Below are 540465 nucleotides of genomic sequence, written 5' to 3'. Positions count from 1 at the left end.
TTAATACCTATATTATTATTATTAAGTTTATATCGTGGCTATCCATCATATTGGTTGCAATATTTTCCACCAAACAGCTGATTAACAAATTGAATTTAGTAACATTTACGTAAGTATATTAGAAGATATCATTTTTTGGTCACCCCCAAATTTTATACACTTTGACAGTGTTATGATTTAAATTAAATAAGAGATCATTATTTACTTTAGACCAAAGCATTGTCGGCGACCTTTGAATATTACCAGTAGAGCAACAATTCCGGACCACATTTAAAAAAATCATATTTTCAATTCTCAAGGGCAATTCTGTAGAGCGTCCCCTGATAAGTTGTCAGAAAAATCATAATGTTTTTACGCAATTTTATATATTCTTCATACTTGTGCCATATTTTTTTATAAGCGATCACAGATAATTTTGCTTTTTGGAAAAAATTATCGCCCATGGGCAATGTTGGATGATTTCATGTATTTCATGGGGTGACTGCTATAGTAATGGGATAGATTTAGCTATGGGACACCTCAACTTTAAACTCCCAAAATAAGATTAGCTAAGCATTTCTGTAAGTGTGAAGGAGACAGATCTATTCTGTCATTTCCTCCTTACATGACTGCATTTTTATTTTTCGTTGCTAGTTAGCTCTGCTTACAAAATATAATTCTTAGTTGAAGTCACCTCAAAATCGCAAAAGCGCGTGTTTGTACTATCACTTCCTTTAAGGAACAGTGATCTTTCGGTGGCATTTTTTTAACACAAGTTTTGTGAATTTCGGGAAGAAACTTCTCAGGAAAATGCGAGGGACTACGAAATATCTATATACATTGAGATTTTCTTATCAGCTTGAAAAATAACCCTAAATGTAAGTGTGTCCAATTACTAGAACAGATTTAAATATTTTTTAGTACCTAATTGGACAGCCTGTCCAATTAGTGTGTTTGATTAAATTTATTTAATATTAAATGAATTTTTGTAGCCTTTAATGGTTCGTGCTTATTTATTATTAGCTTATTTACAAAAATTCAGTTGATTAGCTCTTTGCGTTCAGTTATTGACTGGTAGTCCAATTACTATAACACTGTACTGTCCCATTACTAAAATTTTTTTTTATTGTGTTTCAGATTCTACAACATGGGTTATTTATAATTTTTGTCATTTGAAAAATTTAATTATGTATTTAGGTATAGCCTTCATTTAGGCTAAGACTTTAGGTATCTAAACTAATCTGTAGTTTGATTTAAATGCTGTGTCCCATTACTATGTCAAAGGTGTCCCATTACTATGTTTTATCATTTTTTTCCGAAGAATATAAATTTTTATTAAATGCTTTTGGTTCTATTATTTTAACATGCATTTTCATAAAATTCATTCAATTCCGCATCTTTACATGTCAGATATGTTCCCTAGAGGCTAATATTCTTTGACTTATACTATTTTTAAAAAAGTCCTTTCCTTAAATGTCCCATTACTATAGCATTCACCCTAGGTAGGTATTTTGATTTTCAATGGTTTTGATTTGGATAAAGTATACCTCGCGTTGTAGTACCATAAACAAACTTTTTATTCACCATCACTGTACCGTACAAAAAATGGACGCCGCGTCTATGGTTGTTTGTGTTTGTCAAAATTAATATATTTTCACGAATTACTCAAAAAGTAAGCATAGGATTGTGTATATCGCCTCCTGGTTTTCAATTTTATTAGTTGTAGTTCATACGGTTCTTTTTATTTACGAAATGGAGTCGGACAATGAGTTTAGACTGGGTTTGCCGGGAAGCGCGCCAGAGAGTCCGCCGCCAATGGTTAGCCAAACGTCCGAAGAGTGTTTAGAAAATGCATCCGACTCTATTCAAGCGAATGGAGTTTCAGGTACGTAATAGCAACGTCGTAAAATGGCTTTATATAGAAACTCCCCGTCTGATAGTTGTGACGACATTCAACCCAATCAGTAATTTGCAAATGGACTTTCATTTCACACGCTATTCTTAGTTCCCCTGTCTCTGTGTAGAGTTCTTTTATCCAGTAGGATGCATATGGATATATTGTACTCTATTGTGCATTCATTAATTCAATATTTATGCTTGCAATTTGTATAGGAAGTCTGAATGGCAGTGAAGCAACTCCTGCCGCATCTGGACTAGATTCTGAAGCCGGCGTGATGAATTCTGGCCAGGATGAAGATGTTGCAGAAGGTGAAGGAGACGCAATGGAATTAGAGGAACCTCTTAATTCTTCTAGTTTGCAGACAGCTCATGATACAGCCACTTCGTACGTCGGAGACAATTGCTTGTCTACACCGGTAATACATCAACAGAAATATTCCTTCCTTGGTACTGGATATAATATTCATACTGTCATTAAAACGAGTGACAAGCTAATGGCGCAAAAACTATTCTATAGGTCAGGGATGGCGAACATTTTTACATACACGTGCTAAAATTTCCCAAAGATTATTTTTTGACTGACGTGCCGAACAGTTTTTCGAGTAGTTCGAGCAGGACAATAATGAAAAAATAGTTCTTTAAGGAAAAAAAAATCTCGGGCCGCAATGGGCTCTTTTTTTCACGGACGGCATGTTTTTTTGTCGGCAGTTCCTGGGTGGACCGCAGCAGGGTCATTTTCTTTAACCCTTTCAAAGTGTTACGAATCCTGGCTTAATACAACAGTTTTCAAGCATCAATAAATCGTCAAATGTCAGTCAAACATAATCGGTGTCAAGTTCAATGATTATGAATAAACACTTCAGTATTCAGTCTACCCAAACCACTTAATAAATTTCGACAAATATTTTATTTACACCCCACTTTTAAATATTATTACTTTGTTTTCATAATTAATCATGACACTATACCTACACTAAACAGAACACATAAAATCAACACCAATGTTCTACGTAATAATATTTTTTTTGCACTTCAAAATTTCAATAATTATTAAGCTTTTCATGATATTGTCTAAAACACGGGTATACACATAACGGCACATTGCACTTGGAACAGATAGGTATATATATCTTGAATACTTCCGAAACTAATGCATTCGTGATTTCGGCGACGGTTCTTGTCTTTTAATGTCTTCTGTATAATAGGTAGTTATTTGTTTCTATTACGATTCTGTCCATTATAATGCTTGAATTCAAAAAATGTTTAAAAAAAATCTATTTCTTTAGAGCTATCTGATAAATTTGTGTGCGGGCTAACTCCAGAAAAGAAATCATCAAATTCATGAACAACCGGTATGAAAGGCCCAGCAGTCCACGAAGACAGATCGTCAACATTACTATTTACATTTGAATTAGAGGGCAGTAGCATTTTCTGATGGGGCACTGGAAGTATCTGAATCATCGTAGTACTCATTTTCACTCGACTCATAATCTGAATCAGGATCATGAATTGGTTCTCCCATTTCATCGCACAAATTAGCAGGGATATCCATGGATCTCCACCTTGTCGTGGTGAGGAGGCTTGCGCGTTCCGAGGATTCGTAGGGCTATGCTGGCGGTAGTCTTAACTATAGGAAGGGTCTCCCAATCCAGACAGGTCTATGATGAGGAGCCAGACTACGAGGGGTCCACTGGAGGAAGGCAGCAATTTCTTCAATACTGACTAAGGGTGGTGATCAAGGGGGTTGGAACAGCCTTAGAGCAGACACTTGAAGGCATGAATACATTATGAACGGCTTCAATATTGCGATGTGGAAGGCAACGGGAAACCACCACATTAAAATCCCACGAAAACCACATGAAATGCAACATCAAAATCGTAACAGTACGTCAGGCGATCCGGCTGACACCCGGCGCCACGCAGGGTCCGGGCCGCGTGGTGTGAAATTGGATACTATCACAAAGAAAATAGGTACAAGGAGCGTAAGGGGATTTGTACAACACCCCAGAAAGCTCGCAATCATCGTAAAAGAGATGCAGAGATACAGCGTAAATATAATGGGTTTAAGCGAAACACATTGGAAACGACCCAGACACTTTGAGACCGAACTTGGCAACATGATATATTGTTCAGGACAAAACGAAAGTCGAAACAGAGTAGCTTTTATTGTACCACGAATTCTCCGAGATAGTGTCATTGGATACAATTCGATCAGTGACAGGATAATAACAATAAAGCTAACCGCCCAGCCATGTTTACAGAACATTATACAAGTATATGCACCTACAGCTGCATCAACAGACGAGGATAGCGAAGACTTTTTCAAGGAGCTAAGAAGCACAATCCAAGAAATACCCAAAAGAGAGATCACCGTTGTCCAAGGTGATATGAACGCCAAAGTCGGTAATACCATGAATGACAATCATCTCAGAGAGTTTATCGGTAAATTTGGACATGGAAATCACAACGCAAGAGGGGAAGATTTTTTGCAGTCCAATCATGAATACATGGTTCCAACATCACCCTAGGCCAGTGGTCAGCAAACCGCGACTCGCTAGCTTCATGTGGCTCTTTGGCCCCTTGAGTGTGGCTCTGCCACAAATGACCACGTATGGACTAAAACAGTAAAAGATAGAACAGTCAAAAGTCATCGAATATAACCAACCAGCAAGTCGAAGATCTTAAAATGGTTTCAGCTTTATTAATAGCAGTTGACGAGTCTTGTGACATAAATGATACAGCACAAATTTGTATGATTTATTTCATCTACAGGTCCTAAAGAACTTTTAGGATTATTGCCACTCAAAGGTCAAACACGTGGAGAGGATATTGCATATGCTGCATGGAAAAACATATTCCACTTGATAAAATTGTGTTAATTTCAACAGGTAGGGCAAAAAGTATGACCTATAGTTTAATTAAGAATTAAAGCTTTAATTAAAGTCTATTAAGTTAATAAGCAGTGTACCTACATATATAGTTTTAGTTTAAGAAATTTGGCTCAAAAGAAATCGCAATCGTTATACTATTGATATTTGGCTCTCTTAACTAATGAGTTAGCCGACCACTGCCCTAGGCGACTATATACATGGATTTCACCTGGTGATCGCTCTAGAAACCAGATTGATTTCATAACAATCAATAAAAGATGGTGGTCATCAGTGTTCAATGTACAAACCTACCCAGGTGCAGACTGCGGGAGCGATCACCAACTTCTTGTTGCCAACATGAGACTAAAGTTGAAAAGTACTAAACGACGAACGTCGAGACTACTCGACCGTTTATGTTTAAGGATACTACGACATCGCAATTTAGCGATGAGGTAAATCGTAAAATGATATCACTCTACGTAGACCCCAGCGATAATGTCGAAATAACATGGAATAAGTTGAAGGTAGCCACCTTATGTGCGATGGAGGAAGTCCAGATACTCAATAATAGTAAGGAACATCCGAAACGTCGCAAGATCTGGATATCTGATGAAACATGGGAGGCCATACAAACAAGAGCCGATCTTAGGAATAAGGGACTTAATTCAACTGAACATGCAAGGTACTCTGAACAAAACAGAGTTGTTCAGCGACTCTGTCGGCGGGACAAGAATCTTTTCTTCAGAAATAAATGTGAAGACACGAAACCCATGCTGTCAGAGTAGAAACTCACGATCTTTTCCATAAAATGAAAGAAAACACAGGAGATTTCAAGAAAATGAACTGGGCTATCGAGGAAGAGGACGGCACACTGTTTATGGAGTTGGATAGGGTTACGGCAAGGTGGAAAACATATTGTGAAGCCCTATACAGGGATACAGAAGGGGACAATGAGGTGGTTGACGTACGTATCGATGAGCAAGAACCTGAAATACTTTTTAGTGAAGTGATAGAGGCGATAAAGAGACTAAAAACCCACAAGTCACCAGGTGGCGATGGCATATCCGCAGAAGCCTTAAAAAGGTCAATGACAGAGTCAATTTTGATCCCCCTGCACAAAAATGTTCCTCACGTAAATATGAAAACTATCGAACAATCTCACTTATTTCACATGCAAGCAAGATCTTATTACATATAATCAGCAGACGTCTGAAGCATTTCATCGACCGACGAATACCCAAGGAACAAGCAGGTTTTGTTATGGGCAAGGGAACTCGAGAACAAATTCTGAACATTAGGCAACTAATTGAAAAATGCAGAGAGTTTAATACCCCTATGATGTTATGCTTCATTGACTATCAGAAGGCATTTGACTGCGTAAAATGGAACTGTATGTGGAAGGTACTTCTGGAAATGGGAGTTCCATCACACCTTACCTGTCTTATCAAAAACTTATATAACAATAGCCACACAAAGGTAAGAGCATGGTAGTGCGTTTTCTGAGAGTTTCCGAACCGAGAAGGGAGTTCGTCAGGGATGTGTTTTATCTCCCCAGTTATTTTTTTTTTTTAATTTTATTTATTAAGGAAACAAACAGTTACATATTGATTACAAAAATTTAAAATATAATAATGAAAAGTTATTGCAACCAGCAAAGTTTCCATGTATACATTATATTATAGTTAAGCCTAACAAGATAGAGAGTAAGAATAACATAAATATAAAGAAATTACATGAGAAAAATGAGGAAGAATAATGAATAATTAAACTATATACAAATAAAGTAACATAAAAAAAAAAATATATATATATATATTTATACAAAATTTTGGAGATAGCGCGTTTAAATGAAACAGGTGAATTATTAAAAGGATCAACGATGGAGAAATACATATTATAATTTAAACAAGAGCGCCGAATAAAAGAGTTTTGTGCATAATTAGAACTGCTATGACTGATATGGTACAAAGTTTGGTTTCGCGTAAATCTTGATGGACAATGGAAACCCACCCTTTCGAGTAGGTTTGGCGAGTCAACAAAACCATTGATAATTTTAAAAAGAAAATATTGATCAGATATAGAACGTCGACTTTCCAAAGATGGTACCATAAAAGTTGCAGTGGTTGAAATAGAATTAGATAAATCATAACAATAAGCTTTAAAATTGACGTGCTTACGAAATCGCTTTTGTATCGCAGTTATTCAATATATATGGAGAGTATACAATGCGAAGAGCCCTAGATCATTGGCAAGGCGAAATAACAATTGGTGGCCAGAAAATAAACAACTTAAGATTTGCAGATGATACCACACTAATCGCTGCTGATGAAAGAGAACTCACAGAGTTGCTACAGCAGGTAGAGAAAGAGAGTCGCAAATACGGCCTCCTTATTAATAGGAATAAGCCCAAGTTATCAATTATAATAGTTAATCAATATATAGGGTAACTGCATTAGTCCCCGGACAGCTTCAGTGTACGGACAGTTTTGTACAAATATAACGAAAATAAGCAAAGTATGAGAGTTTCATATGAAGGATGACTCACATATTGTGCCTGTATTGTTCCTTGAACAATACCATTATATTTGTCATGCAAAAAAGAATTCATTCAACAGTATTACCTTAGTAGTGGTGCGAGTGCTGACTCAACAAAAAAAATATTCGATTTCTTAAAAAATAATTAGTGAACGAAGGATTCAAAAAGTATGTTAAAACTATGATTATTTCATTTATTCACTTCAAAGATGTTTCATATTATTCAGTAATATGTTCTTGTATATTATTCAATGATAAAAATAATGTATTTTGTTAAATTTAGTTAAATATTTGGTGTCCGGCAACTAAAGTGCAGAATTTTATCTTTTTTTAGTTGTCGGACGCAGTGTCCGGGCACTGAATTTATAAGAGACATTGAGTATTTGTGTGTGTACAGTATCACATCGAGGCTTGCTTGGTTTTATACAAGTTAGAAAAGGACAAACATAGAATTGTAAATATTTTGACTAAAATTCAATATTGAATGACTGGACAAAGCTATTTTCTAATTAATTACTATATATTTACACAATTATCTCCAACAACTGGTACGAGTACGTCAAATGCAAGCACCAGTTCATCAAGTGTGAGCAATTTAACATTAAAATCTCATCTTTTTTACCCCAAACCTACTCAATTTGGGAGTAAAAATAGAATAATAAAAGACACTGTCAAAGCACCGAGCGCCATTACTTCGGAGGCGTGGAGGTAGATCATAGAAGAAAAAGTGAAGGATGACAAAAGTACAGCAATTCATAAAAGAGGAAAAGAGAAGACAAATAAAAAAAGGAAAGCGATAAAGGCGATTTTCCAAAATTGTTCAGATAAATTAGAAAGTGATGTTGAGGATGATTTATCAAAGAACATTGGCTGTGTTCGTTGGTTTCACCTTAAATGCACGACAATGTCTATGTTATCTTATAGTGAAGCATCACTAAAAGATTTTTTATGTAATTTTTGTTTAAACTCAGACCTAAATTAATATGTTAATCACCCGTATAATCACTCAGACACCCATATTAAGTTGAACCCAGGTTCCAGGTTTGTAGGTGTTTAGACATTAAGTCTTTTTTCTTCAGAGAAGGGATTAGGATTAGTATTGAAATTTATTTTAGTGTGTTTGGAAATATAATTATGGTGACTGAAGTGTTGAACCTTTTTAAAATTATCAATGGCAATAATTTAGTTGCCAGCAGTTCTCAAGTATGTTTTTTTTTTGTAAGCCTGCTTTGCATATTAAAGAACACAAACATAAGTTACACAGTTTGAGATTTTTGGATGTGATAAAAATTAATGTCAAAATTTGGTCAACTCACTTGAGATGTTTATTAGTATTACCATTTGATTTATGAAGTTCAGTTTTTTATTTCATTTTGCTTTGCCCAATTTGCACTCAAGATTACTTTGACAGAACTATATGAAAGAAACACATCGAATAAAATAAAAATATATGTTTTTTTTTCAAGTTAGCGGTTGCTTGAGTGCTCATTGTGAACTATTTCTGCTTTTATTGCATCACTGTATTAACTAAAATTGTTTAAATCTGAAAAAATATTTTTTTAACACCAAAACTTGTCTTATTTTCTATACGAAATAATCTGTCCGACCACTAAAAATAGTACGTCCGGAAACTAAGATTGTGTGTCTGGAAACTAAAAAAACCAACCATTTTTCTTAACTTGAGAAATATGATAGTAATTTACATAAATATAGATTTTTAAAATATTATAAACCAAAAGAATATATATTGTAATTATATAAAATATTATAAACCAAAAGAACATATTTTGTTTTCTTCTAAAAATGGAAAAGATAGCGAAAATAAGGTGAGAAAATAGTTAACTGTCCGGATACCAGTGCATTTACCCTATACCAATAATAGTTAATCAAATATCAATCAGTGGATAGTATTAATTCTATAGAGATTAGATTGCCCACCTTGTATTTCACCAAATTTAATAATTACATTAATGCAATGGCTTTTAGGTTGTGCTTCTTGACAGAGTTTACCCATTTGCTGATAAACATATCCACTCCATTTCAGCCATTTGGTGCGACATGACCTAATCTAATTTCATGTATAATTATTGGAACTCAATGTGTTTATTTAAATCCATAGTACCGATATGTGTGGTGTTCTCTGTTATCCCTTGATTTATCTTCCCATAATACATTAAATTCCAGACAAATACAGAATCAAACTCTCCGCAGATGGACATTGAACCGGATTCAGAAGGAGTGTTGGAGGGCGCGGGAGATGAGGAAGGACGAGCCGACTCGGGAGACTCGCCCGATCAGTCAGTTTCTTCGGCGGGAACCGGTGGGGCTCAGATTGCTGCACATACTGACCAAGGTTGTAATTCAAATAATACACCAACATACGAGCATGGAAAGTTACCAAACATGTGTCAGCCTAATTTTCATATTGTAAAAATCATTTTATAATAAGAGAATTAATGTTAATTAAAATATAATCAACAACTTATTACTTATTCAAATACAATCTTTTTTGGTGACATTTGAAGTAAAAAAATATGAGGGAAGACTGTTTAGTGTAGTCACCAAGCTGACAAATAGATATTATTAACACTAACAACAATATAATATATTATAAATCAATTAAAATGAGCATCGATACGATTGAATCTGTACCGGAAATTGTAATTGCTATTTTTAGGTTGATGATTGTTCATAGTGATCGGCATGAGTAGTCGAGTCTGCATTGGAGATGTAATTAGAGCATTCAAAACACAATCAACAGGCTGAACATGTAATTTGTCTTGCATTGTGCTAAAAATCAATGAAAAGAAAACCAATATTATGTGCGATTGCCCAAAATATCCCGAATGCCGAAAATATCCCGAAACAGAATGTCAAGAGTGTTAACAGCTTTAAATACCAAGGAAATGTGAAGCAGGAATCGATATCAATATTGTCTTTATTCTAATGATTTATTTTATTTCAGAAAATGACTTGGAGTCAGATCTTTCTCTGATCGCTGACGTTGCAAGCAGCGATGATATAGCACCGACAGACGTCTCCAGTGGCACTGGACATGCTCTTCAGACTACTGGAATTAGGTAAAAAATATAAAAATAAAGATGATTAAGAAAGCCCTTTATTAACCTTTTACAGGCGCGTGACATATGGTACTCATAGTAAATCGCGCGACACGTCCGTGACGTACAAAATATGTCATCATATTTTCGCGGCTTTTTAACTGTTAAATCGACCTTCTCTCAATTTTTAGTGTTGCTAGTGACATCTATGGAAATAATTGATGAAAATCTGCTTTTATTCAAAGGTAGACTTTCCTTTTGACAATTTATACGAACAAAGGCTAGTCAGTTTGGGATAAAGATATTTGTAATGGCCGATTGTTATACTGGATTTGTTTTGGAAATAATTATATATACTGGAAAACAAACCGAGATCATTACCCGAAACTATATTGGCATATCAGGAAATGTTTTGGCTACTTTACTGAAGCCATATTTGAACAAAGGCCACACATTATATATTGAAATTGGTATAGTAGTCCAACACCGTTCAAAAATGGCACAAATGCTTGTGGAACAGTAAGACGGAATAGACTCGTAATGTCAAATTTCACCACCAAATTAAAAAAGGTGAATCCGAATCGTTTCAGACAGACGATATGATGGCTCTTTCTTGGAAAGACAAAAAGATGTGACCATGTTGACCACTAAGCCGACAGGAAAAGTCGATTGTAAATCGAAAGAACCGATTGTGAAACCCGTGTGCATAGTAGATTACAATAGAAACATGGGTGCAGTGGATCACGGTGACATGGTCATTTCTTCCGTCACATGTGCCAGAAAAACAATTACTCATTGGTGCCCAAACACGAGAAATTCTCATGTTAGAACAGGTACTCAGTAATTGTTTCTTACATTATATTAGAGCATCTATTGAAAAATTTTGGTATGAAATGTGTTTAAAAATAGGTTCGCTGCAGGGTGAATATATTAGATAACAAGGATTCTTAACAACCAGTATAAAATATCATACAAAAAAAATAGTAGATTTTTTATTTTTGCAATAAAATTCGCGGCGTGCAAGGTACCGCCATACATACACCTACCGGCAGTAAAAAGGTTAGGAATGAACATCTGTTGAAATATTTACAAACCTTGGAAGCTATTTTAGATAAAGGATAATAGAGGGAACAGCTTTATTGCAAATTATCATTTGTATTTTGAAGTTTCCTTAGCATTAATTCCAACATTGACAAAAAACGTAAAGAAACTAATAATTATGTAAATATATTATATAGTATAATAGTGTAAATATTTTTCTAAGATTTATTTATTGTATTTACATATGCTTCGTTGTCTGTTTGATGGAAGTTTTTTTATTTGCGAAACTATTTTTTAAAGTGAAACAAATTGTGGCAACCCTAATTCTTGTGCAAATGTGATAACAGATTTACGAGATTTCATATGAATAATTTTTTTTGGAGCTTATCATGACATATCAATGTCAGTGGTATATTTTTTTATTTTTATATAGAATTTTTTATTTAATTTAAATATACTAGCTGAGCCATCTGGCTCTCGCCAGTCTGTCTTGCTAGGTCTTGCAGACAGCTTTTCGTCATAATGACATGGTGTTGGATTTTCACTTCGGGATGGATTTTCATTCATGTCAGACAGTTTGACATTTCGCTGATTTGTCAGTTTTACGATTTTCATGTCGTCACTGCCAATACAAATTTAGAGTCATATGCATAGTCTATTCTGGAGTCTGGCCTTCACAATATCGTCTGAAGCCATTTCAGGCTACTATGCGTAGCAGAACAGCTGGCAATCGCCGATTGCTACCACTGACATTTTAATTTTAATACAATATATGTGTAAGTATGTGCATTTAAATATGTGGAATCACCTTAAAGAGGCCTTCATCCAGCAGTGGATTGATACAGGTTGATAACGATATAAATGGGTAGGTATATAATATCACAAATTTACAAAAAAATTTAGCAGTTTACATGACCAAGAAGAGTAGAATTATGTTGGTATAACCTTCATCCAGCAGTGGATTGATCTTGGTTGATGATGATAATGGCGATATTTTGAATGGGTAAATATAATATCAGCAATTTTGATAAATATAGCAATTTATCTAACCGACAGAAATGCAAACAATTTAAAGAGACCTTCATCCACCAGTGGATTGATTCAGGCTTATAGGCAATATAAATAGATATAATTTAATATCTTCTTCTTCTTCTTTGGCCATATCCGCCCCTTAGCTGGAGCATATGGACACCACGCGGCGCCTCCAAGAATCCCTGTCGCTCGCCAGTCTTCTTGCTTCGTTCCAGGTCAAACCAGCATCCCGTAGCTCCGCCGTATACACTCTCTAGATTGTATTTAGCGGCTTTCCAGGACGCCGGAATCCGGTCGGCTTGAAGAACAGGCAAGCCAGGTTGAAGTTCTCTTCTGGCATCCGCAGCACGTGGCCGAGCCAGGTCCAACGTCGCCTCTTCACTTTCAGCGTGATGAGAGGCTGCTTGGTGCGTTCTCTTATCTCCTCGTTGCTCCTAAAGTCAGACCATTGCACACCCAGTATTCGTCGCAAACATCTGTTTTCGAAGCTCAGTATACGGTTGCTCCGAGCCTTCGTAAGGTGCAATGATTCGCTACCGTAAAGCAGCACCATCAGAATGCAAGCGTCGAATAGGCGGCATTTGGTTTTGACCGAGTATAATCGTGAGTCCCAGACATTCCGCATCGAGTTGAATGTTGCTCCAGCCATTCCCATTCGGATTGCGAGCTCTTTCTGCAAAATGCCATCTCCCGTGATGTGTACCCCCAGGTACTTGAAGCTGTCGACGCTCTCGATGTTTTGTCCGTCGCTAATCAGAGGGAAATCTGGATCAGGACAGGTGCTATTACACAGGACGTTGGTTTTCTTCGCGTTGATTTTCAAACCAACGCGAGAGGAGTTCTCGATTGTCTCTTGAATGTCTTCGATTGAGTTGTCGAATAGGACAGCGTCATCGGCATATTCCAGGTCGCATAGCTTCACCGTGGGGGTAACAGGTATGCCTTGGTCGGGTGGTATTGACTTCCGTAGTATGAAGTCAAAGAGAATGATGAAGAGAAACGGTGCAAGGACACAACCCTGTCTGACTCCGGTCGTGACCCCGAACCATTCCGTGACAGTGTCTCCAATTCTGACACAGCATTCGCTATTCTCGGGCAGGCTTTTGATTATGGCAATGATCTTGGGAGGGATCCCGTATGCTCCTAGTATCGTCCAGAGGGAGGGGCGGTGCGGACTGTCGAAGGCCTTCTCATAATCCACAAAGCAGCAAGCCATCGGACTGTTCAGCTCATGGCTCTGCTGGAGAAGACATCGAAGGTTGTGGATTTGGTCTGCACACGCTCGACCAGGTAGAAACCCGGCTTGGTTTTTCCTGAGGACGTGCATTATTGGGTCCCTTATTCTCATAAAGATGATGTTTGCCAAAATCTTTCCCGGAACACTGAGTAGCGTAATGCCTCGGTAATTGTCGCAGCTTAGAGGGTTACCTTTTTTATGAAGTGTGATGATTTAACCGGTCACCCAGTCCCTTGGACAGCGCTCTTCTTCCCACACCTTTGTCATCAGATGAAACATAGGGTGCAGGATTGCGCTTAGGCTGTACTTGAGGAATTCAGGGTGAATCCCGTCTCCCCCCGGTGCCTTTCCGTTCTTGAGCCTTTTCACAGCCGATTTTATCTCGGTGTGCGTGGGCGGGCAATCGGAAATGTCGGTCGCTTGGGGAATGTCCAAAAGTAAAGCTTCCGCAGATATGTCACAGGGATCCAAAGGGGGTGAGCGGTTCAAATCTTCTTGACACATTCTGCGTCAGACTCTATTGCTCCACTGGGACCACGAATGGCTCCGGGAGTCGGTGGTCGCCTGCCGCAGACTTCACGGGTGATTCGGAAGAGTTTCCTGGTGTCATTTCTGCTTGCTGCCTCCTCTGCCGCTTCAATTTGCCGGTTCATAAAATTGCGCTTGTCCAACCGCACGGATCGTTTGACTACCCTGTCTTGGGTCTGGTAGTCAGTCCGGCGGTTCTCGGTTCGGTTGGGGTCTGTCTCCTCGTCTCTCAGGGCTTTCAGCCTGGCTCGTTTTCCAATTTCAACCCACGTTTCGTCAGACATCCACTTTGGCTGCTCACTCCTTCTGGTACCAAGGACGGTACGAGCCGACGACACAATCGCACTCTTTATGAGGCTCCAGTCCGCCTCAATGAGGTCGGTTTCAGATATCTGCCGCTCGTAGATATGATCTACACTATCTCGTCCAGCAGTTTCGAAGTCGATCCGAATTCTACGGCGTCGGAGCTTCTCAACGTCAATTCGTTCGCACTTTGGAGGCCTCGCCTGCCGACTGAGTTTTACTCGGATGTTTCCAATGAGTAACTCATGATCTCTATGGATGTCGGCGCCTCTGTAAGTACGTACGTCGAGAAGTTCCTTTCGGTGCTTCAAGCTGTACAAAAAGTGGTCAATCTGCGTCCTAGTGCGTCCATCAGGAGACGTCCACGTATATTTGTAAATTTCTTTGTGGGGAAAAACAGTGCCTCCAATAGCGAGCTCGTTCAGAGTGGCGAATTCTACGAGTCGCTCACCATTATCGTTGGGGTCACCGAGGCCGTGTCGTCCCATCACCGTGGGGCCAAGCACCGGGTCTGCTCCTACTCGCATTATAATCCCCCATTATAATCACGCGGTCTCTTCGGGGGATGGCGGAGACTGCCGCGTGGAGAGAATCGTAGAAGGCATCGTTTATCTGCGCGTCGGCACCCTCAGTGGGGGCGTAGCACTGAAAGACGGTCAAGGAGCTACCAGGCGTCTCGAAGGAGGCACGTATCAGTCTCTCCGAGATTGGTTCCCATTTCACGAGGCAACGGGCCGCTCTCTTTGACATCAATACTGCCACTCCCTGGCGATGATATTGCTCCTGACCTGAGTAGACAATAGAGTAACCCTCAATCAACTTTCTCCCGGCTCCTTTCCAGCGCACTTCGCTCAGCCCTAGGATGTCCATACCGTAGGTGTGCATGATGCGAGTGGCGTGCAGGTCCTTTCCGGGGGTACGCAGGGTGCGAACATTATATGTCCCAATGCGCATACTCAAGTTGTTAGAGAGGATTACTCTACCTGTTTCATTGTCCATTTCCATGCAAGGTCGTCGTTTTACAGAGCCGGTTGTCGTCCGAGGCTGCTGTGTAGGTGTTATTTTAATCTGTTTCATTTAAGGAGGCAAGGTGATAAGCCTAGCGCTCCCGAGGCCTGAGCCACGAGGGCCCTGAGGGTCGGCTCGACCAGGTTTTTCTGTCGGGGATTTCCTTCCCTTAGCCAGATGGCCAGTTTTGTGGCGCCGGTCACTTGCCCTTCGCCCCCTGCTGTTAGCTACAGCTTACGCTGCATTGCCCGGAGGTCGCCGCGGGGAGGCCAGCAGATGGGACTTGCTGGCAGTTTGGCATTTCCCAACTTTTGCTATGAACACATCTACTGGCGTCAATGTGTCCACTCGGGGCCGACCAGCCGTTTGGGTAAATATAATATCACCGATTTTGATAAATACAGCAATTCAAATGACAGAAAGGAGTAGAATCAGGCTAGGAAGGCCTTTATCCAGCAGTGGATGGGTTCAGGTCGATGATGATAAGGACGATAGAAACAGGTATAATATCACAAATTCGTTAAACCGATAGTAGTAAAATCAGATTGCGGAACCCTTCATCCAGCAGTTGATTGATCCTGGTTGATGATGATATGAATATGTAGATAAATATAGTATCACCGATTTTGATAAATACAGCAATTCAAATGACAGAAAGGAGTAGATTCAGGCTAGGGAGGCTTTTATCCAGCAGTGGATTGGCTCAGGTCGATGATAATAAGGATTATAGAAATAGGTATAATATCACAAATTCGTTCAACCGATAGTAGTAGAATCACGTTACGGAACCCTTTATCCAGCAGTGGATTGGCTCAGGTCGATGATAATAAGGATTATAGAAATAGGTATAATATCACAAATTCGTTCAACCGATAGTAGTAGAATCACGTTACGGAACCCTTTATCCAGCAGTGGATTGATGATGATGACGACAATATGAATATGTAGATAAATAACATTAGCATTTTTAATAAATATAAAAATTCAAGACTCAAGAATACAATCAACGTGGAGCAGCCTTCATCCAGCAGTGGATTTATTGAGGCTCGTGATAATAACGCATTATATTAAATAGATAGGTAGATAATATAATATCACTGATTTTGATAAATATCACAATTCATGTGTAAGTAAGGAGTAGAATAAGGCTGAGGAGGCCTTCATCCAGCAGTGGATAGGTCCAGATTGATGATGATAAGGATGATAAAAATAGGTAGATATTATACTATATCACAAATTTTGATTACTATAACAATTCGTATTAATTTCTTTCATTGTTTGCAATTGCAACTTTGTAAGTTTAATATGACTATATTAATCTATGGAAATTAGTAGCCTATTGTACGACAACATCTTCTTGGCTAAGCTTCTAGGCGCTGCTGTCTACTAAATGGGAGGAGCTTCTTAGTTTATAATGGGATTCCAGGTAAAAATGGGCGGAGCATGTTAGTTCACAGTATTAACACGTAGCCAAAAAGATGTTGTCATACAATAGGTAATTAATTATTCAATAAAAAAAAGAGTGCGTGAACAACCACAAAGAAGTATTTAAAAAAATCAAATTTGGAATTCAATTATGTTATCTATGGAATAATTCCACATGTTGTTGGTAAGTTTTTTTATAATTTATTAAACCCTGCCTCAACCAAGCAATAGTAGTTAAAAATATTATTCTATCTATTAAAATCCTTACAGTACATCTGTTGTGTCCGCATTAGATATAATTAATAAGTTTTTTAAATGTCGTAATTAAATATCAATTAAATACTCCGCGGCGAATGAGATATTAAATATCCAAAATGATGTATGATTTAATGGCATCATTTTAAATATTTCATAGACAGATGCGTATTATGGCTTGGTTTCCCAGGGTATAATTGAATTTTAAAAACTAACCAATACCATCTGTAAATTATAGTCTTATTTAAATGTAAACAAATACGTATAACTGACAAAGCTTACTCTGCCGTATCTATGGTGGATCCAGCCTACCTCCACCCATCGCCACAGCAGGATAGTCTAATTTTTCATACATTTAGATTATTGCGTTGTTACAATACGTTTTATTTATTGAATGGGGAAGATCCCATTAAATTGAAAAAATGTAAAAACTATGTCTTTTAAGATACTCATAATTACCACTCTAAAGGGGTGTGTCCATATGCTTTGCTTAGGAGCAAAAATACTATTTTATTTTAAAATTAGTAGGTTTTTAATAATACTACTGAATAAATCCCAACATGCTTAATTTATTATTTAACAAATTATCTGGGTGAGGAAATAAAAATGATATTATTTTTTTCACTTACAAAAAAAGGAAAAGTAGTAGCTACTTACTTATAGTACCTACCTAATTATGGTGTAAAATTGTAATAATTGACTACTATTAGAATATTATTTGCCAATAACCGATAAGATATAAGCGATGTTACGGGTAATAAAGAATAAATGATACGTAATGTCATTTTAACAATAATAATAAGAAGAAACATTATTGAAATTTAATAATTATTAATAACATCGCGAATTAAATATTATTTGTAATAAACGTGACATGAATTTCATTTACCTACCTACCTAAATGTAAAAAGAATACTATTACATAATATATCAGGATAATCAAGGTGTCTGAAATTATTATTCTTTGATGTTAGTATTAAAATTCTCCATTATTACTATTGGCAATGAATACACATATAATATTGCAATAAATGTTTATGCTATTTGAAATGTCACATTACTGTTCGATGTTTTTTAGGATTTTCACAAATTCTAAATTTGAAAATATTCTGACACGTCAACTAAATAAGCGAAAGAAAACAAATGACAATCATTAGTCTATTAGTTTGACAGATTAAAAGCAGTGACATGGTTTTAGATTATAATTTTGTAGTAATTAGTGAGGAAATATGCAATTTAAAACCCAAAGTACGCCTATGTGCATCTTACAGATTTGAATAGTTTTGTGGAATATTAATTCAGATTTGTGAAATTTCGATTATATAGAAAGTATTAAGCGACATTATAATCAATTTGCCGTAGATGGCCAGCAAGATGCGCAAATGTATGGTGACGGATATAAAACGCTATTTAAAAACGATATTATCTGTGATTGTGTCGAGTTTTATCAGATTGTGCCGGATTCAAATGGAAGTAGATTCGGGACACCAAAAATTGAAGTGAATTCCTTTAATAATCAGCAAAATGGCATTTAAATAAAAAATATGGTGCGTTTTCCAAAATCTCTTTGAATAATAATATATAGGAGACTAGCTGAGCCAGCTGGCTGTCGCCAGTCTGTCTCGCTAGGTCTTGCAGACAGCTTGGCATCCTAATGACATGGTGTTGGATTTGAATACAATTATTGTGAAGAATGCATAGACGACGCCATAGTTTTCCCTTGTCACTGCCAATACAAATTTGAGGTCATCCGCGTTGTTTAGTCTGGAGTCTGGCCTTCATAATGTTGCCTGATACCTCAGGCTGCTAGGTTTAGCAAAACAGCTGGCAATCACCGATTGCTACCACTGACATTTTGATATAATGTGTATAGGTAATATGAATGTTTCGTTAAATCACGTACATTTAAATATGATAAATTATACATCTGAACCGCTCGAATACAAAGCAATATGTGATTATCATGAAAATAGCGATCCAATATAATGTGAATATTAATCTCCCGCGGGGCCCATTTAGAATAGAAGAAGGTACATAAGCAATGTAAAAAATAAATTTTAACATTATTTTGTTTCAATGTTGGTGCGGTACATTCATATCGAAAGAAATGTTGATAAATAATGAAGCAATGTATACATCTGAGAGGAATAAATCAATTCTGATTAGAATAGGAATTTATAAGACCCAAAGGTATGGAATCAGCTTAGAGGCCTTCATCCAGCAGTGGATTAATCCAGATGATGATGATAATGACGATATTATGAATGGGTAAATATAATATCAGCAATTTAGATAAATATAGCAATTCATATGACCGACAAAAATACAAATAACTTACAGAGGCCTTCATCCACCAGTGGATTGATTCAGGCTCATGATGATAATGCCATTATAAATATATATAATAGAACCGATTTTGATAAATATAGCAATTCAAATGACAGAAAGGAGTAGAATTAGGCTAGGGAGGCCTTTACCCAGCAGTGGATTGGTTCAGGTCGATGATGATAAAGACGGTAGACATAGGTATAATATCACAAATTTGTTAAACCGATATTAGTAGAATCAGGTTGCGGAACCCTTCATCCAGCAGTGGATTGATCCTGGTTCATGATGATGATGATGATGATGATGATGATGATGATGACGATATGAATATGTAGATAAATATAATATCACCGATTTTGATAAATACAGCAATTCATATGACAGAAAGGAGTAGAATTAGGCTAGGGAGCCCTTTATCTAGCAGTGGATTGGTTCAGGTCGATGATGATAAAGACGATAGAAATAGGTATAATATCACAAATTCGTTAAACCGATAGTAGTAGAATAGAGGTTGCGGAACCCTTCATCCAGCAGTGGATTGATCCTGGTTGATGATGATGATGATGATGACGATATGAATATGTATACTGGTTCAAAAAAATAGTATTTATAGCCATATTTAAAAAAAAAGAACACTATGTGTGTATACATTTTTATGAAGACGTTACATTTATTTTGAGGTTATGGGTACCTATTTAATTTTTGAGACGATGTTATGAATTAATTCGCATTTAATATCTCTCGGGAACATGATTAAATCAAATAAAGTATGTGTATCAGTCGATCCGATGTTTGTCAAAAATGAATTTTAATTTTAAATTATATTTATATCCAGGCTTTAAATAATTTTCATTGGTTCAAAAAAATATTATTTATAGCCATACTCTAAAAAACAAAAAAAGAACACTATATTGTGTGTATACATTAAATGATCACGTTACATTTATTTTGAGGTTATGGGTACCTATTTAATTTTTGTGGCGATGTTATTAATTAATTCGCATTTAATATCTCTCGGGAACATGATTAAATTAAATAAAGTAGGTGTACCAGTCGATCCGATTAGGAATAGTCTGTCAAAATGCATTTTAATATAAATATCGTACTCAAAAGTATATTAGTACTACATTGTTGCAAACGTGTAAACGTGCCAGCCATAAAAAAGTATTTAAAAAGAATCAAATTTGGAACACCAGTGGCGGACGTGCCTGTCAGATTTTTATTTACGTAGTGAATTGTACCAAGAATATGGTTTTTTCACCGGAAAAAAGTGTGCCAATGCCTACATTACGATATTTGAATAAAAATAATCGAATTTGTTTGTCAAATAAAGGATTAGAAGGTCTTAAGCGACGAAGACGTCATTCTGTGAGACGTAAACAGTAAATATGGCGATTGTATACGGTGTGTAAGAAAATATCGGATATAAACGTCACGTACATGTAAAATCAAGGAAAATTTCTGAAATGTGTTCAATTCAATCGGTAGATAATCGGTAGCGCACATTTTGAAGTGACGATGTAAAAATAACAATAAAATGTCGCTTAAATGAGCTTTTAGTGCGTTTTCCAAAATCTCTTAGGATAATAATATATAGGAGATAATTCTTGGGCCCTGTTAGTATAAACTCTGTATATCGGCCGGGCTGCTAAAAGGTTAAGGTGAAGCCAAAATATCTGAAAATGAAACTAAAGAACAGGTTACTGACGTTAACTTGCATTATAGAGTCATTTGTAGCAAGTTCACATCTTGCTCGGAGATGTACTTATTTGCCAGGGGTGAACTGAGATCAAAATGCCTTGCATTATATTGTTACAAGCCTAACCCAATGCCCACAATAACAATAAAAATCATTCTGGAATCGCTATCAAATGTAATGGTACGTTTACATCTGACACTTATACCGTTATACTTATTTTATGTGTCGGACATAAAATTTCATTTACTGTTTACACCTGCATGGATCTGACATAAAATTCTGGTATACTTCTCGTTGAAATAAAGTCTCGACACTTTATTCAATGGCAACATTGGAATAAATATATGCGGTGTTTACATATGATATTGTAATTTATTCGGACACTTATTTTGTATACTTCTCAAAAACGTTATGTCAGTTGTCAATATGGGAATGTTAAAAAAGAAAGCAGCGAGTGTTATTATTTTAAGTCTTTTGGCAACAAAAAGGAGGAAAAAATGGTCTAGATGGGTGCGGGAATGGATTCAGCGACGAGAAGAACTAGGTGCCTTCCGTTTAATGTCAGAGTTTAAAATCGAAGATCCAACTCAATTTGTGAACTTTAGTTTGCAAGATTGGACCTTTTGCCAAAAAACAAGACACACAATTCAGAAATGCGTAGAAGAACGATTAACAGTAACATTGCGATATCTAGCACTTGATCGTCATTGCATATTCAATATAATATTATCGTACCTAATACGAGTGCAGGTGTGGGCCAAAATGAATTAGGTAATACCATTTGAAGCGCATTTTTTCTTCACAGAGTGCATCAGAATTAATCGTATGTGCCGAGAACAAGCGATATTTTATTTTCGAACAAAATCCATAGAACACGGCACATCCGATTTATTTCTCATTGTCTATGATTTTTGACAGATCGCTACAGTACATTTATTAACGTAAACGTTGGGCATACATTCATGGTGTACCTATGATTATTGATTGTCCGTTGTTTTAGAAATATACATATGCAATTCACTAGGTACCTGTCAAACTACGAATATTGTGTCAGGTACTTGACATAAAAGTAGACGGTGGTCCAACTTCGGTGATATATCGCTCCAAGTTCGAACTTGTCGAATACGCGGTGTTTACATTTGCGTATATAAGTAGATTGAATAAGTGGTAGGTGAGAGTCGACACACGCAAAATAAGTGGCAGATACAAATATACTTACTGTTTACACTTAAGTGAATATGGTGTCATACATAAATATGACGATATTAGTGTCAAATGTAAACGTACCATAATACAAAAAGTTTATATAATTCTCTCTAGGTAGGTGATGCGAAACATTGACATTGTTTTGTCTTTCAGCTCGAGTACAGCGGATGCAGGCGATGGGAATCTGGACAATTTAGACAATCCGGCCATCTCTAGTTCGGACGCTGAAGCTTCCGATCTTCTCCCGAGCACGTCCAACCTGATGGCTGCTGATGCTCTCAACCACTTGTCCACACCGCTCGTGGCACACTCACACCAGCATCCAGAAACTGCCTTGGCCAATATGGAAGGGTATGTCGTATTAATTTATGGTCACATATTATACTTTTTAATGTGAGATTGCTAAAATAAATGAAGATTAGTGGAAGGCAGCTTGAAAAAGAGACTATTGCAGGAAAATCTGGTCACCCTGTGGAGTGATAAATATGATTAGTGAAAAGTAGACGTAGAGACCACTGGATAACTTGACTCTGATACATAAATGATTTTTCATCCACAATTCATCCATATTTATTTGTGTACAAAAGAAAGTTGTATGAGTAGACCTAGATGTCCATTAGTAAGTAAAATTTTGCTAATTATATCTGTGCCCGCACTGAAATAGGGATTGACTGTGTTTGAATCTCCCGGCTGTTTCTATTATATTATGTTGTTTTCTATTCTTAGTAAACAGTCTTAATAAAATATCACCACATTGTGTAGTAGTCCATATACTCTGCTCCGCAGCAAAAATGGTAATTTACATATTTTTTATATAATCTGTCTGATCGGCTGTCATGTCAAAATCTATTTGTGTATTGAGAATTTGTTCCTTATCTTTTTACAGCCATGTTGACACTTCGGCTCCACCTCTAGTGCAAGTTCTCTCCTTGCAGCGTTCACCGAGTCCGCCTCGCCAGATGACACAATACGCAAGACCTCTCGTTACCAATTCCACCATATCACACACGGCTGTATCATCCAGCAATGCCGCCATGGGAGGTAATGATACTTATGTGATTTAACATTGAATACAGTTCACACGATAATGGAGGGGGAAATACAAAATTTTCCATTACAGCACTTGCTAGCGAATTTAGAACATATTGAGTAAAGATTAACTATAAAAAAAAAATATTATATTTCCGTTGGTAGCATTGGATGCATTGCTATTAATCTAATATATAAAAATCAATATTTGTTTGTTCGTATTTTATGCACTGCCATACCGTTCATCCGATTGCAATAAAACTTTGTCAACTTATTGCTTGCACTTGCGCGAAGAGTATAGGATATATCTTATATATATAAAAATGAATATCTGTCTGTCTGTCTGTCCCGTATGCGTTCCTATACCATTCATCCGATTGCGGTTGTATGCACACCCGCAAAGGTTTCTGAATTAGAAAAATCATCATCTTCTTCTTCATTCTATCTTCTTTTATTAGTATGGTTCCTATACCATTCATCCGATTGCGATGAAACCTTCGTCAGTTGTTGTGGTAACACCCGCAAAGGTTTTTGAATTAGTACAACCATCTTCTTCTTCTTCTTCACTCTATCTTCTTTTATTCGTATGGTCCCTATACCATTCATCCGATTGCGATGAAACTTTCGTCAGTGGTTGTGTCAACACCCGCGAAGGTTTCTGAATTAGTACAATCATCTTCTTCTTCATTATATCTTCTTTTATTCGTATGGTTCCTATACCATTCATCCGATTGTGATGAAACCTTCGTCAGTGTTGTGCTCACGCCCGCAAAGGTTTCTGAATTGATACAACCATTCTCTTCTTCTTTTTCTTCTATTCGTATGTGTTCTTATACCATTCATCCGATTGCGATGAAATTTTGACCAGTTGTTGTACGCACGCCCGCGAAGGTTTCTGAATTAGTACAACCGTCTTCTTCTATTCGTATGCGTTCCTATACCATTCATCCGATTGCATTGAAACTTTGGTGAGTTGTCGTGCGCATGCCCATGAAGATTTCTTAATTAGAAAATCATCTTCTATTCGTATGCGGTCCTATACCATTCATTCGATTGCGATGAAACTTTTGTCAGTTGTTGTGAACACACCTGCGAAGGTTTCTAAATTAGTATTGTATAAAATACAAAGTTTGTTGTTTGTTTGTTCCCCTCCAATTTTGATTTTTTTTACTACATATTAATAACATTAATCACGTTTTCATGTCTTGGATTCGATTTTAATTTAGTGTTCTTTTGTTTGACCTTTACTCCTATTAGAATTATTTTCATATTGCCGTATTGTATTACACAGATATTTTAATATAAAAAAATTATATATCTCTTATTATTTTTTAAATATCTAAGATAAATATTACCACGAAGCGACCCTGTGCGAAGGCGGGTACTTCAGCTAGTTGTAAATAAAAAGAAAAATGACAACCTGCTATTCATGTAAATTTGGTTACTTATGAACTGTTTCTGAAATTTTCCCTCCAGAATCAGACAAAAGTTTTTTTATTCTTGTGCGAATGATGTATATATTATTTTTTTTCATATTGCTTTTCCTTTTTTAAAATTATAGTAGAGAAATGCAGAATTATTATAGTGTTTCAAATTTATTTATTTTACACATAATGAACATGACAAAGCGAGCCAATCATTCGGATTCGACCTGTTGCCTGGGTCGATCAAACGTTGTTGCTTGCCCAGTTTAATATTGTACTGCTTGAATATTGCAAGCTCTTACTCTATGCTCTGTTTTTTAAGATAAATATCGTCCTCCGCGGCTGTTGTTTATAGGGCCTGCGCTAATGGCAACATTTACCGAAATAGAATTAAACTGTGAACACCTTCAAATCTTTTGTTTGCCATCAGAACAGTATAAACATACTTAAGTTTGGAAATAAAAAACTTCTTTTAAACTTGTAACATTACTGGAAAAGCATTATTTGTGAGTTGTCTGAGTGTAATGCTTTCCGCAAATTGCAACTAATTTAATGATTAATCTTAGGAACTATTTTATCTGCTTAATTTTCATAGAAGATTTTCCTTCAATCTTTTCGGCACATTGATTTCCAAAATTGTTACCTGAAATGGCTCAGCCTATCCATTTTCTTTGGCGGCAATTCAAAAGATTCATCTTTAAAATATTGTTTTCTGTAGTACTGCATCAAGTGTCATCAACATGCACAGAGTTACCAGGTGCGGATGAAAGTGCAGTATCTTCTTCGATGAATAGCAACGGCAATACTCCTGTGAACTCAGCGGGCACCCGGGATGCGGCCGATGCGCTGGCAACCCTCGCCAGTGCCGCCCTTAACAGACAACACAGTACCAATGTGAGTAAACAACAATATGCTGTGAGTGTATTGGAGTACAAGTATATCCTATGGACATGGTTGTACTTATATAAAATATCATTATTTTCATTGCTCCCATATATATTTTGAATGTTTTGGCTTGACTTGTCCTTAAAAAACTAAAATCATTAACCCATTGGTGCCCAAACACGAAAAAATTCTCGTGTTGAAACAGGTATTTGGTAATGTTTTTTTTTTAACACTATATTAGGGCATCTATTGGAAAATTCTAGTATTAGATTTGTTTAGAAATAAGTTTGCTACATGGTGAATATTGGATAACAGTGATACTTACCAACCAGTACAAAATATTGGATTTTTAACCTTTCTAACGCGGCAACTGACTTTAGTCAGCCTATACGCGCGAGTCATCCGCGCGTCAGCTGACTAAAGTCATTTCGATTTTCGTTTGCCTAGTACTGCTTTCCGCCAGGCGCGAATAATTCGAATATTGATTTAATTTATTCAAAAATCATCCTTCTCTTGACATCTGTCAATGGATAGCCTAAACTTTTGTTCTATCTAATTTAAATAAATATTTTTCGGGAGCGTGTCTTGACTAAAAATATATCAGTCATCGGGCCAATTCAAATTTGCCGCGTATATAGTGTCTTATCGCTTCTTAGTGCATGTGCGCCGAAGACATTTGACTGACGTGTTTGTAACGATACGAGTTTGCGATATAATAAGTTATATTGTTTTTTAGTGATTGAAAAACTATTTGGTGCGTAAACTGTTAAATAGAATATTCGAAAGTTACATTGATCAAAGTGAATTTACAAAATATTTTTACAAAAGGAATGCTTTTGGAGATTGCATTCATTCGCCTATCTGCCAGTATATTATCCGCGAGTTTATAGTTTCGGAAAATAATTTGAACAAGGTGTCATTTAAATATACCTAGAAGTCCGCGATTTAATATGTCTCTTTGTTTATCATTGATTAACATTTTTAAATACTATTTTCTGGTTATAGTATTAGGTGAAACAGACAAAAATTATTTATTTACCCTAGTTATCAGCCATTTATAAAGAAAAGACACGAACACTCAGACGCCCGTTCCCGCATAAATGCGGAAATTGTCGTATTACGCAAACACCAGGTCCCGCGCTACTGAATTTTTATACACTGCGCGGAAAATCATCGTCTGCTCGTGTGAGACAGACACTTGAGAATTATTTTTTTCGTAATACTATTCAAAAGGGTTTGATTCATGACTACTATTTTTTTTATGTAGAATTCTTCTTATATTTATAGTCGAAAATAACTCGAGTTACTTACTATCACGTCATTATAATAAAATAAGAGATTACCTATTCTAGTACCAGGTTATTGAAGTAATATAATAAAAAAAAAACAAATGAACTTGAAAATAAAATTGTGGTGACTATAAAGCATTTAGAAGTGCAAAAAGTGTTTGAAATTTAATATTTTACGAATTGTAATAGGTATTCGAAAAATAAACCATTTTGTTATATAAACTATGTGTCATTCGATTCCATTCAGTTTGGGGTCAATGGTAGGTACAAACCAGGCACTGGTGGTAAGTACATCACTCTCAAATAGCCAGTAGTTCTCAAGGATGATTTATTTATACTCGGCCTGCAGTGCTGCAATGTGTATGCGAGTTCAAACAAAAGTTACACAGTTTGAGATGTCCTGGATGCTCTAAAAATGAGCTATTTATGACTGATATTTTTTCAACACACTCAACAAAAATGCTCATAAAAGTCATAAACCATATTATTATTCATTATGTGTATGACATATTTGTCGAAATGGTAGCCGGTAGACTATAAGAATACTGAACTGTTCTTACACTTGTTAATCTGTCATCGACGCATTAGTCCAGCACCATTTCGTAAGTGTCATGGCGCCGCTCGAGTAAGCTGGCATTTTTTCAATGAAGAAGTCTTGTTCGTGATTTCTTATCAGATTTAGGCGACGAATGTTTATTTTTAGAGTCACATAAAATATTAGGTTCTGTCATAATCATTTTTGAACTTGACTCCGATTTTTTACTACTCTATTTGTGTATGTTTGACTGACATTTATTACGATTTATTGATGCTTGAAATCACAACACGCACTGATGTACTAAGTCGGGATTCGTAACGCTTAGAAAGGGTTAAAATATCATACAAAAAAATTTAACTTTTGTATTTAACATTTTAACCCTTTCAAAGCATTACGAATCCCGGCTTAACACATTTTGCGCGGGCCTCAGTACAAAGGCACAGGTACACGCAGCGGGCGAAAACCAGCGGAAATTGAAATAAAATCGAATTTTACAAAAATCGCTCTATCTTCCAAACTATCAGTTATTTTTTAATGAAATTTGGAATTCACACTCACCATATATTGCTCCTCAGTGCTGTATTTCTTTTTAGAACAAATTGTTTAAAATATCATAAGTACATGGTGCTAATCACATATTTACAGGAAGGTTTCGTAAAAAATATTCCATTCACTATAAATAAATTCCCGCACAAAAATTATTATTCTAATATTTGGATAAAGTATGATATTTATGAAAACACTCACCCCTGTGTAGGGGGACGTCACAAAATGTACACATATAACTAGTCAAACTTTTCTTTTTGTGCACCGAACACACTCGACACTGTCTTTGTGGGTATTTTTTTTTACCATCTGTAACAATTTTTATCATTCGATGCTTCTTCATATCGAGTGATAACCTACCAGGGTGATCACTTTTACCCACTCTTCTTGGTAATCGTGATGTAGATGGCCCCGCTTCTTCCAAAATTGCATCGGTTTCAACGATATGGTCGGCTATCCAAAATTTGCTTATACTACGCAAAAACTGTTTGTAAGTTAGCCTTTTGGTCGGATTTAATACTTAATAAACTTTAAAAGAATTAAAAAAAAGCACAATTTAACAAATACATGACAACTCTCTTCGTCCATTTTTTTGTTCTTCGTATGATCGAGTAGTAAGAGAGATACTGATCCGCACGGTCAACCCCTTTCATATATTTATTATATTCTATAACACACAGTGGTTTCCAAATGTGTAGTCTCGTATTCCAATCAATGTTGTGACTCACTAAAATGGTAGATGGATGTATTGTTGAAATCATTCGAACATCTCTCTTTGATTTCCAGAGTTGTAACAATACATCCTTTCGCCGACGGAACATACTCTGTCCTGCACTAAGATTGACGTGTTTAAAACATTCTGGGAAGCCTCGGTTTATTCGCATTGTTCCACACGTCCTAATTTTATTTTCTAAAAGTGCTTCACTGGTTTTTACACTATTATAATAATTATCCATATAGACATGATACCACAAATTTAAATACGGACCAAGAAGCAATTGGATGGTGTCTAATAGTGGTCTTCCTTGCCCACTGTAAATGATCAAATTACAGATGTATCCCGTAGTGGCTTCACTGACCATGCGCACTAGGATACCGTATTTTATTATCTTAGATGCATTATAGACTTTAAATACAAGCCATTTTTTAAAGATTAAATAAAATATTGATTACTTAAATATATTTCACTTGTAAAAACACACCCGTTCTATAGCGCCGTATTTAAAGACTGAAAATTCAATACTGATATTCAATATAGATCGTAGTAGATTACAGACATCTAAATAACATTGGTTTCCACTCATGTTATAATTTATTGCTCCGCTCGCATACCAGCGTTATCGCACCTCACAATATCACTTACAACAAGTGCGAAGAATGCATTCCGTCGATCACAAATTGTCGTCTTTTCACTCGCTCACAAAGGCTAATATATAGTATGAAAAGGAGGCATAGTATTTATCACACATCATAAAAATATAAATATAATCGCATTCACAGTACAGCGAACAAACCATGTTTAAAGAATACATCGATATTTCACAAAATGTTGTCTTCCTGCTCACCCATCAAAAAATAAACAAGTGTAAAAAGAAGACGCATATAGTTTTAGCATTCTTATCGTCTACAGAAATATTGTTCGCTGATTTATTGATTCTAAACAAATTTCCTTTTTACGCACAAGCTCTCATATGGGCTGCGCAAGAGTGTGTGTGTAAGTAAATGAATCGACGGTAAATTATTTTTTTTTGTAGATGTGTGTGTAGTTAGCAACATTTTCAAGCCGTTGACATAAAATATTCTTATGGAATAATCGGGTAGAAATACCTTTCCCGCACTTCAAGTGGAGCCGGCGTAAAAGGTATTTCTACCCGTCCCGCCGTCGAACACCGGTACGGCGCGCGGGTAGAAATACCCTTCCCGCTCAAAATGTGTTAATACAACAGTGTGCATTGTGATTTCAAGCATCAATAAATCGTAATTAATGTCAGTCAAACATACACAAACATTCAAAAATGATTATGACCGAACCTAATATTTTATGTAACTCTAAAAATAAATAGTCGTCGCCTAAATCTGATAAAAAATGACGAACAAGATTGCTTCATAGAAAAGATTCAGTCTTACCCGAGCGCCGCGAATCGTCACTGGACAAGTGCATCGATGACAGATGATAAACACTTCAGTATAGAGTCTACCCAAACCACTTCATAAATTTCGAGAAATATTTACACCCCACTTTTAAATACTAGTTTGTCTTGATAATTAATCATGACGCTATACCAGTGATCGCCAAACAGTTGCTCGCGAGCTACCGGTAGCTTGTGTAGGATATTTTATCATATTTATAGATTTGCCTCTCAATAGGACTCTGAAATTAAATATTTCTCGAATTGTTGACATTGAAAAACTATCCAGCTGTATCGTCAAAAATTTACAAGAAGATGGCCCTTCATCAGAAATAGAATTAATAGAATTTCAATGTGATTGATAAAACTTAAGTGTAAAACTTTCACTTGAGTACCTAGCCTCATTACTAATGGGATGTATCCAATAACGTCTCTTTCGTGCATTTTTTCTATGTCTGATTATAAGAGCACAAATCAATGCCGCCTCTAGGAAGGAAATCCATTGCTAGAATGAAAGCGTGATGGGTGACAGTTTAGTCACCTTGCTCGATTGAAAGACAATGACAGCGACAAAACTGTCACCGTGACAAGTCACCCGTGCGCGCTTAGGCTTACTGTTCATTGAAATTTTTGTGCCGTGCGATTTGACAGGCTGGTGCAATCCCGGCACACAATACCTGAACTATATATGAGAGTGACACATACGCCTGTTCACTACAGTTTTTGTTTTCACAGAATGGTGGCTGTGGCCATTTAAACTATCTATAATAATTTGCTGAGTGCCGTGTATCAATTTTGTTGCAAGCACGAACGGCTGTTTTTACAACGTACAATATTGTGCCGACTCTGTGTAAGAGTACATTAAGCTATATGTATTCTGTGAATTAAAACTAAATCACATACATTTGAGTAGGATTTCTGGCGAGTTTGTTTGTGAGACCGCTTATATAATATATAAAAAAATATATATTATATATTTTGTTATTTCCAGGAAATCAAACAAGAGAAAGATGAAGAACCTTGGTACACAGTGGGAATCGTTAAAGGGACTTCATTTACAGTAAGTTTTATTCTGACTCACACGGACCTATATAAAATGTATGTTATTTTAGAAGGCGTTTTTGCAAGGATTGGTTAACTATTCGATCAACCCATTATACTTCAGCTCTGGGTCAAATGCACATTGAAAAAATAACATGTGGATTTGGCAGGTGCAGGATTCAACCCACAGTGTTCAAGAGGCGAATACTTGTACATGATATTATTATTAATTTTGGTATTATCATCTCTGTTTATTATTACTGTTCATACAGTGTTGTTAGTAAGTTATTGTCAGTTACACAACTATTCTTGCTATGGTATGGTACAGAATACTGTAGTTTTTTTCTGAATTCTTGCAAATTAGAATCCGAAATATTAACACATGATAAGCTAAGTTGATTTTAATTTTACTATTGAATTGTAAATGACCAATCAATAAGTGAATTACGGCCTCCTCTTTAGTGAAGCTTATATTGATAGACTTTATTCATGGGGAATGGTTGTCACCCATTTTACCCAATCCGTAAGGTCCTTGATTAGGATTAAACACACAGCAAAAAATATCATGTAACATTTTCCAGACGTAGGATCCAACCAAGGCTGTAAAAAAGTATATTTAACCAACTATGCCACCATGAGGCAATACAATGCTATATGAGGCGCCGAGCACCAAAGGAGCTCAAGCACCATTTAACAAAAGTGCTACAAAATGGCCGACAAGTTTTCAGTAAATTAATTTTTTTAATTTTAAACTTGAATGTTGAAATGGACAACTATTTTCTAAGCAAAGCAAATTTTAAAAAATCAAAGTATTATTTGCAATAATATTTAATGAAAAATATCTATTGGATTCCAAAAAAAATGGTGTTTGAGCCTCTTTGGCATATAGAAAAATGAAAAATGGTGGCACTTGATACTTTTTTTTGTTGCATAAGCTTCTGTGGCACTAACAATTTCAAACTCTAATGTCATTAATTTAAAAAAATAAATCATTTAAAAAAAAAAACTTTTAATGTAAGGGTTTGGAAAGCAATAAAAAAACATTTTGATATAAACAAATTTTATTATGCCAAATAAACACTGAAAAAATGGTCAAATTTGTTATGATTGTGACATGAGTTTGTTTGCATAAAATTTGACATATAGTATTAAATACGTTTTTGCCATTACAGCAATGATTTCAAAGCCTTTGGATTGTTTTTTTTTGTAATAACCGTCTATATACCCAATATTATTAATAATACTAAATCAAATCGTTACTCCAAACTGGCCAAAATAACAAAATCATTATTCAAATTTAACACCATCATTTTTTCTCAAGGATTCGGGTGATTTTTTAAATACTTTTTTAGTGTATATCAATCGTAATTGGATATAAAACAAGATGACATTAGAAATAAGAGTTATTTTCCTTCATGGAAGTAAAAGTTTAGTGGACATAATTACTAAAATGACGTTAATAACCATATTTCAAAAGTAATCTAAAATATTTTAAACAACAGCGTATGTGAAAGAACGGATACGGAGAAACGGATAAAACATGTTAACTTACCGCGATTTTCCTCGTTTACAGGTTTAACATACATCGAAACTATTTTTCTAATCCTTCTTGAGGTCATTTTTAGTTTTTTTCACTGTTGAGAATGTATATTCAATAAGACAAATCTGACAGATGTTTTGGTCTCGCGCTCTCCATAGTATAATGGCGGATAAGCTTCTGTGGCATGCCGACATAACGACCAAAACAATTATGCCAGAGAAAATAAATCTCTATTGTAAAATATCTATATTTATTTGAGCGATAAGACTTTGTGGCATGATACATATCGATTTATAGAAAAAACCTACATTCAAATGTCAAAAATCGTAAAGTTGGCGCTTGAGCTCCTTTGGCACTCGGCGCCTCATATTATAAATGAATAAGTTAAACTATGTTTCTGTTTGAATAATGTCTTTTTAGGTGCAAAATTATATATCGGACCCAAACATAGACCTTTCCAAGCTCTCCATAGATAATATACCGGATTTATCAGGGTTTCCAGTGTTGCCACTAGACCCGGGCACGGGTTATAAATTCAGAGTTGCCGCCATTAACTCATGTGGTAGAGGCGACTTTGGCGAAGTAAGTAATCATACTTTTGAATTATTAATTTTTTGACCCAATATCGTTTGTTTATATTTTATTTTAACATGGTTGTCATCATCAAACCATCTAAAATCCTCTGTAGAGTCTTTCTTGTCTGTAACACCCGTCGTAAAGCATGTCAATAATTAAAGATGATGTTACCACTTAAATAGTCATAGATTTGGATTGGATGGCAACATTAAACTCATGGTACCAACTTAACAAGTACAATATACAAATTTCAGCCTAATTGGACATTAATTACTCTCCGTCCTGAAGTCATACAAGCAATAGTGTAATTAGATTTTATATGTATATAATATTGATGTTTCACATTTGTTTCCGACAGTTCAAATCCATTTTAATCTTTTTATCATCAGTTTACATAGTTTGACTACAATCAACAATAAACTCCAATCCAATTGGCCTTTCCGCAAATGGACAAGAAACAAACGGGGTACGTTTGACTCTGAAGGCGAGCCAAACCATGTCTCTTCAGATAATTCACTAGTTCCTGATATCTGACATGTTGTATATTAATAATTGTTTAATGATATTTAAAGGAATCAGCGTTCAAGACATGTGTCCCTGGTTACCCTGGCGCTCCATCCGATATAAAGATATCCAAGTCAGCAGAAGGAGCACATTTGTCTTGGGAGCCTCCACAAGCGTCGCCTGAAGGAATTTTCGAATACTCTGTGTACCTCGCAGTTAGACCTATGAATCCTGCTAAGGTAATTATGGTTGCTTTTACTTTCGTGGCGTGATTTATTCATTTTAGACACAAATAGCTTGTGTTTAGTGTTGAATTGTGAATTGTGAATTGATAACCAGAGAAAAATAATATTTTGTAAATGTGATGTGTGTAAAGTTTTCTACAAATGAATCCGTAATCCGAAATGACTTGCAATTAATGTAAATGGTAGTCCACGAGTCATATTTTTCAGTTTTACTTTCATGATCCAGACTGATTGGGGATAAAGATAGTCGGGGTAACGATAATTCCGGATAATCAAAAACAAATACAAAAATCTTTTTTTACTATATTTTTTTTTTGGATATTTCAGTCAAATTATGTAAGATATTATTGTGTCATATTGTTTAATTTCGTGTGGTCACCAGAGTGACTATTATTTCCTGAGTAGATAGCTCTATTTGAAGACGGAGCGTTAAAAAAACTCTCTTCTATACTTTAGGGTCTTATTAGTTGGGCATGGTGCCGGCCCCTGCTGTATAGTATGGGCACAGCCTAGAGCACATTTTAAAATCTTGGTAGTTCGGCGGGCACCAGCCTTTTTTCAAAGCAAATTTATAGTTGGGCATAGGTAATAAATAATACACAAAAAAATAATTGTTTATATTCTGTAAAATGAATACACACCATGATTGCCTCATATATACAAAGTAAGCGTTATATAAAAATTAGGAGAGTGCCTCGTAAAATTAGGAGAATATGATGATATTCCTGTTAGAAAACAACCATAAAGACAGACGCTCATCGGTGAGATAGTGGAGACAAAAGAAAGCAGACGAATTATTGCCGAATAGATTGCAGTTCCGATCCCATTCGCTCAGCACGGCAATCGCAATCACAATAGCAAACGAAGAGGAGAGAAGTTAAAAATGAGAAACTCATGAAAATAAAGTTAAAATTTAAAAAATTCTGTCGCAGTCGAATAGTGGTCAGCGGTTGAGAGTCCCTGCTGTATACCGTACTAAAACTGGCCCTATTTAATAATATATACAGTAAAACCTCGTTAATACAAATTCCATGGCACCGAAAATCGAAAAAAAATCGAAATATGAAATGTATGGCGGAAAAATATTAAAATTTTTTTTTTTTTTTTTGATCTTTATTAATTTCGTTTCCGATCATCCGAAAGCGATCCGTGAACCTACCAAATTTCCGATACAATTCTTTCAAATTAAAATCTGTGCAAATACCATGTGTCATTAATCCATAAATTGAAGTTACCAAGTAGCTAGAATTATAGAAAAATACGAAATATTTTTTATTTTTCCAATTTGTCAACACAATTGTATGGCATTGGTTCTCTAGTAAAACTATGTGAAAATCCAATAAACAATCAACAATTGAATACCTACACCCCTGAAACATGCGAGTTATTCTTTTTCTTTTGAATGTAGTGCAGTTGTGCGTCTGATGACATACCGCTGTGTGTGTCAACGGCTCATAAAATGTTAGGATTATTTTTATTACTTTCATAAATTAAGTAATTTTTGGTGTTTTAAGAAAAGTCTTTCACGATTTTCAATGACTGGCTCATGAAATAGTGATTACAATTTATTGAATATTTTTATATGCCAGGACTCTGAAATCATTTCGAATTACGATATTTGAATTAAAGGTATGGTTTTATATGAAAATAATGTTCAAGGGTCCTTTTTTTTCGCGAAAATTTCAAATTACGGCGTATTTCGAATTATCGGTGTTCTTACTAACGCGGTTTTTCTGTACCTACTTACATTTTACAAGAGTTTACTAAAATTGCTACAATTGTCTACTTATTGAAACATTAATTTATAATCGCCTTTTTAAATAGGTATGTAGGTGAATTTGTATTAAAAAAAATACCAAGGCGCCAAACTGACACCAATCGTCCAGAATCACTTGGTGAAATTGGTGCTCATCGTTTTACGGTCCTATTATTTATTATTTTTTGAGTTCACTGACTGATCAATTTGATAATTGCTGTCGAATCTGAAAATACGTTTGCGTATTTGAACGAATATTCTTGTAAAGTCAACCACTACGCATATGCCCATCAGCGGTGATTTCTATATATATTAATCATACATATTATTAATGAACTAAATTGAGTGGGGTATTTTGTGTAGTATAGTGTAATTTATCTTTCAGCAGGACGCCCCGGTAAAATCACAGCTGACATTTGTGCGAGTATATTGCGGGAAATCAACGACGTGCATTGTGGCGCAGTCGTCTCTGTCGAACGCTCACGTAGACTCTTCCATCAAGCCAGCGATCATTTTCAGAATTGCGGCGCGCAATGAGAAAGGATACGGACCTGCCACTCAGGTCAGGTGGCTTCAAGGTAATTCTAAATCTAAAATCTACACCTAAATATTCCAATGTCAAAGTGGTCATTTTAATTTCTACACGCATGAAACAGTAGTGTCAAATTTATGATATCTACAAGTTATATGTATTTTAGGCGGTAGTTTTGATTAACAAAAATTGGCAGTATCGGCTGGTTATTTTTTTTTATTCGTTCTCATTCAAATAAAGTAACCCAAAACTTTCTTACTTGTGTGTAAATAATATACAATGGAACGTCTCATAATGAACATAATTCGTTCCAGAATCTTATTCGTAATGTGAAATACTCATTAACACATTCGCGGACACATGTTAGCTAAATGTGACACATATTAAAATTTTTCGATTTAGGTATATAGAAGTGAGTTCAAGTCTTAACACTATACGGTCCGCGAATTTTCGCGAAGAACCTACGCCAATATCCGGTATTTTTTAATGAAAATCAACAAATTTCGATCGCGAAGTTAAAAATGATTTAACTTTTGAACCTATTGATATATTTCAATAAAATTTTCAGAAAATACTTAAAATATATCAATGCATCAAATTGTGTCATTTATTTAACACTTGTCAACCTCTGGCCCGCGTTCCATAAAGGTAAAGTATATAATTTGTAAATTTTCGTAAATTGTTTATTATATGTTATTAGATTAGTTCAATTTGTTAAATATAATGTAAAGGAAACAGCCTATTGATATAAAGCAATCACAATATATTATTTTTTAATTAAAAAATGTAATAAAATATTCAAATACAAAATGTTTTACACCGCTATAGAATACGTATCAATTCATTTTTAGCGCTACTACTCATATCTCTGATTATCAAATATAATAAAATAACAAAGACTTCACACAAACTGTGAAGTGTTTAAAAATAAATGCACATTCATTCCCGAACGAACACTAATCTAATTTATTGGTTTTATGGCTGAGGCAGTGCAGTGGCGTGCATATTTTCGAGTAAATTCAAATAAATAAAATGCACGCATATACATTCCCACCGTTTATTACAATTTGGTATTATTGTAGGAATCGAGACAATCCAATAACAGTGCAGAGGCGTGCGTAAAAAATTCATATAACAAAATCTATGAGCAATAGAATTGTAAAACAAACATCTACATTCCACAAAAATATTTGAATCAACACTCAATCTTATGGATAATACCTTTAGATAACTGGCTAGGCACGAAATAATTATTATCACACTAAAGCTGAAATTATTTGAAATAGTTTATAAAACTATGAATGTAAAATGAACTAACAACTAATACACTTTTTTTTAAATTATACGAAGAAAACCAATTACCAATATGTAGATGTAGAGGTACTTTACACTCTTTGGACATGTAAATAGTTTCTTTTCGAAGTTTATGTGAGGAACACACTTTACACTTTCTTCTTAAACGTTTATTAGTTGCGGAAATCCACGGAAATATTTGATTGTGATTGAAAATTACACTAAAATCTCCGATATCTTCAGTCACTGGGAATATCTGACACACAATCCGCATAGTTTTCCTCTGTTTAAAAACGAATGGTCCTCCATTTTAAAAAGTTTTTTTGGAGATAAAACTAATAAAAAATATATATCCTAGCTGAAATATACTTAGATTAATTATTTTTTCAATGAAATTAGTGCAATATAAATAATAATAGCTATTATTTATGCAGTTACACAAGCAATAATCTCCCGAAAAAAGCGAACGAAAATAACAACGCGATACAAGTTCACATTTATAACTATTCTCATTTTCAAGTTAAGATTTCTATCATGGATGATGAAGCATGGTGGGTGGATGTTTCATGGGTAATAAACCATTAATGACAAATTATCAAATAGGATGCAATTTCATAGCGAAAAATCGCGTTCATTTAAAAAAAAAGAATGCAGGTTCATAAATGGGTGACTACCACTGAAAAGGGTCGACAATTAAATTTCGAAGTTGAAGTGACGACACTGGAATATAACATTGAGTGTTTATTACCGTTTTTGTTTACGTCTCGTGATTCAGCCGTCTAGAAATGGGCTTGTAACTAATAAAAAAAATGGTATAGGTACAAAAAAAATACTGAATGGTATTACGTCCGCCATCTCTGTAAAAACCCCGAAATATTTTTTTTCCATCATGCTTTTACTTCTTGCACATGTCATTCAACCATCTGTCGATAGATCTTGCAACCAAATATTAAATTTCATATTTATTTTTCACAGTAAAGATATGCCTAAGTGAGGACGCCACGTAGGCGTCACCGGATCGTAACGTTCGGCTTGCAAAGGACGCCAATGTGGCGTGACCGGACCGTAAAGTGTTAAGATACGACGCTATCTAATGGAAATATGTTTGCACCGTGACACAAGTAGATAGGGAACATAGTGTTTTAACCCGTTCCCGGCGACCGTATTCCAGTAGGATACGGCTAGTACGTAACACATGGGCGACCGTATAGCAGTCAGATACGCAAACCTTGACCTGTGGATAACGCAAGAAATATTTTTCATGCGGCATTGAGAATTTTATTAAAAAATAGCCTGATCCATCCGCCTACTTCCACCTATATAACTTTGTCAAAATGGTCATGTGTCACCCCAATTGTTTGAAAGTCATAAATCGAGCTCATTATTGAAAGTCGTAAATATGTCGTAAAGATACGTAAACACGGAATGAAAAAATATAATATATTATTATATTTTAGTTAGGACGATTGCGAGTTTTACCAATAAATTACGAATTACTATGAAGGAATATATAAAACGTATAAATAAAAAAAACACACGGGTATACAACATAATATAAAATATAAATCATGGAATATTGACTTTTCAACTATATTACATATTATCTTTGCATGCAATTTAATGTTTATAAAATTTTAAAACCTCACGCAAAAAATGTTTTTATAGCACTTACGTTACTTACTTACTTACTTACTTACTTACTTACTTACTTACTTACAAATTACGCAGATTTTACAAAATAAATATTGTTTTTTTTATAAAACATAAAACGACAATCACCAACATAACACAATGCTCAATAAAACTGAAAAGTTTAATCTAGTAAAAATCCAAATTTCACTCAAAAAATAACAAAAGAAATTATTATAATATGTCAACCAGTGTGGACTCAACTTTACGCGAACCATAAAACATGTAATAATATGCCACACGATAAAAGCTATTATTTTCAATATTTTTAATGGCATTTTTAAGTGTTTCTAACATGAGTAAAATATTATAGTGAGTGATTTATTAAATTTCATGGGCGCACAATCAAAGAGACGCGTGTCTACGTCATCAAACATGGCTTCGTAAGTTTTCGGTTCAAGGGACTATGGATGATTTTATTGAAGTAAACACAGCTAAATTCAACAATCGATTCTTTTTTTTAATGTGGCACTTTGAACCTTATGTATCTAGGCATGATAACAGTTATACCAGCTATTTTTAATTGCCGTATTTATCATAATACAGCGAAGCGTAGCATTTAGAAAAACCGTACCGCAGACAGGGCCCCTTTCATATTGAAACTTACGCAGCGGCCGGGTTAATCCAAAATACGACTTCTATACATGTGTCATACATTACAGGACGTCTATAGACGTCTATGACTTTGGATGCACTCGAAATGGACAATTACAAATGTTTCATTGATAACTTCTTATTAGAAATATAAGTCCGAGATACCAACAGACAATTTGTATTTGCCACAAAAAATATCACAGTTTTGAGTGATCGTCTACGGCGATGGGTAGACTGCACAATTGGACGGAGTTATGCAGTAACCAGTTAAGCGACACTTTTGTGTTTTTGCGTTTTTCGTTTTAACGTGTGTATACAATAATAAACAAATCCATTCTGCAGTAAACAGTCATCCACCAAATAACATGGCCACTGTTGTGAAACTGAGATGTCAAACGTTGTCGTTTTTTGCATTTTCTTACAATATCTGCCTAGTTATCGTCGCCCCATTTACTTAAATTCATTATAATTATTGTTTTATAAGTTACAGTGGAAATATAAGGTTAAGATAAGCTGAATTGAATAATAAAAAAGGGTTTTTTAGGATGTGTCACTTTCAGCCTTCACTAAACTGATTATTGCAAAAATTATGTTCCCACTTTTATGGTGCATAATCAGTTGCTTAACTGATATTGCGAAATGTGATTCACGTTTTTCATTTTATTTGGTGCTTAACTGGTAGTTGCAAAATGATTTATTGAAATATTTGGTTGATACATAAATATTGCCTAAACAATAAAAATATTGTCTAACAATTTATTAGTGTATTATAAGGAATTTTCCTATAAAAATAATTTTATTTAAATGTAAATGGGGATTATTGGTGGTAATATATTTTTCCCTTATTTCCAAGATGAATAGAGGCAAAATCATGGTTGCTATGGCAAGAAATGAAATGGCTTTGAAAAATAGAAGAGACATTACCAGCACGGCAATAATTGAAGAAGATATTGTTGTATTATTAGTAGATGATAATATTGTCAATATTATTGAAGATACCTTTCTTAGTTTTTGAGGCATATCAATTTATAATAATACATTAAATAGAAAAACTATCAGCAGAAAAAATTACTAAGCTTTGTACTCAAAGATGCCAAACCCTTCTACCGATTTCTCAATAATGACGGTGCTGATTATACTGACGACGTAGAAGGGCTTGGATTATCTTTGGATTTTGAAATCGAATAGCATTCATATTTTTACTGCTTCCTTTTTTATTATTACTCTGTGGTAATATTTTATTTAGAATACTACTTAGTTTATTCAATTATTCATACTATATTGTAATAAACACATAATTTTGTAATAAATATTCTATATTCATTTTGTTTTTCTAATAAGCAAAACCAAATTCGTAAATAATTGATATGTTAATGGAAAATCAGTTAAGTCACACTTTTGGTACATAGTGGAATACTGCTAAACTAATATATTTTTTTTTTGCAACGATTACAATTTTTCAATAACCATTTACCTAATATATTATAAACAACGGATCATATTATTGAAAAAGTCTTTATATAATCACAAGGTACGTTTTCAAGTATTAATTTACAAAAAAAAAAATATAACTCTATTCATTATCTTGACTAAATGCTTCAAATTTCAAACTTCAAATGCTTTTAACTCAAAACTCCATTTTGGTGGATAACTGGTTACTGCATAACACCGTCCAATTGATGATATGTATACATTTTTGGGGCTGTGTATGCTAATGTCAAGGAATTCTCGGAATAAAATATCTGAACACTGGTCTATCCGAAGATTATTATTTTCACCATGTTATTCCGAAACTATGTCCAGGAATCGTTTCGAACTGATCCATCGAATGTTGCATTTTTGTGACAATGAAACGCAGGTTCCCGGAGATCGACTATATAAAATTAGACAGGTCTTGAAGGAACTGAAAATTTCTTTCAAGCAGTACATGTGTCAGTATCAGAACATATGTATTGATGAGAGTCTTCTTCTTTTCAAAGGCAGACTTTTATTCCGCCAATTCATCAGGACGAGGCTAGTCGTTTCGGGATAAAAAAATTTGTAATGGCTGATTGCAAAACTGGTTTTGTCTTAGATGTAATCAAAAATAATTACATCGGTATATCGGGCAACGTGGTGGTAACAATGCTTGGACCATACTACTGCAACTAGGGCATACGTTGTACATTGACAACTGGTACAGCAGCCCAACGTTACTCAAGTATCTTTATGATCACCGGGCGAATGCCTGTGGAACCGTAAGGAGAAACAGAATTGGGATGCCCAAATTTTCTACGAAATTGAAAAAAGGGGGAACCGATACATTCCACACTGACGAAATTATGGCTTTGGCATGAAAAGATAAAAAAAATGTTACAATGTTGTCCAGTAATTCACAACAATACATTCAAACCTACAGGAAAAGTGGACTATAAGACTAAAATTCCGATTTCCAAGCTGGAATGCATTGTTGATTATAATAAAAACATGGGTGCTGTGGATCATAGTGATATGATGATTTCTTCAGTAAATTCAACAAGAAAAACTGTCAAATGGTACAAATTTTTTTTTTTCATTTGATAGATTTATCTCTGCTGAATGCCCATGTAGTGTTCCAACAAAAAACTGGAAAAAAACAACCGCTGGGTGAATTTCAATTGAAAGTCATCGAACAACTGATCGTAAAACATAAGTCAGAACCAAAAACTCTTGAAGCGAAAAACACTTTTACCCTCTAGGCTTACAGAAAGACATTTTATGGGTAAAATACCACCTACTAACTATAAAATTAATGTGGCAAGAAGGTATTATGTATGTGCCAATACAAAAAATCAGAAAAGACAGAAAGAAACTAGGTATTTGTGCAAGTAGTGAGACATTGCTCTATGTTTTGAACCGTGCTTCGAAATTTTCCATTGATAACCCTACCATACCTGAAAATTTCAGACATTTTCACGAAATTGTGTATGAAAAACTTTTTTGCCGAACTTCAGTTGAGGTCTCATATATCGAGGGCTTAGGGTGACAAGGGCGAAACCACAATAACCACGGATTTGAGTTAAGCATTGAACTGGCTCTAAAAATCACTTTTATTACATCATTACAAATAAAATCATTATAAAGGCAAAACCTTACACTCTCAACTCTAGTTTTTACTGATAAAAATAATACAGTAAAACCTCGTTAATACGAATTCCATGGGACTGAAAATTGAAAAAAAATTTGAATTACGAATTACGAAATTTATGGGGGAAAAATATTAAAATTTTGAAAAAATATATTTTTTTTGATTTTCATTAATTTCGTTTCCGATCATAGATGTGCCTACTGAAATGGGTCATAAAATGTCAGGATTATTTTTATTAACTTCATAAAATAAGTAATTTCTGATGTTTTAAGAAAAGTCTCACAATTTTCAATGACTGGCTCATGGAATAGTGTACTTTATTACGATTTATTGAATATTTTTATATGCCAGGACTCTGAAATCATTTTGAATTACGAAATTTGAATTACAGGTATGGTTTTATATGAAAATAATGTTCAAGGACTTTTTTTTCGGGAAAATTTCGAATTACGGCGAATTTCGAATTATCAGTGTTCTTACTAATGAGACTAAGACTACTAATGAGTACTAATGAGATAAAGACTTTTTTGTGTTTATCTCAAAACCATTGTTTTGTAGTTTCGCCCATGTCACCCTAAGCCCCCTAATGCCTAAGCCTAATGTAAGTGCATTATAATTCGTCGGTCCCTATTAAAAAAGTCGGATCTGAAATTTTGTCATTTTCGGATTATTACGTAAAAGTTATTTAAACACTTTAAACATTTATACCACAATCACAGTTTTTTTTGTTTGTTTGAAAAATTTCGAGATACTCAAGTTAAAAATGACGGATCTACCGAGTGTCCGAATAACAATGTCGGTTCTTACCAACCGACATTGTTGGCTGGGCGTGGGTGAGCAAGATGCGTCGGATCTGACAGTTGCTGCTATGTTCACTGGACAGACGGATGTTTTTATAAACGTTTAGAAAAGTTTCTATAACCCGTATTTTTATTCATTATGGCAAGCAATAGGTCACAAAGGATATTTGATGAAACATCTTTGATTACTCGTATTGAAAAATAGCATTTTGCAGATCCGACTTTTTTAATAGGGACCGACGATATTAAACTTTTCACTAATCTTTTAATTTTTTTATAATATTAATTCCTGGGCCCTGGAGAGTATACCTAGTACTTTCAGCTGGGCTGTTAAAAGGTTAATGGTCAGGGCCAGTTTTGCTATGTTAACCAGTGGTTACAGGTTCGAGTCCCGTCAGACGTATTTAAAAAAAAAACAACAGTCTTTTCTGGTAGGTAGATATATATCCGAGGTGTTTTTAAATTATGTATATTTAAGAAATTTTATGTTGTATACATAATTTTATATTGATAATTTTAGTTAGGTATTTTGACTATTTTTTGAATAAATATATTTTTAACTTGTACCAATAACATTTATTTTTTCTCCAATAAAAATAACCACGAGACACCTTTGGTGATTTCTTCATGCATTGCTATAATATGTAAGTTTCAGAACCCCCTAAAATTATATGTGTTAACTTCAAAAGCCCCTAAAATGATAGGTATGTTTCGAAGTCCCTTAAAATGAAAATCATTTGATTTTTAATTTATGCTCTTAGTGAAATATGCTAAAAGTGAGTAAAAGATATTATTAAAGTAATACTCTATAGAATGTATGAATCAAATAATAAATACATGAAGTTCACAGATTTAATAGATATGAGTTTTTCTCAAAACTATGTAAAATCGTTTTAGGGGGTTTTGAAACTAGGCGCTTCATATTTGGTTTCAATATTTGAACTCTCCGAACTCAAAATTAATAAAGAAATTACACAGTACTATTCAACTGCCAACTCAATTGTGTGGACACTTGAATTGGTTGATAACATACGTTGTGTTACTATAGTCAATTTTTTATAGCATGTCACTTGCTGAAACGAATGTTCTATCTCTCATTCATGATGAGAGCATCAATAAATAATAAAATTTTATAGGTGCTTTCAAATGATAAAGTATCCTATTTTCTATGTCCATGTGTTAATGTTATGTTGAACAATCCGTGGAGGGAAAGCGACAATGATATTTGTGTTCGCAAAGTGACAAGCTATATTGTGGCTACTATAGTGTTAACCAGTGGCGCACACAGGATTTAATATTGGGGGGGGGGCAAACGAGGAGAATGTAAATTAGTCCAATAGGCTCTTTTTCTTCTTCACAGCCTAATTTCTCGTTTATCAGTCTTTTGTCTATTGCACTCTGTGTACCTACACCATGGTCCCCACATCCTGAAACGGGACCTCAGGCTAGGATATTTGGCGGACCCCCTACCTACCGCTAAGATTAAAGGCAGTGTGAAACACTATATTAACGTTTTTCAAATTGTGTTTTAGTTCAAATTAAGGGTACTTATACAGTGAATTATTGGCGATTTTTAATACATCTACTTTAATAATGGAGCTGGTGCTTACCGAAACATAATAATCAAAAAATATATTGCACAATTATAAAAGTAATTGAAAATGTTCATGGTCACGAAGTATAATAGCGCTGCTAAATTAATTATGTGTGTTTATGTGTTAAAGCTAATTTATTATGTGTGTTTATCTCACTTATCTGGTCAACCCGACACGCTGGGCCCCCCACAGCCTGGGCCCCCAGGCTAGAGCCCTGTCAGCCCTCCCCAGCCATGACCTACACCACTCCGAAATCCGGGTGGACACCGAGAATTTTTTGACAGTTCCATTAGGGATTAGGTTTCTAAAAAAACCTGTCATTAGTGTTTCGAAATTTTTGTGTTAGAAATTAAAATCTAAGAAATTTTTTTAAAAAGGGTGCTGGAAAATTACAAATCATTTTTTGCCGTGTTTTTATTTATCTAAGCCCAAAGGTATAGTTTATTGTTTTCAATGTTAATGTTTAAAATCATTCTGATAATTTTCATGTTTAGGGGGTGCCAGGGCCCCCTGCCCCCCCCCCCCCCGGGTGCGCCACTGATGATAACAATAATTATATGTAAACTAAAAATATTTGTTGGTCATTGACTGTTTTGTATTGCCACCAACAAACAATACAAAACAAACTTTCCTCTTATTTTCCCACTTTAAATGCCAATGGAAAATAGCATTTGGACAAGTAATAACTGTATTTACTAGCATATTATTTTGATTTTATGTTATTATCTGGTTAATTAATAAATAGAGTCAGGCAACCTTCATTACGTAGATGTCAAACTTGCGTTCCGTCATACACAATGACCGGGGGATACAAATTTCATACATATTCACGTAAGCTTCAACCCAACTGTTACGATCGGTATATATGGCTGAATTGTGAGCGAAAAATAGGAATTATTCTATAGAAAATGACATTTGCAGTTGGGGTAGACAATCAGCTTAAAAATCTGCCAGTATAATTTGTGTTTTATGGGTTTTATTTTTACACCCTTATAATAAATACTTCCAAAACTAATAGCATGCTATGACATACAGTAAAATAAATGTGTAAAATTTATTCATATTATATTTTCGTATGTATTATAAATATGGTATTTCTATACTACGTATTGAATAGTTAATTATGTAAATTGTTATTTTCATTTTCAAGTTTTAAAGTAATATGAAAATCATTTGGTTCAACTGAGAGATGGTTTTTTAATTAACATGTATGTTTTTAATTTAATTATTCAGCCTGTACCTTCTCAATGTTTCAGAAAGCAAAACAACTGGCGTGAAAAGAATACTTTCTGATGGTCGGCCGGCTGCGGGACCACCTTCCAAACAGCAAAAGTCAAACATGGGCCACTGAACGCCTGCCGTTGTGATAAAAATAATTATTACCAAGGCATACAATATTTTAAATAAATTAATGAACGAACAATTAGTGAAAAGCCAGTGGACCTATAAGCGAACGGCGCCCATTCATTTTAGAAGTGGTCGCTCAATGTCAGTGTTGTCAATTGATACCATAAAAGCAAATCGTTTTTATATTTTTAGTTAAATACTATATAATTTCAGCAGTGTAACTGAATGTGTTCTTTTCTGTCTCGTCCGGATGGCTAAATACATGTTTTAAACTTTGTTTTGGTACCTATGTCCTTTTAACTATTGGGGTGATATGATTATGATTAAAATATGATTCTATTGATAACACTGCAAATGGGCAATATTATTATTATCCTTTAGGGTTTTTACGGAAGTGTGCGTTGTTATTATCATATTATAAAATTAAACATTCGACATTTAAACATTTTTAGAATTGTGAGTTTCACAGCGAAAGTGTGTTAATAATATTATTGTGTTTCAAATGAATTAAATGTAACTAGGTGGTAGGGAAGGACAAATTCTTCTGGCATTGCTGCCGCGACGAAATCACTTTGTAAATGTGTTAAGTGTCATTTGAAAGTAACAATACCAACACTTCAATGAGTCAGTGTACTGCCAGAAGAATTTGTCATCATTCTACTTGAAGAAATAATTTACTTATTGATTGAATGGATTGTTATGTGGTTTTTTTACCCAAGTATCAAGTGTTTTCAAAGAATTTGAACCTAGAAACCAATGTGGTTTGATTTTTTCTTACTGTGCGTCTCCGTGCCCTTACAATTGAAAATTGTCCATGTTCAGTTTGGGCTCCTTTGCATCATAATGATGTAAAAGCACTGCTCCACATTAATCAGCCAACATCTCATTTACTGCATACCATCAAGTATCAATAGACCGACCATTCAATGGCTCCGATTGCCTCATGAACTATCAGAAATTGTTTACGCTTCAAACTTATCCTATATGGTAAATCCAATAAATAAATGATTTATTTATTATTGAATAAATTAATATCACCTCTAGTGGTGTTTTTGAACAATGTTTCCTTTGAATAGCGCACTAAGAAACATCTCACATTCAGTCGGAAATCAGTGGTACTTTTATTATTTTTTTATATAATTTTGAATGGCATTGAGATTACCGATACATATATTCACTAATGCTGTTTATTCCTGTTATGAGAAGTCTTATTTTCGTGGTAATTTTCTTCAATACTGCCCCTGGAAAATCCTCTTGAAAATCGCTGTCATACATACCATCTATATAATATACTACTGATTAAATTGGCATTGATGTGACAGTCACATTAACTGTTATGATCTACGAATAAAAAAAAGAAGGAATCCGATAAAATAGAGTCATAACTCAAAAGTGTAGATTTTTCAGTAGAGCCAAAAAACTAATCTGAAAATGGTCAAAATCACATTTTTTATGTTTTTCGCATCACTCTTTAGAATAACGCCCATGTTGTATATATATTTGGATTTGTCGTAAAAAATGCTATGTTACATTGTAAAAAAAACTCATTTTACGAAAGAAAATCATGAAAAATTTGAGTTGTGACACTTTTGTATATAAGTTTTGGGAATGTATCCAGAAAAAATATTCGCTGTAAATCGATATTTTCGCGAAAAAAAAGTCCCTCGAATATTATTTTCATATAAAACCATACCTTTAATTAGAATTTCGTAATACGAAATGATTTCAGAGTCCTGACATATAAAAATATTCAATTTGACTTTTTTAAAACATAAATTGCTTATTTTATTAATGTAATAAAAACAATCTTGTTATTTTATGATCCATTAATACACACAGTGGTATATTATCGGTGGCACAACTGCACTCCATTCAAAGGAACAAAAAAATAACTTACACGACATAACATTGTTTCAGGGCTAAACACAGTTTTACTAGACAACCTATGCCAAACAATCTTTCATATTTTCTTATAATCTAGTTCAACACATACATAGTGGTAAATACCTACTTACATTACTTGGTAACTTCGAGTAATTGATTAATGCATGGTATTTAGCACAGATTTTAATTTGAAAAAATTGTATCGGAAATTTGGTAGCACATCTATGATCGTAAACAAAATTAATGAAAATCAAAATTTTATTTTATTAATTTTATTATTTTTAACTTGTACATTTCATATTTCGTAATTCGAATTTTTTTCGAGTTTTGGTCCCATGGAATTTGTATTAACGAGGTTTTACTGTACATTCAGCCGAACTTGGTTATTACGATCACGGAAATAGCGAGATCAAGGATGTAATGAGGAAATATTCGTTGACATTTTAGTTTATGATTTTCTCCATACATTTATTCACTTTTATAACAAGCTACTTCTCGGGTATACCGAGCAAAACTGTTAATTGTGTCGATCATTTAAAAACAACATTTTCGACCCTAAGCAATGAAATCCGACCGGGCAGTTAACTAGACTGATGCCGCCGGGATCGGATTACGTTTATGACACTAGTTAAGTTTCTTAAGTAGGTACATAATTAGTGTTTTCGCCGACAACATTGAAAAAGTATCCACGCATAATATGCGACCAACCACCATAATATCCAACCATATTATGGTTAAAATTGCATGTAAAAAATCCTAGCTTTGTGAAGTCAGTAGGTATCTAACAGCGCCGGCGGCTCAGCAGTTCAGTTCATTACGATAAACAACTTCTTTTGTAGTTTATGAATGCCATGCTTGTTTCGGGGATTTTTACAATGGTTTTCAGATTTTTTATGTTCTATGCTTACATAGAATGTGGCGCAAAAAATCTTATATAACGATATAACGAGTAATGCTTATAACGAGCAAATTCAGTCGGTCTCATCTTCCTCGTAATAACCATGTTCGACTGTATATGTAAAATATTGGGAAAACATTTTATGAAATGCTGTAACACCACCTACACGTATTCCGCTTATGCGTGATAGGGTTTACTATATTGTGCACAATGTATAGTGAATACCTACTGACACAATCCTTTTAAAAATTATCAATGGTAATTCATTGAGGGAGCAAACATTTTTAAGTGTTAGGTATTATTTATGACATATCATCACCGTATCGAATATCGTTGATATTCATGAAGGCTTCCAATTGTTCCAGTTTTGTATATTTTGATTTCAATATGAATACATTAAAACCATGTAAGTATAAATGATGTCCTTTATGTTTGAATTATTGTTTATTTGTAATCAAAACCAGTATACAGATCATGTTTCATATGTTTTCAGTCTTCCGATTGATTGTCAATGACTCCTTATACCCCAACATGTGACAGAATGTTTAGGGATTGAAAGGTCCATTAGTTGGCCAACTATATTAAATTGTTTGTCATTACTTTGTAATGCAAAACAAAACAACATGTAAGGTAGACTATTTCAAAGAATGAAATCATATTATTATAATTACAATAAATTGTTTTTTTTATATGATCTCTTGTGTTTTAATATAACAGTTTATAGATAATATAAATTTGATGTTTATGGAATACATGTCGAATCATTTCAAAAATCTCCTGAGGTCTATCGTGCAGAGTCGACTTATATCTGGCAACCATGGTGGCCAGCAACTCGAGAGTGCAGGGGGTTGCTGCAACTAAGTGCGTAAACCCTGATTTCCTTTTTTATGGCCTCATGGTTGCTTTCAACCTGGTCGGCGGCAACTAGTTTAATCGTATCCATGTAAAGGAAACATTTGCAAATCTACTAAATACCAAGAATCAATGTCATTATGTTTTTTGTTAACATTTTTTGAATTTTAATGTGAGGTTTATAAGATAGAACAACGATATGTACATGTTTGAATGTATTTAAATCAATTACACATAAATAATATAGCACATCATGAAACTCAGCTCTGTATCATGCGTTAGGTCATGTAAGTTATGTTTTAAATTCAAGACAGTATTTAAAAAAAAAAATTGGTGTCAAATATAGGTACTTCATTTTTCATTACAACTACATATTTTATTTAATAACATGATCCGTCATAAACCTCTCAAATGGCACCAGGCAATCTTTGATCACTGTTCTATCGGTTTTTTCCAGTGCTGTCCACAAATCCTCAATTCTTAACAGCCGGCAGCCCACCTGAGATGAAATTGAAATATTTATATATGTAATCCGTGAAGTAATAAATTATATGCCATAAACAAACTCATGAAATCATTGACGTATTATTATATGGAAGACGATGCTAAATTTTAATTTGCCTTGAAGTTTACTCTGCCGGAAGGATTCCATATTTTTTTTATTCTTTCGTAATAAATATAGATAAAAGTGACAGAAACTTTTCATGCATTGCAATATGGGTGAATTTCCAAACTACGTTAATTTATGTATGTAAATTTTATCTTTACTTTAATATAAAAGAGTATAATTAAATTTTATGAGATATTTTTAAATAGAATAATTATTGTTATAAATACATCGTATGTACTTAAAAATTTAACTCTACCTCCATTGCAATAAGGGTGATTCTTACAGATTGTCAGATGTCTATAACTTTTCTGTTGTTTGTTGGATATTGTATGGAATGATGTATCCTGTGGATATATCAATGCGAGGAATAAATTTTAAGCCGTGTCCATTGGTTTATAGTCGGCAACACTATGAATGTGAACGCTTTATCATTCAGATAATCCAAATGCAAAATCTTCATGCCTATTGGAATGCACACGTAGACATTAATTGTGAATTAGGAAAATCAGTCATACGTAGGGATGTCACAAAAGTATTGTTAGTTTCTTTCGATAGTGATACTGATTTAGCAATTTTTTTTTCAGAAATAAATCCCTTGCGGACAATCATCGGCCTTGCGGACAATCATCGGGCATCATTTGAAACCAATACTTAAATCATACGAGTATTGATACTTTTCTTCGGATAAGATGTCTCTAGTCATACCCACAGTTCAGAACTTCTTCTAATTCTTTCTAACTATGTATAAGATTGATTAGGTATAAAATAAGTCTACCTTATGGTCTGGAATAGAATCGATGGAGCAACATACAGCCTCTTTGTTATTATGGTCCGAAGGTATCATTCTGCCATCTGTAATTGAAAAAAATATTTAAAATACTATAATACTTCAGCGCATCTATTCTATACATAAGACTGCTTTCGGCCGCTACGGCAGCTATCTAGGGTAGGTTTGTATCGAAGTATTAGCACTTATTGTAAATATTACAATAAGTTGGCCGTCTAAACAGTCAAAACTGTCTTATTTCGCTCTAAAATTTAGCATAGCCAAGAGAGGTGCTGTTAAAACAGCACTTATTGTAACAAATTACAACCAACTTATTGTAATTGTTACAATAAGTGCTAATACGTAGCGGCTGAGAGTAGTCTTGTGTATAGAATAGATGCGCTGGAACCTTCAACCTTTTTTATTTACGCATGAGGCTTAATATTCTCAAAATCGGTGTCCTTCATTTGTGCTTTTTTTGATATTTTAGTTGATTCAGATTCTGCGAGTACTTTTCCATTATAATATGTACAATCATAAAATATTAAATCCAGCTCCGTTTGTAGGTAAATAGAATTAAACCTTAGGTTGATTCCAAAGTCGTTTTATATTTATCAGGTGCCATTTTTTAAATTTTACAAGCAACTTTAAACAAGATTTTTTATTAGTTTTAATGATTAAGGACATTTTATTTAGCTGTTCGCTTCCTGTAACTGTTTACTAATATTTGCAGTCCCAAAAGTGCTTTGCGATTATCACAAAATGGCGGAATATGAAGGTTACCGACCTCGAAACTGACAGCCTCACTTATTATATTCATTACATGAGCTCTCGATCCAGTGAGTGGTTCTTTGCATTTCCCTCAGCGGCAACATCAAGGCACTTCGGGTGATATTTTTCAAATCAGATCCCGTCAGTCCTTCTGTTGCTTTCAAAAACTTATTCCATGCTTCGCCGGAAACAATTTTGTGAGAATGACCAATGCTTTCCATCAATATCCTCTCGCGGGCCGTACTGCAATAAAAAGAGACAATATAATTTGGGACCGACAATTGTGATGATAGATTTATAGCTTAAAACAGCTGTCAACGTCTTCAGCTCAAAACTGTATAATTAAGGGAAAAAAAATTCGCATCACTAAGAAAATATAGCTTCGGCGAAGGGTGGTAGGGTGATAGGATGTTGAGATCCGACATAACGAGTGCACACTAAACTTTATCAATCATACTTGTTTGTTTTCATTGAACTAAGAATATAAATTACAGATGGTGCTGGTTAGTTATTAAAATTCAACCCTGCCTCAATCAAACCATCATAGTGGAGGTAGGTTGTGGAGATTTTCATTAGTTCTATGATGTCAATGTATAATGCAGGAACATTAATTTAGAATTATTTTGGAATTGGCGTACATTTCAGGAAGTGGAACAAAAATCCTCTGTTGAAATCTTCTCAGAAATGCTGGATCTATTTCCCACGGACAATTTGTAGCACAGAGTAGGAACATTTCCGAGCCCTAAAACAAATCTCAAAAACAATTAAATGTAGAAGCCTTGGAAAAACCAAACAAATTATAACTACTAGAAAAAGTCTTAAAAAATATGACACCGGGCAGGACCCACATACATTGAATTCCGGCCAATGTGGTTTACCAATTGAGCTACCTACATCCTAACTAATTACAAAATTACCTAGTATATAGAAATGCAGGGCTTATTATGGATTGTATGTTCACTAAAGAATGTAAAGAATGCACATTTTGTGAATATTTGTAGATTATAAAAAATTGTTTAAAAATAAAAATTCTAACTGAAATGAATAATTGAGGCGTCCAGTTCCAAAATCCGCCTTATTGCATTTTGCTCTTTGAGAAAACCGCGAAAAACGATTTTGACTGTTTTTTATCACTAAAATAGTTATTTAAAGACTTCATTGTATAAAACAATATAGAACCTACTTAATTAAAAACAAAATTTATATGTACTCCAAATACTTTAAGCAATAAATGAATTTAAAAAAATCAAAAGATGGACTTTGGAACAGTATTGGTCATATAGCGACTTTTGGAACTGTAATGTAACAAATAACTGTTTTTGGAAGCGAAATGAAAAATCAATTTCAAGGTATACCTATTATAATTTTATTACAAGATAATTACGTATATATATTATAAAATATGAAATATACCTTAAATCATATCATCATCATCATCACTATGAGTAAATAATATAGAATTATTAGAATCTTGAAATAATTCATGTTGATGACGGTCCCTTCACGTGTTCTTTTGATGATATACCTACATTCCGAGCACATGTCGGTTCCCGGTGACTTAAATGATATAATATTATAATCAATAACGAAAATGTTTCTAAAATATTCGTATTTGACTTTTAAATTGGCGGAAATTGCTAATTTATTATACTCATTTCAAAATTTCGCAATACTTAAATCACACAACAGGCACAATTTGGTAGACTTCTTTCTACAGTAATGGGAATCAATGGGGCGTATTGTTTCAATGACCCAAGTACCTACGCTTTCTACCAATTTGCGGCAGGGAAATATCTTCCGAAACAACTGTGTTCATTATACAAAACTAAAAAGTGATTCACTCAAAAACATTTAAAAATTTTTAACGAAAGAATGGAATGTGACGATGTCCACACTAAACTCTAACTTAAACCATTAAAACTATTTGTTATGACTTGCTGTAGGATGCCTAATAAATTTAGTGTAATAACTTATAAGTTAACAAGTATTCAGCTGTAGAATACAACCTTATATACAATAGAAATTTATTAAGTCAATACGTCTTGTTTTGTAAGAACAAGATGAATATGGCGGATTTTGGAACTGTATCATTTTATCGCTTCACAACTTGTATACAATAAAACGGTTTTTTTAAATGGACGATCAAATAACGGTTTTTGGAATCATGATGGTCATGCATATAACGGATTTTAGAACTGGACATGTTTTTGAACAGTAAAAATGGTGGTAAATAGCGGTTTTAGGAACGAAATAAATGTATTGATTGATTCTTCTGAAGCAACATATTCGATTTTGTTCATATGATTTTTCAAAAAAATGTAAACGGTTTTTGGAACCGGGGCGGGCCGGGCGCCTCAATTGAAGACATATTATGTTTTATTACCTCATAGTGCTGCATTTGTATAAGCAGTTCAGTGGCTGCTCGTCTTGAATGGGCAGTATCGCCTGCGTTTCTGTTTCTGCAAAACGCATCTACTTCATCAAATAAAAGTATACAACGCCGTCTACCTAACGTCTCGAAAAGTCTTCGAATCAACCTGTAAATGAGAGTTCTGTTCAGTAATCACTATTTAGGGTAAATAAATTTTATGGCATGTAGTTCCTGGGATCATCTGTGGTTACATGTAAACTGTTTGTATGCAGCTCGCCGTATTACAGTTCACTGTGAGTTGTTGAACCGGAAAAGAATGGTCGTATAGCATTGAGATCATGTTGTTATTTATACTAACAAATTTTTTTGATTATTTGTTATAGAACACGTATAAACAAACACTGATTTAAAAAAAAAAAAAACACCAACTACAGTATTACGCCGGATTCATACTAGACTGACGTGTCGTGTCGTGATGCATCAGAAGTACGTCGGATGCCTATATTTTGAATAATACAGGCATCAGAATAGTGTGCACGCCTTCATACAAAATATAGGCTACTGATGCATCACGACACGACACGTCAGTCTAGTATGGCTGCGTCATTATACTGGTCCTGTTTGTTTATTATATAGTGTGGAATGAATACTACATGATATTATTGTGTTTTATTTTAATTAATACCATGTTTTCCCACAAATACTTGACATTTAATACCGTTGCGCCACATATCATTACTTATAAACATCACCACCTTGGAGTACAAAATAATGATGCTGACATCCCACCAATTTGATAGGGGGACTGTAGCTAATCTTTTTCTGTTATAACTATTACACGTGGCACATTCCTAGAACAAAGATGGCAGCAATAGACAAGACTACAGAATTTAGGTATTTTTTCACACATCCTTAGATTGCCTTGCCAACTGGTAAATATACATCATTTGGAATAGGTACCTCAGAAATATTTTTTTTAATTGGCTCTACAATCCTATATGGATTTGGCCCGCTGCATGAAGAGTTTTTTTGACAGACTTGTTTTATAAGGAAGTCACTCGCTCAACTTATTAGGTCCAGACACACATTGAAAAACAACATGACCTGGGACGCACGATATTATAAACCTGACACATAGCCGTTTGGCTGTCGTGGGGGTCGTACAAATTTTTTTTGTACCGAGCGAGACATTATTTTCCATTTTATTCTTATAGTAGGTATGTTTCAGAAGTGTTATGACTTTCTTAAAATTCATTGAATAAAAATGGTTTATTTACGGTTTATTATGATACTAACTTTTCTGTATGTCCTAACCAAGCCGATGTAAGATCTGCACTGGAAACTTGGTAAAGTGGAAGGTTGGCCTCTGCTGCCACGGCATGAGCTAATGCTGTCTTTCCCACCCCTGGAGGACCAAATAACAAAGCCCTTGACCACGCACTGCGACCATCTTAAAAAAGAAAATGTCTTTATAGGCATTTAGTATACAAATGATGGTTTCCGTTAATTTAAAAGCATGTGTTGCTGTAAAATTGTATATTATGTCTTGATGGCCAGTATTGATGTATTGTGGATTGTTACAATACCTTAAAGCGATTTAAAAGAGCTTGCATAATTCACTAGAACCCAAAACAAACTTATTTGGAATAAATTTTCATTATTAATACTGAACTTACTTGTAAACAGTTGCGGGTATCTAGTTGGATAGATGATGGCTTCGCGGAGGCTTTGTTTCACTTCTTCCAATCCGGCAATATCTTTGAGACCTGACCAAAATAATTTAAATGAGTAGATGTTGTTAGGTACTGACTGGACACGAAGAAACGTTAGGAAGTGTTATATTACCGGAATATTTAACAGCAATCTGCTGTGCTATTTCTAGAGGCAATTCACTGTAGCTGTTATCCGCAGACTTCGTTTCACTGTCATTACTAGATGGAAAATCATGACTTGCAAAATTATTCATAAAATTGTCATTACTTGCCAGATGAACATCGTCAGTATGAGAATTTTTCTTATTGCTTGAAGGAATATTTTTGTAAGATTCTGGGGAACCACGATAGGAATGGCTAGTGACTGATTCCTGGTTATTATTGCAGTTATCTATACATTGGTTATGTGAAATCAATTTGATTAATTCTCCATTTTGGGTCCACCACTTCTCTGAGTTTACAGTATGTCCAGAATATTCATCTGAATTTGTATCAATGACTTCTACTGGAAGGGGAACATTATCAGCATGTATATCCTCAGAATTATGTTGTGTTGTTTTGTGGTTTTGATTCACGTTATCTGATTTTGTTTTGCCATCAAGGCGATCAAATTTTGGGAAAACCAATTTAGGAACGTGCGTTTCAACAAAATTCAACATTGGTAATCGGCTTTCCTAAAAACATCAAAGTTCAAGCTCAAATTTATATACTATAGCATAATGTAAAATGGTTTGAATTCATTTCAATGAAAGATTAATGTGATAATATCTACAGTACATCATCTACCTACTGAATATCAAGGAAATTAACTAGTATTTCTTTAGAAAACGTGTATTTACTCACATTTTTATCTTCTAAATTCTTTATGGACAGTTTGGCAAGCCTTAATGAATATTCAGGGTTCATATTATTATTTTTAATATAATAAATCGGGTCTGTCACAACAATGTACAAGCAAGCAACAGCACGAATTTTCTCAAAATAAGTAACAAATCCGGGAAAACAGCGGGAATATTTTATGGTTGTTAAACATTCGTGTAGTGGACGCCTGTCGGTTAAAATTTAGCATAGACAATAAAAAGGGTACAGTCCTACAAATTTAACTAAAGAACGGCCAAAAATGGAACTACGAACTACCATGGACGCCTATTTGAAAACGTCATTCGAATGTCAGATTCTGTCCTGATTCCTCCAGAATCTCTTTGATTCAAATACAAATATAAAATTGAAAGTTCTACGAAAATTTTACGCGAACTAGGTATCTATGTCAAAGATAATTTATATATTTAATTTTGAAAGATTGAGAAAAACGATCCTTGTAGGTACTATATTTTTTCAAACTTCTAGAAAAGATGTCAACATTGAGAGACAATGAATGAATGACTCTGGTACCGACTGTACATAATTTTTGTTTCCGCGAAAAATGTAAACTATTAAACTGTACTATAATTTTATACCTTATAATCAATTATCTATAATTTTGAAGATTCACAACAAAAAAATGTTCCATGTAATTATTTTTCGGAAATACTTTTTCACACTATTGGCAGAGAAAAACGTGGTAACACTGGAATGACACATCTGTCAGAATTATTACAATGGACTGTCTTGCCAGCTGATGCCTGATACTGCGTTAAAAGAATATTTATTTGAAAATGGAGAAGACCAATTCTGAGTTGTTAGAAGAAGTTGAGAGAAAAATTCACTTCGGTGAAGAATTGATTAAAAAATTGGCCGAAATTCAACACATCGATGGTGTACCAAAACTTCAAAGAAAAATCAAACAAGAAATAATTTTCTTGAAGAAGGTAGGTATTGAGTAAGAATATTACTTATCTTGTAAATAAATACCAGTAAAATATCTCCATGACTTGATTATACTGTGGAGATTTATTTACTTAAATATATTTCTATTTCTTCACTTAAACATTATTATACTTATAGGTTTTTTTTAGTAGATATTGAATGTTCTATTCCATAATTTGAAGGTAACTTTACTGTTGAATAGAAGAATGTTGTTACTGTATCAGTTATTAGAAGGAAACAATGAAGGCTATTTAAGTAATAATCATTCAAAATCATGATTATTAAGTTAATCGAAACAGTTTTGTTGAAGCTGAAAGATTCATAATAAATGTATGCAGTAGGTAACCTTGGATATATTATTTAACTGGTAATATATATATATTATAATTATTATGTCTTGACAGTTACGAAGTTCGCAGCATGTTAAGAAGGAACAATTATCCTGTTCTAATCTGCGACATCTTGAAGCAGTCGTGGACTGTTCCTTAAGGCCAGGAGTTATATCTGTTAGCAAAGTTATGCAGACACACCAAGGAAGTAAAGTCAGTATTGATGTCATCAGTGAAAATGGAAAAGTATGGACGAAAGGTAATTCATTACATGACATTATTAAACAAAGTATAGGGTTTTTGGTACATGTCGGTTATGGGGAAGCCAGGCGGGAACCTCGCTTATTGTCATTGCTGATTTTGGCAAAATTCAAGAATGAAAACCAAACCTAACGTAACCTAACTTAATGATACACCCGTTACAGGCGGGCTTCTCCCGGTGTAAAATAATCATTTAGTAGCTTAAGTCGAAACGTAACCCTGACCTCTAGAAACGGCTTCATAAAACATCTAATCTGATTCCTTGCTCAACCACGTAAGTATTTTTTTTTTTTATTTAAAAAGTAAAAATGATGATGGATGAAAGAGATAATTTTAAGTCTAAATATAAGGATTCAAAAATAATAAATTTTGCCGCGCATTGTGCATGAAATCCTCGCGCGCCGGCGCCAGGGTCAGGCTCGTGATTCGCCGAATCAAAGATCACGCGATAAAATTTGGCCAATCACGAGAGTCCTTTTTGCTGGAATGGCGTGGGTACGCGAAGTTTGAAAAAGAAAAAAGTAATTAGTAAGCGTCCCCTTTCCGATAGGTACGGACCTGACGACTACAACTGTAAAAATCCCAAATGTAATTTGTAAAACTAAAAATGTAAAATATAAGAAGACCACGTTACGAGCCAAAAGACCGAGTTTTATTTATACTCCGAACGTTGAAGTTTCTTTTTTTTGTGAATCCGGGGTTCGATGAACACCTGAGCTAGCCGCTGGAACCCCGGGGATCTCAATGGCGCCCAACGTGGGGCTCGAAGAATCGCATGGATTCTTCCGAACCCGCGAAATAAAATTTACGCCCGCGAACGCTAAATAAAAGTTTATGATCCAGGAGCCGGAACAACCAAGAAATGGTTAACTAAAAAGTGGACTCCGACGTAACCCTTATCGAAGAAGAAGTGCTGTCTCCAACATCAAACCGGGAGAGCCCTCTGGTGTTCGAAGACAGTCCACATACGGAGCTGACCGCGCCTAGCGTCGTGCTGGAGACCGTAGCACCAGCGCGTCTCCAGTACGGCGAATGGCTGCACAAATCCCACCTATGGAGACCAGACACATCATCGACGGTATCCAGCGAGGAGGGCTCGTAGAGGCCACGGCCCACTCGCGACGAAAAACGGCGAGCAAAATGCCGATTTTCCTAGGGTATCACTAACATGTTGTGTACCCTATTCGACCACGGGATATTCGGTGAGGACAGAAAAAGGAAACGGGAAGCCAGGGAGCCTCAAAAGAGGGCTGAGAAGGCGCGCAAGCTGAGAGGAATCAAAGAAGCTGTGCGGGCGCAGGCTCGACCACGAGGAGATGAAGCAGGACCAGTCGCCAACCCTCGAGTCAAGGGTGAACGCCGAGTTCCTGTTGGAAGTGAAATGTGTAGATTATACGAATAAAACATCCGGAAATTCTTCTAATTACGGATATAAAGTTAATTAAGGACAAACTTTCTGAGCCTTGTAATCTTAAGTTCATTAGTACGAAAAATGTACATTCTAGTTTTAAAAATAACGCTTCGCAAAGTGACGCCAATTCTTTCCGTTCAAATAAAGTAAATTTCGAGAACATTAACTGAACATTAGAATTCGAAAACATTAACATTGAAAATCGCAAACAATTTTATAAACGGGAAAGAGGATATTCTACAGTAGCGCGAAACCTGTTTCAAAGTTACGCCGTGTTAATAATTTGAATTCAAAGAGAAACGAGGAAAATAGTATACGACCGTCACTATTATTTCTTTACAAATTACCAATCGTAAATTTAACACAGCGAAAACGGAACGGGAATAATACGGCATCACTCGACGAAGTGTATATAGTTGTTATGTTAAATTTTAATAATAAGTTAAAATTAGGTATAAGAGGATGAAAGTAGAGATTGTATGCTTGTGATAAAAAAAAAATGAGTCAATAAGCCGTAAATTTCTCAAATTTCTTCGGGTTTCAAAAAAAAAAAAAAAAAATAATAAAACGTGAGAGGCACCGCAAATCAGCGCGGCGCGCCTTTGGAATAGGATATCGGGCGCGTAAAACGAAACAACAATTTTTTTTTTTAATAAAATGGGTTTCACTAAAAATAAAGTTAATTACACAGTTTTAAGTGTACTGATTCAGAAATAAATATAATGAGAGGGTGGAATATTTCAATTTTTAATATCAATGTGATTTATACAGTCAATACAATGTTGCAAAATAATTATGGGTATTAGGGTAAAATATTAAAAGTGATAGTAAGTACCATAAGTACAATGGGAAGATTTTATATAAAATTAGTAGCTATTTAATGTATGGGGTAGGAGTAATTAATAAAGTAAACTCGAATAAATTTAAAGTACAGGAAGTCTAATGAACGGATAAATTACTAAAGAAAGAAAAAGAATAAATACAGATGAAGACAATTTGGAAGCACAAAGGGAGCCACCTCTTGAAGTAAGCGCATCCAAAGGCAGCGTAGCCGAAAATTCATGATACCAAAGCTTGATGGTGTGGAGAGTGCGCACTCTCCTTTCTCGCGCAGGTTCATGGAGAGACTAGGGACGTGACGCCTGAAAGATATCGTGAAACAACAAGAGGTACTTCCGAAGTGTAACCATCAAAAAAAAAAAAGAAAGGGAAAAGGATACTTATTGTAAACATCCATCCTATTACCTGTGGGAGAGCCGTGCCGCCGTCAACGAGCCTGGCCGTTGTACCGCTATACGATGCCTTGCCCGCAGTAATAGGAACAGATGGAGACACAGTACCTGTCCATCTATGAGGTGATACTCCAGAGACCAGCAGATCAGTGGAAAACTTTCCACAGAAGGATATCCGCTGCTCGAAACGAGCCTGGCTCAATAGTAACGCCACTACCACGCCCTGGTTGCAAAGGCAGACGACGCCAAACGAGGTACGCTCCTATTGCACCAGAAGAAGAAAAACGTAACACGAAATAATAATTCCGAACGAGGGCCAAACGTCTACAAATGTAGCCTCTCGGAATACAAAAAACTGGACAGCCCAAGAGTCAAAGACTGCAGCTCCACGACCCCTCCGCTGACTAGTATAAAAGAACGAAAAGAATAACAAAAACATTACGAAAACAAAATAAACGCACGACATTACAGGAGAAAAATAAAATAATAATAAATTATGACAAATGATAATAAGAAAGGAAAATAAATCAAACTCTGACTTATTCAGGAGCATTGCTTTGAGCAGGAAAATAGTAATTAAAATAAATATAGAAACAATACATAAAGTTAGTTGTTTTGTTTTTTTGTTAGAATAGTTAGATTGTAGTTGAATTTTTTTATAAACTGTTATCATGCCATGTACTTAACGGATGAACAAGGAATTGGATGGGTGGCCGATGAGATCAGGGCGTACCTTTCGACTTTAATCCAGATGGGGCGAATGATACACCCGTTACAGGCGGGCTTCTCCCGGTGTAAAATAATCATTTAGTAGCTTAAGTCGAAACGTAACCCTGACCTCTAGAAACGGCTTCATAAAACATCTAATCTGATTCCTTGCTCAACCACGTAAGTATTTTTTTTTTTTATTTAAAAAGTAAAAATGATGATGGATGAAAGAGATAATTTTAAGTCTAAATATAAGGATTCAAAAATAATAAATTTTGCCGCGCATTGTGCATGAAATCCTCGCGCGCCGGCGCCAGGGTCAGGCTCGTGATTCGCCGAATCAAAGATCACGCGATAAAATTTGGCCAATCACGAGAGTCCTTTTTGCTGGAATGGCGTGGGTACGCGAAGTTTGAAAAAGAAAAAAGTAATTAGTAAGCGTCCCCTTTCCGATAGGTACGGACCTGACGACTACAACTGTAAAAATCCCAAATGTAATTTGTAAAACTAAAAATGTAAAATATAAGAAGACCACGTTACGAGCCAAAAGACCGAGTTTTATTTATACTCCGAACGTTGAAGTTTCTTTTTTTTGTGAATCCGGGGTTCGATGAACACCTGAGCTAGCCGCTGGAACCCCGGGGATCTCATTAACCTAACCTAAACTTACCCAACCTAACAAATAATCCAGTAAGTATATCGGCAATTTTCAAAATGTGTTTGCCGCTGGCTTCCCCATAACTGACTTGTACTGGGTTTTTCATTAAGAACCAGTGATCTTTGAATGCTGCTGTAGTAAATCCATAGTCTATCGGCATGTATGACATTTGGCGATATCTTGTTTAAACCTCATGCTTGTCAGATCTATACCTTTTGATGGAGGCCAAAAGAAATCCCGGATCATCAGCCTCCGGTCAGCCAGTTCCGAATTGGAACTATAACAATATAGAATTTAAACCTTTATTCCTTTTGTGGCCATGTTACATTATGCTGTTCGACTAACATGGAAAGACATCTTTAGATTCGTTTAGTTGACTCAATTATCTATTTATCGAACTGGATTATCAACAATTTAATGTTATACAGTCATGATTAAAAAAATTTAAATTTTACAATCCAAATCCACCGAAGAGGTTCTTTAAGGGGGGACATGCTCGTCGAAGGTCAAAATTGAGTTTTTATTGTATTTTCAAACCATGATCCTGGACACTCCTTAAACGTTGTAGATAATCTATTTATATAATTTTGAAGGCTTATTATCCTTTATAGTCATTTTAAACATTTGATGACTGCATGAAGTATTTTTGTTACATAAAATAGTATTCTTTTAAACCTCTCGCTCTAATGTTTTAGAATATAGTCATATTTCGGTACAGAACTGTGCAGTGGTGTTAAAATTTTTTACATTTATTAATTTTTAAACGCATTCATAAAACCATTAGTATAATTTATTACGAGATAATTTTTGTAAAATATTCACGATAAAAAATTATTTTGATAATCTCTGTGATCCCAAATTTGACAAGAATTAGGCATTTTATTATTCAAAAAATCGGCAAGATTAACACATTTGAAGATAATTCTAAAGATATTTATTATAAGCTATGTCTTTGACCATTCAAGTGTGATAAAAATCTTATGAATAATGATTGCTTTATAATAAGTATTGACCTAAGAATAAGGTAGTGTTTTTTTGAAATACGCCATTTCTTTTGTCATTCCCTAGTGGTTAAGCTACAACATACGGCCGTAGCCATAAAATGACAAACTATAATTAAAGTAGGGAGTAAAATTATGTTAACGCGCGTGTTTGAACATGTACCTAACCGAATTTTTTTAAATTTTTTTTTAAACGGTACATGTTCAAACACGCGCGTTAATATCATTTTACTCCCTACTTCAATTATGGTTTGTTAATTTATGGCTACGGCCGTATGTTGTAGCTTAACCACTGGGGAATGACAAAAGAAATGGCATATTTCAAAAAAACACTACCTTATTCTTAGGTCAATAATTATTATAAAGCAATCATTATTCATAAGACGTTTATCATACTTGAATGGCCAAAGACATAGCTTATAATACGTATCTTTAGAATCATCTTGAAATGTGTTAATCTTGCCGATTTTTTGAATAATAAAATGCCTAATTCTTGTCAAATTTGGGATCACAGAGATTATCAATATAATTTTTTATCGTGAATATTTTACAAAAATTATCTCGTAATAAATTATGCTAATGGTTTTATAAATACGTTTAAAAATTAATACATGTAAAAAATCTTAACATCACTGCACAGTTATGTACCGAAATATGACTATATTCTAAAACATTAGAGCGAGAGGTTTAAAAGAATACTATTTTATGTAACAAAAATACTTCATGCAGTCATCAAATGTTTAAAATAACTATAAAGGATAATAAGGCTTTAAAATTATATAAATAGATCATCTACAACGTTTAAGGAGTGTCCAGGATCATGGTTTGAATATACAATAAAATCTCAATTTTGACCTTCGACGAGCATGTCCCCCCTTAACAGATTTTTGTTTTGACGGCTCTTGTGGTGCAGTGCGTAAGGCGCTGTCCTTTCATCCGGGAGCTGCGGGTTCGAACCCAGTGAGGACACAATATAATATTTATGTGAAATTCTCAAAGCCTGGGTGATCCAGTATATCGGCTATTTTAAAAATGTGTTTGCCGCTGTATCCGGGATAACCGACTAGTACCGTTTTTTTTTGTAGGGTATATCGTTTTTATTTTGCGTATTATTGTTAAATAATAATTGTTATTTATTTAGGTTAATGATGGTTGCTAACAGTTGATATTATTTGAAAAAAACGTATAAGTAATATTGTTTTTGGCAGAGTTGATAATGTTGAATTATTATTATATTTTTTCTTTCCTTTCAGTTATTGCACGAAACCCTCGATCACTATCAGCGTTAAGTGGTGGAAATGCATCATATGGAGCTAGATCAGTGTTAGATCAGGCGCAAGACTATTTGGATTGTGCGAAACAACATCCATCATTTTATCAAACTCCACAGGTATGTATTTAGATGATCTACTAGATAGTACACAGTTTGATTTTTTAGAACAAAATAAATATCTGAAACCTGCGGTTGTAAAATTTACCATAATTATTAATTATAACTATAAAATCAGTATTCTCTTTTTTTTTTTTTAAACTGTGTCCTATCCTAAGAAGATCATAAGATGGAGCTCCACAGGGTGGAGGTTGTATTAACAGATTTTTGTTTTTTACGAGAAATGGATGTTGGCCACTGGCTCAATCTATTAAGTCCATACTCTGGGTCCAAACACTGTTGAAAAACATGTGAATTTGCTAGATTCAGAATTCAAACCCACGACATTATAAGCCTGATGCGTAATCCCGGTAATAAATGTTTAATTTGAGTGAATTTAATAAGTCTTTATCGTTGTTGAAGACAAACATCAGTCACAAAATGATCTGGCATTGCAAACATACAGGTGTTTACAACACAATATTTTAATTCTAAAATAGTCCTGGCGTGTGCAATAATTTATGTTTTAGCCGTATAATTTCAAAGTTAATCAAAAGCAAAATAGTTTATCAATACTTAAATATTATTACGATATAGTGGGCAATAAAAAGCCGGGTGATTCCCGCATTATTACTTTGATATTTCAATTCAAACTTTTGATGTTTTGTTCGCATTGTGTTGTAAAATAACCTTTTAAAATTGGAAAAATAAAAACAAATACATAAATACTTAATATTCACATAAACATATCTCGAAAGAATCATAATTATATTGATTTATTTTTAAGATGTTTATTATGAAAACAAGTGTCTTGAAAACATGCACATTTTTGTGTTTCACTCCTGTACCGTCTTAACAAGACGGTTGCTTAAAATTCATATGTTATTCAATCACAAAGTAATACATAGAATGTGCAAGTTTGTACAATTAATTAAAAGACATCATTCGTATAATTTTACCATCTGTTATGTTTGTAGGTGATATTCGAATTTGTCAGTGGCATAGAAGACGTACTGGCAGCAAAATTACAAGATCTCGGAATAGTTATTAAAGGTTCTCTCGTGCCGACTTACACTGACTTTCTAGATGAGTCGGATTCTGAATGCAGCAGTTCCGACGATGAAGATTTTCAGAATATTGCCAGTTGGTAAATATATTTATAATCTAGTCAATCTTTTTGTAGGTTTCTATTGACGGTAGTTGACTGTTGTTTGTATCGTACCTAAATCATAGGAAAAATTAATTTGCGCGATTTCACATTTATCATTTTCCGGGTAAATGGTTATCTGTCATTCATGTAAATAATTACACTAACTGAGGTATTTTAAATTTAAATTTCATCAAGAAATGGCTACCAACTTTGTAATTATTGATATTATTACTTAAACATGATAATTATATAGTCGGAGTACATAATCCAAATTTTCAGCTATGCAGTCCTTGCACTTGATTAAATACTTACTAATGTTGCCAACCGTACTATATTTATTGTACAATCTACAATACTAAAATTCTGAATTTGCAAAAATGTAAAATAGTAAGTTGTATTACATTTCAACATAGAGTAACTTTTTATGGCAATATGATACGGCAATTTGTTTGTCATAAATAGTTCCCCAAAACACAAAAATTGTATCTAGTCTATGTTGTCGAAACTTTCCATCTATTGCCCATGCTTTCTGGCAGCATGGTTGGTCGATATATCAAATATTGAATGCAATCCACAATAATTCCTAGTTCAATCTATTTCTTTCTTGCTCTGCTCTTCATATGTGCGTCTCTGTTTGACCTGCCATCGGCATACCTCACCCCTAGCAACAACAAAAATATTGTAGTGACATTAATATAATTTTTCGCCGTGTCGTTATTAATATCATTATGGTGTTATTACTAATCGTCAATTCACACTACGTACAATGAATAATTGGACAAACGACAGGGTATTGGAGCTTATTATTGAGGTTTATTTATGATTCGAATATGAAAGGCCAACTATCAAAGCTGCACAAATGTCTGGTTCTGGAACAATGTGAGCAATTGGAAGAGTTGAACACCTTGAATAAATACATTTAACTCCTGTATGAGTCTCCAGTTGCCAAAAATGGAAGAGTGATTGGCAGTATTGCAAAACCGATTGCTTTCTTTATAACTGTATCTACTTTCTTTTTCTTCGCACTAATTATATTTAACAAACACCTACCTAATAAAAGCCAATTTTTGACATTCTTGTAAAGTTTTTAAATAAATAATTATCAATAACTCTAATACCTGGTGTATATTACTTATTGTTTCACGTTTGTTTAAGTAGGACCTAATCCAAATCCTTCTTTTATTTTGGATTTGTTTATGTCATTATTTAGGACGATAGAGGCGAACATGCCGGTAAAAAAATGAACTACTCATTTTGAGCTTAACCGATTTTCAATACGACCTGTCAGATAGTAGTATAAAATGACAACCTCGCGTCTCGCTTACTCTTGAAGAATGAGATTGTAGAGACAGTCAGCACTTTTATGTGTAAACAGTTATTGTCAGGATAGTTTAAAATAAGCACGATTGCCAACAGTAATTTCATGCACATGTACAGGCGCTATTATGCTCCAGAAACTTCATTGTCGACCGTTGTTGCTTTATCTCAAATCACGTGTACGCAAAAAATACATCGGCCTCATTTGACCGACACTGATGTCGGGTCATACATTGCCCAGCAACTGGGCAATAGTTGCACCATTTTTTTGGCGATTGTATCGGCAATCTGCAATTTTTGATGCTCGTTTACGGGCCCCTTTAGTTGTTTCTGTAGAAGTATTCAGCCATAAATGCAGCTCTATAATTCTTGATCTTAGCTTGTTCTCGTTATGTCTCTCATGTTCCAAACCAGACGAGTACGCTACCGAGAGAGTGAATTCAACTGAGTCAACAACCTGAACCTTATATGTGTGTAGACGTTTATTCGGTCGAGTTTGCTGCTCGGCAGAGTAGTCAACCAAGTAATCACGGCTCAGTATTCGTCAGGTATAAACTACGTTTTAAGGTCTGCTGTAAAGTACATATTTGCTGCAAGTAAAACTCCTAGCTTTTCTGTGCTGAAGTTCTTTGTTATCATTTTTTTAGCATTCAATCTGGATTGGAGAAAACATCATTCGAAACACCCTACTCGGACGACATCTCAAGTGATCAGAAAGAATTGATTGAATTGAACACGTTAAACCTTGATGTAACAACAATGATGGCATTTGTCAGCAATCTGACGAATGGCAGCCATAATTTTGTCTTTCAACAGCCGTTACTGAGCCAGCAAGCCATTTGGGAAGCAAAGCGACCCGTCAAACCAATTTTGGATGAACTATTTAAAGGTTGGTTTGCTTGTATTTATATTCAAAATAAATTTGTTAGAAACAGAGAATGTGTTGGTGAAAAACATTGACAGTATCTATGACAGTTTGTTCTAGAGTCGGCAATAAATTGATGAAATTAAATGTTTTAGTGAAATTCTTTAAAATGGTTCAGTTTTTGACAATGCTGACAATAAGATATTAGTGTGAAGTTCACCATCAATGAATCCACAATGCAAAATTATTTGCAGATAATTTTAACATTAGTCCATGAGTACATTTTTAGCTTCACATTGTTATATTTAGGCTCCGTCTAGTGGAGTAGGTTTTCTCAATGTCTTTTGTTAAAAATAGGTAGAACACTAATAATTACTGTATTAAGGCTTGTTTACACAGACTTAGTGCTAATCATTAGTACTCACCAGGGACGGCTCTTGTATAGGAGCAAAGGGTGCACTGATCTCCCAAATTATTATGTGTAATAGTATGTACGTCTTCAAATACCTACATATTGTATTAATTAATAATTATTGTAAAATATTTTTAATTTCTCGCCCATTCTCTACGCGCATGCACAGAGTAATTTCTGGCGTATTGCGTCGGCCGCTAAGCCTGTGTATCCTACGACCTACACTATACATGTACGTCTTTCATAGTATTTGTAGAAGGTGCAAAATATGAACTGTCTCCCCATGCCCGTAGACGTTTTTTTGCACTCTACTGATGTGGGCTCAGTGAACGTATAATAATATTACATCGGTTGGTGCAGTGTTCTCTGAGAGTTTCCAATCTTAACCGAGAGATGACGCGTTCAACTGGCGCATATTATAATAATAAGTTCACGCGCCTATGCAGTAGGTAAAAGTTTCCTGTGCAGTATTTCAAAATACTATTATATGAGGTGAATGCTCCGTTGTATGATTTCATATAAAATTGAATCAATCAAAATATCGATTAGAGTAATATTGTGATCAATATGTTAGGTATAGCAATCTCAACATACAAATACCAATTTTATAATTATTTTACATTTCAAAATTGAAGACTAAATAATTTTAATATACCTACAGCAAAGTAAACGTTTGAATTTAAGTAACATAATATATACTGTTAACCTTTGCAAAATATTATGTAGGTAGGTACTACAACTTTTTACGTAAGTACCTATTTATACTATTATTTTTGATGCAGAATGTCTTTCAAATCAGTCCCATTTAGAGTGCAATGCTGAAGTTGAGGTGTACAAAAGTAGTAGCAAATTTTTAACATATAGTAACAAGTGATCTCCCATTGGAATATAAATGATCCATAGTATTTATCAAAAATGATACAGCGTGTATATGAGAAGAATGTGTGATGAAACGAGCGAAAGAGTAATGTAATGCCCATGACTCACGTACCTACTACCTATCGGGGTTACACAAATGAGGGGTTTGCGAATTTTTCTCAATGACACATGTCTAAAATACTTACATCAGTTACGATTTATGGAAGATAGGAGTGACAAACGTGGCAACTATGTTAGCACATATAAAATATAATTAGGTACAATAAAATCAAAAAGAGTGTGGACCTATGCCTTTTGCATCATACCAGAGGTTTGAACTTTGGCAAACAAATAATGCTGTCCGTGAAATAAGCATCGTTTCATTTCTCAACCCCCAAGATGTATTCTATATTTAAGTAAAAGCCTACCTGCACCACGAAGGCTATTGCCGATTTTTTTTCAATACCACTTTTGCACTCCCTAATTTTATTATCACCGGCCGCCACTGGTACTCACTACTCGTGCTAATTCGCCATGTGTAAAACAGGCCAAATGTGTTGGTATTAGTGCAAGTAACAAGTACTAATGATTAGTACTAAGCCCATGTAAACAAACCCTTACTTAGGTATTTTTTTTGCAGATAAATGTTTAGTGTGTTGTGAAGCAGCGTGGGATGACTTCAAAAAGATTGTAGACGTTTTGGGAGGACCACAGGAAAAGCGAAGGGCGGCTGACCTTAAGGCGAGACTTACTGTCATGCCAGATGATGAAAATGGTGAGTTCTATAGATGTTATTGTTTTCATCGTATCACTATGTGTGCACTATGGGTCACATCCAGGGTCGCAAGTATTGCGACCTAAGCTGCCTAATCGTAAAATGTTTGACCAAGAGATTGCAGCTGTTATGTATTTATATGGTCTTTCTCGCAAATGCAGAAAATTATAATGGATTTTATAGTATATAAATAAATATCTTCTTCTTTCTGGTTCTACAACCCAATGTGGTTTATGGCTTCCTCCAATATCCAACTTGACACTGTCCGGTTTCCCGAATGTCAGTTTCTTTGTCATGTGTGACTCGTTCATCCTATGTACATGGCTCAGCCATCTGATGTGGCCCAATTTGATGGACTGCATGGTGTGCGGGCCCCCATACAAAGCGTACATCTCGTAATTGTTTTTTCGTATTCACCCCAACTGTTTATCATTGATGGGTCCGAAGATACCGTGTAGCACATTCCATTCAAATAAGCCCAACATTTTTTCCATGTCTTTCGTCATGCACCAGGTCCCAGAGCATGTGATACATGACGAATGGTCTCATTAGTGTTTTGTACAAGCTATATTTCAAATGTCTGTTCAATGCCTTAAGGTTCGAATACATTATCATCATGTTGTGTGCTGTCACAGTAAGCTGCCGCTATGGGAAAATAATGTGTAATGTCGTTTTTCTTGGTATTTAAAATGTTATCAGACTGATGCTCCCATACTGTTGCACATTTTGAACCTTTAAACGAACATTGTCAGTGAGCAAAATCTGTCGAAATGGCCAGAACAATAATGAGGTCACCTCATGCGTATCGCGCTATATCGCCAACCGCATCACTCAATGAACATTTTTTATTATGTTCTGCATGCTTGTTGTGCTCTTTGTTTTTATTTTTTTTCTTTATAGATATTCTATTAAATTTTTACCTATGTCTGGTCTATCTATGTGGTCTGCTGGTTGGATTCTGTTCAAAATATTATCTATGGATGCAATATCGCAAGTAATTTTAATAATTTTAATATACGCACAAGTAGAAACTGTTGAATTGAAATTACCATTAATAATATTTCAAAATACTAATATTCTGCGGAATGATGAAACCATGGACTAAATTTGTAGCCGTACCAGCACGTGACGTGATCATAATGTAATCGCAGCATTATTCGCATGTTTTATATTCATAAATAAAAATATGAAATATGCTTATTTTGATAATTAAATATTTCTTCTTTGCCGTATCCTTTACATGAAAGTCACCAGTAGAGTGAATCCGTTGATTTTCCATTAACCAGTAGCAGTACCAGTATTTCAGTTCCCATTATTTCTGAGTTCCCTGGTAGGTATGTATAAGTTTTTAATAATGCATGCTGTCACAATTGGTTTATCAATTAAAACACATGAAATATATAGGTACATACTGTGAAAAATAATTTATTTGTTAATATGTTATACAAAAATAGTAAAATAAGTGAATAATTAAATTACCTACGTGTAGGTATCTACCAAGGTTTGGAATTTCGACCCTTTGGTATAAACTATATAACTCAGCTGACTTGTTTGAAATTTTCTATTCTGAGAACTGTTCATAATATGTAAATAAAATTTATACAAAGAGAGGAATTGTACCATTTACGATATAGGAAATTTGGCACCTGGCTGTTTTGTGTAAAGAATGATAATGCATTTATTTATAGGTTGAAGAGTTTGAAATTTTGTGTGAGCATAGTAAACATGCTATATAACAAAACGCCATCAAAATCTCATTTTTGGTCAAAAGTGTAGTTAGCTGGTTTGCAGATTAATGACCTCACCAAACCACACCCCGCGCCAGTCGTTATGTTGAATCTTCACAGCCTAACTCCACCCCTCGCCACTGTTATATATATATATATGATATACATTGACAGGGCCAGATGAGCCAAAGCGAGCTGATTTGCGAGTGAGAGGAAGAATAAGACTCCGTTCCAAGATGGTCTTCAACTTTGGCCAGAGGATAAGAGCATTGACCATTTCTGCTAATGAGGGATTTGTTCGTGCAGCTAGACAGCAGGTAAATTGATGTCACCGTCGGTCAGCTTGTTATTTTATCCAGTGATGTACGTATATAACTATTTTGGAACCCTTAACTCTGTTTAATGGAGTTAAGAACCTCAAACCGAATAGGCAAAACAGTTTGAGTTAAATTTTGCCAAAAAATACTATTGTGTCTTGACGTGCTGACATTACTTATATAAATTTATATTAACAGAAATGACATTCAAGAAATTTTACGTTTAGTAGTTTTTTCAAAATTGATAATTTAGTTTATATGAAGTTAAGAGATTAATAGCATTCTTCCGAGAATTCAATATATTTTATATATACTGTAAACTAACCACTTAGTTAGTTAACAAAATTACCTATGTTTTTCTTGTTAAAAAATCACGTAAACACAAATCTCGAAACCTGGGGATTCTACCATTTTCAATCCTGAGAATTCGGGATCAAAATTTTTTATGGGATCCTGGGATAACGTAATATGGACGGGCTGAGACTGATCATGTCATGTCTAATATGTTAAAAATATCTATTTTTACAGGGTGTGACCTATGCAGCTATTATTCATGAGTCCAGAGCTCTTACTGAACAAAAAGAAGCAACGGCTAATGTATGTATCCTCCCAACATCTTGACATTCTCAATTATTCAAGTATTATAATTTACATAATGAATTTATGTACACAATTCAATGACAATATGAATTTAAAATAACATTCGTTTGTGTTTGCTGATTGCATTATTATGAAATTCATAAGTTGGAAAAATCTTAGTAATGTACTCAGTACTAAATATGTAAATCAGAAAAAAAAATTTTTTACCCGAGCGGGATTTGAACATGCATCTTTCACTTGTTGATGCCTGGCGAGTTATCTACCTCGCGGATGTTTCCTAATATGTGCGTAGGTATGTTTCTCAGATTTTTGCAAGTTATCTATTTTAATTAAAATATTTTGCATTCTAAAAATTCAGTATTGAATATAAATAATAAAATTATAATGAAATTGTTGAAAAATACTGAAATCTATAAATAAATCTCTATGGATACAATAGAATCTTACTAGTTCATCACTATATAATGGCGCCGGATTACTGGAATATAATATGGAAAGCTGAAAAATAAAAAACACGCAAATGTGTAAGTATGTTGTCGGCTTTTTCTGGCATTCTAGTCAGCTTATTTATATGTTGGTATCGTTTGAAAGTATTTATGAATTGTGTGACAATACGTCATGAACTGGTTTGTTATCATCAATTGGCTGCATTTCTGATAACTTAGTATTGGTTTAAAATTGTTAAACAGCAAAATTTAATACCTTCCTTTGATGCCATTTTAAAAGAACACAAGCATTCCGTACTGTGAGTGCCACCTTATCACCTGTCAACCAGAAATAAATCCTAGAGAATATATTATGATCAGAGTAAAAGGAAAAGTTGCGACGTGAAACGCAACCGTTTCAATGGTTTTTGTAGAAAAAATATTGAATGAAGCCTGTGCAATGTTTGTGATCGTGTAGAAAGAAAAGAAAAAAGTTTTATCGAATAGGATTTAATGACAGACGAATTTATTAGTAGTAGTCTAATTATCAACACAGCGGACACTGATGACGATGAAAGTACAACAGATATGGATGACGCCAGAATAATTTGACGATAAGTTTTATTTATCATATATACAATATGTTTCCACTCACACATGACTCATTTGAAGCTTGTTTTAGAATAAATATAATGTTAAAATAATAACTTATTAACCAATACTTTCAAATTACACTGACACCGTTTCAAAGTGATTTCGTTGTGGCAGCAATGCCAGAAGAATCTGGTACCATTCTACATAAGTATTTGTGCATTTATTTTTAAGATAATATTTATATTTTCCACATATGAATAAAAAAATGTTATTGTAAATCAAGACATGATCGTGCCAGATTAGCGAGATTCTACTCTTATTTTGTTATTGTGAAAATGATTGACATGGCGGCTGTAATTGGTTAATTCTATTATAAGGTATATAAAAAACAAAAGTATGTATCTGCTTCAGTTATCACACTACTTTTTGTTAAAAAAAATGGCTAAAATTGAGTGTAGGGACAATATTTTGTACGATCACAAATTTTCTTGTGGCTTCAGGCTTCCTTTCCGGCATAAGGCTAATTTATTTATGTACTCATGAATGTATTATTTTGTAAGAACTAATTACTCCTATTATGGCTAGTGAACTGAATGCTGTCACATGTTCTATTTAATACTTACCCGGGTTCAAGAAGATCAAAAACTCATTGAATGGAAAAGATTGTAGTATCAATTGTGTAGAGATAATAGAATTGACAACAATGCCTTGATTGTATCGGTACATATTACAGGTAACCTCCCCCTCCCCGTTGATCGCATAGGATAGAAAACAAATGTAGGACAAAAAATATTAGAAATCAATTGTGGTAATATAATGAATTTGCAATCGCTGGGGTTGCGATGAATGAGGTTACCCGTATCTTTATTGTTGTGTTCAGTGATTCGAATATGTATATAATGATGTGACTAATTTTAATTACATTATAAATAGTCTTCAATGATTAAATTAATATACATACTCTTGATGTGAGAAAGTCTACATGAGGCGGCATGACGAGGAATTCGCTAAAGCGCAACCCACATTGAGGTGTCGTTATCTCAAAAAGTAGATCGACAGTATATCTTTTTTTACATTTCCATCTGGCAAGCGACTGAAAAATCGAATGGTGAAGAATTTCAATAGATTGAATCGATAACAAAGAAGATAGACGAGTTACTTGGGCTAGTAACCCCCTAATCAAGCCTCTAGCAGTGCAAAATGATCGAGACACCGCCTCCTGTAGACTATGCAGTATTAGAACACATTATGTATATTTTTATTGATCGGTTCGAAAAATTGACATACACACTTTATGCCTAAGAGATAAACATTTTCATGTGATGAATGACTTTCATCTTGTAGTATTTTAAATCGTACACACAAGGCTTCTGAACATTTGGGATAATGCTGTTTAAACTATAATAACAGTAAGACGCTTGCTCTTGATTATGCATGTACCCACTCTAAAATACAATAAATAATATATTTTCGGAGCACACAAATTATGACGTACCTTTTAAAAACTCGTTGATTTGAGTCTATACTATAAAGATATAATAAATGTGTATTTTATCAATGAACTAATGTTGTATCAAAGTAATTAAAGATTAATTATTACACAACTGGTTAGTAAAATTAAGCACTGCCCATCCTGGAGCAGAGGTTAGTGTGATACACTTCTGATTGGTGGGGCGTGGACTCATATTTATTATTTTCTCAATGTTATTATTTATTTGGATTCAGGGCTGGTCCAAACAAGTTGAGTGACCAGCTCACAACCGATCTATATAAAACAATTCCATCTTGAATTGAAAATTATTATTTTTGAATACTGATATTATGAATCCGGTCGGGTCACAATTTGTTTGTATTTCTTTTTAATGTTTGTTGTCGAGTTGATCTCAAAAAAGTTTGTGTATATTTTGTAATTGTCAATGTAATTCTGAAATCTCGTGTGAACTTAATCATTTCCAAATAATATATTTTAGTAAATAATGTTGTGTTAAAAATTTGATGTTGATACTTATGAATTATGTATATAAAGGTATTTTTTGTATTAGTTGCTTATTTCTATTAAAATGAATAATTTGACCAGACACCAGATGTGTATATTGTTTCTTTTATATCCCCCTCCCAATCCTAGTCATTCCAATACTTATTGTACCTTATTATTTTATGAAAATTGTACAAATATATTATTCATTGTATGTATAGGAATCAATAGGGAAAAGGAACTATATAATATGAGGACAGTTCTTAATTCGGTTAAAAATATGATATGCTATGCCTATTGAAAACGTCAATATATTCAATGGGCAGCCCCTATCGGCTTACATGACACATCAAAATCAGTCATATATGTATGTAAAAATAATATATTAAATAGAAAGCTAATCGAGAGTCAATATTTTATAAAACATATTTGTTTATAATATAACAAAAATCAGGTAATAGAATCGATTAGTAAATAGTGATAAAAAACCCCTGAGTGTTTGATGGTAATTGTTAGTAAGCTGGCGCTACAGTCCATTCAAGTCCCCTAAGAATCTCTATCCCGAGCTCTCTCTTTCAGTCGGTTACACTCAGTCTTTTCTTCATAAACTTTATGGAGGGGTTTGGATCCATCGGATTTAACGTGACCAACCCATCTAACTCTTCGCAGCCTCAAGGCATCAATTATAATGGTAATTTTGAGGTATGGGGCTCAAAAATACAAATAAAAATCTATATATCGAAACTACAAAGTAGGTAATCGTAAACGTTTATTATTGGAAAAAGGAAGAAGCGGCGCAGCACCTTTTTCAATAAGCTACCTCTGTTAACTAGGATTTTCTACCTTTATGGACCTTAAAACAGAGTACATAAATCGCTTAGATCCTGAAGTTTAAGAAAACCCGAGTTATTTATGACATTAAAAAACCCTGATATCAATGTTGTGTTATGATCACTGCCAGAGCCGAGTTAACTCGTCAAAGCATGTGTGGCGCGTCAGGCCATAGACTAGTTAACTCGTGCATTCTTGTAAACATCATAACTTCTGAAGAAACTGTTTGTATATATTTTCTAAACAATATTTATCATTTTGGTGTGAAAATATTCACGATAAACATGTTGGTTAGAACACAAATATTTATCATTCTGTTCCTATTTCATATTTTTTTAAGGGATTTATTTTAGTTCAAAAACAGCTGGCCTACAAATGTCAAAAACTGTGTGCCTTGGTGATAATTAGCTGGCAGTGAAAAGGAACTGATTGATTTACGATTTATTATTAAAAACAAAACTAAGCAATAATACTGCTAGCAGGCGCGCACAAGGGGGGTTTTCGGGTCAGGACTCTCCACAAGAACGCAAGGCCTGTGACCACTGGAAAACCCTTGGCACTCATGAATAATGGGTGCACCCATCTGGGGAAACCAACACTTGCTTTAATATTCTAATGTGATGATGTTTAAAAGACAAATCAGTGCAGATGACTGCTAGGCCACGCGCATTTGATAACTACTCCTGGATGCGACAGCTCGCAATATTTTGAACATGAGCGTCCTCAGTTGTACTTGCAGGTCAAGTGTTTATCGCTAGACTCAAATTACGAAGTGTCTGGGTATGGCGAATGTTGCTGTAAAAGTACAGGGCACCGCAGTTGAAACTGTAAATAGTAGACAGGGTAGTCAGTGCCACAGATTTTGTTAACTCCACCCCACTTAAAATTCAATAATAAATTACTATGAATATCTTTTTGAAATGGACCCCCAAACCTTTTTGCCTGCTGCCTAGTGTTAAGAATCAAAATGGCTATCACCGGAGTGAAGAGCTGCTGTTGAGTCAAAAACTGTGTACCCTATGAAAAATTAGCTATAGTGGAACAATGAACAAATGTGATTATTGTTATGGTTGCTACAGTGCGAAATCTTTACGGCTTGGAGAACTACATCCCCTCGTCTCACTTTCTTTCAATACTTCGAAATCGAAAACCATAGACAAGATACAACACGAACGCCACCCCCAGGTCTCACGTTAAAGATTTCGCTGTTTATAGTGGACTGTATTTACATCAACAATATTGCATTGCTTTCTCTCGTTCAGTGCCCGCCCCTCTGAATAGTGATTTCTATAAGACAGTATTTTAATGTTTGCAATAGTGTAGTGAACACAATCAAAAATAATTCTACATTTTCTTTTTAACTGTGCCCGTTTTATATGTTTTAGAAAATAAATGAATTAGGTTCTACAGGATTTGATGAAAAACAATACAACAATGGGTTAGTATAAAAGTATTTTATTTATAGATAATACTGGCATGCATAACAATTTATTAAATTTATAATCCATATTATTATTTCATAAGATTTCGTGCTTACAGTATAAATACTACATAATATTTTCGTTTGAGCTCAAATTTACGATGCTTATATTTTTACCAATTTTGTTTATGACGAAAACGTAATAAATGCATTAATTTGCTATTTGGAATAGATATAAATTCTCCAATCTCATTTATGTAACACTGTTGGTTGGGCCAATTATGGCGTCCCTAATACAAGATAAATGTCTTACCCACCTGACACCATTATCCTTGCCAGGCCTACTATTAACAGGCTGTCATTCTGCAACCGTGTGCATGTAAACACCTATAATCTGTAAAACATTAAGACATCATTTATATGCAGTGGTTTTGACCGTCAATTTCCTCGCACAGGGGGGGGGGAGTGACTCAATACACAATATTGCGTCCCAGCCCCCCCCAGCATCCGGATCATTTCATCATATTACAGTCCACTAAAAAGCGCTGCCAACTGTGTTACAAAAGAAAATCCACATTTTGACATTTATATATAGAAAAATGTAAAAAGATCTTATTTAAATAGGTAAGTAAAGTACATTATGTATTATGAGGTCGATGTGTTTATTACAAAATGTTGAATTATATCAGAAATGTCAATGATTTGTGTAAAATTTTATGTATCATGCATTATTTCATTTAGATTTTAATTTTATTAATTGGGAAGCAATCTAATTGCAAAATTGAAAATATTGATACATAATAAAAGAGTCATTAAATATTGATATTTGATTTCGCATCTGTGAGTAACATTATTTGCTATAAAAGAGCAGTTTAAAATTTGATATTGATTGAAGGAAATAGTTGTTGAAGCATTCGATTCTATCATGGTGATTGGGTATTGGCGCATAATTAGTTTTTTCAAACAGCCTATGACGCCCCGAGTATTGGTCACACACTTTGAATATCACTGCATTGAAGGATAAAAGTACAATATATTTCATGGTAGGTACTTAAAATAATAAAACAATGTTATGATAATGAAAAGTATTATTAAATTTGAAAATCTTATACCCTACAAACATCCCTTACCCTGTTATAATTTCTTACTAGTGTCATTTTTCAGATAACATTTAAGTTATTAATTTATTATATTCAAGAAAAGAAATTAAAATTAAATTTTAATTAAGTAATATAAAATTTAAATGAAAAATTTAAAAGGGCTAAGTCCATTTTTATTTCATGTAATAATCATTGATTTATGAACAATTTTTTTTTATTCAATGAATAATTCACAAGATTTAAAAATGTAACATTATTTTATTGAACATACATAATTTGAAAATACTTTTGAGAAATACATAACCATTAGAAACTCTTTCTGAAAAACATGACACCCAGCAGGATTCGAACCGGTGCCTATCTGGATTTGCGCCCATGTGCACTGACTACTATGCTATACGTGTCTTATCTAACTGCGACAAAGTTCACTAATAATTTTTACAATACTCAATAAGTGCTAATACTTCGATACAAACCTACTCTAGATAGTGGCCGAAAGCAGTCTTGTGTACAGAATAGATGCACTGAAGTGGTTTCTAAATTATGTATGTCTAATAATTGATTGTATTATGTAGTAAAATGCGCACTACATAGTAATTGATTCTGTTCTTTCTTTAAAATTGGACTTAGCCACTTTAGAAAATGTGTATCATATATATGTAAAATATGGACTATTATAATAGAAGATACCCTGAATAGCCTATAATAAAAAACTAAAAATAATAGAACCCTCGAAAAATCACTACAGATTATACATGCCACAATTGATGGGAAGGTAAAGGGTCAGAGGCAAAACCTCCACTTGAGGGAGGCAAATTTTTTTGGACACATTAATTACTTTAATGGCCCAAAACCTATTATGATGTGTATCTGTGGTACCCACTATAAACGCCAGTGTCCATTGATAACTCCCTACCTACTAGAAGTCGCTTGTCTGCCCATGGAAGTGGGGTTTATGTAGCAGCGTGGACTTACTGAGTAATTCACTCGCCAAGAGACTCTTGTCAAATGGTAGTGGCAAGCTGGCGAGTGGAATTTTCGAGGGTTGTTTTAAAAATAAACTATATAAACCCTCTGATTAAATATTTTACTTATAAATGGTGTAAGATGTAAAAAAATATTGATCAATATCAACGTCATGAAAATTTAGGAGTTCCTGCCTCATCCAGCAAATGAGCATTTACATCTAATAATTGTTTAGGCCCATCTCCGACTTTTGTGTGAATCAAATATTTGAGAGAATTTACTTCTCGAGGTTCAATAGTAAGAAGACTTTTTAGATTATCAGGTAATGATTTAGGATCTACAGGAATACCCTTGATATATTCCACACCGTTATTTCCATTCGTGGGAAATATGTGATTGATCAAAGTGAGAGCTTTTGGTACTTCGTCTTCAAGCATGTAGAGGCAACCGTTTGGTCCAGCATCGAATGTATATGCGATTTTATTACAACCGGCTGCATTATTATAAGCATGCACCATATCTACCACAGAATGAGAGATATCGTTCATATAAACACATGGAGGAAATGTATCTAGGCATATCGAATGGCATTGATTACTATCTTTCATAGTAATTTCAGCAAATTTTTCAAAGTCTTTGTTCTTGATTGCTTCTTTGATGGATTCGATTCGTTCCGGAACACATTTTTGAATTCGTAATTTGAGCAGATCAGATGTTGCCACACTGTCGCGCATCCCATTGGTCGAGCTAGTTTTCTTTTTTTTATCGCTCACGACGAGGATCAGAATTCTCATCGCAGGCCAGTGATCGGAGGGGACGATTTGGGTGGCTATCGAATCTCCGCCGTCCTTTTTGATTCCGGCATGCCATTGCACAAAACCTCCGTACACACTTCTACACGCGCTTCCAGATCCCAATCTTGCAATGGTGCTAATATCACCGTCGACTTTGAAGAGTTTGGCTAGTGTGGCGACTAGACAGGCGTAACCCGCCGCCGACGAAGCCAACCCGGCGGCGGTCGGGAAGTTATTCTCAGAACAAATGTGCAAGTTCCACGAGAGCAATTCAGAATTCGCTGTTCCTTGTTGAACGGCACGTTTTCTAATCTCCTTCAAACAATTCAACAGCCTGGGATTCTGAAATGATTCTTCTTTTCCATTCAACCACAACTTACTCTCCTTCAACGTGGCACTTGCGAATACAGTGGTTTTCGCATGCATTATATCGGTGGATAATGTCGCACTCAGCGAGTCGTTGAGCGGTATTATAAGGGATTCATCTCGCTTCCCCCAATATTTTATCACGGCGATGTTAACTGGTGCAATACAAGTTATTAAACTCATTTTCATCAATTCGCAAACCAAAACAAACTTCACAATTCTGACTTCTGACAGTTACCGCCAACAATGCACAGACAATAATGATAAAAATTCGAATTACGAACGGGGCGTAGACTTTAGTGGTGAGCAGACTGACAATAATTATTATTCATAGGTCATAGGTCAGGTAAACTCTTTACAAAATGAAAACAGCTCATTTATTTTAAGCACAAAGCAGAAATATAATATTAGATTTCGATAAACTGAAATTAAGTAACCGCTCTGAGATTAACTGTGTATTGGTATTAATATAAAATTTGGGTGGATACAGAGAAAATGATCAATACCCAAAGAAATAGCTTTGTCAAAACCGTACTTTGTTATATTCGAAACCTTTAGAAAAAAACCAAGAGTTTAACATTCAAATTGATTTTGTTATAAGCCATACTAAACGCGATTTTTGCATGAAACCAAAGAGATTGAAAGACCAATCTCTTTGCATGAAACGAATATGATTATTTGAGGCATTTCTTGGTTATTTATTAAAATTTATTGGGGAAATTATTTTTAAATTTAGGCAATCATAAAACGACCGTTGTCTTTGGTATATTTTGACATAATAACTTCACGTGCGCTTTGTGATTTTTGTATAGTTGGCTCGTTGACTTGCAATTGGATTTAAATAAAAACGTATACAAATATGCAATTAAAAATGGAAGAAAAGAAGAAAAGAAAGTTTAACAAACAAGACATACGCACTCGATTAGAAAAAGAGAGTAAATTCATCGGAAATCTAATGTCGTTAATATCCATTCCATGTCATGGTGAGTTTACATCTTGCTAACCTAGAAAACTTTTTAGTGTGGGCATTTTTATATTATGTATTTAAAAATTGATCTTGATAATATTAACTTTCCAGCATATAAGGTATTATTTAGTTGTTATTATTATCATTATTTAGTATCGATTGGAAAGTGATGTTGAGATTTTAAGGCAACATGAAAGATTTGTAAATAATAAATAATGATACATTATATTAATTATGTAAGCATAGTATGTTTCTACTGCGGTGAAGTAGAGCCATAGTTTTATCTCTATTGCCTTGAGTCTGACAAATTAAAATCCCGCTTTTGGCAATTATCGTATCATTTTTCTTTCTATGCCTGTTTGATCCTGACTCCAGAACATGGCCCCCACAATCTAAAGCGGACCCTCAGACAAGTATGTTTGGTGCCCCCCCTACCTATCGCTAAGGTTAAGGGTAGTGTGTTCACCTACAGCAGTGTTTCCTAAATGATATTCCACGGATTATAGGCCACAGGATTCCACAGAAATTAAGGCCATTCTGTGAATTTTTAATGATTTTTTGTATTTTTAAATAAATCCATTTGATATATTGAGTTGTCGACACTCAGCATCATATTATAAAACACTGATCTCAACCACTTTTTGTGATAGTCAAGAAGTACATAACATGCGACCCATCGCCGCATTTGATAAATAGCCATTTTTATTACTCCAGAAAAACTAAAAATAATTAAAATAAAATTTTACATTTATTATATATATTTTATTATTTAATTTTTATACGGATTTATATATTTTATATTTATACGGATTAAGTATCATTAATTATATCAATCATAATATCGAATGGAAATGCATCACAGCCATATATTTTTAAATGATAATATGCCAGAAGTGAAATAGCACCGCGGGCGAGTGGTTTTTACTATTGAAGCAAATTTGTAGTGTGCGTTTATCTCGCATAACTGGTCGACCGGCCACACCTGGCCCCCCCCTAAGCCTGAGCCCCCAGAATAGTTAGCTCCAGAGCATAGACCTGTGGCAGCACCGATGACAATGGATAATAACCATTCTTTTAAAAAATTAATCCACAAATGCATGATATTATAATATAATCTGTAACGGAGTGAAAATTGTACAATAAGGTGTGTTTATTTATTATAGACCTCGCCGAATATAATATGTGCATATTCAAGGTTATATTGTTCCACTATGTGTAGTACCTATTACAACCCTTAAATAAAATAAGTGTTTTTTTTTCATTTCATTCGATTTTTGAAATAGGATATAATATTATATTGCGGTTGGTACATAATATGTTATAGTTTATTAATCCTTTCGCCGCGGACAGCACAGCTGTTGTGTCCTCCCATTCGATTGTATTTACACATTTATACTGTAGAATAACTTAAAATAATAATAATTACAGTATTACATAATACTGTTTTAATAATATTTCTTTGTTTCTAAATGTCATGTTGTGAACGTCTTAAACTTATAATTTGTAATATCCACAATATGTAAAATAAATTGAAATTGAATAACTAGCATGTTATTTAAATGTGGTAATTAAGTAGTAATTAAATGCTATGCGGTGAAAAGGTTAATTACATCTTGTTTATTTCAGATGATGAGTTACAAGACGACGTCTATGTTGGCAGCAAAATTCCCACAAGAGAAGAGGCAAAGTCAATACACAGAGCTAAAACATTTCAAGAGTTGAGCAACAGGCTTAAAAAATTGCAAGGCACAAAAGACTTCAGTGTGAAAAATAAATTGCTGAAAAAAAGTCTCGCTAGGCGGTTGAAGAAAAAAACGAAAAAGGAAGAACGGAATTCTAAGAAGAAACAGTCAAAAATCAAAAAAGGAGTCGATGGAGGACCCAAGATTGTCAGAGATACGCCTGAAGCACCCGTCAAGAAAGAAGTGGTAAAGCCAACCAAACCCGTGTTCAATAGTCAAGGCAAAATGGTGTTCTCCAAATTCGACTTCTCACAATCGGGTGTTCCAGAAGGTACGATAATATATATTATTTTTATTTTATCTCTTTCATCCATTTCAACTTTCAAGTACAGTCGAACTTGGTTATTACAAGGAAGATGGAACCAACTGAATTTGCTCATTATAATATAAGCATTAGTCGTTATATCATAATATAACATTTTTCGCGCCACATTCTATTTAAGCATAGAACATAAAAAATCTAAAAACCATCGTAAAAATCCCCGAAACAAGCATGGCATTCATAAACTACAAAAGAAGTTTATTGAATGAGCCGCCGGCGCTGGTCTGACTTCACAAAGCATGGATGTTTTACATGCAATTTCAATCATATGTGTGGATACTTTTCAATATTGTCGGCGAAAACACCAACTAGGTATTTAGACACTTAACTAGTGTCATAAACGTAATCCGATCCCTGCGGCATACCTAATTCTACTCCGCGTGGTCATATGATTTGCTATATTTATCAAAATCAGTGTTATATACCCTATTTTTTTATAACGCCATTATCATCATCAACCTGGATCAATCCACTGCTAGATGAAGGCCTCTCTAAGTTGATTGTAATGCTGTCGGTCATATGAATTGCTTTATTAACAGTTCTTTCAATATGAATGTCCCGCACCAGGTAACGTTTATTGTTTTTACGAGAATGATGTGATCAAAAAGTACGTTTTAGTTTAAATTTGATTTTTTAATATTATTTATAGCTGCAAGCAGTTGTTTTTGTTATAGACAATGAAAAAATACAATGTTTAAATTTATCTTTTACACGGCTAACCTTCTTCTTTTACCTAAATGGAACACGTTCACGGAACATGTTATATTGGATAGAAATTTATGATAATCACATTTAGGTATTGCATTATATTCGAATGTTTTGAGATGTATAATTTATCATATTAAATACAGGTGCTTTAACAGAAGATTTTAATACCTACAATTAATAGATTGTATCAAAATGTCAGTGGTAGTTAGCAATAGGTGATTACCACCTATTCTACTAGGCCTACCAGCCCGCGATGGTGTTGAACGACATTCTGAAGGCTGTAATACCATTTGGCCGGATTCCCGATTAGCTGAATGACTATGCATACGACCCTAAATTTACATTGGCAGTAACGACTTGCAAATCGTTCAAGTGACTAATCAGCGTCAGTCAAATGTCAAACTGTTTGAGGTGAGTGAAAGTCCATCCCAAAGGAAAAACTACCGCGCCATCAACGCATATGTACTTTTTAGATTTACTTCACAATTATATTAAAATCCACTACCAAACGTCAGGACGCCAAGCTGTCTGCAAGACACCAGCTGGCTCTGCTAATATGTTAGTATTAATTGAGCAAAATTTTTGTATTGGTCTGGCATTTAAATTAATTGCAGACTTAAATATTACGTATTTATTTTTCAATGAGGTACTTGCTCTTGTTTTAGAAAATATTTTTGAATTCTTGATTGTGACTATCGGTGAGAAACATTGCTCACAGAGATATCTGGTGGTAAATGGTAGAAGAGTTTTTACTGTATTCAGAGATATTTTGTGGCGCACCGTTTGAGAAACTCTGCTTTACAGGAATACAGCGTCACTTTCTTACACTAGTTATAATTAAATGAGAATATAAATTTAAGAATTCGTCCATCAATCATGCTAAATAATCTAGATCAGACTTTCTCAAAGTGGGCGATAACACCCCCTTGTGGGCGCTGGAGGCTTTCAGGGGGCAGTAGAAGGCTCAAAGAAAATAAGGGGGCGTTAAGGAAATCTAGAGGGGTGACGGCATATAAATTCTATTTATAAAAATCTGACGGAATCTGGACACGACACTACTTGAGATGCGATTTACTACTCGAATGCTTGGAATCCTGTATAGACGGTTAAATTAGAGTCGCTTACACATGTAATAATGTGGAACAGCTTTATATTTCATGTACATAGTTCATGGTTAAAGCCGCGTTGACACGGTCCAAGTACGATCCGAGTAGACTTGGATAGGAATAATTAGTATGAAGATGTCTCATCCAAGTGACAGCTTCATACGATTTATTCCTATCCAAGTGACAGCTCCATACTATTTATTCCTATCCAAGTTAACTTGGATGAGTAGGACGCGGTCCAAGTAGCTTGGATAGGAATAATTAGTATGAAGATGTCACATACAAGTGCACTTGGATAGGAATAAATAGTATGAAGCTGTCACTTGGATGAGACATCTTCATACTCATTAGTCCTATCCAAGTCTACTTGGATCGAGTGCCATCCAAATGACAGCTTCATACTATTTATTCCTATCCAAGTTAACTTGGATGAGTAGGACGCGGTCCAAGTAGCTTGAATAGGAATAATTGGTATGAAGATGTCTCATACGAGTGCACTTGGATGGCACTCGGTCCAAGTGTACTTGGATCGTACTTGGACTGTGTCAACACGGCTTTAGGTAACTAAATAAAATTGAGATGCGATTTTAGGCTTGAATACTTGGAGACCCGTATAGACGAAAAAACTAGTGTCGTTTGCGCATGCACTAGTCTCGTTCCCGCTTTTCATTACATGAATCTGAATCTCCAGAAGTTGACCAAAATGGCGTTTTGGAGTTAAAATTAAGGTTTTAGTTTAAAAAAATATGGGGGGCACTAGACTTTTTTTAAATCTCAAAATCCGCCCTCATCTCACCGCCCGGTGATGCGAAATAAGTTTAAAAAGTATTAAAAAAAAAAGTGGTTTTACATACTACTGTGTAATCAATTGACAATAATTGTGACTGTTCTATATTTTATAATATATTGTGACAAAATATTCTGGAACCAACTACATTTACCTTACCTTTCATCAAGTCATATAGTATTGTTGACTGTTTATTGTTCATTTTACCTTAATATTGGCAATCTCACATATTTTATTAATTCTAGATAAGAGGAAAGGTGAACGCGATCCGAAGAGGATTCTGGAGAACTTGCAGAAGCAGAAAGAAACTGTGAAGGAATTGCGTGAGGCCGGGGAGAAAGATAAGGCTAATGTTATGATGGAGAAAATTTCATGGAAAAATGCTTTGGCCAAAGCTGAAGGACAAAAGATTAAAGACGATCCCATCTTACTCAAAAAGACAGTGAAGAAAATGGTAAGATTCTAGTATTTTTACAATATATCGTCGTTGCACAAAAAAAACCTCCGATGTGCAAAAATCTTGTTTTGAGATAAAGACAAAAAACAGTTTTAAAAAATCAAGAGAATGATTTTTAATTTAATAGTACTGCATTTTTTTGGAGTAATATTAATTACACTATTTCAGTTGTTAAAATGATCGATAATGTTTATCAGTTTTACAATCAAAGAAATAACATGTTTATACTTTCACATAGGAGGTAAGTGTTACACAATTTTGGCACATTGGAGATATTTATTATGCGTTGTCATTGTTGTTTTGAGATAAAGACAAAAGACAGTTTTAAAAAATCATTTTGAATTTAATAGTACTGCAGTTTATCGGAGTAATATTAATTACACTCTATCAGTTGTTAAAATGATCGATAATGTTCATCAGTTTTACAATAAAAGAAATAACATGTTTACACTGTCACATAGGAGGTAAGTGTTGCACAGTTTTGGCACATTGGAGATATTTATTATGCGTTGTCATCCTTGTACAACACTTTATACCATAACTTTATAAGAAGAATCAATGAGAAAATTGAAAAAAGCCATACTATTATTTAAATTGTATTATTAGATTATCCTTATTTATTCAATAATTTGGAAAGGCTCATTGTTAGCGGAAATATCGAGGGTCGACACGGGAGAGGAAAGTCGCCAACAAGATGGTCCGACCAAGTGTAGGACACTACGCGGCTTTCAATACCTTCAACTATGCAAAGCGCAGGGATCGCTGAAGAGATGTTACTAGGACATTTCCAAAGAGTCACGATCTTAAACAATGAGGGATACGAAAACGAAGAATGTGCTACCTATTCAAAAGTATTGCTCTCGTTGCTAAAATTGAATAGATACTAAAAGAAAAATTGAAAATGTGAATTTGAATATTAAAAGAAAAAATCTAATATTAACGGAATACTGGAAGTTATCTATTGTTTCTTAACTGGCTTATATTTTAGAGTGTCATAAAAGATGCGATAGTTTCTATCAATTACATCCTTCAACTCTTGAAGGTGCTTATATTTTGATTCAGATATGGATAGAGGCTCAGTATACAATGCAGGTGACTCAACAATTATTGGACATAATTTGCGTCTTTGAGTTAAAGTTTGCCACTCTTCAGAGTAATTGAGTTTAAATAAAATATCTCCACTCGGTAGATATTTTAAGCCACGAATGTCAACAACTGCTGGATCACCAACTTTCATTACTGGGCGAAGTGAAGGTAGATTTGTTTTTAAATCGTCATATTTTTTGAAACAATCGTAATGTGTAGAATTTACTTTGTATGGCTGACTAGGCCGAGCTAAATGCATTCTCGCAATGTAAACGGAAGGTGAGAAAATTGGCGGCTTAAAATAATGTTCTAAAGTTGAATGCACAGCGTCTGCCTCAATTATAGTGTGCCCTTTTTCTAGATACAACTGTTCTATCACTTTATTGTGGGATTTTGCGAAATCGCTCAATGCACTCCCAAGAACATTGTTCCTATTTTGATAGTTACAACCATCCGACATCATTACAATTTCTTCGTATTCATTGGACAATTTCCTTAAATAGTCAATAATGCAAGATGTGTATTTGTTACATTACGATCTGCTTCATGCCAAGCATAAAGAATTACATCTGCATCATTTAACTGATAGATGGTAAAGTTGTGAAGTTGAAATATGCGGATTGCAATATGGATGGTTGAAATATGCGAAATATTTGTAATATGCGGATGACGCTAATATCTTCGGACATAGCAAAACACTTTGCAAATCCATGGTGATAAACATTCTTTTGCTGTTGGCACATTCTTTGGCTTCACTTTTGGCAATACGACGTTCTTCTTTTTTCTTTATGTGTAATTCATAATCTTCTTCGTTTACATTGCCGAGCTTAAATCCGAAACATAAATTACACTGGTCTTTTATAGGCCTGTGGATTGAATTTTTTTCTTCATGTAGTATTTTACTAAAAATATTTCGATTAACGGCGTCAAGATTATTCTCCAAACACCATTCTTTATATATATGTTATGCATATGCAGAATGGATATAAATTTTGTGGCTGGGTACTAAAGGTATTAGATTGAGCCATTTCCTGACGTCCTTGAGTTTATCTTGTCGATGTCCCTTGGTAAATGATACTTCATATACACTGCTTAGAGTACTGTTTTCTATATAGTTATTTGGAAGACGTATTATATCATTATGTTTTGTCCATCGTTTATAAATATCTTCTTTTATGCCAAGTGTGTTAAAGAAAAAAATCTTAAAAGGAAAGAAATATCTCCGCAAAGTAAAGAATATTTACTTTTAGGTGTGGTCATAATACGACCACAACGGCCCACAAGCCTTCTTCACGGTATATCTTTTGTTTTTTACCTTTCTACAACTTTCTGTCCGGTATACGATTTTCCGAGAAGTCTTTTCGTTTGGTTTTTTTTTACTTTTAATGTCCAAATTAAGCATTAAAACAAAAAGAAGGACGACGAAATTGATGAATAATACATGTAAATCATAAAAATAACTTACTTCAAAGTATCTTACTGCAAAGTATCTAGAATAACAGCTTATTTATATCACGAATAACACACATTTAGCAACTGATAGTTTATCGGCGCAATATAAGCGTATAACTCATTAGCTCCGATGTGCCGAGTGCGTGCACAACAATACCTCCAATGTGATAAGTCAGCACATCGGAGATTTATCCACTTTTAAATATGAGACCCATCACATTGGAGGTTTAGTTTTTCGAAAATAACTTTAAACCAAAAAGTGATTGAAAAAGTGATTGAAAAAGTGAACCAAAAATCACATTGGAGGTTCTTGTCAACGATGCAGAAAAAATCGTAGAATATTTTTGCATCAAAAACCAATTTTCGTAAAAATGGCACATTGGAGGTTTTTTTTGTGCAACGACGATATGTAATTGTATGTCTTCTATGGACAAAAATAGCTAATCCAAATATATTGATATTGGTGAACTGGCCAAGTTATGCAGTGTAGTCTCCTACCAGTCTTTCCGCATCAGTCTATGCCCACCAGAGGTGTTGAAGAAATCCTTCTTCTATACAGATGGAGCCTGAATACATGAAAGTGAAGCAAAAAACTACTCTAGCTACTAACTTTCATACAAAATCTAGAGAGTTTTGAGCTTACTTATTCTTTGTTGCCTAGGAAAATAGCACCTATGACAAACTGAAACTTGACACCGTGATTTTGATAAGGAAACCACGGACGGCTCTATGCAGTAGAAGAAGGGTTCCTTCAACATCTTTGATCCCTGCTAAATTTTTTCTTGTCATATAGTTTAGTGATTGTTTTCACGTATTGCGACACATCAGTGACTCGGGACACAATGATTGACATTGATTGCATTAATGACTAATATTGTTTAAATTAAAAAAGGGTTGAACAACCATTGTTTCAAAAGTTGACTTCCTTACTTTTGAATATAATACTGATGTTATGTATGACTGTTTCAGGAACAAAAAAAGAAGCAAAGCTCCAAGAAATGGGACAGCAGACTCGAGGGTGTCCAAAAAGCTAAGGATGACAAGCAAAAGAAACGGGAAACTAATATTCAGAAGAGGAAACAAGACATGAAGAAGAAAGTCATAAAAAAAGCTACAAAGAAAGGTAGAATGATTCCATGATAACAATAAATGCCTGAGTTTGTAATCTGTATATATATATAATTATCAATAAAAAAACAATGAAACACTAAGAAAACAAGCATGTTTTACTACCCACTTCCAAAAACTGCATCTTTGTTATCTTTGAAAATTTGTTATAAACAAAACAGAGCTTAATAATATGAAAGTGAAGCTGAACTTCATGCGCCATGTTCAACAATGGTAATAATGGTTACTTGCCGCGTGAGCCAACTTTGCAGGAGTGTTATGGCTGCCGCTTTCAAAATGAGAAATATTGTAACCGTTATATGGTATATATGGTTTTATTAACACTATCACCGGCCTTCTGCGCGCTCTTAAGCAGAGATAGCAGGCCGTGATAAGGTCAAGGCCAAAGCGGGGGTGGGAGACAGAAACGCACGGTGTATGGTGTCGAGGCTGGTATATTTTATGGCGTTGATACAGGGTATTGTCGTTGGCGGTCGGTTGGTAATTGGCGCTTTGGCGGGCTGCAAACGTGGTGTCGCGGCTGGGCTGCTGATTGATGCTTGGCATCCGAGGCGAGAGTCAGTGCTTGCGGCGTGGCGATGCAGTCTTTTTGGCGGGAAATGCTGGCTGGGCTGCAGACGCTTGTGGCTCCGCGTCCGAGGCGAGAGAAGAGATCCTGGCTGGTCGACGTCTGATACGAGAGAAAGCTTTTCGCGCGCGTCCCACTGTCAGATTGCCGGCATTAACGCGCTCTCTGTTTTACCGACGAATTGACTAGTGGCGGTGCGAGCGACCGTTTTTGACAGGCCGCGTCTGTGTTTTGGCGGGAGCGCTGACGAATTTGAATTTACGATTCTTTGAGGCGGGCTTCGCACGGCCGAGGGTTGCGAGAACCGCGAAGAGTGGACGTAGGCTGAGGGGTATGGGATGGTTCGGTCCGTCCTTTGAGGTGGTCTCCTGTGGGAGACTTCCATATGGTATCAACACAACACTGTTTGCAAGAATACTCTTTTATCGTATTACTATATTCTGTGTGATCATGAAATGCTTATTATAAACATACCGCATAGGTGTGAAGTTCCGTAGTTTTGACAGAAAATATGATGCAGTTAAAGCGACGCCGAGCGAGAGAAAACGATGCAATAAATTTCATGTTAGAGCAGTCAAAAATAATAATGGTAACAATATTTAAATTTACCTTCTGTAATTTGTGCGCAGTAGAAGAAGTCGCAATCAACGCTATTTCATGGTTAAGTTTTACTATACTTTTTTCATACAGTCTACAAATTATTCTTGTTTAGTTTTCAAAGATAATCCGCATTCTTTATTCTTGACATTCATTCGCTACCTGGGCCCATAATTCTACATACAGTAACATTCTCAGTAATCCACCGCTCGATTATCCAACAACTGCTATAATCCACCGTTATTTTTACTAGTTGAAAGCACAAAATCAAGCTCTATAATTTGCCGGTATTCGATTGTTAAATTCAGTAGTCCGCCGCTTACAAGTATACAACGCAGATGAGACGGGTTCGGAAACTTCTCCTTCGTTAAACGTACGTTCATCGCGAAGAAAGTAATGTACCAGGGAGGAAAGTGCCCAAGGACCGCATCACAATTATGGCTTGCTCCAATGCAAACGGGACACACAAAATGAAGCTTTTGGTCGTAGGGAAAGCCAGGAATCGTGAGCCATTCAAGAATATCTGCCTCACTGAACAACTGGTTGTGTCAACTGATTTACTGTTTAATATTTAGTTAATAAACTTAGTTTATAAATATGTATAATTTAGTAAATACTTAATTTGATTATAAATAAAACCGTAATCTGCTAGTACAAATTTCTCAAAAAAACTATTTTTACGAAATACCTACCAGTTTTAATTTTTGCCATATTATTTTGTATGTATGCATTAATGCGCTGTTTTCACTAATTGGACACTTGTCTGGTTTTTGGGGTGGTGGGTTACTGAGAGAGTACTGTATATAAATTAATTTTCAGTGTTTTACTGCCATTGTATGGAAACCGAAATTTTGGGATGATGTCGAATATTATAAATTAACTAGCTGACCCGGCAAACGTTGTTCTGCCATATAAATTATTTCTAGTGAATATTTTGGTTGTTAAATAAAAAATAACAAATGTATCGTGTGTGGGGATGGGATCTATGACAGAAAGAGGAATGGAGCGCTGTAGACGATGACCTCCGATAAAAACAAAAAAACACCAACCATTCATTTTCTCAATTCAAAATGAGTAATGATGTTCATAATGAATGAATTACCTGTGATAGGATCTCGTTGTTTAATGTTTATGAATATCCGCCTTGTCCCTTCCAGAAAATTAACGGATATTGGAGAGCGTCGTATGAACGGCGTGTGTCGGCGATGAACTCCAGATTATTGTTTCTTCTTCGAATCACGATTTCTTGCGTCGATGTGCGGTCGCCAACCATGATTCCAGCAATGTCGTTAACAACAGGTGCATTGAGTCGACGCACGTGCTCTCCAGCTGGTGTTTTATCAGGATTGATGACAATAGCGTGATTGTCACTTTGCAAATCGTGCATGTGTACTTTGAAGAATTTCAATAATTCATTGTGCTCATTCAATAGGGCGTCAAGTTCGCCGACGATGCGCTTGGCATTAGGCGAATTGAGATTATTGTAGCCGCAACGTGCATCCACACGATTGATGTCCTCACCGCCCATGAAGTAGATTTGTAAACATTTATGTGGTTCGTTTGGCATTGGCAGCAATGAGCCTACATTGCGGTATATTTGGCCTTTGATTTTGAACGTAGAATGGAATTGTTGACCATTGCCACACTTTTGTGAACTATTTCTGTTGCTCCGAACGAAGTCATTTGGAAGCATGAATTGAATGTGCGAATGGACTTCAGGAACAGGTTTGAATCTGGAAAAGTGCCGATAAGCAAGCCGTTCAATGGTTCTGGTGGTATCTCAATTTCTGGTAGTTGCACTTTTCCTGATGCGCAACACATCCCGGCTGACTATGTTTGAATTTGAGCGCATGACAATGGGGACATTCTTTGTCCATAGCACCAATCAGCACTTTTGGATGAGCGGAATGTTCAATATCTGGCTCGTACTCGAATGCGAGACGAAGGAACGAAGCGGATGTAAATGCTCAATGTACTTGTTGGCGTTGTCAGTCATTTGCTCCGCGTGTATCAACTACGAACCGGCGCGCTTGGCTCCGTTCCAATTGTCGTTGTTGATTTCGTTCAGCTCGTGCCTCTTATGATTGAGATGCACGCAATTGCGACATGCTCACACGCACGTTTTTGTTATCTTGTTGGATTTGTTCGTCTGTTCTACTATTTCGCATGTTTGTTGCTTTATTCGTTCGACGGCCCAAATGGCCCCCCTTGCGTCTTGCTGGCATTGTGCACTGTAATACACGCACACAAAAATAGATAAATTAAAATAAATCGTACAAAATTTTGCACGCACTGCGTTGTGATATGCCGAATGAAATGTCAAAATGACGCGACGCTTCTCTTGAATTCTTCTCGGACGTAGCGCCATCTGTCATTCAACAACATAATTAATTTCGTTCTGTTTGAAATACGAACGACGGTTAAATTTGTTCATACAAAAATAATAAAATCGCGATTAAAAATGGGAGCGTGGGGGTAGGAGGGTGAAAATTTGGGGTTATAAGTATTTTTTGATGCCAAATAATAAAATACAAAAAAAAAATTTCAAAAAAATAAAAGTAAAATTTTTTCTGGATAGAGATACCCTAATCATCTAGCGGTATGAAATATACTTGTTGACCTATTCTCATATCTAACAAATATACATAAAAATCGGTCGAGCCATTTCGGAGGAGTGCGACCACAAACATCGTGACACGAGATTTTTATATATATAGAGATATCATAATGGAGAGTTAAAGTTTCGCTACGTGAAATATGTAGTATTTCACCATGAAAATACCACAACATAAATCAGTTGACAGTTGTAATGCAGTAGTTAATTTATTTTCCAAGATGACAATATATTAAACATAGCATTGAAAGAACGTACTTACACAAGGTTAATAACATAGTAAGGTATAATATGCATTTCATTCCCAGTCAGTAGGACTGATATTTTATGACTGATACTTTTATTTCAATAGCGATATTGATTTTGCGATTTTTATTTTAGAAATAAATCCCTCACAGATGAGCATAATTTCACACTGATACTGATAAACCCAGTATTGATAGTTTCTTTCAATGACAGCCCACGGCCCTACCAGTCGGGTTGTAGTTGATATTTCTAGAATTGAAAATCACTGTATCAGTTTGTGATCGAGTTAGATTTTTTTTCTGGTCTTTGAAAATAATCCTATGAAAGACTTCACGAAGGCTCAATTTTTAGGTGGAAATAAAAATATGATGTCAAGTTTATATATTATTGAAAAATGCATTTTTAAAATAAGATTGTTTATATCGTCTATGTAAGTTCAATACCGCCGAAGAACCATTTGTCAAAATGTTTAGGAGGGACAAAAAACCTTGTGATTTCGTCAATAAAAAATAAATTTAAATGCAGTTTATTGTGTCTTCCTGTTTTATATTAGAAAATATATTTTTACTATCGTATGCGTCTGTGGCCATATATTTCCATAGGATTATTTTGTAAATCAGTTGGACCTTACGCGGTATTGCCACAACTCTCCGCTCGTCCGCGCTGTATTGGATCTAGGAACATACGCGGCTTGCTTGCTTCTTTAGTATGGATAATTCATGCGAAGTATTGATTTTAACCGAGTGCAAGTTAGTCTATTGGTCAATTTCAAAATTTGAATGCACCAATCAATGCGGCTTGTGCCGTTCAACCGAGATCGCCAAAAATACGTATTTTGAACATATTGGCTCATACGCGGTATTGAACTCACATAGACGATATGTATTGTCAATTGATAAAGTCAAAATATTTACATACTGTCTAACTATTTTTTTTAAATTGTTAATCAGATTTAGAGGTTTTTTAAAAGTATTCAGCCATGGTAAAAAAGGGTATGGAGAAAGAATACACATAAAAATGTTTCATTTATTTATTTTTATGAATATTGACAACAAATTTGTATAAAACATCACAATTTCTATAAAAAAAACGCTGTCATCAGCTATAATTATTCACTTATAAATGGAAAGTGTAAAAAGCAATTCTTTAAGGATTATAGCCATTGAAAAAATATATGGGTTTTTATTGATTATTTCTTCTACATCCCAGAAATGTGGACATATGTATAATAATGGATAAGAATTTATTTACAAAATTTCAGTGCTCGATTTTAGGCTTATATATTTGTGATTGGGAAAAGATTTAAATTTTATTACTATGATTAAACGTCATAAATAATATTATGTAAAACTAATTTTAGAGATCTTATATTATAATAATGGTCATGAATTGAATCATATTCCTGCAGGCATTCATATTTTATACTACCATTTCCTGTATTTTTGGTTACAAACTGACAACATATTATTGTTACTGACTGACATAATATTAAAACTTTGAGATAATAAATACTCACTACAAATTAATTCGAAAATTGAATGCATTTACTAAATAAGCAAAATGTGAGTGGATACAAGTCAACTCACTTACATCATTGGTATTGGGAAAAAAGGGACATCTTTCCAGATCCATTAATAATGAAACTGTTCAATTTTAACGATAGAAAAAAACAAAGTTTTGTGGTAACTGTGTTTGAAATTCAAAATATATATATTTAGGCCAAATATCTAAAACAGTATTTTTCAACATTTTTATTAAAGCGGGACACTTCACCCTCTGTTAAACGCCTAATGGCATGCCAAGTATCAACATAATAATTAGTCACACCGTTCCAAGCTCTCTATAAACAAAATATAACTCACATTGGTAGACCAGCTAGCAGGCTGCGTGTCCACACCCAGCGGAGTACAATGAGTATGACATACAAAATTGTCCATTGAGAAAATGACCAAAAGAAGCAAAATTTCATTAGATGTATTGTTCACAATTTCTCGGTTGTACTCATCGTAACATTGCATTATAAATATATTTACCAATACTAATTTATACGTGAATGCTTTAGAATATGTTAAGTCTTTTGTTGTTTCAAGCATAATAATGGATTTAGAATATTTTAACAAATAGTATCTGCACCTCGATTATCTGGATTCATTTTTGATCACCACCGGTTTCGTATGATTATATGATAAAGGTAAAATTTAAAACATATAATTAATAAATGGAAGTACAATACTACCCTGCTATGGTAAAGAAACAGTGTTTTTGATTTTAGTGAAATGAGAACCCCAGTTTTAACTGTCTTTTTACCTTTAAATTTTGTTATTTTTCGATTATCCATATTATTTTCATTCCTAATTAGTTCGGATAATCGACGTTTTGCTGTATCAGTATGTGTACGGGACATGTTTGGTCGACCGTATTGATAAGTTTCATAAACCTAAACCGCTTTTGAAGTGTACAGCTGAAAGATGAATTAAGATCAAATTTGATTGAAGAATAATCGGGCTGCAGGAAGGGTTAAGATAGGTAATGTCATAATTTTAAATTCTATTTATGTACATTAGAAATCAGAACCGAGTAAAGATATCCCTCATTACTATTATATAGTTCTCAAGTAACTATGGTGCGCGAGAACAGAGATCAATATTTTGAAAATTAACAAACACTAACCAACTAACATATTATTATCGTAAATTTTTCTATATTTACAAACAACTTTAATTATGTTATTATTTCAAACAATAAAATAATCGGCCGAATCAGCTGGAAAAAGGAGCGTTTAACATACTAAATAAACTGTCGACTTTTAGTTTCATTGAAATTGAAATCATACTGCACAACATGTATAATTAAAACATTCAATAATCACTAAAATAAACAATCTCATAATAATTAATCACCAATCTTTATATAATCCATATCAAATACAGTATTTACAAAAATTAAAATGGCATACTATCCTGGACATGACTACATATTTATTTATGAAAAATTCGCGATTCAAGTACTTATTTCATATCATGATTCAAATTAAATACCTAAATGTACCTAATAAGTCTTTGAAATCTGTACTAGTATTGAGAAAGCCAACAGCCGTTAGCCATTGGACATATAATATAATGACTTTATCAATTTTATTGCATTCACGTCGACACAGAATAATTATACATCTCAGCCATTATCGGCAACCCGGTTACATAGTGAATAATTTTGAGTTTTTAATAAATTTATCAAAATATAGACTAGCTTCACCATTTGGGATTAGTTACAAAATGTCTAAAAATAAATATTATACATACACATTAGATTCAAGTTATAAAATAGTAAAACAAAAGGCAAATGGAATTGCATGATTATATTTTTCAGCGAATATATAATAAGTACTTAGATAAATATGAGTTGTAGAGAAAGTTAATTTACATGAAACAGTTTCGTCCACAAAACTAGACAACAAAATAAAACAACGATAGAAGGCCGATGTAATAAAATAAACGATGGCATGATTTTATAACTATTCTTAAAATCCTATTTAGCCCTATTTAAATAATTGTTAATTTATCATTATGTAGTAGGTTTAGTTTTAATAAATATCACTATGTATTACAAATATTAAAATATCATACGTGTTTCAATACTGTATAAATAATAATATTATACATATTACTATTGTCAATTCTACTTTCAATAGAAAAGAAGAATTTTTTATTGAGCTTGCCAATCATACATATTCGGCTGCTAGTCTAAATGCCTATAATGTATAATGATATTACCGTCGCTGAAGGAGAATCTCCCGTTAATGAAAATAGTGAAGTAGGTATGTAACAATACAAATGAAAATAATTGCTAATTTTAACACTTGAGAAATGTGTTTGAAAATGACACAATGTCAATGTCTGGTAACATGTATTACATTTGGCATTACCCACTCGCTGACCGCGAGTAACGCTTAACGATTACTCTTAAGAAACTAAAAATACTCGCCATTTCATTATGAGCATCTTATTTATATGGCAACAGTTTTACTTCTGAAAATATGTCAAGTTTTCAGGAGTCTATACTTTTTCTTTGTGAATATTTAGGAATATTATATCTTATTTCACACAAGAAAAATGCACAAATCAATATCGTCGACTGCTAACCGGTCTCATGAAATATGCTGAAGAGCGAGTGTCATTCATATATTTCTTAATTCTATCCTATTTTTTCCATAAAAGTATCCAGTCTTCAGGGAAGATGACGCTTTGTTCACCGTTTGTTAATTTTCTTTGGCACGTACATTTCTGTCTCAGAGTCCATTTCGTTTTCGGAGAGTGAAAGTGATCCTCCCATGCGTCTACCGCGATGACTATCCTATACAAACAAAATAAAAGAAATATGCATAATTAACATTTACTATAATATATCATATACAACATACCATACCATCAGAGAATAAAATGAGTTATATCAGCATATTTTAATGTAATGGAAGCAAAAATAAGTCTTTCAAGCAAAACTATCTCGCAGTAGCATTTTAATAATATGTACCAATTAAAAATGGATTTTATCTCTACATAAGACTGTAATCACAGGCGGATTTAACCATTCGAGGTCTCTATTGCAACACCAATTGGGCTCTCCCATAGTAAAAATACACGAAGACTGTCCATTTCATAAACCGATGCAATCAATTTCCTCTGAGTAGGTCTCATTACTTTTCAACACTCATTTTTATTCGTTAAATGACATGAAAAATAGCTTGAACATCGATTTATTGGATTTTTTTCTCTTCTCCAATTCCACAAGTAATGTGTCATTAATAAAAGCCTTTGTTACAGACTGCGTTAATAGTTTTCGCAATATGTTTGTTTCATTTGAAAATGGTTCCAAAGTCTTCAGTATCATGAAGATCGTTTTATGTTTTGTATGTGAAATAATCGATAAACTATGTTAAATACCTGATGCACTCACTGTTCATTAAATTTATATTTTAATTACGCATCTTAAAGACATTGCATTTTTCTTAATAATCAAAAAATCTTTTCATTATTTGACATAAGTTTTGAGAGATGATAATAATTCTACAATCCTTGATGCTGATGTAAGTATCGATAAATCCGCCCCTGACTGTAATAATTATATGATAATAATATTCTACCATGGTAGAGTGTAAAACTAAATTAGGGCATTGATATCTCTGAAATTGTTTATAAATATTAATATTATGTAAAAACAATCATCTTAATCCTTTCCTTGCAAGTCCTTAAATTTTAGAAAGTCGGTTTAGTCAGGAAGAAATGTTAGTTTTGAAGCTGAAAGCGATTTGTAAAAGAAAATGTAAGCAAAATTATTATGGCAAAAAGTTTTCCCAGCACCACCACCATATTAGGAAGAGTCATACATAATGTTTTAAAAAATCCGTAAGCGTTGGTGCAGTCTGTTGGGGATTGAATTCTTTGTCAATCAATAAGTTCCTACTACCAAATCCGTCTCACTGTTCCAGGAACTCTCAAAGCTGGATCCCATCTGACAAACATATTGACAATTAATGGCAAGAAACAAAGTTATGTCAATCCGAGTTGGACATGTCGACAGCTGTTTCGGCCTATGGATTGATAGTTTTGTTTCTCTTCATTGTAATGAATGTGTATAATATGTATAATGTAATGGAGTTCTTTCAAATCAATCAACATGAATAGGGATTTAACAAATTTTTGGTGTAATGAGGTGTGGTATTAGGCATTCAGAGTATGTGCATTGATATTATTGTTTTACAGTTGGCATTTCATGATTGAAGTTATGCAGATTAGTATTTAATTATTATGATTTGGTTTGAAGTCTCTTAATGTTGGTTATTAATAACATAATAACTAATAATAATAACATAATTAAAGAATTACTGGATGAATAGATACTTGCAAAATTTGAATGCTGTAAGTAAGTTTATTGCAATTTTTCAGGCTTTGCTAGTTATGCTTTTACTGGGTGATTTTTGATGTTCCTGATCCGATGTTTCAATGAACTGCGATTCTTCTTCTGCCTTGACCACTTTCGTTTCTCAGTTGAGAGAATATGAAAACCACATGGCACCTCCAAGAATCACTGTCGCTTGCCAGTCTTGTTGCATTTTCCCAGGAAGATGCAAGAAGACGGGTTAGTAAGATGTTAGTTATTAGGGTTATCTCAGGAAAACAAGTAAATACCTCGATGAACATAATTAATTCTACTTCTATACTCGGACTTGATGGAATGGTGTTTTCAGTAAATACAAAATGAAATCGAAACATACATCTAAGGTTCCGGCGCTGGGTTCGGATGCATAGCCTTCATAGTAGATTTCTCTGCCGTCGTCGTCAGATTCGTCGGAGCTGTCGTCAGGCCGGGAACCCGGAGCCACTTGGCAAACCATTTGAGCCAGGTCTGTGAATGTGTACCTGGAAGATGACATCGTCATTATTCCATTACTCCACATATACGTCTTTGTGAAAATAAACATTGTAATCATAAATTAAATTTACTTACTCATTGACATTATGGTGTTGCTGAGGGGCTCTATGTGCTCCGCCGTCCTGTCTCAATACCGGTAAGGCTCCTCGTCGTCTTTGGCCCTCGAAATATCCTCGCCCGTGTTGATATCCAACGTCTTTTATCTCATCAAACGAACCGAATTGGAGAGTTTTATATTTGTCTATGGGCGGGCGGATATATTCACAATAGTCTGACGTTTTTACTTCCTGTTAAAAAAAAAATAAGTTTAGATGTCAGTACATGTTTGGTAAAATAAATACATGAATAAAAATCAATCAGCCATCACCTCGAGTTGCCTGACGCAAGAGACGTAGGCGAGTCTGCTCTGAATATCAGGCAGGTTGGGCACCTTAACAGGCGAAGCGAAAGGATTCCACCTTTTCCAGAGTAGCCACCAACCAGACAGGTCATCTCCATAGTTTGTCAAATCCGTGTCATCCTGTGAACCCACGTCTATTGCGAGAATGTGTCTTGCTCCATACGCACGCATTATGTCAGCTGAGTGGAGATATAATTGTAAATATTATGTTCGTGTGAAAGAAAAACGACCAAGATAAAAATGTTGAATGTTAAGTGATTACAATAATTGAGGAGTTTAAGATTAAATGGGTCTAAGAGCATAGGTTAAACACCTATGCGATTGTAAATTCTACATAACATACAACAGTTCTTAACATTCTGTCAATAAGGTCTAGTTCTTAAATGGGGCATTATTTCTATGCCATGAAAAAATATTGATATTTTATGTTTATTAAAATATAATCCGATGTTGAAAATAAAATATTTATAAATTTTCATACATAAATAGGTATACCTCTGCTAACTGAAAACTGATCATGGCTTATCCCTTAAATCCTGAACTCCTCAATTAGTAATAATTGATCCGGTTTTTATACTCATCTAATTTTTAGTAACAACATAGTCATTGTGTTCATGCTACGACTTGATATTGGAAAAAAGGTAGGTAAGTACCATAGTTTCTTGTTTCTATTGCCATAATATGGTGGAGAAAGTATTGATCAAGAATAATTATAAAATGATCAGCTTAAAAGATCTCGTCTTCCTGAGTCATTAATTTCTGACCGTTGACTTACTTTATAAATATATCTTATACAATATTTCACATAGTTATATAATTTTTGAATATATGTATTTCGCAAGATAATAAATATTTGAAATCATATATAATAATAAGCATTTCACGAATAGAGAATATTCCATAACAAACCTGTAGATTTATATTAAAAATTAGAAGTTCTTAAATAATGATATCATATATTATATTCTATTATGTAGTTTGGGAGACTCCAATAATTATGGGATTTAAAAAAAAAACCATCAAAGTAAGTAATAAATTATGATTAAAATTATACCTGGTACGTTGTTAACGTAACATCCATCCAACAAAAGATGGCCATCATTTGGATCGCACAGTGGCGGGAATATTCCTGCGATGCTCATCGAGGCCCGGCAATATCGCCACAGGTCACCTGATTAACATTAATACTTCTCGCTCGAAAACACATTCATTCTTACACACTCCTTTTCACAGCAAAAAGGACCTTATTTGAAATGAAGTTCATGTGTTTTAAAACTTGTAACAGTGATTTGAAATAGGAATTGTTCAATTTATTTTACTCTATGAAAATAATCACTGAATAGCCTCATAGTTTTTTTATGCAGAAAATTGAATTAGAAAGGTAGGTAATAAAAACTTAAATTTATTAAAAAATATTACAAATTAATTAGCTTCCATTACGGATAGATAGACTTAGATTTGGAAAGTTATTTATACCATATTAAGTTGGTATTTTAAAACAATGAATCCATTTCAAATCACAAACAAATCCAATATTTATCAGCACTATGACTTAGCAGGAAATAAATATTAATATACAGACTTACCAGTGTAATCAGTGAACTTAAGTTATTATCAATGGAAGTGTGCGGTGTTAAGTTAAAATGGAATGTAATGTAAGATGTACGTTTCAAAAGTGCATTGATTATTTTGATCATGTTTTGTTGAATTAAATGAAAATAAAGCTATGTATATGACATTATGTACACTTAACGATATAGCTAATATAGAAAGATAATTAGAAAAAATCTTAATGTATTTTTACCATTTTGGGAATGACATCTGAAACAAAAATTGGTGTATTATCAAAAATCTGAAGAAACGAATTCTACGGAATTGAGATGTCATTTCAATTTGAAAAACAATCAATAGGTACTTACTGCCATTGTAAACATTCGAAATAGACAATAACATCTATAAGTTGTGATTTCGTAAAAATATTCCATTCTAATGTTTTTACTTTTAAAATAATAACATTACAATAAAATTTTTTTTTGAAGATAATCATACTAATCATAAAGCAATATAATTTCATTATCAATGCATATTCAGAAATGTACATCGCACAATAGCCATAAAATTAAAAAAAAAAAGAATAGTTGAGTCCATGGATGTATAATCTATTTTGAAGTATCAATTTTAGTTTATTAAAAAATGGCAAACAGGACCAAAACTGAAACCATCATTGTTATTTTGATTTCTTTCATCAGAACAAGTTTTATGATTTTGAATATTTATTATGACGTAACTTAAAGCACTGACATACTCACAAAGCTGAAACTTTTTATATATTTCATGCAGTGTCATGCAGATTTATCATCCGTGTTCAACAAGATGATTTTTTGCAATCTCAAACAAATCAAAGGAATGAAATGACAATTCATATTTATATGGAAGTAATCAGGCATTTCTATCATAATATCTATAAAAATATCATTTTATGCTTCTATTATGTCTACAAAATTCGTTATATCTCTTAAATGGGGAATGTTTCTCATTATTTATAATAAAAGTGTGCGAATTATTATCTTATGTTTTAAAACAGTGAGGGATTTCTCTTCAAAGACAATTTTGTTACATGAAAGAAACCAATTCTTCAACACAGGCTATTGAAGCTATGGTCAACGAGTCGTATTTATAACTGACTATAATCTGTTTGTTCAAATACATTATACATTCATAATTGGATCAATCTTCACTCCATTGGCATAGTTCTCTTTTGGCAGCTGAAGGTCGAGCGATGAAGATAGCGGCGATGTCGCTTGTGATTGGTTTACCTGGCAGGTTGTTGACATAACCGCCGTCCAATAGCAGGTGACCGTCTGTGGGGTCGCACAGAGGCGGCATGTAGCCGCTGAGGGACATGGAAGCGCGGATGTAGCGCCACAGAGACCCTGCCAAACGCGAGCCGCCATTTTATTTTCATTTCATCATCGACATGATGGCGATTTTTTCATTTTTGTTATAAAAACAGTGAACGAAGTCTGTATTAATGCTGTTTTAAAGAGGGGACTCTTGATTATTTGTATAATAGGAAGATGAATAACTATTTTCGTGACTTCAAATTTTTTTTTTTTTTTTTTGACCATGTCCGATCCTAATAGGATCATATGGGCCTCCACAGAGTAGAGGTTTTGTATTAACAGATTTTGTTTTTTTACGAGAAATGGATGTCAGCCACTTGCTCAACCTATTAGGTCCATACCCTGACTCACACACAAACTGAAGAACAATATGTGTACTTGCCAGACCCAGGATTCGAACCTGAGACCCACAGCGTGATAGTCCAACGCTTATGCCGCGCGGCCACCGTGGGTGTAAACTTCAAATTATAATCATACAAATTTTAATCTATTTAATCTAAATTACTTAGTAAGATATGAAATATGACAAGTTTCCGTATTCACAAATAATGTAGAGTCCGCTGAGTAAATTGTCTTGAGATGTTTTTTCTTTTGTATAAATAATAATCAAAACTTTCTATCACAGTCATGGTTAAAAATGGTATATTTCTCAAGACATTATTAGATCAATAAATAGGTACCAGGGGAGATAATTAAAAATATTTCAATCTAAACGGTAGGTAGTTAATTATTGTAATGTTTGCCCACTACAAGTTCTCTAAATTAGTCAAAAAGCATAATAATAATTCAACTTTGTTCAAAGAAACTAAAATGATAATAATATTATTAATTTGTAGTTAATCTAATATTTAAAACGGCTGACATCATTCAGTGTGGTTGACAATGCTGAAAATATTGGTAAAATGAATGTATCAATATGAAGCTACAATGTAGTAAGTATAATAATATATTTTTTATATAATTTATTTTAAATGTTTGATTGTCGTAAAAAAAAAGATGAATACTGGGGAATGTAGGGAGGAGTTTGATAGTAGTAATTATACAGAAGAAGCAGAGTGCAGTACAATATCGTTATATTAAGCGGCTGAGTTGCTCCTTTCTTTATGTACAAATAATGTTGACTGTTAAATAATTTTGTACACGTAGAAGCAACGGTAAATTTCCTTAAAACATATACATAATCTAGAATATTTATGTTATGAATCACTTCTGTTCATAAGAAAATAATAACATATTTTGATACATTGTCCCTGTTGGAGCCATTGTGGAGAAAATTAAATCTGTCATTTTAAGTTTCTAATAATTTCAATATATATTTATTTATATGACTGAAAGAATTCTTTAAAAACATAAGTACATACATAAACCAGTGGCGAAGGGTGGAGGTAGGCTGTGGAAATCCGACATAAATAGTAGACGCTAAAAACCTTTTTCAGTCATACTTATTTGTTTTCATTGAATAAGAATACAGATTACAGATGGTGTTGGTTAGTTTTTAAAATTCCGCCTAACCAAAATCATAATAGATAAAAAGTATTCTTCTATCTGTAATAATATCTATAATAATTGTAGGTCACTTCTGTTATTAAAGCATTTTTCCCTGCTTTCACGTGGTATAGTTTCCAATCCTAATATTCTGGAAAATTTTAATTTATATGCATCCATCCAGTGCTCGAAATAACCGGAGCGCTGTTCCGGTTCGTGAAATCTATAAAGTTAAAGCTCCGTCTCGTGGACAAAATAATTTGACCGTCTGAGCTAGATATGCCATATAACAAAAAATCTATCACACTTATGTTTATAAAATACACATCAAATTTGATAAACATGTTAATATCCTCAGAAAATTTTCGAGCGCTCCGGTTCGTAAACTTTTCCATTTCGAGCGCTGCATCCATGAAGAACATGCATGGTTGCAGCCATGACCTCTTTTGGATGAAAACTGTTTCCTCATGTCAAGCTTATTAGGCACCAATAGCGAGGGCTGTGCAGCTGATCGATGCACTCTTTAGAGACATAGACATTTTTACTGATTAACCAATACCATCTGCAATTTATATTCTTAATTCAATGAAAACAAATAAGTATGACTGACAAAGTTTAGTGTGCACTATTTATGTCGGATCTCCACAGCATAATTGTCAATTTCTGAATAATAGCAAATGGGTAAAATAAGTAAATCAAATCTTTTCAAGAAATTAAGTGTACTTTGTGGTAATTCATGGCAATTTAAAAATGAATTGATCACTTCTACTATTCACTAAGATCACTTTACGAGAAGTGTATAACTCACATGGTGAACTCTATCAAAATATTGATTTTAATTAACCATCTTTAAATGTGGTACGGAGTAATAAATTGATTTATTACTCTATTATTACTCCGTCTAAGAGTATAGGTAAAATGTAGTAAAAACAACATAATTGTAGTTTTATCTCATGCTGAAAGGATAATTAAATTATTAAATTTATTTTCTAACACAGACTATTGGTTTTACCATTTTATCTTGATTTTAAATATGAAAGATTGTGACATCAAGTTTGTATAAATGACATACATTATAAAATGTTATTTTATTGCAATCTTTATTGAACTTAATGTAGATATCTTTTAAGGAGAATTTACCATGCAAAGAACACTTCTTCATTAACATATTAGGTATCAAACTTAATTTATAAATGACTCGAATGAAAAAAATTATGAGATTTTTAATAAGAGAATATAAATGGATGATATTCAATTATTCGTTTATTACGCTATGTGACTTTTACAAAACAAATTCTACATAAAGGATTTCTTTCAAAGAAAACAACTCAACTTTTGAAGATATGATTCAACATTATCAGGGAACAAGACTTTAATAATATGTAATAAATTAATAATTACGAGAATGTTTTCTATGTTATTACATACATATGATTAAATATTATGGACCCGATTATTTTCAGATATAACAATTGATTATAAGAATAATTTACTCACATTGTATGCCTACTAATTTACATATGTGATGATTGAGGTGGTTTAGGATAACACAATAAATTATAAATGTACCTATTTCATAAAAAAACATATTAATGATTTAAAAAACAAAACAAAATTTTACGATCAATTTAATTAGAGATTATTTTTAGGACCATAAACAATAACAAAATTCCCAATAGTATTGAATCATTTTCAAGGTAGTGACAAACATAACGCAAACCCAAAAATAAAATAAAATATAAATAATACATAAACTGAAGAATGTAAACATGCAAACGGCTACTGCAATAAAGTTTTCATATTTTCAGAGATTTTTATGGTTCTTCAAAAATGATGGTGAGAAATGTAAATTCAATTATTAGTTATACTCAATCAACGCCGGATTTACAATAGGGGTAAATGAGCTAGCCCCGGCCCCCGAATTAGTAGGGACCCTAGAAACTGAAGACCAATTTAAAAAAATCAACGAAAAAACCATCCAGCAGAAGAATTCGCGAATTTGCGAGGTTTTAGATTCTACAATATGAGAGCCCGATTCTAAGAATACATTTCCAAATGTTTAAGTCGCTTTAAAAAAAATTCTCAGTACGTATATCTGCAACTAAATTTCTAAATAAATCTAAAGGTCAATATTGTCAATAAATAAAAATTTGACAACAAAAAACACTATTGGCCAAAATCGATCAAGTTCACTTGCCCAAATGTCAATAAAGGTTAATATTAAAAATAATAGATTTTGCGAAATTGGAAAGAATAATATAATTTAAAATAAGATATTTTAGGGCCCCCCGATATGTATTAGTCCAGGGCTCATGCCTCCTGCGTATATCCCGCACTGGCTGTAATGTAAAATATGATTCTTGGTGAACTTGAACATAAGACATTAAAAAAAAAATATATTTTGGGAGAATGTTCCATAGATTTACACAATGATAATCTGATGGCGCAATATCGTGACTATGTCTTGTTTTATTGTTTTCTTAGACTGTTTTTGCTGCAAGGAGTCTCGCATTATCATTTTCTGATGACTTTTTTAGATACCTTTTTGATTTCATAAAGGTGTCTCGAGTGTCGTGTCAGCTATTTCTTGCAAGTGGTCTTGGATCCGACTCAACCGGTGATTTTAAAGTATCATTAAAGAATTTAGCAGGACGCCCACTTCGAGCACTATCAGACAAGTCAAAATCATTGCTGAAAATTTCCAATTAACACTCATTTACCTTAAAATTTCCACATAGATATCATAATTTTATCGTTGTTGCGGTTCTTGAAAATGAAACTGTATACAATACTAAATTTGTCCTTCTGATGGTCGGCAGTTCGCTGTTTTAGTTTGGGGTGATAGAAACCTTTTTTTTTGTTCAAAACAATAATTCCAGAATTTGAAAATGTTAAGACTTGATTTATTGTTTAAAAACGATTCACGACTTATGGGTACCCCACCTCCATTATTATAGTGGTTAATTTATTGTAAAGATCTGTAAAGGTTGATATAAATATATCCTACATTATAGAAATAATTATTGACAACTGGTATGTGAACGTATAAAAAAAGGAAGTAACGACCAATTACGCTGCTAAGTGGAGCATATGAGACTCCTATAAATCACATAGTGAAAAGTAGGCCGTGCATTTTGGGTCCCACAGGTTTAAAAGCAGACGCTAACATGTGTGTTTACGGTTTTATTTTACTGAAAGAGATGTATAAATGCAATACAATATAATTGTATAAATGAATCCCGAGACTGTTAATACAAACCTTTCATAACACGTTGATTAATACTGAAATATAATAATCAAGTGTGTGTTCCGACAGCTTTCAATAATGCAACTTTGAATCATGTTAGTGAAAAATAAACCATGTTGAATACCCATAATTATTTCTTTTAAAAAAAAAGTACCATAAACAATTTTACCTTAAAAAATATTACCACATGTGAAAAAAAGGCCAGTCTACAGTAAAAAAAAAATACACAGCATGCCATATCAGATTGACAGTTCGCGAGTGGAGATCTACAAGGTTCCAAGTGTTTGTCCTTGGCGAAATAAAAGTAACAATGAGGCAGCTTAGAATAGTACTTCATTGTTGGGTTTGTTTTCTCAAGGACGAACACTTAGAACCTTGTAGTATTAGCCTCGCGAGTTGTTAAGAGCATGCAAAGATTTTTGTTAATTATGGAGGTGCCATGAGGTCATTTCATGAACATTTATTTAACTTGAAGGCGGTAAAAAAAAATTGGTTTGTGTGCAGTCGAAAGCTTACAAGAATAATACTGAAAACATAGTCATTTGAAAACTATTAACAATATCTTCTTATATGAATTATATTAAAACATATTAAAATGTTTTATTTTACTTGATTATGTTTTCAGTTTAAGTGTTGGAGCGTAATTTCCATATACATATAATTCCAAAAAAGCAACATTGAAAAGCATAACAAATACTAAAAATAGAAACAGAAAAAACTATTGTGCAAAATATATTATATTAAATTTCAGATATTCTGGCATTTGTTGAAATGTATTATACAATTCGCATTTGGGGTCGCAGTTACTATTAATTTTAATTAAAACTATACTAATCATAGGTTTAGTTTTTAAACAATTGACACACGTGGTTATACGAATTGCATCTATCAAATTAACCAGTAAGGATGTACTGAAATCATTTTTACAAGATGCAGGCTGACAGGGTTTCTTTAACCCTTTATAGGGCAAAGGTCGAAAACGGTTTATTTATCAACCACCTCATTTATGAGCTATAAGTCATACACTAAATATGGAAATATCAACCTTAGTGCGTCAAGACGTTGTCGAGAACGTTCTCTGGTTATGAAATAAACCATCTAATATGAAGTGTACGTCAATCGCTCGCAAAACACTATTTCATCGATTGGTCGATGTATCAGCCATTGCGCGTTTGCGGTCGCGACTCGACGAATTCGCGAGTGACACTTGACTTTGCAAGTCATTTTGTTCCCATTTATATTATATTTTGTGAAAAAAAGTATGTACATAAGTATTAAATATGCATTTATTTATCGATTTACATTATATTTTTTACAAATATATTTTGACAGAGTACTTGTTTCGTCATTCTATTGCCAAGCGGGAAGTACATAACCTCAAATTTGCAATTCGCATGGCTGACCTCTAGAATTATTTTAAAAATAAAAAAACGGCTTAGGCAGCTGTGTATAGTTATATTTTATTGTGAATATAGTATACTATCATAAATGTATTTTAGTTTTACTCAAAATATTTGGGATCGGAAAAGTTTTCAAAATATCCTCGAAGAAAAGGTGTTTTTTTGTTAGTTGTGACATCAATTGAATGCTAAAGTACTAAATTAGTATCAATATCGCAACTTTCATGGGCTTGTATTGTATTATATTTGACTGTAGAAGTAACATCATCATCAGCTGGGGTCTATCCACTGCTGGATGTAGGCCTCCCCCAGCATACTCCATTTTTCTCGGTCATTTCGTAATATGGTAATGTTGTAGGTCGGTAGGTACTGTTAGGATAATATGTTTTATTTTTTTTTCAGTTCATGAGTAAATTTAAGAAAAAGAGCTGTCGATGTGATTATTGTAGTACGGTTAGAGAGCCAAAACGCATATATTATTTTTTAACGTACCGTTTTGCATACTATGTTTTGAAAAGTATTAGGTAAATGGGTGTAAAAAAATAAAAAATGAATTGTAACTTTTCTTATGATTAAATAAATAATATGTAGAACCATTATTTATTTGTTTTATTTGAAAAAAATATATCAAAAAATCAAAAAAAAAAAACACCTGAATGGGCACTGGTTGATAAAAAAACCACCATATATTATAGTTTTTCCAAATTTCTGATAGATATTTTTTATTTTTATATTAAAATTGTTTTAAGATATTAAATATCTGATGCAAAATGATAGAGGTCGGTTTGAAATGAAGAAAAAAATGCTTTGCCCTATAAAGGGTTAATAAACCATTTTTTTTATTCAAACTTACTTGAGGTGTTATGGAGGTTTTCTTTGGTTAGAATGATTTCATTTGATTTGATTTCAACAAATGCACATAATATGAAATGAAAAAAAAACATCAAAAGCTTTTTACAATTATATATCGTTGAGATATATACCATTTACCATCCTACAATAATTTAGGAGTTGAAATTTCTCATTCTTTTGAGATTTATCATCAATATTATATACCCGTAGGCATGTAGAAGAAAAAAATAAATGTTCCACAAAACAAATCGGTAAACAAACCGGCTATTTGTTAGTATTATGGAAATGAGGGATATAAATATATATATAATATATATTATAAAAGGATTGTTTATTATACACACATCTAAATTTGATAGCTAAAAAATCAACCATTTTTGCTGAAGTAACCAATCACAAGCGATTCCCGTGTTCTTTTTTCAAATCTTCCAGTTAACAATTTTTTTGTATAGTAACAACACTACTACTTTATTATACATAAAAATGTATATGGCTGTAAAGTGAAGATACCAACTTGACTGAACAGACTGTTATGTATAATGTTCGAGTAAAAATTTTATCTAATAAAATGACAAAATATTTCGTAATCAGTACGGTAAGTCATAGTGCTGGAAACATTGGAAAACAAAAATTGTTAAAAGAGACAATCCACCAAAAATAGTTTTTATGATAGAGATGGCATTCATAGACTATATACATAATAGTGACTGCAAACTTTACCTTGTGATAGTATTATTTGTCAAGAATACGTATATCACTAAATAAGTAATTTATTTGAGCATCCCTTTTTGTATTTTCAGTAGAAAGCTAAATTAAAGTTCATTTTACGATTTATTGATATAAATACTAATGCTTGATTGGTATAGTAACAGCTATATTTAACATTATATAAAAACATATTTTACTAGTGTGATGTAGAAATGGTTGGTTAACTACAAATACTTTAATGTAAATTTATTTGATGTGGTTATGATAAATTTTTTAACAAAAAAACGGTCAGACAGTCTAAAATAATAATAAGTTTATCCATAATATATTATTTTGACAGATGGATGATCTTGATCACTATGATTATTACATGATATATAGGTATTTTCATATTTAAATAATATTTTCGAAAGATTAAATTTGCATAACATTATCCTATAATGTACGCTGTCTATGAATATGAGGGAATTTGCCGTCTCTGATATTTTTGAAACAAAATAATGAGATGATTATATTATAATGTAGGAATTAAAATGTGTGTATAAAATAAAAAAAAATATATGATGGGTTTATTATATTTAAAAATTAATAATTATAACTTATAGTCTTTTATTCGTGGAACATCGACCCCCAAAATTAAAATATAAACTTCACTTAAATATTAGTTGATTTTTGATATATTTGGTCAATTGAATAATAAAATTGTGCCCTTAGTGAGAATTACGATAGAATCATAGTTACACTCTATGAATTAATTTTTTTTTATTTAATCAAAATGTTGGGCGGCATTAAATAATATAATTTAGCTTCAAAAACCATAATTATACACTATTCTTATTCCTCGGTTAACATAGATATTAATTAGATCGAATACACATAAAAAGCAGACTAATATTTGAGTAAATTTTTTTCATCAAGGAGGTCTTTGATATTGTATTATTGAAGCTATTTTAGGCATAATTTTGACGAAACAGTCTAAGCACAGTTAATTACAATATATAAAAGCTATAAAGGATTGATTAAACAAATATTTTCATTGATGTATGAGATGCATTTAAGAACATTGTGATCACATCGCACCATCGCTGAAAGACCGATCATCAAATCAATGACATATAACTTTATTTTTCAATAGTATATTAAATTTCATGTATCTATCTTACGATGATGACATGAGAATTGTACAGCACGATATGAATTTATTAATTAACAATGTATCAAAAAATGCCATTTTGTAGGTAGTATTTATAGAATGTTAATGCTGAATCCACACAAACGATTAACGCCCAGATGCATAAAATTTTACTAGTCATTAAACATTTTAGTAATTAATGTAAGAGTCTCATTTGCTTCTAACGGTATGTGCGCACGACAGATAGCAGGCTCAGACAGTGCCATATACCTATATATAGATCTGATAGTTGTTATAAAATCGATTGATTATGTTAACGGGCAATCAAATAAATACAGTTTATAATGTTATTGGATGTTAACTGGATTCCAACAAAACAATTTTTTGTAGAGTACTGATTATTTACGCAAACACGAAAGACTATCAGTATTGAATATGTTGTATTATATTATTCATGACACTACATAGATTGATATCTATAATATCAACTTAATATATAAAATTTTATTGCCTTGTAAATAAAAAATATACAAATGATAACACTGTAGGTATTGTCGAACAAGAACTTCTTGCCTACGTGTTTAAACTGTGAACTAACAAGCCCTCCTGTTTTTAACCGCACTTTGACTACAGCGACTTCCGGTTATTGCCTAGATCTTCTTATCGGACAGTAGGTATAACCATTGATTTAAAGTTTATATTTTTGCAACAAATTTGATCACGGAAGGCAACATTGCATAGTTTCTTATTCCATTTATATATACATGGGTTTTGTTGTCATTTCGATTTAACTTGACATCAATATTCTATGTATCTGGGACCTAAGTACCTGTATAATGTATCTACCCATAATATACAATATGAAGCTCAATAAACTAAGCTTTATATTGTATTAGTATATTTCAATGAATATGTTTGCTAACATTCAGCTGAATATATTTTACTACGTCCATAAAAGTAAAAATGTGAAGAATAAAGTTATAGTCAATATCTTTCGCTCAGTAATAATGTGACCAAAACAAAAAAAAAAAACTTGAGCATCTTATACAAGTGGGTTACTTGAAATATTATAATATATGTAAATATAGTTCATAACTGGCGATATAGATCGTACTGTTTCAGTTGTAGGTACACACGGCAATGCTAAGCCTTGAAACCAATGCCCCGTCACATTATTATCATATGACACATATGTATAGCACCATGTTAAAATATGCGTGGCTGCAATTGTTTGAATGTAGTTATGAATGCCCTCATTTATGACAGTGTTCTTTCATGAGATGACCAAGGATAGAGAGAATGGAGATGAAGCAAGAGTGATTAGTTGACAACAGGAAGTAGAAGAAATGGAACAAATAATAATATTAATATGGGTGCAAAATAAAAATGATAATTGTTATTTTTTAAAAGTTAAGTCATTCGAATTGATGAGACAACAACACTGAAGACAAAGATAGACTGATAATAAATACAACAGGTCGACAAAACACATCTCTGATGTATGGTAATTTTTCATAGTCCCCTAAATAGTACACATCTATTATAATAAGGTATACAAACAAATTTCAATAATTGAACAAATATAACAATAAACTACTTAGGTTATTCATGAAGTGTTGAAAAAATTTACGTAAAGTACGTATTTAACATTCAGTACACATAACACTCTGTCTTTAAATTGAAAATCCGTATATTAAAAGTTGTAGAACAATTTCTAGAGTTAAGTGTACGCTATTGTTATAAATTAAAAAAATTTCATTCTAATGTTTTAGTATATCAATTCACTTCATAGTTGGACAAGTACATGCCTTTAATAAGTAAAATAAATTGAAACAGCGATTCAACATGAATTAGTTAGAATAGTTATGAGAAACAGCTAGATATTATAGTATTTAAATTGATTGTACATAATTGTTTAGGGGACGATGTTATTCTAGAGATGTGAGACCATTTTGTACAACATATATAATATAATCTAAATATAAATAAACAGATAAATAATATTGAATAATAAAAATTAAATAAAAAAAACAGCTCACATTGAATAAACTTTAAATACACTAATGGAAATTTAATTTAATTGTTAATAGCAATACTAAAGATTTGATTTAAAGATATGTTTAATTATAAATCTTTATTAGGAATATTTAATTACTTCTGCATTTCGAGAATATTAAGAGGAACAAAATAAATAGTTATAAAGCTGATTTGAAGCTAAAACAGGGAAAAAGATCATTTATAATGAATCAAGTTTTAGGATATGTATCTATAATTGAGTTTTAAAACGTCATTTTAATTGGATAATAATACGGCCTTGAAAAGCCCACATCCGGTGATGGTTAGATAATAAGTGCATGTGACGGTTAGCGAGAGTTTGATAGTTACCATGGCGATGTATTCTCATGCAACTGTCAGTGATATCTGTGGTGACAGTGAAGTAGGGCAGCCACAAGTCTTCGATGTGCGTGTCCTCGAACGTGCTTCGGATGGTCGTGTTGAAATGCCTGCCGGAGAACATTGACGTGGCGGGATACGTCAGGTCCAGGAGTTGTCTGCCCCATTGGGTCATTTTCTACAACAATACATTTCAAATGATATTAAGAGGTTTTCAATTATCAACACTATCCTCTATATTCTATATAGAGAATAATTATAATATTATAGGAGTGTTCAAGAGTATACAATAAATTGACAACATGTAGTATGTATGGATTTAATACGTTTACGATATGCAAGATGCTCAAAATCTAACGATAGATATATGAAGTACAAAGATATATTTGATAAACGAAAAACAGTTGAATGTATTGATATGAAAAGAAAAATATGTAACATCAGCTAGAGCAGTTCAATAAGACAAATTTAAATCTAAAATACAGATTAGGCTTGTCAAAAAGATACACCATAATAGAAACGTCCCATTGTTGAAGCGGATGGCTAAAAACCAATGAATGTAAAAGAGTCTGACATAGTCCATATAAACCGCCCGGAGAAGATATTTCAAATAAATATGAACATATTCGTAGGTTAATATTTACCTTTGACCATTCCCTCGCTTTTTGCGTGACTGTTGTAATATTCTTTTCGCTGCACCAGAGGGCCCCCATGAATGCACCGATACTAACGCCTCCCACCATATCTATTGGAATACCAGCTTCCTGTAGGCACAAAGATTAGATGTTATTGAATTCTATTATTTTTTAATGATATTTTATGTCTCATGTATCAGTTTGGTTAACAATCAATATGAATCGAGAACAATATCTCACCTGAATGGCTCGAATCATTCCGATGTGAGCAGCCCCCCTGGCTCCTCCCCCTCCCAAGACTAGTCCGACAGAAGTTCCCGTCAGCCATCTTGCAAGTCGAGAGAAGTCAGAGTGTACAGATGCTTCCGACATTAGAACCTTATTGTATAATTCACACTGAAAATAAAACAAACATTAACTCTTTTACTCCCAGCTGATTTAGCCTAGCATATGCGAAAACTCCCAAGCGTTTTTTGACAACAAATCGTCGATTTAGTTTTTTTTAAATAACTAATTCTACACATGTTTTAAAAATTTGAAACTTTTTTTGTGTGTTCTCAATGGTGTATAAAGCAATAATAAGTAATAATATTGATAGTTTACATCAATAAAACAAAAGAAAAAAATAATGTATCAATATTTATTTAGAAATGAACGGATACAACTATGTTTGAACAACAAAACAAGTGTGACAACATTTTTTTATTTATAATTGATATATCAAATTTTATAATATAATCTATCCTTATGTAGTAACAGAAAAAAAAATAAACATATTATTATTTCTCTATGAAATAGAATTTTTATAAAGTAATCAAAAAAAATCGTATAGTGTCAAGGTATTCAAGAATATTATTCAATTCACGAAATCGCAAGAGAATTCGATACAGTATCGACGACTAACTGATATGGAATGAAGTAATTTCAAAAAATAAGTCTCAAAGCACTAAATCATTTATAATAATATTTATATTCATGTATTTTTTCACCATCTTACCAAAAATACAGTGGCATCCATTGTTAGTTCAAAAATTACAAATTTCATTTTGTAATGTGATATATGAATCATAAAACAACTAAAAGAAATATCAGAATTTAAAATGTGTCATAAAAATAATGTTTTATTATTTTTATGACCCTCTTTGGTCTCAAGTTCGACAGCAGAGCAATTATGACTTGTGAGTTATTAGGGTATGGCATAATTATAAACAATGCCGACACTAAAATAAATGTTACTCACCACCCAACACACAGTGAATATAATGCTTCGTCTACATGAACAAAATATGACGGGAAAAAATTTGGAATAAATCGTAAATTTGGTTCCAAACTTTCGGCCGATGGATCGGCCCAGATGGAGTTTTCGCATAGGTATGGTGGGCCGAAATATCGGCCCCGTGGGAGTAAAAGGGTTAAGTACCTAGATTCTAATAATCAGAAGTTCTACAGTCCCTAAGACTATAATTTATTTTATGTAACTGGTGGATATATAATTTTTATATGAAAAAAGTTTATTGTTACTGTATACCTATGTGGTGAAGTTGTATAAATTGCGGGAAATAACAATTTCCATATTCTGGCAACAACTAGATACAATTACAAATTTGGAATGTGTTTTATTTGCAAACATATAAAATTTGCTTGTGGATTGGATTGTATATGAAGTAAAATGTGATTTATAAAATCATTTTACTTACAATTCTATATTGACTTTTCCTGGTGAACATTCTGTTCTGACAGAGGATGTGATGATGTGAGGACACCCAAGCTCTCATATTTAGCCAGTCGACTGTACCACGAGGCCTCGGACCTCCCTCACGATGGAGAAGCACCAATTCTTTTTGCGTGCGGATTGCCAAACGCTCGATCTCCTTTTCAATCTATAAAAGAAAAAAAAAATAAACACAGATTCATAATATAACCTTGATAATCGATTTTCACTTGATTAACCCATACACTGCACCGAGCATGTAAAAATACGCAAACGAATCAAGTCTATGTTGCGATGGCTAATAAAACATGTCTAAAATTAATTGAAATGTTCGATCCTAAGATCATAATATATGAGCCTCCACAGAGTGGTGGGTGTATCAACAGATTTTTATTTTTACAAGACATGGATGGTAGCCACTTGCTCAACCTATTAGGTCTCCATACTCTAGGTCCAAATACACATTGAAAAACAACATGTAATTTTTTTTATCAGATCCGGGATTTGAATCAGGGACTCACGACATTAACAACAATGAAATCGAAGATTTCTGCTGTTAATTAATTATAAAATATATAATAGTATAAACGATTAATAAAAGTATGGCCAAAAGCCTACTAAGAAAATTGAATTCATGTAGTAAAAATATTGAAGTTACCTTTCCAATACTAGGTTTTTTATCACCGAGACCAACAATTAATATGCAATCGGCCTGTCTCACACATCGTTGTGTCCACTGTGTGAATCCAGGATCACACTGGTATAAGGCAACCTGAGAATGTAAAAAGTTTATACATATTAATAACTTAAAAACAAGAATTCATATAATTGTAAATAATTGAGACGCCTGGCACCAAAATTAAATACTTATAATCAATTGCAGAAACCTACGATGAAACATGTCTCATTGTAATAAGAACGTAATATTTCCATTATATGTAGTCATCACATCAGAATTATAATGAATACTTTATTATGAAGAGTTCTTTAGACACAAAAATTGAACATCTTCATTTTGGGATTGGGTATATAGATTTTTGTAGCTTAAATTTTGTCACATTAGAGATTTTGACAGCTCAACAACAATAAAATTATGTATGCACAATTTATAATCGCTATATAAGTTTGTGGGCAATTGACATACCCGTCTTGCTCGTTAATCAATGCATGTACAATTGGAAAGCAATGTTCATAAATTAACATATTTTATGAATAGGATTGTTAAACTAAGATATAATTATTAAATACCTTATGTTTATCCTCCTGTTGGGCCAGCCAAGAGCTCAGTCTGTATTCATTATTTGGATCCATTATACTAACTCCTAACATCTTTCTTATTACATCGGAGGTCAGACGTAATGTTGGTCCTATAAGAAAAAAAGAATCATTGACAATATTCATTACATAATTAATATATTGAAAAATATTATCGAGAGATGGCAACATTGATTAAAGATTACCTATGGCACAGAGTGAATGATACAGTTCATAGGTGAACGCAGTCAAAGGAACATCGTCGCTGACGGGAACGATTGCCACTGTGGAGAAATTGAGCTGAGTGGGTCGAGCGTCTACCGCAGGGTTCGCTCGGCCTATTCCGTGACTAGGTTTCTGCCAGGATCCTGACACAATAACAAAAACAATTACAATCTTATCTCAGGCAATAAATATTTAATACGTTATCTTCAGTGATCGTTTCAAAGAAATAATAAGTCCGACAGTTTATGGAGAACTAACTGTATTTACACTCACCTAATATTCTATGTCCAAGCAAATTGATAAGCCTGGTGACGACAACCGGAAATCTTAACTTAATTGCATTGAATAGTCCTTCGGGAAGTTTGGCCAACTCAGAATCTCTTACAGCCATTACAGTTGTGCTTCTTTTGGTTTGGGTGACCATCTCCACCTGTTGATTGTAAAAATGACAATAATTAAACAATACATCATTATGAAGTTACAATATAATATACAGACAATCATTTTAAATTGATTTAGCAATAAAATAAATGTAAGCATTTAGGACCTTTAAGTTTGATGGACGTATATACAATTAATTGAACTGATGTTTACGTGGCAGAGATCCATTATAATGGTTTTGAAACAAAGTTTATTATTAATTCTACAATATTCTAATTATTTATTTATGTTGACAAGCTGTTTTAGGCCATCCTCGAAGCGATCAACAATAACTAAATCCTAAAAAATTAAGAGAACAAACGTTCATGCTCAGATAGTCATGATAGAACAAGAGGGCATATTATATTAATGTCTACTTTCCTTCCGTTTACACGAGTGGTGTAGTCTTCACCTATTTATTTTATTTAAATTTTTAATTATCATTTCTAATATCAGAAAGATTTATTTCTACGGGCTTAAATATCTTTACTCACTATTCCGACCAAGTCTCCTTTGCCGTATTCTCCCACCAATTCCTTTTTGCCATTGGGATGCGTGATGACCGATCTCAAGCGCCCACTTAAAACAATGAACGTCGAGTCTGACTCCTCATCTTGTCTGTAAACGGCACGTCCTGATTCCAAAAACACCTGTAATTCGATAATACACCATTAAGATTAATGAAGACATATTTATCAAGCTATAAAATGAAGTGATTAATCATCTAAATATGTTGGCCCTTCACCGAGAATATACTGCGAATGAAATGAATTATATGTACATATTACTAATAAAAAGATTCTAGTTACCCAATCCAATGCAAAATCAACTTGTCTGACAAACGGAGATAGCCTCTTGATCACCGTGTCTGCAATGTGGAGAACAACTTTTGGTCTTTCTCTCATTATACTGTAATAAAAAAATTACATTAAATGTAATAACACTTTTTAATTATCTAATATTATGCGAACATACTCAAGTTCTACACAAACATGTGTTTTAAGTGGAACTCACTTATAAACGGTAACCTTGGATAGAAGACCGATTCTAGAGAAATGCTTTGCTCTGATCGTGAAGAAGCTGGGTTCTCCTGTCAAGACAGCAAGTCCACCGACAATTTCACCTGAAACAGCAATGAATATTAATAAACATCGTTAATTGCATACATGGTGAAATAATAAGAGCATTCTCATTGTAAGAGATAGATTGAACGATAGTTGAGTGTTCTTGCCTGGATAAGCGCTGAACATATGAACTTCCGTATCTCCCTCTGCGACTTTTTGCGAAACCACCAGAGTTCCCGAGAGGAGATAAACTAAAGCCACGTCCTATAAAACAAAATATACAAAACCATTATCAATCAAAAACACTTATTGAAATTTGATTGATATCTGATGCTATAAACAGTGATGCATTGTGAATTTCTCAGACCGTCAGTACGGTTATCGTTATATTTTCATAATATATGAATGATTTAAAAAGCGATATTATTAACTTGAAACAGATAAAGGCCCTTCGAATATTCATGTAGGTATCTAAGAAAAAATACTACGGAATGTTAAATCAAAAACACATGAATTAAATTGAAAACTCTTGTAATGGAAAAGACACATTTTATCTGGTTAATTAATGATACAATTCAAACATCTCTTACTTCCGAGTCTAAAGGGAAAGATGTAACGACCCGCTGCCATATAAATAATATGATAAATAAATATTAACACTAAATGTGGTTTTAGTAACATTAATACATTAAAACTTACTGAAAAAAAAACACTTATTTTAATATGACTGAAATATCAAACATTTTGTAAACTATTGAAGATTTCTCGCACATTAACTTCTATAGTGGAAGGCCATGATAATTAAATCAACCACGCAATTTAGTATTTATATATATATATCTCCCACATTTTATTTTTTTAAATAAATCAATGCCGGTTTCTTTGGTTAGGACATTTTCAACAGTTTGTGATTAGTGGAAAATATTTGAACCATCGAAACTGGTAGGTGTGACTTAATCGGTAACCTGAGAATGGCCTGAAATTAAATTATTGTTCCAAAAGTGTTCCAAATGAACCCCATTGTCGAATATTGAATGGCTCGGAGGAGGATAAAAATTTAATAAACATAAGGCATCAGAAATAATTGCGTACAATCTAATTAAAAGTTTAACAATTCTGTGATATCATATTAGTAATCTAAACATACATTGTTCACAATTTGCAATAAAATTATTTTTAGATTTGTTGCTCTTCCGAGATTTGACCCGATTAGTCTATGCTAGCAGATACTGTTTTTAAATAATAAAATGTGGAAGACGTATTAGAGGATACAAAATTGTGTTGTTCATTGATTAATTATTTAATCACATAAACACCATGCAATCGATTTGCTACTACATATACCACAATCACTGAAATCGGAGGATACCATTATGTATCGTACGTTGACGTATTGGGTTTCGCCAACCGTTGCGTGCGAAATGAAATCTGACCTTTTCGGAATGCGGGTGTTGCTGCCATGTCCCTGACATCTGATCAATTTAAACAAAGCGGCAACTCAAGAACAATAGAAAAACATTGAAAGTAATTAATAATACTGAAACTTCGGTGAACAAAATATGATAAACTTTGAAATATTACATATGAATTCTGTGGTAAAAGAGCTTGTACAACATGTCCCATCATCTCAAGAGATCAGATAAATTTGGTTTATTAACCACGAAGATTGAGTGGTCTTTTTCAATATCCGTCAATTCCACCAAACATCAATTTTGTTATAATTGGAACAAACTCGAATGAAATTAATCATTTTCATTGAATTTTTTTATCCGCAAGAATGAAATTAATAACTTGACAATGTGAATATTATAGATTGTCAAGAGACAAAACTATGGAAAAAATGTGTTTTTTCTTGTATTTACGGTGATAGTGGATGATGCCATTTATTTTCATTGCCCTATCATTTTCACCCTCATTTCCTTCACCAAGAACTGATATAATATTTTCAAAAGTGCAAAATGTTCTAGTTTAATGGTAAAACCGGTATGTTAACTATAAATTTAAAACAATCAACCTTAACAAATGGTGTAACGAGGCCTAGTTTCAGTGTTAAGAGGGCCGACATGACAGCACCAGTGAACCTACTTCTCTTGGCATATTATATTGTATTCCTTCAATCCAATTCCCATTGTTTCCGTATGGTCATTACTCATTACATATTACATTCTCCATATTTCAAAATTGCAACTGGCGGATATTGGAAATGAACAATTCAATTATCAAAATAAAAACGAGACAAGTAATTTGAATTTTCGTCATATTCGTTGTTCAATATGGATTTATACATTTTTTATTACTAAAATTCATTCATTTATAGCAGAAATTAGGCCCAAAACGCACCTGATGATTCTGACGTTACAGTAACTGTTAACTTAACAAATACATGTCTATTTGATGTAAAATTACCATTTGTTACTTATTATTTTATTAATATGGCAACATGATATTAAAATAATCAAGGTTAGACAGCTTTTTACGAAAGCTGTTAAAAAAGTATCCAACCTTTATTTTTCCCACGGAAACAAATGAAGCACGGGAGTTTTCCTTCATTAGGAAGGTGGATAGATGTTCACAAGCAGGCGTATATTTTTTGAGTGACTCTTAGGATTTCCATGATATGTGAAATGACGGAACGGCTTGAGCAGCGGTATTGCGTTAAGCCTGGTGATAGCCAAGCGGAAATCATACAGAAGATTGAAACTGGTACAACTGGTTTAGAGTTGACCGCACCTCAGAATAGAGTGACTAACGTTCCAGTGGTCCCTCAACAAGCCAAAATTACGGGGTCATGCTCCAAGTGCGGACTTTGGTCATGCTATGTGTCACTGTCCGAGAACTTATGGTGGAAGGTGGGGATAAGCACTGGTTAAGTACATTCTATTTTGAGTGATGAAACAGAAGTAACTGCGAATGTCGCAGGACATGTGGGGGTCTCCAAATGGTTCCTCAGATTACTTGTGATTTATGGCTATTTTCCAAATTGAAAATGCCACTGGAAGAGACCCAATTTGAGTCATGAGTTGACATTATGTGGAACGAGATTCCAAAAAGACATTTCAGAATTTCTTTCAACAGTGGCGGGACTGTTGCAAGAAGTATCTTCAATCCCATGAAGACTATTTTAAAGGGGATTAGGGTTTCAGACCTCCATGTAATTGTGATTGTCATTTTCCCGGACAAAGGTTGGATACTTTTCGAACTGAACTCATCCATAGTCCAATTTTTGGCAACTGTAACGGTGATTAATATATATAGGTAATATGAAAATAATTTTTCTCACCTTATGGCTCTCTTCCTTCATGAGATATGTTCCGGCAGGAATCTCTCGAATCTGAACATGTCCACCTCGAAGCAGAGAATCATCTTCCAAGCCGAGTTCTTTGACGAACGCCGCTGTCGCTATTGAAACTAGAGCCAGTTCATCCAAGGCGTCGCTCGGAGCGGCAACCGATCTACGTCTGTTGGAAGCCATTGGCCTGGATGAGGCGGGTGGTACTGGTGCGGGGTGGGGTTGGACATCGGGAGGATTCTAGAATGATATATCAACATTAAACCATCACTCACATTCAATTGACTTTAGCTTTAGACCAAAGGTGTATATTTATATTAAATATCACTACAACAATGTTTCTAAAATCCTTTAACACAACTTGAAATTGTGTTGTCTGATCAGAGGAAGACCAGCCTACTAACCTTGAAAAAATCAAACTCTTTTCAGTTAAAACATTAATTATCATAAAATTCCTGATTGTTTTTAGTATGGTTGAATTGGTAACTATTGAAATATTAAAAAGTTATATCCTCTATGTTAGCAGCAATAAATGCATATATACATGGTTTATAAATACAGTGTAACATATAATATTATATAATTCGTATTACATGGATTAAATAAACTCTTACATGTGAGGTGCTGGAGGTAATATCCGCAACCATATCTGGCTGTTTGCTCCTTTTAAAGGAGCTATGGGGTTGCAAGGGAGAAGAACTATTGTATAGGATTTGGGCAGCTTCCTAAAACGCAACAATGAAGTGATTAGTAAATAAAAAGGCGTTATAGGAAACTTTAACTCGAAAATGCAAACACTGACACTTGATAAATACCAGAATTCAGGAGGTTATTTTCAAAAGTATTCAACTCCAAGTCCTTTTTTTACTAGTAATGCTAGGTCACTCATAAAAGAGCGCATGCCATTATGTGATTTTCAATTTTCAGAAGTCGCCAAATTCAACATGAAATCGGTCAATAAACCTATTAAATATTGGATAAAATTTCAATAGTGGATAAATCCAGGTATATTTTAAAACACAAATCTATTTCAACCGTCATCGTAAAGGCAGATGTCATTTTGATAAATGACATACATTATTAATGTGTTTTAGGAAGGAGTGAAAATATTGCATTTTATCACTTTTTTCACTCACGGATTTGACCAAATTTGAAAATTATAATATAAGACCATGTCCGATCCTAATAGGATTATATGGGCCTCCACGGAGTGGAGGTTTGTATTAACAGATGTTTGAGAAATGGATGTTAGCCACTTGCTCAACCTATAAGGACCATACTCTGACTCTGACAGAGTGGAGGTTTGTATTAACAGATTTTGTTTTTACCATAAATGGATATCAGTCACTTGCTCAACCTATTAGGTCCATACTCTGACTCATAGACAATTTGAAAAACAATATGTGTATTTGCCATTCCCAGGATTCGAACCTGGGACCCACGACACTATAAGCCGATGCTTAAGCCGCTCGATCATCGTGGGCGTAAAATTTGAAAATTACCTCCTGAAATAAGATAAGATATTATGTACTTTTCAATTTAATATCACAATTATTATAATTATTATAAATCATAATTACCAACCAAATTAAGCCCCAGTATAGTTACGGTGACCTTTATTTGAGCATGGTGTTTGTTAGATTTATTTATTCAGTGAAAGAAATCTTTGAGGGAAAACTTGGATGTATGCGAAAATGATTTTGTGGAAGTAAAGTTGAAAAAAAAAGAGGGTCCCCCCGAACTGGATATCTTTATTGACAGAAAAATAAGATGGATGGAAAAAAAATTGGAAGGAGTGCTAGAGAAAAGCTCCCAACTTTGATTCTACAAAGTGGGAAAACATGTCAGATGGGAAAAAAATGATTAGGAGGCCAAATGTGTAAACGAATTTTTTTTATAAATATTTTTGTCTTTTATTTTTTCCCGAAGAAAATATGGTCACCGTAAGTATAGTGGTAAGTTTTAAGCAAACATATATTATTAATTATTGATTGAACCGACGCATACTTAGTACACACCATCATAATGGTGAGAAATAGACCTACTAATAAATTTTAGTTTCAAGTTTGGACGTTGACACCTGTTTTGAGCTTTAAACCGGCTAGAGAAAAGAGCACTTGTAACAGAACACGAGCATGCTCAAATGTGTACAGATCAAACAAGCTGAGCAGAGCCCATATCGAACACTGTCCATACTCACCTACATTGGGCTATCAGTCATATCGCACCGTGAGTGTAAAACCAACGTATCTGCAAATTTTTCAATTTCGAGATTAAATGCAAAACAACTGCAGAAGTCGTGAACCTGATCATGTAAAAGTGAAGTAACTGAAAGAACATGCAATATAATGTAGATATAAACCAATAATTATGTTTTTTTTTAGAAAATCTATTTCTCCTAACAAAACGAAGACTTCAAACCCTAATATATCCAAAATATGTCTTTTGCAGATGCGTTGGTTTTACACTCACGGTGCGATATTATGCATCAGGCAAATGTGCCAGAAGATGAGAACTGTACAAGCGGTCATCAGATTTTAACTTGTGCGTGAAGTTGTGTTTTTCTTTCAATAAAGCAACATTATGCAATAACATAGTGAAAAAATCTTTTGTGCTTTTCTATTTTTAAAAATATGTATTATCAAAGACAAAATAGACGTTCATACATTGAAATAATAATATTCAGTAAACCAATCTACTACTGAAAGACAGAGGTGGTCAGTGAACATGTTTATCTCGGCTTATCAGCATCTCTGATAAAGGAGGATACATTGATATATCTACAGAATACACTGTTCCATACAATATGTGAACAGAAAAATGGGTACATTTTACACAAAAGGTTATATACATCTGTCAGAAATACAGATAGTGTTCACCTCTAAGTGCATACAATATGTATTTATAAGATGAACGTCTGGCATTAGGATACAGATGACAAAACAAATTATTTCCTTCGTCCTCATTGTAATATGTCAATGGGTGGATACAAGGCCAACATCAAAAGGAAAATAGCAATGGAAAAAAGTCGAAACTGCAATTAATTTGGCAAGGCAGAAACATTACCAAAGTGACTAACATGCATCTGGGAAGATGTCCTGTCATCTCAATTTGTATATGACTCCGAGACTTGGACGGTTAAGGTAAGAGAAAGACAGATGCTAGATAGTAATGGTGCAGTTCGATGTTAGTTAGACTCCAAATTCAAGGAAAAACTCTATATTTGGCTCAGGCAAAAGTCAAACAGGACGAGAAAGAGCTCCCTCTAGATAGATGAAGTGAATCAAGACTGCCATGGGTTTTCCACTGACACAGGCCCTAAGAGCCATTAAAAGCTGTGAGGGGTGGAGCAAAGCCACAGGGAAGACTGCTTGATGATTGTCATGATCCTTAGTCATGGAATCCTGACAATGAAGAAGCCCTATCAAAATAAATACGGCACTTGTAACTTGCCTAGTGACCATTTGTCTCAGGCTATAAACCCATCATCCGAACACAGCTGTCAACATACCAAACTGTGTATAATTCAAAGTGAGAAAATGATTTATTGATAAAAAGCATATTGCTCAACCTGGCTAATAAAAATTACTAGTCCATGATCAAAAACAAATAAACAAAAGCACATGTATGTAATGATTATAATTATTATCATACCCAACTGAAAGCGAACAAAACATATATCTATTTTCAGCGGAAGGTAAATTTATGAACTCAATAAAACATTGAAATGAAATCGCCTCTTGTTATTGAATAGTTAGTGAATTATCCACAAGGTGGCACCAAAAGATAAATGAGAAACGTATGAGTTATATGATCACCCCGTGCAGTGCGCCGTCTCTGGGGCTGTAATCGGACGACGGCGAGAATGTCCCGGTGTCGGGCGTGGCGTGGCCCAGATCTCGGAGTCCGCCCCCGCCGCTGTTGCCTCGTCCCTGTTGCGGTGAGTTCATGAACATGGAGGTGCACTTTTTGTCGCGCCCCTGGCGTCCGCAGGCAACAAAACAAACGCCCATCGTCAGCTTAACAAAACTAAATGATCCTCGAAATCCAATATCTCGTACATAGTAGCGGTGAATAATGAATTTTGATCGATATCATTTTAGTGTTACATATTGATTCTATGTAGTCATTCACCGTTTATTTCATTATTAATCCCATTACATGGATGCTGTACTATTTAAGATTGGTTTTTATGAAAAATCAGTGGTGTAAGTAGTTGTAGCTCATTTGATTGACTCTAAAATGAACTTATGTTAAAATGTATATCAGCAATTTCTAAAATTTTTAGAGATGTCGATAATTATTTTCATACAATATTCGTGAACTAACCTAATGTAAATAAAACTTCTTAATTTTCTCAAACGTGTAACTGTATCAAAATCATAATTTTGGCAATAATGGTTATTCGAGAAACGAATCCTAAAGTGTCAATGTATCAAATCTTTTGAATAGGTTAATAAGTATTTATGATAATGGCTACAAAGTCCTTAAAAATATAATGACTGATACAATTAAATACATAGTGATATGATTACGGTTTTAGATACTGAGGAAATGATTACAAAATAATGTGCATATTGTTATCGACAACAAAAATAAACCTAATTTACATGCAAGATTAATTTAATTACCAAAACATAATAATTATTGTGTCCATGATACATAAAAAAAATTGATTGTCTAAGCTAGTGTTTCTCAAACGGTGGTCTGTGAATTTTTGGCGTCCAAATGCCTATACTAAAAATTACAATAAAATCTTTAAAACCCATGCACCTGCAAGTGTTTGTGCATTGGGTTTTTGTTCTTAGACTAGATTAATGGTGTTACGTGACGAAATCAATCGCAATCAGACGTCATTATACGTTACTATATAAAAAAATATTTTTTATTTGTTAACAGTCCACAATACATTTCTCCTATTTTCAGTGGTCCGCAGGTGTAAAAAGGTTGAGAAACACACTCTAATCCACTTAACTAAAACATGTAAAATAAAACAAATGATAATGATGCTGTATGTCATGGATGTCATCAACTGAAGGAAATATCTAAAAAATACATGTCTGGACAAAAAATATTAATCATTTACATACTTAATGTAAGACAAAAACAATGACAGATAATTTTTTGTAAATTAATGTTGTAATGAGATACTTTTTTAGTTACTTGTAAGAACAACAAAATTAGTGACTAGAAAATCATGGATAATAAAAAAAATATACTTACAGGATTGACCAGCTCTGCGCTGAGTCCCAAATACTGATGCAGGGCTGTGAAAGTCACCCTCTGTAGCCTTACCATAATAATCTGAAAAGTACAACAATTACATTTAGGAAACCTGTACTACAGGATTAGATTTGATCAAATAGATGAGCAAAAGGGGAAATTTTGATTTTGTATGGTTAAATGTCACGTTATTATAATAGTGTATCTATTTAAAAAAACCGAGTACACACTTGCATAACCCTGACAAATATATCAGGATATTCATGAAAGACTTCTTGGAATGCGGCCATTGGTAGTCGTATTACTTGTGAATCTTCCAACGCCTTTGCACTGACCGTCTTGTATGGATGTGGATGACCCTGCAAAAGAAATGGCGCATATTATGTATTTTTATTTTTTTTAAACCATGTTCAATCCTAAGAAGATTATATGGGCCTCTTCTACAGAATGCAGGCAGTATTAACAGTTTTTATGAAAAATTGATGTTTAGCCACTTGCTCAACCTATTAGATCCATATTCTGGGTCCAAACGCACATTGAAAAACAATATGTGAATTTGCCAGTCCCGGGATTCGAACCTGGGTCTCATGACATTATAAGCTGATGCGCAACCGCTTGGCAATGGTGGGCATATTAAATACAGGAATAAAATAGGAATCTACCTAGATGTAAATGGAAGCAAACAGAACGAAATCTTTATCAATTTTTATGGTGCTACAGCTCAAAAGTCCTAACTTCCTCCACTGTCTTTTCCAATCAGTGTGATCCTCTGTGGTACAGACCTACAAATTTATCTAAAGAATGGATGGGGGAGCCACTGTCGAAAACTACCCAATCAAGACTCACAAATGGATAGAATCTGATATTCGAATGACATTTTCAAAATGGCATCCACATGGTAGTTCGTAGTTCCATTTTTGACCGATATTTAGATAAGTTTGTAGGACTGTACCTCTCCAGTCTTTGATGTTCACAACCTCCTTCTATTGCATCCTTGGTCTTTAGACTGACCTTCCTACTGGGTTCTGAATGAGGACCCTTTTTTGTATCCACTGGAATGCGCTGAACATGACCTGCCCAGTTCTGCCTCAGGAGTTTCACGTAGATGTGGTTTCAAATTCTGGTGAATACAGTGCCACTTATCGTTATATCTGTCCACGGGTCTATATACGCACTAAAGAATCTTCTTTTTAAAGGTGTCGATTTGTCCAGCTGGTTAGCAGTGAGAAATATGACTTGTTTCCAGGGGATATTCTTATCAACGTTGAACATTGAAAAGGTGTGTAATGTATGTGCTAGAAGATGAAAATCTTGTGGTAGGTACACTAGAGAAAAAAAGAGAAACATAATTATTGTACTGTTTATAATTATGTATACTTACAGTCAAAACATCTGTGAAACTGAGAAGAGATGTGACACTCTCTCCTGCTCTGACGACTTTCAACGAGAGACAAGTGCCGTCTGCTGACGTGATGTAGACATTCAGTTTTCCATTTTGTACTACATAAACATTTTCATCTGCATCACCTAATTAAAAAAAAAGATATTTTTTAATTTATCAGTTTTACAAAAGTTTAACATAAATTAAATTTACTGCAACAATAGTGGAATCGAACCTATTCTGAAAAGGAAACTGCCAGCAGTCAAGTTGATGATCTCTGTGTGTTTGCAGAGCTTCAAGAATACAGGCTTTTCAAAATGACCAAACACTCGAATTGAGTGCAGCATGTATAAGGCATCTGGCGGCATCCGCTCATCACTTGTCAAGTCTTCTTCTAAATACTCTGCCGGAGGTTCCAGAACCTGTGAAAAGATAGAACATTGTTAATTTAATATTATAGTGCCTGTACACGTGCATGGATTTACTGGCGGCAATAGTGCCTATTTTAAACTATCATGACAAAACTGTTTACACGTAAAAGTGCTGATTGTCTCTCCAATTCATTCTTTAAGAGTGAGTCAGACGCGATGTTGTGGTTTTATGGTACTATTTCGTACTATTTGACAGCTAGTGAAAAATCGGTCAACATGAAATACTGGGCAGGCGCAGATCGAAAAAATCTTACTGTCACAAGAAATTTCACAAGCTTTCAAACTTGTTTGATTCATGTATGCAATCTTGCCAACTGCAGGATAATACATGTTTACCCATGCATTTTCTTACTGTCAACAGTAAATCCATGCACGTGTAAACGGGGTATTACAGTTCAAATGTATAGTGTTATTATTTATTTTAGATTGTGTTAAGAGTTCCATCTCATATTTCTGCTTCTGTCCTTTTGTTCTTCTTTTTCACATTTCTCATGTGCCATGGCCCGATGTATACACCCTGTGGAGGATATTTTGGACACAGGAAAAAGTTTGACTAGAAGAAAAAGCAGGCCAGGTTGAGACTCTGTTGAGAAATCTGTACTTGCTCTGCTGTATTTTCTCCTGAAGCTCAGTATACAGTTGCTCTGAACCTCCATAAGGTGTGCCATGACCAGTGACGTCTCTAGGCAGTATCATTTTTCTTCTCAAATTGTATGTAAAACTGTACCCACCTACCTATTTCATTAACTATTTATTGTTGGCTGTCTTAAAAGACAAGTGCAACAAAAATTTCAACAAGAAATACACACACATCATCTACCGATAATTAAAGCATCTACTCTCAAACTTCGGTGTTTTAGGTACATGGTCTGATAAGCTGACAGGTTTGGAGGCCCAGTTGTGAAAATTTTGCCTGTGTGGTAAACTGCCATTGCGTATTACAATATAAAAATAGGATGGGTTTTTTTTTTTTTTAGAATTATTAATAACCATGTCCTTGCTTTTTCGTACAAGGTGGTTGTTAGTAATTTTGAACAATCACAAACACCCAGGCTTTGAGAAAAACACATAAATGTTTTTTGTCATGACCGGGAATCGAACCCAGAACTCTCGGGTGGAAGGCCAGCGCCTTACCCACTGCACCACGAGAGCCGCCATGAAAATTTTGATTTCATTATTTTTAAAATTAAGATGTTCGGCACTGTTTAACGAAGCGACCACATTGTCTGCTTCAAGACTAACTGCTACAGCTCTCAAAAGTTGTAATATTCGTATTCGTTCCTTTATCGCATGATCTACCAACCCCCACGGGATGTCACTAGGCATGACTCACTACCATAACCCAGCACCGCCAGAATGAATAAAACCGAGTACAGCCGTGAGTCTTAGACATTCCACACAGTGTTGGGTTCATGGCATAAATAGGTGCATCTGAGTTTATTAACAATGGCAATTCACTGTAGATACTTCATTTGCTGCCAGATTTCTCTCCGTGAAGAATAATGATTACTAAACTATTACTACTAGACGGTGTTAAAATGCCTACCTTAAGTTGTGTGGGCGCTTGCTCTTTCTTTAGCTGCAGCAATTTCCTGGCGAACCTCATAACAGCGCGCCTCTTCCGACCTTGACCAGTGCTGGAGATGGATTTGACCTTTCGGAGCATCCTCCGACCGTAGAAGAGCATCTTGTCTCGCTTTCGGAACCTTCCACGGCTTCCTTCACCCATTTGGGAAAAGCTCACTCCTTCCTCGCCGCACAGCACATCTGGCGAATATAAATGGGGAAATTATAAGTACTAAAACAACAATATTCATTCATGTGGTTGCATGGATACTTGTGGCGGTAGGCTGTGGAGATCTGACATAAACAGTGCACACTAAACTTTGTCAATCATACTTATTTGTTTTCGTTGAACTAAGAATACAATTTCAGATAGCATCGATTAGTTTTTAAAATTCAATCAAACCTGTCGAAGTCAAACCACATCCACAAAGCAAATCCACCATTCGCCACTAATTGATACGTCATATAAAATTTAAATCTACATATAATACTTCATTTAATACATACATCTGTTCCTTCAGAAATATTTCAGATGTCATACAGAATTGTGTATGACACATGCAATCTATTAATAGTGATAAATATACCAGGTAAGGCCAACATTTCAATCGAAAAACTTTTGGTTGATCATGGCCCTATTTGTAATTTTACAACATCACATTTACATGATTAATTATTTTGATTTCAATTTACCTTTGCACCTCCATCTTCTATAAAATAGGAACAATAGTAAAAGGATGAGAGCAATCAGACCACCGATCACGGACCATAGCACCTGAAAACAAAAGAAAACCAATAATTAGGTAAAATAAAGAATGTACTGTGCATGTAATTACTTATTAATATCAATATGATATTGACGATGACACAAAATTGAACATCAAATCACAATAAGCCCAGTAAGCATTGGCGGCTGCTCCCTTAGGTCAATTGGTCATTGACCCTCCAAAAATAAATATCTTACAATCTATGTAGGTTATAATCTAAGATGTAGGTACAATGTCTTATAATTATCGGCTAACTCATCAACTCGGGACGCACGCTAACCGTGTGTATAAAATTTAAAGAGAATGAATCACGATCGGTTGCTGTATAGTGTATACCTTGGGTCATTTCTGAATCTGCCGGGATAAAATATTTATAAATATTTCTCTTTCTCTCTCATTTTTCGTATGTCAGACGAAGAGAAGCACAAAGCCTTTTTCTTTTTCTTCATATTATTTTGTCGCCGCATTAGGCGTCATTTTGGTCATTGTCAGAATGAAAGAGATGTAAATTTTCAATGTGTTAAAATGAAACAGGTATAAAATGAGCGAGCGTGTTTTGTTTGGTAAACCTTTTTATACTTATTTGTTATCGCTTCCTATTGTTTGAAATTTTCATATGCAATTTCAATGTTTGTATGCAGTTTAGTTTAAATCCAACCTTATAGAAATACGCATCGACTGCATTCATTGTGTTAAGCCATTGTATACAAGTTATCGATTAAAATGTCATCTGCTATATTAATCATAAAATTTACCTTCTAATAAAATCAGTGGAAATATAAAAAGTGTTTTATATATATAAATGATCCCACCGTTCCATAACAGTACACAACACTTTTTTCTGACAGTGACAGTTAAATGAAAAATGAAGCTAAAAAGCTACGGTGTTTTTATTAAATGTGTTTGATTGTTTGATGTGAAATGGACATTTTTTGAAGGGTAAGCAGGTACCTATCTATAACAATTTCTCGCACTTCTTTTATAATGTATAAAAACCCAATTTGCAATAAGTTTTTTAAGTATACAACGAAAAGCCAAGTTCAAATAATATTATTACTTATTTAAAAATGACCCACTAAGTGTTCAAGCCTAGGGCCGTCAATGCCAGTAAGTATGACTGCCTAAGTGTGGACTTTTTTGGTTACCCATCCGTTGCCTTCCTCCAACAGGTATTCTTTGCTGCTGAAATAGGACGTAGGTACTAAGAAATAACAAATCATTTATTTTTTGATCCTATTAAAAGCTGAGATCGGTAAGACGTGTGCATTGATGTATTATTGTAATCATGATTAATTGACAAAAACAGAGCCAGTTTATTTTTGTTTGATATTCGCGGCATTTAGCATGCCCCGTAGGCAGCGGCCGACATGCCCGCTTATGTCAATTTTTCTACCTGATGGGACTGAACTTATTAAGACGGTGAGATCAGTCGTCTTTCAACCAAGCTTATGAGTTTCCGATTTAAAACGTAACTTCTCCTGACTTATGGGGCAAGAGAGCGTGTCATAATTTCGAGCCCCTATCAATAAGAAAAGAATCCACAACTATGTATAATAACTATCATATAAATGTACTTTGTCAAATACATAAATTAGTACCGAATAATTAATGCTCGCTCAGATTCGATTGTAAATCGAGTAGGTACCTATTATCAATTACCTACCACTGTGCACCTCGAATCGAAATCATGTTGAGTTTTCTGCAATACACCGTAAAGTGTCATACGCTTTAGTGTGACACTACAGGTATGTTCCAGTATTTTAAATCAAACAAATCCAACAGGGTGGTCAGAAACCATTAGTGTTGCCACTACTTAAATTAACTCAATAATTTATTTTCCTCTAAAACAGCAACACATGTATTGAAGTGTCAACTTGTCATAAATTCCAACCTGCTATCATCGCTGCTCATCATCTACAATAACCAATGATGTTATACTGGATGAACCATATGCTTCTTAAAATGACCCCCGATTTTCAGCGACTCGGCCAAGTGGCGAAACTTACTGTTTTAATATCAGCAGACTTAACTCAATATACGCTCATTTAATGTTTGTCTCGAACACCGCCTGGCAATATTCATGAGTAAGCCCTATCTAACTTGCATCTTACTCTAACTTATAGTCAGCTCAAGACCACTTTCTGTCCGCTCAAACATGAATTTTTGGTAGCTTGCAAAATTTGGTTACAGGATCGAGCTCACATGAACGAAAATAAAATGGAAGGAGAATGACGTTGTGATGATACTTAAATTTTGCGAATTTGTTATTAAAATAAAACATTATTCGCAATTTACAAAAACTACCAATATTATGAAAGTAATAATTTGTTTTACCATACGCTTTGGATATTGTAAACTTTAATGTTTTCTTGTGTTGTCATGTTTTCATATTCCTATATAATCAATTCAATAGTTAATCTAACCATATATAATTATTACATCATTACAATTTTTATACCATTATAATTGTTATATAAAATATTAAAATCGACATATAATTAATGGGACTTAAGTATTCCTTGCGGCGCAGAGATGCGATAAAATGGACAGAAATACAGAGTTTAAAATAAAATAATAAAAATATTATAATTTCCATTCGACTTATTTTTGTATTAGGAAAAATCCATTGAAAAATGTTGCCTGCACAAATTTTTAGCAATAGTGCATATCTGATGTTTAAAGACTGTTATTGCATTAATTTGTTCATCTAATGTAGGTAGGTATTATAAAACAAAAATTTATTTTTTGGAAAATTATCGAGCGTTCCGGTTCATAAACTTTTCTATTTCGAGCGCTGTGCGATTAGGTACTACATATTGTGGACCGTATTTACATTAAATATATTGCATCGCACTTTCTCGCTCGGCACCCCTCGACTATGTCTTGTTTCGTGCCAAAACTATTTCATCTCACTGTAATTCGGGATGTTTATAACCATATTTCTTTTACTAATCAAATACTATAACTGTAAGGTGCAAAAAGGCTAGCGCGTTGACGGTAATGACAATATTAAAATAGCTAAGAATTCAACATGCGCTTTCATGAGTTATATTACACTGTTGACGGATGGTTGATGGTGTCAAAAGTGATACATAAAACGCCATAGTTTTTCCTTATATTCGAGCAATCATTATTCATTGCAATATTTAATACTCATTAATAGCACTACAATAATTCTAGCCTATCAGCTTCCTAACTACGTACGTATTTAACTAGCGGAAAACATTTCATTTTCTTACTTGTTTTTTTAATGACTCATTCTATTCAGAGAACTATGTCCAAAACAAACCAATTTTACAGTTGACCCACCAACTACCTACTAACTAAAGCGATTGTATTGCAAGAAACTAATTTTGCAATCAAAACACGATTGCGTTTGAAAAAAAAAAACAATGTGATGGTTGCAAATCTAAGATGAAAACAATATTGAGTAGTCAGCGAAAATCATAATATTTATAAATATGTTTTTGATAAAATTAGAATATAATAAACATACTTACCACAACCTGAGTTATAATTTTATTTATCGTTGTTATTATAATATAACACAACAAAATAATATTATTTTATTATGTTACTTAGCCGGCTCGCACATCACAACTCGCCTTGTGTGCCTGACGGCCATAAATCAAAACTTTCGAGACCGCCGCCGAATGTTGCATGCTACAACCTCGCACATCTGCCTAGCGGCAAACGTCAAACGCGAAAAAAGAGAAGTCTCTCGTCTGCCATTTTTATTGTGTTGATTGTATGAACAAACGTCAAACGCGGTGACCAGCGATGAGCGAGCAATGACAGTGTAGACAGAGACAGAAATGGCCGATTGTGAAGTTGTGCGCGTGCGCGGAGTCGACATTTTTCGAAATCGACATGCAAGCTCTAGCAAACGCAATTCGTCGCATGCAGGACCGTCGCAGTTGCATCGGCCAATCTGCGAAGCTCCATTTGATAACGTTTGTTTCTTGGTTTATGATGACGTCACATCGACGAATTCTAGTGCTAAAATACGACATATTTTAGGATGAAAATCTAAAAGTTCATAAAGAAATATAATTACGTATTTTAAAAATAAATAAAAAGTACCTATGGAATGGTCACATAAGTATTTTTTATGTCGGTTCGGTCGCTTCGAATAAGTATAATATAAGGACTAAAAAATAATGGCAAACAAACCCTACTTACGCATTTCGTGTTGGTACGCTTAGGACGTATGTGCCTACTATCTAACTAATTAAAATATTTATTTTATGAATTTTCGATAGTTCTCTATTTCTCGCTACGCGGGGCTAGTGATTTTTGTAGATTTCATACTGTTTATAGTGGTTGATAAATATTTTCAAAATTTGCGACTGAAAAAAATACACCAATTTGCACAATTACATTAAGTATAATAGTATAAACGCCCACGATGGACGAGCGGCTTACGCGTCGGCTTATAATGTTACGGGTCCCAGGTTAGAGTCCTGGGTCTGGTAAATACACATTGTTTTTCAATATGTGTTTGGAGTCGAGAGTATGGACCTAATAGGTTGAGCAGATGGCTAACATCCATTTCTCGTAAAAACAAACATCTGTTAATACAAACCCTCCGTGGAGGCCCATATGATGCTATTAGTATCGGACATGGTCAAAAGAAAAGGAGAAGAATAATAGCATATTAAAAAAATTATAATAAATCACTTATAAAGTTGTTAAATAATCGTTTATTATTGAGATTTTGTCATTGGTATGTGGAACTGGAATTGGTCTGTACCTACTTTCTAATAATTTGATTTATAACACATTTATTATGTCCTCGGTATCCAGCCGACTTTTCGAAAAACATTATTATCAATGGACTAAAACGCGTAAAGGTTGTGAGTGTAACTACAAAAACAGGTGTCAAATTAATTATTACTACTGGTTACATTATGGACACGTACAATTGCCAAGAAGAGTCCTGACATCCATAGCGCCCTCAGTCGACTCTTGACTCCGCAGACTCCCAGGGCCCATTGGTAAGCCTCGTATGCCACCAGCGCCGTGGCCTTATATGAAGAGCAGTCCATCATCAGGGCCTGGATGCTTCTAACGTCCGAAACGTCATCGCACATCACATTTGTTGGTTCACACACAACGCTGTGACAATCACCATCGATCACTGAGTTGGTTAGTTATTTTCTAACAAACTTTAACTCACTTGTTGTTTAATTATTGTTTTACGAACTGCTAGTTAATTTCTTTGGAAAAGTGAAAAGCATAATTATAGGGGCAGGTAACTTTGGTGTGGTAGTATGGTACATTGGTTGATATAAGTAGTTAAGTATAAATCAATATGTGTAGTTATTAGCAGGTGGGTATATAATTAATTACATATATGAATACAATACAATATACAGTTAATTAATTTTATGTAGACACACTGTCTTCTCTGTTATTTATGTGTAACTAATAAGTAATAAGTAAAGTTGTATGGTTTTGAAGTTGACGAGATAATTATTGGTACATCATCAGCCTGGATGAAGGCCTCTCTAAGCTGATTCCACTTCTCTCGGTTCTAAATAAATATAACTAAATGACTACCGATAAATCAATTTGGAAAAATGATTTTTTTCCAGATACCTAGTAGCACTTTTGAAAAGTTTCCACTAGAATATTATGTAACCGTACTTACTTACACAAAACAAAATTAAATACATCCATATCTACGTAAAATGATATTACTTGCCTACATACATATATTTTAATAATTATTAAATTGGGAACAGGAAAACAATCAATTTTAATACATGCAGTCATTCACATCGATTTTAAGCAGCTTTAAATTTACTGACGACTATATCTACTGTTAGCAACAAAAGAAAAAAAATAATTTTATCAAATCGGTATCTTATATTTAATTGGTTAGGTTTCTAGCAAATTAAAATAGGAAGCCGGATTTCAAGGTTCGGTTCCGGTTCGAATTCTTTAAAAGGTCTTTACTGTAACTATTCCCTCATCAGATCGATATTTTCACCAGATCGAGCAGAATTTAGTCCTGTTTTGCGGTTCTCAACTTGCGGAATCAAGGGTTCGGGTTCATAATTAATTAGGGGATTTTCGCGGTTCAACGGTTCGGTTGCGGTTCAATTTTCAGCTCTGATATATTGTAGATATGTAGTGCTAAGCTAATTTGGTATTCATTTCTTTGAAACCCGCCCATTATAATTCACTTTTTCCCATTAGGAAAAATATATGAGAATAGCTAATAACTTGTATCCCTGTAATTATGAAAACTATATCATTATGGAAACTACGTGTAATTATGTATTGATTAAAACTGGGTGTACACTGTATCTATTTATACAATATAATAACAACGAGGTAATTTTTCCGACAATGTGATCAAGTGGTATAATCGACCGACATGCAGATTTACAACATTTTTCATTTCACTGCACTCATGGCGTATAAAGATTCTTTAAATTTGAAAAATTTCCCTCACAGGATCAGAATCGAAACAATTTATCGTTAGCTTTTCCGAGCTGACAATCAAAAGAGTCCCTCTATCAGATGCAGATGTTTTTTCCGTGTCAATCTATGCGCAGTATATTCTTGCGTGTACTTTCCATTGTTTTAAAAAATAAAATACGGATTTAGAAATAAAAGACTGTCATCTAAAATAAAGGCTGAATGGCACACACTTTGAATACCAATGCGCTATGTCAATCATTTCGAGTGGTTTGTGGAAGTACGGGCTTAAAACCAGGTTGTTCGAAGTGATTTCCATTTTAGTTAGTCATAATAATTGCATTTTGCAATTTTTGCAATTGCAAGTTTTACAGATATCGACGATTCAATTTAATTAAATCTTACATATATTATAAGTCCGGTCGCACATAGAAAATCGCGTCAACTGGGATCTGGTCATAAATCAAAACCGGGCACAATGTTGCAACTCTCTTCCCCGTGCGAATTTCGAATGACGGGACAGTGACGTCACGCAGCTAGCCGAAATGAATGACACAGCAGCTGCTAATGCCAATGTGACATTTTGCTATTTTACCTGCGCACCATTTCGAGTGAAATTTGTTACATGCATGAGCAGATGTTTCCCCCCCCCCCCCCCCCAAAATGTCGCACCTACGCTATATGCATTAAGATACATGTGTTTTGTGAATTGACAAATTTGACGTGTTGCAGCGGAGACGAGTTTCTATGTGCGACAGGGCTAACAGTCTAACACGCAGTCGTATTATACCTACTTACTCAATCAGAATGATTTAAAGTTAGATCCACTTCATACGAATGTACCTACACATTAATTAGTACTCGTATCTTTGAGCTTTACGACCGCGTTCAAAGAAATTAACACTTGAGAGAGAACTAGAGTTGATTCTTGATTTAGTTGTATTATATAATAATATAATATGACATTATGATTATGTGGTACGTACTGATATTTAGAAAACACTATTAAATGATACACATTAAGTAGAGTAAGTATGACATAGATACGTAAAGTACTTGGACAACGGTACAAACACAATCGTATGTAAGTACATATTCAAACAAGTGTAACGATTAATGCCCAATCCAGATCAAGATACATCTGGCTCTGTCCGTTGATAAATGAACGTTGTGTACAAAGTTTTTCCACCGCGGATATATACTTATAGATATGTCTGTGAACATGTTTAGGGAAGTTTCGTTTTAAGTAGCGAGGCGTGATCTCATAGAATATTGTATTTCGCATGGATACATGCTTTTGTCTCGACTTCCCGGGCGGATTCGTTACGAAAAATCGCACAGGCGCAGCGGTAACGAAAAATAGTCACAAAAGTAGCGCGGCCGCGAGAGACTCCAGTCGGCAGCGAACGCAGCGAACAGCGCTTAGGGAATGACGTGTAAACCCGCGCCCCGCAATTTATATTATTTCCTTTCGAATTTGGACAACCAGCATTCAGAGAATCAGTACGCAAAGCATGTTTAATAATGTTAGCCGTCAGGGTTTAAGTACTTATTATCATTTTTTTAAGTAGACTGTCCAAACTACAATAAGTTAGATAGTAATGTAAGGTATAATGTACCTATGTGTGTTAGTTTCAAATAAATGATAATAACGTAATATATAAATTGAACGTATTTATAGTTTAGATAGTTAGAAACATGAGTAACTCAATATTATCAATGTAATTATTGCAACATGAAAGAGCTGGTACATTGTACATATTAGCAACAAGCAAGTCCTTGGAAATTAACTATGCTTTCGAAAATATACACTGCTTCTAAATTTGGTTTGTTTAAAATTTTAAGCCATTGCCAAAAGTAGAAAATAACTAAGCAGGTAGTCAGTTACCACATTGCTGGCAAATTAATAATTTTATAACATACGATACTAATTTTAACAAAATGTTATGTTTAAAGGGACTAGCTAGATTTAAATCACGAAGTTTGATTATTTCGCTTCAGTATGGAGGCATATTAGCATGGATTCTAATGAGGAATAATATAAAGGTGTGTAAACAACTGCTGTGTTTGATTATCTCTACGAAGACTGCCTGCGAGTAGAGTGTAGGTAATCGGTACACGATGTATGAAGTTGTCGAGAGGGGAAATTCATGGCATTACGGATAGATAATACCCATAACGTAATAAAACATGTATTTATGAAAAAGATTAGAAAAATACTAGAAAAAAATCCTAGACAAAATGGGAGACCAAGTTGTACACATATTGTCACCGTCCGGGTGACTGCTTTTGTCCCTTGAGCTATCGGTCCACATATGAATCATGCGAATTAAATACAATATTTACCGGCTCGGAGGAATACTAAGCTTCGCCAAGCTGAAGCGGCCGGTTTTCTAATTACATAAACAGTGTCTTGTTACAACTAGGTGTCGACCCATTTTTTCTTGCATGTTTTATGAGGTATTTTAATAGTATTTATATGAATTTTCAATAAGAAGAATGCAACATTCTTAAGGTCTTGTGTATATTCAGTACATACTGATTAAAAATAATCATTTAATAATGTAATAAATGAATAATTCAACATCCATTCTTCTCAAAATTCTTAATTGTGCAGTAGGTAACACTACGGTACGTGTATGACAATGTATTGATTTAGAATACAATACTGAATCCAAGGAAAACTATAATAAAACAATAGACACATAGGTATTTCCACATTATATTATATTAATTCATTTATGAACATCCTTCAAATCATTATGGGTAGGCAATACTGTTATTAAAAAATATGCAAATGCGTTTAAAAGCGTCTCAATATATAGATATGCTAATAATACCGACATTTCGGAGCACGGTTATCGATTTTCACCGTGACATTTAGAGTTGTGTAGAGATTTTGTATCTCTGAGTTATAAATTGATACTGCGATGATTCAATTTATAATATTATTCAGCTAAACTGGACGAAGCAAGGGCGACGACCGGTACCTATGTACAATGTACATACACAGTATTATGTTTAAGTACATACGAGTTTCTACACAATGCGAGAGCGTAGTTAGCGTAGTATGACAATAAAGCAACAAAGAACCAACCAATGGTGTGTAGGTATTCGTCGTTCTCAGGGGCTGAATAAATCACACAAAGATTTCTAGTTAAGGGCCCGCTGAAGAGCCCGCCGTTCAAATATAATTTAGTATAAAAAGGACCTCGGCGTCGTAACTACGTCAATTTAAATCGATCTTTTCGCAAAAATCACTAATCATCGGAGATTTTATTTCAAGAAATATTATTATTATTACTGATAATTTCTGCCGCGCGGAGAATTATTATTATTTTATGAACACCTGCGAGATGAAGCCGATCAGAAAACAGGGCTGTCAAAATAATATTAAGCATTCATATTTTTTAAATGTTAATTTCATCATGGTTTTTAATCAAACCTGTGCAAGTACGTACTGATAACTTGGGTGGATTTTGTAGCAAACGTACTATTGATATATATACGGGTATATTATTATTATAACCCAATTCAAATTGAACATAGGTTGATACTCAAATACTATTATAGTATGTTTATGATTTCGAGAAAATAATACGATGGTATAATTAATCCATATCAATTATTTGAAAACATTACATTCGCACTTTGCACAAAATTACAAACACATTCGAAGTTTGCCGCACACGTACAGACCACGTGATATTTGTTTACGCAAAATCGTCGCTTTTCAAAATGGCGAATTTGATTACCAGATTTTACTGCGATGAATCAGTATGTTCCTTTTTGTCTTTTTTTATTCGTAGGTTTGTTTACTATGTACACCGAGAAATTTCCATTTATAAACTCGGAAACGATTTTTACAGAAGAGTTTTGGAATATAATGCAACCAAAACTGGAAAAAATTCTATCATGGGTGTTGACTTCCTGAATTAGCTAACCCCAGGTCCATGCCACTACGTGAACCACAGTGGATATTAAGCCATTTCCACACTGGCAACAAGTTGCTGGCAACCTCATTAAATTTTACGATACTTACCATAATTGCTTAAGAAATTTTACAATAATTATCGTAAAATCTAACGAGGTTGCCAGCAAATTAACTTGTTGCCAGTGTGGACCCGGCATTAGATGCACAAAACTTAAATAATATATATTATAAATAAAAATTTAAAATTATAAATATATATTATGATTTATGTCTTCGACAGCCCTGATGAAATAAATGTGAAATATGAGTCGGATCAGTCACAGAGCAAATTTATTAACACAAACAACTTTGACACGACCTTTTTATATTAACTAGTAGACCAGATATTATGGACCACATGTTAAAAAATCATATTTTCAATTCTCAAGGCCATTTCTGTAGAACGTCCTCTTTTTGAAAGGCTTTATAATTATTACGTTGTATACTCACATTATCCAACAATGAAATCTCATTTTGTAATGCCATAAAAGGTGACACCTTGGGTTGGTTACTTATTAGAATCGATTGCAAACTCAGACATTTTACTAGTCATTTCGTAACATCGTCCCTTCAGAAGTAAAATAGAATAGTAGTTAGTAAACTCAGTATCCGTCGTATCAGTATCTGATACCAGTGGCGAAGACATTTTATCAGGTCATTATTTAAAGCCTACCTTCAAAAGAAAAATATTTTTTAATTGCCTGTTAACGTATTTAAATAATATCTTCATTATTTTATATAATCCTATAACAATGCCAACTACATCTGCCCAACCAGCCTACAAGTTTGTGGCACTAACTCCAATACGAATGTCAGCAATAGACTGCTACAATCAAAAAACGTTCTAAGTAATTTCAAACATTTCATCATCATCATCATCAGCCTGAATCTATCCACTGCTGGATGAAGGCCTCTTCAAGTTGCTTCCACTTCTCTCGGTCCTGTGCATTGCGTTGCCACGTACTTCCGCAGAACTTTATCATTTCATCGATCCAGCGGCCTCTAGGTCTACCTTGTGGACGTTTTGTACTTCTTGGATACCACTGGATGACTAGATTTGTCCAACGATTGTCTCTTCTTCGAGCTATGTGTCCAGCCCATCTCCATTTAAGGCTTTTAATAAACTCTATTACATCGCAAACCCTTGTCTGCTTCCTTATCCACTCATTCCTCTTTTTGTCCTTTCGCGTTATGCCCAGCATGCACCTCTCCATACCACGTTGTGCTACTCTAAGTTTCTGGATCTCTCTTTTACTTAGGGTCCATGTTTCACACGCATATGTCATCACGGGAAGCACACACTGGTTGAACACTTTGCGCTTTAGGCACAGTGGAAGGTCACTTTTGAAGACATTATTCAGGCGGCCAAAAGCACTCCAGCCTAGCTTTACTCTGCGAACAATTTCATCAAATATACATCCATCTATAGATACTTGTTGTCCCAGATAGATGTAGCTTTTCACCTGTTCGAGCTGAGTGCCATTGATGAGGATCTCTTTTTGGCCTGCAAAGCAGTTGAACATGACTTTCGTCTTTGTTACATTTATTTTCAAACCTACTTTGTTGCTTACTTCAGCGAGTTCCTGCATTCTGCTTTGGAGGTCTTCTGAGTCTTGCGAGAAAATTACTATGTCATCGGCAAAGCGCAGATGACTCAGGTATTCTCCATTTATGGGGATCCCTTTGTCATTCCAGTCAAGTTGCCTGAATAAGTCTTCAAGGGTAGCTGTAAATAGTTTAGGTGAGATTGTATCACCTTGTCGGACTCCTTTGCTGATAGGAAATCTGCGCGATGGTTTATGGAGATTTACAGATGCTGTTGCGCTACTGTATATATTATTGAAAATATTTATATAGCGTCCAGGGATTCCTTGTTTTCTGAGTGCGTCGAGTATTGAACATTTCTTTATCGAATCAAACGCCTTCTTCAAACATTTAACGCATACAAAACATACATGCGTATTGTAAAAAAACACACAATGTAAAAAACCAGTGTCATACTATAGGGTGACCCGATGCTGTAGGTATCTAAGCCTAACGGGATCTCTGGTTCTTGCAGAGATATATTTTTTTATTAGCCCGAGTTCGAATCGAGGTTGGACATGCCGTAAATCCATGCATGTGTATTTGCAATATGTGTCATTATTGCTGGTAAAACCACAATATAGAACTAATCCGTCTATATTGTTTTTTTTCTATTTCTATTCTTCCGATTTCCTAATAATTTATATTAACGTCATTCTTTGTTTAGTTAGAATATAGTTAGTATATTGTATTATTGTCTACTATTGTGGTGTGGAAACTACACCTGTTTCTTTTGCATGTCTCTATTTGTATAATATGTATTTTGTTTGTTTCCCTAAAATAAATAAAACAAAAGAAATTGCACATGTTTTATACATATATATTTAAGGAACCACAACAGTTACAGGTAAAATATAATATTAGCTTCGCGAAAATGTCACTTACTCTATTCGCATAAATAGAACGCAAATAGTTAATTACCTATGCCATCCAAATAATTTTAAAATTACGTTTCTACGCTCTTCTGAGATATGAGTAGAGTAGATGCCATTCATACACTTTTTAAGTAGGTAATGTAAATAAAGTACTATTATATAATATTATAGAAATAGAAACGCCTAAATAATATTATGTATGTAGGTCTCGAATGAAAAAAATACCGGTTTAACGCAACAGAATGAGCAGAGAATAAATAAAGTTACCCAACAAAATAATTTCAAATGAAATAAATTAACAAAGACACGCCAAAATGATAAAAGAAAAAATAACATTAATATTGTATACAGATACGGTAATATGAACCTGTGTTGACTGATCGTGGTCTGTGCACGTAGGTACTTTCTTATAGGAACAGGATCCAATGAAAAATGTTCATCTCTAGGAAAATAACATGACACGTCAGGGTAGATACTGATATCCAGCTTTAGGGGTAAATGGTAGTAAGTGTATATTTTGCACAGTGTAATAATAATTGAGGGACTGAGGATTAAAATGATTCAAGTGCATAGCTAACCAAGTTGAGTAAGTCGACTTCAAAATAAATTATGAGTATGTAAATTCAACATAACCGTTTTCAAGATTCTGTAAATTATAGTAATCAAATGATTCATTATTACTATTTCAAGAAAAAAAAAACTTCAATGTTTATTAGTACTTGAAAGGGTGTCAGGCAAAAACAGTCAAATTAGATACATTACTATGAAATGAACGTCAACAATTTTATACACACACCTACATATTTTGTTCATGAAGTAAGTTCAATATGTGAATAATTTGTATAGGCATTGTTGTAAAAATCCACAAAAGAAGAATAAAATAGCATCCAAATTGTTCACTGCCTTCTATTATAGAAAAGAGTAGAAGGCAGTGGTATTGTTAGTTAGAAACAATGAACACAGCTACACACCCCGGTGCCTGGTGGTAATGAAATTATTCTCGTACACCGAAAGTTATGATTTAATTACATTGAGTGAATTTACATATTAAGCTGGTGATTAGATTATATAAAGATAAACTTTCATATTCAATACAACCATGGAAAAATCTCAGCAAAAAATAAAACTATGTCGACAGACAAACTGATTATTGATTAAAATTGCTTAATATAACAAAAAAAATAACTGTAGGTATATTATATATGTGGTAGATCGGCAGAAAAAAATAGTGCCAGTGAACTGTAACGCTCGAGTGGTCGTATCATTTATTCAAGCACTGATAAAACTCGATTAATGGCTACGTTTTGATTTATTGCACATTGGCAAAAATTCACTCGACCGAGTTAACAGAATTAACTCATCGGCCAGAGTAATGAACTAGAAATCACACTGAATGACACGTATTATTTCCAACGTCAGTGTTAGAGTTGGGAATTTTCCAACAACTGTAACGTTCCGACAGAGAGCGGAAAGCGAGTCAGTCTTGATTGTCGATGACTGAGGCAGATATTATTATACTGGGATCCGTGAACTCGTGTCAGGAGAAGCAACAGTCATCAATAAATCAAAGTTCTTTTTTATTAATGTTTACCAGATTTTAGATTTTAAATCATAATTCACACCACCTTTGAAGCCACCAGTCGAAGACAAATTGATTCATAATGTATACAACTGCTATCTCCGCATAGAGATAACAGGACGACGCAGTGTGGAAACAATAGGTGATATAATTTAAAGTTTGAAGGATTGAAAGAAAACATGTTTATTTAACTCGAAATAAGTTTTGTTACTAGACTTATAAAATTACATACGAATCTAATAAAAACTTAACTATTGCGTTCAATAATGCAGCTAGAACTAATAGATTGGGGGTGTATAATCGGAAAAAAATCGCATCTAGAAATTTAATACTGTTCTGTCTGTCAACACTATTTTTAGTTATCATTTATTGTTGATCCAACGAAAACAAAATCCTGTCAAAACCTCCTTAGAGTTTAGACAAAAGATTCGATACCAAAAATACTACCTTATACCAGTGGGCAGTGATTACCAACCAGATTTTCTTTATATGTTATAGGGGAGCAAGGGGTAATGGGAGCTTGCGGGTAATGGGAGCGACTGCAAAATAGGTACCATCTAACACTAAAATGACTCGGAAATAACCAAAACATCTTCGTCAATCGTCGGCTAAGCCCATCGATCGCTGTCGGCTGCTTAGTGGCACGTGCACGCGCGTGGCGAGTGGAAGTGTGTTTTGGGCTAGGTGCTTATATCAATTTACAATACATAAACATCAACGTAAGTACTTAAAATTTTACTTATTTCATCATATTTTGTGTCCATTGTATAGCCAGATACATGTATTTTTGTTGAGTAGTTTCAGAATCAAGGTTTAAAATAGTTTGGTTACGTTATTTATCAACCTTCAAAGTGGTTGACATTCGGGTAATTGGAGCCTAGGTGGCTCCCATTACCCCTATATAAATTTCGCACCTCTTTTACTAGTAGACAAGATTTTAATTGTTCCAGATGCCCAGAAATAGAAAGCTGACGACTTTCAAGGCTGGTTGGACGGTGACTTCGTTGGAAAATGCCCTCCGAAACCATAAAGATTATATTTGTGTTTTTTGCTTAGTTCCATAACATGACGTGTTGATTCTTTTGATATTTTTAGTACTAAAGATCTACCATCGTAAGTTGGCAGCCGGTCGAATTTGAAACTAAAATTGTCTATCGAGGATAAATTTGTTACAAATGCCATTTAATTTTACAACATGTTTCTCGAATTATGGATTGCATAATATTTGTACAGAAATCTACTACCAATAAAAAATTATAAATTACCATTTTTTTGTTAGTTATGGTAATATTCTCAATGTCATACTAGCGCCCTCCCTGAAATGCCAATTTATGATGGTAGATCTATAGAGCATATTTTTGTTGAATTACATTAGTAAATATTTAACATTTTATTGTACCTATGTCTGTTATAATGTGTATAAGTGTTTGTAAGCATATTAAAATATGAAGCTCCCATTACATATTTGGTAAATTTTTGGCTCTCATTACCCTACATGTGGGGTAATTGGAGCCAAATGTGTTTTTTGGGAAAACCTTTTTTTTGTAGCTTAGTTATAGAATTTTTGAGTGGAAATTGCAGTAATATTATTACTATGTAACCAAAGGACTCATTTCAAGTCGTAATAATAAACGATTAGAACATTTTGTTACTTTTTTTCAACAATTTCCTTAGTAGGCTCCAATTCCCCCTTGCTCCCCTATATACAAAAAAAACATACTTAGCACATATATATTTTTTAGTCTAGTAAAAATAAAATTAAAAGCGATGTTAAAAATATAAGGTCAGTGTAATAAGTTAAATTATCTATCTATTGATGAACGGGGAAATCATTATTCGTTATTAATAATTTACACATCTAATGTACCTGCCTATGCCTTTGTAAAAACCTCGTTAAACCTACTGCATCAGCCAAGTAGGGTTCGAAATAAAAATAAGATTACAAGGGTTCTTACAAGAATACAATGGATGTAATAAATACTGCCCGAAAGTAGGTATATCGAAACTTTTTGAAATTTCTCCTGACCGGGTTTGCCAACTTAGCGTTTTTCTTGCAAGATCTAATATTTTTAAATACGCATCGGACATAATATTATGACGTTAAATCTAGCGTCTTCCGACACCGTAACATTACACCATTTGCTTGAAAATCAACATGCGGACCAAACTGAATTACCAAATGATGTCTAAATTCCGTATCTTTCGTTTTTAGTTGTATGGATTATTTATCAAGTATTAGTCCATAATTATGACTTACTTTTGTGAAATCTAGCATTTTTTCTGCCGACTAGCTTATTCTCTTACCCCATCTGGCATATTTTTATGAAATGACAGTTGGCGACACTGCTCCTAACATTGATATACTACTGGATGAATCATATGCTTCTTAAATGACGCCCGATTTTCAGTGACTCGGCCAGTGTTAGAACTTACTGTTTTAATATCAGCGGACTTAACTCGATATAAGCTCACTTAATATTTGTCTCGAAAACGACCTGGAAATAATTATGAGTAAGCCCGATCTAGCTTGCATCTTACTCTAACTAATAGTCAGCGCATGACGACTTGCTCTGTCCGCTCAGACATGAATTTTTGGTAGCTTGCAAGCTTTGGGTTGCAGACACCCTTAGGGTGACTATTCCAAGAACGCAAATTTAGTTTTACAGCCAGGGCAATACGGGTGGAATTCGGGAATCCATGTTAACGGTCTTAACGCATTATACCTACAAGGAAATATTATAAGACGATATTCGTGATATCTTCTTTTGTGGTACATTTTTAAAATGACACTTGTATGAGAACTCCTCATCTAGTAGTATATCAATGGCTCCTAACAATGGCAATGTCATTGACTCTTAACAGTGCAACGGTCGTGAAAAGCGTCGCTGACAGAATAACATATTTCTGTAATGTTTACTATAATGAGAAAGAGATCTAATTCACTGAAAAGGATTCGATAATAGCGATTGGTGATCAATCTCGCCATAATTTAAAAGATTCACATACTTATATCAGAAATTACGCTGAAATAACAGAGTGTTGTGTTTTAACTTAATATGGAGTACATAAATGGAAACTGACTAATACTGTGATTCATATTCTTAAATTCCACCGAAACAGTCCCGACTTCATGAATAAAAAATCATCGATTTTCGTGTAAGCCGAATTCAACCAATTAAGCTTGAAAGCTCCTTTACGATAATCTCTAAAAGCTTTTCGTGGGACGGAATTGGGAGGGGGAGCGGGGTGTTTCTTTTCGCGAACTGCGTTCAACTATAATAACGGAGCACAATATTTTCACGCGCGGAAACCCGCTGTTTTCATCGATCTAGAAAATTTCACTCGAAAGAAAAATAACAACTCACAAACCATACGCGGTAACGTAATTTTTAATCATACAAAACGATTCACAACACAAAAATTATAACCAACAAAAGAACCACGCTCGGCAATTTAGTAACATGTGTAGCAAAAAGATTTACATCGTTGATTGAAGCAAGAGTTTACAATTGCGATAAAGCACACACATAAAAGCATAATATTTTGTTGATAGTGACGCGGGCATCCGCGACGGCTACACGCAGCTGACTGGCGGTTTCGTGGAAATCTAAACATAATAATATTGTCTGGTAATGGTAGTGACCGACTGGTTAGTTTGATGCTGTTGCCGGTTGGGTTCTTCTTAGAATGATTCGCTACAAAAAACTGAAATGATTGCATTATTTGCATTTTTCATTGGTAACATGGAAGTGATGGTGAACATTTTTGCGTTAGAAACACGGCTGAAGGATCGGAACACAAAGGATATAAAACATAAAATGAATTAAACAATAATTATACGTATGTACTTACATAATAATATGTACATATTGCTAACTATAATACCAGTGGCGAAGGATGGAGGTAGGCTGTTACGATCAACCATAAATAGTGCACACTAACTTGTCAGTCAAACGTATTTGTTTTCATTGAAATACTACAATTTACAGGTGGTGTTGGTTAGTTTTTAAAAGTCAATTAAACCCTGCGAAACCAAGCCATAATAGATAATAGTCAAAAAATACTCGTATATCTTTAAAATATATGCAATTAAATCATACATAACTTTGGATATTTTATAGATAGAATAATATTTTTCATATATTATATTTTGGTTTAGACAGGGCTTAATTAATTTAAAAAAATGAACCAACAATATGTGTAATATGTATTCTTAATCCAACGAAAACAAAATAAGTGTGGATGAAAAAGTGTGCACAACTTTGTCGTATCGCTCAAAGTATTCCAAAACTATTATGGTTTGGTTCAGGCAGGGTTTAATTGATTTTTAAAAACTAACCAACACCATCTGTAAACAATGTAGTCTTGGTTCAATAAAAACAAATACGTATAACTAACAAAGTTTAATGTACCCTATTTATCGCGGATCTTAACAGCCTACTACTATATACACATAGGGACCGACCGGATTAAGTCATTGAAGGTGTAAAATGGAAATTCTTTGTATAAATACGATTATCATGGTCTTTTCACCAAACTAACTCCAATTGAAGCATTGTGCACCGCAAAGTTTTGAGAGATCCTAAAGGACCTAAAGCCTAGTACAGATCATTAAGTGGAGAATTTCCTAATGCGATGATCGCAAGCACAGTTCACTTGGGTATAAATTTACGCGCTTTAATTAAAACAACATTCCACGAGACCGCAGGTCGCTACATCCGATGAATTTGAAAACATTTTCCGGCAAAAATTGTCAAACTTGTTTGTAAGTACATTGTACAAATGTACTTACCAACAACGCATGTTTTTTATGCATGTTAGAAACCATTTTCTATCCGCGACGTAATACAAAAATCTTAACAGTAACGGATATAATATTAACTCTTTAGTGCCAGACCCAATTGCTCACGTTAGTGTCACCCGTCTCCATATGGACACGCAATTATTGTAGTACAGTTTACTTTGCCTAATTGTTATTTCAAACTAATAATTTGGTTTATAAACGTTAGTCAGTTGAAATAAGTAGACTGCTTCAATTGTTCGTCATTTGAATGATCTAGCTGACATAATAAAATAAATATCAAGTGTCAAAGTGGCCATTCATTTTATAATCAAAAAATTATGGACTTATGTTAAAGGTAACCGTGGTTTTCTGATTATATTGTTTCAAAGAATAATATTTCTGTCATTGAATGCATTATAAACGTATTCACTTTCATGATATGTAGTTACGAAATGGAATTATTTTTGTTCATGTGGTGTTATTGCATAATGAATTAATGCGTGTCCATATGGACACGCGTGCCACTTAACACTACACATTTAAATTATGAGTTGTTATCAGTGTTATCACTATATTTTTTATAAAATTTATTATTCTCATTTTGTCAAATTATTTAGTTTCTGGGATATGTCTAAGATTGAAGAAAGAGAAATGCTGGTAAATAATGCATTGAATGCACTTTATGAAGCTAGTGATGATGATAATTTCGACGAATATAATATTATTAACAGGTTTTAACAGATGAGAATGGTGGTGGAACAATCGATAATTTAAATCATAGACAATTAAAAGCAGATACACAAGTGAAATCTAGGAATGCAAGAACATAGATAGAGCAATCTGATATTTTATACTGCAACTGGAAATTCTACACGCAATTACACCTAGCTGCACAAAATATCAATTTTTCGGGAAAAATGTGGAAAATAAGAACGCTGATGGATCTTGATGGGACGGATATTCAAAACTATGTACATTAAAATCAACGATATAATATAAAATATAGATTTACGATATAATGGGTTAAATTATTTTATTCAAAAAAATAGAAAAAATCGACGCTGTGACTGATTTTTTGAAAGAAAAAGAAACATCTGAAATCAGAACGCAGTGAAGAAAATGCAATATTAGCTTGTGTGTAATGTGTATTGAAAACTATAATACTTTATAATAATTCTACTAATAAACCATACAATCCACAAAAAAAAATTGATAACATAAGTGTCACGCGTGTCCATATGGACACGGCTATTATCTCAAAACTTAAAAACGTTATGAAAATTTTATTTTCACTATTCATTCTCTGTTATATTACAGATACATAAAAAATGTAAATAAACAAATTTTAAAACAAATAAAAATTCATGTCACACCAACAACAAAATTGATGTGTCCATATGGACACCTGTGCCACTAATGAGTTAAGCATGTACCTATGTCGCACAGACTTTTTGGACATATTTAAAAGTTAATTAAAAAAAAACTATTATTTGATCACAGTGGATAACTCAATGATATTATAGAATTAAATTAATAATCTCCACAACAATAGTCATTCAATTCATCATTAATTTGACGATATCCCATTGAACCTTACGAAACCGGTCCTGATTATTATGTGGAATAAGTGCTATTAAAAAAAAAATAAAAAAAGTTTAATCGTAAATAACGTTTGATTACGGATTGCGGTGTTTCGTTTATTAATTAGAATCCTCGCAGTCCACGTCAATTAAATGAGTTACATCAGTGGATTTTACTTATTATTCATTCCCAAATAATGCAGCAATCATAAGATAGAAATAGTAAAAAAAAAACCATGTTTGTTCCATGCATCAATTTTCCGTAATTCACTTTCGCGGGTTTACAGCAGAGAGTCCAAATTATGGATGAATATTTAAAAATAATACGTCTCACCAGCCAAGAGTTTTAAATTCCTGATGATCGGTAAGCTAACGAAATAAATCAACATTTGTTTGTTGTTGTTTATTTTGAAGTTGAACACAGCGAAACATCTATGCACACATACACACACCATTCTAATTTATCTTGTAACATTTAGGGCTTGCGCAGACAGAGAGCGGTCGGAGTTCTGCGTTCAACCGACCGTTGACCGCTAACGTTCAGGGACAGCAGACAGGTGGCGGTCAACAATAAGCGTTCCATTTGTTTACAAACGTTGTACTGACACAAGCGCTGCATAATGCGAGACCGCTATATTCCGACTGCGAGTGGAAGTGAGAAAGCACCGCTGTTGCGTACTCACTCCCCCGTGTGGTTTCGCTCTATGTTGTGTGACTGCTCAAATTCCTATGACGGGACTGGACGGGAGGTACGGCGTTCTTTGTAATTCCGGGCATAGAACTGCAGAACTCTAGCGTTCCAATTGACCGGCGCGGTCTGACCGCCGGCTGTGTACCCATACAGTATGAAGTCCATACAGTACAAAGAACGCCGAACGCCGAACTCCGAACGCGGAACGCAGACCGCCTGACCGCGCTCTGTCTGCGCAAGCCCTAAAACATAACCATCAACATTAATTTTTGCAAAAAAAATAATTGTTTATTGTGATGCAAGGTTTTTTGTGTAACAAAAACGAATACATACGAATTATTTAACTGACCGTCTGTCGACCTTTAATGCCAAAGATATAATAGGTATAAGTAGTTAATTAACATATTATTATTGAGGTGACTGACTATGTAGGTAAATTTTCATGTTTAAAATATTGAGCAGTTGGTAGGCAAATATTTTCATTAAATTTTCTCAACGATTACAAAGGGTTCAGTTTTTCTAATTACTATTATGGCTTTACTTAAAGTATAAAGTTAGACAAAATACCTATCACTTAATTTTTACTTCCATCTAAAAGCAGAACACTGCGCGTAAAAAAACAAAAACAAATATTCAATTTGTCAAACATGCAATGCTTCAATATTGTCTATCTCTACCAACTGTTAAAAAATAAGTTGTATCAAAATTTTCCCGAACACGTTCTAATAAAAATGCTCGCGTACCATTTTCGTTTGACTCACGTAAGTTTGCTAAATGATTCGTTTCTATGCCACCCACCCGAGACTATTCTCCACCAGTAAGAATTTTACCATGTTCTCTTGCTGTCGACGTGATATTAACATATTTTTATTTCACGAGGAATGGTTGTTGACAATTCGCTCAATCCATGGGGTGGAGTCCTAGCGCTGGTCAAACACATGATAATCTGCATTTTTGCCAGCCACGGGAAGCGACCACATAGAAGCCAGTGAAGCCACAATCCGCAATCGTTTTACCAACTGGGCCACCGTAGGTACCGGTAAAAAATCTCAATTTTCCCCTAAAACTAAACATCATATTCCATCCGAAGATGATGTGACCGGTGTCTGAAATTCCAAACATTAAATTTGTTCCAACATCTAACCATAATCATATGTATAGATACATATTTATAAAATATCAAATCAAGCTCCGTTTGTTAGTTAGATAGAATTAAACCTTAGGTTGATTGCAAAGTCGTTTATATTCATCAGCCGCGATTTTTTTATATTTGACGACCAACTTTAAACATGGATTTATATTAATTTTAATGATATTAAAGACAGTTTATTTCTCTATTCCCTTTTCTAGGTGTTCATCAATATGTTTGTAAAAAAAAATATTCCTATTTGTAGCCCTAAATATGCTTGCCAGTTTTTTGAAATTAGCACACAATGGCGAAATATGGAGGTTACCGACTTTGAAAGTAACAACCTCAATTGTGCAATATAAATGAACGCACACGATGGCCGAGCGGCTTACGCGTCGGCTTATACTATTGTGTGTACCATGTTTTAATCCTGCATCTAGAAAATACACATATTGTTTTGCGATTTGTGTTTGGAGCTGTCGATGCCCACAGGATCGGACAAGGTTAAGAGAAAAAAACCTTTTTGATTTATTTCAACATTTACTCGTACATAGCACCACGCCGGAAGAAAACAGATTTTTTGGTCCAGTCCAGTCCACCCTAATTGCACGGTTACAGCATAACAGATTTATAATATCCATAATTGAAACGACTGAAATATCAATATTGCTAATTAGCTATGTGATATTTGTAATTCTACATCCGCTAATACGAGGGTGGGTCAATAATTCCCTAGAAAAAAGCATTAAAACAGTTTTTATTTTTGTATTTTTTTTATTTCTCAACATAATCTCCTTGGAGCTCAATACACTTGGTTAGACGTTTCTCAATTTTTTTTAAACCGTCAGAAAAATAAGTTTTCGGAAGGTCCTCAAAATAAGCATTTGTCCGATCGATGACTTCTTCATTTGAAAAAAAACGTTGTCCACTTAGCCATTTTTTTTAAGTTTGGGAAAAGGAAAAAGTCACTGGGGGCTAAATCTGGCGAATACGGTGGGTGGTCGACCAATTCGAACTTCAATTCTTCAATTTTAGCCATCGATCGTAAACATGTGTGAACACGGGCATTGTCCTGATGAAAGAGGATTTTTTTCCTGTTTAAATGAGGCCGTTTTTCTTCAATTTCGTTATTTAGCTGGTCCAATAAAGATGCATAATAATCCCCTGTTATTGTTTTTCCTTTTTCCAAATAGTCAACGAAAATAATTCCACGTGCATCCCAAAATACAGTAGCCATAACCTTACCAGCTGATTTTACGGTTTTCGCCTTCTTTGGACATGGTTCGCCTTTCGCAATCCACTGCTTTGACTGTTCTTTCGTCTCGGGAGTATAGTGGTGTATCCATGTTTCATCTACAGTCACAAAGCGAGGAAAAAATTCATCCGGATTGCGTTGCATGAGCGACAACAGGGCTTTAGAGGCCACCACCCTATTGCGTTTATTGTCGACTGTGAGCAAACGCGGCACCCATCTTGCAGAAATTTTTTTCATGCCCAATTTGTCATGTAAAATAGAAATGACGCTACCTTTTGAGATCCCTGTAACCTCAATTATCTCACTCAACTTTAATCTTCGGTCACTTAACACCATATCGTGGATTTTATTGATCATTTCTGGTGTAGTCACCTCTACAGGACGTCCTGAGCGTGGTTCATCCTTTGTTGATGTACGACCACGTTTAAATTCATTTACCCAGTTATAAATAGTTGCAAGTGAAGGAGCAGATATGCCGTGAACTAAATCCAACTCATTTTTTATTTCCTTTGCTGTAAACCCTTTTATATTAAAATGTTTAATAACAGCTCTAAACTCAATTTTCTCCATTTTTGTAAACAAGCAAATTTTTTTTTAAATGTACGAGAAACACACAACAACCCGACCAATCTGAGTGAAACTTCGCAGCATACTGAATCGGTAGTGCCGCTGCATGAAAACAAACCGCTTACAGTACTAGTCGCGCCACCTGTCGGCTTTTCTAAGGACTTATTGACCCACCCTCGTACTATGCATCGTTATAATTCTGTCTACTTAATCAAAATAATTATTGTATTGTCATATAGTTTCAGTTTATCTACAGTACCTACGTTCATCCTAGCGTCACGTCTCCAATATCACATTTCTGCCTACGACGTGTAGCGGTGGCAAAAATAGTTACATATTATTAATTTTATGTTCTCATAGTATAACATTGTTACCAGATAAACCATTTTTACACAAATAAATAGAAATGAAATAGTTTACAACACATGCTGCCAACACAGAAGTAAAAACCTTGCCGGGCTATCGATTTCATTCCTTTGAAATAGTCCTAAGCTTACATACATTTTTCATATATCGTGTGGTCGACCTTGTATATATTATAAAGCTTCCAACATTTGCAGGAATAATGGAAAGTTGGAAAAATACTTACAATAGTAATGTGTCAATTACATTACATTAGTGTCATGTAGATAGTTTGTTGGATATTAACTTTCATTTTTCTGCGTTTATGTGATTGATGTTAGCGACTTCATTTATTGAAAAAAATACGTAGATATATTGTTATACCTTTTAACAAAAAAAGCTCTATAAAAACTGTTAATGGTTATAAATTACTTGTGTTGTAGATATGGGTAATTTTAAGCTTTACAATTAATTGACTTTTAATGGCACAAGTGGTTTTGAGGCCACGTTACGCTCAAATTACACTGGCAAACCCTCCCTTAATACCCCCCTAACCATTTAATATTAACAGTAATAATTATTATAACAATCCTGAATGTAAATTTCAGTACCCATACATGGACAAGCTCGCGAAGTGAGCGAAACGCGTGCCGTAAAAACAATATCTACATGTGGTGAATACCAAGTGATTTTAACCATTTTATATTAAAAGACAATCCACATGGCCGCGCGGTTTAAGCGTTGGCCTATACTCTTCAAGTCTATAGCGTCGTGGGTCCCAGTATCGAATCCTGGGTCTAACAAGTACACATATTGTTTTTCAAATTGTCTATGAGTCAGAGTATGGACCTAATAGGTTGAGCAAGTGACTGATATCCATTTATGGTAAAAACAAAATCTGTTAATACAAACCTCCACTCTGTGGAGGGCTATATGATCTTATTACGATCCGATATGGTCGAAAGAAAGAATATTAAAAAAAAATCAAAGTTTCATTTATTCCTAGAATACGTATTAGTTTTATTATGTAAAAGAATTCTTCCCTCAAACGCCCTACCACCTACCCTAACACATTACATTTTTTTTTTTAAATAAACACTAATACAAATTGAGGTTTTATACATGAAATGTTCTATCTTTTATCTTCTCTCCCCTCATCCTCACCCCCTAAGTAGCAAACGTTTTATAACCATACATACTTCTAAGTTAGGTACCTCCGAGAAGGTATAGGCCATACGTCCGTTTGGAGTGGATATTATGATGAATAATTCTGATATTATTTCAATGTACATAGTGTCTCATATATGCTCTAAAACAGTCATGGTTTAGTAATAGTAAGTTGATAGGTTTGTACAATTTTAGGAGTTAATTCAAGAATACGTGCATCTCGATTCTAGAAGATGAGGGCCAAATTCACTTTTTCACACTTTCGATTTTTTTCTCAGTAAGTATCTAAACATTTAAATTAATTATTAACAAGGGTAAAGACTAGTTTTCCACATTCGCACGAATCACAAATTCTTTATGCAACCCCACTGGACAAATTCGGTAAAGTTCACTTGTATGAACGTCAATAGAGTTTGTCATGGAATGATAATAAGTGATTTTGTAGACGAAAAAATAACTTAACGAAACGATTACGATTTCATAAGTTATTATTGGGATCCCCCGAATGTGTTGGTTCAGGACGCCGCCTTAAAGCGTAAATCCGCCCCTCCAAACGATTAATGATGAATGTTAGTATTGCTGATACAACTAAGTCCACGGTTAGATTTATTAATTAAAGTCAATTGATATCGTTTAATATTCAATAAAAATGATGACCAGCGCCATGTTGTTATTGCCAATGTAAACAATAACAATATTGTAATGTTTACCTCCTGAGCACATATCTTCATCTAATTGTACAGGGAAAATAATATTACGCGTCAGTATTTTTTAAAATATCTTATCGGATGTTATTAATTATTTATAATTTTGCAAATATTCACGACATCCCAAGAAAGAGGTAGGTACACCAAACGTCTTATCAACAGTGTCACGTTATCTTTTAACTTTTTTAGTAACGTCACTTTGAAAATAATAACAATAACACAACATATACCTATAAATATATATATGACGTATGTCGTAAATTAATCAATGGCGATAATGATAGTTGATAAACATCGAATTTAATTCAAAATAGGAGGAACGATACCCGTATATTTCCATTGGTACACAAAGGCTTTGTAAATAAATAATTGAAGACTTTTCATATACTTAATTAATTTTATTAACTATAACAGTTTTAATATTTCAGTTTGCAGCTATTAAACACACTAAAAATCATTTCATTTTGACGACTACACGTGCCGCTAACGACTAAATAAAAGCATGCAGACATGCCAGATACAAGCACTAGCCACAGGGTTGTATGTATGAGATTCCCAAAAACCTTATAGGCTATATGCTGCACGTTTGTATGCATGAGTACAAACGTAATTCGTTGTTTAGTGACGTCACGAACGTGACGTCATCATGTGTCATGGTGTCCGTATAATGGCAATCTTATAAAATTTCATTTCCCGATTAATAATTAAAATTTTTGAAATTGTAAATGTGTCTGAAAGTGTGCGAACGGTACCATATAAATTTAATAATTATTATGAACTTTAAATAATTTATCAGTTATTTTATCACATTTATTTTATAATTTTACTGTACGAAAGGATAAAGTATTGCCAGTAAACATTTCCATTTGGTGGCAATACTGAATACATACATATTATTATGACTAACTTCACTTCAATTATGAGATGTAAAAACAGAATAAGAATAAATGACAGAAATGTAAATGGATTTAGATAATAATATGTAATGATCTCTGTATAATATTATCATTTATACCAATCACCGTATGACACTAATGATGTATCCAATGTATTTGAGAGTTGTTGTGCCTTGTTTATTACAGTTATCTTACAATAATTAACTAGGTAGGTAGGTACCATAATATTTTGAAGAATGCAGAATGCTTCCAATTGCATATTTTAATGCCAGATACAGCAGTAGGTACCTATTTTTGCGGTCGTTTAGCGGAGATATTTTATCGTAATCTTACGTAAATCTATCTTATCTTTCCATGAGAAATATTGCGCTTTGTAAACGAAATAGGTACGAGTTTGTATCAGTTACCTACTAAAATTACATTTGAAAGTGACAGATGAAGCAGCCATTTTGAATGGCGTGTGACGTCAGATTAATTACGTCACAAACAGTGCTGTACGCTATATGATGGAAAATCGGTTAAATAGCTTATAAAGAATTTGGGAATCTCATACATACGGCCCACAGTCATCGGTGACTGCCAGATATTGCATGCGGAGTGCATTTCCCATGTGATGGGATGTCTGCACACGCGTTATAAATATTTCGTGTTGTGGAGACTAGACGATAGCAAGCGAACTTCTTCGGACCATACACGAGCCAACGGCGGGAAATTCATTTCTTATGAATAATAGTAAATAATAACATTATTAATCTTAAACACACGTAATATGCAATGTGCATGTGCAATTTGCCGACTTATGAATTAGATGTAAACAAATATGGCGGGCGTAAATATAGACTGCACACGTGCTAGTCAGCTATTGCATCTACGCAACTCGACAGAGAATTACAAATAAAGCCCTGCGGAGTCCATTAAAAAAGATTGAGATTATTTTTGTTTAGTATTTATTTATTTCGTATGTTCTATGAAATATGACTAAAGTTGATTAAAAGAATGGCCGAACAGATGAAGGTATAACCACCAGTGGCGAAGGGTGCATGTTGAAGGTGAGTAGGCTGTGGTAGATAATTGAAAAAAGTTCCTCGGACAGCCATTTTTAAAGGACTTGAATTTGAATTTTGTTCATATTCAGTATGTTACAGAATATGAACACTGGATGAGCCTAAGCCTAAGCTCTAGTCTAGAAAATCGGTAAAAGTATTAAGAATATATCAGTTTACCAGTGATTACTGATTATTAATTATAATTACCTAATACGTTAATGATTCTGTTTATCTCCTTCGATATTTTCCATGGTCTTTTGAATATTCGAAAAATTAATTACTACTCAGTTACTACTCACTACCACACTGAATTCGATTTAACGTTTTGTTAATTTTAGGTTATTTAAAAAAGTAAAATAAATTATTTAATATACGAATACGAAAACGGTTTTTATCGGTAATTCAGGAATGAAATTTAATTTGACTAAATTTACCGGTAAACCGATTTATTGAAAACCGACAATGCATGATCTGGTTGAGAAACATGAATATTTTTATAATATAACACAATGAAATTAATATAATTTAATAACCATTCAAAAATTAGCCATCAACTAAGAAAACTACTAAATTATGCACTATTTATTAATGCCTTCTAGGTATCTATATATTGTATACCTACATTTTTAATGTAATTTTCACAACTCAGGTACACAAAAATTATTAAAACGTAGGTAGATATTGACAGCAGTAGACAAACTTTAGAAATTCAAGAGATTCAGTGTTTACTTGACATTCACGTTGGTCTGGCCAAGATCATGGAGCGACCGTCTTTGTATAAATATGAACCTGCGGTTGGTCAAATATATACTTATGTTGTTTTTCATGTAGATTTGATTCGATGTTTGGACGAATAGATAAAAAAAAGCTTTTAATACAGCCATAAATCTGTGGAGGCCCATATATCTAGCTTAGGATCGAATATGATAAGTTTTTTTTTTGAAATTCGTGATCATTCATAAAACGAGTTAATCACTTGGTATTCATCACATATGTATCGATTAAATTGGTGTTATAATTATTGAGATTTGAATTCATTCAATGGCTTAGGATAAAACATGGGCAAAAATCATATGAATTTGTTGAACAATAATTATATGAGATTGGTGAATTCGATTTCTGCCGTTGACATACAATTCTTTAGATTCATAATACCGATTAAACGAAGGTATTTAAATAAATCAAAGAAATAGAAAATATGCATGTTAGGAAAAATACTAATACGGCAAGTAGAAAGTCTTATAATGATAAGCTTTTTTATCAAATTCATTTCCGTTAAAATACATAATACCTATTATGAAGTAAAGCAATCAAGCCATAAAGATGAATCAGTTTAAAACGTCTGAAAAAAGAGTTTGCCAACACGTCAGGGCAATTAATGCACATCTGATGCACGGGTTTTAGGTCGTTGATCGAAGTTACGAGTCACACGCGCTGACTTATTATTATTAATCATCATCAGTCGACTCATTAAACGTGAGAAGTGGCACATTTCCGAGTAAATTGCAATAGTAGACGAAAATCACACGGGATTAAGCCGACTACTTCTTAATTGTATTACTCATGGGCCAGCACATCATGCCTCAGACAATAAAAACAATGGATGGACATTTTTTTATTGTCTCCACAATCCGTTATGGATTTTGGACGCCTTTTGGAGAGGTGTCTTTACGATGTATCTATAGTCTAAGGTCTTTACAGTTTTTTTTACGATAAATAGTACCACTCGCTCAACCTATTAGGTTCATGCTCTGAACCACAAACACACATTGAAGACACACGATGGATATACCTAGTCCATTTCATAACATTTCTTTTGCAAATCGAAATTCGGATGACGAATGTCGGAAGTTTATTATACACAGTTACATAATGTTTATCGAGTCTAAATACAGTGTTTCCCAACCACCGGTGGTCCGTAAACTATTACGCGCAATTTTCAACTACTATCTGTTCATTTGAGAAGTACATATTTTTAGGCCATGTTAGTAATAAAAACGAAACAGAGCGATCGAATGGATGTCAATGCAGCGCTTCGCATCTCAGAAGCCACGGTTATCTACTATTCCAGCAAATATTATGTAGCAGCAGATTTCGCACGATTTTTTACAATTAGAAATTGATTTCTCAAATTCTCAGAAGATCTTTTAAACAATTTATTTACTGATCAGTTTCTGATTATTTCAATTTACAATACAATGTTCATGTTATATTTTTTGCAATCAGACTATTGTCTGTTATATTATAATATATGATTTCAAAGGGTAATAAGCAAAATACCACTTAAATCTATTTATGTATGCTTTAGCGGTGCGCGAAATATTTCTACTATCTATTTTCACCGATACGCAGGTATAGAAAGGTTGATAATCACTGGACTATAAAATATCATCATATCAATGTCAAATAAGTAGGTATAGTCAACATTAAACAATAACAATGAAGAATTCTTGCGAAAATCAATCATTCACGGCATTTTTTCCGCTCTCACTTCTCAAGTGTTGCCAGCTTTTAGTACCATTGAGGGGAAACGTTATTTCGAGTCGTGTCTGGAAATTTGTACGTATGCAGTTCGCCGTATCACACTTCACCGTGAAATATTGAATCGGAAATATATGGTCGTATGTTAAAGATCGTCCAACCTCTTTGGGTCGTATAGGTAGTACTGAGATAAAATTCATGTCTAAATAAAACAGGGTTCGTGTCGGTTTACATGAAGCTAGCGGCAAACAAATTTTGAAAATAGCCGATATACTGGATTATTTGTTAGGTTAGGTTAGGTAAAATATCAAATCAAACATATGAAATTTAATATCTGATAACAATAATGATAGCGTTATTAACAGATATTTGAAACCAATCAATATCAATCCAATACCAATCATATTGAATCTAATAAAATTGGAGACCGTACAGTATACGGTCATCTCTTTCCGATAGAAAGCTCACGGCGAATTGTGCTATGATGAAATGTTTTACGTAGGTACAATTTACATGTAACCATTTCGAGTATAGCCACATTTGCAGCTAAACTTTGGAAAAGCAGCTAAAACTGTATGTTCCAAAAACATTTCGATTAAAAAAATAGAGTAGTTGACGTGGTCAAACGAAATAAAATCTATTATTCCCAATTAATGTCATGGAAAAATCGCTCGAATTGTTTACTTGCATAACAATGCTCCTCATGCATGCTTATCGATTATGTGGATTTAATTAATTCATTGAAAAACACACAATTTCAAGGCCGTGTTATTTATTGGAGTTAATCCATTATTTATTGGATAAACGCTAATCGTAATCAAAACACTAAATAAAACACATCGGTATATTCTGTGACCTTGGTAAAAATATGTTTCAGACAATTTAAAAGTCAAACAAGTTATCGGGAATAATAATTACTTTCATTTAACGATTTAACACAAAGTTATCAGTTATCATGCAGTGGACAGCATACTTGGATATTATGTATTATAGTGGATAACTGCATTTAGGTTTATGTATATTATTATTTATCACGAATGCGTATGATATTGATAAATGTCTGTTTCAATAGCACAACATGTAAATAATAATAACCATTCAAGAACAAAATAGGTACCTACTCTAAGAAAATGCGAAAGTGTCTTTCGACACAGACGTTATAAAATTGCTTCCATTGGAAAGACCCAACATAGGTACTTTGGTACATGGTAGAGTAGATGGTGACGAATAACAAATATTAAAAAAGAAAAAAAAAAGAACAAGAAAAGTGTGAAAAGCCGCTAAAGGGAATATTTTTGTTACGGGAAGTGATGACATTACTTATTCCAACATGGTGGAATGGCGGGAAATATTTGTCAATGGAGGTTGTCAGAGAACATACATAATTAATAATAATATGATGTTTGACGAGCATAATTATACAATATAAGATATGAAATATGAAGATTTGCAGTATTGGCAGAGTACAAAAGTATGTTGGCACATTTTCTTGGCAAATAACGGAAGATATTATATTATTGACATAATATTTCAATTCAGATAACAGTGCCAACACATACAAAATCTCAAGTGTTCATTCATTAAAAAAATGGCGTAAATAGGTAATTTATAAGTTAACATATTCTAGTTTTACATGTAGTTTAGGTATGAGATAATAAAATGTAGAAAACCAATTTGACATATAAAGTTGTTTTTTAAGCCCGATAGAACTTACAGTTGTAAAAATAACAAATTAGCTTTAACCATTTTTTTAATATTGTATTCGTAAGGTTTAATACATGACATTAACATTTGAAAATGATTCTTGATGAAGCGCATTGGATGTTCAATTGTGGGCCACTTTCTAGCACTAATGGCCGTATCATAAGTCGTTTGTTTATCAGCGTAAACCAGAGTGACTTTGTGTAACCTCACAGGAAATAATCCAGAGGTGTAAAATCGCACTATTTAATTGGCAGGTCTATTTCTCGAAATCAATATATTATCGTCAAATTTTGATTTTAAAAAGTCGATGGTTGCGGTCGCCGTGTGGCAACGTAGCATCATCCTGTTGAAACCACATTTCGTCCAGATCAATGGTCCAGCAACGATCTCCATTAACCGCTACGCGAGCTTCGGCCTCATTGTTGAAGTAAAATGGTCCGATGATGCCACCAGCGTGTAAACCGCACCAACCGGTGCATTTTTTGGATCTAATCGAGTATGTTCGGTCTCTTACGGATGGAATGCAAATTTTGCTTAAAACATGTTGTCAAAAATGAGCCTTATCGCTGGAGGCAATTTGGGGGTAAAACGACGTGTTTAAGAGTTTAAGTTGCGCGAATCTGCGACTGATTTTCCAAGTAAATTTTGGAAATTTGGTAGCGTTTCAACCGTGACTCTGTTCACGATGATTTGTCAGACTACACTGGTAATAATTATCAAAAAGTGAGCACAGTATCAGTGCTCAGTTTGACAGTTAACCCTTTCGTAAGTCATATTTAAGCAAAAAAAAAAACACCCGTTATATGAAAATTTATTGATGGAATAAATTATTCGATAAAAACGTAATATATTTGTATACAGTATACAATGTAGAAATATATCGATATAGCTGGTATTCTTAGTTCAATCGTACGAAAAAAAATGAAACCGAGGACTTTTGCAAAGAATTCATACACATAAGTACATATTATATGCACGTAAAAAATCATATTAGGTACATACCGATTCAATAATACCACCCATGCATAGGTGTTAGTATTTATTATACAGGAGCACGAATCAAGCTGAATTGAAAGTCAAACTCAACTTTAGTTACGTTGTTACGTATTTTTTTTTATCTATAACATAACGCAGTATTATCAAACATATTATGTACCAAGTCATTATGTAAAAAAATGTGACAAAATCTAATCTTGAATTCAAGGAGAAATATTTTTACTTTTTGTCACATGTTGCTTTATTATGGAAGTAAGTAGGTAGGTACATACAATACCGACGATGAAATGTAAATATTATCAGCAAGTAGGAAGTACCTAATATTTACGCATTCTGATGCTGTCAAAGATATCGTATCAGAATGCTTTTAAATATTTAAAAATATAATCTAACTGTGTCAATAATAAAATTATTGTATTTCCTGTATTTTCTTGCGGTATCAATGTCCTTAAAGAGGTCAACGTTCAGATACAAAAGGTTTATTATGAAAATAGTTAAATTGGTTGATTTGGGTCCTCGAGACGTTCCGACTTCGTTGGCCGTTTCCGTTTGTGTCAATTTTGTTGTCGTAGGCGTGTCTTGTGATTTTTTTCTGTTGCCGGAATGATAAAGATGTACAACCAAATCGGAACGCAATACCTATCTATATAGAGCAGAAGGATTCGACGCCCTATTATTGTAATTAAAGGAAAATTTAGCAATTTATATGCTTTGGAACCATTATTTTAAGCCACTAGTACAAAATGTGTCCATAATGCGAATAGCAGTATCGCTATTTTTATTTGTTATAACTGCGCAAAAGACCCGTACGTATTTTCGTCTTCAAAATTTGGAAAACCTATATAAGATTCGCAGATTTTTTAAATACCTAGATAGGCAGACATGTTAGAGTTAGAAGTTTCCATTGAATTATTTATTATCATTTCACACGATGCATAAAATAAGGGAATGCAACGTAGAATGACAAATAATTTAGTGAATTCCGTTGTTACAAAAATATACTATTTTGTTTTTCTTTCATAGTACAAAAATAACACGAAATTTGCACATAGGTACCGCGATATAAAAATAAAAGTATAAGTAGGTATACTATAGTACGGTATGTATAATGTATAATAAGATTCGCAGACTTTCACGTGGTCGTTCGTTAGTTATAAAGACGATTTTTTTTGATTGGGAACAAAACGGTTTATTCCATCCCACCATCAGATAGGAAAAATAATCTTGGCAGCCGAAAAAATATCCTCATAATATTGTTATAGTGTAAAAATAAAATGTTAACATTTTACCGAGATATTCTCCATTAAACTGAAAAAAAAAACAGTTGCCATATCCGGAAAAAAACAGCGATCTGTTGGATTATACACGTGCACTGGAAATATAAATAATGCAATACTACGAGAAAATTGTATCGATAGTAGATAATATGCATTATTAGGTGGGTACGTTGGAAAATATCCACGGTTATCTGTGTATTGTAGAAAAATGTTATTTTAATAATTTTAAAGTGTGCAGTGTTTTGTAAATTCGCGGTGACATCGAAACTCGCATATCGCGTGTAGTTTTCCAGATATTATGAGATGCATACCGACAGATAATAATATTATTATGGACAACCTTGAAATAATAACAAGTTACATGAGTGGGTCTTGCAGATAGTAAACAAATCGTACAAAAACAAACTCTCACTGACACAACACATACTAATACTGTGCGACAGTGGGTGAAATTATTCATTCAGCGTAGCGTATCACGGAACATGCTTTTATTTTTAATCAACAAATATATTGGGAGGTGTGTCCTCACTTAATGGTGTCCTTCATAGAACGTAGATCTCGTAGATCAGTGGTTTTTAAACTTGTTCGTCTCGCAGTGTTCATCAGGTCTGAATATTTTCCAATTTCCCTGAAAAATACCAAATCGTGGGACGAATGAGTCTGCTGTACCCTACGCAGTTTCTTTATCTCGGAATCAAACTGCACACAGCTGACAGCTCCCAGTGACACGTCATGTAGGCCAAGTTCCAATCTAAGGTCGACTCAAAATGCCCTCAGATTGGTACATGTAGGTACTCACGTATAGGAACTGTACACGGATAGTAAGCGACGTTATGTATTATTCGCATCCTTTCTTCATTAATTTACTGCCTAAATCCAACCCTTGACCTCCTATCAAAGCGGGATGTTACTACAGCTACCCAATTTTCCTCAGATTTTGAATCCATATGAACTTAAATTCCTGTAAGTTTGAAATCAGTTGCAACGGTAAGATAAGTGCTATTCATAAATAATTTTACGTCGCAAGAATGGGATCTACCGTAATTCGTACATCAGCGCATTGTATTGAAATTGAAAGGATTTGTGTTTGTGTTATTGGCTGGATATTGGGGCAGAGTTTGAATACAACTGTCGTACTTTATAGTTTAAGGTGAAATAGGCTGTCATTGAACATAGAGGCAATTAAAAAATGGTAGTGTTACCATCTACTCGTAGTTATGTCCAGAATATTTATTACATCTATGACCCAGAACTGTTTTTTAAGGTACGATTCCAGACGTTCGAGAGGAAACATCCAACGGTGTTTAGTTCCCTTGTTGGTGTGGATTAGGATACCCCACGGTTAGGGCTGTCAAAAAGGATCGATACTTTCTTTCGATATGACGGTCCTACCACGGCTTCATAAGCTACATAAGTGGCCACTCGTCCATCGTCGGCGTATGTACCTACGGCCATACCTACATATCATTATGATTACTGTAGTTTCGACGAGTTTGGTCGAGTTCGCGATGCCTAGTTTACTTTCGTTGCCGTTCGACATCCATGGAGACGAGAAACGACACGTGCACGGACGACACAAAATACTGTATAAAAAATGGGGCGACATTTTGCCGCTGCCCAGGGGCGGTATTTTGTCTAGGGACGTCACTGCCTAGATAATTTAAAAGCCTGTGAGGATGTTTTTCTTCATATCTTTTTCGTTTTATCTTCTTGTATTCTTAAGATCGGTTCATAGTCCGAAAAAACTGTCAATTTAATTAATGTTTCATTATTGTAGAATTAACAAAAGCTTTGTTTCCAAACCATTGACAAAGCTACGCGGAAGACAATGTAATGATTGCTAATTATTCACATCCGCACACAAAGCGAAGGATGATGATGATTGATTTTATTATTACTTAGTCTATATGATTTTCTTCATATTACGATTGGTTTATCACTACTCTATTAAAATGCATTGTTATGCTAATGTTGCTGGGGTTCGCAGGATACTTGGCTACTACAAAAATGGGTCGCGTCGTCGCGTACGAAAAGGTTTGGAGCCACTGGTATTGGATGCAGTGACGTCCCTAGATAAAATGCCGCCCCTAGGCAGCGCCAAAATGCTGCCCCATTTTTTTATACAGCATTTTTATCATATTTCATGAGTCCAATATCTAAGAAATGTGTTGTATTGATAGGTACATTAAATTACTAACAAAATATCAGACAGTAATTATTCGCAAATCTGGACGTGTCGTTTCTGGTCACCAAGGACGTCGAAGGGCGACGGAAGTAAACTAGATATCGCGAACCCGGCGGAAAGATATTTTCGTTATTACTAAGTTTATGTAGCTATTTCTATATATTTCAAATGATTCTCCTCGATTTGCCGCCCATCGAATAACTGCCGCCCCAAGCGATGCTCAATTTGCCTACCCCCACGGGACGTCACTGATTGGATGTATTGGAAAAGAAAAAATATTCCATTGCATGAACAAATACAATAAAATGACTGGTACACATTATAATAAGGTACTTGCTGTAAAATAATTATTAGTATGTACACCTTTTCATTGCATTGCTATGACAATATAGATATTATTTTCTTAAATCTATAATCAAATTTCAAAATTAAGTGACACCCCGACACTCATTGTTCAGATACGATGGAAGAACCTAACAACATAGACTAATATTGCCTAACACTTAGGTCCTAAGTACTTACTAATGCGTAATTATTTTGTGGAACATGTAAATACTAGTTTTTTTTATTTGAACAACGATTCACTGATTGAATAATATGCACCTACCTGGTTAACACTCCTTGTATCATCTTATTTAAATAATATACATAAATTCACATTGTATTTTAATAATCTGAATTTACGTAGGTACTAGCCAAATGACACAAGATGGGCGTTGAAATACTATTAAAAAAAACTTTATCATTAATGTAATAATCTACAACTATTAATACAATAACAATGCTGTTGTGAAGTTGTGCGATTGAAAGTGCGAAATCCACAACGTCCGCAACTTTAATTGATAAATTCGATAAAAACATTACGCATGTCATGTTTTGTTTGTACAACACTTTGACGCATAAGCAAACAATACATCAATTTTCTACATGTTGCAAATGAATACATAAAATGCCGGCTATATACGTATTAGCCAATTCATTTAAGGAATTGTATGGGTATTTTTAGGATATGTTACATAATTCGCACGACAATAACACAAAAGAATTCTCTCTCCACTCAAGGTTTTCAAAGCGGTTGTTTTCGTTGTAAAAACTTGGCAAACATGGGTAGCCTTGAAATCGATTTTACACATACCTGGTTTTCTTGTACTACTTCGACAGCCTGGGTAGCCCAAAAAGGCAGCACGAAACTGTCATATTTTTCATTAACACTAGAGAAATATCTCATAGGATCCAAAATACTTATATCACTCATTATAACTTATTCATCGCGGCACTATAATATTATTATCAGCTGTGCGTCTGTCAAACTCTAGATAGATTTCCTGTTTGGAGTAATTATCCTTAGTGTTTCTATTTAAAAACGATGTTATATGAGCACTATTTTTTGTTATCGTTTTTTTGTTGTTTTTTGATATTTTAATAATTCTCGAATACTTAATTTTAATAGAATAATAAATATCACAAAGATAACAAATAATATAATAATATTTGTTATTGATTTATTTTTGCAAAAGGAAACATTAAAATTATAAACAATGCAACATACAATATCTCGATTAAAATAATGTTATTGATAATGAAACCTTACCAGTGATAAGAAAAATATAGGTTATAATAAAGATATTGAAGGCACCGTCTAACCTCTTTGTGTTATAACATTATTGTAAAAAAATATTGGTCCAAAAGACTGTTTTTAATTTTTGGGTTAAGTTTTTTTGTAAATAATATATTTAATAATCAAGGAAAATAAATTACATTGATGGCAGCCCTACTAAAGTGAAACGTCAAAACTTGACAAGTAGAAAGTAAATAATGTTCCGAGCCCTTGAAATTATTAAACATCGTAATCAATAGATTTGGGAGAAAAACATCACGGGCAAAAATCATTCAATAGCATAATAACAGTTAGGAAAATGGGGAATTCCGGACTTAAGCAGCACTACACGACTGCATCTAAGACAGGTCTGCTGAAAATATCCGATCTAAAACTTAAAGAGCTCCCACCAGAAATGAAAGAGCTCACTGGCCAGCTAAGAAACTTAGACATATCACACAACAAGTTCGAAACTCTGCCCAATTTGATAGGCAACTTTTCAGTGTTGAAGATATTAAATATGAGCCACAACAAACTGGTACATTTGCCACCTTGTATAGGACAACTCTTGAAGCTGGAGAACTTGAACGTGGGGTATAATTCTATTACAAAGCTGCCCGAAACTATCAGTAATTTGAAAAACCTCAAACAAGTGTATTTGAATAACAATCTGTTGATGGAGTTCCCAGTTGAATTCGATGAAATGAAACATTTGGATGTGCTGGAATTGTCTCACAATAAGATTACTAACATTCCAGCTTCTGTTGCCAAATTGCAGGTTTCAGAATTGAATATAAATCAAAATCAAGTGTCCAGTATAGCGGAAGAAATCTGCGAATGTCCAAAATTGAAGGTATTGCGGTTAGAAGAGAATTGCTTGCCTTTGACTGCGATACACCTGTCTCTTCTGCAAGAATCCAAGGTTCATACACTTTGTTTGGATGGAAATCTGTTTGATTCTAAGCAACTGATGAGTTTAGATGGTTATGATGACTACATGGAGAGATTTACTGCTGTTAAAAAGAAGATGTTTTGATTGTGAGTGGATGTTCCGTTTCTTACGTATCTCAGATTGCTATTCCATTAAATATTAAATCACCATGATGACTTATTAATTGCTTATTAAAATTGTATTTATATAAATATGGACTACAATATGTATTGATAGATTGTGTAATCTGATTTTCACGCTAAAGCGAAATACTTGACCATCAGACAAACTCCCCCGGTACACCAAACATTGGCATAATAATTATTAGACAGATTCTCCCTATTATGAATTCTGCATCCATTTCTTCGCAAATCTTCTTAAAAAGTCTTGATTTTAGTGGGCGGTATTTAACACAATTCTCATGTCACAAATTTTCAGTAATACACTACATATATTATGTAGATAAGCTACCAATTGATTTTTCCGACCATGTCCGATCCTAATTGGATCATATGGGCCTCCATAGAGTAAAGGTTTGTATTAACAGATTTTGTTTTTTACGAGAAATGGATGTCAGCCACTTGCTCAACCTATTAGGTCCATACCCTGACTCACACACAAATTGAAAAACAATATGTGTACTTGCCAGACCCAGAATTCGAACCTGGGACCCATGGCGTGATAGTCCAACGCTTAAACCGCGCGGCCACCGTGGGTAATGATAGTCACTTATTATTAATTGCTGATCATTATCTTGTGTGGCTTGTTAGAAGATTTTTTGTTATGCTATTAAAAAAAAGGAAAGTGAAATTTAAAAAAAAATGGTGGAATACTATTACACTCGCAGCACACCTGGTTGAAATACTGGTGAAATATTTTTGCCAAAATGAAATAATTAGCTTTAACCAGCTTCGCACCTTCGTCATTACGTCAACTCTGTCTATGCGATTAGTTGACATTTAAGTTGACAGGCACATATTGCTTTCTTCAAAAATAGCTTACAAAAAATTTGGAGGATACTCAGCACGATTGTCGCTTTCAATTATAGCTTAATAATTTGTTTTGTCAAAAAACACCGAATTCATCAAATTGCAAAAAGCACAACAATACACAATGGCCTGTATGCATAGAACATTTTATTCACACAAGAACAATTAATGAGGTGTATATTTTTAAAAACTGACATGTCCACAATTCATTATTTGAGTAAAATGACGTTTTGGTGTTTTTGTATTGAGTTTTAAATTTTGATTTCATAATATGCCTTTGGCGGGTTTTGGAAATTATAGATTATTAATTTTGTGTGAAATTACGCATAGAATATGTACGTATTATTGTTAGATTTTGAACATTATAAATGTGGACACACCTACAATGGCCGAATGGTTATCAAGGCTGTTCCACTCTGTGGGGGTCCATATTATGATCTTCTTCGGATCGAACATGGTTAAAAAAAATATGTGGGCTTATCGGTTTTTGGAAATTGTTGCATCCAATATTGTTCCTACTATAGAAACATTTGTATTAGTGTATAAATGCTATTTGAACATCACTGTTTTTTTGTTGTCTAATTACACATTTAGTTAGATTTGGTAGTTGGGTTTCTTTGATATTCTGACCCTGTCAGCGCTCGAAATGGAAAAGTTTACGAACCGGAGCGCTCGACAAATTTTCTGAAGATATTTACACAGTCATCAAATCGTATGTGTATTTTATAAAAATATGTGTGTCAGATTTTCTATTCTATGGCCTATCTAGATCAGACGCTCAACATAATTTTTCCACAAGACGGAGTGATAATTTTACAAATTTCATGAGCCGGAACGGCGCTCCGGTGCGTTCCGTTCCATTTCGAGCCCTGGACCCAGTGGATTAAATGGCACCCATGTGTGCGATTGTGAATGCAATTTTGCTTTCTTTCCTGAGTTTGGATTAAGTTGGTGTTGCGTCAAATGCCTACATGCAACAGATGGCATTGAGAACTAATTTTTTTTGGAATCACACTTACTTAGTCGTTAATGTATAATACAGTCCAAATTATTTTATCTGTTTCCTTACTGATGTTACACGAACCGGTATAATTAAAAATACTGGCAAGTAAAATTATATTCCACAAAAATTTTACAAAAACATGAATAATTTTTGTTTTGTTTTTTATGGCTTTCTTGACTGAGTTAACCAAAGAAAAAATAATTTATGAAATCAATAATATTTATTGTAATTACATTGAAGAAAAATTTTCATTTATACCTCGCTTTTTTATGTTATTTATATTACAAAAAGTATCTTCAAATAATTTAATTATGACCTATAGTTAATTATCATTGGCTTTTGTGGTATGCCGTGGTAGGGTTATGCAGCCTAATAGTTAATATCAGTGGCGAAGACGATAATAACAAACTATAATAATAACAATACACACTTAGACAGAGATCACTGCATTCTAATATATTTGTATATTATGGCTAGGGATTGCAATACCGGTATTTCAAAACTGGTATTCAATTATTTATCGATACCGAAATACCGGTATTTTCGGTATTAAAAAAGCATACACGTTTATGTTTTTCTTAAAATGAATTTAATGTTATTTTTCATTACTAACTACTATTTATTGTACTTAGATAAGTATATTAAATTTATTAGTGTATAATTGTTATGCTGCCGAAACGCAAATATATTGACTTAAACCAAGAAAAGTTAAATAAAATTAAATCAAAATAAAATCCCTCATATAATTATGGAATTGTCGCAATAAATTAACATACCTATTTCGAAAAAGACAATATTCGTGGCAAACTTTTCCAATTATTAATCTATAACTTACTATTGATCCAACGTTGGTAGTATGTACCTACATCCAACAAATGTTGAATTTTTTCTGTTTCCGGACTGTAAAAATGAACAGTTCTAAAATATTATGATCAATACATATTTATAAAGGTCAACATAATAAATGTAGGTGGGTACTTTACGTTGCCATAAAATAGTGTTTTAAATAGATTTTAATAGTTACCTATATTTTTCGATAGGTACTTCTTTTTTTCATTAATATGTTTTGACGAATACCGGTATTAATACCGGTATTCAATAGTAAATACTGAAATACCGGTATTGATATATTCATTCGGTATTGCAATCCCTAATTACTGCAATTTGGATACAATATGAGGATGTATGTATATTGTATTGAAACAAAGACTTACATCCTATTCTTACACCATTTAGATAAAGTTAATACAAATTTAAGATACGTTAGATAAGTTACAAGTTGAGGTAAATGAGAAGAGTAAAGTGCCAGAATTTTATCGGTAGCCACGCAGGCGCATTGGTAGCGTTGCATTGTCTGGGTGATACCAAAGTTGAATATAAAATTTCCTCAACTCGCCTCACTATACCAAGTAATATGTGGGAATTTGTTGTACATAATATTCAGTTTTACTCTAAAATTTCAGATTATGTTTTATTTTAAATAATATTATTATTTTTGTATAGGAGACCGAGTCTTCACCATTAGTTATACGAATTGTTAAACCCAGATACATTCAAGGAAGATATTTTTCATTCAATTATAGCACCTGTAACTCACGTATTTTCTTCTCTTATTTATGCTATTGTCACTTTGTTAGTATGTGCGTGTATACATAATTTGGTATTAGTATTTTAATATAAATTAATTGTTCAAAATACCAACGAAAACTACTCGCGAGATTGTTTATTCATTCATATCACACTTATTACTTGTGAGAAATTTCATAATTATAATTAGTGTAAAATAATGATGAAAAATCATAATAAAATTATACATTTTTGTACAAATAAATAAATAGGCATAATATAAAAAAGTACAGACAAATTCTGTTATATGATGGTTTTTTCACAATATCAGATATTATGTAAATATTCGGTATTTTTCACATTTATTTTGTTTTTATCTTTTTTTAATTTAATTATTTTATTTTTTATTATTTTATGCTCAGTTGCTTAATGTTCATACAAATAATAAAATTGTTCATTATTCTTTTTTCCATACTGATTACATACAAGATTTCAGAGTAACACTGAATTGATATTCTAGAATGTAGAATAAACCCTTTTGTAAATATGTAGGTCATTTGTACTGGTATGTTTTATTTTGAAACTGTTTGTACATGTATTAAATTACAATTTATTTTTATACCTAGTCATTTCCTATTGTAACAATCCATAGATAATTATTTAGATATTATCAAAAGCTTTTTCTTACTGTCAACTATTTACACTGCAGCCATTCAAACTACGTAGTGGTCATTTATGGTATTAAAAATTCACTATGTCTTGTCTAACAGCAATGGTCATGTGAATTTCAAAGCAGGGGCACGGAATATAATTTGTCGCAGTATACTTATTAAAGTTTCAGAACATCGAATGTATTTAATGTTACTGGCAGGTTGGCAATAACACATAAGTTTAATTTAACGTGTGCTGTGCAGTCATTTTTCATATTTAATATTCACCGGCAAAGAAATACTACCGTCGAACCTCTCTATTCTTCAGAGTGTCTCGGAGGTTTGGTAACTGTATAGAGAGCCAGCATTGCATAATGTTATGTTTTAAAATACAATATCTGCTTAAAACTACATTGAATTATATTATTATTGTGGGTATTGATTATTGTATGATTGTTTATTTCGTTGATTTGGTATATCAACAGTAACAAACTTTAGTCATTTTTACTTGTATACATGCCATAGGTAGGTAGGTATATAGAGCATGAAGACGACGAAAGGTGAAACCGGTGTTACTGTAAGTGATCGCTGTATGAAGTATTAGTATGAACTTTTGTCAATTAGAATATTAATTTTATTTCCATGATGTACATCTATGAATATGATTAATTTACAGTGATTTGATTAAATACAATAGTTTTTTTTTGCATATAGCTGTTTAAACAGTTAGCACTTAATGTAACATATTGTGTATTTTGTTCACTTTATATATTGTAATAAATATAAATGTTTTATCACAAATGGTATTGTTATTGCGTTTCTATGTTATGGTTTTCTAAATGTTTTGATTACTTACAGTGAACTTACACTATACGCTCGAACGTGTGGACTTTACGTATACTTAATGGCTTTTTCAAATCATCAAACCATTTCGTTCTACAGCCAAAAAAAATACTTTCGATATTATTTTCGACATTTAGAAAAAAATATTGTGTGTGTAAAAATGTACACCTGATCCTCTTTTTGCACGGGGGATACGTTCCAAAGACTACCGTGCAAAACAAAACTGTGTAAAAAAAGATAAGGTGCCCATACAAAAATGGTAGATAGGTTCCATTACTTAATCAACCCAAAATACGAAATTCTTCAACTCAAAAATAAATCGAATTTATTTATTATTTATACATAAAATATTAATACATAAAAATACACAGTTTTCGATTTAAATTAAATTTAGCAAAGAGAAATATATTCATTCAGTGTAGCTACTTGACGATAAACGTGCCCGTTTACTGCTGTTTTTCGCTGGCGAAAAATCACTCTCATCGCTGGAAATATTTAATGACGCTGACGCCGAAGCACGCGGCGCGTCTCTCGTATCGAACCCGAAGTGACTGACTAGTGGCGCCATGTATGTACGTATGTATGTCTGGGCGGCATCCGGTGACAACATATGTATGCACCAGTGGCGTGCAGTCCATTGAAACTCAATTTTTTGATAAATATGTCCATATTTAGTAGTTTTATTCTATTTAGTTTTTTAAACCGTGTCAAAGCAAAAAAATCAGTGTAAATAAAAAATAATCGGTACTTTTTTTAAACTGTGTTATTTCGAAACCGTGCAAAAAGAGGATCGGGTGTATATGTGCAGGGTTGGGTATTTTTGAGTACCCCCCCTTTCGAAATTCAAAACTATGTAGAATACAAGTATTTATTTAGATACAAAAAATTTCCATGATTTTTCAAATGTATTTTAGTGAATAATTCATAATAATCGATAGTATGTGCAATCTCGCCAGTCTATTTAGTCATTGTTGACTGTAGAAAGTGTGTTATCTTTTTCAGTATGTACATACATTAAATGATCTTTCCTCTTCTTTTACACTCTATATTACAATATATGGTAAAAAAATTGAAGTGCATCAATTACCGCCGTGTGTTGATCGGTACTTGCAAAACAATGAGATTTGTTTGCGAATAAGTTATTCATTTTTTATAACAGAGTTCAAAATTGAAACCCCTCAAATCGTGAGCTTCGGGACAAATTACCCCCTTTTCCCCTCTTCTGATTTTGCCATTTTATGTGCATTAAATAATTTATGTCAATAAACAATAATTATTGGAGATTCGTCAACATCTGCCTCATAAAGTTTGACGAATGACACTCGACAAGAACTACATGACTGAAGGTTAACCTCAAAGGATTTACAAAGCGCTTTCTCATTTCGGACAAGGAATGAAAATTCTACTATTTATTATTGTGATTATGAAACAGGTACCTTCCTAATCAAAATGCAATTTTAACTAGAAATTTTGGGATTTTGATTTTTTTTTCTAAAATTATGGAAATGGGATGGAAATAAATGATACACTATGTTGCATTTTGTTTTATAGTCGTATTTTATTGTCTGTGATGTTATGTTAAATATAAATATATTATACAAGTATTGCAAGTATAAAAATATAATTAATCTCATTATCAATTAAGTAAATATTAAAATTACTTTATCAATTATTACCATGTTACTTTGCGATCCATCGTTTTATCCTCTAGGTTTGATAAAATATGACATTTCCCACATGGTATCCTCATGGTGAATTTTATCAAAGTTGCTAAATATTGCCAAGATTTGGTCTTGTTTTTTTAAAGGGTACGGTCTAAAAACAAAACATGTTCACATTATTTTAGGGTAGATTAAATTCCATCCATAGACTGACATGTCTGGCAGATAATCGACAGATACGTCATCCAGTGGTACTTGAAAGACATAAAACGGCCACATATAAATGGAGTGAAAGATGCTGTATGAGAACCTTCATTCATCAGTGTATATTCTCCAGCTAATGAGGATGAGATTGGTTTCACAAAATTAATGTCGGGTCTTACATATTTAAACTATTGAAGACAGATTTAAAAGGAGAAAAAAATTAGCCGACAGCCAGATTAGACTTTGTAGTGAATTTGACAAGAGTTTACTAAACAACTGTTTACTTTTGTAAAAATATACAAACCTGATACTTACACCTGCTCACTTAAGTGGAATGCATAGCAATACGGGTAAAAACGATCTGTCATATTTTGTCACTTTAAACAAGACCTAACATAACAACCTACTAAATAGGTACTTATTTCTAATTTGTGTTAGTATTTGGTTAATTTTTATGGCCTAATTGACATGTTGCGAATTATTATTACAGTGGTTCACTTCATGTAGCGTGGGGCGATTTAACAACTACTACCTATTTTTATTTTTCTCATCGTCTAGTAAGTAAGAAGAAGTAAAATAAGAAATTAGGTAGGTATACCAAAATATTACAAAAGAAGAAAGTCAAATACTTACACTTTACGAAACCGACGTATGTTATCCAAAATAATGTATTGTTGCCAGCGTTTTGAAAAATTAATCTTTCCATCTGAAAGTAGGTTCGGGCTCCCATTGTGAAGCGCTGTCAAGTCTTTTAATGTCAGAGCACTAGAAAATTGAAAATCCATTTGAATTCAGTCAGGGAATGTGTTCAAATTCATTTTTACTTATTTGAACAACTGAAATAATAAATTTACTATACATGTTCATTCACAACATGCTATAAACAATATATAATATACAGTACTCTATTGGCAATCCGCCACCACAAAAACCAGACAAGTGTCCAATAACTGAAAGCGGCGGATTATAGGGCATAGGTACATACAAAATATGGTAAAAATTAAAACAGGTATTTCGTAAAAATAGTTTTTTGGAGAAATTTGTACTAGCAAATTACGGTTTTATTTATAATCAAAATCAAATATTTACTAAATTATACCTACGTATTTATAAATATTAACTAAATATTAAACAGTAAATCACTTGACACAACCAGTTGTTCAGTGAGGCAGATATTCTTGAATGGCTTAGGATTCATGTTCCCTATGATCAAAAGCTTCATTTTGTGTGTCCCGGGTGCATTGGAGTACGGCATAATTGTGATGCGGTCCTTGGGCACTTTCCTCCCTGGTACATTACTTTCTTCGTGATGAACGTACGTTTTACGAAGGAAAAGTTTCCAAAATAAACCCATCTCATCTGCGTTGTATACTTGTACGCGGCGGACTATTGAATTTGACAATCAAATACCAGCGAATTATAGAGCTTGATTTAGTGCCTTCAACTAGTAAAAAAAACGGCGGATTATAGTAGTTGTCGGATCGAGCGGCGGATTACTGAGAGTGTTCTGTATAAATAAGTAATTTTCAGGTCCGAATCCTGGGTCTGACAAGTACACGTATTGTTTTTCAATTTGTGTATGAGTCAGAGTATGGACCTAATAGGTGGAGCAAGTGGTAGACATCCATTCCTCGTAAAAACAAAATCTGTTAATACAAGATCGCCCATCGATCAAGGCCCATATGATCTTATAATGATCGGACATGGTCGGATAACATCTACATTGGAGCAGGGCTCGAAATGAGCCGGTGTTCCGTTCCGGTTCATGAAATCCCCCAAATCATTGTTCCGTCTCATGGACAAATTAATTTGACTATTTGAGTTAGTTAGGCCATATAACAAAAAATCTAACAGATTTTTATAAAATATACTTTCATAAAATCAGATAACTATGTTAATGTTTTAGGAAAATTATTTAGTGTTCCAGTTCGTAAAATTTTTCATTTCAAGCGCTGCATTGGGCTATTATCCCAACAAGAGAATATAATATTAGGTGGAGAGTCCATTCAAGAAAAAAAATTTATGTTGGCATCTATAATTACGGGACGTGCCTGAAGATTGTCTAAAGTTAGTAAGTATGTACTCCCATCATCATTTTTTTACTACTGCCGTTCCAGTTCCTTCTTAAAATCTAGCCGTATTTTAATAAATAATTCTTAAATCACTCACATATGGGGTATGCAGGGAGGCTGTGCCTCATTTAGAGCCTGCCTGCAAGCTTTGAAGTTGTAACTGTCGTCAATGAGGGCCATGTATTCCTCCAGTCCATCCATGATATTGTTATGTTTATTCAATCGACTGATGACGGTACTGTTGAGAGCTAGCAGGATGGCTACCATCGAATTGAAATTGTTTATCTTGCGAAGGTGCTTCATGATACGAATGAATTTCACTGTGTACTTTTCTCGTTCGCGTGCTTCCGATTGTTCCAATATCCGAGATGTAACCCTGTAGAATTAGTATTACAAGGCATTAGTAAATTAGTGAAATATAAAGCCTTTAACTGATCTCTCATATACCAACTCGACGTAACTATAACTCTTCATTCTCCTCTTTCCTCACTCTACCCGTGGCACTTCCAAGAATCATTTTATTCACGTCTTCCAACGTATACACCCTGTGGATTGTACTTAGCGGCTCTCTAAGATCCCGGAATTGAAAAAACCAGAATTGAAGAACAAGCACCAGCTTGAAATTCTTTCGTTTCAGCCTCGATGACATTGAGCTACTTTACAAGCTGCTTGTTGGCGAATTTACAATCTGCTTGTAAACTCGCCCAGTGTCATCATCGAACAAACTAACGAGCAGATTGTAAACAATCTACCGAGAAAAGTTGAAAGCTGATCAACTTTACACACTACACGCTCGCGTGTGGGCCTACTGCGTCTGCGCAGTAGAGCGATAGTGGCGACCTTCCGATAAAAAAACGAACTACTCAATACGTTCTGTCAAAATAGTACCAAAAATGACAGTTTCAACTCGCTACCTTGTTGGCTTCTAAGCGAGTGGAAAGTTTTGTGTGTCATCATCACAATCGCACTAGCTGACTCGCCCGCTTTATAATTCGCCAACAAGCAGCGTGTTAAGTAGCTTGATGTCATTGAGGCTTTAGTGATCGGGCACTACTATATTTCAGTGGCGAATGGTGGAGGTTGGCTGGACCCAGGGGGGGGGGGGAGGCAAGGGGCCCTTGGCTGTGGGGGGCCCAGCGTGTCGGGTTCATAAATTAGCTTTAATAGTAAAAAAAAGTCGCCTGCGGGACTATTATACTTCATGGTCATGAACATTTAAAATTATATAATTGTGCAATATATTTTCTGATTATTATGTATCGATACTTGACAGCTCCATTATTAAAGGAGATGTATTAAAAATCGCCAATCACTAGTCTAAGGGCCCGTTTCAGGATGTGGGGGCCATGGTGTAGGTACACTGAGTACAATAAACAAAAGACCGATAAACGAGAAATTAGGCTATGTTGTGTATAAGTTAAATGCACTAATACCTTTTTTTGTCCATTTTCAATTAATATTTTGGAACCTCAATATTAAAAAACCAAAAATGATAAACATTCGGCGAAAAGAAAGACTACAACCACTAGTTGGTGATGGTGTAAATCAAAAGATATTTTTTTTCAGTGGAATTCGGCATAAATATTGTAGCTCTCTAGACCAAGCGGGTAGGACAGCTGATAATATTTGATTAATGTTTTAGCATATTAACCCCCCCCAATATTAAATCCTGAGTGCCATGAGGTTGAGTGGCTGGACCTATTAGTACTACACCACTGGCGATAAAAACTTATTTGAAAATTAATTCATACAATAAATTTATGTCTTACCAAAAGCTCAACTTGTTGAAATGCTCCGTGAAAAGGGCGAGGTTAGGACATTTGGCTTGGCACTGATTCCTGGCCCAATACAATGCTTCAGACTCAGGAAGCTTGGCAAACAACTCTGCGTCCAGCAATGTTATTTGCTCAGCATATGATTCTGAGTTGTGGTCGAGTATCGTCTCTTTCCGGCCTGGTGTCAAAAAGTTCCACTGAATATTGCTGCATGTCATTGCTTGTTCTTGCTGTACAATGAAAAATACATTTTAAAATTTAATAACTCTTTGGACAATTTTTTTCTTTATTATTCATCCATGTCTTAAATGGAGTTTAAGAATCCGTATCGCTTGCCAGTTTTCTTAAGTATTGCCAGCATCGAGTGGCTCCACTGTGGATGCTATTTAGCGGTGTTCCAGGATGTCTGAATCCAGTCGGCTTGAAAAAAAGTAGGCTAGGTTGAGATTCTTTGGAGGCATTAGCGGCACATGGCCGGGACATGTTCAATGTCACATCTTTAATTCAAGACAGAATACAATATAACAATACTGAAGGTAAACAGAAAGTATATATGCCGTGACTATTTCCAAATAGTGTGTGAAATTGCATAAAGAAGTGTTTTTTAACCTTTCTACTGAGGTACTAGGTGGCACACTAGGAGGACATTCACATCACACTTAATTGAAAAACAATGACATATAGAATATATACATATTATATTTTTTAACATTTTGATTACATATGGACTTATCGGCTTGTCAAAATAGATGTCGCGATTATAATAGTCTATGCAACATTTTTGAAATATTAAAATTGTTAATACAAATAGGTTTATTATTATAATTTTTTCAATGTTATGTACATACATATCGTAAGTGGAATTGGGAAAACACGGAATTTGAAGACTGCATTATAATGGTGTGAAGCAATTTTCCATCATCATTCTCACCGTTGAAATAATATAATTGTTCCTTTTGACTGCAGGAATCTAATTGAAAATAACACCTCAAATTGCTACAAACCTCAAATTGCTTTCTTTTGTATTTTTCGATAAGGGTAGATCTGAGAGTATTTGCCATCAGAAGATCCTCAAAGCAGATGAGGCCATAAATGAACTTTGTCACCAATTGGAGAAGCTCACTATCCAGTTCAGCTAACCTGAAAATGAAGATAGGTATTTTAATATACTGCAGAAATATATTATTCTATGGAGATGGGGTCTGAATAATATTTGAAAGTGAAGCTGAAAAATGAGGTTAAAGGCTCATTTACAAGAGTCACTGCGGATGTTCCTCCGCAGGGAATTGGATTCAGGCATTCACTTTTTGTTTACACGTGTCACTGAAAGTGTAACACTCAATTCATTCCAAAATGGCGTAAACTGAAATAGCGAACACAGAAATCACAGAAACAGCAACCAAGAACCACAAAACAACACTTTGTTTATTACAATCAGTATGTACTATCAATTAATATGATTTGGACTGCAGGAACATCAGCTATTTAACCGGTTTGTTTACAATTATTCAAAATGACAGTATACATACCTATGTAAATATGAGAGTACTCAGGGGCGCAGTGCGCATGCGTGGTGTGTGCGCACGCGCGGAATCATCCGCAGTGATCAAAAAATGATCCAAAGTAGAACAAGTTCAACTTTATTCACTTTTGATTCCGGATGATTCACTTTCGATGATTCGTTGATGAATGTGCGTTTACACGAGTCACTGCGGATGATTCCTCCGCAATGATCGTCAAAAGTGAACCATGTAAACTGGACTTAATATGCTAAATCATTAAATTAGCTACAAATTATTTCGTATTGGATATTCATTTGTAGCAAAGTTTTCACCGGTGTCCAAATATTTATTTTTGATGACTATAAAAAATACTGATATAAAAATGAAAAAAGTTTTTTTATTCAACAAATGAAGTGTCAACAGTAGACGGCCATTTGCATTTTATTCACAAACAATTTATACTGCGGGGATATTTATTTAAAGGGAATATTTATATTATTTTTCTACTGAGTTATCAATTCAACCATACTAAAAAAATATCTGAAATCTTTATTAAGTCTTGTAAAATGAAAATATTTATGTATGGTGATTGTATTTCAGCAATTTATCAAAATATAATCTCATTATCCGTGTAATAAGAATTTCTTTTATTCCATGTTAAGCTTCTTTTCTGCACTTTGTAATAATTGTAATAATTGAATTACAACACTGTAAAAATTAAAATGTTTAAATTTGCACAATGGGACCTGTGTACTACTAATAATTGTTTAATTTGTTTTTTTTTCTTGAATTATTTTTGTTTAGAAAATTATCCTTATTGTTGTTTTTTTTGTTGCTATAAGATTATCATCTTTTCATTTTAAATGTCATGCTGTGAACTCAATATATTTTATTTTCAAATAAATTTGTCCCCCACAGTTTTGCCATGAGTGTATCCGTATCACATGCATCGTTGTTCCTCTAGGACGTATTGTAAAACAGAATACCTCTTCATCGAGTAGAAACAGTTAGCAGCATAAATAAAACTATTGTTGACTTACGGGAGATCTTTTAGAAGTAGTACTAGCACTGCTAGCAGTTCCTGGGACTTGGTGATGCGGCCCTGCATTACGTGCAGCAAATATCGCCTGATTATTTTTTCTATCAAAGCAATAGGTGTGATGAATGTGCTGTATGTCACCAGGAATGCTTCTTGGTGCAGAGAACCTGAGAAAAAAAAAGAATATTATTCAGACATAGATACTTTCTTTACTGTTATTTCATGGTAAAGATGTTATAATTCTTGTTAATTATTTTGATGCTGAACCGTGAACAGTTTTAATTAAAAAAAATATGGATATATTATTATCTTTGAATGATAATATATTACTGCATATGAGGTATCTAATAACAAAAACCAATACGTCCACAATTCAATATTATGTAGTAAGAAATTACAGTTTTATGTGTCAAGCATAATTTGTTGGCTTTAACCTTAGTTAGTTTGTTCTCATAATTTATCTATAAACAAGAGCAATATGTATATTTCTGTTTGTTGCTAAACCCCCCTTTGCAATAATTCAAGGAAAATAAAATTGGATGATTCAACATATTATTATATTAGGTGTTATATATGACTATAACTAATTGGTTTATGTTAATGTAAATTAGAATTTATAGACCATTACAATATTATATTGTGTAAAATTGCACATAGAATATAGACATATTTTTTTGTTAGATTATGAACATTTGTGTGACTCGTTATTAGACGCCTCATATTATATTGTATATGAAGACGATTTTATATTTGAGATGAATGTTTATTGCCTTTTGGAGATTCAATTGCATGGATTATGAGCGCGTCAGGGTGTCCTCCTTTAATATTAGGTCCATCTTCTGCAACAATTTTGAACTGAAGCCATGACGAAACATCCATTTCCATTATCAAATCTGGCTCCGGCACCGTCTGAAATAAATTCAGAAATTATTTTTAATTTATTACGTAAATTAAATGTGTGTGAAGTTTGATTAGGTATATTAAGAACAGCTATAAGAGAAGAGCTTTTCACTCACCTCTTATATCGTAAAGGTTCGTTATTATGTTCTGCTTGGAGTAGAAATAATTTTCCGAACATGTCCGATCCTAATAGGATCATATGGGCCTCCACAGAGTAGAGGTTTGTATTAACAGATTTTGTTTTTTTACGAGAAATGGATGTCAGCCACTTGCTCAACCTATTAGGTCCATACCCTGTACACCAAACATTGGCATAATAATTATTAGACAGACTCTCCCTATTATGAATTCTGCATCCATTTCTTCGCAAATCTTCTTAAAAAGTCTTGATTTTAGTGGGCGGTATTTAACACAATTCTCATGTCACAAATTTTCAGTAATACACTACATATATTATGTAGATAAGCTACCAATTGATTTTTCCGACCATGTCCGATCCTAATAGGATCATATGGGCCTCCATAGAGTAGAGGTTTGTATTAACAGATTTTGTTTTTTACGAGAAATGGATGTCAGTCACTTGCTCAACCTATTAGGTCCATACCCTGACTCACACACAAATTGAAAAACAATATGTATACTTGCCAGACCCAGGATTCCAACCTGGGACCCACGTGATAGTCCACCGTGGGTGTTTAAAAATAATAGTGGAAAAAAAATATCTAATAAATTGGGCATCAAAAATATGCATATTCATGAAAAAATGATTTATTTTTATTTATTTTTAAAAAGAAGCAAGGACATAAACCGTGTGTCCTTTCTCTACTAGGGTATGCCATAATATTATTAATCTCATCAATAATCTGATCAAGTTGCTATGACATGGTTTATGTCTATGTAACAGATGTGGAGACATGGCGGGTGGTGATGAAAAGTGATAATACCTTTTATAGTCACACAACATGTGATTTTTCCCAAATACGGAAATCCAATCCACGGCCGATGGCTTCAGAGACGGATGCTCTGTTACTACTTCACTCTAGGGTGCAGATAATAAGAATAACTTTAACGGCTGTTCAATTTACCTCTTTTTGTACCTGCATGCTATCTGTTTCACTGCGCTCAGTGCTTTGACAAAAATTGGCCTGTTTCTCCATTTTGTGTTTGCTGTTGCAATCTTTGTCTGAATTTGGTGAATGGCTTTCTAAATTATCATTATACTACAAAAAAAAAAAAAAACATAATTCATTCAAATTCTAATGGATTTAAGTTTGGTCCTATTCCATTTAAGTCATTTTTTGCGACCCGGGTTTCACCTTTCGGTATCTGCAGGCACTATGCCCACTCACCAATGGTAAATATACACTGAATACGAATACAGTCAATTCTAACTTATATTATACATTAATACAATAAAGTAGGTAAAATTTTATAACCTACCTATTAAGTCAAGGATCAAGTATAAAAATAAAAAATTAGAATAGTTGAACTGTTTAAAAATCCCGCCAAAAACGACTCAAATGCAATAGTACAGAATTTAAATTCAAACTCCATCAAGTATATATTATTATCCTACGAGGTGTGTTGGTTAGTTTTTAAAATTCTATTAAGCCCTGGGAAACCAAGCCATAATACGCATCTGTCTATAAAATATTTAAAATCATGCCATTAAATCATACATCATTTTGGATATTTAATAGATAGAATAATATTTTTAACTACTATTGTTTGGTTAGGCAGGGTTTAATAAATTATAAAAAACTAACCAACACGGTTCAACGAAAACAAATAAGTATGAATGAAAAAGTGCAATATATAAACATATTAGGTATATTCTATTAAAATGTCAGTGGTGGCAATCGGCGATTGCCAGCTGTTCTGCTAGGCCTATCAGTCTGAAGTGGTGTCAGACGATATTGTGAAGGCCAGACTTCAGAATAGACTACGCATATGACCCCAAATTTATATTGGCAGTGACGACTTGCAAATCGTAAAACTGACAAATCAGCGAAATGTCAAACTGTCTGAGGTGAATGAAAATCCATACCGAAGGGAAAACTATGGCACAGTCTCTGCATACTTCACAATTATATTAATATCCAACACCGCCAAGCCATCTGTAAAACCTAGCGAAACAGACTGGTGACCGCCAGCTGGCTCTGCTAGTAAAATTCATTCAGTTAACATTTTAGTTATCAGTGTTGCCTCCATCAAGATGGGTATATCCAAAACTAGTTTCCTCCTATTTTGGACACTTTTATGTTGACAAGCTTTTCAAATATTGGGAAAGCCATACAGTAAGCGAGTTAAATCATTATTTTCATTCTTTGGCGTGGCATATAAGCCTCCACAGAGTATAGCTTATTTACAGTGATTGATTGCTAGACAATCTCATTATATTATGCCACTGCTCTGGAACAAACACACATTGCAAACACGTGTGTTTTTGCTTCAAATGAGGGAATACAACCCGCGGTCTATGACTTCAGAGATTGATGCTCTGCCACCAACCCACTATGGTGTGCAAATTAAAAAAAATATCTTAATTTATTTATTCAATTTACTTCGTTTTGTACCTTAATAATCATGTTGTCATGTTCACTACAAAAGTTGGCCTGTTTCTCCATTTTGTGATTGCTATGGCGATCTTTTTCTGAATTTGAATCACCCTACAATAAAAATAAGAAAATAATTAATCTACCATCTTAGTTATCAATTTCACTTTCATACATGTAGGTTTTTTTGCCCACGACGGCCGAGCGGCTTAAGTGTTAGCTTATAATATCGTGGGTCCCAGGTTCGAAACCTGGGTCTGACAAATACACTTAATATAGTTTTTCAATTTGTGTTTGGAGTCAGAGTATTGACCTAATAGGTTGAGCAAGTGGCTAACATATCCATTTCCCGTAAAAACAAAAATCTGTTAATACAAACCTCCACTCTGTGGAGGCACATATGACCCTATTAGGATCGGACATGATCAAACGAAAGAAAGAAGGTATGTCCAAAGGTGATTTCCAACAAATTTTGGTGGTCGGATATCCGATTCACTTAGTTACAAGCTTTTCAAAAATCGGCAATGCATCGAGGGAGATGGTCCATTCATCACTACGTAAAGAAGGTGTATCACGTGGGGAAATTATATTTACAGGGAATGGTTGCCAAGCCAATCCATTGAGTTCATGTTATGGAACAGACACTTGTTGAAAAACAACATGTGGTTTTTGCCAAACGTGGGATTCGAACAGACAAATTCTCCGCTTCTCCTGTCTACTTCAAAATAATGAGAATAACTTTAATACATTCGACGCTAAAGACGCGCCTAGCGTGTAACGATTAGGTGGCCATTCATTATAATTAGCATGCTATTTAAATGTGGTAATTAAAAAGTAATTATCTAGTCAGCAGTCAATTTGTTTAATTTACCCTTTTTTGTATGTTTAAATCCATTTCATTGCATTCACTATTTTGACAAAAATTGAACTGTTTCTCTATTTTATGCTTGCTGTGGTAATCTCTGTCTGAATTTGAAGAATTGTTTTCTAAATTTCCATCAACCTACAACAAAATAACAACTTGATAATCCTGTCAATAATAACATTACTTCCAGTTGGGCTTTCATATAGGTAAGTCTAAAGAAGGTTTCCAAGTTTGACTGAATTATTATTTCTCCATCCAACTTATATTCTTTTTTATGGCTTTGTGAAAGTCAGTCCTTTTCAATAGTGTGTTATTGGTCTGACAATACCATACTGTAATTTATACTCTAATGAATCCAGCGTTATTTTTCTATGCTCTTGGCTGTGCGCCAGGCTTTTGAGACACATGACAATAAATTGACCTTGATGATTTCACTTTGTAGGTTCTTATTGTTGATAAATAAAATATTTAGTCATTTAATATTATTGTAAGATGACCACACAAAATGACTCACTGTTTTGGTACAGATATCTATTGCTGATGTAACATCACTATTCTGAGGTTTTTTGCCAATGCTTTTTGAAGTCTCGCAATCCTCAACTTTTGTCATGGGTATTGGCGACCTATTGAGATTCACCGGAACGTTTGATGATTTGGATTGATCTAAATTGTTTTGACTCTGAAAAGTGTGAATAAAATTAACTGTTAAACAGCAAAAGTTAAACAGTAAAAAGTTAAACAGCAAAACTATTAAAAGAATGCTAAACCACCGATGTGTAATAATGAAATTAAAAAAAAAAAAACTAATGCACAATTAATTGCACACAAGTACAATTTATTTTAATGGTAGTGAATATCAAACAAAATTTACTTTATTTCTGTAAGACAAATTTGTGAGAAAAGCATATTTAAAATAAGTTTTTTTTCGAATTTACATGATTTATGAAGGAAATGGAATGAAATCTTCAAGCACACTTCCCAATATTGTTCGCAACTCACCGGTTGGGAATCACTGAGGTCGGTTTCCATGTGAAAAATTTAACTTAACCAACAGAGGATACCTTTCCTTCGGTATTCCTACTTTTAATATTCCATAAAATATGTGTTCAGAGTATGCTTACCGTTGTTAGATGACACCATCTTCGGGGCGGTGGCGGAGGTATTTTAGATCTTCGAGGTGTACTCTTTTTTTTGTTTTGTGATTCACAACCAGAATATACCAGGCTGGCATCTTTAATATTTTTTGGCATTTCGTTATTAATTACGATTGTCAAAGGGGATTTGTTTAGTTTTTTAAGACTTGACACTTCAACTTTTATAGAAGTTAGTTTATCCTGATTTGGCATCTTATTGCAGTGGTGGTCTTGTTTGTTATTTGATTGTACATCATTTTTACAATAATTCATATTATTGGTTGCTTTCATGCTTTGTTCAAAAGATGAAGAATTATCGACTACATCTTTACTAGAAACACTTTTTGTGTCATGTTGGGAATCGGACTCGGCAACTTTACCACTTGAAATAGAAATCTTATCCACATTGATTTGAATGGAAGAATTAACACCACCTCTAGACTGGCACAACGTCTCCTCTTCAGACGTTTCTTTACAATTCGAATTAGTTGTAATTATCTGTTTACATTCATTCCGGGCTACTGTTTTTTCCAAAGGTGACACATCATTTTTTCTAGTTTTAAAATCGCTTATTACCGATTCTTCTTTTGTAATAGATCCTTTCCTATTTTGATTAGATTTATTAATTTCTTCTTCAATTGGTTGTGTAGATTCCATATTCATTTGAATATGTTTTGGATGTAATTTATCGAAGACAGGTTCTGAATGACGAACGGTATCACTAGAACTTTTTGAAGAGTCTGTTGATTTTCCAAACATGTCCATGTATGTCATCACTAAAATAAAATAAAAAAATATTACAGATATCAGGGTATTAGTTTCAAAGTCGGTAATCTTCATTATTACTTTTATGATATTATTCTTGATTCTGATTCTGTAAGTACATTACAATATCAAATCTAGCAATGTTTAGTTTGTCAGTTAAATAAAATTAAACCGGAGGTTGCTTACAGATTCATTTATATTCATCTTTTTTAGCTGACTTTTTAGCTAACTTTCTTTAAATGTGATTTTTTATTAATATTATAATCACACTATGGATATTTTATTTTCCTATTTAAGTTACACAATGTAACACCTTTTTATAGTAGGTAGGGTAGTTGTACCAGTAGTCAGCCACTTAGCACATATCTGAAGTGCATACTGATGTAATATGTTTATAAATAACATTGGGTGTTTGCGTTTTTTTTGTAATAAGCGAAATTTAACGAAGTGTTGTTGACATTTTTTATTATGTCTATATCTCATGGAGTTTAGCATATCAATATTGTTTTTGTAAAGTAAACCCAATTTCCCAGTGGCCAGCCACCATGTTCCTAATTCTGGCCACCCCAGCACCAGAAGTCAGCCGCCTGATTCTAAATAGGATTTGAATTATTATACTCTTACGATAATGCTAGTAAAACAGGGCTATTTAATTTGGGTACTCAAATTTTATTAAAAAAGGTAAAAAATATTTACTTATTATATAAAATTGTACGTATAATAGTATTGTTAGACGATAAAAAAACTTGCAAAACATACTACAAACATAGAAAACTACGACTACTTAGGTACAACAATCGCAGACAAAACTGTTCGTGTCTGCATCAGCACATGCCACATGACACCACACATCGCAGACCACGCATTTAATCCATTCTTCCCCTAATGTACCTTGTGAAAGTTTTCGTTTGCAATATTCGCACTCAGCATCGTCAGAAGATAGAACAGAGTTTTCACTGTTTTCTTTACGTGCTTTCAGCTTTTTCTTGTGTATCATCTCCGTAGTTGCAACACTTTTATTTTCTTTTAGAACATTTACAGAAAGTGCTCTTTTTTTAGTTTTTTTGGCTATATTTCCCGCTTTCTGATGAGCCTCTTTCCTCGTTCTTATTTCTTCAGCCTTTTTAATTTTTAAAGCTTCCTTGTTCGTTTCAAGCAACCTCCATGCACTCGAAGAAATCGCACTGGGCTTGGAAAGTTTCTGTTTGGAATTAGATGGGCTTGGAAGTGGGGAAGGGTAAAAGAGATGGCTAGAAAAAGGTGAAGGAACTGAGAGAAATTTGGTTGGTAAGAATATGTCTTCTAGCACAGTATTTTTTTTTTGATTCAGTCGTTTCAGATTCGTCATATTGCCGCAACAAACGCTTCTTTGGCTCCATATCTGTAAACTGAAAACAAGAACAACTAGATCTCGTTATAAATACAAGTAGCTGTTTTTATTATAAAATAAATCTACAATGATTAAATGAAGAACTTAAAAGGTGGCTGACCTAAGGATTTGAGAACTCCAGTTCTCGGCCGCCAGCATAATAGTACTTTTAAAAGCGGCTGACTATAGGATCCTATGAGAAAAATAAATATTTTTTAATTGTATTGATTAGAGAACATCATTAGCTTGTCATTTCGATACCAAGCGATATTATATATTTTTTTATCAAATAATCCAGTTGTCGGCCGGGTGGCTGACTTTTGGAAAACTCGGAAAAAGTTGACCCTAAAGGCAGCCGCTTTAAAAAAGTAACTAATATTATTTAAATGCATTCTTTTTACACTAAAACATAATAAATATATCATGATTAAGTAGAAGGAAAACTTACCTTGAACAAATTATCACAGAATATTGAAGTATATCGTATTTTCGAGCACTGTGTCAACTCGTCCAAAACGTCAAAAACACGTACTCACTCTCCAAACTTCCAACTCCAACTAAATAAATATTAAAATTTATTTCTCATTCGAACCACAGATGGCAGTACACTATTGTCAATAATCGTTATTAGGTGACCGAGCATTGGGTCAAATAAATTAAATAATTTAATGTTTACTTTACTTCGTGTATAATGTTTTGTTTGGCATGGCTGACTACTGGAGCTGGCTGACCAAAGGAGCACCTACCCTATCTACTTTTAATAATCTTTACTTACCAGAATATGTGCTGTTCTGGAACACTGGATAGGATGCTGTATAATCACGGAGTTGAAAAACAACATAAAGAATCATTAAAATCAGTGCAAAAATTATAACAGGTATTTTTAAATGTAACTAATTAGATTATTTGAGTGTTATGCGCCAATTAGATTGAGCTACTTTACGAGCTGTTTGTTGGCGAATTTAATAGCGGGCGATTCAGCTACTGCAATTGTGATGATGACACACAAAACTTTCCATTCGCTGAGAAGCCACAAGCCAGCGACTATTTCGACAGAACGTAGTTCGTTTTTTTACCGGGAGGTTGCTACTGAGCTCTACTGCGCAGACGCAGGCAGACACGCCAGTGTGTAGCATGTATAGTTGACCGGCTTTCAACTTTTCTCAGTAGATTGTTTACAATCTGCTTGTTAGCTTGTTCAATGATGACACTGGGCGACTTTACAGGTAAATTGTAAATTCGCCAACAAGCAGCTCGTAAAGTAGTTCAATGTAATTGATGCTTTAGGTATGTAATTGGTACCTATTCTAGTAAACTCATTAAATAAAAATCAAATAAAGTCGTTCAAAATGTAGTCATTCAACTTCACCATAATTTCAGAAAATAGTACTCATTGCAATATAGCTATTTAATTCAGAATATTTCATATTCAGTTGTTATACGAGGGTGGGTCAATAAGTCCTTAGAAAAGCCGACAGGTGGCGCGACTAGTACTGTAAGCGGTTTGTTTTCATGCAGCGGCACTACCGATTCAGTATGCTGCGAAGTTTCAATCAGATTGGTCGGGTTGTTGTGTGTTTCTCGTACATTTAAAAAAAAATTTTGCTTGTTTACAAAAAATGGAGAAAATTGAGTTTAGAGCTGTTATTAAACATTTTAATATAAAAGGGTTAACAGCAAAGGAAATAAAAAATGAGTTGGATTTAGTTCACGGCATATCTGCTCCTTCACTTGCAACTATTTATAACTGGTTAAATGAATTTAAACGTGGTCGTACATCAACAAAGGATGAACCACGCTCAGGACGTCCTGTAGAGGTGACTACACCAAAAATGATCAATAAAATCCACGATATGGTGTTAAGTGACCGAAGATTAAAGTTGAGTGAGATAATTGAGCTTACAGGGATCTCAAAATGTAGCGTCATTTCTATTTTACATGACAAATTGGGCATGAAAAAAATTTCTGCAAGATGGGTGCCGCGTTTGCTCACAGTCGACAATAAACGCAATAGGGTGGTGGCCTATAAAGCCCTGTTGTCGCTCATGCAACGCAATCCGGATGAATTTTTTCGTCGCTTTGTGACTGTAGATGAAACATGGATACACCACTATACTCCCGAGACGAAAGAACAGTCAAAGCAGTGGATTGCGAAAGGCGAACCATGTCCAAAGAAGGCGAAAACCGTAAAATCAGCTGGTAAGGTTATGGCTACTGTATTTTGGGATGCACGTGGAATTATTTTCGTTGACTATTTGGAAAAAGGAAAAACAATAACAGGGGATTATTATGCATCTTTATTGGACCAGCTAAAAAACAAAATTGAAGAAAAACGGCCTCATTTAAACAGGAAAAAAATCCTCTTTCATCAGGACAATGCCCGTGTCCCGTGGGACATGTTTACGATCAATGGCTAAAATTGAAGAATTGAAGTTCGAATTGGTCGACCACCCACCGTATTCGCCAGATTTAGCCCCCAGTGACTTTTTCCTTTTCCCAAACTTAAAAAAATGGCTAAGTGGACAACGTTTTTTTTCAAATGAAGAAGTCATCGATCGGACAAATGCTTATTTTGAGGACCTTCCGAAAACTTATTTTTCTGACGGTTTAAAAAAAATTGAGAAACGTCTAACCAAGTGTATTGAGCTCCAAGGAGATTATGTTGAGAAATAAAAAAAAAATACAAAAATAAAAACTGATTTAATGCTTTTTTCTAAGGAATTATTGACCCACCCTCGTATTACAATGAATGTTACAATATTATTTAACAAGGGTAACCATAGATTTAATTTAAATTGTACTACATCCAGGATCTGCCCTTGGCGCAGCCCTGACTACATTTAAAAAGGCAGTTGACATAATTTTATTGTGAAGATTTGTTGAATTTAAAAAAAAATATAGGACAACTCTGATACTGACTTAATTTTTTCTTGAAGGGTAAAGGCTTAAAGGAGAAGTCCATAAGTGTTTGTGCTCTCGGAGAAGGCGATGACTTTGCTGCAGCACAATCGTGCTCTCTAAAAAAGTACACATTGTCATATTTTAGAAAATTATATTTTATGATATGGATGTCGGCAATATTTGATGTTCACTTTGGATTTACAGAGGTAGATGAGAAAATTTATTCCCTGGTTTCTTGATTTCATGGTTAATCCAAAATATTAATGAAAATATTAAAAACTATGAAATTCACCCAATTTATGTGATTGGTTAAAATAATTGGCGATTACTAACTTAGCACTTCTCAGTAATGCTACCACAAACAAAATTCAATTGAAACAATATATTTTTGGCGACACAAATTAATTAACTTAGTTAATAATATGTCTGAACCCATTTTATTGCAAGTGAAGTTTGGAAATAGAAACGATAGTTTACATTTTCATAAAATGTTGACGAATCATTAAAAATGTCTTATATCTACTTATCTTTCTTATAGGTATAATTTCTGAAAAAAGTGTTCTAAAATATTATTTTTTATTAGGATGCATACAACATTTTAGGATTATTTATTTAGAATCACACCTATAAGAAAGAAATTAAGTATGGGTATATTTTTGTTGACTTTCCAAGATTTTACGAAAATAGAAACCACCTCTTTGGAAATTGCCATTTTTTAGCGCGATGATTGCATAAGTGGGAATACCGCTTTAGATTAAGAATCTTTGAAAATGTTAATCCTTTAAATGAAGGCCGATTAAAACATTCTTTTATGTCATGCATAATTTGCATATTCCTGATGATAGAAGATTTTTTTACACCATGGTTAAATCCACCCTGGTAAATTAAAAGTCAATACCTACTTGTACATGATGTATTTCTCACAATGTTTAAATTTATGTACCTGTATATGATAAATTGGTCATCCTGTGTAGACGCATGTGTTTCCTGTGATGTTTCTTCAAGGTGAATAAGTCTGTTATCGACCTCATCAAAAGATATTTTATCAGACTTGCTTGCGGTCGAATTGCTGGCCCTGGAAATAAATATTTGAACGAAAACATAAAATTTGATTTGGCTCTAATTAGGAATATTTTTTAACCTGGAAACACTGCCTGATTTGCCTTTACAGGCCTCAAAAAATATTAGAATGTGCCTAATCAAAACCACCTCTATCAAGCGATAATATGCAAAGATTACTGCATGCAAATATTATTTTTCCATTCTTATTTCGTTCCACAAAGTAATTTGTAAAATTTAAATCTGGCTAAAAGTTAAATGAGGCATTGATAAAATACATTTTGAGCAACAAATACCGCCAAATAGCTTTTACGATTTGGGTTTCATGTTTCATGATATGATAATATTACAAAATATCTGATTAAATTATTTCTTTTCAATCAAAATTGAATTGAAAATTTTGACAACTACGAAATAGAACTTTTTTATGTATGGTACGTGGCGAAAATATTGTCATGATTCATGATCTAATGGTCAGCACTTCGGGATTTGATACCATTGTGGAACTCTGTGTCTAAATCTCAGTGGAACATTAAGTATATTTATATATAGATATATTAAATGGCTCTACAATCCGGTGTGGATCTTGGCTGTCTCACGAAGAGGTTTCGTAACATTATTTTTTACGAGAAATGGATATAAACCATTTGCTGAATCTATTAGGTCCATGCACTAGATTCAAACACACATTGAAAAACAATATGTGAATTTTGCCAGACCCGGAATTTGAACCCGAACAGAATAAAAATTTTGGTATTGAACTCGAGACCTTGTGATTAACCATTAATTTATAATCAACCATTATTCCACGTTAGTTATCTGGAAAGTATTATTGTAGTTACAGACCAATTAATTATCGATATTAATTATTGAAAGTATTAGTTTGTGTTTAGTATTTAAACCCATTTAGTGCTAATACCGTGACTGGCGCGTTTGGAGTACTCAACCATTAGATATAATTAACGTGTTATTTAAATGTAGTAATTAAAAGGTCAGCAGTGATTGTGTTAACAGGATGTCAATATAAAATTGCTATTATTTTTTTTATATTTGTTTGCAAATTTAATATAATTTAACTAATTCAGTAATAAAGCAACCATTAAATTATTTAAGTATAAAGTAAATTACCACGTTTGATCCTGAGTGGAGCATATGGGGCTCCATAGAATTAAGCTTATATTAACCATACATAATTTGAAAACATCTCATGCATATGAGTCGTATAGTTCCTATATACGATAAGTCCACTTTTAGTCAAAACTGAGATAATGATGACATTTTTTTCTACCGGCAGCGCTCCACGCTAATAAAATGTTGTTCAGTTCTTAACGGCGATAAATTCATATGAAAAGAGAGTTTCAAAATCACGATGAATTCCTATCGGCGATAATTCCACCGTGCGGTTTGTTCCAAAGGCCGATGAGTCCATGCGACTTTGTAGACAGCCAATTAGCATCGAACATTTGCAAAAATCAAGATGGCCATTGTAGCAGTTCGCGTTATCAAAAGTGTCTCAAGTTTTTAGTAGAAATACAACTTACCCAGAATGTTGCTAAAGTGGAAGGAAATACATCAGGGAAACGAGTCATCAATTAGGAATTATGGAAAAAGAATGTGGATCATCGGGAAACGTATTTAAAATACGAATATTTTGCATTGAATATTGGCAAATACTGGGTGATTGAGAATTTCCCTCGAATTAAACAATTGTTTTTATTTTAGTTATTTCCGTACTTTTTTGTAATTATTCTACCTGAACAAAATAAAATATGTGTGATTGTAAACTTCCCTCGTTTAAAATAATAATTTTTTAATTAGACTTTTTATGACATTTTTTTTCTGTTATATTAGATTACTCAATTTTTCTTTAATAAACGTAGTTATTTAAGAAAAATATTGTGATTACATTAGTGATTGTAAATAAAAGTCATTATTGTACATAATATGTAAATTTTTGTAAAATTTCATGTTGTTTTTTCCATGTATGCTAGATCCAGTTCCAGGGCCCAATGGGTTGGGCGAATGGCTAACAAACATTCCTCGTAAAAAAGGGTCTGTTTATATAACCTTCACTCTGTGGAGGTTCATATGCTCTGCTTAGGAGCGAAGACGGTAATTAACTTTTTTTTTTTTTTTACATTTGTGTATCTTTTTCTACTATCACATACCTAAAAAACCTTTTAAAGTTACATAACCATGTTAATATTTTTTTGATTTAATTTTAATAATAATTATTTGTTTATTAGATGAAGAGAAGACAAAACTTATGCTCGATTCATTCTAATGTACCTATTAGGTTTTATGATAATAAATAAATTTTAAAAAATATGGTTTTTATTTTACTGACAATAATTCTCACATCACCAATGATTGAAATCATTCTAAGAAAGTATTTTTGTATTTATTGAAATAATAATATTTTTTATTTACCCTATACTTTTGTCAACCACATATCTTTAGTGTTGAGAAACAAAGACTGATAAGTCACACCTACTGGGTTCCTAAATACGATAAATTTGACAGTTAGGTTAAAATGTCGATAAGTACATCACTTTTTTGTCAATTTCTCCTTTACTGCTACGATAATGATTAATTTTATTGTGAATATTTGTATAAAAACAACAAACCACCATAAAATAAATTCAATCATAGGTTTTCATAAGAAGAAGTAGTATTAAATGAAAATATTTAGTTTGCCAACATTTCGTCAAAGTGTACTTGTCGTATATAGGAACTATACGACTCATATACCTACTAGAAAAAGACTTTTTAGAAAAAAATATGACACCCGACGGGACTTGAACCTATAACCATAACCGCTGGTTTACCTAATTTGCGCCAGTATGCTTTTCCAATTAAGCTACGTGCATCCTACTTAATTTCGATGATTTTAACTAGTAGTTGTTACAACAAATTGAGTTATATTAACTTTTTGCAAAGGGTTTTGCACTGGATTAAGTACACATATTAACCGCGGCATTTATACATACTGAATAGGTAATTATTATTCGATTTATATTGTGTGGTATTTGTACTTATAGTAATTGTATGTCAATTTAAAAATATATTTTTAAGTCAAACATAAGTCAAGAAAACAATATGTTTGTCTTATCAGCACCTACTTTAAATAAGTTTCAGTTCTACCATGCGTGTCCAGCATACACAGGTTTTTTTAATAATGATTTGGTCAAAACTTTAAAATAATAAAATAACTCACTCTCCATAGTTGGTATCATTCTTCAGATTAATTGCAGTTGAATAGTTGTCATCTTCATGAGATAAGCTGCAGCAATCGTTCGACAATCTGTTTACAGATTTTGATTTACCCGTCGAGCTTGAATCGGATGAAAGCCTTTTGTTGTCAAACATGTCGAAGCTGTCTATCGACTGATTACTATTTGCACCTGAAATGATTTAGTTTTTGAATTAAGTACATTTTATTGTAAACTATAAATTATACTGACTTTAAAATTTATTGCTGATCTTGTTCATTAAAAAAGAGGACGCCATAATTAATATTAGGTTAAGTTTTTAGGCTTAAATACTTTAAAAGAATTCATCATTCAATTTGCACTTTCCTTTTGGCATGGTTTATTTAAGGATGACCACACAAAAATTTTCCATTTCATAGTGACATCTATTAACCGAATTTACGACGCATACACTAAAATATTGGCCAAATGAAGGAATGATAATTTAAAGTGTTCAGTGCATGGTCGTGATTTCTTTCACTTGACGAGCAAACGTGAAAATAAGAGTTATTATAAAAAAGTCATACTTGGTATATCTGATTCAGTGAGAGGTTGTGATGATGTAGTTGAATATGAAGAGTTGGTCGAGTTTCGATCCGGTTGGTCCTTTGCTTCTTCACTATTTTGCTCCGATTCTTGGGAGTTGAATTCTTTTACATTCCTTAAAAAATCTATACATTAATATAACATTATCTCTTCGACTAAAAACTATCATGATTTACTTGACAAATAGCATACAATTTTTATAGGATCAGTTCTAATTTAGAAAATAAATAAAAAATATCAATGTTTTTGCAATGAATTTTTTTAAATTATAAAAATAAATACATTCTTCATTGGGCAATTTGAACTAGAATGTTGTATGTATTTAGAATGTATTTTGGTCGAAATGAGAAAGTGCTTTTGACAAATCCTTCGAGGTTAATTTCCACGTGCATGGATTTACTGCTGATAGTGTGTATTATCGCAGCCATAACAAGAAAACACGTATTATCGTGCAAGTTGCAAGATTGCATGCTGGATCAAAAAAGTACAGGAGCTTCTGAATTTTCAAGCGACAGTTGCGATTTGTGTGATATCTGCGCCTGCACAGTAGAATGATAGTGACGAACCTGCCGGAAAAAATACGAACTACACCGCCCAAAGCATTTTGACGTTCACATTTTTTCACAACTAGTCCCACAGCACCATAGAATGACAATGCGTCTCGCTTACGCTTGAAGAATGGAATGAATGAATGACAGTCGGCACTTTTACATGTAAACAGTTTGTTATTATCGCGGTAGTTGAATTTACACAATATTGTTACCTGTAAATCCATGCACTTGTACAGGCGCTATTACTGTCTGTCAAATAGTTCTTATGACATTTATCATTTTTGTTGAATATATATTAATTTTTTATGGTATTTCAGTTTACGGCCAGCTTTCCAGGAACAGGAAGGAGATATTAGTGCACATATATATTTTGTAGCTTACTTTCTTAGAAAAATATCACTGCAGTAATAACTAAGGCAAAACTATCAACTATTATAATAGCCATCAAACTTTATTAACCAATAATAAACTTACCATTTATTTTTAGAAGTCATTTTATGCCTTGATGCGTTTTCTATAATATCAATAATGCATTCCGTGCAGTCGGTATTTTGTGTTGTAATCTCATTACTGCTTTTTTTCAGGTCTTCCATCACTTTGACTGCTGAAAGTGTTAAAATATTACATTATATTACTATGAGAGTGTTACATTCAAAAGAGCTCCTCTCCACTAGAGTCACAAGCAAAGAGGCTACATACTCTCAATTTGTATGAACTGCAAAATGGCCAGTCTCCGTATGAAATGTCCAAATTAAACAGACGAATGATGTTATTTTTATATGAAACAATTAATAAAACATCTCAATATACTCCATAGAACATGATAAAACTTATAATATACGTCCGAAAACTGCATAAGTAATTAATTCTATCCGTTTTTCTAAACGTGAGTTTTGGAAAAAAGCCCCTTTGCTTTTGTTACTACAATTAAGTATAACTAATAGGAAGCGAGAATTAAGTATTATCGATGGATTTATTTATATTTTCTCCAACACTGTGGTTCCTAAAGTATGCACCGTGGCATCCTAGGGTCTTAGAGAAGTGCTGCAGAATATTCCAATATTTTCACTGAGCCGATTTGCACATAGAACCCATTGCAGAAACAACACTTCTCCCTTCTTCGTACAAATCCTGTGATAAAAAGCAAGTTTCATGCAAAAATCATCATGGAAAAGGAAATGAGGTTGGTTTTTTTGTGTTTTTGAAGTTATACTTCTTTTGGCGTGTTTGGGAAATCAGAGTGTATTTTTGGCGTGTGACATGTAACACATAATTTATTTTTTCACATGAAAAAAAACGCACTCGATTGGAACGCACAACCATTACACCACAGAATGATACTGCAATAGTGACGATTATACAGTATAATATTATAGTTTAGAATTGTTCCGTTGCTAGGCAGCGAATTTATTATTGTTGGCCATTTGCAATTCCTTATGTAAACAAACTGTTAAACGTCATAGTGGCAGTTGTTACTTTAAAAATAAAAACAATGATAAATGATTATATAAGTTAAAGTGTATAGAAATAAACCAACAGCGTTCTAATAAGCGGTCCTTTTTCTTGATTGTGTGTAATTTAACAAGATAATTAAGAGCTAGTCGAAGAATCTAGTTTATCACAAGTTTTGTTTTTGTTTTGTTACGCCAAAGAAGTATAACTTCTAATGCGCGTACATAAGTACACACTGTTTTTTTTTTTTTTTTATATAAAATCTTGATGCACAAAGTGTGCTGTGAATTGAGTAAGTGAATCTCTGTTTTGTTTTTATTTCGTTATTTTTACCTGCATTCAGTTGAGGTGGTCCATTTTTCATTTGATTTTGAAATTCTTCCGTTGTTCTGTCAGCCATCACTTTAAATGCCATTGAAGCTAAATCCTGAAATATATTAATGACAATATTAAAACATTAGATATCGAAGGAAATTTTCCTCTGTGAAACCTCGATATTAGGTTTTTTTAATAGTAACTATCAATTTTTGGTGGAAATGTATCATATTGATTTAAAAAAAAGTACATAATATTATGTAGGTATGTATTAGTTATTCTACTAGGTTATAATATTTTATATATATATTCTTTTAATTGAGGAAAGGTCTACATTTCTGGTTTGCGTTTGATGTTGCACAGTAAAACACTAAACAGGCTCTTTCTGGTTGAAGAGGTGTTTCTTTAAAATCTTTGATTATGGTTAATAATGAAGTGATTTATTACCTCAACTGCAAGCTGAACCTCTTGGGTGATGGATTCTAGTTTGAGGTTTTGTGATGACCCAGCGCTGCCATTCTGCGCCATCACTTTCTCGCACAGCTTGCTCAGCTCCGTAATGGCAACGCACAACCGAGACTCTTTGTTCTTCCATATATCTGACAATGATGAATATGGCTTTATCACTGAAATAATAAAAATGGAAAACTATAGTAGGTACATATTAAATTAAATTAATACACAAGATTTACGAATATTCTCCATTAAAAATACATAACTTAAAAAAATAGTTAATTATTAAAAAAAGAGTTGAAGATTGATGCCCGGGGCAAACTGCCCCTCATGTCCTCCCTCTAATATGTGTAAAAAAATGCATAACATATTCGCAATGAATATAACAAATCTCATTGTTTCACAAATACACATTATTGCATTGTGCTAATTATTGCACTTTTTATTATGAGTGTAGAAAAAGAAAAAAGATTATTTAGTATACGTAAACAATTAAAATCTTTATATGATCAATAAACAGTGAAGCGCAACTGACAAGATTGCATATATGTTCACATATTCTGGTACTTAATTTGCTGGTGCGAAATCATGAAAAGTTTTTGTTAAATATATTTTATATCTAAATAAATAATATTAATAAACCATTTCTATTATTCGACGAATAAGACACAAGATTTGAGAATGTATTCTATATATTTAACATATATAATTTGAAAATATCTCATGCATATATATACCCACTAGAAAAAATCTATTTTAGAAAAAAAATACGATACCCAACAGGACATGAACCTGTAACCGCTGGATTCGCACTATTGCGCTTTTCCAATTAAGATACGGGCATCCTACTTAATTACGACGATTTTAACTAGTAGTTCTTATATGAAATGCTTATCAAATTGCGTTACAATGTTGGCAATTGGTTGTTGTATATATGTTACGCCGAATGTGTGAAATTGCGTATTACATAAAATCGGCAAAATTTTCCCTATTTCATGAAAAATGCAAGCTCGTTGCCTTATTCATGAATTAGGCAAAATATCTGCCAAATATGAGTGCGTGAATTCGGCAGTAATTTTTCTGCCTAGTTCATGCATTGGGCAAATTACATAGTAGCGCTACGGTGGTGTATTTTGCAACTAATCAAACTAACCAAATGTGTCAAACGTCATTGATTATATAAAAATATACCAATCAATAACTACAATGACGTTCATATCCATTTACTATGCCCACAAATAAAATCTAGAACTATAATATGATTACGGAAAATTTTTATTAAAAGGTATTTTCGCGATTTGATTCGTGCTTGGGTCTCAAGCAATGGTCGATTGTTTGTTTGTATAGTATGATTTGATAGTTTGTTGACACTTGTTAGCTAACCTCAAAATGGATATTTAGTTGAATTCATAATTAAAAAACCTAACCTAACCTAACCTAACATAACCTTATAATAATAATATTATATTATGTCCAATTATAGCTAATAAAACCATCCGTATTAAATTTACTTTTTCTACTGTCATGTTGATAGTTTAAGAATTCCATACCCTGCCAAATTCACGCACTCGGCAGATAAATTGCCTAATTCATGAATAATGCATGCCCGATGCCTTATTCATGAATTAGGCAAAATATTGCCGATTTCGTGTAATACGCAATTTCACACATTCGGTGTAACATATATATTAACTAAATTGATGTAGGTAATTTTTTTTCTTCCTTATGAGGAACTGTGGTTTTGAATTTTGAAGGGAAGGGGTCTCAAAAATACATAAAATTGTTCTGTGAGGCCCAGCCACTACTCATAATAAAATTGAACTGTCCGTGATTTCGAAATATTTGCCATTTGATTGAGCAGTATTAACATTACCCAAGCACAAAATATAGCATTTAAATTTTTTTGTTCTGTTATAACTTAAAAACTACTATTGATGAAACTTCCACAGTTTATAGATTACATTGTTGGTACTGAGGGTGGAAGGAGTCCGCAGACCAGTGAAATGTGTAAATAGCAGTTAAGACAGTTAAGAAAACCTAAAGATTACAACATTTTAATAATCACAATATTTTAATATTTTATTTAATGTTTTAATAATCAGCAAAACACGGCCGTGCGAACTGATATATGATCGTCTTCCACCGGCCGAAGAAATACTCACGTGTCGGATGTCATTTGTCGCACCACAGGAATGAACCAGTAAACAGTGCATTCCTGTCTTTGTGTCGTGAGAAATCCATTGTTGGATTGATAACGTTTGTACCTTAATCAAATTTCGCAGACAAAATCCCAGGAATCAATCCGCAGTGTGGGAACAAAAACAATAAATTTACCCACGCTGTGGATAGCATTTTCTTTGTCTACTTTCAATATAAAAACAGACGTGGCAATCCAACAAGAACTCAGTACCTTAAATTCGCTCGTCTTAATAACACGCTTCTCGCTTCAACGTTAAAATAACTTTTATCACAAACACTATCGTCGTAATCTAATTTATAAACTTTGTATTATTCAAGCTGTAAATTGAATTTGTAATTTGTGTTAAGGGATAATAAATTTGGGGAATTACTTTTATACGCATCAAAACCTTCTGATTTTATTCATCACCTACCCCTCATCACACCATCCCGTGCAACAGTACCAATTTGGTAGAGTTTCATTTCGATAAGTCAAAGGTTCCAGAGTTACAAGAAAATAAGACGCAATATTTTTTTTGTTGAGGTGAAGTGTGGGTAGAGGGGTGCGTGCCTAGATCCAACCGTTATTTAGGTGGATAAATCACTTTTTATTTCTATATTTCACACAGATGAAGTCGCGGGCTATCTCCGTTAGTTTAGAAAAGATTAATATATTTTTTTGATATTAGAAACTCTTAATGTAGTCAAGAAAGTAATGTTAAAGAACTCTATGAAGTAAAATATTATGGGAATATTTTTTATCCTGGGAAGATACAAAAAGCGACCGACGGGGATTCTTGGAGTTGCCATATGGTGGTAATATGCCGTACCTGAGGAAGAATAATTTTTTTATTCACCTGTGTGTATTTTGGTAATGGTGTTCAGTACAATACTGCAGTTCTCCGGTAACATTTGTAAAGTATGCTTTATTATGACGTCACATAGGTGTCTCAAAGCATAGCGTACCTGAAAAGTGATCAAAAAACATCTCAATGAATTAGTGACACTTTAGATATTTTCTTTTGATATAGTGACTAAGAATGGTGCGTGCCAAAAGATATTAAATCTTCCTTCAGTAAATGTCATGAGAAGTGCCATTTTTGTATGCAAAAACAAAGCTCTCTCTTATTCCAGAGTTTGTATTGTATATATTATTTTTAACATTACAACAAGCCTAGAGGACCAGTTTTCATTGAACTAATAATACATTTCACAGATAGTGCTGGTTAGTTTTAAAAATTCAATTAAACCCTGCCAAAATCAAATCATAATAGTTAAGGTATACTATGGCCGATCCGACAAAATAGTGCACACTTTTTCAGTCATACTAATTTGTTTTCGTTGAATTAAGAATACATAATATTTTACTATTATCTACTATGGCTTGGATTCCGCAGGGTATAATGTATAATTGAATTTAAAAAACTAACAAATACTATCTATATTATTGTAGTCGTAGTTCAATGAAAACAAATATGTTTGACTGACAGACTTTAGTGTGTACTATTTATGGCAGATCTAAACAGCCTTCCCTTCGCCACTGGTATTTAATAATATAAGTCAAACAATCACAAACACCCAGGCTTTGAGATAATCACATAAATATATTGTGTCTTCACTGGGGGTCGAACCCGGATGAAAAGCCAATGCCTTACGCACTGCACCATGAACGTTAGAGGTCCCAGAGGTTTTTTTCCTCATTTCCATATGTTTAGGCACCATCTTTATAGAATAAGTTTTTCTACCATGATTTATGCTATATCTGTCATAATATATATTAATACTAAACCTACACTGCCTTATAAAAATACCATACAATTAAGGCCCAAATTCTTGTAAAAAATTACTCCCGTTTACGTCACTGCAAAGTTTTAAAATTATCCTTACTTAATTAATGACGTTCAATTAATAATAAGCTAAACAAATATGTCTAATAACAAGTGTAATATTGTGTCCCGTTGATATCAGTGATCTGAGGTGCCAGTCAGTTAGATAATCGTACTGTCGCTAGTCTACCTAGACAGTACGATTACGATACGACAGTAGACAATGGGTAGCCTTAGTATTTCTCAAGTATAAGATAATGATTGATTATTGAAAAAATTTATGAAATTTGCCCTTTACAACTGTTTGTACCTCTAAAATTATTATGTAAATAATAATAAACTCAACTCTGTGCAGAGATATTAAATTTTCCAGTTCCATGTTTTCTTCGCTTATGGCTATATATTAATAGCTATGTGATCAAAGTCCCTGCAAGTCCCCCTCTACTTGAAATCTCAGAAAAATGAAGGACTTCTGAGTTTCCCTACACTGGACCCAACTTGGAGGAGTTATCAGTATTAGACAAAAAATCTCCATACCTGTCTGATGAGACTTTCTAAATCAAGTGCAGGATTCACGGCGGAATTTCCTTCTTCACGGTGATCTCGGATTCTAGGATAGATTTAAAATATATTCATATAAAGAGCTTAGAAACAAAAACAGTAGTTTCCATTCTTGTAAAATGTTTGTGAGTGAATAATAATTACAAGAAAAATAACTTTTTATATACCACGTTTTTAAATTTTCTGTTGAATCATATAAACTTGACAATAATTATTAATAAATACTTTTTTTGTACTTGATAGAAATACTGAATAAATATAGAATACTGAAATGACATTTTGACATTTCTTATTGATTTCCATAGTAACGCACGTATTTATTAATAATTTAGTTGCTAGGACCCCCTTAGCAACCAATAATAGTGTTTTACTTTTTACAAATTTTTTCCGAAATAACTTTCCATACAAAACAGAATTAACTGAAAATGAATTCAATTCTGCTTAAAGATATTAATTACTATATAGGCTAAAGGTATTAAAAGAATGCATTGTTGTCGTGTTCTGATATATTCTAAAAGTTTCAAATGTCTAGATAGTCGATAAGTTAGTTAAAATCTTCAATCGTCCAATACAAATCTTGGATAAACAAGAAAAAATTTGTACTGGACAAACAAGAATATCGAGGTTATACTGACTGAACGCATTATTTCAGTTTTTGCTGTTTTTCTGTTTTAAATGCCAAAATGTATACAATTTTACGCTCTACGTCCTGGTAAAACGCACAAAGGCATAGGATATAATGGTGAGAAAATAGAAACATTATTAAATCATATTGTTATTTTTTTATTCTGATAGATAATGCATTAGCATGATAATGACTTAATGCGTTCTGCGTATACAAAATACAGGACTTGTAACATGTCGCATATTGTGTTTGCCATAAAGGTTAGTCTTTATAATGTAGAAAAAATGTTTTTGAATCATACAAAAATCTACGTGGGAGAACGCTTTGAAAAAAAAATCCTTTTTGCGATTATCTCAGAACTTGTTTCAATGAGTTAATGCTCGATATGAGCTAATAAAAACGTGGTAATAAAAATGTCCTATATCTTTATAATATGTATAATTTCTGAAAAAAATGTTGTTATAATTGATAATTTGTGACATTTTATAATTACTTTTTCTGTATAAGAGAAAAATTGCCCACATTTTTCAAAAATGGAAACTGTCATTTTTGTTTCCATAGCTCTCACATAATTTATCAGATTTTCAAGACATATGCTATTAAAAAAAAAGTGAATTAACTAATAAGTTTGACTATAATAAAATGGATCCTTCTGAAATTTTAATATCAAAACACTTGATGCCATTTCTAAATGATTTTTAGTGTGGTTCATTTCTTAAAAATTTGTATTTTGTATATTATTAATCACCTGATTGAGGAAGAATGGTCCTTTGGAAGATAAATAGCAAAGCGTTCCATCAAGGTGTCTTTGAAGGAAGAATTAGGAACAACTTTTTTATTACCACTCATCGATGTATCACTTAGTTTTCGTTGAGGAATTATTTTTTGCTCCGTTTCATGTGCTAAAAACATAATACAGATTCTTTCAGTATCATTCATGATGAACGTCAGAAAAATGGACGATAAACGTAAATATGTCATGCACAGAATTAATAGCCACAGCCTGCAGTCCCGATCATCGATCATCAGCATCCAATATTTCCAACCGACTAGAGAAGTAAGTAGAAACGGCATCATCTTACTCTTACCTGGTGCAGTTTTACTCCTTTCATTTCTAAAACGCTTTTTGGCATGCTTTTTATTCAGTTTTAAATTAAGATCGTCATCGCACCTGCATGAATCTTCATGTGCCTCATTTATGAGTTTCGTAACAAGTGTGGAAGCAACCTCCTGAAAAATTATTAATAAGTGAAATCATCGTGATACAGGAAAAGTTATTACGTGATAAAGCAAACTTTCCAATGCACTCTTTAACACCAAAGATTAATTCTCTTTTGTTCATCTATTGACACGTTCAATACCTCTATTCAAGACGTGCTTAAGCACTGCAGTAAATAAACTTTTTATTTAGTACCTAATCAACTTGCCTCATTTCATTTTATCATCATTCATATAAAATTTTCTATTTAATTTAATTTGCTATAATTATGATGAAATGTCAAATAAATGGTAAATTGCCATATTTAAGCAAAAGTAGGACATATAATATGCTTCCATAGAGTAGCAGTAATCGTAATTAATCCTTTTTATGATAAATGGTTGTTAGCAAACATGCATTAAAAATAGATAAGAGTTTTGATCTTGCAACTCACGGCTTTAGAGGCGGATGCTTTGCCACTAGGGAATCCAATCCCGAGCCAAAATTCTGATCCCGGGATTGGCATTTTTTTCCATTGCTAATATAAGAATTTTATATTTACAAGTAACATCGATAAAATCGGTCAAAAATAAATCTAGTATAATTTATACTACGAGTATTTAAGACATTTATTGTTCATATTGTATACGTTCAATCTTGGAAATACATAAATTTAATGGAGTAAATAATAATGTGAATTTAATATGAAATTGCTGTTTCTGATAGTAAAGACTTAATGAATGGGTTAGCGAGATTTAAAATAGTAAAGCAAATCATGGTGTACTTATGGCCTCTCCGCTTCATAAATCGAATTAGTCAGCCTAATATGAAACTGCCGTAAAACGTATGAGATCATGGTGGAAATACTTTGTTAATAGTGTGACGCATTGTTTTTTCCAATCTTTTTCATTTTTATTAATTCATGTGAAAAAATAAAATGAATCGGCAACTTACACATGGGTATAAATCAAACTTCATTTAAACTCAGTTTATTTCTAATGTAGTTATTTGTTATTAAACGTATTTTTTCTGTTATATTTTCGTTTTTATTTTATTTTCCATAAAAATTGATAAAAAAATCAATCCCGAAAGGTTCGGGATTATGTTTATCAATACCGGGATTCATAGGTATCAAAAATAGCTCGCGATCCCGGGATTGGAATCCCTATTTGCCACTACTCTATTGTTGGCAATGATATTATGTCCAATAACAAAAACTGATAAGTAACATATACGTCATAATCTATGTGCAATTTCATGCAGTATATTAAAATAATCTATAACTTCTAAAGTGTGCAAAATCATATGCTAAATATCAACATGTTTAAAAATTTGACTGTATACTGAAACCGATTATTTAGACTATTTAGAGTGATATAAATACATATTGATGTGTTCAATTTTATTTTATTGAATTCTGGACATATATATATAGTCAATGGCTATTTTGGATTTCACACCATCGTCAAGACTGCAATAAACGATTTAGTTCAGTATTCAGATAGATGGGATCCACCCTCTCTTTCACTCCAGCAACTTTTCAGGAAAATACCCCCCAATCAACGTTCCCTCTAATTTTTCCATCGTGTGTGCGGATCATCAACGTATCCGTGCAGGGTTGGTATCATCCGGTGCGGTAAATTTGCACCCCCCCCCACAAACACACACATATAATTTCTTAAAATTTATGTCGAATTGGAACGCATAATATTCGGGTATATTTAGATACATGATTATGAATATCTTGTACATATTTTATTTTTATAGCCAATAGTACATTATCGATTAACACTTTGACTAAATCGCAACCAGATTTTTTGCGCTCAGCGATACAAAAATCAAACTATTTTCAAATTTTTCAATTTCGTAACAGCATCTCGGTGTATTTTTTGACTTAAATGTCTTTAAGTATGATATACAACCTCCATTCAATCCACTTCTTTCCAGGCGTGAATTCTTCTACCATATTTGCTGCGGAGCATATGATGCGTGTGACATTGTTTCCGAATAAACAAATATATCCACCAATTTTTACTTTTTGCGAATGCATTGAAGATGACATTTGTGTTTCGAGGATTTCAGAGAACCATTCCAATTTAAATTTATCGCAGGATTTCTTCTTAAAGATCGCATTTGAAATATCACATCCATTCCTTTTTGACATTTTTAGAGGATAAGTTTTCTATAGTTAATAAGTATAATAATTGTATTATATATTATGTAACTGTGCAAGCAATCGTATTGTTCACTTGAATTGTTTGCTACCTACACTAAACACACCTGTAGTTATTTATTACAAAAATTGGTTATTAGTTCCTTTTTTTTTAATATTTTGTAAAAAAACACTGCTTTTTGCACTTTTATCGTTTAAAAATGATTGTAAGAACTGTGATGTTTTCACAATAAGGACTACTATAAGACTGTACTGACAATGTTTCTTGCAAGTTGAAACATGTCAAAGACTAAGAAATGTAGAGGACCCGACACATAGATGGTCATTGCTAAACACTAATAATAAGAAAAAAACCTTTTTAAATTTTCTGTTGAATCATATAAACTTGACTTGACTAGCTTAAACGATCAAAAAAATTTGTACATGATAAAAATACTGAATAATGAAATGTCATTTCATATTGATTTCCATAGTAACGCATGTATATTATATTATTTAATAATTTAGTTGCACGGACCCCCTAGCAACCAATAATGGTATCAAAATAACTTTTCATACAAAGCAGACTTAACTAAAAATGAATTCAATTCTACTTAAAGATGGCTAAAAGTATTAAAAAAATGCATTGGCATCGTGTTCTGATATATTCTAAAAGTTTCAAATGTCTAGCTAGTCGGGAAGTTAGTTAAAAATCGATTGCAAGATTTGTACTGGACAAACAACCACTGGACAAATAAGAATACGACCTAAGAAAAACGTTGTAAAATACGTACCTATCTTTTTTTTCGTATACTTTGGCATGCTATAGAATGGGACGGATATGGTGATCCCTTCTTGAAACTTTCTTTTACAATATTTTTGTGTGAAGACTGTGCGGGGGATGAAAACATGTGTGCGGACAGGACATATTTTGGTAGGTGTGCATGCGCACACGCGCACACCTTAGAGGGAACATTGCCCCCAATACAATATTTTGGAAACCGAATTAACTTAATTAATATTACTTAAGACGGGTTGTTATATTATATTATTTCGCGTGTAGTTTTTTTGAATACATGAGTTTCTAATTTAATGAGTCACCTACTTTAACGGCCTGTTGTAGTTGTTTAGTGACGTTTTCAACATTTTGCTGACTTAACACTTCTTTGGTATCATTCTTCAGCATTACTATGTCGCAGACTTCAATCACACGGGCCAGAGACTGGCATAGAAGAGATAGAGCTGATCGAAGAGGCACCGAAGGACAAGTCCCGAACGGCGAGGTATACGGCCTGACAACTGGAACACAGAGCACATCGCAAATCAATAATAAGCATTAGATTATAACGTTACCTGAATTTAGAACAGAGATATCCAAACATATTTTTAGCCCACTGGGCCCTTTTAAGAAGATGTATTTTCTACGAATTCAACACTGTTAGTTGAAGTGCCGGTACTGTCAGGCGACAAAGGGTTAATATATTGTGACTAGCAAATATTACCAGCTTTTCATACGTCTTCTCCCTGTCTCCCTCTCTCTCATATGTTTATGTTTTGTCATACTGTCTTTGTTCTCATATTTCAGACTCAATTATTTGTATATGAGCTGCTGCATCAGCCTGGCGAAGTCTTTGCAGGTCTCTTGACTTTGCTGAACATCGCTGAACTCGTTCATTTGTAAAACGGCAACGCTCAGGTAATTGTCCTTCCACATCCATAATATTTCTATTTTTGATTGATTGTGTATATTGTCTAAGGTTGTAGGTAACAGCACACTATCCCTATTACAATTATTAATATTACCATTAAGTTGGATAACACACTAATGTCTCGATACTCTAATGACTCAATATGCTATTTATTTTATTTCACGATCCGATCTAAATTAAATGATTACACCGATTTTTCAAATTGTGAAATTGCATTTATACGTGTATGTGTAATACGTCTTCTTCCTGTCTCGCTCTCTCTTATGCATTTTCATATGTTTTCTCTCATGCGTTACACATAATTTAAGACAAATATATGTAAGTATAACGTAATAATTTTTACTGACATGGTTGCCATTGACATAAAGCCAAATGTATTATTGTACAGAAAGAGAGAGATCTTTCTCTTGAGATGAAATAATGATATAAGTAGGATAATATCTGAATGTAATAGATGGATACCTGAGTAAATTTTTATGATGGTGTCTAAAATGATTGTGCCATTCTCTTGTAACATTTCCAGTTTGTTCTTCGCAATCACATCGCGCAAATGCTTCAAGTCACATCGAACCTAAAACAACAAAAAAAGTTTACTTTTTATAGATACATACCTACTGTAACCTTTGGACTTGTGGTTATGTTCCAATGGGTGCCAGAGAGATCATTATTTATTTTTGGGAAACGGTGCGGTAAATGATAACCTGCAGGTCTATTCTAACATATCACTTAACATCCAAAAAGAGCTAATTGTATTGAAAAAGTATTCCGGTGGTTAATTATGTAAAAAAGTTAACCGTGTCTAAACTGTCAAAAGGTTATATCTTTTAACAGCTCCTCTCTTGGCCATGTTAACTTTGAGAATGAAACAAATGAGTACGACAATTTTACATACTGAGAATTGAGATCCAATATTCTTACTGCAATTGCAATGACATGACTAATAAAATTGTAGGTTATGTTGATATGTATGACGTGTCAATAAAAAATTCTTGTGTTCAGCTCATTACCGACTAGATGGCGCTGGTTCAGCTTTATCCACTTGTGTTCGGTCTTATCCGCTTGGGTTCGGCAGCACAAACATCCGAATTTGACCGACATGTCTACCAACCTAAATTTTCACCGTATTATGAATTAAAGATAGCGCGGATAACTGTTTTGTTTATCTATAAATATTCTAATACATTCCGTATTAATTAGGACCAATGAAAATAATGGAAACATGCTAAAGTGATAACCGTTAAGAATAGACCTGCTGTAATATTATTCACACCAGTGGCGTAGCTACTTCATTGTAAGAGTATGTAAAGCCGGAAAAAGGCTCAGCCGTAGAGGGACACTAAATCTCAATCCGATAGTTGTTAATGAATTTTCAATTATATTTCTAAGTTAGAATTATACCTATCGTTTAAAATTTGAATTGAAATATTTTAAGAAACGCTGAAGAGGGGACCCACCCTTACATGATTTTTGTATAGGGGTCATTTTGCCAACACTCTGTTTGTGCAGGGCATCAGCTAATTGATACCAGGTAGAAAGAGAAAAACCTTGAGTCGACCACTGTTCGAATGGCATTTTTTAATGTTAGACATACTAGTCTGGCAATGCGATAGATGTGAAATACAAAAAATACAAAAAGATAACTTTGCATGTTTAGGTCAAATGACTCCCAGACACAAGTGATACATCGCCTTAAACAACTTGATGATGCACTATCTGTTGGTAATAATACCTATTTTACAATATATTCAATTTATATGCAGGGAAAATGTATTCCACCGATATTTTCCTGATTAAGGGGGAGTGTAGGGACATCCAGTAATGGAATTAGGACACATTCATTTAATACAATTTACTGAAAATTGATATTTACAATAAAAAATAAATATTTTTTAAATTGAAAGATGAACATTTAATTTAAATTTAATTTATGTATAATAATTAATTTATAATAATAATTAAATAAAATTTAAATTTAATTTAATTTAAAAAATTGGTAATAAAACGAATGTTCATTAAAACTATTTGACGTTATTTTCGCAACGCAATTTGATTTCACTACCAAATTGGCTACCTATCATCGTATAATGACATGTGTTGATTGTGTATGGATCAAAATCGTGCCGACAGGAAATGAGTCATCTCCACAAATATAATATTATTGATAGTGGATCAGTTAGCGTTACCATAAACACATTTTATTTAAATCCATAAATATGTTTTTCCCACCATTTACCACTGATTTAATCGTTTGAAGTGCGAAAACAGTGATTATGACGTCTTATTTTCTTTGGGGTCGTTCATTAATGATGCCACACGATTTATGGTATTTTTTTAAGAATTAGCCTCCCACCCAAAATGTCACCCAAAAAGTTTTAGTTTCTAATGGTAATCAGATTTTATGCTCAGAAAAAATGGCTTCATGTTGTATGTTGTCGGTTATAACGTCGGTCGTAACATTTTCTGCAACCTCATCACAAATCATCACGTTGTATGCGACTCCCTCCCCCCTTAGGCTGTGACATCATACATGGACGACCCCCTTATTTATTAGTATGCCGCTCAGTTACCACGACCCCACTACACACATAAGTTGAAACTACCTATTAATTTATTATGAAAAATAGGCTTTTAGTTAAATTCTGCATTAGTTTGACGCGTACATAGTTTTAGTCATTTTGCAAGGCATCTGAACACTGACCGGAATATTGGTATTGAGCGGTATGCAGTCAATGAAATGTCGGCATATTGCTAATGAGTGAGTGGTTTGCAGACAATAAAGTTTTATATCACTAAGGTGCAGGTATGTCAATACGGTTACATGTAAATTGTACGTATTACATTTCACCGTAGCACAGTTCGCCGCGAGCTTTCTTATCGGAAAGAGATGACCGTATACTATACGGTCATCACTATAGCACTGAGATGAAAAAATTATGCATTGTTCGTGGAGCATTGCAGACAATAATGCTCCAATTTTATTAGATTCAATATGAACATTAATTTGATATGTTTGGTTTCAAATATCTGATAATACGCTATCAGATATTAAATTTGATATGATTGATTTGATATTTTACCTAACCTAAACTATCCTAACAAATAATCCAGCATATTATCGGCTATTTTCAAAATTTGGTTGCCACTGTCTTCCTGTATACCGACAAGAACCGTGCTTAATTTAATTTTTAGTTGAATTTATTTCAGTACTATACGACCCAAAGAGGTTGGACGGTCTTTAATATACAACCATATATTTCCGATACAACATTTCACAGTGAAGTGTAATACGACGAACTGCATACGTAAAAATTTACGGACACAATGTCAATACAGAATGTGGAACTTGTACGATTTTATCCGTATGACATATCTATCTGCACAGTGAAAAAATTTGAAACCTCATTGCTTTCCACCGACAATAATAAAATTGATAGTTGAGCAAGTATTACTAAATTACAGAAGAACCTCAATTATCTGTACTAAAAATGTATCTATGGGGATCGAAAAAAGAAGCATTTGTAATTTTAAGAATTACGGCCAAGTAAACGGTAAATCTCACAAAAACAATAATAATTTATTTAATTTCTGGAATAAACATTTATGTGTTACCGTTCTTTCATCTTTCAGAATGTTTTTTTCTGATGCTCATGATATGAAGCAGATTCCATAATATAGCGGTAGAATGTAGCAGAAGCCATCGAGATATACAGTAACAAAAGTACAGTCACAGTAACATAATATCTCATTGATAGCATTACAATGCACAGGTAAAGCCTCAATTCATGCACAAAACATTTTCATCAGAAATAAATAAAACAGATTATATTCAAATAGTTGAGGTTCTGTTATGTTTCAATTACCTGTCGAACTAATATCTCTAGTGTTTCTATTATGGGTGAAGTTTCAACGTTTTTCATGTAACTTTCAATGTGACCCTTTGCGCTTGAAGTGTCATGAAACATAAGAAGGAATAAATAAATATTGCATTTGATAAAAATAAAAATCTGTACACTGTAGTCATCGAAAAAAAATTACACATTTGAAGGAGTCATACTTATGGAACTACTTATTTACTAAAAGAATGATATTAAAATCAGCATATTTTCATTCATAATAATTCAAATATATTCTAATACCCAATGATTTTAAAAATATATTAAAATTTCCATGTATATTATTGTATTATCAAACACCCGAGTTTCAAACCAAAAGTTGATTCATCTGGAAAATAAGACTGCTTTCAGACTCCATATTATCAAACTGTCATTCTTACACAATTGACATTTCAAAAACAAACTGATAGTTTTGCTTTTTGGTATGCTGCAAGCTCGCCGCTAATCGCTTCTTTCACCGATAAATTTTTTAATATTGTTTATGTTGTCATCGGTGTCATGATTAGATTTCAAGAAGGCTGGAATAATCGTGAAATTTCTTTGCAGTCAGGCAGATGTCACTGCCTAATTTAAATAAACTCAAACAAATATTATTTCTCATATCACTAATTACATTTTAGCGGTTAATAAATTCTATTCATAGAACGGTTGTTGACGGTGATCACAAGAGTGTTATTTGTTACGATTGTTCACATTGTGGGGCTAATATTTCAAATGTTGCCTACCTCGAGGAACGCGGTAGAGTCTGTCCTTTGTTGAGAGACATGATGACAGTAAATTATTTTATGTTACTCTGGATTGATCTGAAAATAAAGAGCATTTCGGAAGGGTTAGTTGATTTTATTACATTATTCTCAAAATACAGTATAACCTTGATTATCTATACCAAACGGGGATTTGGAACTTACTAAAAATGATGTCTTAAAAAAATGTTCATGGTTTATTCAATGTTGATTCATGTACAAAATTCAGTCCTTCTTTTTGGGAAACTGATTCTTTATTATCTTAGTCTGTTAATTAGTCATCAATGGATCTGTTTTCAATACATACTTAATAATAATACTTACTTAATAATAATTGGAATTAAATTCCAATATTTTTTTAAAATAAGTTGTATTAGTTTGGTAAACTTTTGTAAAATTTAATATGACTATGTTTTTATTCGTTTTAAACCTGTCTTACGAGTATGGCTCGACTAAATACATGGAAAGTGTGGTCCAAATGCCCCGTATTACTAATTAATGTATCTTAGTAATTTGGTGTTTTTTAAAATAAACATAATTTTATTCCCAGCCCATTTTAAAATAAAGCGACAATAAATGACAAATTGAAAGATAAAAACATGTTATTCCACAATATTATTGCACGAGAGGAATCACGAGGAATTTTCACCGAGCTGAATCATATCAATACAAGTGTTTATCAACATTTTATTTATCTTTGTTGCCACTATTTTAAAATTTATAAACATAAAAATCTAGATATCTTTTTTATAAAAACAGTGTCTAATGACTAACTGAGCATTGTCATGATATATATACCAGTGGCGAAGACTCTTTATTAGGTAGTTGATTATTTTTTAGTTACCTTGAAAGTACGAGTGGAGAAAACTCAATGGTAATACACCCGATCCTCTTTTTACACGGTTTCGAAATAACACGGTTTAGAAAAAGTAAGTATCTATTATTTATTATTATTTTTTATTTTTTTGCTTTACCACGGCTTAAAAAAACTAAAAAGAATAAAAATATGTATGTATGTACATATTTATCAAAAAATTTCGTTGCAATGGACCGCACGCCACTGGTGCATACATAATGTTGTCACCAGATGCCGCCCAAACATACATACGTACTTACATACATAGCGCCACTAGTCAGTCACTTCGGGTTTGATACGAGAGACGCGTAGTGTGCTTCGGCGTCAGCATCATTAAATATTTCCAACGATGAGTGATTTTTTGCCAGCGAAAAACAGCAGTAAACGGGCACTTTTATTGTCAAGTAGCGACACTGAATGAATATATTTCTCTATGTTAAATTTAATTTAAAAAGAAAACTATGTATTTTTATGTATAAATATTTTATGTATAAATAATAAATAAATTTATTTTTAAGTTCAAGAATTTCGTATTTTGAGTTGATTTTAAGTAATGGAAGCTATCTACCATTTTTGTATTTTTGACAACTTTATAATTCGATGACGTGTTAAATCGCTAAAAATACACTGAATTTTATTTGACCTCGAACACCATTTGGAAAATGCCATAGTAGAGAATGTAACTGCTTTTAACCTTAGCGATAGGTAGCGGACCCGCCAAAGATCTTGGCCTGCGAGCCCGCTACACGTAAGTATACGGGTTTCCAACAAAGTCTACAGATTATCTATGCTAAGTTTGCAGAGATACCTTTAATTCTTCATTTTCAACCTTAATACAGCACCAGGGCCCTTAATAACTATAAATTTCATCATAATAAACAATTTAATAGATTATTATCTTAGGTAATAGGAATGTCTTATCAATTTGACATAGATATCTACATTATCTATGATTCCTGACTTTTGAAAAATAAACTGACCGACAAATAAAGAAACCGTTTATTTAATCATATCCTGAAAAAACAAAATATGTCAACATCATTTTTGTATTGATTTGACAGGTACCAGTGCAGTGTAATCAGATTATATTTTCCTAATAATTAGTGGGGAAATAGGCATGTTCCTTAGATTATAACTATGTTTTAGTCACCATTTAATTTTGAAATGGTTTGTGAGATTTATGGTAGCTTATCAAGTAGGTATTAAACAATATCACAATTAATTTGTGACAGATTAACGGATAAATATTCTTCCTGTTGCTGTTCTTCCTTAAATCTGTTGACTTCCAACAGATTTAAGGATGATTATAATAAGGCTTATTTGTATGACGTTATCTTAGTTATGTACATAATATATGACAAAATGCATTGATATAATATACTTGAGTCGCCTAGAGTCATAACTCACATTTTGCAATTTTTTCAGTTTTTAGTTAAATATACCAAGTGATTCTAAAGGCTATTAATATATATAAAGAAAAATAGTCGGCTACCAAAAGTCACTTTAAACCATTTGAAAATTGTTGACAAAGTTGTCTGTTGGTGTCATAACTTTACTCACATTGACCCGTCATCAGTGTCGGGCAAGTGAGTCTGATGTATTTTGTGCGTAAACGTGACAACAACGACCAGCAATGAAGTTTCTGCACCATATCTCATCCTAAATAATCACATAAAAAAATCTAAAATAAAATAAGGATTTGGATCGGATTACTTAAACAAACGTGAAACATCAAGTAATATAAACCAGAAATTAGTTATTGATAATTATTTATTTAACACTCCCGTTGCCACGATGATCTCGCAGTAACGAAATGACCTTAACACTCCCGTTGCCATGAAGAACTCGCACTTTATTTAGGTCCTTAAATCATAGATACCCCATTTATTATTATATACAGAAAAATCTACTTTTAGCTATTTGTAGATAAAATGCTTATGCGTAAAAATAAAAATGCACAAGTAGTTTAATTGAATGTTTTCTATATAAAATTAATCAATTTCGAAAGTCTGATCGATATTTTGATAAGACAGTGATAGTGATATGTAAAAAGATATACGTTAGAGAAACCCACATAATAGTTTTGTAAAGTGAGACACTATTATAAAATGTTATTTGTTAGAACAGGAAGAGCAATTTATGTGTTTGTTCACTTTAATTATATGACGGATGAGCTTGTATAAAGCCTCCCATAATATAAGAACCTTGAAGTATAAATTTTTCACTGCATTTGACGATAAATGCCAAAGTAACTCTTAATGTAATGTTATTAGTGTTCATTTTATCATGTTAACTTCGCTTCATATGGCGTTTATTCCACAAAACACTTGACCGGAAATTCCCAATATTTCGGGCGTCATAAAAAAAACCTTTTTACCCAGATTTAGAATACACACCCTTGTTACAAGGTGTGTAAAGTTTCAGTTTGTGGAACATGTGCATTTGAAAATATACCTACCTCGGGTGTCCTGCACAAAAACGAACAGCATGCGTCGGCTTGCCTTTGTGCCTGTACTTCCATATTCTACCTCTATAATAAATTATATTGTAGTTATAAATTACTAATAATAACTTTTGCCCGAAAAGCATATTTAGTAAGGACATGCATTTCAAATACAACTAGCTATTCTTTTGTTTATGAAGTATGTAGGTATACAATAGTCGCAGAAAGTATTTTTAGTATTCTCAATAGTATACACGTCTTTCTCGTGGTACGAACCACTATGCTTTCTTTCAGTTGGTTTCGTCCAATGAATAATTACTTACTTATATTTATTTTTATCTTTTTTATTTTATACAAAATAATATTAGTGAGTACATGTCTAAATAATCAATTATAGTGAACCTGTTGCATTTACATGTAGGTATTATAAAATAACATTAACTCCATGTTATTATGTCCCTAAAATCAGTGAATTTAAGTTAGGTAGGAGTAATACATTTTAAGATTACTAATTATTAATTTTGCTTTTAATGTTTAATGTCATAAGTACCAAATAATATTATTTTATTATAAAAATGTTATCATACTCAATCTGATGTAGGTATAAACATAATATAATATTATTTCTCTGCACCCCATGTCTGTAAAATCAATTCATTTTATGTTGGTATACCATTTTGGACATCGTCCGTACATAATGGTATAGACTAAATTTAATGTAAATTGCAAACAATACCTCAATCACCTGTATAAGATGTTTTTATGTATTTTGTATATATTATGAAGGTAATGTTTTTTTTATATTTTGCATTTCAGAAAGTGAGTATTATTCTTAGAAATATAATAGCAGGTAGGTAGTTTTATTATTTCGGTTGTTTTATATTATAATATAAAGTTATGAGTCTCCATTTAAATTTTAATTAGATAATATTATGTAGATATAGTCATTTGTAGTTTGTGTAATATGTTATGCTTAGAAAATTAAGTTAAAACGTAGTACAATGAAATAGGCTTAAAAGGAAAACCACAGATTTTAAAAAACCCGCCATTGAACTGTACCTCCACGGTGGTGTGGAATTCAGTACAATTTTTGAAGTAAGGGATCTTTCACACCGTTATCTTCCACCTAAGTAAATCTAATGATTGTTTTATTATATGTAGGTAAGTATTATGTTTAGTATCTACAAAAATACACAAGTATTAAATTACGGTTCCTATCATATACATCAGTGATTTCCAAACTTAATGTTATTACGCCTCCTTTTTTAAAAAAATCGAAACTTGGCGCCTCCCCCCCTTTATTTCATTAAATAATTCAGACACCTTTTTAAATAGTCAAAAATGTAGGCACTAATACAAAAATGAAGAAAACTTAAATATATAAATAATAAACAAGGTTGTACTACTTATATTATATTTATTCATTTTTAAATTAATTTGTTTTTCATGCGATGGATGTGCAAAAAAGATTTCATTAGTAGTCAATCCAAATTCATCATTGTTCATTGACAGATGGATTCTGTCATGGGCTCCACATCCTGAAGCGGGCCCCTAAGCCAGGATATTTGTCGGGCCCACCTACCTATCTCGGAGGTTAAGGGAAGTGTGGTGCTCTAATGTAGTGTTTCCTAAATTATACACATACACGGGAGTTATCATTAAATATATCAATCATCATATGGGTATCACATCAAACGCACGACTACCTACATATTTAATATATCAAGTAGCGCCGCAGGTGATTTTTTTTACTATTAGAGTAAATTTATGAAATAAATAATGTGAAAAGTGCATTAGCAAACTATCAAAGCGCTCAGTAAATAAATTTTTGTTTGCTTCAATATATCTGGCGCAAAATCATTTAAAAGTGGAAACATGACGATTTTTTTTATAATTTTGATTTCCAAAGCTCCAATTTTTTATGTATGCCTCCACTTGTCTTTTTAAATCAGTGAATGCATTAGTGGTCCTTGCATTGATTTATTCACTTTTTTTTTAAAAAGTTTCATTGCAATCGGATAAATGGTATAGGAACGCATACGAATAGAAGAAGATAGAATAGAAGAAAAAGAAAATAGTTGTATCAATTCATAAACCTTTGCGGGTGTGAGCACAACACTTGATCAAAATTTCATTGCAATCGGATGAATGGTATAGAAACGCATACGAATAGAAGAAGAAGATGCTTGTACTAATTCAGAAACCTTTGCGGGTGTTGGCACAACTACTGACGAAAGTTTTATTGCAATCGGATGAATGGAATAGGAACGCATACGAATAGAAGAAGAAAAAGAAGATGGTTGTACTAATTCAAAAACCTTAGCGGGTGTGCATACAACCACATACCAAAATTTCATCGCAATCGGATGAATGGTATAGGAACGCATACGGGACAGACAGAAAGACAGGCAGATAAACAGGCATACAGACAGACAGACGTTCATTTTTATATATAAGATATAGCCTATACTCTTCGCGGAAGTGCAAGCAATAAGTTAACAAAGTTTTATCGCAATCGGATTAACGGTATGGCAGCGCATACAATACGAACAAACAAGCAAACAAACATACAAACAAATATTAATTTTTATATACTAGATAAGTTTATGTATATCATTGACTATAAAACCTCTTGTTATGAAATTATCTAAAAGTAGGTATGATATAAGAGGTATAGACTTAATACGTGCATATAGGTTCAAGTAGCGTAGTGATTATTTTTTTTAGTGATTATTTCAGCATAATAACATGATATTAAAATATATTTAGTGGAAACTATACAATCATCGGAGTATTTTTGTTGTTTAATTATTCTTATTTAAGTATATTTTTAATGTGTTTTAAAATCCGATTTTTAAGAATACTTAATAACATGATACAATAGGATCACATTGTTTTAAAATTATATAGGGAATCGATATTGCAAAATTATAACTATTATTTTATGTGATGAACGTGATAATGCAAGTCCACGCAGATGTTATGCTACCTAAATACATCCCTCGTTCGCTTCGGATGAATTAGCCACCCCCACTCTCCGTGAAATGACAGCGTGTATTGGTTGTTCCATTTAAAACAGATCGAGACACGCCGTGGTTTGGTTATGACGTACATTTATCGATGTTCGATTATTATAGACGATTATAAGATAATTGCATGTGATATACACAGAATAAAATGTTAAACGATGACTAAACAGTGTTTAAAAAAATACTTTACCTTTTGAAGCAATTAACTTTTTGAATGCCTTAAAATTCCAAATTCCTATACAGTCCACTGAGTGGACAGCATGGGAACGCGCATAATTTTTTTACCATGGTAAGGGAAAGGTTAAAAACTTTATAAGAATGACAAAAATTGACTTTTAGTAGGTATTTGTTAAATACAATTAGTGCGAAGAAAAAGAAAGTAGATACAGTTATGAAAAAAGCAACACTGATTACTATTATACTGCCAGTCACTCATCGGTTTTTGCCAACTGGAGATTCATACTGGAGTTAAATGTATTTATTCAGGGTGTTCAACTCATCGATTGCTCACATTGTTCCAGATCTAGATGTTTGTGCAGCTTTGATAATTATTGTCCTTTTCATTTTTTGATCATTATATAGTTTGGCTTCCACATTCCACAGTTCAAGACGTAAATCAACCTCGTTAATAAGCTTCAATAGGTACCCTGTGGTTTGTTCATTTATTCATTGTACGTATGTAGTGTGAATTGACGATTAGTAATAACAGCATAATAATGTTAATAACGACACAGCGAAAAATTATAATAATGTATTGTCGAATCGGCTGTCACTACATACAATGTTTTTATTGTTGCTAGGGTGAGGTCAAACAGAGACGCATACATGGAGCAGAGCGAGAATTAAATTATATTTATCTAGCAATTATTGCCGTATTTTCGATTGTGTTCGATATTACATATATCGACCAACCATGTTGCCAGAGAGCATGGGCAATAGATGTAAAGTTTCAGCAACGTAGACTACTATTGTCGTGTTTTGGGGAACTATTGACAGCGACACAATTGCCGTAAAAAGTGGCTCGTTTACGAGCCCTTTTAGGAGTATTATAGGTATATTTAAAAAAATAATGTAAATCGACTCACTCACTCTGTAATATTTAAGGTGACGCATCAGTGAAACGCCAAATAATTTTCAACTGTAGGCGCAACAAAATTTTGGACTCGCTCGTATTCAGTGAGAGAACGTCGAGCCAGAAACACGTCACTTTGGTGCGTGATGGCGACGGGCCAATTAATTCTAAAATCTTGTAAAGATGACTAAAAACGTTACTCATTTACTTTAAAAAGAAAACATGTCGATGAATATATTATTATTGTTACTAATAGAACAATAAACAGAACATAAAATGGACGTATGTTGGATTTATATGACAAATAATATTTCGTTTGACAGGCGTCATTTGCACCCGCGACCCGCAATCCGCGCATCGCCTAGCAACGATCTTTTTAGACCGTGCCTCAACTAATGCATGGCCTTAAGGGAGTTCAATACTTCTGGTCTGGTTGTTTTTTTACGATTATCTCAAAACTCGATTTTTGGAATATGTGAGTTACTCTAGGCCAGGGGTCGGCAAACCGCGGCTTGCGAGCCACATGCGGCTCTTTGGGTATTGGAGTGCGGCTCTTTGCCAAATTCCCAATTTACGTTTTTTACAAAAACTTTTGTACAAATTCACAATTTTTATTTTTTATCATTGATTTGTACTTTTATTATATTATATATAATGACATTATCGCGAAACTAATTTTTCCTCCATGATGGTTGATGCAAAAAGGTATGATTGTTGTTTTAAATCCGCCTATTGCAAAAGTCGACAAAATAAATTTTTCTCCATTTGATATTTCAATCGTCAGTTTTATTCGGGAAATCTTCTTCGCTTAATAAATAAACAATTATCAAATATAATTAATTCATTTAAATAAATCATTTTTATAAAAATATATGTAGGGAAGGCTCTCGAATTTTTTTTAACCGTTGTGCCACTCATATTTGGCTCCTTTGGTCCAAAAGTTTGCCTACCCCTGCTCTAGGCAACTCACTTGACCATTTTATTCAATTATGACAAATTGATACATAGGTACAATTTTAATGAATTTTTTAAGCTAGAATGTTATATTATGTCTTATTTAGTTATCAGGGGCGGATTTAATGATTCGGGGACCCTATTCATAATATCAATTTGACGCATCACATAAGAAAATACCTATTTATATATTAACCAAAAACTTGCTATTTCATATAGCTCTAATATCGGTTGAATTGATTATCTTCTCTTCTCTAACTGATGAAAGTCTTCTCAAGTTACAAACTTTATTCATTTGATCCACAATGAATTTTTGAGTCCCTTTTTAAAAATGTTTCAATGTCTTCAGTATCAATAAATATCTTTTTATGTTTTATTGTTTGTTTTTGAATAATATTCTAAATCATCTATAATGCAGGCACTCCATTGACGTGCCAAAAATCTGAGGACAATAAGTTGTCCGATTTGTCTATGCTCTGCTACTGAGCGAGTTAAAATGTTAAGCTTTGATTTGTCTTCCTATAATCCAGAAATTGTGAATTTTTGTGATATTTATATGTACTTAGGTAGATTTACATAAAATAATATATAGGAGTGAAAGCAACACCAATTTTACGTTTTCTTTTAAGAATCTTAAAAATTCAAAGAAAATAATAATTAATCTAAATCTCTAGTAAATTAACAAATTAATCAATAAAAAAAGTTCATAATAATTACAGGTTTTTTTTGAGTCGAATGATTGCATATTAATGTTAGATCGAACTCACGTATTAGTTGACGGATGAATTTTGGCAACTTGGTGAGTAAAATATCAAACATGTTTTAAATCCAACGAACCTGGTTTACGGGCTTAAAAGTCCGTAGGTTTGGGGTACTCCACGTGAAAAAAAAGTCCAAAGATTGTAAATCATATAACTTCCGTGCCCATGGTGCAGGGGCAAAAGTTTTAAGAAAGATGATAACAATTTTATAGCCATTAATAAAAGACAATTTCCATAAAATTGTAGGCACAGCAAATTCATATTTTACAAACTCGGATGCCAAGGATTTGGTAATGCATTTTTTTTATTTTGTTGCCCCTTCTGTTCACGGACCCTAAACCTGCGTACTGGTAAATTCGTCTCTGGTACTGAGTTATCCATAAGAAATTAGTTTATTTTCAGTTTGTTCAATAATATTCCTCATAAATAAATTTACAATACTCATAAAACATTCTAGAACTATTTCTGCTTATGTATTGAGGTGCATGTTTTGTGGTCAAGTGTTGAGGTTTAGATTTGAAGCTTCTTCTATATCTTTAAATATTGTGTGGTTTAAAATTCATAAATGCGAAATTCTATTTTAATTTATGTAATGATTTAACTCCAAGACATGATAATAATAATAACATCATCATTTTGATATTGCACAGGGAAATACCATTATTACTGTGATATTTACAAATTTTATTGCAACAGATTTGATAGTTATGATAGAAAACTAGGCATAGTCAGAGGTGCCAAGTGAGAGAAATGATCCGAACACATTACCATCACGTCACGTGCTGTCACGCTGAGGTAGAGATAGAAACATTGAGATAGACATTCATTATCTTTATTTCAACGCTTTTATCTCTAGCGTATCTCAGCATGATATGTGACTGCACGTGATGTGATGGTAATATGTTTGGGCCAAAAACCATGCAATATTGTTGATGTAAGTACGGTTCATGATAACATAATAATCACATTTGACTTGCCAAATTGATGTGCATGTTCAAGGTTACATTGTTTCATTGTAGTAATAAGTGAATGGCTTTTAAGATAGCTATATGACTTCTATATTGTGGCTGAGATGTCATCTCTCTCGCTCTTTCAAATACATCTATGCCCACGTAACCCTACCTACTTAACCTTAGATCATTACACGTACATCTCTATACCATCCCTCTGCTTCCATCTTTTTATACTACATTCAGCGCTTTGACGTGTCAGATATAATATAAAAGTCGTACTATAGTAAGGGCCTAATGCATACTAACACTTATTTAAATAAGCGGGCCGTTAGTCAGCTGATTGAAAAAATTATGATTTTTATTTGCCAACTAGTTTGTTTTCTTGTATTTCACATATTATGCTGTCTGCAAAGATGACCCACCAAACACATCGTTCGACCCCCTGCTAACCTGTCGACCCTTCTGCTATAGGAAATGTAGAAGCCAGTCGGAGCAGTATGCCTCCGTGGGGCGTAAACGGATGAGAGTTGGAAATACTTGTCACGGTTTAGAATTGAATATTTGTTAATATGATTACAACCAAATGCATAAATGATATGAACTATGTTGAATACTTTCTTGAAGAATGAGATTAGCGACAGTCAGCATTTTTGCTTGTAAATAGTTATTATCGCGATAGTTTCATTTAGACACTATTAGTGCCAGTAAGAGTTTGCATCAACTGGTAACAAGGGTTAATGAGGTCAGCAATTCTTATGGTTTAAAAATGAACCTCAAGAAAACAAAACTATTACAATTGACACCAAACAGCAACACAAGCTTTGTCATAAACAGCAAACCAATTGAACGTGTGACTCATTATAAATATTTAGGTGCATGGGTCAATGAGAAATGGGACCAGTCTCAGGAAATAAAAACTAGAATTGAGATCGCAAGGAGTGCCTTTCTCAAAATGAGATACCTCCTTAGCAATCGAGACCATAACCTAGGTCTGAGACTGCGTATGGTACGTTGTTATGGTCTCTCAACTCTTTTCTATGGTATGGTATGGACGCAAAACCAAGAGATGTCACGGAGAGTTGAAGCTTTCGAAATGTGGCTGTATGGACGCATCCGCAAAATTCCTTGGACTAACCAGGTGACAAATGTTGAAGTTCTCAATCGAATGGGAAAGGACCGAGAAGTTGTGCGTAGTATCAAAACCAGGAAACTACAGTACCTCGGCCATATTATAAGAGGACAAAAGTACAGCATTCCCCAACTTGTCATTCAAGGAAAGATCAATGGTAAGCGTAGCAAAGGTCGTCTTCTGGAACTGTTCTGGGTGGCAGATGACAAAGCTAAGATCGCCCTGATGGTGGCCGACCTCTGCTAGGGGATGGCACAATAAGAAGAAGGTGCCAGTAAATCCAAATCCATGTATGTGTACAAGCGCTATTATTCACGGTGAGAATACTTTGAGAATTATTTTGTCACATCATGCAATATTATGATTAATTTCTCTTAGCTATTCGACTGTCGTGAAGTTACATGAAGTCACAATGAAGAAGAATTTATTAGAAATAATAAACACTTAAAAATGTTTAATTATATTTTATATTATATTATTACACCCAAGACATTTATTAAAATGATAATGATTGTGGAATAAGTCCATCATGGCCCCCACATCCAGAAGCGGTCCCCAAGGCTAGGATATTTGTCGGGCCCCCATACCTATCGCCAAGGTTAAAGGCAGTGTTACGCTCTACAGTAGCGGTTTCCAAATGGCGTTCACGGTATTAAGATAGGTATTTAGTGTATTTTGAAAACTTACATCAACTTTGGAGTTATCAAGTAATGACGCAATTAAAAGTTACATCGCACAACAACATATTTTAAAATATAACCTTCACTAATGGAAAATAGCGCCGCAGGCGACTTTTTTTACTATTAGAGCAAATTTGTGACAGGTGTTTATCGCTATGACTCGCCACACCAGGCTCCCAGGCTAGAGCCCTGTCAGCCCCCCCTTTGTGGGAGCCATGAAATACATACTGATAAAATTATAGCTTAACGTTTTGAAGTATATAAAATAATTAGTAATATTGATGAAGAATTTGTCAATAAAGAAGAATGATTCAAAATAAATAAAAAATTGCAAATGCCAAAATATTCATTGTTGGTCGATAAAACTATTCTTAAATTAGATTTATCCTTCCAGTTAATAATAATTTCCAATAATATCCGATTAAACACTCTTAAAAAATATTATTACACTTACATTGTTATTGTGATTCACATTTCAATCAGAGAAAAAGTCATCACTTTTACATATTGTTACTTATTAAAAATGATTGTAGCTAAACAAATAACACAACACTCCGCAGTGATGTAAATGTTAAACTAATCAATACGAGTACAGCGCACAGTGTGAAATAATCTATAAATGACACATTGGGTTTTTATTTCCAACTTCCTGTTGGAAAGCAAAGAATAAAGTTAAACTATTTATTTAATATTTACTGATACACGAATAAATACCGCATGCAATAATTTTATGACAGGCAAACTGGTATCGATTGATAGTCGACCGGTTGTGTTTTGTGAAATAAACAAAGTACGATTTTAATGATCCAATGATTAATGCTGCGGTTAAGTTTTTTTTTTTAGAGATTTCTTTATCTCTTATCAGTTTGACTTTTTAGCAGGAAAAGATTATATTTCAAGTGTCTTATCATTATTAAATGCCACACATTACAGAATAGGTATTTTGGCAAGGAGAATAAATAAAATAACTCAGAACTCAAGATATATTATAATAGGTGTCGTAACTCGAATACTAATATGAACTTCGCATTATGTACGACACATGGAAATGGGACAATTAAGAGACAACGAACCCAACGCCGGGACAACTGGGCGCCGGAACGGTTCGATGCCGAGACAAGCGGGTAACAGGACGCATGAGCACCGGGGCTAGTGGGCGCCACACGGTTGAATGAATGCGTGAAAGAATAGACGTACGTTACGATTTGATACGGAAAGTAGACGAGGAAGTTTTAGTTTCTAACTATTTTTGCGTATGGCATATTTTTATTAGGTAGGGATTAAGAATGTCTGATGCTCTTTATAAAAATAAAGGAACACTTTCCTCCTTGGAATTTAAAAATATGTACAATTAAATCATTATTTGCTCAGATTTACAACAAACACTTTAACTGTCGAGTTCTTATTCTATTCTTTCAGAGTCATCTTGATTTCACACAATAAAGTTTGAATCTGTGTACATATTAAAATAAATAAAAATATCTATCTGTATAATACCTATATAAAAGTTAAAATATTATGTTTGTTAAATTTCGTTTTCATACTTGGTCCCAACCGATATCTACATATGGAAAATACCTAATTTGTTTGTCAAATTATATACCTTTCCTGCCAAATCCAATTTTGTATTTTCACAACAGATCAAGGTAAACTTTTGCAAATTTTGGATTCGATTTTGATGCTTGCTTTTACTTCTTACGGAAGTGCGCCGCGTAGGTAAAAATGGAGATTTATGCTATTTTCAAAGCATGATCCTGGACATTCCTTAAGCGTTGTAGATAACCGTTTTTAAAAAAATATTTTTTTTTCAGGTCAATAATTATTATAAAGCAAACATTATTCGTAGAATGTTTATCACATTTGAATGGTCAAAGACATAGCTTATAATCAGTATCTTTAGAATTATCTTTAAATGTGTAAATCTTGCCCATTTTTTGAATAAAAAAATGCCTAATTCTTGTCAAATTTGGGATCACAGAGATTATCAATATAATTCTTTATCATAAATATTTCATTATAATAATGTCGACATAAATTTTACTAATGGTTTTATAAATGCTTTTAAAAATTACCAAACCTACACCACTGCACATGGATGTACTGAAATATGACTATATTCTAAAACATTAGAGCGAGAGGTTTAAAAGAATACTATTTTATGTAATAAAAATACTTTATGCAGTCATCAACCGTTTAAAATAAATATAAAGGATAATAAGGCTTCAAAATTATATAAATAGATTATCTACAACGTTTAAGGAATGTCTAGGATCATGCTTTGAAAATAGCATAAAACTCCATTTTGACCTACGCTGAGCATGTGGGCCGTTAACTGTTAGAATTATTTTTATTTTGATGTTGTACGCCTAGATCAGGGGGATGTATCTAATCTTCCAGACAGCGATTGTGACCACTTCATAGATCAGAAATGCTCAATTACCTTAATAGATGGCAGTACAGTCATACGCGAAGTCGCGATGAGATCCATCTACCTGGATCACCCAATTTTGAACTTAATGGAGCATTTTGAATCCCTGTGTCTCAAAGAAACTTCAATTTATATAGCAATAACTTCAATGAATAATTAATCATTATCACTTATTTCACTTTGATGCATATTACATGAGTTGTTGCTTTGATGTTACACTCCATGTAAATTACCTGTCGACACAGATTTGTCATCATTATGCCCTTTGACAAAATAAATGAATTATTTATTACCAGATTTCCGCTTCAACAGCATTATAATATCAATCAATCATCAGTACTTCAATCGAAGTGGCTAAACATATCCACTCTTCATTTCTGCAATACAATATTACCATTGTTACTTGGTTGATGATATTCATCATGTCTTTTAAATGTCTTTTGTTAATCTGTCTAATACATCTGTCAGTGGTCTCTGCTTCATATTTTGGACCAAAGAAAACATTGTTAATAGGCGAATTCTTCAAATTAAAAAATATATATCATGGTACTGTTTATGGTTGTGGATCACATTTTGGTTTGTTAAATTTAATTAACATGTATTGTTATTTGCTATTACCATTACAGGTTTGTTACCAACCGTGAAGTAGTGAATAGTACTGCGGTCAAGGAATTTGTGTCCCCTTGTGGGGAACCGACTGAAAACTATTCATCCGGTGATGGTAAATGAAGTGTCTATTTCCAAAAACCCATAAGCTCGTATAATATGGTCAAAATATAATAAAAATATGTATATACGGGTAACTCTGTTGATCGTGGGAGTTACGTTTAGGAGACAGTCTGTTACTGTGTATAATTGGTGACTCAGCTGGTAGAGTGGCAATCTCTGAAGGCATGGGTTGAGGGTTTAATCTCACGGCTTAGCAAAGAGAATCCACATTTTTTTTATCAATCTGTGTTTGATCTAGTGCTAGGAACCGATGGGTTTGGTGAATATGTATCAAGATTCCTCGTAAAAAAGTATATTCATATAACCTTCACTCTGTGGAAGCCCAGGTCAATAATTATTATTTCTCTCCAAAGCAGAGCGCACGGGAGTTCACAGCGTGGACGTTATATTAACAGATTTTTTTAACAGTAATAGTTATTAACTATCAGATTCAACATGACGACATGTGAATTTTTGCGCAGTATTCAAACTTGAGACCAAATGTATAGTTTGTACATTGTCATAAATATAATTAATAATTATATATGATATTATTACTATAGCCATACCATTGTATCATGGCTGCGGATGTCTTAGAAGCCATTGTTAAACTAGAAATCCATCTGCATTTCCCAGTATATACCTACGCATGATTCTTAATAATGCGTAAAATAAAGTTACAGCTGAAACTTATTCTAGAATAATTTAATGTTTTTGGTATTTTTGGATATTCAGAATGCGAATAATCCACTTTTTATTATAACTGCAACTGAAAATGTCTATTGAGGGTTATTAAAAATTAAATATGTCTTTAAAAATATGTAGGCATTCTCATGATAAGGTATTGTTACTTATTGATATCACAATTAAATGTTCACAGAGATGGTCACTGCAGCGAAAGAACTGTCAAAATTGTTTGGAATTAATATTGCCTTCAAAAATCTGGATACAATGGAATTTAAAGAGAATCTTCCAACTCAGAAAATTGTCTATGGGATATATAATGACCACCTTCCTATTTTTAGGATTGGAAATGTGTTGGATATGAATTGCAATAGATCACATCATATTTTGGAAATGGTATGGGTCTTGAAATATTTTAATCACACCTAGGTATTTATAATTCAATTAGAACTAGTTTTGAGTTTTATCTATACAATCTAGTGAATAGATAATCTCAATATTTTAAAATATATGTTCCGTTTCCTTGGGTTCCTTTACTAGACGTTTTGTACAACTCACTCAGAATAGGAGATCCAGAAAATCGGGCTATGTACACAACTCCTGAGGCAAAAGAAAACTGGCTGGACTGCGGCACAGAAGTAATTGTAGATGTCGTGCTGGATTGTCCAGGATGGAGGTTTTGAAAGAGACCATGACCCGCCAATGATTGTAGCGTCATAAATGATGATGAATAGAGATACTACCACAATGGGTCTTCCAAACTGGGGAAATACAGCTCAGTATTCTGGAGGCAACCAAGATTCACACAGAATTGTAGAGCCAATCTGGTAGACACAAATATAGTATGCCTGTCCAATAGTCAATAATAGGCTAGCAAAGTTATAGAGTAGTCCTGTGGTCGTTTGTTGCACTAGTTTGCCATTCGCCAAGCGATATTTTCCAAAATTTTGGTAATTAAAATTTACTGCTTACAGGTTTCTAACTTGGAGATTTTTGACGAGATTCATCCATGGCTGGTGATGACAGATAACCTGAAAGATGCCTACGACACTTTGTCTGAGTTAATCTTCCGACTTGACAGTGAAGTTTTTCTGACAATAACAAATACTATCAACAATGGTATGTCCTGTCATTAACTTCTTCAATTAATAATAGAATATATTATATTATAATATGTACTGTTGTGTAAGGTTCTGATTACCTGAAAAACGTTTCTGATAGGTATATGTAGGAACAGATTTACACTAAAAGGAGCCCAGGGCTAACATATTTTGCGGTCCCAAAATATATCAAATTAAATCATACTTATAAAAATCAATTTTCGTTACATAAAAAGGTTTTTTCAATAATATGGGATGCGAACCCACAAACCACATTCTGCCACCTGTCTATAGGGGCCGATTAAGTTTATATACATCATATTATATTATAATAGTCACTGTTTAGGCAAAAGTTGTTGTCAGCCGAAACACAGTTTTAAATGGTTTATAAATGTATGAGAAGTCAAGGTTGTGGCATGTTTGCCAATAAAAAATATTTGATTTATATTTTGAATGCTGCTCTTTCAGATCCTTGGGTTGTCTTAGATCTTCATAATCCTGGATTCGAAATTGGAGGGAAACTAAATCTCACATTTTATGCTTTGTGGAAATCGTCTAATAAATTCAACACAGCGTCTGCTGTAGACATTGTAAATTTAATTCATTGTGAAGATTCCTTCAGTACATCTGACAATACTTCATCAATGATATCTTATAACACAGAAGATATGTTTGTATCAGGTAAAACATAATATGGTTGTCATTATCAGTTTTTATTAAGTACCCACCTATATCATAATTGTTATGAATATATTCAACAACCATACTCAGGAAACTAACACAACTCCAATCAGCTTAAAGAAAACATAGCATTATAATATTATTATTATGAATATTGTTTTTAAATAAGTCACCTAAGAGAGATTTGTAGTGGAGAATTTTCTCTGATAATTTTAATATTTCGTGTAGGACAATAAAATTGGAGCCTTCTATTAATATCAGGTGGTATGCATGCACTGTGATTTTAAATCGTTATTATACAGCTAACTTAACGGTAAACAATGAAATTCCACTGTTGGTGAGCATTTCCATTTACCAAAACTTCATTGGCAATTTATTATTGTTAATATTGAAGGAGAATGGTAAACCGTGTAAGATGTAACCTTAATTTGTAACAAAATATGTACATAGTCATGCTACTCCATCAGACAATTTTTTGAAGAAGCACCCTTTTGCATCAGTGGGATTTACCACCTTATTAATCTTTTTATGCCACAAGATATTACTATGGCGATACCCAGGAGGCCGTGAATTGTTTTACTGCGTTTAACAAAGCTCTTATTTAAATTGGTAAATGCCGATAATTGTTGCAATCTGTCATTTAGTATTTCATCATCATTCCAAAAGATGGCTCTGTATGTTCAATATTTTTAATCATCCAAGACATTCGACCGGGGGTAGTAATATGAGCGTGAAAACGCACTACTTTTGTATTAGTGGCCTTCCGTTCATGGATATAATATAGAGTGCTTTAAGACGCTGTCACCTCCGAAAGGGGGGGGGGGGTGTAGGTAATAGCGCTGGACCCCCCTGATGATGATGTAATGTCACGGTGATATCGTCTGCTGGTTTCTTTCAGGGACATGCTTATGTTGATTGACAACGCGGAATTATAGGCGAAAACAGGGCGTTTATTTGTCGGAATACATTTACAGTCAAGTAGTACAGCGTAGAAAATATTTAAAAAAAAAAAAAAATTAAATTTAAAATGGCGGTGACGTCGGCGAGCGCGACGCCACGGCCGACGTCACGCTCCTCGAGAGTTCGAAAACCGACTGACCCTATTAGGGGCTGGTAGGGAAGAGTAGGTAGTAATAATACACAACAAACAATTCACAATTATTCTATCTCTGAAAAATGACAAAAACAGCCTCTGGCATATGTACCTGGCTTGTAAGTAGGTACCTCAGGTCTCATATTTCAGACCTTTTCTAGGTACATGCTTTAGAAAGGGGCTGTGAATTTCTTGGAATTATTATTACCTTCTGCATTTCTTTGCTTGTTAGCTACATATTTTGAAATATTTGAACTAGGTATACAAATGCATTTTTTTTTCAAAATATTCTCAAATCAGATATTCTAGGTATTAGGTACATTGTATGGCTGGGAACTGTGCTTCCAATATTGGTCAAAATTGGATGAAATGTAGGTAATAATTATATTGTGCTGACAATTGTTTTAAGTTATATAGGTAACTACAAAATCTTTTGCTATTGATTGGCTTTAAAATTACAGCTTGCTTCTAAGTATTTTTTAAATTGACTAAGTATAGAATTTATAATGAAGGTAGGTTTTACTTGGCTTGCTTATAGAATTAATGTAGGTATAAAAAAATGCAGGATTTTATTTATATTAAGGGCTAGACTGATTCTATTAAATTTTGTAGAACTTGCAAAAGGGTGACTATAAATTTCCATACATCTAAGCTTACGGGCTAGAAATTTGCCTCACAGTCGATCTGTTCATGTTTGCATGAATCAGCCCAATGATGATTCAGGCCTCATGGCCTTGGATCCTCTGAGGATGCCATGGTTTAGGCGGTATCAACGCTTAAGGCAGGGAACCAGTTAGCAAAGCATTTCCGTAGCAGGAACATTTAATAAGAACTCGATATTTTCTTGGTTATAGCCATTTCTCATTGACTGTATTATAGTGCTCTGCTTACAGTATCTTTTTGATGTTAAGAATTGACATATTATTTAATGATTACAGCTTGTATCTTTCTCAAAAGCAACATTTTAAAAATCGACTATGAAAACTTCTATGAAGTCGGTAACTGGAGAGTGCATTTAATAAAAGATAAAATCGAGCGACGGGGAAATCTGCAAAATTTGATTATAGATACAACCATAACAGTAAGTGAATACATAACACACAGTAAAGTTGTTACACTTAGCTTACTTAGATATAAATATATTGGTCGAGCCTTTCATGGTATTTTCTTATGGGTATTTTTTGATATTTACTCTTCTATTATCCTATTCTTGTCTCCCTTTCCGATGAGAAGAAAAGGATAACATACCCACTACCCAGTGATAACCCGAGTACGAAATGAAAACAGATTAAATTCAAATGTTACAAAATATTGACACGATAAAAAAATAATAATAAACAGCAAATTATAATAACCAATAAAGAATAAAAAAATGTTGATGGCTCTATGATGATGGCGAGAAAAGTATAAGCTTTAGAAAAACCGATGAATTGTATATGAAAATTCAATTGAACTGACGTTTACGTTTTAGAGCTTTAGAAATAAAGTTGTTTGTTAATTCTACGATATTTGAGTTATTTATGTTGATAGTTTTTTGGGTTATAACACCATCCTCAGAACGATCCTGATCTTAAAATTTCAAGCAGTGCTTTTTTACAACTCTGTTTCAAAAACTTAGCTCTTTTTTAGTGGTTTGTGGAAGTGTTTTAATTTAAAAGTAATAAAGAAATTACAGATATGATGTAGCTGAGTAGGCATTTTAAGATTTAAGTCTGGATTATTAAAAAGTAAGTCACACATTAAGGCTGCGCGCACACGGCAAAGCGAAGTTTCGGATTCATCCGCCAAACGACGTTTGCGTTTTATTTGCGTTTTATTTGCGAGCCGATTGCGTTTTAAATGCGTGTCAAATGCGTCAATATTTCGACAATGCTGTCCAAGAGAAAACACGGTTTTCAAGGGGATTCATAAACGCCTTTTTTTGAAACTGCACCCTGCTGCGAGAGTATTTATCTTTCATTACAGTGGCGTACAAGGGTAAATAAATCAATATAAAATCAGTACGTAATATTGCATTATACCTACATTTATTTTCCCACTATTGCTTCTTTGGGAGCTGGACTGTTTTATATCGAAAGCGTTTTGAAAATTACCTATTGTTGAGCCTATTATATACCATCATCATCAATACTATCGACCGAGGGTACTTGATGGAGTTTGAATTTAAATTCTAATTGATTTAAGTTTTGTACTATTATTATTTATTAATACAATAAAAAAAGATTATAAGTTAATACACGAAGAAAGGGTAAAAACCTTATTACCTAGATACCTACTAAGTAAAGGATTAAGTACAAAAACATAATATTTTGAATAATTTGAATATTTGCAGTATTCTAAAAACCTGTTGTAAATACTATTAATACATTCGGTAGGTAAGCAGTTTTAAAAAATATAATAAAAAGTTGTGACACAGCACAGCTATGAGAAGAAGTATTTCACGAGAAGAAAGGCTCGCCATATCTATACGGTAAACTAAACTATTATTATTTATTTTGTAGTATGTACTTATTTAATTAATTTTTTTATTAGTTGACACTGTCATCTTCTATAGATACACTAAAATGGAAACGGGTACTAATAATAATATATTGAAGTGAGAATAATGAATACCCACCTACTACTATTGATAGGTATGTGCTTGTGTACTTGTATCGGTACAAGTATATTTATATTAATTATTGTTTTTTTGTTATAATATATTAGTTGCGATTAATTGACAATAAAATTTTGATAATTTATCTATTTAGCCGCTACAGTACCATATTATTCAATTACATATTCAAAAAAAGTTGGTAGTTATGAATTCAAAACACCTTTCATAAAAAATAGATTGAAATATTAGTAGGTACACTAACACGAAATTACCTGAGTCTCCGAGTCGAGTCTCATTACAATAGCTATCTTTTTAATGTGTAGCTATTGAATTCTAAGCAATAATATTCTATTGGAAATATGAACAGATTTTAAGGGGAGATATTTCAAATGTTTATGAATAATATGTTTTAAATGTTTATTTAATAAAAGATACAATAGGTATAATAATATATTACATTGTTCTAACAAATTATATACAAAAAACCTATAAAATATTTTAATTAAATTATATCTGTTTTCCCCATTGCATTAACGCCACTGTGAAATTCTTGATGACACTAATTAAGAAAGAAGGAAGATTTTTTTAATTTTTTCGGACTAAAGTAATAAATTATGTCATACAATATGTGCCTTATTGTGTTCGCCAACTTATAGCTATTATGGATATTAGTACTTTTTGTTTTCACCGTTAGTGTTATTATGTAAGAATTTATTTATTGCACTATCCGAAGAATTAAAAAAAACCTTTTTTTTGTCGCCAGTGGCGAACTAAGATAAATAAAATATAAAAATATAATATGTAAACATTACCTACATAATTATTAAGTATTTCTTTTTTACCATTTTACCTATATTTATTTTTTCCACTATTGCTTGATTTGGAATAGAATTCTGTTATATTATATCGAAAGCGTTTTTTAATTTGATGATATTTTCATAGTGTAGAAATTATTTTTAATGACTTTCATGCGGATTTTTGTTAGCTATACGCAAATGCAGACATAGTCCAAATAAGCATTAATCATTCAAGTGAATCTTTCTGGTTGCAAACAATTCATCATGACTTCGACAACAATAACAATACAGAACATGATAAAACAGAACAGCCAGGTTTTCTCCAGGTGTTCTGTTTTGTCATGTTCTGTTTTGTCACTGTCCTGTTTTGTCATGGAACCGACTGAGATTTAACATTCTTCATATTATTATATATGACAATGTGCTAGGTGCAGATTGCGTAGGCTTAAACCTTTACATTATACCCAAGTTTTTAATGAAAAATACCCACTCATCCGGTCATGAGTTTGTCATTGGTAAATAAAATTTATTAGGCCTTTCTGAACATAATTATGTGGTTAATCAGTAATATTTCTTAATACGCGCCCCCATAAATTTAAGCTTTCAAAAGTTCGGTCCTGGCCTAAATGGGAAGATTTAAAAGAACATGTGGTAGGTAGTATATTCATGGCACGTATTGTATGACATAATTAATTACTCCATTGCTTCAGTGGCGTTCATGCAATGTAGAGCAACAGATATAATTTAATTAAAATATTTTATAGATTTTACTGTAGCGGGTGAATAGATAAATTATCTAAATTTTGTTATCAATTAATCGCAAATAATATATTATAACACGAAAACAATAATTAATATAAATATACATGTACCTACACAAGTACACAGGAACATACCTATCGATAGTAGTAGGAAGGTATTCATTATTCTCACTTCAATATGTTATTATTGGCACCCGTTTCCATTTTAGTGTATCTATAGAAGATAAAAGTGTCAACTAATAAAAAAATAATTAAAGAAGTACATACTTACTACAAAATAAATAATAATGGTTTAGTTTACCTTATAGTTATGGCGAGCCTTCACGCTTAAAAACAGATTAAATTTAATAAAAATATTTTATAGATTCGATACCTACATAAAGATTCTACTACTAAAAAGGAGGCATGATTCTATTAAAGATACATACTTATTTAATATCGAATATAACCAAATGCATACCTACTTGTATTCTTCCCAAAAGAATGGTGTTATTTTAAATATGTATTTCATATAATATGAATAGGTAGGTGGGTAATTCAATACGTATCTATAGGTACTTATATAAATATTTTCGGTATAGGTATATAGGTATTCATCAAAAATTATTTAAATTTGCATATTACGAACTATACCTTAACATTGTTTATTCGTTTTTTTTTTTATTTAGTGAGTAGTTACAGTTGGTGACATCTCTCATTAGTTAATATTATTAAACTCCCAACATATTGCACAACGAGAAAACTATTGTTTACGAGAAATGACATTTTAATACGCTTACCTACCGAATGTATTAATCGTATTTACAACGGGTTTTTTTAGAAACACTGCAAATATTCAAATTATTCAAAATATTATGTTTTTATACTTCATCATTTACTTAGTAGGTATCTAGGTAATAAGGTTTTTACCCTTTCTTCGTGTATTAACTTATAATCTTTTTTATTGTATTAATAAATAATAATAGTACAAAACTTAAATCAATTAGAATTTAAATTCAAATTCCATCAAGTACCCTCGGTTGATAGTATTGATGATGGTATACCTACTAATATTTCAATCTATTTTTTATGAAAGGTGTTTTGAATTCATAACTACCAACTTTTTTTGAATATGTAATTGAATAATATGGTACTGTAGCGGCTAAATAGATACATTATCAAAATTTTATTGTCAATTAATCGCAACTAATATATTATAACAAAAAAAACAATAATTAATATAAATATACTTGTACCGATACAAGTACACAAGCACATACCTATCAATAGTAGTAGGTGGGTATTCATTATTCTCACTTCAATATATTATTATTAGTACCCGTTTCCATTTTAGTGTATCTATAGAAGATGACAGTGTCAACTAATAAAAAAATTAATTAAATAAGTACATACTACAAAATAAATAATAATAGTTTAGTTTACCGTATAGATATGGCGAGCCTTTCTTCTCGTGAAATACTTCTTCTCATAGCTGTGCTGTGTCACAACTTTTTATTATATTTTGTAAAACTGCTTACCTACCGAATGTATTAATAGTATTTACAACAGGTTTTTAGAATACTGCAAATATTCAAATTATTCAAAATATTATGTTTTTGTACTTAATCCTTTACTTAGTAGGTATCTAGGTAATAAGGTTTTTACCCTTTCTTCGTGTATTAACTTATAATCTTTTTTTATTGTTTTAATAAATAATAATAGTACAAAACTTAAATCAATTAGAATTTAAATTCAAACTCCATCAAGTACCCTCGGTCGATAGTATTGATGATGATGGTATATAATAGGCTCAACAATAGGTAATTTTCAAAACGCTTTCGATATAAAACAGTCCAGCTCCAAAAGAAGCAATAGTGGGAAAATAAATGTAGGTATAATGCAATATTACGTACTGATTTTATATTGATTTATTTACCCTTGTACGCCACTGTAATGAAAGATAAATACTCTCGCAGCAGGGTGCAGTTTCAAAAAAAGGCGTTTATGAATCCCCTTGAAAACCGTGTTTTCTCTTGGACAGCATTGTCGAAATATTGACGCATTTGAAACGCATTTAAAACGCAATCGGCTCGCAAATAAAACGCAAATAAAACGCAAACGTCGTTTGGCGGATGAATCCGAAACTTCGCTTTGCCGTGTGCGCGCAGCCATAGTAAGCAATATTTAAATAAAACTCGAAAGCAGATATCTTTGAACTCTGGGCAGATAGATGCCAGACCGAACAGCTGCATGCACAGGTAGCATGTATAATATGATCAATAACCTATTATGATACCTACAACTAAAAGGTCTTTCATATGGCTGGGGTGTGCTCTCAGGGTGGACATAAATTAGCGATCTTTTGTAATTATGTAATAGAAGAATAGAAAGAAGTCTATCATTGTATAAGAAATGTATCTATTTTAGATTACTGGTAAGCCTCCAATGGGTGGATTCTTAAAGTATTTATCAACCGCTAAAGATGTCAGCAAGGATACAATGCATAGACATAGTTATGCTGTGTTTACAATCCTAATGGATCTTTACAAATTTCGGTAAGCATTAGTACATTTATATACATACAAAAGGATAACTTTAAAATAATGGTAAATAGCTGAATATTGTTTGTACACCTAAGCAAATGCACATTTACATATTTTATTCCCGACAAAATATTATTCTTTGTATTATTCTAATGTTTTCGAAGCATTATCTATTTACTTTTTCTTTACAATTAAAATCTATATTAAATTAATTGTAGATACTAATTTTGACCAAAATACTACTATTTTAGACAATTTATCATTTATCGTTTTCTTTTTTGTGTTCATGGCATTTATTTGGACATCATGAGTCATGACTTGTGATTTGACGGTGGCTCATAAATTTGTTTTTGACCCGTGTTCATAATTGTTTTATCTTCCATTGCTTGTGCACTCCATAGTCCTACCCATGGCCCCCACATCCCAGGCCACGATGTTTGGCAGCCCGCAGTCCCCCCTACCAATAGCTAAGGTTAAGGATTATGGTACCTACGTGGAACCCCAGGTTTCCGTGAGATAAAGGGTATTCCATGTATTTTTTGCGATTTTCTGTATCTTGAAATAAATCCACTTGAATTATTAGAGATGTCGGCACTCGTCATCATAATATGACGATGCACTGATTGCGACCTACTTTTGTGGTATCCAATTAACATGCAATCCTTCGCCATATTGGATTAAAAGCTATTTTTATTAGTCAGGAAACATACTAAAAATAATTATAAAATAAAATTTTACACTTTTTTTCATATCCTTTAAGTAAAATACCGCAGGTGACTTTTTATTGCTAGGTACTAGAACAAATTTGTGGTGTGTTTATCTTACTTAACTGGTAGACCCGTCATGTTGAGCCCCCTCTATGTCCGAGCCTCGAGGCTAGAGCCCTGTCAGCCCCCTCCTCGTCGGGGCCATGGTTCTACTCCATATAATTGTGTGAAGAAAACAGTACTTGACCATCTGGGTATCTGTTTCAAATGTTATTAACATCTTTTCTAGAATGAAAATATTCCGGACAGATAATTGGGGCATTATAAAGAATGGATCATGGACGGGTGTCATTGGGGCTCTTGTGAGACGAGATGCCGAGATTTCAATTACTCCCACACAGTTTAAAACAGAGAGAATAGATATCGTTGATCAAACTGCAATCAGCTGGCTTGCAAGGTTTGTAGTTCGCTTTAAATTTAATAAAAGTACACTTCATCATTATTAGCCAGGGTCTACCTATTAGTGGGGGAAGGCCTTTTCATAGTATCTTCCACTCTTCTTAATCGCAGGTTCTTTGCTGTAGGGACATATAAATCATAATAGGATCTGCAGATGGTCCGATTTGGTTGACTTGACATAATATAGTATATCTTAGTCAATGGTAAGCTTAATTATATCGGATGTTTCCTATGAAAGACGTTATTTTGTCAGTTAATTGATGAAAAATGAATGAAACATATTTTACAATGTTAGGATAAGAAGAATTTGGGCAAAAAAGTTGCTAATGGAATTGGAGAAACGTATCTACGGGAAACCACTAGACGGTAACCTACTATTACTTTAAATCCAACCGTGTTGGTCAGAATGCCCAACCAAATCAGTCCATTCAGGGCCTATAAATCAATATGTTCGTTCACAACCTTAACACTTTGTTTTGGTAATGTGATCTTTCTTTTGCTCAAATTTGTTCACATATGTAGGTACTTAGTTGACTAAACTTAATGACTAATTTTCATTTTTTACAGACCATGTTTTATATTCAGACATCCTAGAGACGGAGGATTGAGGTCAGGATTTACAAAACCACTGGCGCCATCTGTGTGGTGGGCCACGCTGGGACTCCTCGGGGTCATTGCCATTGTGCTTCGGTCATCGCTACATCAAGAGGTAATGCACTTATTTTTTTTTTAAATTGACCAACAGCACATTGTTGATAACCGGATCACTGCCAGATATGTGATATCTCGTCAAATGGTCCAAGTTCGCTACGCCAGATACGAGATATCTTGGTAGTATTAATAATTCGGTCAAAATAAATAATTTCAAAATAGGATACATACTGACATCTATCGGAATGTTCTTAAAACATTTTACCATATTAGTGAATGATTTTACCATTGATTTACCTTGAATTTTGTCAAGTATTACGACTGAGATTTTAGAGATGTCATAATTTTTTGATTTTTTTTTTCGTAAGCTATATTTGGCCTGTTAGGCACTGCCAAGGCCTTTTTTACGGTTGCCAAACGGTTGAAACTTATAAATTTCAGGCTATAACTGCTACCCCAGAGGATCTTCAGTACTCCTTGGATTCAGAAGAAGATGATTCTTGGAGCTACACAATAATGGTTGCATGCATAGGTGTCTTTTGTCAACAAGGTTAGCAAGTTGTGCATTTATTCATAATAATTTGCCACCATTGTATAGACCAGGGGATCCCAATCCTGTGTCCGCTGACGTGCGTGCGCCCGAGGATTCACTTTTGCATTTTATATATTTTTTAGAAACAAAATTATATTTGTTGCAATATTTTAAATCGATTAATATAAAAAAATTGCAATCTAATTTTTGTGTTAATTGATTGGATATATTAAAATATTTATCGTCTATGTATGGTTGAAAGAGCAACCTGATGGATTGAAAAAACAATACTTTCCTAAAAAGTGGGGCAAATAAGATAAAATTATGCTTCGATTGCTTTGATATTTGTATTAATTAAAAATACAATCACACAATTACATTATAATTATTATATACCTACCTATATAAATATATGGTATTGTGCTTTAACTATGTTTTTAAATAATATTTAAAACTAATAATTCATTATTGACTAAGAATTATTATTTAACAAATAGAATTATTATTTACTTGTCAAATTTGTAGTTCTGAGTTAGGTTAGGTTAGGTTTCTAATGAAACCATCATTAGAAAAAAATGTGCTCGCCAATTTATTTTTCACTGTATATTATGTCCTCTTGATGAAAATAAGGTTAGGAGCCTCTGCTGTAAGCTGTGTAGAGGTAGTGTGATTAAATAATAAGGTCCAAAATACACATGGTGTTTTTTCAATAAATATGTATATTTGGATATAAGGCTCTAGTCCTGCCAATATTGTACATAATATATCCTTCTCTCTGTTCCATCCCGCATAAATATATTTACAAAGAAACATTAAGATTTTATAGCCTAAACGCAATGACGTTAAAGGAAAACTTTCTTTGATATAAGCAGAGCTGAAAGTCATTTTGCATTACATGATCTTTTGTAGTAAGCTTTACAATAAAATTGTTCTCAAGAGATTTTTTTGGTTCACTGAGAGATAAAAACATAGCATTAATGTTCATTTGTAGCATTAGAATGTTAAACGGTTTTTTATACAATCAACCATCATTATTTAGATGAACAATCATGAAGTAACCAAAGCAAGACGTCAATTATCGGTTTCCGAGTCAGTTACCACTAGTTTTATTTATTGTTTGATGTCTTGATTCTGCTTCTGTAAGTGGTTTCATCGTATGTATGTAGTTATATAATATATAAAATGACAAATTTAGCTCTGTTTGTTAGTTAAATAGAATTAAACCTTAAAGCTTCCAAGCAAATATAGTATAGTGGGCATTCCAGATGTGCTTATATGATGACATCGTGAAGTACTACAATTATCCGTAATTCGCCATACACCGAGCCGAACTAGAGGCTGTGTTGCATGAATTGATGTTTTGTCGGTTTTGTTGTGGCGTATTTTCTGACTACTTTTGTAATTAATTTTTTCTGTTTCTTTTTTAACCATACACCTTAACTCCATTTTGACAAAAATGTAAATTAAGGTTAGGTTAGGTTATTCCTTTTATGAGGGCTGCATAATAGTCCAACCTCTTTGTTTTTATATTTACATTTTAATAAGACTGTTATCCATCTGTATGAGAGTCAGGGTATGGACCTAATAGGTTGAGCAAGTGGCTGACATCCATTTCTCGTAAAAACAAAATCTGTTAATACAAACCTCTACTCTGTGGAGGCCCATATGATCCTATTAGGATCGGACATGGTCGAAGAAGAAGTTATCCATTGCAATAGATTTCTGAATGAATCCCCTGAATAAATTATTCTGTATTTAATTTGTCTTTTATTCAGGCTATGCACACACTCCAAATATATTGAGTGGGCGCAGCACAGTACTCCTGTCGTTGGTGTTCACATTCCTCCTTTTCCAATTTTACTCGGCTTCCATTGTTTCTTCGTTGCTGTCAGAGCCTCCGAGGACAATCAACACTCTCAAAGATTTATTGGAGAGCAATCTCAAGTTGTTGGTTGAGGACATACCGTACAACTGGGACTTCTTTGAAGTAAGTATACATTTATTTACATGGTAGGTATAATACCTAAGGATATAACACATACAGTAAAATCTCGATATCACGGACTACGGTTATAATGGACCAAATTTATCTATTCATGAGATATCGAAATTCAGTTTTATTACATTGGTATTCAGTGTGCTATGTGGTATCTTCGTACCCATCAATGACACACAGTTGGGATGGAAACGAAGATACAATTACGAGCTGTATGTTTTGTACAGTGGCCCACACATCGTACAGTCCATCAAACCGGGCCACCTTAGATGGCTGGACGATGTAAAACCTGGTTGACCTACTACAAGATGGAGGGATAGTATCGAGTCTGATTTAAAGATCTCGGGCGTCGTAAGCTGGAGGGAAGCGGACTTTAGACAGACCTGGATGAAGTTAGATGCTCGAGGAGGCCAAGACCCACATAGGATTGTAGTGCCAGGAAGAAGAAGAAGTAATATAAAAAAATCTACAAACTTCAAATTTCAAACAAGTCATGGTAGTTTTTTGAAAGCAGGATTACTGAAAGCATGGGCTTTGACATCAAACCTTAACGTCACGCCACTCCAAAGAAGAATAAATACGAAAACCTACTTTATTATACAATAGATTTTCCGGATTAACGGACACCATCTTGCCTGAATTTGTCCCTTATATCAAGGCTTTACTGTAATAATAAATTGATTGTCATATGCTGTCGCCTTAAAAAATTTGTTGCTAAAATAAATAAATTTGATATTAATACTATCGACCGAAGTACTTGATGGAATTTGAATTTAAATCTAATAGAATTTAAATAAATTTGAATTTGAAAAAGACTTAATAATTATTACATACCTAATTTGCTTGTTGTTTTTTAGACGACCACGGATCCTGTAGCAATAAAACTGTATAATGAAAAGGTATTGCAGAATGGAAAAACTGATAATTACGTATCGCCCACATATGGACTTACAATGGTTAAAACTGGAGGTTATGCCCTACATGTAAGACACAATTTTGTTAAAGTTACCATAGATTTAGTTTGGTTATTTTCTCTGGACTGCTAATAATATAAATGATTGTTATACTTATTTATAGGTCGATACTGCGACAGCTTACAAAATGATTCCCGAGTCTTTCGGAGAGAGGGCCATCTGTGATTTATCTGAGGTACAGCTTTTTCCATCAAAGCCACTTTTAATAGTTGTGAGGAAAGGATCCCCATACAGGCAAATGATAGCACATGGGTAAGAAAGATACCAAATATATATTTTGATTTACTCAGTGTTTCTCAACCTAAATTTATTATTTCATATTCATGTAGCTAATAACATGGAGACATGCAAGTTTCATTAAAAAAAGCTACTAGTACAGCGTTTCTCAAATAATTTAGTCACGGAACCCTTTTAGATTTCGTAGGATATAACCTAATCATTTAAAATATTGATAGGTCATTTTGAAATCGATTAAAGATAATAATTTTCAGAAATAATGATCATATTTCCTGCTCAACAATCATTTAACGATGGATCTAGTCCAGAGTATCAAAAAAGATTTTATCTTAAACATAATTGAACGAAATATAGGTATTGTAGATATAGATCAATCTACCACAGTTGTACGTTAACATTCTGTCGGGATTGCAATAACTTACATGTTATATTATAGCTTGCATTATGTTTTGTAAAGTTGTTTGATACCAGTACCGAAGGGTGGAGGTAGGCTGTTAAGATCAAAATATAAATAGTGCACATTAAACTTTGTTAGGCATACGTATTTGTTTTTATTGAACTAAGGCTACAATGGTATTGGTTAGTTTGTAAAAATCAAATAAACCCTGCCTAAGCCAAACCATAATAGTTTTGGTATACTTTGGGCGATACAACAAAATTGTGCAAACTTTCTCATTCATACTAATCTGTTTTCGTTGGGTTAATAATACATAATACATATATTGTTGGTTAATTATTTTTAATTCTTCAAGCCCTGCATTAACCAAACTATAATAGATAAAAAATATTATTCTATCCATAAAATATCCAAAATCAGTATGATTTAATGGAATAATTTTGGATATTTTTTAGATACCTACCTAGACTAGTATTTTTTAATTATTATCTATTATGGTTTAGTTTTCGCATGGTTTAATTGAATAACTAACACCATCTGTAAATTGTAGTCTTAGTTAAAAAAAAAAATACGTATGACTGACAAAGCTTAGTGTGCACTATGGTGGATCTTAACAGCCTACCTCCACCCTTCGCCACTGTTTGATATAGCATTTTCGTTGTTTCAGTCTTCGTAAAGTCCAAGAGCGTGGCATTATGCAATACCAGAGAGCAATATGGCACTATCCAAAACCAGAGTGCTCTCTTAGCGGAGTGAGCGAAACAGGAAGTGTCGCCTTACCAGAAACTGCTTTTCTTTTTTTGATGCTCGCTTCTAGTTATGTGACGTCTCTTATTATTCTGACAATAGAGCGTTGGATTGATAAAAACAGAAATAGACTATTAAGGAAATATGGCAAATGCTGTCAATAATAGTAAGATTAGAAAGAAGGTTTAAATAAGTAAATAATTTTTTTTTTTGTAATATATATATTTTCTCAATAAATCTTTTAATTTGAAAAAGAACATGTTGGAAACTCATTGTTGTTTTCCTTGACACAGCTGAATCAATTGACTAATGGAATAAGCTCGAATATTCATTTGTTTTTAAAGGAAATTTTGCAAAATATTGTAAAGATACCTGTTGTCTTTTTTTCTGACAGCCAAGCTGTTATCAGTTAATAATTTCATCCCTATCTTGGCAATTAAATGTTAACATTTCTTTGTTTCGCACCATAAAAAGCAAACCTAAAATTTAAATAATCCTTATGAATATGTTACTTTATATTATGTATGAAAGAAAACATATTCTATGAGGTTTTATCAGTCGAACAGTATTCACTCTGCACAAATATTTCTAACAAAATTTGATAATTTTGTTTTTTGTTTTTCAAAGATATTTGTTTGATGCATTTTCTGCAATATTTATATTACAGGAATGGTTTTACAATACAATATAATGTAATTTTAAAGTACAGTTATACCCAGACTTACACGAATTCGGAGTTACACGGTTGTCCTTGATGAGGCGGAAACAATGCCAGTTCCACCAGTAAAGCACATGACCATTGCAAGCTTGACATAAGGTCTCAGCTCAATTGAAAAGGGCTTAAAAATTTTAGAAAACAGACTCCAACGAAGAACGTGTTATAACTACAAAGCAAGGAATAAAAAAAATATTAGCTTGCTACGAAGAAATTCTGCGTGAAAAAAAGAAGGTATTGTGTCGTCAGACGAATTTGTTAGATTTTATGAAGCCATCGACATCGAAATAACTTTTTTACGTAACTCATTTATTTTTTTAATAACCTATACATATTATTAATACATTATTAATACAAACAACTGCAATAATTCTATTAAATATTTTTCTTCTAAAGTAATGTTTTTGTTAGTCCGTGGTCCTGAGTATATTTATATGCAAAGTTGTACCCCGACTTACGCGAATTCCACTTAGAGGCCATCCATGGACTGAAACCGTATGCGGTTTAGATCCGTGTGCCATACTAAACTTATGATTTTTGTTCATAAAAATATATTTTCACTAAATTTCGTATGAACGAATACGATCAGATGCTTATAATATACTTTGTAAAAATATATTTCCATGAACAGAAAACATAAGCTTAGGATAAGGTTCGAAACCGCATACGGTTTCGGTCCATGGATGGCCTATTAATTGATTTTTGTCGTACCCACCTATCGTGTAACTTTGGGATATTACTGTATTGATAATTATTACACCTTTTTTCATGTTATTGAAATTGAGATAGGTAACGGACAAATTTAATCATAGTAGTATTAATGTTCTGTTTTGAATGAATAATACTAGAGAATAATATAATATAGGTAGTTATTTTTTCACTTTTTATAGCTATTATTTATTTTTGATAGTTTAAAATTTTTTGAGAGTATTTTTGAAACTCTTTTCAAAGAAAATGCTAATTGCCAAGTACAGGGGGAGACAAAATCACAATTATATATTTATAAATAATATTATGAGCTCATCCTGTGTTTTCTATTACCACAGCTAAATCCTCACTATGAGAAAAAACCAATGATATTGATTGTAATTATTACTAAGTCTTTACGCTAAGTTAAAACTTTAAAAATCATTAATTAGTTTCGATCAGTAGTTGGCAGGCATAAATTTAATAATGTACATTAGAAGTAACTAGCCTAATCTAGAAAAATGTATGACGAATCATTTGATCACAACGCGATTAATTTATTAATTAATGAAAGTGTTATCAATATTAATATTATACGCTACATATTTAATTAATAATTGGATAATGTTATTATAAAATTATGACTAGCTAGTTAGAAATTAGTTGAACAATTTTATGAGTGATGGACAAGTAGTTACATCGATTGCGATACAACAAAGAGGTTTCCATGTTATTACAGTTATTACATGTCCGCCAAATTTTGGCTGGACTTCATCACCGTGCCAGTGTTTCTACACGGATCAAAGGGCACCAACATTTGTGATGTTTGGCCCAACATGAAGGGGGGTATTATAAGTAATGTTCATTATAACACCTTTACTGTAAACGTAACATTAAATAGTTATAGTAGGGACTTGTTATGATAACTAATACTCATTAATATAACTATTGCAGTAATTTATTGTAACGGGTATAGTCATTACAACAGTTATAATAAATGTTATAAAACTTATATTATAACAGTTATAATCATTAGTATTATAATAGATTGTAAAATATTTGAGGAAACCCATTGATATATCACAAACAATGCAAAAATAGTTTAGGCAATTTATAATATTTTAAACTTATACTAATCACAATAAACCACTTCTAGGAAATGTTTGAAATATTAGCAATGTTTGTAATTAAGGCTTAATCTTTTAAAATCATTTATTTTATCATCTTATTATACTAAATCTAATACATAATATTATTACCACTAAGTGGTTAAATATTATTATAATGGTAAAGTAGGTATCTACACATTTATATTTTATCTCCATTATTGTAAAATGTTTAACTTTATTGCAAAAATAAATCCTCTTTCACAATGACATCTATAGGTTGGTTTTATATCCTTTTATCATAATATATCAAAACAAATAAACTGATTTATTATTAATAATATAATATTATTATCTATATCTTGATTATTATTAATAAAATTGTTGTATGTAATGTATTTTTGTACACCTAAAAAACTCAAGACAATTAATATTATTTTCTATTAATTATAGTAGGTATACAATAAAAAATATTTATGGACACAGATTTAACTTGTAAGCAATGTTAATGACGTTTAAAAGTATCCCATCCAATTGTTTTTATATTGGTGTCAACAATCTTATTTTATTACAATATGTTCAAGCGAAAAGCATTTTTATGTTGTATTATTGTAAAAGATGAACTTGTGTACCTCAATGGTAAAAGTTACGATTAAAATAATATCAAAATGACACCTAAAACAGTGCCAAGAATACTTAATTACCATGTCAAATTACCTGCGATTTATTTAATGCAATGTATAAACACAAAAAAACTAAATTGTACAATAAAAAACAAATCTATCGTTGGTTTAAGTTACTATTGAAACTATATTGGTAATTCTAAAATTGAATACTAGTTTTCAAACGATTTTAATAACTACAATAAATCTATAAAATCGGAAAACTGTTCTATATTAAAATAATACATAATATATATAGCACACTTCACTCCCAAATGGTTTCTAAAATAATGTATTAAAAGGTGGGATGCTATTCGACCTAAAGTTGGAATAAAATAATATGAATATTGTATTATTTACCTTATTCGTGTAGCGTGGTACCCAACCAATCCTTATAACCGGAAATTTGAGTTATTTTCAGCACCTCAAAAGAATTAATATCTATTTTAGAGCAGAATAATTCGTTACATCGAACATTTATTATCATTTGCATAGGCAAAAGAACATTTATTGCAGATATTTTTGTAAATAAATCCGATAATTATTGAGTTTAATAATATATTGCTGAAGACATCACAAAGTTAAGTTAACTCACTTTTGTGCAAAGAATAACACCAAAATTATTACTATAAAAACTTAAAATATTATTGACGTAGGTGTGTACATACATATCAACAGACTAAACCATCTCTATGTCTCTCCAAAAAAACATTTCAGTCGGTTAAAAAGAGGTTAAATCAATATAAATTACACTTTAGTATATTGAAGCACACACTAAGGAATACCCGCATGAATGGATAACGAAAAGGAGTCGACTGAGAGGATATCTATGTGAAGGCTGCATCATAAGAATATACTTACATACATGCTGTCTAATGACACAGTAATTTAGCAATTTACTATCTTACGACAGTTTTATTTATAGATTTTGTATGAAATCTATGCGTAGATACAGTTTAACTCTGAAAGAGTGAGAGAGTGAGCATATGAAGAGAGTGAGCATATGAGAAAGAGAGTGGGCATATGCGACTGATGTGAAATATTTTGGTATGCTTTCCATTCTACGACATGTCAGTACTGTGATTGGTAGTTATATTGGAAATAAAATCATTAATTATTGGAATGTAAAACCAATGAAATTTTTAAACAAATATGATAACATTTTTATATTGTTAATAATAACATAAACTAATACTTAAAAATATAATTATTTAGTGGTTAGTGTCTATAATAATAGTTTTCTTATAATATTGAGATGAGGGAAAATCATAATTATAGAAAAAAATGTCACTCGCCCAATGACAGGAATAGCACAATCGGCAAAGTGACCACTTGCTAATCTAAAGGTCTAGAAATCTGTCCCACCTACTATCTTCGGTTTTTTTTCGTTTATCGAGCAAAATGTGACAGTTTTTCTAAACGTATCAGCAGGATTCATCCTCCTGGCACTTTTCGTGTACTGCGCATAAAAAAGTAAGCTTCAATACTCCAATCCGTAATAACTATTTTTAGTATAATTACTGGTGATTTAAAGTAAGTCAGTGTACAGATAAGTCGTCTGTTAATACGTATGAACAGTTATATACCTTTTTTACATAGCCAGTTTTTTCTGAAATCGATAAACAATATTAACAGTACAGAACATGGTAGAATTATGGCTAATCTTATCTTTAAGTTGGAATATTTGGCAACGCTCCTCCGGACCTCCTCCTCAACTGTTTCCAAAACCGTTTGTCCAGTTGCCTTTCCTGAAATATCGCAAATCCAAAAGAAGATGTTTTGAAATCACAGGCTTTTTATTGAATCGGCATTTTAAAGTATTGTTTGTTTAAATTTAATATAACATGAGATTCAAATTTAATTATAATTCTTTTCCGCAGCTGTTAAATAATAGATTTAGTGATTTTATGTCTAGATAGTGATTGTAGGTATAGATAATCTAAAAATCAATTCAAACACAAGAATTTTTTTCCTTTGAATGAGCCACTATGTTGTTGTAATTAATATTCATTAAAATTAGCAGATTAATAATAAAAACAAATATGTTAAACATTTAATAATAATTGTAATTCACTAAAATCAATATTATTGGTTTATTTCAGTGTATCATTACTGTTTTAAACTCTTTGCACACAAAACACACAACAACGAAAATAAATGCAAATAGAGAATACGTATGTAATGTGTCTATTATATTTTGTTATCATAGTGAATTACATTATTTTGCAAGCGTAACTTCATGAAATACATTTCTTTCTCTTTTGTCGATATCTTTATATTGTAATGAACTCAATATAAATACAAGAATAGCTCCAATTATTTTTTAGATGCATAGGTGCTTTCATCAAGTGCATTATTATGCGGGTAATAATAGTATTAAAAATAAACATAATGTTGACAACCACAAAAGAGAGAAAAGAACATTTTAATATTTACTTAAAAATAGCAAATTAGTGAGAAATGTTTCCAAGTTGATTAATAATAGTTTGGTAATGAAATAGATGCAAGAAATGTGCAAACTATTAAAATTTCTACATGCTTGAAATGTATAGCTGCTCAAAATCAATTGAAAAATAGTTTCATAAGCGTGGAATTTTATTTCAAATATGATTCCAGAATAGCAGAGAAATAAGGGAACTGGGCAATATTTCATTAGATTTATAAAAAAAATCCTGATGTGTATTTTAAGTCTCGGCTGGTGTGTTATTTTTGTAAAGGAAGAAAATTTAAAATACACCAATAATTCCATAGAACTTTTTTATATGCATACAATACAGGCACATTTGGTAGGTGCTTCACTTCTTGGCTACAATGTGAAGATCTTAAAGAACACAATTTTTAATTTAACAATCATGAAGAATTCTCTTAACGTTATCATTACAAATCCTTCAGCCTGCTCACACATCTAAACTCGTCTCGTCTGCCATACAGCCATAAATCAAACATTGTAGAAACGTCGCATTCATGTTGCATGGCCGGTCGCGCACATAAGAGCCTAGCGACGGAGACGATCGCAACTTCTTGAAATGTCATTGCACAAAAATGCCATCAGACGCTGAAACAGCGATTATTTTGTATTGAGCGCAGAAATCAGTAGTCTCTCCTTGTATAATCATATATTATGTAAACATATTTTTCAATTTCTTGGACAAAATTAATTTTGATGCGCTTGTCTGTCATTTTATAGAAGATACCAGTGAGTCTAAAATAACGTTTGAATAAAATGGCCGACTCGTAGCGATTTGGGCATGCGTAACTGCAACACGGACGATGAGCAACATGGGGTGCAAGTCGCGTGAAATTTGTCTTAGCGATACCAGATGTTTTTTTCAAACTAAAACATCGCATTCCAGCAGTGTGCGGAGCTCTGTTTGATAACGTGTGTTTTGTGAATAACAACTACATCATACTGACGTATTCAATGTTGCAGATGAGACGAGCTTAAATGTGCGAGCCGGCTAATAATTCAAATCTTGATAATTCGAAATTTTGCTGTAATTCTCGATGACAAATTTTTAATAGCCAGAACCAACTATTTTTAATCGAAATTCATGTTTGGATTTGTCTTTGACACAGGAAAAGAAATTATTTTCATTCATTCAATTAAGAATCTGAAGTTAGAAATCGATAGAAGAATGATATTAAAAATATTATTTATTTATTGCTAAATTATATACACACTTAGTTACCATCATGTTTTTAATTCATAATTCGATTTATGTTTTCAATTATTGGTCTTTTCAATTTATAATTATGGAAACATACTGTAGTGTATTGAGATCCTAAAGCCGATGTGCAGTATTTGTGCACAGTGTGGGAAATATTTTATTGTGATTCGCTCAACCACTAAGCAGATTAATTTATAGTGCCTGTATTGCAAAGTCCTATTGGTGGATTAGTTATTCATAACATTCACGTAAATGCCAATTCAATAAAAAATACATGTTAATTACTTGTTTGTGATTTAATACTTCCATTATTTCTTGGCATATTGTCATACGCACTGATAGTAAAAAACATTCAAGGTTTCGTAACAAATCAAGCGTAAAGGCAACTGACAGGCGGTTGGTGGAAGCAGCACAAAATTTTAGTGAAGTTGTAAGAAGAAAATAATGATAATATCCAAAGAAAATTTACTGTGGCGGCCATTATTCATGTTGCTTTGCTGATTACCTACATAGAAAGAGTAAAACATATAAAAACATAAGTTATAGCATATTAAATGACGTAACATTATGAAAGGTAAAACAATAAAAAGCATGTACCTATTTGATCCATACATAGATATAATAAACAAAATTTAATTTCAACGGCAAGAACATTAAAAATATCTTTAAACCTCCTCAAATTGAATTTTAAAAAGACTTTACTCAATTGTTTTAAACTCTTCAGCGAATTGATTGAATAAGTTTAGTCATAGATTTTTTTATAAGATAATATTGGTTGAAAAAATATTGTTCAAGAAATAAATAAATCAATTATGTAGCATGTATTAAGCAAAACTTGATGAAAGATTATGAATGATCTCAAACTACAAAAAAATATATTGATAGTTTATCCATCATTTCACCACCAGGAACTTAAAATTTAATAAACATGAATAAATAAATACATTGAATCAATTTTCAGAGATAACATGCAAAATTGCAGTACATAAAAGAGCTTATTGGACTTCAGTAGGTGAGCATGAACATTTAATGTGTCCCAGAAAATTGAGCCAAATCATTGTGCTAAGAAAAACAACCAAAGAAAGTAAGTTCTCTGAAGTTGTTTCAATAAGATTCCTCATCTCCATTGTATTAGAAAAAGTCTTTATTTGACTCGCTACAGACTGAGTAGAGAATGGTTTTAAAAGGTGTAAAAGATAGTAACAAACATGGTGTTTTTATTTTCAATAGGATATCAAAAAGGTATTTTGGCACTATTATGTTTTTGGTTGAAGCAAGCTGATGGTAGAATGATAGAAGAACTTTGAATGATGAAGTTGATTGGAATAATGGAGTGTATCTAGACGAAGCCGTTAACAAAGCAGATCTTGTAGTAGCCTTGGTTGCTCACGTGCGGAGGCTGTCTGCGCGGCGAATAAGGCCTTCTTTCAGGACTGTCTGATGAGGCTCTTCTTCTCACCAGACCCATCCTAAAAGCATTGCCATTGCAATTAGTATTGCTTGGTCTTTCCGTATTTTCAATATGCCCCTTTGAATGTGGTAGGATTTGTTTATTCAAATAAATAAGTCAAGATTTAATAATGTACGATTCGTTATTGAATATAATATGCCTAAATAATTGGGAACACCTCAAATAATATTTTTCATACAACTATTGGGATATAACTGGATTGAATCCGCATCCATTGGATTCCAGCTAATGTGCTTACCAATGAAGCCATCCTTCCCATTTCTAGTCCTCCAATCTTCCCATAACTAATAGCTATCCGACTGAAGTGTTATCGAATTTTGTTAATATTGGCGACCGGTTTTTGTGGTTTAAATCATGGTATTAACAATAACCACTTGCATTCATTCCTAGATGGCGTCAGGATCTTTCAAAGTTTTTAGTTTTAATGTACCTACACGGACTTTATTTACTATTATTTTAAATTAATCAATTTTTTTTATCCAAGTGAGTAAGTCACAATTACTACAGTTGAATGGCTATTAGTTAATTTAGTTATAATTAGCTATGAAACAGCTGACTTGATTGGTAAAACATGTTGGCCGGAATCCATTGGATCCAGATTCAAGACATGCTTACATATTAATATTTTTTTTAAATATACGCATGTGTCTGGAGTGTTCCAAATTATGTACTATATTCTGATTTTAGAGTAAATAAAGTTAATTTTTAGAATCTAGTTTGCATATTTATTGTTCTGAACTTTATATTTGCACATAAGTTTAGTGTGTTTATGGTTTGCTGGTTTTGAGGTGTTTTTATTGAAAGCTGTACAAGTATGCAGTGCAGTTTTTATACACTGTGAGTGTGTATCAGAATGTTTTGAAAATCATTGTATCAGACAGCTGCAAAGTGCCAGGGGCTATAAACACTGTGATACGAGTAGCATTGATTGAGTAAATGTACTTGGAAAGGATTGTAATGTAGGTAAACGTCTCACAAGTATTATATAGTTGATAAAATGTGAATTTAAAAATACAACTGACATCTATGAAATTCGTCACGTCAATATTTTTTTCTCAAACTCAACAAATAATAATAATTGACGGTATCAATGAATAGAAATTAAAAAGATTAACCATCTGTGTTGTTTTCCTTATAAATTTCATAAGATGTCAGGTATGTGGTTTCTTGTTATGATTTGAAAAGTTTATAAAGGGTTCTAAAATTTGTATGTATTCACAAGTTTAGAACATTATCCAATAGCTATGGACGATATTATATTATTTCATTCTTTGAACAATTTTATATTGATTTTAGCTGGTTAAGATAATTTAACGATGCGATTGCAAAGTCTGCTCTGTTATCTATTTGATTTACAAAAATAAACATCTATAAATTGCGCTAGAACTACCAGCTGCAAAATATGTTAAACATTTTACTGTTAATCAAAATTATTAAAAATTTTGCATTCATTAAGTACGCCTTCATTCAGTACATAGGTAACTGCTACGCTGACCAGGACATAACATTAAATTTCTTAAAGGAGTAACATTAACAAGTTACATAGAGAGAAATTGAAAGAATAATTTGAAAAGATAATAATGATGGTTCATCCATTGTCATTTTGAAACTCAGCCAGATTTAAAATAATAGGTATATATTAGGTATTATGCATGTTCTCAATTTGAATTTATTGATGTTAAAGTATTACCATATTTTTATGAAATAATATGTATTTATTATACTTTTACTTTACTTATATACTTTTGACATTTCATTCTTAATAAAATAATGACAGATTTTCAGAAAATACAATTTTTATCTCTTTATTTTAAAATTTGGCCAGTGAACTCTTTTGTTGTACCATACTTTCCGTATTTAGTGTAAATAATTCCTGATACCATAAGCCTTTCATGGTCAATCATATTATTCTTTCAATTAAACGAATACACAAGCATGACACGACATAGACAAAAATATGAAATAGCAGTTATGAATAATCGCATGAAATAATGAAACTTACAGTCTAGCGCTCGGTCGGGGGCGGCGACCCCCTCGGCGAGCCCCCCTTGCCTCCAGTAAGGCTAGCCGCTCCATCGCTGTCACCTTCAGCCCCCCTGAGAAATGAATAATTCAAACAATGACAAACGTTTCATAATAATAAATCTACATTTGCATTCTTAATAAAAATAAAAAACTGCTAAAATTGAGGTCTCTTCACATAGCAAACCTATTTGTCATGATGTCGGCATCATTTAAATGTTTATTGAATTTAAAGGTAATTATGCCGCAGATGCCGTCATAAGCTTCTATAGTTTTTTTTTACGAAAACAGTTTATTCCATGTAGACAATTATAATAAATACCTTTAACTGTCGGCGCATAGGCTTTTCAATCCATTAATTGTTAATTTAAAAATTGAAATTTTCATACATTTTGATGCATCATTATCACAAATTAAGATTATATTAGAGAATATTAGGTTGGGGTAGGTTAGGTTAGGTTTAGTTTGGTCTAAAAAGAAAGTTATAAAATCTCATGACGGTATCTGTGGCACATTTAACAATTTAAATGATGGCTTCATAATAATATAATGCACATATTAAGAAAATATCTAAATGTATAAATTAAGACTGAACATTATATTGTTATCTAGGTTTATACTTAAGGTGAATACTCTACCTACCAGTGAGTCTATTCTATACACAAGTCGGCTATCAGTGGCTATCGACGGTAGATTATCATATTTATGTATCGAGTGTTATAATTTTATTGTTATAATAAGTTAGCCTTCTAAACTGTCAAAACTGCCTATCTTGCTCTAAAAGTTAATACAACCAAGAGATGGGCTGTTAAAACATTTTAAACTTTTTAATAGTTTGTTTAGACGGATAACTTATTGTAACAATTAACCACCTCAATACATAAATATGATAAACTATCATCGATAGCCACCAATAGACGCCTTGTGTATAGAATAGAGAAGACCCACAGACGCACCTAGGGAAAAATACCAAAATTTGAGACATATTTTTGATAGTTTACATTTTAAAGTGTTTTATACGTATCAAAGATAAACTTATAAATTAAAAAAAAAACTTTACAAAATGCGAATTTGTTAAAGGATTCCATTTTATTATTACACATTATTTTATGGTCATGTTTATTATTAAAATTTAGCTTATTGAGTTTTCTCTTCTGTACAGTAAAGATTTTTGAGCAATTCTTAGTTTTAATGTTTTTTATATTTATTTAAAAAAACATTAATTTTTATAAAAAATGAAAAGGTGTATAACTTGAATTTATTTTTGATAGGTTGAGATAAGAGTATTAGTGATCATAGCAGTACCTTGGTGAGCAGACACAGAATTGCTCAAAGTAGTATTTTGGTGGGCGGCGAGAGAACGTGGGCGCGGCGCTGCTGCTATGGCCATAGGACGCCTCACCCACCCGCAGCGGCCGCTCACTTGATCCTAGACACAAAACCACGCATATAATAATATGTATCTATTTAAAGTATTATAAAATTCAATATATGATGTCATTATGATTTTACTCATGACTCAATTAAATTTGACAACTGACATTTGAAGAAATGCTGATGCCATCTATGATTCAAATTCAGAAATTTTGATTTAAATAACATAAATGGCAGAATTTTAAAATATTCTCAATTATTATGTTGGTATTAGGAATTGTCCTCTTGAAGCACTGTTGGGCTGGTGGCTTAATGGTTAGACCACTCACCCGGCGAGTATGAGATGTTTGTTCAAATTCCACACGTTAAGGGGGGACATGCTCGTCGAAGGTCAAAATTGAGTTTTTATTATATTTTCAAACCATGATCCTGGACACTCCTTAAACGTTGTAGATAATCTATTTATATAATTTTGAAGCCTTATTATCCTTTATAGTTATTTTAAACATTTGATGACTGCATGAAGTATTTTTGTTACATAAAATAGTATTCTTTTAAACCTCTCGCTCTAATGTTTTAGAATATAGTCATATTTCGGTACAGAACTGTGCAGTGGTGTTTAGATTTTTTACATGTATTAATTTTTAAACGCATTTATAAAACCATTAGTATAATTTATTATGAGATAATTTTTGTAAAATATTCACGATAAAAAATTATTTTGATAATCTCTGTGATCCCAAATTTGACAAGAATTAGGCATTTTATTATTCAAAAAATCGGCAAGATTAACACATTTGAAGATGATTCTAAAGATATGTATTATAAGCTATGTCTTTGACCATTCAAGTGTGATAAAAATCTTATGAATAATGATTGCTTTATAATAATTATTGACCTAAGAATAAGGTAGTGTTTTTTTGAAATACGCCATTTCTTTTGTCATTCCCTAGTGGTTAAGCTACAACATACGCCCGTAGCCATAAAATGACAAACTATAATTAAAGTAGGGAGTAAAATTATGTTAACGCGCGTGTTTGAACATGTACCTAACCGATTTATTTTTTATTTTTTTTAAACGGTACATGTTCAAACACGCGCGTCAATATCATTTTACTCTTTACTTCAATTTTAGTTTGTCAATTTATGGCTACGGCCGTATGTTGTAGCTTAACCACTGGGGAATGACAAAAGAAATGGCGTATTTCAAAAAAACACTACCTTATTCTTAGGTCAATAATTATTATAAAGCAATCATTATTCATAAGATGTTTATCACACTTGAATGGTCAAAAACATAGCTTATAATAAATATCTTTAGAATCATCTTGAAATGTGTTAATCTTGCCGATTTTTTGAATAATAAAATGCTTAATTCTTGTCAAATTTGGGATCACAGAGATTATCAATATAATTTTTTATCGTGAATATTTTACAAAAATTATCTCGTAATAAATTATGCTAATGGTTTTATAAATGCGTTTAAAAATTAATAAATGTAAAAAATCTTAACACCACTGCACAGTTATGTACCGAAATATGACTATATTCTAAAACATTAGAGCGAGAGGTTTAAAAGAATACTATTTTATGTAACAAAAATACTTCATGCAGTCATCAAATGTTTAAAATAACTATAAAGGATAATAAGGCTTCAAAAGTCTATAAATAGATCATCTACAACGTTTAAGGAGTGTCCAGGATCATGGTTTGAATATACAATAAAAACTCAATTTTGACCTTCGACGAGCATGTCCCCCCTTAAGAGATTCTTACTAGTATTTTTCTGATAGGTATGTTTCTGACACTTTTCCAAGTTATGTAATGTCACTGTTTTATGTTGTTACATTACATTTTGTAAATAAAGTCCTCAATCTTTGCCGTGTTCCACCAAACTTCAGGCGGTATAATTACTGTCCATTCATGTCACACTGGTAAAAAATTTCTGATTTAACGGATGCTGATTTCGAACTCACCCATAGTTGGTCTTGTTCTGCCAAGATATCCCTTCCTTGGCTGAGCGCAAGCCTCATCTCCATCCGGGGACTTAAGCGGGAAGGAGGCGCTTCTTGAAGGTTTTGCGCCGCCTCCGCCACAGCCCCCAATGCAGCACGCAGAACAGCGGGCGAAGGCGGAAGAGAAGAGCGGTGAGGGGACAGGGGCGTGAGGGCGTCCACTGACCCTGACAGGGGGGGCAAGGGTAGGGGAGTGTCTCCGCTCAGAGTCGAACTGGAAGGACTGCCGCCGTCCGACGAAGGCTGCGGCGATCCTCTTAAAACTGTACTTACTAGAACTATCCCACATCAATTCTTATTAGATATGTATTACTTACACAATTCTTGTTCCATCTCAAGTTTCCACAAAAAAAAGAAACAATCTTATGTTATAGGTATTTATATACACTTATACCTAACGAAGCAGATGCTCATATGACTTTTTAAATAATGACATGTGAAAACAAATAATTATTCTTGAAGAATTTGTCAAAAACTCTTTCTCATTTTGATCAAAGAATGAACATCTTAATTAAAATAAAAAAATGTAATTTCCACTAAGGTTTTTTTATTTATTTTCTCATACTATTTAAACTGATTCTATGGAAAATATATGGATTCATATTATGGAAATAAATGATCTGTTAAACGGAATTTGCTTCACATTCTATGAACATAATCTCAGTCATAAAGCCAGGTATTAGTGAAGTTGCTTTCGAGGTATCATTGTAGCATACGATTTTCTGGTTAACTTGTATTTAGATCAATATTAAAATTAACTTCTATCAGGAATAAATGAATAGTATAATATTAAAAATTAAGGAACAAAATATTGTTACTATATTAATAATACTTATTCTATACCTAAACATGCTGTAAAAGCCAAGCAATAAGTCTTTGTGTTCTATTAAGTAGGTAGGTACCCAGCTATATCAGTGACGAAGACCCGATACTAAACGGTTGTTTAACGTTTATCTTATTATTCCGTCTGCAAATATTGAAATGATTTTATGAGGAACTACTGACATCTTTCACGTTATTAGTCTGTATATACTATTTCCATGAGTGATTCGGCATTATTATATACAGTAAGTCTATTATGACAAATTGATAACCGTCATGTCTCGTTTACTTCTTTTCAATAGGCAGTCTTCGCCACTGAATAATTAACAATATCCCTCAAAAAAATCTACGATGTAAATTAAATGTCATTCTTTATGGTAAGAACATAATAATAAACTGAAGGTAATTTATAGTGGAACAAAGTAGTGGATACTAATGTTTAATGAAACAACTTCAGCAATTGAATGAGTACGTTTTGTAAAACGCTCTGAGATAGATTCTTAAAATAGGATCGATACAACTCAATTTATGGTTTTTAATGTATTTTACTTAGTCCCTTTCAGTTTGATAAAGTTATTAATTGTGTTCTTTCTTGTGTTGTGAAACTATTTAATAAATAATTTGTAATTTCTGCAAAATATTAAATAAATGTTAGTACCTACATAAGTAATTCAATTGGCTAAAATATTTTATTTATGTGGGTTTTTCAATACTGCAGTGGATAAAAAGTACTACAGTGAAACCCTAATTTTACATGCTTATAATTGACGTCTTCTTTCTGCAATCCTGTTTCATTTTAATACGTTTACTACTCGGTACATATTATGTTTTTATTTTCCTGCAATTTACGTCTGAAATACATATTCAAAATTCAATTAAAATTAAAAAATAAGTTTATTACATTCAATTAGTTAAACGCTTAGCAATTATAGAAATGAATATTAAGGTGCAGGATCTAACGAGCATTTATTTTTATAGACATGTCTGCAGTATCAATGGCCATGTTTGCACTACATGATAGATTACTTTAGCGAGGGTGGTCACACGGTTCCCGTTTTGGATGGAATATTACGGTCGCATGTTGCTGACATTCTTGTTGTTTACATCATTTTTACATTAGGTTTTGAGATCCCCGGGGTTCCAGCGGCTAGCTCAGGTGTCCATCGAACCCCGGATTCACAAAAAAAGAAATTCAAACGGTTGGAGTATAAATAAAACACGGTCTTTCGTGCTCGTAACGTGGTCTTCTTATATTTTACATTTTCTTTAAACGTTTACATATTTTGTTTTAACAATAAGTTTCGCAGGTCCCATCCTATCGGAAAGGGGACGCTTACTAATTACTTTTTTCTTTTTCAAACTTCGCGTACCCACGCCATTCCAGCAAAAAGGACTCTCGTGATTGGCCAAATTTTATCGCGTGATCTTTGATTCGGCGAATCACGAGGACCACCCTGGCGCGTCGAAATTTGGACGTTGCCGACAAGCGCGGCAAAATTTATTATTTTTAAATCCTTATATTTAGTCTTAAAATTATCTCTTTCATCCATCATCATTTTTACTTTTTAAATTAAAAAAAATACTTACGTGGTTGAGCAAGGAATCAGATTAGATGTTTTATGAAGCCGTTTCTAGAGGTCAGGGTTACGTTTCGACTTGAGCTACTAAATGATTATTTTACACCGGGAGAAGCCCGCCTGTAACAGGGGTGTATCATTCGCCCCATCTGGATTAAAGTCGAAAGGTACGCCCTGATCTCATCGGCCACCCATCCAATTCCTTGTTCATCCGTTAAATACATGGCATGATAACAGTTTATAAAAAAATTCAACTACAATCTAACTATTCTAACAAAAAAAAAAAAACAACTAACTTTACATATTGTTTCGATATTTATTTTGATTACTATTTTCCTGCTCAAAGCAATGCTCCTGAATAAGTCAGAGTTTGATTTATTATCCTTTCTTATTATCATTTGTCATAATTTATTATTATTTTATTTTTCTCCTGTAATGTGCGTTTATTTTGTTTTCGTAATGTTTTTGTTATTCTTCTCGTTCTTTTATACTAGTCAGCGGAGGGGTCGTGGAGCTGCAGTCTTTGACTCTTGGGCTGTCCAGTTTTTTTGTATTCCGAGAGGCTACATTTGTAGACGTTTGGCCCTCGTTCGGAATTATTATTTCGTGTTACGTTTTTCTTCTTCTGGTGCAATAGGAGCGTACCTCGTTTGGCGTCGTCTGCCTTTGCAACCAGGGCGTGGTAGTGGCGTTACTATTGAGCCAGGCTCGTTCCGAGCAGCGGATATCTTCCTGTGGAAAGTTTTCCACTGATCTGCTGGTCTCTGGAGTATCACCTCATAGATGGACAGGTACTGTGTCTCCATCTGTTCCTATTACTGCGGGCAAGGCATCGTATAGCGGTACAACGGCCAGGCTCGTTGACGGCGGCACGGCTTTCCCACAGGTATTAGGATGGATTTTCACAATAAGTATCCTTTTCCCTTTCTTTTTTTTGTAGATGGTTACACTTCGGAGGCACCTCTTGTTGTTTCACGATATCTTTCAGGCGTCACGTCCCTAGTCTCTCCATGAACCTGCGCGAGAAAGGAGAGTGCGCACTCTCCACACCATCAAGCTTTGGTATCATGAATTTTCGGCTACGCTGCCTTTGGATGCGCTTACTTCGAGAGGTGGCTCCCTTTGTGCTTCCAAATTGTCTTCATCTGTATTTATTCTTTTTCTTTCTTTAGTCATTTATTCGTTCATTAGACTTCCTGTACTTTAAATTTATTCGAATTTACTTTATTAATTACTCCTACCCCATACATTAAATAGCTACTAATTTTATATAAAATCTTCCCATTGTACTTATGGTACTTACTATCACATTTAATATTTTACCCTAATACCCATAAATATTTTGCAACATTGTATTGACTGTATAAATAACATTGATATTAAAAATTGAAATATTCCACCCTCTCATTATATTTATTTACTGAATCAGTAAACTTAAAACTGTGTAATTAACTTTATTTTTAGTGAAACCCGTTTTATTTAAAAAAAAAAATTGTTGTTTCGTTTTACGCGCCCGACATCCTATTCCAAAGGCGCGCCGCGCCGATTTGCGGTGCCTCTCACGTTTTGTTATTATTATTTTTTTTTTTTATTATTGAAACCCCGTTGAGAAATTTACGGCTTATTGACTCATTTTTTTTTTATCACAAGCATACAATCTCTACTTTCATCCTCTTATACCTAATTTTAACGTATTATTAAAATTTCACTTATCAACTATAATATTATACACTTCGTCGAGTGACGCCGTATTATTCCCGTTCCGTTTTCGCTGTGTTAAATTTACGATTGGTAATTTGTAAAGAAATAATAGTGACGGTCGTATACTATTTTCCTCGTTTCTCTTTGGATTCAAATTATTAACACGGCGTAACTTTGAAACAGGTTTCGCGCTACTGTAGAATATCCTCTTTCCCGTTTATAAAATTGTTTGCGATTTTCAATGTTAATGTTTTCGAATTCATTCATATTTACTTTATTTGAACGGAAAGAATTGGCGTCGCTTTGCGAAGTGTTATTTTTAAAACTAGAATGTACATTTTTCGTACTAATGAACTTAAGATTACAAGGCTCAGAAAGTTGGTCCTTAATTAACTTTATATCCGTAATTAGAAGAATTTCCGGATGTTTTATTCGTATAATCTACACATTTCACTTCCAACAGGAACTCGGCGTTCACCCTTGACTCGAGGGTTGGCGACTGGTCCTGCTTCATCTCCTCGTGGTCGAGCCTGCGCCCGCACAGCTTCTTTGATTCCTCTCAGCTTGCGCGCCTTCTCAGCCCTCTTTTGAGGCTCCCTGGCCTCCCGTTTCCTTTTTCTCTCCTCACCGAATATCCCGTGGTCGAATAGGGTTCACAACATGTTAGTGATACCCTAGGAAAATCGGCATTTTGCTCGCCGTTTTTCGTCGCGAGTGGGCCGTGGCCTCTACGAGCCCTCCTCGCTGGATACCGTCGATGATGTGTCTGGTCTCCATAGGTGGGATTTGTGCAGCCATTCGTCGTACTGGAGACGCGCTGGTGCTACGGTCTCCAGCACGACGCTAGGCGCGGTCAGCTCCGTATGTGGACTGTCTTCGAACACCAGAGGGCTCTCCCGGTTTGATGTTGGAAACAGCACTTCTTCTTTGATAAGGGTCACGTTGGAGTCCACTTTTTAGTTAACCATTTCTTGGTTGTTCCGGCTCCTGGATCATAAACTTTTATTTAGCGTTCGCGGGCGTAAATTTTATTTCGCGGGTTCGGAAGAATCCATGCGATTCTTCGAGCTTCACGTTGCCAAGTCGCCATTGAGATCCCCGGGGTTCCAGCGGCTAGCTCAGGTGTCCATCGAACCCCGGATTCACAAAAAAAGAAATTCAAACGGTTGGAGTATAAATAAAACACGGTCTTTCGTGCTCGTAACGTGGTCTTCTTATATTTTACATTTTCTTTAAACGTTTACATATTTTGTTTTAACAATAAGTTTCGCAGGTCCCATCCTATCGGAAAGGGGACGCTTACTAATTACTTTTTTCTTTTTCAAACTTCGCGTACCCACGCCATTCCAGCAAAAAGGACTCTCGTGATTGGCCAAATTTTATCGCGTGATCTTTGATTCGGCGAATCACGAGGACCACCCTGGCGCGTCGAAATTTGGACGTTGCCGACAAGCGCGGCAAAATTTATTATTTTTAAATTCTTATATTTAGTCTTAAAATTATCTCTTTCATCCATCATCATTTTTACTTTTTAAATTAAAAAAAATACTTACGTGGTTGAGCAAGGAATCAGATTAGATGTTTTATGAAGCCGTTTCTAGAGGTCAGGGTTACGTTTCGACTTGAGCTACTAAATGATTATTTTACACCGGGAGAAGCCCGCCTGTAACAGGGGTGTATCAGTTTATTAAGTAGGTACCTATGTTGTTTTATTTTTGTGCATTTTTGTGCATTTTTGTGCATACTAGCAATGATAACATACAAGACAAAACCTTCAAATCAATTTATAATATTATTGAAAGAGTTTTATATAAAGAAGCCTAAAATATGCACCAAACCCGGTGATGGATTTAGGAACGTGGAGGCTGGATGTACCAAATAATGATTTCGGAGCCACTCACCATAAAATATAAACCATAAAAAACCTAGTACAATTAATATCAATGTAACTCTTTCCGAAAATAACATCCGTAGCATAATTATTATTGAAGATGACTGACGACACATACTAATATTATTGGCTTATTTTTTGTGTACAAGTAATGTGTAGGTATCCATTTGAGTGGTTAAGACATTATGGGGCCGTTTAATGTGAGTTGTATTTTTTTATGCTTTCGGTAATATTTAATACTCAATTTGTGTCAAATATGCGTCTTTTAAAGATTTCAGTATATTTTAACAATCATAATGACTGGTTTGAACTGTTTTAAGGCCCCATTTTTAATGTTCTGCGTTAAACAAAAACGCCGCTGACCAAACCGATTTATATGATTTTTTAAAAAAAATACTTAAATTTTTCAATACCTACCGAAGTCTACATTTTATTTTTTGTATTTACATTTTTATGACAGTCTCTTCAAAAACATAAAATCGGGGTTTCACTGTGTGTATCTATTAGTAAAAAAAAATTATGGTTTCAGTTAGGTACCGAAGAAAACTATTTTGCATATTATAAGTAAAGTGCTAGTACCTATTATAATAATATTAAAACTGGTAAATATCTACATGTAAAAAATTAAAATATGCAAACACATTAATTAGCAACATTTGATAAGGAATCCTTGAAAGAATTATAAAATCAAAAGAGAATTACGTGTAAACTATAATTATTAGGCACCAAAAAGAATGTTGCTAAAGATGGTGGCGGCGGAAAGCAGTGAAAAGCGGATGTCGCAATATTATTGGTAAGCGCTCATTTATTCTTGACCAATATATCAAATATTTACAATTCCGTTGTCATTAAAAGTCTGTTTATATCATGACAACTTCTGATACAAAATATAATGAGTAATGTTCTTATGAAGGTCCAGTTAAATAATATACAGTACCGGATTCATTGAGAAATATCATTGTATGTAATTTACGTATATCGTTATATATTATATAAGAGTTTAGAAAGTACAAAATGTTGTACTATAATCATCATAAGATCCCAATATTCAGTAATTAAACTGTTAAATTTCACAGTAATCAAAATAGTTATAATTTTATGTAAGTATATATATTTTACTTCTATGATAAAGTAAAGTAAAGTTGAGTTTTCCCTGTTTAAGTGGACGAAATCAACCCAGATAATTTTATTACGTATATATTGAGGTTTATTTTTTAATATAATATAATTATCTTCTCATGACGAATTGACAGAAAAGTTAAGGCGATGTCTTTACCTACCAGAGGCACCCAGCAGAAAAATACAAAGCTAGCAATTTGAGACATTTTTTGTGATAATTTACAATTTCAACTGTGTTAATTAATAAATATGTATCTGAAAACATTAAAAAGAAAAATATTTTTGATTTTAAGTCAAAGATAAACTTACAATTGTAAAAAATGTAATAAAATGTGAATTTGTTGAATTGGACCCCATCTTATTATTACATATATTTTATGGTGATATTTATTATTAAAATTTAGTTAATTAAGTTTTCTAAGCATCGCCTAAGAGATTTTTTACTAATTCATAGTTTTATTAATTTTTATATTTATTTAAAAAAACATCGATTTTTATAAAAATATAAATGTTTAACTTTAAATCCTTTTTATTATCAGCCCCAATATAATAAACAATGAAATTTTTTTAACTGGTTTCTGATCCGGTACTATATATAAATGAACCGTAAGCCAGTCAGAAAACCGGTAGGTATCCATATACCTATGCGTCTGTCAATATTCTGAATGATAATTTTTGTGAGCAGAGAGTCAATAATGAAACGCTGTAGCCAGAGTTAGGCGGCAGCGGTGCAGAGCATACGGGTGCAGGAGAGACTCACTTGGCGGATGTGCGGTGTGGTTGGTGGGCGTGCGGTCGGGCGAGATCCATCCGGCCGCGGCCCGCTCGTCACCACCACTGCCAGCGCTTGCGCTGCCCTGCCGCCAACACCGACACGCCAGAACACACACACAAACAAACCGGCATACGCTACATTACTACAATCTATACTCGGGGTCGGGGAAATGCCTGCACATATCCTGCTATCCTGATAACTTCATCAGTCATTGAAAAATCTTACTTAAAAATATTACTTTTTTAATAGAAAGTCGTCATTATGTAGTGATTTCAATACATTTAGTTTTGATGTTATATTAGCAATTTTACAGATTGCCAATTTTTTATAATGTCTATCCATATTGACCAAACCATACCAGTCCTGTCAAACAAGTAGATTGTTAAAAATTAAGTTCCAGTCTAAGAACAAATAGTTCTTAAAGTAGTAATAAGTTTGTAAATTTTGTATTTAAAGAACCAATGCCATAAAACCCCAATGATCACGCAAGCCTAGATGCCGAGTCGGAAAATTTCATACCAAATCTGAATTCCACAGGCAATTCAGTTTTGTTTGAAATTAACTCAGTTTGCATGTCGATTGTGGCGAGGCTTTCATTACTGTGGGCGGTTGCCGTCTTAGAATTCTGTTCCGACAGTATTTTATAAACATTTAATAAAAGTACAGTACAGTATTTCAAGCATGAGAAATAAAATAATCATTTCATTTATTACATGATAAATCATAATTTTACTGATTAACCTGTGCGGGAATGGCATTAAAGTAAACAAAAATGCATTCTCCAATATTTTACAAAATCATCAAAATAATGTAACTAGGTATTTTATGTCACGAATTTATTCAATTAAAATAATATGTTATACGGGTTAATACTAATTCAAATTAATTATATGTTGAAAACAGAGATGCACAATGGAGAAAATACTTAATAGTGCTTACATTTCTTATGACATTTATGTAAGGTCATGCGATACGGTATGATTGGATTTGTGACCTCTCAGTTTGCATTACATTGCATTATGTATCCTTCGATTACATTAAAAGAAGTGTTTACAATAATAATAAAATTATTATGTTGTATTTTATTGTCAGCATACTGACATCTATATTTTGAGTATTGATACTCACACTGTCAAAATAAGAGACCCACCCAATCATGATAAAAATCAACTTATTCGTTTGATGATTACAGATATTTTTTCAACAGAAAGACATGTTTAGTAAACAGTGTAAGCTTTGCAGCAATGAGCTTACAGCGGCTGGCATAATTGACTTATATGTCAGATGTAAATTCTTGAACTCCATTGATGCAATAAAGACCCACTATAAATGATACAGAATTTGTTTTATAAGAATTTGGTAGGATCGCAAGAGTACCTGGTCTTTGGTAGGGCTATTTGTTATTTCAGAGGTAGTGTCTCCGCTGCTATTCGATGTTGCGTCTGAACCGTCTTCTTCCAAAAGCGGTTCCAACCTTCTTCTGTCAATTCAATCAATATATAAATCATTTAATCAAATATTTTTCTATAGGTTGTAAGAAGTTATTAGAAGGTTACACAGAGTTAAATTAATGAATATAATGTTGACCATTTTATTGTTCTATATTTATTATTAAGGAAAATTAGACACATCGTATATTCAATTGGGTCTTTTTTATTTCCCATTGTGCTAAATTATCCTAAATAAACAATTTACTAGAAATCTCCTATCAAAAATAATGAAGAATGACAGCTTTTATTACCTTGGTAAAAGTGGCCTGAGTGAGGGTCCAGCTATTGGCGGTGTCATCAAAAGTTCATCCATCATTAATTCCGTATCTTCATCACCGGGACAGGAAGATGAAGATTTTGTCGGACTCTAAAATAAATAGAAGATTATATTATTACTAAAGTAGACATTTAAAAATAATAGAATCACAATCTACGAAGTCCAGCTTACAATCAATGTTTCAAATAATGTTGCAATATTTCAATATTCGTTTTATCAAGTTTTATGTTAAAATTAAAGCCTTACACAGTTTTAAGAAAAAAATAGATTAAGGTACACATTGTCATCCTACCGATAATGTAGCATGATCAGAGTCAGGGAAAGCATGATCACTAAGATCCCCTGACGATGGAGTTCCCCAAGCTTCTTCACCAGATGCTCCAGAACCTTCTCCTGGCTCCGTCTCTCCGCCAGATATGCTCACACCGCGCACCGCTCTCCATTCACCCGCACCTAGATATCTAAAAATGGCACCATGGTATTATATTTTACAGTAAATCTCATAATTCGAAATTATTTGTCCAAGTATAAGTTTATGCACAATAAATCAAACAGATTCTTATAAAACTACTATTTATCCCACATTTTTGGATATTGTTTGTATTTTCAACATTATTCCTGATTTAATACTAGAGTGACCACACATCTTCTATTTACAGGACATTATCGTTTTTTTAACATTTCATATTACTATTGCAATACAGGTTGTCAGGACACTTAAATTTAGTAGAAACATACTTCACGCATTCAGAGCATCAAATCAAATCAAATCATAACATGTACCTACTTTGGTTACTTTGTTTTTTACGTATACCCAAAGACTATGTACACGATGAATAAAATTGTCAGTATGCGGAAAACCCAAGTGGAATTGAAGATAGGATGGTTTAGGTTTAGAGTGATGAAAAGGATTTTAGGATAATTCTCTATACAATAGAACGTTGATTATCCGGATAATGATAAATCTGGATAATTGGAAAAATAAATATCTATTTTACTTCCAGTTTCCAGAAAAATCCTTCTTAATAACATTTTATGTAAAATTCACATTTTTTATTAATTAATTACATATTATAAATTGTTCTTATTTCAGGTCTCGAAATAGACCGGTGCGCACCGGGGCACCGTTCCGGTTTGTGAAATCGGTAAAATTATCGCTCCGTCTTGTTGAAAAAATAATTTGAACATCTGACCTAGATGGGCCATATAACAAAAAATCTAACACACTTATTTTTATAAAATACACATACAATTTGATAACTATGTTAATATCTTTAGAAAATTGTCGAGCGTTCCGGTTCGTAAACTTTTCCGTTTCGAGCACTGATGATCAAAAAGAAATCCGGATAATCGAACATCTGCATAATTCGGATAACCGAAGTTCTATTGTAGTATATTTTATAAATAATGAATACCGTTCTAGAAAGGAGCCTCCAGTGGAAGCAACACCAGATTCAGCCAAGCTGTTGAGTAGCGCCATCTTTTCGGCAACATAACTTCCGGCTCTCGCTGTCCATCCTAATAGACCTTGACTTGTATCAACATCTGAAACAATATTAAGAATGACTGTTTTTCTCTGCTTTCTACATATGTATAATATGATAACAGTGAGTTAATTGATTAAATTCTATTATTGTTTGATAATCAAAATGAATTAGTAATCAATCACAACTGAAATCATGCTATTCTATTACATCTTTTAATATATATATATAGTAAACTCTCGATTATCCGTGTGTGGATTATCCGGTTTGGAGATTATCCATGCATAAATTTATTTAAAAAAAAACTTTTGTAAATGTGAACCTTGCTTAGGAAAATTTGAACTGATATTAGAAAGATTCCTGCAAACAATCCAAAATAACAGATTTTCTTAATAAATAACGAGGATTAAACATGTTAAAATAAAATTGTCTGCTATAAAAATGTATAATATGTAGTGTTTTAAAAGTAAAAAACAATAGTTTGGATTATCCGTGTTTTTTGTTTATCCTTGCCAACTCTCCTCACCATTAGCCCGGATAATCAGGAGTCTACTGTATTCTTATATATATTTTATAAATAATTAAAAATAATTAAACAAAAGGATAATGTAGTTGTGGTGTCAAATAAGTTTCTTGTTTCAATGACAAGGAAAATGAATAAAAACACCTGTCTTGTACAGTACTGCATACATATTAAAAATCATTCTGCGATGGTAAATAAGTTTAAAAACCTAGTTAAAGTAGTATTGCCATATTGAAATACCTTTATCTACTGTTTCCACTTCTATAGTTGCATCATCTATTTCATCTGATGGTAATCTTTCAAGACTTGACATCGTTCCATATCTAGAACAATAAAATAGTTAGCCTGGGAACACTATGATATTGTACATAATCTATAATAGTTTACACCAGTGGTCGGCAACCAGCAGTTCACAGACTGGAAACTAGCAATAATTTATACTAGTTTTTATATGAAAATTTATATGCAACATAATATTATATCATTTTGGACGGTAAACACAAAAATGCACATTTGTTGGTATTATTGAACATTCACAAACTGAATTTTCAACCAAATTTATGAATTTTGATACAAAACCCTTGCCTTAAAATACTTGCCCAATCTCTGGCTTATATTATAAACCAGTGCTGTCCAACTGGCGGCCCGCGAGCTGTACAGCAAATTTTTGTATAAAAAAAATAACTTTTGAATTTACATTAACTGACTTTTCATTCACCTATCCTCTTTGGCCCCGAAATGTTTGCTAAAGAAAGAATGGCCCGCGGCCTAAAAGAAGTTGGACAGCGCTGTTATAAACAAACAGAAATATTTATAAAGTTAAATACCTCTTCAAAGCAAGATACGGTGGCTCTTCTGCTAATGGTGAATCGTCAGGGGAATCTTCAAGCGTATGTTGCTGTAAATTGAAAGAAAATACAATAATCATAGAATTAATGAAGTCTTTCATTACCTCGGTTAGAAGACTGTTTCGGAATATGTGGTGTGTGGTTAGGAAGAGCGCTAAAAGCTATTAAAGTGGACATTTACTCTATTCATGATTTGTGCTCTTTCTGTGGTTGAGTATTTCAAATTGAGTCATTTTTTGCATTTAGAATATTGAACAATAATAATTCATGGTCTTCTGTCCTATCAACAGCTCGAACATTTTCTTCAAATAGACGCCAGAAGATCTTAAATACAATATAAACATTAATGTGTCCAAAGATATTTAAAGTAAAATGTTATTATATTTTTTCTTTGTCCCTGTTTGGTCCTAAGGTGGAAGATATTATGGACAACACACTTTGCTTTCATGAATTCCTAATGTAGTACTTGTAGCTTCATTATACACACTCTATGGATGTTGTGACAGACCAGGCTGAGACTGTCATGAAGCCTTTGTAGCATATGGCCATAGACTAATATATTATATACTAATGGCCGCCGAGCCAGGCATTATCATTTTCTTCAAGTGTAGGGTAACCCTATATTACGTAAACAATCTTATCTATCTGAACATTATTTTCTATATTACTACTGAAATCACTTTTAGCTGAAAGATTCACTTACTGTAGTCAAAATATGTGAATCAGCCTTATAATCTGGAGTGGGTGGTACAACTGCAATGTTGGGGACTTGTGATGATCCTATAGTAGTGGTTGTCGTATTGGATGCACTGGAATGATACGGTGATCCTCGAGCTGACACGGGTCTTCTATCTAACGCAAGGAGGTGGGCGGCGGGATTCATAGCTGATAATCCTTAAAATATTGAATGATAACTTTACTTTATGCATTACGTTTTTGCAATTCATGGTTTTGGATGATTTTCTAATCCTATTGTCAATTCAGTCAATCAAATGACACTAGACACCTACATGTACATAATATACAATTCAAAGTGTAAAGTTCACTGAATTCACGATACTGTCATCTCTGAATGTCTTGAAATAAAATTTACATATCCATTGTAGAATATTCTGAATATTCATGACTATCAAATTAAAATTGACAAAGCAGATGATACCATCAAATAGCTAAATCAGACAAAATAAATTGATTCCTAGTGGCGAAAATATGAAAACATGACAAATCCTGTTAATTGTATTTGACGATAATGAAATCGGTGGCTATTCGAAAGCTGGCTAAAATTTAATTGAACAAAACTTCCGTCAGTAGCTTGCACGTTTTGGGCGACAGCGTATTTCTTGGAAGAGCTCTCTGTTGCGGGTCATATGGAATGGCTTCGCATACAAACTAAATCCAATCCACGGTTATATGTTGGTCAGCCAGGTTGCAATAAGCAGGGAGGAAATGCTTGTTCCGGCTGATATAACTGCACAATCTAAGATTCTTTGACTAAAATCTTCTGAAAATAATTCAGATAAGAGAATTATTGGATAAAGACGTAGTAAATAATATACCCATAAGCATTAAAGGTCCCCATGACATATTATCCGAAGTTGTCTTCCCACTTAAGGAGTCTCTATCGTCATCCATGCTGACGTGACCGTTAACCGTTGTTTTCACAGCGCCGGAAAAAAAATCCGCATGGGACGTTGTGAAGGAACTATTTACCCTGTCCGTGTAACTGACCGAATCACCCACTAAGCACTGTTTAGCCGTCACCGAGGCACTAAATTTATTATCGTCTCCGCTTCTATTTGTGTCTTGGAACAGCTTGCCGAAGTCTTTGAGCCTATTCCGGTACCCGCTGTTTTTTGAAAGCATAATGTTCTCTACACATTTCACTTCATTGAGATATTTCTCTTGCGCTATGACACACTGGACGATTTCTTCTCGGCCGCTGCTGCCGGACGCATTCGAGTCTCTTCCTGGACTTTGGGACTTTTTACTAGTGGACGTGCTCAACGCCATGGAGCTGCAGGTTGTGTGGGCGTATGAGAGTGGACTGTTCGTGCTGAAGTGTGTGGAGCGGGAGCTGTCACTTCTTTGGGAGCACGGACTTCGCGGGGAAGGACTCTTGAATGATCGATCGAAAGGACTGGTGCATGGCTCTTTCGGAGGAGTCATCTTGAAAAATTCTTCTCTGCTCTTCCGAATGGCTATGCTTGGACTTTTCCTTTCAGTTTCTACATCACTATTACTTTGGCTCTTGTTTCTCTCGGGAGAAACATCTATAGTTTTGTTTTCCACTACGCGATTTATGTTGACACATTTATTAACGCACTGCTTCAGCTCTACGACCGGCGATTTCTTCTGGCAAGGGTATGTGGAATGCAAAAGACTATTGTTTATGGGGGAAGAGTTACTGTTCGGTTTATCTTCAGCTATCGGTGTTTTCGCAGATATCTGAGGACTGCCCGGTTTTGAAAAGCACCTCTTATGACACTGTCGACATACGGCCACAGTTTCGGGAACTACTGGACTTGATCTCACTGTGATCTGGAAAAGAAAATTGTAATTTTAAGAAAGATTACCTATGTCATTATTTATTGAAGAGTACACCCAAGATAAACATTAACACCTCTAAAGCAATGCTCCCATATGACAAGTTTTTGGTGAACGATATTGTCAACCCATTTTTATTTTGATGTAAGGTTTTTTTTGAATTACCATAAGATATTATAAACATATGTTGTTATGGTTTCTCTTCAGTAGGCATTTGTATATTTTTATATCAATCAGCTTCTTTGTTACCTAGAATTATTCTTCTGTGACGTATACACCAACATCGTTTGTATATTCGATTAATTCAGAATTAACAAACCACACTTACAATACATTAGAACTGGGGTGATGACATAACTCCAGGGAAACATTCATACATATTTTGTATATATTTCACAATATTTATGTATGTGTGAGTCTATAGTCTAAGACCCAATAGAAGCATCATCGCATGTTGTGGCGCTGGGTAGACACCACACTGTTTCCAGTGAGCTTTACGCCTATGAATATAATATGCGAGATCTGGAATTTGTCTCCTGGAAGCTGTTATTTTTCTGAAATTATGTTTGATGGATGAAAGTATTATATTAAAAGTATATCATAAAGACTTGTATTTTGGTTGAGTATTTCACCATGATTCCAAGAGATGGCAGTGTGTGTACAATATATTAAATTATTTAAAACAATCGACCGCGCTTAGTGTAATGAGTGTAAAATAAAGCCTGTATACACTCTTATTTTCTATGGGTGGCTTTGCTCGTACATAATTGTAGAGCGTAGAAACGCGCTTGTGGAATATATCCAGTTAAGAGGTTGTTTAATACGAACCTGGCTATCAGAGTTGGTACTCCTGGAAGGACTGTGCTCAGAAGGCGATTTTTCAATGTGGGCGGGAACAGGAATTGTGTTTGGGGGACTCTTTACTTCTGCCAAACTTGCCACGTCTATCAGCCTTAACTCTCTTGATCTTTTTCTTAACTGTTCTGTACTCCATATCTGCAAGGAAAAGTAGTCATTGATCACTGGAAGATTTTGCAGTGTTTCACGATGTCAGGCAGAAAATGGGTGTATATTATTGGTTTTCTTTTGTTATAAGCATGTCGTATGCGATGAAAAAAATTCTGTCAGAAGCTTCCACCTGTGCCTAATAGGTAGAATCAAGGCCATCTATAATAATAGTCAGGCTGCGGCATGTAACTGAGAATTTGAACAGAAAACTAGCAATTTAGAGTCGCGGCCTGACTATAGATGGCCATGGGTAGAATCAAGATCTAAATTTGATCGGTAATCTTATCTTGACATGTCTTAAAAGTACTGATTGACTGGAAATGAATATGACTAAGTACATATTTTTCTTTTTTTTTGTTAACTGTTAAAGTGGAATAAGTACCATATATAAAAAAAAAAATAATAATAAAAAAAAATAATTAAAAAAAAATTGCGTTTTATTAAATAAAAACAACAAGTACATATTTCCTGGCTTTGTTCCTTGGTGTAATGTGTCATTATCATCAATGTTTTTTTGTTAGAAAATAGCTTCATCTTCAAACTTTTCTAGCGAAGATGATGTGAAATTATCTAAGGATAGCAGTCACAAGCTCATCACACAACGATCAGCCGTATATTGAAAACTGATGTAAAAGATGCTATTGTCTCCCTTCATGGTCACAAAATTTTAGCGTTAAATGTATAAATCTTGGAGTGATTAGTGATTGTACTGCTTCATGATTGTTAAAGCACACCGCTTGGACAGCAATTTGGGTACAAGTCCTATTTGGTAAAAATAATTTTATAATCTATAAGGTGTGTTTCTGTGGATCATTTTTTGGTGTCGTCTTCTATCAAAGGTTGGCGACCAGCTTGTAGTACACCCTCCTTATACTGGGCCAGTTGTGTCGCATCACCAACGCCTTGTGCGTTGAGCCACTTATCTCTTTCTACCTAAGCTGTCCTATACCTTTTCCTATATTATGAGAAAAAAATGCAGCTTTTCTACATTTAATAGTAGCTACAAGTTTTAATTTTAATTTTTTTAATATTTTTGAAGTTATACTTCTTTTGGCGCATTTGGGAAAACATATCAGTGTATTTTTGGCGTGTGATGAAGTTGCGCGCACCGATGCAACACATAATTTATTATTATGATTATATTCATTTCGGTTTCAGGTGTACATGCGCCCAATACAACCAAGTAAACAGCACGTGTTGTAAACATAACCAATATTGTGTTATAATAAATATATATATTTATAAAAAAATTCTGGAGCCTAATATTCTACACTGTTAATTTATACTCATAAAACTTTATTTATGTTGGAGTGTATATTTATTTTTCACTGTAAAGATTGTGTATCAAGATTTGAGGCTATATTTATGTACCTAAGTATTATTTATGAGTAAAATTATATATCAATAAATAAATAAATTTTGTGAATGTTGAGTTGGTAAATAATTTTAATTCATCATGGGCACTTCTGAGTCGATTATAACCGCTGTATGGCAAAGATGAGTTTTGGTACAATACAATAAATAAATTACAATTATCATGTGCTATATGAGACACAGATGAATCACGTACGTTTTCATCAACCTAATCCACTGTAATATTAATAGACTCAGGTTATTTAAACTTATTTTGTTTTGTTACGCCAAAGAAGTAGAACTTCTAACGCATGTACAAAGTACACACACTGTTTTTTTTTTGTAAAAAGCACATTTGCATGGAAGATAACATTTCAAGGTATTATATTATAAAACATAAGCATGCTGAAAAGCTATATTTATGATTATCCAATTCAATACCTCTGGTTCAGGTTCTAATGGACCGCTTCCGGGGTGTGATCTCATCCATCTAGCGAGATGAAGTGCCGCTCCTTTACACGGCTGTCGAGACGTTCTGTTGCCTGCACATGTTCCTGCTGCAATTCCAGCTGTCACTTCCCGTTCTGCTAGATTTACCTGAGTTAAGTGGAAATGGATTAAGAAGACTATAGTTTTGTGTATATATTTTTTTAAGACCTTTCCGATTCATCGATATTCTATATTTAAAAAAATGATTCATGTCTAAACAGTGTCGGAGCTTACAATAGTGCAGCTCAAGATTAATGAGTCAACAATCTTGACTGTTGACATAGTCTATTTTTTTTTCTCGAATTTTGTTGTTACTTGAATTTCTAATAGGAAGTTATATCTCCAAAAGATGTGCATATTATATTGCTTTCTGATCATGAATATAATTCATATATTATTTTGAAAAGCTTTGACAAAGAATATTTTTTGAGGAACGAAATTTTGCATTATTATTTAGTTTGATTGAATTGTACTTGATCATTATAATTTTAACGAATTCGAATTTTCCTGGTATCGAATTATTGTCGAAGTTTTGTGTTAATGTCATGAATTATTTCCTCATAAAATCTTACTAAAAAAACAATAAATTTCAATAAGTATCAAAATCAAAGATTTTGGAAAACAGTAATAATAATTATTGTTTTAGATCAATCAGATTCTCATCGTTTAAGTTTTTTTCTATTATTATTCATATTCACCCTTTAAAGAGTCAATATTTATATTAGGTATATACATATAGGGAATATCAAAATTCGTAATTCAAAATTTTACATACTAAGTTGGTAATTCTAAATTCGAATTTTTACAGTGATGTATAATAAATTAACGATATAAATTTATGTTTATTTCTTTAACAATAACTTTGGTACCTTGCATAAATTGTGTATGATTTGAGACCTCAAGTTCATTTTGCATATTTGTTTAACTTTTGTTCGATGCACCCTAGAATGAGTTATCCAAATAAAATGTAATCTTTTCAAGCCACTTACCATTTTCAATTGCAGATGCCATATTGTCTAAAATTAATCGAAATCCGAGATCTTGACTTGACTGCATCACTAACACTAGAGTGTATGATTAGATGCATCATTGCTAGGCGACTGATGTTATCACCAAGAAAAGTCATATATTTTTTGAATGCCATCTGACAGTATGACGATCCATGCACTTATGATTCAATCCTACAGAATCGACATTCTCCCTCATACTGGAGAGACGCTAAAACAGTGGTCTACACAGCACTGACACGTAAATAGATGCGTAGCGTGGCGCTCAACCGGAGAAAATCAGTTATGCTTTTACAGATGCATTTAACAATATATAATTATTAATCGTGACCGTGTTAATAAGTGAAGTACTTATAGCGCTCGTTCCTTAGGGTTCATTTATATTTTGATTTCTAATTCATAAAAATTGCGATATTCTACCCATTTATGTCATAATTAATTTGATTCAAGGAAAAAAATTATCTAATGCTTTTAATACAATCAGGTAGTATGATTGATCATGATGATAAGCTAAAAGGATCATTAAAATCAATAATGCAATGACTATTTATGAGGTTTCATTTTGTATTTTTTATTATCTTGAAATAATATTTAGTTTTCATCAGGTATTAAAATGTTGTCGCTTTTAGTTGCCGTTTTAACTTATGTGTAATTAAAGTGTATATACCTTACTTAGCTCAAACTTTTAGTCGCTAGTATCGCAAATTCACATTAATTTTATTCATTACCATTCAATTTACTAAGATGGAATACTCAAATTAATGGTGGGGAAATAAAACACATCAATTCTTACAAGAAATAAATTTATTTAATTTAAAATTCATCACTCTTTTCAATAGTCAAGTTTCTTTCTAGAAAAAACAGATGTCTATTTTATAAAATACATACAAGGTAATTTTATTAATCAATTAATCAACAACATCGTTCCTTAAGGGGTTAAATAAGATTAAGTGAATATGTGCGATGCTAGCGACGACTTGAACTGGTTAACTCGTGTAAAGGTTCCAAAGGAAAAGAAAGTATACCATTTTTAAGCTATTTAGAAGAAAAATAAGCTAAGCATGCATTTTGTGTCTCGTATAAAATGCGACAGATCAGAGTTTGTACACAAATGATTGGTTTTTGTCACTTTTAATAGGAAATAATTGAAAAGAAGGTATTACACAGCTAATTGTGTGGTTAATAATGATAAAACATAAGCTTTCTAAAGAGAAGAACTACTAAGTATTTATTTTTAGGAATACAAATGAGCTTAGAATTCTTTTGAACATTATGAGACCAATTCAAAATTCTGGATATATGTAATATTTATGGATGTGATGACAATCGTCTGGCCTTCATGAAATGGATGTTAATCCTGCAGTGGATTGTTATTCCACATTATTGTCACTTCTTCTAAGCCTAACCGATGCTATTGAAATATAAATGTGCGTCTGCAAAACTATTGGATGAAACATTGTTAGTAGTCCTAAAGATATCTAGTTTTGGTAGTAAATAAAAATGACAAAATCCATTCTATACTGTGAAACTAATCATCTGTTTTGTGTTTGAAGGTGGCCATTTTAAATTGTTCTATTTACAAAATGGCCGTGTCGAAAGAATTGATTTTTAAATCATTTTACTAGTCGTGCAAGTGGCTCAGTTTTTAGCAGAGTAAGAAAAAATCGACGTTAGCGTCGCAAAATATCCACCTATTCTTTAACAAATCTACATAGAATAACTGTTCCTTTTTCTTTCCAGATATACGGCAAACAACTTCTTCGGAAGTTTCAACGTGATCACCGCCACCGACGTGATCAGTTTTCATTGATGCCATTTTGAGGAATAGAAACAGGACAGTTATCCCAACTAAGAGTTAAAAAAATAATGATATAAAAAAACTTACATAGTTTCTAGAAGAACTGCAGTTCGTTCGGTTATTCGTATCTCAAAATCAGCAGAAATATCTACATTTTAAGTATATCATAATGTTACCAACTACTAAAATACCAATAGTTTTTATACAAAAAATGCATTAGAAAAAGAATTTATTATTGAAGGCCTCTGCACACTTTTAAACAATATTAATTAGCTTTTTGACATGTTTCATTGAAATTAAATGTACCGTTATTTATCGATTTACTGAGGTCGTGTTAATCTGACTGTGTATGGTGGGAAAAATACTTTTGATTTCAATTTCGTATTTGTGGTAGCTTTCAGTGGGTCTATTCTATACACAAGGTGGCTATCGACGGAAGTTTATCATATTTATGTATTCGAGCGGTTAATTGTTACAATAAGTTAACCGTCTAAACCAGGGGTTCACAAAGTGTATCCCGCGTAACATGTTGATGTGTCCCGCGAGATTTATGTTAAATCTGTATTATTATTTAATATTAAAAATACATTTAAAATTAAATATCCTCTGGCAAGAATGAATGGTCTGACACTTTGATATTTATATATGCATTTATTTTGCCTTATGTTTTTTAAAAACAGAACATATTTACAAATGCTTGCCAAATATTTTTTGTTTCAAAATTATCCCTTTGACGAAAAAGTTTGTGAACCCCTGGCCTAAACTGTCAAAAAGTCTGCCTCTCTCTTGGCTGTGTTAACTTTTAGAGTGAGATACAGTTTTGACAGTTTAGACATCTAACTTATTGTAACAATTATAATATCTCAATACATAAGTATGATAAACTACCGTCGATATCTGCCGATAACCACCTTGTGTATAGAATAGACCCGCAGGAGTATTATGTGGTCAACTATAATTAATATATATTTACGGATAACACATTTGTAATCTATAAACGTTCATCACGTGCAGTCAAATTTGGTAAGAATATAATGATACTTGTTTGAATAAATGATGTCTTGGACCAACTGGGAAATCGATAATAATAAATAGATTTTTCAATATACCTCAGTAAATCGATTGTGTGTTTAATATTTTGTACTAGTTGACCGACATTGTCCTTTTTCATTGTTGTCATGTGGAAGGCTTTACAAATAAAATCAATGAAATAATATTAGTATGTACAGAAAGAGTATAAAAACTTTTAAATATATTATAATAATATTATTCTAAGAATTATATTATATACTACATGAAGAAATTCAAGATAAAATAAAAAGATAGAAATGCTAAATAAATTTTATGACTCATTAGTTTTATTCTATTTACATAGTAAACTTCTATCTTTAGAAAGAATAAAAATGCTGATTTGAGATACGAAGATTGTTAAGAATAGGTTATGATTAAGTTGGCATTTTTGATAATTTTTTTGTTGGCAACGCTACAAAGTCAATATGTAGTAGGTATTGTTTATTTATGTTAATTTGGTTTGTACAATTTCAGTGTATGAAAATATTGTACACAACTGTAAACCACCATGGCAGTGAAAAAGCTATTCTATTTACACTTCGGAAAAAATAAACAATATGTCAACAGATATTCTCTAATAGATCACTATTGATTATTATTTTATCAATTACAAAAGATACATCATTTTAGCTATTATGTTTCAATGTGTTAGTTAATCTCTATCTAGAACTTTAAAAAATAACACCCATTCAAACGATTATCATTAGTGAAATCTGTCAATTCTGATTACATATTATCAATCTTAGACGGGCTACAAATTTGTTACAAATATCGATGAATTTTACTACGCCGCATGACAGTATGCGGATGACATTAACAATTCGCCATTCAGGCCCCATTTTCATAGATATTTGTACGAATTAACGCTTCATCAAAAGCCGGCCGTAGAATACTATATCCGACTATCATAATAAATTATTGATTGTCAGTTTAAAAACATAATAATTATTTATGTAACAGAATTTCAATCTGATGAATGATTCGGAGATAAAGGAACCAAAAATTTATCATGCTCAATTTAATGATATATATTTTTTCTGTATCCAACTTACACAGAATACGCTATCAACTACAGTTAAGTAAGTCATATTTGAAATTTGTACTAGGGGCAATTATTCTGCTGTGAAAATAATTGGCACGATAGGGATCCAGGCAATTAGGGATGATTTAATGTAATTTTTCCATAGAGGTTGTAAACTAATTTTATAAAATAATTATGACATTTAGGCGTAGCGCAGACTATAGTCAAGACTGTAGCTAAACAGTCTACGTGTCCAGTCCGAACCATGAGAACAAATGGATATGCGCACACTGATGACGAGACGTCTCATAGACAAAATGGTCTAGCGGCCATGTAAACTGCTCTTATACAAGTCTGACTAACTGCTGTCTGCTTCCCTATGCCAGCGCGCAGACTACAACAGAACAGTCCAGCCTTCTTACTGCTAGAAATATCTGAGTTTCAGTGTGCTAAAAATAACCATCACTTTAGATCTAAGCGGATTGAGCTCTAAGATATTAACAGATGTTTTTACAAGCAATTATTGTTAGCTATTAGCCTAAGCCATTGGGTGCAAGCTCTGGATTAAATGGTAATTGAAAAAAATTATTCACATATTACCACATGCGGGAGTCGAACATGTGACCCACAACTTTAGAAATAGACCCTCTGCCACTACTTCACCATGCGTATTGTTAAAAAGAAATATAACACAGAGTAGGGGCAACAATTTATTTTTATAAGATATTATTTATTATACCAAAAACATTTTGCCAATGATCTGATGAAAATTAAATAAAATACTATACGAGAAAATTTGAAGATGTGTGGAGATAGAATAATTAGTGGATTTGCATTAAAATGCAAATACCATGTTTCATTTCATTTTATAGCCGCCGCCTGGTAGAAGCTGTTAAAAGTTTTTAATGTTCTCATTTATTAAGTAGGTATACAAAAGCTAGATGTCACCCCAAGTCAAATTTAATTAAAAATACATAATATAAAGTATTCGCTTTATCGACAGATATTTCTATAATGGTTACATTCAGAAATACCAAATACTGTCAAAATATGAAAATGATGTATTATGCAAATCCAGTTACTATTGTTCACAAATGAAAAATACAATACAAGAAAATAGGTAGGTACTATAAAAATTTTAACACTTTATTATCATAAATCTACTATTGTTGACCTTTACTCCGTGGATTTAAAAAAATCTCTTATTCCAAAATATTCAGAAAAATTTGTAAGATATCTATTTATGTACCTATATAATATTTAAAATATTGCATTAAACTCTTTATTCGAATGGGAATACAAAAATATTCCTTTAGCGCGTAAAAAATAAAGATTGCTTATTTGAATAGGTACTTTGAATATATTATCATCGTGGCACCCGTTATATTTATATTTTTTTGCTTAAAATATCCACACACCAAAGCTAGAAATCGTCAGGTTCAATTACTTTCGGTCTTCAACTACATAATATACTATCAAACTACACAAAAGTAAGTATTGAAAGTAATTATTTGGTTCGTTGCTAATGTCGAATTAGTAGAAAGCTGTGGTATCTAGTTAAAACTCGTCAAAATACTTCATATATGTCATTAACTTTAGTTCAAACGTTTTTTCTTAGATATTAGATATTATTATTACTAATTCATTGTCAACATACATTTGAAAATACTTTATGATGGTAATATAATATAAAAAATGCATGTGTGCTTAGCACACACGCACAGAAGTTAGTTTTTAAAAATTTTTTGCTCTCCGTTCTTGGATACGTAATTTAGAGTCAGTATCAGCCATAGTGAATTGCACATATTTTTTATATAAAAACAATTTATGTTTTCAATAAAAACGCAAACTAATACTTTTAAAAATCAAAATAATTTATTTTTTTGGATCTACTTTTCTTTTCTATAAATTGATAAAAATTGTCACTCTCAGATTGGTGGAATTGTCATCTCAACACCTACGTAAAAGGCCGTAACTGCGTTTTTGGCTACTTTGACTTGATTGCCTTTTATTAACACGTTGATCGCCATGGGGGTCACCGGTGACCGGCATTGGATTACGTTCAGGGGGCCATGGGGGTCACCGGTGACCGGCAAAGAAGACCTGCCTTAGAGTTGTTCTACAGCGCCGGCGGGCACGCGCGCAGTGCATTTTTCGATACGCGGTGACCGGCATGGCCCTTCTGTATATTACTGCCACTTGGCCTGAAAATATGTCTTCCCAGTCACAAAATATAGGCTCACTAATGTAAAGAATGTACATAATGAAAAAAAAAGTTTTCCTTTTAAATTGTAAATGTGTTTTTGTTGATATAAAAATAAAAATTAAATAGATTATAAAAATGTAAGTTATAAAAAATATGTAAATAATAAAAAAATAGAATAAAAAAAATGATTATAAGGTATGTATACGTATATTTCCAGTTTATGTGTATCCAGGTATTATACTACCCAATTTGAAAACTTTTATTCCGTATTTGTGCCTTTTCTGTTTATTGTACTATCTAAATCTAAATATGATTCGACCGCGAAATGGCACCATGCTCTCGTCAACACATATGGACAGGTGACCGGCGAAGTGGCCGGCCCGGCGCAATAGAATAAATTAACTTGTTGGCGCCGCGACGGACACATGTGGCCGGCACATCATAAAAACCAATATTTACGTAAAAAAATCATCAAAATGAAAAAAAACATTATATTCTTTCATTACCTATCAAATAATACCTTAGAGACAAATAATCATTTTTTAACTATTTTATGTAAAACTAGTTGGCGATCAATGTGTTAAATAATTTTAAAGATAATACAACAATGTAAAAATGTGTACAATGTACAAACTAAAAAATTATGATTTCAGCATTCAAAATTAATGTTGTGGTGTCATTCAAATTTATTAAAATCGTACTACTGAAAAGTACCATTTTGCAATTAAGGACTCATACGTAGGATGTGTCAATCTGTTAATACTGAAACTAACTACTGCTTTTAGAAATATTTATTGGTTTGTGTCTACACTAGGAGATTTATTCTATAAATCATTTCGGTTTTCGTTACAGATCAGAGGGATCCACTCACTCGGAAAATGCTATCGATGCCGGTTGTGTTATTGTGTTGTTCAGTTAAGCTAACATTGAAACATTGTGATATTGTTGTATTTACGTATGTACTGAAAAAATTAATAATGCATAGAAAATAAGTAAGCCTAACTTAAATGCGAATAATTATTGTAAAGGCATGTTTAAAAAATGTTTCAAATAGAAAATTTTGAAAATGTATATACCCTGCCGCATAAGAGCTCAGTTAGCTTAAAAAAATTGCCAAGAAAATATAGTTTTAGCTTTCAAAAATAAGTCTTAGAAAGTTCATGTAAAATAATCTTACAAGTAATTAATATTAGATTAACGTCTTTGATGCAATTCTAAAGCCAACTCCAGACACATTGAAGTTTACTAAAACTCAGAACGAGTGATGTGATAATATGCATGAGACACCATTGAGATATACCGACTTCACTGAGATTCGGTGCATCGCCTAGTGCCATTTTTAAGGATTAAGGCCCAGTGACACATAAAATGTTGATATCGAAATGGAATGAGAGATGCGAAACAATATTTAAACATAAAATTCATGCAATTTTTAAAATTCCGATTGATCGATAATTATGTAAACATTTTCTAATTGACATGGTGAAAGTATGAACACTGCACAGTATAAGTTAATACCTACAGTGTCTTCATTGTATATTTTTTTATTGACATGGCAATGAAAATAGATATAATATTATTAAGATAGGGTCTGTTGACATAATATAATAATATAATTAACACTGCTATACGGAAAATAATTTTTCTTTGGCGGAAACAAGTAAACAACATGAAAAACTGTATTTATTTGGTTAAAATTTGTAATTATAATAATTACATACATAACAACTGTTGTCAGATTTGTTTCACTCTTTGCCACAAGTGGCCGTATACTGTCATATTATGCTACCTTGTTGTACATTCAACACTATTTATCCGAACTGTTGCTGGTTAGTATTTAGTGATTAGTGACATTCTATGCATCTGGGCCTTAGTTGTCATGTAATTTATTTTAATTATTATCAATGCAAATTACATTAATTAATTTCACTACAGCAATTTATAATAATAAAAGAATCGTTGTCGATGTAGAGACGTGCTGTGTTAAGGAGTTGACTAGAAGCTTTGATAAATTTCGAATTAATTTTCATCACATTTTAATTAAAATTTATAGACGCTTCTGAAGAAGTTAAAGTTAACATCTTTAAATTAGAGTAAGTACCTATGTAATAATAATATTGCAACCACAATGACAAATTATTATTTACACTAGAGTTTTATATTTCCAATTTGGCATAATTATTTATCAATATGGGGAGATTTTGGAAGAGGTAGGTGGTTATGTTATTCTTTGTGTAAATATTTTTTTTTACGAAGATTGCATCTAGCATAGTCTTTTGTTGACAAAATGAAAAATCAATATTGGCCATGTAAAGGATGAAATTTAATATGCACAAACTAAATTGTGAATTTTTAATGAAATTTTTGGGTGATTTGGCACGTTTTACAATTATTTGTCCTGTAAAAGGATTACTTCATTATTAATTTATATTAAATACCTTTATACGATTTTATTCTTATTTAAATGAATATTTAATGCCGTTATTATAAATTACTATTATGATTTTAATGATCGCATAACAATTTTATCATTAATTTAGGTATTGTTTCAAATATTTAATATTTTTATCCGTATTTAACGCCAATTTGACTTCGTTTCAGGTAGGTACCTACTTAAATTCTGAGGAAAGGCTTATGTTGTCAGGATTTCATGGGAATGGGCAAAATATCTGGTCCCATGCCATAAAAAGGACCTCTATTTTTGATAGCAGCATAGACAACTAAATTTTTTAGATGGCCTTATGCAATGCACAAAATTAATATATTAAAAATACAAAATGCAGACTATGTTGGATAATTTCCAATATTTACTATTAAAAAATGAATTACAATAGAAATCTGTATATACTTGGAAATTCTTTTCGCAATTTTTAGGTTTTATGTAATTCATTTTGAATTTTAAAAATATCTGAAATAATCAAACACGTTGTCTTCTTAATTGAATTGTTTTAAATGCATGATTTTTGTATATTGTACCTGCAACATTTGGTTCTTTTTACTAAATTGTCAAAAAGTAGAGGTTACTTCCTGTGGCAGGAGACATGCACAGGACTAGCTGTGTTGACCAGTCACGCATTTATATTTATTACAGACATATTTTCTTCAATTGGATGATTATAAAAGTTCATCGTCGAACTATAATCTATGCTATAAATGCGTCGTATTAGATAACTAATTACTATGTTTTACGGGTCATGTTGTATTATAGTTAATAAATTTAATGGCACGTCCAGAACATTACTCATAAAAATATCTAAAAGAATTCTAATGAGCAGTCTTAAGTCTTTCAATCATAATAGATACTTTTCATGTAATATAGAAATGAGAATATTTTTTATATAATGAATAAAATCAACATCAATATGTATTATTCATAAAGTAATTTAATCGCTTAAATTCCTCGCGCGGATCAAAGATCCAGAGAATTTGGAGTATTTTTACTATCCTGTACCCTCCTGCTTGACTTTCCCGGGGAGAAATAGTCATCGCGGAAGTAAATATTTTCCTCAACGTCAGTTTTAAAACAGGGGTCCATGTTTAAATCGGCGAGAGCGAGATCGGCCTCAAAAGATTCCCACCGGCACAACACGTCCGTGTCCCAAATTTCGGGATCTTCAGCGTCTAATATGCAATGCTCTCCGAAATGATCGTGTTTCCGGCATTCATGGCCAAAGTCGGTGGTGGTCGACGGAGTTAGAACCGCACTCGGAGACGATGGAGTGTCTGAATATCCCAACATCCGTTTCCGAGGTGAATAATTGTTATCTTCAGAATTACCTCTTTCTAGACTGGTCAAAGATACAAAATGAGATGAAAACGTTTGAGAATTTTTAGATGATTCTCCCGGAGAAACATTAGGTGGAGGAGTGTCAGGAGTTTTAGCTCCGTTCTGTCCATCAATATTTTGACTTTGATAGTCCGATTGCCCTGAATTATTTTGCCCATTCGAATTAGCATCGGTGACCTCTTCGCTGATTCGATCATTGAGCATTTCAAACGACCTAACCTGGGTAGCGTTACCCGCGTATTCTTCTTTGTGAACCGTTCTGCTGTTTGTACACGGTAAAGTGATACCTGACAGTCTGGATATTGAGTCGTATACTGCACCCGTTGAGGCAAAACTCACTGAATGGTGTCTGGTCTCACTCGGGTTGTTTTCTAAATTTCTATTGGAGTGAGCGGAGGTAAGGCGGCTTCTGGGGCCCAGAGCTGACGCTAAGGGTACCTGTCTTTGCTGGGAGTCGAGGGTGACCTCGGAGTAGCAACCCAGCGGGGCGGGAGATTCCATTGGGGAACTGAGAGGGGTGCCCGTCGAAGAGTTAACTCGGCAACTGGAAAATGAGAAACAAGTTTTTGAATACATATTTCGATTCTAAGATAAGAAACAAATAAGATGTAATTAGTATAACCTCAATTAAGAATAGTGTAAAAGAAAAAAAATAGCTTGAGATACTGGGAAACTGTAATCACGCATTGTTTCTTTCATTTTGTTGTTGACGTCTATAGTCATAATTAAACAACAATCAATCAATTACAGTGGCAAAACTCCCAAGCTTGAGGAACTTACATATTAGATTATGCAAATATATTTTGACCTCACCGGGAATCGAGCTGCTTCACGAGAGCCGCCTTATGGTAATATTATGCAAATTAGGTGCAAAAAAGAGAACAATGGAGATGGATGGAACATGTACGAAAAAAAGGACCACTGGTCCACTGATTAATTTAGCTACATATGACTTTGGATTGCAGGTTAATTTGCAGGGAACTTCACACTACTGCTATTACATTTATTTACCAATTTGCAGGGTGTATCAAAAGACATACCATCATGATGAGTAGATAACCAGCCAATACTACTACAATTCGGCATTCAAATTTAGTTATAAAATCCTCTAACACTATGAACATAAAAAATGGCAACCATTTTGTGTAAGTAAGAAAATCGGAATAGCATCTAAGCGATGTTAATATTTTGTTGAGTTTACTAACATGCTTCATACAAATAATGTATAAGGCTCCTTCTATTATTTAGTATAGTCCAAATTCTTTGATTTTTCTACAGGAATACTACATTCATAATAGGTTATAATATGGAAATCATCAAACCAGTAATGATTGATATATTTATTATTCAAAATGATGACTCACATTTGTCTAAGCAGCAAACTTTGCCAGACGGCTTTGAGATCAGCGGAGGGGGCTCTTAAAGCAAGCGTTCTTGCTCTCGTCCTTGCGGGAGGACCACATCGTGCAGTTGGACTTCCCGCTCTGCCAGCACCGACGCCCAACCGAAATTCATTTGCTGAAATATCAATTTTATGATTAATAACATCTAAACCTTGCGGCTGCTGTAAAAAAAAGCCATGGCAGTACCCAACAGGCCAAATATAATTTGCAAAAAAAAAATCAAAAAACTGCGACATCTCTATAATCTCAGTTGTAGCACTTGACAAAATTCAAAGTAAAAAATGTTTTTGGAATATTCCGATAGATGTCAGTGTCCTATTTTGAAATTATTTCTTTTGACCGAATTATTAGTACAACCGAGATATCTCGTATCTGGCGTAGCGAACTTGGACCATTTGACGAGATATCTCGTATCTGGCAGTGATCGGGTTGATTAATTATCTAGGTACGGCAACTCATAGTACGAACATTAATGTTGGGTAGTATGGATGCTTGGAGTTTGCCTAGAAAATTATAATCTTTAATCAATCCTGAATAATTGAGAAAAATATTTATTTTGCTTCATTTTAATCAAAGCCAAACACTCTTGTTGGGAAATGATCCGTTATCCACTGACGGTCAAGATGAGTTGGTGTCCAATTTTCAATATATTAATTAGGTAGCTATGTAATAAATAATACCTAATATGTTTTACTAAATCTTAATTTTTCGTGAACTAAATTTCAAGTTATACCTAGCTGATTTTAATTATTTTCCTGCTAGCTCAAAGTTAATCTAGAAACTAATTATCTATATCAATTGTAAAATATTATTATGATAGAGTAGGAATAAAAAACAGATAATTCTCAGTTATTCTCAATACAGATTTGTCATTGTTTATTTTGACATTAGATGTTCATTTCTGTTTATTAGAAAAATACAATAGAAAATTAAGATCACTAAATCAATATTAACAATATTTTATACTAAGATTATTTACCAAGAAAAATATATTATTATGTATTCCATTTGAAACACAAAATTAACTATTGTGGTGATAGAATAAGGATATATTTACTTCTTTTCCTAATATTAAAACATGTCTCTGTGATGTTGGCGATTGCCAGGGGTTCTTCCGTGATGAATAAAACTCGGTCTCTAGAAACAGTCGCGAAGAGTAAAAGATCCGTAAACAGTAAACCCCAGAATGGTCTCACTGTCCTTCCTTCCACTCTTCCCAAGTCTCCACCGAAAATCCACTGTCTTCCAGGTTTTGACAAGATGAACGGCTGAAACATTTTAGTCATGGTTTTATTTGTTAGTTATACTTGAATTTGGGATACATCAATGTTCGCTTAAAAAACAGCTCAAGGTTTATTAGAGCAAAATCCAAAGAATTTGGACTAAAAATCATAATCAAGAAGTTTTTTACGTTATGTAGAATTTATGCATTATGTAGTTCTGTTATGACATTTGAAATTATTTTGCAAACGCATGAAACATAGTAAAGTCGGTAAACTCCACAAATTCTATGATCGCTCACTTTCTTCCTCAAGCAACGGTGGCCATTTTTAAAGTTTGTTTTGATTAAGTAAAGTTATAAACGGTTTTACATAGATTTTACAGAATTGTTCAAATAAATAATAATGCGTAGTATATTAATAATGTGTAGTGTTATTGGCTGCTTATCTAGGTAGGTACTTAGCGTGGCAGATTGTCTTTTTATATGCCTCGTAAATTGGCAAATAAAATTAATTTATTCTGTATGTAAGAAAATCAGAATGCAACTGAGTGATCTTAATATGTCGCGAGCCGAATACTACAAGGTTCTAAGTGTTCTTCCTTGAAAAAACAAACCCAACAATGAAGTAGTATTCTAAGCTGCCTCATTGTTACTTTTGTTTCTCCAAGGACAAACACTTAGAACCTTGTAGTTCTCCACTCGCGATGTGTGGAATTTACCAATGCAATACATGCTTCATGTGCTTGCAAAATGATATCAAATGACATATAAGTACGTTATTTACAGTCCAAATTCTTTGGCAACAAGGATCTATGAAAGTCTCAATATATTAATATAACATAATCAGAGAACGAACTTCAATTCTTCTACTACTCAATTTGATTTATAAATATTAGATAGGTACCTAGTAAATGTATTGATATGAATATAACTTACTTTACATCTTGTAAAAACCAGCCTACTTTCAAGGTCTGCTACAGAAAGTAAAGGTCTTCCTTCACCAAGCGGTCCCATTAGGCCAGCACTCGCAGTGACATCATGGTATGCAGTCTAAGATTAAAAAGATCATAACATAACTATTAGTCATTAAAGTTGAGATGGTAAATGTGCCGCAGCTGCCGTCATGAGATTTTATAACTTTCTTTTTACACGAAACCAAACCTAACCTAACCTTATCTAACCTACCGCAACCTAATAGGACCTAATATAATCTTAGTTTGTGATAATAATGCATCAAAATGTATGAAAATTTCAAATTTTAAATTAACAATTATTGGATCGAAAAACCTATGTACCGAAAGAAAAAGGTATTTATTATAATTGTCTACATGGAATAAACTGTTTTCGTAAAAAAAATATCATAAAACCTCATGACGGCATCTGCGGCACAATTACCGATGAGATAATTATTACATTCCTAAAGCCACGTTGACACGGTCCAAGTACGATCCAAGTACACTTGGACCAAGTGCCATCCAAGCGCACTCGTATGAGACATCTTCATACTAATTATTCCTATCCAAGCTAACTTGGATGAGTAGGACGCAGTCCGAGTAGCTTGGATAGGAATAATTAGTATGAAACTGTCGCTTGGATGGCATTCGGTCCAAGTGTACTTGGATCGTACTTAGACCGTGTCAACGCGCTTTAAAGGAGGATTTATGAGAAATGACAGCTGTCAGAGTACCTAGTCAGTTATACATTATTCGGGCAAATATAATGCATTTACTTTCAATTTTAATGGGAATTTCAGTTCATTTTTTCATACGAATAAACGAAATAATATGATACCTACTATATTTGCTGGAAACTGTGTGTTATATTATTATCCGTGTATGGTGTGAAAAACATCAATTCTCAGGTCAGTTACCATTTGAAAGGTTGGTATTCTGTGGTAAATAAGGAATGTTTTTGAATTTTAGTTTGTTCAGAATTTACACACATTTTACTAAGATTTAAACTCACCCAAAAACATATTAATATTCTGATTTACCACTGAAAACCAAATGTATAAATAGCTACCCTGAGAATTTATGATTTTAGACTTCAACTCAACTTCAACTATCAACATATTCACACCATACACGACTATTATACTGTTTTGGCAAATGCCACATGCATTCCCTAAATCTGCCTCAACTTATTAAATGTTAATATAGGTAATTAATTATGGCAGTAAAACAATAATTGTTAATTCTTTTACTAACCTGAAGGTCGTTCACTAGTCTAGCTAGAGCGGGATGATCAGAATGTGAGGCCGGGACGGCTGCTCGTGCCGCTCTGAGTAGCCTCAGAAGTTCCCGGAACTGCTCCAGCGGCTTGTGAACCAACTGCGTCACATCTGGTCTTCTTCTGGGGACTGGAGGCTCTGTGACACTTCGGACGAAGCCTCCCCCCTGCTGCCTTGACTTTTGAACCTACAGTAACGAGTGTATTATACCATGATATTGCAGCTTGTTTCCTTAGTTTCATATATGTAGGAAAACATACACGATATCAGTTAATTTCAAAGAATGCACTTGTGTAAACACTGTTTCCAACAATAATAACATTGAGCAAACTAAAAATCATTAAATTTCTAAATAAGAAAAATGATCATTGTGATTTTTGAAAAAACTACCATGAGAAAGTGAGTGGAAAACTATTATTTTTAAGAAATTATCTCAAGATGGTTGAACAGTTAAAATTCCAACTTGTCTATAAAATTATTATCTATTAGGTAGTTTATATAGTGTTTTAATTGTTTGATGTGTTGTTAGTACCAGATGTTTGTAATTGTAGCATTGTTGCTCAATGAGTCAGCAACTCAGAACTTTTGTTCAAGACCGAGTGAGTTCCGAATTTTCTCCCACATTTCTCAAAAAATTTGAACAGAGTTCAGAATCGCAGGAAATTAAGAAATAATTGTGTTTAATTTTCAACTTGGAAAAAAAGAGTTCACGTCATTAGTAGCAAAGTCAAGGTATATTTAAGTATATTTAATGATAATTTTATAAAACATATAATATAATATATAAATATTATAATATATTCTTTTTAACACTACAGCAGGCCATGACGTCTAATGACAGTAGTGTAGTGAAACGGTAGTATATTTAGTAATAGAAAAAAAACAATTACAATATAATGTGACCTCACCGAGAATCGAACTCGGGGCACGCGGATGAAAGGCCAGCGCCTTACGCACTGGACTACGAGGGCCGCATCAATATCGTTCTCTTACGAAATTTTCAGTAGCAATCGAAATATTGTTGTAATATTATGTAGATAAATCGATACAAATTCATATCTAGATCAAATTAATCATTCTTACCAAAACACAATCGGCTCTTTTAAGTCCATTGCAGTATGTCTTGTACAAGGAAATGATTGTCGGCATCTTGGCTAAGTAGACGCTCGCCACCAGGTGAATTTGGACTTCTCCTTCTTCTGATACGAGCTGCTCTAAAATATCTTCTGATAACCGTAAAAGCTGTAAGTAATTAGAAGAAGAGATTAATACGGCTTCAAATTGAGTTCAGCATTGTTGATTTTTAAAAATACTATCTTCTTACGTAATGATAAAATTTAATATATTTAATACTAACTGGAAAAGAAGTACATAATTTGAAAACAGTTCATGCATATACCCACTAGAAAAAAATACGACACCCAACGGGACTTGAACCTGTAACCACTAGATTCACACAAGTGTGCTTCAAATGCCGGGAGGTATTAGAGTGGTGATACCTGGTGGGCCAAAATCTTAGAAACATCTAAAAACATATTAAAAGTATATCATAAAGACTTGTATATCAGTTAAGAATGTCCGCATGATTACAAGAGATGGCAGTATATTGTGTACAATATATTAATTTATTTAAAACAACCGACCTGGACTTACTAGTATACTGAGTGTAAAGTACGCGCTTGTGGCATACATCCCTTTAAGCTATGGGTATCGTACTTAATTATGATTTAAACTAATAGTTTTTAAATGAAATGCTTATCAAATTGCCTTTATAGCATATTTTTTAAATAGATTTTTTTCTAGTCGGAATTTGCATGAGATGTTTTCAAATTATCAAATCTTGTGAATTATTCGTTGAATAAAAGAAGTGGTTTGGAAAAGAAGATGTTCAATAAAAATATATTATTTTCCATTTTTACAACCAATATCCGTACACCACATGCAAATTTATGTTGTATTTTTATGTCATTCTTTTGTTCTACTAATGTCACCTACAAAAGTCCTTAGTCGGTTGAAATATGTGGCATTTGCGTTCTATCGCTGGGAAGACTATAATTGTCTATAAAGAATATTTAGATACGAGTATCATGGATACTGGATATGCAGAACTTTACTGCTATTAATTAAAGATGTTATACTGAAATTCAAGAGCTGAATTGAAGGCAAGCAAGTCAGGGTGGCGTTCTACGGTGACTGTGGTTGTTTTTAGAATCCACGATTCCTTCTAAAAATTTATGTTTAGGCACCAGTACCATTCTTTTATAAATCGATCATCATTATTTATTCATTGATCATGGTTACCACTTTCGATTCAAATGATAGTTATGCGAATACTAACTGATTTTCGTTTTTTTACTTTTTTTATGAAAAATTTACATCCATCTGTTACAATATTAATAAAACTCATTACAGAACCAAAAGATGGCATACCTACATGAGTCATCGAGTCGCAAAATCTGCTCTGGAAATTTTGCAAAAATCACCTGAATATTTCTAAAACCCCCTTTTCATAAAATGTATGACGTTTTCTTGCAAACTGGGGATTTATCATCATCGTTTTATGTCAGTTAATACGATGAGAAAATAAAATTTATATTGAATATAAATAATATATCAATTATTAGGGGTGGGAAAAATGGACTAAGTATATTTACTACCAGTATAAAAAAATACTTAGTATCGAAACTTGTTCCAAAATACTTACTAGTATTTGGAATACTATATAAAGCGTTTGGCGTCCGTATGCGACATAATTCTCATACTCAACTGGAACTAAAACCAACTCCATATTAGTATTTGAAATATCGGCTTCAATGGAATCGCTTAAAATACTCTGAGATTTGAAATATGTCCCATTTATTATAAAATTTTAAACACATTTTAAATTTATGAGTTGTTTTTTTGTTAGTTTATAATATTCTTATGCATAAAATGAATAACAATGATTTTTTTTAAATTTTAAACATGTTTTGAGCGGTCATAACAAGCCTATCATCTCACCATGAGGGAATGTGCTGCGACACAAAATTTATGACCTATTGTTTAACTGGTGAGTGACTCGCAATCATATCATCACAGGTTTATTGGACCACACATACTGAGTATGGGTAATTTCATCCGAGACTTGAGTACACAAACTGGTGACAGTATTTCCAACTCACCTCTAATATCAATATAAAGAATGTTACATTCTCAAATATTGTGTTACATTCTCAAATATTTGTTGAATAAAAGAAATGGTTTATTAAAATTATGTATATATTATTACATTGACCAATAGTATACGGAGACTTGTGAGTGAGAGAGACACAATATTATGCTTGATATAGTATAATATAAATAAACTGGTACGATTATAATATGTATAGTCAAAATGGAAACCTTTAAATAATATAAACAATAAATATGTACATTGAAACGAGCTAATTATTCTTACTTTGATATTGATTGCTGTAAATTATGATTCACATTTTCTCGCGTAACCGATTTCGAAACTTTATCGTTTCATCGAAATAGAGTTTCAGACAGATATAACGTTTTGCCATTAGAGTATCACTGTATTTGTTTACCTCTTCACAATTCTGAAACAGCAGCGCATGCTCTGCTGGTGTGATAATGTCAGTTCTACTGGCGAGCGGCGCCACGTATCTTTCCACGCCAAACTGCAGAGCCTGCGAGTAAATTTGTTCTCTTGCTACGACGGCTTGGAGAGCTCTCACTCGTTCTCCGCTGCCGATTCCTGTGCCTCCACAAGTGCTTCCCAGAGCTGTCATACTCTATAAACAAGATATGTTTAAATACATTTGTTACAGTGACACTACTGTTGAAACTATAATAATTATTGATTAATGTGAGTGTTATTAAGACTTGGAATTGTCAGATTTAATATACTTGATAATACTGTGGACACAGGATGACATGAAATATTTATTATAATAGTGTGAAACTATTTAATGGTGAGTGCAGTGCTACTGGGGACATCTGCGAAGCTATTCTATACACAAGGTGACTATCAACGGTAGTTTATCATATTTGTGTATTGAGGGGTTAAAATTGTTACAATAAATTAACCGTCTAAACCCATGACATTAATATGGACCAAGCGTCTGGAAAAAAAAATGACACTCACTTTTTTGTCGGGTCTGCCGAATGGCATAATCTGTTCTAACGCCATTAAAATAAAGGTGATATTGCTATAAATTCCCGATGCTTTTTATCGGGTCTGCCGAATGGCATAATTCATATTTTAATATCAATATCGCTCACTCAAATGAACATTGACACTAGAAACACTGTTCTAACGCCATTACAATAAAGGCGATATTGCTATAAATTCCCGATGCAAGATATCGCATAATGGAAATTGCGAAGTTTTGTCACGTGACGTCTACCTATACATGTGCGAATGTCGCTATGCGCGAATTTACTTGCTAGCTACTGTACTGAGTGCGTTGTCCATTAATAATGTCATTGGTCTAAATTGTCAAAAAGTGCTATGTTTTAACAGCCCCTCTCTTGGGTTTTAGAGCAGGATAGACAGTTTTGACAGTTTAGACGGCTAACTTATTGTAACAATTGCAATACCTCAAGACATAAATATGATAAAGTGATTATATTTATCATTTTAGCCGTTGATAGCCGTCTTGTGTATAGAAAAGACCCACTGGTGATAGAATAATGAATTATGTAACAGTTTTAAAGGTAAATTTTCATTATTAATTTTAATAAAAACCCAAATTTGCAACTTTTGAAACTGGTTCAGTTATATTCAGTAAAAGTGGAATCGGTGCGATAAAAATATGTGTTTTATTAAAACTAATAAAACAATGCATTTTCACAGTTAAGACAATAAAAGAAATTTAAGTTATTTATCAGTTAATTGTAATTGCATGTTTCATAATTTCATCGTCCCTAGTGACATTATAGTTGGTAGAGGTACACTTTGCCCTGTTCTGACAATCACAATACAATTTTTATTTAGTAGGTCTAAAACTTAGACCTACTAAATATATTGTTTAGACCTTATTATTTAGACTCTAAATAATAAGGTCGAAACAACCTCATATTTACATGGCTAAAAAATACATATTTATGGAAAGTAGAGAATTATTGTAATTTAATTACTTTTAAAAAGTTTAGTCCTGATAATTTGGGTTCTACTATAAGTAGGTTCCTATACTGTGTTTTGTTTGTTGAATAAATATGTCACCACACCCACACATCGAACACCACAAATAATATTATGTATTTTATTTTCATAATTTATATAACTGTGTGCAAGTACTATTAATAAAATTTGTACCCACTAGCTCTTTGAATTTGGAAGTTAAAGCGTAATAGAGAATCATTACAAACTGCTAGTATGATATACTTTTAATATTATTAGGTACCTAGGTGTCTAATTATTGATATACGCAGATTAGAAAAAGTCTGTCTTCGCGGAGTGGAGGTTATCTTGACAATCTCCACTCTGTATAGGCCCATAAACAAAATAGTGAGTCAAATGGTAATTTACCAAGGGTAATGGACCCTTTTAAATGTTTTTTGTACACTTTTAAAGTACATGTTATTCAAGTTTATTTGGCTACATACCAAAATGTCCCTTGCACAAATATTTTTTAGTGAAGCGCCAAACCTTAGGTATTGCATAGTTTGAAAATACTCTCGCCATCCATTAATGACCCACTCCCCCTTCTCGCCTTTTTTCGTTTCTTGAGAATTCTCGAATTCAAGATTTTTTCCGTTGATAATTATTTGAGATTCGTTCAATCGAAATGTTCGCCGGCGAATTTAATAAATTCCGTTACGTTGATATATTTTTTAGTTTTTTTTTAATCGGCGGTTTTTTTTTTAAATTTTTGGTTCCGGTCGTCAGCTTTCTTTTTCCGTTTCAACTTCCGTTTGTTATTTTTGCCTAGTAACAATTTCTCAAATTCTCCAGATTCTCGTTGAAGATTTCTCGGGGTTTGAGATTAACTTTTTCTGATTATTTCTTTAGAATTATTGATCACAACCTCCCCCCCCATTCGTTCAATAACAAAAAATATATCATTCTTACATTTTCGGCACAAATTATAAGATATTATCAGGCCCTCTTCTCCTTTAAAAGGTGTCATTATATTATATGGACGACCCCATCGCTCGTGATTAAAAAGAAATATTTGATTATAATGCGGTATAATAATAGGTATATACTAACCTAAAGGACAACATGTAATTTTGTCATATAAGGAAATAAAAATTTAAATGCTCCCGATTTTTCGCGTAGGTAGGTACAGCTCTATTCCAGACCCCGCTTCCGTCTTTTCGCACCACATCGCAGCGCGCTAACGTGTCGGTCCTCTATGAAAGGCACTTTGTGTCTATCTATCTATCTACCTATATAATTATAGACAGTGTCAGAAAGATATTTAAAATTGTAGCGAAAATTTTAAGATACGCAGATGAACTCTACTGATAGATAATTATAGTATCTATCTAGGGATTGCAATACAGAATAAATATATCAATACTGGTATTTCGGTATTTATTATTGAATACCGGTATTCGTCAACACATATTATAGAAACAAAGAAGTACTCATCAATGAATATAACTATTAAAATCTATTTAAAACACTATTTCATAGCAATCTGAAGTACGTACCTGCCTACATTTATTATGTTGACCTTTCTAAATATGCATAAGTAAATCATAATATTATTTTAGAACTGCTAATTTCTACAAAAGTCCGGGTACAGAAAAATCTCTCTGAAATCCAATGTTTTTTGTATGTACTATCAACATTGGATCAAGAGTTATAGAATAATTTGAAATATTTCCCATGAATGTTTTATTTTTCGAAATATGTTAATTCATCGTGACAATTATATTAAGTATATTTGACGGATATTGTTTTATTGTTATTTAATTTTTGTTAGTTTCAGTCAATATATTTGCGATTTGGCAACATAAAACTTGTACACTAAATTTAATATACAATCTAGTAGAAAGTAATGAAAGGATAACATTAAATTAATTTTTGAAAAACATATAAGTAGTTAAGTATTTTTAAATACCTACCGAAAATACCGGTATTTTGGATTTTTGAAACCGGTATTTCGGAATCGATAAATAATTGAATACCGCTTTTCAAATACCGGTATTGCAAATTGCAATCCCTATTTGTACTTCCTAGTCGTATTATGTCCGATTTTGCTAAATTGTATAAATATATTTTAAATTTCTTTTTTCCGAAAATTCTTTATATACATACATACAGATCGTTAATTTGCCAACAACATATTTATTGTTCTACGGACTGTGGTGGGAATGCGGAAAAAGGATTTCGGGAAAAATAATAATTGGGTAGAAAAAAAATCAAACGTAAATACTAGAAATTTATTTGAAATCAAACTCATTATGAAACACAATAAATAATAATAATAAGACAAATACATAACAAACTGTGATAAATAATAAAAACTAATTAACAAAAACAAACAGTAATTCTAGGGGCTTAACTAATACTTGAATAGTATGATTTGACATTGATAGGAAAACAAATTAATTATAATTGTTATGTTATTTAAAAACATTTTTTAATTAGTGGGATTATTTTTAGAAATCACCTTTCGTTGTGTTATTGTGTGGAAACAATTAGTTATAGTTAGTAATATGAAGGCATGTCTATGGACATTTATTTTTCCAATACTTAAGATTGATATAAATAATACACTACGTTCTAAAAGTTTTTCACGCAATTCACGAAATCGACAAAATGAAATATTAAAAAAAACACTTCAAATTAAAATATATTAATTTAATAAATTATTATTAAGACTGGCCAAATTTGAATTAATTAATTCAACAATTTTCACTAAGACTAGGAACAAAATAATACAATTAGTACGATTCTATTGTCACCTCAATACAAGACATAGGAAATACTATTATTATGCAATTTTGAAAATATTACTGAATCTTATACAATATTTTTATTTCTTTGCATACTATAAATACGTAGATAACTCGTGACTCAATGGGAATAATTGTTATATAACGCTTTGAACAAAGTAGATAATTATATATTCATAACTTTTGCTCCTTTAATTCAATAAAGTGTCTACTACAAACTGTCAAAAATATGCATATTTTGAGATACCTACCTATCTAGTCGTTGATTACATATTGACAGTTAGGTATTATAAAATTTACGGCAACTGAGTATTGCATTGATAAAGAGAATTAATATTATTTAATCAAATTATAATATGTAATGTAGGTAATAAATTTAATAAAATCAATTTCCCAACAACGTCAAAATTAAAGTTATCAATTTGTAGTAGATATTATAAAGGTTACCATATATATGAAGAATTTTCATAATGTGACACCGTGTTTAATTAACGTTTTAATAGTAAAGATTAAAAAATATATAATATGTTGAAATTATATCATTACTTCTTTCACAACCCGATATATTATTAAGAGCTATCTCCTAAAATCTAAAATATTTAAACTATCTTGGATTGTAAATCCAAGAATACTGCACCTATTTTCGACATTTTTTTCCTAAAAATTTTCCTAGTTGTAAAATTTGCAATAATAATGGCACCCGAACTAAGGAGTGGTATAATTGATTTAAAAATTGAATGACTACGTATTTTCCAAAATATTTACATCGATCTGAATGATTTATCACTAACGTAAAAATAAGATAACTACACGCCGTATTATAATATTTATAATAGTGAATTTGAAATTCTATTTTATGTGTATTCCGCATATTATTACTCTCTAATAAATAAAATGACAGTTTCACAAAATGGCCTAGCATATATATACCTACCTAATAATTTTGTCAATATACCAGAATTTCATAAAAAAATGTATGTTACTAGAACGTCAGATATTTAGATTATAGTTACTTAATAATCTCCCAGTGTTTCATAAAACTACAATCTAATTACCTACCTAACAATAAGCTAAATTAAAAAAACATATAAATAAAGTAAAACAGTGCTAAAACAAAATAAAATAGTTGATAACAAAAACATAATGACAGAAAAACAGCTGCAAAGAAACGTAAAACGTAAAAACAAAATTAAGAATAACATCAAAATAAAACTATTAGATAAAAGGACAGCTAAAGGATTTTTTAAACCTAAAATAATTTGCGAAATTCGATATTATGTGTAGGTATTACGTTATATGTATGACGGTAGTAGTGTAATTCGAAAATTGTATCATTTCCTATAAAACAAAATAATTGTTTACTTATGTTTGACATTTATTAGAACATGAGGTACCTATTTAATTAAATACTCGTAACAATATTTAGATCAACAAATACAAATAAACCCAATTTAATACATTTCTGAGGAAATAAGTAGCACCAAATATTAGTAAAACAGTTATATTTAATTTATTTTATGATGCAGTTATTTAAAATTTCCAAAAACTAAATTACTAATTATTCTTATGAAAGGGCTATAAGAATATGTACAAATTATTAGTTAAAAACCTTGTAAGTAGTGAAATAAATAAAGGTTTACACATGGCGTGTGTAGTATTCTTTTTAGAAATATTGTGGATTTTAAATATACCTAACACTTACGTATCAAACTTATTATTTTTTAGTTAATAAAAATGTAGTACTAAAAAAACCACTATAATTTACATAATATTATCTATAATGTGGATTTATATGACCTATTTATTATGCAATGTTAACGTTAGGTGGTACTAAACTCTAAAGGATAGATTACTATTTTAGTAGTAAATCAATGTTTATTTTTAATAATCAAATCAAATTAAATAAATGTTGCAAATAAACAAAACAAAAATTAAAAAGCTGCAATTTTTATTAACATTGATTATAAATGAACACTAAGCTAAAAATTAAGAGACGGTAATAATTATTTACAAAATACAAACGGATAATAATAAATAATATTTTTTCAATGTATTTCTAAGCGTTCTATATCCCACAAATCGCGTTGGGTTTTCCAAATGCGAAAAAAAAAGAAAAGTAAATTAAAAGTGAAAAACAAAACATTATAAAATATATACATACTTATACAAAAAAATGCACACAATGGCAACACGATGAAAATATAAAATATGGTGCGAGTATTATACGTATTATATTTTGAGAAAATCGAATATGAAAGATTCAATTTGTTTGAAAATCGAAGGCATGTGGGTATTCAATTTTATGTACAATTTGAATGTGGCAATAATAATTTCTCAAATACTATGATTTGGACTTACAATATTTTTACAGCATAGTGGGACATTGAAAACTGGCGTGTTTCAATTATTTAAGTAAACAGTGTATAATGTATGTGCATACAATTTGTGTACTAATCCATCAATTTATAAACTCTTGTAAAAAAATAATTATAATGGTAATATGAGAAAAACTAAAATTCTTATGTCAGTAATACATACCTAGCTATTTCTTAAGGAAGAGTACGATCAATTTGTATGCAAATAAACGCCATTTTAGATACAGTAAAAAAATATGTAACTGCTAAATAAATCGTTACACTTTTTGAGATATTTAGGTTTTACAATAAGGAATGATTTCAAAATACTATAAATATTTAGATTACCTATTTCTGGGAAAGTCTACTTTCGTACTGACGGAATGATTAGTTGTGATTTTTGTAAGTTTGCACATGACTGGGGTTTGTGGAAACAATCCTACACGATAACACCTTTACCAACCTCTCTCGTAAAGGCGACCTGAGGAAGGGTCGGTCTTCTTCTACTTGCAGCGCTAGTCGCAGTGTTATTCGAGCATGCGGTGGATGGTCTCCCGGCTCTTGCTTGGGACCAGTCCCCTCCGCTGTCCCTGTTCCCGGCGGACTGTTGTGATTGAGATGGACACTGCGACTGTGACTGCTGGGTTTGGAGCTGGCTCTGGAGGTGATGGTGAAGTGATAGGAGAGGTCTTGGCGAACACGGCGCCGCGTCGGACAACGTTAAATGTGAGGTTAGGGAACCTCTGGCTGCTGCTCGGATTTCTCCGCCGTGTGTTGATCTTCGGAAGGTTTCCAGGATTAGTTGGGAGCCACTAGACCTGAAAAATAAACACAAATAACATATTAATAACCTGGAAACATACTAAGCTATTACTGTATTAAGATACTGACAGTAAAACGAGTCCAATAAACAAGAATTTATTTAAAAAAAGTAGGATTACCTATAGCGTTGGTCATTAATTAGGAATGTAAATTTAGAATTATAGACAGCGCTCGAAATGGAAATTTTTACGAACCGGAGCGCTAGATAATTCTACGAAAATATTAACATACTTAGTTATCTAATTGTATATGTACTTTATAAAAATAAGTGTGTTTGATTTTTTATTATTATAGGTATGGCATATCTAGCTCAGACGGTCAATTTAACATTTCCATGAGACAAAGCGATAATCTTGAAAATTCTATGAACCGGAACGGCGCTCCGGTGCGCTCCAGTCCATTTCGAGTCCTGTAGCCAGCATACCATTGCCGGCGTGATAGAATACAATGGTCCGACCTCAGGTTTGCTTTGTGTTTTTCCCCACCTTATTTTTTCTCTAACTGATTACTTCAAAATGTCATGTTGTGAACGTCCTGAATTAATAATTTGTTATGTATTCAACGTGTCTTTTTTAAATAAATAAATGATAAATAAAACATATTTTTTAATTAACACACATTTTCTATGGCTTTGGGATGACTATATCATAATATACTTACCTATAATGATTTATTTATCTCATATAATCGGTAATGATTTTTTAAAATGTCTAATGAATATTGAATTGGTATTTCTGGGTATCAATATAACTCGTCTAAAATAGCGTTTATATACTTCGCACCCGGGGATTAATAGTGGCACAAGTCCAAATTTGTCATTTTTGAGTTAAGTATGCAGACATGTTCCAAGATATCATTTCTATCCGCACAAATAGCGGCAAAATTCTTAAAAATATAATGGTGGCCTTAAAAGCAGTTTTTTAATTATCATATTATAACATTTTACTTGAATTCAAGCAGAAATAGTGGCACAATGATCATTGTGCCATTGTTATTGCGGATAACATTTAAAATGAGATGACTCAAGTGTGCCAACTTCACGCTATTATAAAGTTAATTAAAAAAAAACTGATTTAACACACCAAAATAAAATATTCAAACTGCTCTCCTACAAAAACAAGTTTTTCGAGTTGTGCCACTATTATTCCCTGGGTGCGACTTGGTTACATGTAGATTATACGTATTACATTTCATCGTAGCACAGTTCGCCGTGAGCTTTCTTATCGGAAAGAGATGACCGTATACTATACGGTCATCTTGATTTTCATAGCCGATTTTGTCAAAATTCATGAATTCAAGAATGAATACCAAACCTAACTTAACATACCCTAATCTAACAAATAACCCAGTACCTATATCGGCTATTTTCAAAATTTGTTTGCCGCTGGCTTTCTGTAAACAGACAAGATCCGTGTTTTATTTAGACATGAATTTTATCTCAGTATTATACGACCCAAAGAGGTTGGATGGTCTTTAATATACGACCATATATTTCCGTTCACGGTGAGGTGTGATACGACGAACTGCGTACGTAAAAATTTCCGGATACGTATATACTTTTAATAATAAGTACATAAACTAAGCCAGTATATAAAGGCTAATGCTAAACAAGGTCATATAGCCTCCTTAAATTTCATAGCCATGGCTCTGTAATAAAAAGTGTTATATTATTTTTTAACTAAAAGGTAAGCTTAAGATGCTAAACTGATTAGAAGCTAGTGGTATGTCATGGCGATAGAAAGTATCGATACTAGTATCAGCTCCACGGAAATAAATGGTAATACGAGTATCTTAATTTGTATGGCTTTAAATGTTTTAATTGTGCCGTGTTTCCGATTTTGCGATGTTGTCAACTCCAGTCAAGGCACTACTTTAGGTTATATCATATCAATATATTATAATATATTTTTATTTCGATCTATACTCACTTAATCAACGTGAGAACTTGACTCTCGGGAAGTGTGACGACATTATGTCTGTCCACGAAGACGATATAGTCTCCCGGATGGAGACCAGCTCGGTCTGCCGCTCTGCCAGGATCCACTCTCTCGATGCGAGGAGGTCTCGTCCACAGAACGGAAAAACCAAAGCCTTGGTCACTGCCTCTGTCCAATCTGAGAAAAAAAGAACATTTGTTATGATAATGTTTAGCGCAGATTTAAAGATTTTTTTATTACCCCTTTTCACAGATAGCGAATTTTAACGCCGCGATCAATAATAATAGTCCGATTATTTGTTTAACTAAAAAATGAGATGATTGCAAAATGTGAGTTTTGATTCTAGCTTAGGTACCTACTCATTTATCTTAATGCTTATACCAAAGAGGTTGAACGGTTCTTTTTTACACCAATCTTATTTAACAACTGGGTATATTACCACGTTTTTATTAAATCGTATTCTTGTTTGTCCGGTACAGATTTTTTCTTATTTGTCCGAGATTTTTAACTAACTTCCCGACTAGCTAGACATTTGAAACTTTAAGAATATATCAGAACACGACGACAATTTATTCTTTTAATACGTTTGGCCATCTTTAAGCAGAATTGAATTCATTTTCAGTTAATTCTGTTTTGTATGTTTCGAAAAAAAATCGTTAAAAGTAATATTTACTACTCACTATTATTGGTTGCTAAGTGGGTCCTAGCAACTAAATTATTATATACGTGCCTTACTATGGAAATGAATATGAAATGTCAAAATGACATTTCTGTATTCTATAATATTTATTCAGTATTTCTATCAAGTACAATAAAAAGTTTATATGATTCAACAGAAAATTTACAAGCGTGGTATATAAAAAGTTCTTTTTATCTTATAATTATTATTATAATAAATTACATAATATAACATAATTTGAAAGCAGGGCTTATGAAAATACCGCACATAATATGAAAATATTACAACGGCGTGATATATGCTTTGTAATATAATTATTATTCTATAAATTGCTTAGGGTCGAGTCGACAGCTAATTCGAATTTTACGCCATCGTCACGACTAAATAGCGGAGTGACCCATGACGTGAGCATCGAAATAGATATCGATTCAATCTTAAAATAGTTTACTGAATTACTAAATAAAATTGAAAGCAACTATTTTAAAATTGTAGCATATCGTCACTGTACAGGCCAATTGCCGTAACCCTCACTTTTCACCAAAGTGACATTTTGATGGTAATGGACTTATTGCATACTCTTACGCGAACTGGAAAAGTATCATAAATCCCAAAAAATATTTCATATCAAAATAATTCAAAATTATTTTTTAAACCATTTGTAACTTTACAAAAAATATTCCAGCCGAATGCTGTAACCCTCTCTAAACGAAAGCCACATGGTACGTACAGAGTAAGCCACTCAATATGTAATAAAATAATATAAATATAAAATAATAAATAAATATTATATAAAATAATAATAAGTAAATCCAATGCCCACAGTTTTTTTTCACTTCCTGAACATTTTGATATTTGAGGGTTACGCTACTTGGCCTGTACAGTGACGATTATTTAAGCTTTGTGTACGCGTACGTATCTATTTGTAAAAAAGGTTGTATTTTTTTTATTATTCTTGATTTATGAGAAAAGCGTGATGTACTCGTATTAACGATTTTACTATAATTTAATAATTGTATGACTGGTTTTAACTGTTTCGAGACCCCCTTTTAAATCTTCTGATGTATTGATTGCGTCATCTACACCAATGAAAATCCAAAGATAACGTTATGATTGTCAACATAAACTTATAGTATATATTGAACTTTTCGCAATATGTATAGAAAAAAAAATAATATGCTTACTCAGCTGATATTATTATGATTCAATAATATTTATATGGCGCCACTGATATTGTGTACATGTATATAATATTATCAATACTTCATGATGAATGCCATATTATAATTCATATAAACCAAGAATTAACAATAAATATAATATCATTGTCGAGCCATCGCAAAAGAATACCTTCTAGTGGTCGTGAAAGGCGTTCTCCCTGCTTTATTTCCTGACGCTTTCCTTTGTAGTGCAGCCGGTGCAGCATCAGGACCTTCGACCGGGTCCAATTCTAGATACCTCAGGAATAGGTGCTCGTCAGCTTCGCGCTGCTGTGAAGCCAGTCGTCCTCCAACACCTAGATTAAATAATATACACCATTCATTAGAAATCAAATAAAAAATTCAACATTCCTTACACATCATAATATACAGTGGTGGATTAGGATATTTTGGAGACTAATTTTGAGGTTCCCATAATTGCCATAATATAAATTTAATGAATGAATACTGAAACGCGAGAGGAGGGGATCTAGTTCTCCAAGCAGCCGCCCATCACCGTAAACTTTCCGCAATCTGGTTGACTAAACACATGCCTCTAACTTAATGCATCTTGTGTTCTAATAAATGGTACGACTGGATCAAAGTCACGAGTTGTTTTTTCGATGTGTGTTTTGATCCAGAGCATAAACCTTTAAATTCGTTTTCTCGGAATACTTGATTATTATTAATATCAAGTGTTCGAAATATTTTTTTTGTATTTTTGAGAATTGCCGAAATCCGTTATCAAAGAGTCATCGTGTAGCTCGCAAGCCGCAGTTTGCCGATACCTAATTATTATAATGGTAGTTCAATGTGGCTTACGGCTATACTTCAGTTGAGGCATGGTCTAAAAATATCGTGGTTAGGCGATGCGCGGATTGTGCAAATAATGCGTGCCGTACGAAATATAATTTGTCATAAAAATCCAACATGCGTCCATTTAATGTTATGTTTATTGTCATATTACTAATAATAATAGTATATTCATTGACATGTTCTCTTTTTTAAGTATATACGTAAAGTTTTTTAGTCATCTTTACACGATTTAAGAATATTTTCATCCGACGCCATGACAAACCAAATCAACGTGCGGACACCTCGCTATCCGTCTCCAATTGGCGACTCGTGAGAAATTCGTCGCACCTAGTGTTAAAAATTATTTGCCGTTTCACTGAAGTACGCTCTTAATAGTAAATAAATGAATTGTAATTAGAGTTGGGTTCAACAATATTAATATATATGTAATTAACAGACAACCCCCTACGGTGTGAGAATAAGTGGGTGAATTCGCGGTGCATTTTTGACGAGGTTGTGGCTATTAATTATTATGGGCCGGTACGTTAAATCGATACCGGACGTGAAGTAAATTTCATTATGTACTTAGCTCTGTTTAGTGTTATTCTCTGTTGATTTTTGTGTAGTGACAGGGAAATGGGTCACACGCTAGCGTTATATTAATATCGATAAGTTATTCTACTTGCTCGATGAGCTTTCAAACAAGTGAACATTTTGAAGAATATGAAAGCTGTTCCGAAAAGCTAATAAAAAAATATGACGTTGTACGTAGAGTAACCATCCCACAAAAGAAAACTAACAATCGGATTTTTTAAAATATTGGTAACAAGTGGAAGTACGTTAAAACTAAAATTTGAAGAGCTCCTGACACCATCTTGTATATGGCTGAATTATGGGGTGCAGGCTTGTCCTGGGAATATACAAAAAAACTGGCGAGCAACCGGAATCTGTTGAAGCACCGTAAGGAGTAGACTCGGATTAAAAAGAAGAACGAACATAAGAGTTAACAAGCATAATATGGCATAGTAACTGTTGGACATTCAAATTATTTCGGTCAATGGTTTCTTTAATCATCACCATCACCAAATATTATAATTGTGACTCAGGAATCGGTAATATTCAGTGACGTCCCGTGGGGGTAGGCAGATTGAGCGTCGCTTGGGGGCGGCAGTTACTCGAAGGGCGGCAAATCGAGGAGAATCATTAGGTATATAATATAGAAATAGCTACCTAAACTTAGTAATAACGGAAATATCTTTCCATTAAAAAATCAGTTCTCTAGTTGGAAACAAAATGTATTAATTAACATACAAGGTTTAACAGGACTATTTTTTGTCGAGTTTGCGATGTCTAGTTTACTTCCATTGTCCTTGGAGGTCACGTCCTTGATGACCAGCAATGGCATGTGCAGATTTTCGAATTATAGGTACCTAGGTACTTATACCTAATTTAAAACGTATCCAAATATTTTTGCCATTCACATTTGCAAGCCCTAGTGTAAGGCCTCAGTGGCTGCCTTTTGCGGAGCGGGGGGCGTGCGGCGTGTATGTTAAACGAGAGTAGATATAGGTACAATATGCGGTTATATGTATATTTTACGTAAAACATTTCACCGTGGCACAGTTCGCCGTGAGTAGGGAATCCAATCCCGAGCCAAAATTCTGATCCCGGGATTTCGGGATTACAATTTGACAATCCCGGGATCCCGGGACTGGTCCCGGGATTGGCATTTTTTCCATTGTTAATATAAAAATTTTACATTTACAAATAACATTGATAAAATCGGTCAAAAATAAATCTAATATAATTTATACTATTTAGGACATTTATTGTTAATATTGTATACGTTCAATCTTGGAAATACACAAGTTTAATGGAGTAAATAATATTGTAATAAAAATAATAATGTGAATTTAATAGGAGATTGCTGTTTCTGATAGTAAATACATAATGAATGGATTAGCGAGATTTAAAATACTAAAGCAAGTAATCATGGTGTACTTATGGCCTTTTCGCTTCATAAATCTATCTAATTGGTCAGCCAAATATGAAACTGCGGTAAAACGTATGATATCATGGTGGAATTACTTTGTTAAAAGTGCGAAACATTTTTTTTTCCAATCTTTTTAATTTTTAATAATTTATGTGGCAACCTACACATGGGTACAAATCAAACTTCATTCGAACTCAGTTTATTTCTAATGTAGCTATTTTTTATTAAAAGTATTTTTTTTATTATATTTTCGTTTTTATTTTATTTTTCATAAAAATTGATAAAAAAATCAATCCCGAAATCCCGGGATTATGTTTATCAATCCCGGGATTCACAGATATTGAAAATAGCTCGGGATCCCGGGATTGGAATCCCTAGCCGTGAGCTTTCTTATCTCAAAGAGATGACCGTATACTATACGGTCTTCAATTTTATTAGATTCAATATGAACATTAATTCAATTTTTATAGATGATTTTGGCAACATCCATGAATTCAAGAATGGAAACCTAACAAATAATCCAGTATATCGTCATTTTTTCAAAATTTGTTTGTTGGGTTCCTGTAAACTGTCAAGTGTAAACCGACAAAAACCGTGTTTTATTTAGACATGAATTTTATGTCAATACTATATGACCAAAAGAGGTTGGACGGTCTTTAATATACGGCGAAATATTTCCGATATAACATTTCACGGTGAAGTGTGATACGGCGAACTGCATACGTACAAGTTTCCGGACACGACAATATGCACGCTTCACGCTCCGCACTGAAAAATGCTGCCACTGAGGCCTTATGCTTATAGTATCACGATTCTAGTACATTATTTCACTTGATTAGGTACTCTACCACATTGGTGTTGGCCCTCTACTCCTTATGTCAGACAAAACAAGTATAGACCACCAAACCAACCCATTCCGCACCACACATGGTATTAATCGAGCATATCACGAGACTTTGCGTTTCGTGAGGAATCACCAGTTTTTTTATGCTTGGAAATGTTTCAGAAGCAGTTACCAAAATACTGAGGTCACCACGCATTCAAGTGTGCTTTGATTGAGAATAATTTGATTTCTTTAATTAAATGTGCCTATGGAAGAGTGGAGGATAGAGAACTAATACAAACAAAAACTATAAATAATTTAAAACATAGCTCATTCAAAACTGACGAACATTATACGCGAAGAGATCTTCACGCTCAAAGAAAATTGGCCTTTCTGACAACAAGACCAACAGAGGAAAGTCTCTCGCTGTTACGCAGCTCTTGTAGTATTGCGGTATTGGTTCTGTATTCTATCCAGGACATACTCATTAGTCGTTGACAGCACCACGTCTGGAAAACGTTGAACATTTTCTGGTTCGGAGGTTGGTTATGGTTAGGGAAAAGATTCTTTCCAAGTTGTTTTAGTTCACGGTATTATGTAACCAGCGCTGGATTAACCTATAAGCAAAATAACCCTTTGCTTATGGCATGACGAGAAAGAGAAATTATTGTTGTCAAAACCATATACTGGATGTGAGCCATCAGGTTTGGAAGAATGGAAACTTCCGAAATCTTAGTCGAGTACCTACTGAGAGTTGCAATGTAAATTATATGACCGACCATAAAGCATTTTTGCAATATGCGGAAATAGTTCTCAGAAAATATTCTGAAAAAATGGTGTCGTCGGCTTAATCAGGCAGGGGATTTTGTTTTACTGTCAAATTAAAAATCATTACTCAATTTTCATTTCGAAAAAAACATTTTGTTTTTTTATTAGATATGTAGCGTCCTATTCAACTAAATCCCACAACGGTGACCCTGGCGTGAGTCATGATTGAGTTGAGCGGGACGCTACAGAGAGGGGAATGGGACAACTGGACGCCAAGACAATTGGACGCCGCACTGTCGTAGACACGTATACAGAACGTAGACGAAGAATTAATAAATAAATAAAGGAACATAATGTCCTTTTTTATTGTGGTTTGAGAATTACCATGCCTAAGGCTTTTAAAATAAAAAACTCTTTTTTCGTTGGAACTTAAATATATGCACGATTAAATCATTATTTACGTGTGCATATTTAAATTCTCACCAACTATTTAATCATAATATATAATAATTTAAATATAAATAATAATATTAATATATTTTTTAAAGTAACTATAAGTACCTAATATTTAATTTCGAATTGCGTGCGTCCAGTTGTCCCAGCGCCAAATCGTCCTAGACTCACAGAGAGATATATATTGGGGCACCAAAAATTTAAGAGATTAGGGCCTCTGAGGGTATTAATCCGGTCGTGTATGTTATAATATTATGTTAATGAGACATTGAGCAATACTGACTTGACATTATTTATGTAGGTTTCATAAATCTACGTTTCAGAAATTGCGTGCGGACTAAATAAATCATGCAACCTTGCAATTCTTTTTTGTTATTAAAAAACTGAAAACCCAAAGCTTAGCGGGGGGAAATTCACTACGTTATAAAAAGTTGAATGTTTCCAGCGTGCGTTCGGCGAGTGGGGGAGGGCGGCGGGCAACAAAGGCCCGATTTTATTGTTCTGGCAGCGATCGCCATTGTCCGCAAACTGCCAGTCAAAGTGGAAAATTAAAATGAAACACGTACTGTCAGAAAGTTAACTGGACGGGAGCCAGCCGCGCGGGGATGTGTCCAATTGAATAGCATACACGGCGGGCGGGAGTAGTTAGTGGCCATTGTGCCATTTATTGCAGCCATTTTGAGAAAAGTTTCACCGCCCGGAAAATGAAAGGAGAAGTTTCGCGTATCTTTACTGGGAATCTAGCCGTCTGGTATGGCGATATCCATTGTTTTGGCGGTATATCCGTCCCCCATTCTCAGAATATATGACTTCATTTAGGGGGCTACAAGTGCTTCAAGATGAATCATGTACAATAAATTATGTATTATCAATTGATTTTTTTTTAACAATCGTATCGTGGCTATACATAACATAGAACGGCTACATTTTCTTCTTGTTGCGATTTTTTATTGAATATCGGCGAATTACAATAATTGCAGCACATACAGCGACGTCCCGTGGGGGTAGGCAGATTAAGCGTCGCTTGGGGGCGGCAGTTACTCGTAGGGCGGCAAATCAAGGAAAATCATTTGAAATATATAGAAATAGCTACCTAAACTTGGTAATAACGAAAATATCTTTCCATTAAAAAAAATCAGCTCACTGGTTTTGTCGGGTTTGCGATATCTAGTTTACTTCCGTTGCCCTCCGACGTCCTTATTAGTCTGATATTTTGTTAGTAATGTATCCATACAACATATTTCGTAGATATTGGAGTGAGGATGATAAAAATAATGCATAAAAATGAGGCGGCATTTTGGCGCTGCTTAGGGGCGGCATTTTATCTAGGGACGTCACTGAGTACATCTCATTATCCCGTCAGTCGTATCAGATTACCAATGTATTAGACATCGCGTCGCTGTAGGATTGGTTTCCCGAATAGACCAAATGTTCAGGAGACGAAAAACAAATTTCATAATCCTATATTTAAATACATGGATATATTTAAATAGTTATTTTTACAGTATATGAATGATGTATTCATTACCATTACAAAGTGATTTAAAGAAAAGGATGGTTCTAGTCCGTTTAGATACAAAAAAATATTTTGCATTAAAAGGTCGATTTTGACAAAAACGGATATTCGGGAAACCAATCCTATAGCGACGATCGGTCAAGAGAATCCTGGGAAGTCAATAATATCTGTAACGGTGGATAGCAAAACCATTGGGCTGGGCTCAAGGCTTAATAGACCCAGCCAGAGTTACAACCACAAAAAGGCTATGGTACTTTGGTACCATTGCCATAAACAACTACCTACCTAATATTATGTAAAGTATGTATACTTTTTAATTACGTAATTAAGAGGTATGCAGGTACAGATGTTTGATACAATTAGTTAATTATTATTATGTCGGGAATATCCAGAGACCAGTGGCGAAGAGTGGAAGTAGGCTGGTAAGATCTGACATAAATAGCACACATTAAATATTGTCGTCATTCGTATTTGTTTTGATTTAACTACGATAAACAAATAATGGTGTTGGTTAAAAAATCAATTAAACCTTGCCTCAACCAAACCATAATAGTTTTCGTGAGTTATGGGCGATTCGACAAAATAGTGCATACTTTTTCATTCATACTTATTTGTTTTTCTTGAATTAAGAATGCACATATTGCATAGTAGATAAAAAATATTATTCTATGTACTTATAAAATATTCAAAATGATGTATGGTTTAAGTGCACAATTTTAGATATTTTATATATTATATAGACGATTATTTTTTGACTATTATCTATTATGGCTTGGTTTTCGCAGTATTTAATTGAATTTTAATAAACTAACCACCACCATCTGTAAATTTATAGACTTAATTCAATGAAACCAAATACGTATATCTGACAAAGTTTATTGATGACTATTTATCTCGGATCTTAACAGCCTACCTCCACCCTTCGTCACTGCCCGAGACACAAAAGGTGAAGTGAAGCATGTGGAGTTGTTTAAGTGTGGGAATGTTCAAAGAGTGGGTAATCCAATACGTTGTTTGCGATGGGCTCGTGTACTTAATACATTTATTTTTAAAACGGCTCGTAGGTAAAAATAAGTGTTGTAAGAAAACAAAAAAAAAACAATCACGCCAATGAAACGATGAGGTCTTCGTATGACACTCCAAATTTAATGTAGTAAAATAGGGCTTTTGGCAACCAAGATGGGGCGGTTCGATTAGATAGTTTTAAAATACTTTCGGTAGGTACAAATGCCGGCATGATATTATTTGATAGCTCTTTATTATAACCGCGGAAAGCTATTTTTCATACTAAAGCCATTTTTTCAGCAGTACTCCTTGCGATACAATTATCGGAAGAAAATGAAGGATTCCATGATTATTGGTAAAATAAGTAAAGTTAGAACTGTGTCCTGCAGGAATAACACTCGATTTATAAATTGTCTATAAAATAAGTGGAAATAGTACCAGAATCTCCCTGGAGGTCCCTGCCGAAGTCATCTGGTTCTTTCGCGCTCCCGTTTCCTGTGGCCATCGTCGCGCCGATTTCCCCCGAAGCGGCCATCTTGACGTGGCGACCGCTGTTCGTCAAAATGGCGGCTAAGGGGCGACAAAATGGCGGGGCGCGACTGCAGCGCCCCGCCGCCTGCGGCACGAGGTGGAAGCACCCAGTGATGTCACGTCTAAGGACATGTCTCAGAGGGAAGGAAGTGCATCCTAAGAACTCGCTCCGCCTGTAAATTAAAAAAAAATAACAATATTGAAATAATTACGTAATTTAACTAGATATTACGTAACCAGGCGTGCACACAGAAAATAAATATGGTTTAGGAGAGGGTCCATTTTGAAAAAAAAATCCATATTATTTTTTAATGATTTTTATAGCGTCGGCTTTTATAGGGGTCGAGGTTAACAAAATCCAGAAGTTGCCACTAACTTCAAAATTTATTCCGCCTACTATTTATAGCTTCTTGTCGCTTCAACTACGGACTCCCGAACTTTTTCCAGGTACATTATAAAATTGCACTTGCAAGTATAGAGAGTGTTCACCTACGAGTTATACTGGCTGGCCGAATCCAAAACCCCCCATGTGTTCGCACCTGTATGTAATTACATAGGTACTTGATTTATTTTATACCGCGTAGATTTTGCATAACATAAATCCAAGATGAAGAAGACGATGACGAACTTAGTAGTTAGGGTTTCTTTCCCGAAATAGGGCGATGAGATATATTACCCCTGGAATGGAATGGCATTGAAAGGGGAAGACTATTAATTATAAACATATTATTTTTCTAGTTGACATTTACAGACAAAACCAATTAAATTATTTTTGTTCCCATTGAACAATCGACCAGAACTTCTGAATTAAATCGAAAGTATGAACAAGATTTACTATATACTTTAATAATATTAATCTTTAATAATATTAATAATATTATATATTTATCTTTTATAACTATCATTGAATTATCTTTAATATTACTATCTGGTTGGGCCATTTATGCTAGCCCTATGTTTCCTCATATTTCCTTCCTAACTAAAATCCTCAGTATTATCACAAGGCCAGGCGTAACGCACTGACGAGTCGTAGTCGAGCGATTATTAATATAAAAACTTCAATCATTCATCGACCGCGCGCTTACAAAGACTTACAACCAATTATGACCGTCAAGTGCTGTGACCCAACAATACCGCGCGAGTGATAGTGCAACCAGGCCACGGAGCCAGCGTCAATAGCACAAAACGCCAGTTCCTGGTAGATACCCCCCACATCATGAAGCGGGCCCCAAGGATAGGATCTTCGCCGGGCCCCTCCACCTATCGCCAAGGTTAAAGGCAGTGTGACGCTCTACAGTAGCGTTTTTCAAATGGCATTTACGTTAAAATTAAGGGTTTTTAGTGTATTTTTAATACTTAAATCCACTTGAATTATGGAGTTATCAAGTAATGACAAAATTAAAAATTACATCGCATAACCACATATTTGAAAATATAACCATGCAGGCGACTTTTTTTTACTATTAGAGCAAATTTATGATGTGTGTTTATCTCACTTATTTAGTCGACTCGCCACGCCGGGACCACATGAGCCCGGGCCCCCACGCTAGAGCCCTGTCAGCCCCTCTCTTGTGGGGTCCATAGCCTGGTATCCTAACATAACCCCCCCAGAATTCACATCCACCATCACAATAATTCCATCAAAATCAATTACAGTCCACTATAAAAAGCGCGACCACTATCTAAGGAACATTCCGTTGTCTATAATTATTAAATTGAAAGTATCTATCAACAGTAGGTATTTTGAATGTATAGCGTTTGGTAAAAACCTTTTTGAATATTTGCGTGTAATATGGGAGTATCGAAAGACTTTCATTGTATCATGGGGGGACGAGTGATGGTTATGTATGGAGAAAAGCTCTCATAGATGCAAGCCACGTGCTCGATCGATTTTCGATGGAAATATAAGCAATTGAAATAAGCAAACAAACAAACATAACATAAAAAAAACGAAAACAGAATAATTCAACAATTATTATTACGATCATAGATTTTTTCTTCCAGTCGATAAATAATAATGGCACTACCATGTTTATTGGATATTATGTTTCCTCTCTCGTATTCGTATTGGATGTACATAGATACGTGTATCGAGAAAACACATCAGTGCCTTTACATTAAGCATGTTTCACATTAAATAAATATTTTTTGAAGTTGTATTGAATTCTATCAAATGAGTGCTAAAATAAAAAGATTGTCATGAAACCTCTTCACCAGGCCAGACGATGTATGATTTGTTTAAATAAATGCCACGTAAGAAGTTGTACAAATTTTCAGTTGTCGCAGTATGAAATTACGATGAAATTAACAATCAATTAACAAGTAAAATCATGTTGCAAACTTTGACGATAGACTCAAAAACAAAGTAAGTATGGTATAACGATTTTGAAAAAAACTCTTTTTGTTAATTCTACTTTATCTGAGTCCATCATAGTAACGGTTAACTCAGATACAGTAGAATATACCAAAATAACTTTTAATCAACTATTTCTTTTATTCAAATGAATAATTCACAAGATTTAAGAATATATCATTCTGATTATTGAACATTATATAATTTAGAAAAACACTAAACAAAGAGCACTGGGTGGTAGGTATTTAATAGCCAATAGCTAAAATATTTGTCGTTATTAGTATGTCTTCCGTAGCATAATGGCTGAATGCGACGAGTTTGGGGCGTTTACCCGTTGGAGATGCCGGGTTCGATCCCGACCGGTTGGCTTACTTTTTTCAAAAAAGTTTTTTCTATTGGTTGTGATATACTCTCTCGGTTAGTGTTTTTCTAAATTATATAATGTTCAAAATAACTTTGTTCAAACAATGAACTCATAATGTTTGATAATAGTGGTAGAAGCTAGAGGAGGCCTTCATCCAGCAGTGGATCGACCCAGCTGATGATGATAATGATTATAGTAGTGTACAATACTGACCAAATATTGTTATTTAAGTATAATTATTAATTGTGGACACATAATAATGGTTTAGTAAGGGCTTGCGCCCACACTACTGCTAGTTACTGCATACACGTCGTGGCAACTTACAACAGATTGAGAGATTTTCTAAAGTTTTCTAAAATACTCCAATTGTAGGCATGGGACTTCTATGATCTCGTACCGCAAAAGCAAGAGGTTAGATCTTACCAAAGTATGTTCGAAGTATAATTTAGAAAAGTTATCTCAAAAATATTTTAAATATTTTAAATGGCACATAAGTATTGTCCTTACTACTTAGCTCCCTTGTCTGCGTTTCGATGCGTAATCGTGCGTATTTGCTGTTATCTAAATTGTAAAAATCTTTAGCGTATTAAACCATCCGCGTTGTATTTATTAAATTTAATTAAACGTAACGTCCTCAAGTTGGAATCATAACCGTCGTAGTTCTCTGCTTAGTAAAAGGAAACCGACAGAGAAAAAGCGAGGTATCACCGCTTATAAATTTTGAAAATAAGTTTATCCTTCTCATTTTATTGTGAACTTTTTTATGTAGCAGTAGAAATATAATAAATTGTAGTATTTCATCCATTTTAATACGCCGCCGACAGATAAGGAAGTCAATAAACTGTACGACAATGTTAAAACATTTCGCTTTTTACAAGGCTCCATAACATTCGATCATATCCGATTTTTTCTTGCATTTCGATTTTATTTCAGAAAATTTACTACGACATAATGACTGCCAATCGCGTAAAATTTTTGAAACATCGCAAGTTGCATAATTACCTATACTAATTTATTAAAATATGTACTTATATTATTTTCGTTAATATTAATGAAATAATATGTAATTTATTGTAGCACATGAGTCGACAAATAGTTTAGAACAGACATTTTTGCCGGTACTTTTTAAAATACATCTTATGCCAAAAATTCCAAGCAAATCCAAAGTTAAAAGGCCTTTTGTAATAATTGTCATATTTAGGACTTGCATTTATCTTGCGAACTGCTCATTGACAGGGCTGAGTTTCTCGTGTGATTATAAAATAGGATCCAGGGTCTGAATTTTTTTTTTAAAACGACTTTGACGAAGAGAAACCAGCGGCACCAGTGAATTTGGGTACATACTCCAAAAGTACGACAGCAGTTGAGTTAAACATTATTATTGAAACACAATTGGACGAGATCTATTAAATTTACTTGTTCTAATTTAAAACCCACGATAGCCGAGCGGTTAGCGCGTCGGCTTAGAATGTCGAGGGTCCAGTGTTCGAATTCCGGGTCTAGAAAATTGATGTTTTTTTCAATTTGTGTTTGGACCAAGAGTATGGAACTAATACGTTAAGCAAGTGACTAACATCGATTTCTCGTAAGAACAAAAATCTGTATACAACAACCCTCTACTCAGTCTTATCTTCTTAGGATCGAAAAATGTATATATTATATAAAAAAATAAGTTTAAATAAATTGCTTTTACAGATCCAACAATATATAATAATAATACTTAGGGCCACTTCAAAAGTTAATATGACCCTGTTCATGGTGGTCGGATTTACCTAAACTTAGTCTATATACTGGATTCGAGCATATATTTACCAACTATTGTGTAAAACTATAGCCAGCGTGATGAGACAACTAAGACCTACACACTGGTTAAGCCAGTTCCTGACCGGCCATGGTGACTTCGCAGCCAAGCTGCCTAGTTTTTGTTTCATAGGACATGGGCCGGAATGTACATGCGGGCACGACCATCAAGGCGTTGAACACATCCTCAGGGACTGCCCGTTGATGGGATCCGACCGAACGGAGCTGTTTGCCAGGGTCCGTCCACACATGGCCGACTTGATATCAACCAAGGCCAACTTTGAGGCACTTGAAAAATTTGTTGCGTCATTTGGAGGCTGGAATAATTCATCACTTTAAACTCCTGACTCCTCTGTTTCGGCAGAGTTTCAGTACACGGGTACAGAGGACACGTAATGTCATTAAAGATAAATGACGACATAGCAAGTCAAGATTATTTTTATTTTCTAAAAGTCTTTCTTTAAGCACTAAGGTGCATGGTTGCTACATCAGTCCCGTGCAGCATCGCTTCGGCACAGGGAAGTGTGGCACTAAAATCTTTTCATTCTGACACGTTTATAGCGTCATGGAAAGCAGCCGTGCACAAGCCGCGGCTGCATATACATGGCGGGTGGAGATGGGGCAACTCAAATCATCCAATTGACATACTCCTGGACTTCCCGTCTTCAATGGGGAGCCGGAATAAAGTTTTGTAGGCCTAAACGTGCAGCTCGGCCACATCATAGTCTATTAACTGAATAGGAAAGACTTATGACGTATCACTTGGCTATCTGGATAAAAAAAGGAATATGTTATAATATGAAAGTTCTTTTGTAGTAACTGTACTCGCTAAATTATCACGCGAGCGTTTCAAAACATTTAAAAAGGCAGTCGGAAAAAATACGTAATCACGAGTAGACGTAGAGTTGAGTTCGCAAACTCTCGCGTCAAAAATAAAACTAATGTGTTAATTATTAGAATATAAGTGTAAAAAAAACCATTGAAAATACAAAGCCACGTGCTTACAAAAAAAACAAAGACTTTAGGTAATCTAATTTTGTGAATCCTGGGTTCAACCAATACCCTAAGATAGCTAGAACTCGGGATATCTCACAACATATTATACTATTATATATGTTTAAGTATTTTACAATATATGCATGTTTTTTGAATATTTTTTTTCAGTTTCTCTTTTGTATTATTCGTGTACCGGTCTTTTATGCGATATAAATTGTACGGGAGCAATCTCTACGGCCATCCACGTAATTGTTTGTAATAAATAACAGAGATCCAATGTAACGCCTGTCGCCGAGGAATAGAAACAAAACACAGAATAGAAAAGGGACATATTATTTGTGTAATATAAATTCAAATGGATCGTTCACACGTTTCGGCAATAAGGCGAAGTGATTCGGCGCAACACGTATTCAAATTAGGTCATATCTCACATTGGAAGACAAAAAAAAATTCACGTTACGCGAACGAAAAAGCCACGAAAGCTCTCGCAAAAACAAACGAATCCAATACCGGCTATATGATTCATCACGACATGCACAGCCGTGTAATCTAAACATTTCTAGCACAGCTTGAGAATGAACGTAAAACACACTAATGGAATTTTGCAGTAAAATTGTATAATATTCACAGCTATTTATGAAAAAGAAATATTGTAGGTATACAATAAATTTATGGCGAAAGTTTTTTTGACACCCCGAAAATAACAATCACTAAATTTAATATGAGATGGATAATGGGATACTGGTATAATTTTCCTCCTTCGGTTTCGTACTCGACAATATTATAACAAAATCGAAAATAGGAATTTAGAGTGTCTTTATAATGTGTAAATCTTATCTAATATATAAAAATTAATATTTGTTTGTTTGTGTGTTTGTTTGTTTATTTGTTCGTATTTAATGCGCAGCCATACCGTTCATACGATTGCGATAAAACTTTGTCAACTTATTGCTTGCACTTGCGTGAAGAGTATAGGCTATACTAATATATAAAAATGAACGTCTGTATGTCTGTCTGTCTGTCCCGTATGCGTTCCTATACCCATTCATCCGATTGCGATGAAATTTTGGTAAGTGGTTGTATGCACACCCATAAAGGTTTCTGAATTAGAAAAATCATCATCTTCTTCTTCTTCTTCATTCTATCTCCTTTTATTCGTATGGTTCCTCTACCATTCATCCGATTGTGATGAAACCTTCGTCAGTTGTTGTGTTAACACCCGCAAAGGTTTCTGAAATAGTACAACCTTCTTCTTCTTTTCTTCTTCATTCTATCTTCTTTTATTTGTATGGTCCCTATACCATTCATCCGATTGCGATGAAACCTTCGTCAGTTGTTGTGGTAATACCCGCAAAGGTTTTTGAATTAGTACAACCATCTTCTTCTTCTATTCGTATGCGTTCCTATTCCATTCATCCGATTGCAATAAAATTTTCGTCAGTAATTGTGCCAACACCCGCAATGGTTTCTGAATTAGTACAACCATCTTCTTCTTTTATTCTATCTTCTTCTATTCGTATGCGTTCCTATAATACCATTCATCCGATTGCAATGAAATTTTTATCAAGTGTTGTGCTCACGCCGCAAAGGTTTCTGAATTGATACAACCATTTTCTTCTTATTTTTCTTCTATTCTATCTTCTTCTATTCGTATGCGTTCTTATACCATTCATCCGATTGCGATGAAATTTTGACCAGTTGTTGTGAGCACGCCCGCAAAGGGTTCTGAATTAGTACAACCATCTTCTTCTCCTTCTATTCGTATGCGTTCCTATACCATTCATTCGATTGCAATGAAAATTTGATCAAGTGTTGTGTTCACTTCCCGCAAAGGTTTCTAAATTGATACAACCATTTTCTTCTTCTTTTTCTTCTATTCTATCTTCTTCTATTCGTATGCGTTCTTATACCAATCATCCAATTGCGATGAAATTTTGACCAGTTGTTGTGCGCTAGCCCGCGAAGGTTTCTGAATTAGTACAACCATCTTCTTTTTCTTCTATTCGTATGCGTTCCTATACCATTCATCCGATTGCAATGAAACTTTGGTTAGTTGTCGTGCGCACGCCTGCGAAGGTTTTTGAATTAGTACAACCATCATCATCTTCTTCTATTCGAATGCGCACCTACACCATTCATCCGATTGCAATGAAACTTTGGTGAGTTGTCGTGCGCATGCCGACTAAGATTTCTGAATTAGAAAATCATCTTCTTTTTCTATTCGTATGCGTTCCTATACCATTCATCCGATTGCGATGAAATTTTGACCAGTTGTTATGCGCACGCCCGCAAAAATTTCTAAATTAGTACATCCATCTTTTTCTTCTTCTATTTATATGCGTTCTTATGCCATTCATCCGATTGTGATGAAATTTTGACCAGTTGTTGTGCGCACGCCCGCGAAGGTTTTTGAATTAGTACAACCATCTTCTTCTTCTTCTATTCGTATGCGTTCCTATACCATGAATCCGATTGCAATGAAACTTTGGTGAGTTGTCATGCGCATGCCCAAGAGGATTTCTGAATTAGAAAATCATCTTCTTCTACTATTCGTATGCGTTCCTATACCATTCATCCGATTGCGATGAAACTTTTGTCAGTTGTTGTGCGCACACCTGCGAAGGTTTCTAAATTATTATTATATAAAATACAAAATTTGTTGTTTGTTTGTTCCATCCAATTTTGTTTTTTTTTTTTACTACATATTAATAAAATTAATAACGTTTTCATATTTTGGATCCGATTTTAATTTAGTGTTCTTATGTTTGACCTTTACTCTTTTTCGAATTATTTTCATAATGCTATATTGTATTACACAGATATTTTAATATTAAAAAAATAATTACCTCTTATTATTTTTCAAATATCTAAGATAAATATAACCACGAAGCGACCCTGAGCGAAGCCGGGTACTTCAGCTAGTAATAAAATAAATAACATATGGTGAATTTTCGTAAAGTATAATAATATATCGTCTCTGTTCTGGCAGCACACACTAAGTGGAGAATACTAGTGTTGAGTAATTTGACTTTGAAATTGTTAAAATGTTTGAAATGGTCTATCATGTGAGTTTATTAAGTAATCGTAAAAAGGATGACTTTAAAATAAAGACTGTTTATTTATTAAGAAGGTTTCCAGACGGTTAAGTTTGAAAGAAGGAACATTTTGGTATAACTAACTCAATATGTCATTTTTTCGAATAAGTGTCTGCCAGAACAGTGACGATATATTGTATGTAGAAATTTTTTTACTAAGAAAACCTATTTACCTGTAAATCCTGTAAAAATCTGAGAATAAACCGCACTTCCTTCGATTGCTGAGGGATGGTTCTTAGTACAAAGCTACGCTGAGGTATTTTAAATAATGGATAACATACTGTATGTGAAAGGTAAAATACGGTATGTCCATATTGACACGTTTACAGGAGAGACCAATAAATATTAGTGATTTTTCGCACATTAAGCAACTGTATTTTTGGTGATATAGTTTAAAACGACTACAACAAATATTCTTTGTTCGCATTTTTTCTAGTTTTAAGTATTTAGATTTTAAATTGCAAACATAGGTTTTATTTAAGTTTACCTACAAAGACATTTTTTTGTTTTTATTGAGTAAACATATTATCTTATTATAGAGGAAAAAAATAAATTTGAACAGAGTAATAACTCATTTTTACCAAATTTTGACTGAATATAGTTTACCTCTGCTACAGATTTAAATCGAGGCTTACTAAATTGATTTACAAGTGGCCTCAGGATTACTAAAAACATGTTTTAATGTCTTTGTAGGTACTATTACCAAATACTCAGTCTCGAATACCGCATCAGGCATTTAACATTAATATCAAAACACCTCCCCAACTAAAAGGTTGCACAGCCCTACCTAACAAACATTATCTTTCAAAACGACGATGCGAATCTCGGGTATCCACGGGCAAAAAGGGCGAGTACCTAAGCCCAGCTACTAGGAAATGGTAACTTGCCGAGAGACAAACAAAAATTTACCGTAATTTTGTTTCATCCCTTTGCCCCTCCCTCCTGTCTCATCACCCATAGATCCGTCGGAGATAATTGCGGGCAGTACAAATTCTTCCGGGAGAGTGGTAGGTGTCTAGGACCACGCGCTCGGCGTGGCCTGGCCACGCTTGTCTCAATATGATAAATTAGTGAATTTCTTTCCCCGTTATTGTGTTAATAATAATCCCTATAACCACCTCAAAACCACGCGTCGCGTCCTCGATAAAACGCCTTCGCGCCAGTTTGGCTAATGTGTTCAAACACGTGCTCCCACGTAGTGACTGTGTGATAGCTAAATCTAAGACTCCTTTAAGTGTAATTAATAATGTAACCCAAACAATGTCTGGAAAGTTAATGTAATTAAACGTCCCTGCGCAGGGAAATTGTCAAATCAAAGACGTGTTTTATCTTGAATTATATGTCCCGATGTCCACACAACCCTCAATCAAGGTGATACTCGTGAAGAACGCTGCCAGCATACATGTGAGTTCTCCACCCTTTCTTCTCGGTATCAGTACATATTCAATAATCATTAATTACATTATTTTTAAACAATATTGAATATTATACTACGAGGGTGGGTCAATAAGTCCTTAGAAAAGCCGACAGGTGGCGCGACTAGTACTGTAAGCGGTTTGTTTTCATGCAGCGGCACTACCGATTCAGTATGTTGCGAAGTTTCAATCAGATTGGTCGGGTTGTTGTTTTTTATTTTCGTACATTTAAAAAAAAAATTGCTTGTTTACAAAAATGGAGAAAATTGAGTTTAGAGCTGTTATTAAACATTTTAATATAAAAGGGTTAACAGCAAAGGAAATAAAAAATGAGTTGGATTTAGTTCACGGCATATCTGCTCCTTCACTTGCAACTATTTATAACTGGTTAAATGAATTTAAACGTGGTCGTACATCAACAAAGGATGAACCACGCTCAGGACGTCCTGTAGAGGTGACTACACCAGAAATGATCAATAAAATCCACGATATGGTGTTAAGTGACCGAAGATTAAAGTTGAGTGAGATAATTGAGGTTACAGGGATCTCAAAAGGTAGCGTCATTTCTATTTTACATGACAAATTGGGCATGAAAAAAGTTTCTGCAAGATGGGTGCCGCGTTTTCTCACAGTCGACAATAAACGCAATAGGGTGGTGGCCTCTAAAGCCCTGTTGTCGCCCATGCAACGCAATCCGGATGAATTTTTTCGTCGCTTTGTGACTGTAGATGAAACATGGATACACCACTATACTCCCGAGATGAAAGAACAGTCAAAGCAGTGGATTGCGAAAGGCGAACCATGTCCAAAGAAGGCGAAAACCGTAAAATCAGCTGGTAAGGTTATGGCTACTGTATTTTGGGATGCACGTGGAATTATTTTCGTTGACTATTTGGAACGGCCTCATTTAAACAGGAAAAAAATCCTCTTTCATCAGGACAATGCCCGTGTTCACACATGTTTACGATCAATGGCTAAAATTGAAGAATTGAAGTTCGAATTGGTCGACCACCCACCGTATTCGCTAGATTTAGCCCCCAGTGACTTTTTCCTTTTCCCAAACTTAAAAAAATGGCTAAGTGGACAACGTTTTTTTTCAAATGACGAAGTCATCGATCGGACAAATGCTTATTTTGAGGACCTTCCGAAAACTTATTTTTCTGACGGTTTAAAAAAAATTGAGAAACGTCTAACCAAGTGTATTGAGCTCCAAGGAGATTATGTTGAGAAATAAAAAAAAACACAAAAATAAAAACTGTTTTAATGCTTTTTTCTAAGGAATTATTGACCCACCCTCGTATCTACACAAGATTAAAAAATGAAGTGTTTCTTCAACGAACATTCATAATAATATCTAGGATTATATTATCTAACTTCTAGGACTACTTTCAGTAAATTTCTCCATACAAACAACTTGCAAAATTCAACCACATCTTGAATGTGACTACCAGATTTGTGTAAATGATAACAATGCTACCTCAATGAAATCGTTTTCACTGAAATAAAAGAAGATGATAATAATATGTATGTACCTAAATTGATTTTAATGTATATATATTATACTGATATCATAGAAGATTGGGGTTACCGTCTTCTATTAATTAGGAATAAAACCCCAAATCTACAATTGGTTGTAGTTTTGTTTGCTAGATCTGCTATGAAACGTCATTTATTTGATATAATAATAGCACAATATACATATTTCGAAATAATAATGTGCCAAACTTTAAAATGTCTTCAACTATTTTTAATCAGTACACATAGTACACGTGTATCTAGTTTAAGGGATATGAACAAAACTTGCTACGATTCTTTGTAGTTGATGATAGGATCCCACCAACCGAAAATAATTGGTGTTAATTATTCGCAAATTAACCGGAATTCAGTGAGTGTAGCGAATATTCTAGGCTGTGCAGGGTATGTTTAAATAGGCTTCGGTCCATAACTGGGCGTCTTACGTGGGCGAAGTCGGCGAAGCGTTGAGCGGCGCGCGCAACTCAAACGTGTGTGAAAATGTTCGTAGGCAAAGTCTTTTTTTGGTTATACGTTTATACGTTTGAGTTGCGCACGCCGCTCAACGCGCCGCAGAACGCGCTTACCTAAGACAAGCTATAAGAATATAGTCGTTGGAGATAATTTATGAATTATTTTATATAACACTTTGAAACATGTTGATATAGTATGATGAGAAAAACGTCACTGATTCATATTCGTGCCATTACTAAGTGTAACCTTCCACCTCCAGTTACATCGTCTACAATGGCAAAAGAGCCAACAGGTACAACTTGCGAGATTGGTGTAATATTTGTAAAAAAACCCACGTTGTCAGTTTATTAAGTTAAAGAGTAGGTATTTAACATTTTACATTTAGCATTATTAGGTAACTAATACAATCGGTTAAAACTAAAAGGCGTTTATTCGACGCTTGCATTCTGACGATGCTGATGTATGGTAACGAATCATGGCACCTTACGAAGGCTTATAGGAACCGTATACTGAGCTTCGAAAACAGATGTTTGAGATGGATACTGGCTGTGCGGTGGTATGAATTTAGAAGTGACGAGGAGATAGGAGAACGCAGCAAGCAGCCTATCATCACGCTGAGAGTGAAGAAGCGACGTTGGACCTGGCTCGGCTATGTGCTGCAGATACCAGAAAAGAACTACATCCGGGCTTGCCTGTTCTTCAAGCCGACCGGATTCCGGCGTCTTGTAATGCCACTAAATACTATATATATAGTATATACGGTAGAGCTACGGGATGCTGGTTTGACCTGGAACGATGCAAGAAGACTGGCGAGTGACAGGGATTCTTGGAGGCGCCGCGTCGTGTCCATATGCAAGAGGCGGATATGGCCGAAGAAGAAGAATACAAATAAAATAACTATTAAAAGCTTACACACTACATGGTAAGAAAATCAGTTCGGCAGCTCCGAAAAATGTTGGAATTATCTTAATAAAATAGTTTATTACTGAGCGGTCAGCGAAGCAACTTGCTCGATAGGAAACAAAAGCAGATTAGGAAAGAACGACACAATGCACATACCTAATATTATAATTATACTGAAAACACATTCTCCGGCTTCTACAGAGCTATGATTAATAAAAATCAAACATGATAATAAATTATTTTTTTTAACTTTTAATAATGCATTATTATGTATTATTAAATTGAATGTATATAGTACACAATATAATATAACAATATAAATTGTAATATATTGTGTACTATATACAATCACAATTACTTTCAATATTCATTTAATTCGCAAAGTGGTGGTTTTCAATTAAAATGCAAATTGAAAGCTATACCTACGTGCTCTGGTCACGTTATTACATTGTAGATTATGTTTTGTGGTTAACTAATATCCAATTATACGCTACTGCATAATAATATTAGTTTTCAATTAAATCTGCAGCAAAATTTGCACGGGATCACATGACAGTTACGATATCCATTACGTTCTACTTTAATTAAACGCTTGCGGTATGATGCGATCGACCACCATTTGTAAATAATATTACCCGACACTTTCAGCAGATTACTGATAAAATGATGATGTAACCGAAATAACCTATTATTATTGGCACTACAATTTGGAGTGGGCCCTGCATTTATGTTCAAAATATTCTCTTCCCTGCCCTGGAATGCACAACTGGATACGCCGAGGGTCTGGAGGTTCCTTTCTACTCCATTCAGTCACCCTCTGGCGTTGTCGACATTAAGCACGTCGACGCTGATGTGTTATTCATTCTTCATGTGTCTCACTCAGCGGAGATTCGCAGACACGGTACAATTTCAGATTAAAGCGGCGCCGCCATATTCCATTACCCATTTTCAGAGATTGGCCAAAGGATCTTTGGATATACCATTCACTCAAATACCATAATTTTCTTACAATCGGTCAGGTCAGTAGTCAGTACAGGGTCCATATCTTGGCTCCGTATGTCAGTGTCAGTCTGACGATAGTTTTTTTGAAGTTATACTTCTTTTGGCGCGTTTGGTAAATCAGATCAGAGTGTATTTTTGGCGTTTCACATGTAACACATAATTTATTTTTTCACACGAAAAAAACGCACTCGATTGGATTCGAACCACCTATTGTTCGGTATGTAATTTAACAAGATAATTAAGAGCTAGTCAAAGAATCTAGTTTATCACAAGTTTTGTTTTGGTTTTGTTACGCCAAAGAAGTATAACTTCTATCGCGCGTACATAAGTACACACACCGATTTTTTTTACAACCGTATCTTTGTTTTGAAACCGAAATAGTTTCTGAAATTTAGTATTATTTATTATCCTTCTTTAGCCATTCTAGCTTCTTAGGTAGAATTTATGAACTCGAAGTCATGTTTTTTGCTTTCTGAGTGAGTGCTTTCATCTGTAAGTTATCGATCCGTCTATAATTCATGCGAATTGTTTCATATAACTACGTTTTATTTGAGATACGTACTTCAAATTCCATCCGTCAGGTGGTAATCTGATTTGTGATCAATAATAATTAAGGTAATGTAATTTAATCGCAACAGATGACTGGCGCAAGCCAAATTTTTATTATTGACGTTATTGTACTTATTTCTGTTACTGGATATTATACAATATATCTATGTTTAAAAAAAAAATAGTTTCTTTATTACAGCGAATATTATTTCAAAATTATGTTTTCTTCTATATCAACATATTTTTTTTTGTTAGTATATTAAGTATTGAAAATATACATGTATGATTTGAATCCACACGCAAGAACGGGAAAATACTTAAGAAAACTCTCATGAGAGGATAGGAGTGATGAAAGCAATTTGGTTTGTTCATAAAAAAGAAACAGCAGTGTTCTGAGTTGAACAAGTTAAATATTCAATTTTGAGAGTTATCATATTGACATATGATAATACTATAAAAATCATCTTCTTATCTACGAGGCTTGTCAATGAACTTTCGTGAACTATAATCAATATCTCGCGATCATAATATATTTCAATTCACTTCTCGAAGTGTTATTATATAAAAGGGGTAAATATATAGTGGGGCGTGTATACATATAATATGATTTTATGGTGAAACAACGCGGTATCGAACGACAAGAAACGGGAAGAATTTTCAGAATATAATACTGCGCGGAGGGAAGAATTCAGGCGCCGTGTCAGTTGTGGAGCTTTTGTGTTCGGAGAAAGGATTACATTTGCAAACAGCAAATGGTTATCCTAACCGAAGTTCTCATATTCTAATTTCGAAAGAATATTGTGAACTATATTCTCATATTCTACTTTCAAAACATATTATGACGAATGATATTCTCATATTCGAATTTTAAAAATACTACGACTGAATATTTATTATGACAGTGTTCTTACTTTCAAATTTTACAAAAATGATATGAACGACATTCTCATGTTTGAAATTGAGAAGAGTACAATTATTGGAATTATCATAATTCCAAATTTGAATATTAATATAAGTACAATTTTAAACGTATATTTTATTTAAAAGACATACTATGAAAATGCCCCATAATGTGTATTCTACTAGGAAAATTCTTAAAAATATTTTAGACAAGTAGAATTCGAGTTGTCTACTAATTGAGCTAATACGAATGGGTATTTGAAATTCCGTTAATAAATGACAACCATCTTTTGCAATAATTTTAAATATACATAAAATAATAGTAGTACTAACCTTGATTTATAGATGGTTATATCTTATAATTTATTTAAAAAAAAACATAAATAAATAGTAACAATATTCTCAAATTTTTAATTAAAAAAAGAGAAACATACTGTCAATATCAAATTATTAATATAGGTATCTGAAAGACAATTCTAAAAATAATATGCTACTGACAAATAATTATCAACCTTTTACCGTTATTTTACGTAATGTAGTCAAATTATAAATTCAAGACGTTCACATAATGAAATGGGAAAAAAAGAATATAGAGAATAAGAGTAAAAAGTTTTTTACTTATAAGTTATATATTTACTTATATAGATAAATAAAAGTACAAGGAAGTATACAGGGTGCCCAAGGTGCTTATTTTCGTTTTATCCTGTGCTGCCACAGTACGTTACATCTACTGGTTTGGCGAAAAATGGAAATGCATGGTTTAGCAACATAACTTTGTATTTTATAAATGCCTTCATCATTGTTTTATATTTTGTCGATAATTCTACGAATAACTTACTAAAATATGAAATCGGCGTATTGTAGCAACTAGAATATATTATAATATTTAAGAATTACAACGTTAGTTGACAATATCGAATGGGAAAAGTTAAATAAATAATACTTATCCAAAATAATATAAAAAAAATATTTTCTGTAAAAAAGCTTTATTTTATTCAACTGTACCTAATGTGCAACAAGAATTCACTATTACAATTGATAATAGGCAGGCACAGGAGAACATTAGAAATCTCCGCTAATGGTTTGGTAAGAGCATAAGAGCCATGTCCCAAGCCGCAGTAAATAAGGTGGAAACATCACTAATGATAGTCAACCTCTGATAAGAGACGGCGCGAACGTAGTTTGAAAAAGGAATGCCGCCATGAGAAATGCGGCGACACGACATACCCCATTTTTCTACGACACTGAGGAAACGCGGGAAGCGCGGGGATGACGAGAAATGCGGAAACGGTTTAAGTTTTCTTTTTTCGCTTTTCTTCTTTGCACATTTTCTTTCTGCGCCTCCCGCCGCGTCCCCGTCTCTCGCCGCAGCCCACTCCTTCTGGACAAATTGATACATTCTTGTTTAGAAAACGGGGCTCTTGCCGCTCTCTGGACGCCGCCGTGGCGTAGGTACTTTTATTTCTCGTGTTTACAAAAGGGTCGGAAAATTTTGTTTGCGTATTCTAAAAATCGTTATAGTCGGTTTGAATATGGAATAATGTTGTATCTAATAAAATGTCGCTTTTTATAGTGAGACATAAAAATGTACACGCAGACTTGAAATAGGTAGGTACTAAAACCATCGAGCTCAACCCCGCTTCGATATAAAGAGCGGTGGCAAAGACTCTTTACTAAACGATTATCTAATGTTTATCATGTAAAGTATTTTTATCAAGACGAGTCTTCTACGCACGTATTCTGTATTAGAAATTTTGAAAGCAGTTCGATTTTCGAATTGAACGACTGTACTTGTGGTTGTATTGGTAACAAGTTAATTGTCTTTCTTCTTCTATTGGCAACACCAAAAATAAAATGGCGGCTCAAGTTTTGTTTTAAACTAATACATAGGTACGCATTTATACGTACGCAATATCCGTTTTGATACGGCAATAAGTGTGCGATGCATGTAGTGTAAAATTAAAGTCGAATTTAATTATACATTATCTAATCCTATAATTTATGTATGCAAGGCTTATTTTGGGAAAATCTGCACATTGTATGATCATGTATGAATGTAATTCACTTATTGGGTGAATCTGAAATTATAGTGAAATGTCACAGTAGAAGTATGAAGTTTTCTTCAAATGACCTTGATATGTGAAATCATTTGTAGCTAACCTAATCAGTAGACCAGAAGTTCTTTTTGTGTTTCAATTTTATATACACTGCATCTCTATAGAAGAAAGATTTTTTGAACATTTTTGATTTTTATAATAATCAGATTAATTATTAACTACGCGTATTTAAAAAAAAAAGTACGACATAAATGCATATATGTTGTATAGGTAATAATTATACTATGTATTTAAATTCAATATGTAATTATTCTTTAAATCATATATTTTAGTTGTCCTCTCTTTAATATTATCCTCACGAGAGAGAAAAAAATAAAACAAAAACAAAATACACAACATATCACTGATAATGTCTATGTCTTCAGAGAGTGCATTGATTATTCTTGTACCCTTCTACCGAGTCTACAATAACTTCATAGCAATGGTGTGTACCCAATAAACCAGTTGCCAGACGTAGGATTCGAGCCCACACCCACGGCTGTAGAGTCGACCGCCCTATCTCCGCTCTTCCGTGGGGTACAAAACGAGTATATCGTATTATAACGGTTTCATGCAAGTACCTACATAATAAAAATGGTAATTGTTCATCCCAATTCTCTAGAGCTTGCAATGAATAAATTTAAATTAATCTCGGCTTTGGCTTAATTTTTCAGTTTCTAGTTAATTGTCATTTACTCTTACGGAAGAAAGAAGATTTAAATGCAAATTTATTTTAATTATTACCATTTATATAACCACAAAAAATCTAAATATGCAAACTTGACATTAGTCTGACTAATCGTTAAAAAAACAGTAAGGAATGCTTTCATCTTTATTATTTAAATATTGATAATAAATACCCAATGGAATTTATAGCTGAACTCTGCTGCTAAAATATGTAGGGAGTTTTGCTGTTATTAATGGGTACATGGTTAGCAACAAAAAAACGTGAAAGTGATCACTAACTTAATACATAAATAATTGTCATGGGTAGGGCAAATCTAATATAAATATATTTTAGTATAAATTGAGAGAAAATAATTAATTTAAAATATTTTGCTAAATAAAATTTTGTCTCCATTGTTCGTTGTGACAATACTTAATGAGTTTTACTTTTCATACGAGGAGTTATTGTTCGGGGGTTTTTTTACACGAGGACTTATACTTACGGGGGTTAATATCTGAAGGGGTTTTGTACATGGGGTATTTGTCCTGTTGCCAGGCTTGTAATATGATCGTACGGTTACAGCGTTATCGATTTATCTACATTATTCTATGTATATGTTATATAAAATCATAATGTTATCGTTATATTATTAAATACAATATACCTTAAAATACTTTTCCAATTTCCTATATCTTTATCGATATGATTTATTATTTGTGTACGCTGTTATTTCTGTAAGCTACTATTATCTGGCATCGGCACTAAAATACATTTCATGGATTATTAGATTCGATTTGTATTATGAGATATGTTTGTTTTTTGAATAAGGATATTTTTATTCATGGAATGATATTAATAAAATATGTCACTAACATTACGGAAATAGTATCCATTGATTGTTCGTGGTTATTTAATTGTTTGTATATTTTTGTAAACATAGCGTTTTACATAATATTGTGTATATCGTCAGACTATAAATTTAATACACTTTATAAGACACTCGTAAAGTTTATGCTCTCATACGACTCGGAAACATGAGCATTAACTGACCTGAAACATTTATGAAAGAAAAAATATCCTCTATAGCTATGGGTCAAGCAGGGATGGAAACAATATTAGGCTAATACAATTGGAGGAGGGTAGGGGGCGGAGATATTATATAATATAAAAAATACATTTGTTTAAAATATCAAGAGCTTTTTAATATGTTACGCATGTATTCAGAGACTCGAAATTGGTATATAGATACATACACTATCATAATATTATGTATGCGATGTCGATATTATATTGAAATTTAGAGACTTTCTCAAAAACTATATTGTGTTGAAAGAGTCATGATGCTGATCCGGAATCCTCGCTAATCATTTCATCGTAGTTGGTTTCCAAATAGAAATATTAAAAAACAAAAGTGTCGTCAATTTAGTTTCCGAGATAACAGATCATCGGATAACAGATTATATCACCTGATTATAACAGATTTAGCTTCTTCGAGAACATAATCGTGCTAAACGATTCAATAATAATATAGATATAATTTAGCATATAATCTTTTATTTTTTTGATTTTTTTAGTACTCATAATTAAAGTAGGTTTTTTATACCTATCACTTTTGCGTACAATCAGGATTTAAAAAAAAGATAAGTAATCTACTAAAAGTAAATGAACGTATAATATATAATGTGAAAGCTTTGAAATCGATTGTATCTAGACAAGCCCTCAAAAAGTCTACGAATTTGGGTCAAAATCATCGGATAAGAAATGTAAATATTAAAAATTCACGTCGGCGAAAGGTCGGCCTATGTTCTTAGGTTGGAAATAATAATTGGTTACTCAGGCAAGGAGAGGTAGCAACGACCTTAGCGTGTCGGAAAACACGGGTTCCGTGAATCATCAATAAATAGATTGCCATATTCATGTGCTTTTAATGGATAGGCGGCATTTTGATAGCCTTGGACAGGCATATAATTATACGGCATGTCTAGGTACTAGATTTGTGGCAATTCTCGCAAAATACTTAGATGTTAAAAGAATTTTATTTATCATAACATATTTGCTGTGCCCTAATAGGATTATGTACTCAAAAGAGTGTAAAACAGGCTTTATAAAATCGATATAATATGTTGTCGATGCTGTGAATAAATATTGATAAACTGCATTTAACTCAAGCCATGATAGTCGAGCGGTTAGGTGTCAGGCTTATAATGTCGTGGGCATGGTTTCCCACATCATAAAGCGGCCCCCCATGCCAGGATGTTTGACGCCCCCCTACTTGTAGCTAAGGTTGAAGGCAATACGATGTTCTGTGGAACCTCCGGATTCCGAGGGGTAAAATTAAAGGTATTCCATGTATTTTTATCACTCTTCATCATAATATTATGATATCACGAGCTCCCTATTGTGGTAGCCAAGTAATATGAAACACTTGGCTATATTGGATAAATATCCATTTTTATCAGTCAGAAAACTAAAACTAAAATAATTATAAAATAAAATTCTACACCTCGATTACAATATTTATTACGATATTACAATTACAATATTTATTTATATACGTAGAAGTACTATATTTAATTATAGCAATCATCGTATGACATACAATTATGATTATATTTTACTATTAGAGCAAATTTATAATGTGTGTTTATCTCACTTAACTGATCGACCCCCCACGCTGGGCCTCCTGCTAGAGACCTGTCAGTCCCCCAATTATGGGGACCATGGTTGTGGTTCCCAGGTTAGGTAAGTTGTTCTATTGTATAACCCACGATGGCCGAGCGGTTACCGCGTCGGTTTATAATGTCGAGGGTCACAGGATTGAATCCCGGGTCTGGAAAATTCACACGTGTCACATTCAATGTGTTTGGTGTCAGAGAATGGACCTAATATGTTGAGCAAGTGGTCAACAACCATTTCTTGTAAAATAAAAAAAAATCTGTTAATACAACCTGCTCCCTTTGGAGACTCATTATATAAAAGGATCGGACATGGTAAACAAAGTATTGGCGATGAGCTGCAGTATCTACCTGGCTTTATTCGGGTGTGATATATATTTAATAATTAATACTTCATCGACGCGCGAGTTTTTGTTTAATTCTGTATTTTAAATTTATTTATTTGTAATATCGAGAATCGATCGCGTATTTTGAGATATCAAATAATGAAATGTTTAGTAATCAATTATCTGAAAAAAAAGTAATCGATGAAGCCCATGTTTCTATTAGGAAACTGTCCACGAGGAATTTATCGGTGAACCTGTCAAATTCATTTACGAAAAGTAATTTATTTGGAAGAAAGTTGTATGGGGACTACTAGATGAAAATAAAATTCTACAAAACTATTGGTCCAGTAGTTTAACCAAACAAATGGAAACTCTAAACTAAATTATACTAATTTATTAGACTAATATGTAGATACATTCAATTTTAGGTTGGTGTTCAATGTGCACTTAGCTATTATTTTAGCATTATCATTAAAAAGGTAAAATAACATGGGCTAGTAGGAAGTCATTAAGGAGAATTTTATTCCTACGTACATTTTTATAAAATCAATTCCTTGTAGGTATCATTCCAAAAGATTTTCTTAATATTTTGGTAAGTTGTTGGTAAATTTAATATTAATTATGAACAACCTTTGTTACTACGTCATGCTTGGAAGACAAAAGATCTTTTTCAGCATATGACACTGAAAATCTTCTAAAAACTGAAAAATTTTCATTATAATTATTGATGAGAGTTTTGTAATACCTACCGTATACCTATGTACCGGATTTCGCCTGTCCGCATCTTAATGCTCTATGTATAATCTACGTACCATCAGTCGCTATATAAATACGTCGATATAATATTAAAATTGCATGTTATATTGACTTTAAACATTTTGCAAATACAGAATTTTATTATATATTATAAATAATTTTCTATGCAGTAGTAAAATATATATTAACAATATGTAAGTATTTTATATTCATATAATCAACAGATATAGGTAAGTAATTAACATTAAAATGATTGATTTGATTTTTTTTGCATGTAGAATCTCAGAAAAGTTAGGTATTAAAATAATATATTTAATAATTATAATTTTTGTGGTAATTAATAATTCATGTATTTTTATGTACAATAAGATTCTATCCTTAATGTATGGGATAGGATCCTTAGGATAGGAGAATGTTTTTGGAGCATAAGTGATATACGAAGTTTAAGACAGTGAAAAATGAGCATGCCTTAAAGAAAGGCATTTGGAAAATAATCGTTTGACGTATTATTGAAAGGAAAATAGTTACATATGATAAAATAAAGACAACGTAGAACATCTTATGAAGTGTTCATATTTTACAAAGGCCAATGAAGCAAAATAAAATTGATATAGGTTTGAATATCTAATTTCGAAGAAGTGAAAGCAAACCTGTATATGGGATAACGAGTATTTTTGATCTAAAACCATTTTATAAAAATAACATTAATACGTAGGTATATATTATGTAAAATAGCTAAGCTCATTTTTAATAATATATGACTGCATTTTTAGTATCGCATTATGCAATTTGCGTAAATACTAGAAGTGAAGGATGCCTGTTGAAGGTAAATAAACTGTGGATAACTGAAAAATAGTGCTAGGACAGGCATATTTACCGTACTTAAACTTGATTTTTTTTCATCTTCAGTATTTTACTGAATAAATTTTTATACGTTACCTTTTTTATAATAGATATTACATCAAAATAGACAACATGCACTGAAATAGATAAAGAAAAGTAATAACCAACCGCGATTCACCATTCGAAATACCTAAAACATCAGGTCACGTGATAGTATTACACTGGTTTTGACAATGTGTGTGTTTTTTACAATACTTGTGTAATCATACATATTTGTTGTGTCGTGAAATGTACCAAATTAGTTCAAGTTTTTTGTTGGATTGTGTTGGTGCCTTTGTTACAATCAGACCGTTGGAGCGGAGCTCGGATCAGGAGCACGGAGCACTGAAGCAATGGGATTTTACCCGGAGCAGGAGCGGAGCCGGAGCACCGAAATTTTGTAGTTCTCCACTGTTCCGGATGTTTTTGATTGATTGTTTTTTAGTGATAAATACCCTCACTTTTTTGACAGAAGAGGCAAATAATGAGACGATTATTTTAAAACTACTTTTTTAAATATTTGTATACATATAGTACTTATTAAAACTTTTTACCCGGAGCGGAGCAGACCCTGGAGCGACGCCGGAGCAAGTATTAGGTCCCGGAGCGAAGCTGGAGTGGAGCAACCCAAAAAAGGGTCCGCTCTAACGCTCTGGTTACAATAACTACATGTCCGCCTAGTTAAGCATGCTGGCAGTCAATTTATAATATGTACAATACCTACAGAATATGGATGTCGTTTGAAAATTATATCATTTTTGTAGAATATAAAATAATTAAGTTATATTTAAATACGTTTATAGATAATAAAAAAATATATTTCTTAATAATTAAGCAAGCAATACATACTATAGTATTAGTGCCGCTCGCATTAAATGATGAAATATGTACGTGGTTTATTTGCATAAGTCAACAGTTTTATTGCAAGAGTTGCGTCACGAAGTTCATGGCTATGTCGAAGTGTGTCATGGCAGTTTGCATGAGAGCCTGGCGGAATAAGTTTGCTGGGCGATCGATGCAGCTTTGCTAAGCTCAGCTGAGCCATGCTGCATTATTCAATGACGGCGGAAGCGGCCTGCAATGCTTACGTAACACCTCGGCTGCTACGGGAGCAGAAACGTAGACACGGCGTAGACCTTTGCAATTGTAATACGATTCATATACTTAGTATTAAAACCTGTGTCTAATATTACGGTTAAAACTATATATCGCCATTTTACTATTAATACCTCGTAAGTCCGATATTATAGAAAAATAATGTTTGTTCGACAAAATTTAAACAAATAAACATTTTAAATCATATTATCAAAACTTCGGTGCTCTAGACTAGTATTACTAGACAGATTTAAAAAACCCGAAAGTCTCGTTCTTTCAATTATGGAATTAAATCCTCGTATTTCATAACCAGTGTTAGCAGCTACATCGATAAGAAAGGTGTTTAAAATATTATTTTATTACGTTTTTTCCTTTCTCCACACTTAAGAATCACACCTTAAAACCGCACTTAGCAGTTAACGTATTCTTTTTAAATTAAATTTTCGCAAACCATCACATGTAAAAAAGTCGGTCTATAAAACAATATTCACTTTGTGGATGCCCACTTGGGGGCGAAAAATACAAGAAATAATTTTAAGCAGCAGTAAATTAGGATATATGAGGCGTATATTTAAGTTATAACGTTGTCGTTTCCGGGTTTAAATCTTGTGTCTGGAAAATTCAAGTGCGGTTTTTCAATATATCTTTGGACTCAGATTGTGGTACAAATAGATTGAGCAAGTATCTCTCCCTCACCTTGGGAATATTCAAGAATAATACCTACTTACATGGACACTGTATTAATTTACGTTTATATAGGGTACAATATAATTATAATAACATATTAAATACTAATTAAGTAGGTAGGTATTATTTTTGAATAGTCAAAAGATAAGGGAGTATTATTTTATTTTGTGAGTATTTTTACTTAAATGTAGACAGACTAGTTGTAGTCTTGATTATGATGTTAAAACAGAAATTGGTATCGATTTAAAATATCTTGTAGAATTTAATATAATTTATAAATAATATCATTTTATATAAAATAATTACAAGATAAAAATAACTTTTTATATACTTACAACGTTTTTAATTTTTTTCTGTTGAATCATAAACTTAACTTGACTAGCTTAAACACCAAAAAAAATTGTATTTGATAGAAATACTGAATAATGAAATGTCATTTCATATTGATTTCCATAGTAATGCACGTATATATTAATATTTTAGTTGCTAGGACCCCCTAGCAACCAATAATGGTATTGAAATAACTTTTCATATAAAACAGAATTAACTGAAAATGAATTAAATTCTACTTAAAGATGGCTAAAAGTATTAAAAAGTGCATTGGAATCGTGTTCTGATATATTCTAAAAGTTTCAAAAGTCTAGCTAGTCGGGAAGTTATTAAAAAATCGATTGCAAGATTTGTACTGGATAAAAAACCACAGGACAAACAAGAATACGAGCTAAGAAAAACTAAAATACGCAGTTTATAAAACATACTGAATTATAAGTTTTTGAAAAACGATGACTTAAATAATAATATTATCGACCGAAGGTTCTAATGGATTTAAGTTTTGTACTATTCCATTTGAGTCATTTTTTGCGACCCAGGTTTCGCCTTTTGGCATCTTCAGGCGCTGTGTATACTAACCAAAGGCAAACACACACTGACAACGAGCACTCTTAATTCTAACTTATATACTAAATCAATACAATAAAGTACGAAAAAACTCTATTACCTACCTATCAAGTCAAGGGTCACAATAAAAAATATAACAAACAAATTATGAATAGTTGAAGTGTTAGTAAAAACCCCCTTATCTTATTAATAATAATACACTCGATAAGCATATTATAATAAATCATCAAACCTAATAATAGATCATTGGTACTTATAAACAATAAAAATACTACACTTAGGAGGTGTAAAATTGCCCATTCTAGGAACAATGGTAAGTATTGGTAATAATACTTTAAAGCGACATAATCGGTTGTTAATAAAAACATACTACATTAAAATGTATTCATATATTCGCAAAATCTTTCAACCGCGCTTATATATTACAGTTTTAATCACAAAAATTATGAATTCACAACGTCATCACGGAACAGCCATTAATGTCGCTCCTCTGTCCCATCAGCAGGGGGGTTAACACTTAAATGCAATCAATTTGCCGTTAGCTTCTTAGAAAGTGAAGCTAAGCAACACGCAAGGTTAATATTTTAGTGAGTTTAAGGTGCTTAGTGCCTTCTTACCGTTGCACGCCACTGTATTTTGATAACCAAAAAGCTCTAAGCCACTGACTGACATGGTAATTGTTTATTTACTCGAATTAGCAGATCATTTTCAGTAAGAGTCTCTAGACTGTTTGCTGGCAGGAGGTAAATTTGTCTCAAAATAATTAGTAAGGAAAACTACCGACTAAAATTTGTGTGTTGTTTTAGGATACTAAACTACCATTATTAATATTAGAAATAATTAGACTATACTTGATAAAGCTCACCATGTGAGCGAAACATAATTTATTATATAGATAAACATACCCGGGTATTTTCGTAAACAAACGTCTTCGGAAATCTTCGGCATGCTACATTTTATAAAAGAATACAGAAAAAGTTATGATAAATCGAGTTCATTCATTTTGTAAAACATGCTAACAGAAAAGAATGAAACAAGAAATATTCAAACAAAAAAATACATATCTATGCGAAAAATAATACATTACATTTGTACCAAGGATGTTAAATCTTTTTACAGATGAAACCTTCTGAGATATTTATATAAAACATCACTGAAGGCAATTTCAGTTTGATATAGGTACATGCCTTTTTTATATAAAAAAAATAAATATAAAAGTCACATTTTCTTCAGAAGTTGGAGGAGAATTAAGCGTAGAATGTGATAAAATGTTAACAGACTGATACTCCCATCCCGTAGCACATTTTGAACCTTTAAATGAACATTGTCAGTTTGCAAAATTTGCCGAAATCACCAGAAAAATGAGGTCACCTCACGCGTACCGCACTGCATCGACGCCCGCATGACTCAATGAATATATTTTATCATTTCCTACGTGCCTACACATTTTCGACTCATGTCAAAATCGTGTGTTTTTGTTTTTAGCGGTTGGCACTATGTATTCTGTATAAGAATGTTATCTATTATCTATGGTATGCAGGTTGGGTTTTGTTCAAAATATTATTTATAGATGCAATAATCGCAAGTAATTTTAACGTACGCACACGTAGAAACTGTTAAAATTAATTGAAATTAGCATAATTCAAAATAGTAATACATTAGAGTTAGCACTCTGCATCATTGAATTTACAGATATATTGATCGTTCAAATATTCTGCAATATGACGAAACCATAGACTAAATTTGTCACCGTGAAGGCATGACGTACGCGACGTGCATCATAATGTAATTAAAGCATTAGCTTTCTTAGCGGATTTTTTGTCACTTTTATTCGTTAAGGCTATATTTCCATACAATAAGGTTTTCCAACAATTTAAATTTTTTATGATACTGAAGGCAAACAATTGTTTATGGTTATGTAGACCAATATTTATTTAGTATTATAAATGTCCAAAATTAAGTATTAGGTGCGTAACAAACATTTTACTTGACCCCATATTATTGTAAATTAAGACGCTGGCAATAGCAAATGAGGGCACTTTGACCTCATGCCTTACCGGCACTAGTCGCTTGATGTTGACCAACGATTCCGTCAAGTGAATTTATACTGAACCAGTCAAATGTATTAAATTTACTACATTATTAGTAGTTTAAATTTGTTTCTCAAAAGGTCGTTTAACTGTCGAATCAATTATTTAAGATAAGTTGTAATGCGAGTACAGTGATAAAATTTTACATCTGACTAAATATTAGTGATTTGACTAATTTTTACACGTCTCTCCCTCCATCTACTTCGCAAAGTTTTTATCTCATTGATGTCCGGGTACATATATATCTCAGATCACAGGTGTAATGGTAACTAAAACGAATTAGAAATGAGAAATAAATTTTGTCTAATTTAATAAGCCTTAGTTATAGTAAGCTTTTTTCAGTATCACTTTCATAAATAATATAAAAGCTCTAACTGCGTATAAGAAAGCTTTTCGCGTCGCTCGTGTAAGTTTATCAAAATTTTAAATTAAGTTATCAAATTTCATTCCATGTAAGAACATGCCATATACATGATATATAACGGAAAACTTAATGTATTATATCAAGGCGCTGTTTGATTATACATTATTAATTTTGAATAAAAAATTATAGTACTCAAGCAAGAAAATTACACGTCTTGTTCATTATAGACACGGTCAGTATCGATTGTTTTTATGTTGACTTATTGGCTTCTTTTATGGTATATAGAATACCAGAGGAGGATTTAACTAGTCGAGGGCCATTCTCGTGACAGTCAGAACAAATACCTGCGAAAAAACCCCATTATATAATCATTTTAGAAGACTATGAAGATTTATGAGTCAATAAGCCAAGTGAACTCATAGCTACTATTAAGCACAAAAAAGCTGCATATTTAGGCCATATTTTCCGTAATGAATAGTATGATTTACTCCAGGTCATAACGTAAGGAAAGAACGGCAGTAGCAGAGGCGTAAGAAGAAGGAGACGTAAGTGGCTCAATGGCCAAGGCGTTGGTGATTTGTGGATCTATTCTATACACAAGGCGGCTATTGGAGGCTATCGACGGTAGTTTATCATATTTATGTATTGAATGTAATTGTTACAAGTCAACCGTCTACATTGTCATAAGCCGTCGATAGCCGCCTTGTGTATATATTATACTCACTGATAGAGTAACTATACTGCAATTTGGTTGCCAAACTTTGATAGAAGACGACACCAAACGAAGATGATAATTATTATATATAAGCTTAAAATAACCAGGTGGCAGTACCACCTTTCTTATGCGTTTAATTAAATTATTTTTTTTTCATTAGAAAAAAAATGTAGGGTAACAATATTCAAAGCTAAAGAACGCGTCGACTTGAATAACAATGGGTGTGAGTGAAATGCATATAGGTACGTGACTAGACGAATAAGTGCAGTGCATGTGTTATGCGATCGACCAACAAAGACGCGTGCGTCAAAGAAAGAGACAGTACGTTATTTACAGACAGACGGACAGATTATTGTAGATATATATATTGCATACATATTATTATATGCGAACAATGCAAGTAATGAACAATTTACATTATTTTTTAAATAAAGGGAAAAATAATTACAAGATAAAAAGAACTTTTTATATACAACGTTTTTAATTTTTTTGTTGAATCATATAAACTTGACTTGACTAGCTTAAACGATCAAAAAAATTCGTACTTTATAGAAATAATACTGAAATGTCATTTTGACATTTCATATTGATTTCCATAGTAACGCACGTATATATTAATAATTTAGTTGCTAGGACCCCAGACCCCTCTAGCAACTAATAATATTGGATTGGATTACGGATTTCTTCCGAAATAACTTTCAATACAAAACAGAATTAACTGAAAATGAATTCAATTGTACTTAAAGATTGTTAAAAGTGTCGGGACTAGCATGGAAACTCACCATTACATATAAATTATCATAATATATTTAAGTATCTAATAATATTTGTTACTATGTAAACTAGTTGATAAGAAAAGCGTGTTGGCATGATTCATAATCTGACTGACTGCACACACTGGCAGGTCAGTCAACTTTCGCAGCAATTTGCAAGACATCAAATTTCATCGTAAACACATTTGCTTTCTTGATAAATTATAATTATTCGCAATAATTATTGAGCAACATTGTAACAAGGATGCGTTAGCAGCATTTCCGCGGCCTTATAAGGTAATCAGGAAATGTGCCAACTTATCAGATTTGCTCGTACTTAGTAAACTCACAGTAAACAAGTGACATGTGGTCACCGGTCAACGCCCTGACCTCAGATAACCTTTCTTTGTTATAATTTCTATAAAAGCTCAAAGCGGGGCGAATCTGATAACATACGTCGTCAAATCTTTGAAACACATAGTCGAATCTCTGCTCGTCGCTCGCGGTTCAACTTTTCTCATAGCAACACGCCTTTATAATTTAACCTTATCAATTTAACTGTAATTCTAAATATATTGTCTGTAAGAATTGTTCAAGTATTGTTGAGGAGAATAAACTGAGATTTACTCAAACACGCATCTACCTTCGATCCATTGAAGTCCAGCTACCTACCTCATCATCCAGTATCATTGAGAGCAATAAATCTCAATTTACGAACTGCAATAGACTACAACACATTCGAGTCTCTTCTGATCAGTTTTACTACTGGATCATCTTCATCCTTCACACCTCCTCGCAATAAAAGTATTAAAAGAATGCATCGGCATCGTGTTCTGATATATTCTAAAAGTTTCAAATGTCTAGCTAGTCAAGAAGTTAGTTAAAAATCGATTGCAAGATTTGTACTGGATAAACAACCACCGGACAAATAAGAATACGAGCTAATAAAAACGCTGTAATAAAGTTTTTCCTATAAAGCCCCTTGCTTTATCGAATGTACGCTTTTCGTGGAATTAAAAAAAGGAGCAATTATGTTTGCTTCAAAATGTAGAACTTGAGGACCTCTTCTCAGTACAGTGCCCTATTTGTACTCACACGCAGATTACCGGTAAATCCATCTCTGTACAATATACACACATATATATAATATATTATACATATTATACACATATATGTGTGAATATTTTTTTTTGCTAATGGTAACATTAAATACACTGTTACATATATTATATTCAAAACTGTTGTAAAAAGAACGCGCGTTCCGCATAATTGGACAAAGGAACACACAAAGAAAACAGAAGAAAGGAAAACTCAAAGCTAAATTTGGCAGAAAGTCATTAGGTAGGTACACACTTCCACGATATGATATATTCAAATAGGTGACCATTTTCTTATGACTCCAGCAGTTTTTGAGGAGTGTTCTTGCCAAGAAATTTTGGCACACCGTAGAAGTCGACTGGAAACTGTATCAAGGTCGATTTGTTCATATATTTTGAAACTTAAAACTTGAAACTCTTCAAACATTAGATAAATCATAACTGCAAACATTCAAAATTACGACCAATAAAACTATAGCAATTACTATCACACTGTAATTTTACCACGTTTTCCTTAGCTCGTATTCTTGTTTGTCCGGTGGTTGTTTATCCAGTACAAATCTTGCAATCGATTTTTAACCAACTTCCCGACTAGCTAGACATTTGAAACTTTTAGAATATATCAGAACACGATACCAATGCATTATTTTAATACTTTTAGCCATCTTTAAGTAGAATTGAATTCATTTGCCGTTAATTCTGTTTTGTATGAAAAGTTATTTTGGAAGAAATCCGTAATCCAATCCACTATTATTGGTTGCTAAGGGGATGGTCCTAGCAACTAAATTATTAATATATACGTGCGTTACTATGGAAATCAAAATGACATTTCAGTATTCTATTTAGTTTGTTTGTTTGTTGCAAAATAGCAAAAAAATGATTGGTTAACAATTGCCTTATTTGTCCTAAATGATTAATACATAGAATTGTCAAGTTTATATGATTCAACAGAAAATTTAAAAACGTGGTAAGTATATAAAAAGTTATTTTTATCTTGTAATTATTTATGTATCAGTTAACAATATTCTACTAAGCAATTATTGAATTATGTGGATTACTTACAATAAATTTGAGTGGCAAAGATCCGGTATTAAACGATTACATTTTGACTTGTAAAAGATAATTTAATTAATTACATACGAGATATTGTTAAAAGTATTATATATATTATGACACATATAGTGTAAATTAATTTATAATTCCATCAGTATGTATTCAAAATAAATACGTGACAAACAGCGACATCTATAAATATTAGGTATTGCAATACTTATATCCACTTGAATGTTAGTTTTTTTTTTGGTTTAGGAATACCAACTCAGAAGTATATGAAAACAAATAAAGGCGTACCGTAAGAAGAAAATGATTCAGAAACCTATATGCAGATAATATCATACAGCTCATCATCAAAAATCACTGTAGGTATATTATTAGTATGTAGTATTTTTTTCTTTTTGTTTAATCAGTTTTGAAGTATGGTTCGCTTTGTTACTTTAGGCTATAAAACTAAGTGGCATAAAGTGCGCCGACTCTCCTCAAGTATTGAATGCATGTAATGCCAAACTTCAATGCATATTTTGAGACAGACGTGACTAATGAAAATAGCATATTATATAACACTTGTTGTTTACCAAATATTTTTTCACACTCGAGATAGGTACGTACCAATATTATAGAATGTATATATATATATTTTTAAATATGTATATGTATTCACTTATATCCAGTAAGGTAAGCCAGTACCCAATAATTTGTGTTACCTGATTGCTATTAATAGATTCAGATTTTAAACATGAAATGATAGTTAACAAGATAGGAATAACTAAAAAGACTGTCATGCGGCTACATCAAAGATAAGATATGTTGGATATATACTGCGAGATTTGTCAACTGTTGCATATCTCATGAGGTAGAAAGATACTAAATTGTCAAAAGGCAAACCTGTCCGATGCTGCAGAGCTATTCTAACATATCACAAAAAAGTGATAAGTACCACGCTGTGTCGTATTCAGGCAGTTAATTATCCCGGGATATGAACTGTCTGGCGTAATGTTTTTCTAACACGGTCGCTCATGACAGTGTTAACTGTGTGATATAGAGTACGACGATTACGTATTGAGAATTTAGATGCAGCGATATAAATAAAAATTACCGCGACCTATCAAATGTCGTTTAATAGTACATACTTTTAAATACGTTTTAATTTATTCCAAGTGCATCCAATTAGAATCAAGTACAGGACAGTGCCGTGTGTTACTGATTATTATTACCGCCTTGTTTAAGAAATTGTCCCGAGTGATATCCGTGTTATTTTGTATCAAGAAAAATAACGGAAACGTATTACTGTGTTAACTAGTTAGAATAACCCTGCTGAGTGCTGAATAAGTAAATGTCTTAATGAAATGTTTCCACGGTGTAATAAAATGTAAAAAAAATCACTGCACAGTATTGATAGTTACCAACACTTTGTATGAAGAATTACAGCCAGTCGTAAAAGCGAAAGTGACGCAAACTAGCCACTGTTCGACGCACGCAAGCCCCACGTGAGAATAATTGCTCCGTGTCACGGAATGCAGGAGGTTCTCCACCCCGAAAGCCTGCCGGAGTTTAAAATATGACCGATTTAAGGTTTTATGGTATATAATCTTAAGATCGTGCCCGTGAAAAACGGTATTTATTTGCTGAGTGATAAGAAATATTTGAATATTTAAAGAGTTTTTAAACGACATCGCTTATACAGCATTTTTTAGTTTGACTTTTATTTTGGGTAAGATTTTCATATATGTAAGTATGTATAGTTAAAATAATATTACATTTACAACATTACTATTAATATTGGTACCTAGGTATATCCCTTTTGTCAGGGTAGATTGTTTTTGGTATATTGTATGAATCATAATATAATCTAGGCGGGCACACAGAAAAATGGTTAAGAGGGGTCCTTTGGAAAAAAATATTCAAAATTTTGTTTTTTTAAAGAGGCAGCAGGGGATGAGATTAACAAAATCTAGCAGACACCACTAATTTCAGATTTTCTCCGGATATTAATTATAGCTTTCCGTCTCTTCAACGGTGGACTCACGCGTAATTTTCCGGGTACATTCCTCATACACAGACACTTTGACCTTTTAGTCTAGATATGAACACCTGGCATGGAGTACACCTACACGACCTGTCGCATCTACAAGTGGTTATCGAATTCACGTGGACTAATGGTCATAATTATTAGTGTCCATTTGTGTTGTCCGAGTATTAGACATATTGCGTCGGAATATTAAAGCAAACTTAACATTGGAAGCCTCAGTTTGCACTATTTCATGAATTCCATTGACACTGCTAGTGCATCGTAGAATGCCGACATGAGAGGGGTCCAAAAAGGGAGAGCCAAATCATCCGGGTCATGGGGTCTTGACGAAGAACAATAAGTAATATGCCGTTCACATAAATAATTTTTATTTTTTTTCCTGTGTTCGGATCCGACCCCCCCCTAATCATATTGTTCGTTATGTATGGGATTTTTAAGTAATTTCACACACAAAGAAAACAATGTATTTTTTAAGGGACCACATGCCCAACGATTGTCAAAATGGAGATTTTATGGTATTTTCAAAGCATTAGCATGGAGATCCTTTAAACGTTGTAGATAATCTATTTATATAATTTTGAAGCCTAATTATCCTTTATATTTATTTTAAGCATTTGATGACTGCATAAAGTATTTTTATTACATAAAATAGTATTCTTTTAAACCTCTCGATCTAATGTTTCAGAATATAGTGATATTTCAGTACATCCATGTGCAGTGGTGTTAAGATTTATTAATTTTTGAACGCATTTATAAAACCATTAGTAAAATTTATGTTGACATTATTATAGTGAAATATTTACGATAAAAAAATATATTTATAATCTCTGTGATCCCAAATTTGACAAGAATTAGGCATTTTATTATTCGAAAAATGGGCAAGATTACCACATTTGAAGATAATTCTAAAGATACTGATTATAAGCTATGTCATTGACCATTCAATTGTGATAAAACATCGAACAATGATTGTTTTATAATAATTATTGATCTAAGAATAAGGTAGTATTTTTTTGAAATACGCCATTTCTATTGGCATTTCCCAGTGGTTAAGCTACAACATACGGCCATAGCCAAAAATTAACAAACGATAACTGAAGTAGGGAGTAAGATCATGTTAACGCGCGTGTTTGAACATGTACCTAACCGAAAAAAACGATTTTTTTTCGCTTCGGTTTTAGATAGGAAGCGTATAGCCTAGTGGTCACCGTACATGGGCGCAGATTTGAATCTTGCTGGGTGTCGTATTTTTTCAAAAAGATTTCTTCTAGTAATATAGTAATATATAAATATTTCTTAAAGTGTTTTAAATTATGAATGCTTTATGAAAGAATGTTACATTCTTAAATCTTCTTCTTCTTCCTTTCGACCATGTCCGATCCTAATAGGATCATATGGGCCTCCACAGAGTAGAGGTTTCTATTAACAGATTTTTCTTTTTACGAGAAATTGATGTCAGCCACTTGCTCAACATATTAAGTCCATACCCTGACAGACACATATTGAAAAACAATATGTGTACTTGCCAGACCCAGGATTCGAACCTGGAACCCAGAGCGTTATAGTACAACGCTTAAGCCGCGCGGCCACCGTGGGTTAAATCTTATGAATTATTAATTGTATAAAAATAGTTTATTATAGGTATATAGTAGTTTTATTAAATGCTAATTTATGGACCATTATGATACTAATAATTTATAATAAATGCAAAAAATATTTTTTTCTTTAGAACAATTTGAATGTTTAATATTTTTATGTACCAAATCGAGAAAAGAAACTGATATCGTAATACAATTTTCAAAAATTGACACACCTCCGAGCCGGTAAATATTAGATTTAATTCGCGTGAGTATGCATACCGATAGCTCAATTGGATAAGAGCACTCACTTAGACAATAAAAATATATAAGGTTTAGGTTAAGGGTAAGAATTTGGTCTGCCCTTTTCCTTTGGTATTTTCTAAGTACGTTTTATCAGGTGTTTCAAAATTATGTAGGTATGTAGTACCATTATTAATTTGGATTAACTAAATAAAAAAGCTCGTATCTCGAAATTATAAATTATTCACTTAAGTATCATAAATTGACCATAGATATAAAGAATAGTAGTGCAATATAAATAGTCACCTTAAGGCTCTAAGTGCAGTCTGTAGGCTGCCCTTCGATTCTCAATATATATATGTCAGAAGAACCGTTCTAAAAAAATCACCTCATTTACTTTTACAACTTTTTGTTAGAGACAAATGCGTAACGTAAAAAAAACCCCTAAATCCACTTTGCGATCAAATTGATGTTATCGACATAAGAAGCGTAGAAGATTGTAGAACCTCGTAGACCCTAATAGCGGATGGCCAAGCGAGACTGCACTGCGCGACGACCCGTAGACACACTTCCGCTATTTGACCGTTCTTCAGATTTAACGAAAACCTTATATCTGAACACTTTGAATTACTCTTAACACTTTTTCCTTTCAAATATTATTTTTTTATTTATAATTTATTATTTCGAGTATAATTATTAACAGATGATTAAGGTAATGAAGCACTTATGAATTATTAACACTCAAAGATTTCAAAATATTATTATATGATATTTAAATTGTATAAAAATAGAAATTATTGTATTATTTAAAACGATTCTTTATTACTATGAAGTTTATCTCTGAAAAATTTAATGCATTTATTATTAACTTAATACGTTATGGTTTTTAATGAAAGATACACATATGTTGTAATAAAAAATATAGTTATTTATAAATATTTATTACTGAATTAGGAAGCATTTGAAAGTATAATTAATTGATTCTAAGTTATTTATATCCTAAAATTATACTGGTTATAACGTTTAACGACAAAAAATGAAACAATTGGCTAAGTAGACAATCTACTGTGTAGGTATGATGTAATTGAGTTTGATAAACAATTAAAATGAAAATAAACAAAGCACACAACTTGAAAAAAATAAAGTTAATATAACAAATTTAGTGATCTAGTAGTAATTAAGATATCTAGAAGGTCGTTGGATCGACGAAAAAGTTATGCGAAGGCACGTAGAAATGCAACGAAATAAATAATCAGCTTGAAGAGACTTTCATCCAGCAGTGGATTAATCCAGGCTGATAATTATTATAAACGTATTGATATGTTTTTACCCCTGAATTTTTGGGAATAAGAAATGTGGTTTTGTGAAAATTATTAAAGGAGAATTATTAAATAATAATATGACAATTTAAAAGGTGTTAGGTATTTAATCTCGAATACATTAAAACGTTTTGGAATAACCTTGATATAACTTCTTAAATAAATATTAAAATAGTTAACGAATGAATTAAGATAGTAAGTAATTGATACTGAGGGAGACAAATTAGCAATATATTATGAAAGTAAAAGACAAAGTTTATTTATTAACCAGAGCGATAAATTATTTTACTGATTTTTATTGAAATGTAAAATAGTTATTAAAAATAAACGTAAAAGAAAGAAAAGGTTTAATGTGCTTAATGAATTTTTAAAATGTGTTAGTATTCCATTTGGCTCGGAAAAACACTTAAAATTTTCACAGTTCCCACTCAAAACTGGCGCACGATAACGACCATGGGAAAACACTCCATGATTTCACGGAACCCGCACCGTGATTTTCACATAATATGGAAAATTACACACCGAAAACGGAGAAAACGAGCCGAGTTTTCACTTACGATTACACTAGTAATAATTATTAATTCCAGTCCATAGCTCGATCGACCTGCGTAGTGTCTATAGGATCGATTGTAACGCCCGAGTTATCTTAAAAGTGTTACAACCGTTTGTGTTTTTCGTCGGCGGTGGTTGCGAGCTGGCCGGACGACGAGCTGGGAGTACGACGAATCGCTCAGTGTTGCCAACCGCTAGAAAGAAACATACCGCACTGGGAATTAAACATTACTTAACATTTAGTAAGTATACATATGATATGTCGAGGTCTAGACTAAACTAACGCGGTTTGATGGGTACCATAAAGAGGGTGGGCAGACAACAAATTATCGCCGAATAAATCTTATAATCTAGTGGTACCCAAAAGATATTGAAAAACCTAAAAAGCGTCCGAGCGCCCACTAGATTGGTGATATAATAAAGTTTTGCAGATGATCAAGAAGAACGGAAATATCAAGGAGAGACCTTCATCTAGCAACGAATCGAGAGAGGTCGAGATAATGATGATAATAATAGTTTCTCGTCATCTATGCTTGACTTAAATACAATTAGGCATATTCAAATTAGAAATCATGTACCTACGTAATTCACAACCACGGTTTAGTTTAAGTTCTTTCTGGAACCACCCCAAGTAAATTTTTTAAGTGAAATTCTTTTTCGTTTCATCACGGTATTCGGTAGAATGGGTGTGAAGACGTCATGGGTAGTAGAGGAAAATTGGAATATATCAAACAAACAAAACGAACAAAACTCACTAAAAATCCACCAGTTTAAAATAACGAGATAAATAATTATTGTGTGTAGCAAACGCTTACGTATGAATGTTTTTGTATTTTTTTTCCTAATAAAAATATGAGAAACTAATCGTGCAGCACCTCATTACATTATCTGAGGTGAAAATATGAGGTACGAACCCTGCTATTTCTTCAAGTTAACCTTATTTCGGGGTCCCTTAATGACACTAAATACTATCTAGGTTACGTATATGGTTGAGCTAAGGTTTTCTGGCTTGATCTAACGCTAGAAGTCTGGCGAATGATAACGATTCATGGAAGTACTGAATGGTGTCACATGGATTAAAAAGAAAGAAGTTTATAACTACTGTCGAACAAGATCTTCTTGTGAACGTGTTAAAACTGTATTAAAAGCCCCTCCTGTTTTAACCGCACTTCGACTGCAACTATTTCCGGTTATCGATGAGTAGTCCACGCGTTAAAACTGTGAACTAACAAGCCCGTCTTATTTAGTTAATCGCACTTCGACTCCAGCGACTTTCGGTTATTGTCTAGATCTTCTTGTGGGGCAGTAGTTGATAAGATAGGTGAAACTGGTCCAGTTACAAAAATACGAACAGTCACTGGCGATTTAAAATTGTAACTATCCTCCATGTATTCAAAAGTATATTCTAAAATATTTAAATATTGAGGTAGGTAAAATTTAATAAAAAGAGGCAATACATTTTGTGACAATAATTGGGCTGACTAATCACTTTTCTCGTATTTTACGCTCAGTTTACTTAGTATGAATATAGGTAATTATTTAAATTATCAATTTTTTACAACTTAAAAATATCAACGACATCTTTTTTTATATTTGCATGGTTAATAATTATTGTTTGTAACGTAATATTTAAGAGACTCAATGAAGATATGCCGGAGCATAAATGGTACCTTTAGCGGGTACAGAAAAGATAAAAACATTGATATCTGTAAGTTATATTTTGTCGTCAGATATTAGTGTTGTTAGATGTTATTAATACAATAAAATGTTAAATTAACCCAACAAGTGAAATGAATTTTAGAGCTAGACGTTTTTTTATGAAACGCGAGATCTGGTAAGTGGGACGTTAAATTGGCAACACTAGAAATGTCCTCGGATTGTGCTTCGCGCATCGATCTGCTACTGCGCAGACGTCGTGCCTGGCTAATGCGACCCTCCCCCACCCCGGGAAAGTCCACCCTCTCCCCGCACTCGACTGCCAGCGCTTTTCTCTCTTGATACATCTACGGAGGAAAACCAACCCTGCCGTCCGCGTTTTGTACTATGTAGTATTATAACGTGATGGCAAGGAAATAGCTCATATGTGGCGGGCAGCAGATCTTGCAGAAGCGATTATAATAATTTTATTTTATTTAAAAAAAACGCTTTTGAGTTTTGACAGTCTATTTCTCTGTCGTAGATTAGGAGAACATTAGAGCATGGGTAGGGATTGCAAAATCGGTATTTAAAAACCGGTATCCCAGTATTTTACGATACCGAAATACCGGTTTTAAAAATCAGACAATACCGATATATTCGGTATTGAAAGTGGAAACAAAATGTATTAATTAAAATAAAAGGCATAATGGGTCTGTAATATTTTTCGGGTTACGAGATGTCTGGTTTACTTCCGTGGGCCTTCATCATCCTTGGTGACCAACAATGACACTTGCTATATTTTAAAGATATTTTCACATCTATGATACTCGTATTTATTGCTAGATACTTCTGTTTCTTTACAATTATTTTACGAATACCGGTATTCAATAGGAAATACTAAATACCAGTACTGGTATTTTTATTCGGTATTGAAATCCCTAAGCACTGGTCAGGGATACGTCAGGACTCGATGACTGATATAAGAGTCGTCGAGATGTCCTGCCATTCTTGGTTGTATTGACTTAATGTGTCCCCCTGATAACTATCTTAGAAATCGGGAGCATCAGTTGTTTGTTCTCTCAAAGTGCAGAACTAATCTGCTATTGGTGATGCCAATTGGGATGGCAATAAATCTGTTCAACTAAATTGCTTCGGATGTTGATATATTCCACCTACGTGAGAATGGGTATTTATAGGTGAGCATTGTTTTATAAATTCTTAAGTGTGCTTCCATGCTTTTTAATTTTTGCACCTTTTACTTTACTTTTCATACTGTTTTTGTGATACTGCATATATTTATTTCTCCTTTACTCTGTTTTAATACCATTTTTTGTTTTTATTTGTCATGTTGTGAACGTCTTAAATTTATTATTTGTAATGTTCCAAGTATGTAAAAAAATGAATTGAATATGAAGTCTTCCGCTGGGTTCCATAATCGTAGTCGATTATCCCTTACCCTGCAGCGATACTACAAGATGAGAGAAGCCTGACACGGAAAGATGTGCGTCAAAGGCGCCACAGTATTGTGGCTGATTGATTAAATATCGAAAATACATTAAAAATAAAAGATTAAGTATTCTTTTTGTTTACTCATCGTTTAATTTTGTCCAAAATCATTCTCCACCGATGAGATTTGCCTAAAATGTAGAGGTCTATATTATCAGCATTAGACCCATGGGCTGTTAGGCCCCCAATGTTAAAATATAAATAATCATCACAATAACTTGTCGATGCTTAAATGATTTAGGAAAAAATGTAATATTTAGTATTTTTGGTGAAAATTAATTATTATTATATTTTTTTTATAATCGCCGTGGTCAGAATACTCACAATTCTGGTCTCCTTTTCATAATTCAACTTATTTTTACCATGTGTTTTATTTGATAGGTTAGAAGTCAATGTTTAATTGCAATAAAAGCACATTTGTTTTGCAATGTCTCATGAATCACATATAGAATACGCATTTAACAGCTTAGAATAATATTCTATGCGCTAGTCGCTGATGTTATGAATACAGACTATGGCGGGACGTTAATGTATTTTCAGGAATTTTGCCTCACTTCCCAGAAATATTTTCTCACTACTTCCCTACTTACTGCTTTGATTGCCTTGCCAACTTTTGAACGTACTGTATTAGAACAGTTGTATAATGTAAGGTCGTCGAGTACAAAGCAGAGTTTCCAAACATTTTCAACCTTTCCCATTCTTTCGCCCTATTAATTCAGTGAAAAATAAAAATTAAATTTTAACAGAAAAAAGATATTTCAATTTCAATGTTTGTTCATATATAAGCAGAACATCATCATTATCAACAATTTAAATACATAAAATGATACATACTAGTGAAAAGCTATTTAAATTCTATGTGTATCATGTTGCATGGATAAAGTCTCACGTGTTCAAAACACATTATAATATATAACATTTTAACGACTCATACAGATGGAAAATGTGAGTTATCTATTTATCTGTATTATTTACCCCCTTTGACTAACCTAGCGCCTACATGGAGTCAATTGCCTCCACTTTGGGAATTCTTTTTTAACATTTTATTATTACAATTGAATCTCGATTTAACTTATTAAATAATAAGGGTATATATTGATCTGTTGCATATTCTGCTAATGTGAACACTTAAATATTGAGATTTTTATTTAATAGGTATTAAGTATGTACATGCATATACATAAGCATGTATCCACAATGGCCGCGCGGCTTAAGCGTTGGCCTATTGCGTCGTGGGTCTCGGGTTCGAATCCTGGGTCTGACAAGTATACACAATATTGTTTTTCAATTTGTGTATAAGTCAGAGTATGGATCCAATAGGTTGAGCATGTGGCTGACATCCATTTCTCGTAAAAAGAAAATCTGTCAATACAAACCTCTACTATGTGGAGGCCCATATGATCCTATTAGGATCGGACATGGTCGAAAAATAAAGTATGTACATGTTTAATATAGGTCAATGCCAAAATGATATATTATCAAAATAGTAAACACAGTACACTGCATAAGGTTGGAGTGCATTATTAGTAACCGTTTCTCGTGAAAATCTATTCTCGATATGTAAATGTTTTAGACATATATACTAAAACATCGTAATTCATTATACAAGCATTAATATTTTTTCATTGAAATATACAGTTTGATGCCTGGATAAATACTTTTTTCCTCAAATTTTCTAGAGCTTAAGCAAATACGCTATATTTTGTAACTTGATATCCAATATCCATAATTCGAAGTCGAAATATTCCCACCTGGTGTTGGTAGATTATTTCCCTCCCTTCATTTTCATTCCTTTACTTTAATATCCCTTCAAGGAATCTTTAAGAGTGGATCAACCCCCACCCTGGTGCGCTTCCCTCTTTGGTATTTCAAATCCACGAGTAAATAAGGAGGGATATTTAAAAGAAAATTACCATGGAAGTGGAAATATCAAGGTTACGAATGGGATTGGTTTTCTTTTAAGCGGGATGTGTTTTTTATCCATCTCCTCATGCCCATACGTGGGGTCAGTTTATTCTGTATCATTTTATATAGGTACTTGTACGGCGTTTTAGATTTTGTTTATTTTTTTATTTTAAATAAACACAACGTTTTTGGTTTTCATTTAGATGTCATAATATTTTTCCAAAACTAACAATCTATGTGGCGTGCAGAGCTTACTAGTTGTTAAAAATGGTGTATGACTTATACTGCATGGGGCTGGATAATTGTTTTTTTTTCAAATCTTTAATTCACATAATATTATAAACGTATTTTTTAATGAATTTCAATGTATAATAATTAACTGTAAATAGATAATTTTAAAATCATCAAAAACATACATTTTGGAACAAGTAGTATTCGAACTCATATCTTTCCCTTACCGGGTGATGGTTTCATTAATTAAGTTATCTATCTATACAATACTGTCTTGCAAATAATTGCAAATAACTGATAAGTCATCTTAGGTGTTTTAAATTCTGTTAAAAAATGGCTACCAATTTTGCAATATAAATTAAAGTATGTAAGTATCTGGATCTATATTTTTTTTGCTTATAACGTGCTTGTTTTGATAATAATAATATCTATTAAAACTGAATAGACATAAGATTTAAAAAAAAAATGGAAAAATATAATTTGGAAAAATATTAACCTGTAAGAATTTTATTAATGGCTCAATTATGAACAAAATGGATTTTTAGCAATTTAATAAATAATCATTGATAACACAGAATCATTTATTATTTTGATCGTAATATAGAAAGCTAAGAGCCGTTTTATATTTCACCAGGAATTTCATGTTTATTTGAAGAGAAATACGGAAAATAATTTGATAAAAATACGATAGTATACAAAATGTATGTAACATACTGCGCTGTCACGATAGCAACTTCCTGCAGCAAAGAGATATTCATGTTTCCGCAAAGCTGTTGGAAATGAAAACGAATAGGTACAATTTTCCCATAAAGAAAAAAAATATGTAATTATTTTTAAATCTCCCATGAATCGTATTAATTCTGATTGTTTGAAACTACGATTTTTCTAAACAATTGCTGGTATACACATATGAAAATGTTGGATTTCATAATATAATAATATAATAGGATAGGTAGTATTATATACGTGCCTCATGCATTATAACGAATTATGTTAATGCGACATAGTTCAACTCTTCAACTAGTTTATTACCATATTCGGATATTTATTTATATACATTAATGTATCTACGATAGAAAAATGGTCAAAAGTCAAAACCATCACACCGATTCAAACTGAATGAGGTTTCTATTGTCATCGTAATTAGTGGGAATTTAAAAAGGGGCGAAATATATAAATATATATAATATTTTTTAATTTATTATCTTTCATAAGCTTTTTTTTTTAAATATAAGGTAGTTGTTCTATTAAATAGAAATATGTTTATTGTATATTTTGAATTATTGAGAGGCTATTCGCTAAGAAAAATAATTGGGCTTTGTAACGAAATAATATTTAAAAAAAAATGTAAACTAGTAAGTACATTTATATCACGAACTTTAGTCCGTGTCATTATTATGTTCCTTATTTTATTAGCCGGAATTAGTTATTTTGTGTTCTTGTATTATTTTGCTGTTTAGTTTTTCGTAAGGTTTTTAGAGGTCAATTACATGATGTCTGCATATAACTCCCACAGTCTATCAATCTTTATATTGTATTTGAACGGTTCTATTCTTTTTAGTCGTTGCCTCATTACAGATGATTGTAGTATTCATGGATAGTTTATTTTTTTATGAAATCAGTTCAGCGTGCGGGTGCATCTTATATCTCATTCATCAATTACGCTGAAAATAATAATGAATGAAAGTCTCTACGGCTTCATCCGAAAGAGCAAAAGAATTCGTCTTAGATAGAAATCCAGGGAATCTCGAAAATGCACGTCAAATACCACAATCTTTCAAAAGAATCGATCCTTTTCCAATTCGCTACTTTGATGGCTATATATAATAATATATTTTATTTTATTTTAATAAATAATATGAATTAATTTTGCAAACTTCTAATAAAACAACTCTGATGGAAGTATTGATTCATTATTAATTACAAAAATGGTATATTAAATTAGTAAGTAATACATATGAATCGATGTCATTTATATGTTTTAAATTAAAGCTTTCATAAAATCATTAAGTATCAATAATTACTAGTTACCCCGAATAGGTTTTTTCAGACTAGCCTTAGCATCCAGGGAGTGCTACATATTATAGTATATTATTTTACGGGTGATAACTGGCAGTATAAGTTTTACCCTGCAAAAAGTCGTAATTCGGGACGCCACTAACCATTAGTGCTACCCCATCGCTACTAGCTTTGCGATAAAGCTCGGCCTGCCCTCTACTGCCTCCTTTGTTTGCACTGAAGGGAGGAAAAGCTCACAGTTTCTCCTGTATGTATTTTCGCCTCATAATAAAAACGCCCAAAGCCTCTCGCGGGAGAATGTTTTGTATACAGATAGACAGTGAATGTTTATTATAATAGTATAGATGTTTGAATAGCATTTTCTTTTTTAGTCGAATTTCTTACGATTAAGATTATAAATAGATACTTCTTGTACGAATTTATATATAAATATCCACCAAATATATATATAAATTATTAGCTACGCTATTTTATCTTTAAAATAATTGAGTATTTATATAAATTCATTTTAAAAATTAATAAAATCCAATATGTATAAATACAATAATATATCAGGGGCGAAGTGTGGAGGTAGGCTGTTAAGATCCGACATAAATAGTGCACATTAAACTTTGTCAGTCATACGTATTTGTTTTCATTGAAATAATACTACAATTTACAGATGGTGTTGGTTAGTTTTTAAAATTCAATTAAACTCTGCGAAAATAATCTATTAAATTAAATTATCAAATAAATCATAAACAAAGAATCGGTTAAAAAATGATTAATTCCTACTATAACACACACCATATTAACTTGAGGTTTAATGGTTTTAGTACGAAATAAAATATAATGGAAATAGCGAAGAGCGAGAGAAAGCTATGCAATATGTTTGATGTAAGTAAAGTCGACAATAGCAACCGTAAAAGTAATTATATTATTGGCCTTGCACAATTACTACGCACTAGAAGAACTTGCTTCTGCGCATATCAGCAGTTAAATGATTCCACTATTTAGGCTAACTACAACTTACCATTATTAGGCCATTTTTATAATTTCTATTTTTAAGTATTTAATTATAGTAATATTTAAAAAAAATATATGAAATGCTTGTTAATAATTCGACCAAATCATGTTTATTTATAAATCAAATATACACGGCATATTGATGACACGAATCAGTACCACAGTTCCAACTATTTCACTAAAACTTTTTTAAAATACAATTCAGACTAAATACTATATTATACTATAGATCTACCATCATAAATTGGCATTTCAGCGAGGGCGCTAGTATGACATTGAGAATATTACCATAACTAACAAAAAATGGTAATTTATAATTTTTTATTGGTAGTAGATTTCTTTACAAATATTATGCAATCCAAATTCGAGAAACATGTTGTAAAATTAAATGGCATTTGTAACAAATTTATCCTCGATAGACAATTTTAGTTTCAAATTCGACCGGCTGCCAACTTACGATGGTAGATCTTTACCTACGATAGTTTTATAAAAAGTAAAAGCTTTTTAATTATATAATACAAAGTTATGTTGAATTAACTTTGTATACTTATCATGTGTGTAATATTTTAATTCGTTATAGCAAATACCAATAAAGGGAAAAAAAGAACGACGAAATAAAATAGTATGAACTGAAAACCAGAGGTCAAACACGTGAAAGATATAAATTATTTAATAGTGGGGAGATACTAGTTGTAGAAAGAAACACACGACAGCGGCGTTTTCCTGTTCTGACCCATTTATCGGCCAATGGAGAATACATTAATAATAAAAAATAACAGAAAATCCTTTTCTGTTTATCTTGATAAAATTAATATTATCAGTGTTCTATTTTTGGTGTTACTGTTATGATGAGTTGTGGAGGAATTGTAGCGTTCTGTATTTCTAATCGATTCAGTAAATTCATAATATAGTTCTGTAGGTACATCAGAAGTAAAAATCCGTTTTTTTTTACGAAAACAAATTATAAATATATACTATTTTTATACTGTAATTTTATAAAGTCGGCTGTCAAAATCTTACAGTACAATAATTATATAAAATATTATGAACAATTAATATTCCGTTAATATCAAAAATAGAATAATCCAAAAAAACGCAATGTTACCATTGTACATTATTTTAAATGTTGCTTTCTCTTGAATAAATTCTAATATTATGACGTGACATCTGACCTTATCACTTAGATTTTATATTGTATTTAAAATCATTGTAGTTACAGATAATGGATTAATAAAATTAGGTAGGTATTTTTAATCGTGGATACCTACTGTCCTTCTAGCAGAAACTTGAGAAGCCTGAATCTAGCAGTGAATTAATTGATGATGGCGGCATATGGTTCTATATTAATAAAAGCTGTGTCCGGAAAATTTACCGTGATATTATGTTAAATCGGAAACTTATGACCGTAAAGTACCTATTGAGAACAAATTCATGTCTAAATAAAATATTTCGAAATTAAGTAATAAAAACCACTGGAATAAAAGGGGAAAACAGAAGAAAATAAATAGATACGTAAATTAGAAATATAATCATATCGTATATATTTATATAACATTTTGAATGATTAAAAAACCCACTTAGGGTATTCAAAGTATTGATACACAGTCATAATATTGTTGGAACAAATAAGAAAATGTATTCTGTCTCTACCTATACGTATAGTATTTAAGAAAAGGCAAACGGCTTATCTGAATAGTCTTGATAATGGTGTTACAACCGAAATAGCTATCGACAAAACTTTTGTAAAAAACCTGTAGAATTTAATAATATTTATATGGTTTGATACGAATCAATATCAAACTAATGTTCTTATTGAATCTGATAAAATGGGGACATTACTATCTGCAATGAATGTTCCATGAACAACTTGTCATTTTTTTTGTCAATGCTATACGGCCATTACTTTCCGGTAATATGCCAGTAAATAACTTTAACAATTAACATGTAACAATTGAAAGCATTCACAGTGTGAATATGTAATACATATTTCGTTCTTTATTTGAATACGTTAAAAAAGTATTTATATACATATATGTATGTATATAAAAGTTTTTTCTATTGGTTGTGATATACTCTCTCAGTTAGTGTTTTTCTAAATTATATAATGTTCAATAATCAGAATGATATATTCTTAAATCTTGTGAATTATTCGTTTGAATAAAAGAAATAGTTAATTAAAAATTATTAGCAAGTACAAGAAGTTGCTTAAAAAATATTGGAGAAATTCCTAGACGTCGGTTAGTAATCGTTGTATAGTAACATAACTACCTACTTTGATTTAATAAACAAAAATCGATTGCCGAAGTAACATGATTTCGAAGAGCGCTGAGTGGTAGGTATTTAATAGCCAATAGCTTAAATATTGTCGTCATTAGTATGTCTTCCGCAGCATAATGGTTGAATGCGACGAGTTTGGGGCGTTTACCCGCTGGAAATGCCGGGTTCGATTCCCGACCGGTTGGCTTACTTTTTTCAAAAAAAGTTTTTTCTATTGGTTGTGATATACTCTCTCAGTTAGTGTTTTTCTAAATTATATAATGTATTTATATACCTTCGAATAATTTAAATGTTATTTATATTATTCTAAAATACACATTTGCGTATAAAAACCAACTGATCGTATTCTCCAGTGTACACAGTATTGAATCCAGGAATAATTTAATAAAGTCAAAATATATTATTTCCAAATTGTTCTGGACTTAGAACTACTATCCATAATTGATTGATTGATCTCTGGAGTTGAAATGAATATTTAAAAGGGTAGTCGAACGAAGACTTTAAATGTGACTGCTTGGGGAATTCAAGACAGGTAAGTTTATCTGTTGACAAAAGAAAAAAATCCTAACAATTAGTTAGGTTCATTTTATGACTAATAAAGGGTTGTGCTTTTAACTAACTATACAAATCTTTAGTTACCAATCTAATTAGTTTTATATATTTATTAGATACAGTAGTCTTAATAGATTCGTGGTACACAATGATATAAATGAACGATTAATATTATAATAATTGATTCTGAATTATGTCAATTAAACATAGTTTCTAGGTTACATAAAATTCCACCCCATTTACACCCTCAATAAATCATTATCATCTCTATTATCTTTACAATCCAGAGTGAACTATTTTTTATTTTACCACGTTTTTCTTAGCTCGTATTCTTGTTTGTCTGGTGGTTGTTTATCCAGTACAAATCTTGCAATCGAATTTTAACTAACTTCCCGACTAGCTAGACATTTGAAACTTTTAGAATATATCAGAACACGATAACAATGCATTCTTTAAATACTTTTAGCAATCTTAAAGTAGAATTGAATTCATTTTCAGTTAATTCTGTTTTATATGAAAAGTTATTTCGGAAGAAATCCGTAATCCAATCCACTATTATTGGTTGCGAAGGGGATGGTCCTAGCAACTAAATTATTAATACATACGTGAGTTACTATGGAAATCAAAATGACATTTCAGTATTCTATTTAGTTTGTTTGTTTGTTGCAAAATAGCAAAAAAATGATTTGTTGACAATTGCCTTATTTTGTCCTAAATTATTAATAGATAGAATTGTCAAGTTTATATGATTCAACAGAAAATCTAAAGTTCTTTTTATCTTGTAATTATTATTAATCATTCGCAAACCCCGTGCTTTTCGTGACCGTCATTTGGAGTTACAATACAGTTAGAGTGTCGAGGCTCCCAGGTTCGAATCCTGGGTCTGGCAAGTACACAATATATTGTTTTTCAATTTATGTATGAGTCAGAGTATGGACCTTATAGGTTGAGCAAGTGGCTGACATCCATTTCTCGTAAAAATAAAATCTGTTCATATAAACCTCCACTCTGTGGGGGCCCATATGATCCTATTAGGATCGGACATGGTCGAAAGAAGAATAGTTGGAAATACATGACATTATTCATTAGTAAATCCACTAATCACCCCCAACCGAAGGCAGTCGTTAAATTATACTGGGATATACAAAATTTTAATAATAAAAGTGAAGACTGTAATATACATACTTATTGGGACTCATTTTTTCCACCACATAAAATATACAATGTGGATTGCCCGCAGAATCAAACTGGCATGGGAGGCATTTGGGCGCGTAAATAGTACCTTTAAAAGTGACCTCCCTTTGCGGTATTAAACGTAAAGTGTTCAACCAATGTGTGCTACCAACGCTCACGTATGTATGGTAAACACTGACTCTTAATATAAGAGAAATCAAAAAAATACGAGTAGGCATGGAAAGGTTCATGCTTGGCATACAGCGTAAAGATCACAAAGGAAACACATATTGATGAAGAAGTAGACAAGACTACGCGATGTGATAGAGGTTGATAAGCAGATGAACGAAAAATAACAAATTACAATTAATTTTATGGCGCTTTCTTGATTGAACAACGGTTAAAAGGATTTTTTTTTAAATCTAATGTATGTAAAGTATAAAAAAGTACATTTTAGGGGTGGTTTATAAATGTAATTAAATTCAAATCAATTACGCACCAAAAAACTGCGCCCTTCGCGTTAACAAACTATTGTGAATTCGTTTTATGGTGTTATCGCATTTATATGCGTGTTGTGTAGTTTTTTTTTGTATATTTGATGTTTGTTGAATAAATTCAAAACAGTAATATTCCAATAAGATTAATGTTTGGCTTAGTCCAATGTGACGTTTTAAAAAAATAAAAATACGTTCAAGCAACTAAATAACTTGATGTAAATCTTTACATAATATACACTTGAGCCACGCCATAATGGCTTTAGATCTAAATATAGTGGATAGTATTGTTTTATTCTGCTAAGGTTTAACGTTTCGGCACAAACGCCAATTTGACGCCAGACAACTTGGCGACACTAAAGATGAATAAAATGAGTGAACAACATCATGACTTGAACCGGTAAGTAGACAAGCAAGTCACATAATAGTAACTACCAATAGCGTGCGGTGACTTTTGCTAGTGGGAATGTAAAAAAATACACTTATGTTTACTATAATATTATTATTTTCTTATTAGGGTTTTATGGTACAGGGTTCAATGAGAAATGGGACCAGTCTCTGGAAATTAAAACTAGAATTGAGATCGCAAGGAGTGCTTTATTCAAAATGTGACGCCTTCTTAGCAATCGAGACCTTAACCCAGGTCTGAGACTGCGTATGGTACGTTTTATGTTCTCTCAATTCTTTTATATGGTATTGAAGTATGGACGCCAAGCCAAGAGATGTGGCAGTATAGACGCATCCTCAAAATTCTTTGGACTGACCGGGTGACAAATATTGAAGTTTTTAATCGAATGGGAAAGGACCGAGAAGTTCTGCGTAGTATCAAAACCAGGAAACTACAGTACCTCGGCCAAATTATGAGAGGACAAAAGTACAGCATTTTCCAAGTAGTCATTCAAGGCAGCAGGCAAGTAGAAGAGGACGTCCCCACATTTCGTGGCTTAAGAATCTCCGTGATTGGTACGAGTGCAGCTCCACTGAACTGTTCCGGGTAATACATGACAAAGTTAATATCGCCTTGATGGTGGCTGACCTCTGCTAAGGGATGGCACAATAAGAAGAAACAGGGTTTTATCACTAACCTAATCTTGAGCAATGTGTAAGTTTACACTTAATAGACTTAAAACATTTTTTATACATAATTATTATTGTACACCCATGATGGTCGCGTGACTTAAGCGTCGGACTATAGCGTCGTGGGTCCCAGGTTCGAATCCTGAGTCTGGCAAGTACACATATTGTTTTTCAATTTGTGTATGAGTCAGAGGATGGACCTAATAGGTTGAGCAAATGGCTGACACCCATTTCTCGTAAAAACAAAATCTGTTAAAATAAACCTCCACACTGTGGAGGCCCATATGATCTTATTAGATCGGACATGGTAAAAAAAAATTTATTATCAATAGATTTCTACTATTTCATCCAGTATTTTTGGAGATAAAGTGAGGTTAATGGTTGATGTACAATAATTAATTTCTTGTACCTTGTGTTATACAATTCCTATGGTACGATCATTCAAAATCTATCCCGCAATTGACACGTTATGCATGCCTGGAATATAACATAATATGAGTTACGTCATCAAACAATATGCTTGTCTTAAATTATTTTAAATTTAGAACGCTGTCAGTCAAATGTAAGATGTTTATTTCAATTAGGTTATTATAAGTCACAAAACGCAGTCATATATTACAAAACGTCCCTAATATCACTTATCTACAAAAAAACTTAGATACATTACTATTACCATATGGCCCACCTAAGATAATGTGTTTGTTGTTTCACGCTCTGACAGGTATAGACAGTATTTGGTAACCCATCTTAGATAAAACCTTTTCTCCCCAACTAGCCGACCGCGAAAATTGGTTACTCGCTATTTCTTATGTTATTTTATAGCTAGGTGACCACTATTACCCAAAACTACGCCTTTAATTACCGGTGTGTATTTCTCTAGGCTTATGAACGGTGACACCGGTCACGGTAGAGTTGGGCGTAGGGGTCACAGGCCTCGCAAGTTGGAGAACATTGAAACATTGACTAATTGATATTGTTTATATAGGGAGGGATTGGTTTGTTATTATAATTTAGGATATACAAAAGTCGAATCATAATACGGACATTATTAGAATAACAACGTTATAAAGATAATACACAGGTACACAAAATTAAGTGTATTTCATCATCATCATCATCAGCCTGAATCTATCCATTGCTGGATGAAGGCCTCTCCAAGCCGATTCCACTTATCTCGGTCCAGTGCGTTGCGTTGCCACGTAGAACTTTACCATTTCACCGATCCAGCGGCCTCTAGGTCTACCTTGCGGACGTTTTGTACCTCTTGGCTACCACTAGATAACTAAATTTGTCCACAGATTGTCCCTTCTTCGAGCTTATGTCCAGCCTATTTCCATTTGATATTTTTAGCAAACTCTATTACATAGCAAACCGTTGTCTGTTTCCTTATCCACTCATTCCTCTTTTTGTCCTTTGGCGTTATGCCCAGTATGCACCTCTCCATATCATGGTATATATAATGTACCCAATTGGTTTTGGTTGTGTTGTGGTGTAATTAGATACTTGAGTTTGCCATTGACACATATAATTGGAGACAGTTACTTTGAATTAAAACTGGTAAAGTGACGGCGAAGTTGAAATTGAGGAAGCGAAAGAACTGGATCAACCGGGGATTATAAATTGAATACCTACATATATTATATTTTATGCGCGAAAAATATTTTTTTTTGTTAAACACTTTTACATTCGATGTGGGCAGGCCTATATAATTTTATTATTATTTTCAAAGGAATGCAATTAACTTCAAAAATTTCCTAAATCTTAAATGCTCCAACGCCGACTTTGTAGAAGCATTCTTAAATCTCATGTAGCCGCAATCTAGCCATCTCATTTTCGGCCGTCCAGTTCTCGGGGTATGCGAAAAAAGCCCCCACTTTACGGTTAATTCTTCTCGAATTGTATGCACTTGGCCAATCCGGAACACTCTCTGCATTTTCATATGCCACGCGATTCTCATTATATCTCGGCCCCCAGATTCTATCTTCTTGCAGAAACAGCTTCAAAGATTCTTCTGAAGAGTCTCCTCTCAAAGATATTATTCATATTATCTAATTTTAATGTTTCATTTGATTTATTCAAACAATAAGATACTGATAAACATAACGATAAATCGAGAATAAGACTTCATTTTTTAGACAATATTGAAAAAAATGTGTAGTATTTATTATTGCATATTTTTTAAATTTTGAAGTTAATTAAATCACCACAGATAACTATAATGTGTAAGTATTCATTTAATCTCCAGGTCATGGATTATCTTTTGGACTATTATGATGACATGAATAAGTGGAATATAAAAATTCGGTTCTGTACACAAAGCTGAAGAAAAATTATATGGCGCCCCGATTAAGGTGACGCACTTACGTGTACTGCTCAAATAATACACTCCAAGAAACACTAAAATATAATTCATATCAACAAAAACTATTAAATTTATTACAATATGTTCTCAGTTAGTGTGGGAAAGACCGTTGGCCGGTTTTTTGATGTAATTAATGGTGATAAAGAAAAATTTGCCGCCATATCTTGAGCTTGAAATCTTGTGACAAAACTGTTCCGTCAACGTGGAGGAAGGGCGATGTCACGCGACACCATGTTTTTGAGGATAATGGGGCGATGGAAATGTCTTAAATTTTAGATATTGTTTTCATTTTGTGAATATAAATTTTGATGATAAAAGATTTTGCAGTTAATTTTATGACGAAACTAACGATTTTAGATTATTTATTCTTGGCCATTTTTTACAAAATAAATATCATTAAAGGGGTTATTAAATTATTATTTTATTATTCAAAATTGAACAGAGACAAAATTAAAGAATGTTGAATTGTTCTTATTGAAAATACATGTTTAAGAAACACCTTAGAAAGCATATTCAAAAAGTCGACCGCTCCACCTTGGCTAAGATTTTAATACCTCAGAACGCATGTACCTATATTAGATTTACTTCGTATAAATCATATTCAGACGAATCTTTCTTTAAGCACTAACGTGCATGGTTGCTACATAAGTCCCGTGCAGCATCACTTCGGGACAAGGAAGTGTGGCACTAAAATGTTTTCATTCTGACACGTGGAAGGCGGCCGTGCATAAACCGCGGCTGCAAATACATGACGGGTGGAGATGGGGCAACTCAAATCAATCAATCTGTTCTTTACGGAAACAAAAGTCTGTTTGAAGACTTCTGGATACTGGGCTATGATATCCATATTATATGCATACAATTAAAAATGAACGAATAAATTAGATGCTATATTCATGCTCTCTACCATGTTATTATCATACCTTTTACTACTGTCACGGTGCCATACAGAGAGGTTGAGTCTGCCAGAAGCCAGCGCACCTCCCTTGATGATTTTATGAGATGCCAGTGGAACGACGAGGTCTCTGTCATATTGAGGACTTGACGTATCTCTCCGGACTGGTGTTCTTCTGTAGCCTGGGGTGCCAGTTGCACTGACCTGTAAAAATCAATGATTTTTTAGATTAACTCATTTAGTGATAACACCGCGACTGGCACGTTTGGAGTAGTTGGCCATTAGATATAATTAACATGTTATTTAAATGTGGTAATTAAAATGTCAGCAGTCATTGTGTTTGGTGTAAATGCCTTATTGATACGCTAATAAATAAAAGTGTCTTTCATTTTTAAATATTTGCCTTTAGATCAGTGTTTGTGTTTAACTAATTGCTTTATAATATTAATACTATCGACCGAGGGTACTTAATGGAATTTTAATTACCTTATAAGCATAATACATAGTATTTTAAAATGTGTTTTTGTTCCGTTATAACTCAAAAATAACTGAATGAATATATTGATGAAACTTGTCCAGTGTATAGATTATATTGTTATTACACATTTAGTACCAAGTTCTGATGATGCAAGATAAAATTACCTACTAGCAATAGTTAATAACAGTCAGTTAGTATCAATGGACACCTACATCCAACCGTTGTCGATTGCGTGATGTTACTATGAGTTAAAAATACAATTGATTTATGAGTAGATAAAGTGGACACATAGCAGTGGTGGAGTGGTGAAGTGAGGTGCGGATAGAGGGGCGCACGTCTATATCCAACCGTTGTCAATTGCACTGGATTACTCTGAGTTAATAATATAATTTGATTATGAATGAGTAAATTGGTCAGATAGCGGTGATTGGGTGGAAAGATGAAGGTAGAGGGTCGATCTACGGAATTCTGCGTGTGGAACATGCGCATATTGTTTTTTAAATGTTTGGATGCAGATCTTGGACCTAATAACTTGAGTGAGTGACTAACAAACGTCACTTATACATGGGCATTATTCATGTTGGATTCTAGAGCAAATAAAGAAGTACAGGTCTACTTTTATATTTTTTTCACGCGGCGAAGAATTGACCACTACTTACACAGTACTTACCTAAAAATGTATCAATAAACTAATGTTAACCATAAATCGAGGACTTAGTGTCAAACAACACTATCTTCAAAAGTGCAACTATACAGGAGAGCCAAAAATCGTTATTTTAGATTATTGTAACTCAACAAGGGAAATGTTTATTTAAAACCTAATGTTAATATTTTATAATTTATTGTGTATTGTACATTTATCTTGCTAATGATGATGTTAAAATTTATAAGGATAGATTTAAAAAAATATGAAAACAAGGGTAACTTATGTAGTTAGCGTTAAACTTTACTGACTATTTAATAAGAAATTAGAAAAGATTGACATAACGTTGTTTGACTATCATGTAACCATAAATGTAAAATAACGTTATCTCAACAAAAAAAAAACACTTTTTTGTAGATAACGTTGTCTGACTTTAAGCACTCGAAATAATTTTACAGTTTCGGAATAAGACTGCCTATTTTCATAAAAGTAGTTACTTTATTGATATATTCGTATGTATAAAATGACAATATATATGAGAACAAAGGAAAAGCGATCCAAGAACGGCGAATATCAAGAAAATAGAAAGGACAAAGTGAATAAAAAAAGATTAAGATGGATTGAAATCTCGTATCACGAAAGAGGATTAGCTAAAAACCAACTGTAGAAAAATATGAGGATATAGTTAATTTTGTCCACTGATAACTCCTAGTGAAAGAAAATCATGATGAAAAAATAATATTGTTAACAGATGATTGATAAAACATAAAATCTTTATTAACTTAATTTAGTATCTTGCACTTTGTAATAATACCATTGTGAAAATTGCTTAGTTAAGTAATTATTCAATTATTAATATCGATAGTTAAAAAAATATTATATTATATTATAGGCTATACAGCAAAAGAAATCTATTTCAGGGACACTGGGATTCTTGAGATATATATACTTACATTATTGGTACTATAGATTTTTTATTACCTTATATTATATATGTCTGGAATTATCTAAGTAACGCATAAAAGAACATATATAAAAATGTGTAAGAAAGAGCAAGGCAGGGAGAAAACGTATCAAACGGAAATTGTAAATTTGAAAAATCGGACGAACCGTTTATTTTAATCAGGTCGTGAAAGAAAACAGATTATACTCTCTTTATAGTTTGCAGATATTTACAGTGCGGTAATAGCATATTGAGTGATGAGAGTATTGAGAAATAAGTGTGTTATTTGAGAGATTTAAGGGTAATTACGTGTATAATAGAGGTGGGGTGTTGTAACCTACTGTAACCGTAGGCAACGTACCTACACAATCAATAATATAATATACACGTCATTATGAATGAAGATGAATCATCAGCTAAACGACGTAGCTTCACAAATGAACGAGTTCAGTGATGGTGTGCTTGGCAATGTCAGGGCACTCTACAAAGACTCCACCAGGCTGATGCAGTAGGTCACAGACAAATAATTGAGTCTGAACAACCAGAAAAAGACAATGTGACATAACATACACGTAAATGTAAGAGAGAGGGACAAAGCGATAAGACATGTGATATTGTTGACAGGTGGTACCGCCACCTGGTAATATTTTTCAGTATAATAATAAAAGTGGATCACTTAGTATTTCTCAAAATTGATACTAAAACACTCACGTCTTTATTTCAAATTCAAAAATGATGACAATGAAAATAGTTATTTCAAAGTATTTTTCTATATCTTGGGCATTAAATGTTGAAGTAAAAAAATATTTAGGTCGTATGCATAAATCATTTTTATTGATATTTAAATATTCACTAGAAAATCTATTGTATTTGCCTTAAGGTTTAACGAGGACAAGTAAAGTTGGAAAAGCTGATGTAAAATTTACCAGAATCTATTATAGAGTCATTATGATCTTCAGTAGTTATAAGAGTAACGAAGAAGAAGCAGAATTGTCATTATATAAAGAAGATAATAATACTACATTTAGAATTTAATTTAAGCTTTAAAATATTGGTGAAATCAAGTATTTTTTTAGTTCGACAAGTTTTACACTAGCCTTTGTCTAGCGACGAAATAAAAAAAAATCGCTCAGGGCGCACTGGAATTCGGTCGAAGCCTGAAGAGGTAATCCGATTGACCTTTCGATAAATCGAGCGCCCCACGACCAAACGGTAAGTGGGTACCTGCGCACTTTCGGGGTTGAATTTTATAATATGTACATAGTGAGGGAAAAGAACAAAACATGAAACCTTCACCGGTATATTGACCCCGGATAAGTATGTGACTTTGGGTAGGTATTGGAATATGTTTACTGATGACTATTATACTTATTTATAAAAAATATTTGATGATAATAATAGAGTATATTGTTATATGACACGACGAAAGTGTAGATTGTAGAGCATACCTAAATAAATACATTAAAAAAAATAATTCGTATAATTATTATTGTATACCTAATAATGAAGACTTGCTTATTTAATATTTAAGGCCCATAGTGCTATGTGAAGGACAAACATGCAGAATTTGGGGTATAGATAATCTGTAGATTTTGTAGGAAAAACGTAAATGTCATTACGATACCTGTCTTGAGATGAGAGTTTTAGAAATTAATATTTAATGACCATATAAAATAAATTAATACCATAAAAGAATATTCTTGTAAACGTCATCGTCTTAAAATTGTGAATCTAGCCATATTTGATACAAGGTTATCCGTGGTTATAGCACTTATATTGTTTTGTCAACTTTTTTAATGTCAACTAATTTTCATAACTTTTTTTTAGACCGTGTCCGATGCTAATAAGATCATATGGGCCTCTACAGAGTACAGGTTTATATTAACAGATTTTATTTTTACGAGGAATGGATGTCAGCCACTTGCTCAACCTATTAGGCCCATACTCTGACTCGTACACAAATACTCGTACAAAACGTATAAACAGACTATATTCAAATATATTCGGTAAATTATTCAATGTAGTTTGAAATCGACTCGTAATTTTGGAGAAATTGCAATATTTTGCGTTCCGTATTATTTGCTTTGTTATATATATTTAATGACAGTTTAATATATTATTATTCGAATTCATTCTTTTTAAAATGCAACTATTACAATTAAATGTGATGTTTATCTTGGGTTCTAAAAAAATCGTTTAATTAAAGAAAATTTATTAACCACTAACATTTAATTAAATGGATGGTAGAAAACATTATATTTACGTGTGTGTTTATTTAAAAATTAGGTAGATAGTGAAATCTCGATTATCACAGCCTTTCTACAAAATTAAAATCTTAAGCAAATATGCATCTTAAATCATTTTTCATGGTTAAAAAGAAAGCGTTTTTGCGTCGCATTGCATTGCAAGTCCGTCGATGGAGCTGTTCAGAAAAACAGTATAATAAACTATACATATTATTATGAATAAATGGTATAGGTAGAGTGAGTGTATGGATCGATTGAATGATTAAACTTTTGGATGATTCTTGAAAATGTTTCCATATAAACAATAAATCGCTTAGAAAGTAGTCTTTGCCGCTGATATAATATAGACCTACTTAAGATTAGGGAAGGTTTTCACTTATACCTTTTTTATCAGTGATGTCGAAAAAATATCGGGAGAAAACACGAAATAAATAAAACAAATCGACTCCCCGTAAAGCTTTTCAAACTTTTAGCGGCAAAGTTACGCGAAAGTTGGTCGCGCACAATACAATAAAAAGTTTAGGCGCCTTGCAGTTACCATAATCGTCCGTAGGGGACACTACAGTACGTACTAGAGTAGAGATATCATCAAATTTTCTGGGCCGAATAAGCGGGAAAAGTTTTTAAATTAACACCGCATGCAAATTACACTAAGTATTTCAACTTGGGCTTTTAAGTTTACAGTAGTTCTCCACAGTGACCGAATGAAAGCATTAATGATAATGTTATAATATTTTTCCCATCTTTTTTAAATAAAAAATGAGATAATGTTAGAGCTCCTAATTTATGTTATTCTATAACATAATAATTGCAATGTTTTCTTATCACGCTTCAATTTTGCCTACTTTCTGGGTATATGTGAACTTACCTAGAAACGGTACACACGTGATAGATAATATATGATTAATATATACATATTATACGATCTATTAAAGTATTTTTATCAATAATATCATCTTTAATAACGTTCTAAATCTTAAATTTTTAGCAATAGATTCCTGATTAACGGATATCATCGATTTACTTTTCGAGATGATGGAACATTAAACAATCTATTTGTCCGATTTATCGTTTTGTACCTGTAGTGAAGAAGGATAGGGATTTTGGCGGAGTGCGCAAAGCAGCAAGAGAACGAACCTCCCTAATGGATGGTTAGGGGTGAGGGGGGGGGGGGGAGGACAATGAATTACAGAAATCGTTAAATCAAATTTATATATAATATATAGGTTCCAATGCCGATGGATCCAATTTTGCTTTTATTTACAGGAATTCAATATAAGGTTTATCGCGGCCTAAATGAGCCTAATAGCAATATTGTTTTAATTTAAAAATACAATATATACCTACATTTTAAACTACATACACGTCGCTTACTACAACTATTGAATTGTAGACTTATCGGTTTTTGAAAATTGATCCCTCAATTGGTCCAGTCGCGTGGTTTGAGTTACATATGGACTCCCCACTACAATTGTAGGCGTTGATAGGTTATTGACTAGAATATAATAGTCTGCATGATTGTATATTATAGTACATATATTATTTGGATCTGTGAGGGTTCAGTGAATGACTCCTTTGTAAAAAAATCTATTGATTTATCGCCACAATGCGAACGTTTATAAATTTCTTGCGGAAATTGTGATACACTTATCTTAAATAATATGCATTTATCAAACAGTAAGCAGCCACAAGAGAAACCGATAATTTTTATGTATGTAATCAGAAATCAGAACGCCTGTAATACAATACCTAAGCTAAATACTACATAATATGAATGAACGAATTACGATGCGTCGGGGTTACCATTGTGGGATTTGGTGTTAGTGGTTGATCAGTGACATTTTTGATATTATATTTATTTGAGTTGATTATTTATAAAGATGTCAATTAGGATTCGTGTGCGTAATTGTGTATTATGCACGTGCCTTTTATCGAGGCCTGCAATGGACTGAGTCGAGCGGACGCTACAAATTCATAATGACGAAAAGTGTGTTTAACATAATTGTCATAAAAAATATAATAATTAGGCTTCCACGCAAATATGGTGTGGGCATTCCAGATGTGCTTGTAATATGCATAAGAAGCACATTGTGGAGTCATGTAATGTAATGTATGATTTTACCGGATTGGATTGATACCTTGCCGGTCCCACTGTGACCTGTTATATGACCTGTTCTGTGATTCTGTTTTCTAATATCTTTATCTTTTTGAACAACATGTTTTACTTATATATTTTTGTTATTATTCTCATATTATGATTAATAGGAAGTATCCAACAATTTAAAAATAAAATTATCTGTTTATGATAACTAATATATATGTTGCACAAGTCGTCGAAGGCAACTATTATAAATGTCAAGAATTAGTAGTCCACTTCATTTGAACCGTAGCAAAAAAAAAACAACACTAGTAGGTCATTGGTCCGCAATGCGCAATGTAGACGTAAACCGGCTCTCACATCTTAACTCGTCCGTCTGCAACGTGTCGAATACGTCTACGTGACGTCTTCGTTATTCACAAAACACACGTTATCTTATGGACCTTCGCACAGTGCTGGAATAAAACATTTGAGTTTGAAAAAACATCTGGAGGTACATGCAACTATTTTCACCCGACATGCAGCGCAGGTAGAGTATACGTTTTATAACTTTTTTTCACTCTTTACTATATTGATACGCCTCTTTACCTGATTACCTCACATAAGATTGGATCAAATGATATTTTCTTGTATTTATATATGTAGTAATAGATAAATAGACAGATAATATGTGTAAAAAAATATTTTTAGAATATATTACATCATTTTCACCCTAGAGCCGGAGTGCAAAGTTATGAAGCATATACTCTATAATTCCGAAATTTTGCACTTCGTTATCCATTTTGGCTTGCCGAGTGTCCTCTCTGTCCTCGTACGGCCTTGCTATACGCACATAAGAATGTTGCATGTTGCGCTCAGTTTCGATTTATGTCATTCACAGTCGAGACGATTTTTAATGAGCGACTGGGGTTAGTCATTCCCTCGACTGACTGATACTGTGATTATGACTCGGTTTTCACTTTCACTACAAAAATAATTAATTTAAAATATTTATCTAAAGTAAGACTATCATCATATTCAGCGCTGTTAATTATTATTGTTTGTAGAAAGTAAAGTTATTGTAAAGATTATTAAGAAAACTGTTGTATAATTTAACATTATAGTAAAATGTTTCCAAAACTTCTTTATACGTTAAGGATAGAAAGATATTTTAAATATTTACTTAACACTTTTGGTATCCACATGCTAATAGTGTGGGGGAATTTTTGGCAAAGTTTCAAAGGCAGAAGAAGAGGGTATGTTATTTAGTTAGGAATTCACGAGTAATAAAGCGTCGGCTGACTCACGCTTATCACATACTTTCCTTTAATTTTATATCATGTGTTATTCCCTTTTATAAAAGGTATGGCTTAAATAATAAATGTATAAGAAAAAACTTTGATAATAATATAAGAAAACAGTTATATAATTAAAATAAATTATTATAAACTACTACATTAAAATTATAGCATCATTGTAAATATATACGATAAATTTGATAATAATTATATTTAGAGTTATTTTATTTTTAATTTGTAATGATTACACTATTAATAAACTATATTTTTAATATTTAGTAATAATTAAGGTGAGTAGGTACCTACCTCGATTCAAACCTCAAAAGTTGATTGCCAATATTAACGCAATTTGTTAATCGCTTCAAGATGTAATAAATACTACTAGTTAATTTTGTCGTAATTAGACAGGACGCATGTAACCCATTGATAATCCACTGGATGCGGGTTTGAGTCTAGCCGGGTGTAGATTTTTGTTTTAAAAAAATATAGAAGGTGTATATTTCCGAGGTGTTTTCATATTATTAGGTATGCTTATAATATTGCCAAATGTCTTGACATCATAATATTATGACGTTTCTTTGTGAGAAGTGGTTTTCAGCCATTATTCAACTTCAACCTCATAAATGTGTAAAAACTAGTTGTGTAGTAGAGCTGGAACAGGATGGCGCTTTGTTACTTATTCAGACAATTTCCATCAGTTATTTTAATAACATTATTTTTAGGATATAAGCAAATAAATATCAGTAAACTGAACGTAAAATTACTAAATACAAAAAATACTGAGAGTGATTAGTCAGTTCAATTTCTAAGTGATTATAGGAAAATAGCATCTCAGCGCTTCGATTTTTGTTTTTTGGTTTTGTTCATCGACAATAATTGTTGTCATTGATGTTTCATCATTTTTGGTAGGAACATATTCTTCGAAATATGAAAACAATTACCTACTTTAGAAAAAGCGGGGGATCGGGGTGAGGGAAGAGATTTTTAAAAACCTGCAAGATAGCAGTATTTTATTTGCACCAAACCATTGGTAAAAATATTTTGAAATAGAACCCGCTACACAAGGATTTAGACGTGAACGGATAATAATAATTATATTAAATTCAATATCTTGTCAAGATAACCATGTTTTAAAATAGTGTTAAAAATGATGTTTCAACCGAATTATGTGTTAACTAAAAACAAAATTAGTAAATCATAATATATAATATAATATATTTAAACTACTTTCGATCGTAAGAAGATCATATGGGCCCAAACGCCCTAAACGGAGTGAAGGTTGTATTTACAGATTTTTTAACGAAAAATGGGTGTTAGCCACTTGCTCAATCTTTTACGTCCATGTTTTGGGTCTAAAAACCCTAGACTCTCATACAATACGTTACCACTCGGTTATTATATGCCTTAAGCGTAACCGCTTAGCCATAGTCGGCTAACAATTTGAATATAAATAATATTATAATATTATTGTGTAATCAAACTTGTCACAAACATCGGTGGCTTGATGGCCTATAAAAAATTAAGGACAGCGGAGGACCGGGCAGAGTGGAGGAGCCTGTTTGAGGCGTCCATAGTCCACCATAGGTTATTATATAGTGCCAAAGAAGAATACATAATTAAACTTCGTATACTTTCATATTATACAACTTTACTATGTATATGAAAATGTAGAAAGTTTATGTTAATTTAATTTCGATCAAATCGTTATACTTAATTAATAAATATTAATTAGGTACAGTAAAAGTTCGAGTAAAATAGGTATCCTCATTTAATTTATAAAACAGTTTTTCTTTTCTCTTTCTCTTTCCTTCAAACTCTTGTCTTTTTTTGAAGGACTGTTTTTATGCAAACAAGTTATCTTAAAAATAAAGTCCTTGCGACATATTTAATTCTGTTTATTTATTTCCTGCCGCCTCATTACGAAGCCGTCGCTTTGCGGACCGCAAAATTTACGTAATGTTTCAAAATTAACCAGTTAAAATAATTCTGTTTGTTTTTCGCAATAAAACTGTTATCTTGGAGGAGAAAAATATGGCGCATACTAGAAATAACAATCAGCATTATTTTTTTTCTCCACTTTCGCAAATAACATTTGGAGTCATTATCTAGCCGACGAGGTGAACAGAGGGTAAAGACCATGGGGTGTTGGATACAGTAAAGCTACTAAATCGTTTTATTAATTTAATAACAGCTGAACTTGACTTCATTATGAATAACTAAGTGTTAATTTATTATTAAACATTATTATTTTTAAATGTATTTTATATTATGTAGAAATGTGAAATTTATGTATTGTGTGTATTTGGATACAATAATCTGAATACAATATACAAGAGTGACCTCTCACTATCTCTGAAGTGTTGTTTGACCAATGTGTTTTTAAAGTACTAACATGAATGTATGCAAAATATGGGCCATATATTCAAAAGAAGCTCAAAAACAGTAGCTCATTTCACTTTAGAACTTAAAGTTCCCACCACCACCCGTCATATATGTACAGCCGTAGATATACACGACCGTCTTCCATGACGCTTTAAACGTGTCTGAAAGAAGTGGTTTTAAGTGTTCATTGTTCGACGTTAATATAAATCGCAAAAAGTCGCAGGTACAACGTAAGGACGGTTTGGACAATCAGTCGGTAAAATGCGCAGGTATCGCATGCCTGTCTGTCCGGTGCGATGGCAGTGGGTTTGTACGTATTACGTTTCGCCGTAGCATAGAATTGTCTTACCGGAAAGAAATTTCCGTATAGAATTTAGATCAAAAAAGACTCTCGACTTTGAAATGGAAAAAATGTAGGTGGAATAAGTTGAAAAAAAAGAAATAAAGATATATATCAAAAAACCAATCTTGAATTCTCGAGAAAAAATATTATTAAATTCGAGAAACAAAAAGTCGATAAATTGCTCTAGCCTAGAATAAGATGCATCAGTTCAATGAACATTGAACATTGTTTATAAACTATTTGAAAGTTATATAAAAAAATATTGTTTCCGTATATTTAATATTTTTATTTTGGTACACATATCTACTTATATATTTCTGTTATTAGATGCGGAGAGAAAACGTTCATAGTATATAGATGTTCTTGTCTAGAACAGACTTTAGGAGCATATTAGGATTCTTAGAATAACTGGATTACAAAGAATATTTAGATTCGGATTGATCAATTAAAATAAACTAAGAGCTTCAATTTGATAAAGCCTTTTTCTATTAAAAGGATAGGAAAATGTGTGACCAACGAGATAACATTTTTGGGATCCATCTATTATACTCTACACAGGGAAGGTTTTATCGAAGTCATTTAGTTTAGATATAGTTAACCCCAATGAGAGTTATGTATTTTCATGAGTATTATTTTCCTATATTGAATGCCGGTTAATTTCTTTTCATAATATTTATAGTGTTTATTTTAGATAAATATATAGCGAAAAATAAGATCGGCGGACGGAAATTCGTCTCGTGGGAACATTACTACAAATGGTTAAACCCGAATGCCCCGAGGGGGTGGCGGAGGGGCCGTTATTACGTCACGCGGGGCTGTGACGTCACGGGCACCCTTGGAAGAGTGCCACGTGACCCAGTTTATTAAGTCAAAAAGATTTTAGCACATTGCACAATAAATGTTACACAAGCGCAGTTTGACAAAGAATCGTAAATTTGCGAAAATATTGATTGTTATTACAGATTTAATTAAGATTGTTGACTTCTGGGTGGCGGTGATCAGTTATTATGTTTGAACATTAAATTTTAATAGAATTAGTAATTTAAATAATAATATATTAATTATGTTGGGTCACTACTGTTGGTGTAGTCGCTGTGGTGTCACCAATTTGGGTGTTGAGGATGATGATGATGAAGAAGTCGAAGATGATGTATGTAGGAGCGAGTTTTATTAGCAGCGTAACGATTGGTACAATAGGATAAATACAATGACAGTACATATAATCTACTGAGATAGTTACGAGCCAGGTACTTGGATTCTAGTGACCTTTTGATAAATCATTCTTCGTTATGTATACAGTCAAAAGTAATACACAAACATTATATTCTAGTACATATTTATCTTGAAGGAGTTAGCGAATTAAATTCGAGTAGCTTGTGAATTTTATTTATTACTAGCTGACCCGGCAAACGTTGTTCTGCCATATAAATTATTTCTAGTGAATATTTTGGTTGTTAAGTAAAAAATAACGAATGTATCATGAGTGTGTGGGGATGGGATCTATGACAGAAAGAGGAATGGAGCGCTGTAGACGATGACCGCCGATAAAAACAAAAAAACACCAATCATTCATTTTCTCAATTCAAAATGAGTAATGATGTTCATAATGAATGAATTACCTGTGACAGGATCTCGTTGTTTAATGTTTATGCAATATCCGTCTTTTCCCTTCCAGAAAATTAGCGGATATTGGAGAGCGTCGTATGAACGGTGTGTGTCAGCGACGAACTCCAGATTATTGTTTCTTCTTCAAATCACGATTTCTCGCGTCGATGTGCGGTCGCCAACCATGATTCTAGCAATGTCGTCAACAACAGGTGCATTGAATCGACGCACGTGCTCTCCAGCTGGTGTTTTATCAGGATTGATGACAATAGCGTGATTGTCACTTTGCAATTTGTGCATGTGTGCTTTGAAGAATTTCAATAATTCATTGTGCTCATTCAATAGGGCGTCCAGTTCGCCGATGATGCGCCTGGCATTAGGTGAATTGAGGTTATTGTAGCCGCAACGTGCATCCACATGATTGATGTCCTCACCGCCCATGAAGTAGATTTGTAAAAAAATATGTGGTTCGTTTGGCATTGGCAGCAATGAGCCTACTTTGTGGTATACTTGGCCTTTGATTTTGAACGTAGAATGGAATTGTTGACCATTTGCCGCAGTATTGTGAACTATTTCTGTTGCTCCGAACGAAGTCATTTGGAAGCATGAATTGAATGTGCGAATGGACTTCAGGAACAGGTTTGAATCTGGAACCGTGCCGATGAGCAAGCCGTTCAAATGGTTCTGGTGGTATCTCAATTTCTGGTAGTTGCACTTTTCCTGATGCGCAACACATCCCGGCTGACTATTGTTTGAATTTGAGCGCATGAAAATTGGAACATTTTTTGTCCATAGCACCAATCAGCACTTTCGGATGAGCGGAATATTCAATATCTGGCTCGTACTCGAATGCGCGACGAAGGAACGAAGCGGATGTAAATGTTTGATGTACTTGTTGGCGTTGTCGGTCACTTGCTCTGCGTGTGTTAACTACGAACCGGCGCGCTTGGCTCTGTTCCAATTGTCGTTGTTGATTTCGTTCAGCTCGTGCCTATTGTGATTGAGATGCACGCAATTGCGACATGCTCACACGCACGTTTTTGTTATCTTGTTGGATTTGTTCGTCTGTTCTTTCTGCTCTACTATTTCGCATGTTTGTTGCTTTATTCGTTCGACGGCCCAAATGGCCCCCCTTGCGTTTTGCTGGCATTGTGCATTGTAATACACGCACACAAAAATAGATAAATTAAAATAAATCGTACAAAATTTTACACGCACTACGTTGTGATATGCCGGATGAAATGTCAAAACGACGCGACGTTTCTCTTGAATTCTTCTCGGACGTAGCGCCATCTGTCATTGAACAACATAAATAATTTCGTTCTGTTTGAAATACGAACGACGGTTATATTTGTTCATACAAAAATAATAAAATCGCGATTAAAAAATAGGAGGGTGGGGGTAGGAGGGTGAAAATTTGGGATTATAGGTATTTTTTGAGGCCAAATAATAAAATATTACAAAAAAAAATTGTCAAAAAAATAAAAGAAAATTTTTTCTGGATAGAGATACCCTAATCACCTAGCGGTATGAAATATACTTAAAAATATACATAAAAAAATCATAAAAATCGGTCAAGCCATTTTGGAGGAGTGCGACCACAAACACCGTGACACGAGATTTTTATATATATAGAGATTACAGTCGTAATGTAATGTGAGACTATGGGAATAGATATTCGACTACTTTTCCATTGCGATAGCGTATTTCATATCGCTATTCAATCCGCTGATACAGATAAAAGTTTTTACTGGAATATGATTCGCTGGCAATGGTTGAATTATTTGATACATTCAAAATAGATATCTGATCACTAATATACTGACAGCTACAATTATAATGATGTCATACCGAAGACGTTGAAGTCAAAAGTATTTATATAAATTAGGCGCAGCCCTAGGTGGTCGGTAATGTTGCCCAAATAAAACAGCAAACAATATGCAGACCTAGGGCATCCAATTAAACCGGAGGAAATATACTATTCGGTTAGCGTTTTTTTTCCAAATAACTAACCGGTTAACCAGTTTAAACCATCAGATTAAAACAAACATGTTTTGCTTGCTTAAATATTTTTAATAGAAATAATAACGTTAAAAATATATTATATTAGAAAAATTCTTAGTATTTTTTATTTATAATTCAATTTCATTGTTATTATTAAAAAATGAAGTATATAATGAATAATCATAAAAAAAAGATTTAACTATGTACAATAATAGTATTTTTATATGGTCATAAAACGTTAATTTGTAAGATAGGGTATCATAATCACATATACGTCACGTGCAGTTTTGTCATTTGGCATATTTTAATTTTTTTATTTACGTCCCTAACTCACTTAGTGCTTACACCGCGACTGGCGCGCTTGGAGTACTTGACCATTGGATATAATTAACGTGTTATTTGAATGTGGTAATTAAAAGTTCAGCAGTGATTGTGTGATTAGTCGGTAAGCTGTGTAAAATTATCCGGTTTTTGGGTACCTTAGAAACGTGAGGTTACCCGGTTAACCGGCTTGGATGTGCTATACAAATCTCTTTTTTATACTTAAGAGGATAGACTTTTATTTGGCCATGGTGTTCTGTAGATTTATATTATTTAAAAATGTCGCGATGTAATGAAGAAAAAAAAAATGGAATTTTTCTGCACTGATTTTTCAAAATATTATTCCCAATAAAAATACACACTATATATCCCAATATTATAATCGAGTTTTTATAAAAATAGCGTTATAAATCTTCGCTTTTTACAAATTATTATAATATTTGATAAGGGAATCTTGGTTCGCAATATTATAAGAGCCATTAATTTAACATACTATCCAGCCACATAAATATTCAGCATAATGTTAAATTATGACATTGTTAATAAGAAGGAAATAAATCTTACCTTAACGTATGCGTTTATCTGGTGGGTGCTTCCGGAAGGCTTTCGTAAATTACGGCAGCGAATTACTGAAAAGAAAATGAACGATATAGCCACCTAAATATAAATAATTTTATCAAGAAAATATTTTTGTTATTCTTTTTGTATCTTTTATTAACACAATGAAATAGTATGTTTGTGCCGAATGCTTTGAAATCGTTGGATAGAGCAAAGATAGAATCGATCAATCATCCATAGACCTAAAACAAAAGAACGGTTGTCGACAATATATATGTCTAAGATGCCTTCTGCAATATTTCTCGTCGTCGACAGGAGAATCAAATAATCTACCAGTTTCGTGTAGACTTCGAAGACTGCAAAGCAGAAGAAGAGCGTCGGCACTCTGGAGTACTTAAGTAAAGAAGCATACATACTGCAGATAACCTTCACTCTGCTCTAAAAGACGCATAAGGTGAAAAGTCTCGTTATCTTAAAATACGGCTGTTTTTCAGAATCATCACAGCTTTTTGATGTGAATGAATGAGAAATGAATTACTGTTCACACTTATAAAATCATCATCGTTCACTCTTCTTGGTCCCTTGTTATTTAATGCCATTGATACAGTGGTTTTTAGGGCCGTTCAGACTGAAATTTCCCAGCACTTTTTTGTCGGGCGACAATTCGGCCCATTACCATTTCATCAGCTTGGCTACCGCAATTTAAATCGCATACTCTCATCTGCTTCCTTATTCATTGGTTTATTTTGTGGTTTTTTTGGTCTATATAATATGTATATATACTCGTAATTCAAAATAGAAAACTATTGCTTTTATTTTTAGGTGTCTATAAAAAATAGAAGTGCGATAAGGTGTTGTATGTAAATAGTAATTTCTAGTTTTGAAAGGTGTATCAATAATTTGCTGTATTATTTTAAAATATAAATATGGTTAACATGTTGAAACATGTTGCATTACAAATATTAATAATTAAGAAGCGAATTTTATTGTAATGACTTTTTATGATTAGAAAATAATGTTTATTGTGCGTTATTTTATTTAAATTAATATATCAAAATCTGGTACCTACAGTTTTAATTTTACTTTCATGTGTGTTAGGATTTAGAGTTTAGACCCTAAAATCCAGTCAATGCACTCAATGTATTGACAATTTGCTAATTAAGTAAGTATTCCAGTAAAAAGTCTGTACTATAATTCCCCCTGTTGAGATTCAAAATACGAACAATTATGTTCTTTTTTTCAAGCAAAAATAGGAATGATACCATTACTCAGAAGATATCGACATGGTTTCACTTACTAAAACTAATTATTTGTAAATAGTTTTTCTTATGTGCTCTATTGTATTGTATTTATTAATTATGATAAATCTTTCATGAGTGGTAAAATTAATTAACGGAACAAATAATACTATAAGAACTTATAATAATTAAGATAAATCATTAATAAGATGAAAATGATCATACTCACTATGAACGGTGATTTGATTATCTCTGCACTGTATAGCCAAATCAATGGTACCATTGGAGACTGGATACTGTCCAATCGTATTCCTACTCCTCGGTGCAGACACAATTCCACTATCCTCCACAGACATAAACTCTCCATCATCAGGCGAATACGTTAAGCACCTCCTCGAAGATCGAAACTCAACCACTGGAGTAACAGGCTCACTTAAAATATCCACAGAGTCATCGACCACTTTTTGAACAGAACTATCATTTAATGAAGATGAATAAAATCCAGGAGTATCCAGGTTGAAGTCGTTTAAGCCAAAATCACTCGAAAAAGGAGAGGCTGGACTAGGTATCCCACATTCTAATGTAAGTCCAAACATTTTTGATCTATTTCTATGCATCGTTGGGTTCTGTTTTTCTGCTGAATATTGACCAAGCATGAAACTGCTGCTTGATACGTTTGTTGGTGGAGCATCTTTGAAATGTATGAAATTTAAAGTAGGACTAGAGGTTTGACCGATCGCTCCAGGACAACTATTTTCATCTAAATAGATTCTACTTTTACTGCTCGGTTGCTTAATATTTTGAAAAAACGGGTAACCTGTTATCGAATTGTATGAGTTACTCTCTAGCAAGCGACTAATTGACTTGTTTTCCGGGGTGAACGGACTCGGTATTCCTGTTTGAAGTGTTAATCCTGATTCTTTCTCTTTGTCGGAGAGTATTGTATCTTCTATTCTGTGACAATTGCGCTTTCTTCTAACACACCTTTGTCGTTTCAGATTAAAGTCGCATTCTCTATATAAACTTGAATTATGAGCGGGAGTAAAATCTAATGAATTCGATCGTTTCCTTGTATTTTTTCTACCCGCTGAAGAAAGCGTACAATTTTCTAAACGACTCTTTAAAAGTGTTTCAAAGCCACCGTTTTCATTAAAAGAAAGCTTATTTTCTGGGGTTTTTACTTCTCTTTCATTAAAATTTAACGAGTCATACATAATATATGTTTTTTCTTCTTGCGGTAGTACTTGAAAACTATCCATATTTTCACTGTTTGTTATCAAACCAATTGTAGAAGAGCAACAATCTTCTTTTCTATTTGAACCATCTTCACTGTAGCTTTCTGATTTAGTTTGAAACCGGACAGTATTAACCTTTTTTGAATGATTCGTATCAAAGTTCAAATCATTTTGAATAACCCTTTCTTTGTCACCTTCCGCCAAAGAAGATTCTTTTATATGATTCTGCCTTGTTTGCAATCTCACTCTTCTAGCACGTTTGACCTTTTTTGTGCTCTTTAAAATATCTTCAATCATTTTTTCCAAAGTCACGTCTCCCATTTTAGAATCAGTAATGGTTGAATCATCTGATAGAGCGACTTTGTCACTAATCACTTTCGTTTCCATCTCCATGGACACTTCATCATCTCTATTAACTAAAAATGGTCTCCGCTTCTTTAATTTAATAGGAGTGATTATTTTTCGACAGCACTCACCACCACCGTTCGGTGACTGATTTTCAAAATTAATTTTATTAAAACAAAGTGATGCCAATTTTTTAGCCAAAGGTGACACTTCAGAACAAATTTTTGTTTTCTGTTTACATCCATTATGTCTGATAGCTGAAAGCGGAGATAACTTATTTAGTAGTGCACTAAAATTTTCTATCATATCTAACTTAGGTTTTTTACTAGGAGTGACAGTTACTTTAGATTGTAACTCTTCCATATTGAAGTATAGAGGATTTTTAATAAATATTCTCGACCCAATTACTGGCAGTGTACTGAGACATGGCGAATTATTTTCTTCGTCAAGGACATCACAACTGTCATTTGGTTTTAAGATTCCACCTAAAATGCAGGGTGAATATTCTATTTCAAAAGTTGGCAAACTTTCAGCATGGATAATACTTTTTGCAATTCCGGAATCATTAGAGAAAAGTTTTTCCATACATAAATTACTGTCACTTTTCGGAACACTTTCAATAATAACTGCATTGTCATCCGTTAAGCATTTAATTTCATCATTTGTTAAATTCTTTGGTGTATTTTTGTCCGTAGCTTTTTCGTCATCTATTTTTTGACTAGATCGTTTAACGCTTTCTGAATTGGTTGAATCATCATCATTCACATCACATCTAATATTAAGGGGGTCAATATAATTTACTAGATCATTTTTACTATCAGTAACATCAACATAAATATCGGTGTCTAACAAAATTCTACGTTTCTTCAAAAACGGTTGAACAGGAACTAAATTTCTTGGAATACACGATGTAGGCGTCATTGTAAATAGACTAGTAGATTCTCGATAGTTATTACCAAAACCAGTACAGAAATTTGATTCACTGGGACCAGAATCATTATTGTTCTTTGAAATCCTTCTTTTTATTGGAGTTAAACTTTTCGGTGTAATATTACTGACGTCTTTAAGAGCTCCGTTGGTCGTGCTTTCAAATTTTCTAAAATGAGGGGTGGATTCCTTGCGTAATGATTGGGTTCGGCCGATTCGGTTCATGTTTTCTTTATCTCGTCTGTTTCTTCGGCGACACGGCGGTCCTGAGTCAAGAGACAGTCTTGATGATGTCTGACCTTCGCCTCTTCGTGAGTTAACTGCCCATTTCAACATTGTGGCGGAGATTTTACCTGTAATAAAAAAGAAAGTAATATTAAACATATGTAACATTATTGTTTATTTATATTGTAGGAGTGGTCGATGGTGTGGTAGATGAAAGACAATCGTGGTTATTCGTGATACTGATGATGGAGAAGTGAGAGTTTATTTATGATTACATTAGTACAAGGGTACAATCGGTAGAATATAACAGATGCAAGTGTTATTTTCCGAGGCACTAAGTTCTCTAGCAACATATAAGTTTATCAAGTGAATATTACGGAGGGACTGACTTATTTCCTTCGACAGCCTTTTATTGAACGTGTCACGATGGAAAATGCTTACTTCAGTATCTCAGCCGTTTGGTGAGAAAATATAATAAACGTTTAATGAATATCACTGAGGTAAACAAAGTGCTCACTAAGTAGTAATTCGATTGTGTGAAAAATGTATACAAAGAAATTACACATACTAAACAATAATTAATTTGAAAGCGATTCATATGTCATGGATTCTACTGACATTGCTTGGTTCTCATATAACCATTGATAGCCACAAGATAATAAATGTTTTTTTTTTATTTTCTAATAATATTAATTTAATTAAGTACGTATATTAAAGTGTCGGAATCAAAGAGTTTGATTGTAATAAGAGGCAACATTTAACAATTTTAATATTTAAAATATATTGTGACATCTAGATTATTTTATTAGGGTCGATTTGGTAGGCGGATTAATGCTAATAAGTATCGTATAAGTTGACGGACGGAATTGTACGTTTTTACATTTCGCCATAGCTCAGTTTACCGTCAGCTGTTTTACCGAAAAGAAATAGCCGTATAGCATTGCGATCAAAAAATGACACGTTGTTCATGGAGTATTGCAGACAGTTATAATATATTAACTATATATCTGCATCTATCAGAGTTATATTACCTATGTTAATATATACGATATGATTGTATTTCTAATGTATATATGAGTGGTTCACAAGCATAGTGAACCAAGTCCATTCTGGCTATTTTTGAGTAAGCTAGGTTCAAACATAATATTTAAGTATTTCTTATTCTGTGAGGGTTTGATTTTCCTTACATAATAACTTAAATATACCTATACTAACACTTCCGAATTGCAATCATACCCATCCAGAATTAGAAATACTCAAATATTAAACCAGAATGCACTTGGTTCACTATGCTTGTGAAACACTCATATCTGCCTATTTTTTTTGTCTGTCTATTGTTTTCCTGTGGGTTTTATTACGTATTAATATTTTATTTAGACATGAATTTTATCTCAATACTATACTGCCATTTATTTTCGATACATCAGCTCACGATGTATTGTAAAATGCCTACTGTATATGCACAAAATCCGGCAAGCTGTGAAACATGATGGGTCGCCTTTGTTTTGACTTTTCGATAAAAATGACATAATTATGCGCTTGACATTATTTTATGATTGATCACTTCAATAATAGGTATGTTCCAAATATTTAAATTCTTGAAATTGCCTAATACGTGAATAGTTACGATTGAACTTTATATTGAGAAACCCTTTTGACGATTCATTTCTTACCAAATCATTAAGCATAGCTTGTGTCACGTCATGTCACTCATCCTCGCCGCGTATCTATTGTCATATTAAGGTTAAAACTACACGCAATCGGAAATAACGTGAATTTTGTATAATATATTTGTAACACTCAAATATTTTATATATATTTTTGACACACCAATACAATATGTTTAAAACACTTAATATATTATCACTATTGGCATTATCTGTGGCCATTCACGAATCACGACCCGGATCGAACTAAAAATATGGATCGTTGATGTATTGTTATCATCACGTTTCTTTCTGGATACAAAAAAATCAACAACCCCCTCCCAACTCTTTTGACAGATTCGATGTAATTTTCTAAGCAGCTGGACACTTGTTTTGTTCAGGAATCTGGTATGCAATACTAATGTTACGCGGTCCAATTTAAGGCACTGAAAATATTAGGTACGTAGTCGATTCGGATTTTCTTGAAATATTAAGTTAATACATATTAATTTGTTAGTGCATATGAATTAGTAATAATTTAGAAGTTGTTGACACGGTTTTAATATGTATTATTAATTAAATACATTATTAATTCAAGTTATGACGGTACAAGTCAGTTATCCTGGATACAGCGGCAAACAAATTTTTAAAATAGCCGATGTACTAGATTATTTATTAGGATAACCTAACCTAACCTAAACTAACCCAAACTAACAAATAATCCAGTATATCGGTTATTTTCAAAATGTGTTTGCCACTGTATTCAGGATAAACGTATATAACCGTTATGAGTTTATTTATTACAACACTACATCATAATATATTTTTTTTTAATAATAACAATAACAAAAAAAATATTTAATAAACCATTTCTTTTATTCAATGGATGATTCACAAGATTTTGAGAATACAACATTCCATATATTGGACATACATAACTTGAAAACATATGATATATAATATTATATATATCTGAGCCGTTTATTAAAAATTGTTAGCAAGTTCAAGTAGACGTTATAACTAAAATATTATCACCATCAAGCTTAGTGCGATGACTTATGCTTGTGGGGACACTGTTCAAAAAATAATGTACACCTATGATCTGCTTCGGATTTTATAAATAATTAAATCATAGCGGGCGTTTGTTCAAGTCCATTACAATATTTAAAAAAATATTCACATACTATATTAATATAACCTACGATGGCCGCGCGGTTTAAGCGTCGGCCTATAGCGTCGTGGGTCCTAGGTTTGAATCCTGGGTCTGGCCAGTTCACATATTGTTTTTCAATTTGTATATGAGTCAGAGTATGGACCTAATAGGTTGAGCAAGTGGCTGACATCCATTTCTAGTAAAAACTAAATCTGTTAATACAAACCTCCACTCTGTGGAGGCCCATATGATCTTATTAGATCGGACATGGTCGAAGAAGAAAAGAATAAACACATAGTTTTAGTACATAGTTCTTTCTCAAGTATTTTTGGGGATGCTCTGTATATACGGCAGTGGTTTCCAAACTTTATGTTACTACGCCCCCATTTAAAAAAAATCTTGGCGCCTCCCCCCCTTTATTTCATTAAATAATACAGACACCTTTTTAAATAGTCAACAATGTACAAATACAAAAAATGAAAAAAAAAACAAGGTTTTACTACTTCTATTATATTCATTTTTAAATTAATTTGTGAAGTTTTTCATGCGATGAATGTGCATGTTTATAAGCACAATCAATTTCAATAGTAGCTTATAATAATTATAGGCGGACCCACCTACCTATCGCTGAGGTTAAGGGCAGTGTGGTGTTCTAATGTAGTGTTTCCTAAATTATACAAGGAAGTTATCATTTAAGTATATCAATCATCATGTAGGTATCACGTCAAATTGCAACGCACAACCACATTTTTCAAATATATAACAACTATGAAATAGCAGCGCCGCAGCCGACTTTTTTTTTTTTTTTTTTCGACCATGTCCGATCCTGATAGGATCATATGGGCCTCCACAGAGTGGAGGTTTGTATTGACAGATTTTGTTTTTTACAAGAAATGGATGTCAGCCACTTGCTCAACCTATTAGGTCCATACCCTGACACACACAAATTGAAAAACAATATGTGTACTTGCCAGACCCAGGATTCGAACCTATGACCCACGGATTTATAGTCCAACGCTTATGCCGCGCGGCCACCGTGGTTTTTTTTTACTAAGTATTAATAAAAATAATGTGAAAAGTGCATTAGCAAACTAACCAAGAACTCAGTAAATAGATATTTGTTTGCTTCAATATAGCTGGCGCAGAAATCATTTAAAAGTGGAAACATAGCGAACTTATTTGTTTTGTAATTTTGATTTCCAAATCTCCATTTATTTATGAATGCCTTCACTTTGTCTTTTTAAATCAGTGAATGCATTTTAATGGTCCTTGCATTGATTTATTCACTCATTTTTTTAAAAATTTCAAGGAAATAGACAAGTTTAACAACAAATAAACCTAGGTTCCTAAAATATTTGCCTCAAATTTCAACATTATGATTTGACCCTCTTATTTCATTTGTTCACGAGATAGCCAGCGTGCTTCACAATAGTATTGAAGTGAGGTATTATAAAATTAGTCTCCATATTTTCAGACAGGTTTGCAAACAACCTTTTATATGACTGTTTTTTATGTAGTTTATGACTAGCGGCTGTTTTATAAACTATGAATTTGCAAACTGTAAACCTGTGACTACGTTAATTAATTGTGTTAAACTTTTTGCGCCTCCCTTTGCAACACTCCGCGCCTCCCAGTTTGGAAATCACTGATCTATGGGATCCGTGAGACTGGTCACCATCCAGACTTTAATGGGTCCGAAGATACCACGCGGTAGGTACGCCCCATTTAAATGATCTCAGAACTCTTTTTCCTCTCCATACTCTCATACTCAATGTTTAGGGCAGCACCATACTGGGAAACTATAGCCACATTCATCGTCGAAGTATAAAAGTAGACGAATAAGCTAAATTGTATAATAAATTTATTGTATACTACTGAAATTGGTCTCGGAATTTCATCGTAATATATGCAGCGTTAGTTTGGAGGTTCGCGTGCGCATAAAAATAATTCCATTCGGAGTGACACGACCTCATCGCGTGAGAATAAATAGTAGACAGGGGAGGGTCTCTCATGTTGCATGCCACGAGAAGTGTCTTTCAAATAAATGTCGAACTTGCTCATTGCGTTTCTTATTAATTAATTATTATTTCACAATGTGTTTTTAGTAAGCGACAATAATAAATAAATAATTTGGAATCATAATGAGTGTACAATTTAAATTGGACATAGTTATGCAGAAAGTAACCAGTCCACAAAAAATAAAAAAAATAGATATGATATAGATCGGATGCGAGAAGGTTTTCTCTACGTTCTGCTGAAAATAGCCAAGCCAAAATAAAATATTCTTGAAATAAAATACTGTTTATAGTTTTACATACATACATTTTTAATATCATGTTGTTGCTAAAGTGCCATTATCTCAGCTCGACATTATTGTGGACTCACTACATTCTGCATAACTACGTTCAATTTAAGTACACACATTTGTACCTCGTTTACATGTGCATGGATTTACTGCTGATGGTACGTATTATCGCGGCCATAACAAGATAATCCACGTGTAAATACGTATTATCATGCAATTTACATGCATGGATCGAAAAAGTTCAGCAGCTTCTGAATTTTTCCGCGACAGTTGGAACTTGTGCGATATCTGCGCCTGCGTAGTAGAAGACAGTGACGAACCTGTCGCAAAATACAAACTAAACCGTGCAGAGAATTTTTGACGTTTACCAATTTTCAGAACCTGTCAAATAGCACCATACAATAACTACAACGCGTCTTGGTAGAGATTTGCGAGACAGTCAGCACTTTTACGTATAAAATAGTTATCGCAATAGTTTAATTTATACACTATTGGTACCAGTAGCTCCATGCACGTGTAGAGCGCTATTAATTAGAGTAGTGAGACTGACATCGCTTAAATAGAAAATTGAAACTAAATTGATAAACTATTTCTTTTATTCAACGAATGATTCACAAGCTTTGAGAATGAACCATTCTTTATAATATTGATCAAACATAGTTTTAAAACACCTCAGATATAATATAATATCTACTAGAAAAAATCTTTTTTTAACAAAATACGACACCCGACGAGACTGTTCACTGGATTCATACCAATGTGCTTTACCATTTAAGATACGGGCATCCTATCTAATTACGATGAAATAAACTAGTAGTTTTTATTAGTGAAATATTTATCAAACTGCATTAATTTTTGACTTGTCTGTTTGTGTAAATTATGTATGTTAATTTAAATTATTGGATGTTGTAGAAATAATTCAATCTTAATATATGAAGGTACCAGAAGCATAATCAACATACAGCATCTCTTGAGTATGGCCTTTGAAATGCGTTCGAAACGTCGAAGAAAGAAGATGATGAATGCAGTGAAAACCCAAAAATCTATTACGAACTACAACGAAGTATAAAATCATTGAAAGTGGATTTTCGGTTACTATAGATATTAATTTATTAATTATATTGTTTTTCATACAATTAATACATAATACGAGTATTTTGAAAAAAAAAATACAAATAGAGGAACATTTAATTAAAATTATAGCTTATTTACAATTAATGTCACATAGTCACCGAGTATGAGTTGAGTAGTAGTTGATCTGAGTACGTTTTTAGAGTTTACTCATTTTGTAAATATATAGTCACCGTCACTGAGTAAACGAGTTCGATAGTTTCATGTAGACAGAATATATCAGAATCCTGGCCGCCTTCCTTACTCCGCCACGCCTCCCTCGCCAAAGTACGTCCCACTTTTTGATACACGTGAGATGACGTGATGAAGCATGCTAATGGAATATTAAAGTTACATTAGGTAAAAAAGTAGATCGACAACACCCATTTTTCCTTTTATAGCGTTAGCCAATCCAAAACGTTATCCATTAACAGAAGATATAGTTTTTAAAGAACATGGAGACCCATGTTTGGAGTACCGGACGGCCGCAATATTTTAAAATAATGTATTCTCACCAAATATATTAACTCTCTGTCTATATGAGAAGTAGGCGAGAGTAATTATGGTGGGTGACAGAAAAACGTTGCAAATTTCAGCTTATCTTGTTATATATAATATAATATATTTGATTTTCATTGGTTCTACAATCCGGTGTAGATCTTGGCCATCTCACGAAGAGGTTTTGTGACAGATATTTTTTTTCAAAAAATAGATGTTAGCCACTTGCTTAACCTATTACGTCCATACTCTGGGTCTAAAACACATTGAAAACCAACATTTGAATTTTTGCAAATCCCATAATTTAAAACCCGAGATAAATAATATTATATTATTGTGTAAGTAATCAAACTTTACATTACCATTCAGCCGTCGCGGGCGCTATTTTATATTCTAGAGTTGATATATTATATTTTTTAACTGATGAAAGGTAGAACTCATGGATGAATCCATACGTGACTTAATAAGAGTGAGGCAAATGGAGGATCTGTTCTGTGATAAGAAGACATATGCCAAACTCGCCGTCAACGTCAGATTATATGGATAAGGAATTTAAAAGAAGATTAATAGCTACAGATGTTTATTTTGGTTAAAAATATTGTGCTCACCGTAAAGCGTACTTACGTATTACTAAAATGTTGTTGTATGAAATTGTAAGAAAACGTATTTACATTTTAATAGATGAACCGTGCCATCCTACGACAAAATAATGTACTTTGTGAACAACATTGAATCTCGTTCGTATCCACGGCGAGCTGGAAAACTTTAGTTAGTTTTCGAAAAGCTATTTGGCGTCCGCCGCAGTGCATGGGTTAATGTTCGCTCTCAGACATTTTTACGACGCCTCGTATAAAATTACGTCATTTTCTAAAACATTGACATCCGAATTGTTACTTTGAAGATAGATATCAGCTGAAAAAAGTTTGTTTTATTTCTTGCAGGAAATTGTCCGATTTTTAACTTTCATTCAGAGCTTTCAAACCGTAAAAGCTCTGAAAATAAAGCCAAATCGATAGATAAAACCGAAAACGAAATGAGTTTATTGTTATGAGTATAGGGGTAGTTTTATTAAATTTATTATGGAATATGATAATCAAGCATTTAAAAAAGAATTTATCTAAGAATGTGTAATAGCTTAAATGTTGTTAACTGCCAATTCTTGGTGGAAAGATTATGATTTTCAATATCAATTACACATACTTAATTTAACAATGTTCAAACTCAGTTTCGTTTATTTGAATACAAAATTCTCAACGGAAATATGTTAAAGTATTAATATATGCACTTATACATACATAAATTATCATACAATATCGCCAAGTAAACGTTAAATCAATCAAAAAGATTAATATAATTAATTAACGTTATCTTATTGTTATATATTATATTACTCGTATCTGATTTTCTAATTTTAATATATGAACATTCCCCGGTAGGTACATGAAATGAAGTTGGAATGACATTTTTAGGATAAAATAATTCTTTTAAATATAATCAAATGTGTGATACTATATCAAATTGCGTGCTATAGCTATAGTTTTTATATCATTAAATATGCTGCAGTATTACCTGTATCTATTATACCGGAAGCATCCCTATTTCATTGTAATGAATAAATATAATATTACTGACAAACTTCCTAAAATATATCCATGCAACGCAAGCCGTGTGAACGACTACAATTATTATATTATTATGGAATTTACTTGTGTGCAGCCAATTAGCAACATAAATTATGTCAAAAGAGGTAGTCTTCGCAGTTACTCATGAACGGAGGGGGTTGGTTGCTTTCAGTTATCTATGGTGTGTTATAATATATGAAACACGAATGATTTTCTTGATTTTCTGAAACACGAATCTTCGCAGCCTTCAGTACTATGATCCACAATTTTTGAAAACGTAACGTAGACACATTTCTATTAACGCAGTAAGGATGTTTCAACCTGAATATTTCTGTTTTACTTCTTCCATCGGGGTTTGATGATATTAATGTTTATAACAAAAAATATCTTTTGATTTAATAAGTAGTACAACATTTAAAATATTTGAAATAAAAATCTACGTACCTATTATTAAACTAATAATTGTTGAAAAACATATTGTAATTATTGTTGAATATTGATTTAAACTGCTTAATTGAGAGTTTTGGATGTTTTAAAATGGTTACCAAACATTACTTCGAAATTAGGTAGATATGTATTTTTATAAGTCACCATACTATGATACAAAGCTAATTTAGATTTTGAAATATTCAACATAATATATAAACAATGTGAAATTAATTATACACTTTTAATTAATAAACATTTTTTGTATCAACAATGCAATAAAATATTTTTTAGATTAAATATTAAGTCATATATATATATATATATATATTATATAATAATTTTATTATTGATATTATAATAAAAGGTTAGTATAGTATAATAAGTACCTACATAATGCTATGAATATAAATATAATGGTTATACTTCACGTTTCTTAAAATATACTAAATACGTACAGTGTGCAATACAATAAAAACTACATTGTGTGATAAAAATTAACACTATTTCCCGCAAGGATTACGATGCATTCAAGTAACTTAGATTCTTTATTTTATAAAAATAAGAATTATTGTAAGTAAGTATTGTCTAGTTTATTTTTTCATAACATAGTTGTTATATTTCGACAGTTGCATTAGTATGCAACTGTCGATATCCTAATGGGATGTTTTTTTCCAATAATAATTAGTGATTGTTAGTGCAATATGTATTATCTATTATTGTAGAATATTACAATAGAATATTAATATAAAAAATAAGTAAAACCTACAGTGTGTGAAAAATAAAGTGACTACAAAATTTTAGTCTTCTCCGAAGTATAGTGTGCCAAAACCATTCAATATATTTTATTTCTTTTGTAATAAACATATAAATAAAGATGAAAATAAACTTTACCTGAATAAATTATAATAAGGCTCGATTTCTAAGCTGCGTTAAGCTACACATTGTGTCTATAATTATCTATATATGTAAATAAAAGAAATTTATGTTATTTTAACACATGTTGTATGCACTTAAAACTGAACTCTTCTTATATTACAATAAAGGTGATTCTTACAGGTTTTTGTCAAAAAATTACTATTTATAACTTTCTATATAAAAAATCTACTCGTTATTCTGAAGATAATCAACAGCTATTTCAATTTTTACATTATTATCATATCCAATAGCACTGTTACACGGAAAGTGCGTGCTTTATCTCAGATTGTCAAAATCTGCAATTAGAAACGACTTATTGCAAAGGCAAATTTTCACAAATAGGTATTTAAACCTGTCACTTATCATGAAAAATAATGTTTGCAAAATATACTTACGTTGTACGTACGCCAATATGTTAACGTAAGTTAATCAAATCTAAAATTGATGCCATATTAACTCAAAATATATAAGTTTGTAAGTATAAATGTATGGTATACATAAACGGATATGATCAGATGCTTATAATATACTTTGTGAAAATATATTTCCATGAACAGAAATCATAAATTTAGTATGGCACATAGTTCAAAACCACATGCGGTTTCGGTCTATGGATGGCCTGTAAGACTTCATTTATTATCTATCGTTTTAAATAAACCAAATTACGAAAAAATAAGCCGGTCTCTAGATAACTAAGAGACAGTTACCAGTCTGGTCCGCGAGTAAGAAGCACTGATAAATTATTTTTGAGGAAAAAAGTAAACGTAACTAATAATGAAATCGAATAAAAGAAATTTGATCACGAGTATAGAATTTATTACAAAGTGTTTTTCTCTGTTGGTATTTACATTACGTATGTTTTATATATGAAGAAAACAACGCGTTAAACCCATAATATAAACTGCCTATTAGGTAGGAATTATCTTTATATAAACGCTTAATCTCTTGAAAATATTAAAGGGAGCTTAAAAGTTTACATTCGGCATAATGTAAGTATCTATTTAAGGAAGCTATAAATTCATTAGGATTGTAGAGTACTGTCTATTATTCATTAAAGTGTGCATTTAATGAATTAATTATTTTAATGCATATAGTAGAAACCGTCACGTTGTTAGTAATGATAACACATTCGCAGGTGTTTGAAAAGCGTTTGTCCGTTTGAATGGTAATTGTTAAGCCGAGCACTTGTTAGGCAGACTAAATATAATGAAATAACAGTGTTAGAAATGTCGAAAATGGTGCTTATTACATCTCTTCCGCCTGCGCATCCGGTCTCGGAGCTTAATGAAATATAATTAATTTAATATTGCGCTTCAAACGCAATTTTATTGCCGGAGCTTTCGCGTTACCTTAATTTTAATTTAACAGTTTATATTTATAACATACCGTTGAATTAATATCTTCTCCGCAAAAATTACCGCTGTTTAAACGTAGCAATTATTTCATATTATTCAAACATCTTGAATTTGCGTCATAGTCAATGCATTAAGTTATCAAATACACTGATCTACAGCGTTGTACAATAATGGTTTATGCTAGACAAAAGGTACAGAATATGACAGTGGACCTAGGGAAATTTTTCGATTTTCTATTTCCCTATACCTACTACCATTCTGGATAGTGACAGGGTTAAGTAAGTGAATTTGCAGTTTGAATTAGTAGCGATATTAATTTAAATTAATAAATTCTATTATAAGTATATTGTGTATCTACGTAATTATGTAATTAGTTTTCCAATATTGAGTATATTTCATCAAATTTAATAATGGCGTTAGGCAAATTCCAAATGGTTGTGCGGCCATTAAAGAGGAAACAATCCAATGTCTTCATTATTAATTCATCCAGACGACGCTTGCAGTCACCATTACAACGTGAATAATCATAATTACACGTCTTAAATATGGCCTGCAATTGCTCAAGTAGAGTCATCGACTATCATGTCATAATATACATAAAAAAATGTTTATAAAATAACAAGATTGCAACGTTAAAAGCTCCACTGAAATAAATTTGACGAGTGTATTAAAATACTTCGAAAGGAAATGTCATTTGTACAAAATAGAAAATTTAAAAATAGCAACTATTTGCAAAAAGATTTTGTAAATATAGATTGAGACAGGGTGGAAGAAAAGTTTTTAGTTAACAAATATACTAATTACAATTAAAACACTCTATATTTGTTATAGGAATTGAAACAAAACTCGCTAATATTTATTTGAATATAATCTGAATATTAGGTAGCTATGCAATTGTAGATCATGGGAATATACAAATAAATATCTAAGAACTGATGATAAATCATTAAATTATACAATAATTCCCAAAATGTTGATGAAAGCCTTCTACTATGGAGAGATTATTAATTATTAGAAAAACAATATTTAAAAACCGATATAAAATGCATAATGAGGTCTAAACTGGGCTAACTATATAAATTTGAACACGAAACAGTTCATACAAAAAACCCTAAATTCAACAAATTTATATATATTATAATATTATGTATATGTAGTAAAAGTGAATTACTATTTAAATTTCTGACAGGCATATTCACACACACACCAGTGGTGAAGGGTGTATGGAAGTAGGCTGTTAAAACCCGACATAAATAGTGCACACTAAACTCTGTCAGTCATACGTATTTGTTTTCATTGAACCAAGACCCAAAATAAAATTGTAGTTAGTGGATATGTATCAAACAGATATTGAAAAAAACTTGTGATTTTCGCCAGAGGCTGAATCGAATCCGCACCCACGGATTCCAAGTACCCCACCGCCAGGCTAAATAGTTATAAAGTTAGTTACATATAAATTATGACCATAAGACTATTAAAATATAATAGATTATAAAATCAATCATTTATTAAAGTGTTAGATGTATGATTTTTGTAAGACTCTATAAATGACATCAAATAAAGAGCTAAGTTAGGAAAATGTGCTTGAAACGAGAAAAGCGAAAGTGGATACAAGATATCTGTCGGTCATCAATCAATTTTTATTACCGCGCGCTAAGTGGATAGGTTGCCGTCTAATGGTTCCACTACCGCCGGTCTTCCGCCACTGCAATGCGTTACGTTCGGAATTCGCAGACATGAGGTAATGTGTCACAACTTAAAATAAAATGGCTTGAAGACTTTCCGCGTTATTTAAAAACTAGCGGGAATATAGTTAATATAGGTACTTACTTACTAATAGTTTTAAGAAAAAGTCAAGGAAGTAACGATACTTGTCGATATACCTATTGCTTATCAATAGATGTTGGAGTTTATTTTTTAATATTAAAGTTTGATAATACAGATAATTTTTTACTGTTAATATTCTTAGTGTATAAAATAAAATAAAAATCGATGAATTTTATAGAAAGCTTTATTTATTAAGGGAGATAGATATTTGTAAAAGCTATTTTATAAATTATTACACATCGTCATGTAAAATTAATTAATTCATGAATAATTATTATGCTCGGAAATAAAAGTCAATTTCGAGCTGTCTTAATGACATCTATGAAACAAAGTTGTTAAACAATTTAAGTTACACAGGACGTAGGTAGACCAAAATTGACATAATTTGAAAACATTTTAGACACTTAGTTATTGACCTACAAAGACAATTGCAGATAATTGACTGACATGTTGTGTTCAAATCCTACTCGGTCTAAGCATTTTTATAGAATTTTTCAAGGTATATTTTTTTGGGTACCTATGTAATTTGGGTATTATTCAGAGCTTGAAATGCATCGGAGCGTAGCTGCGTGTACCTACGTGAAATTCTCCGAAATATCGCTCCATCTCGTGTAAAAAATTGAGATTAGGAAAATAATTGGAGAAATAATTTGAAACTGGGTGGCTAGTACATCAACGGACGCTATTTTTTGACAGAAAAAAATGTCTGTCCTAATCTTCAGTACAATTATGTCAGAAATTTGAAGACTGATATTATTGATGTTAACGAAAAAATCGTGCACCCTTAAATATTTTCGGAAAATTATCGAGCGCTCCGGTTCGTAAAATTATCTATTTCGAGCACTGGTATTATTATAATTTAGTAAGGAATGATTAGCTTTTAATTGACAAGGTGGCATGAAAAAGATGCATTTAATGTTTCAATAACCTGCTAGAACGGTTACATGGTACTTTATACGAAAAGTAATTCACCGAAGAATAAATTAACCTAAAAAATTTGCTTAAAAAGAGATAAATAATGAAGAATAAGATAGTTTTCAATCTAAAAAAATCAAACCAAATCAGTCTATTCTTCCATTCTGTTTATCTGTCTACTTTTGTTGCAGAATATTTTATAATAATTGACAGAGATATGGAGGTGAAAATAGAAAATTGCGTTAGGATACGATACTCTTTAGTGAGAGTGGAAGCTACTAAGTTCAAAAAAGCATAGAGGATGATTCATTGCTGACATCTGACGCTTGCAACCTGTCTCTACAAATTGGGATAGCAAACCATTTAGAAATATTATAATATAATCAAACTTATAGTATTTTCACCCAAATAACAATCACAATATATTTGTATATTAACATACTACTATAATAATATTATATAGTAACAACAATATATACAGTTACATACTCGTGCATGTATGTATATATGTATGTATTAAAAATATTAAATTCATAAAAACAAAATTTGATATTTGGCAGATATTAATTTAACGTATACATTGAAGTTGAATTGACCAATATCCATATCTATAATCTGTTCAACCACTATAGAAACCACCCTATTTATAAAATATTTTTATTTAATTAAAATCTTTAAGTATGTAAGTCTAAGTATTATAATGTTTTGTAGATATGTTTTAATTAATTTATTTACAAGATATCTATCTCTGAATTCTGAATTCAAAAATATCTGGACACACAAAAACAGATAGCGGGCAGAATGGCGCGTGCCAAGACCTTTTTATTAAAAAAATACTCAGCCCAAGTATTCGAATGATCCTTTTTGGGAAAATAATATACACCTGTGATTTTGTTCCTTTTTAATAATATATTGTATCGAATGTTTTCATAGTATTCTTTTTACTCCTTCATGGAACTATTGATCGTCAGCTGTGTTGATGTTTTAACAAAGATTTTGAAAAAACTCGCTTCTATAGAGATGGAGCCAGTGACGTCCATTGACAAAATGCCGCCCCATTTTTGTAGACAGTATTTTTTATCATCCGTGCATGACGTGTCGTTTCATATGAATATATGTCGGTCACCAAGGACGTCGAAGGGCAACGGAAGTAAACTAGACATCGCGAACTCGACAAAAAAATACAGTCCTGTTAAACCTTTTATGTCAATTAATACACTTTGTTTCCAACCATAGAGCTGATTTTTTTAAATGGGAAGATATTTTCGTTATTAATAAGTTTAGGTTGCTATTTCTATATTATATACCAAACGATTCTCATCGATATGCCGTCCTTCGAGTAACTGCCGCTCCAAGCGACGATCAATCTGCCTACCCCCACGGGACGTCACTGGATGGAGCCTAAATGTATGAAGTTGAAGTAAAAAGTAAAACCACTGTTCGGTCCACTAATCAAAATGGCTACAATTAGTGACTGCATTATTAAGTTTCATTTGCCGAGAACTTCACACTACTGCTATGCAAGTGCACATACAAACAAAATGTTTGGGGTTGGTCCATTTTGAAAGTATTTATATTTTTATATAGTATTTTTTATCGACTTTTAAGGCAGCAGGTACAAAATCAAGCAAGTGCCACTGACTCTTGTAAAATTACCATTAGATTTTAGTCGGATCGGTGGCGGAATTTCGCATTTTTCCAGGTACATTTCCCATTCCCAGACACTTCGAATTTTGATTCAAGCTATTGCGTGTCGAGTGTCGTACGACAGCCAATTCATCCAATCCACGATCCTTAGTCACGAGGTCATGATGAATAATAAGAAGAAATAATAATCTATTTACCTAAATAAATTGTATTTTTTTAGTTCGGGGGGTAGACGATGAGTAGATAAGCAGTCAATAAACTTCGGCAATCATTATTTAATTATACTAATTACTTGAATATATAAAAGTACATACATAACTACAGATTATGAAAATAATCTATAAAATATTTTAGATAGGTACATCATTATTACGTAAATTAAAAAAAAACTAAATATCGCATTAAAAGTATATTTATATAAATCCCTATAAATATTTAGCCATACAATAATAATCCAATGCTAATATGTAATTCGATTAATATCAGATCATTTTTTTATGTTTTGCCTCTTTATGTAACTTGATAGTCAAGAAATAAAATAAACAGCCAGTTTTGTGTGTGCTACCCAAGTGCTACCTTAAAAAAGCTTACTATAATTTTCACTTGTTTTACATTAACTAATTATTCAATAACACAAAATAAAAGCTCTTATATTCTGCAAGCTCATACAAAAATAAAATTCATTGAGCTTTCACCCCCACTTGCTCATATATAAATATAATGGAAGATTAGTAACGCGTGAATTGTCATTATTGTGTTTTAAAATACTATAATATAATACTATAATATATATAAATACTATTATATATTATTATTATAGGCTGGTTACGAACTACCCTTCAATGCACATAAAATCAATCAAACACCTGTGTGTGGAAGGTTTTAAAGTGCATTTATTATTACACCTTAGTGTAACTGTTGGAGCAAATGGGGGACACACAAATTTCATTTGAATATCCTTTCATTGTTCTCTGTATCTATGTATGCATATTATGTATGTAGGTAAATTACATTTTTGTATTCCCCAATTATTGATTCAGGCTATCTTTGTTTAGCTATGTGATTGAAAAAAAAAATCATAATATTATTATATTATTGTTGTACCATACCACATAGGTATGATTTTTTTAAATGTAATGCATCGTGTATTTTGTTTATATTGCAAACATAATCAGTGGGTCTATCTATTCACTCAATTCTGAGTATTCTATAATTATCGAACGCTAAAGTGATAAATACGACGGCTAACTAGGGTAGGTTTGTATCAAAGTATTAGCACTTATTGTAACATTTACAATTAAGTTGGTTGTAATTGTTGCAATAAGAGCTATATTTTAACAGCGCCTCTCTTGGCTGTGATAAAATTTAGAGCAAGATAGACAGTTTTGACTGTTTAGACGGCTAACTTATTGTAACAATTATAATACCTCAATACAAATATGTAATAAATACTATCACTTTAGTGGTCGATAGTCGCCTTGTATATAGAATAGACCCGCAGGTACGAATACGCTTTTTTGTTACAAACTATATGTTACAACAATATTGCCTTTTAAATTCTACCATGAATTGCATATAACAAAAAATACAATTATTTATACCTTTATACTATCATAGACTTGTTTTTCAGACATATGATAATTTCATCATAGGTTTTAATGCAGGTACAGCTTAAATTGTTGTATTTGTAGTATCCAGTAGATCTGCCAGATTGAGCAAATTAATAGTTAATGAAAATGAGTTATTGATACCACGTCATACCACACTTATTTTTCACTCTACCATATTATTATTATATCACTTGTGGAAAAATCAAATAAAAAATCAAATCACCAATAAAATCGATATTAAATTAATACTATCTAAGAGCATCCAAAATCATACACCGTAATTAATCCTATGTGAGCGTCCGCCGCAATAGATCAGCATTAAAATAATCTTATGTGAACACGGCATGGTTACACAATATGATTCAAGTGAGTGAACATGTTGCATATAATTATAATTAATCCTATGTGATAAAAGCAAGGAAAAAGCTACGACTTTTCCGTTATACAATAAATATATTATAAAAAAATCGGCGTGTGTGTGTACTTACGCACGCGCGTTAGAAGTTATACTTCTTTAGCGTAACAAAACAAAAACAAAACTTGTCATAAACTAGATTCTTTGACTAGCTCTTAATAATTATCTTGTTAAATTACACGCTCAAGAAAAAAGACCGCTTATTAGAACGCCGTTGGTTTATTTCTATACACTTTAACTTATATTACTAAATTGTATAATTATTTATCTTTGTTTTTATTTTTAAAGTAACAACTGCCACTATGACGTTAAATAGTTGGTTTACGTAAGGAATTGCAAATCCCCGACAATAATAAATTCGCTGCCTAGGCAACGAAACAATTCTAAACTATAATATTATACTGTATAATCGTCACGATTAAAGTATCATACTGTGGCGTAAACGTAGTGCGTTCGGCTGATAACCGAACAATCGGTGGTTCTAATCCAATCGAGTGCGTTTTTTTTCGTGTGAAAAAATTAATTATGTGGTACATGTCACACGCCAAAAATACACTCTGATCTGATTTCCTAAACGCGCCAAAAGAAGTATAACTTCAAAAATATGATTACCCAATTTTTTATGATTAGGCTTAGGATAGGAACATAAATTATCATTTACGATTATTTTTTTAAAACAGTTTTTTTCGATTATCTCATAATATGACTCAAGACACATAGGAGGTATTTAAAATACAGCTACGATTATATCATAATATGCGTAGATGTATTCAAGTATATTTTGTAAGTCATTATGTATGTATCTACTATCTACAGATAATTGACAAATTCCTTTTAATTATATATTTTGATTTTATTAACTATTCTGTAACACAATATAATATGTAAGAAATGAATCATATAAAAGTGTGACGAAGGTGAATACATAAGTAAAGTTTTTAATGTGTTATAGATAGTCATAGACTATTTTATTTAGTAGATACTAGATTATATAATTAATCCAAAAATTGTTTCAATAATTTACGATAATCTTCCTTTATTAAATTTACAACCGAACCGGAAATGCAAGTCAATACGAAATGTAAAGTGCATTTTTATAATAAGCACAAGGAGCATTCAATAAGTTATTTTTTTATAAAATAATTTATATTATCATTTTATTAAATATAATTCTAGTAAACTCAATTACCAGACCATTTATTATTTTGAGCACATTTTATAGAATAGCATACCGAATCTAAATATTCACATATTATAAAGTAAACATTGTTTGATTACGTTTCATACGCCTAGTGATATTCAGTAGAAATCAGTTATAGATAATATAATGCGACATTCAAATAATTATTATTTATATATATTCAAACATTCTAGTAAGATCCAAGCAACTTAATGCTGTAAGACTGGCACAGGAAGAAGTATAAATTCTTGGAGAAAACCTGCGAATCTGTTTTAAATACAGTCATAATATGTCGTTGTTCAGAATAGATTATTATAAGTACTAAAATGTCTGATAATAACCAGCCGCTTTCGAGGAGAAGCAACAGGGCTGGCAAACGTTATGTTTTTCAATAAATTCGATGGCTTATTTTCAAATAATAAATAATCATCTCTCATAATTAATTAAGTGCACCTCTCCAGTAAATAACATAACAAGTGTTTAGTTCCCCGCCCGCCGAAAGTAATTATGTGCAGGTTGTTCTCCTGTCTCAAGAAGTGACCTTTTTCGACCCTATCATTATTATTTATTAACTACACCTGCCAACTTTATTTCAGAAACAACACAAGAAAGAGAAACAAACTGCTTGAGAATAACAAAAAAAAAACACTTTGTTAGTTTTATGGCGGCATCAAAAAGATGGATGTAATAACATTATTTGTAACAAATTATGTGCTTACCACATACTAACACACTGCCATAGTAAGATAGATAGAGAGAGAGAGAGAGGATGCGTACGGACTAATCCTCAGAAGAAATATACGCTCTTCATTTTTGATTGATAATTAATTTCTATTGTAACTCTCGCGGGTCTCTAGGATCGAATCGATGTGTCCATCAAATCTTGGGGATGCACTGTTACGACCGCAGCATGAATGCTCGACTTGATTATCAGATTCTAGATACAATATATATTAATTTGCATAAAAATATTCCGGAGTGATTTATTTTAATATTATTGGCACATTTTCATGAATTATATTGTGTTCGTAGAAAATTCTCCCTTATCATGCAATGGTGCTACGAGGGTAGCTGGTAAAACTCGAGGGAGGTGGTGCTGGACTGATGGAAGCAACGTTTAGTTTGCTATCTCCTCCAAAGCTAGAGCTTGACAGGCGACTGAGTATGTGGGTAAGTTGTAACTGCTATGGTAAAGTGCGTATAGTACAAGCAAGTACTGCGAGGATAATTATCATAGGTGAAACACAGAATCAATGTCTAGAAAATAACATTATTATTTGTGTTTTACCGGTGTGTTTTATAATAAATATAAAGCTGCTCTGCTTAAAAATAGAGTAGAAAAACGTTACACATATTATATTGAAGTGCCGTTCTTGTAATAAAATATTTTGTGATGTCAATTATCTATGTTTTATTCTATCACGAAAGCTATTTTCATAGACAGCAGGTGTCTAAATTCAATCAAAAAAATGTCAAAAAGCACCTACCTAAATAATCTAAAACACAAGTGACAAGTGTCCCTATCTGAAATCACCATTAGTAGATAACTCTATGATCAATATCACGTTGTTAAAAATCCGACAGGGGGCAGGAAATTCATTTCGAAATCCGTTAAAATCTTTGCCGTAACGAATCCGGACATTTGAAATCGCGTGCTGGTTTGCGCCCTCGCTAAATTTACTTTATTTTATTTATTTGACCGGTTGAATCCTGCAGTCCGAGTCAAATTTGATGTGGGAGAAAAAACTCCGATATCATCTGGCAATTAGCGAAGTTTATCCAATACTTTCATGTGACGGATAAAGCTCGTTATACGTTTCAGCCATTTCGTAAACAATATTAAGCATATGCTATAGTATTTTATAGTACTTACTATTTTAACAATTAAATACTTTCTTCAAACTTATAAATCGAATTTATTACATACTTGATATCCACTATATTTTTAGATTGGTTTATCAAGTAAGAGTACCGAAATGTATGGTTGAACTTATTTAATGTAATAATTCTTGCGATTTCTCTTCTACCAAAAGTGAAACAGAGAGACGGAAGATCTAGATTGCATTGGTTGGACACAGAATCCTCGAGGATAAGATTGCGGAGGGAGCTTGCGGCCAATGACATATTATCTTGCGGCAGACATAATATGATAGTGGAGGCGTTTCCTGGAGGCGACCAAGACCTATATAGGATAGTAGTGCCGATGATAAATGAATATATTTGTCTGTTTTAATTAATGAAATTGATACCGTAATTAAACCACAAATACCGATTGCCAAAAATGAAAGCAATTTTTTGATCTCTTTGATGTTAAAGCTACTTAGTTAATTTCGTCGTAATTAGGTGATACACATTATTCGATGCTGGTTTGGGTACCAATGGGCGTCTTATTTAAAACTGATGTGTTTTTAAATTATGTATGTTCAATAAAATAATGTTAAATTTTCAAATACTTTCAAATCTCATGAATTATTTGTTGAATAAAAAAAAATGTGTAAGTATGTTTATTTTTATTTTTGTAAATTTAATATCATAAATCAAAAAAATATAGCGTGAAGTGTCCGGGGTTTATTACGTTAGTAGGGCAAATGCTCTTTATCTGACACCGCATTGCACGGACATCCACGGGGGGTGTTAATTTAGTGTCAAAATCAAAAAAATGAAATTATTAAAAAACGTTTTATGGGGCAGAAAGAGAACTCGATCCAATTATTTTGTTGCGGAGGGTGGACTTTTACGTGTCCGGGGGTAGAAAGCGGGGCGCTTTACCACCTGTAATAGAATTTTAGATTTATTATATTATGTGTAGTAGCCATTGAATTTTCATTAAATTCGTTGACCATATTATTGTGACTTTCTATTTTGACATTTAAAATAATTCGGAAGATAATTCGGTAAAGCGAAATAAACGACTGATAATCGAGATTACATTTTACAAAATCACAAAGGATATTGCCGTTTGTCAGAGTTTGGACTATGGCTAAAAGAAGTCTTTTTTGGATGGCGATAGTGCGTATGGTCTCTGGTGTGGAGTGGGTACGCCTAGAGTTGGGTTTCGGGAATTCTCGATAAATTTTCGAGATTATCCATCCCGAATCTCGAGAATTGAAATTTTTAACATTTCGGGATTTATTTATTATCAAATATTAATTGAAAAGCAATTGACAGTCTATGTTTTTTGAAATCCCATTTTAATAAGCAATGTTTTGAATTATTTTTGTTTTCCTACTTGTATTTTGTTTGTCTTCTTATATGAATAAAAAAAAATCATATTTTTTTTGAATTTGTCTGTTTTTAGACTGATTTTAAGATTTTTATAGGTTTTTTTTTTAAATTTCCAGATATCTCGAGAATTTTCGAGAATTTTTTTCTGGAAATCCCGAATCTCGAGATTCAGATTTTCTCGGGAAACACCCAACTCTAGAGTGCGCCAAAGGTGGCCAGAGAGGTGTGGAGCCCCATTAGTATTAATATTTAAATTATATTGGGGCAATTTATGAATGTAATAAATATTCACGATGACAGTGCCATCGTTTTATCAACCATAGAAGATGTAGAAAAGGTTTTCTTCAGCAACAAAAGACAGCTTTGATGTAGATGACGCAGCTTTACTTAGGGCTCTCCACTCCGTATGAAGAAATTACTATTTTTTAAACGTACATTTTATGTAACTAGGACTATCACATCGCTGCAGTAGTAGAACTCACGAGTGGTATACATTTCAAAGCGTGAAGAAGTAGACTAATAATCATTATCGCAAATAGGGTTAAACGCAAAGTAAAGTCATGACCACTCGTTCGTTAAGTGCTAAGTGCTCGGTGCGAGCTAACAGTCGCCGGTTCGACTCCCCTCGTTGACTTTTCGCTCGGTATAAGGCATGCCATTATTTGCAGCTTTGTTGCGATGCTCATACTGTGGTGAATTTCAGAATTAATTTAGTTTATCGGGTGGGTTACGCCATAGGATTTGTCTGATATTCAAATTAAATAAAAAAAACAATACATCTTATAGGTACCTAATCAAAATAAAATTCATTTAAAACTGTATCAGTGACGGTTTTCCATGAAGCGGATGACGAGGTTGTCTAATAAGACCTTAAAAACCTTAAAAGATGCATGTATATTATAATATTCACAACGGTGAAACACAATTAAAAAATTAAAAAATGTGCAATGTTTTAATGCCAAATAGTTGTTCATAGTACTTACAAAAAAAAAGTTATTATAAGGGGGTCTCCAAAATTGTCATGTACAGTTACTAGTGTCATTTACTTCGATAAATGCCTATGTTAGGTCAGGTGTTCAGAATAGATGAATAAAAATTGAGTGATAGTAGTATCGAATTGTCGGTAATAATGTCACTAATTCACTGCGGATCATTTAATTACTTTTTAATTACCACATTTAAATAACATGCTAATTATATCTAATGGCCTCCTAATTAGGACACAACCGCTGTGGCGTTCGCGCTGTAAGGATTAATAATAAGGTGAGGTCATGCTTTGCTTAGGAGCGAAAAATTAAGAAACTCATTCAAATATTAGAGCAAGGTGTATGTTGGGCATACGCGGAAATTAGTGGGTAAGGAAGCAGACAAGAGTACGTGATATAAGAGAGGTTACACGGTGAGTGGACAAGCGCTGGACAAATGCCTTACAAATGCACTACGCGATAATAAGGAAGTCGTAAATCCCGCTAGATAGACGAACTCATAGGTCCGTAGATGTATGCAGCAGCGAGGAAATAGAGACCGAGAATGGTATTGTATGGACAAGGAGCTGGGGGCAATCCTGGCTGATGATGTTGATATAACAAAGAATAAATTGGTAATAATATAACAGTATGATTTTGTAAATATTCTTTTTGGTAGATTGTTTTTCGAAGTTTTTTTTACAGATTGAGAACCACTGTGATTTGGCGTTCTTACTTCATCACGCCCCATAAAATAAACGTAATTGTGCATAAAGCAAAATGCAGTTTTAATTCAATTACTTCGACTTATTTTTCATACTGGCGATATTTTTATAATAATATCAAACCGCGAGTGATTTTCTTGACTTGAAATCGACTTAGATTTTGAGTCTGGTTACTTCGCAGACGCATACCTACTGTCTGTATAAATATTATAATAAAAACGACGAAGACGCTATATTTTTTTATGGTCATCATTATTATTAAACAAACTCCATCTACGACTACATCATACCTACTATTTTAGGTCGTAGTCCTATGCTATTATTGTATATATACTAATGTTTACTTATTTTAGTAGGGAAATAGTTTATAGCCAAGAATATAAATACCTTCGTAAACATGACTGTAATTGATGTGCTGAGAGAAGTTGAGTAAATTTATTTTAACGTTAAATTCTTCCTTTTCTTCTTTCGACCATGTCCGATCCTAATAGGATCATATGGGCCTCCACAGAGTGGAGCTCTGTATTAACAGATTTTTGTTTTTACGAGAAATAGATGTCAGCCACTTGCTCAACCTATTAGGTCCATAATCTGACTCATACACAAATTGAAAAACGATAAATTATTGTGTATTTGCCTTACTTACTGCATGATTGTAAATTCTACATAACTGTTTTAAACATTCTGAAAATGAAGTATCGTTTTAAATTTTTATTGTAATTCTTCTTCTTTCACCCTCTCACGACCCAATATGGTAAGCACAAGTTCGCGCCACTTCTTTCAGTCCATCGCCAACTCTCGCGCCTCCCGCCATGCCAGACCTGCAGCGCGTAGATAGCTTTTGTAGCACCACTGCATGGTGAGGGAGGGCCGGAAACGGCGGCGTTTCACAAGGGTACGAAGTGTTGCACTCTCTGGCGGCATCCGGAACACATGTTCCCAGCCACGTAAAACGTCTCTTCGTGATTACCTCAATCACCGAAGGCTGCTGTGTCTGCTCACGAACTCGAGTATTTATAACGAGGTTGTACCAATGTACCCTTAAGATTCGGCGGAGACATCGATTCTCAAAGCCCAATTGTGTCACTAAATTTCAAAACCCGCTATAACACTTTTTTTTTTTTTTTTTTTAAATAATTAAGATTTATATAATATATCGTTGGATTTGTTATTAAAATCTCTACATGGAAATTTTATCGCCTCTTTCAAAATCCGCTACGATTAACTGTCATTTCTGAAATAAAATCAATGCGTCTATCAATTCCCGCTATAACACTACTGAAACATTCAAAAAACCGTTTAAGTTCAAAAAGTTTTTATTGATTTTCTCAACATAATGAAAAAGTGTTATAGCGGTTTTTGAAACTTAATTAACTTCTGAATATACCTACGTATATAATTTTCAAAAACGTATTGAAAATACCTATTAGAAATATCGTAGTATTTTTTTTTTGTTAGAATGTACAGCAACACAATATTTTATTATCGATTTCAGTTATTCTCTCCATTCTCACAACCCACGTTACGGTTTTCATTATTAGAAACCACTATTAGGAAAACAAAGTGACATTTACGGGATAAGTTAAATACAAGTGTAGGTAAGGCGTCTAGTTTTATATTTCGATAACAAACACGTGTGGCAAAATATGAATATGCAAATTTTAATATACAAGCATTTTACTTTCGTTTAATGAAACGTATCAGAGATCGTAAAGGTAAAAAATACTCTATTTTTATATATTAATTCTTTCAACAATCACGTAATAATCGAAAAAATAAAATGTAATGGAAAATCACCATGAGATTGTATTAGTTAAAACTAATCATGATTTTTTTTCACGTTAACGACATAATGTTGTGTAACAAATCTTACCATGATCCTATTAAAAGAAATTCGATAGAATTTACTAGTTTGTTTTGAGCTACTTTACGAGCTGTTTGTTGGCGAATTTAATAGCGGGCGATTCAGCTACTGCGATTATGATGATGACACACAAAACTTTCCATTCGCTGAGAAGCCACAAGCCAGCGACTATTTTGACAGAATGTAGTTAGTGTTTTTACCGGGAGGTTGCTACTGCGCAGACGCAGTAGGGCCACACGCCGGCGTGTAGCGTATAAAGTTGACCGGCTTTCAACTTTTCTCGGTAGAGTGTTTACAATCTGCTTGTTAGCTTGTTCGATGATTACACTGGGTGACTTTACAGGCAGATTGTAAATTCGCCAACAAACAGCTCGTGAAATAGTAATTGACGCTTTAGAGAGAATCGTAAAAACCACTACTAAACTTCGTTGCAATTATATAGGACACACATAACTTAGTAAGTTGGTAGAGCACATGTTCACGAATCCCAGGGGGGTAGGTTTGAATCACGCTGGGTGTTGTATTTTTTGTGAAAAAAAATATTCTAGTTGTTATATTATATTTCTCTGAGATGTTTTCAAATTACGTATGTTACATTTTTAAATCTTGTGTATTATTCGTTCAATAAAAAAATAGTTTATTAAATTACTATTATAAGTGCATGTACGCTGTAACAAAAATTTGGAGTGTTACTGAAAGTGATTGAGGTAATTATTAAAACTTTGATTTAAAATACAAAAAGCTGAATGCCGAAATTTAGAAAGCGTTTCAGAGAGAATGGTAAAAACTACTAGCTTATTTCGTCGCATTTAGATATTATGATACATATAACTTCGTTGGTAGAGTACATGGGCGCGAATCCCAGGAGCGCGGGTTCAAATTTGGTGTTTTTGTTTTCAAATTATGTATATTTGATTTCTGTTGCAGACCACTTTAAACACTTTTAAAATCTGATACAGGGAACTGAAATTTGGCAGAAATGTAGTTTTATTTGATGTTTACGAAATCTCGGCTGGCTTAGCTGAAAATTATCGTACACTAATATTTGGCATATAAACTTAAAGTTAAAAAAAACAATAAATAATAATAGAAATACTCTTCCGTCGAATTCGAGATGATATAGGCAAAATAGAACATACTTATATTTTATTTAATTCTGAGATATAGTTTTATACATTAGTCTATACACGGTTATAGTTCAATCAAGAAATCATATCCGTTCTAGTATCCATTCAGAAACGAACCTGTCTCGTATTTTGGTGATCACATAATCTTCCCTGGCATGGGTTTTCACTATTCTAAGAAAACAATTAAAAATTTTAATTCATTCTTATAAATACTGTTCAATAATATATCACGCAAAGTTTTGGTTCATTTATTTAAAAAAAACATTTGAATTAAGAATAATATGTTGTTCGCATATTTATTGTTTGAGTCCCCTTTGAAAATGTGACGTAATATTGGTTTATCAGATATGACGAAAGTATTGCAAATAAAATGTACGACTTTTTTGCAAAGGGGACGGTTAAAGTTAATTGAAAAGTATGTTTTGTTTTACGTCTACCGCATTTTAGTCCCGTATAAGTGAATAATATTAAAGCTTGGTACAGACCGTTTTCAGAACACATTTTAAATATTTTGATACGAACGTCCTTGTTTTTTGTACTTATGAGCCACGAAAATATTCTTATAAATTATTTTTAAGACTACAATAGGCCATTACGCCTAGTGATAGTAGTGTAGTGAAATAGTAGTGCAGTAGTATATGTGAAACGATCACGCCCATGATGACCGAGCGGCTACGCGCCAAGATATAATGTCGTGGGTTTTGGGTTCGAATCCCGGGTCTGGAGAAAATATAGTTTCGTGTGTTTTGACCGACAGTATGGACCCAATAACAATATGATAAGAAACCTATTGTGCGGCGGCCTAAATCTACATAGAATTGTAGAGCCAATTAATATAAGCACCCAGGCTTTGAGAAAACTACATAAATATATTGTGAACTCACTGTGAATCGAACTCGGGAAGTGAAAGCCCAGTGCCTGACACACACATTGTAATACAGTAGTATTTTTACGTATCTACTTATAATATATTATGTTTGCATGTGTATTGATTTCAAACAAATGCTTGTGATGTACGATAAATATTAGTTGTGTTTGTGTTGGGACAGATGTTTACAAACAATTGTATATCTTGTTCATCTACAGAGAAGCTTTAGTCTGGGTAGGTATTAAAATAATTAAAATATATAAACTGCCCCCAACCCACCCTTCTGAGATGGCCTAATATTAGGTAAGTATATGTTTTCAGAAGACGTATTGCATTAAAATCAGTTGGTGTAAATAATATTACCTACTTAAAGGGAATTGTGTTCACAGTATTGGAAATATTGATAGATACGTCTATGATGATTGATTACGTAACTGAGAAATGTAAGACAGGAGTAATTGTTTATTCTAGAAAAATATAACCAACTTTCCAATATTGTATAGGATTATATTGCTTTGAAATACGATACATTTTGTTGTTTTCAATACAGAAATAATAATGTTCTATTTAAATAACTATTTATATTGATATATTTTGGAAAATATTGAGGTTAAATGAGTACAAGTAGAATAATATGATTTTAAAAATTAGTGAGGAACAGTTTTCAAAACACCACGTACTTATTTATATGTGAAACAGTATTCAAACACATAACTTCATCATATAAGACGTTATAAGAATTTATTCCATACACAATGAACCAATTAAAAATATCATATATATACTCATTTAATATCAAGACCTAATTTAAAGAATTTTAAAAAACGGTTAAGTATATAGAAATTACAATCGCATATATAACTTAAAAGTCAAATAAGACAATTATTTAGCTATCGGTATCATTAGTATTCATTCAAGCCTCACTACATACATATGATATTACATAGTATTTTTCATTGATTCACCGAGACGTGTATAATGAAGTATAAAGTACAATTTGAAGAGTGATATAAGCACTAGTATTACGATGTGAGTATTGCTGTTTTATTGCCAGCTATTGGTTCTCAAAACCACCGCACCTCAAGTTAGAGTTATCGGTATATACCTATATATACTAATTGTGGAGATAGAATATAAATTCTAATTCATGTGAGTTTTGTGTTATTTCATTAAAATCGGTTTTATCGGCCCAAGTTTAACATTTAAATACGATTTTCATGCTTTATGTATATCCACAAGCACATACATAGATTCTAAAGACGCCGAAAGGAGAAATATACCAATTCATTTTGAATAGTATAAAACAATATTTTTATTATATTTTAAATTCAATTTCCATCAAATACAATCAGTCGATAATATTAATTTTCATCAGTATTTAATTAAATGAACAAACATACATAATCCTCAATAATCAAAGATAACGATAAAACAGGTCAGTATTTTCTTTATTACTTACAAAAAAAATCTTACAACTTTACATTTTACATTCATGGGAATACAAAAAATCATGACTATTTGTATAATACACTATAAACAAAATATGTTTACAAACAGTTTTATACAATGTTTATTTGTTTACTGTTTGTATGACATGATTATAGACATATTATGTAGGTACACAAAATTATCATAAAATAAGAGAGTAAGTTCCGTAAATATGCTATCTTACTGAAATGCCGTAAACAAGTGACGTCAGGTGATCATGTCGGTTATGAAAAATTTGAATAATACCGGTAATGCGCGGCAGAAGGAAAGCGCTTTCGAAAAGCTCGGGAATACGGAAGTTCCGCTAGGTGGAACGCGCGTGCGCAATGCGTTCATGAATTATTCATAGATCAACCAAACCACAAATCGGACGGTGCAATGTGGTTGATGTTTTGGGGGAGCACAGTACCAGTAGTAAAGGTGGATTTTTATTACATCTTTGTTTAATGCAAAAAGTCCTCGCGACGAAAACATACGTAACAGCCGAAAAAGATGTCATCATATTGGACAGCACTAATAATTCTAGAATGCACACATTGAAAAGATAGGCGAAACTATGTTTTCAGGTTATTGATAATAATTGAAAATTTCTGGTGAATCTTTAACATATATAGAAAAGCTGCTTGAAATTGTCAGCGACGATTTTCTTTGAAGCAGATGAAGCAATTGATTCGTCAGAAGATTTAAACATGTGCCTTAAAATAGTTCACACCAGTTATACAATTATTAATTTTTTTTTAAATGTGCATATCTCATAAATTGATTGTAAAATATTTTATGGATGATATCCGATCCTAATAAGATCATATGAGTGGTTAACAACCATAGTGAACCAAGTCCATTCTGGTTATTGTTGAGTAAGCTAGGTTTAAACACATTATTTGAGTATTTCTTATTCTGTAGGGTATGATTTTCCTTACATAATAACTTAAATGTACCTACTCAAAATAATACTTCAGAATTGCAAATACTGAAATATTATGTTTGAACCTAGCTTACTCAAAAATAACCAGAATGGACATGGTTCACTATGGTTGTGAACCACTCATACCTATATGGGATCCACAGAGTAGAAGTTTGTATTAACAAAGTTTTGTTTTTACAAGAAATAGATGTTAGCCACTTGGTTGACCAATTAAGTTTTAATCTACCTACGAGCTTTGATGTGTAGTTAAAATAACAAATGCATTCTATACTTTTTTTATACATGTATTTTTTCTATAAAACGGCGTTTTTATATTTTTTATTTGTGGTAGAGTATGTAATATTACACTTGACAGTGTTTTTTTGTCGAACTTCAGCTGTTTATTTAAATTTAATTCTAATGTGTAATATATTCCTGCGTATAGAAACATATGCGGTTGATAAGAGTCAACCGCGAACTCACGATATACAGGGAGTTTTATTTATTAGATATGCCAAATAAAATGAGATGCGTGGAATAAGTAATATTAAGATCCACAGGGAATGGTGGAAAACCCCAGCAGTATTGTAAACTTATTCAATACAATACAATTAAGGAGAGGCAGCGGTTTTGTGCTAAATATTAAGTCCCGGAGCATTCATTGGGAATGTAAGGGTTATAAAAAAATGAATTTTGGGTTTTAAGAATTTTAAAATAACGTGAGTAAGAAGTTAGCCATGTGGTCGGTGTATCAACGTTAAACGGGTGTGAATGAACACAATAGGTAAAACGCTTGAAGGAACAAAGACTATATTTTTCCGATAATCTTCTTCTTCTTCTTCTTTCGACCATGTCCGATCCTGATAAGATCATATGGGCCTCCACAGAACAGAAGTTTGTATTAACAGATTTTTGTTTTTACGAGAAATTGTTGACAGCCACTTGCTCAACCTATCAGGTCCATGCTCTGACATATACACAAATTGAAAAACAATATGTGTACTTGCCAGACCCAGGATTCGAATCTGGGACCCACGACGTTATAGACCGACGCTTAAGCCGCGCGGCCATCGTCGGTCAATTACCATCTCTTCGGAATTCGACTTTTTAATTGCTTTTTTCTAATTTTCACATATTTAAGTTCTCGATTTGTTTCCCAATTTAAAAATAACAACGCCAATTTTTTAATATTCACAACGTGGTTCAACGTTATTGTGTATAATATAATATTGATTAGGATTGATGAAGAAAAGTTCGAAGAAAAGAAGTACCAGAGCAGACCTACCACATCACTGGAGAGAGAGCCTGGACAACGGATAGGAAAATAAACGATATAACAATGGATCGCAATCAAACCCAAAACATAATGTCTAGTTTGATTGCGTAAATGGACCATATAAATGGCAATATTTTAGTAGGTTTTTACAACTAACAACACTCTGTATTGTAACATAAAACGTGGTATACGTCACAGAGCTTATGCCTATGCCATCTGTCTGTCGGTGGTCGCAACGCAACGCAAGTCGCGGGTCGCGGTGGATAGAATGATTTGCATAGACAAAGATCTTGACAGCCCCGTGGCTCCATATCGTTAGGGTCATTAAAACTTGTCGCCTTGTTACGTTTACATATGCCTGGCAGGTATTTTACAGTTTATTTATTATTGTGTCATTCATTAAAATCGATAATACAGTCTGGAATAAAAATTGAATAAATATTATGTACCATCAATTGGAATAAATAAATGGTGTCTGTTTTCTATGCGTAATCAATGTGTCATCAAATCGACCCGCCCCTAATGTTGTATTTATCTACAGATTAGCTTTATTAAATGTTAATTTATTTGTAGAAATTGAGTGGCTTAGAAACGAAAACGGCAGCTTTCATCGTCGTAAAACGTTGGCGAGTAATTAAAAAATGTCTTGTATCATTCTTATAGGTAGATATTTATTTTAAATTTTAAATGTTGTTTATATACCAATAATATATAAAATCTTATAAGTAATAGTTTTTTACAGAAATTATACAAGCATATAAAAGAAAAATAAAACATTTGAATGACTTTTCAAAAATGAAAATTGCTGTTTTATATCTAGATCCCTCAATTGTTAAATATACGTAAACAGGAGAAACGTTTTTAATTGAGTGCCCGAAAATCAGTACCTATGCAGAAATGATCGTTTAAAATCATTTTGTATTTCTTTGAGTTGACTTTTATATACTCATTTGTCTATTTTTATTCATTAATTAATTAATTGAACTGCCATTTTACGGATTAGAAAAACATTATAATGAATTTAAAATAAGGTGTTTTTGTTAATTCTACTTTATCCGAGTTAATTATTATAAATGCCTAATTTTATTCATTATTTGCTTGGATTTGTCTATTACTGGATAAAAGCCTCTTTAAGCTGATTTCATTTCTCTCAGTCCTATGTATTATGTTGTACGTTTGCAGGATATAAATACTCCGTTGATCCAGCAGCCGTAATGTTATTTTTCAGAAATTTTCTACATACTTGATGACTAGATTTATCTAGAGATCGTCCATTTCAATTTGATGTTTTTAGCAAAAGTTATTACGTCATAATATACCTACCATCATTTATGTTGTTCCGAAGTACCGGATATCGTATCTCGTTGAAGTAATTATAATTATAACACATTGCCGTAACTATACTGAGTTACTTGACATATAGGTACACAACTTTTCAATTAAATACACTAAATATTTATTTTGGATGTTCCCTATTTTAGACTGTATATAACTCAAATTTAATTTGGATATTATAGCCAGCTATCTAACGTAATTTAAAACATGTGGACAAAGTAAACAAGTATAAGATTTTAGTAAAATTTATTGAGTATAATGGCTTTCCACCAAAAATTGACAGAATCAAAATACAATATTTTTTGGCAATCTATCTCCATATTCGAAACAATCGATTTAAGTGGACAATAAGAAAATTAAAGAAATTTAAATCAGATTAGTCACCACATAATGTTGATTTACATATTTCTCGATATGTTGTTAAGTAAGCACATATTATTCCGCCAAGTAATACTTGCAGTGCATAGATCGCTGTTGTATCACCGCCGAATGATAAAAGATCATCGGCCATAGTGACGGAGTTCTTGAAGCTGTACGATATGGGTACGGAGTGTAACCTCTGGTAGCATTTAGAACACGTCATGTCTAAGCCACGTGAGGCGCCTTTTCGTGATTACGTCAATCATCGAGGACTTACGCTTAATGACGAGAAAAATAAATATATTAATGCTATTATTGTATGGTATTTTAATAGGTACCTATTTACAGTCAGTATTTATATTAAAACAAAACAACTAGAGACAAAGACTATTCGAATTTTGAATAATAGATTATCAACTATTTTTATGATCTCTTACAAACAATTGAGTACTATCTACGTACAATTTCTTTTTGTTAATCAATGGAAAAAATATTTGCCGCCCGGCGACTAAGGATGCACTATACCACTTTACCGCAATGCTGATTGTTGATAGAATTTCATACATAAATATAAATTTCGGGCGGCAGGTAATCGCAATGAATTTATTATTCAACACAACCACAAACAAATAATGACATTTTACAAATGGCTGTCTCGAAAAATTGAATCGACGAAATGTTATTAAATACATTCTATTTGTAAAAAAAATATTATGTACCTACTTAGGTATCTGTCCCATTGTTTTGCTGTCAAACATGTCGTTTTAATATAATATTTCACTTAAAAGGGAGTTTTATGTATAGGTAATGAATACATCTAATAATGGAATATTACGGGGCATATATTTAAATACAAGTGATTGATAATAATTACTTTCATATTGTTTTAATTTATTAATACGTACACATGTAAAAATATTTTATATTTCAAAGAAAAGCTTTTATAAATTGCGAGGTCGTTGAACAATTATTATTGTATGATTATTTATTATTATTACCTGGTATGTATATATGTGTCACTACATTTCAAAATCAGCCAAGTCCACCTTTAGGTATTTTTTACTTTTTTGTGAATTGCTGAAGAACTACTGCTTTCTAACATTTCTGCATTATCAAAATGTGGAATTTATTAATTTTAAATATTCTATACTCGAAATAATATAAACTTTCACCCTTGTGACTGTGTATTTGAGAAAACAAAAAGCTGTTTTTCTCTTATTCTTCTATTATGGACTTGGCTGATTTTGAAATCTAACGACACATATATGCAAAAAAGCAATCATTTTAATGAAAAAATAGTAAGTATTTTGTTAAAATAGTGGCAATTATTTAATTTTAACAGCAAGTAAACACCGATTATTTGGTAAGTATTAAAATAACCAATATTAAAGTATTTAAATCAGTAGGGAATTATTTCAATACTTAATGGTAAGTATAAATATCAGTTTGTCTGATTAAAATCAAATTTGGACATTTTTTTGCAGAAATAACTTATTTAGCAGCTTTTGTATCATGTTAAATTTGGTAGGATAGTATCCTTCTTGTCTGGCTCTCTAGAACAGGTTATGCTTTGGCGGTTACTACTAGAATAGTATTTATTTTTCTTTATTATCTCCAATGATGTTTAATATAACATCATTGATTAATTCATCCCCGTCCATTTCGTTGATGTTTCCACGGAATTACGTAAATGGTGTAATATAATCATTTCGCATAACTTAGGTATCTATATTTGTAATTAAATCTTTGTTAAATTAAATTAAATTCCTTAATTGTCCCAGAGGTTCAATCGTGGGTTCAATATTACCATTGAAAACTAATCTTACTATCAATAATATTTATTCCTTTTATTGTGTTAACTGTCAATTCAAGGTGGAAATGCATTGTATTATTAAATTAATTTAATTAAAACGCATTTTTTTATTGTACTTATTCCACTTCTATTTAATATCTGGACCGGTTTCGTCCGACTCAGGAGTACATTTTCAACTGAAAAAAATTGAAATAATTTGAACACCATCTTTCCAATCGAACTTTAGGGTGCTGAAGGAATAATTGATTTCAGATTTTTTCACGTCGCTAACGCCAGGTGAAAAAATATCTTGGCACATTCATCTATGTTTGACGCAAAAGGTGAACGGGCATGTGTCGTCCCCCTACTTAAAAGCCATGACAGAATAAATCTAGATCATTTTGTTCTATTGTTGTTTGATTCGGAAAGAAAATGAGTTTTCGGGATGGATAGTGTGATGAATGTCTACGAAAAGTACAAGGTGGTCTATATATTATTATATTTATCTATATTCTTTAAGATTTCCGATAAAATTTTAGTCTACTTAAATTTTTACATACTTTATTTAAGACAAGACGGTAAGTGTTGCTATTCTAATTATTTTAATATAAGCAATTATTTTATTCAATAAATAAATGTTTATTAACAAGTATGTTAATACTACAATTTGGAGAGATCCTTATACTGGCTAGGAACCAAAATATACCGATTATTGGTACTTTGATTCAAACAAAAAAACAGTTTACTATAGCTATTATAGGAATAGCTTAAAATTGAAATAACGCATATTGTGATTTCTTCTACTGCCCACGAATTACACGGGGTAAATCTAATTAGTTTATCATTATTATTTGCGACTGTTCTTACATTCAGCCAATTGTATAATTGTCTCTCGATCAGCGTCGCTCTACTACGTCATGTTTTTTTGTAAAAACTACCGAACTTCACACTTATTTGATATGTTTATAGGAATATAGATTCAAAAAAGATTAGTACTGAATACTCATTTATTTTTACATGATAATGTTTATATAATAAAACTTCACCGGGTAATTATTATTTTATTAACAACGATGATTGTAAAAAGATTATAATATGGTTTTCAGTATGTGAATGAGAACCGCATATAGAAAAAAAATGATTGCGTAGATTATATTACTATTATATTTATTGATGTTTAATTGTGAAGCAATTTAAAAAAAAATGGGTACTAGTACTGTTCGTAGCATATTTTTTAATAAGACAGAATAATAAAATAAATTTTTATTATTGAAGTGTAAGTTTCTTGTGGTCACACTGTAGTCTACCTTTGCAAATATATAACAATATCGTCTGATCCCATTGCATAATCTTACGGTATATGCAAGTAGGTACATGCAATAATAATATAATATGGTGCGAGTAAGTACATGGGTATATACAATATGGGTAGTTTCCCCAATCTATTGAAATTTAGGGCCTATTGTCTGCGATCGGCAAGACAGCTAACTTATAGCGTGATCGGAACCGGAGCACGACATTATAGCAATCTGCGAGAGACATGAGCTATGAGTTAATTGTTTTTGATAAAGTTAAAATTGTAAACTTATTATCAAGGGATTTTTTTTCTAATGATGCACAATTGATAGATTTAGTTATATTACTAGTATAACAGTCATTATATTATAAAATGACTAAAACCTATGTTTCACACATTCCACTATCAAGATGGATACACTATTAAGGTCCATGGTGCTATATGAATGTCGAAAATCCTGAATTTTGGGTGTTTATTTGGGGTGGCTTTGTGGGAAAGATGTATAAGTATGTCATTATGATAACTTGTCTTTTTTCATATCTTGACCCAATGTCTATACAAGAAGCTTTTCTTGAATATATTTGTAACTAACGAATATTTGAGTGGGTAAGAAAAAAAACGACTTCTATTTTTTTTTAAATGCACAACAGTCACTATATAAAAATGTTCAAATTATACCACATTACATTATTACATTACATACTAATGCTTATAATGTAGATAAGTACCTACAATTCCTCAAAACTGTGTCATTATTTTTATGCGCATATCTAATGTATAAGTGGTGGAGTGAAGCCCTTTTACTTTTGATCTACTCATTTGAAATACCTAATTGAAAATGATCAGATACATAATAGAAAATTATTTGTTTGCATCAAGTTTATCTACCTAACTTGATTTTTTCTAAATAACAAAAAAATATTGATTTTAAAATTTGATTGATTATGAAAAGAAGCTTCTGAGTATAAGGATTGATCAAACTTTAAAACTTGTCTGAAATAATCCAAACTGAAATTACTTAATTTATATTATAATTAAGTACTTTCTAAACAAAAATAAAATTAAGATAAAAATCACTCGATTCGTTTGAATTTACGTATAGGAAGCTGCAAGTTTCGGGTATTATGGATCAGTGCGTGGAGACGCTATTGTTATTGCTACAGGATAAAGCCAAGAACGGGGATTCTGGAACACACATATAAATAAATACTAATATGGATACCATATACTCATGCCTGTGCGAGTGCTACAGGAAGAATAATGCTATGAGAAACGTTTCCGTGTTGGAATTTTTTTACTGGGAAAGTTTTGCGAAAATTTCAATAGTCTGGCCAGCTGCTGTCAAACTGTGTGAATTCACGGATTATGCGTAACATTTTAACGTCTTGGAAGTTTCATCTGAAACATTATTGCCAATATCTTTGAAGGTAGAAGGTATGGTATAAATTTAAGTTATTACATGGTTCTAAAGTTTTGATATTGTTGGTAAATTCCGAATTAAATAAAAATATCACATTATTTAGACGATATTGATAGGATGGACAAAAAAACGTCGTCATCAATGAAGATAGTGTATTTAGTATAATTTTACATTATATTAATAATATATTTTATTGGGTGAATCGTACTTGTTAATTCAAAAGGCATATTATAGCGGACAAGACGTCTCTGTTCTGGCAGAACACACTAACTGGAGAATACTAGTTTTGAGTAATTTGACTTTGAAGTTGTTAAAATGTTTGAAATGGTCTATCATGTGAGTTTATTAAGTAATCGTAAAAAGGATGACTTATGAAAATAAAGGCTGTTTATTTATTAACTCATTCGCTGCTGACTATATAATGATTTTTTAATTAGCACCTTTAAAATGCACGTTAATTACATCGATCGGCCGCCTGGTCATTACACGCATGTGCGTCTTCAGCGTCCAAAGTATTAAGAAGGTTTCCAGACGGTAAAGTTTGAAATAAGGAACATTTTGGTATAACTAACTCAATATGTCATTTTTTCGAATTAGTGTCTTCTGCCAGAACAGTGACGAAGAGTACGCGATATGATAGCGGTCGCTTTGCAGATGAACTGCACTCATGTCACTCAGCGAGTGGATAACCGCTGGACAAATGCCGTCTTACAGTGGTATCCAAGAAGCATTAATCGCCCACAGAGACTTCATAAAGCCTGCTGGATAGACGAACGTATAAAGTTCTATGGATGCACCTGGTAGCAAAGAACTAGGGATCGAGAAGAATGGAGGGAACTAGGGGGGACCTTCATCCAGAAGTGTATATATTAGATTTTTTTCAGATATCTGTCCCCATTAACACTTCGTTTTTTGAATTTTGTTTTACAATTTATTGTTTTATCTGAAATGCGTGCTATTTTACTAGTATTAATTGATTAATTCTCAATTGTTTTAAATATAACTGCAACAAAGTTACACGTTTTTCAAATAAAAAATACCGATTTTCACTACACGCAATATATATTGTAAATATATTCAGTTGAAAAAGTCCCTCTGAGGCGGACGAAACCGGTCCTAATCTATTGATTAAAAGTGGAATAACTACAAAAAAAATTGCGTTTTATTAAATTAAAACAACAATACAATGCAGTTCAACCATGAATTGACAGTTAACAAAATAAAAGAAAAAAATGGTAACATTGTAGTTTTTCGTAAATATTATTCACCATTATACAGTAGGTATACAATGTTATCGAATATAGAAATATACAAAAATGATCTAATTAGTACTAAAATAATATACAGACAATAACACGGATTTGTAATATTCACCTTTATTGAAAAAATCTTGAAAAATATATTTTTGAACAAAATTCTCATGTTTAGAAAAGGGTGATTTTTTATCCAAGGGTAGACCCAACAAATGTCTTTAAACAGGACATTTTCATTCATCAGGTGTAGTATAATATAATAACATCAAATTTTAAAATTAGCAGAGGTAGTATTAATTAATAATAACTACGAGTATCATACGAGCTATAGATTGAGAACCCTACTCACACCCCTGTGTAATTTTCTGAGGTGATATATGGAGAGCAATCCTTGTCTCTGACCTATGCCCTTCTTGTTCAGACAAAATTTATTATTTATAAATAGAGAAAAAAAAAACAAAAAAAAAATGGCAACACAGAATTTCATCGCGATTTAAGCGGGGCACGATATTGTATAATATTAAATTATTATTTACTTCTGTGAGAAATATATTTTTTTCGTAAGATTAAAACATGACATTGTATTATAAATTATTTTCTTTTACATACTTAAAAACATGTTATATAATATCTATACAGTTTTGAAATTCATTGTAAGTAATTAAACAAAAAAATATAGAAAATAACTCGACAAATAAATTTTAAAGTTATATTAATTACAGATGATGCTTATCAAGCTTGAATATCGTAATTTCTATTTTAAATTCATAAAAAAATATTTCAGCTCACAAGTTGAATGTATAATTTTCAACTTAACCACTTTGGGTGGAGAATTTGCACCTCTACTGTGGATACATTTTTAGTATAGTGATTCTCTTTATTTTGTTATTCGTAAACTGCTGTCATACAAATAAATACAATTGATATATCATATTTTAAAAAAATTGGTGCGTGTACTTATGTACGCGCGTTAGAAGTTATACTTCTTTGGCGTAACAAAACAAAATCAAAACTTGTGATAACCTTGATTCTTTGACTACCTCTTAATTATCTTGTTAAATTATACACTCAAGAAAAAGGACCGCTTATTAAATCACCGTTGGTTTATTTCTATACACTTTAACTTATATTACTTTATATAATTATTTTTCGTTGTTTTTATTTTTAAAGTAACAACTGTCACTCTGACGTTTAATCGTTTGTTTACGTAATAATTGCGGAACAAAAACGGAACAATTCTACTATCAAACTTGCGTTTGTATACATCTGACTGATTCGCAGCTAACTTCATACTGTCGCGCACTTTCGTAACGTCTCAATTTCACTCTCTACCAAACGCCCCAAAAGTAGTATAACTTCAAAAAATGGGTATAAATCTATTAATTGAACTGACGCTTACGTGGTAGCACTCCATTATAATGGTTTTGAAATAAAGTTATTTTTGTTGATTCTACTTTAATTGAGTCATTTACATTGACAACAGCTGTTTTAGGTTATAAACCCATCTTCGGAGTGATCGACTATAACTACTACACATATGTTTATAGTCCAAAACAACTGTCAACGTGAACGACACAATTAAATTATTTAGTATATAGTACCTACCTATAGCTATCGACTTAAAATCATCATGTAGAATTTAATATAATTTGTAATATTATCATTTTGTAAAAATAACAGGCTTAAATATTATGAATACAAACAAACTATATTGAAATTAATGTGATATATTTATAAGATGAGTAAACTGTTTCACTTGTGTAGTATTCTGAAAATTTAATATAGGATATTTATTTGTAACACATGAAAATATCGTATATTATTTTTTTTTGATAACTACATATAATTTATATAAGAATATGTAAACGGTATCTTTTTTAACTGGATTACGAAATACCGGCATATATTTGCACATCTGCCAAAACCCTAATAATTTATTCTTAAACGTAAGTAGTTTGCCATTTGAACAATAATTCGACGTCGACCGTTACATTTCGCCAATAACGTTCAATAGATTCCCTTTCATCGCACTACCCTAAGATAAATTCGGACACGTCGAAGGATAAAAAAGACAATTGAGTACAATAGCCTTGGACATCGCGTGGAGGTAGCCTATATCGGATTTATTTATCTTGAAAGATAGTGGATTTGTTCTATATTTATGAGGGAATCTAAAAAGCGAGGTTTTTGTATGTAAGCGGCAAAGTTTTATGGGTAAATACAAGGGTTTTTGACAGCGGATTGATGTAATATCCAGAGGCATTTATAGGAGGCGTGAGTATTTGAGTGAGTTTGGACAGTTTTTGTTTTATTATCTAAGTACTGGATTTGATAAAGACTGAGAAAATAGCGTTGTTGACACTATCTATTCGGTGATTGACAGATAATTATCAAGATTTAAGATAGGTTTGTCATTAATTAAAATAAAATACAATATTATTTAATACTTACTTGTATAATCGTTTCAACGCAAAGAAGGGTCGATACAGACTGAATCTCCCCTAACCTGTAACGTTATAGCTTGAGATCAATAAATCTTGAGAATTCTCGAGAAATAATTAGAAAAGATCTGTAAAAAAGTCTGTGTTCATTTATTAATAATTATAGTTCGCACGTGAAAGTGAGTGCGCGCACGTCGTGTCTTTCAAATACCAAGTTATGAGGGAGAGTAGTGGGCTGATATCATGACTAGGGATTCCAATCCCGGGATCCCGAATCCCGGGATCCCGGGATCCCGAGCTATTTTCGATACCTATGAATCCCGGGATTGATAAACCTAATCCCGGGATTTCGGGATTGATTTTTCTATCAATTTTTATGGAAAATAAAATGAAAGCGAAAATATAACAGAAAAAATACTTTTAATAAAAAATAACTACATTAGAAATAAACTGAGTTTGAATGAAGTTTGATTTATACCCATGTGTAGGTTGCCGATTCATTTGATTTTTTTCACATAAATTATTAATAATGAGAAAGATTGGAACAAAACAATGCTTCGCACTTTTAACAAAGTAATTCCACCATGATATCATTTACGTTTTACGGCAGTTTCATATTTGGCTGACTAATTAGATTTATGAAGCGGAAAGGCCATAAGTACGCCATGATTATTTGCTTTACTATTTTAAATCTCGCTAATCCATTCATTATGTCTTTACTATCAGAAACAGCAATCTCATATTAAATTCACATTATTATTTATATTACAATATTATTTACTCCATTAAACTTATGTACGTCCGAGATTGAACGTATACAATATTAACAATAAATGTCTTGAATTGTATAAATTATACTAGATTTATTTTTGACCGATTTTATCAATGTTATTTGTAAATATAACAATTTTATAATAACAATGGAAAAAAATGTCAATCCCGGGACCAGTCCCGGGATCCCGGGATTGTCAAATTGTAATCCCGAAATCCCGGGATCAGAATTTTGGCTCGGGATTGGATTCCCTAATCATGACTTGTCATGTATACTATCGTCTCAGGTAAATGGATTACGATAATGAAGAAAATGCACTTTTTACATTATACATACGAAAACCAGTCGTGTGCGCGGTGCCTTTGAAGTACCAGGATATGGAGGTGAGGAGTGGGAGCCACAATCATTTCCGGGCTGGAATCATAACTTTTTGTGTACATTATTGTCTCAGAAGAGAAACTACGTCCCTCATATTAAGTATACTCAGACCTACCGTCCACCTGAACTATAGCGGCATTTCGAAATTCGCAGGTGATTTTTTGTTGTTGTAGGAAATGCCTCGAAGGTATTCAATTTGATCTCAAACGGATTTGGCTAGCAGAAAATTTGGGCTGAATGAGTTAAAAAATAAGTAAAAGTTTTTCTCGAGATTCTCGAGAAATCAAAAAACTGATCTTGAATTTTTGATAAAAACGAAAAATGTTGAGAATTCACAAGTTCTACCTCTCTGTAATCATGTTACTAAAGCGGCGCTAGACCGAATATGGCTCGACCTCGTACTAGCTCTATGCTCTTATGCTATACAATTAATGTTTTTGACTTAATTACCCATATTGTATTATTTTAAAGTCTATGCTAAATTTGATTCAGCAATAATTTAAAAGTAGTTCGATTCTCAAAGAACGAAAATATGCGAATTGTAAAATCTAATAAAAGAAAATTGCCAATTCAAAGATTTACACACAAAAGCTTTAGTAGGTTGGTACGCGACTTAATTGTAAAGTCGATCGACCCCTTTTTTGCGCTCCAAATTAAATCATAAATCGAACTGCATGGGCGTATTCTGTTTAAAATAAAATAATATATGTACTAAACAGCACCACAATGTCTGGATTTATGCGAAATCTCATTGTAGTGATACATGCCCCGAAGTATGGGTCCCTCGGGAATCTCAGGGATCTAACTTTTTATATACCCTTCGCCTAAAAGGTGGATTTTTCTCCCCACGGACGAAATCTATGATGTAATGTTGTAGAATGGGCTGAGTGCTTTCTTTGGGATGTTTTCTTTATTGGTTTTTTGAAGTGAAACTATTTTTTTGTAGATTTCTCCTATCGTAAATTTACCAGATTGTTTCAATGTACGAGAATATATTTTTTTCTCAATTAAAATATATACATTCTAGAATGTATACAATATTTTATTTATTTATTTAGGTCATTTACTTCTAGAAATAATATGTAATATATTAGGTTCTAGAAAATAATTATAAATAAAACATATAACATAACGATCCTCGTAACCCAATGCGTAAAGCACTGGTTTGTCATTCTGGTTAGGTAGTCAGATACATGTAAATTGTATGTTTTATATTTTTCTTCATCCTAGTTCAACGTGAGCTGTCGTACCGGAAAAAGATGGCCGTATATCATTGAGATCAAAATATGAAGTGTTATTCGTGGAGCATTGCGGACGATAATATTCCAATTTTATTAGATTCATAAGAACAATATTGATTGGTGTCAAATATCTAATAATAACGCTGTTATTATTGTCAAATGTTTGATGGATACGTCTTGATACCTACGAGCACCTACTTAATAACCTACAGTAGACTCATTCATAAATTTATATATGTAAATATAGCCGTTATGATTGCATTTCCAAAACACAGTTGTTACTTATTTTATTTTGTCTTTCCTTTGTTTTCCGGAGGTTTTTTATTACGTATTATAAGTATTTTATTTAGACGTGAATTTGATATTATTACTATACGGCTATTATTTTCGATACAATAGCTCACGGTGAACTGTGGTATAGCCAACTGCATATGTACACATTTCCGGAGACGTCTCGTATTGGGGTTTCTGGGTTCGTTCTCAGTGAGGTCATATTACATTTAGGTGATTTTATCAAACCTTAGTGTTTCTATAATTGTTTTGTCACTACTACACCAATGTAATTGAGACTCATAGATAGCCTACTGTAGTGTTAAAAAGAAAAAAAATACACCAAAGCTGTGTTCTATTTACATTAAAAACACTCAGAAAATTAATATAATTGCTAGGTATTTTAGTAAGGTTAGTTGCATATTTACTTACTTATGCCATAAAGCACCTATACTTACCTACCTAACATAACAAAAATTATATACCTACAACCAAACTATAAATCCTTTTTACGAAATGTCATTAGTTTTTTTTATAAGATTTATTTAATACGTTTGACAAAATTACCCACGTTTTGACTTCAGACCGATACCTTCGCACTTAGATATTATTAAACGTAAAAAATGTATTTTTGTACAATAATAGGTAGGTATGTATCAGTGGCGAAGGGTGACTTTTGGAAAGAGGTAGGCTGTGGAGATATGATAAAAAGAGCACACTTGTCAGGTATACTTACGAGAATAGTACGATATTTACTACTAATGAATAGGCACACACTAATAAATGATAACGACACACTAATTCAATGAAACTTCAAAAACTCATTGACGACATAAAAATGAGCGATGTGTTTAAATTACGTATTTTTCAAAACATGTATACCCATCAAAAATCATTAGATAAAATTTATTTTTATTTTTAAAAACAATCTATACTTACTTATTTATTAATATTCGATTAAACGCCGTTAAAATTATTTTTTTAATTATCTAATTATTAATGATTTTGGACAAAGTGCGCAGTCGTGACAACAATATTATGCGCGAATGTTTTAGGCTCTGCGAAAGGAGCTTGCCTCATTTCGTACAAATCAGCAGACTTGCTGAGGTTACGAGACGTAAAGTCCATACAAAAAAAATTCAGAATTATTCCAAACATAATCGGAAATTTATTTACGTCGAGAAGAGTTGCGGCATTTATTATTTAATTTACGGCGCGGCGCGCTGTGGTTTTTTTAATACCTTTGCAGTTGTTTTGTAAACTGTGTAATACTGTAATACATTCCTACATATGCGATCTCGTTGGCAAAATAAATAATTTTTATATAACATAAAATAATGAAGTGATTAAGTATATAAATATGTCAATATGCAATTAAAAAATATTTTTCTTAAGAAGGTAGGCTTTAAATAATCGCCTAGTATGGAGTCTTCGCCACTGGTATGTATGTACTTTAAATGTATTTACAAAAACCGACCCTTCTTAAAGCGAAAATTATTGTCGTAGTTACAATGCATTCAGACATTTGGAGGTTTTTTTAATTTTTTTATACAAGACCTGTCAGTCTGCGATCACGTTTGGCATTTTATTTATTTCTAATACACTGACTACCGGTTTTTCCGGACGTACAGGGTGAACGCAAAATATTAGTCAAACCTATAAGTTATAAAATATATTATTTTCTGGATAAACTGCAAAGCGAACTTTAACAATCGCACCCACATTGAGTGAAAGAACGTAATATTATTAAATTATTATGTATGCACGACAAGATTGTTCACAGAACGAAACTGACAAAGAGTGCATTCAGGCGCCTGAAAAAATTGTTCTAATTTTTTGGTCAAGTAGTGATTCCCACACCTTTCATAAACCGCAAAACATGTTTGTCGAGTTCATTAGTATTGTCGCAAAAATATCGTTTCGTTGGAGAAAATATACAATTTAAAAATCTGTATTGGAGTATTTAAAACAGGGGGTCTATTATGTACACAAGGCGGCTATCGACGGTAGTTTAGGATATTTATGTATTGAGGAAGTTAACTGTTACAATAAGTTAACCGTCTAAACTGTCAAAAAAGTCGTAACAATTAACCGCTTCAACACATAAATATGATAAACTACCATCGGTAGCCGCCTTGTGTATAAAATAGCTTCGCAGGAGTGCCTTTGGATTTTTAAATCTTCATGCCATAAAAATAAATAAGCTTATAGTGTAATCTCGACTATTGATCTATTTTATTTTCTCTCGCTAATTTTTTGCTCCACTTCATCTAATGTAGGTATTACAAATAAAATTATTTGTATTTACTTTATGTTGAAGTCTGTCTATCTCGACTGCCACTCACTAATGTAGTCTGTTCGAACACTTTTTGAGGCCATCCATGGACTAAAACCGTATGCGATTTAGAATAGTGTGCCGTACTAAACTTATGATTTCTGTTCATGGAAATAAATTTTCACAAAGTATAATATAAGTATAAGTATCAATTTATACCATACACTTACATATACAAACTTTGTGAAAATATAGTTTCATGAATAGAATTTATAAGTTAAGTATGGCATACGGTTCTAAACCGCATGCGGTTTTAGTCCATGGATGGCCACTTAGTTAGTAAAACATTTAGTGGCATGTATATCACTCGCCACCCAAGTCAATCGAAAGAACATCAAATTAAAATCGAATCCAAAATATGCAAAATTTTATCTTGATCTGTCGTGAAAATTCAAAATTTGAATTGGTAGGAAAGGTAATTCGATCAAACGAACATTGCATTTTTATATGTAGTTGTCAATTGGGGCGAAGTAGGAAAAGGACATCAACCAACATATTTTTACTTTAATATAATATACATTGTATAAAATAATAACTAAGTATATATAAAATAATTACAAGATAAAAAGAACTTTTTATATACCACGTTTTTAAATTTTCTGTTGAATCATATAAACTTGACAATTCTATGTATTAATAAATACTTTTTTGTACTTGATAGAAATACTGAATACATATAGAATACTGAAATGTCATTTTGAAATTTCATATTGATTTCCATAGCAACGCACGTATATATTAATAATTTAGTTGCTAGGACTGGACACACAAGAAAAAAATTGTACTGGACAATCAAGAATACGAGCTAATAAAAACGTGGTAAAGAAACCTTTGACACTCGGATATTTTTAAGTTTTTCTTTGAATTAAAAAACATTTTTTTAAATATTTTTAGATACATGTACTTACTTAAATATATACTTATGAATTTATTAATAAAAAATCCGAATATGAAAATATGAATTATATGATGAAGTACCAAATTTTTATAGTCTACTAATGAATGTTTTTTTAAAAATAATATATTCAAAAATAAAAATTAAATTAAAATAATAGACTGAAACACATATCCTACACACCCCATACGGCAACTGAATTTCTGTTGAATTTCACATGTATCTTCAGTTGGCTACATTTCAAACCGGTCTGTTTGAACTTGGGTCCTGAAGAATGGTGCTAACTAGCGTATCGAAACGACGACCGCGAAAAATGTGATTCTGAGGTAAAAGAAGATGAATTTATGGCCACGGTGTCAAAAGATCAACGTTATATTATTTTCTTGGAGAGTAATGCCAAAGTTTTTATGCTAGTTATATGAATGAAACCCAAGGAAGTTATTACTCAGGCAATGGAAAAATACTTGTCGTTATGTTATGACACAATATGTTTAATTTTCTATTTTTAACGCTATATTGTATTATAATAATATATAGTATTACTATTTTTTGTAAGTACATACCTAACTATTCATCATGTGAATAATTGTAGATACTTTGATATTCCTTTCTAAGAATTATTTTTGAAGAAATGATTGTGTAAAAATTTAGCTCGTGAAAAATGAATAGACCCCGCTCTGTACCTATCAATATTTAAAAAATAATGTTTTTTATAATAAATTAATGTAATAAACTATTTATTTTATCAATGAATAATTCACAAGATTTCAGAATGTAATTTGAAAGCATTTTTTTGAAAACATGTTAGTTAATTTCGTCGTAATTAGATATGATGCCCGTAGCTTGATTGGTAAAGCAAATTGGCGCGAATCCAGTGAATACGGTCATCGTGTCTCGTCGCGGGTCGTGTTCTTTTATTCTAGTACATATAATAATATATCTGAGGTGTTTTCAAATTCACAATATTCAATAAATTAATATGTTTTTAAAGTGTGTATTCTCCAGTTCTTGTGTATTATTTATAGAATACAAAAATAGTTTAATTAAAAATAATTAGTAAGTACAAGTGCGTTTAGACTACAATTATTTGGAGATTATCCTAACGCCGTTTAAGAATTTAAGTGAATACCCTGATTCATAATGATAAAATATGGTCGCCAGTATTAATGACACTTTAGACGCATGTTTGTTATTTAATTATGGCATGATTATGTAGGTATGGAACAGATTGCCAAATTGGTTAAGCAAATTGGTCAAAATCCGAAGATTCGTGTCCCAGCTATACTAATAGTTTTCCAATAAATATTTTTCCTAATGGGTGTGTTTCTAAGGTGTTCCTAATAACATATTATTTTATAATAATGAATAGATACGCCTGTAATTTCTTACAATGTCAGACTTTTAACAAGATTTAGACATAAATACGTTAGGCAGACCAAAACTACTACAAATTTATAAAGTGAAATAAAAATAAAATATTTTTTAAAAATAAATATAAATGTTAGTTTTCGAAAAAAATATTGGAGTAATTGGAATTCGTATAATTACTCTGAGAACTCATATCTTTCTTTGTCCGTGTAAGTGCTCTTACCTCTTGAGCTATTGATTCGTCGATGATTCATGCGAATTATTATTGATAACTACGTTTATCTGAAATATTTCAAATTACACAAAATAAAACCGACGAGCTTTGTTATTAATTGGAGTAAATGATATTACGGAGTTAATAATTATTATATCATGGTAAAAATATCTGTGTTTTCTCATTAACAATTAACGTAAATTACGTGAGCTTAGTTTAGATTTATTAAATTGAAACAATAATAATAAAATTATCAAACGATACATTTCTTTAAAATATTAAGGCTATACTTCAGCTGGGGCACGGTCTAAAACGATCGTGACTACGCGACGCGAAGATTGTGCAAATGACGCGTGCAGAACAAAACATAATTTGACATAAAAAATCAACATGCGTCTATTTAATGTTAAGTTTATTATTCTATTTCTAATAATAATAATATATTCATTGACATGTTTTCTTTTTCAAGTAAATGGGTAACGTTTTTAGTAATCTTTACACGATTTAAGAATTAATTCCCCCGTCGCCATCACAAAACAAATTGACGTGTTCACAGCTCGACTTTCGCTCTCCGTGTCAGCCAGTCCGAAATTTCGTCGCACCTATAGTTGAAAATTATTTGCCGTTTCACTGAAGTACCGTCTTACTTTAAATATGTATCATATAGAATTTTGTCAATTTTACAATATATAAAGAAGTATATTGCTAAAAATAAATTAAATATTTTCATCAGGTCACAAAATGAATTTTCAAAATATACTTCTTCATCTATAACGGATTTTCTAATTTAGTATAATTTTTAACTGTATGTATTGTGGTTAATTAATAAATTAAAATGATAGTATGCTAATTGTCAATATAAGGCTTTGTCGTTTGATTTAAATATAACTACCTAAGTGTCTATGAAAGTATGTGGATTTTTAGGATTTGAAATACATTTGTAAATGATTTTAAGCCCACGATAACCTTAAAAAGGTACCCACTTACTTGTATGTGAGTAGAAAGTTCACGTGAGTAGGTATCCCACGTCGGAAATTCACCCCACTTTAAATGGTTATTTATTACGAGTTCCAGGCACCTTTCAATGATTCAAATAAACATTCATACGAAATAATAACTCCTTTTCATTCCTCCTATATCCTTATTGAATGTCATAAATTATCATTTGAATTAAACCAAATATCAGAGAGTTAACTAATAAAAGTCAAAGTAAAATGGTAATGTTAGTTGTTCAGTATTATAGTAGCTATGAAGGTATATTGGATGGATTACGATTGAAATATAATTTAGAAATACATGGATATAATAATAATAAAACGATTTTAAAATGATATTAATGTATGTATGCATAAAAAATATAATTTGTGAATATATTGGTAATTTACAGTTATTTACATTTTGTCAACTAATTATTCTAAAACTATCTTTAAGAACATTTCCTACCATTTTGGTTTATTCACACAATATATACAATATTCTCAAATTTAAGTACTTAACTGTTTTAACAATGCAGAATATATCCTAACTACAATGGGTGTAAATACCCATTAAACAATTTACTTGTGCGAAGAAATGTGTTTGACGTTGATTATTATGTTGCAGAATCGTCATAGATAATTAATAATTATTATATATGTTACACCGAATGCGTGAAATTGCGTATTACATGAAATCGGCAAAATTTTGTCTAATTCATGAAAAATGCAAGCCCGTTACCTTATTCATGAATTAGGCAAATTATCTGCCGAGTGCGTGAATTCGGCAGGGTATGGAATTCTTAAACAGTCAACATGACAGTAGAACAAGTAAATTTAATACGGATGGTTTTATTAGTTATAATTGGACATAATATAATTATAATATAAGGTTAGGTTAGGTTAGGTTTTGTAATTCTGAATTCAACTGAATGTCCATTTTGAGGTTAGCTAACAACTTGCTGTCGACAATTAATAATAATGCGATACATTTTAGTCGCTGTGTGTGATTGATAATTTCATCCATCGATAAACATAATGCAGTTTTAGTGTTTTCATGTTAGTACTAAATACTAACATGAAAGTACTAGAATTTAAAAAGAAACGCAATAAATAATAATCATATTAATACTCTATCCCCTCTGGAGTCATCTTGAAACTAATTAAGATAGTATTATGCATGAAGGTAGTAATTTTGAAAATATGTTGTTTTCAGGGATTTATTTTGTTTTTTTCGTATTAGGACGAGATTTCATTGCGACAGTGACAGGACATACCTAGTACATATTTCTTACTATAATGGTGGTTACCTACCTATTTAATAAATTGCATACGTAACATATTTATATAGGGAGTCTTATGTAGACATTTAAAAATAATATTGTCTGTTAAATGATTTAAATAAGTAATTAGTAATGCAACCTATTATCTGTCGCAGCTCCATAATATTATGAATTAAACGAAACTCAGTGATATTTAAACTAAATGTAACTAATTTAAAATTTCTAATGATGTTAAATTAAGTCTACAATAAAACTAATGTAATAATAATGTAAGACCATTCTTATTTAATCACATCATCACAGCTACTTTTGATCTACTGTCATATAAAGGCACTTCCTATTATTTGTCTTCTTTTCTTGATTTTCGTTTTTCGTTGCCACGTATATATTATATATACTAAAGGTCTGACATTTTTAAGTAAATACCGCAGAGTATTTTGATTTGTCTAGACAAGGTCTGTTGATCAAATAATATAATATCTTCCTATGCCCATTTAGAGATCTTTACGATTTGTATTATGTCATAAAATTATATTTGCTCCTTTTACCCATTTATTTATTTTTCAACCCTCGGGCGTTATGACCAACATGAATTTATCCATAAAACAGTGTGTTACTTGAAAATTTTCAACGTGTTTAGAGTTTATTTAATTTTATATGTTATAAACCAACTGAATATTTAAATTTTTAAATATTCAGTTGTCTTTTATTATTTATTATATATAATATTAATTATAATTAATTATTCTACAATAAAGTCTACTCTTTAGTTGGAATACATGGACATTAGGTGGCATGGCCCCCCATCTTGAAGCGGGCCCCCAGGCCAGGATCTTGGGAGGGCCCCCTACTTATCGTTATGGTCCGTGCCACGGACGAATTAACTCGCGTGTTCTTGTAAACGTCATAACTTCTGAATAAACATTCTGTGTATATTTATAAATAATATTTATCATTTTAGTGTGAAAATATATACGATACACTCGATAAATATGTTGTGTTGGTAAGTTTTCACAAATATTTATCATTCCGTTCCTATTTCATTATTTTCAAAGGATTTATTTTATTCCGAAAATAGCTGGCTGACTAGTATCCACCTAGTTAAAATTGGCTGGCAGTGATAAGGTTAAAAAGACTGTCTGACGCTCTACACCGAATGGTCGAGGTCAAATAATATTCATTGTATTTTTAGCGATTTTTTAACACATCGAATTATGGAGTTGTCGAGTATCACTCAACACGTCACAACAACCATATATTTTAAAATGGTAATAATCTCGAAGTAACATAGCACCGCAGGCGACTTTTTTACATTTAGAGCAAATTTAAGATGTGTGTTTATCTCATTTATCTGGTTGACCCGTCACGCCGGGTCATGCCAGGTGGTGCCTTCAAGAGTCTCTGTCACTTCTTACGTCTTTCCAATTTGTCCCAACATCCTGTAGCTTCATCGTATACACTATGTGGTAGGTATTTAATGGCCGTCTAATTCTTCGGTTGACTGGAATAACAGATATGCCTGAAACTCTTTTGCGGCATCCATAACATGTGACCGAATCAGGTCCAACTTCTCCTTTATACTTACGAAGTGACAAGTAATAATTGCATGGTCTGACATTGATACCATATACTTCATAATATCATATCACAGATATTTATTAAGAATACAATATTATAAATTCAGTGAAATATAGGTACGCAAGCTTCATTTAAAATTAAAATTATTCCCCAATGGTATTTTAATATAAACGGAAGTAAGTGAGTGATACCTGGAAGATTTATTTATGTTATTTACTAAGCGTACCGATACTTGTCGGAATATTATCATATATTTGCGAAGAATTTATTATAATGCTAGTTTAAAAGGTGGAAGGTGAATTCGCGTTTGCGAATTTTAAACGTGAGTTCCCAGGGGCGCGATTTCGCCCTCATTTATTCTAAAAGAAGACGGCCATCGCTTGGGACACAATTTATCTTCATACAGAAGGTAACAAGGTATATTTATATACACGAATAAATCACTTGTTATCAAACTATTGTGTCGTTTAAAACATGAATTTGCATGTTATAATTGAGGCGCTGGTGATTGAACTAATACGAGTGCACTGGTTACTAAGTTGAGTACATCGACTTCAAAGTTAAATATGCAATTGTAAATTTCACATAACTGTTTTCAACGTTATATAAATGAGGTTGTGTTTTAAAATGATCCTTTGTTTTGATTTAATGAAAATATTTATATGTCTGTATGTATATAACGACATTTTTCGTGTTTAAGGCTATACTTCAGCTGAGGCATGGCCTAAAATGATCGTGACTACGCGACGCGCAGATTGTGCAAACGACGCGTGACGAAGAAAACATAATTTGTCATAAAAATTCAGCATGCGTCCATTTAATGTTATGTTTATTGTTATTTAAGTAATAATAATAATATATTCATTGACATGTTTTGTTTTTCGAGTAAATACCTACGTAACGTTTTTTAGTCATCTTTACACGAATTAAGAATTAATTCCTCCGACGCTATCACAAAACAAATTGACGTGCTCACTGGTCGACTATCGCTCTCCGACTGGCAACGCATGCGAAATTACGTCCCACCTATTGCTGAAAATTATTTGCCGTTTCACTGAAGTATGCTCTTAAAGAAGGACAGTAAAGCCAAAAGTTAAAAATATATATGGTTGCTATGAAAATAATAACATTATCCACATGGTATACTCCAATTTTAGTAATACAATATGACAAAAGTGAATAAAAAATTTTCGTCCAAAAAGAAAGACACTTTGAAACAACGCAAAAAAATAAAATCACATTACTATAAAATGTCATATAACAAGTCACAGTGGTACTAATCAACGCAATATCGTCTTTTTTTGGTCTGGTGTATGGCTAAAACTCCTCCGGGCGAATGTATTCATACACGATACATGACCACGATGTACTTTGTGGTATCTCTCATGATGATTTCCAGAATGGTTATAATAGGTTTTATATTTTCATAAATAAAAGTTGCATTTTTGATTCCCGTTTCATGCAGTAATGTGAAAACGTCTCATAGCTTATTTTATAATTATTTGATACTTGTAACTGTTTAATTCTCATCACCTCTAATAGTAGTATTAGTGTAAAAAGAGCATAAACAATGACTCATTTTTTGTATGTTTAAGCAACTAACTAACTGTAAAAATTAGGGTTGAGAAACGTTATATGAGATTAAAAAACAGAAAAAGCCATGGAGTATAAAAGTTTTTTCTCAAGTTTCTAAGTATCTGGCTAAAAATTTACATAAAATGGCGGCTAATTCGTCGCCGGAATGCCTATATTTTTGTAATAAAGGGATCTTATCGGATTATATCAGCATGAAATTAATTTTAAAAAATCCAAAAATAATATTAACATTATAAAAAGTATGATTATTTATACATCGCCAATATACAATTTAGCATGAAATTTGCAGAAAGTAAAATGAAATTTTAAATGTTGGTTCATCACATACCACTATTAAAAACGAATTTGTAAAATATAGGTTAATACAATGTTACCCATTTCACGTTAGAGCGACTAACGAATGACAGTAAATACTATATACCTACCTAATATGCATTTGTTTTAAAAATATTGTTTAAAATGAGTGTCGAAATTTTATTTTGAAATTGGAATATCCAGCGTGACAAAAAATGTTACATACCAATCTACATATATCTCAAATAACCCCTACAATTTTTAATATACTTACTTAACGGCCCACATGCTCGGCGTAGGTCAAAATGGAGCTTTTATAGAATTTTCGCGTGCGAAATCGCGCGCGTTAACATGATCTTACTCCCTACTTCATTTATTGTTCGTCAATTTATAGCTACGGCCATATGTTGTAGCTTAGCCACTGGGAAATGCCAATAGAAATGGCGTATTTCAAAAGAATACTACCTTATTCTTAGGTCAATAATTATTATAAAGCAAACATTATTCGTAGGATGAACATATTTGAATGGTCAAAGACATAGTTTATAATCAGTATCTTTAGAGTTACCTTCAAATGTGTTAATCGTGCCCATTTTATTATTGAACAATAAAATGCTTAATTCTTGTCAAATTTGGGATCAAAAAGATTATGAAACATAATTTTTCATCGTAAATATGTCACTATATAATGTTAACATTAATTTTACTAATGGTTCTGTTAATGCGTTTGTAAATTATTAAATTTAAAAAATCTTAACACCACTTCACATGGACGTACTGAAATAGGACTATATTCTAAAACATTAGAGCGAGAGGTTTAAATGAATACGATTTTATGTAATACAAATACTTTATGCAGTCATAAAATATTTACAATAAATATAAAGCATAATAAGGCTTCAAAATTATATAAATAGATTATCTACAACGTTTAAGGAATGTCCAGGGTTATGCTCTGAAAATACCATAAGTGCTCCATTTTGACCTACGCTGAGCATGTGGGCCCTTAATTATATGATTAGCTACCATATTTCTCTACGTAAATGTCATTAGATATCCACTATCAGAAACTTTGTATGTAAAGATATTTTTTTGATATTCCTTTGACTGTACCAGTGCCATTGAAGAAAGATCTACTTTTACAGTGTGATTTGTTGTGTTGATACAATATGTGGTTTTATTTATGTTTGTATTTCTATTTTATTTCTATACCCCGTCGCCATACGAGTGAATCAGTACGTTATGTGTAAATGAATGATCCAGGCTATTTACTAATAATTAGTTATCAAACCTGTAAGTCAGTGTAAATGCTAAACATTAAAATGTTCAAAGCTTTTGCCCTTCTAGTTGATCCTTCTCAATGAAATCATTTTGGACAAAGTTATGTAAAAAGCTCACGCAACCTAAAAATATGAACAACCTGGGATTACAATTTATCAAGGGAAATATTTTCTAATGCACTTAGCAACTGTTTTACGGTATATCATATTTTATGCACCGAGATAATATAAAAAACTGTTTTGGTTAGGTACTTACTTTGACAAAATGGACGGTTAGATTTTTAATAACTGTGGAAACTGTACATAAAAATTTATGTGTACAATATTTATTATTTAGAAAGTAAAATATTTCATAAAGTTTAAATTATAACGTAAATACACGTTTCTGAAAGATACTTTCTGATTATTATCGAAAAACTGATTCAACAAAATAAAACTTTGGTAAATAAAATTTCTTATTATAGTTTATATCTAATCATATGATTATAATATTTCATTTATTTTCTTTTAAAAAATATTCTTAACACTCATCAACTGGCGCGTTTGGAGTACTTGGCCATTAGATATAATTAACGTGTTATTTATATGTGGTAATTCAAAGATAATTAATAGTTAGCAGTGATTGTATTGACCAAGTAATTTCTGGTAATTTCTACCGCGTGTTGAGGGAGTCCGTGTTTCATTTTAATTAAAAATTTCGACCCCACTACACAATTGTTATTTGAAATTACCAGGTCTCCATTTGTCATATTATAGCATTAACAATAAATTACTTACTAAAAAAACTAATACGTAGATTTTTTATACTTATACTTGATAGAGTTGATTATGTGAACAAAGCACGTGCCATATTGTTTTTTATAGTGAAAACCAACCGATAGATACATAAACTAAGTAGTAAACTAAATCTACAAAATAAATGTGTAGAGTTTAATATTGGTAAACTGCTCAATATTTTAGTTAATAATATTAATTTAATATTGTTAACTTCCAATAACTATTATCTGTCGTAATATGGTTCAAATTAGTCTAGACTGCTTAAAAATGTTTCACTTAATATTTCTCAACTATTCATACAAAATAAGAACACTTATGTATATGTATGTATGTATATTGGAAATATGTATTCATACCTTAGCTTAGACAATGGTGAGTATCGCAACATAGCTGCGGTTCATTTGGTAATTGGAATCTGCAACAAAAATACACGAAAAAATTAATTATTAAATTATAATGCATTGAAAAACTAACCCAAACCATGAACCACTGCAACAATATGTTCATAACCAGAAGGCCGCTCACTTGACTTAAAACTGTCACCAAGGACGAGAATTTTCGATGATCTACTAAAATACTAAGTCATGATGTATTACGAAAATTGTCAGCATTCAGCGATTTAAATAAAAGCTTCGTCAGACGTTCAACATTTGTGTCGTTAGTGCAAGGTAAAATTTCAGGATCCGAAGGGTACTGCTTTAGTTAATTAAATACATTGCATAACCTTATTTATGGTTTCATCGAGTGTCATCGATTTCACCAGCGCAGACCCATTTTAAATACGTACATAATATAGAGTAATTATTATAATATAATAATTATAATATGTATAGACTCAAAAGAAAATAGAATATCATTATCGGCTATACTTGGGTTCTGTGCGATCCTAGAAAATTAGAATATTGATAAACATTCAGCGATTTGAATAAGAGTTTCGTCAGACGTTCAACATTTGTGTCGTTTGTGCAGGGTAAAATTTCAGGACCTGAAGGGTACTGCTTTAGCTAATACATTGCGTCATAAATAAGGTTATAATGATTTGATATGTGAATAGTATCGTTATATCGTTGCATGTGATTTGCTTTAAACAATCATCAACTCATGATTAAAAATATTGGAAAGTATTACGTATATAATATGTATGCATCGGTGTCAGAGATTTCACCAGCGCAGACCCATTTTAAATAAGTACATAATATAGAGTAATTATTATAATATAATAACTATAATATGTATAGACTCAAGAGATATCTTTATCGGCAATACTTGGGTTCTGTGCGGACCTAGAAAATTAGAATATTGATAAACTGGCGTTACTTACCTAAAAAGCTTACATTAGTGATCTACAATAATTACGTCTGCCAATTAGAGTTTTCTTATATTTAGAATACACAAAACGCAAGTATAAATAATTTATAATGAATTATAATTATTGTTTTTTTTGACAGTTTCTTGCTATGAAGGTCTACAAAAACATGATATTATTTTTTATTTTCTTCAAATGTTTCTGTGTAGTTTTTCATTTTTTGGCGAACGAATTGTAAAGGACATGAAACATAGATTTAAACATACAATAAATTATTATGTTTCAAAATGTTCTTTGGTGACTTATTAAAATGCTCCCTCCCATAATAAAAATCATCTCTGTGAAAAATGTATCACTTGGGATTTTTTTGGTTCGGAATTTTTAATCACTCACAATAGCGATTCTCATAGAAACCCGATACGGGTGCAATTTTTTCTTCGCTTTTTATGCAAAACAAATCTGGGGGTAGCTACCACCCCAGACAAGAATGCGTTTTTTATTACGTACCCCGTTGCGTCATAAATTGACTGACAATGAAATAAACATAATAAGATGTGCCGCTCATTCTTGCGTTAAATTTTTATTTCCTCCGCTTGCAGGAATTGTACCAACCGAAAGTGATAAATAAAATATTTACAGCACTTTAAAAAGGGGTAAGTATTTTTTTTAGTTGGACATTTCTTTACGTATGCAAATAACAATATTGCTCATGTCAGGGTTGTTTATAATTATCGTAGATATTTGGATAATAAAAAAATATGATACACAAGTTACTAATTTCTATAATTATTATTACTTTCTTCGAGCCTTATTGATCTTTATGAAATTCGTACCTAATATTCTGACGAATCTATTGTATATTTATAATGTTACGTAAAAACATCCAAAATGTTCAGCGAGAGAATAAAGCAACCACAACGTGCTGACCAAACAACGAAAACAAATAATGAATGATTTTTATTTACACAATGTACCGAGAATTTTCCTTCGTTTTTGTATTGTTATTTTATATGTTAGGATCCCGTATTTTTTATTCGTGTATTATAAATATTTTCTAATTTAAAGTAATTCCGTGTCAATGTTGGTGATTGGATTAAGTAGTATGATCGATTACAAAGTCTCACTTGCACACATTGCGTTGTGGACTAATATAGGTATCACATGATTTCGGTGCTTAGTTTTTTGACGAAGACTCATATTATTAATGCTGGTCATAGACAATAAAAACGAATTAATTTATTTGTTCGAACTTAAATTAAACACACCGTGAACAAACAGCAACATATATAGTATAATTTCAATGATGACCTTTTCCTGTCCTTTTCATTTAATTATTAAATTGCAATTCCTGAGTATAAAATGTGTAAAAATGTACATTTATGGACTTTTTGATAAATTTAAAAATGAATATATTTCATTCATCACGTCTGTACGCAGCAGGTAAAAGTGTTTGTTGATTTTTTCGATGTGTATTAAATCCAATGGAGGGTCTTAATGAATCAGGCGAATGGCTAACAATCATTTCTCAAAAAAACTCTGTTAATATAACATTAAGAGGGAACATAGTAATTTAAATTTCACATAAGTTTTGTGCACTATTGAAATAGTCATAGAATGATAATTAATTTAAATAAAATTTTCAACTACAGTATCTATACTCGTTTTTATTTTCTTCACTGATTTACAATCCGATGTGAGTTTTGATCGCTTTCCGAAAGAGGTTTATTAATAGATTTTTTTAAAAGAGAAATGAGTGTTGGTCACTTAAAGAACCTCTAAGGAATACAGGCATACTTTATCGTAATGTAAATTTTCCAGACGCAATAATCGAACTCGTGACCCACGGCATTAAAAACGAACACTCTACGACTGGTCGATTGTAGGCGCTAATATCTTGATTTACACTATTTAGATGTTAAAGCTTTTATAATGAAAAATATCAGTATTGAACTCACAACTCCGGTAAACAAAATAAAAATCAGCTTCATAATATGATAAATATGAAGTATTATTCTTAATGTAAATATTTTTTTATCTTTTGCTATGTATGGCTACTATGTGCATTACGCCAAAAACTCGTGTTATTTTAATAAACAATGAAATCGAGTGCAACTTATCAAAGCTTTGACAGCGGAGCAACCGAAAAAGCTTTCAAGGCGCAGGGGTTGCTCTTTCTTCTTCTTCTTCATTGCGACAACAATAAGTGACCCGCGCCGTATGTGATTTTTGATATTTTTTTTCGCTCAAGACCCCAAGAAAACATAATAAATTAATACAGTTTGGCAACGACCCAAGAACTTTTAACCACGCTCGAAAGTTAGGACATCTGCCTACCTGGGGAAGGTAATGAATTGTACAGTTTGACGGCGCAAAATTGGTTCAAAGTTTATAAGAAGATGTGCACTATTTATATTACATGCCACGTTATAATAATATTATACAGAATCATGCGCTGTATTTATATTAACCTTTATTAACCAATTATACTAACTAAAACTTTATTTCCTATGATGCTCACTTCCACTGAAACATGAAGGTAGGTTCTGATAAAAAATATTACCTGTGTGTAAAGAATGTTTCATAATAATTAATTATGTATTAACTGTAGAATTATATATTTCCAGTACATATTCTAATAACGGATTTCATGCAAAAGAAAAGCAATAATTTCATAGGTACCCTTACACTAGAGGTCAGGATAATTTTAAGAATTATTGGCTACATTAAACATTTAGTTTCAATAATAGGGCCGTAAGTATTTAAGAGAAGATAAGAAATACAAGTATATTACATATTATAGATTTTTTATCATTTTAATCGTAAAAAATACAAAACTAATAAATTATTTAATGAACTAATTTTATTTATTCAACGGATAAGACAGAAGATTTGAGAATGTAACATTATATATGTTGAATAATATACATCATTTGAAAACATCTCATGCATAATACACACTAGAAAAATCATTTTGTAGAAAAAAATATGACATACGACGGGACTTGAACCTGCTGGATTTGCGCCAGTATGCTTTTATAATTAAACTACGGGCATCTTACTAAATTACGACGATTTAACCTTATACATGAAATGCCTATCGAATTGCGTTAAAGTCCCGTCGGGTGTCGTATTTTATCTACAAAATGATTTATCCTAGTATGTATAAATGCGTGAGATATTTTCAAATGATGTATATACAACTAATAAATTATTGTAGTACGAGATATGAAATAAAAACGAAACTATATTATTTATTGTGTAAAAAAGGAATACTAATATATGAAAAGGAAAATACAGTTAATAATACATTTATACATTACTATCTTCCAATTAAATGTGACAGAATATGCTTTTTGCCTTGGTCAAATAATTATCTATAACCTTTAAAATAAGGATGCAAAATTGGAACTGATGCATTACGTGTTTCTAAATGGGAAAAAATTTCTTCGAAAAACTGATAAATTTGTTGAATGTTTTCCAACAAAAGTGAATTATTTTTATATGCTTATAGGTGACATTTATTATTTAAATAGTTAAACCAAGGGATGTGTGCGGCTCGCGAACCACCAGTTTCCGAATACAAGGTGTTTTAAAGATGTACAAACATGTAAAATTGTATGTAAAATGACATAGGTAAGTAAAATTACAATGAAAGAAAAGCGTCAACGTGTTTAAGAAAAATATATATACCACGTTTATAAATACTGTATATTATACCTATAAATCAATTTTGAACGTAAGTTTAACATACCTGAAGTATACTGTAAATTGATTGATAATAAATATAATACACTTTTGATTATTTTGCCACTGGGGAGTTAAAAATACTTCAGCACATTGTGTTATTCTTAACAATCATGACAGTCATAAAACGATCGTTAAAATTTCGCCGAGTCACTTGTTTGGAAGAAGTTTTATTGCACGAAAACATGAACACCTATATAATATTATTATTGGGTTTGTCAACAGATGATTTGCGAATTTCGAAATGATATAAGTTTATTGAAAAAGTTCTAAAGTGGAAATGTATCCGAGTGTTTTATGACAGGATTATGAAAAGGAATTATATTTAATAGTAAGTATATGAATGTTGAATAATATCTAGTTCAAAGTAAAAGGTCGGGTGTCACATATTAGAAACTGTTTAGGAGAGAACAACACCTGAAAATAATAAAATCGTTTTGCCGTATACTCAAATTAATGTATTTTTTTTCTATTTTATTATAAGTCACCAATTATTATTTTTAACTAGTATTTTTGTCATGTATAATATGAAAAAATACGACGCCCAGTGGATATCAATGTGCTATACTAATTGAATCATATGCGTCCTATATAATTACGACGAAAATAACTAGTATTTTTTCATCATGGAGCGCTTACAAATTGCTTAAATTTTCGGCAATCGGCTTTTGTGTTTTTAATTAAATCAAGTTACCTATCAATTATCTTAATTACTAGCCTGCATCAGGATCTCTTAAAAATTTAGTTATAACGTATTTGCGCTTGCTAATCAAGATTTTTAGGTAAGTATATATAATTATCACTTCTAAAATAACTTCGGACACCCGTCTTTATGCAATGACTTATATTCATATTTTTTTATTTTATGATATCAATTATTTTTTTATAAATATTCATAACTAATATTTGTCATATAAAAATGGATACTCGGTCTTTGTTTTTAGTAAATTAACAACCTAAGTAATAAAATTATAAATACAATATACAGTTATGACAAGAAGCGGATGGAGTGCCTGTAGGAAGACTGTAGCACGATAGAAACTCGAGAATATTGGCGACGGCCTGCAACCAGTGTAGGACAGTAAGTTATTGACATTGGTATCGATATCGTTATGGGTTGTATTGCCGATAAAGAAGACACACTATCTTATCAAAAAGAGATGATTATGAGATCAAAATACACTTTCAATGTAAAATAATTATTGACCCATTGTAAATTTATATTATTATAGGTAATTTATGATTATTTAAAAATTTGTCATACATGTTACAATTTTATATTATTATAAGCCTGCTTTAACGCAAAAAAACTAGCCTTGTCAATTTACGATAAAAGTGGATCACTGTTAACTATGTAACACTATTGTCTTACCTCATACTGTAGAAGTCTATATTATAACTGCATAATCCATCGTGGAGTAAAAATAGTAACTTACCATTACCGTTTCATTAGACAAAGAAAATTTTTTCAAATAATATATTATTATCTAATTTTTATATTTACAATTTAATTTTTATCGTTCATAGAGTATCAATGTGATCGCAGAAATAATATTTTAATATAACGAAAATTAATATCTCTATATATATAAAAATCTCGTGTCACGATGTTTGTGGTCGAACTCCTCCGAAATGGCTCGACCGATTTTTATGATTTTTTTAACGTATATTTGGTAGGCATGAGAATAGGTCAACAAGTATATTTTATACCGCTAGGTGATTAGGGTATCTCTATCCAGAAAAATTTTCTTTTATTTTTTTGACAATTTTTTTTTTGTATTTTTTTTATTATTTGGCATTAAAAATACCTATAACTACAAATTTTCACCCTCCTACCCTTACCTTCCCATTTTTTAATCGCGATTATATTATTTTTGTATGAACAAATTTAACCGTCGTTCGTATTTCAAACAGAACGAAATTATTTATGTTGTTGAATGACAGATAGCGCTACGTCCGAGAAGAATTCAAGAGAAGCGTCGCGTCATTTTGACATTTCATTCGGCATATCACAACGCAGTGCGTGCAAAATTTTGTATGATTTATTTTAATTTATCTATTTTTATGTGCGTGTATCAAAGTCACAATGCCAGCAAGACGCAAGGGGGGTCATTTGGGCCGTTGAACGAATAAAGCAACAAACATGCGAAATAGTAGAGCAGAAAGAACAGACGAACAAATCCAACAAGATAACAAAAATGTGCGTGTAAGCATGTCGCAATTGCGTGCATCTCAATCACAAGAGGCACGAGCTGAACGAAATCAACAACGACAATTGGAACGGAGCCAAGCGCGCCGGTTCGTAGTTAACACACGCAGAGCAAATGACCGACAACGCCAACAAGTACATCGAACATTTATATCCGCTTCGTTCCTTCGTCTCGCATTCGAGTACGAGCCAGATATTGAATATTCCGCTCATCCGAAAGTGCTGATTGGTGCTATGGACAAAGAATGTCCCCATTGTCATGCGCTCAAATTCAAACATGAGTCAGCCGGGATGTGTTGCGCATCAGGAAAAGTGCAACTTCCAGAAATTGAGATACCACCAGAACCATTGAACGGCTTTCTCATCGGCACGGTTCCAGATTCAAACCTGTTCCTGAAGTCTATTCGCACATTCAATTCATGCTTCTAAATGACTTCGTTCGGAGCAACAGAAATAGTTCACAATACTGCGGCAAATGGTCAACAATTCCATTCTACGTTCAAAATCAAAGGCCAAGTATACCACAAAGTAGGCTCATTGCTGCCAATGCCAAACAAACCACATAATTTTTTACAAATCTACTTCATGGGCGGTGAGGACATCAATCATGTGGATGCACGTTGCGGCTACAATGGCCTCAATTTGCCTAATGCCAGGCGCATCGTCGGCGAACTGGACGCTCTGTTGAATGAGCACAATGAATTATTGAAATTCTTCAAAGCACACATGCACGAATTGCAAAGTGACAATCACGCTATAGTCATCAATACTGATAAAACACCAGCTGGAGAGCACGTGCGTCGATTCAATGTGCCTGTTGTTGACGACATTGCTGGAATCATGGTTGGCGACCGCACATCGACGCGAGAAATCGTGATTCGAAGAAGAAACAATAATCTGGAGTTCATCGCTGATACACACCGTTCATACGACGCTCTCCAATATCCGCTAATTTTCTGGAAGGGACAAGACGGATATTGCATAAACATTAAATAACGAGATCCTGTCACAGGTAATTCATTCATTATGAACATCATTACTCATTTTGAATTGAGAAAATGAATGATTGATGTTTTTTTGTTTTTATCGGCAGTCATCGTCTTCAGCGCTCTATTCCTCTTTCTGTTATAGATCCCACCCCCACACACTTACGATATATTCGTTATTTTTTATTTAACAACCAAAATATTCACTAGAAATAATTTATATGGCAGAACAACGTTTGCCGGGTCAGCTAGTAATATAATAATAATGTAGTTACTAATAGAAGTGAAATAATTACAAAAACCCAGGCTTTGAGAAAATCACATAGTACATATTATATTGTGATCTCATTGGGAATCTAACCCATAATAGTCAGCGCCTTGCCTTACGCACTGGAAATCGAAAAAAAAAATCAATTTATTATCCACCCACTCGATAATATTATATTATTGAAATAAAATGATTCATATAAATATTATATAATGCAGAATCTATAATAAATAATAAATTTGGAAAGGGTTTATCGATCACTGTATTAATAGTACCTACTACTTAATGTAGTGAATACATATCAAATGCATTTTTCTTTTATGTGTTTACCGTTGAGATAATAGTAATATATCAATAAAATATATATAACTTTACCGAAGAATTTTCTTTCTCCAACTATTTAATATAAAAACTTTTGCAAGCTCTGAAACTTTTCGACAGAATTATTATTTATTAGTGCAATGTGTTTGTTTCGTGTCTTGAGTATTTGTAAGCAATTGAACTAATCAATCACTCATAAGGCTCAAAGGCTGTGTACATAATCACGTTAGCTTTCCTTAGTGAAGCTTTCGTCTTAGATTCAAAGTACTTACCTATATCGACTATAGCTAGGTACTAGCTACAAGTGATGGCTAATAGAAAACTACCCCACGCCACCCCTGTGCATACAAGATACAAATACTTAATACGATTTTGAAAGTGAAAGTGAACTGTGGGAAATTATTCTGAATTGAAAAACAAAAAAAAATAAAAAACAAAATTATCTAATATTTTCTCTGCTACATGAAACATATGGACCTTCACATAGTTGAGGTTACAGTATCTACCAATTACAGAATATACTTTCTACGAAGAATAGTTCATATGCATTCCTCCAGCCTCATTGGTTTTGCTTTTAGATAGTTCAGAATCAAATATACGTTAAAAATAGCATGTCATTTTGCCAGAGTCTAATGAGTGATTCAAATCCACACTTACTGGTGTGAGAGATGAACGGTCAGCCACAAAAATCTTCCAAAGAAAGTTGAAATTTACAGTGTAATATATTATTATTATTTTGTAAGTTAACGTTATATTTTTTCAAACGGAAAGTGTTATCTTTAAAATAACCATTTTCTACGGGAATTTATTGATAGACATTTGTTAAACCCATTAGGTCCATGATATGGATAACAAACATTAAAACGGAAATATGTGAATTTGATCCAGCTACGGGGATCGAGCTCACAGCCTCGCAAACCGTGGAGTTAAAGACGGGCGTTTGATCTGCTATTCCACCGCGGGTGCAATATAATTATTAGTCACAGTTTTGGGGCAGTTTAATGAATTTATTCAAACTGACTAGCAAACCGGACTGGATATGGAATAATATTTATTATCCATGAATATTTTTACTCATCATGTTATTTCTAGAAGTAGAATATGGGTTCCATAGTATGGAGTTACTTCAATAGATCATCACGAGAAATTTTTGCAAAGTAATATGTTAAAAGCAGACGATGAGAAGGAATTAGAGATCATCACCAATGCCTACTAATTAATGATCCAAATGATTTTGGATATGAATATAAATTTCAGGCTTGTAAAATATAGTTCAGTATAGTAGAGTGGTTCCATAATGCCTGTAATTTAATATGCAGGTGAAAAAATTATAAACACCAGATGCTATTATTTTCATTGTGTGGTTGATAGTGATCAAGAACTTATTAAGTTAGGCGAGGAGTCGGCAAACTCTTGATATCTAAGAGCCAAATATGAATATAACTACTATTCAGATTTTTTACAAAGCCTTAGATATATTTAAATAATTACAAGATATAAAGAACTTTTTATATACCACGTTTTTAAATTTTCTGTTGAATCATATAAACTTGACAATTCTATGTATTAATAAAAACTTTTAATTGTACTTGATAGAACTACTGAATAAATATTATAGAATACAGAAATGTCATTTTGACATTTCATATTGATTTCCATAATAACGCACGTATATATTAATAATTTAGTTGCTAGAACCCACTTAGCAACCAATAGTAGTGAGTAGTAAATATTACTTTTAACGAATTTTTCCGAAACATACAAAACAGAAATAACTGAAAATGAATTCAATTCTGCTTAAAGATGGCCAAAAGTATTAAAAGAATGCATTGTCGTCGTGTTCTGATATATTCTAAAAGTTTCAAATGTCTAGATAGTCTGCAATTTATTAAATTATTGATTATTGAATTTTTCAATCTCCAGATTTTTATATTCAGTCCCATGCTGTAAAATTTGAGCTCTAAAATTCGTCTTTAGTTAAAAACGGAAAATGCATTTCAATAGAATCCGTGTCAATATAAAAACGGAGAAAAAAATATAGGTCGATATTGGCATTGAGGCGAATCACTGTAACGGAATCTAAAACCGCTTCGCTGTTCATGAATTCCCAAGAAAAGACAGTTTTTTTTTATATCGTAGTTTTATTTATACATTAAATAATTATATTTAACCACACGCGCGTAACAAAGGATTAATTACATACAATCATTCATAGTAGAGAGTATATTGACAAAATCTCGACCATGTAGAGGCGGATAAGTTTTACTTAAGAGCGAAAAATAATAGTCATTTGTTTTTTTTAAATATAGAAAATAAAGTAAAATGGTTGCTAAGGAACGATTTTTGAGAAGCCCATACATCTTCCGCCACATCGTTAGGGGTTAAATCCGATACAATACGACACTGTTACAACTTACATCTCTAGAGTGGTAAACAAAACATCAAGGGCTGTTTCCTTAGGTTTATCTCGTAGAAACAATACCAGATTCCAACCCCTCGAATTAAAAACGATATAGGGATGATGATTACTGAGACAAGGTGTTGTCAAGTTACATTTAATTTAAACTTTACTAATAATAATAATATTATGCTTGTTGACATTTATGTCGAAGTTTTTTTCTATTATTGGTTTTAAAATCTATAAAATATTTCCAGTAGTGTAGTCCTTAATAAAATAGTACCGTTTTTTATTTAAAAAATCCTAATTAATCTCCTCCATTTTTGCATAGGATCACAAAATAAATCAATGGATAAGGAAGCAGACAAACGTACGCGATATGATAAGTCAGTCTCACATTAAAAACCGTCTGGATTGGGGATATAATTATAAATCAAAACTGGGCGGCATGTTGCAACTTTCTTCCGTGCGCATATACGATATCATCCTGGAACAGTGAGGTCACGCGGCTACCCGAAATGAATGGAAAAGTAGCATTATAGGTGTGTCGGTGTGACATTTTGGTATTATACTTGCTCCCTATGTCGGGTGAAAATTTGTTACTCGAGATACCAGCTGGTTTTTTATCAAAACTAAAATCTCGCATTGGAGCTGTGAGATACATAAATTACATGTTTTTTGTGAATATCAACAAAATCAAATCGTATTATCGACGTGTTGCAGTCGAGATTAATTTAGATGTGCGACATGGTGTAGAGGTTGTTGATCAGATAAAACGTCAATGAGATTGACATATTGCTCGGCGAGTGAACAATCGCAGGACAATTAATGCCGTCATGCAGAGTACCCAAAGGGCACTAAACCCAAGACGTCCTAAAATCTGCTGGATAAACTCATAAATTTTGATGGTTGTACATAACAGTGAAGATTTAAGGAGCAAGGGGAGGCATTCACCCTGTAGCAGATCGACTCCAGGTGATGATCAATACAATCAATAGTGTTTTCTTGATCAATATACATTTTGATATTGTTTTTTTCATCGATGATTTAATTTCACCATGATTGAAACTCCCCTTTTGCGTGATACATTTTTTTTGGCACAGCAAACCACCGCCGCGCCGCCATGAGAAAGAAGGCACAGCTCCAAACAATGAATTGAATTTAATAATAATGCCAGGAAACGGGTCTTTCTCCCGCCAGCCACGGCGAAGAAGGAAGACTTCCTACAATGCGTTATTATTATTTGCATCATAATACTTGTCAGACTGAACATGCTACATCCAAAATTTATCTAACACACTCGGTCACCATCACCTGTCACTCTTATGCCTTGGAAAAGAGCCGCATTGATGTAGCAAAGGGTCCACTGGCCTTAAATAATATAGTTGTCTTTGCCATTCTGTAAACGTTCATAACGACTGTATTGTCTTTGTGACGTCTTGTGGACGTATTACACATTTACTTCACGTTACGTGTAGTATTTTAACAAAGTTTCATGATTTACTGGTACATAATAATGAGTGATCGAAGACATAACACTTATAAACATACTATTGTATTTCGAAATTCAAATTAAATATAGATTTAAAAAAAAGTACAAAAACACAAATTTAACAGAAACTGTGATTAAGATTATGTATTGTAAATACATCTTCGCATAAATTAGGATTGTTTAAATGCGTACTTCATTAGTATCGTATAGATGTGGCAATTTTTATGAATTTTGAATTGATTTTATTTGAAACAGTTATTTTCTGTACGATACATTTATTATTAAGGCTTTCCTCAGTTGAGGCATGGTCTAAAAAAATCGTGGCTAGGCGATGCGCGGATTGTGCAAATGACGCTTGCCGAATGAAATATAATTTGTCTTATAAATCCAAAATGCGTCCATTTAATGTTCTGTTTATTGTTCTATTAGTAACAATAATAATATACTCATTGACATGTTTTCTTTTTCAAGTAAATGGGTAACGTTTTTTAGTCATCTTTACACGATTTAAGAATTAATAACCCCGTTGCCATCACGAAACAAATTGACGTGTTCACAGATCGACTTTCGCTCTCCGATTGCCAGCGAGTCCAAAATTTCGTCGCACTTGTAGTTGAAAATTATTTGCCGTTTCACTGAAGTATGCTCTTAAATATGCATAAACTGCAGATAATTTCATTAGGGTCATCCATATATAACGCTACTTAAATGATTTTTGTATTTGTATGTCCTTCCCCCTTCCGCCAGCTCCACACTTAGTTGCGATACAGTTCGCCCCCCCTATGTCCAATTTAAGTCACATTTGTGATCTCCCACCAAATTCATTCAAAACGAATTCGTTGTAAATGTTCGATTTCAGTATAATATACTCACGGAATATTTTATTTAAATAAAAAGAGTTTATATTTTTTTGGTTTTGTGATGTTACATTTTTTACAATCTCCTGTACCAGCTCCGCATTCATCTCTTATATCAGACACCCTCCCATCTTAGAGCGAGACAGCAAATATAAATGATCCCTAATTATTATTTTGATTTTATTAAAAATATAGAAAGCATTAAAATAAATGATTTGCTGATTAATCGCTCGTGGTTGCTTTTTAATATACTATTGATATTTTTATATGATATTATTATGGGAGAAAAATCGCACACGAAAGTTGTAGATTAAAAACAATATTATTATTAATTATATATAACTGTTTCATGGTGATAATTTACATTAGGCGCTTAAATGACTTTGGATGGATCTGGAATATTATTAACTGCCTACCCTTCTTGCATTGGAAACACTTCCTGTTTATAAAGATTGTTGGCAATTAAAATATGAATTGAAATTTAATTAGGGGAAGTGAGTATATTTGCATGAGGATAGTAAAGTTGGCATGCAAATAATATATTACATATTCAATATTCCTCTCATGGGAAGAGGGATGAATTCGTCTTCGTCATTCGTAGTGCAACTCAGCTCGGATGGACCCTAGTTTCCATTAGTTGCCGTCACCATTTCAAACTGTCAAGAGAGATGGTTTCATAGGAATAAATTTAATTGGCGCGAAAACTGATGAATGAATATTTAAAATTTCTTAGACACGTATTCAGAATAATATTATTTTATATAAAATAACAAACATTTTTTATAAATAGTTTTGCAGAATAAAAGGATCTATTTTAATTTAATAACGTAATAAAGTTTATATAAAGAAATCAACCATTATTTTTATGAAAATAACTTGCCAGGTGATTTAATAAAAATAATTATACATAGGTACTATTAGTAAAACAAAATAATTTGAAATCACCGATTATCAATTAGTATTTACAAACTTGTAGGTTTAAAAGAAGAAAATTCTAGAATGCAAAAATGGAATGTGTAAGATTCCACACATCGATTTGTATGAGAGATCAGCTAGTCGACGTGGAATAACATGGAAATGGAATGAATGCAATAACATGGAAAGATATCTGGTACTAGAGATTTTAATCTAAAAATCTCGTCTCAGAAAAGGCCAATTTCGAATCTCGAGATATTAATTTTTTGAATTTTCGAGAATTCTCATTTCAAGAAAAGGCATCAATGAGATTCTCGAAAAATCGAGAGTCGAGAAAAATAGTCACTAGGCTAAGCTGCCGACCGAACCGAAATTAAAAAAAACTGTATTGAATCTCTCAACTCTCCTAAATATCCAGATTTTTACCGGAATTTCTTAAATATCATGGTTTGGCCGGAAAAGCGAAAAGTTTCGGCTTTCATTGAGAACGGATTTTCTTAAATTTGTCGATAAAGAATTTTTGGGCGGAAGAAATTTTTTTTCGCCGGAACGTTAGCTAAAAAAATGAAAAAGAAAATCGGACAAAAGGGGTAATTTTGTAATAATGTCGATTTCGAAAATTCTCGAATCTCGTGAAATGAAAAAAGTCGTGAAATCATAAGCTCCAGCTGTTATTTAACTTAGAAAAAAGCTTAATAACATAGTCTTAACTGTCAAGTGTCACCAAATGAACAAGAAGAAAAAGAAGAAATTTGTTTAATTAACATATAATAATACGTTAAATTCAATCTTAATTTGTGACAGTTTAAAATTTATCTGCAATTATAAGTGAGCATTGAAGCGCTAAGGATTGCATGAAAAGGAACAGATTGCATTCAAATGATAACCGTACTCCCTGAAAAGATGTCATCGCGAATCGCGAATTGCGAATTCATTTTTTAACGACCGATTTTACACTCCAATAAGCAACGACCATTTGCGGTGAGTATACTGATACATCTTACATGTATTCAACAAACAGCAGAGCAGAATTAGGAAGATAAAACTAATTGAAATCATCTTGCGAAAAAAAAGTTGAATCACCCACTGGTGGTTAAATTGATGAAGGGTAGAGCGCGTTGAAAATTATGGGTTTAATAAAATTTAATTCTAAATAAAAATATGTTCGCGGTAATAAAAAATAGATCATAACGTATTTGGAATACAGTTGTAATGAATTACTCAGTTAACGAGTTATTGATGATAGCTATTTCTGGCTTTATACACGATATGTAATTATAGTGAAGTTGGTTTGTTCTGAAAATTATTTGAATGTAATTGTCAGAAATACCTATCAATATCAAAAGATTAGAGAAAAAAATGTCTTACCAATAAAACAATACAATATAATTACAAACCAATATAAATAGCATATTATCTCTGTCTGATGTCGAATGAATTTCTATATTTTTAAATGTATGATGAAACCATTTTGGATTTGTGTGAAACGTACTATATTTAAGTGAAAGTAAAATTATGTACATTAAAATATAGAGCACGTTGTAAACTACCAGAACTAATAAGAAGACTGTTAAAATATTTTTTAGTAAGATGGTCAAGACCCACACCTGATTCTAAAACTAATAAAAAAATGTATAACCTTTTTTTGAAATATGCAATTCAATTTTCGACTGCCCTGAGCTGTTGAGTATGGTCCAGTTTCGTGTCCCTACCAGGCAGACAAAAAATTGCGATCCTTTTCACGTTAATTTTTATAAACTCAACTTCTCTGTTTGTTCTTCAATACCAATAATTCATTCTCTTTCTAACAGTTCTTATATTGGTATGTTCAATAGGTCAGGCAATCAAGCATTGTAATAATTGATATTTTTCTGGTGTCGACCTACTGAACTTCTTTTCATAATTAATTAATCTGCTGCTTTTATGTTATTGTACTTTTTCTTCTATTTTATTTTAAATTTAACGATAAATTATTGTTTGTTGTTGTTGTATAAATTAAACTGTAATATTTTATTATTATTCTATTTTACTGTTGTATTTCACATATTTTGTTTTATATATGCATGCGTTGTTTGCAAATGAATAAATACATATAAAATACATATACCTACTCCAAGTTAAATGTCACGTATCTTTAAAATATAGGTCTGAGTAATCTCGGTGACTAAATCACACGTACTGATTAGTGGTTCTAATAGAAATTTTCATACCAGCAGGCTATGGTAAAACCTCTCAGGCTATGGTTAAGTGAAGAGGAATTGATAATACATTCGCACAATAAATAATATTTTATTTTTAAGTTTTATTTTTCAAACTAAGTACTAAAAATCGATATTTTCGTAATTTGACAAAAAAATATCATTTCTAAGTCTGTCCTGTAGTTGCTCAGTCACTTATACTCTACAAATTCAGGTGAGTGAAGAAAAAAATAACTTAATAAAATGAGCACTATAATGCACGAAACGTATTATCGAAAAATCCAGTTCTCTTTCAAATGTCAACCCTTGGGCAGACGCTGTCGGCCTCTCTAAAACTCGTATTAGAATATTATATATTACAATATTTTTTATATTTATTTGAGCTTATCCCATTCTAGTGAGAGGACACTAAGAATGGATAGGCATTGAAACATATTTAAATTTGAATTTCTTAATAATAAAAGGTGCATTTGCGAATTTGTCTCGCGTTCAGGATGCGGTTTTTGCAAATATGTTTTCTTGCATATGAAAATTTGTATGGGGTCACTTCAAAGCCTTAACAACTAATATTTTGTATAGTGCGATTTGTGTCGACTGAGTGAATTTTCTTGAAAGTTAAAAAGCGAATCACTCACTGATAATTTTATACTATCTTTATCACCTGTACTATTTTTAACACAATTTGGATCTTGCTCGCCTCTGAAAAACGTCTACATTTCCCTTTATCTGTCACAAGCGTCCTCCCTCACCCGAGCCTTAGAGATAATGTGGCTATTTTTCAACAGTCAAACCATCGCAGTGTCTCTTTCGGTGTATTGAAAAGGAACCTCTTGTGTAGTTGCGTGTCTTATATTCTTGAGACGTGGCTTGCAACTCATTCGCTGCTGACTAGATAATGATTTTGTTAATCACCATCTTTAAAATGCACGTTAAAAACATCGATCGGCTGCCTAGTCATTACGCGCCAGGTGCGTCTTCAGCGTCCAAAGTATTAATAAAGTTTTCCCAATTTCACGTAAGTAAGTGGTGACAGAAATCACAGTATACCGCGAACTGTTCGTGATAATACTTTCCTCGCCATGTATCTTGGTTCCAAAGCCCTTTCATGCTATATTTCTTTGAAGTATCCCTGTAAAACGTGGTTTGCCATTGTAATTCTTTTACAAACTTCTTGGCCAATTTTATTTTGAAATGTGTGATCCAAGATATTACATGAATTGAGTTCATTTTTGCAAATTCGTGGCCATTCATCGTGAATGAGTGTGGTAAAGAGTCTCACTCTCATAAAAAAAAGCAATTTTTATTTTCCATTACCTCGATAAGTTGAGCAATATTTTTTTTACATTTAGAAATGTACAGATAATTACAGATATATCTGAAAATCGATAACAATATATTAGTGAACGCTTTAGGTGGATAACAAAAAAGTTACTTTTTTAAGACATCCCATGTTTGAAGTACCGGACCACCTCCAAATGAAGAATTTATTGTCACCATATTTCGAGGGCTTAGTGTCAAACAACACTATCTACAAAAGTGCAACTTTACAGGAGAGCCAAAAATCGTTATTTTAGATTCTTGTAACTCAACAAGGGAAATGTTTATTTAAAACCTAATGTTAATATTTTATAATTTATTATGTATTGTACATTTATCTTGCTTATGATGATGTTAAAATTTATAGGGTTAGTTTAAAAAAAATATGAAAACAAGGGTAACTTATGTAGTTAGCGTTAAACTTTACTGACGATTTAATAAGAAATTAGAAAAGATTGACATAACGTTGTTTGACTATCATGTAGCCATAAATGTAAAATAACGTTATCTTTTGTAGATTTTTGTAGATAACGTTGTCTGACTTTAAGCACTCGATTTATAGTTATATATACAGTTTTAAGTATCTTCGTATACGGAAAGTAGACCGTGAAAATATGACACAAAACCTGACAGAAAAATGTTCTTGATTTTAGTTTATCTTTTTTTATACTAGAGTATATATTATTATATATTTTCAATAATGTTAACTAAGCACATAACATATTTTTACTATGAACTCTGCAAACTGTCACGCGAACTGTACAGTTATTTATTCACATAATATTACTCTGAAAGATAAATAATCGTGAAAGGATGTTATACACTCTCGAGGAGAACTTCTCAGTATTTATTTATCCATGTCAAGAAACAGGAAGTCTGTTGGAAAATATCGTAGAGGCGCTTCCAATAAATAGTATGGTTTTGAGTTTTGACACTTTTCTCCATTTTCAGAAGTTATTTTAACTCGTGACACTGTTTGTAATCCTACAAATTACTAAAATGATTTATATTTTAGTAATGTATAGGATTCGTGATAAAAGCATACGCGTGAGTTCTATACAATTTAAAGTTGAGCTAAGTTTACATAATTTAATACTTAGAGCAAGGATCGAAAAACAGAGGTAAATTACGCAAAATAGGGTAAAAATGAATGTTTTGGGGGTAATGGAAGCTTAAAAAATACGAATAAAAATTTATTTATTATCAAAGCTTTTAAAACTAAGAATATGAAAAAAAGTTACTGCTCTCTTTTGCAATAAGCTACTCTTATAAAAAATAATGTACAGAAATCGCTTGGACTCTTAGAAGATAGCTTACTCAAGAATTTAATATCAATGTCGTATTATATAAAATTGAACACCATTTTTACCACGTTTTTATTAGCTCGAATTCTTGTTTGTCCAGTAGGTATACATTTTTTCTTGTGTATCCAGTCCTAGCAACTAAATTAATAATATATACGTGCGTTACTATAGAAATCAATATGAAACGTCAAAATTACATTTTAGTATTCTATATTTATTCAGTATTTCTATCAAGTACAAAAAAAAGTATTTATTAATACAGAGAGTTGTCAAGTTTATATGATTCAACAGAAAATTTAAAAACATAGTATATAAAAAGTTCTTTTTATTTTGTAATTATTTTTATTACCTACTATTCAATACTGAATATACACAAGATTTAAGAATGTAAAATTATTCTTAAGTTTCAGTGAAACGGCAAATGTTTTTCAACAGTAGGTGCGACGAAATTTCTCACTAGTCACAAATCGGAGACAGATAGTCGAGGTGTCCGCACGTCGATTTGTTTTGTCATGGCGTCGGATGAAAATATTCTTAAATCGTGTAAAGATGACGAAAAAACTTTACGTATGTACCTACTTAAAAAGAAGACAGGTCAATGAATATACTATTATTATTAGCAGGGCTCGAAATGGAACGGAACGCACCGGAGCGCCGTTCCGGCTCGTGAAATTTGTAAAATTATCGCTCCGTCTCGTGGAAAAAAATATGTTGACCGTCTGAGCTAGATAGGCCATAGAATAGAAAATCTGACACACTTATTTTTATAAAATACATAAAATTTGATGACTATGTAAATATCTTCAGAAAATTTGTCGAGCGCTCCGGTTCGTAAAATTTTCCATTTCGAGCACTGATTATTAGTAATATAACAATAAAAATAACATTAAATGGACGCATGTTGGATTTTTATGACAAATTATATTTCGTTTGGCACGCGTCATTTGCACAATCCGCGCATCGCCTAGCCACGATCTTTTTAGACCATGCCTCAACTGTAGTAGTATAGCCTTAAGTATAGAGAAAATATAAAATTTTGAAAAATTAGAAAACATACATAGGTATTTGAAAAAAATCTTGAATAAGAAAAAAAATGTGTATAATTATGAAAGACGTCATAGATAGACGCCTAGCGTTAGTAATATTAATTATCATTATTACTATGATTTAATCACAAAGCTGGGCGCTTTACCTTTGCAAACTTTAATATAGGTACGTCCTCACGTGTAAATAATACATTTAATTAGTATGACTCTATGTGGCCTGATAACTCAAAGGCCAAGAGCACTCACCTGGACAGTGAAGATGCGAGGTAGTAGACCAGTGGCGCACAACCTATTTGAAAGAAGGGCCAATTTGTTCATTTTATACTTTTCACGGGCCGTAGTGGGTAAAAGTGTTGAAAATAATGATATTAAGTATATTATGCTAGACGAGACATATATTTTATTATTTTACCACGTTTTTATTAGCTCGTATTCTTGTTTGTCCGGTACAGATTTTTTCTTGTGCAGTACAAATTTTTTCTTGTTTGACCAAGATTTTTAACTAACTTCCCGACTAGCTAGACATTTGAAACTTTTAGAATATATCAGAACACGACGACAATGCATTCTTTTAATACTTTTGGCCATCTTTGAGCAGAATTGAATTCATTTTCAGTTAATTCTGTTTTGTATGTTTCGGAAAAAAACCGTTAAAAGTAATAATAGTAATAAATGCTTCTTATCTTGTAATTATTTAATTTAATAGTTACATATCAGTTAATCCAGTCACTCTCCACTCTGCATTACGTATATGTATTTGCACGACAGAACTTAGTAAATAGGAAAATAGATTTTTTCCGAATTAAAAATTTGGTGATGAAGTACCTAATTGTTATTTTGGCCTATGAGCCGCGGTTTGTGCATGACTGTGGTAGATCATCATTCTATGTTTATTTAAATATGTTGAAATAAACACCATTTTTCCTATTCATATAAAAATAATACGTGACTTTTTCGGGGTGGTTGTAAGAAAGTACGATTTTTGAGTGTAGGGAAATATTAAATAAACATATACACGTGTAAAAGAATGTGTTATTTTCAATATTTACATCCGTATCATAATATTCATTAAAGTTTGTCACGTAAACGCAATGCACATTCAACGCTGAGAATGAATTATTACGCTTCTAACGGTATGTTTGCGTTTGGAGTAGACAAGCTAAAATATGAGTTGTATAAAAGCAAAAACGCCACTGTCCTTCAGTCATATCGTCAGAAATCAAATAAAACTAATGCTGGGGTAATTCTAATACCTTATACGAACATGTGAGCTTTAAGTGAACTGTTATTTATAGATATTAGATAGTGCAGAAACAAATATTTTATAAATTATTATCATCCAACTGACTAAATATAATAATTTGGTAACGGAGAGTGATGAGTTTGCTTGTAACTTTCGAACAGTGGTGAGTTTGCATCTCAATATTTGTAAGTAATAGAGGGTAGCCATTTTGCTAATTTCTTATGCTGTCTCCTAATTGGAAGGTTTAAACAATGGTGGATTTGAATGACGTCACTATATGCGGACAGTGGTGACTGCATGTAAACCCAATTTATAAATTAATTTTTCATGGTTTTCTGGGGATATTGCATTTCATTTCTGTTAAATTGTACACATACACAAGACTATGGAGAGTATTTGTACAGTCATAAGTAATTTTCGAATTTTTGTGGACAGTGACGTTTTTGCTTTTATACAACTCATATAGTAGTAATCTAAGTATTTATATTTAGTTTTTAATAGTGATATATAATAATAATAATATTAATAATATTACACTTTTAAGTTAAAATTGACCTACTACTAATACCTACTAATTTTATTATAGAAAATCTCACACCATGCCACACTTGCTCCCGTGGGGAGTAGTGCATAACAGCTAGTCTGTTATAATAATAACAATTGTTAAAATAATTAAACTCCGTTGAAATTTAAAAGATAGTACAAATATTATCAAACAAACCCACAGAGACGGTAAGTGTAAATTATACTTTGCCGTAATTTTGAATAATTTTGGAAATTTAATTTCGCTCACAACGGATGGCTCAGATGCCTCAACTAAGTACCTAAAATTAGACAGTAATTTTTCAAAGGTTAACTATGACCAGATTTTGATTGACACGTACATGAAAGCCAAAGCATTACCTACCACATTTACTGATGTCGCATGAAAAATCATTTTGCTTTTCAGATTCAGTGCAATGAAAATATGTTGGGCGAATGAATAACAACTGTTCCTTGTAAAAAAAGGCTGTTTAAAACCTCCATTCTATGGATGCCCATATACTCCGCTTAGTTTTGAACATAGTATTTAAGAAAAATGTTTGTCTTAATTATTCTTTCCTCGTAAACACAGGGTGGATCTCGGTTTTCTCATGTAGTAGATCCGAAACTCTTAAGGTTTTCTGCTGCCAAGTGCCAATCTTGGATACTAATGCACATAACTAATGCTAGTTGCATCGGTATAGCATACGAAGGCTAACACCATCAGCAATGATACAGCCACTTACAACAGCTGACGTCCGTCAATACTTCTTAGCATACAACGAAAGCATACGACTCTCTACAGAGTTCTGGAGATCCATAGATGGCAATTGTGACTAAACACCAAGTTTACCTAGCCACTACCTTATAGTACCTCAACATTTCTGTCACAGACTCTCGCACTTTTTTCACGTGCATTAATCATCACCAAAAACTTACCACTGTTGGGGTCTACCGTATGCGCGTGGCCTTATGTCATTCGCAGAAAACCTGCTTTAAATGAGAATATTTGAAATAGCTTTCATTTTTAGTAGTATATCAACAATACTGTTGCTGGCGATGGTGACTATTACATGTATAGTAATGATGTCGTCGTAGTCCAGTGCGTAAGACCCTGGCATTTTAACAGGGAGGTCCGGGTTTGATTCTCAGAGAGGTCAAAATACTTATATTATTTTCTCAAAGCCTGGGTATTTCTAATTGTTTATCTTCTATTAGATGTTTGGGTCGAATTCGAAAGGCCGGAATCCCGAAGGCCGAAATCCCGAATGTTGAAATCCCAAATGGCCGAAATCCCGAATGGCCGAAATCCCGAAAGCCGAAATCCCGAAGGCCGAAACTCCGAATGCCGAAATCCCGAATGCTGAAATCCCAAATGGCCGAAATCCCGAAGACCTAAATCCCGAAGAAGAAAAAAACAGTAATAATTGCGCAAAGCTTAACACTTATCTTGGATTCTCTCTCTTGTAGAATTGTCTCTCTTGTACAATTTGCGCAATTCAAGATAAGTGTTAAGATTGCGCAGTTTTTTTACAGGAAAGACAAAACCCATTTCCACAATTGCGCAATTATTACTGTATTTTATTTTTTATTTTTCGGGATTTAGGCCTTCTGGATTCCGGCCATTCGGGATTTCAGCATTCGGGATTTCGGCATTCGGGATTTCAGCATTCGGGATTTCGGCCTTTGGGATTTCGCCCGGCACCCTTATATTAGTAATCAGTGATAATCACACTACTGATTCACTACACTCATGGCCTGTTGTAGCGTTAAAAATATATGTATATAAATGTTATATATTGTCATATGTAATAGTTCTTGAATTATTCTATACAAGTGAGAAGAGTGAAGCTTGGAGTTTTGTAAAATTGATTAAGTGCTGGAAAATGGACGCTGTCTACGGAATATATAATTCAGTTTTCACTGATGGGATGAGTTATTCGAAAACGAGGTGAAATTCTATCTAAACAGAGAACTTAATGTTAAGTGTATTATTACAATGAACACTATTAGATATGTGCCTACAGAAAAATCAAATATATAGTTTGCGTTAATGTTATGCATATAAGTAATTGTATTTCTATCAATTAAAATACTACACATCTTTGTATGAAAATTTCTACTTAATTTCCATATATATTCATCAATATTTTACATTATCCAATAAAGAACTTGATAAACAGTATAAACACAAAGCTTAAAAATGTTTTGAAGTAAGAAGTTGAAGATTTTTTCTTTCTTTTTAGATACTGCCTAATTAAATGAAAGCAATGTGAGGTATATCTGAAATGTATTTGTCAATTTGCGAAGGTCTCAAAAACCGTGTCCGTTTTTAGTTTTATATGCATGCAGTTGGCTGTATCACACTTCACCGTGAGATGTTGTATCAGTAATAAATGGCCGTATAGTATTGAGATCAATTTAAAAAAATAAAACACTTACAAAATACGTAATAAAGGTCACCGGAATATACGGGAAAGATAGAAGAAAATAGGTAAATAAGTAAATTCGAAATACATATTCTATAATTTATGTAAAATTCTGGTAAGTGACCGTAAGTAGCAAGTCATACAAATAGTAATCAATATCAAATAAATGTTATTATTCAATCTAATAAAATTTGAACATAGCTACATGGACAACACATTTTTTTTGATCTCAATGCTATATGGCCATCAATTGAGAATATCTTATTAAAGCAGATGAAACTAGTCTTGATAATTGTTAAATTATGTCGAATATTATTACATAATGTGCTTTATTTCAATTATCTACTTAAAATGCTATATAATGATCAATCTAACTAATCACTGACTCATTATAATAATATAGAAGGTCTTCAATTAGGATGTTCAGCATTAATGAATAACATTATGCTACATATTATTATCTAACAGCATTTATAATCAAATAAACCCGAGCACTTAGTTATTATCAATGAATTATGTTAAAATAGTATGTTAGCATAGTAGAATAGTTCGCAAAAGCTCGTCTGTAGGTAGGTAGATATATAATGTCGGTTCACATGGAACCAAACGATATCCAAAGTGCTGCGGGTAGGGTAACCGGTTCGAACATCGCTTGCTCCACTGCCCAGGAACATTTTTGAACGTACAGAATATATAGGCCGGTTTACTATAACTGATGGGTGAAGTTTAATTGGTATTTTACAACGTTTTTCTTAGGTCATATTCTTATTTGTCCGGTGGTTGTTTGTCCGGTACAAATCTTGCAATCGATTTTTAACTAACTTCCCGACTAGCTAGACATTTTAAACTTTTAGAATATATCAGAACACGATGCCAATGCATTTTTTTAATACTATTAGCCATCTTTAAGTAGAATTGAATTCATTTTTAGTTAATTCTGTTTTGTATGAAAAGTTATTTCGATACCATTATTGGATGCTAGGGGGTCCTAGCAACTAAATTATTATAAATAATATATACGTGCGTTACTATGGAAATCAGTATGAAATGACATTTCATTATTCAGTATTTCTATCAAGTACAAATTTTTTTGATTGTTTAAGCTAGTCAAGTCAAGTTTATATGATTCAACAGAAAATTTGAAAATGTTGTAAGTAAGTATATAAAAAGTTATTTTTATCTTGTAATTATTTTTCTATTAAAACTAGTTCAAATGTTGATTTTTCCTGTGATTTGTAATGCTTTTATACCTATGCAGATGTGTATCTATATTAATTATAAAATAGATAATTACTTCTTATATAATTTTTGATTTTGAAATATTTTCATTCTGATCAGCGTTCTGGCAATACTAAGTAAAAAACATATTCTTTTAAAAAAAATGCCCGTATATTCTATTATACATTTGAAACTATTGTACCAACGTTGCTGAAACTTACGTTGCTGGCAATTTTTTGTTTGTTTGAGTTTTTGTTTTTCTTGATATAGCTGTGGGATAAAGGTTTCGAAGTTAAGTCAGATATTCTAGAAGTAACGGCACTTGAAAAATTTTATCACGAATCGGTAAAGTGGTCATATAGCAGCGGTTGAGTGGTGAGGTATGTGATAGTAGAGGGGCGCCTATCTAAAGGAACCAACTGAAAACAGAACAGTTGATAAATTACATTCATGTCGAATCAGTCTATTTATTCGTTCTGTATCTGTTCACTTTTTTCATATTTCACGCGGGCAAAGTCACGGGCGATAGCTATAATATTATTAAAATAAAAAAAAACAGTACTATATAGTAACTAAATCCATAAGAATGTGTTCTCTTTTTTATATTTTATTTTAAATACAAAAAAAAAGATCGCTTCAAAGCAGGGCAGGCATGAGGACTATAATTATTAATACCTACATGTAAAACTGACAGTTAAGACCATCAAAGCTAGGGTTTTTTTTATTCAATACAGAATAATGGATACAATTTAATAATGTATTATTCTTTATTGAGCATGCATATTTCGAAACAACTCCAGAAGTATATTAATATATATTGGAAAAAAAATTAACAAAATTTAACTTGTACCCACATCTATCTCAAACTAAACAAAGTTTTTGCCCGAAATGTACTGGATGTGGGTTCATTTGGGTTTGGATTATTCTAATTAATGTGTGCCATCAAAACTAATCATACTAATATTACTTTAAATCTTTCGTGCATTTCTCCATATTGTCAATTGTTTTCTTATTGATTGTAATACGTAGTTTTTCTTGTTCCCTACAAATATTAAATAAAACACGGATCAAACATAATATATTAAGTACCAAGTAAGATAAAATGCATTTTTAATGAAAATTAAATAATAACGATTCCATACTTTAAAAAAAAAATCGTTTTATAAAAAATCGATTAAAAAAATGCAACGCAAAATATTTTTATTGGGTTCTATACGTAGGTATATCCTGGATACAGCGGTAAACACATTTTGAAAATAGCCGATATACTGGATTATTTGTTAGCTTGGGTTTGGTTAAGTTAGGTTAGGTAAGGTCAGGTTAAGACTAACAAATAATCCAGTAGGTATATCGGCTATTTTCAAAATGTTTTTGCCGCTGTATCCAGGATAACCGACTTGTACCTTTTATTATACAGACTATGTTTTTTGATAATGTCGCGATAATACTTTTGTAATGGAACTTGCATTCAATGAATAGGTACTAGAAATACGCGAATATAAATAAATTTAAATAATAGAAAAACTTATTCTACCATTATACTAAAATGTCTGTAAAATTATACACTTATCTCTTTCGGAGGTCACCCATCCTGAATCATACCACATTTTAAGTTTTTTGTATTGTTTGCGTGTTGCACCAAAAGTTTTTTTTTGAAAAATGCAGTCTCGCCAAAGCGAAGACACGATGCACGAGCCCTGGTGCGCCGTTTTGGAAGAAGTTTAGATATATTATCGGCACTTAGTATCACATTGCAGGAACCCTTTGCTTAGCAACGTTTGGTGTACAATCTGTTTTCTTGAAAATAATTGAACTAACAACGATATTTGTGTAATATAAATTTTAAAAACGTACTTGTGCTTCTTGCATCACGTTCGTAACCGCTATGTTCTAGGATTATAGATAGATAAAAGCACCCGATGTGATGTCGCCAAACTGATTAAACGGTAATCGGATGGGCATATCGCTAGGTGAGTCGAGCCACGGACCAATAGCGGTACCCAAGGTACACTAGGTGACAAATTAGCCCTAAAATCTTCAAGATCATCTAACTTACTAAGATAGGCTGACGTACGTGTAGCGAATGTTGGGAACAGTGAGAAAAGCTATGGGGATACCGTAATTCAGCAGCATATCGAGCTGAGCTGATGATGACGATGAGCGAAGTTAACAAGTTAGCAGTTGCCACCGACTTCTAAATAGTCTAGCGATAAAAACCTGGCCTACTACATATTGCGAGCTGTAGCATCTGCAAGTGGGAATAGAATGCGCGTGACATGACAGTCATAATTATTAGGATCGTTAATGTTGGTTTGTGTCGCTGTTTTGTTTTTTGGCCATGTCACATCAAAATAATAAAGCAAACATTGGATGACCCAAATATTTGTATCAATTCATAAGTGTCATGGGTCTTCCAGTGGCCAGACGCCATGTGTATCGTAGAATGCCTAAATGAATGGAGCCAACCAATTAAGTAGGCTGTTCAATAGCCAGATCATTAAGGGCACGATTCCCAGTCAGAGATCTTGGCGAAGAGGAAGAAGAAAACAGTAATCTTATATTCACCTAAATAATTTGTATTGTTTCCATTCATGGGTGTGAGGGTTTGCACCCGATACCTCCTCTCTAGTGTGCGCACCTGTGGGCAAGTGTAAATTCTCAATCGATCCACAAGCGTACCTATATTGAATTATGAAAAAGTGACAGCCATGACAGGCCGATATGAGGTAGGTACCGGCCGTTGATGACGTATTATGCCGTTGGACAATCCGGGATTTCTTTTGTCATTACTTGGAAGGTATTGCTCTAACCAAGATTAATAATTATTGTAGTTCCATCAAGGCGGCGCCACATGTCATACATCCTAAAAGACTATGGGTTTACTGAATAAGTATTCAAAGATAACCAGTTCGGAATGAAAAACATTATTTGTCAACAAAATTCAGTTAAAATTGCGTATTGTCATATAATTTAACATGCCATCTGGTACAAATTAATTCGAATTGCGCTGCCCGTGCATATTGTATGTCATTTACAAATTATTAATATACCGGGCACGTTCCTAGTATCACATGCCTGGTCAATACTTTAATGATGTTTAATATGTATGTTTAATTCAACAACAGCAATGACAAATTATTATTGGTAACTGATACCATAAAACACGTGGGTCATAATACCGAATAGTAAAAAATTGCAAACATATGGCGTCGAATTTGTTTAAAATAGAGTGACTATAAAATGTCTACCCCTTTTCTACAAGGACGTTTTATTTGCGCGAGTTTACATCAGAAAGTAACCGAATCTATTAAATGTAGGTATCTACTTATTTTTACATTTTTTGATGGGTGAATTTTTTTTTGATGGGTGAAATTCGAGTCAAGTAAAAACATATTTTAAAATCACTTACCTTAGAATGGGAAACATCGAAAAATACTAAGATGTCGACCTAAGAGGAATCATTGATCCGTAATCTAGAATAATATGTTGAATATAGATTAAGATAAATTGTTAATGTAAACCCATCGTCAATCCATCATCGTCATATGTGAGGGATTTTATTTGTTCACTGCATTAGCGTCGCGTTAAAACAATATGGGGTGGGGTTGTGGCATTTTTATTTACTTGATCAAAATTTTTTCAAACAAGACAAGTTTAAATACTAATAAATATTCAAGAACAATACTAATAAATTACCTAGTTAAAATGCTAATATTTCTTAAGAACACTAAAACTGAATAAAGCCTATTTTTGTTAACTAAAGATTTGTGAAAAATACAGGTATATAGGTATATACAATATAAGATAGTCATACTTTTATTGAGGTTAGTTAAAAATATTACTGTAGGTATATATACTTTTTTATAAATTTACAGAACAGTATACTAGATGGAATCCGAGGATTTACGAAAAGTATATTAATTTCTGTTAATTATATGAAACTTTAGGAACAGATTAGGAAAAGATTAGTTACCTAAAGTATGAAGTTGGTACCTAATCCTAACATATTTTTACGACTATTATGGAAATTGTCTTCCATAATAATTAATGTAGTCATCCAAATGGCCAGTAAGCTTTCTAAAATTTAGTTTGCATCATTTTTTATCTACTGGATTTTCAACAATAATTGACAGTTAAAATAGATACAGCAGTTAGGTATAAATAATTACAAGATAAAAGAACATTTTATATACTTACCACGTTTTTAAATTTTCTGTTGAATCATAATATAAACTTGATAATTCTATGTATTAATAAATACTTTTTTTTGTACTTAATAGAAATATTGAATAAATATAGAATACTGCATTTCAAATTGATTTCCATAGTAACGTAGGTATATATTAATAATTTAGTTGCTAGGACCCCCTTCGGCAACCAATAATAGTGTTTTACTTTTTACGTTTTTTTTTCCGAAATAACTTTCCATACAAAACAGAATTAACTGAAAATGAATTCAATTCTGGTTAAAGATGGCTAAAAGTATTCATTGCATGCATAATGTATATATGCATAATAATGCATTGTAATCGTGTTCTGATATATTCTAAAAGTTTCAAATGTCTATCTACTCGGGAAGTTAGTTAAAAATCGATTGCAAGATTTGGACAAACAAGAAAAAATGTGTACTGGACAAACAAGAATACGAGCTAATAAAAACGAGGTAAAATATCAAATGAATCGACAAAATCTTACAAATACACATTTATTTTTATTAATACAATTAAATATTTTTAAATTTAAATGAAATATTAATAAAATTTCATGTGATTGTGTGTCTATTATTTATAGGCCACTCTGCCAAGTTTGCAAGTAAGTATCTTACCTATCAATATTCTGATACCCTTTATATTATTTGTAGGACAGTAATGCACCGGCGTATAATTTGACGTGCATATAAACAGCTCTTTAAAATACATATAAAATTAAATGCACACATAAACAGGTCGTTAGTAATGAACGGTAAAGGTTGGTCATGCAATCGTACGAAGTAAGGATATATTATTACTTTGTCCGCAAACAAGTAATTTTTGCATTTTAGGTTATAGAATATAAAATTATATGTAATTTTAAGTTAACCCATTCACGGTAGCTACAGATTCTGTGTGATAAAAAAAGTTTCCGAGAAAATTAATCGATTTAAAATTAAATATTCAGATATACAATGGAATTGTTATGCCTATAGTAAATTTAATCATTTTTATACAAAGAAAAGATTACATATTATTATACTTAGCATGAATGTAAATCATGGACCCTTATTGTTAGTGAAATTACAGGAATGGGTATAGTGCAACGTCGCATGTTATAACGTTGAAAGCAAATGATAATGAAGTAGATAAGACTACGCAACTTTATAGGAATACCTATAGACAGTGAATAAAAAATAAGAGAAGTGAGTTACCTTTTGGGTGAGGCTGTAATAAGGTATAATTTTCGAGTGTGGAAACTGGAGAAATGTGGGTACACTTGTTATTTTTCAATATTTAGGTACCTCTATATCATGGGTATCATACATAACGTGCATTAAAGTTTGTCACGTAAATAAAACGAGCGTTCAAAATTGATAATATCTGACGACACGGCGTGATTTTATTTCTTGATTTTTATGGTCTTGCCGTTATTAAGTAATAAACTAACAGTAACTATGAAATATAAGTATTTTAATACGTTCACCAATGGTGCTTCATAATATATCATTATCATCATCATCAGCCGCGGGAAATCCACTGCAGGATAAAAGCTTCTCCTAGTCGCCTCCACTATTCTCGCTCCCTAATTATTAGCTTCCACATACATCTACCAAAATTTATGAGTTCGTCTATCCAGCGGGCTTAAAGGCGTCTCTGCGGGCGTTTAGTGCCCCTTGGGTATTACTGTATGGGGGCATTTGTCCAGCGGTTGTCCACTCGCCGAACGACATATCCAGCCAATTAGCATTCTATCTCGTTACCTTACTTTGAAAAGGTTATAACTGACATTTTGGCCTAAAATGACTTTTTGGTGTGAAAAGGTTCCATTATCCATATTATTCTATCACATACGTTCATTTCAGAGTAATCTATTGTCAAATATGGGAATTAGCAGTATGCCGGAGTTTTATCTACATGTTTTTTTTTATATTGAAAATACGACCATTCCAAATTTCAAACGCTCATAGCTCAAAACATGGTCAAGTGCACATAGATCCTTTTCAAAGTAAGGTAACGATCTGTCTCCGTTAGTTTGTGATCTTTACGCGTTATGCCCTTTATACCGTATACATATACCTTTCCATGCTACGTTGCGCTACTCGTAATTCTTGGATTTCTTACATTATGGGTCCATGCTTCACATGCATACGTGAGCGTTGGTAGTATACTATGGTTGAACACTTTACGCCTAAGACACAAGTAATTAAAAGTAATAATCTCTATCACAGAGCTTGTGTGTATATAAGATTTTGCAGAAAATAGGTTAAGTACAGATTTACTTAAAGTATCATATCTTTCACATTTTGAGTGCCTATATTTATAACAGAGACCAACGTGCAAAAACCAAAAAATCGAAAAATTCGAAAACCCATAGACGAGTGTTGATTTTTTTTTAAATCTGTTCCGTAAGTGTTATTTTTTGGATACACGATACAATGATTCTCGTTTGAATATTATAGTATCCACAGTTAAAACAGGAAAGTTTATCGATTCAATTTAATCCACTGCACCCGCTGGTTGATTAAATGCATATGCATGTCAAATGGAATTTGAGGCCATATGTTTTGCAACTAATTATTCAAATGAAATGATGGTTTTGATGATAGAGCAATCGAGCAGAAAGCAACGGCATGTTTGCTAATAATTAACTTACCCATTTGAAAGTTAACTCTTTTTTTGTTTATAAACCTACAACACGTCGATATTGCTAAGATAAAAGGGAGTAAGTGGAATTTTATAGTTTAAAGTAAATAAAAAAAAATCACATTAAAAAACATTACAACATGTCAGCAATTGCTGAGCACTCGATGGATACAGGACACAAATTTGACTTTGAAACCAAGATATTGGGTCGGAATAAAGGATATTTCGCACGATTGGTAAAGGAGGCCATTGAAATCGATAGAAAATATTAATAGGGATGATGGATTACTGTTAAAAACGTCATGGCTTCCGGCACTATCAGCAAAATCCAATATTCGAGCCGGTATCTCTGGTCGTAACGATTGACACATTACTCTGAGCAACGTTTGCTCTTAGCTAATCGGATTCCTTTTGACAGTCTTAGAAGAACGTTTACATTCATATACCTACACTACATTTTCATCATAAAACATATCATCTCTTGATAATGGCCTCTGCAACGAGCCCGAAACGTCGAGTAAAGAAGGACGCACGGTAGAAACCCAAAAAATCTACTACGATAAAAAAACAACCGTGAAAGCCTTACATACTATAAACCCGTGTGAGTACGCTTACTGCTTACTCAGTCGAAAGATAACTCATATTTGCTAAGTGACATTATACAATTTTAAGTACATACAGTAAAAGTAAATTATCGTAGTATTCATTTATCATGCATATTAATTTGGCGTTATTATATAAACATAATTATAATGGTCATGTTACAAAACATTAATTTAATTAAACATTTTTTTAATTATCGATATTAACAGCTCTTTCTGGTTGCAAAGTCATCTACAAAACAATCTGACGATAAGACCTTTACAATTATTTATTAACAGAAACAACGGAATGAAAAAATAAACTACCCAACTCCAATTAAAATTAGTTTGAAAATCGACCACATACAAAAAGCATAAATTTATCCCGACATAAAATACCATTTTCGTAATCATAATATAATATTTTAAAATTTAAAAAGTGGCACTTATTTTCGAATTAAATTGTCTGAGCTATGAGATTGCCATATGGTGGACAAAATAAATTAACAATCTAACTCAGGATTTAGAAGGGTAGGGTGTTTGGATACGAGGTTAGTTTCCACAGTAGAAATACCTCTGACGTAAAAATAAATGTTTCAAAAAAAAATATAGTATTTAACAGCAATACAGAATCATAATTTTCAGTGAAAAGGTTAGTTTAAATTCGATATGCAGCTTTAAGAAATTTTATTTTTCACGGAAAGCATCTCTCACATATTATTATAAAACATATAAATTTCACCATATTATGGTAATTAGTGTATTGAATAAAGTAATGTTTTTAATAGTTTACAAGATTTAGCATTTACTTGATGGCTAAGCGGTAACGCGGCGGCTTAAAGTGTCATGGGTCCCGGGCTAGAGTTTCAGAGATTCACATGTTGGTTTTTAATGTGTGTTGGAGTTGGGTCCCATATCTATATATATATATTGTGGAGGCCCATATCGTGATCCTCTTAGGATCAAACTTGGTGATGTAATTGAAAACCCGTGGTATTCATAATTTGTTGCAACCAAGACAAGAAAACACGGTTGACACAAACGGACACCAACGATCCTAATAATTATTATGACCGCGAAGCCATGCGCATTCGATAAGCATTTGTGGATGCGACGGCTCGCAATAACTCATTGGTGAATACACGTAGTAACACCTGCAGGTCAGTTGTATATTAAGAATCAAAGAGCCGAGTGTCTGGGTATAGGAAATGAACCGACGAGAATCTAAAGATAAATATGGAAATCAGTAGCACCGGCTAGATTTTGTTAACCCCACCTCCTTCCGTCGCGTTAGATATCAATAAAAAAATATCGGTACTGTTCGGTTAAAGCGGATATAGCGGAAAACGCATTTTGAAAATAGCCGATAAACTGGTTTATTTGTTAGGTTAACCTAACCAAACCTAACCCAACCTAACCTAACCTAAACTAACCCAAACTAACAAATTATCCAGTTTATCGGCTATTTTCAAAATGCGTTTTCTGCTGTATCCGCTTTAACCGAACAGTACCAAAATATCATTACCTTTTTTTTCCAGAATGGACCACCCCCAACCATATTTATGTGTGTGCACATGCGTGCATGCATAACGATATCTTACATTGAATGACTACAATAATATTTTAGGTGTACGGTAATCTCAGAACAGATTAATAAAAAGAATTCCGATAGGCTATACCCCAATACACTACATTTTGACGCAGGGTTTTGAATGTGTGAGTTCTACGAAAATGAACCACACATTATAGACGTATATTAGTCTGTGCTGTAACCTTCAAATACACCAATATTGAACGAGCGTCAGTGCATAAGCCGAGAGCAGTTGTCAGAACGAAGGACAAGCGTTTATCCCATATTCTTCCACACTCGAGATTGGTTGTCTGTTACTCCACACCCGTTAGGTATTTCAATTTCCAATATTTCTGAGTACCCTGAAGGTAAGTAATATTTTGGACATAAAATAGTAATAGGTATTTAGTGCATGTCTGTACCTATTCAGAATTCTTTACCAAAAATATTCTCCTTTCGTGAGTGTTTAAATAATGCTTCACAAGTTATTATTACCATTAATTATATTCAAAACGGTGGGGCTACATAGATTCCGTCCGATAAATCAATTTTATTCTCGATTTTTACAATATAAATGTTCACTCATACATTATGCGGATTATATTAATATATGAAAAGAGTACGCCGAACATAATTCATGCACTCTCAAATTTTAACACGTGAATGGGTGAAAAACTGCGGGCATGTTTATGGGGGTAGGCATGTTGTATCACTAATGTACGTAGTAATAGACCAAATAGTTCACAATATTTCAGAATATTATATTATACATTTATATCCTTACATTGATTATGTAAGTTGCAGGTGGATAAATTGGTAAAGCACATTGGTCGGAATCTGATGGATGCAAGTTTGAGTCCTGTCCGGTACAATATTTTTTTCCCCGATTAACGTATTAAATTCATAGTCGATAGTTACTGTTAAGCCCGATATAGTCAATGTTTCAGATGGATCGTTGTTACGTTGTTAGATGCAGTGGATCTAGATCTAGAAACGCATATAGGCTGAGTGTGACCAATTGGAGAGAGACAGATTAAGTTCGGGATAGAGATACCTGGAGGACGTTTGTGCAGTTGGCCATGGACCTGAATGTAATATAATGATATCTATAGGTTTCCATATCATTGCCAATACTGGTACCTATATGGGATTTAGTTTTATGATGGCGTTATAATCAAAATAGCCGTAAACAAAAAAACATTTTTTTTTTAGATTTTAGTTATGGTTTTAGAAGTTTTTATCAATTTCACTATTACAACAGTTCAAAGATAACATAGGTACTTATACATTTGTTTGATATGTCATGGGTTCCGGGTTCGAATCCCAGGTCTGGCAAATTTCACATGTTGTTTTTCAATATGTGCTTAGACCCGGGATATGGAGTTAATATATTGAGTAAGTGATTACCATCCATTTCTCGTAAAAAAAATCTGGGTAAAAAAGAATCACATAAACTGAGTGGAGGGCCATAATAATATTATGATCATAAATACTGATCAAATATAATTTTAAAAACAAACTTAATCACTTCTATCAGATTTTCAGAGATTTACTTCGAATTGATTATTAGTATTATATAATATGAAAATATTGTGCATGCATATAGAACTTTAATTATATACGACACTACGAAAGTCATTTGAGGGTTAACATTAATATACAGTGCACCTTCATATTACAATAAAATATGTTACACTGGTAAGAGGGGTGGAAAATAATATATAAAAATTTGTATTCGGTTAGCCAGTAGAAGGGATGATAAGAATAGCATAGTGGACACAATCTTTAGACACGGTAACCATTATTAATATCTAGCGGTGAAAAATATTTACAATAGAAAATTAAAAATGCTAATAAAGAATAATAATTATATTATTATTTCAAGTAAAGATTGTAAATTGTAGTTAAAATTTATATTTCGATTGTGATGTAATATAATGAGAAGTACTGGCGCCATCTATTAATCAATGTTAATGATTTTTAATTAGCTAATGGACTTGACATAACTCTCACATGCTTAGTAAATAGTATATTACGGCATGAGTATTGTCCAGGGAACTCAGAAATAATGGGAACTGAAATACCTAACGGGTAAAGGGTAGCAGGCAACCGATATCGAGTGCGGAAGAATACGGGATACACTTAAACACGTGTCAAGAATACGTCATACGTCGAACACTGACAACTGCTGTTGATTTATGCATTGACGCGCATATAATATTTGTGTATTGCACACGTCCATAATGTTTGGTTCATTTTCGAAGAACACTCATACATTCAAAACCCTTCGTCAAAATGTAGTGTATTAAATATAGCCTATCGGAATTCTATTTATTATCTGTTCTGTGGTACTGTATATTCTAAAGATATCTTAATTGGTGTCCCATTCGGTATAAATATGTTTTCTATTATTTTTCTGATGTATTTATTTCAAATAATTAATGTTAATAATATTATTTAATACATGATTTAAATTACAAAGATGTAAGCCATTTGTTGATAACATTTGAAATTCCTCAGATAGTGAGTTTAGTATTTATTAAGAATTGCACATAGGAATTGAATTTCACAAGGTTCAATTTTTTTCCAAAATTTTTCTGTGTCTGTTACTGGGGTTTTTCGAAATCACCTATTTTCAATAAAAATAATGTTATAATTGTGTTTTAAATAAGAAATAAATAACAACATGTAATGTAAATTGTATATTTGTTTGGAACTAGCATACGCCGCGTGATCACAAATGTGACCAATTCTATTTATACGGAAGCAGATAAGAGTAAAGTTAATATTAAGTATATGAATGATGTTACTAAACGACTGTAGTGAACATTTGTCACTGTAACCGCTGGACAAAATTTCACTCATAATGTCATACGTATCCATGAAGAAAAAAAGGATCTCAGTGACTCCCTAAATCCAGTCAAATCTATTTTTAAGGTTTGGTGGAAATATTTAAAACTGAAGATTGAGAGGAGTTAGTAGATGGTGTATGGGGTAGAGGCATTCATCCAGAATAATTGACTCAGACTGCTGTTAAAAAAGGGATATTATCAAAAAAGTGTAATAATAAAACTTCATACCAAATAACTCTTATTACTGTGTAGTGATTGTTGGAAGTTGTTCAATATGAAACAGAAATATTTGCTCAGTTGGATATTAAAAATAATATTTGCTTTACATTACTAATATGGTAATTTTATCTGAAATCAGCGATCACGAATACTGATAATGTAGTGCTGTAGATAGTCAAATATAATCGAGGTTAGTTGATAACAGTCTATCTATATGTATTAAAGAAGTAGATACATATATAATAATATATAATAAATTTATTATGAATACATCCATAAAACAGATTAATAAGATGTGTGAAATCTAGTTTCCCTGGACGTTGGTTTTGAAGCCGAGCTATTTTTTATTATCTTAGAACAGAAAGAGCTCCTACTGTCCTTAAAAATATTGAATGCGCGTTTTGTTTGCGTGATAAACTTTAATGCATAGTATGATATGGACGTAACTTTTGAAAATATATACTTTAACACGTGTTTAATTTTATCACATATTTTGCCATAGGTACCGAGATCCGAAACCATTTCCCGTTAATGTTGTGTTCTCTGGATATATCCATAATATAAATTAAACAACAATAATGACTAATTACATGTCCTAATTTTTATACATACCCACTGGAGATTTTAAGACCATAACTTTTTTGGAGTTATATCCTTGGCAGCATTTAATGCATTGCCTGCGAATAGAAAATAAATGGCAGCATGTTGTTGACACATTGCTCTAGTTTCTTATTTACGTTGTTTTGTGTGATTGTTCATCCAAATAATAATGATTATTTGACAAAATCGTACCGTGCATACTACATATTTTACTATCTTAAACATTGAATACCATATAACATCTAATGACGATCAGAGCATTTCTACAAATCCAACTCTCAAACAGCGATGGTATTAGGTAGGTAGAGGTCTGAGGCACTGACAAGTTTGGAGGCCCTATTGCGATTTATTTTAACTAAGTTGTCGGTAGGTACTTTGTAATGAAGCGATCGCATCGTTCGCTTAATACTTTGGACGCGGAAGACGCACACGGTGCGTAATGACCAGGCGGCCGATCGATGTAATTAACGTGCATTTTAAAGGGGGCAATTAAAATCTCATTATCTATTCAGCAGCGAAAGCGTTAATGGTAAACCGCTAATGATTTCACTGGTTGTAAAGATAGTATTCGTTTCTTAATTTGCCGCCCCTCAGCAACGCATGGCCTGCCTACCCCTACGGGACGTCGCTGCGCATAAGTAATCTTTTTTATCTTCACTTTAATCTATTAAAACTCCATCTTCGTAGATTTGTTTAGTTAATAATAAAACCAAAATAGATGCAAGCTTAATTATTGAAATAGATTTTTCAATAGAATTAGGTGAAGAATGTTTTGGTAAGAGAACGAACATGATACTAACAATAATATTAGTAAAATTATATGGAAAAAATACTATAATAATATAGTTATTGTATTTTATTTTATTATATGCAATGTCTTTCTACTGGTAATTGACATTTAATAACTTGGAAGAGACTTATTCAATTAATATCCAGTGATTAGTATAATAAATAGGTAGATTTATCTAAATAACTACAATTTATGGATTAATTAATTTACTACTGGTTAAAAAATGACAATATTGAAATAACAGCCATAAAATATTACAAAAACACATATTAAGTAAGTTAAATAATAAATGAATATTATAGAAGTTTTTTCAATATAAAAAAACAGCTTACCTGTGAAGCTTTTAGTCAGAGAAAACTTTCACGTGTTTCTCATTATGTCTTCAAAGTTTTTCTTTTTATTTCAAAACAAACGGTGAAACAACGGAACTGTTTTCCTATTACAATCCTTGGATAACAAAGTTTTTCATAACAAACTAAAACACAATATGACAATTAAACTTTATAAACGAATCACAGCTACCATCTTAGAAATGTCACTTTTACTTTCTTAAAGTTTTGCGATGAACAAACTGTCAACAGAGTAGCTTTAAAGTCTTGACTCACTTCGATTAGATTTCAAATTGATTTAGCACACTGTCAGTTAGATACAACCGTTAAATCCACAAGTTTATAGCGCGGTTATCTCTTAATAAATTTATATTTTATTTTATTTCGATACGACCGTAACGAAGCCCGCCTAAATTCTAAATGATATAGCGGTAGGACGGGGCAACATAACCTAAATGTTTGAAACAAAAATTAACGCTCATACCTGTGCAGTTAGGGGTTGTTAAGAATCATTACCTGTCGGGCCGCAGCGGTTGTAACTTTATGTCCCTTAATCTTCATTCAAAATATTTTGTTCTCATCATAAATATTATGTATATTATAGAGTAACTGAGTGAGATAGGTACTTGAAATTTAATACATTTACGGGTAATTAGTTATACATCAGTACTAGAAATAGAAAATTTTAAAACTGTCCTCGTTTTTTTTGTAATATACCTACATTCAAGAGAAAAATGCAATTACAGTCTACATCATATAAAAAAATGAGTGAGCATTAATTTCCAGCGCCGCAGATATAAAAAATAATTTAATTGGATTACACTGTCAAAAATTGTATTACTCTCTTATATTCCTTTATCTGACGTGATTTGGTCTGTTCGCTGAATACCAACATTGAATAAAAACTGAAATCACTTAAACTCGCCAGAGCAGGTTTTGTGACTCGATGACTCAATAATTGTAACCTAGATTGGTTTTACATGTATGAATATATATAAGTGAAAAGATGTGAGGACGTATATTGGTTACAAATAATATTTTTATCAAAAGACTTTTGAATCTCATTATTGCCTACGAAGGTTTACGACATTTAAAAAATATTATCTTTTCGTCGCTGTAGGATTGGTTTATCGAATAGACCAAATGTCAAATGTTCAGGAGATGAAAAACAAATTTCATTATCCTATATTTAAATACATATAGGTATTTAAATGGTTGTTTTTACAGCATATGCATGCTGTATTCATTACAAAGTAATTTAAAGAAAATGATGCTTCTGGTCCATTTAGATACAAAAAATGATTCTGCATTAAAAGGTCGATTTTGACAAAAACGGATATTCGACAAACCAATCCTATAGCGACGTTTTATCACCCATCCGATAAGTTTTGTATTAAACTTAACAAATGTAATATGTAAAGTAAATTAATGTACATACATACTTTCTAAAATAATTCATGATCCAGAACATTAATTTAATTTTTCTACGAGACGTAGTGGTAGCTTTGAGTATTTGATGAACCGAAGTAACGCTCCGTTCCATTTTGTATGTTAGGTATTGGAAATTATGTCCTACAGTATGTACCTAGTTTATAGATAATTATATTTTAATTAAAAATATTTGTATATATTTATGTTTTTGAATTACTACATAATTACTTATTTTAATGTATTGTTGGGTACATGACTACGCTATCCTATAAAATATCGTAACTAATCAAACTTAATGCAGTTTTAGCTGTCTGATTTTACCTGTACATTTAACAATATAAGCTATTGATACATTTTATAATTCATATATTTTTATATAAAATATGGTGTGCGAGTATTTATTTCCTACCCCTGAATATTTTGTTGAATTTATCATTGCGTTTCATCTTTTAACTTATTTTCGTCATGCAGTAGAGGGAGCGAGGTATACACAATAGAAACATACGTCCCTGTACAAGTTCAAGGCGACCGTATCGCCGATTTCCTCGCACCCATTGTGAGAAGGCGGCGAGAAGAGGCGAGAACCGGTCGGGCCGTTAAAAACAGCTGGACGGGTTTCTTCGAATGAAAAAGGGCGGCAAATTACGAACACGTTGACAGATTGAAATGAAAATCGTAGACATTTTGCAATGTCAATAGGAAAAGTAAACATGATTTTATATTATTCAGGAGGCCACAAACAGCAGGCCACCCCCAATGCGTAAATTTTATTTATAGAAAACTTATTCTTGATAGTTTGAAAAACATCCGCTGAAACTTCTCACATAAGGAAATAATTGTTTAAATCAGCGCCGCAGGTGAAATAGAATTATTGTACATGTAAAAGTTCCTGAGGCTGCTGATACCTATGATGGATATGATGACAATATTGTACCTACAACAAATAAAAAGAAAACACAATATTATGTTACCAATGGTGGTTTTGGGTACGTCGATGCCCTAGGCGCTGACAGCTTTGGAGACCCCCTTACTAAAATCTTGTGTTGGCGATGAATCAGTATTGGGTGTAAAAATATAGCTAAAGTTACATTTTTCAATTGATTTTTACACTCCGTTTGTGAAAAACGCTTGTTAAAAGATATATTTTCAATAGTAAGTTACAGCCATATACTTTCAAGTGTTTGGATGCCCCCTTTTCTATATTTGACGAATCAATTGTGTCACTTGCGTCAAAAAACACTGTCGCTGATTAGGATCTTTAGGACGAAGAAAACGTATACGATAGCGATTTTATTTTTCCGCTAATAAGTTAATGGAATACCTATACCTAGACTCAGGCCCGGATTCCGTTCGCAATAACACCTATCTTTCGACCAAACCACCCCAACAGACGATAGTACAACATATTATTACTATTTCGAACATGCGGGTCACTTGTTCAAATCCACCCCCTGCGCACGCGTTGGATCGCGGCCACCTTTCGTTGATCGTAAATAATTTCACCTTTTATACAATCGCAAAAATTAGCGAAAACTGCATTTTTGGTGTTTTTTTCACTGCCATATTAAGTTGTATTGTTATTTGCGACTGGGGGAGAGAAATTGTTTAATGATCGTGTTTTAGATTACATTTGTTTACTGATTTGTTTGTTTGATAACGTTTCCAGGAATTAATTGACTTAACTACTCGTCATAGTAAATTTAAATTGGTGTAATTGACAACATTAAAAAAAGTTAATTATCTTGCATGCTTGTTTTTTTTAAAATAACGGGTTAAACGAATTAAACATATAATATATTTAAATAATGACTAAGAGTAATGAGGATATAAGAAAATGGAAGCCTTACAGAGTTTCAATCAATGCTGCCTTTTCATCAAGCCAAATGGATTCCGGCGTTCCGGAAGGCCACTAAATACCATCCATTGGGTGTATATGGTGGAACTATGGGCTGCTGGTATAACATGGTAAGATGCAAGATGACTGACGAGAGAAATTATGAATATCTTAGCGTAAAAAACCATGAAATTGTAAAAAAAATCCTGGCATTATTTGCTGTGTTTGTAACACTCTATGTAATTGTAGGTGTATTAATTGCATCGGCAACATTGTCGTTAGGATGTCTTCAACGTATTAGCGACTAAGGAATTCTCATACCTAAAACCTTCACTAACTGCATGGTGTTCATAATATTATCTAACTGGGGAGCAGGCGTAGAAGAAGAAAAAATAATCATCATTACGAAGTTAGCAAGATTTAATAATTATGTATAAATCAACATATTATTATTCTATTGGGTGAATCAGCTGATGGACGACGGCCTCTCCAAGCTGATTACACTTCTCTCGGTACAGTGTATTGCATTACTGTTCTTCCGTAGCTACTCAACTATATCCTCGATCCAGCTGCTTTATATTGTCCACTTTTCAGATGTTTTCGACTTCTTGATTATCACAAAATCACTAGATTTATGCAGCAATTATCTCGTCTTAAAATAAATAATATATTCATATTTTCCAGTGCAGTAAATTTCTAAGAAGTTACTAAATAATGTTTTTATACCCATGTATTCTATTTATCTGTCGTTACTTACCCGTTAAAATATCATCATCATCCGGGGCGCGACAACCCGGTGTGGGTCTTGGCCTCCTCCAACAGCTCCCTCCACCTGTCCCTATCCAGTGTGGCCGCTTTCCAATTCGGTACCCCCAGAATACGGCAGTCACTGGCAGCTCCATCCAACCAGCGAATCTTTGGCCTGCCTCTTCCTCTACGCCCTATTGGATTGCTGGACATCACTCGGCTGGGCTGGGATTGAACTGGGCTGCAATCTTTGTACAGTCCGTAGAGCTCAGCATTATATCTTCTCCTCCAATTGGTGCCGTCCCTGATCGGTCCATATATACGACGAGAATGTTTCTTTCAAAAATGTTCAGGGCTCGTTCATTTCGCAGAGTTAATGTCCAGGTTTCCGATGCGTAGCTGAGCACTGGCTTTACAAGTGTCTTGTAAAGATTGCTTTTAGTTAAAATATGATGTTATGTTAATCTATGGAATTTAACTGGATTGTTACATATAGTTTAATAATATAAAAACAAATATCAAATATCACAAATTTTGTATATTCGTCAATGCAATTTTAAATAATACATAGTGGATACCAATCGTGAATTTAGCATGGATCGATAGGCTAGTGATTTGTGAACCAGGGCTCGAATCAGTGTCACTAGATAAAATTTACAATATGTTCTAACAGCAACAGTGTGTATTTTTATCGAAGGATTCTAATATTTGTAGGTTTATGACATTCTTTCTGTCTACCTTCCTCTTTCTACACCCTTAATACGGGTTAAACGAATGTCTGACAAGTCACAACCATTCCTCGTAAAAAAAGATTGTTAAGACATCTCAAATAGGTATCAAACGAATGAATTTAAATAAATTGCATTTTTCTGAAAGTATTATTTTGTTTGTACAATAGGTACGCTGGTCTCCAGGTATGTATATAAATTAATCTATACATTCTATACTATTGAATAAAAATGGTGTTTTTAGCTTGTAAAGACTTCAGAAGAATATTAAGGCTATTTCATGTTATTTTTAGTATGTTCAGATATTTAAAAATTTTATTGCACGCAAATTACATGCAATATAATATTATGTAGGTAGGAATATATTGATTGTAGGTACTACACATATTGCAAAATGTCCATCATAATATGTAGGTACATACAAATAAATTATTATAATAATAATAATAAATTTGATTCAATCGATAAAATAATAAATTTATTCGTATGACATTTTACTTAGGAAAGGTTAACATATTAATTATTTTAATATATTGTTCGTTAAATAACGAACTGCGTTACTAGCAGCAAGTAGACTCTCAAGGTGCATACAATTCACTTATTATGGAATAAATGTCAACTGGCAACATTTTATTGACTAACGAATTTCTTTAACCTTATCGAGTTGTGCAAAAATTTAATGATACAATATCTTGAAAAATAGTTCCATGTCATTTATACGTATGGAAATTGGTCGAAACCATCAGGCCGATTTATAAATGTCACGAAAATATTCAAGTCAAATGGGATTCACTGTGACTTAATAGTAGGTATGTACAGTGACGTCCTATGGCGGTTGGCTTGCCATGTATTGCATAAAGGTGGTACATTATAAAGGGCGACAAATGAAGGAATGGCTACAAGTATTATAACGTTTAAAAGTGGTAACAGTTTTTCATGAAGTAAACGATGTTGTCACTTCACTATAAAATACATAATATCGACATCTGAGTTTAAAAGTAATCGAAGAATAAAACATTCTGACAATATAACTATTATGGTATTATAATATCCATTGTAATACATATTGTTATGGCAGTTTATCACGCAAACAAAATTTTCAGAAGGTTGTCTCCAAACCTGTCAGCGCCACAAACATATATGTACCTAAAATCACCACTGTTTGAGAGTAGCATTATTTGTGAAAATACTCAGATTATTTTGTATATTTAGGGTACTTACTATATTTTATTCCTTTTTCTTGGCGAGAAAATGTATGACAAACGAATTCTCCATCAACGCTGTATTCGAATAAACTCTTAGTTCCAATGTATTATCTTTTAAGGGTCTTAAAATATGCCTTTTCCTAGCAACACTAGACCTGATTAACTAAGTAGAAACTAACGGTTGTTATGTATCAATTTTTTTTACCTATTGAAAATATTATTGATCCAATACATTTTTATGGACAAAAGCTGTAATATAATTATTGATGGAATCTACTACTAGGTACTAAGGTAATGGTAAATATTATTATTTTATGCTGGTAAGTGGCAAGGTGCTTACGACAGCGGGTACCTTCATATCCACTTAATCCTAATTGTAAAACAGTCGTTTACTTGAACTATATGTTGTATATCATAGTATTACTAGTATTTTTCTATTTATTCAATAAAATATTCAAATATTCCTTTAAAACTATTTATATGTTGTCAAAACCTCATTTGTTGGATACCGCCCTTTCCTTAATATCAACAATCGGGCGAATGAACGGCCCTGATTATTTAACTAAACGTCAAAAATGTGTACTTATGCGTTAAACTTATGCGAAATTAGCTAAAAGCCTATTCTATACTAGGGTAAATCAATAATTGTTAGAAATGTCCATAACGTTTATCTAAGGACTCGGGTAAGAGCACCGCTAGGTATGAGTTATTTTTTTTACATCTCAATGATATACGACCAACTCTTTCCGGTAAAACAGCTCACGGTGAATAATTGTGCTATGATGAAATATAATACATGTAACCATCTTACAAAATACATATCTTCGAAAACACATTTAAGAACATATTAGAAAAATCTTAAAACAAGTGGAATTGGTATATAATATAATATACATAAGTACGTTTGTTTATTTTATTTATTATTCAATACCTATTGAATATACACAAGGTTTTAAGAATGTTAATTATTAGTTATTTATATTTATAGATATCTGTGTTCTAACAATATTTGCAATATTATGAATGCTTTTCTTAAAATGTATGCCTACGCCATAATCTCAATGGCGCTTTATTCAAAACTTTCGCAAAGTACATAATATTGACTAATATCTTGTTATATTTAATTACTATTGAAGTTAGAGGGTTTTCTAGCAGATCGCAATGTATGATGTAGTCTAAGAGATCGCATAATATTTTTGTGCGCTTGGTATGTTACATATTGCGTAGGGCTTGTCCAATTAATGGGCATTATGTTAATAGTATTATTAATCCGGTAGTTACTCTGAAGGGAATTTATTTATTCCTACGTCAACAAAGGTAAGCTAATGAACACCGCGAGTATGGTATTATAAACTGTTTGCCATTTACGTGGAATATTAAATACCAATAAAATGGAATGTTTTTGCAATATTTCGTTTCATATTATTCCCCCAATGCACCAAAGTGTATGTAGTGTGTACTAAAAAGGCAATACATAAATACATCTGCCATACGGGTAGGAATGTAACGATCGTATGACTTGAAATCCATAATAATAATAATATGTAACATAAGTATTTATATCTAATAAGTATATTTTTCATAACAGTTTTTTTATTGTAATATAAGATTTCTATTAAGTATAAGAATATTTAATATTGCATTTCAGAATTCTTAGATGCTCTTCCACAAAAAAAATATGACTTAAGTAATTGAGCATACCGCATTTTCTCAATAAATACAATATTTTCTTTTTCTTTTGACCATGTCTTATCCTAATAGGATCACATGGGCCTTCATGGAGTGGAGGTTTATATCAACAGATTTCTGTTTTTACGAGAAATGGATGTTAGCTACTTACTCAATCTATTAGTTATATACTCTGACTACATACACAAATTGAAAAATGGGAACCAAGACATTATAAGCCGACGCGTACGACGCTCGCCTATCGTGAGCGTTACGTAAGTATTAACAATTATTAAAAAAAGATGATATGTTAATGAATGCTTGGTTATGAATAGTTATGTCATATAGACTAGGTAGAGGTAATATTTTGTTCGGACCAAAAGAGTATAGGGATAAATTAAATTTGTCTGTGCTCTGAAACAAAATGATAAAATTATTTTAGAATTTTAAATTGAATATAATTGCTTTAGTATTTATTATCCAATACGACCATTTCATTTATTCTGGTACCGTACCTAGTCTGCCCATGCCAAGCGGTAACATGTTGCCTTATTTTATCGTGGGTCTCAACCCGGGTTCAAATCCCGGGTTTGGCAAATTCACATGTTGTTTTGTGAATCCAGATTATGGAACGAATAGATTGAGCATGTATCTAGCATCCACTTCTCGTAAAAAAGCAAAAATCTGTTAATACAACCTCCACTCGTGGAGGTCTATATATTATGATCGTTCATCTTGGATTTTAACATGGTAGTAGCTTACAAAGTAGTGTCTCGAGTCCGGGTCTGGCATATTCATATTTTATTATTTTTAAATATGTATTTGAACCCAGAATATGGATTTAGTAGGTTAAGCAAATGGCTGAAATTCATGTCTCGTAAAAAAACTGCTAAGAAAGTTTTTTGTGAGGCAGAGAAGATACCAGCAAATTGTTTTTTTTTTGTTTTCATTTTAAAATGGAGTAATTTTTACCATAACTGGAATACTTATCTCAAAAATACTTCGATTTATCCATATATTAACCCTTCATAACAATATAATATAAGATATTCCTACACCTTTTATGTGAGAATTTATCATTTTCTTAAAAAAAATACATTGTCACCTGTGCCTACGGTGATTTCAGGAAGTCAAAAATACATCTGTCGTAACTGTCAAGTAAAATTCAATAATCAAGATAAGACATTTTAAAGCCCTTCACAAAAGGTAAATGCAAAATTTGTGAGATAAATATCCATGATTAGGCATGTTGGATAAATAAAATACCAAATATAAAATACGCAACGCTGCATTAAAGAAACTTTAATTTATGTACTTACATTAATTTGTATACTAATGTGACTATACTAATTATTAAATTAATTAAAATTAATTGAAAAAATGGAGATATTTTCGTGTTGCCAAACATATGGATATTCTATTGTATTTTTCCATATTTCAATCGATTCTTTATTAAGGTGAATACTCCACCTATCAGAGTCACCTAGCGGAAAAAATTCAAAGCTTGTATTTGAGACATTTTTTTACTGTTGATAATTAATGTGTTTTACCTAATAAATCCGTATCTAAAAACAAAAAATGTTATTTAGGTATGGTCCCAATATTGAAGCTCGATTTGATATAAATAAAAAGGATTTCAAGTTATACACATTTATATTTTTTATAAAAAATATTAAAACCATGAATCAAAAAATCTCCTCATTACAATAAGTAATAGGAAATTTAATAATAAATATGACCATAAACTAATACATATGTAATAATAAGATGGGATCTTTTAACCAATTCACATTTTATAACATTTTTTTTTATCTTAAAATAAAAAATATTTTTCTTTTTAATTTTTTCAGGTACATAATTATTAATTAATGTTTAAATTGTAAATTATTAAAAAAAAATCTCAAATTGTATGCTTCGTATTTTTCAGCTAAGTGCCTCTGGTAGGCAGAGGATTCGCCTTAATGTAGTTATTTCATTTTAAAATATACAACACCTAATTTTAAAATAAATATGAAGTGATAATAATATGTATTTACATTAAATTTATTTTAATAAATTTTCTAACAAATTGTGCACAGTCGTCAAATATTATCAACTAGGTAGGTAGATACTAACTGTTTACTGTCGTGCAAATTTTAATACTCTTCAAGCGTCTTAGCAGTGTTATTTAGGGGTTTAAAAAGCAGGTGTGCCATACGCCATATTATACAACAAAGGTCTCAATCTTTGGGTGCTATCAAGAGCCTCCGCACGCGTTCACAAATCGCCGTGGGCCAATTTCAGCTGCGGCAGTATTACACGTCAATAGTGATAATATTATGGAGAAGTGTTATCAATACTTAGTTATCATTTTGTGTGATAATTATTTGTGATATTACTGAAATCACTTCAATATTAAATTTAAATAAAATACGCCAATCCTAATAATAATGTTAATAAAATTATATCTATTTTATATTTTTTATTTAAGTATTTTGTATAAAATTATTTGTGTACTCACGGTGCCCTTGTTGGTAGATATTAGATTTATACTTTTTCATTTACAACTGAATCAAATTCAGTATCAGAGCGCTATGGAAAAATTGAATGGATAATAATCTTTATATATATATTTTTTGTTAATATAACCTCCACTATAATATTCCTCTTGTGATGCAAATGAAAAATGAAAATAATTTTTTTTTTTAATGTATTTATCTTCGGACTTCCGGTCTGCCTTTTGAGCTAGTGAGATATATCGTAGAATTAACAAAAAAACTTTTGTTTCAAAACCAAAATACTAGAAGGTACACTACTATATTATTATGTATTATTTTACGGTTCCTGTGCCTTATGGTATGTACTCGTATTTATAAAAACAACGTTTCCTATAAACAACCTGGCACCTTGCATATTCTTGAAGCCAATTGTCGTCTTAACATATATTCGAAGTCACTCTGGGTCACTCATATCCTAAGGCAGCGATTTCCAAACTGGCGCGCCTCCCTGGGGAGCCGAATATTAGGGCAAAAGCATACGCGATCAAGATGATGAATTTGGATTGACTACTATTGAAAAGTAAAAAAAAATGATGAAATTAATTATCTTGAAATACTAACAAAAAATTCAGAGTGAAACCCTTGTTCAATTTTAGTCGAATTGAAGTGAAGAATAAACCTACTACTCTATCAAGCAAAGCAATCCAAATAAGTAATGTTGCTATTCGTAACATCATATTTTTACGGGATTTGCTGAATTATCTGCGATTTGTTAAACTTTGTGCTAATAAAATAAACAATCACATCCATCACATTAAAAATTAATATATTATTATATACTTATAGTAAAATCTTGTTATTATTCTGTCAATTATGATTTTTTTTGTATTAATACATTTTTTATCATTTAAAAATGTGTGTATTATTTTATGAAATAAGAGGGGAGGAGCCAAGATAATTTTTTTAATGGGGGGCGTAGTAACATGAAGTTTGGAAACCACTGCTAAGGTGTTCGCTTAGTGCTATTGTAATATTAATGTATGAGGAGTGGGATTCACGAATACTCTTGGTACTGCCACAATGATTTAAAATGTATACTATCGTCTCAAGTGTACGAATCACAAAATAAACTGCGTATATTATATTATACAGACGAATTTGAGCGTAGTGGCCTTATAATACTAAATTAAAAGGCGATGAGTGGGATCCACGACCACTGAAATCGTGACCTTTCATGTTTACTATTGTTTCGGGTAGACGAATGTATCATCTTACGGAGGTGAGGAGTGGAAGCCACGACCACTTGCAGGACTGGCACTATAACTTTTCGTTGTGTAATATCGTCTCAGGTAGACGAATTACTAGATAAACTACGTGTCTCATATTATATATACGAAAATAGTCTCAGCAAGACGGAAAAATGTCAAGGGGCTTGGAACGTGGCGGTGCACCGACGGAGCTTCGGCAATCCTGTACTTGCCCTATAATTCGCACAATAAGCATGACAGGATGAAGAAAGTTAGAATGTTTTATAGATTATAATATAATTTTGTGCCGTTTAGGTTTTTAATTTATTGTTTGACTTAAGTACTATAATGTGCCCAGCAATTTGTATTCCATTTTGTTCTATATTAATTTATTTGCATACCTAATAAAGATACTACGAGTACCATAATCATGTAAAGCTTATCTTCCCACAATTATTTAAAATCATTGGTCCATCGAACTACTTTTTTTTACAAACTTATCTTCTTAGTGTCGCATCATGTTGCAAGGCCACGCTTCCAATTTAAAATATGTATGTACAAAAAAGCAATCATTTACTTTTTTTCCGTCTTATTATTGTATCAAAAATACCATTGTATAAAAACCAGTGGTTAAATCATTTTATTGTTCCATACATTCGTATAATATGACATATAGGTATATATACTTTCAAGGACATTGGTTAACACTAAAAAAATAATTACATACACAATGAAAGAAGTAACTAGGTACCTACCGATTTACTAATCGAAATAAAAAAAATCTCATAATGATTCTGATAAATACGTTCCTTAAAATATATACTTAATTCTAAATGCATATAGACGGTTAATAGAAACGATAATAATTGTTTAAGTTATATTAATTAAAAACTATTATACATATATTAGTTTATTTACAAGTAAAATTTTACTCTCTACAATGTAATACAGACTGTGCAATATGAACTATCCGTAATATGAATCCTTGTAAATGAAGGAATCTCCTTTGAAAAGATTTTACCGTCTTATTTGAATGAAAAATAACTTAACTTTATAACGATATATATCAATCTCAATAAGTAATTATGTGTATATTTGAAGAGTTTCAATCGCCCCTTCCTGAAACTTACACACCTACACAAGGCATTTTAATCATTAACTGATATAAATCCACTCCCGGATAAAGGTCTGTCCAGTGCTAACCAATTTTAGCGGCTAGCCGATTCTGTACCTACTATGTATATTGGATAGGTATCATTCAGGCCAATCAATATTAACGCACTGGTTTCTCATCCGGGTTCGATTACATTGTGATGTCACAATTTATATAAACCTGGGCATTTCTGTGTTTCTATTTTCTGTGTACCACTACAATACTAGTTGGAAGTTTGTTTACTGGAAGCCAGGCGGGAACAGCTAGCAATTTTCATAGCCGATTTCGGTAAAATTCATGAATAATTCAAGAATTATAATCTAATTTAACCTAACCTAACCTAACTTAACCTAAGAAATAATCCAGTATATCGGCTATTTTCAAAGTTTGTTTGCCGCTGGCTTTCACTAAACAGACAAAAACTCACTACTTCAATCATCACTGCCATCGGGTAAGCTGCTTCCACTTCTCTCGGTCCTGTGCGTTGCATTGCCAGGTACTTCCGCAGAACTTTATCATTTCATCGATTCAGCGGCCTCTAGGTCTATCTTGCGGACGTTTTGTACCGCTTGAATACCACTGGATGACTAAATTTGTCCAACGATTGTCCCTTATTCGAGCTATGTGTCCAGCCCATATCCATTTGAGGCTTTAATGAACTCTATTACATCGCAAACCCTTGTCTGTTTCCTTATTCACACATTCCTCTTTTTGTACTTTCGCGTCATGCCCAGCATGCACCTCTTCATACCACGTTGTGCTACTCTAAGTTTCTGGATCTTTCTTTTACTTAGGGTCCATGTTTCACACGCATGGGTATCACGACTATAAATTATGCAGTGTTAATAAAAAATATACTTATTAACTTGTTGGATATTAAATTGGATACCAAATTTTGAAAGTCAGGGAACTTATATGATTATTATTAATTGTTATTATTATAATAATATATTACTCTTCATAAAATGTTCATATTAAAATTTAAAAATAACATTGAACAACAAATAAACATCAAAATGTTGTATTTTCTCATTTTTTGGAGTTGCAATATTATTGTGGTGTGCTTTCTTTAAAGATTTACCGCGGTTTTTTGCTGTTGCAGTATTGAAAAAATATGCAGGGGAGGTATTTCAAATGCATCAGCTGTGACGCAGGGAGGTATTTATTTTAAAAAGTGGATATGTATAACTGCTATCATTGGTGTGTTATAATTATTTTTATGTTTTTCAAAAACCCTAAACGGTTAGTTGAGTTGAACGTGTGATGCTTCGATGCGCTGATGATGTTAGCATCTAAGGTAAGAATCTGCTAGTTGAGTAGAACGGAATCTAGCCTAGGAGGTGGAGTCAAAGATGATGAAATTATGTCATAGTAGAGGTTTACTTTACTCCACACATGGATTCTCTATCTTTACTATACAGTGCTCTTTAAGAGCGTACTTCAGTGAAACGACAAATAATTTTCAACAGTAGGTGCGACGACATTTCTCACTCGTCACCTGGACTCGCCAATTGGAGACCGACAGTTGAAGTGTGCGCACGTCGATTTGTTTTGTCATGGCGTCGGATGAAAATATTCTTAAATCGTGTAAAAATGACTAAAAAACTTTACGTATGTACTTCAAAAAGAAAACATGTCAATGAATATACTATTATTATTAGTAATATAACAATAAACATAACATTAAATGGACGCATGTTGGATTTTTATGACAAATTATATTTCGTTTGGCACGCGTCATTTGCACAATCCGCGCATCGCCTAGCCACGATCTTTTTAGACCATGCCTCAACTGAAGTATAAGCGTTTTATTGTTAAGGGGGAGACGCATGCCAGCAGAGAACCTAGCGGAAATATCCGAAGCTTGCAATTTGAGATTTTTTTTTGATAATTTACAATTTCAACTGTATTATTTAATAAATTGTATCCGAAAACATTAAAAAGATTTTTTATTTTTTTTTAAACTTAAAGATAAACTTACAATTGTAAAAAAATGTAATAAAATGTGAATTCGTTGCAGGGTCATTAAAATTTAGTTTATTAAGTTCTAGATTTTATGTGGTGTAGATTTTTGACTAATTCATCGTTTTAATATTTTTTATATATATTTTAAAAAACATCGATTTTTATAAAAATATAAATGTGTATAACTTGAAATCCTTTTTATTCATATCAACTCGAGCTTCAATATTGTGACTATGCCTAAAATAAAATTTGATATAAATAAAAAGGATTTCAAGTTATACACATTTATATTTTTTTTAAATCGATGTTTTTTAAAATATATATAAAAAATATTAAAACGATGAATTAGTCAAAAATCTACACCACATAAAATTTAAAACTTAATAAACTAAATTTTAATAAGAAATATGGCCATAAAATATAATGTAATAATAAGATTTGACCCTGCAACGAATTCACATTTTATTACATTTTTTTACAATTGCCAGTTTATCTTTAAATTAAAAAAAAATAAAAAATCTTTTTAGTGTTTTCAGATACATATTTATTAATCACTACAGTTGAAATTGTAAATTATCAAAAAAAATCTCAAATTGCAAGCTTCGTATTTTTCCGTTAAGTGGCTCTTTTCGCCTCTGATAGTATAAGCATCCCCCTTAATGACGATTGCGATCATAGCCTTCATTCATAGCTTTTTTGGTGGATGGTTTCGGTGGAGATATAAATATAAAGGGTATAGCTGTAGTCGCAAATTTTTTTTAAGATAATGGAATTTAAAGATTTCATTATCGGACCCAGTGAGTCCAGGTAGGCGGAGCACGACTAATTAGATGAAATGTAAGTATTTTTTATATAAACTCTTTATTTAATATAATATGAGGTTTGAAATTGGGATTCTACGTACTAACGTGTATCTTTGTATAGTCAAAGTTTTTGTTGTCAGCCACAGTTTTGAAACTTGACGTCTTTTGTATTTTAATAAGAAAAAAATATGGCCCGTGCTTCTTGAAAAATGCAAATAATAACCTGAGATTTTAATTTGAGGTTTCATGTCATTGAAGTACCCATTTTTAAGTATTTTAATTAGGTCTTTGAACTAATAATATTCTGATATTTAATGCAGCATAGTGCTTAACCTTTCATTAAAATACCCAACCATCAGACTAATTTATTCTTGAATATTAAAATCAAATGAAACTTAATCCTTTGATGTTATTATTAAAAAATACAAATCAAAAACTTGTTTATAAATTATAGTACATGCTAACTTTATCTCACCTACTATTTATTATTTGAATTAGGTAGTTTAAATTTCGTTTTGTGTATGTTATATACTCAGTTTTGTCAAATCTCTTAAAGAGTGTTCTGAACAAATTAATACTATGAAATTTAATCATGAAGGACTTTTTCAAAATTTTCAAGGACTTAATCATGAAAGAATTTTGTACGAAATAGGTTTACATATATCAGTGGCATGCGGTCCATAGATGCTGTAGATGCGAGAATCCCCAGAAATATTCATTACTATTTTATAGTTAATTTTATTTTAAATTACTTTTTAGAAAGCTTGTGAATAATAGTAATTTACGTAAATATTTTAAGAATATATTTAGTATTAACAATGCTGCATAAATACAGACCATGATATTCCATTGGCCGCTTAATAAGATTCTAATGAATGTATTTAGATAATAGGTATATATTATTACAGAATCCTTATAAGCAAAAGTCACCACACGCCAATGGTATATAATATTATGTATACGTATATTATGTGTAACACAAATAATCGCAATGGTATAGTCATTTCTTCATTATTTAAAATCGTCCCATAATATTTATTCCACATTTAATACAAAACTTATTTTTGTTGTTACATTCAATATAAGTATGTTATAACTTATAATATACGGTATAATATTATAATATATTTTAAAGATTAAACAAATAATAGGTAACATAATTTATTATTAGACATAGTATGAAGGCTATTTTGGGAAAGTGGTTTTTTAAATTATTTAAAATGTCATCGCCACACGCTACTTCACATTCGGGCCATTCATTGGTCGGCGTATCGGTATTAAACGGTATGCAGCCAATGAGGTAACGACTAATTAGTATGAAGCGCTTTTCAGTCAGTGAGATTCTATCTCGGGTTTGCCCAAATTGAAGGTGGGCAAAGTACGATTTTCGTTTGTTGTCGGTTAATGTTGACACGAGTCAAAGGGCGGCGAATAATTTAATGAATTGAGCATGAATATTTCACTAATATTACCACTCGTAAAAGTAGTTGAAAACAATTATTATGCACCGGTGGACTTGTAGAACTAGATCTACGAATGAACAATTATTGCTATATTTGCCAAGTACACCAGTCGTGGAAGAAAAATGCTACCATAAAATAATAAGGATAATGAATATTTTGTTTTATTAGGAAAATACTTAATTTGTATAAAATTTTATGAAAAATCTTCATAATAAAATTTGATGATATTATATTATAATTATTTCATGGTAAGTATATAAAATTTGATTTAAGGCACAAAATAGGGCATAAATATTATGATGTAAATAAACTAAATGTAATTATTAATTTAGATGAAAATAATATATGTCATGTTTTTAGAAATATAAAAAATAAGTTTCTTTGGTTTTTTTAATACAATAAAACCTTATCCAATTAATACTTAAATGCCTACTTATTTTAATTTCTAAAAAAACTTTTATGTCTAGGTATTTTAATGGCACAATGTTCTCACAAATTTTATACTCAATGTTATAATAATGACACATAAACTAGATACTATTATCACAACTGCATGGCATTAAGTCCAAATTCGTGAGCCCTTAATCTCCAATTGGCAACATTTCCACAATTAACATTGTAAGCCTGATGCTGCGAGACCGCTTGCAGTCCTCCAACACCGCATGGACCGTAGCCAAAAACGCACGAACTTCCACCCGGAGGACCGGTAGGATATCCTTGAATACTTCCACCGGGTGCGAGACCCCTGGGGAAACTACCAATGCCGAATGAGGAAGATGGTGCTGTAGGGTCGCTGGAGACATGCGCCAGTGGATTCGGACGCTGGTGCATCATCAGTGACGTGTAATCGTTGGGGTAGAAGCTGCTCGGTGATGCCATAGCGTGATTTAGTTGGTTCAGGTTGAGAAGTTGTTCTTGCGGTGACGGTGATTGGTGTCCTAGATGAAATATGATTAAATTTATGAATATTTTTATTACATTCACTATGTACATTTTTTATAGATTGGCCAAAGAGGTTACAATTGTAAATTGTACGTATTACAGTACACCGTAAACTGTCTGACATAAAAGATATGGCTAACACGTTGTTCGTCGAGCATTTCAGACAGGAATGTTCCAATTTTATCAGATTCAATAAGAGCATTCATTTGATATTGATTGATATCAAATATCTGACAATAACGCAGTCATTATTATCAGGTATTTGATAGAATGACTTCAAATTATTAATATAGGATATGATTGTATTTATAATAATTTACTTAGTCACCTAGTATTTTTTTTCGTGTTTACTTTGTATTCCAGTGGTTTTTATTACGTTTTATACATGAATTCGATCTCAATACTATAATAAGCCACCCATTTCTCATACAAAAGCTCGCGATGAACTGTAATACAGCCAACTACATACGAAAAAAAATCCGTACACGAGTCGAAGAATCTTTCTAAGTACCTACCCTACGTTAAGCCATCACTAGTTTATGATTCATGACAATCTAGAGGGCACAGAGTGCGTCGGCTTCACGAGGGTCTTGTACAGTCGTATTTTTTTTTTTTTTTTTAATAATCTTCTAAATTAAATATGTTAAATTTAGAAGACTGTCAAATTATTTATTAGTACGGTGACCATATTTTTTGTGAAAATAGGGGATATTTTATATTATATACCTAAGTAGTATAATTTTCCCTGATTTTTAGGAAACGCGGTATATTTTATTTAAAAGAAAATCCGCCGGGAATCAAATTCGATGATTTTTTTTATAGCTAGAATTGTTAAAAAAATTATCTGTTAAATCCAGATCGAAAGGTCGTTTTGTTCTTTTTACCGAATTTGAAAGGTGCCAATCTCTAATGTTCCGGATGTTTTCTTGGGTTCAATTAAATATTGTACGATTTTCATAATAAAGGTCGGGTTTTTTGGATTCCGTCCTTTTTGAAAATAAAGGACGGATTTCCACCGTACCTATTAGAAATGTTTTTAACGCTCACAATATTTTCGAGTCTAGGTATAGGTAGTTATAGTCTAGGTTTTATAACAAAATATATGATATATTACTAGAACGAATGCATAAAAATATTATGTTTTTATGTCTAGTATTTCAAAACTATTATTAACAAAAAAAATCTAAATATTTAACTTGTGTAAGTAGAGTAACATATTTAAAATTAAGGTACAATACAATACAATACAGCTACAATGCATTTACATGAATTATAGTAATAATAATAAGTATAGTACAGTGATATAATATTGGAATATATTCTTATCAGATATGAAATGTGCTAACATTGGGAGTATTTATATACCTACCGACAACTTTAACTTTAGGTGAAATAATTATAAGATAAAAAGAGCTTTTTATATACAATGTTTTTAAATTTTCTGTTGAAATATTATGCTCAATATGCTCAAACTTGTACTTGATATGAAGTAAATAAAATACAAACAAACAAATATAGAATCCTGAAATGTCAGTTTGATTTCCATAGTAACGCACGTATATATTAATAATTTAGTTGCTAGGACCACCCACTTAGCAACCAATAATAGTTGATTGGATTACGGATTTCTTCCGAAATAACTTTTCATACAAAACAGAATGAACTGAAAATGAATTCAATTCTGCTTAAAGATGCCTAAAAGTATAAAAGAATGCATTGGCATCGTGTTCTGATATATTCTAAAAGTTTCAAATGTCTAGCTAGTCAGGAAGTTAGTTAAAAATTGATTGCAAGATTTGTACTGGATAAACAACCACCGGACAAATAAGAATACGAGCTAATAAAAACGTTGTAAAATGGAAGCGATACACGTCAACACTTACTCACATCGATTCACCAATGTCAAGATCGCACTTCAAGTTATAGTTGTTGGTATCTTGTTTTACAAATTTAGTATAAATATTATTAAATAACCTGGCATCCACGTATGATTCTTCAGAGGTTCTTGAACTCTTCGCGGAAGGTGTCTCTCGGTCGCAGCAGTCGGATTGAGAGAAACCTGAAGCGTCGGCTGTTGATGGTGCAGATGCTGAATGCTTGGAGTACGACGACCAGTCAGGGCTGAACGCTCATTTCGACGGAACTTGGCGCGGCGGTTTTGGAACCATACCTAATAATAAGATAACAATTAATTACCACCATTACATTAAGTGGGGGAGAAACTTACAAAAATGTTATTTAAATAAAATAGTTCCTTGCAAATTCTTTACTGCATAGATAGGTGCAGGGCCACCTCGTTTATACGGGCGTAATATTGTGTATTGCATGGGATTGGCTAAATTTAGAAGACGCTCAATAAAATTGTTAAATTCGTAAAATTTAGGTTAGGTACCATTGCCATACTCTAGAAAGATAATATAATTCTTTTGGTCGACCAATTTCTAAAAAATATGCAATAAAAAATAATATCATACCAACTACATGCCCGGAACAATTATCTCCTTGCGCAAAAAATGTAGTATGGTGTAAAATTTGCTGATGAAAAATAAAATTGGAATAGTCGAAGTTGTTCCGATAGGTACGTTTTAAAAATGTCACTTTCTGACATTAGCGAATAAATTATCATAATAAACATTGTTTGTGTGTAAGTGACAAGATGACATTATATTGATATGCGTTTTTGAATCTTCTATAAAATGAGTGAACAGTATGCAAGTGACTGTATTTTCAATCTTCATATTGTATTTAAAAAAATCTTGTATACAATGAGTGGATATCAAAATAATGCGTTTTGAATTTGAAATGGTTAAATATAGGAAAATATTATATAAACATACCTACTTATAATATGACAAAACACTCTTACATATGATTTAATATAATATCTGATGTATATGATGTATAAAATAATGCACCAAACAAAAAACGTAGCCAATAGTACCCAATTCGTAGTAAATAGTATTTAATATATCCTTGCATATTTAAAATAAAAAGGTGTCTTTTTTATACATACGGTGAATATTACAAATTATAAATTTAAGACGTTCACAACAAAACATTTAAAAACAAAGAAATAGTATTAAAACAGTGTAAGAAGACAGAAATATATGCAGTATCACAAAAAACAGTATGAGAGGTAAGTATGTACAAAAATTATAAAAATATATAAAGCATTGAAGCACACAGAATGAGTTAAGTGGATCCTATTTCAAGAATTTATAAAACAATGCCATCCTCGCGTAGTTGGAATATATCAACATCCAAAGAAATTTTGTTGAACCGAGTAATTGCCATCCCAATTATCACCACCAATAGCCAAGTCTACACTCGGGACTTTTCCGTACGTCTCACGAATTGAACACAGGGCATGCGTTGTCGGCCCTCAAATCAGTTTGAAAATGGCCGCCATTTTGTGATGAAAGTACTAGCGCACTGCTATCCGACCGTCTTGGATTTCTGTTAAACACCCCACCAGCTTCGTATTTTTTCGGTAAGATTCGGGTTGTTCGTGCAGTTGCTTGTCAATAAATATATTTATTTTAGTCTATTGGTAGTCGATGTTAAGAATAGTTGATCATATTGGATGCATATTAGTTTTGAAATACTACGATTTTTTTTTTTTTTGATTTTGAAATACTACGATAGAGCACATTGCGCATTATGGGCTATAACCCATAAAGACTATACGAACAAACTGAAGCGCAGGTATATTGACTTGACGAAGTGAAAGCTGTGATGAACGAATGTAGACAGTAAAACAGATTCATCTTCTCTGCGCATGCACAAAACTTCTCGGTGTTAAACCTGAATTTAAAAGTTGAAGAGGAAGTGGGTGATGAAGTGACTAAATGTGGACTTAGCTAATGGTAGGTTAGTTCTGCACCGTTTGAGAACAAAAAACTTTACTGACATTGCCGATTTCTAAGATAGTTAACATGAATCCACATGTATATATACACGTGTATACAAATATTGATATCTTCTAGCATTTAAACAACAGTATGTAAGCATATCTAAGAGCAAGCCAGTTGGATTAAGCCGGAGATAGTATCCATACAACCTCAAATAAACGAGTCTTAATCAATATTATTCATAATACTCTCAGGGCAGTGATATTTACAGATATTTTAAATTAAAGTAAACTGTGTTTAATAGAATTTCGTCTTTGGTCGGCTGTGTCCCTGAAAGTGGGCCTGCGTAGATATATTGAAGTAATTTGATACATCGTTGAACAGTAGTAGGTGTTGTCTGGTCGAAGAGACGAACTTATGAAACGATTCCATTGATAAGTAATAATTTATATTAGGAGTAAATCTACTTTATCTGTAACTGTCTGGACATTTTGCTGGACAGTTAGTTACGGATGAGTGAGTACTTATTCGTCCATGATGAAACTTAACTTGTGGCATATTGGATTTGCGGACCAAATGTTGGCCGATTTAAAAGCGATAAATTTAATACTCATGTTGATTTTCAGAAAATTTTCTCTACACATTCTGTCACATTATGTTTATTAATTATCAATATATATACCGTGATTCCAGGCCAGTAGCTCAATCGTACGATTAGGTTAGGGAAGCGAAGGCGTATATTCAAATCCTACATACCTAGTCCAAACTTTTTCCTAGATATTTTATAATATTATATACTTAGTCATGGCCCCCACTGACAGGACTCTAGCCTATTCTAGGGTTCAGGCGGTCCGGCGTGGCGGGTCGACCACATAATTGAGATAAACACACATCTTAAATATTCTCCAATAGCAAAAATAGTCGCATGTGGTACTATTTTACTTTGATGTTATTACCATTTTGAAATATATGATTGTGCGATGCAATTTTTGTTTATTGTGTATTGATACTCGACAACTACATAATTCGATGTGTTAAAAATCGCTAACAATACACTGAATTTTTATTGACCTCGAACACCATTTAGAAAACACCACTGTAGAGCGTCAGACTGCATTTAACCTTAGTGATAGGTAGGGGGGCCCGCCAAAGATCTTGGCCTGAGGGTCCGCTTCAGGATTTGGGGACCATGTACTTAGTCATGTTTATTTTTTCAACTTTATGTATTTTGATAAAAATGTTTTTAAATAATAGGGTTAGACAATAGTATAATCCAAAAGATACAATTAAATCTTCGATATCACATATCTATACATGTGTCCAGAACATTATCCTAACCTGTACTCTTGCTTCACTCAACGACACCTTCGTCGCCAAGTCCTCCCTGACAAAAGCGTCGGGATAGTGAGTCCGCTCGAAGACCCTCTCCAGTGCTGTCAGTTGCTGGCTGGTGAAGGTTGTCCTGTTTCTCCGCGGCTTCTTCTTCCCGTTCTTGTCCACCTCGTCTTCGAATCCACAGCAACTGGTATCTGCGCCGACTGGTTCATAATTCCTCGCAGCACTCGCGAATTTCACTTGTTCTATATTTCTATTAAGCAGTCCGCTTTGGCTGGGTTTATAGTCTATGATTTCTGGGTTCATCTTTGGTTTAACAGTCTTTTCGAGGATGTAGGATTCAATTAGTGATATTGGTTTATTTGATTCTTTGTATATTGTCATGGTTTACAATACAATAGTATTTTTATCGCATCTATTAGTAAAAACTGTACATTATTGTAATGAAAATAACGTGCAATAGGAATATTAAAAATTTAACGGTATCACACTGTTATTGTACGTTAGTTGAACCTGAAAAAAAATAATTTCCATTAAATATGATGAGGAATAAAGGTTGCTACATTTTAAACGTTACTGTTAGTATATTCTATACAAAAGACGGCTATCGGCGGCTATCGATGGTAGTTTATCATATTTATGTATTGAGGAAGTTAATTATTGTTATAATAAGTTAACCGTTAACTGTCAAAAAGTGCTATGTTTTAACAGTCTCTCTCTTGGCTGTGTTAATTTTTAGAGCGAGATAATCAGTTTTGTCAGTTTAGACGGCTAACTTATTGTAACAATTATAATAGGTACCTCAATATATAAATATGATAAACTATCGTTGAAAGCTGTGGATAGCCGTATTGTGTATAGAATATACCCACTGATCCATCATAAAATTATTTTCACCATTGATTTTATTTATTTAGTTTATTAGAATGCAAATTTCGAGTTTTGGGTTATAAATAAGAATGATACCTACTCATAAATATAGAAATAGTGAAGAAAATAATATTATAATAAAACATAAGAAATACATAAAAAACACAAGTCAAAATCAAAATTAAACTTATCGGTTATAAAGAGTAAATATCGAAATAAATAACCAATTGTACAGTAATTATACATTAAAAGATAAGTTGATAGATGTCGTAAAAAGTTTATTTATATCCAAAGTTTAAATTTTTAATGGATAAGATATTGAACACTCTCTCGTAGTTTAATGCATAAGATGCTGACTTCGCATCCGAGGGACCCGAGTTCGGTTGTATCAAAGCCTGGCGAAAATGAAAATGATATGGTGAAATGTATTTGCTAATAGTTGTATCTGTGTTGGACTTTACTAAATGTGTGTTGTCTTTATTTATTAATATTATGGGTTTTAAAAAAAGAGCCACAACGAAGCGAAATGAAGTTCATTTTAAAGATAGATAATAATCATAAGATATCATGCCTTACGTCCATACTGAAACAGGGATTACACATTTGAGTTTATTGAATCTTATGAGTACACTGGAACGACCCCATCAGAAATGCTTGCGCATTGTCACTAAGTTCAATGTTTTTTTTGTCTTATTTCATATTCAATCCACGATGGCCGAGCAGCTAACGCGTCTGCTTATAGTGTCATGGGTTCCAGGTTCGAATACTGGGTCTGGAAAATACACATATTGTTTTTCAATGTGTGTTTGGAGTCGGAGTATGGACCTATTAGGTTGAGCGAGTGGATAACATTCATTTCTCGAAAAAACAAAAATCTGTACAAACTTCCACACTGTGGAGGCCCATATGATCTTTCTAGGATTGGACATGGCTTAAGTGGGACACTCCACAGACTTGTAAAATAATCATATTGGTTTCGTAGTCGCAGATGACTCTCATTAATCTTACAGCGACGCTATAAGAGCGATCTACGCGCCGTCGTATTATCATGATAAGAGGAACAAGTCATGACTCTAATACTATGCTCTGACGGTGAGGAGTGACAGGATGAATTAAATACCTCAGTGTGTAAGTAATAAAAAACGCTTTGAATCCAATTAAAAACAAATCATTTAACGCTATGTCTTCGTTTCAAACCCCAAGAAAGCGGTCATGTTTTGGTTGAATAAAACTTATCCGAGGGTAGTAAAACTAAGCAATCACAGTTGATACAGTATATCTCAATCTTAGCTAATTAGGAAGACATCTTATTCCACGTTTTTCCCAGTCTACTTTATCTTCGTCCCATACAATTAGCCACACTTTGTCGGTCATTTGTCTCTCACTTCGGATAAAAATAATGTACTGTGGACGACACGCTTGTCCAAATAACACGGAAAAGAAATGAGATAAATGTATATTGTGCTAACTACAAAACAATTACATTGTCTCATGAATGGGTTTATAATGGGTATTTATAACGCAATCACGCGTTATAAATACCTATCTAATGATTATTATAATTAGGTGCATAGTACCTATATACTATATAAAAGATATAACAATAATTACAAGGTAAAAAGAACTTTTTATATGTATACCACGTTTTTAAATTTTCTGTTGAATCATATAAACTTGACAATGCTATGTATTAATAAATACTTTTTTTTGTACTTGATAGAAATACTGAATAAATTTATAGAATACTGAAATGTCATTTTGACATTTCATATTAATTTCCATAGTAATGCACGTATATATTAATTATTTAGTTGCTAGGACCCCCTTAGCAACCAACAATAATAACTTTCCATACAAAACAGAATTAACTGAAAATGAATTCAATTCTGCTTAAAAATGGCTAAAAGTATATAAAGAATGCATTGTCGTCGTGTTCTGATATATTCTAAAAGTTTCAAATGTCTAGCTAGTCGAGAAGTTAGTTAAAAATCTTCAATCGTCCAATACAAAATCTTGGACAAACAAGATTTTTTTTTAACTGGACAAACAAGAATACGAGCTAATAAAAACGTGGTAAAAATGATTCAATAATATGTAGATATTCTATTTGCGTCGCTGTTGTTTAAATATGTTTTTATTACATATTAATTAAATATTGTAAGTAGCATGTTTTAATGAATTAAGAACTTTATGAAGAGATCACACGCCGAGACTAATCCTCATATATGACGATGCCTTTAAGGTGGTTTTAAATTTAGTATGACGTATTGTAATTGTATTTAATATTATGTAATTTAATGAGCAACAGCTTTTAAAGAAATAACTTTATAGACAGAAATTACTGAGGTTATTTACAAACAAATATATTTTACAACGTTTTTATTAGCTCGTATTCTTGTTTGTCCGGTGGTTTTTTGTCCAGTACAAATCTTGCGATCGATTTTAGTCATCTTTAAGCAGAATTGAATTCATTTTCAGTTAGTTCTATTATGCATGGAAAGTTATTTCAGAAAAATCCGTAAAAAGTAAAAGACTATTATTGGTTGCAAAGGGGATGGTCCTAGCAACTAAATTATTAATATATACGTGCGTTATTATGAAAATCAAAATGAAATGTCAAAATGACATTTCAGTATTCTATATTTGTTTGTTTTTTATTTAAGTACTTCATAATATCAAGTACAAGTTTGAGCATATTGAGCATAATAATTCAACAGAAAATTTAAAAACGTTGTATATTATAAAAAGTTCTTTTTATCTTGTAATTATTTATTATGATTTTAATTTTTTTCATTGTTGTTTAAAGGCGCATTTTAAAGAAAAATCTAATGTGTAAAAAGTAATAGTACCTACTTATATTTTTAATTGCTAATACTATGTGTCCCAAGATTAAGCTTGAATAGTCATGTTTTAAATCAAAACCTTATAAGTCTTTTTATTTTATGAATCAACGTATATATTTATTGTCGGTGGGTACAATATTCAATGTTAATAAAATAGATTTACTGTGGTACACCTGTAGTTTGTTGGACGTTTACTATGCTGTATGACCGTCGGATACCGTATTTAAATTTGTTTGGCTATTTGAGATTGGTCAGTTTTTTTCCAAAACTTCCATAACGATCTATCGGGATACAGTGAATGACTTAAATCCAATCCTCGTAAAAAGTATATAACTCTGCGTATTGGAGGTTCATTTATGTTGTATTGGAGTAGAAGTGGTGAATTACCTACGTTTTTACTCTTAGCCAAACTTTTTTTTTCAAAAGAATAGATGGATTTGAATTCTGTATGAGAAAGGAAATGAGAGATATGCATATAATTACTTGGTACATTTCAAGAGTAATAAAATAATATTCCGAATAATGTTAAATTGTTGGACATTTTTGTATGGGAATTTCGTAATTTAAAGTTCTCGTTTAGGTATATATTATATTATGCGTAATGGCAAATTTGGAATATTCAATTCATTTTTTTTTTGAATTCGTTCAATATATATAATAATATTTATTAAAATTATTATCAAGTGCACATTTGGAGAAATCCTGACGTTGGCTTGGAGTCAAGATCCTACCAGTTATTTGTAGATAGGTACTTTGATATAAACCACAAAAGCTGGTTGTCAATATTAAATGTGGTAAACACTTCCGTCGTATCAATAATTAATTGTACCTATCGTAATTAGATATAGTACAGATGGCTTAACTATTGGTCACACTGGGCGTAATCCGATGGGTGCGGGTTCAAGTCACGCATTGCACCATATTTTTATGAAGCTTTTTTCTAATGTTTCCGAGGAGTTTTCGAATTATGTTTGTTCATTTTTAAATGTTTATAACATTATTTGTACGAGTATGTTAAGGAGATTACTACATTTTACTTTTTCACACAGAATAAAATTATCATATTAATATAATAAATTTGATTAGACATTTTGAGTTGTAGCTTCGTGTACATTAGTGACGAATTTAATACTCTATATTTAGTATTTACTTATGAAAAGATAGCAGACGCTTTATTGTAAGTATACAAAATGGTATGGGTAATATTTATTATACATTGAATCTAATAAAACAAAGATTAAATTTCTTATAAGGAAAAAAAGTAGAAATTATTTGAAACTCACGCCTGAGTGACGTTTCATTTGAACTCGCGGGCCATAAGTTTTAATAAAAACAATCACAACGAATTTAAAAAAGGAAGAGTCAGAGAAAAGACATACACGAATTCCAAAATTATCATCACTTTGAATCGCTCAGCGCCAGAGCCGCACTGTCGGTCGGTAGAACTGTAATAGTCTAGAAAAGTTTGATTGAATAAATCAACGCAGATGCCGTTTGAAGTATGGAGCCATTTGGTAGCTATATGGCCATGGATTTCCTTCGGTTTGGCTGACGTAGATCATTTAACAATAAGCCATATATGTAATATCATATTATAATGTTAATACAAAAAATAAACTGAGATATTGTTAAATAATAAATAATTTTATAATAATGTAAGTAGATCTTCTGATTAAAATAATAGGTCAGTACGAGTTAATTATTTTACTCAATTAAGTAACTTTTAAATAATACAATATATTAGTTGGTTTCTCACTCTGAAAAAACTATAGACTTTACAGGAAAAATATACCTGTATGCCCCTTCATAAAAATCAATCACGTAAAATAAATTAATACAACAGTATTATTATAAACGTCAACGTTTAAGAGTGAAGAATAAAACGATATTTTGGTACATTGAATGTCCCTGGTTACAACACGTTTTTAGAGTACTTATCTTTTGTTAACACACTCAGTATATTTTTAATTTAATTTCATACTATTAAGTTATTACGTAAAAATGAATGTCATGTTTATATTAAAAACTACTTGAAATAAAAGCAGCCATTGGTAAAAAGTAGTTTTTATGTATAGGTACGATGAGTATATTAGGTGAGTCAAAATTGTCTTAAAAAACTCAACATCTCTTCTATTTTCATTTGCTTTAGTATCACAAACTAGATAGTAGATCAAACGCAACAGTACTTATCCTAAAAACTTTTTTTATAACTTAATTCTGTTTTGAACTAAAAGTGGTAATTAAATTCGCACACGATTAATAGAGCAATAAAGATAATTTATGGCACCTATAAAACATAGACCGAAAAAGATCGGATCTGGTCACATGTATGTTGAGGAAAGAAGTTGTTTTTTGTCACACAAACTCAAGCTAGCGTGTAAAGAATCATTAAAAGCGCGGGAAAAAAAGCGTCGAAATTAAAAAGAGAACACCAGTTTCCCGCCTTGCGCCTGCGTCGGCCCGGCGTCATCACGCCAATTTTAAAAGACATTAATCAAAATGAGCTTTTGAGGACTCACTGCCTGTCTGTAAGTAGAGAGAGCTTAAAGCTAGTGTCTTGAAGCTTTATTTTATTATTTCGGCTATATAAAAGTGATCAAAAGAAATTTTTGTTCATGATTTACTTTTGTTGTAAAACTTAAAGATTTATTTGGTTAGTAAATTTTTAACACGAATACACGAAACTTTATAAATGAAAATTTTCTTAAAAGCCATAAACTTACCGCTTGTTGGTTGAGATAGTTTTAAAATAGGTAAAGTTATAATGAAAAAAAAAATATATTCAAATTATTTAAAAAATATATTCTTAGGAAAGGAAACTTCAGCATGTGATTAGAGACTCACTAAGTCCATTCTAGCTTCTTCATTCCCGGTGTCCTGATTTGTCGAGTTGTCTATGAGCAGAAAATAATGTGCTTATGCTAATACTGAAGTTAAGATCATGCCAAATGTGGGTAAAATATTTTATGTGTTCATTGGGAAAAGCAATTCGCAGCTACCTGTGATAAATGTGATATTCAGGAAAAAAAATCATAGACAACGGTATAATGCCACAAATTTGACTGACACAGAGTAAAGTTGTAATTTACAGATAGATGTCTGACAATTTTGAGGAATTGAATTATGTGAACTGGCATTAGGGAAATCGGAAGAGCTTGGTAAAATCGTAAAGTTCTTCAACAGAATTGAAGGGATTGCCTGAACAACGGATCCTTACTGAGATGACAAGATTCAATATGAGACCTGTAAAATTATATAAGAATAAAAAATATTCTCAATTTCATAATTTTTTAGATAGAAAAATTATAAAACAAAATTTAGGCTTAGCAATGGGAAACTGTTTTTCACCTTTACTAGCAGAGTTATATATGAACTTTTTGGGAACTATTATATTTGCCGATTATGGATTATTAATACCCATTGTTATTAATTATTATTCGTAGGTCCTTATATTATTGAACTCAAGACTCAATAAAAAGTTAACTCCGTTAAATTCCCGATACATTATAATGACGATTTATACGCCTATTGAATGTATCATTAGTGATTAGGTATATAATTATTTATTCGGTAAGGTGTTTCACAAACACTTCAACTATTCAGAATTTGTTTCTTATATTTTTTATTTTTATGCTTTATAATAAAGTTTTTACCTACTTGATTGTATTAATTTATTATATAAGTTATAATTAATTGTATTCATTGTCATTGTATATTTACCATTGGTGATTGGGTCGCAATAAACGACTCAAATGATATTATAGAATTAAACTTAAATCCACTAGAATTCAAATATCGAGAATTGGTTGGATTTAAGATTTTCTTTTGGGAAGAAATCAAGTGGTATTTTTTATATTTATAATATCCTAATATATTGCGTTTTCTCTTGTGTACTTTAATATAATGTTATATAAAAGTGGTTTAAGATTTTTCCGAAAAAAGGCTTGAATAAAGCACAACAGTTAGGTGCGTATTTATTGTGCGAAATTAAGGGATCAGTATCTTCATTAAATGTACCTCCTTCTAAATCTTCTTTATCATTCTCAATTACAGTAAAAAAAAACTTTTTATATAATATAATTGTCGTTTGATGGATTTTTAAATTACCGATTTACTGAACAAAAAAAAAATATCCTAATGGTAGTATAATAATATTTTAAATTAGTTAGTATTAAAAAGTTCACCTGCGGGAGTTTTTCTATAAAACGGCAATTAGTTACGTAAGAAAATCTTTAGAATGACCTTCAGGAAAATAGATTAGACTGTCTGGGCGAAGACTGTCGTTTTCAATAATTATTTAATAACAAATTATTTTGCACACTTCGTCGACAAGGCAATTATTGAAAATACGATTTGTAATATTACGATACTAACTTTATAATTAAATTGTAATTATTAATAATTTTGTACAGGGGTTTTAAACCTTTGTATAATGGCACCCGTATTAAATCTTTCGTGGTTACGTGACCATGAGGATTGTGTAACTATATTTGATTGTGAAGCTTAATCCAGGTTAATTAATATAAATACATATGTCTACATACAATTGGTTTCAAACTACTCCCACTACAAAAATGCACGTGTGTAGTCATTTGTTTGAAGCTTAACGTATGTCAACACCAGCTACAAACAGTCCTATCATTTTTTTTGGGCAGTCCACATCATACAAACTTTCATCAAAACAATATTCCACAGGACCACGCTTTGCTACTTCTGATGAAATAATATTTTTCCCAAAATATTAACACACGGTAGGTACATTTTTACATGTGTTCAGGGCTCGAAATGGACCGGAACGCACCGGAGCGCCGTTTCTTTTAGTGAAATCGGTAAAATTATCGCTCCGTCTCATGGAATAAATAATTTGACCGTCTGAGCTAGATAGGCCATATAATAAAAATCTAACAAACTTATTTTTATGAAATACACATAACATTTGATAACTATGTTAATATCTTCAGAAAAATTCCGAGCGCTCCGGTTCGTAAACTTTTCCATTTCGAGCGCTGCATGTGTTCCATTCGCGGAATATTTGTTATACCTACACACGGTTGTATTTGTACAAGTATGTGTGGACTTAGCATTCAAGAATTGTTGCAATGCACACCTGAAATGATTGGAGAAACTAGGATCTCATGTCGTGATGCTCGGAAGATACCCATCATAGAACTACCAAATGACGGAAGGATTCAATTATATAAAAAAAAATAATGAAAACATACCTCACTGTCTCCATGAAAGATAAGTAATGTTACTATTTCCAAATAGCTATAAAAAACGAGGAGAGCCATCCTTACATCGTATAAGTCTTTTTGTAGTGTTCAACAATTCTATACTATTTAATCGATTATCTAGCAATATCCTTCAACACTTCGGTGTTTTATAAAAAAGCAAGATTGTAAATTTGTACAGTAGTGGATGGAGTAAAAATAGTAAAAAAGCCTGTAGCGGATTTAAAAAAATTCTATCAATAGCATTATAAAATATCTAAATCAAATGTTTAGTTATAAGTTGTTTTATGTAGAATTTATTCCAAAGTTAATACTATACAACAAAGACCATGAAACTAGTTCTAGTCCGTCCATTGGTCAAACTTTGAATTTGTTTGCTTCTCTTCGGTTAAGCTATATTTTTATGTTTTGTTTAGAATTTGTAGTTAATAGTGCTAACTGTAAGTGTATGTTTTGTAAAACTATTGTCACTAATTGAAAATAGATGTTAGAATAATTAATCCAGTTTTGGATGTATTATTATAATTGTGGAATAAATACCTATTAACAAAACTTAGTGTTCTGTTCAAGGCCTGAACAAAAACTAACCATAAGTGCGAGTGAGAAAGTATAATCTCCGCAATATGCGAAGAATGCGAGAAGTCATATAAATACTTGACTTGGTTAAGCTAGAAGTGAAGCCGGTAAATACTGGTATGTGCTTAGGGTAATACCGGGAGTATGTGTTGCGGAAATAGAAAGTTAATGGTCAATATTTTTAGTTAATTTGATAGAAAAAATGGTTAACTATGGTGTGTTTATTTGAAAGCAGTACTAAGAAGCAAGATTATGTGGTATAACGTTTCATAAGTGAGATAATACTAATAAAGAAAGAAAGAGCAAAGCAAACGGCTTCATACAGTCGGACAAGGGAATGGGACGATTTGACACCGCGAACTGGCCTCCGCCGATTGGCCTCCGGTTATTGGCCGCCGGTACAATCGGACACCGACCCAATTGGCCTCCGGGACGATCGGACGCCGGTACAATCGGGCGCCGACCCAATTGGACACCGGCCCAACTGGCCGCCGGGAGATTGGACGCCGCACGGCTGAATTAAACGCGCAAAGGAAAAGACCTACGTAATGACTTGGTAGAGAAAGTAGACACGACACTTTAATATGCTTCTATCTACTTAGTGATTGTACCTTAAACATTTTTCGCTTATGATTGATAATAATTATTACTTATGCTTTATGCTGTTTATAAAAAGAGAAGAATTCTTTCCTCGTAAGAACTTGAAGATGTGCATAATTAAGTAAGTAATTTATTGTGTATACCTACCTATTCATAATAAAAAAATATATATATTAATAATGAATTGGTTAGTGAAAATAATATTTTTCGGCGTTTTCTCGATTTCATGTTATTATAATTGAACTTTATATTTATTCATCATCCGTAAATAAGTATTTTGAAGTTTATGAAATAACAAACAATATAAGTAGGTAAAATACTTGAAAGGTACCTACATATTACATTATATATTATATTATTGTTTGAAATGTGTTGGTCAATCGATCTTTAATAATTAGGTACAATTTATATTAATCAAGGCGTTTACGTAATAAATAAAATAAGTCTATAATAATTAACAAACTATACCGTATTCAGTACCTACGTGTATTCTGTACCTACATTATTATATATTATGTTGACAAAGCGAATTTGTATGTAGGTGCATATTATTGTCAATAAACTATCGTTTGAAATAGGTGTTAGGTATCTTCGGCTTAAAATTGCTTATTCTATTTTTATTACTAAACGCATTTTATAAAAAACGCGCTAACTCACATTAGATAAATTTCAAGAAAAGTTGACTCAAAAAATTCAGCACGGTGCATAGGTAAATGAATATTTTTTCATAGTGTGGTATATATTTTTACATTATTTTTAAAATAACTGGAGTAGAGTGTACTAGATATTAATTTAAAAGTCGAAATGTTCATATGTGAAAAATTTCACCTTTAATTTAAAATGTGTACACATATTTTTGTTGAAAGATAAATAGTATGGCTAACATTAATACATTATTATAAACATTATTATGGACGCTAAACCAAGAGATGTTACGGAGACTTGAAGCTTTCGAGATGTGGCTGTATAGATGCATCCTCAAAATTTCTTGAACTGACAGAGTGACAAATATTGAAATTCTCAATCGAATGGGAAAGGACCATGAAGTTCTACGTAGTATTAAAACCAGGAAACTACAGTACCTCGGCTACATTATGAGAGGACAAAAGTACAGTATTCCCCAACTTATCATTCAAGGAAAGATCAAAGGTAAGCGTAGCAGAGGACGGCGCCGCATATCGTGGCTTAAAAACCTCCGTGATTAGTACGAGTGCATCTCCACTGAACTATTCCAGGTAGCAGACGACAAAGCTAATATTGCCTTGATGGTGTCCGACCTCCACTAGGGGATGGCACAATAAGAAGAAGAAGATAAATATTTATTTCTGAAGAAAATCTCACAAATGGAAAATTCACTGTTGGAATATGAATACGTATAATATAACAAAAACAGTAAAACAAAATAGTAATAAGTAGCAGTGTAAACTTCATAATTATATATCCTCTTTGACAACAAAAGTCAATACCACCACCTGTCACCTGACCAAGGCTACTAAAAACCATCCACACATTATATATATGGTGGATACAGAATGGTGACATGACTTGGGAAGATAATAAGAAAATAAATAATCTAGGAAAAAAAATATATTGACTGGTGAAACATTTCACCAAGCATGGATTTATATTTTATGAGTTGTATTGTTTTGTGGAACTACGTCGAAATATATAATACCTATTATATTAATCACTAGGAAGCCGATGTTTGTAATAGGGAATTATTTTTAATTTATCTGTGGAAATACCTGGGTACGTGGGAAAGCCCCAGATATTTAAAAATAATCTGATCTAACTACCTCATTAGCTCGATCAGGGGTTAAAAAATGATTGGCCTTTGTCATGAGAATTATACAAAATATTATAATAGCGTTAAAAATATTTTTAATAGGACAAGAATTTCGAAAAATGTCTAACTCATCGGCTAACAGTCTAAGAGCCGGCTGTCCAGTGAATTCGTCCAAAAATATCAGCAAAATATAATATAAAACATTGGAGTGATCCTGAAATCGATAATTCAATACCTACTTTGATTTAAAATACAAAAGCCGATTGCCAATAAGTAACGCAATTTAGAAAGTGCTTCAGAGAGAATTATAAAAGCATTAGCTCACTTCGATACAAGTAGATAGGACTCGTATAGCTTAGTGGCCAGAGCACGCATCTGGGCGCGAATCCTGTTGGATGTCGTATTTTTTAGTTAGGTTAAATTTAATCATACTGGGTAATTATTGAGTTTGGAAGAAAATAAATCATTAAATCGACATTGACTGATTATATTGCAGTACGTATTTATAAATTAAATAATTAGTATAATACAAATTATGACTTAATAAGTAGAATTGAACAGTAAACATATTATTAAATATATCGATGACCCAATCACATGAACGTTTTTTAACTGCAACTGGTTTCGTCCACCCAGAGGCTAGTCTAGTAAGTACGATAAAAATTGCGTTTTATTAAATTAAATCAATAATAGAATTCATTTCCACCATAAATTTACAGTTAACATAATTAATAAAAGAAATATTATATTAAACAGAATTATACGAGTGAACACAGTTTGAAAACCCCTTTTTTTGAGAAAAAATAGGTTTAATAGTATTATTTCGATCAGGGTTGGCAAACCTTTTTACGTACGTGGGCCAAAATTTCAAAATAAACTCAAGTGACAATAATTAGTGACAAATACAATATTCGCAATGGAAGGGCAGATTATGAGCGAACGCGGGCATGGAAAGTTAGAGTGTGACACACACACTGACAACAAATGCAGTCAATTTTAACTTATATAACAAATTCATACAATAAAGTAGGTAAAAACTTTATCACCTACCTATTAAGTCAATGATCACAATAAAAAATATAACAATAAATAATAATAAAAAATTAACAAATAAATTATGATTAGTTGAAGTATTTGAAGTGAAGTGGAAAAAAGTAGCATGTAAGAATAATATCGAATATTTGTTTCACAAGATTGATATCATTGATATAGGTATCTCATTAGTAACCTCCGTTAAATTCCCAATACGTTGCTATGTTTCCAGAATTGACAATTTTACACCTCTTGAGTGTAGTAAGTATTTTTATTGATTACATTTACCAATGATCTATTATTATGTTTTGACGATTAATACTCATATCGAATGTATTATTAGTGAGAAGGTAGGGTTTTTTTTACAAACATCTCAACTATTCATAATTTGTTTGTTATATTTTTATTGTGAACTTAATGGTAGGTGATAAAGTTTCACCTAATTTATTGTATTACTTTATTATATAAGTTAGAATTATTAACTGTATTCATCGACAGTGTGTATTTACCTTTTGGTAAATGCACATAGTGCCCGAAGGTGCCGAAAGGCGAAACTCGGGTCGCAAAAAACGACTCAAATGGAAAAGTACAAAACTTCAATCCATTAAAATTTATTCGTTTAGTTTACTTACATTCAAATATATAGGTATGTTGAATTTTTGAGAGGTTATTAAGAAAAGTAGTAAAATATTCGGTTAGGTAGAATATATTAAAAGTGTATTTACATTACAAGTTTTAGGTAGATAGGTAGGAAGGTACCTAATATTGTATTATTAGGTTCCTCCATTTATTCCTTTATTTTTATGGAAAGTAATAAATATTTTGTGTAGTTTTCGTATGTTATTTTGTTATGAGGTTTTTTGAGATGAATATGTGCGTATATTATGTTATTTAAATATCATAAGTAGGATTATAAAATACCCATACGATGTGTATTTATGAACTGCATTTTGTTTTTATATTATTAAAATGTATTGTCTAAAATAGGTTGTCATTGAAAATAAATGTATTAATATAATTGTCGTTTTATTTATCAATTTTGCTTAGCACTGCACTGGTAGTAGGTACTTAGGTAGTTAGGTACTGTCTTTTCATCAAGGCTTTACTGTGAGTTAATACCGTTAAAGAAATTCATATGTAAGTATTATTATAAAAATATGACTTAGCAAATAGTGAATATTATTAATTACTATAAGGTTACTTTACATATTTATCCATCAACATACTGAAATATTTACAGCAGATTATTTTCTTAAATATTTAAAGATATTTTTATTTACCCTAAAACACACTTTAAAATGTATTGTTTTAATTTAAGAAAAGTCTGAAAGAATATTATTTTCATTCAAACTGGCTCAATTTAACTAATAAACTAGAAACAGGCAAAAAAATAAAAAACACATGACGAAATAAATAACAATAGCTTTAGTGTTTTATGGTTGTATTTTAAATCATATACATTTAATAAACTAAAAAAAATACCATATACGAATACATATATTTTGGTTACTGTTTTTACTTGGTGTTTTTCCTCGCTTTGAGTTTCGCATAACATATACTTAATTATCCCCTTTATAGGGACACCTACAGATTTGTAAATATAAATAAAAATACGTAAATTTAATTGTGCACATCTTTAAAAGACGAGGAAAGAATTCCATTATTTTTATAAACATCATATATATACTATACTTAAATAAAAATGACTAAAACTTCCAATAAAGTTACAAATTCGCTTTGTCAACATAATATCTAATGTAATATGTATATACCTTTCAAGTAGTTTACCTACTTATATTGTTTGTAATTTCATAATCTTCAAAATAATTATTTACGGGTGATATAGGTACACATATAAAGTTCAATAATAATAACATGAAATCGAGAAAACGCCGAAAGACAATATTTTAACTAATTAATTCATTATTAATATTTGATGTTTTTAATATGAATAGGTAGGTATACACAAAAATTACTTAATTATGCACATCTTCAAGTTCTGGCGAGAAAAGAATTCTTTTCTTTTATAAACAGCATAAAGCATGAATAATAATTATTATCTATCATAATAAAAATATATTAAGCGCAAAATGTATAAGGTACAACCACTAAGTAGATAGAAGAATTTATTAAAGTGTCGTGTCTACTTTCTCTACGAAGTCGTTACGTAGGTCTTTTCCTTTGCGCATTTTATTCAGCGGTGCGGCGTCCAATCTCCCGGCGTCCTGTTGGGCCGGTGTCAAATTGGGCCGGCGCCCGATTGTACCGGCGTCCGATCGTCCCGGAGGCCAATTGAGTCGGTGTCCGATTGTACCGGCGGCCAATAACCGGAGGCCAATCGGCGGAGGCCAGTTCGCGGTGCCAAATCGTCCTAGACCCGTCGGACAATACTTTCCCTCTTTCTAGTATTATTTTATTACTCTGAGGTTTTGTTATTTATAATAACAGTGCATTCCATGATCAATAATAAAATTATTAATCGTTATTTTATTTAATCATTGAAAATAATTAATAATTAAAATACGTTTTCATGTGAACTTTGTCCTTTTTTATGTAAGTATATTATACTATTTTCTTATATTTATGTTTATATTTAAATTGTTGATTTAAATAAGTCCTTTTATAATTTTTATATATCTTGATTACAAAGTAACTACCTAATTTTAATTGTTTTTATTTGTTAAAAAAGGTAACTCGGGTATATTTCCTTTGTAATAATTTACATTGCCTTTGTTTTTCATGAAGACATAATGCACCGCGAATCCGCTGAAGCTCGTTTAAGTGGAGAATAGACTTTATCTCTATAACTTACCGTAAAGCACACTTTCAATTTAAGATTACCGTAAATGAGTTTCCACTTTTATTACCCAATAAAATGTCTATAAAAGTCACGAGTTTTGGAAAATAAAAGCGCAGTATTTATGAAAAAAAATATGTAATGAAGAAGTTTATAAACTTAAAATATATATTTACATAAAGATATTTTGTCTGCTTCAAAAAAGTTGTGTATAATGTTTAAGTACCTAGCTAAAAGAGGATTTTACGTTACCTACTCATCATATAATATATCCGTAAATCAAATTAAATTATATGAGACCGACTTTATTCTGTGTATGATATTAAAATCACTAAGGAAAGATAGGTACGTACTACAAATAAATGCTACTTTGGCCTGTTAAGACATTTTAAGTCCCGCATACTATCTCGCCGCATACAAGACATTTGTAAAGCCGGTGCTCACCTACGCATCGGAAACCTGGACATTAACTCTGCGAAATGAACGAGCCCTGAACATCTTTGAAAGAAAAATTCTCCGCCGTATATATGGACCGATCAGGGACGGCACCAATTGGAGGAGAAGATATAATGCTGAGCTGTACTTGCTGTACGAAGATTGCAGCGCAGTTCAATCAATTAAGATTGGGAGACTGCGATGGCTAGGTCATGTGCACCGTATAAATGACAATGAACCGACAAAGAGAGTGATGTGGATTGTAGAAGAAGAGGCAGGCCACAGATTCGCTGGTTGGATGGAGCTGCCAGTGACTGCCGTATTCTGGGAGTACCGAATTGGAAAGCGGCCACACTGGATAGGGACAGGTGGAGGGAGCTGTTGGAGGAGGCCAGGACCCATACCGGGTTGCCGCGCCCCTGATGATGATGAGGTGCGTACTAGACAAAGTGTTTCCCATATTGTAATGAACAAAATAGATATTAATAATTTATGGTGTCTAATTTGATTTTTTTTTAAATACCTATCGAACAAAAGACTACAATATCAAAAGGATTAAGAAATCAGTTTCTAAGCTATGCAAATTATGTGCACATTCGTTTTATCTTGTGATTTCCGAATTAAGATATTTGCAATAATACATAATAGTACCTAAATGCGCCATCATCAAAGTATTTTTTTCGCTCATTATTTCAGTGTCGGCAAAATATTGTACATTATACAATATGGTAATATTCAATTCTTAATTTATAAAAAAATCTACGATTAGGATACAGCTTGTCTCCCCTAAAATTTTAAGGATTATTATATACCCATTGTTATAACGTGAGCATTTATATGACGAGTGGTAAGTCTCTGGATAACTGATATATATGACGTATACTCATTAATCATAAAATTGAAGACAAGTGTCTAATAAAAAAAGAAATAAAAATGACTTTAAAAATGTACCTGTGATTTTCACTTGCAATAGTTGATAATATGTAGTAGAAGTCACGACATTGACGAAGCAGCCATATAAAGAACTATTGTGCAAATACGGGACAGTGTAGGGTGTTAATATAGATTCTAGGATGTTTTTATTCAGCAGTTGATGTTGATATAATAATAAAACGTTTTTTGTAGAAAACGAGGTAGACACTCAATCGGAATCACTTGGTATGGAGCACATGTTATATATTTTTAATACAATGTCATATTAGAGATTACCAAGTGATAGATACATATTTAGTATATAATTATAATCTTTTACCACCGGGTAGAGTTCCTACTTCATTACCTTGCACTCATGGCTTTAGGATGGAAAAGGGAAAATATTTTTTTAAATAATATGGTATCTTAATTTTAATTAACTATTATTAATTGTATGCAAAGTAACCAGGCAAAGAGGCGTATCAGTGTAGTAAAAAGTGCAAACAAGTGCAAAGATATTAACGTATACTCTATATGCTGAATCTCTTGAAAAGAAAATATTATAACTATACAGGTACCTACCTACTCAATGTTACAGGAATTTATTTAATGTATAAACCGAACATAATATTATTTATAAACTAATCTCCGTAATTTTCATTCTAAGGTACATGCGCCGTTTGCAAATTTAATATAATGTCATATATGACATTAAATTAAATGTAGTAAGAAAAAAACGACTTATCTCCATTTTTTAAATTTGCAAAATAACACTATCCGTTATATTGAAATTAAACCAAATAATGTCATTATTTGAATATTTAAATAATCTGTTAATTTTATTTATAAAACTATGTATCGAAAACACCATAAAAACTAATTATGTAATCAGTTTTATCCGAATATCTCAATATAATATAGGTACCTGATAGAGATTGGCCTGCTTGGTTTGAATTTACTCATATACTAGAAGTATATTAATTATACCTATATTAGACCTATATTAATTTTGATAAAAAATGGAAATGACTTACATTTTTTGATCTTCAGTATTTTTTGCGCAAACTGGTCGTTTTAGTTGTTTAGTAGTATTCTTTGTTTAATTATATTAAGTGATAATTTATTATTGAAGTTTTTTTATATTATTTTTTAATTTAACGATTTATAATTGATATTTTTGTGAATATTTTTAATATAATTATCAAACACTGGCTTCTCTAATTTTTAAGTAATTTATTTTTTATAATAAAATGAAGTGATATTATTAAAATTATATTATTATGTCATTCGCAAAGGCACATCACATTTAACAAGTCCCAAAACAACGTCACTTATCAAATTATCCCAAATCAAAACGGGCAGATCAATTTGTATCTCGACACACTTCCAATTATTTACAAATCAAATCATACCAATAAATCTACCGGCTGATATTGCAAACTGTCAGAATTATAATCACCATTAATATTTATAAACCACACGTCACATCTCCGAAGTTGGGCACTTAGGAATTATTAAAAGTTGAATGGGCTAATTTTGATTTACGCCCCTCTGTAATTTAATTCGGAGATGAGTCTTTTTAATAATTGTTCTAATTTGTTTAATTGAATTAGGTGGCCGGTTCGAATTAAGCAATTACTTGGGAGTATCGAGAGCTGTTTGGGCGATGCCGATGTGTGGTATGCGAGGATGGAAATGAGAGTATAGTTCTAAATGAACAGAATGCTCTGTCAAAGATCGTTTTGCGGGACGCCTGTGATTCTGATTTGAACATGCCCCAATTAGCGATCGTCAACCGAACCAATTACATTTTATATTATAATTAAACGAATCATAATATTATATTTTTTCTAATCCGAAACAAAATGAAATAAATATAATAAAAAGACTAGAAAAAAAACAAATTAAAATTTGAAACCAAAAACATCAGTCATTAATAATTGTTTGTTTCTACAATTTAACTTGTCGTTGAAGTGGAGATTGTATTAGCAGACTTTTGTACGAGAAATGGGTGTTAACCACTATCCCAACATAATATTAGATTCATAATCTGGGTCCAAAAATTCATTGACAAAAATAATGAAATGTAAATTGGCCAGACCCACGACATTATAACCCGACGCGGTAGCCGCTCGGCCATCGTGGGCTTAAATTATCCTACTGAAATCTTACTGGACGAATTTTAGTCGTTATGTTAATGTTTTTGATTTTTAAATTTATGTAGTATCGATTTATTTGTAGTTTCGATATAATATTTTTTACCATTGCTATACCTACTTCTTTTGTTATCAAATTTACAAGTTATGTATTAAAAATGTGATTATAATAGAAAGTTCAAAATAAGTTCTATCCGATAAGGACATTTACTTTTTTCATGTAAAGAGAAATAACAGAAAATACTTATTATTACAGATATTAAAATTTCAAGTTACGTAACTTATTGTCACGAAAAAAGACATACTATTAACAACATAAAAAATTAAAACAATACTCGCAGTGAGCATCTCCAGGTAGTCCATTGATGAGTCGTTAAATCTTTCCAACTGGCTTCCCATGAGCACGACGCAAATAAACAGTTGGAAGTTGAATAGATTTACATTTCGACCACACATTTAATTATTAAGAAGTGACTCAAGTACACGTATAATAAAATGAAATTTGTACATAAGGAGACATAACGATAATTAAAAACATAAATCTGAATAATTATAAAATAATAAATATTGAAAGGTTGTCAAGACGCCGTAAAAAAACGGGGCCCGCCTACCAAATGGCACAAGTGTGCAGTAGGAACATCCTATTCGCCCACACGGCCTAATGTCAGATTTACTCTGACAACATTTCAACAAATTTATGTTGTTTGCACTTTTTTCCATCTAATTAAATCAGAACAATAATATAATTTAGAGCTTAGACAGTACAAATATATTATAAAAGAGCTTTGAGCTTTCAAAGCTCAACATTAATAATAAGGACAACGGTAACATTTTTGTGTAAAAATTTTTTATTTTAAAATATCATTACTCATTAGTATACTAACTTACGGTACACTATTATTAAGTGCTATGAATTACCATTTGTACACATTCAGTGTAAAAAAATACTAGGTACCGATTATGATATATTTACAAATAAATACGTATTTTTGGTTGACGGATTAATTATTTTTTTTAAGAGAAATCAACTTGTCGTGATTGGTCAGTTACGTAGGTAATTTATGTATGGTATAACAATAACATAATATATTTCGATATAACATTAAATCAGTACCTATCAGATTATTAAGCGCGAAAATTTAAGTTCTTATTTGGATAGTGTAATGAGCCATTCACATAGCAGTCGTCTTCCAGGAACTTAGTTCTCCAGTTTTCCCTCTTCAGCAGGTCACATTAATTCTTATTCACGTCATAGTCCCCAGACAGTGTCGTCATAAAATATAAAAGGGGCCTTGAAACAGATCAAACCTGTCATACAGTTATTAAATTATAACAAAATATTAAAAATATGCATATTCCTTTGAAATGAAGTACTTAGATATACAATATTACCCAAAGTCCCTGCAACTAATATCAAAGTGGTGTATATAACATATAACCATTTAAACAGATACTTGCATACCACCCACAAAAAATATTAAATTAATAACATCACTGTCATCTTCAATATTACGTGGATAGGGAAGAGATACTTTGCTATTTTTACCAAGCTGTTGGAATTTATGGTTTTATTTTATTTTTTTATTATAGGGGGCTTCAAAATCAGTCAATGCATCGAGTCTCCAAGCCTCTAAGTTCGTCACTGTCGTCAGGGATTTTATTGCCCTCATTAGTTTCCTTATAAAATTCTGGATCTCTCTCTATTCTCGCACCTAAAAATATGACTTTCTGGTCTCCCATGCAAGTCTTCGCAGCTACACAGCATTTATAATGCGCTTATGGAACATGCAGGGAAGAAATAATATTACGGGTAGTGGGCGTGTTGTCGCGGCTGTAAAAACGAGGAAAGCAGATGCATCTCAATGTTGAATAAAGTCTATGGCATACAGAAATCTTGGTATTATCATAAATAATCCTTATGCAGCGAAAACATGGACTATAAATGAAGCTGGTTGAAAAGAGATCGATACTTTTAAGGTGAGGTATTGGATGCTTATGCTCAGCAATTAAGATCCCTTAGGTTGTCAGGCTTACCAGCAAATCAATCAGTGAAAAGGTATGTTCTGTTGCCGTATCCATTCTTCAAAACTCTTAGATGCAGGAAGTCAGTTCTCTTCGCGTGTGGCTGCCATAAATCTTGTAATGGAATAAGTCATTGTTCCTCGGATTTTTTTCCCCATGCATGGCGAGTCGTGGATCTTTCGCTTCGGCATTCCTCTTAATACAAACTGCAGTCAGTTGGTGTAAAGAAACTCTATGTTGATACTTATTGAAAATTGTGATAATTATTATAATCGGCTAACCCTTACTCTACGGAGTCTTCAAACTAAAATGATAGCTAAGCAATTTCAAAATATTTTTTTAAAATAGCCCGGGAAATTCTTTAAATTGAATAACAAAATGTCAGTTACTTTTATAAATTTTATTATACTTTTAATGATTCAAATCACTCGGATTATAGTAATATATAATATCTATATTATCTCTATAGGTCATCAGTAAGTATCTTTCAAATTGTGAAAGATAAATTCATTTTTAATTTTTTAATAGCTGGTTCACCTGTCAAATCATTCACAATTTTATCATTTAGTGTCTTGCTAAATTTAAAAATATTTCTGAATAAAAAAAAATCAAATCGTACTCAATTAAGGGTGACACAACAGTTTATTGTGGAAATCAAATTTATTTTAGAATTTAAGTAAACAGAGGATACATATTGCTTATATAGTATTTATATAGGAATCTACTATTAATATTATAGCCAGGGCTGTCTATTGGTTTACCTTTTTATATAATATATTTATTAATCCAGTTTACATGATAATATTAACTATAAATATCCTGAAATGTACATTATTAGGTATACTGTTCATATTATGTTGGAAGTATGATATTAAAAATCAAGATAGGTTAATTATTGGGAATGTGTAAACTACTTTGGCTAAAGCCAAAAATACCTGTTGCCCGTCTATTGCCTTATAAAATATATTGAATAATAAAAATATGAGTATAAAAGCGCGAACCGCTGCAAATAAATCGTACTTCTCATTGCTGCCCATATTCAAATCCAGAAATGTCCACAGAAAAACTAAGACCCGGCTCTATAAAACCGTCATACGCACAGTCGTTGCATACGGGTGCGAGTCATGGACGCTAAATATGAAAGCAGCTGAAACGGTGGACTGCTTTGAGAGAAAGATCCTGAGGCGGATATTCGGACCCATAAATGATGTAGGGAGTGGAGAATTAGGTACAATACGGAACTATACCGCTTATACCAAGATTCAAAACTCTCCACCTTCATAAAACTCCAGAGGCTAAACTGGGCAGGCCATGTCCAGCGCATGCCTAATAGCGAAGAAGATCCTCGAAGGAAACCCAACGGGAAAAGGCCAGTGGGAAAGCTACGCACACGATGTGATGATAATATTACAAAAGATGCTAACCAGCTGCTAACAATCAGGAACTGGAAAAGACGTGCGGAGGACCGTACCGGCTGGAGGACGGCTGTGGAGGAGGCCAGGACTCGACTTGAGCTGTAGCGCCATCGAAGAAGAAGTATAGAAGCGCGTTTTTTTAAAATGTCAGTTCGCTTTAATCATGTTTGGAAGATACGCAAATTTGCTAAGACTGTGAACAAAAAAGAACAATCCCTTTTTTATATGAGTATTTATTTAGTCAAAGTTTAAAGTTATACATTAGTATCGATATAATCCAAAATCTTTCACAGCGTTTGGTCATCATAATAATTTGCACGATATAATAATGTAATAAACTATTTTTTTTTATTCAACGAATAAGACAAGATTTGAGAATGCAACAGTCAGTGTGCTTTTTTAATTAAGCTACGGGCATCCTACTTAATTACGACTATTTAAACTAGTAACTCTTACATGAAATGCTAATCAAATTGCGTTGCAATATTTTTGTATATTAAATTAAGGTAGGTATCAATTAATTCCTTAATTACTAACCGACATCACGGATTACTCCATTATTTAGTTTTATAACGTACTTAGACTTGCTAATAATGTAATAAATTATTTTCTTTCATTAAACGAATAAGACACAAGATTTAAGAATCCAACATTCTATAATATATTATTGAACATAGATAATTTTAAAACATCTCATGCATCCACTAGACCAGCGACGTCCCTAGACAAAATGCCGCCCCTTGGCAGTGCCAAAATGCCGCCACATTTTTTTATACTTGCAGTACTTTTTATCATCCTTTCATGACTCCAATATATAAGAAATGTGTTGTATTATACATTATTAACAATACGACTAACATTAATCTAATTTAAATGCAATTTCTGCTTCAATAGACAATATTGCGAATCTACGATTTCAGATAGGTACATTTAAAAATACGCCTAGCATCTTCCAAAATGAGTAACTAGCAAACATATTTGGATAAATTCTAAATTAATGTAAGTATCTACACGTGTCATTACTGTTCACTAAGTACGTGACGTCCAGGGACAACGGAAGTAAACAAGATATCGCGAACCCGACAAAAAAATAAAGTCCTTTTAAAACTTTTATAGTACCTAATAATTAATACATTTTGTTTCCAACCAGTGAGCCAAATTTTTTAATGGAAATATATTTCCGTTATTACTAAGTTTATGTAGCTATTTCTATCTTATAAATAATGATTCTCCTCGATTTGCCGCCCTTCGGGTAAGTGCCGCCCCCAAGCGACGCTCAATCTGCCTACCCCCACGGGACATCACTGCACTAGACACCCGACGGGACTTGAACCTGTAACTGCTGGATTCTAAAAAAGATTTTTTCCGGTGGGTATATGCATGAGATGTTTTCAAATTATATAATATTGGTTTCTTAAATCATAATTTTTGTGTATTAAATTATAGTTATCGCTGTGTTTTTCATTGTATTCGTGCTGAGATAAAAACATCATAGGAATGCTACGAGGTGAAATAGTTTTTAAGTGACGTTTTTGCAATTAAGATTAACGTCCATGCTCTATGCTCCACCAAGCATCACTGCCAAATATGAGAGAAGTTTTGTGATTCTATACCCAAGAGCAAATTAATAATCCCAGAATATTACAATGGTTTATGTATTATTGATATTATTTCGAAGTGAATCAAAAAACAAAATAGCTATATCTAATCAAAAGTTAAGTAATATTACGACGTAAATGTATAAAAAACACAGATGATTCTCACTTTTATTTCTTAGATATTTTGACGTCAGATATTCACCTTTTGTTTGTGGTGGGTTATAAAATAACCTCCGAGAATTGGATAAGTAAAGAAAATGTTTATTCTATATATGTATAGAATATATTCTATATATATGTAGATCCTCGAATAATAACAGATTTATCCGTTCAAATATGAAAATACATATTAAAATCTAAGTGTCAACGCTTACACACAAAGTTTTGCGCATGATAATCTAATAGCGTTTATTGACTATTCGTCAGATAACGAAATTCAACTGTATTATAGGCATTTTCTAAATTTCAGAGAGTTGATTAAGTATAAAATAATTACAAGATAAAAAGAACTTTTTATATACAACGTTTTTAAATTCTGTTGAACCATATAAACTTGACTTGACTAGCTTAAACAATCAAAAAAATTTGTACTTGACATGTCATATTGATTTCCATAGTAACGCACGTGTTGTATATTATTAATAATTTAGTTGCTAGGACCCCAGAGCACTAGCAAACAATAATGGTGTCGAAATAACTTTTCATACAAAACAGAATTAGCTGAAAATGAATTCAATTCTACTTAAAGATGACTAAAAGTATTTAAAATAATGCATTGGCATCGTGTTCTGATATATTCTAAAAGTTTCAAATGTCTAGCTAGTCGGGAAGTTAGTTAAAAATCGATTGCAAGATTTGTACCGGACAAAGAACAACCGGACAAAAAACGAGCTAAGAAAAACGTTGTAAAATAGCAGATTTCAAAAGTGCAAACAAAACTTGATTCTTTTTTCAAAATGGAATACCGAAAGCAAGCGCGTCGACATCGAACATTAACGTCGTTCCACAACAAGTGTGTGTCTAGGATATATCATCCGAAGACAAAGAAACAAGATTTTGCTTATGTCGCATTAGTTCGTTATATCAAAGTTCTGCTGTACCTATTTTTCGATAGAATTATATTATTTTGTTTCGTCCATAAGATGTTTCTCATCAAAACTTATGTTTCAAAACTGATTGGAGTGATGTTTTGGGTGTTATTCATGTTACCTACATCGTTTTGAACAAGTTTTTTTTTACTTAACTACTTTTAAAACCATTCGTCATAGTTGTAATTATTTATTAATCGTATTCCACTTCCCTGCAACTATCTGACGAAAAGAGTGAAGACAATAAAAAGAGCATATTAAAATTATTTTTAACGCAACCGCGTAGGAAACCATAATTGCATGTGACATTACTCTTAATGTCTCAGTCGGACGGTATTCCGATATGGCTTGCAGGAGAGATGTCACTCGGAGGATTTTGGATGTGCCCCGTCGACTTT

The 540465-nt window shown here is 32.8% G+C and overlaps 11 protein-coding genes across 23 annotated transcripts; 5 read left to right on the top strand and 6 right to left on the bottom strand.

Moving 5' to 3' along the window:
* Positions 1 to 1572: 1572 nt before the first annotated feature.
* Positions 1573 to 53882, top strand: LOC147071912 (uncharacterized). Of its 8 annotated transcripts, none has more exons than XM_085947486.1 (13): positions 1573 to 1651; positions 2092 to 2294; positions 9468 to 9636; positions 10249 to 10363; positions 22558 to 22755; positions 23291 to 23445; positions 25576 to 25751; positions 31236 to 31304; positions 33246 to 33407; positions 33974 to 34144; positions 36295 to 36484; positions 46772 to 46902; positions 51691 to 53882. In XM_085947486.1, the coding sequence occupies exons 2-12, from the start codon at positions 2154 to 2156 to the stop codon at positions 46864 to 46866; spliced, it is 1641 nt and encodes a 546-aa protein (XP_085803612.1). In that variant the 5' UTR covers positions 1573 to 1651; positions 2092 to 2153; the 3' UTR covers positions 46867 to 46902; positions 51691 to 53882. The 8 variants fall into 8 exon arrangements, with proteins under 8 accessions (XP_085803612.1, XP_085803610.1, XP_085803608.1 ...); XM_085947484.1 differs by having other exon boundaries at positions 36292 to 36484; XM_085947482.1 differs by having other exon boundaries at positions 1573 to 1864.
* LOC147071911 (uncharacterized) lies at positions 50079 to 58160 on the bottom strand. Its single transcript, XM_085947488.1, has 9 exons — positions 57570 to 58160; positions 56860 to 57400; positions 56691 to 56780; positions 56311 to 56464; positions 55027 to 55180; positions 53282 to 53385; positions 52696 to 52886; positions 51882 to 51958; positions 50079 to 50995 (listed from the first exon to the last, which is right to left on the bottom strand). The coding sequence occupies exons 1-9, from the start codon at positions 57630 to 57632 to the stop codon at positions 50873 to 50875; spliced, it is 1497 nt and encodes a 498-aa protein (XP_085803614.1). The 5' UTR covers positions 57633 to 58160; the 3' UTR covers positions 50079 to 50872.
* Positions 58161 to 58263: 103 nt separating this feature from the next.
* Positions 58264 to 74425, top strand: LOC147071910 (UPF0415 protein C7orf25 homolog). Its single transcript, XM_085947489.1, has 8 exons — positions 58264 to 58534; positions 58937 to 59120; positions 65386 to 65522; positions 66479 to 66648; positions 68616 to 68857; positions 70744 to 70878; positions 72780 to 72922; positions 73451 to 74425. Exons 1-8 carry the CDS (start codon positions 58382 to 58384, stop codon positions 73541 to 73543), a joined length of 1257 nt encoding a protein of 418 aa, XP_085803615.1. The 5' UTR covers positions 58264 to 58381; the 3' UTR covers positions 73544 to 74425.
* Positions 74426 to 78786: 4361 nt separating this feature from the next.
* Positions 78787 to 82586, bottom strand: Mvd (mevalonate diphosphate decarboxylase). The gene has a single exon (XM_085947301.1). It carries the CDS (start codon positions 82180 to 82182, stop codon positions 81004 to 81006), a length of 1179 nt encoding a protein of 392 aa, XP_085803427.1. The 5' UTR covers positions 82183 to 82586; the 3' UTR covers positions 78787 to 81003.
* Positions 82587 to 82779: 193 nt separating this feature from the next.
* On the top strand, positions 82780 to 91833 carry Surf6 (Surfeit locus protein 6). Its single transcript, XM_085946822.1, has 4 exons — positions 82780 to 82976; positions 84587 to 84973; positions 87871 to 88079; positions 91590 to 91833. Exons 1-4 carry the CDS (start codon positions 82853 to 82855, stop codon positions 91758 to 91760), a joined length of 891 nt encoding a protein of 296 aa, XP_085802948.1. The 5' UTR covers positions 82780 to 82852; the 3' UTR covers positions 91761 to 91833.
* A 6032-nt stretch (positions 91834 to 97865) lies between these two features.
* On the bottom strand, positions 97866 to 173268 carry sws (patatin like phospholipase domain containing sws). Of its 4 annotated transcripts, XM_085946374.1 has the most exons (28): positions 139609 to 139905; positions 134613 to 134694; positions 133900 to 134120; positions 132158 to 132344; positions 131923 to 132068; positions 130772 to 130900; positions 130542 to 130622; positions 129137 to 129298; positions 125933 to 126043; positions 125310 to 125558; positions 122197 to 122293; positions 121980 to 122088; positions 121775 to 121874; positions 121460 to 121615; positions 120819 to 120975; positions 120527 to 120688; positions 120315 to 120433; positions 119725 to 119838; positions 119053 to 119235; positions 117596 to 117751; positions 117365 to 117484; positions 116712 to 116898; positions 105416 to 105532; positions 102567 to 102778; positions 102275 to 102486; positions 102042 to 102186; positions 101154 to 101278; positions 99481 to 100123 (listed from the first exon to the last, which is right to left on the bottom strand). In XM_085946374.1, exons 1-27 carry the CDS (start codon positions 139777 to 139779, stop codon positions 101216 to 101218), a joined length of 3948 nt encoding a protein of 1315 aa, XP_085802500.1. In that variant the 5' UTR covers positions 139780 to 139905; the 3' UTR covers positions 99481 to 100123; positions 101154 to 101215. The 4 variants fall into 4 exon arrangements, with proteins under 4 accessions (XP_085802501.1, XP_085802498.1, XP_085802499.1 ...); XM_085946375.1 differs by lacking the exons at positions 101154 to 101278; positions 139609 to 139905 and adding an exon at positions 173068 to 173268 and having other exon boundaries at positions 97866 to 100123; XM_085946372.1 differs by lacking the exon at positions 101154 to 101278 and having other exon boundaries at positions 97866 to 100123.
* Positions 173269 to 173711: 443 nt separating this feature from the next.
* On the top strand, positions 173712 to 183409 carry LOC147071906 (leucine-rich repeat-containing protein 57). The gene is made up of 2 exons (XM_085947490.1): positions 173712 to 174567; positions 183283 to 183409. Exon 1 carries the CDS (start codon positions 173849 to 173851, stop codon positions 174563 to 174565), a length of 717 nt encoding a protein of 238 aa, XP_085803616.1. The 5' UTR covers positions 173712 to 173848; the 3' UTR covers positions 174566 to 174567; positions 183283 to 183409.
* LOC147071904 (uncharacterized) lies at positions 181059 to 256698 on the bottom strand. Of its 3 annotated transcripts, XM_085947477.1 has the most exons (30): positions 256550 to 256698; positions 256242 to 256305; positions 220747 to 220824; positions 219989 to 220070; positions 216591 to 216699; positions 215525 to 215718; positions 212158 to 212299; positions 211818 to 211971; positions 210421 to 210493; positions 208915 to 209023; positions 205874 to 206052; positions 205445 to 205538; positions 204134 to 204263; positions 203090 to 203223; positions 202529 to 202715; positions 199196 to 199327; positions 198271 to 198368; positions 196127 to 196162; positions 193206 to 193993; positions 192599 to 192763; positions 192091 to 192222; positions 191241 to 191333; positions 189750 to 189884; positions 188535 to 188673; positions 187766 to 187931; positions 186228 to 186363; positions 185218 to 185453; positions 183546 to 183824; positions 182010 to 182141; positions 181059 to 181326 (listed from the first exon to the last, which is right to left on the bottom strand). In XM_085947477.1, exons 3-30 carry the CDS (start codon positions 220785 to 220787, stop codon positions 181212 to 181214), a joined length of 4410 nt encoding a protein of 1469 aa, XP_085803603.1. In that variant the 5' UTR covers positions 220788 to 220824; positions 256242 to 256305; positions 256550 to 256698; the 3' UTR covers positions 181059 to 181211. The 3 variants fall into 3 exon arrangements, with proteins under 3 accessions (XP_085803603.1, XP_085803604.1, XP_085803602.1); XM_085947478.1 differs by lacking the exons at positions 256242 to 256305; positions 256550 to 256698 and adding an exon at positions 233096 to 233459 and having other exon boundaries at positions 204134 to 204260; XM_085947476.1 differs by lacking the exons at positions 256242 to 256305; positions 256550 to 256698 and adding an exon at positions 233096 to 233365.
* On the top strand, positions 247009 to 252875 carry LOC147071905 (ionotropic receptor 84a-like). The gene is made up of 7 exons (XM_085946428.1): positions 247009 to 247175; positions 247745 to 247886; positions 248270 to 248378; positions 250136 to 250347; positions 251214 to 251339; positions 251434 to 251582; positions 252632 to 252875. The coding sequence occupies exons 1-7, from the start codon at positions 247009 to 247011 to the stop codon at positions 252873 to 252875; spliced, it is 1149 nt and encodes a 382-aa protein (XP_085802554.1).
* Positions 256699 to 256957: 259 nt separating the features above from the next.
* PsGEF (Protostome-specific GEF) lies at positions 256958 to 492282 on the bottom strand. Its single transcript, XM_085946427.1, has 32 exons — positions 491861 to 492282; positions 452664 to 452722; positions 394590 to 396213; positions 393670 to 393785; positions 392122 to 392186; positions 377246 to 377421; positions 322753 to 323018; positions 315113 to 315278; positions 313078 to 313263; positions 310791 to 311145; positions 303647 to 303853; positions 301161 to 301319; positions 300055 to 300264; positions 298784 to 298897; positions 297683 to 297893; positions 296587 to 296740; positions 294887 to 295766; positions 282311 to 282478; positions 280495 to 281476; positions 279642 to 279832; positions 278918 to 278988; positions 278331 to 278413; positions 277499 to 277628; positions 276376 to 276544; positions 276058 to 276173; positions 275694 to 275796; positions 274670 to 274679; positions 266393 to 266709; positions 264348 to 264471; positions 263023 to 263116; positions 260907 to 261018; positions 256958 to 257629 (listed from the first exon to the last, which is right to left on the bottom strand). Exons 3-32 carry the CDS (start codon positions 396194 to 396196, stop codon positions 257552 to 257554), a joined length of 7620 nt encoding a protein of 2539 aa, XP_085802553.1. The 5' UTR covers positions 396197 to 396213; positions 452664 to 452722; positions 491861 to 492282; the 3' UTR covers positions 256958 to 257551.
* A 16763-nt stretch (positions 492283 to 509045) lies between these two features.
* On the bottom strand, positions 509046 to 515207 carry LOC147071902 (uncharacterized). The gene is made up of 3 exons (XM_085947458.1): positions 514710 to 515207; positions 511495 to 511690; positions 509046 to 509516 (listed from the first exon to the last, which is right to left on the bottom strand). The coding sequence occupies exons 1-3, from the start codon at positions 515088 to 515090 to the stop codon at positions 509122 to 509124; spliced, it is 972 nt and encodes a 323-aa protein (XP_085803584.1). The 5' UTR covers positions 515091 to 515207; the 3' UTR covers positions 509046 to 509121.
* Between the last annotated feature and the right edge of the window lie 25258 nt (positions 515208 to 540465).

Source organism: Rhyacophila brunnea, unplaced genomic scaffold (assembly GCF_057557595.1).
Source record: "Rhyacophila brunnea isolate RB1 unplaced genomic scaffold, BYU_Rbru_1.0 scaffold_2, whole genome shotgun sequence".
Taxonomy (NCBI): Eukaryota; Metazoa; Arthropoda; class Insecta; order Trichoptera; family Rhyacophilidae; genus Rhyacophila; species Rhyacophila brunnea.
This window is presented reverse-complemented; position numbering and strand designations above follow the sequence as displayed.

Excerpts from the sequence above, each read along its gene's own strand:
- Mvd (XM_085947301.1), bottom strand. The coding sequence starts at position 82,182 with ATGAAAATGAGTTTAATAACTTGTATTGCACCAGTTAACATCGCCGTG.
- sws (XM_085946372.1), bottom strand. The coding sequence starts at position 139,779 with ATGTGCGATGACGTTTCGGACGTTAGAAGCATCCAGGCCCTGATGATG. Across the intron at positions 122,089-122,196 it reads TATGTTCAGCGCTTATCCAG|GTGAAATTGTCGGTGGACTT; the intron begins GCAAGAACACTC and ends TTGCTGTTTCAG. Across the intron at positions 119,236-119,724 it reads AAAAACCTAGTATTGGAAAG|ATTGAAAAGGAGATCGAGCG; the intron begins GTAACTTCAATA and ends TTTCTTTTATAG.
- LOC147071902 (XM_085947458.1), bottom strand. The coding sequence starts at position 515,090 with ATGACAATATACAAAGAATCAAATAAACCAATATCACTAATTGAATCC. Across the intron at positions 511,691-514,709 it reads TGAGTGAAGCAAGAGTACAG|GTATGGTTCCAAAACCGCCG; the intron begins GTTAGGATAATG and ends TCTTATTATTAG. Across the intron at positions 509,517-511,494 it reads GAATCATACGTGGATGCCAG|GACACCAATCACCGTCACCG; the intron begins GTTATTTAATAA and ends TATTTCATCTAG.
- LOC147071906 (XM_085947490.1), top strand. The coding sequence starts at position 173,849 with ATGGGGAATTCCGGACTTAAGCAGCACTACACGACTGCATCTAAGACA.
- LOC147071910 (XM_085947489.1), top strand. The coding sequence starts at position 58,382 with ATGGAGAAGACCAATTCTGAGTTGTTAGAAGAAGTTGAGAGAAAAATT. Across the intron at positions 59,121-65,385 it reads TGGAAAAGTATGGACGAAAG|TTATTGCACGAAACCCTCGA; the intron begins GTAATTCATTAC and ends CTTTCCTTTCAG. Across the intron at positions 68,858-70,743 it reads TTTGGATGAACTATTTAAAG|ATAAATGTTTAGTGTGTTGT; the intron begins GTTGGTTTGCTT and ends TTTTTTTTGCAG.
- Surf6 (XM_085946822.1), top strand. The coding sequence starts at position 82,853 with ATGCAATTAAAAATGGAAGAAAAGAAGAAAAGAAAGTTTAACAAACAA. Across the intron at positions 82,977-84,586 it reads AATATCCATTCCATGTCATG|ATGATGAGTTACAAGACGAC; the intron begins GTGAGTTTACAT and ends TGTTTATTTCAG. Across the intron at positions 84,974-87,870 it reads ACAATCGGGTGTTCCAGAAG|ATAAGAGGAAAGGTGAACGC; the intron begins GTACGATAATAT and ends TATTAATTCTAG.
- PsGEF (XM_085946427.1), bottom strand. The coding sequence starts at position 396,196 with ATGTTGAAATGGGCAGTTAACTCACGAAGAGGCGAAGGTCAGACATCA. Across the intron at positions 393,786-394,589 it reads GATAGTTTTCAAGTACTACC|TGAGCCTGTTACTCCAGTGG; the intron begins GCAAGAAGAAAA and ends GGATATTTTAAG. Across the intron at positions 264,472-266,392 it reads CAGAACAAGACCAACTATGG|GATCAAGTGAGCGGCCGCTG; the intron begins GTGAGTTCGAAA and ends TTTTGTGTCTAG.
- LOC147071905 (XM_085946428.1), top strand. The coding sequence starts at position 247,009 with ATGAAAATATTCCGGACAGATAATTGGGGCATTATAAAGAATGGATCA. Across the intron at positions 248,379-250,135 it reads AGGTGTCTTTTGTCAACAAG|GCTATGCACACACTCCAAAT; the intron begins GTTAGCAAGTTG and ends TCTTTTATTCAG. Across the intron at positions 251,340-251,433 it reads CTGGAGGTTATGCCCTACAT|GTCGATACTGCGACAGCTTA; the intron begins GTAAGACACAAT and ends ACTTATTTATAG.
- LOC147071912 (XM_085947480.1), top strand. The coding sequence starts at position 1,732 with ATGGAGTCGGACAATGAGTTTAGACTGGGTTTGCCGGGAAGCGCGCCA. Across the intron at positions 22,756-23,290 it reads GCCTTGGCCAATATGGAAGG|CCATGTTGACACTTCGGCTC; the intron begins GTATGTCGTATT and ends ATCTTTTTACAG. Across the intron at positions 23,446-25,575 it reads CAGCAATGCCGCCATGGGAG|TACTGCATCAAGTGTCATCA; the intron begins GTAATGATACTT and ends TGTTTTCTGTAG.
- LOC147071904 (XM_085947477.1), bottom strand. The coding sequence starts at position 220,787 with ATGTCTCTCAACAAAGGACAGACTCTACCGCGTTCCTCGAG. Across the intron at positions 209,024-210,420 it reads TAGAAAGTCTCATCAGACAG|GTACGCTATGCTTTGAGACA; the intron begins GTATGGAGATTT and ends ATCACTTTTCAG. Across the intron at positions 185,454-186,227 it reads ACAAAAGAAAGCAATTTGAG|CAAGAACAAGCAATGACATG; the intron begins GTTTGTAGCAAT and ends TTCATTGTACAG.
- LOC147071911 (XM_085947488.1), bottom strand. The coding sequence starts at position 57,632 with ATGAACCCTGAATATTCATTAAGGCTTGCCAAACTGTCCATAAAGAAT. Across the intron at positions 56,465-56,690 it reads ATACCCGCAACTGTTTACAA|ATGGTCGCAGTGCGTGGTCA; the intron begins GTAAGTTCAGTA and ends TTCTTTTTTAAG. Across the intron at positions 51,959-52,695 it reads TCACTGGATCGAGAGCTCAT|ATGGCAGAATGATACCTTCG; the intron begins GTAATGAATATA and ends TTTCAATTACAG.